Raw genomic sequence first — 573,015 nt, forward strand, 5'->3', positions numbered from 1 at the left:
AAAGGAACAGTGATATCACTCCACTTTTGAGGATCTGAGAATTTCCTTCTTGCAGCTCCACCTACAGAATAAAATACACACACCACAAACTGAACATCTTGTATGTCCAGACACACAGCACACTCATCCTTAAATTGAATCAATTGTAAGAATTGTAGAAATGCCTGCTTCACAGTGGTGAAGTAACTTTCAATTTGGAGATATAAATAGCAATGGAGTGGAAAATTCAGGAGCGAACAGAATATGGGAATTAACCAGAAGTATGCTTGACATATCTCTGACCAGTTAAACCATACCTTTCAACTGAGGAAATTAGGGTTAGGGTTATCCTACCATATCCAAAGCTCACAATGCATATTGGGCTTGGGAAAATGAGCGACAACATCCACTTTAGACTCAACAGGCTGAACTTGCCCATCACTGACACCATTTCACAGATACATTATCAAGTCTCGACCAAATTAAAATTTTTCCAAACATGCTGTTTTATGACCAAAGAATTGCCAACACTGACATCATGTTATGTCAAAACAGCACAAGAAGGAGCATCATATATCAGGTTAGTCCTCATTACATTAATCAATACGTTCAGCAACGGTAAAATGTAAAAAGCTAAGATTCAAAATTCTGACTTATTTCAACAGCCTCAACCTCCCCCTCAAGTGCGACCAACAGCGCTATCTGTAAAAATGAGCGAGTCTAAAGTTCAGCACTGGACAGCGGCGCATCATCAGGTAAATCAGCACTAGACAGCACTTTCTCCTTTATCAGTGAAGAATATGCGGGTGAAACAGTTAACACATCAGACTTCTGTCCAGCCATATCTATGGCGGTTTCCTAAAGTATGGCTTTATTTTTTTTTTCTGTCAAATGTAGCTATCACATACTCGAACCATACCATACCATATTAACAAGCAAAAGATGATATTATGAAGAATATGGGTAACCAAACAGCTGATGGTAAAAACAAACAAACAAACAAAAATACTATGGAAGTCAATGGCTATCATAAATTGTTTGATTACTAACATTCTTTAAAATGTCTTCTTTTGTGTTCAACAGAAAAAAGAAACTCATACAGGTTTGAAACAACCTGAGGGTGAGTAAATGACAAGTTTTTATTTTGGGGTGAACTGTCCCTTTAACCTTAAAGTAAAATAACGTATTGCTCAAATACAAATCCCACTCGCACTCATCCACAGCTGACTTAACAAAGCTGTCATCCTTCAGTCCTAACATGAAGCACCTTAGTTTCTGAGTGAAAAAAAATAAATCATAAAAAAATCATTATTTGTGGATAATTTCTGCAATATTCTGAAAAAAAGGTGTTACATATTAAAAAAATAAACAACTCTGAAACGCACAGCTTACAATACAGAGAGCTGAAGAGTATGAGAATGAGAGACACATGAAGGACCAATGAAGACTAGTGGTTACAAGACAAACCTATTAGTACTATATAGGACATCTAGTGGTGAACATATGGAACTACACGAGAGAAAAAATAAATCCCACTAAAAGAACCACATTTCACTTCTGACAGACAGATGTCCTTAAAAAACATTTTCCCTGGAGCATTGCTTATATTCAAGTTTATATTAATTAAAATCATAAAATGGTTAAAACGTAGTTGATTATTACAGCCACGGGTATGCATTTCTAATCAATAAAATACAAATGCCATGACATATTTTGAAAGGGTCATCGGATGCCCATTTTCCACAAGTTGATGGATCATGAATGATTTGCGTGAACATAGATGGATGCATGTACATCGGGAGGCACATTCCATTCACAAACAAACGTAATCCACTGCATCTTCAGCGGCTCAGATGTTGGGAGTAAATATGAGGTAAAGACGCTCATGTCAATCAACTATGGTGGGAGCGGCCTCTGTGGGTGTAACACCGACACAGAGAATCATCTGAGAATGGCTCAATTTGAAAAAGGGGATATTATTTTTACAGATTAATTAAAAACCACTGCATGGATTTTTAGCATTATAGCGTAGATTTGTACATACGCTGGCAACACACATTAATGTTCAAACAACATGTAAAAGTGAACTTAGCATCCGATGACCCCTTTAAGACACAAAGCATTCTTCACCATTTCCAATAGTATCATTTACCATAGTATCGTAATTGTTGTTTTAATGATATGTAAGCTGGCTTTATGATGTGTCAGCCACTTTGCAAAAAACAAACAAGAAAACACTCTGAGAGCCCATGCATTCACTGCTTAATATTCAAAGTTGGGCAAAATGAACCTGTTTTTGGCTTATATTTATATTATAGCTCAGTGCTTCTCAAACCTGTCCTGGAGTCACCACTACACATACTGGATAACCCCCACACCTGATTCAACTCATCAGCTCATTAGTAAAAACTGCTGGACTGGAGTTGGCTGTGACCAGTGAGATAGTAGAGCAGTGCTTCTCAACCCTGTTCCTGGACAAACACCTGCCCTGCGTCTCAATGGTCATACTATTCATCCTAAATAGTATGTGAGACTGGAATAAGTGTGTCCCAAAAAGACTGCTGAAAAGAGTATGCCAAAAGTCCCTGGATGGTCTACCATTTCAGGTCGATTTTTAAAGTGTGGATCTATGCACACACCAATGGCTGATATTGCCCACAATCCATCACGCTTTGGTGAAGGATTCAATCCAGAACTACAAAAATGAATAAAATGTGTTTTATTATTATTTTTTTTTATATATATAAAAAAAAACCACACTACAAACATGGCATATGTGCACTACCGGCATGTTAAAAAAGGGGGTTTGAGTGCTAATCGATGTGCTATTCTTTTCTCTCCAATGCGGTAGGAAGTTAAATTAAATGAAATGTGGACAAGATCACTGACTGGCCAGTTTACAGTGACAGGGTGTGTGTATCGATGCGACAGAGCGTCCATAAAAGACACAGTTGTGCCACGTGATAGTATGTCCCAAAGCTTGCCTAATCTTCTGCTACTGTCACGTTACAACAGGGATGAGACCAGAGGCAGAGGTAAGGGGCAAAACCAAACAAGAGCTTTGACAGGATTGTAAAATGAATTGCAAGAATGGATGAATTAATAATAATAATAATAATCTTATCTGACAGTCCTTGTATCAGTTGAGCTGTGGTAGTGAGTCCGTAAGAGGAAAGCCACGATGAGTCCAGGTTAGTCACAGGGGAGTCCAATGTCTCTTGGCAGTATGACCGGAGGTAACGCATAAGCTCTTGGATCTTCCTCTCAGTCTGGCCATTGTCTGTGGATGGTAACCAGAAGAGAGATTAACAGAGATACCCAGTAACTTGAAGAATGCTTTCCAGACATGGGAGATGAATTGAGGACCCCGGTCCGACACAATCTCTTCCGGGAGACCAAAATGACAGAATACTTGCTGGAACAGTTGTTTGGCAGTCTCCAGAGACTTACCAGTTTTCCTGCAGGTAACTGGCGAGGAGAGTTAGACATGGCACAGACTGAGCAGCTTTGTACGTACCTGGTTATATCACGGTGCATACTGGGCCACCAGTACCGAGTTTGAAGGAGCAAGAGGGTCCGTCTGCTGCCTAGATGTCCAGAGCACAGAGATTTGTGAGCTGTGCCCAGAAGGGTTTGACTTTGGGAGTGAGGGACGTAGATCTTCCCTTCTGGGTATTCCGGCAGAGCAGGCTCCTGGAGGGTGGTGTTACGGATGTTCTTGTCTATGTCCCAAATGATGGGACTAACGATCAAGTCAGGTGGTATGATGGGTTCTGGTTCTGTAGGTGAGTCGATGGAGAACTGGCGAGAGAGGGCATCAGCCTTCACATTCTTAGAACCAGGACGGTATGTGATCTTGAAGTTGAATCTGGTCAGAAATAGGGCCCATCAGGCCTGTCTGGGGTTCAAACGCTTGGCTTCTCACAGATATTGGAGATTTTTGTGATCCGTGATGATGGTGAACTGATGTGTTGCCCCCTCCAGCCAATGATGCCACTTCTCCAGGGCTAACTTGATGGCCAGTAGTTCACAATTTCCCACGTCGTAAGTCTGCTCCGCCGGAGACAGCTTCCAGGAAAAAAAGGCACAGGGATGGAGGAGAGGAGGCTCACTGACCGCTTGAGAGAGCACTGCTTCCACCACTGGAGTTGTAGCGTCGACTTCAACCGTAATTATATATTCGTAGTGCCCTGTTATGAATTAATAATAAGCTTATCTGCCAGTCCTTATATCAGTTGAGCTGTGCTAGTGAGTCCGTAAGCAGAAAGCCACAATGAGACCAGGTTAGTCACACGGGAGTCCAATGGAAGAAACACAGAGAGGTCCGGAGCTAGCATAAGGAATGTGAACGGTAGACCAGACAGTGATCGACTGGGAGTGAGTGTCCTTTATAGGGCGTGGATGATTGGATTCAGGTGTGGAGGATTAGAACTCCGGTGACTGAGAGTGGGTGGGTGGTGCTACTGGTGACGTGGCAGGTGGAGGTGGCTGTGGTGAATGCCTGACAACTACACACTCAAAAACGTGTATTTTTTCTTCACCAAAAAGGTAAATACTTTAAGGGTGTAGTATAAGTAGGCACACTGGGACGCAGCACAACACTATCGGTGTGTTCGACTTAACACAGCGCTGTGCAGCTCGATCAAATTCTGACTTGAAGCAGTGCATGCCAGTTAGAAATTTTGTCCGACTTGAGGCGGCGCCAATGCCTCGTGACTGTCACGTGTGGCATCAAAGTAACACAATAGCGATTCGAGAGCAGCGGCTGACTCAGCCGGCGCAGTTTCTTCAGAGCGGCTGCAGGAGCTCTGATGACCACATGGCTGTTTCACGATTGGCCAGATTCACCGCATGTCAACGATCTTGTGTGTTTTGGGTTTATTCTAACATCCTCAAGTCCGATAATGCTGACAAATCTGTGTTTTTAGAACAATAAAAGTGTTTTTACTGTAGTCGCAATGTTATATTGAGTCACATTTATTCATAAAACACTCATAAAAGCATATATAACCCCACTTTATTAGTATTTAAATAGTATATGTTTATGTTCATCATTATTCTTGTTCAGATGGCACTGCATTAAGCAGTATATGAAACATGTTTGTTGCTCATGAAAACGCTTTTGAAAAGTCTGTGTATTTGATAAATATTGCATTTAATTCACTTCATCTGTGATAGCGCATGCAAACACCGGCGAGAGCATCACTAACAGTAGCAGAAAGTGTCCGACTTGACAGTTCCGTTTTCAACTCCGCCCCCGACTGCTCTCGACTACTCTCATTGATCACTGTCTGTAGCCGTAGATGAAGTCGAACACACCTTATACGTTTCAAACTCTTCTTAATCAAATACACCTGATTCTCATGTTCCATGATCACATGCCTCTCATAACCCTAAACAAGCACTGCAGACACCAATATCTTAAAAATGATCTGTCAGGACCTTACTGGAAGAGAGCAGGAACAAGACATCCACACAGAGTAAACTTGAGCTGACATACTTATAAAGTATAACACATAACAACTAATGGTACCATAAACCCAGCAACCATAAACACAGTCTCATATAGCTGTCCTAAGAACAGGTCCAAGAACCAAACTGAAAACTGTCTTTCTAGCAAATGTAAGTCCTGATTAATTTTATATAATGATCAGATGAGTTTACTGCAAATCAAATAAATATTTTTCTCTGTTACTGCATTCAGACATGTCAGACCCTCAGTCTCCTCTCAGACATAAAATACAGCACACCTGCAACATTAAAACCAGAACACATGCAATGAATTGTAGAATATTGTAAATTTACCCCTTCAGAATATTTTGTGAAAGAACTTGTAATTAAATTACAAGCATGTCATTCTTTAACTGCTTTTTCTTTTGATTTTGGCTTGAAAATACACTCTGAAAAATGATGTGTTAAAAACAACACAACGTGTGTTGTTTCTTAACACACCTCCTTGTCTAGTTAAGGACAACAATTAAACTAATTTTCTACACACTAATATGTTATGGTTACACAATTTGTGTCAATTATGTACACAAAATGACACATGTTAAAGTAGTCAACACAAAAAAATGTGTTTAAAACCAACATCCTTTTTGAGAGTGTAGCAGTGTAAGTTCCTATACAGGTGGTGTAGTGAATATCATTGTGGGAAATGGTAAACAGGTATGAGAGTTAAATTAAAGTTACAATGCATTTATTGTGGCATGATTAAACACAAAATATCAATATGATTCATATTTCATGTGCTTTGCACACAAAGATACAACTCAATCTCAGAATGTGTTTTTCTCTTTATTTTGTCATGCTGTTGTCAGATGACTGTTACTAAGGAGTCACACCTGGCTCAGAATAAGCTCAACAAAAGAATTTAGTGCATCAAGAAATTAATAAAGCAATAATTAATTAATGCAAACAAATGAATGAAAGCATGTAGAGTGTTGTCAGGACAAATGTATGGATGCTAGAAAGAAGTAAAATCTTAAAACTGGAGCATGGATCTGGCAGGTTAGCAGTTTATCACGGACACAATAACTGGTCATAACATTTGGCTTAGCAAAGGCCAAAAAAAGGAATCAAATGTGGAGCGGTGCTCATTGCCAAGTGGAGCTCATATCAACATCAAAATGTGTTGCCCAAAAAAATAATTTCACCCACTGTTGGAGATTGAGTTCCTTGCTCTTTTTCTATAATCAGTGAATCAGTTGGTATATATATAAATTACAATAAGTCACACATTAAAATAATATGGAACATCATGTTTATATGTGCAGATTATTTATATATTTATTGTACAGGGTTTGATATGGGCTTTAGTAACCCAGCTTAGACTGAGAGAGAGGTTCAAAGGTGGCTGTTGTCATAGTTTTGCGACCTGTAAAAAAAATTCTGGCAGTGTCAGAAATTTTGAATGACCATCTCATTGTCATGATTCTGCTAAGGCGGGGAGTTCTGAAGAGCAGGATGGTTGACGACAGACCAAAGCGGAGCCGGAGGGATGAGGAAGACCCAGTGGAGCCAAATGACTGCCGGGCCATGGCGGAGAGGAGGGAGCTAGGAGCCATTTTTTACCACTAGTGCATGTTTATGATGTTTTATTCTTCTATACTACCTTACATCATAGTCTACAATAGGTGTCATCATCATATAGTCTACATACATGCTGTGAATTTATTAGATCCACATCACACAGTGTGGCTTGTCATGATCTTATAAGACTGCTGAAATTGCACAGTATGTGGAAGGCATTACAGACTTGCAGACACACCTGTTTTACAAACGTCACTCAAACACAGAACCAGGAAACAGGAATCACATGAGTTCAGGGAAAGACAGAGTGAAAGTGTGATTAAGTTGTGTGTTTTTGTCTCTGTATTCATGCAGTAAAATGGCAGAAGCCAGATTTTCTCAGGATGAGTTTATGTGTCCGGTGTGTCTGGATCTCCTGAAGGATCCAGTGACCATCCAGTGTGGACACAGTTACTGTAAGAGCTGTATTACAGGCTGCTGGGATCAGGAGGATCAGATGAGAGTCTACAGCTGCCCTCAGTACAGACAGACCTTCAGTCCAAGACCTGCTTTAGCTACAAACACCATGCTGGCTCAGCTGGTGGAGAAACTAAAGAAGAGGAAACGTCCTGCTGACTGTGACGCTGGAGCTGGAGATGTGCAGTGTGATGTCTGTACTGGAAGAAAATACAAAGCCGTCAAGTCTTGTCTGGTGTGTCTAGAGTCTTACTGTCAAACTCATTTTGCGAGGCATGAGGAGTTTCGCACAGGAAAACGACACAATGTGACTGATGCCACTGGACAACTGCAGGAGATGATCTGCCAGAAACATCAGAAGATCCTTGAGGTTTTCTGTTGCACTGACCAGAAATGTATATGTATGCTGTGCACGATTATTGAACATAAAAACCACTACATTGTAATAGCTGCAGAACAGAGGACAGAGAAACAGGTATAACTGTTTAAAACTAGTGATCAAGTTAATACTCAGTATAATGATCTAATAGTCAGATTGTTTTCTGCGGCATTAATGCTGCAGATTAATTACACAGAAACACTGTCAGTTTGAAGCTCTATGTCTCTATCTGTTTAACTTTTTTATGATTGCAGTATAAAACAAGCCTTAATCTTCATGTTAATTCATGTTAGATGATTTTAACTGATCATCACTTCTGGAGTTTGAACCTACAGCCATTAGTTATCAGCTCCGCTCTTACTGGATTCATCTGTTCACATGATGATTTAGTGGCAGTAGTTCCCTTACGAGGAACTCGAACTGCGTCCTCTAGAGGTTGCTATGGGGAAACGTCTCCTACATGACCCGTGTCTGAAGCCTATATACAAAAACTACACAGTACTGGCCAGTGACAGCCTATGACGTCACTGCTGGTGCGACCACATAGTACAAAAGGGCGCCAGTTGAACACATCTTCCTCTTCTTCGTCTTCAGTTCTGACCTTTTGTCTGTGAGCATTTCTCTCACCAGTACGGCTCATCTGTGATGATGTGTGGTAAAGAGCAAGCGCTTTCAGCTCTCGAGGGAGTTTATTGCACTCTTTGTTTGTCTCTTGCGAGAGGCAAGCACACTCTGATAACCGCAGCTTTCCTTACGGCTACACGAGCTGTGTATGTATGGTGAGGAGTAAGCGAATATCAGCTCTCCAGGGAGTTGAACGTGATCGTCGCATTCAATGCCTGTTTCTTGCGAGAGACAGGCATGCTCTCATACCCGCTTTCACGAACTTGTGGGCTCTGTGTGTGTGTGTGCTTAAGAGCAGCATGCCCTGCTCTCAAGGAACTGGATGTGCTCATCGCAATGCATTCGCAAAAAAACGGAGGTAAGTCTTCAACTGTTTACCTGAGTTGTAACATCCGAATTTGCATGAGTGCATTCGCCTGTCGCGGCATTAACAGCGCATTCACGGCAGCGGTGGCTCCATTCTCGCCTGATTCCTGGGGGAATCTAGCGCGTGGGTGGGGCGTGTTTAGCTCCTGCGGGAGCTGAATATATGCTGCGCGTTGCGGTGTTAATTATTTGCCAAAACTCTGGTGTATGGACAAAAAATAGAAAAAGGACACCTCCTTAACACAGCCATCTGGGGGTGGGTATAGTTCAGCCATGTTAATGGTGGGACAGACTTACTTAAGGGCAGCTATCTGAGGTTAGCTGTGTGTCAACTTGCCCCTTCCTGGAAGCATAGCTTTCTGAGGGTAGCTATGTGCTTACTAAGACCCTTCCTTGGTGTTCTCAATAGCATCTTCCTGGAGCCCTGCTGAGATGGTGTTGTCTTCCCTTTTCAGGTTTATATTTAAATGGAAATGGTCCTGGTGGTTACATGGTCCCCTTTCTTAAAACCAGCTATCTGAGGATAGCCATGTCCTAGCTCGGTTATCGCTCCCCTTCCTAGGGTTTTTAGTTTTTAGTTTTAGTTTTTAGTTTTTACTTTCTGTAGTCCGGGTGGTTTCATTCAGTTCTACCTGATAGCCCTTCCTACACACATCGGTATCTGAGGATATCTATATGCTAGCTCAATGACTGCTCTCCTTTCTAGGATCTTTTAAGTAGCGGTTTCCTTGAGCCCTAACCTAGATAGCGCCTTCTCCCCTGCTAGGGTTGTAAGTAGATGGCCCACTCTGGTGGTCTGGGTTTAGGAGGGTATATTGGGTTCTTCGAACTGGCTATGTGGGACTAGCTGCTGATAGCTCTGTGATTGCTCTCCTTTAAGGGTTTTTTAAGTAGTGGTCTCTTGGGCTTTTATCCAGACAGTGCTGTCTCCCCTGCTGGGGGTTGTAAGTAGATAGCACACTTTCTGTGTGTTTGTCTCAGCTGGTCCCCCTCTGGCACATTGACCTTGATGTGCAGGGTTATGTTCTATTATGTATAGAGCAGCCTAACTAATGGTCCGGACTCAGTCTTCAGACTAGCCCTTCTAGTATGTCTGTGGATGAATCATGCTGGGGATCCATGGTGGTGAGTGTGATCCTTTTCTTTTATCTCTCTAGAACTGGTATTTGTTATTAGCCACTTAGGCTTGTGTTGCAGTATGTTGCGGCTGGGTTCTGTGTTCATCTTATATTTCAGGGTAGGATGCCCCTGGACATCTCTGGCTGGATTCATCGCACTCTTCTCATGCCTCACCTTGAGGGGCTTCTTGTTGCTGAGCTATTCACCCAATCCTCATGCTTTAAGGCGTTTCTGTGGAAACCCTTTTTAGTGCTGGCTCTGAGGAGCAGCAGCCTGCCAGGCATGATTAGGCCCATTCTGTTTGTGCACACCTGAGGGTTGGCTAGAACAGGGCCCACGCTTTCTTTTGAGAAAGAAAACATGGACTACTTGGGTTGATAATAGCTATTGCCTCTCTGTGGCAGGGCATGGTGATGCCTCTTTCTAGCCATTGTTGGTTGCCCTGGTTAGGCTCCACGAAGGGCTAGCCTTGGTGCTCGCCTCAGCTACAGGCTGAAGGTACTAGAGCACTTTATCGCATATGAGTTGATTTCAACTCATTTCTCTAAGAACGATTCGACTCCCCCTCGATGCTGGATCTTGTTCTACACCTCCTTCTGGAATGCTCATCCCAGGATACAGTAGTGTAGAGTAGAGTGGGTAGTTCCTCCCCCTCTTGGGGTTAGGTACCTTCCCTATGGCTGCTGGCGCTCCACGACGACGGCGCTTGCGGCTTGCTGCCGCCCAATGTATTCCTCCTCTCATCACATTATGTGTGTATGGAAGATGCACTACCCTATTTGGGTACTTGAGGCCTTTGCCTCCTGGAGCTTCATAGAATCAGCAACCTAGGTCATTAGACCTCTTCTCTACCCTTGTGATGTCTCTCCTGACATGAGATGAGCAGGACTGTGCTCCCCTCGCCAATGCAGGGTCATTAAAGCAAGCCGTTTTTTGGGCAGAAGGGGTAGGTCCTCCTCTCTATATTAGGTTAGGTACCTACCCTACAGCTGCTGTGCATTCCATTGCTGTCACCTTGGATAAGTCGGCTGCTTACTGCCACCCAATGTGTCTCTGCTTCTGTCACAGTGTGTACAGAAGTTGTACTACCCCATTTGGGTATTAAAGGCCTCTGGCCTGCTGGAGCTTCATAGAATCAGCAGCCTAGGTCACTTGACCTCGTTTCTGCCCTTGTATCTCTCCTGTCAGGAGATGAGCGTGGCAGTGCTTCCCTCACTAAGTAGGGTAATTTAAGCACACCATTCTTGGGCAGAACGAACAGGTCCTCCCCACTGTTGGTGAGGTATCTACCCTGCGGCTGCTGAATGCTCACCTTGGTTATTAGGACTGAACTTTTGTTACGATCTCATCAGATAAATCGGCTGCTTGCTGTCGCCCGATGTGTTTTGCCTTTCGCCACTTTAAATGGGGTGGCTGCACTGACCTATTAGGGCCTTATAGGCCTTGGTCTCCTGGAAGCTCCATAGACAGCAGCTTAGGTCTTTAGGCCTCTCTCTCTGCCCCTGTGAAGTCTCTCCTGACATTGCATGAGCTTGGCAATGCTCCCCTCACTGAGGGTCTTTTGTGAGCGTGTCACTCCTAGTTGGAGCTCATAGGTACCTCTCTGTATCGAGAGAAGGGCCTTCGCTCCCCATGGCTCTGGTTATTCCAGATGGAAGCCCCTGGTGGGATGTTAAACCAGCCTTCTTTCGCTCCTCTCAAAGTATGAGGGTCTCCTATGAGCATGCTGTTCCCTGTTGAGCAACTAAGATTCTTCTTGTCCTAAGAGAGTTTACTTCCTCTGCTCCGGGGTATCCCATTCAGGCTGCTCAGTATTAAGCTTTGCAGTGCTCCCATCTTCGAGAAGGGTCATTTTGAGCATGATTCTGCTCCCTGAGAGCTTAGAACCTCCCTAATTTGGGATTTGTGTTCTCTGCTTCCCAGAGCCTCTTTTTGTGAATGGTATTTCAGTGTCCAGGCTAGCCGGGCACATTCTAAAATCCACATTGTGGTAAGAACACACACTAGCTTCTTGTGTTCTTTCTAAAATCCTGTATGGTGGGGATCACACGTTTAGCTTCGTACCCTTTCTTGAGATGTTCGGCCCCCGAACCTTGGGCCACACTCGTCTTATGTATCTTATCGATACCTCTGAACAGGGTGCCGATGACCTGCCCGACCAGCTCCTCGAGCGACGTCACACAGAGCAGTAGGTAAACCCCCTGTTGACAAGCTGAGGTCTAGGCTACTGTCCTAAACTATAGGCTATATCCCTTAACCCTCTGGGGTCTGAGGGTGTTTTGGGGCCCTGGAGAAGTTTTGACATGCCCTCACATTTGTGCTTTTTTCATTAAAAACATATTAATGGCAAAAGTCTGATTACATTGTAATCAGCACAAACTGGGCTACAATAATATGCAAGCAACATTAATGTACATGTTTGTGTTTTTGAGAAAACAACATTTATGCGTGATTAGTGAAAAACTAAAATCTTTAGGTCACTGAAATAAGACCATGAAACACATTCAGAACATTCGTGCACAAGACCTTTGAGAACTGGATGTGGTTGTCTAGAGTTTTTTATACAAAAAGATGTGAAAATCATCTTATTCACGTGTTTACAGAAAACAATATATTGATTTAAATTTTCTAAAACATGTTTTGTGACTGAAAGGGAATATGCGAGGGAGTGAAAACAACCATGAATATTTAGTGATTCACACCTGAGAGACAAAAGGCCCTCCTCTAATGGCCCATCAATGAAACTGTGACTGTCAGGTAGAAACAATGAGAGATTCAAAGAATGGAGTTTTAGACTATTTGTATTTTATTTACAACACAGTATTATCAAAACATACATAATGAAGGTCAAAAGCACATTACTGACTACACTGATCTAACCATAGAGACGTGAACAGACTTTGTGTCATTCCTGAAAACTGTTTTCTGGATTCTGTTTAACAAGTGAAACAAGTAAATTATACCTGATATTTAAGTGATTGCTGCTTCTTTTCATGGATTTAAGAAACAAAACTCATCATCAGTAGTCCAGGAAACTGTTTTACAGTAAAAAAAAAAATCAGTGTAGTTGAACATCTGATGTTGGTACAGTACTCTTCATGTGGCATTCATCTGTGGTGCAGGAATCAGATCACTAGAAAAAAAAAAAAAAAAAAAAAAAAAAAAACATTTGTAAGCATGTTAATATCAGGAGCATCTGTAATATATACATATAGTATGGTTTTGTAGTCATAGACTCACACATGCTTTATACTATCTTTAAAAAATGGCATTTTATATCTGAGAAACTAATTATTATTGTTTAGCACGTTAAATATCTATTCATTAACATAGTATTAATAATAAACTAATAGTATCCTATTGTTATACAATAAATAAATAAATATGATTTTATAGTCATAAACACAAACATGCTTTGTATGTCTTGTACAATACAAAGCCATTTTATGTCTGGGAAACTAATGTATTATTGTTAAGCACGTCATAAACATCTATTCGTGAACAGAGTATATGACAGTAGTTTTATCTAAACAACCTTAGACTCTATTATTCAGTTTTACAGTGTAAACACTATTATTTTTATATCGCGTCATTTTTATTTTATAGAACATTAAAAACATCCTGGCATCGTCAAACATTCCGATGCAATGAAATGAAACATACTTCATAACGTTTCACTTGATTGCACATGTAGTCAGGAATTATAGTTTGGAAAAAATCTAAATACTATAATGTCTACAAGTTTTATCACAGTAACAGAACAACTAACGTAAGTAGGCTAATAAAAGAAAGACTTACTCTTTCGGTGGATCTCGTCGAGCGTCGCACCGCGCTCTTCCTCTGAGGGAAATATAAATCTTTCTCCTCACAGCGCGTCTTCGTCCAGTAACAAGATGCAAGTAGTCGAGATGAACAGTGAAGTGAAGTCTCCCGCTTTGTTTACGTTGATGTGGGCGGTTCACCGCTTGCGCCTCCACGTGGCTGATTATAATAACAAACCGAAAGTAGCTTGTGGGCGTGATCAAATTAAAAATAATTAGGTCTAACGAGAAAGACTGGACATGGGGTTGGTTTCATACAGATTACTTTAACACATGATATTTGTTTTCGATAAGACTTACTCCATTTAAAAGTAGACATATCAGGCTTTCTATAGATATCTCTCTCATGTCACTGTGTGGAGTATTTGCTGAGTTTTAGTTCATTTTAGTGATGCATTTCTTAATGACGATCACACGCGGCAGACTGCATACCCTGTTTGTTTGCTTTATTTCACAAAACCACAGAGTGTTGTTGTTATTATGAGTGTACACAAATAAAAGTGAATTCCTTACAGATTCCATTGATATATTGCTCTTATCTGTACAATCAAAAATGACGGAGAAATTGAAGTTCTTTTTGGCGTTACCAGAAAAATGGCCACAAACCCCGCCGGCACGTTTTTCGACCCCAGAGGGTTAAAGGAATCTCTTTTCTGATTCCAAGTCTGAGCTCTGCCCTACGGTCAGGCATCTTTAGCCCGGTCCTTACAGGTATGTTCTTGGGTATGCAGCTCAGGCCTTTGGCCAAAGGGATTAAATCACTGACAGCTGCCTGGACGTCTTTTGGGGCAGCTCCCTCTACTTGGGTGGAGCTGGTACTTAGTGCTCGCCTTTTGTGTCTGGCTTGCAATCCCCTCAGCATGGCAGCGTGGGTTCCCCATAACCTCTAAAGGTTCACCCCCAGGTTAGCGTAACCCTGGTTCCCTGAGAAGGGAAGGACACGTCCTCTAGTCTCGTTCAGCTTCAGACAAAAACAGAATCTCAGGTTACGTATGTAACCCTGGTTCCCTGTAGTGTTTGTATATAGGCTTCAGACACGGGTCACATAGGAGAGACACTCTAGAGGACGCAATGTCTTGTTCCCTTTTCCTAACCTGAGAGTTTTCTGACATTCACTATCATGCATTTGTCCTGCAGAACATGAGCTTCAGACAGAGAAAGCAGAAGAGAAAGATCTTCGCAGCTGAGAGAGGCTGTGGAGACTCATAAGGTGAGTCTGGAGAAGAAGAGAAGTTTGTCTCAGTCTCAGTTCACACTCTCTTGTCTCTGCCAGTACTGAAGCCTGAATCAGTGTTTGTATATAGGCTGCACAGACAGCGGTGGAGGACAGTGAGAGGGACAGTGACAGTTAGAATACAACTACAGTACCTATAAGTACTTTTGTGTGTATATATATATATATATATATATATATATATATATAGTTTTATTTTATTTTGTATTTATTTATTTATTTTATTTTATTTTTTGCATATCAAGTAAAGTAATTTACTTATTTATATCCAGTCTAGAGATATCAGGTGTTTGTCACACCTTATGGACTTTTACTTTGTATTCCCACGTGTTCCCTGACCTAGTTTCTGTCTCCTTTTGATTGTGTCAGTATGTTCAGGTTTGTCTTGTCAATTGTCTTCATTTGCCAGTGTATTTAATCTGTAATCTGATCACTGTGTCTTTGTCCGGTATTATTTTGTCTATGTACTACGTGTGTCCCCTATCTGCCTCGGATTTACCTGGATGAGGACTATTAAAGACTATTTGCCTTCATTCATCTTCTTTGTGCTCCTATTATACACTGCAGTGAGACAGAATACCGGACCTGCAAAGAGTAAAGCTGCGTTTAGCCGCTTGTTTTATCATGCAGGCTTAAACTCCGAGAGCAGAGTGCAGTTGTCTGGAAATGGTCCTCGAGAGGATTTTGCCGTCTTTGTGGAGTGGGTGCTGGTGTGCTATGGATTGCTGCTCACAGTGGACGTTGTGGACAAAGACACCAGCCCCACTCTGGACCCAGAGACCAACCCACCATCACCCCGCTGCACAGACAGCCTCCACAGCCTGAGCCCACCGCAGACCAATAAGCCATCGCCAGGGAAAGCGACAGAGCTGAGGATCGCCCCAAAGCCAGAGCCTCAATCGATATCTGACCAGGTGAAAGAGCTGGCAACACTGCACACGAAGGTGGATGAAGCAGGGGAGCGTGAGGATGCAGAGGAAAGCCCCACCCACTGCACCACTGCTGAGGGTGAGCTCCTGATGGTGGGAGTTTCTATTTGTTTTTTTTTTGTTTTGGGCAGTTGGTTTTTTATGTTTGGCTATTCTGTGTGGGCAACACACACTGTCCCAAAACCTTTGGACTGTTCTGAACTCCTACCCACCTTCCCTCTTCTGCATCCTCATATCATCACTGCTGCTTCAGCCTTCAACTCTTCTGCCCCTTTGCCGCTGCTTCCTGGCAGCCCCTCTGCTCACCCACCATCTGTGCGGTGGGATCATATGTCTCCTCCAACGTGTACTGACTTGGATCCAGTTACCCCAAATCTCCTGCTCATGGGGCAGCCAGACAGCTCTCTACCTCAAGTGACATACCCTGCTAATGAGCTCATAGGACGATGCAGATGGAGACAGAGCCAAGTCCTCACTGATGATTTCTGGTCAAGCTTCACGAGACACTACTTACCTAACCTCCAGTTACAACACAAATGGCATGCAGAGACCAAAAACCTTGCTGTTGGATCTGTTGTAAAGTTGTTTGACCCCCAGCTACCATAGGCCCTCTGGTTAATCTGGAAAGAGGTCAGGACATTCCCTGGAGCAGACAGACATGTACGGTCTGTAGAGGTCAACGTTAAGGGTTGACTATATACATTGCCTTTTACTTGTCTTATTAACCTCCTAGAGGCTGCTGATAAGGACAACACAAACATCAAATCAGCAGGCTCTTGGATTCAGTAACAAATATGCAGAGCATAGGGGGCGGCTATGTTAAGGAGACAACTTTATTGGTAACGTTGAGAAAGGATGATAGGTGGCAAGATAGAAACTTCCAAACCACTCCTGTCAGCATGTGGATTAAGAGAATGAACATGTGTTTCTGAGATCCTGATTGTAATCTTTGAAGTTTAACTAATTGTGGGCGTTCGTGTGAAGATGTGATGTGAAGTCTACATACTTCCTTGTAATAATAAGAAATATATATGCCCTGCCGTGTTTCAGCTTTATTTGATGGAATTTACCGAGTTGTTTGTCAGTTTCAGTGTAGTTAGCAACTTTTTCATACTAACTTGTAGTGTAGCTAGCTACTTTTTAGAAGGGTAGCTCAATGTAGCCAATAACTGATTTCATTTACGATTAGTTTGCTTAGCTGATCAATACACAATATCTGGGATAAGAAAATGTGTGTGAAGTGTGAAGGGACTTTGAAATGGTTAAAAAATGTATCCAAAAAAAGTAAAATGCAAGTTGTGCTAACAAGTCATGTCCTACCACTCAACAACAACAAACATAGCCTAACATTCAAAACAGGCACATTTCTTACCAATAAGATTCTGGGCAAACATAAGATTGTCCACTCTTTTATTTATATAATTGGCTCTATTCATTTACGAATAGCACACAGCGTTAGGACTTTTAAGATAATTTCCTCTCTCTAGATCCACCTGCAGTATCAGACTGATGACGATAGTTCATCTAGTAATACTGGAGCAGCATCAAGACTAACTGTAACCTTCTACTAACTGTAACCCAAGACTAAGACTAACCTTCACTACGGAGAAGGTTTTAAAGAATTAATCCGCACCCTTGAGCCAGGATACACCGTTCTCAGAAGAGAAGTTATGTATGCGGTGGATGCAAAATACACGTCCATATGCACAGAGGTTTGCAGGTTAATAAACTATTGCGAACTGGAAAATTTTTTAGAAAAACACATTTTACAAACACTGAAAGAGATCATTTCTGATTGGGACATACCAGGTACTAAGATAGTTTCTGTTGTCCATGACAATGCAACAGATATGGTTGCATGCACCAATCAACTGGCCCAGGACCCATCATGGGGAACTGTAAAGGGAGTCTGTTGTGTGGGGCATCACAACAATTGTGCATAAACAGTGCATTAAAGAAAGATTCCATGTGTCGCACTGTTGCTGTTGTAAGGCGCCTTGTTTTACACTTCAAAAAAAGTGCAAAGGCCACCACAGCACTTGCAGGAAAAAACGTCTCAGGTTACGTATGTAACCCTGGTTCCCCAAAGGGAACGAGACGCTGCGTCGAAACGCTTTGGGAACACCTTCAGCGTGACCGCGCTCTGAAACACGTGTGCAATCAGACCAATAGAAGAACGAGACGTCATAGGCGGGTGACGTCACTGACCAGGAAGCATAAAAGCACGTGCGCCAGAACGAGCGTCAGCTTCCAGGAGAGAAGCAGCGCTCGCAGGGATGCAGGAGGATGGCTACGAGACACGGCGTCTCGTTCCCTTCGGGGAACCAGGGTTACATATGTAACCTGAGACGTTCCCCTTCAGGAACTCGAGCCGCGTCAAAACGCTTTGGGAACGAGATGCCCACGCCGCCAGACCCCAGTCCCTGCCTAGGATGTGCTAGGACAAAGGACAGAGGAACCATGCGAGACCCTCAGGTCAAGGTCATAAAACCGCACAAAGGTCAAAGGTGTGGACCATCCCGCAGCGTTACAAATATCTTGCATGGGAACCCCAGCAAGAAAAGCTTTGGAGGCAGCCATGCTCCAGGTAGAGTGAGCTCTGACCCCTAGAGGAGGAGGAAGGTCAGAGGCCTCATAAGCAGAACAAATAGGGTCCACTATCCAGCGACTTAGCGTTTGCTTGGAAGCAGGGAGAACGGGGCTACACGAAGGAGGGACACCCCGTCCCGGCGCACTCTCTCTAGAACTCCCGGGAGCAAAGCGATCGGGGGAAAAGCGTACAGACGTAGCCTCGGCCACGTCTGCACCATGGCATCCAGCCCCAGGGGAGCTGGATGAACTAGAGAGCACCAGAGGGGACATTGCGTGTTCTCCATCGTGGCAAAAAGGTCCATCTGGGCTGGACCAAACACTCTCCAGATCTGCTTCACCACCTCGGGGTGAAGCATCCATTCCCCGGGCCTCGGCCCCTGTCTCGACAGGATGTCTGCTCCCATGTTGAGATGCCCAGGAACATAAACTGCTCTCAGCGAGAGGAGTTTGTCCTGGGACCACACAAGGATCTGGTGCGCCAGCTTGTACAAGGGGCGCGAACGCAGACCTCCCTGGTGGTAGATGTACGAGACCACCGAGGTGTTGTCGGTGCGGACCAACACATGGCGGTCTCTTAGGTCCGGGAGAAAGTGTTTCAGAGCTCGAAACACAGCCAGCATCTCCAGGCAATTTATGTACCACGTGAGTTGGCGACCGCTCCACAGACCGCGGGCAGGGTGGCCACTCATGACCGCTCCCCAACCGGTGAGGGATGCGTCCGTCGCTAGCGTTACGCGGCGACAAGGAGCTCCCAGCACCGGGCCCTGAGACAAGAACCAAGGCTTCCTCCACATGTCCAAGGCACGTAGGCAACGCCGCGTGACCTTGATCATGTGACGTGGGTTTCCCCTCGGGGAGAACCCCTTGGTCTTGAGCCACCACTGTAGGGGTCTCATGTACAGCAGGTCAAAAGGTATCACATTGGACGCTGCTGCCATCAGACCCAGCAGTTGCTGGAACTGCTTTACAGTGAGTGACCGGCCTAGCTTCACTCTCTTAACTGCAGTGAGGATCGACTCGATCCGAGCAGGAGACAAACGTGCCTGCATCGTGGTCGAATCCCACACCACGCCCAGATAAGTGGTCCTCTGTAGTGGAGAAAGCACACTTTTCTTGGCGTTCAGTCTCAACCCCAGTGCCTTCATGTGAGCGAGGACGACATCTCGATGCCGAACTGCCACCATCTCCGACTGGGCTAGGATCAGCCAGTCGTCGATGTAGTTGAGTATGCGGATGCCCTGGAGTCGCAGAGGAGCCAGAGCTGCATCCACACACTTCGTAAAAGTGCGGGGGGAGAGTGCTAGGCCGAACGGAAGAACCCGATATTGGTAAGCTTCGCCCCTGAAAGCAAACCTCAGGAACTTCCTGTGTTGAGGAAGGATGGAGACGTGAAAATATCCATCTTTTAGATCTATCGTGACAAACCAGTCCTCGGACCTGATCTGAGACACGACTTGCTTGAACTTCAGTCGCTTGACTGAGCAGTTCAGAAGACGCAGATCTAAAATGGGCCGCAAGCCCCCATCCTTCTTTGGAACAATGAAGTACCGGATGTAGAACCCGGACTCTCTTACGTGAGGAGGGACCACCTCGATGGCCTCCTTCCTCAGGAGAGTAGCTACTTCCTGTTCCATTACCAGACCCTGCTCGGGGTCCACCAGCGTGGGAGAGACCCCGTTGAACGGCGGAGGTGGTGCGCCGAACTGAATGCGATAACCTCGCTCTACAGTATGCAGGACCCAAGCAGACACATTGGGCAGTAGTTTCCACGCTGCCAAATGATCTACTAAGGGAACCAGCCTCTCGAGGCTGGCCTCTGGTGTTATGTGGGCCGCTGGAACGGTGTCCTGAAACGGTTGCCCGGCAGGAAGCACCTGAACCAGCGGTCCCAGAGACCCCCGCGGGGGTGGCGAGCTTCCCAGCCCCGCTACGTTGCCGGGCGGGAAAAACTGGGGTGAATGCTCGCTGGAGACCGCTGCGCCCTGAAACACCGGCAGGGTTGGCAGAACGATCTCCCGGGCCTCCTGGTCTCTGTCGACGACGGCATTGACGGCGTCGCCGAACAGACCAGCAGGCGAAAGCGGGGCGTCCAGGAGGAAGACCCTGTCCTTCTCTTTCATGTCGGACAGGGTCAACCAGAGATGTCTCTCTGCGGCCACCAGGGCTGCCATAGACCGCCCAATGGCACGGGCGGTCTCCTTGGTAGCACGGAGAGACAAATCAGCGGTCCTCCTGAGCTCGGAGATATCGCTGTCTTTTATCTCCTCGCCTTCATCCAGCTCTTTAAGCAGGTCAGCCTGGTACGCCTGTAACACCGACATGGTGTGCAGACACGCACCAGCCTGACCCGCAGCCATGTACCCCTTGCCCACCAGCGCTGAGGTGACACGCAGCGGCTTGGAGGGCAAGACCGGAGCCTTCAGAGACGATGCAGACTCGGGGGACAGATAGCTCGCGAGCGTCTGTTCCACCCGAGGCATCGCTCTATACCCTCGCTCATCCAACCCCGCCACATACCCGTAGTTATACGAGGCAGGGATGAACAAGCGGGACGAGAAGAGTGAATTCCATGATCTCGACACCTCAGTGTGGAGATCAGGAAAGAATGGAAGGCTCGGGTGTGCTGGAGGTGGTCGAGACCGCAGAAACCTCTCGTCCAATTTACTCTTCTGCGGCTCGACTAATGGCTCGGCGGGCCAATCAATGTTTAGCTTGGCCACCGCCCGAGTCACCACCTCCAACAGCTCCTCGTACTGGGGAAACTGTGGTGCTGCAGCCTCATCAACACTCACCACATCAACCTCCTCAGAGGAAGATATGGGGAGCGTGGAGGCCGACCCCCGGGGGGAAGAAACCGCAGCGCGGGCTTCCGATCCCGAGGGCCGTGCAGCGGATCTGGTGGGTGAGGCAGGAGATAGGGGGTCACCCGTCTCCATACCCTCCACCAGATCCAGTTGCGAACCCCACGACTGCAGCCGCCGCTCCGCCTCGGCGGAAGCGGGACCAGACCTGTGGGGAACGCTGGTGAAGGCTCCCTCCACAGAGAAGAGAGCCTTCTGGGAGCGGAGCAGACGCATGGAAAGCACGTCACAATGCGGGCAATCGCCCCCCTCGAGGGCAGATGCCGCATGCTCCGCTCCCAAGCAAGCCACGCATAGAGCGTGTGTATCCCCGCTCGAGATGTAACGAGAGCAGGGAGGAACACACGCTCTAAAACCTGGCTTGCTAACGTTCTTTGTCTTTTCGGTCTTTTTTGACATCTGTTCCAAAAGAAAAGTGGCGCAAACTAGCAACCAAAACGGGAACAGCACAGACAAAACAGAGCGCTGCTGAAAGACAGAAGCTGATGCTCGTTCTGGCGCACGTGCTTTTATGCTTCCTGGTCAGTGACGTCACCCGCCTATGACGTTCTTCTATTGTCACCCGTCACCCGCCTATCTCGTTCTTCTATTGGTCTGATTGCACACGTGTTTCAGAGCGCTCGAGTTCCTGAAGGGGAACTAAATGTAGTGGAGCATAAACTTGAGCAAGATGCTGCCACTCAGTGGAATTCTGTCTTTCTGACGCTCAATCACCTGTTAGAGCAAAGAGGGCCAGTTTCAGCTGTGCTGACGGATTCAAGTGTCAGCAAATGATCCGACCGTGATCTAGAGCTCACAGCGGAGAACAGCAGTGGATGTCGTCAATGTTTTCAAGCTCACAAGATATGAACGCATGTCTGTCTCCCGCTGTTGAAATGCTTATTAAACTTTATGAATCAACGCTGCTACTAAAACCCAAAAGTCTGAAAGATGATGGGAGCTTAAGGAGCAGTATTTAAATTAAGGCTGTTGTTCTCGACCCATGTTTCAATAAGCTTTCATTTTTCACTGATGAACAAAGGAATGAGGCGTATACTGCGGTGGAAAAATCTGGCTGTCAGGCCTGTACAGGAGGTAGGTGAGGGCAGTGATTTGGTGAAGGAGCGTGTCCCTGCAGGCCCTTCAAAACAAAAAGAGAAGGACCGAATGGTGTCGATGATGTTGTGCAGTGATGAAGAGGAGCAACCATCAGAGGACAGTAAGATGAGGCTTATTTAAAGGACACCACAAAAAGCAATACAGGACCGCTGGAATGGTGGCAATGAGGAAAGAATGAGGAGAGATACCCAAAGCTGTCTAGAGCCACAAAGAGGATCCACTGCATCCCATCTACCTCCACACCATCAGAAAGGATATTCTCCAAGGCTCAACAAGTTGGTTTTTCTTGCACACAAGTTGAAAAGACTCAAACGGACACAGGCAGAGTGAAAGGCTGGATTTTTTTTGTAGGATAGTTAATTCAAAACATTTTAGCTGGTTCAAATTTTATTTTTTTGGTTCTGTGAGCATGTTAGGCTGATACAGGGATAGGCAACCTCAGTTCTGGAGTGCCGATATCCTGCCGAGTTTAGCTCCAGCCCTGAAAAAAACCCTCACCTGCCTGTAGCCCTAGTATTCCTGAATAACTTGATTAGCTTGTTCAGATGTGTTTAAATAGAGCTGGAACTAAACTCTGCAGGTCATTGGCACGCCAAGGATTTATTGTTGGCTTTGCAGTTAAAAAGACAAAGTTGACAATTCTGACTATACTTTCGATTTTTTAATCATGTCTTCATTTTAATTTTATTTATCGATCACTCAGTTTTATCTAATTTAACCAACTGTGGCTTATGTTATGAATATATGTTCCCCTGCACTTTAGGCAATTTGCACACATTTTTTCTGCTCCTTGTGCCTTCATTCTGACATATTTAGCGTTGTATTTTTTTATTTTGATTTATTAGAAAGTTTTAATCTGTCTTATACCCACTTGTTGACTTGCCGTCTTTAATGTGCTCTGTCGCTTCTGTACAGTAAGTTACATGACTGCCCCCTACTGATCATGTCTTTTCTTTGTTAGTGCATCCCCTGTGGTTATGCGTGCCACAGTGTGGTCACACGTGATCCTTTCCCTCTGAAAGTTCATTTTCAATGGCCACATCTGTAGTCATACTGTCAAATGCCAATACTGCAGTTACTTCAGGCAATTTCTACCATATAAAGCTCTATAAAATGTAGGGGGCCACTTGACATGACCCTGAAATCACTGCCACAGCGCTCTCGGAGCACCCTGACAAAACTTCTATTTTTTGCAAGAGCAGTGATTTCTATTTACTATTAATTTACAACAATTAATCTGTTTCACTATAAATACTACCATAGCATTCAGCTACCATAACTTAGATCTTTGGGGAAAACAGTTATGCATCTGAAATGGATGCAGTCCATTTACACAGTAGTCAAAAGGATTTCAAATCAATGGATTTATTAAATACAAAATAGAAAACATTAAATTCAGGCTAATACTGCTAATCTAACACTCTGAAGGGACTAGAAATTATGTGTACAAATAGAAAAATGATACAAATTAACGTAAAGATAAAAAATACCAAATTATTACTTTGACTTTTGCTGAAAATATGTTTTGGTGTATTCAAGTATTCACTGGCAAAGCTCACTCTTCCCCGAGGTCTCTTAACTAGTCAGCAAACGGTGGTGGTGCTCCTTCCATCCAACCGCTCTGTTTCTTGAATTCAGCAACCACACCTTCATCTCACTATCACCTTCAGAATCAGAAGGACTTTGCTGAAAGTAGCATTTTCAATCAGCCTCTGAAAAGCAAAAGCGCCTATACCAGGGATCCTCAAATCTGGCTCATGAGATCCACTTTCCTGCAGAGTTTAGCTCCAACTTTTATCTGATTATAATGATCCTGAAGACTTTGATTAGCATGCTCAGGTGTGTTTGATTAGGGTAAAGCCGGGCTCACACTACAGGATTTTCCCCTCCTGAGAATCGGAGCAAAAATCTTGTGGGGCACCTCGTCCGGTCCCGATGTTCGGCACGGATTATCTGGTAATGTGAGACATTCACAGATAGAATCTTGCAGCTCCCGATCTGCTCTCACACAAATTGGGGCCGCCCCGATCATATCAAACATGTTTGATATTCAGGATTTTAAATCGAGATGATCACAGCTATAATTACCTCAGCACTTTTACAACAGCCAATGCGCGACTGCAAAACAGCTGCTGTACGGTCCACTGGATAGTGGAGATGGAGGAAACTCTTTCTTATGTTTTTGTAGTAACACTGTCTGTACAATATGTGACCCTGGACCACAAAACCAGTCTTAAGTTGCTGGGGTTTATTTGTAGCAACTGCCAAAAATACATTGTATGGGTCATAATTATTGATTTTTCTTTTATGGCAAAAATCATTAGGAAATTAAATAAAGATCATGTTTGATGAAGATATTTTGTGAAATTCCTACTGTAAATATATGAAAACTTAATTTTTGATTAGTCATATACATTGTTAAGAACATTATTCGGACAACTTTAAAGGCAATTTTCTCAATATTTAGATTTTTTTGCACCCTCAGATTCCTGATTTTTAAATAGTTGTATCTCGACCAAATATTGTTCTATCCTAACAAACTATATATCAATGAAAACTTTATTTATCCAGCTTTCATGTGGTGTATAAATCTCAATTTTGAAAAAATGACCCTTATGATTGGTTTTGTGATCCTGGGTCACATATGTTAAAAACATACCACAACCACATGGAGCAAGGGAAGCTCTGGAGTGAAATCGTCTCAGTTTTCCACATAGTGAGTGCATAAAGCTGCTAGCCCACTAATTAACATTTGTAAACATTAGTCCCTGAAATGACAATGTGTTGCGTAAGATCACGTGAGGCGCTCCCTCTGTCATGATAATCTTAATAATATCCTGTAGTGTGTGATGCACTACAGTTTTCAAATCTTGTAGTGTGTGCATGTTTAAGATTTCAGGGAAGATCATCTGCGAAGATTCTCCTTATGTGTGCACTGCAGCCACATTTCATAATCGGTTAGGATTTTAAAAATCCTGTAGTGTGTGAGCCCGGCTTAACTGATTATGAAAGCTGGTTGCAGCGCACACATAAGGAGAATCTTTGCAGATTATCTTCCCTCAAATCTTAAACACGCACACACTACAAGATTTGAAAGTCATGGCGCATCACACACTACAAGATATTATTAAGATTATCATGACGGAGGGAGCGCCTCATGTGATTTTATGCAACAGATCATTATTTTAGCAACTAATGTTTACGTTTGTTAGCTAGTGTGCTAGCAGCTTTGGGCACTCACCCGGTATGTTCAAAACTGAGACAATTTTACCCCAGAGCTTCTCTTACTCCATGCGGTTGTGGTACGTGTTCGACATATTATACAGACAGTGTTACTACAAAAACATAAGAAGCAGTTTCCTCCATCTCCACTATCCATCGGACCATACAGCAGCTGTTTTGCAGTTGCGCATTGGCTGTTGTGAAAATACTGACATAATCATCTAGCCATCTTCATCCCGATTTACAATCCTAAATATCAAACATGTTTGATATTAATCAGGCCCCGATTTGTGTGAGAGCAGATCGGGAGGTGAAAAATTTGATCTGTGAATGCCTCACATTACCAGATAATCTGAGCCGAACATCGGGACCGAACAAGGTGCTCAACAAGATTTTTGCTCTGATTCTCGGGAGAATCAGGCTAAAAATCCAGTAGTGTGAGCCAGGCTTTAGAGCTAAACTCTGCAAGAAAGAGGCAGATGAGCCAGATTTGAGGATCCCTTGCACAGTCTGTAGAAGGCATATAACCACGTTTACATCATTCAGATTAAAATCATTCAGATTGAAAGATTCGGTGCATTGTTTATCTTATCCGATATGGTGTTTATATGAGAAACTGCTTTAAAGGTGCTATATAAAAATAAAGTTATTATTATTATTATTATTATTATTGTATGTGCTGGCACCTTTTTTGGTGCCAAGTTTGGGACACGCTAATAGTGTACAAGTCACCAGAAGAAAATACACCAGTATTTACGTTAATATTTTGAATAGCTGCTTGCACTTACTTAAAATAAACAATCTAATATTTGAATCCCTTGTGTTCATTTGAGTGCTCGGTCATGTTGACCAGAACACGAAACTCACAGAAATGATACGGCTGTCTTCTATCGTACCACACACAAAACCAAATAAATTTCTTGTTTGCAGTTTATAATAACTAAGTTGCACAGATATATCTACCAGATAAAATAATAAACACAGTATAGCTTGATCTCAGCCAGGTGATCAACACATATCATCATAACACCCTAATTTCTTAATGTTAAAGCATTAAGCGATAAAATTAGAGTGTGACCCTCTGTAAGGCAGCTCTGAAATGAATTTAAGTTTTATGGTACTTAAATGGAATGAATACACAATTTCTTACCAAGAGTTGTGATCGCGTAGAATTGCTGATGATCAAAAAACTTTGGTCGCTTTCTTATGCGTGCTGTTTTACCAGTTTCACTTTCGCTTTCAAAATCACGTTTAGCAAGGAGGAAAAAGGATGGACAGGGGGGTACGGCCCACGAATGCCCCAGAGTCTGTTGCTATATTAATGTTCTAAGAACATCATTTAAAACATTATTAGAACGTTTCATTCCCCATTATTTTAATGTTCTAAAAACGTTCCCCTAACGTTTTTAAAGTTTTTGGTTCCCTTTGTTTTTGTTTAGAAGAATGTTTTTTTTAGGTTATATTTATTTCATAACCATAAAATAATGTTCCCAGAATGTATAAATAACCTAAAAATAACTTGCAGAGAACATTTTCTAATGGTTATTTTTAGGTTATTTTTTATAACCATAAAATAACATTTCCAGAACATTGCAGGGTGGTTGTTTTTAAAATAACCTAAAAATAACAAACAGAGAATGTTCCCTAATGGTTATTCTGCTGGAACACTGCTGGCAACGTGACAGACACGAGACGAGAACAGGAACATGCAACATTTGACAACAAGCTGGCCCAGGACTGCAAATACAAGGACAATAAATAGGGAGCAAATGAGGTAGGTAATGAGGGAAGTGGGGCAAATGAACCAATAATCAGGTAACAAGATGGGCAGGGTAAAGACAATAGACATGAGAGCACATGGCACATGGAAACAAGAAAAAAAGTCATGTGCTCACACAAAAACACAAGCACATGTCCAGCAAAACAAATCACCGACCATATGTAAAACAAGACAAGAACACACAGCTAATGAGAAAACTCATAACATGAAAGCACACACCCAGTGAAAAACAAGCTGTTTGCTACACAGCACAAGACAAAACATAAAATAGCATGAAAACACTCAGCTGAAAACACCAGCTGCATGCAACAACGACACAAGACATCAAAAAAGCTACACAAAACACAGCACATGTGGACAAAAGAGTGTGCGACAAGAGCGAACTCGAAACTGCACGCTCTAAACATTTACTCATATCTGTGAATAAATATCATATTTTATAAACCTTACATTGTGTTAAAGTCATTTTTTATTTGGTGCTGAAGAAATGTAAATTCTGGGTACCCCGTAATGGACAGATTTAATCGTATTTGATCTTACGTGTGGTTGATGTGCTCAGATTATTTTTATTAATTAAACAACAGATAAAAACAAGATATGTGTTTTATAATACTGACTAGGCGTCTTTTAATATACTGGGTCGTGATTGTGCTGGATAATTACTGACATACAGCTGTCACGAATCTGGTCGGTGTCCCGTTGTCCACTCACCACCAGATGTCACTCTCGCTTCACCTACACACTCTGACTGTTACTTTGCATCTCGGACTGCATCTCCCATCCTCCACCGCTCTGATTGCGTCAGCCCCCGTGACCAATCAGGCGTTCTATAAAAACCCCGGTCCTCCCCAGTTGCACTTCATGGATTGTTGAATTGTTGTGTCGTTGTATTGTTATTGTATTCCTAGTTTCTGGTTTTTGATCTCCCGCCTGGTTTTCTCGTCTACGTCTGTCTAGCCGCCTGCCTTGTGGATTATCGCCCTTGTTTGTCGGATCATTCTCTTCGTCTGCCGGTTACACACCTGTCTGCTCCTGTATCGACCCTGCCTGTACGACCATGTCTTTGTCTCGTCCCAATAAAAGCTCGCATATGGATCCGCTCGCCTCTCGTCTTGTTCATCTCGTAACAACAGCAGAGTGATCATGTTGGAGTAAAGATGTTAGGGGAACATTATAATTATATTCTAACGTTAGGGGGATGATATAATAACGTTCTAAAAACCAAAAACGAACATTCTAGAAGCATTTGAAGAATGTTATAATAATGTTCTACAAACCAAAAACTAGCATTCCGGGAATGTTGGGAACGTCCTGGCAAAAATAAATAAATAAATAAATAAATAAATAAAATCTGGGAATGTTCTGTTAACCAAAGACTATTAGCTGGGATACTGGGATACACTTTGCATTCTAGTGTATTTTCTCATTCACTGTTATTGCAAATGTCAGAAAAACAACTTGAGAATAAATAAAGTGTCTTCTGACTTTTAAACACATTGTAAGATTTTAATTTTAATCAGATAGTTTTTTGCTCTCTCTCATGCCAGGGGGAAAAAGGCCACTGGAATGTGTCTTTGTGTCATCCGATACACAAATTATGTTGCTATACAAATTGTCTCATTTTGTCAAGACGTATTTTTAATGACGTTCCACTAACAATGCAAAAAAACGTTTTTATGCTAACATGTTTAGAACGTTTATCAATGGCATTTAACCTTGAGAAAACCTTCTACTAATGTTACTGCAAGAACGTTTTTCGATAACTTTGAGAGAACCTTTAGAGAACGTTTTCTCTTAGCTGGGACAATGCTCCATGTAAACGCACTCACAGACACATCTGTTTTACAAACGTCACTCAAACAAAGAACCAGGAAACAGGGGTGAGTTCACATGAGTTCCTGGGAAAGTGAAAGTGTGTTTGAGCTGTCGTGTGTTGGTGTCTCTGTATTCAGGCAGTAAAATGGCAGAAGCCAGATTTTCTCAGGATGAGTTCATGTGTTCAGTGTGTCTGGGTCTCCTGAAGGATCCAGTGACCATCCAGTGTGGACACAGTTACTGTAAGAGCTGTATTACAGGCTGCTGGGATCAGGAGGATCAGATGAGAGTCTACAGCTGCCCTCAGTGCAGACAGACCTTCAGACCAAGACCTGCTTTAGCTACAAACACCATGCTGACTAAACTGGTGGAGAAACTGAAGAAGACCAAACTTCCTGCTGACTGTTACGCTGGAGCTGGAGATGTGCAGTGTGACGTCTGTACTGGAAGAAAATACAAAGCCGTCAAGTCCTGTCTGATGTGTCTGAACTCTTATTGTCAGAATCACCTTGAACAACATGAGATTTTCTTTAAAGGAAAGAGACACAATTTGACTGAAGCCACTGGACGACTGCAGGAGATGATCTGCCAGAAACATCAGAAGATCCTTGGGGTTTTCTGTCGCACTGACCAGAAATGTATATGTACGCAGTGTGCGATGGAGGAACATAAAAACCACAACACCGTATCAGCTGCAAAACAGAGAACAGAGAAACAGGTATTTAGAACTAGTAATCAAGTTAATACTGAGCGTCGTGATCTAATAGTCTGTTTATATTTTATGTAGAGCTGCAGCGTAATCGGCCCTTGTCTGACAGCTGGTCAGAATTCTCAGCCGTGTCCGACCCGAGCCCGTCTATATATATATACACTGTGTGCAGAATTATTAGGCATGTTGATATTCTGGTCATATTTTTTTTCCAAACACATTTTACCAATTCCAAACCACATCAGTCTTAGTAACTACTGTTAATTTTGTATTTAATCATTTATATGTGATGTATAATTGTCCGTGAAGGCTGGAAGTGAAAAACTCCTTATATTCAGGTGTGCAGGATTATTAGGCATGTTTTCTTTTACAGATAAAATGAGCCAAAAAAGATATTTAACCCAGACTGAAAAGTCCAAATTATTAAATGCCCATGAGAAGAATGCAATACTAATGTATTACAAGAATTTGCAAAGTTAAGGCTTGACCATTGGACAGAGAAATGCTTGTTGAGTCTGCATGGTCAGAAAAAACAGGTGGAGAAGAAAAGATGCATGTTAACTGCAAAAGAATTAGGAATTAAGGTGAAGAATTAGGTGTGACACCATCAGGAACCGTTTAGTCTCCAGCGCCACCATTTTCCAGAACTGCAACCGACCTGGAGTCTTCAGAAGTACAATGTGTCAGGTTCTCAGAGACTTTGCTTGGTAAAAAATCCTAAAAAATGCCCCTGACTTAATAAGAATAACAAGCTGACGTGTTGTGAAATACATGAAGACAGTTTTTTTATATGCTTTAGAGACAGATAAGTTGAGAGTGACTCTTGAAGGACAAGCATCACATCCTCTTGTACCTCTGATTCAAGAATTTATCTTCTAAAATCTGGCAGTAAGTAAGTTCATGTTTAGTCTCTTATCCTGAAAAGTCTGACTTGCAGAGATGGACTAAAATGAACTCCCAAAACTTACTGCCAGATTTTAGAAGATAAATTCTATGTGAAAATGTATTTCACAAGACGTCAGCTTGTTATTCTTATTAAGTCAGGGGCATTTTTTCGGATTTTTTACCAAGCAAAGTCTCTGAGAACCTGACACATTGTACTTCTGAAGACTCCAGGTAGGTTGCAGTTCTGGAAAATGGTGGCGCTGGAGAACTGGAAACGGTTCCTGATGGTGTCACACCTAATTCTTCACCTTAATTCCTAATTCTTTTGCAGTTAACATGCATCTTTTCTTCTCCACCTGTTTTTTCTGACCATGCAGACTCAACAAGCATTTCACTGTCCAATGGTCAAGCCTTAACTTTGCAAATTCTTGTAATGCATTAGTATTGCATTCTTCTCATGGGCATTTAATAATTTGGACTTTTCAGTCTGGGTTAAATCTCTTTTTTGGCTCATTTTAGCTGTAAACGAAAACATGCCTAATAATTCTGCACACCTGAATATAAGGAGTTTTTCACTTCCAGCCTTCACGGACAATTATATATCACATATAAATGATTAAACACAAAATTAACAGTAGTTATTAAGACTGATGTGGTTTGGAATTGGTAAAATGTGTTTGGAAAAAAAATATGACCAGAATATCAACATGCCTAATAATTCTGCACACAGTGTATATATATATATATATATTTTTTTTTTCCCCTCTCCCAAAAACTCCCACTGTATCAGCTATTAAAATAGTTCAGTCTTGTGTGTAATGGTAAAGTGATTATATTTTGTTTCATTTTTTTATGAAGTTAATTTAGAAAAATGTTTGAAGCATTTTTGCTATAGTTAAATATAGGTTTTGTTTTTTTTAAGTAACGACCAAGCGGCCAGTGGAAGACTGATCATATCTGTTTGATCAATTTTGCCTTCTTAAATCATCACGACTTGCCTAGATAAATGTGTTCTATCGGTCGCATACTTGGTCGTTTGTGCGGAGAGTGGAAGCTGAAGCGCGCTTTGCAGGACATGGAGGCGCCAGCGCGATTACTTGCATTTTTTTAGTGGAAACAATTTAAAATATTTCTTCATTTTTGCTCATAAAGGTAAGAGTAATACATAATCTTGGAACTGTAAAGGGTCTACTTTTATTTGTGTGCACTCACAATATTAAAAAAAAAAAACGTTGCAAACGGTCCTTTTAATAAAATAAAGAAAACAAACATGATGCGCTTTCTGTCGCTTCAACAGGAGCGCTTCACAAAAATGAACCGAAACTCAGCGACTACAACCTTACAGACATGATATTATATATCTACAGAAAGCTTCAAATTATCACTTAACGAAATAAAACAAAACGAAAACGAAAACAAAAACTTTCATCCAAGGAGGAGATGGCGAGTCAGCGTCGGTAACTTCATCCTTGCAAGTTGCGACACTGACTCCGAAAACACTGGTTTATTACTAAATAATTAAAAAATCTCCTTACTATTTCCCCATGACACATTCACAGTAATTACTTTTGCTGGTGCTTTGCGGCAAGCTTTAGCCTATTGCATGCACTTGAAATGCAGGGCTCTATGCAGTCTGAAACACTCCTTAATCTTCATGTTAATTAATTTTTGATGATTTTAACCAATCATCACTTCTGGAGTTTGAACCTACAGCTATTAGTTATCAGCTCCACTCTTACTGGATTCATCTGTTCACATGATGAGTTAGTGACTGTAGTTTTATGTGAGACTGTCTATCATCTGTTCGTCCTGCAGAAGCAGCTGAAGAAGACGCAGAAGACGTTCCAGCAGAGAATCCAGCAGAGAGAGAAAGATCTTCAGCAGCTGAGAGAGGCTGTGGAGTCTCATAAGGTGAGTCTGGAGAAGAAGAGAAGTTTGTCTCAGTCTCAGTTCAGACTCTCTTGTCTCTTTCAGTCCCACTGAAGCCTGAATCACTGTGTGTCCTAACAGCGCTCTGCACAGACAGCAGTGGAGGACAGTGAGAGGATCTTTACTGAGCTCATCCGCTCCATTGAGAGAAGCCGCTCTGAGCTGATACGGCTGATCAGAGATCAGGAAAAGCGAGCGGTGAGTGGAGCTGAAGGACGACTGGAGCGACTGGAGCAGGAGATCAATGATCTGAGGAGGAGAGACGCTGAGCTGGAGCAGCTTTCACACACACAGGATCACATCCAGTTCCTGCAGGTAACACAGATCTAGAAGAACACCATCATAGTGGACTTGAGACACATCCTGCTGTGACACGAGACTTATATGAGAAACATGTCTTATTGTATAATCATCAGTAAGGCTCTCATCTGATCATCTGATCAGAGTATACTGAGAAAGAACATCACCCATATTATTTTATATACTTTGTTTTTTAACTGTGAAACAGAATGTGCTTCAATTGTTCTCCATTTGTTTCTCTTCTCTAGTCACGTTTGATCTCACAAGTCTCTGTAATATCACACATCACTGTGAAGTCGTTCCTACAGTCAACAAGTGTTTGGTCTGGTACCTAAAAATCAGTTGAAACTGTCTTCATGTCTGTGGTCTCCCCTTCTTTTAAAATCAGTCAAGATTTGAAAATCGTCTAAGCAATCAGTCTCATCAGGATTTTGCAGGACTTTTTTTTTATTTTTGCTGCCTAAAATGTGCTTTTATCAAAAATTGGGGTGATATTTGCAACATGTTTTTCTTGTTGGTGCTTTACAGTGAAAAGCCACTAATTATAATGATGGATTCATATAACTAGTGTCAGTGACAATAAGAGTACAAATGCTTTTGTGAGTCATTACTGAAATTGTGTTTCAGTCATTGGTCACACAGTAATACTACCATAGTATTATATAGTATAATACTATTGAAAATATGTAATAATATAGTACAATATAATAATAATAATAATAATAATATAGAAATATTATAATTCTGCTTAGCTGAAAATACAGAATTGAGTCTGACAGTAGTTTGCCCATAGTCACTCAATCAGTCACATTATTTATTTATTTATTTATACAATGTAACAATCAAATTGTCTATTGTGTAATATTGTTTATATATATATATATATATATATATATATATGTGTGTGTGTGTGTGTGTGTGTGTGTGTGTGGATTATTACTAATTACATTCACTAGAAATATTTGTAAAAGAAAAAAAAAAAGCATTTCCAGTAAAATAATGTACTTACTGTAATCTAATCTAATCTAATCTAGGCTGCTAGATTTATTATGGAGACTAGTAAATACTCACCCCGACCGATATGTATTATATTGACTCTTCTATATAGTAGTTTAATAGTAGCCTTCATTAAATCTGATCTTAAAGCAACAGGACAAAAACATAGTTGATAAAAATAGTCATTTTATGACTCTAGACATAACTTTGTGAAGACAGTGGCATAATACATAATACGTTTTTTAGCCTTGATGCTTTATTCCATCTTGAATACTGTGATGCTTGCGTAATGCATTTGTATCCAGTATGGTTGTTCCCATGGTAGTGATTTAAAGTGTTGTTTCTCTGGCATTTTCAAAGGCACAAAAATATAATACTGTGGCTTGGCTTACTACACATTCTAATGAAATCTAATTTTAAACATCTTTTACTGTACCAATTTTTTTTTTTTTTTTTTTTTTTTATGGCCCTTATATTTCCTATTTAAACCAATGCGGATTAATTAAGTCATTTTAGGACAAGACCGCCCTGATTGTAAAGCGGAACATGATTGGTTTTAGCGAGAGCGTGCTATGATTGGCCAGCGAAGGGAGACTGTTATCTGATTGGCTTGAGTGGATAGTGGGCGGAGTCCACGCATTTGTGGATCTTCAGCGTCTTGACGCTAGAAATGTTTGAAAATTCACAAATGCACTATGCACAGCAACCACGGCAGGCCAGCGATTTCATCCTATTGAGCCGACTGCCTGAGGTCAGCTTAATGACGCTCAGGAGTCAGGACAGTTGACGAGCCACTGATCATTTGCACGTGTTTCTAAGCCTTGCCCATTTAAACATTAAAAAGAGTTTAAAGCATTCAAACAAGAAGTGGAGGAGAGCCGCATCAAACAGCGCTCAAACACAGAACCAAGCTCTCCTTCGCGTGCTCCTGCAGCTGAATGAACATACACCTCACCAGATCAAACATACAAACACAAAAAGATGCAAAAAGCTTCCAGCACCCGCGTGCTGCATACTGTTCGCGGAGAGCCGCGTCCCACAGCCCTTGAACACCGAAATTAAGTTTTGCCTCTTCTTGCCTTCGAACCGACAAATATGTACAAATACTATGTCGAAATACCTGTCTTGGCAAGTATCCTCGTGAAAAAAAACTGCCCGTTATTTCCTAAGTGAACGTAAACAGTTCAAAAAGAAATCGGATGTGTATCATTGTATTGGATGCATTGGATGTCTCTTAAAGTGGCCTTGCCTAATTTACTAGCTTGCTGTCGGTGTCCTTAATGTTAATCCAAGAAATTAAATGAGAGAAAATCACTCACTGCTTTTTACTGAGTTGCTGTGTAATTTTAACAAGAATTAATCTATATTTAATTTATACAGTGAAGACTATGCAATGCTATCTTACATTTGACTATTCTGTTTCTGTACTTGGACACTTACAAACTTGAAATAACTTAAACATTGTTTAATTTGCATCTTTGTTCTATTTATTTATTAGTGCTATTTACACAATGGGCAACGGGGCCCCGCAAACCCCAGCTACAGCGCTGTTTGTGGATCATAATCTGTTTATTTGGAATTGTGCTACGATTCTACCCCCATACCATTAGCACACTTCAAGTTTACTTGGAATGCCATTGCAATGTGTTTTAAAGTCACTAAAACAGAGGTCTCCTGGAGGGCTGCAGCTCTGCAGAGTTTAGCCCCAACCAGCTCCAACTCACACCTGCTTGGAAGTTTCTAGTAATCCTGAAGACCTTGATTAGCAGGATCAGGTGTGTTTGATTAGGGTTGGAGGTAAACTGTGTAGAGCTGTGGCCCTTCAGGAATAGAGTTTGAGACCAGGGCCATGTTAACCATTGGGCTAAGTGGGGCTGAAGCCCCGGAGCCCGAGCAAGGAGGGGGCCCGTGATTGGATGTGGAGTAGATTGACAGGCCATGGGTAGCGCCGATCGCCAAAGCCTCACCACGCCTCCCACATATTAGCACTATTAGGAGCTTTTCCATACATTTTATATTACCACTACAGATTAAAACATGACGTTTGAATTTGGTTCACCAATCAAATGCATTTATTCTATATTTTACTTTTGAAGGACCATGCACAAATTTATCAGGTGATTGCTGCAAATAATTTTAGCATTTACCTTTCTTCACTTCATTCTGGCATAATCTGAAAATAGCCTACGCAATAGAACAATCTTTGAGAAGTAAAAATGTAAACTTCTGGGAAAAAACAAACAAACAAACAAACAAAACAAAAAAAACACCATTGTAAAGGGGGCTGAGTTAGTTAGTCAAATCCCCAGGTAGGTAATTTTTTAGTAGAGCTGATGATGGAGTGGAAGTTGTGGAAAAGCAGTGGACAAGCACTGTGGCATTTAAGCATTGTGGTTTAAAAACAAATGTAACTGTTCAGGGACAGCAAGGCAAAGTTCATTTTAGCACATTTGCGCGTTAAGACAGTTTCAGCGTGATACACGCAGCGCGCACCTGCTTGTACAGCGCCTGACTAAACTTGAGTTCTTTTTCGCACCTTGCGATTAAATGTTCAGATACACATGGTTTCCTAGTCAACACAATCATTGGTGTCTTAAATGAACATAATTAAAGTAGAGCCTAAAATATAGGCCCTACCCTGGCCCGAGTTCGACCCAAGCCTTAAGGCCCAGTGAGGTCTTAATGCAGCCCTGTTTGACACCAGTGCACTAAAAGTAAAGGATAGTATGACTAAAGTTTGTTATTAGTATAACATTAATGTGTGTTCAACACTCTTACAGTATAACTGAATTGTAATTGTAATGTCACCAAAATACATTTGAATTCTGCATTTGCAAAACTTAAAAACAATAGTGGACTTAAGTACTTAAGTGTAGTTAAGTATACTTGAAATAGTTCCACTTTAGCACAAACAAGTATATTTATTACAACCTTATAGTTAAACTTCAGCACTGCTTTTGCACAACTAAAATGCATTTAGTACAAAATTAGTTGTTCCAGATTAACAGACTTCAAGTGTACCAGTTTATAATGTGCCACAAATACATTTAATTATACTAAAGTACACACATGAATAAGTTGTGTTTAAGTATACTATTTTTTCACTAGGGCACTTCTTTGTGCTTTCCTTCTTTTTTATGTGTTAGCTATAAAATATAATAAAATAATATTTTCACCAACTAGATATAAAAAAAGAACAAAACTTTTAATTATATGTGATAGATAGATAGATAGATGCTTTACAATATATTTTATTGAAATAAGAGAAATAAATATGTTATTCTGAGTTTATACAGAATGCAGTTTCATGTTTTTCATCTGCAGAACAAAAAGATTTTAAACATTGTAACTTGTAAATATATGAAGTAAAAGAATGAATGAAGAATGAATGTTTGACAGTAAGACTCACAGCACAGCCAATGAACACAATACACAACACATTGCAATCAGTTTGGTGTGGTGTGGTTTTTAAACTTTTAGACTGAAAAATTCATAAAGATTACATGAGTGAAGAGGGAAGATTTCATGAACATTTATTTAAACAAAAAACTGTTTAGGTTTTCTACTACTGCAAAATTCCCTGACCAGATAGAAAAGAAGAATGATGGCTGATTTCAGCATTTGATGAACAAACAGAGACTTAATCTTGCACTTGAAGTGCATTTTTAGAAAGCATAAAAAAAAAAAACTTTTTATTTCTGTTTTCTATAGAGTTTCCAATCTCTCTCAGCACCTCCTCGAGCTACCGATGTAAAAGACGATTCCCTCACTTCTCTCACCTCTTTTGATGGTCTGAGAGAATCTGTCCATCAGCTGAGAGACAAACTGGAGGATTTCTGCAAAGAGGAGCTCAAGAAGATCTCAGACAGAGGTAAAGTCCTGGAGATTGATCTGCTCTCAGAAACGAGTCCATCATCATCTCATATCATGGAGAACATCATATTAGAAATGTGTTAGGAATGGATGCAGGATCATGAGAATCACACTGTTCATGTCTGTTGATTTCCACAGTCACATCCACCAACACTGATCCCAGGACCAGAAACCAGGACTTCCTACAATGTAAGTCAGCAAGAAAACAAGCAGAAAAACTCTCTGAGTGTGTTCATGTTCTTCCTGTAGAAGGTGAAAGAAAACATGATAGAAGAGGCACATCCACCAACACTGTTCCCAGGACCAGGAACGACTTCCTACAATGTAAGTCAGTAAGAAAACAAGCAGAAAAACTCACTGAGTGTGTTCATGTTCTTCCTGTAGAAGGTGAAAGAAGAGTTTTATAATTGATGATGTAAATGATGATTTGCACAGGATATCTGCTCATCTGTACTGAGACACTGATGATACACTGAACATGAAGAGTTCAGCTACATGAAACATCAAACAGATTCATAATTCCTGATTCTGATGTGTTTTATCTCCATCAGATTTCCATCAGCCCACTCTGGATCTGAACACAGTGAATAAACACCTCCGTCTGTCTGAGAACAACAGAGTGATTACTGACACTGGCACAGTCCAGCCGTATCTTGATCATCCAGACAGATTTGATGGGTGTCAGCAGGTGTTGTGTAGAGAGAGTGTGTGTGGACGCTGTTACTGGGAGATTGAGTGGAGTGGAGATGATGGTGTGGACATATCAGTGTCATATAAGAGCATCAGCAGGAAGGGACAGGGTGATAAGTGTGCGTTTGGATTCAATGATCAGTCCTGGAGTTTGATCTGCCGTCCGTTCAGTTACTCCTTCCTACACAATACAATATGGACTTTTCTCCCTGTGTTTCCCATCATCAGTAGAATAGGAGTGTATGTGGATGAGAGTGCAGGAACTCTGTCCTTCTACAGCGTCTCTGACACAATGAACCTCATCCACACAGTCCAGACCACATTCACTCAGCCGCTCTATCCTGGGTTTTATGTTTATTACAAATCATCAGTGACACTGTGTTGATGAATCAGAATAGACTGATGAGAGATTCTACCCATAATGCTTTGAGCTGCATGATAAATCACTAGCAGTGACATGTCAGAATAACAGTGAGAGTCTCTTCTTTTCTTTGTCTTTTTTATTGTTTGCACACTAAAAGTTGTATAGTTGAGGCACATGCAGTGAAACAGTATCTTCAGATCAAGTATGGAAAACTGTAAGCACGTTATCTGCTTTACACTAAGCTTGAAATTGAAAAACAAACTTGTTGCAAAATGCTAAATACAGTTCTCTACATAAAATAATTCAAAATTTAAATGCCACACTTGTTCACTGATTACCTACATGCAATCATGTGTGAAGGCATTTATATATAAATTGTACCCCCTTGCATTACTTTTTATAGTGAAAATATACCTAAGTTGGTCACTTAGAAATCAAAACTCAGTGTTTTAAGACACGTTTTTTGCCATTTCAAGGCACTGCATTCCAAAATACCACACCTATGAACCAGTTGATCAAACGACTCCTTAAGTGCAGAATGGGGTCCTCCATGCCAACTAGGGTCCTTACAACACACCTCACGTACTCATATTTTTAGACCGACTATACAACATCGCTCTGGTTTCACGAGCATTCATCTGACTGATGCAGGGTCTATGCAAGAATGGACTGGCTATTTTATTGTATTAATTATGCATATAAATATGTCCTAAATTTTTTGTTCAAAATGCAGACTTTGGAAATGCATGGATATTGACAGATTTTGTAATGTGGAGATAAATAAATGTTTTCATCAGTGTGCAGTACTGGCCTTGTGTGATGTGTTTGATCAATATATTCATGTACATGAACATGTACACCAACAATATCATAGCCAGACATCATGTATGTGCCATGTGATGTCTAAATTATTATTTTATTAATTTATTTTTTATTACTGTAAAGTTTTGAATGAAGTGTTTCCTTTGGATAAAGATCTGAAGTGCTATTAGTGTGTGTGGATGTGTGAATTGCAGTGTTTTGACAAAATGAGCCTTGTTTTTAAAATTGTGCTTAAGCAGTCATAAAAAACGTCTCAGGTTACGTATGTAACCCAGGTTCCCAGAGGGAACGAGACGCCACGTCGAAACGCTATGGGAACGCCTTCAGTGTGACCGTGCTCTGAATCACATGTGTAATCAGTCCTATGGAAGAGCGAGACGTCACCGGCGGGTGACGTCACTGACCAGGAAGCTTAAAAGCATGTGCGCCGGAACCGGCATTAGCTTCAAGAGAAGCAGCGCTTGCAGGGATGCAGGAGAATGGCCCCGAGATGTGGCGTCTCGTTCCCTCGGGAACCTGGGTTACATACGTAACCTGAGACGTTCCCCTTCAGGAACTCGAGCCGCGTCGAAACGCTATGGGAACAAGATGCCCACGCCGCCAGAATCTAAGTCCCTGCCTAGAAAGAGCTAGGGCAAAGGACAGAAGAGCCAGGAGAGACTCGCAGGTTTAGGTCATAGAACCTGACGAAGGTAAAGGGTGTAGACCATCCCGCAGCATTGCAGATATCCTGCATAGGGACGCCTGCAAGGAAGGCCTTGGAGGCAGCCACACTCCAGGTCGAGTGAGCCTTGACCCCCACAGGAGGAGGGAGGCCAGAGGACTCATATGCAGAAAAAAACAGCATCCACAATCCAGCGACTTAGGGTCTGTTTGGTAGCAGGGAGACCCTTTTTAGCTGGACCATAGCATACAAAGAGCTGGTCCGATTTTCTCCACATTGCAGGTCTGTGGATGTATGTGTCCAATGCTTGTACTGGACACATACAATTAAGCTTCTGCTGGTCAGGTTCCCGAAAAGGAGGAGGAAAAAAGGCCTGGAGTATGACAGGCCGTGGTGTTGAGGAGAGGACTTTAGGGACATACCCCGAACGAGGGTACAGAAAGGCTTTAGAAAGGCCTGGCGCAAAGTCCAGAAAAGAAGGGGCCACAGAAAGGGCCTGAAGGTCCCCAAATCTCTTTAGGGAGGAAAATGCAAGAAGAAGAACTGTTTTAATAGTAAGATGACGGTCAGAAATATCCTCAATACACTCGAATGGGGGCCTACAGAGAGCCTCTAACACCACAGACAGATCCCATGAGGGGACACGAGGTTGTACAGGAGACCTCAGCCTCAGTGCACCGTGGAGGAAACGTGTAACAAGGGGGTTCTTACCCACGGAAAGACCACCAAGAGGGGCGTGGTAGGCCACAATGGCCGCCACGTAAACCTTCAAGGAGAAGTGGGTTAACCCTGCAGATAACCGATCCTGCAGGAACTCCAGCACTGTACCAACTGGGCAGTTAACTGGATCCTGAAGTGAAGAGTCTCCACTTCAAGGTGTACAGTTTTCCTTGTGGAGGGAGCTCTAGATTGGAGGATGGTCTCAACAACCTCGGTTGAGAGACCGGAAGCTAAGAGGTGCGCCCCCTCAGAGGCCACACCCAAAGCTTCCACAGCTCCGACCGGGGGTGAAGAATGGAACCCCGTGCCTGTGAAAGGAGATCTCTCCTGACGGGAATCTCCCAGGGAGAGCCGGCGAGGAGAGAAATCAGGTCCGAAAACTATACTTGGCCCGGCCAGAATGGGGCTACTAGAAGAAGGGACACCCCGTCCCGGCGCACTCTCTCTAGAACTCCCAGGAGCAGAGCGATCGGGTGAAAGGCGTACAGACGAAGCCTTGGCCACATCTGTACCATGGCATCCAGCCCCAGGGGAGCTGGATGAGTCAGAGAGAACCAGCGGGGACATTGCACATTCTCCTGAGTCGCGAAGAGGTCCACCTGAGCTTGGCCAAACACTCTCCAAATCTGCTTCACCACCTCGGGGTGAAGCATCCATTCCCCGGGCCTCGGCCCCTGCCTCAACAGGGTGTCTGCTCCCAAGTTGAGATGCCCAGGAACGTGAACTGCTCTTAGCGAGAGGAGTTTGTCCAGGGACCACACAAGGATCTGGTGCGCCAGCAGACCTCCCTGGTGGTTGATGTAGTAGACCACTGGTGTGTTGTCAGTGCGGACCAACACATGGCGGTTTCTCAGGTCTGGGAGAAAGTGCTTCAAAGCATGAAACACGGCCAGCATCTCCAGGCAATTTATGTGCCACGTGAGATGGTGACCACTCCACAGACTGCGGGCAGGGTGGCCGTCCATGACCGCTCCCCAACCGGTGAGGGACGCATCCGTCGCTAGCATTACATGGCGACAAGCACCGGGCCCTGAGCCAAGAACCAAGGTTTCCTCCACATGTTCAAGGCACGTAGGCATCGCCGCGTGACCTTGATCATGCAAAGCGGGTTTCCCCTCAGGGAGAACCCCTTGGTCTTGAGCCACCACTATAGGGGTCTCATGTACAGCAGGCCAAAAGGTATCACGTTGGACGCAGCTGCCATGAGACCCAGCAGTTGCTGGAACTGCTTGACAGTGAGTGATTGGCCTTCCTTCACTCTCGCGATTGCAGTGCGGATAGACTCGATCCGTGCAGGAGACAAACATGCCTGCATCGTGGTCGAATCCCACACCACGCCTAGATAAGTGGTCCTCTGAGATGGAGATGTATTACACTGAGATGTATTACACCGGGGATACACCCCTACTCTTTACAAGAAGTGCCATGGGATTTTTAATGACCAAAAAGGCTTTCTTCAACACATGCTTCACTATTTTGACGGTCTACCTTCACTATTTTGGCCATATCATTCGACTGCGGATACCCAGGACTGGGATTTGTGAGAGTGATTCCCCACTCTACTGCAAACATTCTCATCTCCTGACTGGCAAATGCCACATGATCGCTCACAATCTCATTTGGGATCCCATTCCTTGCAAATCCACTTTTCATTTTCCAAATCACTGTTTGTGCAGTCTTATCTGGCAAATGTAGCACTTCAGGAAACTTTGACATGTAGTACACTAATACCAGGTATGAATGACCCTCAAGCTCACAGATGTCAGCACCTATCTTGATCCACGGCAGCTCCGGGATATCATGTGACATTAATGGCTCTTTTTGATTCTTAGACTGGAATCTTTGACACGCTTCACATGTTCCGACCATCTGCTCCAGGTCCTGTATCATCCCTGGCCGATACATGAGCTTTCTTGCTTGTGCCTTGGATCGCTGTATGCCTTGTGCAACCTCTCTATCATCAGAGGCTTGCGACTCAGAGGGATGATAGTTTTATAATTTGTCATTAAAATACCCTCTTTAATGCTGATCATGTTTCTTAGTGGCCAGTACCGATGAAGGTTACTGTCAAGGTGGCGCTTTCTTGCTGGCCATCCCTGGTTGTGCACTCTGATCACAGCTTGCAGCATGTTGTCTTGCTGAGTAGCAACTTTCAAGCACTGCAACATGTCTGCACTCAGCGTGTCCATGGCTTGAATGTCATATATCACTTCACTGTACAGGTCTTCCATGTCCATGTGTACCTGACCTATTGCCACTGCGTGGGAAAGGCTGTCTGCAATCAGCACATCCTTACCAGGTGTATATTTGACGTGCAGATCATAGCGCTGTAATTGCAGCAACATCCTTTGCAGTCTTGCCGGTGCTTTGCATAGAGGCTTGGTGAATATGGCCTCCAGCGGCTTAAGGTCAGACTGGACTATTATAGTCTTTCCATAAATATACTTACTGAATTTTGACGTTGCAAATACCACTGCCAGCAGCTCTTTCTCAAGCTGAGCATAGTTAGGCTCAGAAACAGACAGTGCTCTAGATGCATAAAACAATGGAGCTCCTTCCTGCATCAGTCAGGCACCTAGACCATCTCTCGATGCATCAGCCTGTATTGTAAGAGGCCTAGTGTGATCATAGAATTTGAGGACTGGTGCTTGTGTGATGACTTCTTTTAGCCTCTGGAACGCTGTGTCTTGTTCATGGTGCCACTGCCACATCATAGCCTTTCTGAAAAGTGTACGTAGAGGTGCTGTCAATGCCACCTCATCAGGTATGTATTGTGCGAGGTACCTTGTCATCCCCAGCAACCTTTGAAGTCCATTCTTATTTTCAGGAGCAGCCATTTCTACAATGGCACGGACCTTATCTTGATCTGGCTTCACACCCTCACAAGTAATTACATGTCCCATGTACTTCACAGTATCAATTTTCTACTGTATTTTGCTTTTGTTGAATTTTACTCGGTCGCCCTCTCCATTACCTTCTGTAGGGTGGATGCATGTTCCTCATCAGTTGATGCTGCAATGATCATGCCATCCGCTATGACACCACTCCTTAAATGTCTCCAAAGATTTCACAGTTTTTTGGTTGGAACACTTCAGTCACTGACTTTATTCCAAATGGAATAGCTTTACTTGCCAATAGCCATCTTTTTCATCTTGTATAGTGTGCTATAGCGTTGTCTGTGGATAGCTTTGTTGAGATCACGAGGCTCCCTCCAAGCACACCCTCAGTGGGCATTCTGTGGACTCTCTTACAGGTGCTATTACCTGTTTCTCTGTGAGCTGTTGAAGTGTGCTCTGCAATTTCTCCATTACTGCCAGTGTTATTTTTCTACAGCCGTGCACCACAGGTGTTACTGTGGGGTCTATGTAGATATGGTGTTCTCCAATGAAACTCACCCAAACCTCAGAATAATGAAGAATACATTTCAACAAGTTCTCCTTTGGATGTACAAATTGAACCGCTGTTCCTACCTGTGCCAGCTCTCACTCATATTGCCCGTTAGCAAAAGGTTTGAACTGCTCCATTTTATCTCTCCTGTGCTTCAACACACGCGTTATACGTCCATTTTTGATTTCCGATTTATTTTGTTTACTTATTGAGCACAGTGCTGCAATCGCATGTTTGTAGTCTATTACTCACTGTGCCACAGAGTCAGTCTGCTTCAACTGCCGATCTCTCGCTCTGGCAGCAGACAGACATCTTCCTCTATTTCTTCACAAAACGAAGAAAATCGCACCAAAAAAAATCGACACCATATTATGTCGGGGTTCATGAAGTGAGTTTCAAGAACACACTGCTTCAGACATCAGTTATGCGTTTACTTCTTGATCGAGCCACGCACATCAAGAACACACCTTCAAAACTTTGAACACGCCCTCTTAAACACACATACCATTAACTGGTATACTACAATTAAGTTAACATTTTACATTTTAAACAGAATATTGTCATGTTTGTAATATTTTGCAATGAAATAATAGTTCCAACAAAATGTTTCTGTGTTTCGTTAGTGGAGCGGCTTTGAATGATTCGGAAGGTCAGTGATTATTATTAATAACCCATTCATAACTACAGAATTTGATTCGCTACTGAATGAATGAATGAATGAATGAATGAATGAATGAATGACGCATTGCCTGGCTCATTAAGACAGTGACTTACCGCCACCTATTGGCGGTTTATTTTTAATTCTACAAGTATCTCTTTGATTTGCCTGCATTTATTGCTTTATTTATTACTTTAAAAATACACAGTGGAATGTTAAAAATATGACATAAAACATGACATACAATAAATAAGGATAGAAAATCTTTGCCACTATAAAGGTAAAAAAAATGCACCTGTAAATAAATTAAAGGGGGCAAATATTGTCGTTTAATAGAAAAGGTGTGACTGCGGTCTAAGTAGAAGAGAAGGGGTAGGCAGAAGAATGTTAAATACCTCAGAGGGTACGCAGCTGTAAAAAGTTTGAGAACCACTGCTCTAAGTAATGATGATGAGCTTTTCTCTGATGACCAACTCTTTGTTGAGGAACACATCCACCTCTTTGGCGGGGTCTATGTCAACCTCTTTGATGCAGGTTTCATTTTTCTACAAGTCTGTCCCGCTCCATGTTTACACAATGCAAATTCAAAACAATTCTGCTTGTATCTAATTGTGATCATCAGGCAAAGTAATAATTGTGAATAATTATAATAGTTATAATAATTTTCTTGATGTTTTTCTTAACACCAGTTTGTACCATTTGTTATACATGTACAAATGATCAGACAACAATCAGACCAGTAGAAAATCTATAGACAAAATAAAGGAATAACTGATTAAACATTAAGATGAGTTTAATTAAATGATGGACAAATGTATTAAGCTTAATGATAAGAGGTGCAAATCAAAAGTTTGATACTGATAACGTTAATAAAGAAATAGCTCTTCAGGTTCAAGATGTCAATGCCAAAGAGGCTGTAAACAAATGAATCAGATGAGATGGGAGACAAACGGATGGTAGCTACTTGTCATATCAAACACAGCTACCGTACATTAAAGTACGTAATGTGATATTGTTAACAGTGGCCTTACCATGGTAGAGGCTGCCAAATGTACTGTAAATGACTGTACAGTATAGTTTATATACAATTTTATCATTACATCTTACAATAATTTTGATGTGATAGTTTGGATTTTTCAAAACATTCTCACTCCCAACTCACCACATATTGATGCTTGGTCAGAACCCCTTGGTGTCACTTTTTAACGCTCAAGGTACCCCTTCACTTTCATTTTTTGACGCACAGGGTGGTGTCACTTTTTGACATGCAGGGTCCTCCATTGTCTTTAGTTATTTGCCTTAATTTAATGGTTTAAATTTGTAAAAATAGACAAAATAACTGTATATAAATATATACTTCCATTGGAGCACCTACCACCACACATACCTACCCACTTATGAACAATATAAAACACATTACAGGCAAATAAAGTACAGTCACAGGAATTTTTTGCAAAAACAGACCATAAAAACAGTATAAAAGCATTACAAACAAGTCGTGTTGCATTCCAACTCTTCTGAAGCCATTCAATATCTTTATGCGAAGAAGAGAGTAAACCACAAGGTTTTGCCTCAGAGGACTTGGATTATTACTATTATTATTATTATTATTATTGTTAATATTATTGTTATTTAATAAATTATGATTGTAGTTGTATCTGCCTGTTGTCCTGTGTTTTATTCATAAATGATAGGTTTAGGGGCAGGGGTTGGGTTACACGCTAATAAATGTGTAATGAAAACTGTTGTGACTGTTTACATTGATCTATCACATCCCAACAAATATGCAATAATGGCAATATTATCACTATCATTATTAATCATTTTCAACATCTGCATACTGACGCCAAAGGTTTCTTAATTAATGCACATCAATAAAGGGTCCTGACCAAGCATCAGTATGTGATGAGTTGGGAGTGAGAATGTGTTGGATTTTGTACTAAGAGTTTTTCACATTAACAATAGTGAAAAAAATAAGTAACAATAAGTATAGCCTCTTATGTTTTTGTTTTTTATAATTTGCCCTTAAAAATAGAAAAGAAACATGCAGTATGAAATATAAATCATTTCGTAAAAAAAAAAAAAAAAAAAAAAAAAAAGATAACTAAGAATAATATTTAAACATACACAAATGCAAATTATCATTGCCAACATTTCTTTATCTAAGACTTTTTTTAAAGTCCCAATTAAAGAAAATTTTAAGAAGTAAATTGAAGGGAACGTGCAGCACTGTGAACTTTGAAAATACAACTTCTAACATATCTCCAATACTTTGATTCATTTTATCAAAAAAAAAAACATGATTGAAATGGACTTTACATTTACTGTACCTGATCAAATATATGTTTTACTGTATTCTGATCACATTGCACAAAAGTGTTGTTCTTCCTCAGTATTTGTGTCTTGTTTATCAGTGCAAATTTCTCAAAAATTAAATTCATGATTTTAAAAAAGGGACATTCATCTGCTAGTGGCCTCAGAAAAAGAAACTTAATTCAAAGGAAAAAACAAGTTGAATCCTCAATCAAGACTTTGTATCTTCATTTTGCATCTGCAAATTTAAGGGTGTTTAGATATTTGTTTTGGAAAACAACATGAAAACATTAACCTAGATGTTTGATTATAAAACATATCCAATTATATTTTTCTATTAATTTAAATTATTCAGATATTTTTATTATACATTTTGCAGTACAGGAAACATTTAATGCCCTGCCTTTATGAATGTGAGAGTTTCTGCACTGATTTAAGGCTTTCATTTGTGAAAGGTCAAATTAAGATGTGTTAAGACCTACAGAAACCCTGAATATATGGGCACATATTAAATGTAACTTGAACTGCATATATAAGTAGGATGCTTTCTTTTCAGTTTGAACATCCAATCAATAAGATGAACAAATAATTCATCACATTCATCGCATCACGTAATTTCAACAAGACAGAAAAGAAACTCAATCATCAGAAAGTGCAGGAGTTCATCAGATCTGCTAGAGGCGCTTCTCTAGATTACATCTGCTGCGTTTTCTTAGACAGCGCTTCTGCCTCCTGTGAAGAAAAACACAGAAACCCATCGAATCAGTTCCAGTCAACAGTGAGAGCCTAGTTCAGAAAGACTAGAGCGTCTGTGTGTCCATCAGACGGACATTAGCACTACATTCCTGGAGCGGACACATACGGGACATGCGCGCTGGGAAATAAAGGAGTCTTTATGTCCGTCAGACACCTACCTTTGAGCCTGGAGGCGCCGTCAAGCCCAGGAACGCGTACACAGCGTTGTCCTCGCGGGCAAAGAAGAACGCCTCGTAGTTCTGGAACACAGAACGGATTATTTAGGGAGAGAAGATGCTCTGTAAGACTCTGCTCTAGTCTTACAGTCTGTTTTTGACTCGGTTTGAACCAGGCACCAGTTAAAAGTACAGTGGTCAAATTATTTGTGCACAAATGTGCCCAACTCAAAGAAAACAGACTGAAATTTATTTTATTTTGATTGCTTTTAAAGTATTAGTGTTAGCTGTGGACTTCATGATCTATGTTGTGTAGACTACATAAATTTTGCTTTTAAATTTGAATATAATATAAAGGATGTATTTTGGGTTAAATCATTTATTCAGCCTCTAAACTGTCTTTCTAAACCTTTCTATTTACTGGGAGATACAACAGAAGATATTATGAAGATTATAGTCAGTGGAACCTAAAACTTTCATGCTCCAAATGATGATCAACATTTTTTTTCACTATCTGATTTTATTTTATGGTATAGTATAATATGGTGTATGCACATATAGTTATTATAAAATGTCATTATTTTGTTTTATTTTTGTAACTGAAAACAAGAAAAAAGCAACAAATTACAAACAACTGGCTAAACACCAAGGTAGGTCTATCTAGTATTCAGTTACAAAATACTACAGAAACTGAATTATCTATTGTAAAAATAAAACTGCATAGTCTAAACTGTATGAATCAAATATACATTTATCCTTATAAAAGCTACTAATGTTATTCAGTCAAGATCAGGGTGTAATTTCCTTTTTCGGAGTCTTTTAGGCAGAGATTAGAAAGAGTTGCTCCAGAAATGTATGAGAAAAGTATATGAAAAATATGGTGTTTTTTTGAACTTATGTCAATGTATTGTGACCATGATGAATTTGTAAATGAGCATAAAACGGGCACTTTAATAAAGAGCATATACTGCAGTAGGTACATATTAAGCTTGAAGCCACTGTAGGACTTAACGCACAGATCCAATTCGCTTGGTAAATTGTGACGCATTCAATGTTTCCAGCTACAAGCTTCTACTCTGATTCGAGTGTGCCTTCATAAATATGACACAGCCACAGCACACCTTCAAATTAAGCTAAACTGTTTACACTACAGTCTCTGTGCTCATGTACCAGACACCAATATTTTAACGACTGAGAAAAGCTGAATCACTGCATGACCAACTGGGATGTTTGGAAAGATGGCGTGCGAGAACCAGTAAGGTTTGACACGACTTAACTTTTGAGGATTGTGTTGATGAATTAGTTTGATTTGACAGTGAATAAACGCTAAAGTATCAATCTAAGCTGTGGTTCTCAACAGCATCGTAAGTAAAGATGATCGTAGAGACCGCTGGGGGCAACGGTTTTACCACCTTCTTAGGCTTAAGATGCTTTTGAGAAACGAGAGATACTACCCAGCACATAATATGTGTCACGAGTACACACCCCACAGTATCTGTCCTCGTTGAAGATCTGAGGGGGTAGAGGGTTCCCTGTGGTGGGCCGGAAATCCTCGGGAACGTGTTCTCGCATCCACTTCCTGTTGTCTTCATCAGCTGCGATGTCACATTCCTCAAACTCGATCTTATTGGCTGCCAAGAAGCCCATGACATCCTGCTGCTGCTTCTTGATCTGAGGGAAACAGAAGATCAAATCGCACATTAAAATCTAATTCTGATGCCCTCAAACAGCGTTTCATGTCAGTGGACTTCACATGTGTCATGTTTTGTGAGTATGCAGTCTTTTTGGAAAATTAGGATATGAGCAGAACTGCTGTTTTGGGGAAGGCTTCAAGTAAAGTGTTACCATCATTTTTTTTATTATTAATCTCAAATACAGACACTGCTGGAGAGGGTTTGGATGTGCAGAAGATGTTGGAAAAGTGACGAACACTGGAGAACCGAGGACTAAAAAGGTACTTGTGAACAACTTACACAGACACAAATGTTGTGAAACATCTAGGTAACAGCACACAGTAATAACAATCAAGTCTATGTAAACCTGAACTGAGTCTCTATTTTAAAATTCTGAAATTGTTTTGTCTTGTAAACGGCATGTAAACATCTTTTTTGTGAATTAGCTTAATCAGGACAGTACTACACAAAAAACTATGCACTCTTGTTTTTTTTTTTTGTTTTTTTTGGTAAAATTAACATTTTGCAGATTCAGTAAGGCGTGTGTATGTGTGTGTGTGTGTGTGTGTGTGTGTACAGAGAGAGATAAAGAATTGTTCAAGTTGTTTGAACTTTAACCGTATATGTTAAAGTGTTCCCTTGATAGTGCCACTTTACTTTCTTTTTCTCCATGAATGTCTTTCTGCCTTGTTGCCTTGTTGCGTGGGAAATAAAGTTATATGTTTCGTATTAATCATCACATGATTCATTCAGCTGAAGCATCTGTGTACTGAGACATTTCTGGATCTGTCAGCCATTCAGTTTGTAGTGGAGCAGGTGTAACTTGCCAAACCGTGTTACTAGATCTTCTCTGTTTGGCCCTATTCCAAGTGAAAAATATCAAATAGTATGACGCCAAACAGTGCATAAATCATTCATGTCTCTAAAGAAACACTTTCTGACAGCAAACACCTATGGAGATTCAGGAGGAGGCATTCTCATCATCGAGTTCTTATAGAGCCTCTATGGCAGGATCTCAAGATGCACTGTCCTGCAGAGTTCAGCTTCGACTCTGATCAAACTCACCTGCCCGTGACTGTCTAGAGATCCTGAACACCTTGATCAGCTCGTTCAGGTGAGTTTGAGCAGGGCAGGAGCTGAACTCTGAACCACGAGTTGTCCACAGAGACTTTGATTAGTGGTAATTGTGAAAACTATGTGAAAGGAGGCAGTGTCTCCATTACAATATGATTCGCTTATTACACTTTTTATGCTCCACAAATCAGCCTGAATGGGTCAATTCGGTGGAAAAATTCAAGCAGCGTTTCCCAAACCTGCTCTGGGAAACACACCAACACATGGTATTTGATGTCATATTATACATGTCTCCATTATCAGACCCATCCATTCTGGTTCTCTACTCTTAGACATTAGTCAGGGTAGCACCATATTTCATTTTAAACAGGAATAAAAATGAGGCTGTGAGGGACTGAAGTTCAGTGCATTCGATAGATTGTACTGTTGCTTGTTCAGCTGATTAAACATTTCGGAAACATTGGTTGCTTGTTCATCATGTAACACAAACTGTGAATAAACAGAAACTGAAAAAAAAAAAACCGTAAGGACTTTGCCTTCTCATTTCAGAAGAAAACAACTCGCAGTCACTGTTGTCTCAAGTATGAACTAGTCAGGACCATGAGATGTGTCGTTCCAGTGTTACATAACTTACAGTATCTGGAGCACGATAGCATTCTCTAACTCACCAAATTAGGAAGAGTTTGAGCCAAATGAGCTGCTGGAGGAAGAGCTCCCTCTACAGCGGCCATCGAACACACTGCACAAACTGCTGTTTAACTTCTCAACAGTTAGTATGCAAAAATAAAACAAACTCAACTAAACTGGCATGGCCATTCTGAGTCCGTTCTCATGTAGTTCCTAGTCCAGTTCAATGCACCTACTGTTTTTTTTTTTTTTTTTTTGGAGAAGTCTTGAGCAGAAGTGGTTATTTCTAGCACAGGGATGTCAGAGGAAGTGGTAACATTAACTTGTCAACTTTAACACCATATTTAGAGTTTGTAGTGACTAGGTTTTTCTGTGTTAAATTTGCATGAGAACAAAAGACTACTGTAGTCTCTAGCAGGATATTTATACATGTTTTCAAACCACCTGCAATTAGAATAATAGTATTAAAACCAAACATTTCCTTGATTACCAAAATATCACAGCAGTTAGTGTCAGAGTTGTTACTACACTAAAACTGTGGTATTTTGATATGCGTCAGCAATGACATCATAAAAATAATAATTAAAAAATGACAACAATTGTGTGCTCTTCTTGCACTGTTGGATTCCATATTCAGGTATACTGACTGTGTAGCAATAATTGTTGTTTTGTCGTAACCGTGGTAAATTTTCGTAAGGAATGTCTGGTCAACAGTCTCATGTTGGTAATCTGACGGCGCGTACATCTGAAGTTCTTACCGATGTTGATCCGGAGGATGATGCGATGTAAACTTTAATCACCATAATGACAGATTCCTCAGATCCTCAGAGGAGCGGGGCGGGAGGCGTTACTGCTCAAAAACAGCGATGATCAAACTCCGCATTCACTCGTTCAGTCTCGATGAGAATCTGAACATTCCAGTAAGAGTCTGTGCACGTTATCGCCCCGTCTCTCTGTCCGTCAGCCCTCCTCATTCCCCGCCTCTGCTGCAAAACCCTTCCTGCTTTATCAGAAATAGACGATCTAAGACTGAAAAGACGTGTTTTCATAGAGCACTGGTGAAACAGGGCTGCTCTAAAACGTTCAGCTTTCTCAAAACAACTTCTAGCAATAAGTTACAGCAGTTGTGACTTTGTTCGCTCTAAAAATGAAGTTTAATTCATCGGCATGTGCTCTTATCTCAGTATAAGATCGTCCACTCTGTACTTTGTGCACTCTGCGCGTTTTATGAGAGTACGGGTGATGAACACTTTTCGTTGGTTTCATGTACGCATCGCGTGTGTGTCTCAGCCTGTGAATTGTTTCCCGCGAATAATGTTGCACTTTTCACCTTCATGTTAATTTGTTGCACAGAGCGACGCAACAATGTCACATTCCCGTTACTGAACAACCGGGACGCTGCTCTTTTTTTCTTCTTCTTTTTGGCTTAACAGTCTGACATCTGCAGGCTTGCGAAACAAACCCTAAAACCAGACTCGATTCCAGGGCGCCATCTTGAGTACAGAACTTGCAGAAATAAATCACCCCGTATCTAAACGGCACTGAAATGGTTTAAAAAAACCTCAAAGGGTCGCCGTTTTTTCTCGTTAAAAGTAATCAAACAAAGAGGCACACACGGGTTTTAAAAGAATGAATACTCTCAGTCAACATTTCTTGTGGTATTGGTCGACATTTATCAGAAATACCGGCTCTTCATGTTCGGCTCTAGGTTCTTAGCGCTGATTGGTCAAACTGGGCGTCAGTCAGGCCTAAGCCACTCCCCTTATCCCATTCAGTCCCTTGCTGTAATGTTCCTCCGTGTTTACTACTGTATTTAGTGTAGTGAGCCGAGCACGTATATGCCGAGTTCTCTTCTAAAGCAGCTGTTTTTTCGTGAGTGTTTCGCAGAATCTCTTTAGGAATCCAACATGCCTAAAAGAAAGGTACGCGTGCTCGCACACACACACACACACACTCACACTCTCCTGCAACAGGGAGGCGTTGTTCGCAACTGATCGTCATAATGCTGTGGTTTATTTATTCACTGCATTGCAAAATATAGATCTGCATGTGTTTGAAATATTTGACTCAGAAATCCGCGCCGCGTATTTCTCATATGCTCGTATTTCGCACATATTTCGCACATATTTCGCTCAGTGTGTGCGCGATTGCGCGCTCAAGTTTGTTTTTCTGGTTTCCATTGCTGGAGGAGTCAGCCATGCTGCGCGTGAAGAAACTCTAACAAAATCATTCACGAAGCACCCACTCATACGAAATATGACCTGCACAATATTAAAGACCTAACTGACTGAGAACGCACTCGTATAGACAATAACACAGTGTTATTATTTTATAGTCTTTGTTCTGGTGAGCAGATGGCTGTAATGGCGCTAATGTATCGACAGATGGCGCTGTCAACTCCTTCTCCCACAGCTCACATATAGGGGTTGGTTGTGCTATTAATAAGGGATGGTTGAGCTGAACTGAACTCAGCTGAGCTAACCTATACAGGCCACTGGGTTCCTTTATTGGTTTTATATGTGAAAGGTGAATTAATGTAATTATATAATATATGTTTTTTATTTACAGAAAGCAGATGGGGATGCAAAGGATGAGGTAAAATATTTTCGTATTTAAACTTAAAATGTCACTTGGTAACTTTTTAGGATATTTTTTTATTGGAATATTTCCCCTTTATTTATAGTTGTGCATATTTGTACTTATGTGTTGTCTTTTCAGCCTCAGAGGAGATCTGCGCGGTTATCGGCGGTACGTATGTTGCCGTTTTCAGATTGTTTGTGTGTGTTTGAAAAAAGTTTGCTGAACTGGTTACAGAAATTCTGTATATCTAAAATTCCCCACCAAATCAAATATAAATGTATAAATCATTAATCAAAAAATGAATCTTAATTTTAAAAAGAAATCTTACTGTGGAAAATACAATAACCACTGGAAATGTAGTTAATACATTCAATACTGGAATTTTGTATTTTAGTGCACTTTTAACAAATGAAACATAACTTTTTTTTTTTCTCATCTGTGTTTTTTTATTTTTAGAGACCGGCTCCTGCGAAGGCTGAACCCAAACCAAAAAAGACAGCTAAGGTATAGATATCTAGACAGATATCTAACAAAACTTTAACATTAGAACAATGTTAGTTAATTTATCCCCGCAGAGAAAGTCAGTTTGCAGCATGTTCACGAGCAAAATCACAATAGGCGTTTATAAGCACACACAATATACAATAAACGCATTGTTTGTGTGCTACAGCATTCAAAGTAGTGTTATTGTGAGTTTACACATGTGTAAAGATCCTGTCTAACACAATGCTGCCAATTGACTTCGTCTGTAGAAAGACAAAGCAGCCAATGTCAAAAAGACCAAGGTGAAGGCCAAGGAGAGCTCTGAGTCTGCAGCCAACGAGGAGAACCACTCCGAAAACGGAGAGGCCAAGACCAATGCGGTGTGTTACCATCTCACTGCACATTAAACTTCCCATAGAAAGTTTGTTTGTTTGTTTTTGTGCTGACAGCGTGGAATAAAATTCTTCATATTCTTTTCAAATGTGCAGTTCATTGTTCTTGATGATGTCTTTCTCTCAACCCATGCTCAGGTCTCAAAGACTCAAAAAGAATGAAGGAAGCAAAGTCCGAGTAGCACCATAGCTCCCATCAGCACTGTCGCCGCAGCTCCTCATCAGTCCTAGCGTTGTGTCGTTGTCAACCTCCAAGGCATATTGTTAACAGAGAAATATTTTTATCAATGGTTTTATAAGTATCAGCACAGATTTTTAGCACAAACTGAAGCTGAATGCTGAGCACCTTGTAGATCTGCAGCGATTGTTTCTGCGAGAACGCCACACTAAAGGTATTTTTAAAAGCCATTTATTGTTACTGATAACTTATTGGGTCTAGAAAAATCATACCTGCCTCTAGAGTTTGGAGTGTTTTCTTTCCACGTACCCCTTCACTGTCCTTCTTCACACTTGTTTTTAAGGTTTTAAAAAGTGGTTATACATGGCTGGGGGAATCGACTTTTTTAACCTTGTATATTTTTCCTTGCTGTTTAGTCATTTGTCCTAGATTTTGGTGTTATTCATAACAGGAGGAAAAGATCACAGCCTTCAAGCACAGATTCGAGAGAGCTGATATATTTCACTGTATCTTGAAAAAAAAATTTAAAAATTAAAAAATGGCAGCTTTTAAAATATGTTTTCATGCAAATTGTAATTTTTTTACCATGTGATTCTGACGTGTTGAAGTCTGCAGGTTGTTATGTACACTCTCTGATGTTGCAGTGTCTGCTAATAAAGAAAAAGGTGGAATTTTCCTCACTATTGCCTCCCCCTTTTTGTTCAAACATTATAAACTTAATAAACAGTGAGTTTGGATAATTGAAGGTTCATTGATCGCTTCTCACACTGACATTCTAGTGTCACAAACCTTTACACAGAACTCTGTCATTGAAAGAGACAGACTTTGACGCTTGCGTGTTTTGCGGTCTCTTAAAAAAAGTCAAGAGAATCGTTAACTCAAACTATGACCACTGGAGGGAAACGTAATCAGTAACAGGAAACGTTCATTATTTTTAACCATGTCAAAGGATTATTTCAGTGCCCTTTTCCCTTACCTTCCTTTTGTTGGAGAAATGATCCAACTGAATGGCCAAAGGAAAATACCCTGACTATTTCAAATCAGCAGGCAACAGCATCATTTAATCTACCTAACAAAGATCAAAACACAGCTTAGACAGCTGCAACCCTGAACTTAAGTAATAATAAAAACACCAAATAGCCTCAGCTTTATGAAAGTTAGAGGGAAGCAGGGGTGCAGTTGATTACTAAAATGATGGGACAAGTTAGCTATTAGAAAGCTTGTATTGGCTATGTGTGTTGGCAAGCTGTAGCTTGGGCCAGTTGGTATTCGTCCACTTTAAAAGGTGGGTCTCAGAGTAATATGACATGTTACGCTCTACTTCTGTTCTTAAACACTTATTTTTTATTTTATTTATTTATTTATTATTTATATTTATTTTTTTGGATGACAGTGTAAGGTCCACGCAATTGGCCCAAGGAAGGTACCCAATGGTGGCAGAAGGTTTTGTGTGTGTTCAGTCTTATTAAGTTATTTAATTTTGGTTAAATTCAAATCGGACTCCATTTTATCTCAACCTCAAATAAAGGTTAGAATGACAATCATTATAGATCATTCATAGGATAAGTTGTCTAGACATCTAATGATTCTGTTTACCCTTTAATATTATTGTACTCGTTCATCCGGGTGCTCGTGTCGCTCAAAGATATCACTTCGGCCACTCATATTGCTTGCTCATTCTAAAAGTACTTTAATTTTTTATTCCCCCTTAGATCTGTATACACAAAAAAGCAGCATTTTCTCTAGACAGAGGTCACAACCACTACTACACATGTAAGCCGAAGAATATAATACTTCCCTATAGTAGCTTTGGTCATGCCGTGGTTTCCCCATGTACACGTAACATTACAATAAACAGAGGTCATGGCTCACCCTATTTAGGTCGGTCGAACAACATCCAGTTGACCTAAACGAATCGATCCTTGCGGGACACCACGCATCAGCAGAGCGGAGCTTGAGGAGCATTCTCCAAACTTTACAGAGAAGCTTCTGTCTTTAAAATTTAAACCAGTTTAGGGCATTTCCTCTCATACCAACACACTTCTGAAAACAGATGATCTAAAAAAGATCTGTCAGTAATCAGGAACACATCATTTAAGACTTTTATCAACTATATATAATGCATTACTTCTAGAGTGATATTTCTTTCCAAAAAGTTGACAAAGGCCTAAAATGTGATGCAAAATGTGTGGTTCTAGATATTGCCTTTAAAGTTTTGATAAGAGGTCTTTAGAAGTGGAAAATGTTGTGGCTTGCTCCGTTTTTACCCCCTCAGAAGGTACAACTTCTTGTGAGAATGAGACCATTGTACCAGAAACACAGTGACAGTTCGAATGATACCAAACATGACTATGAATATCACTTTTATTCATGTAGAACATTATATTATGTTATTCACCATTCTGAGTGAGCTGAGAGGAGATGGGTGAGGGGAAGTGCATGGAAGGAATAGGTGAAAAGGGACTTTCTCACATCTTTTCTCAGAGAGATGTGGAAACAGATGTCTGTATGTTAATACACTGTGTGTGTACTGTCCGTCTCAGAAGATCAAAGTGTCTGAGGTTCCGTAAACCTTACAACAGCTTCTAAAACATAGTTTTGGGTTTTTTAGTTTGTTTACTGTACACCTTGTCACGTAGCAGCTTTTAGACATTGTTGTGTTTTTTTTATTAAATGTCAGAAATGACAAGGTGGCAGCTTCCTGCATTACAAAGTCAATGCAGAGTGTTGGATTGCTTGGTTTGTTTGGGAAATGCCCACTAGGGGGAGTTGTATCATGTGGGGGTATAGACATACTTGACGGTTGTGGCTAGAAGGGAATGTCTACAGTTTTTTTTTACTTGTTCAAATAGTACAGCCCATGTATCTGCACTTACAGCTCTGAAAGACACACATTGTCCCAAAAGTCAATGAAACTGCAAAGCAGCGTAAAACGAAGAGAGCAAAGACATGATGAAAATGACAGAACAGAATCGGGGCAAGAATCAATCCTTGCGGGACACCACGCATCAGCAGAACTGAGCTTGAGGAGCATTCTCCAAACGTTACAGAGAAGCTTCTGTCTTTAAAATTTAAACCAATTTAGGGGAACTTATGTCAACACACTTCTCTAATTATGATATACGATATGAATGTTTTGTTTCACTGTGCTGAAAACAGAAGATCTAAAAAAGATCTGTCAGTAATCAGGAACACATAATTTAAGACTTTTATCTACTCTAAAAAAAATAATGCATTACTTCTAGAGTGATATTTCTTTCCAAAAAAGTTGACAAAGGCCTAAAATGAGATGCAACAGTTGGTTCTAGATATTGCCTTTGAAGTTTTAATAAGAGGTCGCTTTAGACAGAGGGATACAAGTTGCAAACCAAGTGGAAAATGCTGTGGCTTGGACCTTCCCCAAGTCCGTTTGTACCCCCTCAGAAGAAAAGGTAAGTATGGTGATTTCACCCATCCAAGCACAGCCAATGCTGCAGCACGGTTTGGGGTTCAGTGCCTTGCTCAAGGGTCGCACCTCAGTTGTGGTACTGAGGGTGGACCTGAGACTCGAACCCACAACCTTTGGGTTACAGCTGCCCCTTGTATAACCCAGCATAACTGTTGTTATATCCGAAAATTATTTGCTGTATGTAAGGAAACAGACAGCCCTCACACAGCTTTTCCAGCACCGTGCCTTGTTCCAGGAGTAGATTAGGATGTTTTTAATGTAAATGATGACAAGGTTCTTGCTGAACAACTTGTTCATGAATCCCTGAATTACAGAGGAAGTGTTGGCCAGTCCGTATAACCTGATCCTATATTCAGAATGGCCAGTGTGGGTCACAAGAGTCACCTTCCACTCATTTCCCTTCTGTATATCCTGTTTTGACCTGCTTTGAAAACACTGTCACTTCACAAAGTAGCTGCCAGAGGAAGAGGCTAGCAGTACCTGGTTACCTTGTTAAAAGCTCAATAGTCAGTGCAGGGCCTCAAAGAAATTTGGGCAAAGTGGCAAGGGACATGAATGTATGTGTCCCCTTCTTATCATCGCAGGCGAAGAGATGCAGCCAAAGACATGGTTCCAACCCCTGGCGGTAGGTCAGGAGGAAGGCCGACTCGTTCCATAAGTTCAGTTCTTGACTGAAGGTGAACGAGGAACAGACAGGCAGGATCAATAGTCTGAGAGGAACCGTGGTTCTGGCTAATGGTTATGGGAACAAACCTCAGAATGAGGAAGTGAGATAAACTGATCACAGTTAGTTTATTAGTGTTAATAAACTACATCTCATGGTTTCAGATCACCTGAGCACAATTAAATTCAGGCCAAAAATGAAGTAGAGCTGTTGGAAAAATTCAAAATGGTAAAACTGACCCTGAGTTCCTATAGAGCACTTAAAGTAGCAGCAGTTTCCAGAAAAGAACGTACTTAAACCCAACCCTTCAAAATGAATATTATCTTAACTAATGTCCAAGGTCCACTGTGATAAGAACGCCTCACCTGACGTAACAAAAAAAGACTTATATTACCGTTAAGAAGGCATCTATTACTGTTGATGGCCACAGAGTAATGCCAAAACACAGGCGTGTTTACCTGATGCAATGAAGGCGAACCTGAAGCTTACAGCGATACATGGACACGGACGTTCGTGTATCTGGCTGTCGGTGTTAGTTTTCCAGTACTGCTTCCAACTAAGCGCTTCCTTAGTTTTCTGGACTGCCTATGTGGATGTCGAATACTTTGACAGAGTATCTAATGAAACGGTGAACAGCAAATGTGAGTGTGGCATATTTGGAGTGGACTCACCCTTGCAGCTTGTTTCCGGCCAAGTAGTGCTTCCAAACCGGGATCCTCTGGCGTGCTCGACGGACACTACTTTCACCGCCGAAGACCAGCCATGGATCGCCCTGATCAAAAAAGGAAACTGCAGCTATTCACAGAAGATACAAGCTGCCCAACGAGAAGGAGCCTCGGCTGTGGTCATTTACAACATAGATGGGACAGGCAATGAAACTCTCCTGATGCCCCATCCAGGTATGAGAGTAAACATTTCGTAATTTTCCTTAAGAGAAATAAAATATAATGAATTAGACACATACAAATTAAACGTCTCTGTTTCCATACAGGGAGGTAGGGAAGTTTGTTTACTTTATTTTTGTTCGAGGTAAGCTAGCTGTTAAAAGAAGTTTGTTTTGCTTATTGTTTTAGCCTTGTCTGCCACTGAAGATATTCCCGTTTCAACAAAACCAAATTTTGGCATCTCTCGAGACTCTGTTCTCTCTTTCTGTTACGGCTAACCCCTCGAGTCCATATTGAAATCTCAAACTTCTTTTGACAGTCAGGATGTTGAAAAACAACATACAAAGTAAGAAAGAAGTTATAAACTGGCCATAATGCTACTGATCTAAGAAAAAAAATTGGTTAATGTCAATGCCGCTATTAGCCTGCTTTATTAATAAAATTAAAAAATGTACAGTAATGAAGAAATGTCACTCCCAAGGCATCAAAGACTGGCTTGCGTGTGAGTATTAAGCTTGTAAAGATGAATCGAAAATGTATTGTTAGACGCCATATTTAATGTGCTGTATAAAGGTCATAGTTCATGTCATTTTCACAACAACTTTCCAAACTCTTTAATGAAATTTATGGTAACACTTTACAATAGGTGTGCACAAATATGCATTAATTCATGCTTAACTAATGCAGAGATAATCATGAGTTAATATATCACTCATGAAGAACTAAACCATTTATTAATAATTACTACATCAGCAACAAATGAACATTCTATATGATTCATAGATGAAGTAATCAATAAATTGTTATTTAAATGCGTCATAATGTATTAATTCCCTAATAACTTATTTTCTGAACTAATAGTGTAAATTCATATGTTAATTACCACAGTGGTCAAAGCTATGTGCTTCAACTTCCAGTTGTCTGCTTTAATTAACCATTAGCTAATGATTTGCAAAGATGTTGTGACTTTGTTTGTTGAGGCACAGAACTATTAACTAATTGCTAAGAAATATGTGGTTATGCATTTAGAATTAGTTAGTTAGTCATAGTTAGTTAGACTTGAGTATCTAATATCATTGTGCTATCAGTATTTAAAGTAAATGAAGAACAGCAATGCTAATGCTAGCTGAAGAACTACTGAACGCACCATTAATAATCACAAGCAAAATATTCACCATGCTACGGTTTTTGAGGCCTTGTGATTGAGAACGAGGTTATGAAGAGCTTTGTTTTTACATGATTGCATGAGTATCACCTGTTTATATTCGATCATGAGAACCCCAGTGAAGCATGTGATTTCGGTAATAGCCCCAAACCTAAATCTGCTTTCGGCTTTTTTATTTTTTTTTTATTTTAGTGGCATCATATCACATCAAATAACAGCAGATTAGCTAAAACGTAGCTTAAAAACAATAATTAACTGAAATACAGTCGGCATACAGTCAGATATCTGTAAGTTTTAGACTAAATCAAACAGCATTCAGACCTCAGTAATTATGATATGCTGTTCCCTGGTGAAAAAAAACAGCATATGCTGGTAGCTATGTTTTGATGCTGGGATGCTGGTTAGGTATGTTTTGATGCAAAGGACCAGCACAGACCAGCAAAGGACCATCTTAAACCAGCATCAAAACATAGCTACCAGCATATGCTGTTGTTTTTTTCACCAGGGTTATATGATCTGAATCTTGTCATTTCAGCTTGCTGAATATAAATGACCTGAAGGAGTGCATGTAGATATATTTCCAAACACTGTTACAGCTGTTGTTCAGGTTGTAGGTTATCTGTATTAAGTGCTGGAATGTTCCCATGACTGATGTTGAATGTTTGTTTGTTCAGTACAGATATGGCATTGTAAACTTTTATGTGAGTTGAATTTTACCCGAGACTAGAAGAATGGACTTTTATGACTCACTCACATGTCATTTTCACAAGGAGTTCATGTGTTCCACTTGATTCCCTGAACTGTAAAATGCCATTATTCTATAATGTGTTTTACCAAACCTGATTCTCCAGACTACGTTTGGCTTAATATCTGACAGCAAGATAATTGGATAATTAGTGGTTTTGTAACAAGCTGACGTATCTGAATGGCCTCACTTCAACGTGCGATTAGGATGTGTCACTGACACAGTGGAGCCTACTTGCCGTCACTTTATCAGTACAGGGAATTTGTCAAAATCCCAGAGATTGAAGTAAAACAACAACAACATATTCTATATGACATATTAAGTCATATTCCTTTAACTAACAGTTTTTTAAGACTAGTACTGTTTAAGTGTTTTAGAACAGATTTTCCATTGCCAGCTTGCCACATTTTAATTTATTTAATGTAATTTAATTTAATTTGACAAATAATCAGCATGGCCTCTGTAATCCAACTGACAGGAATTTGTCATAGTGAAGGAGAACGATAGGTAAAACTTTATTTTACATTGTCGTTGTTACATGTACTTACTATAATGCCTAACCAAACCCTAACTCTACAGGAATTACGTTGTTAATATTTCTCACTACTTCAACGTATAACTACACTGTACTTTATGTACACTATATATAACCGAACTGTAATTCCTGTAATCTAGTGAGATTTTTGTTTGTTATGTGCAGAGAATCCAACAACATGCGTGAACCTGATATTAAAATTTTCGACATGTGCTGTTAATGTTAAAAACCGCTAACCGCTCACGGTTAATACTGCAGTGTTTTTTTTTCTACAGAGGCTGATGACATAGTTGCCCTCATGGTTGGCAATATTTTAGGCACAGAAATGGCTAACCGGATTAAGAATGGGTCAGATGTGTCCATGATGATCGTGGTGGCCAATGCTCACGTCCTGTGGTACAGCACTACATGGGCGTTCGCGCTGTCCTTCACCTTCATTGGCATAACGGCCATCACAATGCTCTACTTAGCTTTCCTGTTCATCAGACGAATACACAGAATCCGACAACTCCGTGCACTAGAGGTACAGTGTTCAGCCACTCGAGTTCAGAGTCAAATATACTCCAGAACTCTCTCTAATGCTCACTGTGTCATGTCATTTATGTGCAGATGGAGATAAAGAGAGAGAATGAAAAGGCAATAGCAAAGTTAGCAGTGCGGACTCTGCGGACGGGCGACCCGGTACGGTGCCTGATTGCTAAATCGAGACAGAAATTAATGTTTTTAGTTCCTGTGTAATTGAGACCATGTCTGTGTGTTTGTAGGAGGTTGAATCGGAGGACGTGAGCTGTGCCGTGTGCACCGACTCATTCAAAGCCAATGAACAGGTCACCGTTTTGCCCTGCAGGTGCAGTATGACCACTCATGACTTTACTCCAACATCACAAACATTTCATAACGTCATTGTCAGTGTAGTGTTTAAACTTCCATGCATTTTGTTGAAGTGCATTCTGTTTTCCAGACATTTGTATCATAAGAAGTGCATCGAGCCGTGGCTCCTGGAGCACCCCACCTGCCCCATGTGTAAATTTCACATCATCAAATACAAGGTGAGTTTGCCAAAACCAGCAGAGCCGTCTGCATGTAGACACAGATGCTGCAGGATTTACAGTTTGTTGCTGTATGTGTTTAGATTGATGAGGAGAGCGATGAGCCACCTTCATCATCATCATCATCATCATCATCACCACCATCAGGTGAGACGTTCTGTCTAGCTGTGATCAGGACAGAGCAGCTCAACACATCTAACAGTCAAAGCACAGACAGTAAGTCGACAGCTGCTCTCTTCTCTTTTATAATGTGTTCTTCTGTGATGTTCAGCTCATTATGAACAGCAAAACATGGAAATAAGCTCACATTGCAGCTCTATGCTTACAGACATACCGACCACATTTTTACAATTATATACACATTCACTACACCATTTTTTCTAACCAAAATATATAACCCCCTATATATATAGAGAAAGAGAGAAAGAGAGAGAGAGAGAGAGAGGGATCCATTGACTGTATTTTGTATGTCATTGTGATTGACATCACAGCTAGTTAAAAAGAAAACAAAGAGTTTATGTATAATAATTCATAATTCATGTAACATTATATATCTATAGACCAGGGCATTTGGGACTGAGTGTAAGTTCATGACAAATTTTCACATCTGTCCTGTTTAACTCCTGGAGGACGAGCTCCTTAAATGCCCTGGTCTTTAATGGATAGTTTTGCTCAGCTCGTCTCTACAGAATCCCCCACAGCTGCTCGAGAGTGTTAAGACTGAGCGAAAAACATGTCCACTGAAGGATTTTCACCTTGGGAGAATGAATATCTTCATTGTCATACTGTAAAAAAAATCACCAGTAATGCAGGGAATGAGAGTGGAGAGTGCAGTGCATCTGCAGTTTCAGTTTTTTGTTTTACATCACACAGTAGTGTGTGAATTCATGACAGCATTGATAAAACACAACTCCCTCACACCTTCAGCACTCATCCATCCCTACAGAAGAGCTTTACTACCACTGAACATCACTGTGGGAACCAGACACTTCTCACCGTACTCCTCCTCTAGCAGCACCACAACATTTTGGATGCTTTTGGATCCGAAATGATTGACTTATGGATTATGGAGTATGGATTCCCAAAAGTCTACATTTTGTAAATATGGGCCTCGAGGTTAAATGAGTTTATTGTGCTTTGGCTACAATTTATCATTCTGTGAGATAAAGTGTCACTCTTTTCATAGCTTTTGCTGGCTCTGAGACACTTGCATGGTGTTTCTCTGGCACTTTTTCTAGCAAAAATTCACCCATCACTAAATAAAAACTTAAATTGAAGACCTGATTATTTCCGGAACTTTGTCACAAGTCCATTGTTTTTGAATGTCAGTGTTACTTCTGCTATATTTTCACACTTAAGACAATAATTTGGTATTCCTTTTGTCCTCTTTTTTGTAAAAAAAAAAATATGTCACCTGACAGTTCTCTTTCAGGTGGTTTCATTGTTGCCATCATTAAGTCTGAGTATGATTCAGTGGGCTATATAACACTTTTAATTTTCAGGAAGTTACTTTAAAAGTTTTGATTCAGTATACTTACCTATTGATCAAAAATGGTCTTAAACCTACACTAAAATTTTCTTTTTTAGTTTTATTTAGTAACTTTCAGGAGGGTGTACTCATTTTTGCAACACAACATTTTGTCACTTTGATAAAAAAATTCTTATTTGGTACATTATATATATATATACAGATCCATTAGTTTAGTCATTATCAGTGGTGTGCTGGACTGATGTGTATCTGCTGTTCACTGATGGTTAATGATTTGTGTTTATGACAGCAGCCCTTGGACATCAATCAGACTGTTATTACAGTGGGTCGGAGATCCAGACAGCACACATTTATGAGAACCTTGCGTTTGAAGAACCAGAGAAGATGGAGCATCACAACATCAGCAGCCGAGATTAACACTGCTGCAATACTCAATACTGTAATATATTATCTACTAGACAAACATGTGTGCAATGTGTCAAAAGAATATATATATATATATATATATATATAAAGTGATAAAATAATAAGAAACCTAAACTGGGATGTTCAAAGTGTGACAGACTATTTATTAATAATTGTTTAATTAATGAAGATTTCACAGCTTTCTCTTTTTTTTTTTTTTTTAGAAAAATGTTTAACATGATTTACTAATGTGACAGCTTGCTAACCTGTCATGAACTCAGTAAAATTTGTACTGCAAGCTAAACAAGGATTTGAATCTCTTTTAATGCCATAACAAGAGCTGTCAGGTTGTACACTAATATAGGTTAAATTACCTGATGTTCATCAACTAGTTACTGCAAGGCTTAAAGGACTGCATTACACTTTCACAGTACTTCATATTACTTATCTGAGACATCTGCAGCCTTCCATGAAAATAAAAAAAAAGAAGCTGGGGTACAGCACCTTCCACACTTACCTTTTAATATAGAACTTGTTACTGATTACTTGTGATCTATTTAGCAGACAGCTCAGAATCCAAAGAACAAAGAACTGTTGAATACTTAAATCGCTCAATTTATCAAAACGTATAGTTGTATAGAAATTAGGTGCCTGAGTACCAATCGTTCAGCAGTTTTCCACTGGCCTGTATTCGTCTAAGCAGCTAACTTCCTCCTTTTTTGGCACTGGAATATTATCAGATGCTTTGTAACACGCTGGAACTCTGCATACCTTTAACAGCCAGCAGACAATATCAATATCATTGGTACAATAGTGTAAATTTCTCACTGGCAGCTGATTTGAAGTCTGGGTCTCCTTTTTTCTGCTGTTCTGTGTATGCAGTGGATTTCTAACTTGATATTCTTCATTCACAAAGAGGTGAGTCATGGGACTAGCAGTGCTAACAGACCTGCCTGTCTCTCAGTTGAATTGTTAAATTGCAGTGTTGGGTGCAATGTAATAGGTTACAGATTACATGTCACCCTATTTAAAATCTAATTAGTAGTGTAACTATTTTTTCAACTAATTATTGATTACTTTTTGATAACTTCTTGCTTTACTGATCACTTTTTGATTACTTTTTCGATTTCTTCTATTTTTTTCAAAACTATTACTTATTTTGAAACATTTAAAGTACGCAGGATAAACCTACAGTAGTCCTCAACACTGATTACTGTCAGACTTCCAAAATCCTTCATCACTTGAATTAAAATTATAATAATTAAATTTTCAACCAGAGCCATCATAATATCAGACTTTAGCACCTCTTCTGAGATTGCTCTGAGTTTACATACTGATTTAAAATCATAGCGAGATATAGTTTAATAGCTATGATACTGTTTTTGAAATCAAATCTTTGCATAGCTATGACAGGAAATGCATAAAATAAAGCATACTCTGTACACAAACCCAAATAGGAAATAAAACAGTTATGGAATAAATATGTCCTAAACTCCTGAAACATTTGGTTTCTCATATTTTAGAGCAGTCAATGCAATTTGGGAAAGAAATCTATTAAACCTGTATGTGTGAAAATATTCAGATGTAACCCCCCTTCGTAATCATTAACATTTTTATAAGTAACTGTAATTTAATTACACATTTCTTCTCGGTAACTATAACAGATTACAGTTGCATGTATTTGGTTTGGTTACATGTAACTAGTTACTCCCTCAACATCATTAAACTGACTATCATCAGACAGTAAGATGTCATCAGACATGACAGAAATCATCGTTGTCATGACACATGCTGATCGTCCTGAGTCTCGACACATCACGTCTGATTGTCCTGAGTCACGCCACGTCCCGTCTGACCTCCACGTCACCAACCCTCCTGTCCCAGAAGTAATCTTGAAGGCCGTCAGTGAACTCTCAGCCCGTCCTGTCACTGCTATGGAGGCCGTCATAGAACTCTCTGTCCCATCTGTCTCAGCCAAGGATGTCAACTATGAACTATCTGGCTGTTCAGTCCCCACAGAGATTGCTAACAAACCCACTGCGTTCCCTGCCTCTGTCCTTGTTGCTCTGTCTGTCTCTTCTGTCTCTGTTTTCCCCAGGCCCCAGTCTCTGCTCCATCTACTTTGTCCTGGCGGCTATCTGCTCCGCCATGGTGGTCTGCTCAAGCCTGGAGGGCTCCTGCTCTGCCCTGGAGGGCTCCTGGTCTGTCTGTCCTGTTCTGGTGGCCCTCAGCTTCGTCTGTGGTGGGGGGGGGCTCGTTATATCGTCTTGTCTGCCCTTGCTGCTGATCGACCCTCGCCTGCCTTACGGATTTCTCTTGTGTCTTGCCCGAATATACTTGTTTGCCAGTGTTCGACCCTGCCTATGTTTGACCATGTCTTTGTTTGTCAATAAAGCTTGGCGTATGGATCTCCCTCGCTCTGCAACAGTTGTCTTATATTCTGTGGTCTTCTGTGGGCATTTTTAAACACCATAAGCCATACGTGTTTTTGCCCCTTAATTTATTTTCTAGCCACACTTATAATCAGCTTTGCCTCTTTTGACAGATTCTACAAAATCATAACTGTCTTGTGCTTCTCTAAGTGAACTTTTTATCTCCTTGTTAAAGCATGTCTTCTTGTTGTTGTTGTATATGATAACAGTCTTGGATGAAATACATAATATCTCAGAGAAATTTATATAGAGGTGATCACATCCAAATCATGACATTACTCCTCAAAAACAAAACGATCAGTGTTCTAAAAGCAGTCTATTCACCAATTTCCTTTGAAAAAAATGTTATCTTAAAAAAAAAAATTAAAACTATGACAATTCTTTTAGGCTACGATATTGTTTAAAAGCTTGGTATCTGATGTGCCGTGAGAATGGACCATTCTAGTAACAAAACGATTCAAACAGGAAGTTGAGCTGTTTTATGGGAATTCTAAAGGAAGTGGGAATGAGTGATTTGTTAGAAGACCACACAAAATGTAATGTCCTGATATCAAAAGATGAACCTTCAGTACCAGTTTGAGTAGAGTGAGGATTCATTTGTGGGAAGAAAAAAGATGGCTCTACCCAAAATAGCACTGTTGGACAAGGTGTCATTTATTTACAGCACTGACAATATACTTACAGATCCATGAGTGAAGATGTAAAATTATATACAATTTAAGAATAAAACAAATGTCAATGTGACAAAGAAACAACAAACTAGAAATAAATATGGAAAACATATATACACATAAACACAAAGGCTATCCTCAATCAACACACTCTGGAAGGGTTCGCTCATGGCACCGAGTTGCAAGTTTGCATCGACTTGGTAAACAAGCACAGAATGTGCGTCGGACCTCCCTCCTTATAGGCCAGACTCCGCCTCTTCTGAAGATGTATCATTTACAGGTAAGTACAACAATTAATCACTTTTACACTCTTTAAACATATACACAAATACTCACCACAATACAAAATACAAACATTGCACTTACGATAAAATATATAACTGAACACAAATGACTGACTCTATGCATTTTGTCTTTGTCAATCTAGTCACTTAACCAAGTAGTTTGTCTAACTTAATAACGGTGACATTATATTTAGTCACTCAATTAATCAGTTTCTCAGATGGCACCAGGGAGTCCCATTCTGCTATAATAGTCTGACTTCATTATTTTTTTCCTGTAAAGGTTCTTACTGAGAATTTAAAGATGTTTAGCTCTAGTCAATGTTGATGTTTTATTGAAAATGAAAGTTAGAAAATGTAGAGTTCCCATTATAGTGGTTATTGTTTTCTTTGGTTGAGCACTTTACCGTTTACTTTTATCAAAACAATTGCCGCCATACATGCTGGGAGCCATGCATGAGCTATAATGGGGGTTTCTGGCATGAATAAGAACCCATTTAACAGCGGAGACATCCACCAATCTAGTGGACTGGTCAAGCAGGAGGCTGTTATTTAAAAATGTAGTTCACCTCACTGTCGTGGATGCACAGTTTCATGTAACTGCATGTGAGAAGCATTTAAAGTTACTTTTTCCATCGCCAGCTTTCACCTGCTGCACACTTTCAGTAACCACACTATCTGCATTTTCTGTATTGCAGTTTTGCACTGGCAGCCAGAACTCCAAAACCCAAACACTGTCCTCTTCTGTTCTCATAAGTTGTGATTGTAAGATGCCAAAAGTGATAGGGAAGATATTTGAGATTTACACTTAAGATTCTGTATATATTATAGCTGCTAGTATTCATCATTGAGCTCGGGAATTCTTAAGCTGCTGATGGTGTGGTCAGAAGTAAAGCAGTCACTGCCCACCAAACATGTCACTGATCACATTCCACCTTGTCTTGCAGGACTCTATCAAGTGATGTGATGGAAGTTTCATCTGGGGTTTCAGCTTCCAGGAATTGTGTACAGATCGTTGCGACATGGGGCCGTGCATTATCATGCTGCAACATGTGGTGATGGTTGTGGATGAATGGCACAACAATGGGCCTCAGGATCTCATCATGGTATCTCTGTGCATTTGAAATGCCATCAATAAAATGCACCTGTGTTCGTTGTCCATAACATACGCCTGCCCATACCATAACCCCACCGCCACCATGGGCCATTCGATCCACAACGTTGACATCAGCAAACCGCTCACCCACACGACGGCTTACACGCTGTCTGCCTTCTGCCCTGTACAGTGAAAACTCGGGATTCATCAGTGAAGAGAACACCTCTCCAAAGTTACAACGATGAACTGCAGTCAGGTCGAGACCCGATGAGGACGACGAGCATGCAGATGAGCTTCCCTGAGATGGCTTCTGACAGTTTGTGCAGAAATTCTTTGGTTATGCAAACTGATTGTTGCAGCAGCTGTCCGGGTGGCTGGTCTCAGACGATCTTGGAGGTGAAGATGCTGGATGTGGAGGTCCTGGGCTGGTGTGGTTACACGTGGTCTGCGGTTGTGAGGCTGGTTGGATGTACTGCCAAATTCTCTGAAACGCCTTTGGAGATGGCTTATGGTAGAGAAATTAACATTTAATTCATGGGCTCTGGTGAACATTCCTGTAGTCAGCATACCAACTGCACGCTCCCTCAAAACTTGCGACATCTGTGGCATTGTGCTGTGTGATAAAACTGCACATTTTAGAGTGGCCTTTCATTGTGGGCAGCCTAAGACACACCTGTGCAATAATCATGCTGTCTAATCAGCATCTTGATATGCCACACCTGTGAGGTGGATGGATTATCTCGGCAAAGGAGAAGTGCTCACTAACTCAGATTTAGACAGATTTGTGAACAATATTTGAAAGAAATAGGCCTTTTGTGTACATAGTAAAAGTCCTAGATCTTTGAGTTCAGCTCATGAAAAATGGGGGCAAAAACAAAAGTGTTGCGTTTATCATTTTGGTCAGTGTAGATATATGTTGGAGCATTATTCATGGTGAGCTGTAATGTGTGGGAAAAGCAAGGCACAGAATACCAGCTGACAAGAGTTTGATCACACACTATATTTTTGGTGATGTCGTGAACACAGGCTGTGATGTCCCATGACGCTATGGCTTCGTTTAGCTTTTTGCAAGTTGTGTTTATCAGACAAGTTCCCTGCAGGCAGGAGCTTTCCCTTGTTACTGGCGTCCAGCAGTCCTGTGAGTTAAAGCAGGTTTGGAGATGAAATCTGAACAGAGGTAGCTCTCAAAGAGAGGGTTGCAGACCCCTGCCCAAGATCAGTGCTTCTCAAACCATCCTGGAAGCGCAGCACGGCACATCTGGTGTGTCTCCCTTATTGCTCACACCCATTTCAGGTCTCGCAGTCTCTACTAATAAGCTGATGATCTGAATCAGGTGTGTTAGATGAGGGAGGCTTCAGGGCAGGTTTGCGTTGACGTTCAAAGCATTGACTTCCAACATCAATGCTTTTGGATCTGATCTCAATGGTAGTCTTAAACAAAACAAACAAATGAATCCTGCTGTTAGTTCTAGCTCTTATCACCTTTGTCGATTAGTCAAAGTTAAAATGCTTATTAAACAGGGAAAATTTTGAGATTGTTATTCATGCTTTTATTTCAGCACAGCTTGACTATTGCAATTCTTTGTTTGCTGGGTTGCCTTACTTTTCTCCAACCATCAAATGCTCCAAAATGCGGCTGCTCTTTTACTCACCGGTAGCTGCAAACAAGATCATATCATACCTGTTCTGTGCTCTCTGCACTGGCTACCTCTCTGATATCATATCATTAGAAGATATTACTATTTCTATTAACTGTCATTACCTGTTAGAATGGCTCCTATGTCATCTGAGTTCACATACATGTTAAAAACTTATCCTTTCTCTTGTACTTTTAATCTTATTTTAGTTTTTAAAGTTTTTAAAATGTGCTTTATATATAAATCAAACTCATATCTCAAATCTCAATTTCAATATTTATTTATTTATTTTTGGTAATTTCAGCTTTTTAGTTGACTTTCTGTTAAGGAGCTACTCTATACTTACACATTTAGAATCAGGTCTCCTCTGTTGGAGTAGGACTGGCTAGGTGGTGCACTCACAAAGAAGAAAAAAAACTAAATAGTATGTACTATTGTACTATCTAGTACTGTGGTACTAAAAATACATCCATTGATATATTGGGATTATGAAATATTATAATATTAAGCTTTCTGAGGCAAGAAGACTCTCAAATCATGTTTAGATTAAATTTAACTTCATTGTCATTGCGCCATTGTCTTTATTGTCAAGTACAGAGCCAATGGAATGCAATTAGCATCTAACCAGAAGTGCAAATAGCAATATGTATATAAATATAAATATGTACAGTCATGTGAAAAAGTTAGGACACCCTACTGAATTCCATGGTTTTCCGTATCAGGACATCATTAAAAAAATGGTCCTTGGCTGGTTTTAAAATTTTGAAAATAAAACCTCGGATGAACAAAACTCATGACAAAATGAACCGTGTCATTATTTACAGAACAAAAATAAAGGCAAAATGGAAAAGCCATGTGTGCCTAAGTTAGGACACCCTTATTCTTAACATTGGAATTAAGACGGTAAATAACAGTCAAGCACTGCTAATCAAATACCTTTGATTAACTGATCATCAGCAAGTCTGAGCGCCTCTATAAAAGCTGGTCTGGAGCCTTCAGGTGTGTGTTAACACAATGCTAAGGAGGTAAGACATCAGCAATCATCTTAGAGAAGCAATTGTTGCTGCCATCAATCTGTGAAGAGTAATACGGCCATTTCCAAACAATCTGAAGTTTATTCACAAGTGGAAGACATTTAAAACAGACACCTCTCCATCCAAGAGTGGACGTCCCAGAAAATTCAGACCGGTAAAGCTCAGTGAAATGGCAGACAACCCAAGAACTACACCTCAGACTCTACAGGCCTCAGTTAACATGTTAAATGATAAAGTTCATGACAATACCATTAGAAAAATATGGGACAAAAATGGCATGTTTGGAAGGTTTGGCAGAAGAAAGCCTCTTCTATCTAAAAAAAAAAAAACATTGCTGCACAGTTTAGGTCTGCAAAGTTGCATCTGAACAAAACACAAGTCTTCTAGAATAATGTCCTTTGAACAGACGAGACTGAAGTGGAGATGTTTGGCCATAATGCACTGCGCCAAGTTTGGTGAAAACCTAAAGAGCATATCAGCACAAACACCTCATACCAAAAGACAAGCATGCTGGAGGAGGGCTGATCATTTTGGGCTTGTTTTGTAGCCACAGGACCTGAACACCTCACAGTCATTGAGTTGGCCATGAACTCCTCTGTATATCAAAGTATTCTAGAGTCAAATGCGAGGGCATCTGTCTGACATCTAAAGGCGGGCCAAAATTGGGTCATGCAACAGGACAATGATCCCAAGCACACCATCAAATCTACAACAGAATGGCTGAAAAGAAAAGAATCAAGGTGTTGCAGTATAGCCCAGTCCAAGCCCAGAGCTCATCCTGACTCAAATGCTGTGGTGAGAGCTGTGCATGAGCAAATGCCCACAAACCTCAATAAACTGCAGCAACGTTGAAAAGAAGAGTGGTCCAAATTCCTCCAGAATGATGTGAGAGACCGATAAAGTCCCACAGAAAATGAATGCTTCAAGTTATTGCTGCTAAAAGTGGATCTACAGGCAATTGACTCATAAGGTATCCTAACTTTGTCACACATGGCCTTTCCCTCTTGGCTGTATTGTTGTTAAATAAATAATGACACAGTGTGATATCTCATGTGATGATGTTTATCTGAGGATTTATTTTCCAAATTTTAAGACCAGATCATTTTTTATTATGTCCTGATACAGAAAACCATGAAATTCAATAGGGTATCCTAACTTTGTATGTGACTGTATATACAATTAGATTTTTTTGATGGAGTGCAAGGTTTGTGGTATGGAAGCAGCTTGTTGCAAGTGGTTGCAAGTACAAGGTAACTTACAAATAACACAATAGATGCATTAAGTGCAAATAACAGTAGATGTATTATACAGAATAAGTACAGAAGTACTGAATGTACATATATATATATATATATATATATATATATATATGCACACACACATGTATGACATACAATGCAAATGCCATTATGAGGTAAAAATGCAAAGTAATGTGCAAAACAGGATACATAAAAATAACTATTTTAAATGTGTAATAAGACAGGTTATTGTGCAGTTGTTGTTATTTATTTATTTAACATATACACACATTAGTATACATGGTCAGAGTGGGATATAGTGTTTAAAATGTAGAGATCAGTAGGCTGACAACTGAGGGAAAGAAAGTGTTTGTGAGTCTGCTGGTGTAATAGAAGACTCCTATAACGTCTCCCAGATGGGAGCGGAGTAAACAGTCTGTGGCTGGGGTGAGATGAGTCTTTGATAGCGTTTGAGGTAAGTGTCTTTGAGGAAGAGTAGCTGAACATCAGCCATGTGTTGGGCCATTTTCACCACCTGTTGGAGGGCTTTGTGATCTGAGACAGTGCAGTTGCTGTACCACACTGTAATGCAGTGTCACAACCCAGCCAACATTTGTACATGGGGCCCATATGGGTATGAACTGGGCTTAAAAATGGGCCCCATATAGGATTGTCCACGGGTTTCATAATAGCCTCACATCAATTGCCCACATGAATCTCACATAGGATTGCTCTTGCCATTAGGTGGGACCCAATTGGGCAACACACACAAGACCCATCTTGGTCCCAGCTTTAACCCAGCTGACATTTGTATGTGGGACCCATGTGGGTTTGAAATAGGCTGAAATATGGGCTTTATATGGTATTGTCCACGGGTTCCATAATGGCCACATGTCAATTGCCCACATGGATGTTATGTAGGATTGCTCTTGCCATTAGGTGGGACCCAATTGGGCAACACGCACAAGACCCATCTCGGCCCCAGCTTTAATGTGAAAGAATAATAAACATGTATGGAGGTTACTGCCATGTGCTGGTCAACAAGATAACACGCACTTACTGAGCAATTGAAGAGAAAGAGGAATGAAGGAAGCAATTACAGCGTTTAATAAATGTATAAAATGATAAGAACAAAAAAAAACAACCACAAAACTACTCTTAAATGCAGAATTCAGGGTGTAGGTGTGTTCCAGGGTAGGTTTTGTGACAGTAAACAGATCATCTCCACTGATGGTTCCAGAAAGTGAGGCATGAAGGTGCACAGGATTTGACCACTGGATCTACAGAAATCATTGCACTTCTGGGTTTGTGATAACCTTTGAGACTTTGATTTACAGTATGTGACACTGAGATATAACCCGTTTTATCACATAGATGGTATTTGTAATGCTGAAATGTTCTGTTCCTAATTACAGAATGATCGCAAAATGTAAAGTCTGTGACGGATGCCAAGATTTTTATCCGTATCACTGTGACCAGTGTTGAGCATGTTACTTTAAAAAAAAGCAATTAGTAATAGTTACTAGTTACTTCTTACAAATAGTAACTGAGTTAGTAACCGAATTACATCATTATAAAAGTAATGAATTACCAGGGAAAGTAATTATTGTGTTATTTTGTGTTAGTAAAAACAACTGATAAAATATGTGATATAACATGGATGCCCCCATTATTAAATATGGGAAATAAATAAAACATTGTTCACTAATCTACACTATTTTAATGTCGCTGTGGAACAATGTGAGAGACACCTTCCAGGGGCTGAATATCACTGTCACGCTCAGACTAAGCACACAAACAACGACGTAAATAAACGAGAGGTATTTAATAAATCCACGGGGAACACAGGAGACACAGGAACACAGGGTAGTAACATCAACGTCCAACAAAGCAAGAGGGGAAACACACGCTCTATATACACACAGACTGATTACAGACACAGGTGTTGACAATGAGGGAGAAACCAAAATACACAGAACTGCAGGGGAGATGATGGGAGAAACCAACTAGAAAGTCCAGGGGTGTGACAATCACGTTATATCGTTTGAAACGGCAAAGGGTCTACTTTTATTTGTGTATAGTCATAATAACAACAAAACAACGTGCTTTTGTAAAGAAATTAAACAGGGTGCGCTCTCTGCCGACTCTATCTCTGTCACCTCTCTTCACAGATAAACATGTAATAAACAACCTGAATCTCAGCAAATACCTGTCTCACAGACATGAGAAATATATGTATAGAAAGTTTAAACGTTTGAAAAACGTCTACTTTTAAATAAAGTCACGTTGAAAACAAATATTCTCTGATGAAGTCATCCATGTGATACCAACGCGAGCTCAGTTTTTCCTAAACTCATTATCTCTAACGTAATCATACTAACAAGTGGCTTCACTTTTCAAATTTTAAACATCCACATGAGACATGCAGACATGTAGATAAACATCCACATCACCTCGGTAAACAAACGTGAACATTCATCAAGTTCATCTCGGCTACTTTTCATTTCTGGAAGAATACGCGCTGAGAGGAATACCTCAGAATAAGAAAGCAGCGCGATGCGATTCGCAGGTTTCAGGCTAAGAGAGAGCCTACTAAGAAGAAAACCGCTTCAGTGAGCTCAATTATAGTAACGCCACATTTTATTGTCAGTATCAGTAACGGCGTTGAAACAGGAGAAACAGTAATCCGTTTAAATACTCGTTACTGAAAAAAGTAATACTGTTAGTAATGTTGTTTATTTATAAAGCCATTATTCCAATCACTTTTATTTACTCATTATTTATTGTGGATGTCTGGGTAAAAATATTTCAAATCTAAAAACTTAACACTAAACACTAGCTGTTTAATGTTCTTCCTTTTTGATGTTTATGAATGTTTGTTCAGATTTCATTTTTCCACATTGTGACATGCAGTTTTAAAATTCAAGAATAACCTACAAATACTTGATTTTTTTGAATAAAATACTTTTTATCTTCATCGCTCAAAATTTGAAGGAATATTAGCTGTAGGTATACCACTTTTATACTAACATGTTTGACAAAATATCCTAGGCATTTCAACAACAACAACAAAAAAATTGTGGAAAACTCAGTGGTCACAATTAGAGAACAATAACCACTGTAGCACAAAAGATGATTACAACTAAAATTTTGGGTTTAGTTACAGCTGTCAGACATTAGTAGGAAGTGCAGAGGCTCTTGCTTTGATTGACTTCAGCACACCTGAAGCCGCAGAACATCACTATTTCTCACACTGCGCTGGTGGGATCTTGGTCCATAGTTCGGTATCTGTAGTGGGTTTCTTAGCCATAGCTTTGTTGTCAAAGATTTTCCAGATATTCTCTTTCGAGCTTAAATCAGGACTCTGGGACGACTGTTTCATGTTTTCAATGTTCTTAGGTTCAAGGAACTGCTTTACCTGTTTTACCTGTTTTGCAGTGTGAAGAGGGCATTGCATTAAATTGCAGGCTGATTGGGAGATGCTTGCAGGAAAAAAACTGCATGTTGTTGAAGGAGGTTCTGATAAACATAAAAAATTTTCCATTCACCCTGACATATAGCTGTACTATAGTCTACTGCAGAAACCACGACACTTCCTCCTCCACCTTTCACTGGCCTCTTTACGCACTTGTGGTTCAGTATTTTTCCTGTTTGACACCAGACATAATGTGTCCCATCTGACCCAAATAAATTAAACATGATCTAATCACTAAAGTGTTCTGATTCTTCCTGTTGATGAGAGGCTTTCAGTCTGTCATAAACATTATCCTGTCTTCTCATGCATTTGTCTTACATGGACGACCAGCCTTTTAAAGGAAAAGGAAAGGAAAAGCCATATTGCTATTGCTGCGGTGCCCGGGGAGCAGTTGGGGGTTCGGTGCCTTGCTCAAGGGACTCACCTCAGTCGTGGTATTGATGGTGGAGAGAGTGCTGGTTATTCATTCCCCCCACCTTCAATCCCTGCCAGACCTGGCAGTCGAACCCGCAACCTTTCGGTTACAAGCCCGACTCCCTAACCATTAGGCCATGGCTGCCCCTTTTAGGAGGACTTGAATGAATTAGTGTCATTTTAAAGTTGCAATATTCGAGAAATCACTGATTTGGAATGACCAAATTCCCTTGCAGTAGCTCAAAGGGTCGTCACTTTGGCCTTCATCTGGACAACCTGCCATTGCAGGCATTCAGTAACCAGGTGCCAGATTAACACTAATAACTTGGAAGTATCCGTAAGATTGATTAAAGGTTCGGTTCCGGTAGTAACGTTCTCGGGGACGGTAGGCTCAGCAGGTATGCAGTGGTTGGGACAGTGGGTCCCCCATTGTTGAATTTCACCCCTACTCCAGGAAATGTGTGGGTCATGCTTTCTTAACCAGGGCAGTCCTAGGATGAGCTGGTGGTTGGGTGAGTGAATGATGTAGAATCTGAGAGTTTCTGAATGTTGGGTGCCAACTTGCATGATCATATCCTCTGTGAGAGCGGTGACCCTTCCCTCTCCCAGGGGTCGACCATCTAGTGCTTCAACTGCCAAATGAGAAGTATTAGGTGTTAGTGGAAGGTAATTCCTCAGGGCGAAATCATAGGACATGAAATTGCCAGCTGCCCCAGAGTCTATCAAAGCCTCGACTTCTATGGTTTTTGGATCGTTATTGACGATCAATTTTACTGGAATGACGACGCAAGAGGCAGAGTGGAGGTAAGAGAAATCCGAACTCACTGCTTGGTTTCCTGGAGAACCAGGTCTGGTTGGACAGGTGGCTCTTAGGTGACCAGGCTTCCCGCAGTACAGGCAAAGACGGAGTCGCATGCAGCGCTCACGCTCCTCGGGAGACAAACGAGTAAATCCGATTTGCATGGGCTCGGAGTGGAGAGCGGGGAGCGAGACCGCCGGGGCGCTGGGGTTATTGTAGCGGATCGGACGTCGTGAACGGATCAAATTGTCGATGCGGAGGAACGAAGGAAATTCGGCTAGCATCAATGGGATATAGCGCGGGTTGTTGGTTAACAAAAATGGAGCATTGGAGCAGGAATCCTTTACATTTAGTCGGGTTTCCATCAAACTTATCAGGGAAAGCTAGACGAGGGCTCACAGTTGCGGATTGACTGGAAGGTGGGCTTACTGGCGTGGTGCTGGCCGCTGCAGCGGGCGGTGGAAGTGTTAGGTTTTGCAGCGTCTTCACTAGTTCCTTGGTTAGCGTGGTTAGCCGGGCTAGCTGATGCTGGTGTAGCGCTAGCTGGTTTGCTTGAGCCGTTAGCTCGGTGGAGAGCTGCATGATGGCCGCTGGATCCTGTGCTGGCGAAGTCTTCTGTAACGATGACTCAGAGGCGTGAGGATCCATTTGCAGGCAGTTTATTGACAAGACGTACAAACAAACAATAAGCAGCAGTAATCGTAATCCGGGGACAGGCGGGCAGATCGGGGCAGGCGGCTGGAAACAGAGTCTGTAAAACAGGCGAAAGGGTCAGGGCAGGTGGCTAGAATCAGAGTCCGTAAATCAGGCGAAAGGGTCAGGGCAGGTGGCTGGAATCAAACACGAGGAGACAGTCCAAACGATAACTAAAGTCAACAAGGGAAAAACGCTCAGAATTGATCACCGTGGCAAATCAAGACTTCGCGAGTGACAACAGGAGGGACGCCATTTTATAGGAAGGGAAAGCGGGGCAAAGGTGAAGGGTCAAACCCAGGTATGGGGCACATGGGAATTGGAGTCCGAATCAATGGTTAATATTAAGGTGAAGGCTCCCTCCGGTGGTGTGGGAGAGATGCTGTGGGAGGCTCGCTTGTAACAAACTTAGTGTTGGTTTGTTGGTAGTTTTCATTACTCGAAAACACTGAGGCAAACTGTTGTGTGTTTATTGTTGTGTGACTTTTTTTATTTTAGGAAGTGATTTTCTTTAGTTTTCCTGCTGGAATTCAGCTGTACAAACTGAGGTAAGTGTCAACTCTCACTCTTGCCTTTTTTTTTTTTTAAGAGTTCCACTATGTTAGGCCATGTTTTGGAGAATGTGTGTCCAGTCAAAAAAATGTAAAAATATATTTGACATAGTTATAAAAGTTCTGTTTTATACCCACAGCCCATTTGGGTGAGCAGAGAAAAATACAAACATATAATGCGGTTTCGTATTTATAAGTGCAGTCTTAAATGAGTTAAATAACATCTTATTTGTTTCTTATTTGCATTAGTTAAGGTGCTATTTTGACATAAGCTTGAACATGATAGGTTGTTCATTGTATCTATATTTCTTACGACGCGATGAAGTTTTCATGTTCTGTATATTATGAAACAAAATACGATATAAAAGTAATATGAGTGTGCACTGTAACATGATGAATGCTACGAGTCTAAGAATGTCTAGATCATGTTTATTATTCATACTCTGTTCCCAAATAGAGTTTTATAAGGTACTCAATGATAATTTGTTTCTCAGATATAAAATGTCCTTTTTACATAGTATCTGTGACTACAAGATCATTATATGCAGGTTCTTCTGATATTAACATGCTCGGAGATGTTTTTTGTTTTTTAGTGATCTGATACCTGCACCACAGATGTATCTTGCTGATTTTTACTGCTGATTTTACTTTTCTTCTGAGAGCGCTGTACCAACGTCAGATGTTATTCTTCACTGATTTTCTATGGTAAAATAAGCTCTGTGACTATGTTTTTTTTTTGTTTGTTTTTTTTTTTTTTTTTTAATCTTGAATCCATGTAAAGCAGCCCCCCCGGACAGCCTTTTGTCTCTCAGGTGTGAATCACTAAATATTCATGGGCCATTATCCCTCCCTCGCATACGGCTTTCTATCATAAAACATGTCTCAGAAAATTTACATCAATATATTGTTTTCAGTGAAAGGGTAAGTTGATCATTTTCACATCATTTTGAAGTAAATATTCTAGCCTACAAGAGTGATTACTCAAAAGCCTTGTTCAGGACTATTCAGTATGAGGCACTCGAGACATCAGATTGTCACGAGTGTCTCGTATTGCTGCGGTAGCATCCTCTACCCCAGATATGGCTATGACAAGACTGGTATTTTACCACCTCCTATACAGCTTGATAACAGATTTGAAGCACTAATGAATGTGGGTGAAGAATCCCCAAATGTGATTGAACATGGATCGTATAAGCCAGCAGCTAACATCGCTACAAACAGGCGCTCAAGGTTGAACAGACAGCGGCATTCAGCTCAGAGCGCAGCCGAGCCCAGGACTCTGATAGTGGGTGACTCCATTATCAGAAATATCAGTAGCAGTACTACAACTACATGCTGCTTTCCTCAAGAAACCATTTCTGATGTGAACAGGGAACTTCGGAACATCCTAATGAAGCACAAGACTGCAAATCGAATCATCATCCATGTAGGGAAGAATGATATTCAGAAGAGCAGTCAGAACTCCTAAACAAGGACTTCAGTGAACTCATCGAAACACTTTGAAGACTTGAAGTTCAGCCATTCATCAGTGGACCACTCCCAGCAAGGGGAACTAACATGTTTTCACGGTTGCTCGGGCTGAATACATGGCTACAAAGAACCTGCAGTCTAAAAGGAGTCAACATCATTGACAACTTCAGTCTTTTCTGGGGCCATAGACAACTATTTAAACTGGATGGCCTCCACCCAAACAAACTTGGTGCAAGAGTGCTAAAGGACAACATCGATTTTACACTCCGTCATCCTTCAGTAGTGTGTGCCAGTCCACCCAACATGAATGGCACTCACACACCTGGACAATGAGTGACCACAGGACTTCAAATCAGCTTCAGAGTCATCATGTGGTCGACACATCCCACAAGGACACTGACAACGCCACACAGCCACAACAAGCACTGCTCATGGACACCATCCCAGCTGAGCCCTGCCCACAGAGCTCATCACAGACAGACTGTGAAGTACTACAACAGCTCCAAGACTCAGCGCCGAAGGATGACTTTCTGGTAAACAGCCAGGGAAGCCAGGACAACATATTTCAGCCACCGGAAATACCAGAGCCACAGCCCTGCTCACCAGACACCATATCCCTCTCTCCAGCATCTCCACTTCTAAGCTTCTCACAGAAAATGGAGGAACTGGTATATGCTGGAACCAGACTCTCCCACTCTTTTGCTGCAAGCCCCCAGATATCAACTTAAAAACGGCGGGCACCACAACCACCAAAGCCTGTGGGCCCAGCTCGCCCTCCTCCTCCTTCAAGAGCTCTCCGGCCGCTGCCACAACGCCAGGGCCCAAACCCTCCTCCATCTGCTGTATGTGAACCAAAAACAACTGATAACAACTCTCAGTGATATGTGTCGGGTTCCCGCTACGATTGCAGCAACACTCAGGAATGTTTACATAACAAGCGGGAACCCAGTGTGCCTGTAGCTTTCTCTATCTCTGTTTTATCACGTGATAGAAAGTCTAAGGCCTTCTCAAGCCGTACAGCTGACCCATCTAATCTGCGGCCTATAAGGTATCAAACTAAGACTGCTCTAGAGACAAAAAGTAATGGCATCAAGTTAGCATTTTTAAACATTCGCTCACTAAAAATAAATCATTTCTGATCAATGACTTAATAACCACATACAACCTGGATTTTATGTTTCTAATTGAAACATGGCTTGAAGACAGCTGCAGTGCAACAGTCCTCAATGAAAAAGCCCCTCCTAACTTTACTTTCATGAGTGTCTGCAGAGCTGTTAGGAGAGGTGGAGGTGTAGCTGCTCTATTTAAAGATGTCTATCAATGTAAGCAAGTGTTATTTGGTCAGTATTTGTCTTTTGAATATCTAGGGATGGTGCTGAAAGGTGCTCCACGAATTCTATTTATCATTACTTACAGGCCTCCAAAATACTCTCCAGCCTTTGTTGAAGAGTTCACAGAACTGTTATCAATGATTTCCTCAGAGTTTGACTGTTTTGCTATTGCAGGGGACTTTAATTTTCACATAGAAAATGCAGAAATCAAAACTACAAAAGAAATTATAACCGTTTTAAACACTTTTGACCTGATTCAGCATGTGCATGGACCCACACACAATCGTGGACACACTCTAGATTTACTCATCAGTAAGGGTCTAAACATTTCATCCATTGTCATTAAGGACGTAGCACTATCACTTCTGTATTTTCTTTGATATACTGATCTCTGCTACCACTGAATCTAGATCCGTCTCTGTCAGAAAGAGATTATTAATGAAAACACTAGTGTGCTGTTTATGAAGGCTATATCTTCAATGCCAAGCATTTCTGCAGACTCTGTTGATCTTCTCCTGGAGTCCTTTAACTCAAAAGTTAAGAATGTCATTGATGACATTGCACCAGTGAAAGTCAGTAAGACGACTGGCAGACAAAAATCATGTTGGAGAAAATCAACAGCAGTACAGAGTATGAAAAGACAATGCAGAAAAGCTGAGCGGATGTGGCGGAAGACGAAACTTGAAATTCACTATAGCATCTATAAAGACAGCCTTCATGCTTTCAATGTGGAACTAGCCACAGCAAGACAGAAGTTCTTCTCAAACCTTATAAACAGTAACCTAAACAACACTTGCACTCTTTTTGCTACTGTTGAGAGACTAACAAAGCCCCCAAGTCAGATTCCCAGTGAAATGCTCTCTGACAGCAAATGCAATGACTTTGCCTCCTTCTTTTCAGAGAAGATCATTAATATCAGAAAGGTGATTAGCACATCCTCAAGTTATGCAGAGGTTAGACAGATACGACCACAATTTCAAAAAGAAGTCACTTTGTCTGTTTTTGAAGCAATTGATAGCAAAACTTTGGAAGAAATAGTACAGCACCTTAAATCCTCAACCTGCAACCTTGACACACTTCCCACATCTTTTTTCAAAAGTGTGTTTAACTGTTTAGAAGCAGATCTCTTAGAAGTGGTGAACACCTCACTTCTTTCTGGGACTTTTCCAAACTCCCTGAAAACTGCAGTTGTTAAGCCCCTTCTGAAAAAGAGCAATCTTGATAACACCATATTGAGCAACTATAGACCAATATCTAATCTTCCTTTTATAGGCAAGATTATTGAAAAGGTAGTTTTCAATCAGTTGAACAACTACTTAAACTCAAATGGATACCTGGACAATTTTCAATCTGGTTTCCGACCGCATCACAGCACAGAGACGGCGCTCGTTAAGATAATAAATGATATTCGCCTAAATTCTGATTCTTGCAAAATATCAGTGCTGGTACTACTAGATCTTAGTGCTGCATTTGACACTGTCGATCATAACATTCTTCTAGAGAGACTGGAAAACTGGGTCGGGCTTTCTGGGATGGCTCTCAGTTGGTTCAGGTCATACTTAGAAGGGAGAGGTTATTATGTGAGTATAGGAGAGCATAAGTCTAAGTGGACGTCCATGACATGCGGAGTCCCTCAAGGCTCAATTCTTGCGCCGCTCTTGTTTAGCCTGTATATGCTCCCACTAAGTCAAATAATGAGAAAGAACCAAATTGCCTATCACAGCTATGCTGATGATACCCAGATTTACCTAGCCTTATCGCCAAATGACTACAGCCCCATTGATTCCCTCTGCCAATGCATTGATGAAATTAACAGTTGGATGTGCCAGAACTTCCTTCAGTTAAACAAGGAGAAAACTGAAGTCATTGCATTCGGAAGCAAAGAGGAAGTTCTTAAGGTGAATGCATACCTTGACTCTAGGGGTCAAACAACTAAAAACCAAGTCAGGAATCTTGGTGTGATTCTGGAGTCAGACCTTAGTTTCAGTAGTCATGTCAAAGCAGTAACTAAATCAGCATACTATCATCTCAAAAACATTGCAAGAATTAGATGTTTTGTTTCCAGTCAAGACTTGGAGAAACTTGTTCATGCCTTTATCACAAGCAGGGTGGATTATTGTAATGGTCTCCTCACTGGCCTTCCCAAGAAAACCATTAGACAGCTGCAGCTCGTCCAGAACGCTGCTGCCAGGATTCTGACTAGAACCAGAAAATCTGAGCATATCACACCAGTCCTCAGGTCCCTACACTGGCTTCCAGTTATATTTAGAATTGATTTTAAAGTACTTTTACTCATTTATAAATCACTCAATGGCCTAGGACCTAAATACATTGCAGATATTCTCACTGAATATAAACCTAACAGACCACTCAGATCATTAGGATCAAGTCAGTTAGAAATACCAAGGGTTCACACAAAACAAGGGGAATCCGCTTTTAGCTATTATGCTGCCCGCAGTTGGAACCAGCTTCCAGAAGAGATCAAATGTGCTAAAACATTAGCTACATTTAAATCTAGACTCAAAACTCATCTGTTTAGCTGTGCATTTACTGAATGAGCACTGTGCTTTGTCCGAACTGATTGCATTATGTATAATCATTTTCTGTTTTTAACTGTCTTAAATTTATTTTAAATAAATTTTTAAATCATTTTTAAATCATTATATCAATCAGTTTTTACATTTTACATTTTTTGGTTTATTGTTGTGATCATTGTTTTTATGATTGTTCTACTTCCTTTTTTGTGATTATTGTTTTTATTATTGTTTTTATAATTATTCTACTTCCTTTTATGTAAAGCACTTTGAATTATCTCTGTGTATGAAATGTGCTATATAAATAAACTTGCCTTGGCTTTATGGCCTTATTTCAGCTACATTTATTTTCCCAAAACCTACTAACCACGCATAATTTTTTTTTCTAAAAAATGCAAACATGTACATCTTGCTCACATATTATTGTAGCACCGTTTGTGCTGAATACAAAAAAATTATATGTTGGCCCGTAGTATAAGTAGCTGAAATAAGCACAAATGTCAGGGCATGTCAAAACATCTAAAGGGCCCCAAACTCACCTCAGACCAAAGAGGGTTACAGTCACTGTGAATCCAGTGTTATCTGCTGAACAATACCCTTCGCCTCACATTAATGACCTTTTTGCAGGACTGACTGGAGGGCAGAAATTCAGTAAAATCGTAAAAGTAAATCTCAACCAAGCATATCTGCAAATGCATGTTGAGGAACAGTCCAGAGAACTTCTCACCATCAACACACATAAGGGCCTATTTCAGTATAAGCGTTTACCCTTCGGCTCCATCCCTGTTTCAGCGATCGATGGACCAGACTCTAGCGGGTCTTCCGGGAGTAGTGTGTTATTTAGATGACATTCTTGTGACCGGCACTGACAACGAATCACACTTGCAGAACTTGGACGCTACCCTCAAAAGACTGAAAGTGTACGGATTAAGAGTGTGGAGGGACTAATGTGAATTTTTCCAGTCTGCAGTCGAGTACCTGGGCCATGTCATTGATGCCTCTGGTCTGTACACGTCCCCATCCAAGGTTAAAGACCCCAATTTATATCGCATGAGATGGCCACATTTCTACTAGCAAATGGGGTGCAACATATCAAGTCATCACCCTACCATCCTGCAACAAACGGGCTAGCAGAAAGGTTCGTCTAGACCATGAAAACATGCTTTGAAAGCTTTGATTGGACAAGGCACATTTCATCAACGTCTTCATAACTTCTTGCTGTGCTATTGTAATACTCCGCATGCAACTACCAAAGTGTCACCAGCTTATCTGTTGTTTAATCAAGAGCTCAAGTTTCAAGCTACTTAAACCAGCAACACTCAAAGAAACTGTTCTACAACAACAAAAGAATCTGGTACTGCGACGGAAACTGCGAGCCAAAGACAGAACTTTCTCGACAGGCTCATCAGTGCTGACCCGCAACTATGGCAGAGGTCCGAAATGGGTTCCAGCTACTGTGGAGACCCAGACGGGTCCCATGTCCTACAAGGTTAAAACTGCTGGAAACCTTCTATGGAGGAGACATACTGACCAGCTGCTGAGTGGAGCCAGTACATTCACTGACCTTCCTGAAGGTACAGATGTCGCTGATCAAGAAGGTGTCAACTCACCAGCTTCTGTGACCATCACCAACGAGTCTACAAAGAACCCAAATTCCCCATCTCCTAAGGAACTGTCATCACCTGTTGTTTCGACAGAAAATGGGAACCTAGGAGGCCGCCGATATCCAGTAAGGGAGCAACGTCCACCTCAGCGTTTCTTGGATTATACTTAGTTAGAGGCTACCCTTATTGCTTCGGGGCAAAATAATTCCCTAAGAGTAAACTAGGGTTTGAGGTAGTCCACCCTCCCTCTCAGGAAATTTAGTTGTGTTCATTTACCTAAGACATTTAACAAGAAGACTGAATGTTCTGAAAAAAAATCTGTTCACAGAATGTTAAAGTGAACTGAATTCATACCTTCATTTTGCAGGTGCTAGTAAATTGCTAATTTGTGTTAACCTTATAAATAAGAGGGGAGGAAATGTATATTTTGTAGCATTGCTTTATTTCACTACAGCTCCCAAAATACACTGTAATGTTGTTTCCGGAAGTGTTACAGTTAGAGACAACTATATATGAAAACTGAGTAAAGAGGCTGTTCCATTAAAACTCACTGTGTGTGTCATCGTATCCTTTATACAGCGTTCATTCTTCCGAAAGATATAATATGAGTGTGTCAAAATTCTATGAATTAAAGGTTCCTAAGTGTTAAGGCTAGGTCTCAGCTCCTAAATTATTTAAGAGAGCTGGAGAGGTCTCTCAACCTAGTTAGGAATAACAAGATGGCAGAAAAGAGGAGGAGACACACACTTTCCAATGAACATATGATGTATTGGTGTTATATGATGATATGGAATTGATAAAACGATACAAACTTGATCATAAAGTAATTTTTTTGTAACTGACCAAGTAAGAAACTTAACTTCTACCACTCTACAAATCAGTGCTCTAATGGCGGAAATAAAAGTAGTAAGTATGTTTTTTCACTGGAAAACCGGAAAAAATGCAGCAATGCACTGGTGATGACACAGTAAGCAGAGTTTTAAATATTGTGACACTAACCCCACCAAACACAACAGTTGCTAAATGTGATGTGTGGAGGGTTTAATGACCTCACATTTCACTTAAACCATCAAAATGTGAAAAAAAAAAAAAAAAAAAAAAAAAAAAAACACTGATCAGTGTTGCTAACTGCTTTCAATTGAAAGTAGCTAAAACAGTAGCTAAATGCAGCTGGTGAGGATGAGGTCATAATGGCGAGTTCACTGATCTATATAAACATAAATATATCAGTGGGAGAGTGTTGTAATCTAAAGAAGGTTTGTCCAAGAAATTGATTTTGTTGCTAAGCTTTTGAATCACTTTTTGAAGTCACTAAACACTTATCACGAATTGGCAACATTGACCGTCAAGCCATGCTGCAAATACAAAACACTTTTATGAGGATTGTAGGCATTCTTGGAGTGATTGGAGCTGTTGATGGAACTCATGAACACATCATTGCAAGAAAAGGATTTCAAAGCATCAATAAAAATTTGTGATCATTTTCCACAATGCAAAGCATTTAAAAACACATTGGAATATTAAATAGTGTCTTAATTAAATTATTTTATATTATTGTAGTTACACCAAATGATTGGTGTTGTGCTGCTGTGATGAGCAGGTTCATTATTGCCCATGGACTATTCTGTGTGTTTTGTTTTGATTCCCACGTGTCCCATGTGCTCACCTTGTCCTAGTTTTCCCCTCCAGTGTTTCCATGCCCTTATTTGGTCCTTCCTGTTTCCAGTTCCCATTATATTCAGATTTCAGGTGTCCCTAGTTTATTCCTTGGTTAATTAAGCCCTGTGTTTTTCAGTGTCTAGTGTCTGGTGTCTAATTGTCACAGACTCACACACATACACAATGCAGGATGAGACGAGAGATGATTAACAGTTCAATCCAGTCGTTTATTAAAACGATCACAGAATAACACAATGGTATGAAAAGCATAAGCCTTAACTGTCGTGTGTGAGTCAGATCAGAGTCCTTTCGAGCGCCACGCCACAGCGAAGGGTAAGCACATGAGCACATGAGCACATGAGCACATGAGCACATGAGCACATGTAGCAAACACAGGATCCAGGAGAGAACACACAGCATGTGAACGGTAGACCAGACAAAGTGTGTGTGTATGCAAGGTCCTTAAGTAGGGCGTGGCTCAACGAGGTGCAGGTGAAGACAATCAGTACTCGGGTGATGATGAACGTGTGGGTGGTGCTTGAGGAGGTGTGTCAGATGGAGGTGGCTGTGGTGAATGCCTGACACTAATGTCATTCTGGTGAATAAGTGCTGTGTTCCATTATTCCATGTGAAGCCGCTGGTTTCACATCTGGTTCTATAAATGATTCTTTGTTTTATTTTATTGTATATAAGTAATGATCATAGTCAAAGTCATTCATTTGTGTCAGTGTACTAGCACTAAGTAAAAATAAATAAAAATAATAAAAGTAAAATAAATTAGTCCTAGACTGTTACTTCATGGGCAAAGCTCATTTTGAACTCAATATATATATATATATATATGTAATGCCACGCCAGCAGAGGGAGCCATCTCCCGAGTACTGACTGCACGCTCCCTCTGCTGCTTCTACTGTCACTTCCTGTTTGGCAGTATTTAAGGACTCACCATGTGCTCACTCACTGCGAAGTATTGCCAGTTTACCTGCCTTACCGAGCGTTTTCTGATTATCCTGTTTTGCTTACACGTGTATGATTCTGCCTTGTTTTCTGACTGCCGTCTTCTTGGATTTCCCCTATTGGATTGTTTGCCTGTGTGGACTGCTATTACGGTTTGACTATTCTGCCTGGTTTATCACTACGTTTACGGATTACCCCTGGACTGTTGTAAGATTGGACTGCTTTCTGGTTATCGACCCACTGCCTGGCTACACGTGTATGTTTTCTGTTGTTTGCAATAAACTTCCGCAAATGGATTCTAACGCCACCTCAGCGTCATCGTTACAGAATACTTCGCCTACCCTGAATCCAGCGGAGGTCTCCAACTTGCAAGCAGCATTCGCTTACCAGAGCGAGTTGTTAAAGAGTTATCAGGAGCAACTCGCTAAGCTACAGTCCGTCAACGAACACCTGACGCACTACGTACGATCTCTGCCTCCTCCCATGCCTTCAACGGTAAGCTTCGCTCTTCCTAACAAGTTTGACGGTACGGCTGAGCAATGCAAAGGTTTTGTTCGTCAAGTGAAGCTGTATTTCGAATATCAACAAGACCGTTTTGAATCTGAGGAGAAGAGATGTGCGTTCTTGATGACTCTGCTCACAGGGAGAGCTTTGGACTGGGCTTCAGCTGTATGGGATGCCGACTCTCAACTCAAGAAATCTGTCGAGTATTTCCTGCTACAGATTCAAGAAGTGTTCGAATATCCCGCAGGGGGCAGGGATATTTCGACACAACTCATTCATGCTAAACAGGGTAACCGTACAGCAGCGGAGTATGCAATTGAGTTTCGTACTCTGGCGGCTCAGAGTGGATGGAATGATGTTTCTCTCAAAGCTATCTTCTACAACAGCTTGCATATCGACCTGCAAACCGAGCTGGCCTGCCGACGAGAGAATTCATCATTTTCCGAACTCATCAACCTCACTATCAAGATCGACAATCTCATGAGGCAGTCACCCAAGCAACGCTCAAGCAAAAGCAACCGGTATATGTCATCAACCTGTGATCATGCAACGGAACAACCACCGTCCGAACCCATGCAACTCAACGCTTCACGGTTATCTGAGGATGAACGGATTAGATGTCGTCTAAACCACCTGTGCTTTTTACTGCGGTGGACCAGGCCACCGTAGTAGTGGATGTTCCCTCAAGTCCAAGAATTCATCAGGGGTAAATATCAAAGATCTCACGTCATTACAATATAAATCTCTGACATTGCCGGTTACCATAAGAACTGATACTCTCAATCTTGATCTTACAGCGATGATTGACTCTGGGGCTGCACTGAATCTCATCAACAAGAACATCGTCCAGAAATATAATATCCCGACTCAACCATGCATACCACCCATCCAGATTAAAGCCATCAACGACACCCTCATCGACCACGGCATCCACCATCAAACCAGAACCATAACACTACAGATTGGATTACTGCATCATGAGGATATCACTTTGTATGTGGTCGATTCACCTAAGTACGAGGTCATCCTCGGGTTCCCCTGGCTCTCCATCCATGATCCTGATATCTCCTGGTTCCAGGGGAGCTAACTCACTGGTCACAATTCTGCATGGAAAACTGTCTTCTCGCTCAACCTCAACCATGTCTCACCACAAGCGTCGAGAGCCCTGATACCCAGGTAAAAATCACTATTCCCGATCACTACCAGGATTTATCTGAGGTCTTCAGCAAATCAAAAGCCACGCAGTTACCTCCACACCGTCTCTGGGACTGTGCAATCGATCTACTGCCCAACGCCATGCCACCTAAAAGTAAAGTTTATCCGCTGTCTCGGATGGAGGATCAAGCTATGGAGGACTACATTGAGGAGGCACTTGAATCAGGATTCATCCGGGTATCTACATCCCCTGCTGCAGTGGGGTTCTTCTTCGTGAGCAAGAAGGATGGTGGGTTGAGACCATGCATTGATTATCGTGGACTTAACAATGTTACAGTAAAGTTCCGGTACCCTCTGCCTCTAGTTCCCCCGGCTCTAGAACAACTACGGGAAGCCACCATTTACTCGAAACTTGATTTACGAAGTGCCTACAACCTCATCAGGATCAAGGAGGGGGACGAATGGAAGACTGCATTCCTCACCACTAGGGGGCACTACGAATACCAGGTAATGCCGTACGGGTTAGCCAACGCCCCAGCTGTCTTCCAGTCCTTCATAAACGAGATACTTAAAGACTTTATGAACAAATTTGTAATTGCCTACATTGACGACATCCTCATCTTTTCCAAGTCAGAAGCAGAACACATCTCCCACGTACGTGCTGTACTATCTCGCCTTCTGGAACATCAACTATATGTCAAAGCGGAAAAGTGTGAGTTTCATGTCCACCAAACATCCTTCCTTGGATATCAAGTCAGTCACCAGGGGGTCAAAATGGATCCGAGTAAAATCCAGGCAGTCACGGAATGGTCTCAACCATCGACCGTCAAGGAGTTACAAAGATTCCTGGGCTTTGCCAACTTCTATCGCCGATTCATCCGTAATTATAGTACCATTGCTGCTCCTCTAACTTCTCTGCTCAAGAACAAACCCAAGAAACTCAGTTGGACCGAAGGCGCAGAACGTGCATTCGCTACCCTCAAGGCAAGCTTCACTACCGCCCCCATCTTGAAACATCCAGACCCGGAGCTGCCATTCGTCGTGGAGGTGGATGCATCGGACTGCGGTATCGGAGCCGTTCTGTCTCAACGTCACGGTCAGCCAGGCAAACTTCATCCCTGCGCCTTCTATTCCAGAAAACTCACCAGTGCAGAACGAAATTATGACGTGGGTAACAAGGAACTTTTATCCATGAAAGCAGCCATTGAGGAGTGGCGGCATTGGCTTGAGGGCGCCAAACACCCATTTCAAGTTATCACGGACCACAAGAATCTCGAGTACATCAAGGGTGCTAAGAGGCTGAATCCACGCCAGGCACGTTGGGCCCTTTTCTTCACTCGTTTCAACTTTACAGTCACTTATCGACCAGGAAGTAAAAATAGCAAGGCGGACGCTCTCTCCCGGCAACATGATCCACACATGGATCTCCTTCCACCAGAACCCATCCTTCCACCCACCGTCATACTAGCGCCCATCTCATGGGACATTATGGAAGAAATTCAGCGAAGGCACGAGCAGGACCCTCCACCACCACAATGTCCACCCAATAAGCTCTATGTACCACAAGACATGCGTCAACAAGTTCTGCAATGGGTCCATACCTCGCTTAGTGCAGGACACCCAGGTATATCTCGAACTTTACATCTGGTGAAGAACTCGTTCTGGTGGCCCTCAATGACTGCTGACACCTCTACCTTCGTCAAGTCTTGTCAAATCTGTGCACAGTCTAAGACCCCCAAAGAACTGCCTTCAGGATTGCTGCAACCATTACCCATTCCACAACGACCCTGGTCCCATCTGTCCATAGATTTTGTCACAGATCTGCCATCCTCCCAAGAATTCACAACCATACTGGTAATCATCGACCGCTTCTCCAAATCCTGCCGTCTCATCCCTCTAAAAGCCTTACCCACAGCCATGGAAACAGCCCTAGCTCTCTTCAACCATGTCTTCCGAGTGTATGGCCTACCTGAGGATATCGTCAGTGACAGAGGTGCTCAGTTCACTTCACAAGTCTGGAAAGCCTTCTGTAAGCAACTTGACATCAATGTCAGCCTCACCTCAGGATACCATCCGCAAAGTAATGGACAGGTGGAGAGACTAAATCAAGAGATCGGTCGATATCTCCGTTCATACTGCAGCAGAGAGCAGCACAGATGGTCAGAGTTCCTTCCTTGGGCCGAATATGCCCAAAACTCACTCACCCATTCCTCTACAGGCCTCACCCCCTTTCAGTGTGTCCTGGGGTTTCAGCCCCCCATGTTCCCGTGGTCAGGTGAACCCTCTTTGGTACCGGCTGTCGATGACTGGATTAAGCGTAGTGAGAGGGTGTGGGATAGTGCTCATGTGCGCCTCCAGCGGGCCGTAAGGAATCAGGAGATTCAGGCCAACAGGCGCCGCCTTCCGCACCCTCCCTACCAACCTGGACAGCGGGTCTGGCTCTCAACACGGGACATCAAGCTGCGGCTGCCCAGCAGGAAGCTCAGCCCAAGGTATGTTGGACCATTTAAAATACTTAAACGTATAAATGAAGTTACATACCAGCTTGAGCTTCCTCCTAACTATCGCATCTCTCCCTCCTTCCATGTGTCGCTCCTAAAACCGGTCCACCCGGAGGCTGACCCCGGCCAGATGGCCCCAGAACCGCCGCCACCCTTGGATGTGGACGGCTCACCTGCTTACAAGGTGAAGGAGTTGCTGGACTCTCGGCGCAGAGGGGGTCAGCTCCAATATTTGGTGGACTGGGAGGGCTATGGACCTGAGGAGAGGTCATGGGTAGCCGCCAACGACATACTGGATCCGTCCCTCACGGAGGAGTTTCATCGAGCCAGACCCGACCGTCCAGCACCACGACCACAGGGACGACCTCGCCGAGCTCCAGGAGTCGCTCCTAGAGGGAGGGGTACTGTAATGCCACGCCAGCAGAGGGAGCCATCTCCCGAGTACTGACTGCACGCTCCCTCTGCTGCTTCTACTGTCACTTCCTGTTTGGCAGTATTTAAGGACTCACCATGTGCTCACTCACTGCGAAGTATTGCCAGTTTACCTGCCTTACCGAGCGTTTTCTGATTATCCTGTTTTGCTTACACGTGTATGATTCTGCCTTGTTTTCTGACTGCCGTCTTCTTGGATTTCCCCTATTGGATTGTTTGCCTGTGTGGACTGCTATTACGGTTTGACTATTCTGCCTGGTTTATCACTACGTTTACGGATTACCCCTGGACTGTTGTAAGATTGGACTGCTTTCTGGTTATCGACCCACTGCCTGGCTACACGTGTATGTTTTCTGTTGTTTGCAATAAACTTCCGCAAATGGATTCTAATGCCACCTCAGCGTCATCGTTACAATATATATATATATAAATGCTAACACATTAAAATGTAATATAATGTAAAAGAAACAGAACTGAGGTACCAGATACTGAAGCAATCACATGGTTTTCAGGTGGATGAAGCTTCGGATGTCATAAATCGCATGCTTTTCTCAAAACGAATCAAGCTCCGATACAGGGCTGCAATGTGAAATATGTCGTTTTTTGATACAAGCTTCAGAGCTTCCATGGTGAACGTAACATCACTATCAGTTTGTTCATCAAAGTCTGTTTATTTTGAGTTATTTTGCCTCTTCTCATTCCACACCTTATCAGAATTGTGACAGAACACTGGACCAAAAAAGATGGCAGTGGCTGAGGACAGGCTGTGGTGTTCACGGCAAGGTGGTTGGAGGCTAGATCGATATGTGGAGGAATTCCTCGAGCTTGCCAACCAGCTGTGCTGGCACGACGCCACTCTTGGTGTGTGTTTCCAGCTGGGGCTTGACGACGAGACTATCCGCTGCAATCATGTGTGATTTTTTTTTTTTTTTTTTTTTTTCCGTGATCGAGTGGATTAATCTCGTCCTATATTGAAACGGTTCAGATTGTGAAGCAGAAGAAATAAAGGAAAATTTTAAGTCTCCCCCTCTGGAACATGCCGTGTCTCTCCAGCTGACCCCAAGTCAGGAACCAGCACATACCAAAGGTACCGACCACCTGCCCAACCCCAGGTATCCCCTCGTCCTCCGAAGCTCCTCCCTCGTCCTCAGCCCAGGATCGTCAGCTGCTTCAAAGCCAAGGGCCGAGGGTCGAGGCCAAGGCTACAGAGGCCATTCCGTAACTGGCCCCTAAGCTCCCTGCTCCACCATGGCTCCCTGTACTGCCTGTTCCACAATGGCTCCCGTGCCCCCTTTTTCGCCATGGCCCCCTGAACTCCCTGTTCCACCATGGCTCCCCGGTCTGCCAGCTCTGCTATGACTCCCCGTGCTCCCTGCTGCACCATGGCTCCCTGGACTCTATGCTCCGGCATGGCTCCCCATGCTCCCTGCTCCACCATGGCTCCCTGGACTGCCTGCTAGTCCATGGCTCCCCTGTGCTCCCTGCTCTGCCACTGCTCTCCGAGCTGCCTGCTCCGCCATGGTGCCCGGATCTCGTTCATGTCCTTCTGTCTTCAGTCGTAAAGAAATTATGGTTTTTGAGGAAAACATTTCAGGATTTTTCTTCATATAACGGACTTTAATTGTGCCCCTGATTTTGAACTTCCAAAATGTAGTTTAAATGCAGCTTCAAAAGGCTCTAAATGATCCCAGCCGAGGAAGAAGGGTTTTATCTAGCTAAACGTCTTTTTTTCTGAATGAAAATTTGTATAGTTTTTAAGCACAAAAGCTCGTGTAGCACAGGTTCTGGGATGCGCGTTCATGTACTATTGAATCATGTCGAAAGGTCATGCGGAATGTAGGCAGAACTACAGACCCAGTGTTTACAAAGTGAATGCACAAAAACTAAGAAAGTGCAAGTAAGTCAAACGCTGTTTACAAACAAAAAGGTACAATGATGTCAGACGATTCTGAAGTTGTAGGAGAAAATAAGATGGAGTTTTTCGCCATACTCTACCTTTTTGAGCTGGAGTACACAGACGACGAACTTAGACGTGATTCGTAGTAGTGATGGGAAGTTCGGATCATTTTACCGACTCGGACCTTTGAGTCTCGTTCAGCAAAATGAGCAAATCTTTTTTCGAGTCATTTTGTTCATTTTAGCAAAATATAATTAAAATGTTATGTGTTACTTCCCTAACACATCTACTGCTTACACAAATGTTGATCACACTACAAACAAGACTATAAAACTATAATGCTATAAGAAACAGAAAAGATTAATTCATTGTTTACCTGGGTTTTTAGTCTATGATTAGCTCACCTCGCCTCTTATCTGACAACTTCTGTGTGTGTGTGTGTGTGTGTGTATATATATATATATATATATTAATTGATTTATTTGTTTATGTTTTGAAACAACATTACATAGGTGCAGTTCCACACATTACAGATGGCAAACCATGCAGGACAATGACGGAAAGCTCATTCATTGTTAGAACCTGTTAACACTGCTGTTCCACCCTGTTATGTTCCTTTCCGCCCTGTTAGGCAAGTAATTTTAAAACAGGGGTGCCCAAACTTGGTCCTGGAGGATCGATGTCCTGCAGAATTGAGCTCCAACTTGCCTCAACTCACCTGCCTGAAAGTTTCTAGTATGCCTAGTGAGAGCTTGATTAGCTAGTTTGGGTGTGTCCAATTGTGGTTAAGTTAAACTCTGCAGGACACCGGCCCTCCAGGACCGAGTTTGGGCCCCCCCCTGTTTTAAATAATAATTTGACAGCAATTTTAAATATTTGGCATACTTTTGTCTTATTTTGTGAGGTGAGGAGCATTAACAGTGCATATATGTTTTTGACCATGCCATTTTTTTGTATTAGTTACTGTGAGATTGTAATAATCCTGACCTCCTGTGCCCTTCTCATACTAACCTGAAAAGTAGACATGACATAAGTCTAGCCTAGAGAATCATAAGACATGATGTACTGGTGTGTTTCCTGAAGGGAGTGATGTGGATCTTTCACTTCCCTATTTTACCATATAAATATTAGTGTCTTTTCTTTAATAAAGTGCCTTTGAGTGAATTACACCTTTTCTGTGTGTGGTCATTTCAATGGTCCAGGATCCTGACTCTGTGCTCCATCGCTCAACTAAAATCGAATCTCGGCAGTTAATCAAGTTAGATGTTAAATTCTAACAGTTACCATCCTGTTGGGTACAAAAAGTAACCCCAATTCCCGTTCCCAATAATCAAGACATATTTTATTCATCAGTATAATAGTTTTATTATTGTTTCAAGAGTAAAAAAAAATACTTATATGGCATAAGAGACATATACCATCCAAGAAATGGGACATATTGGTTTGGCCAATATGTATTCCTAATAGCTAAATGTCACTATTTTGGTAGAATGCAAAAAAACATTTTCCCCCAACAATGATGAAGCCAAAATGTTACTGGATATCAAGATTGACCCAGAAGTGAAGGAGCTGCTCAGCAGAGAGCATTTCTAGTGTCATCTTCCTTTAAATATGTATCGGACTGCATCATGAGTCCAGCTGCTGCTGCTGCTGCTGTTTTTTAACACTCAGTGTTCTGCTGAAAGCATCATAAGCTCTTCTCCTGGTCGTCAGAAGCTCTGGTGAGTACCTGAGAACGCAATACCTGATTATTGCTGTTTTTGTTGTTGTTGTTGTTGTTTTCGAAAGAAAACTGTTTTACAGCATGTGGTCTCTGACTTATCTCAGTTTTAAAGGTTATTATAGGTCTGGGAAATGTAGGAAATGTAGCTTAATAATAAAGACAGTTCACGCCACAATAATCGGTAAAAGTCATCATGAGACAAATCAGTAACTTCCCGCAGATTTTATTACAGTGTTTAACCAGCGCGTACGAGCCGTTCACTCACTCATTTACCTGAACCCGTTAATAAGAGCGGAACGCAACGAAACTTTAACTTGGCACAAGTCTATAAACACAGAGAGGGAAACGCGCATGTACGCGGGAACTATTAATAACAATGATCACACAGAACAGCTGTGATAATATGGTTGTGATGCGGTAAATATCCAGTCGTTGAGTTGCACTGAATAGAGCAGCCCGTTGGTTTTAATTTCAAAATAAATATAGTGTCGCCATTTCTTAAAAATCAGAGTAGGTGACTACATCACAGGAGAGCTCCTCATCTGCGCACCACAGAAAACATCGACAGCTCAAGGTGAGACTGGAAAATCACGTTCAGCATTGCTCTGAGCAGCAGGACCGAGTGCACTGACAATATTCTCTGTTTGTGCGGTTTATTTGTCTCTTTTAATTGTATATCTACTATAAGATAAGTATGTGCAATTGAATAGATAGTTTTATAATAAATTCCATGAAAAGATATCTGCATGTTTTGGCTGCACGGTAGTAGTTCAAACTCTGACATCTGTACCTGACACAGGTTCATTCAGTAGTTGAGCATAAAGGAGGTTTACATGTCTATACAGTGCCTCTGCTTTATGTTTCAAAGCATTTTTGAATCTAAAAATCTATAGGGATATTATTGTTGTTGCATACGTAAGTGTATTTAGCCATCACTAGCTGACTATTTTTATATATGTTGGGAAATGATTCCTGTAGGCAGGATGTGTGCATATTGTGTTTATTATTTTGTGTATGACCCATGTGAAAACACTGAATGCACTGCGTCTGGACGATGAGTTCGGAGCACAGACGAACCAAAACACACTGATGATGATGGTGGGTCGTGTTTCAATGGTCTGAGGATGAGAATGGTTCCTGCAGCGTCATCAGTGTGTGTTTTCTCGTAGAGGTCATAAGAATGCTGAGTCACTCTGCAGAGGATCTCGCTCACGCTAACAGCTTTCCCCTGTAGTCAGTACGAGAGACGCACTGTAACATGATCCGATGTCATAACTAATTCAGCAGTTTCAATATAAAGACCTTGAAGAGCTGGCTCCTGGAAAACAAATGGCAAACCACCAAAAGTCATCACTGACTAACGCTAATATGTAAGATCCTACAGTCATGTTCACTACAGGAACATCAAACAGAAATGTGACATAAGAGATCACATGTCAACAGACTGAATCTGGACAAATTAAGCAGCTTATGAACAATGCACTTAATGTTGGGTTCTAGTCCACGTAATGCATTCATGACTTGGATTCCCCAATGCTGGATCATATAAAGTGACGGGCAGATAAACGCATCACACAGAAACTGCAGTAGCAGTAAAATGTCTGTTCCAATATCAGTCATCTGCCTCACTCAAACTGCTGTTTTGGTGAATGGAACTGTGACTGCTGGAGATTGAATTAGCTTTCCATCAGCAGTAAAGTGCTTCTACAACAGTATCATTCATTTGCACAGATCCTTCTGATTTACATTCACACATTTATCTGTACCAAGCCTCAGCTTTCTTATACATTTCAGACAGGTCAATATATTGGAATAGTTTCTTTACATCTTTGCCGAGAACTTGAGCAGCTCTTTTGAGTCAGATCTGAGTCACTTACCTTCAGCTAATTCATTGAAGGCATTAAGACTATTTTTACAATAATACGCACTGTAAAACGCACTATGCGAATAAAATCAGCATTCTCACTTATTCATTTTTATAAGTTGTCGTTAATGGCGGTTGTTGTTGAATGATGTGAAGTGCTGTGCGGTGTGTGTGTTGGTCAGAGGGTGTGGGTCGAGATCCTCTCAACACTCGTCTGCATGGCAAGATAACGGCACGCGTTCACAGGAAATATACCCCGATGGAGCTCAGGGACTGATTATCTATATGAGCCAAGAGAGTCCGATGGCGTGACAAAGACAAGCGTCTCAGCGCTGGAGAGAAAGCAGCTTTAAGTCGTGTGTTCGTTACCTGCTGTATAAACGTAACTTGCATCCTTTCGCTCTGTTTGCAGCGGACGTCCGTGTGAAGAAGACGGGGGTGATGACAGACCAAGAGACGCCCGTTGTGGGCGATCCCCCTCCGGCATACACCATCTTCCTGCTGGTGTTTCTGTTCTTCATCACGGGCCTTCTGGGTTTTCTGATCTGTCACTTACTGAAGAAGAAGGGCTACCGCTGCCAACTGGAGGAGGATGAAGAAAACTGTGAAGACAAACTGGGGGCAGAGCAAGATGGCAAGTCATGTCAACCTTTGTTTTATTAAAAAAAAAAAAAAAAAAAAAGACAGATACAACGAGGCTTACAATAAAGTCTACGTTCACACGTGTAGTCAGCAGGTCACATTTGTGAGGAATATTTCAACACTTTCATATTATGAGAGAGAGATTGAAGAAAACACAATTAGGTTTTCTTGCCTTTTAATACTCTGCATCTGTATCCCATGAAGGATGTGTTCAGATTCCTTGGCACAATACCAAGAAATCCCTCAGAATCATGTTTTTTTGTTTTGTTTGTATAATCCAGAGACAGGATCCCAAAATAAGCACAATTTTTCCATTGACCTTTGAGTTTTTTCCCAGCATACTGCCGAGCAGACGTTTATGGTATATTACAATAATGCTTAGACTCACTTAACAATTTAAAGCCTCGGAGTGCAAAGAAAAGAAAGACTCTCTCAAGTACTGTTACACAGTTTTTCATTACTATCATTAAAATATTGTCTAAAATGAGAAAACTCTTTTTCCTCAGATGACTCCGAAGACAGTCAAGACACAGTGGAACAAATCCTGAAATGCATCATTGAGAATGAAGGTGGAGATGGTTCTCTCTTCTTTTCTGCAGAATTCACTATTGCATTGGTTGTGGTTCTAAATGTTCTTCACCATTGTTTTGCTGTTTTTGTGTTATAGCCAATACGGAGGCTTTCAAACAGATGCTGGTTGGCCAAAATGTTTGTGAACATCACGATCCACGGTATAATCATTACTTTTGTGGCTCTTTAAATGTGTATTTTGCTCCATAGTCTGATCAGTGGAGAAACACAATGTTTTGTTAGAATTGTTTTAAAAGGTTTTGTCAGTTTTGCATGTTTGATGTAACAGAGATTACTTTCAGTCTTCCGTTTTGTTTCAGTTGTATTACAGTTGGATGTAAAGTCTAAAGACATGCTTTTATGCAGTACTTAGTTCAGCATTGGTCCTGATGTAGGCCAAGCAAAGGCACGTAAATGTGTGAAGTTCTTCTCCCTCTGAATGAATGGAGGTGTAAGAGAGGAACATATGCTGAAGTTATTTCTCTAATGCTGTTCTTCTCAGCAGGTTGCATCACAAAGATAGCGTGGGTGGTCTTCCGCTTCACCATCACACGGTTCATCTGGGAGGGGAGATCAGCTCGTGTGTTCACTGTGCGCAGGGTCACGTGTTAAAAACGCGCCGCAGGAGCCGCGTGTCTCGAGTCAGAGCCCGACCGGGAGAGCAGACCGTGTTTTCTGTGGGCAGGTCAGATTCAGCAGCACTACCAGTCGCACTCATTCTTCATTACTGTCCTGCACTCAAAACATGAAACTGTCACGTATATAGAGGCGTTAATCAAATACGACAGACAGAATCCAAATACAGTCTTTAACAACAATTGTACTACAAATAGTAAAGGTATTCCTTTGTGTTTCTGAAAAGTTTTGCATTCAGATGACAGTGCTGTCAAAACGATCACCGTTCATATGCATCTCTGTAAACGTCTAAAAGCACTGTATTATTCATGCCAGGCCAGTAGTTGGCGACATCACTTGGCCTGCACACATGTAAATCTGAATGAATATATTTAGACAAGAAAATAAATGTCATAACCCAATTTTGTAAATAAATTAGTAGGTGAACATGATTTATATTAGTCTGGAAACTAATTTCAAGCATTTAAGCACTATCCTTCAGGTCAAAAGCATTTAGGATAATGAGTAATGTAAATTAGTAATGTAAGTGTGTCCAGACTTTTGACTGTGTGTGACCGTTTAGACCGGTAAGCATTGCAGAATATTACAGTCATGGCCAAAAATATTGGCACCCTAGCAATTCTGTCAGATAATGAAACCCTTCCTTTAGAAAAGTGTTGCAGTTGCAAATGTTTTGACACTCACATGTTTACTTTTTTGTTTGCACTTCAACAACACAAAACAACAGAGAAGAAAAGTCAAACTTGATACAATTTCACACAGAAAGAAATAATTGCTTTTCAAGCATGTGATGCTCCTGTAATTTGCATTTAGACACATCTGTGGCAAGTAACAGGTGCGGGCAATATAGTAATCACACTTGCAACCAGTTAAAATGGAGAAAACTTGACTCAACCTTTGTGTTGTGTGTCACACTGAGCATGGAGAAAAGAAAGACGTGTAAAGAGTTGCACAATCTCAAGGCTACAAGTCCATCTCCAGAGATCTTAATGTTCATGTGTCCACTGTGCACAATATCATCAAGAGGTTTACAGCCCATGGTACGGTTGCTAACCTCCCTGGACATGGATGGAAGAGCAAAATTAATGAAAAATTACAACGAAGGATCGTTTGAATGGTGGATAAAGAAGCCTGATTAACTTTAAAAAAAAAATTCAAGCTGATCTGCAGACACAGGGTACAACAGTGTCAGCTCACACTATCCGTCACCATCTGAATGAAAAGGGGCGCTATGGTAGGAGACCCAGGAGGATGAAAAAGTCATCAAGGCACAAAGGCATAAAAAAGCAAGACTGGAGAGAACGTACTGTGGACAGATGAGACAAAAGTAGAGCTTTTTGGTAAAGGACATCATGGCAGAAAAGAAGTCAAACATGGTGGAGGTTCAAAGATGTTTTGGGGTTGTTTTGCTGCTTCTGGCACTGGATGCCTTGACTGTGTGAACGGTATCATGAAATCTGATGATTAACAAAGGATTTTGGGGCGCAACGTAGTGGCCAGTGTCAGAAAGCTGCGTCTCCACCAGAGGTCATGGGTCTTCCAGCAGGACAATGACCCGAAACACACTTCAAAAAGCACTGAGAAATGGTTACAAATAAAGCACTGGAGAGTTCTGAAAAGATCTGAATCCTATAGAACACCTTCCATCTCAAAACAGCAGTTGAATGACCTGGAGCAGTTTGCAAAAGAAGAGTGGTCCAAAATTCCAGTAGAGAGGTGTAATGAAACTCACGATTGATTTCAGTTATTTTTCTCAAAGGGGGTGCTACCAAATATTAACTTGGTGCCAATAATTGTGTCCAGTGCATTTTCTGGGTTCTGTGTGAAATTGATTTTACTTTTCTTCTGGTTTTTTTTTTTTGTGTTGTTCAATTGCAAACAAACAAAAAGAAATAATAATAATAATAAAATAAACATGTGAGTACCAAAACATTTGCAACTGCAACAATTTTCTGAGAGAAGGGTTGCATTTTCTGACAGAATTGCAAGGGTGCCATATTTTTTGGCCATGACTGGATGGAAGACAATAATATTAATATACTAGAATTAAGATGTGCATTATGTGTGTAAAGATTTAAGGAATATAGCCGAGCTAAATACCATCTTTATACCTGCCTAAATTGACAGATTTCGTGTCACCCACATGGAGAAGAGGAACAGCCTGCAGGGTTCGATGAATCTTCCTGCGGCAAAGCCAGGAAACACGTCGAACGACACAACGCTCTCAGACGGCAGGACGGGCCACAAAGACACTTCTAGAAAACCTCAGGACGAATACAACATCCGCAACATGTTCAGAGACGCCGGAGCAGCGAACGGCAAAGTCCCGAACCTCGGTAAACGCAAGAAAAGCGTGACGCTGCTGGGCTTCTATAAGACCGGAAATCCTACGGAGACTAAAGCGGGACAGGAGGTGTTTGCGGAGGACAAGGAGGAGTCGAGCACCGCCGATCAGTTATCTGAGTGCTGGAGCTCCGGCGCGCCGTCTCCGACCGGTCCCACCCAAACCGCTCTAGACGAAAACTCAAATAAAGCCTCCGGGAGTCAGTTACAGGAGAGCAGCCTGGAGAACCAGAGAACTGATGAAGACACTTTCAATGAGACATTACAGGACAAAATGAATGCAAACACTTCAGGGATTGTTGGCGATGCTTCTAATATCGGCTCTAGGTTTTCTGTGGTACGGACCGTGGAGGAGACCATCAACACGCCTGCAGCTGACACCGACAACAGAGATGAGATGACAACACACGATGATGCTAAGACTGGACTTGTTAGCCAGGAGAGTACAGACAATCAACCCACAAACATAACATCAGAAGATGTTCAAACCAGTGTTTATTGATAACCAGACTGAAATGCAAAACTTATAATGCTTTGACCAGGAACACACTTGTGAATTAATTGCGTATTAAATCAATATCTGATGGGCCTAATTGAAAAGCAATATATATATTGAAGTACACCAATAATTTGGTGGTTTTCTGTTCACATCTTTACAAAGCAGCTTCATATTTCAGTAACACAGCTGAGTACAGTAAGTACAGTGAGTACAGCGGCTCCCTCCACAGGTCGAACCGGCTGATGTCATCTCTGTGTAAACAGGGTCAGACTGAACTGTGAGATTGTGGCTGTTGAAAGAACAGAGATAAGGGTAAGAATGGTGTATTTACATTATCCTTGAAAAAAACACAATAAAAGCAGGACATCTCAGGCTGCTAAAGCACAGAGTCCACTGACCACAGCACACCTTAAAGCAGCCTTAAAGGATCCTAGTGTGCTGGAAGTGTATGTAGAGTCCAATAAAGTCATGATCCTGATTTGTGAAGCTTGTGCACTATAACATATATATATATATATATATATATATATTTTATTTTTTTTTTTTATTTCAAAGCTGTGAATAAACAAAAAGTACATTTTACAAGAACATAATATTTCAGCCTTGGTCATGTTTTATTTTCAGCAATTATTTGTTAAATTAATTAGGCATTTCTGAGTGAAAACTGTTTCAAATGTCGGTAAGATGGTAATTCCTCAATCTAGAAAGGTGATCACCGGCGCAGTTGTTGTGTTTAACGTCTCCTGTTTGATTGTCATTCTGCCTTCTTTATACTAGTTAATCTCCTGGGCATTTCCTGCAGACTAGGTTAAGGAAAGTGAAATAAAATGGACTAAAATAAACTTATTGAAGGTCTAATATACATCAAATCATCATAACACAGAGCAGTTAAAATGTGTCTTCTGTGCCAGTGTTATATATGATGGTGTTGGATTGTTGTTTCTTGATGACAGTCACTCCTTGATCTCCACATGACTCAGTCTTGATGGATCTCCAGACATTTCTGTGGATCGTTGGCCATCAGGCCAAGAGTTTCCAGCCTCCCATGATGCTTCTCCACTGTCCCTTCGTGGAAATACTGTATTGATTCTAGGGAATTAGTTCACTACAGACCGATTCCAAATCTACGTTTTCTATCAAAATACTGGAAAAAGGTGCTATTTTCACAACTATGTTCTTTCTTGGAAAAAATGCTACTTGTGAGGAATTCCAGCCAGGGTTCAGACCATTTCATTCATGGACGTATTTCTCTGTTAGTGTTACTGGACCTTAGTGCTGCCTTTGATTCCCTTGGACGGGAAAATGTGTAATGTTCATCAGTCCACAAACCTGATTCATGCTGATGTCATCAGTAATCATAAATCACACTGTGCTTGTTCATTTGAGAACTGGTGCCTGGCTGAATCTGAATATATGGCTGAAAATAAATAAATAAATATATATATATATATATATATATATATATATATACCTGAATCTGATTCAAACCCATGTAAAATTTTAAAGATAATTGACCTCTTTTAAAAACTAATTTATTAATCAAATTTCCTTTTTCAAACATAATTTTTTTCTTAAAGCTGACCTAAAATAAAACCAGTCAAATTAAGTTTCATTGTCGAACTTTCGAATTTTCGAAAAATTAACTAAACATATATATATATATATATATATATATATATATATATATATATATATATGTATGTATGATAAGCTAAACCAGTTAGATAATATCACATTAAAATACCAGTTTATAATTTAGAGATTTACTTAACTTCAGTTTTCCTTACGGTGGGGTAAGTAAAAGTGTTGGCTCAACTTACCCCACAGCATTTGACTGCATTTTGCCCCATAGCTGGCATTTTGGGGGAAAAAATCTTACCAATTCAGGCTAAAATTTAGCTAAACGATTTGCATGCTTTTAAACGTTGCTAAATCATCTATATGCATCATAAATATTTTTAGACCTGGATAAATTTGCTTTGATGTAATGGCTTTTACATCTATTATGCTAAAATTTTACTATGACAAGCCAAAAACTGTTTTTAAAGTAAATGGGTGCCTTCCACTCCTCCAGTGTGCAGGGGCAGATCTAGAAAATAATTTTTAGGGTGGCAAAGGGGTGGCATGGGGTCTATGAGGGGTGGCAACACCAAAGCAAGCCCCCATGCATAGTTTTTGGGGATTTATAGTCTGACATACACAGTTGTGTTCACAAATATTGCATTACCATTAAGTAATCATCTATACTGTTTAAAATGAAAAAATAAATAACATTTCAATGTCCATCATGACACCAAGTCAATAAACAATATATATATATATATATATATATATATATATATAAAAAAAAAAAACTTCAACAGGTTATACTGTAAACGTTTCAGAGCTTATATCACTAAAGAAGACATGCAATTCTATTAAATTACTACTTAGATGGTATAAATCATATTCTAGTGCAAGTTTAAGATGTTAATGTCGATGATTTAATGTTAATTTCCTAACATTAGAAAGAAATATGATAATATCAAAGCACTGAAACTGGATCAGTTTTGGAAACAGTGTCTGATTTTTTGTTATTAACAGAGGAGTGAATGTCTGTAATCATAACACACCATCAGTGTTGGGAAGGTTACTTTGGAAATGTAATAGGTTACAGATTACAAGTTACTCTATTTAAAATGTAATAAGTAGTGTAACTTTTCAGTTACTTTATTAATGTAACATTACTTTTGATTACTTTTTGATTACTTTTCTAAATTTCTAATATTTTCAACTGTTAATCATTTGTGACCCTGGACCACAAAACCAGTCTTAAGTCGCTGGGGTATATTTGTAGCAATAGCCAAAAATACATTTATTGGGTCAAAATTATTGATTTTTCTTTTATGCCAAAAATCATTAGGAAATTAAGTAAAGATCATTAAGATATTTTGTAAAATTTTTGTAAAATACAAATTTTTGAGTAGTAATATTCGTTTTTAAGAACTATAATGGAATTTCCAAAAATCAATGGAAAGCTTATTTATTCAGCTTTCAGATGATGCATAAATCTCAGTTTTGGAAAATTGACCCTTATGACTGGTTTTGTGGTCCAGGGTCACATTTTACAACCAGGCAGAGTTAACCTTACAGTAGCACTCAACACTGATTACTGTCAGACTTTATCACTTTAATCTTATAATTAAGATTATAATAAGTAAGGGATAATACACATCTTTATTTTGCAATAACAACTGGAAACACTGACATCTAACAATGGCTTGGAAAAAAACAAATAATCCTAAAAAATAAAATATATGCATAAACTCAAATAGGATATAAATCAGTTGAGAATAAGCATTTATTCTGTGTCCTAAACTCCTGAAACATTGGTGTCTCATTTTAGAGCAGTCAATGCAATTTTGGAAAGAAGTCAATGAAATCTGTATGTGGGTGTGTGTGAAAAAAAAAAAAAGTAACCCCCTTTGAAATCATTAACATTTTCAAATGTAACTGTAATTTAATTACTAATTTTTTCTCAGTAACTGTAACTAATTGCAGTTACATTTATTTTGTAATTAAATTACGTCATTCCGTTACATGTAACTAGTTACTCCCCAACACTGCACACTATCAACCATAAAATCTAGCAACACCCCAGCAACTGCATAGCGAGAGACCAGCAACCACCCAGAATGTCCTAGCAACCAACTAGCAACACTTTAGCAAACAGCTAGAACATGTAACTGACCAAACTATTTATGTTTTTAAACAAGACTTTAAGACAAGCCTCTGACAAGGCTGAAAATGAGCACATGAAACACTGCTTATGTTTATATTGTATTCTGTGATCATTCTGGGGTGGCACAGCTTTTTCTCAGGGTGGCAGATCCCGGTAGATCCGCCCCTGCCAGTGTGCCTCTCCTTTTCACAGTCTGGCAGGAAATTATGTGTGATTCCAAAATACGTGGTCACATGACAGTAAAAGTGTACAGCTGCCAAGATAGGAGGGGTGGGTCAATTTACCCCACTCTCCCCTACCTCTAATAAGGTTAGAAAATGTTGCGCATATAAAGGTCAGATGCAGCTGGAAATCCATTTATGGGGCAAAAAAAAAAAAAGCTCTAAATTTTCAGTTTGTTTAAACTAAGCCCCACACCGAAATCTTAAGGAGTCAGCTGTCCACCTCATACTTGTGTGGCGTCACTCCACTTCAGTAACGCAGCAGCCTGGGAAGGAGGGACCCGTTTTTTTCTGCTGTCCCGAGACTGGTGGCGCTGCGGGTCTGAAGCTGGACATGTCTGTTTCAGGACAGCAGGCTCAGGCCGGAAGTTGGGACAGAGACCCGCTCTGAGTCCGACAGTGCGAGACTGTTTATTGTGGTTGTGCACATGCGATTTCATGCAAATATCACGCGATATGAGATGCAGGTACTGGTGGCGTTGTCATGTACGTTTTGAGTTTCTGTTAAATTAAGCGTGTAAATCACATTGTTTACACGCTGGACGCTTTGCGGTTGTTATATAATATATGTCAAATCTTGTAGTTTGGCTTTCGTTGTGGTTACACCGGCTGGGTTTATTAAACTGACACCGTATTTTCACATTGCGCGTTCGGAAAGAAAGCTTAAATTCTTCTGCAGTCCGTTAAAACTGTAATGTAATTTCCCCTGTACTTCCCTGTGTGGTCATTATACTGTGCGCTGTGGGGAATGATACAGTCTGACCGCGACACGCCCGGAGAAGAAGCGCTCGAGCGTTTATCAGCGGGTTTCTCCTGGTTCCGCCGAAGGACGCCGTTTGCTTTATAAGTAATAATTCGGTGACGTGACCGAACACTTCAGGAAGCGATTTATTAATACGCGTTGCATCCATAAGATTAGGCACGTTGTGGCACGACTTGTGCGTTTGCTCCAGCACATTCGATCGGCAATGGCGTCGACACACGGCTGGCTTAGATAGGTAGGCTACACAATGGCTTTTATGTTAAACCGTCTCGAGACATGATGATATAAACATAACATTCTGTTTTCTCGACGTAGCGTCAATGCAGCGTCCGAAAATTCCCAGTCTGACTTACTGTAAGGAGTTAAAACATGGATGTGGACATTGACATGAACGGCGGGGAATCACTGTGCTCAACATGCGGGTCATCCTGACAACACTGTAGACAAAGGTAAGTGTGAATATTGATTATTATTGTAATTACATCAAGTCCCGGTATAAACAAGAGCACAGCACTTTATTATGACGCGGCTTATACAGTATACTTCGTGTTTGTGTATCGCTTTTGGTGTTGTATTAGTAATGTAGCGAATTAAGAACGTTACAGTTTTTCCAAACGTTAGTAAAGGAGAAGTTCACTTCCAGAACAACAATGTACAAATAATTTACTCACCCCCTTGTCATCCAAGATGTTCATGTCCTTCTGTCTTCAGTCGTGAAGAAATTATGGTTTTTGAGGGAAACATTTCAGCATTTTTCTTCATATAATGGACTTCAATGGTGCCCCGATTTTGAACTTCCAAAATGTAGTTTAAATGCGGCTTCAAAGGCTCTAAACGATCCCAGTCGAGGAAGAAGGGTCTCATCTAGCGAAACGATCGTCATTTTTTAAGAAAAATAAACGTGTATACTTTTTAAGCACAAAAGCTTGTGTAGCACAGGCTACGATTCGTTCATTTTGAGTGATTCGGGGAGTGATTCGTTCAGTCGCGCATGCGCAACATCCTATTAGGTTCTTTACTGGAATTAGTTCACCTGTTTCGAGTCTTCGGGTTTTACGAGTCGTTCGTTCATCTTATGGGCCGTCACGTGATGCTGATTTTGCTAAAATGAGTGAAATGACTTGAAAAAAGATTTGCTCATTTTGCTGAACGAGACTCAAAGGTCCAACTCGCTAAAATGATCCGAACTTCCCATCACTACTACAAATCACGTCTTTGAATCACCACAAGTTCATCGTCTGTGTACTCCAGCTCAAAAAGGTAGAGTATGTTGAAAAACTCCATCTTATTTTCTCCTACAACTTCAGAATCGTCCGACATCGTTGTACCTTTTTGTTTATAAACAGCGTTTGACTTACTTGCACTTTCTTAGTCTTTGCGCGTTCGCTTTGTAAACACTGGGTCTGTGGGTCTGTGTCAAGCTTACAATTTTTATTTTCCGAAATAAATGACCGATCGTGTTAGATAAGACCCTTCTTCCTCGGCTGGGATCGTTTAGAGCCTTTGAAGCTGCAATCTTTTTTTTTTTTATTATGTTTATAGGCACATTAAACATCTGTGTTGTGTTATGGATTGTATAACTTTTCTTCCGAAAGTATTTCACGAAAATCTCGCTAAGTTTTATATTACTGTCGCCTGCTATTTATTTATGTATTTTGGTGGTGTTATAATAGTTTGTGTTCAAAACATGGCGATACAGTGGTATTTATTCTATGAATTGAAAGGGTTTATATACAGTACTTGTCATAATGAGTACATGCCCTCTAAATAAATTGAAAATATTTCGATTTTATTTCTTAATGATTATTAATACAGTTTATGAATGAAGGATTTTGACCCTGAAAAAAAGTACATAGTCATTGTGATGTTGAAAAATGTCTATCAATGCGAGGAATGAAAAGCATCTTCTGTTTCAAGCTTTTGTATTACATCACACAGTGATCTGTGAATTAACGTGACAGCACTGATGAAACGACGCCTTCGGCGCTCGAACATCCCTATAGAAGAGCTTTAGTACCGCTGAACTTCACTGCGGGAACCAGACACTTCTCGTTGTACTCTAGCAGCACCATAGCGTGTCAGATGCATATAGATACAAAATGACTGATTAATCTCATGAGACCAGAGTCTGGATTCCCAGAAGTCTATATGTTGCAATTATAAGCCTTGAAGAGGTTCAAAATGACTTCAAAGGGCTTTAGCTAAAGCAGGTGGTTTTGTGGTGGTTAAACGACCGTTCATATCGCTTCTGCAGGCTGCATCTTGCTCTGAGATAAACAGACACTCTTTTCATAGCTCCTGTCGGCTCTGAGACCTTGCTTGGTATTTCTCCTGCTCTTTTTTTTTTTTTTTTTTTCTTTTTTTTTTTTCCTAGCAAAAACTCAATCATCACTAAATTGAAGCCCTGATGATTTCAGGGGCATTGTCACAAGTCCATTGTTTTTGAATTTCTGTTACTTTTCACATTTAAACCAATGATGTGGTTCCTCTGGTACCATCGTCCTCTTTTGTGCCGAGAAATGCTCTTGCCTAGTGCTTCCACTGTTGTCAAGTCTGAGAATGATTCGGTGGGCTATATAACTCCTTTTAATTGTCAAGAAATCACTATTACACCATAATATGTCTTTGGATTAAAGAGGGGTTGCTGAATTTGTTAGCAGGATTTGCAAACAGGATTGAGAATGCACTTGTACGTTGCCGTGGTGGTTTCAGTACTGCATTGTGTGCTGTTTTGATTCATCAGTCGTCTTGATTTTCCGCTTCGAAGGTGTCGTCGATCGCACGCGGAAGCGCGCGCCTCTCGTTTCAGGCAGCAGAAGTGAAGGCAGCATCCGGTGGTCGGCGACCATGGGGAGAACCATCAGACAGTGGCACTGTCAACCCAGGTAAACGACAGAAACCGTAATACTTTAAAGATGAAGAATTCACCTGAGAATGTCATGTCACTGACCCTTTTCACTTCAGCAGAAGGCTGCTTATTCCCCTTCTGAGCTTGCTGTTGATTTTGCTGGTTCTTCTTTTGAAACTGCCCATCTTCCGCAAGGACCCCAAGCCTGTGGAGGTGCCGGTGGACCCCATCTACCGACAGGTGCGTCTGTTTCACATCATTTTTTACATCACATTCAGGAAGTATCTGTATCATTTCTGTGGTCAACTCAAATTAAATGAGCTTCTATTGTCTTCTGTGCTGTCAAATCACAAATATAAGTGACGTGGATGGAATTTGTGGTGGGAAATTGAGACACTAGTTGCTGGTGCATAAAAGCAGAATGCTATGGTTGCAAATTCTGTGGTTACCAATATAGTTCAGCGGAACTGCTGACTGTGGTTCTAGGAAACACAGATCTGCTTCGTCTGTACTCATCACAACCCTAAAGTGATACAGACAACGAGCTCTGGCCTAAAACTGTTCACTTTCACTTGACTGTTGGAGTGCACATAGCTGCTCCGAATTTTGATTGTGCCTAGTTTAATTATTAATTGATACGATATGAGTCATATTTTATAGTTTCTATGACTTTATTTTACAGTGTGTAAACAACACGGCAGGTAACAGCATCACATTGAGTGAAGTTCACGTCACATAATGAAATTTACCAAGCCGCTTTTTCCCTTTGACTTCTTGTATTGTTTTTGTTAAGCGTTGATCGTGTTGAAGTTCAGCCAAGTGTAAGCTAACAGCATCGTGGGATTCTTGAGTTCTCACAGTGTGTGGGTTGTGAACAGTGCTGACTTTGAAGTTAGAAGTGCACAGTACTGTATGGAAAATTATTGAAATTACCCTAGTAAAAAAGTAGTAGATTTAAAATGCATGGATGAGGATCGTATGATCTTTCAATAATATCGGTCTTTAAATGCTAAATATTTGAAGTGTACACAAAGTAAACTTGCAATAGTTCCACTTTAGCACTATCGAATGTACTCAAGTCTATCTTTAGGTGAACTTTAGCACTACTTCCACACAATTAAAGTGCATGAAGCACAAAATTAGTTGTACCAATTGAGCAGACTTTAAGTATACCAGTTTAGTATAACAAAAGTACAATTGCGGGGTATTTTTATTACATCATAAAATGTAAATGTATTTGTAGTATAGTTGGCATGAAATAAATGTATTTTAAATTCATTTTAGTATATTTATTTTTCACTAGGGAAGACAGCAAAGAAAACCATTTGTTTCCCAAATAGGGATGGCTCGATACCATAATTCTGGCTTCGGTGCGATACCACAATGTGATACCTCGGTATGGATACTAAATCGATACCATAGGTGACAAATAACCAGCCTTAAAAGATAAGTGAATCGAAAACTATTTAGTAAGTAATGTTAACGTACTACACATGTATTAATCATTTATCATTTATAACTAATTATTGACCTAGATTAATAAGTGCTAGGTCAGCTTACCTAATACATTTTAACAAAGGTTGCTTTACTGTAAAGTGTTATTCTAACTAGCGTTGTCACGGTAGCAAAATTTTGACTTCGATTCGATGCGATACCTGACTAAAATATCACAATACTACTACCAGAGATGGCAAAAGTACACACATCATTCACTCAAGCAGAAGTGCAGATGCTCACGTTTAAAAATACTCTGGTAAAAGCAGAAGTACTGACTACACTTTTTTTTTTTTTTTTTTTTTTACTCAAGTTACAGTAAAGAAGTATGAGCTCTGACATGTACCCATTACTACTGCCTGTTTTAGTGTGACGCTGATAACTGGACCTCGCGTCATATTGACACATTAATACAAATAAATTCTATTTAGAATTTTGTTAGCTAATGAATGTATCAAAGCTGAACAACCACACTGTAGAACAGAGGCTGGTGAAATCTCACACTCATCCAGACCATCACATACACCCACAACAACTTCTGAAACCACCTATTTTTTGTATGGCCATCACATTTTAAAAAAGGTTTAAAACCTAATAATTAAACAAAATAATTAAAGGTTCTCTCTTGAACTGCACTTTCATTTTCCATAACATCTCTCTGCATCTCACTTTGCGTGTGTTTGCTCACTAATTTTCTTGTACCTGTCCCTTTTCCCATCAGTCATCTACTGTTATGAACAGAACTGTCTCCACCTTGTTGCAAAACAACCACCTCATTGTATTCTGTTTGCAATAACAACTTTATTTTAGTTCAGTTTAAGGTATCACATGATGACCAGGTGTTGTTTTATTGTGCAACCAGAGATTTAACAGATTTAGTAAAACTATATTTTCTAAATTGCCTAAATGTCAAAAATAGTACAATAATACTTACATTATGACAGTATCTTCACATAAAAAATATTATTCTGAACATGTTATTGCTTTATCATGAGTCCTATTTTTCTCTTATTAAAATTAATCATGTTTTTTGGCGGATTGATTACAATCTGTTTTAATTCACAACCATAGTTTTACTACAAATTTCATGGTCAGACTGTGGTTAGTGTAGCAAAACCATGGTTAATTTGAGATTTCCATGGTTTAACAATAGTAACCATGATTTTTGGTTTTAATTTTCGTAAGGGTTGTGTTATCTGCTCTAGCTCCCTGTAAATGTATTGTGAAATGATCTCTATAACATTTGTTTTCTAAATTATTACTGTAACTTTACAGTAAATAATAATGATGTCCTTTTACATACAGTTTTTTGAATAATTGTAATTTAGTTTAGTTTAGTTTACAGTATCATTAATCCTCTGGCTGCTAGTGCTAAGAGATGCTAGCACTTAACTAAACAAAGACAAACTACAGTAGCCTATTTACAGATGAAACTGACCTGCACTTAAATCCTGGTCAATAGTTTTGCCTCTCTGATCCATTTCGTTCTGGAGTCTCTCGAATTAATTACTCTGATAGAAACCGTCGGCCGGAGACGCAGAGCGTGTACGAGCCGAATCGCGTTGCCGGTACAGACGAACCGATTCATGATTTAGAGATTGGTTATGGAATGGTGATCCACAAAATGCTGGTTAAAACTAAAGTAACGAGACTGGTTTGAAAATGTAAGAAGTAAAAAGTAGAGATATGTGTGTAAAAATGTAAGGAGTAAAAGTAAAAAGTAGTCCAAAAAATAAATAGTGAAGTAAAGTACTGATACCAGAAAAATCTACTTAAGTACAGTAACAAAGTATTTGTACTCAGTTACTTCTCATCTACTGCTACTGAACCGATACTACGAAAAAAAAACATAGAACAACAGGAAAAGTGATTGAATAATAGATGATCCAAATGGAGATCACAGTTATTTTATCTGTTAAAACAAAGCATGTCATCCCCTCTTAAAAAAAAAAAAAAAATATATCACGTGGCAGTGCCGCTACACAGGATTATGGTGAACAACTACTGATCCTACAGGTGTGTGGAGATCTGTGCTATATTGGTAAGTTCGCTTAAAAGATAAAGCCAAATCTTACTTCATGATTTAGTACATTTATTTCACAACAACAATTTATATTTATTTATTTATTTATTTAGTTTATCTTTGTTATTAATAAAAAAAACCTAGATGCAAATAACTAAGGGACAACTACAATAAAACAAAGACACACATGAAATAAAGAGGGCCCTGTGAAATCTGTTTTAGTTTTCCTAAATTCCATTTTACTTTTTTCCAGACTCTATTTTAATGGTTACATTAAAAAAAAAAAAAAATATCAAAAAGCATGTCTAATGAATTGAAATCATAAAACTTGTGGAATTTAACAGGAATTTATTAAAAGTATATATATAAAAATATAATAAAAAAAAAAAAAAAAAAAATAAAAAAAAATATATATATATATATATATATATATATAATATAAAATATAACACTAATGACAGATAGGTATTTAATTAGAAATTCTGTCCCTTTAAGACGGAAGGCATGCATGTAATACTGACACATTCAGGTTTTACCCACCTGTTTACGTTCACTTAAGCCATGACTTGCATCATTTATGTGAGATACTCATATTTGGACTACTGTGTGTGCATCTGAGCACTGAGAACTGAAGAAGTGGAGCCTGCGCGAGAGAGAGCGCTTCTGCTGTTTGTCTGTCAGCGTGATTCCCCCTGTCCCGCCTTCACTGACTTTAAGTTAATCGACAACGAATTGTGACCAGGGAAAACGGGACATCTGATGATTCTATCCCTAACCTTTCAGGTGCTGAGGCCATTGTTTCAGATCGCAAGTTTGCATTTTGGTCTTTCCATTACAGCTGTCATGCTGAGACTAGACATGCAAACACGCCTTATCCAACTGGGCCAGGATACAGCCTCAGGATGAGTTTTCAATGTCCGGTAGTCCTGTCTGGTCTTGTTAACAAAGAGGCGGCCTAAGTTTCATCATACTTTTTATCATCAGTTATTAGTTTTAGCTCGTCAACGTCTCGTCTTCGTCTCAGAATATAAGGCTCAAAGTAATGTACAATAATGCTGTATGGCTGAATACTTCATGGGTGAGGAGTAATAATGTCTTATAATAAATGATTTAATCAGTAAATTTATAGCAGAGCAAACATTATACTAGTCGTCACAGCAACGTCTTTTAGTTTCACACTTTTTGAAAATACCGGGTCGAATTGTGTTGGGCTGGAGATAAGAAACCGAGCGTTGCGTCGCTGACACTATGGGTAACTGTAAACAAATACGTGATAAAATGAAGTGGACAAAAGACCAAGTTCATACTCGTGCAGTCTGGAACTTCATTACAAATAAAGTTCATCCGCTCTTTCCTAATGTTGGGATCAGAAGGAAGGAAATGCAAAGACTGTGATGGTGCATTTCAACGGTCATCATCATAAATCCTTGAAATTTTTTCAGATTTTGTTTTAAACAAGGTAGCGCTAATCTGAGGGTGTTTCTGATGTCGCGTCAATGGGAGGGACGGTAAATTTGACATTGTTCTCTCTTTTGACCGCCGTTATCAGTCTCTCTCAGTTTTTTTTTCCTTTGATTGAAAGTCGTGAAAAAACCATCGTGCAGTTTTTCTTTTGTTATTTGAGCAATTGGGAATGCAAAAAATATATTTGTGGTACTCTCCCATTCACTGCTCTCGGATTTTACCCGACTATGACGACAAGTACTACGAGAAACCCGGAAATGAGAGAGAGGTCCATTGGCACTGCAGAGCATCTTGTTGTATTCGGAGCAATCTTTATCATTTAGTTTCTGCATAGACCTGCGCTTTCACCTCTCTGGTAAACACTGCACGTGCACTGATGGACGGGGCTAAACAGACAGTGAGCAGAACAAGCTGTGGTTTTGGTAGACTGCCTTCAATATAAGCTATTTTTAGGCTAAGGACAAAGTTTTGAGTTCTGAAACTTACAGAATGTTTTTATAGTGCAGTGACCTCTTATGTCGAAAGATCAAGACGATTTTGGGTTCTCAGTTCATTACCCCCTTTAATAGGGTTATTCCGTGTTGCTTAGGTTTCTGTAGAAAGACAAACTCATGTAGTGATAATAGCCAAAATATTAAATGTCACAGAGTTATTTTTATTGAGTAATGCCAAATTAGAGGGGTGTAAAATGGCTTGAGAAAGATGGCAGATTTGTTGTCCATCTTTGTTTCAGTATGCCAACAATACAGTTCAAAAATAGCAAAAAGCTTTTCTTTTTTTGCCTCAAATTTGCATGCTTGTAACTCCAGCAATATTAAATTAAAGATATGTTAATTTTAGATTCTGGCTCTTCACAACATTTTTCTTTTGGTATCTTCATTTTAAAGGCCCTCAATGATTCAGTCCTGGAGGAACGGAGATCTTAAAGTCCACTTCCAGAACAAAGATTCACATATAATGTACCCACCCCCTTGTCATCCAAGATGTTTGTGTCTTTCTTTCTTCAGTCGTAAAGAAACTATGTTTTTTGAGGAAAAGATTTCAGCATTTTTCTCCATATAATGGACTGATATGGTGCCCCGAGTTTGAACTTCCAAAATACAGTTTAAATGCAGCTTCAAACGATCACAAATGCGGTTGTAAACGATCCCAGCTGAGGAAGAAGGGTCTTATTTAGCGAAACCATCGGTCGTTTTCATAAAAAAAAAAATACGATTTATATACTTTTTAATGGCAAACGCTCGTCTTGTCTTGCTGTCCCTGAACTTTGAAGTTGAGGGAGAAAATACAATTGGAGTTGTTCGACATACCCTAACTGTCTTGAGTCAGAATACCCCGAGTTCAGGGAGAGAAAAACAAGACGAGCGTTTGAGATTAAAAAGTATTTATTTTATTTTTTTTATTTTAAATGAAAATAGCCGATTGTTTCACTAGATAAGACTCTTCTTCCTCGGCTGGGATCGTTTACAACCGCATTTGTGATCGTTTGAAGCCGCATTTAAACTGTATTTTGGAAGTTCAAACTCGGGGCACCATATCAGTCCATTATATGGAGAAAAATGCAGAAATGTTTCCCTCAAAAAACATAATTTCTTTAGGACTGAAGAAAGAAAGACACGAACATCTTGGATGACAAGGGGGTGAGTACATTATCTGTAAATTGTTGTTCTGGAAGTGGACTTCTCCTTTAATGCGGCTCCATGAGTAAATTGGTAAATTGTTCACATTTTCAGTGGTCAGAAAGCAATTGTTTGGGAATGCTGATACTTTTTTTTTCTCTTAAAGAGGAACATCTGAAGAACAAATGTTATAACTAGAAAACTAAAAAGCAAAGTTTGTGAGTCTAAAATGGCTATTTCGTACTCGCACCAAACAAAAGATATTAATAACCGTGTTGCAGGTAATCAAATGTTGTTGCAAGAAACCCTAATACTTGTTCAAATCTATTTGGATTCATTGGTTTAAAAAGTTAATAAATTAACCCTCACTCTAGGCAAACTTGAGCCCTATTTGGACGCTAATTGTTTCTCATGTGGACATGGCACCTCAGTGATGAAACTCATGCATTTGGATAGTGATTTATTCACGGTGGAGGTGTTTTGTGGGAATGCGTGCACTGCTCACACGGCCGGTTGCACAATGTCTGCTGAGAATAAAGTGGCACGTGCTTGGAATAATGAGAGAATAATGACAATAAATTCATATTTAAAGTAATAATGTGATCCTATGTATGATTTGATTATTTAAATCTCTTGTTTAAAAATAGAAAGAAAGACACAATTTATAGATGAAATAATGTCTTTTAAAAATGGGGAATTTAGCAGACATATGTTAATGCAGCCTTTTATTTACATGAGGTGAGTATGAAGCTGCTTGATTTATATTTTTAATGTAACAGTACATAATAGGCTACATATTTTAATGGTATTGCACACCTGTTGCTGCCAGAATAACAGCCCATTTTAAGTGTAATGTGCTTTATTTCTCTTTCTCCATTTTGTTCTTAGCATCTTCCAGTCGCAATTCAATTGTTCTTGGAAATACTTTCCAACATAGCCGTAAACAATGCATCTTTAAAATGTGTGCAAATTACAACAAAGCTCAACACTTATACAGCGTTCTGCAGTGGACAGAGAGGATTCAAGCGGTGAATTTTGAATCAGTTTCTTCTTGTAATCTTAAAGATGTGGATTGAATAGGGTTTTAGTTGTTGTAGATCTTAAGATCTTCTGGTAATTGTGAGGACTTCATCCTGACCGGTGATGTTCCTTGTTTTCATCGCCTGCGTTCCACTTCACGCTTTTATGACTTTGTCTTGTTGAATCAAGGGTTTAGGGTCTGTGCATGTAAACTTCCTCGTCCATCTGGTAAAGTGTGGTGCACTTTAAAATGAGGAAGTGTTACGGTTCATTTGTGTCAGTGTGAACATCCTGATGCTCAGCCGTTGGTTTCAGCGCCTCAACCTTTTTTGTTTAAAAACAGAAAACTGACAAACAGCTGAAAGTCTCTTATATGTTCTACCAGTCCTACCAGTTCACTCTCCGGACTAATTTTCTATATATATGTATATATGTATATGTGTATGTATGTGTATGTATGTGTGTATATATGTGTGTGTGTGTGTGTGTGTGTGTGTATGTATATGTATGTATGTATGTATGTATATATGTGGATATATATAAGGTTTTGTAAACCCTTTTGAATTTTCTACATTTTGGCATAAATATAACACAAAACATCATCAGATTTCCTGAAAGTTGACAAAGAGAACCCAATCAAGCACATGAGACCAAAATATACCTTGTCATTTATTTACGTGGAAACATGATCCAGTGTTAAATATTTGCGAGTTGCAAAAGTATGTAAATTTTTGCTTTCAGTATCTGTTGTGACCCCTTTTTGGAGCAATAACTGCAGGTAACATATTTTGTAACCACTGATCAGTCCTGCACAATGACTTGTAGGAATTTTAGCCCTTTCTTCAGTACAGAAACACTTGAACCCTGTGAAGTTGGGGGCTTCTTCCTATGAACTGCTGTTTCAGGTCCTTCAGCAACACTTCAGTCGGATTAAGGTCTGGACTTTGACTCAGGCATTCAAAATCATTTACCTTGTTCTTTTTTAACCATTTTTTTTGTTGTTGGTATAATGACTTGTGTGCTTGTCTTGCTGCATGACCCACTTTCTTCTAAGATTCAGTTCTCAGACAGATGTCCTGACATTTTCCTTTAGAATTTGCTGGTATAATTCAGAATTCATTGTTCCATCAATAATGGCAAGCCATTCTGGCCCAGATGCAGCAAAGCAGGCCCAAACCATGATACTACCACCACCATGTTTCACAGATGGAATAAGGTTCTTTTGCTGGAATGAAGTGTTTTTCTTTTCCCAAACATAATACTTCTCATCTAAACCCGAAAGAAGTTTTATTTTGGTCTCATCCGTCCACAAAACATTTCTCCAATAGCCCTCTGACTCGTACACATGATCTTTAGCGAAAACAGCAGACAGACAGCAGTGTTTTTTTTTTTTTTTGTTTTGGAGAGTTGTGGCTTTCTCCTTGCAACTCTGCCATTCATACCATGGTTGTTCAGCGTTCTCTTGATGAGGGACTCATGAACATTAATATTAACCAATGTGAGAAAGGCCTTTATGTGCTTAAAAGTTACCCTGAGGTCCTTTCCAACCTTTCGGGCCATATCAAGTCTTGCTTTGGAGTGATCTTTGTTGGTCGACCGCTTCTGGGGAGGGTCATAGTGGTCTTGAATTTCCACCATTTGTAAACAGTCTGTCTGACTGTGGATTTGTGGAGTCCAAACTCTTTAGAGATGGTTTTGTAACCTTTTCTAGCCGGATGACCAACAACAACTCTTTTTCTGAGGTTCTCAGAGATCTCCTTTGTTTATGCCATGATTCACTTCCACAAACATGATTAGACTTTGATAGATTCCTGTTCTTGAATTAAAACAGGGCATACACTTGCGATAATAGGTGAGTGCCAGCCAATGAGATTGCTGTTTTTCACATTAGTTCCACCCACTACCGAAGAAACTGGCAGTATCTTATGGTTGTTCTTATGGAGCTCCATTATTTTGACAGGAAAATGCAACAAAGAATATCTTTTCATGTAGTACGTAAAATCTGCATGGCGTGTAACTCTCACTTTCTGTGCGTGTGTGAGAAAGAGTTGTCAGCAAAGCGACATACAGTCGCACACCTTCGCACTAGAGCAGTGATTCTTAAACTTGTTATACCAAGTACCAGAGTACCAAATATTTGGCTCTCCAAGTACCATCATAATGACCAGCATTAAAATACAGTAGTTTAGTAGGCCTAACCATTCAGCTACAGCTCTGCACAGTTCAAAAGCGAGGCAGTTTTATTCCTAATAAGAATATTTATTGTTGTCAGCCTCTTTAACATTGTAAATACACAGTTTGATCATTAACACTGCACAGTGCTTACAAACAGGTAAATAAAAAAACTTAAATAATAATTACATTAAAATGTGTTGTTAAATCCTAAAAGTTAAATAAAAACTGAAAAGAAAAAGGAAAATAAAATAAAACTTGACTCAAAAAAAATATGAAATTAAATTGTATTGTATTTTAACATTAATTTATATTTATTCTAGTGATTCCTCTGCATACCACTAGAGGTACCACTCGTACCACACTTTAAGAACCACTGCACTAGAGTCTACTGTACATCAAATACATGTATGATTTATTAATAATGTTGTTTGGAGTTTGGTCATTTAAAAACACTGTTTTAATGCAGTATTCCACATTAAGTAACCACGATGCATTTTTATTTTGGACTCATCTGCTTGCCTGTACATGTATATATTTTTTGATTATGTGTTTACTGAATTTGGAGCTTAAAAACCCAGTTTTAATGCATGAAGTGTTTTAGAATGTCCTTCTCAGAGCGTATATCCTGTGCAGTGAAGCCTGCCGCGATTAGCTCTAGAGTACACAAGTGCCATATGCAGGGAAAAAGCCAAACTCAGAATAGATTCTGAGCATGTTTTTTTGCTGCACTAATGTTGTTGTTTTTTGTTTGTTTGTTTGTTTGTTTGTTTGTTTGTTTGTTTGTTTTTTTTAACATGTGCTCAGATTTTAAAATAGTGGGTGCATTTTTAAAGGAGTGGTTGATTGTGATTTTCAATTTTTTTTTTAACTTCAGTTAGTGTGTAATGTTGCTGTTTGAGCATAAACAATATCTGTGAAATTACATCGCTGAAAGTTCAATGCAAACTGAGATCTTGTCTTATTAAACTGCCATCATTTTAAGCTCACAAATGCAGCTGGTAGGGACTACAACAAGCTACTTCCTGGATTGGTGACAATGAGGCGGGAAGAGGAAAAGTTGTTGACATGCCGTCAGAACTAGGGCTGCGATTTTGTACATGTACGCAGTAGCCATGCTAGCAAGCAATACTTGTTGTAAATACTACTTATTGTTACAAAAATGCTACAACGCAATCATGTATTCTGTTGTATTACGGCTTTAGTCAGGATTAATACGGTATATTAAAAGATAACACAAGCAGCAGCATTTACAAGTCACAGCATATCCAAAAGTATGAGACAACAAACAAACAAACACATACCATTCTGAAATGGTGATGGTCGTGGATGAATGGCACAACAATGGGTCTCAGGATCTCGTCATGGTATCTCTGTGCATTCAAAATGCCATCAATAAAATACACCTGGGTTCGTTGTCCATAACATACGCCTGCCTAAGGCACACCTGTGCAATAATCATGCTGTGTAATCAGCATCTTGATATGCCACACCTGTGAGGTGGATGGATTATCTCGGCAAAGGAGAAGTGCTCACTAACACAGATTTAGACAGATTTGTGAACAATATTTGAGAGAAATAGGCCTTTTGTGTACATAGAAAAAGTCTTAGATCTTTGAGTTCAGCTCATGAGAAATGGGGGTAAAAACAAAAGTGTTGCGTTTATAATTTTGGTCAGTGTATTTTAATAGCATAAAGCATGCTGATGTGAAAGTGCTAAAAGCAAAAACCAGTTGTGCCTATATTCTTATGAGTTTAAATGTCAGCCAGAAAGTGGTGAAATGGTTTTTCCATCTGATACTTTGGTGCTGGGGACCCATAGCACCGCACATTTTGCAGTCTGATTCAGCCTCAAGAGCTCATCAGATTAGAGAGATGCAAATATGCAGAGCCCTGGAGGAAGTACAGACGAGTCAGTATTAATCGTGTAGCACTTTTACAATACACAGCTTTACAGAAGCTCACACTGTTAATGTTTACAAAAATGTCTTATTTACACCAAGATGAATGTTTGAGTTTCTGCATGCGACTGGTTAGAATGAAAATGTTTTCCTCATTTGCAGCTCACTTTGGATAAAGCTGTCCGCTGGATGAACACATGTAAATGTAAAATGTAAATTCACTCTCTGACAGTTGCTGCTGCTTATTAAAAAGCAGAAGTGCCCTGTTGCTCGCTGTCAAGCGAAGCAATGAAGAAAAGGTTAAAACCTTTCTATGTGAAAAAGGAAGGAAGGAAGGAATGATAAGAGCTGTGTCTGCATAGCCGTGCTTCCTCGTGTCAGTTCTTCTCAGCTCTTAAGCGTATCACTGCATTCTACAGGTGCATCTCAATAAATTAGAATGTCATGGAAAAGTTCATTTATATCAGTAATTCAACTCAAATTGTGAAACTAGTGTATTAAATAAATCCAGTGCACACAAACTGAAGTAGTTTAAGTCTTTGGTTCTTTTAATGATTTTGGCTCACATTTAACAAAAACCCACCAATTCACTATCTCAACAAATTATAATATTTCAAAAGACCAATAAACAAACATTTTTAGTGAATTGTTGGTGTCCTGTAAAGTATGTTAATTTACTGTATATGTACTCAATACTTGGTAGGGGCTCCTTTTGCTTTAATTACTGCCTCAATTTGGCGTGGCATGGAGGTGATCAGTCTGTGGCACTGCTGAGGTGATATGGAAGCCCAGGTTTCTTTGACAGTGGCCTTCAGCTCATCTGCACTTTTTGGTCTCGTTTCTCATTTTCCTCTTGATAATACCCCATAGATTCTCAGCGGGGTTCAGGTCTGGTAAGTTTGCTGGCCAGTCAAGCACACCAACACCATGGTCATTTAACCAACTTTTGGCGCTTTTGGCAGTGTGGGCAGATGCCAAATCCTGCTGGAAAATGAAATCAGCATCTTTAAAAAACTGGTCAGCAGAAGGAAGCATAAAGTGCTCTAAAATGTCTTGGTAAACGGGTGCAGTGACTTTGGTTTTCAAAAAACACAGTGGACCAACACCAGCAGATGACACTGCACCCCAAATCATCACAGACTGTGGAAACTTAACACTGGACTTGAAGCTCAACTTGGGCTATGAGGTTCTCCACCCTTCCTCCAGACTCTAGGACCTTGATTTCCAAATAAAATACAAAACTTGCTCTCATCTGAAAAGAGGACTTTGGAGTACTGGGCAGCAGTCCATTTCTTCTTCTCCTTAGCCCAGATAAGACGCCTCTGACGTCATCTATGGTTCAGGAGTGGCGATACCACAACTGTAGCCAAATTCCTTGATGCGTCTGTGTGTGGTGGCTCTTAAAGCCTTGACCCCAGCCACAGTCCATTTCTTGTGAAGTTCACCCAAATTCTTGAATCGATTTAGCTCGACAAGCCTCTGAAGGCTGCGGTTCTCTCGGTTGGTTGTGCATCTTTTTCTTCCACACTTTTTCCTTCCACTTAACTTTCTGTTAACATGCTTGGATACAGCACTCTTACCCTTTGTCTTACCCTCCTTGTGAAGGGTGTGAATGATTGTCTTCTGGACAACTGTCAGATCAGCAGTCTTCCCCATGATTGTGTAGCCTAGTGAACCAAACTGAGAGACCATTTTGAAGGCTCAGGAAACCTTTGCAGGTGTTTTGAGTTGATTGGCTGATTGGCATGTCACCATATTCTGATTTGTTGAGATAGTGAATTGGTGGGTTTTTGTTAAATGTGAGCCAAAATCATCACAATTAAAAGAACCAAAGACTTAAATTACTTCAGTCTGTGTACATTAAATTTATATAATACACAAGCTTCACAATTTGAGTTGAATTACTGAAATAAATTAACTTTCCCACGACATTCGAATTTGAGATGCACCTGTATATCTTCCTTATTTATCTTCCATGCCTATGCTGTAGATCCCTAGAACAGCAACAGTCAATGACCTTCTTATGGCCACTGACGCTGGCTCTGTTAGCATTTTGATTCTTTTAGATCTTTCCTCTGCATTTGACACTATCTCTCACAGTATTCTCATTTCACAGCTTTCTGCTCTTGGTATTTCTGGAACTGCTTTAGCTTGGTTCACTTCTTATCTGTCTGACCGTCAGCATTACATTACTATCCGCCAGGCTAAATCCTCTACTGCTCCTGTCTCTCATGGTGTTCCTCAGGGTTCTGTTCTTGGGCCTCTACTCTTCATCATCTACATGTTTCCTCTAGGTAAAATCATCCGCCGTCACAGTTTCAACTTCCACTGCTATGCAGATGACACTCAACTCTATATCAGCTTTCGACACTACCATCCCTTTCCCACTAACTCCATTTCAGCTTGTATCGACGACATAAATGCTTGGATGACCAGTAACCTTCTCAAACTCAATACTGATAAAACAGATGTTCTACTTGTTGGTTCACCAAAAAACATTGCTTCTTTCTGTACTGACACTGTTAACTTTTCTGGGATCTTGGTTAGACCTTCCACCACCGTTTAAAATCTGGGTATAAATTTTGACTCCTATCTCTCTTTCCTACCTCACATTTCTTCGCTTACTAAATCTGCCTTTTATCACCTCCGCAATATAGCTCGTTTACGTCCCTTCTTAAACATCAAGGATGCTGAGAGACTGGTTCACGCTTTCATTACTTCTCGACTTGACTACTGTAATTCTCTTTTTTTTTTTTTTTAATGGTCTACCAAACACAACATTAAATAAACTCCAAAACATCCAGAACTCTGCTGCTAGGGTCCTCACTTATTCAAAGAAATCCTCGCACATCACTCCCATCCTACACAGACTTCATTGGCTACCCGTTCGCTTCCGCATTCAATGCAAGATTCTCCTCATCACCTTCAAAACACTACATGGTCTGGCCCCCCCCCCCATATATTTCTGCTCTCATTCATACTTACTCCACAGTTCGCACACTCCGTTCTGCAGACAATGGTCTGTTAATTCCTCGCTATAGATTAGCATCGTTCGGAGGACGAGCATTTAGTATCTCTGCCCCTACACTCTGGAATTCTATTCCCAAACACATCCGTGATCTTTCTTCATTACAGGATTTCAAAACCCACCTTAAAACATATCTTTTCTCGTCTTGTTTTCCAGATCTTTGAATATATGATTGGAATTTTGCTATAGATTTGAAGTTTATCTGTATTCTGTTTTTTTTTTTTTTTTTTTTTTTTTTTGTCTGTTATGTATAAATATTCTTGTTATTGTAAAGCGACCTTGAGCTTCTAGAAAGGCGCTATATAAAATAAACATTATTATTATTATTATTATTATTATTATTATTATTATTATTATTATTATTATTATTAGTTATGAACCACTGACCTAAAAGGAGCACGTTCAGGGAGAATATCAAAGGGCCTAGGACCGAGCCTTGTGGCACAACGTACTTTGCTTCTTTTGGGTTCAGCTATTTTAGCAAAGTCAGGTAGGATCTAAACCAGACTTGTGCCTGTCCACGATTGGCAAACATAAAATGATTACTATGTTTTCTGATCCTGTGTTATCCATGAGGTAAACTGCACCAAATAAATGTTTTCAGTTGGACTGATGTGAACGCATGCCTTAAGCAGTGAATTTTCACCTACAGCGTGTCCATTCCTATGTCCGAGAGGTACTGGCCCGAGAATGCAGACCTTCTTTTGCACGACAGAGAATGGAGGCTGAACATTCCAGCTCTACAGCAGTTCTAAAGCCTTTTTTGGACAAGAACACTCATTTGAATGAACAAATATTCCAATATCCACCACCGTTTGGTTTCCTGCACATGAAGAACAAGCTTCAGGAGATCATGGACCTCCTACCAGCCTCCTCTGAGGAGAGACATGGAGGGAAGGACTGTCGTCGATGTCTAGTGATTGGAAATGGAGGGATACTGAAAGGATTGGGGCTCGGTCCCCTTTTTAACCAGTTCGATACCATAATCAGGTGAGAGTCTGCTCCACCTAATCTGTCTGATTTTAGCTAAAGGATGTGTGTGAGCGTGTGTGTAAGACTCCTGTTTGTGTGCAGATTGAACAGCGGTCCCGTGCGAGGTTTCAGCGCAGACGTCGGGAGCCGCACCTCCATCAGGATGAGTTATCCTGAAGGCTCCCCGAAGGTCTGGGACGACACTGATTCGGATCTCAGATTTGTGGCTGTGATCTATAAGTCTATCGACTTCCACTGGCTTCGTGCGATGATTACCAAGATGTCCGTTGTGAGTGCTTGTTCACGCATTCGACCGATGACGGTCTCGATCAGTACGGTATGTGTGAACGTCACGTTTAACTGTCACCCTTCAGGCGCTGTGGGACCGGCTGTTTTTCTGGCAGAGCGTGTCGACAAGTGTCCCGCTCAAGGCCTCCCAGTTTCGTCTGCTGAATCCAGAGATTATTAGAGAGACGGCCTTCGATCTGCTTCACTATCCCAGTGTTAGAGAACGCATCTGGGGCTGGGACCAGGTGAGCTGCTTTTAATTGCTTTTTTGTATGGGTTGTTAATTTAACACATTCATTTGGTGCAATTATGTACAAAATACACTCTAAACCCGGTTAAGTTGAATTTACTTAAAAAACTTAAGGAAACTGGTTGCCCTAAAATATTTAAGTAACGTTTACTGGAAAACTTGAAGTAATCATTACTTAAATATAAGAGTCATTTTAACAACCATTTTAAGTTGAATTTACTTAATGCTTTTAATTTATGTAATTACTCCATTCCTCTAATAGGTACTCACTGACTCCCAGAGTGCATTGCGACATGAATAAATTATGCAATTGCTTTGCTTTACTGTTGTTGTTTGTATTTGCCAATTTCATTTGCTGTCTTGTGTCAGTAGTAGCACAACAAAAAACAAACAAACAAAAAGCTCATAAAATGGTTATTGATACAGTTAATAAAAATAAATAAAATTGAGTTGTTACCATTGTTGTGATTCACACGCTGAATGTTGAAGTCTGTGTGTGACTCACGCACTTTACCCCAAATATTAAAAGATTGTATCAACACAGATACAAGCTTCTTGTAGTGTTCATAAAAAATAGAAAAACAGTAAAATCGTAAAAGATCAGTAATCAACATGAAAAGTATGCAACCTAATGATTTAATTAGAATATAGGTCACCTTCTAAAAGCAACCTATTTATTACTTTTCTTTCTTTTTTTATTTATTTTTATTTTTTATTTAACCTTTATTTAACCAGAAAAAACTCTCTGAGATTAAAAATCTCTTTCACAGGAGTGTCCTGGCCAAAATGTGCAGCAGTACAATCAATTACATCACAAATAAACATCACACAAACAGACTAAAGACACCTAAAAACAATTGCATATTGTTAGATCAACTTCCATTTGCCGGATAACTGATTTAAAATGATCTAAAGTCAGCAGATTTTCGAATTTTAATTTAGATTGGAGGAAATTCCAATCAAACGGCGCTGCATACCTAAAAGACTTCTTACCTAGCTCAGTTCGAGTAAAAGGAACAGAAAGAGTATAACAATTTTGCGAACGAAGATAATATTTCTTGGTAATTTTCGGTTGCATAAAACAGCAGAGATAAGAAGGCAACAACCCCAAGAAGGCTTTATAAATAATTAAGTACCAATGCATTTTTCTTCTAGTAGACAGAGAAGGCCAACCTACTCTATGATACAAAGTGCAATGATGAGTTGAAGATTTACAATCTGATATGAACCTTAGAGCACCGTGATAAATGGCATCTAAGGAAGAAAGAAGATAAGAAGGTGCAAACTGATATACAACATCACCATAATCGAGAACGGAGAGAAAAGTAGCAGAGACTAATTTCTTTTTTACATTGAATGAGAAGCAAAACTTGTTCCTGAAATAAAACCCAAGCTTAATTTTCAATTTATTCTTCAGTTGAGTGATATGAGAACTAAAAGATAGGGCATCATCAACTATGATGCCAAGATATTTGTATTCTTTTACTAATTCAATTACTGTACCTTGCAGAGTCTGAAGAGGTACTAAATTATTTTCAGGGATTTTTTTTGAGTTAGAAAATAACATATACTTGGTTTTGTCAGTATTCAGAACAAGTTTTAAACTGTGAAGCCTTGACTGAATAATATTAAAAGCTGACTGAAGCTTAAACAAGGATTGCTGTCCAGAGGAAGCGCTACTATACATGACAGAATCATCTGCATAAAAATGAAAGTTGGCATCCTGAATATCATAATCGAGGCTATTTATATAAATGGTAAATAAAAGCGGCCCCAGCACCGATCCTTGGGGAACACCTTTTAAAATCTCTAATGAGTCAGATTTTTTACCTTCGGTTTGAACACACTGGGTTCTTCCACTCAGATAGTTTTTAAACCAAGAAATAACATGACTTGATAAACCAACAACCTTCAGTCTGTGCAGCAATATTCCATGATCCACTGTATCGAAAGCCTTTGATAAATCAATAAAAAGCGAAGCACAAAATTCACCATTGTCCATTGAACTTACAATGTCATTTAAGACTTTCAAAATTGCCGTTGTAGTACTGTGTTTTTTACGAAACCCAGATTGATTAATAGACAACACTTTGTTTGCATTCAAATAGCATGTCAACTGTTCACTAATAAGACTTTCTAATATCTTTGATAAAACGCAGAGCTTTGAGATTGGTCTGTAATTATTCATTATAGTGGGATCCCCCCCTTTTAGTAAAGGAACAACAAAAGCTGATTTCCAAATTTCTGGAATAACACCAGTATTTAAAGAGAGATTAAAAATGTAAGTTAAAGCGGATGTAATAAAATCAGCTGCCAGTTTCAGATACACAGGCTCCACACAATCAGGACCTGATGATTTGTTTATATCAAGCGAACGGAGTGCTTTATAAACATCAGTGCTTTTAATTTGTTTGAATCTAAGCTCTTGCTTTTCTAGATGATTTTCTGCATTAATAAAATCAGAATCGGAACATATAAAATTTTGTGATTCAAATAGAAACCCAGAAGCAACAAAATGCTTATTAAAGCAATTGAGCATATGTTCTTTATCTAATATGCTAGTGGAGTCCATTTTTATACTTGAAGGAAAGCTAGACTTGTTTTTACTACCTGATATCAATTTTATATTCTGCCAAAATTTCTTAGGATTATTTGAATTAATAGTAGTATTTTCAATAAAATAATCAGCCTTTGCTTTTCTAATAGCAACAGTGCATTTATTCGAAGCTGCCTAAAACGGATCCAATCAGAGTTAATGTCAGATTGTCTAGCTTTTGCCCAAGCAGCATCCCGCTCACGAATTAGAGCAGATAGGGCTTCAGAAAACCAAGGATTGTCCCTACCTTTAACACGGAATTTTTTAAAAGGTGCATGTCTGTTGACGATCGATAAAAAGCCATCATAAAAGTATTTCCAGGCAGACTCAACATCAGGAATAAGAAAGATCCTGTCCCAATCATAACGTGCTACATCAAAAAGAAAGGCTTGTTCATTAAAGTGTCGCATACATCGTCTAGTGATAATACGTGGTTTATACTTAGGCAATTTGGTATCTCTGACTATAGCAACGACGCAGTGATCACTAACATCATTGGCATATACAGAGGCCAAAGAGTACTTATGAGGCAAATTGCTAAAAATAAGATCAATTAAAGTGGACTTTTTGTAATCCTTCAAGTTAGGTCTAGTAGGTGTCTCAACTAGCTGAAAGAGATTTAGAGAGTCACAAATTGCTTTAAAACCATCAGATACTGACTTTAGCCAGTTCACATTAAAATCACCGAGAAGAACAAGCTCCTTATATTTCAAAGAAGTCACCGATTGCATCAGAGAGGAAATGGCATCAGAACTAGCTGAGTGTTCTTTGAAATCAAAGAACTTTGATTTCATGTTGCATTAGAACAACATGCAACATTTCTATCAACAATAGAAAGAGCACTATAGTAACATAAACAAAGTTCCAAGTGCCCAACCAAAAGTAACACTATTCACTATAATGGTGAGTATTAAAAAAAAAAAAAAAAATTGTGATGTTCTCTCTAATATTTCAGTTGTATTGAAAATTCAACATTCAAGATGACTTTGGGAAATGAGTGAATTCAAGTAGTGAAAGAAAGATGTGAGTGAAAAGTCTACTAAAAATTGCCCCATCTCAAAAACTTTTTCTTCTTCTTCTGTTGTTATGTTGCACATTAGCAACATATTAGTGCACTGCTGCCTCTCACTGGTTTATTAATGTCATTGGTTTCTTTGTGGATACTTGGATATTTTAAGTAAACATCACTCAAAGCAAGTAAGTAAATTGTTTTATTTGCCTTGAAAGTAGCTGTAACTTAATAAAACCTAGTAAGTATAGTAACTAAGTAAAGATAACTAATTGTAACTAAGTAAGGTAAACTATTGGGTTTTACAGTGTAACAGGTTAAAATGATAAACACATTTACGCAGTGCCCCATCCAAGTTTAAAGTGCCCTTATTATGGATTTTTGAAAATGACCTTTCATGCAGTGTGTAACGCAGCTCTAAGTGAATGAAAACATCCTGCAAAGTTTGAAATGAAGTTAGTATGAAGTTATTGTCCCTCAAAAGAAAGAGTCATTTCCGAGTCACGAAAACGAGTCATTTTAAAACAAATCTTAAGCTGTTTCAAGTTTGATGTCAACATGAAACGTTAGCACGTTCCCAGCCCACTTGTTGCGCTCACAGACCCGGGAAGACTTGAACCCGCCCTCCCTCAAATACTGGAGTAGATTGGAGAAGACGCTGTGCACTGCACTATGAGGGGAAATTCGTTAGGGTACAGTTAAGAGTATGTCGAAAAACTCCCGTCTCATTTTCTCCTCCAACTTCAAAATCATCCTACATCGCTGCAGAAGGACCGACCCAGTGTTTACAAAGTGAATGTACAAGGAGGGTAAAAACACCCTTTACAAAAAAAAAGGGCGAAAAAGAGTGATGTAGGATGATTTTAAAGCTGGAAGAGAAAATGAGATGGGAGTTTTCTGTCTTGGACCGGAATACACAGAGTACACATGCGCATCACAGAGCTAGACAAGACAAGCATTTGTGGTTAAAAAATGTATACATATTCATTTTTTTTTTTACGATCGCTTTGCTAGATAAGACCCTTATTCCTTGGCTGCGATTGTTTAGAGCCGTTTGAAGCTGCGTTGAAACTGCATTTTTAACCTTAAATCCATTGAGCACCACTGAAGTCCATTATATGGGGAAAAATCTGATTCCTATATGCGGTTCTTTTTTTTTTTTTTTTTTTTTTTTTTCTATCTGTGAGGACCCGACCTAGCGATCTGCCAGGACCTTGCTCGCTAATCTGTGCATAGCGCTCCAAAGTACGGCTGCACTTGCGATCAGAAGTCGAAAAAGCAAAGTAGCCTGTAATATTTGTGAAAAGCTAAACATGTTGCAATAGATGCGTCACCACCGATATGACAAAGGAGTTTAATTGAACAGATCATTAAAGATCACAAACACGATTCAAATACCAACGTGATTCTGTTCCAAAAGTACAGTGATTCATCTGTTTGACTTCTCAACCTTTCTTCCGTGCAGTGAACAATCAGACCAGTGTGATTTCAATATTCAAGTCTGCGTTCGTGCTGCCGCTGACCTAAAGAGAGACACTGTCATGTATGTGAATTAAACAGTTTCACAGTCTTTTCAACCACACACTTCATTATTTCTGTGTTAATCACAGAAGTACTGGGATAAAAGCTCATAGTCTGGATATAAACTCTGATATGTTCAGTAGAGACCAAAACAGAATAAATCATCCTTTTGAAAGAAGATTTATCGATTACGTTATTATGCCAGTAGATGGGGAAAGGGGGCTGTTAATAATGTATTTGTCTTTGATCATTCATTCAGAAAACACTGATTCATCCAGTAATGAACCAAGTAAATCTTGAGTGAATCTCTGAATTCTTCACCTATAAATTAGGCCACATGTGTTTTTTTTTGTTTTGTTTTTTTTTTTTTTTTCTCTTCTCTTCAGAATTGTAAGAGAATCACAACTTCCATTTAAAAAAAAAAAAAAAAAAAAAAAAAAAAACAACAGCCCAATTTATCCAGAATCACGCAGCTTTATTTTGCAGTCGGCTCTCAGGTGAATCTTGTTTTTATGTAGCCTGTTGATTTTTGTTGATGGTATTCAGCTGCAACTCAATGTTTAGCAAAAAAAAAAAAAAAAAAAACAACAAACAAAAAAAACCAGAATAAATATGCTTGATGTCTTCTTTTATTCACATTGGAATCTAAAAGAATCGGAATTAGGGATGTAATGATTACTGGTTGACGATAAATCATGATAAAATTTCCCACGGTTAGTATTACTGTTTTATATTTTAATTATCATTAAAACCGTATTCGATTACCACGATTTGAACAACTGATGATACAAAAATACTGTACAGCATAAAGCAGTTTTATATAACAGTCTCATTTGCGCACAGAGTAGTTTGGTTTTGTGTGAAAAGACGGCGGAAAAGCTGAAATGTTTTAAGAGTGCTAAGGGCGTAGGCGCCGATCCTCACGGAAATAATCGAGCACCCACGACTTTATTCTCGATTTCATAGTTCATTTGAAGCCATTTTTGGCGTTATTTTAATGGTAAATGTCAATGTGCATTACTGTATGAGAGGCTGCCAGCACGAATCTCTCGGCTTGCAGCAGACTTCCTCACCCATGTACACAGTGATCATGTCCCTCAGATATTACGTGTGGGCCCTCAAACGTTGTCCTGTGTGCGCGCGAGTAAGTGCTTATTCTAAACAGATATTTATTCATTTTACTTAGTGAAGCGCAACCCTCATGGAAAGACTGTGTGTATTATTTGGTAATGTATTACTTTCCGTGCACCCACCGGCAGAAACGTAAATCGGAAATTATAATGAATGTATGAATGAATTAATTACATGAATGTACCTCTGAAGTTTCGGACTGTCTTCAGAAAAGATTCGATGGCATTTTGTTTTCATCTTCACTCCATGTAATATCTAAAGTAGTGTTCTTAATCATAATGCTGCTTTATCCACGGAGTTCACGGGAAACAGCTGTAATTCAGCTTTTCCATAAGCGCCATCTAGTGTCGTACAGTGGATTTACAGACACTTACATTTACATTGTGTGCAGTTTCTGTTGCTGTTTTAGTGATTATGCAAACAAAATGTCATTTTATTTGTTGTTTGCTGATTTTAAATATAAAACTTGAAGTGATTTATGTGTCATTTCCAGTACATTTTAACAATACCGTGATAATACTGATAACCACCATAATTTCGGTCACTATAATCGTGATAGGAAATTTCCATACCGTTACATCCCTAATCGGAATCGATAAGCAGAATTGGAATCGGAATCAGAATTGATAATATTCTAGCGATACCCAACCCTAATAAATAGCGAATGTTTGTCATTATTACTTGGAGTTCTGATAGAAAATAGAGCAATACATTAGTGTACAAATTCAACACCACAGATTAGCTTCTATGGGTGCTCCGATTGATCAGCTGCCGATCATTATCGGCCAATAATCCCTTGGGGATGTTTGATCGGCGGTCTCTAAAAAGGCCGAGCTCATAAACCGATCTAAAGCCGACGACGCGCCTGCCGTGAGAGGTTTGGCATGACGAGCAGCGGCACCGTCTCAGTCTCTGTTCGGCGCAGGTAAAACAATTATAATGGTGAAGGCGAGGTACAATTCATACTACTTCATTAAATAACTTATAAAGTAATTTGAAAACCTTATGTGAGCCGTAATTTCACAAACAGCGCAAGTGAATGACAGCGCGCTCTCTCTCTTTCTCTCTCAAAAGTGTGCTGATGGCTTCCAATCACCACATTAGAGTTGGGGTACTCGGACTCGAGTCCGGTCTCGAGTACAGTTTTTAACAGACTCGGACTTGTCACGGACTCTGATGCATTTTTACTCGGACTTGACTTGGACTCGAGCCTTTCGGACAGTTGATGGAAATGTCACTGACTCAGCATGATCACAAAAGTGATATTCAGAATTTGTATGTGTTTTTAAGTCTTGTCCAGTAGGCTAGTTGAAAGCTGACGGGTTTATGCGCGCACACACTCGCAGCGCTCACAGAATGCGCTTCAGTCAGTGTGTGAATGCAGAGTTCTCTTTCGCTTCTAATAGGTTCTGTTACTGCCACACACATGCTCGTCTTAGAGACTATTCGTGTAAATGAAGTCGGTTTTGTCTTAAGTAAACCTGAACAGCTGGGAGAAATACTGATGTGCCAGAATATTTGATCTGTTCGCATAGGCGGAGTTTAGGGGGGCTGGGGGGGATAAATGTTAATCAAACAACAAAAGAAAAAGAGAAAATCACTCACTGTTCTTGACTGAATCACTTGTTAACTTTAATAAGAATCATATTTAATATACACAGTAAAGATTTTGCAGTGTTTTTATTTGTCTATTTCTGTAGTAGCCTTTAGATAGACCTGCCTACCTAAAAAAAAAAAAAAAAAATTCTATTTTTAAAAAGATTCTGTTTTTCTTTTTTTTCTTTTTTTGATTAATATATTTGTTTATCCTTTTGTTTGTAAGTAGGCCTACTTGGAGTGTATACTCGTCTTCAGTAAGCTTGAGAATGTCTTACTTACATTAGTTTAGTTTTTGCTGTATTAAAATTATTGTTTTTGCAGCAATAGTTTTAATGGGTCCAAAACCACCGTGGGTGTGCATGATTTTCTAATCATTAAATGGCCCATCATCAATTTTTCTTTATATAATGTAATTTATTGTAATTAATGCATTCAAAAATAAAACAGGTGTGAGTTTGCTGTGACTTATGGAAAGTATATGTAGGGCTTTATACATGTGTCATTGTAAATATTAGGTTTATCTTTCACAGTCTCATTTTCATCCAAGAAAAAAAAGTCATATAAAACCCAAAACACACACAGCCACAATCAGAAATAAAAGAGGTGCATTTTCTGCTCTTAAGGCCCCATTCACCAAGATACCTACTCCTTTACCCCCAACCTTGAATTTATACATTTACTATATCAGTGGATAAAGTCCCGCCCTATAACTTCTGTTACATGACTTTAGGTTTGTAAGGTTGCGGTCTGCAGTGCGTTCCAGGAGCGCTGGATCTGCAGCAGTGCAGAGATCATTTCCACACCGAGTCTGTGCTGCACGCCCAAAATTAAAGTGACAGCACATTGTTTCCGGTAAATTGAACAAGGATTGACACAAAAATGTCATAATTACACCATAAATGCATATCATTAAAGTCTACTGTGTTTCACAGTCAACACATATGGGTTTTTGGCTAGGTTTAAAGGAAAAGAGCACTTTTAGATAATCAAGGCAATAATCGATGGCACTCGTGGAGGTAGAAAAATAAAGTTCTTTCTTAACAACCGGATTGTCTGTAATAAAGATTTAAATGAAAAAGAAAAGGCAGTAGAACTGGCCCCAATCAGGCCCCGAATAAGTGTCTAAAAATCCTGATTGGAGTATCTCTATAAATAATTCTACATGATTAATAGAAGGTTTTTAAAAGATCAGTATCGGTGATCGGATCGGCAGATACAGCTTCCTGCGATCGGCCTCAAAAATCCTGATCGGAGCTTCACACAAAGGAGGGGTTTTTACAACTGATTTGTCGAGTGAATCGTTTGTGAGTCATTGAGCAAATAAGGTAAAAATAAATGCATATTATAAGTCAATGAAAGTGTTTTTGACCTTGTATGTATGTATGTATGTCCACCTGTTGTTGGGGACTCCCAAAACCAAAATATGAACCTTTCATAATCCAGAATAAAGGCACTTTTATAAACCGTTCTGTAGTGTTGTTACATTTTAGATGCAGTGTGGTATGTTTTTTGCTGAAAATAGTTCCAACCACAGCAGTACTGTTGAGCGTGATTGAACGAATCCAGTGATTCAGTGACTCATTCATAAAGACTTCCTTTCTAAATGAATCAGCTGTTTGAGCAATTGGTTGAATGAATGAATGAATGACTCACTCGCTCAAAAAAAAAAAAAAAAAAACTTCTGCCATCTGGTGGTTTTAGTTTCACATTTAGAGTATCATTTTCTTCTTTCTCTTTCTTTTTTTTTTTTAAATCATGTATGAGTGAATGAATAAATAAATGTCGTTTCCTCTCCAGAATGTCCCTACATTAGGAGTGTCTGCGCTCAATCTGGCAACATACCTGTGTGACGAGGTGAGTTTAGCAGGCTTCGGCTATAACCTCAGCCGGAAAGACGCTCCTCTCCACTACTACGGCAACAGCCTCATGACATCCATGCTAAAGGAAGCCATGCACAACGTGCGGACCGAGACGGTTTTCCTCAAGCGTCTGGTAGCGTCGGGCAGTATTACTGACCTCACGGGAGGAGTCCACTGCAACTTCTGCTGAACAAGACTGTGTTCTGATGAGGAACAGACTCTCAGAGGCACGTGTGAGGCAGAATTCACATAAGTGAAGGAATAACTTGAAAGCGGTCATTGACACACTGCTAATGAATTACTACTGAGTATTTTAGTCCGTTTAAAGCTGTGATCGTGATGCTCTGAATGTTCTGTTTTATATCAAATCAACTATTACACAAAAAATTAAGGTTTTAGATTAAACTTTTAATTTTCATTTTGGTGTCTTTTGTTTTAAAAAGATATTTTGTCAAAGTAAAATTTCATTGAAAGTAGTTTGGTGGATAATCAAAGGCTGTTTTTTGTTTATGTGAACGTTTATATTAATATGCAGTTAAAATTGAGCAGACTCTGGTTGTCTGAACATGCATAATATTATAATTCGTCATTTTCATTAGGCATACATATAATTTTTTTTTTTTTAATGTTAAATTTGTATTGTTTTGTTGTATCAGTGCAATAACTGTACTCCTCCCACAGGTGGAGCTGTTGTTGTAGAAAATACACTGAACAGCCTAGCAAACGGCTAGTAAGGAGAGACTACTTTCAGAATTGCTTTTATTCTTGACGAGAGGTTGCAAAATTGCAGTGATCTATTCCAAGCTATGAGAAATTAATGCATTTCCGTTTGCCTTTCTTGTCATGTGGACACACACACGTGTTTGTACACAGCATTCTAATGTTTCCTTTCTGGTTCCTGCCACTATTTTGAGGAGCTGTAATGAGCTGTAAGATCTCCAGCTAAAACTGCAGCCGTCATCTTTAGTCTTCCTGCAAGTGTGCATCTTTGAAATTGCTTGTTGTACTTCTGGGCTGACTAATATTAGCGGTCTTATTTCAAGACAACAGCATTCATGTCTCAAAAGAGCTCAGCAGAATGAGTTTCAGGAGAAATGTGTTTGGGTCACTTTCAGACTTTTATCTGCAAGTCATATATGATGAAGAAATACAACTCATCGATACAATTCCAAGACAGCATTGAGGTCGTCACACTTCAATAAGCAGGACAAACATTTCACACACGTGCGCATGTGTAGTTTGAAAGCAGTTTTCCAGAAAAACATGTGTTAGCATGTCTTTGATTTTTAAGACATAAAGTACTTTGTTCTTGCTTCATCAGTCTTTTTTATGCTGTATGCACTAATTAATAGAATAAAATTTTTAACAGTGATTTTGTGATGTGTTCGGTTTTATTGCAGGCTGTGTTGGAGGACAGAATCTGATGTGGCTCATCAAGCATTTTGATCTGATGTGAGAATACTTCCTCAACAGCCATTTATGAGCATTATGTATTTATAGCACACATTTAGGCTATTAAAAGCTTGCAGTGTTAAAAGTTGCAGTGCTAAGTGTTCACCAGTCTCAGGGTTCACAGCCTCCCGAACACCAGTAGTTTCAGTATTCAGAAAAGATTAATTACTGTCTGATATTTCAGTTAGGAGATAAAGGTTAGGATGGTGATTTTTTTTTTTTTTTTTTTTTTTTTTCTCCTCTCAGCAGCATTGCAACACGTTGTGAGTGTTCACTGGCATTGGCGTTTGGTGTTTGTTTTTGACATCTGATAGAGCGTTTGGACCCGAAACAGTGACGTGTGATGCCAGATCCAGCTGTTGCTGGAAGTCCAAATATTAAAGCATTGCAATTGTTTTTGAACGGCAAAAGAATTGTGTGGAGCATTCAAACAGGTGGATGTGATTTTCCTGATATTGTAGAGCATCACCTTTACTGAGCTCCACAGCATGTGAGTCATTCCACAAAACCGGTACGATTTGAGTCCCTCTGACCTTTCTAAGTGTATTTTATCTATTGGGTCACCAAAATCTATTTTTAAAAGCTTTTTGTATTAATTGAAATGTCTCCCTTAATAAGGGTTAAAAACATGACATACATTTGATCTTTATATTAGAAATTATCTTGTCTTTTTCCCGTTGACACCACCTATTTCGTCATGTCCCTCGTGGCCTTCTATGAAAGTGTACTTGGGATATGAATAATAAAATTAGAAAAAGGAACATACATTTTGCCATTCTCATAAATATCTATCTGTGCTTCTAGGCTGTTAATGTTTTTTTTTTCTAAATAAATTCATGATTATTCATTAAAATCATATTATTTAGTTCTGTACCTCAGTAACCCCTCAACCCTGTTACACAAATCATTCTCCCCCCATAAAAATAATGAACTGATCCTTATGTGACATCATTAACAGGAAGTGACATCATATAAGTCTTCTGAACAACATTGTGAGCAGGCACAGGCAAGTTTCCACCTTCTTTTATATCTGTAACTTATTAATATTGTGATTGTGAAGATTAAAGACTCAACCCTGTTACATCAAATAAAGACACAAAACTATTACTTGTGAAAATGATCTTTGATATTTTAACAATATATATGTTTTCTTAGTATCACGCATGTCATGTGCTCTCCTGTTATTCACTACATTTAGAGCAGTGGCCATTTAGAGCAAAAAATCACAACTTATTTGATCATAACGGGGTTGTGAGATGAAGTAATCCAGTAATTTAAATGAATTATTAGATTTGATCAAGATTCTTATACCACATGCACATGTTGAATGTAGTAATGTCCAAGGTAAAGCTGTAAAAACAACTATTTATATGTTAAGATGTATTTGTCTCTTCAACCCCGTTACCCTAGTCTCAACCCTGTCACACATTTTTATCTAGTTATTTTTTAAGTTTATGAAAAAGTAATTTAATGTTTGTTGAACTCAGTCTGAAACATTCAGAGCAATCATAAGATGACTGACTTTAGTTTAAATTCTGAAGTTAAGCCACCACTTTGATCAAAAATGATGAGGTTGCTGTCACAAAAAGTTCAATTTCAGGATTTAGGGTAGCAAAAGTGTGAGATTTTATGTAACTTCTATATTTTCAAATACTGAATTAGTGTGAGGGACATCTGATTAATAGGAAAATGTTGATTTCATTACAAAGACATTTTATAATCACATTCAGACAGCTCCCATAGTGTCCATAACGGGGCTGAAAACTAATAGTGCCCATGTCTTAGAATAATGACCAATAAATATTAGGGATTTGATGCCTGAGATGGGAAAATATGTGTTAAACTTGAACTTGACGTTAAATATGTCATTCATGTTGTGGGGTGTTCAGAAAAGTAATACATTTTGGTAAAAAATCTAAAAATGTGTCCAGAACGTACCGGTTTGGTGGAATGACTCGTGTTTGCCCATCAGATGGTTTCATGTATGTCTTAACAAAGCCCTGCGCTGGAACTGAGCCATGTCTTTGAATGGGTCACGTTTTTATGTTCCTGTGTTTAGACGCTTTTCTTTCCTTTAGCTAATGGGACAAGTTATTAAAACATGTCCTTTGGTTTATTTAATCTCTCTTCTGTTACTCCTTGCGTAGACAGCAACTTGGAAAACATCTTTTAGAGTAAGACTGATCCAGCAGTTTGTGAATGGGTGTGAGATCTTCCTGTTTAAATCATTATATATTTAACTGGTTTTGACAGCCCAATCAGCCCACAACCTGACCGACCCAGAGAAAAAATCCTAATGCTCCCTATAGCCAGTCTGTGCCTGTGAATGGACTCAGAAACGGTCCGTATGTAGAAAGAGAGCGGTCCCAGCGTCGACCCCTTGCGCTACCCCGCTGGTTAAATGATGAGAGTTAGACGTCTCTCCTTTCAGTGAAGCCGTCCTGCCCTTCAGTAAAGACTCGAGCCAAAGTTCAGCAGAATGAGGATGGACAGATCTCACCAAATGTGTTGGGAGACAGATATGAACATTTACCGCCTTTCAGGAAGTCTGTGGTAACAGTCAGTAAAACATGTGCGTGTGTAAAAGAGTTAGCCTTAATATGAAAGACACTTTATGGTGACATATCATGAAAATCTGACTTTTTCCATGTTCGTAATCAGGTCCCTGGTGCATCTACTAACCCAGACAACATGACAAAGACGAACCCAGTAAATTTTAGTTTCGGTAAGCCTTTCTCTTAAAGTATTTGAAAAAAGCCGCTCAGATTTCGCTGCCCCTGTGACAAGAAGATCTTATTATAATATTACCACCCCTTAATCTGCACGATTCCACCCACAGTACTGCCATTTAGTTTTTTATTTTATTTATTTTTTATTTAGTCATTTATTTCCTATATATTACGCTGCTGCCACACAGATCTAATATAAACATGCAGTTTCTTTCCCAGCTGTTTTTGTAACTCCTGTGTTTTTAACATAAACTTGTGTGTTTGACAATTTAAGCACAATAAGACATGAAAGAGTACTTCATTTAGTACTCGCATGCTGTGTGACAGCCGCTTTCTGTGTAAGTGCTTCAGATGTGTGCGCTCAGAAAACCCTGTATCAGAAGTTTAAACTGATATGGCTTTAAAACACATGATTTCTTTGCTATACATGATAATCAAGTTGGCAGAGCATCTGAGATATGAGCTGTAAAGCCACAGCACTATTCTGAAAAAGGGCAGCTCATTTGCATTTAAAGAGACATACAGGAAAACGGCGTGTTTCTGCTTCCACTCAAAATGATATAATAAATGATCTGTGGGCGATTTTGAGCTGAAACTTCATTCTGGGGACACCTGAGACTTATATTACATATTGTAAAAGGGAGCTCAATAGGTTTCCTTTAAACTTAAATGATCAGTTATTTTTAAACTCAAAAGGGATTGCAATGTAAATCACATAATAAAACCAAAACGGGTATTGTTGTGGTGTAATTGTACTTGGAGGTTTAGTGAGGCAAAGCATAGGACATGGACAAAGACATTGTCAAATTGTTCTGGAATCTTTGAAAATGTCTTTTTGGAAGCAAGCTGACTTGTTAGATGAACCAGACTATCAGGGGTGAGTTGAGTGAAGAAGACCAACACAACCGTCTCTGAACGCTGTCGTTTAAATGGAAGGAATGACGTAATCAAAGACTGCAATGTGAAATTTTGATGCGGTGGACAGACGGTCTGAGAAAGGAATGAAAGTATCCACGTATGTGAATTTTGAACAGCCATCTCTGACAAGGGAACGTGTGTTTACAGCACTGTCTGAAACTCTCTCTATCTGTCTGTCTCTCTTTTCCTGGCAGTTGACCATGATAAGACGGTACGATCACAGAAGATGACTTGTGAGACAAACAGCATTATGTGAGAATTCAGATCCAAACAGTTTGCGAGTAATGTTAAGTCTTACATAAAATGTTTAATATTAATAAAATACAAGAAATATTTAATGTGTACATTTCCCTGAAATATCTCAGTCGGTGGCTCTTCTTCACGTAAAATAAACTCATTATTTTTGCATCACCTCGTGAGACACCTTTAAATAGAAGAAGCTCTGCGCATTTAACCTCTGCCTGATTTCACGACTGATAATCTGACTGCACTTCCCTGTGCTATTTCAAATCATTTCAATGGACATTTTTGATATTTTCACTAAAAGGAGATTAATTTGTTACAGATTAACAACACCGAGTGTGTTATAACGAAAGTCGCCAGGCTGAAAAACAGACATGTATGTAGCAGATAATACTGACTGTGACATAATTATTGATTGATTTGTTTTGCTGGTGTGTTTTTGAGCTGCTGATAGGAATCCCACACGGCTCAGAACGTTCAGATCTGTTTCCTCCTGGAGTTTGATGTTTTTGGCAGGTCACCAACAACTGCCCATTAATGCCTCAGAAAAGCAGTTCTTCGGTAATGAAGATGGATTCTTGGACTACATTAAACTACAACACAGCATTTCAGAAGTAAATCCATTTATAAAACTGACACAGAGCATAGATTTCAGACTCCTGTTTGAAAACAAGAACAAAGCGAATGGAAGACAAGAGATGAGTGCTGAATTTATTATATGCATTTTCACTTATATCATGGTTTATAATGTATTTGATAAAATGTAGAATAACATAACGATTACAAAAAGAGAAGAAAACGTGCACTTTCTCGCACACGGCAGGACGTTTTTGACACGATGTGCGCACGAACTTGTAGCTGTGCGTGGTTTGTTCAACCGTAAAAGAGCACTGCAAAACAAACCAAAATAAATAACCCGTCTGTGATTGCTGAACTGATTTCACATCATCTGTGCTTGAAGAGTGTTTCCGCTGTGCAAAAGTTGTAGAATAGCATATTGCTTTTGTTTTGGACTCGGTTAGCTGTAGTGAAGTCAATAGTGCAAAGTCACTTTACACTTTCATTACGAGCCTTTTTTTTCCCCGCATGGGCGTCTTCATGTCGATGGATTGAGGTCCTTCTTTCTTCACATTCGCTTCCTTCATTTTATTCCTGTTGTGAAGAACAAACAAAACAAACAACAAAATCTGCATTAGCTGTCAAGAATACAAATTCTGAGCAGATTCAGCGGGCCCTTTTGTTTTGAAACGGACTTGTGGAGAAAGGTTCCCGCATTGCAACATTCATGCGCATTTTCATGTTCGCTCAGTGCTTTTCATGGCTCTGCTTTGCCAAAACATTTTTCCCCTCAGACTCACTGGCTCTACTTGACAAAGGGATTTCTTTCTTGGACGGCGCCCCTCCTCCTCCTCCTCCTCCAAACCCTCCTCCCGTTTCCCCTCGCCTCTGTAACAGCTGCTCCGTGGAGCCGTATCCTAAGAGAGTGATGAGCGCTGCGTTTTTATTTCAAAGTGTTTTTTTGGAACAGATGGCCAAGGGAGAACTGGGGAGCGGGCCAAGAGCGCGCTGGGGAATGTGCCAGTTCCTGCAGCGAGTGCGTTCTCTGGGCTCCGGCTCGCGTGCCTTCCCCCTGCCCTCTGCCCTGAGTGGCGCCAGCAGGACTTCCCAAGCAGCGCTGCGAACATCTGGTGTCTGGCTCTGACGGGGGACGGGGGGCGGAGGGGAGGGGAGGCGAGGGGGGAGCGCATGAGCTCACATGCGGCGCTGCCTCTGCCTTCACACACAGTCTGCAGACTGCTGGCCTCCTCCAGAGCCTTCGTGTGTCACAGCTGCTCAATTACCGCTCATAATCTCATTACGAACGTCCCGAACTCTCCTATCGCAGGAGAAAATACACACGTCGATATAGCATCGCGCTGCAGGAAATCACGGCTGCGCTGATGACTGTGTCGTAAAACTCCCCCAAAAACACATCAATCACTCCGTTTATTCGGCCGGGACGCAGCGGAGGAAAAAGCTGGCGGAACACCCAGTCCTGCTCTGACAAAAGCTGATGATAATTTCATTTAATGGGACGGTTATTAGGCAAGGGGGGTGGGGGCGGATTCCCTCTAATTAGTACATATACGCACATCATGTATGTTCTGTACAGAATGAACTGATGGTCCAGGTTACACAGTACTTTGCATCTCAACTAGCAGTCATTAGAGCGTTAGTAGACGTCTGACACTTTCATGGATGTAAATTCACACCTGGGTAGTAATCTGGATTACGTAATCAGATGCCAAAAGTTAAGTACTTGTAATCAGAGTACATCTTAAATGCTTGTAATCAGATTACAGTTACTTGTTATATGGTCCTCATAATGTATCGGTTCTTAAAATCTGGACAAAAACATTTCAAACCTGGAAGACTCTGGGTGTTTTCATGCAGGGATTATGCAAATATTTGTTGAAATATCGCTGAGCAATTGAATATTTCAATCATTTAACAACATGTTTGCATGTTTACAGTTCTCCGGTGTCATTTAATGGTTATAATGACATGCAGGTAAACAAATAAAATATTTATATTTTTAGTTTTCAAGTGTTTCAATTGCTTTTATTTTAGATTTTTTATGGTTGAATTATTAGGTTTTTATCAACTCACTATTTACTGTCTGTCAACTCACTAATACAGTGTTTGCAATGCAACGCATATATCGAGAGATGACAACCAGAAAGGCGTAAGTGACATTTCACCAACTTTACAGGAGGGCCAAAACAAACATTTACCATAGTTTGATCTGACTTTGTGTACTGATTTCAGTCATTTATAATAACAATTTGTACACTCATGGATGACAGTAAAAAAAAAGCTCATCAAGAGCATTCATCTGATAAATATATCTGCATTTCAGCCAAAATGTCACTTATGCCCTTCATGTTCTCACCCCTCGGTATTTTCTTTCTCTTTGCTTTTTTTATATCAATGTGGTTCACGCAAATCATCCGTGATCCAGCTTCACTTACAGCAGAAGTGAGTCTCTGTAATCACCTTTTCTAAAAATGTGCTAGTTAGCAAGTTTCGTGGCTAAATGTGGCTAAAGTAAACAATCTCTCAGAGCAGCTCGTCACTCCACAGAGAGAAGAGGGGGGGCGGGGCGAACAGAGCTCATTTGCATTTAAAGCAGCCTCGACCAGAATGTGATGATTTTTGCAGAGCTGATTTTGTCAAGGTAAAAAGGGTGTTGTTTTACAAAACCATTGAGAATTTTTAACCAAAGTATATTATAGACTTTTCATTAAGACCCTAAAGAATCATATCAACTTGTGGAAAATGGGCATCCGATGACCCTTTTAAAACAAGTTTGATTAAAAAAAAAAAAATCTAAAAAAGTAGTCAGATTACATTACCTAAAAAGAGTAATCTAGATAAGTTGCCATCATGTAATCTGTAATCAATAACAGACTACAATTTGTAAGTTAACTAGCTCTGACTTTATTTTGCAAGTAGTAATGTCATTTTATTCTACTAACCCGACCCTTAAACTAACCTAACAGTCTACTGAGTTAGCTGATACGTAGTTGTAAAGTTATAGTCAGTTGAATGTCTGTTGTGAAGCATCAAAATAAAGTGTTATCAGGTATTAAACTACTAATAGTCTAATAATGACTGCTAGACATGTACTTGCAAAGTTACTCACAGTAAACAGATGTCTAAAGTGGACTATCAAAATAAAGTGTAACTGAATGCAGTTGAGTCTTCAGCCTCTAGTCAGCGGTCTATAATTATTCACAGTTTGTGGGTCAGTGTCGTGGTTCGCATGAGAGCAACATGTATTTCTAGTGGCACGGGTCTGAAATGCACACATTGTTTTCTTTTCCACAACCATATAATAAAGTTAAAGAGTGAATCCAGAAGCAGCAGAGAAGCGTGTGGATGCAGACGCTGAAGACACGTTACCTTCCTCTTCTTGGAGCGTCCCTCGGCCTGCAGCGTCCTGGTGCACTGCTCCACACACTCCCTGAAGCTCAGCTTGCGCTGGTCTGGCGTGTAGTCCAGGTCTGCCAGCTGAGCGAGCGACAGTATGTAGTTGCAAGCGATTCTTAATATAGCCAGCTTGGACAGCTTCTGGCCGTACGAGTAGCAGGGCACCTGTGAAAGCAGACGAGGGTCGGCGTGAGAGGGAAATGCGGGCTGTTGATGTAAAAATGAAAACTCAATTAACCTGAACTGAACCTCACAGCTGAATCACATCTGGCACTGGTAATGAACTGAACTGAATCTTAAACTTAAACTGAATAATTACTGCCTTTGGTAGAACGTCACTGCACTCAAATTGATTAACCTCTTATTGATCTGAATTGGTGGGGCTATAAAATAAATAAATAAATAAATAAATAAAATAAAATGTTTACAAGAAGGGGTTGTCTTGTTTGAGTTGGTTCACTGTTTAAATTAGGATTTGTTATGAATTATGCTGCAATAATTCAACACGTTATTTGCTCTTGGTTATCTTCCAAAATATGAGTGTTCGTGTGTGGCCTGGATGTTATAATCAGCGACGATGTATATTAAAGGGTAGGTTTTTCATACACTGTAAGAATGTAATGACAACCAGAATTTTACTGTAAAAAATACGGTAGCAACATTTTAGGTTTTATAGTTTTAACTTAAATTTACATTTAAATACAGTAATTTCATTAACTCATATAATGTTAATATACCAACCTGAAATCTGTTTTGTATACCTTCAAAATACAGGTGGTGATGAGAAAGTCACATGATGAACCAAAGCCATATATACATAGAAGGTGCACAGTGTCATTCACACAGACACTAAACACCATCATGGTAACACACATCAAACTGAAACAATGCAATGCACATTAAAAACAAACATGAAATTCAAAAAATGCAACGCAGGGAATTCTGGGAATGTCAGTTTACAGTTATTTACTGTAAATGTTACCTTCTTTTTCACTTCCAAAAACTGTAGACTACCTTAAAATTACATGCAGTGTCCAACACCGTTTTGTTTTTCACCTTATATAGTAGGGGAACATACCGTTAACCATTTAACAAGTTTTTACTGTAGCATTTTTACTGTGTTGTACCGCTGAATTCACGGTCACTTTTAAAGTGTACTGCGTGAATTAGAATTCGTCATGTATTATATTTCGGGTATTTGCTGCAATAATTTAACACTTTAATGCTCAAACAGTTATTTGCTCTTGGCTTTCAAATGGATGTGTTATAATCAGCGATTATGTATATTAAAGGTTAGTTTTTTCATGCTTTAACTTAGTTTTGCGCAGATAGAATAAGTTACGATTATGTTACATCTCCATCAAAAGTGTCAAAATGAGACCTGGACAACATGTGTGGTTAGTTGAAAAATCTTCTTGTGAAATAAAGTTTCTTTACAGCTACAGAAAATAGCAGTCAATAGCAACGGTGCTTTGTTTTATTCCGACTTCGACTGCTATTTTCTCTACGCGTCTTGCTGAAAAGGAGTTTTCATGAGCGCGTAAGTGTTACTTTACCTGCTTTCGCAGCGCCTCGAAGGCTGCGCTGATGGTGTGCACGCGCGTCCTCTCGCGCGCGTTCGCCAGCAGTCTGCGCGTCTGCTGAATGGCTTTGATCTCCGTGACGACGCCAGACGGCTCTCCGGCGCGTTTCCTAGGTGATTCCGCGCACTCGCCAGGCGCCTGAGAGGCGGCGCGCTGAGACAACGCTCGCTCCAGAGGAAAAACCTGCGCTTGAGCGCTCCTGCCGCTGACAGTCTTCTCGGAGGCGCCAGGAGTCTCTCCAGCAATCACGGTGTTAATCCTCATGTCCACCGCGGTGTTTAACACACTGTCGTCCCTCGACGCGACGATTTCCGAGCCGCGCGTCTCTGTCGGACAGCCGTCAGTCTCTGCCGTGAGATGCGCGTCCTTGTACTGTAATTTAAAGTAAGGTAAATGATCGTCACTGACGCGCTTAATTGGCTCTCTGGATTTCCGTTTTACTCTCTTGTCTCCCGACACCGAGTGCAGGATCTTGCAGGGTCCGTTCAGATGTGGGTTCTTCATCTCGGATGTCCGCTCTCACTAAAAGTCCAGTAACAAGGTGAACTGCTGTGGAAAGCGTCAAAGCCGCGCTCGCTCGGCGCCAGTGAAGTCTTCTAGGAGGAACATGCCCGCTTCGCCCGTTTAAAGCAGCTCCATGTCAGTGCGTTTCTGAGGTGACGCGCTTCTCCTGCGGTTTCCGAGAGCCTTGTGAAGTCAGACAGACATTGCCAGGACATTTTTGTGAATGTGCTCGACAGTTCATCTGTGTTTATTTAGCCTCAGTTAACACAGAAGCCCCTGTTGGTGAGATAAGTCAGTGCCTCAGAGAGAGAGAGAGAGAGAGAGAGAGAGAGAGACCGCCCAAAATAAATCCTTCAGGAGGACCCGACACTTCTCCACTCAACGCTTCTACAAACGACAAATTATGACGCCCTTGTCGCGCTTCATATAATAAGCCTCTGTCAGAAAGTAGGTCTTACTCAGAGTGGGTCATACTTAGAGAAAACACGGTTGCAGTAATCTTTATAATAAACTGTCAATATTTCTATTTATTACAGAACATTATTACAATTCCAAAGCTGGATGTCAAAGTCTAAATATCAAGTTTTTACACCCGCTTTAATGAACACAGTTTGCTATATAAAATCTCTATTATATTGTTTACAATGTTAACACTGCAGCCTAAATGCAAACGACTGTCTCAAAATAAGCAAGTCTGATTATATTTATATTTTATTTTTATAGTATATATTAGGTAGGTTATCGTTCACTATGTTATTAAAGTTGTCATTAATAAAACAATCAAGTGGTCTTATTTAAGCATTACATGAAATGTCATGAAATCAAATACAGGTTTCAAAATCCATACATTCAAGACTGTAGGTTTACTTATTTTAGGTAAGTGGTTCCACACTGTAAAATCATCTTTATTTTGATATTTATTTTTAATTTAAGCTGCTATTTGTTTTTCTTGTATTACTTGAAAGTTATCCAAAGCGTGCTAGAATAATGTCTGGTGTACTTATATAAATTTAGTACACTCACAAAATCATCTGTTCAATAAACTGAAATTGGGGAGAGTCTAGTCTGTGATATTGGGATGACTGAATCAGTGACTCTGACATTAACACAGTTCAGTGTGTGAAGTAGAAAGTGATGCGTTATGTTACTTTTGCGTTAGTTCTTGTCACCTGGGCTGGACTTGCTTATTTGTTTTTTAATAAAATCTAAAAAGTTATATTTCTGCTAACTGTAAAGGCCCTTTTCACACCAAAAGTGACATTAATAAGCCTCAGGCTGACGGAAGTGCCTCTGCAATTACTCCCTATAGCTGGGTTTCCATCCAAACGTGAAGCGAATCTTTTTTCACAAAAAAAAAAAAAAAAAACACGTGTGAATGTACGTTTACATCAAGTTGTTCAAGTGGATGGCGGTGGTATAGATAAATTTGCGAATAAAGGGACTTTTTTTTAAATTTGCCGTTACAATCAATTATATTGTTTTTAATGTGTCGTTTCCATTTCTTGTTTCTGATGCAATACTTAAAAATGTGCATAAAAACAAGGCAATGGAAACATGTTAATACAGCTATTAAACAGCTAATTTCTCTTAACATGGGAACAGGAGTGAGCTCAGTAAATAAATGGGAAAACAACGTAACTTACGTTACTTATTTGAAAAAGTAACTCACATTTTTAATTGTAAATTTAAAAGTAATGTGTTACTTTACTAGTTAATTGAAAAAAGTAATCTGATTGCATAACTTGCATTACTTGTAATGCATTACCCCCAACACTGTCCCATTTACTCCCCTAATGCAATTTCATGTAAAACATGTTGGGAATTAGAAATCCATTGTTATGTAAATAATTTATAGTCCCAAAACAAAATGAAGTTACATTTGATTTTACTAAAGTACTTAAAGTCCCCCTGTATTCAAAAATTGTATCTCTTAAAACTCATCTTTGATCATCAAAATGACATATTTAAATGTTTTTTTCTTGTGAAAATTAATTTTCTTATGACTTAAAATAGCTTGAATGTCTCATTTACTATATGCGGATCTATGAATACACAAATTATCCGCCTCCTCTCATTCACACCAGCCAGTTGGCGCCTCTTGATCCACTTACTTAACTGTAGTAAACGCGATACAATAGCAAGTGGAAATATTGGTTCAATTAGCCATATATGTTTGAACCAGAAAGCTGGTATGCTCAACGTAAACAAGGAGACTGATGGTTAACTTTGTGAGGTAACATTATCTGTTTCTGCTGGTTAGTACACAGATATTGACTGATAAAACTATGTTTATACTAGTGGACAACTACAGAGGAAACCGCAACTTTTATTAAAGTTACTTACTTGATGATACTGTGTCCTCAAAAGGCCTTAAATACTCAAATGCAGCCAAATTTGTGATTCCATATGCGTGTAATATGCGTGTAAAGAGCGGGAGAGGTGGGTCTGACTCCGGGCTAAAGGAATAAGACATGCCCTTTCGAGGAACTCGAACTGTGTCCTCCAGGGGTCACTATGGAGAACAGTTATACCCACGCTGCCATGCTAAGGGGAGTGCATGCCATTATAGAGGCGAGCACTAAGTACCAATTCCCGTAAGCTTAAGCAAGTTACCCCTGAGACGTAGTGACGGCTGTCAGTGACATTATCCCCTTCGGCCAAAAGCCTGAGCTGCATACCCAAAGACTTACCTAAAAGGGGTCAGAAATGCTGGACCCGAGGTAGAACTCGAAGCTTGGAATCAGAAGATATTCCTTTAAGGGGATATGGCCAAGTGCCTAGGGTTTCGCCTAGGTTTGGCCTGTCACCCAGGGGGCTACCGCAGGCTCTGCATAGGTTCGCTCAGGAACCGTCCTACAGAACATAGGTAGCAACACCCTGCTCAAAGATGCGTAAGCAGAGTGGGACCTAAGGTGACCAACTCAAGAAGGGTATGGGCTGGAAGCATGTGAATCCCTACCATACAGGATTTTAGAATGGATGCAAAATCTAGGTGCATTCCATACCACAATGTTGATTTAAGAAAAGTGCCCAAGACTTCCCATAAACATAGATTTAAGAAATACTGCTTATTCAGAAGCGGTGTGCTAGTAGATAACCCTCTACATGAGGGGAGCACTGCTAGGCAAACAAGGCTTCAAGGGGTAGGCAGTAAGGGGACAACCTCAGTTGCCCAGTTGGGGCAATGCTCAGAGCCAACCCTCAAGGTGAGGGGAGCATTGCTACACCAAACAGACAATTAGCCGCAGCTAGCTGTCTGATAATACTGCCATGGAGCCGATACACTTGACCAACATGAGAGGTCAGTGCTTCAGGACAGGCTTCTAACTCCCGAGAGACAAGGAGGAACACCTGATCTGCCCAGGGGTGACAAGCTCTTAAGAGACCCTCCCACAGCCAAAGAGGCCAAAGAGGCCTTGGAAATGTGATTTGATGACAGGAGATCAGACATTTCAACAGAGACAAATCTGGTTCAACTCAGTATGGCTGCATAGAGAGCAGCAGTACCCCCAGCCCTCGGGCTGTGTTGTGAGTATTCTCTTGAGGCCATTACCAACACAAGCAGACCTGTGCTTACCATCTTGATAGAAACCAAGTGCCCCGTTCTAGCCAGGCCCACAAAATAGTGCTGTCAAGCCCACTCCATGGAGGGGCGACTCACTAGATCACCAAGACGGTATGAGGTTAGGTCTGTATGACGATTAGGTGGATACCCTGAAACAGGAAGCCCCTCAGGGCAGGACGCAGATAGAGTGTTTCAGTCAGGTGGCCTCTAAGGCATGCGTGTCCAGCCAGGGGTGTCCAGGAGCATCCTGCGAAGAGATGATTTCCGAAGAGCTTACCTGGTAAAAGGACTGTAGCCCTAGATGTAGTGCTATAGTGGGGACCTGAAGGCCAAGACTGGCCACGACGTCCAGGTAGATATGTCGAAGGCAGATCCAAATAGACAAGCAGACCACAACCATAGTCAAAGATCAGAGAGGGGGGGCTCGAAGAGGACCTACCTAACAGAAAGAAAAAATGCAACAGACAGGTCCCAGAAATACAGCAGAAGAGGCTAGACACATAATAACAGGGTCATACTCACCCATTGTGGTTCCTGTGCATGACCCAAGTTAGGCCAGGTAAACCTTCTTGTGAAGCTGCCCAGACCACCATAGTGGGCCATCTACTTACAACCCTAGCAGGGGAGATAGCACTGTCTAGGCATGGGGCACAGGGAGACCACTGCTTAAAAATCCTAAGAAGGAGAGCAATCACAGAGTTAGCCTCTTATCCTCAGGTAGTCAATGTTCCTATGAAGGCTACCAAAAGGGAACCAGCTGAAATTAACTTGACCACAAAGATTAGGCTGTCTGCTTATAACCCTAGCAGGGGAGACAGCGCTGTCAGGGTAAGAGCTCAAAGAGACCACTACTTAAAAACTATAGGAATGGGAGCAATCACTGAGCTATCAGCAGCTAGTCCTGCATAGCCAGTTCGAAAAACCCTGAGAAACCCTCCTAGAGGCAGCCCAGACCACCAGGGTGGGCCATCTACTTACAACCCTAGAAGGGGAGATAGCTCTATCTAGGCGAGGCTCAAGGAGACTGCTACTTAAAAGATCCTAGGAAGGGGAGCAGTCATTGAGCTAGCACATAGATATCCTCAGACAGCTGGCTCTAGGAAAGGGGACCATGCAACTGCTGAGACCACCAACAGTGGGCTGTTTAACTATAAACCCGATAAGGGAGGACAGCACCATCTCGACAGGCTCCAGGAAGCTGCTATTAAGAACACCACACAAGGGTCTTAGCTAGCACATATTGTGTTGTTAATGCTGCAAGAGGCGAACGCACTCATGCAAATCCGGGTATTACAACTCGGGTAAACAGTGAAGACTCACCTCTCTTCTTTGTGAATGCATCGTGAAGAGCACATCCAGTTCCCTCGAGAGCTAGACATGCTGCACTTCAACACACACACACACAGCCCGTGAACTTGTGAAAGCGGGTAAGAGAGTGTGCTTGTCTCTCGCAAGGAACAAGCAGTGAATATAATGAACGCAATAAACTCGCAATAAACTCCCTCGGGAGCAGAAAGTGCTTGCTCTTTAACACACATCGTCACACATTAGCCGTTCTTAAAACCTCTGGTGAGAGAACATGAAGAAGAGAATGTTGTGTTCTACCAGCGTCCTTTTATACTGTGGTCACACAAGTAGTGACGCACCGGCAGTGACGAGTCGCACAGGAAGTGACGTCATAGGCTGTCACCGGGCAACATTGTTGTCGTTTTTGTATGTCGGCTTCAGACAGGGGTCACGGAGATGGCGTTCCCCATAGCGACCCCTAGAGGATGCAGTTCGAGTTCCTCCAAAAGGAACTTGATTTTCACTACAGGGGGACTTTAGCAGAATTAAATTGAGTTGTTACAAAATGCTTCAGCATCAGTTTAGTTCATTTTAAATAAAGTCAGCATTAACCTTCCCTGTTATGACCTGGAACACAATAAAATGACTTTTCAGGTGAGAAAAATGTGATCTTGATTTTGTCTGTCTGTGAACTGTTCTTTAAAGGGGTCATCGGATGCCGGAAGTTGATATGATTTTTTAGAGTCTTAATAAAAAGTCTATAACATACTTTGGTTAAAATGTCTCAGTGGTAGTGTAAAACAACACCCTTTTTACCTTGTAAAAATCAGCTCTGTTCTGAACAAGCCGTTTTGTTGCATGGCTGTTTAAATGCTAATTAGCTCTGCTCACCCAGCCCCTCTCTTCTGTGGGATGACAAGCAGTTTTTTGTTTTTTTTTCAGATTTGCAAAGATTCATTAAAAAAAAAACAAAAAAAAAAAAAAAAACTTATATTTACTACTTCTGTAGGTGAAGCTGGTTCACGAATGATTTATTTGTTTTGTTTTATTTTTGAAATTTCTCTGAATAGTCATTTAATTGGCTATAATGCATTTGAAATACCTCAAAATTAACACTAACAGTAACACGCTATGCACGGCATTATATGGCTTACTTTGTTTTAATTTAATGTATTATTATTTTTTTAATTAAATTAATTAATTTATTTTCATTCATTAATGTCCTTTAGAAGCTACAAAGATATTAACACATTTCCTAGGAGACAAAATTATTTTCTGAGTCTGATTTCTCACAAGAACCATTTATATCTGAAATTGAAGGTATAATTTTATTAACTGAAATTACTGATTTCTGACTGAAGAATTTTGCATCACTGGTTCTTTTCTCCTGTTTACTTTAAAGCTGCTTTGAAGCAAACTTTAAGAATCAAGTGTATGTAAATTCTGTGGAGTATATGTAAACACCTTTGAAATAACTAAATAAAAAACAGTGTCAGTTTGCAGATTTATTGAGCTCACTTATGAACAATGTGTGTGTGTTTTAACTTCTGGATTCAACTTATGATTTTGTAATTACAATTCAGCAAAATCTGCAAAAAGTGCAGATTCATTCACACTCACAGCTAATCAGATTCTGTTGGCTGGGGTTTCAGAGAAAACCTGAATGTGCTGTCTTCACTGGTGTGTAAGGTGGTTTCAAACCACATCTGAGTCTGGCACTGGTCGTGTCACATGCTGTCCTACATAGATGCTTACATGTGGGTGTTTTTGAAGGCCTGTGACTATCTGTCAGCTCATCACCTCACCGGACGTCCCGTGGTTGAACAGACTGTATCAGTGAGCGTTTTATCACCCCTGCCAGAAGACAGCCTCTTGAGCACAGCTCAAGAGCTATCAGGCGCTCATTACCTCCTGCTGTGAGATCTTGGCATAATCGGTGTGGATCTCAGCTGCTCATGTTTGGCAGCTGCTGAGTCACACTGCAGTCACACATCCACCCGAATCATTTCCACATCATGCTGAGCATGGGCGTCGCTAAGCCATTTTTAGGGGGGCTAGCCCCCTAAACTGACTACTCAGCTCCCCTAAAATTTTGCGATTATCCCCATAAACTGTACACAAATTTCCTTTAAATTTCATATAAAAAATGCGGCAGATTTTGATCGGCTCATCCCAGTCTTTCAGCGCATTCTCTTCAATCTGCAGACCGCGGTGGCGCAGAGGGAAAAACAGAGGACAAGGTGTGTGTTTACTGATAGATTATTATAATATCCGCATCTGTGCAGTTTAAAAGCAGTTTACAAAATATCATGGCGGAGCAATCGGTTCCCCATCTACTGTAGCTGCGTTCACCCTTTGTCACACCACAGCTGTTTCCTCCCGCGAAAATGAAGCACATATAAATGCATACTTTATAAAGCCATTTTCATTTGAAAATTTAACTTTTAATATAATACATATTCAAGTCCATGTAGGTTTGCATACATACTTGAGAATCCTAGAACCGCCCCTGATGCAGAGGCTGCTCATCTCCCATTCCACCAGCAACCCTTCAGCTGTGCTGCTTAAACAGATGTAACCATAATTAGGTGCTAATCATAATTAACAGCACTCTTTGAGCAGTGCAAACAGTCCAAAAGCTGGACACTGAAACCTCGATTACTACAGTGTAGGTGACTTTGGCCAAACAAGAGATCAAGATGTGTGAGATATGAATATATTAAATGGCACTAGAGAAATCCTGCAAATGTATCCATTTGATGAGATGTTTGTTCAGATGAGAACAAAACTTGAACTGAATTAAGCATATAGTTTTCTGCTTTAATTAATTAATAATTAATTTAACAAAATTTGGTGTTTTTGGAAAATTTTGTTTTGAACTGAACTAAATCAACACAGAACTGTTGAACTGAATAATGACACTACCGCCTTTAGTAGAGCTGCTTATCACTTTATTAAACTTGTTTCATAATGGATGAAGTTTACACAGTTGCTTATCTGACTGGAGTTCTTTACAGCAGAACTAGGATTTGACGTTTGCATTATTAATTCTGTTGCTAGTCTGTTCATCACTGCAGCTGCTTCGAAACAATCTCTGTTGTATGACGCGCAATAAAAATAAAGATTAGAGAGTCTGAATCTGAACTGTGATCAGGGCCATTTCTAAACACAAGCAAACTTTAGTTCATTCTGCTGTCTGTTGATACACTAGTAGCATGCCTGGTTTTTCGTCAAATGGAGATACAGATGAGACAGATTAGTCCGGATACATTAGTCAAGTTGTCAGTTTATTTGTATAACACTTTTCACAATACACATTGATTCAAAGAAGCTTAACAGAATTCATGATGTTAGTGTTAAGCCTAATAGTCCGCCCTAAACCATTTAGAGCTGGATGACAGCTTAGTTTACATATGAGATGATTATAAACAATCAAACAGCTCAGATCTGCTGTAGTATGCATATATCAAGTTGGATATATTTAATACTAGTTGCGAGCTGGAGTTATTCACTAATTATGCAGTCAAAAGGAAATCTGTAAGGTTTGAAAAGCATGAAATCTGTAAGGTTTTGTTCAGTTTATAACAGTTTGGATGAGAAGTGCCAATCCCAATTACTGTTTGGTGGTGTGTGTCACTGCCATGGGTAAGTGATGTATCTAAACGACTGGCTTTAAGACTGTGTTTATATCATCTGCCTGTAAGCAGTTCAACTGAAGAGTTCACGGAAAGTCATGCCATCATGCACACAGTACATACTATATCATATCTCTGGTCCTCTAGCATGAAAATTAAAGCGACCGTGACATGAAATGAAAAACTCCATTTGCTGTTGGATAATGGAGAAATAGAGAGAAACCTGCATGCAGCAGTCCAAATATAATGCCAGTAACTGAGCTGACATATTACTACATAACTGTAAGATGAAGCTGTGGGAGTCTTTGAGGTCTATCCAGTGTTGAACAGTAAAAATAGTGGTAGAAAAGCAATGTCTCGTACTTTCCACAAGGTAATGCTTTCAAACTCATTAGGTGGTGCTTTTAACGTGTTCAGTGTCAAAAAGGATTTTCGTATCGAGGAAACTCACATTTTGTTGAAACGCTGTGGGATTGCCTCTGCATAATTACATCTAAAAGCACTCTGTATTCATCAAATAAGTGTTGTCTGTCAATGCCAGTGCCCAAACACAAGAATGGTGAGCAAAGACAAGGGCAGCAATCACCAGTTTAGATTGTGTGTTCCTTCCTGTCTACGCTATATTACAGGTGAGGATATACATGATCTTTATGTTACTTGCTTAGGAGCAGAGCGTGTGCGGTCAGCTCTCGAGGGGGCTGACTGTGCGCATTGTAAGCGACTGCATTGTGAACGACTGCCGAGCTATCCATACCCATGATCCTCGCGGCTCTGATCCCGCCTCTGCAAAGGCACATCTATGATTAAGATTGCGGGTGTCGCAGATGGATTTCCTTCTCTGAGGAGGTGGATGTAGTCAACGTTGCCACAGATGACCATGTTGAAAAAAACCCCAGCATATGCTGATTAGGTATGTTTTGAAGCATGGCTGCTGGTTTTAGCTGGTTTAAGCTTGTCATGCACTGGTCGTAAGCTGGTTTTCTTATCATCTGATCGTAATTGTATCTCTCTATTAGTAGTACTGGATTTTAGTGCTGCATTTGACATTATCGACCACAACATTCTTTTGAATAGATTAGGAAATTGTATTGGTATTAGAGGAAGTGCATTGGCATGGTGCAGATCCTACTTATCTGACCACCATCAATTCGTAGCAGTAAATGAAGAGGTATCATATCAATCACAAGTGCAGTATGGAGTACCTCAAGGCTCAGTACAAGGGCCGCTACTTTTCATGCTTTACATGTGTAACGTTCGGCCCTATTGGTCGAATTTACAATTGTTAAAATGGGGTCAGATTATACTGTGTGAGATAAAATAAGTGTTTTAAAAGATGAGACAACGACAAAAGTACAGTGAATAAATAAAGTGTATTTACATAAATGTACAGGGAACTTAAAACAACACAATAAAACTAGAATAACTTAGGCTGTTAAAAGCGTGGAGTCCATTTGCACCATACCCTAAAACAGTCCATAAGAAATCCAGAGCGTTGAAAGTTCCAATATAAAAGTGTCCACCGGTGTATATACAGTCCAACAAGTGATAGTCCAAGACAAAGGTGATGCTGGAATGGAAAATCCTTAAAACTCCTCAATCCAGCGTACAGGGTTTGGTCAATGACCCTGATTGTTTGCCATGCTGCCTCCTTTATAGGGTTCAGTTCCTGTTTCCTGTCATGTGATAAGTCACATGACAGGCAGACAGAGACTGTCTTAAAGACATACACACAATAAAATGTTTAAGAGGAATAAAATCGCTAAGACAACGTGAAAACCAATTAAAACTCAAACGTACATAAAATCATTACAATATATTGAGCAGGTTAAAACATGTGTCCTGTGTGACAGTGTCACACATGTTACCCTGGTGTTAGCTTTCACTGTTATGCTAATGATACTCAGGTCTATATTTCTTTGCAACCCAGCGAAATAAGTATCAATTTAAAAACTGAAATGCATAGTCGAAAACTGGATGACTAGTACATTCTTGCTGCTAAATTCTGAAAAAACAGAGGTGTTGGACCAAAAACCTCAGTGCATAAAAACCTAAAACACTGTCTAACACTTCATGGTTGTTCTGTCAGTTCTTCGTAATCAGTTAGGAACCTAGGTGTGCTATTTGATAGCAGTGTTTCCTTCGAAAGCCACATTTCTAGCATTTGTAAAACCACATTTTTCCATTTTAAAAAAATTATCTAAATTACGACCTATGCTCTCAATGTCAAATGCAGAAACGTTAATTCATGCGATTATGACCTCAAGATTAGATTATTGTAATGCTTTATTAGGTGGTTGTTCAGCACACTTAATAAACAAACTCCAGCTGGTCCAAAATGCAGCAGCTAGAGTTCTTACTAGAACCAGAAAGTATGACCATATTAGCCCGGTTCTGTCTACACTGCACTGGCTCCCTATTAAACATTGTATAGATCTTAAAATCTTGCTAATTACTTATAAAGCCCTGAATGGTTTAGCACCTCAATATGTGAGTGAGCTCTTACCGTATTATAGTCCCTCACGTCCGCTACGTTCTCAAAACTCTGGTAATTTGATAATACCTAGAATATCAAAATCAACCGCGGGCGGCAGATCATTTTCTTATCTAGCGCCCAAACTCTGGAACAATCTACCCTACAATGTTCGGGACGCAGACACACTCTGTCAGTTTAAATCTAGATTAAAGACCCATCTCTTTAACCTCTCTTACACATAACACACTTCTATTATTCAAATCTGTTAAAGGATTGTTAGGCTCCATCAATTAGGTCAACCGGAACCGGGAACACTTCCCATAACACCCGATGTACTCATTGCATCGTAAGATTAGATGGTCACTGCAGTCACCCGGTTCCCTGGAATAAACTGCTGGTTCGTCTGGCCAGAGGAGAACTGGCCCTGCCAGTTTTTTCTTTTCAATTTCTGTCACCTTTGGAGTTTTGGTTCCTTGCCGCTGTCGCCTCTGGCTTGCTTAGTTGGGGACACTTAATTTCCAGCGATATCATCGAATTGCACAGTATTGCATTTGTATTTAAACTGAACTGAGCTGGATGATGACGACATCTCTGAATTCAATGATGAACTGCCTTTAACTGAAAATCTAGTGTTTACCATTGTTCTTTTGAATTATTGGCACACTATTTTCCTGTTTCATACTATAAAGCTGCTTTGACATAATCTGTATTGTTAAAAGCGTTATGTAAATAAAGGTAACTTGACTTGACTCATGTGCTGGTCCTAAACTGATTCTGAGCAGGAGCTAGTTGCTTAGGACTAGCACATGACCAGACACCTCTGTCCCCTGTTTCCTGTCCCCGGATACAGCAGCATTCTTCAAGGCCCTGACGTTACCCACCAAGCCGTGGGCTTCGGCTTTAGTGGGTCAAACTGGGGCATGTCTGCATACTATGGCATTTTTGCAGGCATACCAGGCTGATCTGCTGTGAGATCTTAATAAGAGTGAGGGGGTAGACCTAGACACATTTCAAGAGCTCACAGGATTTGTCTCTCTAAGCCACCAGGAAGACAGCCAGAGCCATCTACCATTCTATGGCAGCCCTGGTGGCTACAGAGATGCTGGGTGGAAGTAGCCCCAGCTGTCATCTTGTTCCTCACACAGCCCCATACAGAAATAGAGTGTTGCATCCCGAGCCCCCAGGAGAAAGATTGGGGATTGGGGCAACATTTGCAGCAGAAGTCTTTTAAAGAGAAAGCAGACCTTCATGCTTTCGAAGAATTCTGTCTTCATTCCAGAATTAATTCTCTCTTTGGCAAAGAAGTCCTGATACTAAGGGCAGACCCCTCTGGGGAGGAATGGTACACACTTCATCATACGGTGCCTGTTTCTTCTCAGTGCTCTTAGGTGGCCATTCTGTCAACCCCGCTACCTCTGGTGCTTCGGGGAATATCAGTCTCTAGTGAGTTCCGTTTTCGGTGTCTGTCTGGAAATGCTGTGGCACTGGGAGGCTCATACCCTCCAAGGAGGTTATTAGGGTTCAGTTGTTCCCTGCGGTCATCCACTTCAGGGCACAAATTGACTACTCAAAGTACACCAGAAGCCAGCCTCTCGAGGCTGGTTACCTTAGTAAATCATTTGGCAGTGTGGAAACTTCTGTCAAAAATGTCTCAGTGGGTCCTTCAAACTGTAGAGACAGAATCCTGTTTGGTTCTCGCCCGCCTTGATTCAAGAGGGTTACTCCGACACTGGCCTGCTCTACATGAGACCTTTGCAGTGGTGGTTCAGGACCAAGGAGTTTTCACCAAGGAGCAACACATTTTGCTTGATCAAGGTCAAGCACAAATGTCTTCGTGCCTTAGTCATGTGGAAAAAACCTTGGTTCTTGTCCCAGGGTCCCATTTTGGGAGCTCCTTGTCATCGCGTAATGCTCATGACAGATGCATTTCTCACAGGCTTGCCGGTGATCATGAATGGTCACTCAGCTCAGAATCTGTGGGGAGACCATCACTTCTCATGACAAATAAATTGTCTGGAGATGTTGGCAATGTTTCAAGCAATGAAACACTTCCTCCCAGACCTGAGTGGCCATCATGAGCTTGTTCGCACAGACAACACATTGGCAGTCTGTTTACCTCTTGGTGAGGAAATCAACAGCTGGACCCAGTTAACTGCCCTGTTGTTTCAGTGCTGGAGTGATTCTCCACAGGATTATCTCCGTCCACTTTAAAGGTGTACATGGCAGCCATTGCAACTTACCACGCACCTGTGGGTGGTCAGTTGTTGGGAAGAAACCCATTGGTTTCTCGTTTCCTCCATGCTACCTTGAGGCTGAGGCCTGAAAGCTGCACTAGGCTCTGTTGAGCCCACTGGGGTAGTCTCAGAGAGGTTCTTAACACTGAAGACAGTTTTTCTGCTGGCAACATCATCTTCGATTTTCGTGTTGCTATGTTGTGCCAAGAATTTGCACCTGGTATGGTAAAAGCTTTTACGCACCTGAGGCCGGGTTAGGTTCCGAAGGTGCCCACTTACATGCCACGGCCCATAGTGCTGCCGGCCTTCTGTCTTTCTCTGTTCAGGACTCCAGACCAGGAGAGGCTTCATTTGGTGTGTCCAGTGAGAGTGATGGATGCCTATGTCTACAGAGCTTAGGCCTATGTCCAGAAAGAAGGGCCTGTAAGAAAGGGCTTTCGGCAGCCAAGCAGACGTTGAGCAGGTGGATAGTTGAGGCTCTGACTTTCCTCTCACCTTCCTTGACCTTTGAGGGACAAAGCTCACTTAAACAAGAGTATGGCAAGTTCTAAAACTATTTCTCTCAGGGGTTTCCCTGCAAGAATTGGTGATGTGGCGGCTGGTCCTCTCCGCTCACATTCGATAGGTTCTACAATTTAGGTTCTACTCCAGTCTCTGAAGTGCTACTGTCTAAGTTGTGCTCACCATTATTTTCTTATTATTTGAGTGTCCTTGATAGAGAATGTCTTAGGTTACGACTGTAACCGTGGTTCCCTGAGAGGAAATAAGACTCTGTGTCAGAAAACCAGTCTACTGCATGGAAATGTGAGCTAATGTAAGCAAACACGTTATTTAGCTTAAGGGGAGACGCCACCGGCACAAACACTGCTTTTCATGCATCGGTCAGTTTTGAGATTATGGGGTATTTTGTTTATCATGAAGTTTTGAAAACATCCATTAAATGCATTTAAGTGTGTATTTTTTTTTTTTTTTCAAATGAGATATCGCCTCCTTTCCTATATATAAGCAAACTTTGCCATTCTATAATCAATGAACTGGAGAAGTTTGTTGAATTTCTTTAACCTTGTTCACCTGGGGTGGCTTACTTTAAAATATGTAATTTAATGTTATTATTATGTTATTTAATAATAATAATAGTCAGAAACACACACACACACACACACACGTTTAACCATGGCTGGTCTGGTGTGTGTGTGTGTGTGTGTGTGTTTCCCCCCCAAACATAGGGGCGCCCGTCTGTTCCCGGGCAGAGTGCCAGTCATCCAGCGACCTGCTGCTGTTGCTCTGATATGACATTCCTCTGGCTCTGCCTGTGCCCTGCCTGACGCCAGCGCTCCACACGAACCCACAGTAAACACTCACAGCTGCTGTCAGCGCTGAGATCAGCCATTGTCTTCTCACACACTTAACATCACTCAAAACATCACAGACCTTTAACACTTAAAAACGTTTTGTAGATTTTCACGCTTGTGCTGCTGAGATGAAGTCAAAGAAGCGAATCATAAATGCATTTAGAGATCATTTATATAAATGTATTTATACATAGGATTTACAGCTCATGAACACATTTTACGGTAGATTGTAACAACACTCTTTGTACATGACATTAATTTGCATAATTTAGGCATAAGTTGTACAATTTAAAACAACTTCAATTTCTTACGTTATAGACACTGAAGTTCTACAGCACTCCCTGTTCTTCCCTATATATGTAAATGAAAATACTTGCTGTTATTCTAGTAAACTATTATTTCCTACATAGTTTGTGTTTAGTTTTCAGCTGTTTTTTTTAGGCTAAACTCTTACGGAGTTCTCGCAAGCGCCACACAGCACTATAATGACATCTAGTGGCGGAGATGAATACTGCGATCTTCTCCTATCATATATGACCTGTAATGATGAAGAAATTGTTAGTTCAGTTATCAGAGCCTGATAAATTATCAGTACTAGTTATTATATCAGAATTAAACATAGCCTTGCTTTTTTTGGGCTGTTAACTTTTTTTTTTTTTTTTTTTTTTTTTTTTTTTTTTTTTTACAAACGTTGTTAAAAGTAGTCAATTTACTGCATCCTAAAACAAAATTATTTTGTTTGGCAAATGTGCACTTTTGTGTGACAAATAAAAAAAGGATATAAACAACATTAATTAAATAGCAAAACAAAACAACAAACAAATCAACAAAAAACGTCATGTGTTCTTTTCTTCCGGGGATGAGATTCAGATCGATGATCAAACCATAGATGGTGTCGATGACTTCTGTCAGCATCTCTAAAGCTTGCATTTCATTTTACATTTCATTCAGTAATGTCAAGTAGTTTTGATTTATGCGCTGTTTAATGTTTGGTGATTGTGTTATTTTACAGATGTGCTGGGGCTAAAATTCCAGCTCATGTGGCCCAAGAGTTAGTTACTATGTGAATCTTTGCTGGGGTTCAGCCCTTAAACATTACAGTTTTTCTCAGTCGCTTTGGTGCATTGCTCAGATCAGAAATGAAATTCTCAAAACTATTTCTTCAACCTCCACATCGTCTAGTCACTTGTGCACATCATAATAGCAGTTTCTCATTCTTTTGAACAAGTTGCGATTGTTTTGGTACATTCATGCAATTGATTATGTACATTTGTCTGCGTTTTTCTACATTACCAGTTGCTAATGTCATGTTGCTCAAAATGTATTATATAGTTCTCTGTGCAATAGTCTTACCCCTCAAAACATCTAGTCATTAGTTCATCATACAAGTCATTACATGCAAAATGGCTGATCTAGTTGTCATACACTGTCAAGTATATTTTCTACACAGTTTCTATTAGTCTTTTTGTAAATTTGCCATGCACTGTGCAGGTGAATCTTGACTTTCACTAATAAAGAGAATGTAGATCAACCCATGACAAACCAGTTCTCTGAAATTCCTCATACAGTGCTGCATGCAAAAGCAAAGTTCTGCCTAAGGGGTGATTCCTGTGTTTGCCTTTCTAATTGTGTATTTTTGTTTTGTGCCCATCCCAGATAGCACACATATATCTGTTAAAGATCACCTGATCTGAAAAGCATCTGCAGTGTACAAACATCTGATTTACATACATTTTACAGTTTTTCTCAGTCGCTTTTGTGCATTTCTCAAATCTGAAATGAAATTCTCAAAACTCCTTTTTCAACCTACACATCGTCTAGTCACTTGTGCACATCATAATAGCAGTTTCTCATTTTTTTGAACAAGTCGCGATTGCTTTGGTACATTCATGCAATTGATTATGTGCATTTGTCTGCGTTTTCCTACATTATCAGTTGCTAGTGTCATGTTACTCAAAATGTATTATACAAATCTCTGTGCAATAGTCTTACCCCTCAAAACATCTAGTCATTAGTTCATTGTATAAGTCATTAAATGCAAAATGGTTGATCTAGTTGTCATAAACTGTCAAGTATATTTTCTACACATTCCTGTTAGTCTATTTGTAAATTTGCCACGCATCTTGACTTTCACTAATAAGGGAATGTAGATTAACCAATAACAAACCAGTTCTCTGAAATTCCTCATACAGTGCTGCATGCAAAAGCAAAGTTCTGCCTAAGGTTTGATTCCTGTGTTTGTCTTTCTAATTTTGTATTTTCGCTTTCGTGCATCTGCTATGTACAAACATCTGACAGACATCTGTAAGATGTCAGTTTTACATACACTCTAAATCAAAAACATCTTACAGTAAAGACATCTAATAAAAGTCTATTTGACACCTAGTAGGAAACGTGCAGGTGTAATGTGTTTTTTTTTTTTTTTTTTTTTTTTTTTTTTGTCCTATCCAGTCAATCAATACCTCACATACAGTAATGTGTACATTTGTACTTTTAAAATGGATATATGGTATACATAAGAATTGCAGCCTTCTGCATTTCAATACAGTAACTGGCATGCAAACTATTGCCATAGTTTACATCAGGTAATGCTAATAGAGTACAGTGTTTGATTGACAACATGACTAAACATTTTGACTATCTTGTTTGTAAACAAAGACAAAGATTTTTCATTCTGATGGCACTGATATGTTCATTGACATAAATACTTACTTTTGATAGATGTACTAAAGATTTTGAGTAAGTTACAGGCTTTTGCAGGCAATCCATTGTGTTGTGCTGTTTGTATGAATTGTTTTGAGAAATGCACATATTTCTTTGCAAATGTTAAGGATGATTTGAGAAATGCACCGAAGTGACTGAGAAAAACTGTAAATAATAAACATCTTACAGTAAAGACATCTAATAAATGTCTATCTGACACCTGATAGGAAATGTCCTAGAAGTACTGCAGATAAGCGAACACTAAAAAATACATCTTGCAGATGTAAATGCAGACGTCGAATAGTATATCTCAGTGATATATGTGTGCTATCAGAGATACATCACAACTGTAATGTGTGTGTGTTTTTTGTTTGTTTTTTTGTCAGACCACTAGTGAAAGTGTAACTGTGAATCCTATCCAGTCTATTTCAATCAATATCTCACACACAGTAATGTGTAAATTTGTACTTTCGAAAATATATCGCATACACAAGAAATGCAGCCTTCTGCATTTCAATACAGTTATTAACTAACTACAAACTATTGCCATAGTTCATCCTGATGGCACTGATATGTTCATTGACATAAATACTTACTTTTGATAGATGAACTAAAGATTTTGAGTAAGTTACAGGCTTTTGCAGGCAATCCATTGTGTTGTGCTGTTTGTACAAATTGTTTTGAGAAATGCACATACTTTTTTGCAAATATTAAGGATGATTTGAGAAATGCACCAAAGCGACTGAGAAAAACGGTAATACATTAATTAAGAAATAAAGTAAGAAAGAAACAAATAATAATAGATATGATTGAATATAACAGAATTAATATTGCATTTTTGTCACACATGAATGCTGCTACAAAAGGCAGAATTCACCAAAAAAAAAAAAAAGAAAAAAAGTAGTATCTAAAAAAAGTATCTAATAAATATTTGGGTGAACTGTCTCTTTAAAAGGGTCAAGTAGATTACGTTTGTTTGTGGGGAATGCGCCTCCCGATCTACATATATTCGTCTGTGTTCATGCGAATCATTCATGATCCAGCTTCACTTACAGCAGAAGTGAGTATAAGGGTTTTTTTTAATGAATATTTGCGATCGCCTTTCCTAATAATGTGCTAGTTAGCAAGTTTAGCGGCTAAACGCGGCTAAAGTAAACAGGCTCGTCACTCCACAGAGAGAAGAGAGGGGCGGGACGAGCAGAGCTCATTTGCATTTAAAGCAGCCTCGACCAGAATGAGATGTTTTTTGCTGATTTTGACAAGGTTAAAAGGGTGTTGTGTTACACAACCGTTGAGAATTTTTAACCAAAGTATATTATAGACTTTTCATTAAGACCCTAAAGAATCATATCAACTTGTGGAAAATGGGCATCCGATGACTCCTTTAACAACATTTGTGAATGTAATTCCTAATTTATGCAAGACACTGATGTTTGTCTGTTTTATCAAGCTCTTATTGAATTAGTTTGAAAATTGACTTTTGATTAATTTTTAAATGAATCAGAACTAAATATATTTAAGGAGAAGAAAATGTTGTCCTTTCATGGCAAGTTCTTTTTATTAAGAAATAATAACAGCTCATTTTGCTTCACCTAACGTTTCTTCCACTGCCTTCGAATGTTTTTTTCTTTCTTTTCTTTTTCCTCATCTTTCTATTGTGTCAGTACTTTTTATATTTGTATTCTTTTTTCCTTTGAATAGGGCAAACTTATGTTTGTCATCTGTTTTTGTGTTTGTCATTTATTGTTTTTTTTTCATGAACAATGATGTCTGAGATGTATTACACACAAAACACTTTATTTTAAAGTGTACTTACTATTATACTAACAATAAATTATTTATAATTACTTGCAAGTAACCCTAAGTCAAACGCTAATCCTAACCCCATGTAGTTAATGGATGTACAATTGCACTGTAACAAGGACACCTGCAAATAAAGTGTAACTTTTCTTATGGCCTCAAAATAAGAATGTTACTATGTACCCAGCAATTGAAATATATTTTATATTGGTGTTTATTTAAAAAATAGATATGGCTCATGAGAACATATTTGACAAACACAGCATGTCATGGCTCCTGATAAATCACATTACACACAGACTCACATCTGAATTCACAACTAAACATGTGATGAATCTATGTGATACACACAAATAAACGGTTAAAAAAACACAAGCTAATATGTCTACCAACACCTACCGGTGTTAAACGGGTGCTGGACTGATACTATCACTAGTTTTAACAAACCAGTCCAGGGCCGCTGGTCAGGACGTATATGTCGGGTGTTGAAGACTCTGAGTGTCAGTGAGGGCTGCTGAGAGTCTCAGCGTGTGCGATTCAGGATTCAGTCCCGCTCGATGACGACTGCTGCTCCGCAGTGCTGACGCCAGTCCGTGTGCTGAGGACGTCCAGGGCCGTATGCGTGGTCTGGGGATCGGCACTGGGATGGGACGGGGGCAGGAGGCTTCTCAAGCCTGCGAAGAGCTGGTTGACCAAGGCCTCCATGGATCGGGTGTGTTCGGCGAGCACTCGGGCGATCAGACGCTCCTCTCGCACGTGACTCTGCTCCAGCTGACGCTCCAGCCACGCGTTCTGCGACTGCTGCAGCCTTTCCAGAAAGCCCTGATACTGACTGTGCAACGCAGCGCAACACGGCCTTCTGCGCTTCAACACGCCTGACAAAACAACAGAACGACTGCTATGAGCCACACGCTATCTGGACACTTCATGTGAACAGACAGGTGCACATTGTCGATATCGTTTTATTATTTAAAAAATAAAAATGCTGAAAATGTGCTCATGCTCAGGTCATCCAACATGTAGAGAAGTTTGTTTCTTCAGGGGAACAGATTTGGAGAAATTTCACCAATGGATCCTCTGCAGTGAATGGGTGCCGTCAGAATGAGAGTCCAAACAGCTGATAAAAACATCACAATAATCCACAAGACACCGCTCCAGTCCATCAGTTCACATCTTGAGAAGACAAAAGCTGAAACAAAACCAGCATTAAGACGTTTTTAACTCAAATACGAGTCCATAGTGTATAATAAGGCTTCCTCTGGTGAAAAAGTGGTCTGGTCTGAATCAGGAGAGAAATCTGCACAGATCAAGCACCGTTTACGAGCCAAAACAGCTCTAAACAAATATGTGGCGGAGAGATGGACTTCTTCCACTGGAGGAAGTGTCATTATGGATTCTTACTGATGGATTTGTTTCAGCTTTTGTCTTCTCAAGATGTGAACTGACGGACTGGAGTGGTGTGGATTACTTGTGGATTATTGTGATGTTTTTATCAGACTCTCATTCTGACGGCACCCATTCGCCGCAGAGGATCCATTGCTGACACGGTGATGGAATGACACATTTCTGCACATCTGGTGAAGAAACAAACTCCTCCTGATCTTGATCTTGGACGGCCTGAGGGTGAGGTCATTTCCAGCTGTTGTTCATGTTTAGGGGTAAGACCTGGAGCAGTGCTGTGCTGGGTGGATGTGCTGCTGTGGGTGGAGATGAAGGGTTGGGTGGGTGTGGAGCTCTCCGTGGACGTCGTGGAGCTCTCGTGTGACGCTTGTGTGAGGATCAGGGGCTCATTCTCCGTTTTCACTGACTGGATTTCCTGAATTCCACCTTCCACATCATCCACTCCATTATCTTTAACAGACAAACACATCAGAAGGTTAGAAATACACTGTACGGCTACTTTAAGTGCATTGTGTTTTTTTTTTTTTTTTTTTTTTTTGAGATCAAATGATTTTAACTGGTCTTGTGTGCTATATGAATCAAATCTTCTTTTGCCTATATTAAAAGAATGCTGGCCAGCCAGATTCTGTTATAATAAAAACTTTCTAAGAAAAAAATAAATCTATAAAATAAATAAATAATATTACAATTCAACTGTTTTTAGTACATCTACTAAGTTACATGCACTAAAGGTGCGCCACTCACCAGCATCATCATCTTCCGCATCTTCCGCATCTTCAGCATCCTCGAAGGTGAAGCACTTGCTGTCGGACAGAGGCGATCCGTCTTTGAGATCGATGTCAGCTCCGCTTTGGTTTGTCATGACAACCAGAGGTCTGTGTCCAAAGATTTCCTCCATCGTGTCAAAGTGTTTAAATGCCGCATTAGAGCTGCCGTTGTTCTGTTTCTTGGCCTTATAATAAATGGACTTGAGCGTCTTCCAGCGGTGTTTGACCTGATCACATGAACGCGCAAAGCCTGCCTCCTTGTGTCTGGCGCACACCTTCCTGAAGATCAGGCTGTTGCGGTGCTTCCGGCCGTCTCTGTAGCGATCGATGTTCATCTCCTTTAAAGTTTGCAGAAGGAAATCTGTCTCCTCCTCGCTCCAGAAATGTGTGCTTCTTCGACTGCTTGACATCTCCGCCTGGATCTCACACAAGCCACGAGCACTTTGATACAAGTGAATATTCCGTTATAAATCATAAGGTGTTCAGAATAAGGCGTTGGGATGAGACAAAATCCAGACTAACGCCGTTTGTTCGATTCGGATTTTAGTAATGGAAGGAACGGAAAACTGGCAGCGCGTTTAGGAACACAGCCAATCACAAAACTGCGTCCCGCCCCCAGGCTGCCGAGCGCCGCGCTCTAATTGGTCGTGCGCTGTGGGGTCGCAGCCTCATGGGTTGGGGCGGCTGTCAGTCAATGTCCGGCCCACCCCTCTCACGGCAATCGGATTATAGCGCTCACATGACGCATGTGTAATCCAGACAAAAACATGAGAAATATCACCCAGTACAGTGAGGGGGTAATGCTCATAACTCTTATGCATAATAACAATTAATAAAAGCGAATGCACGGCTAAATTACTTTTGGCTTTTATCAGTATTACTTACTTTTTTGTCCATTCATTTAGATATAAGTATGAACCATTGTTTAGTACAAGGGATATCAGTTATTCTTCTGACCCATATACTTCTCACCCAGAGTTTATTTTCTGATTTATTATATGATAAACTCGGGCTGACCTCGTTTCTCAGTGAACACTTTATTACGCTTTAATCATTATATTTCTCTTTTTGTGTACTTACAAATAAATATTGGGATATATCCTATTATCTTTATTTTATATCCCCGTCCAGTGACCTCCCGCAGTATATATATATGTATATATATATATATATATATATATATATATATATATATATATATATATATATAAATATATATAAATTAAATGCTTAACAAACACATTTAGATATGAATCAAGACATCAGAGACATGACAACATAAGACCAGAAAAAACAGGGGTTATACAACTTACATTAAGGCACAACACAAGCAAAGGAACAAACAATTAAAAGGAGAGAGACGGCGAAGATATTATTTTCAGTTAGCTTGAACTTTTCAGAAAACATAATTGTACGTTGTTATCAGTGCATTAAGAGAATCAATGAAAAGAAGAAATTCAGCCATTAAGCTTCAAAAAAAAAAAAAAAAAAAAAGTCCTGCAGTCCAGTGGCAGGTGTGTGATGGTGATCATCAGCGCGTCGTCGCTGTGCTTTTATTTTGAAAGCGTCGCTGCCACGTCCACTGCTGTCATTTAACAGCGCCAAACATCGCGTTTGCTGTACCGGACCGTTGTGTAGCCACTCGCGAACACGGTTTCATTGTTTATAAACGTGTGTTCGACAGGAATGATGAAGTAACACTCGAGCGAATCTGTCGTGTGTGTTGTAGATGAAGTTGTGTCCCGCTTCACGCGCGTGTTGATGTAAACATGGATCGGCCGGACGCCACGTTCACGCTGGCGTATATGGTGTTCGCGCTGTGTTTTGTTTTCACGCCGAACGAGTTCCGAACGGCCGGTTTCACGGTGCAGCACCTGTTCTCGGAGTGGCTGGGCAGCGAAGACATCAGCTTCATCCAGCACCACATCCGGAGGAGCACACTCACCCTGCTGCTGCACTGCTGCCTGCCGCTCGGTACCACACACACACACACAGACAGACAGACAGACAGACAGACAGACAGACAGACAGACACGGACAGACACACACACACACACACACACACACAGACAGACAGACACACACACACACAGAGTGTCGGACAACACGTGACCTGTGCAGGGGTCTAGCAGAACTTGAAGTACACGCAACAGCTGCTGTGTTTACACACTAAAGTTCCCCAGACAGACAAACCCGACTGTAGTGCGCTATATTGTTGTCACGTGACCGCATCACGTGCAAATCGGTCAACCGTAGATGATTCTCTATACTTACTGTACACAGTGTAGCACACCCGACATTACGTCTTTAGTACGCACGATTAAGGTTGACTCGCTGCAGTATGCAAACCTCAGCTGTCTGTCATTTGTGACACTGGTTCACAAAACCAGTCAAAAGGGTCAATTTTTTGACAGTGAGATTTATACAAGCTGAATAAATAAGATTTCCATTGATGTGTGATTTGTTAGGATAGAACGATATTTAAAAAAAAAAAAAAAATCTGGAATCTAAGGGTGCAAAAAAAAAAAAAAAAAATCGAAATATTGAGAAAATCGCCTTTAAAGTTGTCAAACTAAAGTTCTTAGTAATGCCATGTACTAATCAAATTAAGTTTTGATACACAGTACTGTGCAAAAGTTTTAGGCCACTAGTATTTTCACCAGCTAAAAAATGGTTTAAAGTTATTTCTGTCTTTTGCTGTAGTTTGTCAGTAGGAAACATCAGTTTACATTTCCAAACATTCTGTTTGCCATTAATTGTAATAATCCAGTGAGATTTTTGTTTGCACAAGGAGTCTGACAACAGCCAGTGCTCCACACTGATCTGATCTCACCATCATCCAGTCTGTCTCTGGAATGACATGAAGAAACAAAAACTGAGACAGACTAAATCAAAGCTACAAAGCGATCTGAAAAACTCTGCACGAGTGCACATAGGGCAAAAGCTGCTTTAAAAGCAAAGGATGGTCACATCTAATGCTGATTTATTTTAGTTAATAGAAGTTCATTGATAAAGAAAATCTATTTATGACATTGTTTTTGACAGCATCCTCATGTTATGTGCCTAACTGCCTAAAAATGTTAACAGTACTGTAGCTTTGTAGGTGGAGGTCTCTTAAAGCATCTTGGAGAAGTTGCCACAGTTCTTCTGGATTTAGTCTGTCTCCGTTTTTGCTGTTTCTTAAGACAGACTGAAGATTGAATGATGGAGAGATCAGATCTATGTTTGCACAAGGAGTCTGACAACAGCCTGTGCTCCACACAAAAATCTCACTGGATTATTATAATTAATGGCAAAATGAATGTTTGGAAATGTAATCTGATATTTCCTACTGACAAACTACAGCAACAGACCGACTTTAACTGACTTTAAACCATTTTCAGCTGATGAAAATACTAGTGGCCTGAGACTTTTGCACAGTACTGTATTTACGGTAGGCAGTTTACAAAATATCTTAATGGAACATGGTCTTTACTTAATCTCTAATGATTTTTGGCATAAAAGAAAAATCAATCATTTTGCCCCATACAGTGTATTGTTGGCTATTGCTACAGATATACCCGTGATACTTACGACTGGTTTTGTGACCCAGGGTCATATTTATTATCTGTAGATGCCATACTGTTATAAATAATAACATGATTTTAAGCTGCGTTGTTTTGCACAATTATTGTGCTAGAAATATTGCCAAGTAAGTCAAATATATTCTCTGAACACATGAATCTTTAACTTCTAATCATGCTGTTCATTTTGCTCCTGCATTCATTGAGGTCAACTCTGTTTGAACTACTGATTACAGTTGATTTGTTTTATCAGTTTATCCTATCTACTAGTTGCAAAGTTTAATCATTAAACACTATGTTGATGTGACAAAGAAATATGTTTCCTTGGTGCTGAATTTGTCAACTTTATGACAAACTGTCACTACACATTCTGATTAACTGCTATTTAATCATTAATTTGCTTCTTAATACTCTGCCGTTTGCACAGTGGTTATTTCAAAAGAAGAAGAAATAAGTCTAAAAATGTTGTTATTATTATTATTGTTAGGGGTTCAAGCGTGTATCACTGAAACCCTGTTGTAATTGTTAGAACGATCACGGATCAGTGATCTCCACATAAAACTGATCATGCAGACCACACCGTAAGTCATAGAGACTTGAAACTCGGAGGGATGGTAGTACTCGCACCGTCCAAAACGTGACCGAGGCTCACCCCAATCGGCCTGACGGGGCGCTACAGCGATCGAAAGTACGGAATCGCTCATAACTCCTAAAGTGTCAGTCACAGGCTCAAGTGTCTGATGTTGTTGGAATCCGTGGCTCACACCGGACAAAAAACACTCCTTAGATTCGTTCGTGAGCCTGGTGAAATTTTCGGGTATTTTTGCAAAAGTTTGCGAACTAGGATTAGATTTTTTCATCAGAACCAAACCAGTGCAGAAAGATTTTCTGGAGAGTGATTATCAATATTATCAAAAAAGTTGAACTTTCAACTCACCGTGGCGGAGGAACGCCAAAAAGGCAGGGACACTATTAGTAAAATGAGATATCTTCGCTAAAAACAGCTGTGCACGGTCTTGGTCCAAAGTGCCAAAAGTGTCTATGGGGACATCTGCATATCTTAAAAAAAAACATTGGCTGATAAAGTTTGAGCACCTATTAGCCCCAAAGGTCTGAGAAATTTGAAAGAAATCGACCACTGGGGGGCGGTATCACATTTTTTGAGGGCGTAAACAATTGTACATTGCAAAGTTTTCTGCACACACATGCAATATTCGTATTGTTCAACAGACCTCCTCGTTCTTTGCCTCTAGAACCACTGCTGTCAATCAAACAAAAGATGTGAAAAACCTACTTTTGCAAACTGGTCCTAGGTTTTTCTCTCCGTCTGGGAAAAACTCTAGGTCAATAATTATCAAAAACATGTTGAAATTTACCCTTTGGGAAGTAATAATGGGGTCCTTTAGAGAAGGGGTCTGTCCAAATGCACCCTAAGTCAGGGGTGCCCAACCCTGTTCCTGGAGATCGACCTTCCTGCAGAGTTTAGTTCCAACCCTGATCAAACACACCTGTCTGTAATGATCAAGGGCTCCTTCAGATCCTAATTAGCTGGTTCAGGTGTGTTTGATCAGAGTTGGAGCTGAACTCTGCAGGAAGGTCGATCTCCAGGACCAGGGCTGAGCACCCCTGCCCTAAAGCCTAAATGAAACAGCTGGTGCTATAACAGTCATAGATGTTATAAAAACATCATATTTCTATGGTGAATCACCTGAATTTGACAAAAAAATGCCTCCTATTGATTTGGGGTGTTTACGGGCTTGCTAAATAGGATACGATGTCTTTTCCCTTGAACCCCTGTAATCACTGCTTGCAGCTATATTTAATATCATCATTATTACTATTGAATTAATACATTACATATATTTTTTGCATATATTTGTAATGTGATCATGTGTTTCCCTCACATGAACGCACAGTCTTTCTCCGTGCAGCGTTCACTGTGTGATGCACATGTGTTTATCTGTGTTTCAGGATACTACATAGGAATGTGTTTCGCTGCTCCAGAGCAGAATCTGATGTACGTTCATCAGGCGAGTCAGGGGTGGCAGATGTACTTCGGCTTTTCTCTGGCCGTCCAGCTGGTGAGTTGTGCGCTGGCGTTCTACTGGTCCAGACGCGGCTGGGCGAATCACCCCATCTGTAGGGCTCTCGGCGCGCACGCGTTACCGCAGTCCAGCTGGAGAGCCGTGGCCTCCTCCATCAACACAGAGTTTCGGCGCATCGATAAATTTGCTTCGGGCTGTCCGAGCGCGAGAGTGATCGTCACCGACACCTGGGTGATGAAGGTCAGCACGTACTCGCTGCACGTGGCCCTGCACCAGGACTGTCATCTGACCGTCACGGACTCCAGACAGCACAGCCTGTCGCCCGAGCTCAACGCGCCGGTGCAGATCCTCACCATCACCGTAGCCAGCATCAACCCCAGAGTCCAGCCCTTCGACATCAGGTGCGGTCACACGCTGGAGTTGTGCGCGCCTCCTGTCGTGACCTTCGTGACTAACCGGTGTTGCTGTGCTTCTCTCGCAGGCTGAAATCCACCGAGTACGTGGAGCTGCAGGAGAAACTGCACGCGCCCATCAGGAACGCCGCCAATGTGGTCATCCATCTGACGATGAGCGAGCTCTTCCTGGAGACCTTCAAGACGTACGTGAGGATGAATGCGGTTTACAAGTGTCCGAGTGGACAGGTGAGCGCTGAAACCGTCGTGAAACACTTCAGAAAAGAACATTAGGTTTATAAAAGGAACATTTTATGAACCACGCACAGCATTTGAAATAGCTTGAGCGTGTTGATGTTGAACTGAATCGTAACGTGTTTAACGCTGTCGTGTTTGCTGTTTGCCGTCAGGAGCTGGAGCCGTGTATCGGCTGTATGCAGGCCAGCGCCAGCGTGAAGCTGCTGCGTCTGTGTCAGGCCGACGGTGAGGGTGAATGTCAGCAGTGCTACTGCCGGCCCATGTGGTGTCTCACCTGTATGGGTAAATGGTTTGCCAGTCGACAGGACCAGCAGCAGCCGGAGACGTGGCTGAGCAGCAGGGTCCCGTGTCCCACCTGCAGGGCCAAGTTCTGCATTTTAGATGTTTGCTCCGTTGAATGAGGAGATCAGTCTGAAGCTGGTGTTTCTCAGCACGTCTGTGTGCTTTCAAAACCTCTGTGCCTCTCAAACTACAAACATGACAGAAAATGAAGCCCATCGAGATCTTGTACAGGACATATTTCACCCCAAACTGAGCGGAAACAAATTATATTTTGCTTAAGCTTATGAAACTACTGTATCACATTTGATTTGAATTACTGAAGCTCTGAATGATCAAAATTTGCTGTTTCACTCAATCTACTCCATGCCTTCTGTCTCTGATTGATAGTTTTGAGTTTTTAATTAAGTCAAAGCTCATTTAGTCTGATTGCGCAATCGTCCACCTTCAGCTGGTACTTCACGTGTCTTTTTGCTGTCAAGTCTTGACTGATTTTTATCAAGTAAACGTCTGAATGACTGTAGTCACGTTTCCAGATGAACACTTACTGAACTGAAGCAGCTCGGCTTTACTTGATTCTCCATGAATCATTTTGTAGGAAAATCAGTAAGTCTCAAATCTGATCATCAGGATCTTTTAAGGAATGTTTGTTTCCAGAAGCTTTACTTTCACTGTTCCTCAGTGGACGAATGATCTTCCCAAGCCTCCAAAACATCGCGCATCTTTTGAGGAACGTTTATTTGTTCATCTCTCAATCAGCATTGAATTGCATTGCATATTACTGGAGATCTGATATTTAGATCATTTTATGTCAGTATTCTGCTATACTGTTATAAAGATCCCACTGATTTACATTACAAACATCAGAATTTCGTTATATAAATATCAGCATCTGCACCAAATTGCATATTTTTGCTCCGTTTCAGTCTCTGAATAAAATTGAGCTGTTTTTTTTTCAAAAACCCAATGGAGCAAATAGGATATTCAACAAAAACACATTATGCAAACTTTTCTTTGTTTATCTTTTTCTAGGGATGTGAAAATTCAATAAACTGTTCCATAAAAAAAGTTTATTTGTTTATTTTACAGTGTTTCTTTTGGGGGGTTGTCATGACAATAATGTGGCAATGCACAAAAGAAACAGCAGACAGTAACCATTGACAAAAAAAAAAAAAACACTATGGAAGTTAGTGAGGACCAGAAATTGTGTGATAAACATTTAGGATGGTTTCTGTGTAACGTTTTATAAACGAGGCCCCAAATGTTTGAATTTTTCCAAACCTGCATGAGTTTCTCATGAAAAATGTTAATCTTACGATCTTGTCTCAAATCTGCATAGGTATGATTCATAGAATGAACGAAAGAACAGAAAACACACCTGCACCTCTCGTTCAGATGTGAAATCTATGCAAATGATCCTGAAACTGAATGGTTTCAGCTCTCTGCCTTTTAAATGACTCCTAATTAATGTCATTAACATATAAAAGATCATCAGTCATCATCCAAATCCTTTAATTAAGAACAGCTTACACTTCCAAAAACCTGCAGTACTCTAACAAGAAAAAGTGTGTGTACGTCTGCTTAGACCCTGACGTGATGCTAAGCACTTTTCCACATCAAAGGCAGTTTTTACAAATATGAGTGTTGGTGTGGATTTAAGCGCACACACACACACACTCTTAGATCAATTCTGTGTGTATGCACACTTTATAAATGAGGCCCTTGGTCTGATTGAGCCCAAAAAATTGTAAAGGGGAGGTCTACCAATAGCTCCATCAGCTCTGGAAACCATAGCTAGTTGGGCCATTCGGTTGCTACCAGCAGCTCTTCCCTGATTTTCTGTAGTACCTGGGGTAGCAGCTTTAATTCTAGGAAACTTATGCTATACATTTTCTGCGCATCTGTCCAGATGCCAGTAGCCGGTCTGGCATTGCATAGGGCACCCCACCATTGTTCTTACTTGCCCCATCATTATTCCCTGGCCAGACATTCTGTCGGTGAACCAAGGTTTCGGTGCGTCTCTGCGGCTGCAGGTTACGTTGACGTGCAGCTTGCCAATCCACCATGCCTGGCGTGGAACACGAGCTTTTAACCAGAACTGAAGAGAGCGCATGTGCAGCAGCCCCAAATGGCATATTGTTGACACGGCTGCCATAAACCCCAGTGTCTTTTGGAAACACCTTCCCAGTTTGAACACAGTGAGAGTACTGATTATGGCACGAGAGCCTTGCCGAGAGAGGCGGGCTCGCACTGACAGTGAATCCATCTCAGTTCCTAATAATGAAATGGTCTGACTGGGTTTCTGCACAATGACAGCCATAGGGACTGCAAATGGTGAAGAAGCTTCGATTTGTGACTGCTTAGCACATCCTCAGAATGGGATAGAATTAACCAGTCATCTAGGTAGTTCAGGATTACACATTCCACTCGATTTCAGAGGGGACAGTGCAGCATCCATGCATTTTGTGAATGTGCATGTTGCCAATGACAGGCCGAAGGGCAGAACCATGAACTGAAGGCCATGCCTTCAAAGGTGAATCTCAGAAAGCATCTGTAATAAGGGGCTTTCTGAATGTTAAAGTAGGCATCTCTCAGGTCAGGTGGCATGGGCCCGGGCCAAATGGGGGTTGCTCCATGACCACGTGATCTCCTCGTGAACCTCAGGAAAGAATGGCGGCAGGTTTCCGGGGGCTGCACATGAGCTCTGAACTTTACTGAATAAATGCACAGTAGATTTGTTGTATTGAGCTGAACACTGTATATGAGTTTACAAACAATGCATATGATAGAGTTTAAATAGAATGACTGAGGTTTGAGGATTTAAGGGATCTTTTATTTCTGCAAATGGTATACAGCATGATGGTTTGTATGGACGTTTCGCACTAACGTAGCACAGATGAACAAAGACATACAGAGCGGTCTATTCTTAAAGCATTTATTTGGCTCAATTCCTTCATGTGACACAACATATACTGTATATGCAATATGCTGTTACAATCCAAACCCAATAGAGGTTTTGACAAACAGAATTATTGAGTATAGGTGCTTCCTATAATGCTTGATAATTAACTGTCTATAAAAAACAGTATTTAGGAATATATACAGTACAGGAAATATACAGTCAAATGATTACAAAGAAAAAAGCTGTGAATTAAATTAAAATGTTCTGTTGTTAATGTACAGTATTGACTTTTTTAAAGTTTGAACCAAAACGAAAGTACAGAAACCAACGATGTCGAGACATTTTAATGTCAAAACCCAATTAAGAGTTTTACATTCATCACGTCTTGCACGTAAGCCGGACGGCATTCAGAGCACATTAAGGCACGGCTGAGAATACACTCGAACACGACCTGCTGGAGCAAAAGAAAACTAAACTTTTTATGGGAGTGTGACTGAACTGAACACCGTCTGCTCATCCGTGACTGAACTGATGAAGCTACAGAGCTGATCTGAGCATCAGATTCCCAGTGGTTTCCTAACAGAGCAAAGAATTACATAAAACTACTGCACCACTACAGAATAGAGTTGAATGACAGCTGTCTACTGATCCTGATGTGTGTGCAGCTTTTCTAAACGCTCGTCTTCTCCACATACTGAGATGCTCTGCTCGATTACAGTATGAAATCAGTGCGTTGTGATGGACGGTCTCTTGCTGCAAATGATCAGAAATGATCAGTTCTCTAGTGTAAAATCAACCTCTGGGTGGCATTTTAGTTTTATTGTTAAAGCGAAAACTATCACAGCAGTATTACGCAAGCTAGTCTGTATACAAGTGACGTAAAGTGCACATGGCCCAGAAGTATTTATCTGTACAAGCACTGGTGTTCTGAGTGCAGAAATCTGGTCCAAACATAACATTTCAACGGGGAGTTGCATTGTCAGTCCATCTGATCCCAAACTCCACACCTCTCACTTCTGCAACTCTGATTTCCTACATTTCAACTTTCTTTAACTCTTTCACATGATCATCTTCCACTTCCTGCGGCTTTTCTTTGCGTCATTCATTTTCCTCATTTTAAGTTGAGAACCAACAGAATCGCCTGCGTCACAATCACATCTCCACACGTTCACTCCTCCACAGCCACACTTAACCTGCTATGCTGCATCTTCCACACACAACCGAGCTTCACTGTATTACTGTATGTAATAAATGTTTCAGATCGGTCCTCTGACCCCGAACAAACAGTATGTGGCCAACAAAATCACACATTAAGCGACAGAAGTGCAATGAAGGTGCAGTTGGAAGTAAGCGTTGCACCGTCTCTGAATGGTTCACACATTTGCCAAAAAGCATCAGAGGGATGCATTTACTTCATCAGTTCATTGACTTTGTGAATGATGCATTTGTATTTATTAATCATGCTCAAACTTGAGCTTATACGTAGGACTCTGCTGCACTGTCAATGTACCTAAAGAAACGATAGTGAAGAATTTGATTATCCAGAACCAGCAGCAAAGAGTGGAAAACAAAACTAAACTAGAACAGACTCTATCCTCTGTGAAATGTGGTCAACAACTAATTGGGAAATGTTGGCCGCATGACTGCTTTCCTACAGGCAGCTGCCAAAGATCAGTCCTTTAGTCTGCATGCAAAACTCCTACAACCAAAAACTAAACAAACCTTTTATTTAGATCACATTTATCACGTCCAGGTTATGTTTGTGTTTTAGTACAGTGAGACCTATAAAAAACAAAAACAGTAAAGATACAACTTCCATCTGTTTTAATTAAACTCAGAAAGCGTGTAAAGCGAAAGCTGATCGTCCGCAGTTATCGGCTCCTTTCCGTCATCAGTAATCAGTCATTTCTATTCTGATTTATCGTCATATTTCACCCAAAGACGCTACAATGTTTGACAGTTACTCTACTAGCGGTTAGTATTGGGTTCACCGTGTACCAGCCATGGTTGTTATTATACAATAAAATAATCAGGTATTAGGGACAAAATATCAAGTATTTTTTGCAAGATTTGACATGGAAATAAAAGGATAAAATAAAAATGCAAAACAAGGCTTATGCTTTAAGCACAGATCAAGACAAATGCTGACACTGTCAGACACGACGCAACATATCAACTATTTTACATGTATTAAGTCATACATTTATATATCACTTCTATTAAAATGTTTACATGTGAATGCAGAAAATTGAAGGGAAAAAATGGACCATTTGAATCTTGTTGGCAGAGATGGTTGGTTATGCGATGTGGAGTCTGTACTCAGTCATTTCCCACCAGCAGCAGCAGCGGGTCTGTGAGACGGAGACCATCCATCACCAGCTGAAGAGAGAGTTCTGTCCTAACGTCATGAAGTAGATCTGACTGCATCCACCCGACTGCACCGAAGCAAAAAACACCTGCACACACACAGGCTTCATGTTTCATGCTTTTTAGTCACTCACACGCGTATGATGCCTATAGAAGTTCTTTGTTCTGTGAGACTCATCTGTAGAGATGTTCTGCATTTTTAAATGTGATATTACACAAGCATATAGAGATGTTTTCTTACTTTATCGTTTCTCTCACACAGGAACTTGAGTTTCTGAGCCTTTTTGTGCATGAAGACTCCCTCTAGACTGCCCGTCTTGGCGGATCTCAGTTCGATGGCTTTCTCTCCCCATCCCATCACTTGATTCGACTGAAGGTAAGCTGCAAATCAACAACAACATCTTATCAACCAGAGTCACGAATAAACATCTCCAGCTTATTCAGTTCAGTAAAGCCGAGATGATCTGGGACAAACAGGGTTTCCTATCATTGCTGTTCAACATCAGCAAATATGAAGAAGAACGAGTTGAGTTTTAACCCCACATCTACATTTCATCTGAACTATATGAGCTGTGATTAGAGCCAGGTCATGTAGGTTAACCCTTGAAAATCCTTTTCCAAAAACGACCTGCCTTTAAAAGATATTATCATAGCTGCATTAGTTTGTATTTGATTCAAAATTAGATCAGGTCAGTTTTTTTTTTTTTTTTTTTACACATTATTTGTGATTTATTTTTGCTGTTCATTTTTCAGACACAATCCAGGCAGTTATTTTATGTAGTCATGGCGCTGTTCTCTGTGCTCCAAGATTTTACCCTTGTATTCTTGACAGTTTTCCACACTGTGACCAGTAAAGTTCCTAAATTAAACTGCTTGTCAGCAGCAGATGTTGATGACCGGTTGTTCAGCACTGCTAATCTAGTCCAAATGGACTCGACCAACAACTTGCGTAACTCCAAGTCTAAATCTTCTACTTGTCAGTGTGGTTAAGTTCTGTCTTCCTTCCTTGTTACCTTTGATTGCCCAAATCATACATTCTTCTCTTACTACTGTATTATTCCTTCATCCCTTAAACTAGCAGCCGTAACTCCTACACTGAAGAAACCCGGTGTGGATCATAATAAGCCAGAAAACTTTTGACGTATTTCTAATTTACCTTTTTTTTTTCTAAATTGCTGGAAAAATTGCTGCTCAACAGGTACATGTCTAGTATTCTCTGGTAGTAGAGAATAACTTGTTTGAGCAATTTCACTCTGCCTACTGTCCATACCACAGTACAGAGACCGCACTTATTAAAGTCCAAATGATCTGTTAATGACTGTGGATTCTGTACTGATTCTTTTTGATCTAGGTGCACCTTTTGACAGCATTTCACACAGTATCTGGTTGGAGAGGTTGATTTCCATTGGAATTACTGGTACTACTCTAAATTGGCTTAGATCTTATTTTTCGGGTCGGACTCAGTTTGTTCAAACTAAAAGTTTCAAATCACAGATATCTCAGATTACTAGCGGTGTGCCTCAGGGCTCAGTTTTGGGCCCTCTTCTGTTTATTATTTATCTGTTGCCTTTAGGACAAATCTTCTCTAAATTTGGTATAAATTTTCATTTTTTACACCAGCTCTATATGTCTTCATAGCCTAAATTAATTAAACCATGGTTTACATGTAATCTCCTTAAGTTTAATGGTGAGAAGACTAAAATTGTATTAACAGGTACTAAATCAAAATGGCAAAATTTTTAAAGTTTTACATATAGTCAGTTCTCCTCCTTTGCGGTTTGGGAGTCTGGGTGTCATCCTTGACAGCACTTTATCTTTTGAGGCACGTGTAAATAATATTGCTCGGTCAACATCATTTGCGAAACATAAACGGTCTTCGATCACGTCTTTCTGCTAACAGTACTGCTGTCCTTGTGCACGCATTAGTTACATTTCACATCGACCACTGTAATTCTCTTCTCAGTGGTGTCTCACAGAAACTTCTTTACACACTTCAAACGGTCCAGAATTCAGAAGTTCGGATCATTAAACGTGCACCGTTGTTTGAGCATATTTCTCCAGTGTTGAGGCCACTGGCTCCATTGGCTTCCAGCCAAATATCAGATTCAATTTAAGACTTTACTTTTCATTTATAAGGTTCTTCATAATCTGGCACCTTCATATTTGCATGAACTTCTTTATGTGTACTCATCTACCTGATCTCTCACATCTTCTGCTTCTGTGACTTTAGTTGTACCATCTGTACGTTTGACTACCCTGGGACGTAGAGCTTTTGGTTTTACTGCTCAGAGTCTTTGGAATACTTTACCTCTTGACATACGTAATAGTTGTAGTCTTTCAATTTTCAAATCACATCTTAAAACTTTTTTTTTTTTTAGATTAGCTTATTCTGATTGATGTAGTTTTGTATATTATTGTGTATTGTTTCATTTAATTTATTGTTTATGCATTTGATTATTTGTAAGGTGTCCTTGAGTGCCTTGAAAGGCACCAATAAATAAAATGAATTGTTATTATTATTATTATTAATAATAAAAGTAATTAACACTATGTCCTTATTTGAACTGACAACTCCTTTTTCCTGTTCGAGTGTTGTGAGGTTATGGAGTTAGCTTTGATTCATTCAAATGCTGCTTTGCTGCCACTGAGCTAACTACGACCCTAATGGAAAACATCACCAGACCGATGAGCTCTTTCACAATATTCTTCTCTATACTCAGGTACAGAGTGCTGTCCAGAGAAACAGAGATTCGCCAGCGGAGGGCAACCAACGCTGAGAAACCAAATATTAAACTTATATTGTCTCATAAATGTAGCTAGATGTAAATATTATTTCTGCAGTGCATCATTCATGTGCTACAGTTCGGTCGTCATATGTCAGAAAGGATGAATTAGACACTTTACAGTTGGAAACAACTGACAGATGAAGTTGTGTTAAATCTCATAGGCTCATAACAGAGTTTCTCTTGCTTATTAGACTGAACACACAGATCTCAGAGAACTTCATGTCACATCTTCCAACAGAAGACTACAGCATTTCCAATATAAAAACATATATACAATGTCTCACACACCTGAATCCATCCAAGAGCGTGTTGGATAAATTATAATAAAAACTAAAAAAAAAAAAAAAAAAAAAAAAAAAAAAAACAGATCCTAATTTTTGCACATCCTGAAATACAGGATCTGATGAGGGAATAAAAATGCAGTGAATGTTCTCATGTGTTATTTAACTGAGAAAGAGAAATCACTGCATCTCACTGGATCGCCTTGCGTTTCATCACACATCACGGGCCATGAGGAAAGGCCTGCCCACATCAACGATATCAGCGTCATGTCTGTTCTTATGTTTTCAAAAGATAAATGCATGAGTGTAGCTCTGAAAACAATTCTGAACAATTTGTCCTAGTTGTGTGGATTTTGAAAACTTTAGCGTCTTTATCAGCCTCATCCAGAGCTGAAGAACGGCGGTGGCTTTGCTCCACACAGATCTGCTGCTGTGTAGGAAGTGAGATGACTCATCCAACCAAATGAGTTTTGCTTTTTCACGTTTAGAGTCTCACACACATCAGTCATTACAAGAACTTCCTAATGTGAGTGCAGCCTCAGAGGAGTAACACAACTCACAACCAAAACACAATCAGACACAGAATCAAACAATGAGAAAAACATCCAGACTGCATCCTCTGTGGATAATCACTCTATGTTTGTCTTGTGCATCATGTGTATCTCTGCTACAAGTGTGTGTGTGTGTGTGTGTGTTTGCGTTGGAGCTCACCCACAGAGGCAGGCATCTCCCCCCACTGCAGCACCGTCTCCTTGGTGATGCGGCCATAGGTGTCAATATAGACGCCCTCGTCCTCGTAACACAGCAACAGCTCCATCCCACTGCTGCTGGGGAGGATGATGATGGCATGCGGCCGAATCGCACCTTGGATCTGAAACACACAGGCATTCTGTTATAAAGTGATTAACAGTAACTGCCTTAATGAATGCAGATTAACGTCCAGTCAGTGTCAGCAAACACAATTCAGACGTCACTGTACTGTACTGCTTATGCCATGGAGTCGAGTACATTTACCAGACACAGCACGTAATGCAGCAGGTCAGCTGGTCATTACATGAAAGTGATATTTGTTAAAGCTGTGACAATATTATTGGAAAAAATGTATATATAAATGTTATTAATGTTACGTATAGTTGAGACATTTTACATTTACGCTGTATAATTAAGGCAGTTAAATTACGCTCTTTTTTTGTAAAGAAAGGAGCACATAAAATGATTGGGGAAGCAAAATTTGGAAATTGGAAGGACAAGCACTTGTCTGAAATGCATTATCATAAATAACATACAGCTCCATACATTAGTTTGTAATATCAAGCTAAATGGCACCCGTGATCAAACAATCTACTTATTTTTCTAATATACCAACTGACTGTTTATAAATTGCGCTCTTTTTAAGAAAACCATCTACAGGATTGACATGCAGATGAAACCTGTATCAGTTCACATCACAAGAAATTCTATATGAAGCCAAGTCAGAGTTTGTGTCTTACAAAAGGTGGTATGCATAAGTTTTGTTGGTAAAAAGAATATGAAGAAAATCAGGCACAAATCATTAATAAAGTCATTAATTATATTTATCCTTGAGGCTCACCGCATCATAACCTGGTCCTTGTTGAAATGACCTCAAGATTAGATTATTGTAATATTTTATTGGGTGGTTGTTCTGCTCGCTTAATAAACAAACTCCAGCTGGTCCAAAATGCAGCAGCTAGAGTTCTTACTAGAACCAGAAAGTATGATCATATTAGCCCGGTTCTGTCTACACTGCACTGGCTCCCTATTAAACATCGTATGGTTTTTAAAATCTTGCTAATTACTTATAAAGCCCTGAATGGTTTAGCTCCCCAGTACCTGAGTGAGCTCTTATCGCATTATAGTCCCTCACGTCCGCTGCGTTCTCAAAACTCTGGCAATTTGATAATACCTAGAATATCAAAATCAACCGCGGGCGGCAGATCATTTTCTTATTTAGCACCCAAACTCTGGAACAATCTACCCTACAATGTTCGGGACACAGACACACTCTGTCAGTTTAAATCTAGATTAAAGACCCATCTCTTTAACCTCTCTTACACATAACACACTTCTATTATTCAAATCTGTTAAAGGATTGTTAGGCTGCACTAATTAGGTCAACCGGAACCGGGAACACTTCCCATAACACCCAGTGTACTCATTACATCATGAGAAGGATAGCATCTACGCTAATATTAGTCTGTTTCGTTCTTATTCCGAGGTCACCGTAGCCACCCAGATCCAGTCCGTATCCAGTTCAGATGGTGGATCAGCACCTAGAGTCCACCTCTACAGCCCTGAATGTCAGCGGAGACCACATCAACTAGATGAGCCCCAGAGACATCTTTAGTGAAGACCTTGTCACCTAGATGGCCATCAGGACAAGACCACAGGAACCAGATGAGTCCTCCGCACAATCTGACTTTTCTGCAACATGGAACAAACTGCTGGTTCATCTGGCCAGAGGAGAACTGCCCCCCCGACTAAGCCTGGTTTCTCCCAAGGTTTTTTTTTCTTTCTCCATTTCTGTCACTGATGGAGTTTTGGTTCCTTGCCGCTGTGAAATTAAGTGTTTACTGTTGTCCTTTTGCATTATCAACACACTATTTTCCTGTTTAAAACTGTAAAGCAGCTTTGACATAATCTGTATTGTAAAAAGCACTATATATATATATCAAGGTGACTTGACTTGACCAGTCTAGTGATCACTGTATATCACAGTGATCCTCAGTGCTTCCGATGATGGCTGGCACCATCCTGTGGGTGCCATGCATACTTCTCTGTCTGGCATAGAGGTGGTGGAATCCAGTGCCTCAAGTCTGCTGGTCCTGGAGGTCCTTCCAGTGTACTCAGAGCTTGTGATGATGGCTGCCACTGTCCTGAGTGTGTGGGCTGCACACACTTCCCCTGCCTGACACCTTTGGCGACAGGCCCGCTACAACTTCCTTGAAGGCAGTGGTGTCTGCTCTTGAACTGTCTGTCTTGGCCAAGACGGCAGTGCCAGAGTCCACTCCAACCCTGGGCCCACTGAGCTTTCTACTCACTCCATCACAGCCACGGTCATCTTGTTAGGAGAGAGATCCATGAACTGAACTAACGTGCTGATGATCTCAATCAGGTGTGTTAAATAAGGGAGACATGCAAAATATGCAGAGCAGGGGGCCCCAGGACTTTTAGTTTGTACTTCTGTTTAGTTCCTCTTTGTCCTCTGTTGTCCTCCACGTTTGTCATATTTGTTCCAGCTGTATCCAGTTAGCCTTGTTATCCATGTGGAGGGCTAGGCAAGTTCAGTCCTAGAGCCACTGTCCTGCAGAGTTTAGCAATCCTGAAGACACTAATTAGTTCTTGTTCAGGTGTGTTTGATTAAGGTAGCCCTAGCCCTGCCCTCGTGTATATATAGCACTTGTAATTCCAAAGTTCCCTGTCATGGTTTTCATTCCTTATTACAAAATAAGGACATTACACCTACAGTTAGTGCTTTATCATGTATAAAACACTGTTCATTGATCATTTTTATTATTATTATTATTATTATTATTTTTTTTATGATCCATGCAATTTTTATGATTTTCCTCTGGCATTCTAAACAGAAGACAAATTCCAACTAGTGTCCACTTCTGGGTTGTGCTGTGTGTTTCTCTAGGGGGTGGCATATCTGGGGGTCACATACGTAGGGATTCAGACTATTTTTTGTTTTCCAACTGGGTGTTATTATACTTTTACAAAAGTGTCATTTTTAAACTGTTTTTAATTTCTACTTTAGAAATTTGTTCAATGCCTTTTTAATGTCAATCCTACTGTAGATTTGGCTTATTCCAGTACCTGTTCTTCTGGGAATTTAGTTTACGTCAGACTCAGTGGAGCCTTTGTGGAGAGATGACTTCATTGAATGTTTAAATTTTCTTATTTCTTCACAAATTTCAACAGAGGGACCACCATTTGGCATTTATATATATTTTATTCTATTTATTCTTTTCTGCTCCTCACCTATTTGTAAACATCCTTGCATATTTGATCAACGGTGGTACGGCTGGGATTATTACTCTTATCTATGCCTATATTTATCTGTCAACTCCCTAACGAGTTTCCTGACACACCTGATATGACGAATAGATATGATGATGTGCAAGTATGTTAAAGCCAAATGCTGACTGTGTGGACATGGCCAAGGCTAAGCCACAGAGGGGTTTCAGTGCAACGCCATGCAGAATCAAATAAGGAAGATGTACAAAACTGTGCAGAGCCATGGGTCCTCAGGACTGGAGTTATAAAACACAGTAGTTGGTGTTTGCCAGAGCATTGCTTCAGTGTTAAGAGAGGTTTTTGGTGCATTGTTGTGTGGTTGCTTACTGTCCGCCCCCAGGCGTCTATGATTTCTCCTCTGGTCTCTAGATAAGGTGAATCTATGTGATTTTTTTTCATCCACGTTATTAGCCAGGTGATGATCATAAGTCAGAACAACAGTCGCATGATTTGAGATATCACTGATGTCAAATGTAATAATTAGTGTTAGGGGTTTGTTCAAATCACTAAGAGTAACAGTACAACTGCGATACGTCATTATTTTAGTGTCAATAAAATGAAAGTAAAGTTCTTTTCACACACTACGACTAAACATATTTCAATAGCATCAAAAGTCACAACATGTGTGTCCTTTGACCAAACTTACATAAAACATTTTCTTAACCACTTTTTACACGCGTGTCTCCCAAGCTCACGGCGACAAAGCATCAGAATGGATAATCTGTCATTAACACAATCACACACCTCCCACTGTACTTGCCTGACTCAGAAATAAATTCACGCACACTGTGCTGCCGTCCCTCTGTAGAGCCACCACGATCCTGAGCATCAACACGGGCATCCAGAGCCGCAGAGCGATCTTTATCCTCTGCCGCGGGATTCTCATGAGCGCCAGCCGCGCAAACACGCCGCCACAGACAGGGAGCGTGTGTTTCCAAGTGGGAGAGGAAGATTTACACCACGCAAAGAGCTGCTCGAGCGCGGAAGGAGTTTGATAATGACTGTGTGCAAGTGAAAGCCAACAACTGCGTGAAAGATGGAAAAACACAATGTGTGTGTGTGTGTGTGTGTGAGAGAATGTGAAAAAGAGACAGAACGAATGAACGAGAGAATGGGAGGGAATGGATGAGTGGTATGGAAAGCTACATGATCCAGTGCCGCCCAGCCTCCAGTTCTGTATCACACTGCTAGTTCACTCTAAATTTATCTACTGCCTCTAATTAGAAAAAAAAAAAAGCTGTCAAATAACAGGTCATTTCAATGGGCTTATGCTCTGGGAACGTAGCGAAGGCTGCAGAGTTATTTTTGGACGCGAGATCAGTTCGGAGAAACTAGCACACGCGCAGATTGTGAGGGTGAACTAGTCCGTGAGTATGTGGGACGGCTCACTGGAGTGTGGGCCGGCGCTGAGGGGGCGGCAGAGCCGTGGGTGAACACCACACTCATCGCTCTTCCTCTCGGTGTAGGATGCGCTGCTGTGTGGGTGTGTGGGGACGTCAGCAACAAGGCAAATGCAGCTCTATATCATCACAACATTATCTTCTGCATGCTCTGCATATTTATACAAACCCTGAATTGTAGCATTTGGCAGAAAACAAACAAGTGTGTTTTTTTCTGGTCACTGTATTGTTAGATGCCTAAAGGGTGAATGTTTCACCTCACAATCAAAATCATTTTGACTCCTTGTGAAAAAAGGAAAGTTTTGTGTGTGACGGTTTTGTGATGATACCCTTTATTAGCCTAGTTTCGCCAACGTTTTTTTTTTTTTTGACTTGAACTGAATTTATCTGGACAATGACACTGTTATCTTCTGCTATATTGCTGAATTGATTTTTTTTTTTTCGTATGTGATGAATTTTGGAACATTAACACTGTTTTTGATCTAACTATCAATTGAAACAACTGCTTAAAATAACAACTGTTGCATTTAGTGTTTAGATGATGTTTCAGAGTAATGGGATCCACTGACACCAATTACCATTGAACATGGATCAACTGGATTACATCAGCACTGTTTCTATGGTCCCAAATACCAGTTTTCCAGACCATGTTTTCAGATCCGACATCATGTCTGCAGTAGAGTTGTCAAAAGGCACCGGGTTCGGTACTTTCGGTACTGAAATTTTAAAAACGCCCATTTCCCGCTCACATTTGAGCGCTGTTGAGCTGATTTTCCGTCTATATGCAGATGCACTAGGGATCCGCTGACAGACGCAGCTTTTAAACGCTCCCGTTGTGCTTATGTGTACCTAGAATGCTAACACGTCCCAAAAATGTCCCATGCAGAGAGTGAAAGCTAATGTGAATGTGCACACAGATGGATCAAACTTGCAACAGCAGAGAAATATTTACAATGCTTCAACTGTACCTCACTTATTAAACTTGCCTGAGTTTCAGGTTATATTGACATGAAATGTGCCAGGAATGTAAAGAATACTCACGTGACTGGGCAGGTAGAGATCGAAGGGCGTCCCTGAATCCACATCTATAGCATGAAACCCAAAGTGAGAACCGTAGATGACCTTTAACCTCTGTCCGTTCTCCACCGTCAGGTCGACTGAAAGCGGCTTCTGAGGCAGTGAGCTGAAAGACTGACACACAACAACTCAGTTAGTCTATATATTAGTAAACATGAAAGTTTTCTGTAACCCCATACATGTTCACACACACGTGTGCGTAGTACAGAGACGTGAGCTGTGTGTGATCAGAAAGTTTTGCAGATCAAGTCATTGTCTTCACTGCTATCGTTAATTAGGATTTGATGGATGAACCTGTGCCTTGATTGGACTTGTGTTATGCTAACCATGATCCAGTGTTTTGGACGTTGTCATCTTCGATTACAAGATATATTCACAGCTAATGTGAGAACAACAAACGGGACTGACATTGATTTATACTCTAGTGACTCCAATGCTGTGAACGAGACAGTTCAGGAGTCACATCGCTCATAAATACAGCTGTCAACCTCCAACACCGTGATGTGAGAACCAGTTCATTATCTGTACTATTAGGGGCAAGTTTCATTTATCTGTCAAGTACTTTAGTAAACAAAATATCATGCACATTGCCACTCACAACTGAGGAAGCCAGTTTCCGAAGAAATTTTGGAAAAAACAACATTTGTATTTTCATAAGAATATGCAGGACAATGTTATACGTCTAAACGGCAGAAGTGCATGTCAGAAGTAGAGTAAGTCTCTCAGGACCGCAGCGAAGTAGGACACGTACTCAAAAATGACCCATTTCCAAAAACACCCCACTTACATTACCTATCATTACACCACCCTATTTTTTCCAATGGAAGAATACAGAAATATGAACAGCAGGTAATTAGAAATATCACATTATAAAGTGTGGTAGTTGTGACCGTGACGGGCTCCTTAGCCACGGTCCAAAACAACTGTTATATTGTACAGTGAAACTTAGAAACCGCATCATTAGAGCAGTTATATTTCAATCCACTGGGCTCAATGGAAATATGTGACTCTACATCACTGCTAAACTGCAAAAACACACCTACACATACCTATACCTGTACACACTGCAGTCCAGCTGAAACAGTGTCCAGTGGCAGTAAAACACCAACAACTGTTGTTCTGTTTTACACTAATGACTGCAGCGGCAAATTATTGATTAATGAAGAGTTATTCTGGTGTGGTTTATCACACCACACTATGCTATGAGCTCAAAACACTTTTACTGTAGTGCATGATTTTTAAACTAACACATTTTGATGTTTACATCATCTGACCAACTCCACACATGTGGCACAGTAAACTTGCTCGGTAGCGCACCCGGTACAGCACCGCACTAGTGATGCGAAGCGCTCCGGTACGAGCCCCGAGGTTTTTGTGTTAAAAAATATGACTTGGTTTGTTTTTGGTAACCTATATGTGAGACTTACTCTGAAAGCCATAAACTTGTGATATGGTTTGGGAGCCCAGGCGTAGACCTCCACAGCGTTCCTCAAAGCGATGACCAGGAACTTGATTTTTTCATAGCGAACTGAAATCATCAGCATGATGTTAGTATGGAGTAAAAGATAATCAGAAACACTGACTTACGGCGATGACGCTGACGGAAGGCATTTATCAAACAGTTCTACCCTACATCATTTTCACTAGAGCAAAAGTGACCAGTTATGACACTGAAATCTGAATCTGCACTATTGCCATGTGTCATTTACCATGCTTGATTGCACTTGATAGATGTTTTTTTTTAATCCAGAGTTTCTGTCAGTTTTGCTGCTTACAGCTATAATATAATTATAATGCTTTCTCCTGTAGTTCGTTAGACTGAGTTCACTAGGTGTTTCCATGCAGTCCATTAAAATAAATGTCAGCCTTTATAATTATAATACTTAGTATGTTTTAATGGCCTACCTTGAATGTCTGTGCTAAAAGGAGTTTAGCCCTTGTTTACAGTAAAACTGCTTGAGATGCAGCACACTGATATTTGTTGGTAAAGTCCATTTAACATATGTGAAATGTTGTCTCGTTCAGAACTCACCTACTTTATAGCTCACACAACCCTCCAGTTCTCCCACTGACGTCCAGCCCTGTTTCTTCTCCACGTCTGGATCATTATGCAAGATCTTATTCCTCAACCAGGACAGGTAATACAGCCTCAGCTTGTTTTTTTTACCTTTCCACATAAAAGAATGAAAAGATGATAAACACACAGAAACAAACACATATACACACTAGGGATGTCACAATACTCAATATAATATCAAATATCCACGGTTCAATACGCGCTTGTGAATTGTGGTTTTTTGGTTTTGCATTTACATAATTTCCTTGTTTTATTTCTCTCAAAATTTGCTGTGTGTGTGCCCGTGATTTCACATGCTGAGATGAGGAGACGCCTCCCCGTTTATTTCTGAAAAAGCAACACACACAGAGCATCTTCCATTCTAATGAAATGCAATGATAAGCCTTTCTTAACCTGTTGTCCAACAAAAGAGCACATTATAACTTATTTTGACTTCACAGCATCAGTCGAGTGTTTGAAATAACTTCCTTTGATCTGATGTGGCTTCTTATCATAGAATGAGGCAGACAATATATTCTACACTGGCTTACAAATATATACTTAATTATTATGAAAATACCCGAGATGGCTCGACGAATACAGATAAACCATATATTACTGCAGACGAGTGTTTATTGTCCTTACATTCCATCATTCAAAACGTTTAACGTTATATCTTGTTTTTATTCAGTTACAGCAATAGCGATGCCTTTATCCATATTGGAGATTTCCTGGCTGGAACATTTTTGACGCATACGTGGATTTTCTGCATGAGGGCGCCAGTATTAATGAAACTCATCCTTTTTTTGCATAAAGATCGGAAAAATAATACCTCCCTCAAAAGAAATATTAAGCAGACATATAATAATCCACACTTTTTCTAGTGTACAGAGGTTTACAGGAGTATTTAGTTGTTAATTAGATGCAAAAAAAAAACACTGATGTGGCAAACTATCAGAACCAAACCGGACTGAAAACCGTGGTTAGAAACTGAGATACGTACTGAACCGTGGACTAACTGTATTGTTGCATCCCTAATACACACACCACCTTTATAAGTTTGCAATAATTAAAATTTTCGAATGGAAGAATAACACTGTTGCTTGTAAAGATGAAGTAACTAAATGCAGCTAATGAGAATATCGTATTTCTGTGAACTTGGTAAGCGATGACAATGATCCCGTTCATGGAATTATTATCAGTATGATTTACATGTTCAACTGGGTATAAGCCATTATAAGTGCGAGTAGGTTTTCATGACAGATCGTCTCTTCAGCAACACTATGAATTGAACAATATCGTTGCTTGTGCAAGACACTGAACAGTATCATGGATGAGTAAGTCGAGTGAGAACGTCTCGGTTACTTATGTAACCCTCATTCCCTGAAGGATGGAGCGGAGATGTTGTGTCGACACTGATATTGAGGTCTTACTTGGGAGCCCCAATTGCCTCCGAGTAGTGAAAAAAACAATTGTTCTGAGGAGCCGAGACCACTTCCTGTCTCTTCAGGGAACAAAGGTTAAATACGTAACCGAGACACTTCCTTTCAGTCAGTCACTTTTGATGTTACGTTGATATTGACATTATGGGGTCCCTATGGACACCGCCACAACCACTGAACTGTGTTATAAGGGTTGGCAATGTAGTCGGAAGCAGCCTCTCATGCCAAGTAAGAGCTGGCATCCCAAGTCGTAACCTACCCAGTGCCCCGTCATGTGCCCCGAATAGTCTTTTGTACCAAAACAGGACTGAAAAGACAGTACTCACAGCGTGCAGGGTCACAGCTGCTGTTCCTTTACCCAGTATTTGTTTACAACAAGAAGGAGTGCTTCAGCTCCAGCCGTGACCAGTTGTATTACACTGTGGAAGTGGTTATATGTCATATTTCGCATCCAGTCATGTCCGCACAGATTTCAAAGCATACTTATCCGTGGATGAACGCGGATTGCCAAGTTCGACACATGCGCAGTACAATTGTTTGGACTTCTGCGTCTCTGCTGGCTTTTTCTTGCGCATACACTGTTGTACACGCACTGTCCGCATGGTCTCAAAAAACTGCCTGTACACGATAGGGTGCACGGCCTCCACCAAGCCTGACAGCCGAGGGATGCTGGAGGATGCGCAGTCCAGGGTTTGTCAGTTGAGAAACACACCTGAAAAGATGAAATGGTGCTCATACCCCCTGTTAACGGGGAACGGTGCTGCAAGCGAGACACAGAGCTCAACCCTGAGACTGTAGAATCTCATAAAGGTCTTAGATGTCACCCAGCCTGCAGCTCTGTAGGTGTCAGCTAGAGAGACACTGTGCAACAATGCCCAACAATCTAAGTGGAGTGAGCCCTCACACCTAGGGGGCACGGCTCACCTTGTGCTTGGTATGCCCAGGTGAGGGCGTACACTAGCTAATGGGCCAATCTCTGTTTGGAGACAGCCTTTCCTTTCTGCTGCCTTCCAAAGCAGACAAACAGCTTTTCCTGGAAAGGAGTGGTGGGCACTTTGGGATGTATCCATGCCAGGGTCTCAGGATGATGTGAGAATTACCTGGCCCAAATTCAAGGTTTTTCACCAAATTTCACTGTCCGAAATGCCTGCGAAAATGCCTGCAGTTATAGCAAGGTCAGGAGTGCTGTTTTTAAAGACATGATCCTAAGCTTGACTGTTTCCAGTGACTCAAAGGGGGCTCTCTGCAGTCCAGAAAGGACCACAGAGAGATCCCAAGAGGGGACGAGGTGCAGTCTGGGAGGGTTTAACTCGCCTATTTGGAACCTGATAATTAGGTCATGCTTTACAATGGATCTGGATACGTGTGTCATATTGTGCCCTGCCCCGGAGAAAGAAGGACCTGGTCCGGGTGGGCCGGTAAGGTGCAACCAACAAGACCTGCTCTTCGTTCTCTCCGATCTTGCACACGGTCTGTGCAAGAAGGCTCGCTGGGGGAAATGCATACTCGTGTAGGCCCCAGAGCCAGCTTTGTGCCAGTGCGTCTGTCCCAAGGGTCCCACTGGTCAGGGAGTAAACAAGTGGGCAGTGGAAGGACTTGAGGTAAGCAAATCCAAACCAAATCAGCTGGACCATCCTGCCGGGAGCGCTAGCTGTTGTGAGAGCAGGACTTCTGCATGATTGAGCTACCCCAGAATGTCAATGGCATGCAGTGATTTGAGCCACGTCTGACTCCAGAGAAGGAGATGGCAGGCGTGTTGTGACATGCAGTGGGAGTACAGACCTCCGTGACGGTTGATGCACGCAACGGTCGCAGTTTTGTCTGTGTGGACCAGCACACACTTCCCCTGAAGTAGGACTGCCAGCAGCTTGAGGCAACTGATATGCCACTGCAGTCAAGGTCTTGTCCCAACCCTTGAGGTAAACTGAAGAAACAGTCTGTATGTCAAAACATGAAAGTACATGTCCTTCAGGTCAATCACTGCAAACCAATCCTGTGGCCAAACACGCGTGAGAATGTGCCTCTGCATTAGCATCTTGTACACAAGCTTGTGTAAGGTCTGATTCAATACAAAGATCCAAAAGAAGAGACTGAATTGGTGTATGGAGCAGTGTAGTCACTAACTCCTGGGAAAGTGCAGCTGCCTCCACCTCTGGGTTGCCTGTCTCAGAGCCGCTTATTGCCTCTGTGGCTTTAGTGGTGGCATAAGGGACGGGCTGCATCGCTTCCTGTGGGTGGCCCGAAGTTGCGGCCAATGTCATGCCAGAGCAGATGTAGAAACAGCAGGGGGACGAGCAGACTGGGGACCATCTGTTTTCAAAGAAGGCGAGCCATGATCGCAGCGTCGCCATTCATATGCTCTCATAGCAAGAGCATAAACCACCCAACAATGCCGTCTCAGCATGCTCACAGCCTAGACATGTAAGGCAATGAATGTGACCATCAGAAGCCAAAAAAAAAAAAAAAACGACCACACAGAAAGGAACAGACAGAAAAGCATCTTTGCTGAATGTGCTCTCAGATCCACCAAAAGCAAGAGAATTTTCACTTCTGCTCTTTCAGAGGTGATTAGAAGCATGACCACTTAAACATGGGCAACCAAAGTCTGACTGAATGGAAGCGCACCGCCCTCTTTTACACCCGTGCGTACGGTGGAGTGGCTGAGCATTCAAATTCCACTTGCCAATGTTCACTGGCCTGTTTTTTTACTACTCAGAGGTGATTGGGGCTCCTAAGCGAGACCCCTAACGTTGAATGTGACTGACTGAAAGGGAACACTTATTATGTACAATATCACATAATGTAATGTTGTGTGGTGAACACTTCCAGGACTCCTGCTGGATTTGTACCTTCTTGTTTTTGTTCATTCATTTGTTGGTATAAATATAAGAATACTCCATGTTGTAGTAAAGTGCAGTATGTAGAGTAAGTATTGTTAAAATATATATATATATAAATAAAGGTGACTATGTACCTGATATAGTGATGAGTACGTTGAGGCCCTCCAGTACGTCCATCTGCTGGAAGCGTCTGCGGCTGATGAGAGAGTAAACTTTGCCCTGACCACTGCGGTCCAGCAGCCACAGGCCGCTCTCTGTGCCCACCAGCAAATTCACGCCTAAACACACACACACACACAGCATGGTCATAGTGAGTAAAGCACAATTACATCAATTAAAAGAGCATTTTCAGTGCACTCACATGCTGCTTTAAACAAAAGAAAATCACACCGAAAAGAATCTCAGTTTTACAGTGGATTTATAGCCTCTTTATTAAGTAGATTTCATAATCTGGACGTGCTTATATAATTTCTTTTTTTTTATTGTTTTACGATTGAGTCCCTCGGCTGCCCGGAACTAAACATTTTTCTGATCGACTAGTAGTCGTATATTTTAAGTAGTCGTAATATTTTTATTAATAAACCAAATAAATCAAAATAATGAGCCTTTAATTGCCTACATAGTCTAATAAGTGCTCAAATGCACACATAAATCTTGCCACTGCGCTACTTCCTGTGGATTTTTTTTCTGCGACAAAGCTTCTTAACAGTTAGTGGACTGTTAGGGGGCAGCCCTATTAATATCAGTCTGCACTGCATTCCAGACGCTTCTGAGGTGTGATGATATGCGACTGTCTCTCACCCCACAGACTGGCACAGAGGATTTCAGCGTTGAACTTCTTTTTATATTTGCGTATCTCTGGGGCGTCACTCTGAGGACGGATGTTGGTAGGGTTGACGTTCACCACCGAGCCCTTCCTGTGCGGCTGTCTGACACACGGCTCACACCTGCCGTTCACTGACACACAGAAAGAGTGTTTGTACATGTGTCAGGTGCATGTAAGTCAATGACACACACATACACACACACACAGATTCTTGTATATGTGGTTTACAGCAACTCTCCATAGGCGTACTGGTTTTTCTACTGTGCAAACTGTATTTTCTATTACCTTAACCCAACCCAACCCTTCACCTAAACCTACCCCTCACAGGAAACTACTGGAAATTTTTGAATTTCAGAAAGCCTTTATTGGGACACAAGAAGTGTGTCCTCATAAACCATGTTTATGATGTAGTATCCATGTCATTATTCACATTTGTGTCCTCTTAAACGATATATACCACAGCACACACACAGTGTGTTCATATGTCAGGTGCTTGTCTGTCAGTGCTGTCAGATGTGTGCACTCACGCTGGCCGTATTCCTGCGGACTCTGAGGTGGAGAGATCTGCAGCAAACGAGGGTCAATGAAAGGTGAGAATGAGGAAGAGGAAGATGACGTGCTTTTTCCTGCCTGGTTATTAAAACATTTCTGTAAATGCACAATAACAACACAAACATCAGAGGGAGATCATTAATGGATGCAGCTCTAAGACATTGCAAGAACAGCTTAACTAGGTGAATGACTGATGAGAATATTTTTGCATCTATGTGCAAAAACAAAGAGCAAATACTTACATAATTATACAGTATTATACAGTATTTTGAAACGATAACTGTCTTAAAACAGTCTCACATCAGTGTAAATGTTATAAAAGACATAGGGCCAGATTTACTAACATCTTGTGCCAGCACAAACCCTCTTTTGCCATTAGAAACTACTGACAGTATTTATTAAAGGGGTCCTATTATGCTCTTTTAAAAGTCTTGTCTTGATTTTGTTTTGGGGGTGTACTAGAACATGCTTTTTTTAACATAATTTACATTATTACAATACATTTCTCCCAGCCTGGCACAAATGACTCGATTAGTTCCGGGTTTAATGAAGGCCCGCCGAAAAACGAAATGTGTTGTGATTGGCGAACAGCTTAGACGGTGTACGGCCACGTCCCTTGTCGAGGAAGCAAGTTCTGTGTACAACTGTTAGTGCAAACTAGATTAAAGTGATTCTTACATTTTAAATATGGATATTTTTCTTACAGAAAAGCATTGATTCACTGCAGGAGGCCTTTATTAACCCCCCCGGAGCCGTGTGTGGCACTTTTTATTATGGATGGATGCACTTTATTGGACTTGTTTTGGACTGATGAAGAGAAACACCCGTCTATGCCGTTCTAAAGCTTGGGAGTGCCAGGATAAATTTTAATATAACTCCGATTGCATTCGTCTGAAAGAAGGAAGTCATATACACATAGGATGCATGGAGGGTGAGTAAATAATACACTACACTAGTGTTGGGTCCTATCGTCAGCCTGTGAGATCGCCAATACATGATATCATCATGCTAATGTATTTAATTATTTACATACTTAGTTCTATTGCGAAAACCAGCTCCAGCATAAGGTTAAAAGCAGCCTAACATTATCAAAGAACATCGTCACTGATCAGCCTAGCCTTGTCTAGTGCAAGTTTATTTAAAAAAAACACTTTCTTTACAAGTGAAGCTAAATACACTGTATGATGAATAAATCACGTCAAAACACGTCTGCGGTGCGTTACTGCTATGAAGTGTTCACACTAGTCAATGCTTGTGTTTATAACCGTTGCGCTGTGGCTCGTTGAAGTGGTTCTCCGCGCTGCATCGCTAAAGTTAGGCTAATCCCCCACCTCGTCCCTACACCCCCCCAACCATTCAAATTTCTGTAGGTAGAATTGAATTGAATGATATTCTAGTGGACTGCGTTGTAACATCATTGTATGCAGAAAACAAACGTTGGAGTCCAAAGGAGCCTCGTTTTAGTTCTTGAAAAGAAATTTTTTAAAAACAAAAAATCTCCCTTTGGAGTGGACTTTACACACTGACTAAAGTTCAAAAAGTGAAAAAGCATAATAGCACCCCTTTAAAGATGCACAGTGAAAAATTAGCAATAGACCTGTTATTTGGACCTCACTGCATATGCATTTGTAGGAATGTCCCTTTCAGACACAACATTTATGAGAGGAGAGTATTTAAATCAATCACGGTTTGCTGTAGTCAGTTTACTGGTAGTTTTTTTGACATCTCTGCCACTATTTAACTCTCAAAGAGCTCTTGGTAGATTGTGTCGTCATTATGGAAATTATCTGCATCTGTGTTTTTTAATTGTTAATTGTCACTAGATCAGCTGAACTTTCCACTCCATTCGGTCATTTCCTTTCAGGTTTGGGCAGAGACTGGACATTGCTGTAGATCTAACTGTTTACCAAAAGTAGCTAACATAAGTACTGTACAGGAGTGTGTGTGTGTCCACGATTAGAAAGAAACCAAACGCAGTGATGTGTGTGCGGGAGACGAGGCCGTACGTCGAATGCGCTGTGCTGTGGGCTGAGCTGATGTGAGGGGCTCTTGTGCAGCAGGTCGGGCAGACGGCAGCTGTCGCTGGACTGGGATCCTGCAGGCCTCTGATGAACATTATGAGCTGCCTTTGCTGCACTCTGCTGGAGAAACACCAACATCTGAAATCACGCCTGAATAAGCCTCTGAAACACTGATCGACTGCATGACTGCCATAATTACAAATGAGTCTGCAGTGGTGAAAATGAGCCACATTTTGTCACAATCAGACAGTCTTAAACTGGCATAAAGACAGATAAATGCAGGACTATTGAAACTGATTACTGAGCACTGAGTTATTTCAGCCTGTTCTCTAAAACAACAGACTGAAGCAGACTTTACCTGCTGCTGTTTGACGCTGTGATGAGGCTGAAGAATGATTTCGTCAGACTGTGACCAGGATAACACCGGCCTTCCATTGCTCAGTGGAGACCTCGAAAAATGACAGTCAGATCAGTTTTAATGACGCCAAAGAAAACACGCGCTCCTTCACACCATGAACAAGGCGGCAAAGACAGACTACAACACCAGACTGACACAAGTCAGCATGAACTGCTGGGTTTGCCAACAATGTGCATGTGAAACAGCTCCAGCTTGACTTGATTTTCACATTTGTGTAATCCCAAACAGATTTCACTGCTATTACACAAATCAGCTTTGGATGAGAGAATAGAGAATCACACTATACATTTTCAACATACAGGCTTTACCCTTACAAAAAGAAGTGTTTATCCAGTTCCTTTCATGAAGTAAATGTATATATTGTAAGTATGCAGCAGTTATAGTGAGATCAGTGTGACAGTAGTTCACTTTCATGTGTACCATTTCAAAACATCTTGGAACTAACCTGGACCTCTTTTTAGTGTACTTTTAGTGTAACAGTAGTAGACTTTGACTATGTATCTAGTTTACATCTGATTGAGTGCATAAGTATGCTGTTTCCAGCCTACTCTTCAGTATATGAAAGACGCTTTGAATGTTCTTTATATACTCAATAGCTGTTATGCTGCCAGTGTCATTACAAACTTCATACTTACAGTTTACCATATGTATATTATTTTTGCACTTCAAGTTTACTATCATCTTTTTTTTTTTTAAGTACTTATTTGATTTGTACAGACCCATCCAGTCCTCGTCTGTTACAATATTTTCACAGCATTAAGAGGAAGACTGTCAATCTTATCAGCCAAAGGTTCATCAGTTCAGATCTACCCATAACACTTCTTACACAAACATGTACGTTTAAAGGTTCTCGAAACCCTGGACAACTTTTTCTGAGATTTTATCAGGGGTGTTTGTGCTGCACATCATTGATGACAATGTCAGCATCTGTTCATTTTAACTGTTTAAACTTTTTTTAACTGACACTGTGTTGATGTCACAGTACAGTACTATAGTAGTTCGATGACGTGTTGGTGTCTCATAATTATTCATGAGGCTGCGTGCTCTTATCCTATGAGAAGAGGCTTTGCCTAATCATTCAGGACAGTGTGTGTTGATTTGCTATGACAGACGCTTCAGACCGTCAGATTGCGTATATTAACTGAGAGAAACGTTCATGGATCAGAGGAGTTTGTTTTTGTTTGCTTTGTAAGAGTTCGGCACAGACGCGATTCATTCAAAGACACTCCTTGTCTCAAGCCATCAACAGGATTATAAACGCCGCAAAATAAGCCTTAAAAGTGAATAAAGGTGCAGCGATGCCGAGTGCAAATGGCTGTGCATTTATTTGTGTTGTTAACTCAATGGGAGCGAAATGAAACCGTCTGAAGCCGAAGTTGACTCTCTCCCCCCTCCGCTCCGCAGCGCACATCGCCCACTTTTACAGCATTTTTTAAATCTGTGCTGAAACAGGGGGGTTTCATGACCCTTTAATGCTGGAATACTACTTTAAAGAAGCCAGTATGTGTGAGGAAGGTATTTAATAGCCTACTCTATCAAAAGAGTAAACAACTTCAAGCCAAATATACTCAAAAAGTACAAATGTACTTTGCCTTCTGTATATTTGTCACTATAAGCCAAGTATAGTGGGGTATTTTCTATTCATTGAAACTGATAAGGACATAAAACCTAAGGCTCTCTTATTTTTAGTTCAAAAGATCTGAAGTTCATATCTGTCAAAATGATCACGATCATCAATCACGCAGCCCTATGTTGGGCACAGCTGTAATGTTCCCGTCAGGACACTAGAGACGGAGCTGAGGTCCCATCAGCCAAAGCTAACGTGGACTGACGTTGGTAATACACGTGCAGAACGACGGGACGTCAGCATGTGATGGCCACAGGCGCTGCGACGTGCTCACCGTCTTCATAAAGCGCCATGAGAAATCCAACCTGCTCAAAACCACTGACACAGGGTCCAGCCATATGTGTCCTTTCACATTCATTCACATCACAACAGCATTATTCTGCCATGAGAGCCTCACGACGAGATTCAGCCAACACAGAACAACACGACAGCATGTTCAAGTTTAGGTGATCTCTTTTAGACATCGTTATGACTGATAAACTCTGCATGAACAGTACTAAAAAGAACACAAAATCCACAACTCTGTCAAAAGCATCACAGTGAGATTACCTAGTCCTCTCATCATCTTCATCACTGGAGGAAGAATATTCTGCAAGCTTCATTAATGGGCTGAAGGGGGACTTCATTCCCAAACCCTTAAAGATGAAAACAGTTACGATTTTAAAGGTCAGCACTTGTCAGCATGTTGGTCATGTCTATTTTTATATTTGAAACTGAAAAACACTTTAAAGATCCACCGTGCAAGGTGAAATCAGCTGCTACATTTTTGATCCACACCTGATTCTGTGGTGACGTTTGTGCGTTTCTGTTCGGATGAGCTGGACTGTCCAGCATACAGTAACCTGCAAGGACAAGAGCGTCTACGTGACAGCGTACAAATAACTGAGCTCATTCTGACGGATCTCAGAGAGAAAATCAGACCTGACTGTGAGCTGCTGCTGGAGCTGAAGGACATCTTCACACCGCCGTCCAGAGGAGACGGACCATCGCCACTGAAGAACACATGAAGAACAGTCAAGAAATGAAACGGCTAGAGCTTCTCATCGTACGACAATGAGGGGCTTCAGACGAATAACTCAGAGCTCAACTAATGTGCATTCATATATGTAGTGAGGTTTTCAATTAACACAAGCACAGAATCAGCTCACCTGGATCCATACCCGTGGTGACTCTTGACATCTTTAAACTTTGACGTGGTTCGTTCTGGAATCTTGAGACACATGATTGCAAAATTGAGATTATCATTCATTCTTGTTACATATGTATGTATGTAAATGAGTACACCCCCTCTTAATAAATATAGAAGTATAAGTATGAGGATGTGTTTTCTTAATGAACAAATATAATTCATGGAAAGATGGCAAAATTGAAATGTATTAAACATATACTGAATAAAAACAAAAATATATATAAGCCAATATTTTTTGTAAGATATGTAAATTAACCAGTTTTGTTTAAATGAAGGATTGCAGAAATGAGAACACCCTAGATTTAATGCAGCAAATGTATAATATTCTAGTGCTTAGTATGTCCTCTAGAACTCTAAGTACACTGCTCTGACCCTTCTTAGCACTGAGTGTACAAGTACATGACAAATTTTCACATCTGTCCTGTTTAACTCCTGGAGGACGAGCTCCTTAAATGCGCTGGTCTTTAATGGATAGTTTTGCTCAGCTCGTCTCTACAGAATCCCCCACAGCTGCTCGAGAGTGTTAAGACTGAGCGAAAAACATGTCCACTGAAGGATTTTCACCTTGGGAGAATGAATATCTTCATTGTCATGTTGAAAAAATGCCCAATAATGCAGGGAATGAGGGTGGGTAGCATCTTCAGTTTCAGTTTTTTTGTATTACGTCACACAGTGGTGTGTGAATTCATGACAGCATTGATAAAACACAACTCCCTCACACCTTCAGCACTCATCCATCCCTACAGAAGAGCTTTACTACCACTGAACATCACTGTGGGAACCAGACACTTCTCACCGTACTCCTCCTCTAGCAACACCACAACATTTTGGATGCTTTTGGAGACCAAAGTATGGATTCCCAGAAGTCTATATTTTGTAAATATGGGCCTTGGAAGAGGTTAAATGAGTTTGTTGTGCTGCGGCTACAGCAGGTAATTCCAGTGGTGACAACAACCATCCATGTCACTTCTGCAGGCTGCGTCACATTCTGTGAGATAAAGTGTCACTCTTTTCATAGCTTTTGCCGGCTCTGAGACACTTGCATGGTGTATCTCTGCCGCTTTTTCTAGCAAAAATTCACTCATTACTAAAATCATCTTTAATTTTTTTTTTTAAAAGTGTTGGTTCAATATACTTAGCTGTTAATCAAAAATAGCCTTAAATCTACACTTTTTTGTTTGTTTGTTTGTTTTATTTAGTAACTTTCAGGAGGCTGTAGTCATTTTTGCAACACAACATTTTATCACTTTAAAAAGAAAATCTTATTTCCCTGAATAATTTTGACAATTTTCTTTGGGAATTGATCAAGCAGATTTGTTGAAACATTATATCTCCAAAGAACCCTAACATGTCATCTAAGTAAAGAGTAACCGCTGAATTTGTTATGTTTTAGAGGGGATGTACTCATTTATGCTGTGCACTGTGTGTATTTGCATTTGTTTAGAGTGACTAAAGCTGATTATTCTCCCACAGTTCTCTTCACTGAATGCCTCTGACCTGCATTCTGGGTTTCGGAGGCATTCTCACTTTTATTTTGTGCGCTAACCGTATATCTGCTGTGAAAGCATGTGTCACATTAAAGGAAGGAAGGAAGGCACCTCCCTCAGGGAGAGGAAGCTGTTTGACCGCAGTTTTAGCAGTTGCCACCTATACAAATGTTTCTGACGCAGCAAAACCTTCAGACATGATTTAGTTTTTCTCAGCTGTGGATTACTCTGATATGTTCCCTAAATACTGTGATAAATATGAACAAATACTACAATAATCAGTATCATATGATACAGTATTGTATAGAATGCAGGGCTGGTCTGATCGACTAGTAGTTGTTCATTTTAAGCATTATTTATTAACGCACGTTTATTAATAAACCATTTAAATCATAATAATGAGCCTTCAACTGCCTACACAGCACTCAAGCGCACACATAAAGCTCGTCACAGCACACACAGAAGTAATGATTATGAATGTGTTATGGAAAAACAGTAAGGAGGCTGCGTTAATGTTTTAATAATTTATTGATAAACTATTGCTTTCTTTGAATTGGTTCATTTTAAAGTAGATATTTCTCTCTTTATAGATATATTTTTTGTGACTGTAAGGTAAGTATACATGGAGTTTTGGTTCATTTTGACGACAAACATCATGTTTGCTTTCATTATTTTACAAATGCGCTATGTTTTGTTGTTATTCTTGAGTGCACTCAAATAAACGTAGAGTGTTTACAGGTTTGAACAATGTATTACTTTTATCTATAAGACCAAGAATTACGTATTTTAAGAGCTTCCACACTCCGCACACACACTTGAATAGCGCACATTTGTCTAGGTTAACACTGCTATGTAAAGTTGCTTACCTACTTACTTTCTTACATAAAGTATTTCAGAGATAAGGCATATTTGAGGTCGATGAAAGATAGGTGAGTGCTTGGATGTCCTGCCCGACGTACTATATTACCACACAGACGATCCGTTAACGATCTATCCGTCAGGGACTGCGTGACTTCACCACTTCCTGTGGATTTTTTTTTTTTATTTAGGCCTATTTTTTGTTTTTCTTTCTGCAACTAAGCGAATAATCAAATTTTGGTAATCAGATTCAATAATCAGATTCAGGTTCGTCGATTGTTAGGGAGCAGCTTTGAGTGTCTCCTCATTGGCTACGTTTACATGCACACTTTTTGGTTCAACTGGACTGAATTCATTCCAACTGATGAATCTGAACGTAGTGTTTACATGAACACTAAATAAAGTGATCAGGTTGATGTGCGTGTTTATGTCTTCAAATCTTCCACTGGAATCGTTTTTGTTTTTTTACATGCTCACCCTGCACTAGTGCTGTCACGATACCAACATTTTTTACTTCGATACGATACCTGACTAAAATATCATGATACTGCTACTGAACTGATACTATGACAAAAACATAGAACAACAGGAAAAGTAATTAAATAATAGATTATCCAAATGGAGATCATAGTTATTTTATCTGTTAAAACAAAGCATTTCATCCCTTCTTTAATATATATATATATAAAAATGTAAACAAAAATGAAATACATTTTATTATTTTTCTCAAATTAAGTTTTGTTTTTGTGAATCTCTGTTTTTCATTAATTTTCTGGATTCTATTTAAATCATTTCATTATATTTTAATAATCAAAAGCATGTCTAATGAATTTATAAAGGGTAATTAGATTTGATAAAGAATTCATGTATTATAGGCTATTTATTTATTTATTTTTTTAATTATTATTATTATTATTTTCAAAAATACTGTGCTGTTCTGATAATATTTTTTATTAGTAGTATTAGTACTATCATTACATATTTCTGACTGTCAGTTAAACCAAACTTTTATTTTGATGGGTTGCTGTGAAGACAAGGTTTCTGTTTCCATATGATTTGACGATAGTTTCCGCAAAAGAAACGGTAAAATGCTCCTGAAGTGACTCTCAGAGCAGTTCTAGAGATGATGTTCATGTGTTTATATATTGAGGCGGCAGAGGCTGAAAACACCGCAAGCGTCACGTGAGCTCTAGTATGTGTGTAGTAAACGAAACTGCACGTTTGCGCCATTCACTACCACAGAAACACACAGAACATGCGTGATTCATGCAGCTAAAGTATTTTGCAGCTTTTTTAAAAATGCATTTTTAAAAGTACCGATACTAGTAAAATGCAGAATCGTACCATTTTTAAAAGCAGAGTAAAGTGATACTTTTTTAGTACCGGTATATTGTGCAACACTACCCTGCACAAATATAGAGTTTCTCACTGTTTGCACATAACAACCACTTCAATTTCATTCCGATCGATTAAGGTGTTTACATGAAGTCTTTTCTTTAGTCCGATTGAGCCGTCAATCCAATTACAAATGGATTATTTGGTCATCATCGGGTTTTTGTGACTGTGAGAGCGGAGAAGCGGTGGAGGTGACGAACCTTCGGCGGCTGCTCATCAGAGCTGAAGAAGACTTCATCGAGTGTTGGAGAGAACAGAGTGGATGAGACGTCCGTCATGGAGCTGCTGTGATGAATCTCACGACTGGGACACACGTTCATGTTCTGAAATCAACACAAACCACACAGACGTTCACTCCACTAACTCAATTAAGTATGTCGGTTTCTTTCCACACAGCTGAAAAAGCACAGCCTCTTCTTCTTAGAACTAATTATAGTCATTCTACAGTACTTCTTGAGGGGAAAAAGCTATAGTACGCTGTCATAGACCATCAAGGCCTATTAGCGCATGAGATCAGAGAAAGCTGTGATGGAGGGAGAGCCGTGTCTGCTGTCGTACCGGCGGTTTGGCCGCTCTCTGGAGCGCTGGAGTACACGGACTGGAGTTGCTCCCTGATCCCAGACGAGACTGAACGTGAGGAATCCTCACCGCTATATTATTCAGATTCACTAGATGAGCGTCCAGCGATTCCAGTTTACCTGCCAGCTGAAGGACAGAGTCATCATCACAATCTAGAGCTGACTCCAGCATCACAATCAGAGCGCTTTGCGTTACATGCATCACGTGAACGGGCGTTGTGTCTTACCCCGTCGTGCCGCGCGTCTCGAGGACTCTTCTGCTGGAGCGCGGGGTCGTGCTGGAGAAACAGCAGCTGCGACTGATCTCTGGGAAGAGTTCGCTGGGCTCTCCGGCCCTGCTGGACATCAGCATGTCATTAGCACAAAACAACCCTGATCGGGACCAGATGCTCAGTACGTGATCAAATACTGAACTCAAATGTGTTACATGAGAAAACAGAGAGAGCCTGGGAAAACAGATTCACAGTTCAGTGCTCACTACACAAAATACTTTCTGCTATTAACCAACCTCTGAGAACCAACCGTGCTGAAAAACGTCAAATCTCACCTGGTGAGTGTATTACTACCCTTACGTCAGCCCAACATCTAAACATGACTCACAAAAACAGCAGATGATCTGTAGCTGACTGAAATCGCTGACAGCAGTTACAGAAGGTCTTTACCTGCTCGGCAAACAGACCGACAGCCGCTGATTCAGGATCAGTCCTGTGATGTTCACCGTCTTTGGGCTGAAATACAGAGACAAACAGCAGCTCACTTCACCAGCGACAAACACTTCCAACAGAGCTACTAAAAACAGTCAAGAAAAGAAGGTTGTGATCACGTTCAAAATGCTGAATTATCATATTTTCTGGAAAATAAGTCACACGTCAATATGAGCCGCACCTGGTCAAAACCGCATTGTTAAGAGAAACACTGTTCATTTGCTTTGGTGCATACGTCTCATTTCATCATGACATTCAGACATACAATAAAACATTTACTACATTTCAAACACTGTATTTTAGTTCCTCTCACTCCACAGAAACACTTTAATGTCAACTGTATACAGAACAAGAATGAAAAATGTAAGTGCAAAATAAACTAATTATAGTGGCAAACAACATTTATTACAAACAGCAAGTCTAAACGAATTTAAAGCGGACGTGAATTACCGGCGTGTGGGAGATGTGCTATAGCCTATAAATACACCTGACAGGCCTTTACCTTCCCTAACAAGCACACACAGCGTTCAGTCTGTCCCATAACAGTTCTACAGATCTCTAACCATCTTCTTAAAAAACACATCCCTATTTCTAGTACTTAAATAGCAGAACACATTCATCTTCGTCATAAATCATGATAAACTCATGGTGAGCTTATAACCTATGTCGGCTTACGCTGATTACTTTTTGCATCATAATTTATTGCATTTTTAAATTTGTTAAAATCGACCAATATCTACCGTCATTTACAGAATTCATTGATGATCTTTGGTGTTTTGACAAGGAGAAACTGATCTGATCTACAGCCTTGTTCTATTTTGCCACATCAGCAGATGCACATACAGGGATTAGAAGTGAATAAAAGAAAGAAATGTTTATCAAAAACAATAACTATAACAACAGAAATAAATAAAGACAGGAGTGAGGATTCAGGAAGAGAAAAGGAAGAGGATTAAAGGGCGTTTGATCTTCTTTGCACATTTGCAAATGATTTTGAAGTTGGAGGAGAAAATGAGATGGGAGTTTTTCAACATACACTAACTATATTGAACCAGATTACACAAGAGTTCACACAGAGCTAGACAAGACAAGCATTTGAGGTTAAAAAATATATAAATTGTCATTTTTTTTTCAATCGATTGTTTAGAGCCTTTGAAGCCGCATTTAAACTATATTTCAAACTCACAGGCACCATAGAAATCCATTATATGGAGAAAAATGCTGAAATGTTTTCCTCAAAAAACGGAATTTCTTTTCAACTGAAGACAGAAAGACATGAACATCTTGGATGACAAGGGGGTGAGTAAATCTGTACATTTTTGTTCTGGAAGTGAACTTCTCCTTTAAGTATTTTATAATATTCCACCAGAATAGCAATACTGTACAACAGATCATCTCAACTAAGCCTAGTTCACAGTGTTAGTAATGCTAGAACTGATATGTGTGTGTGTGTGTGTGTGTGTGTGTGTGTGCACTCATCTGGCCTTGACATCATTATATGTCACAACACATTTCAGATCATTAAAAAACATCACTTATATTCTAGAGTATGTGTTGTGTGATTCAGTCTAATTAGTAAATGTTACTTCACAAGGAGTGAGAACTGCTGTGAATATGAATGGACCTGACCTTGACTTTTGTACATGAATTACATATGCAAGAAACACAAAATAACAGTAACTACACACACACACACACACACACAAATGCAGTGAAGAACATACATAAGAAATGTACAAAAAATATGTGACTGTTCAGCAAAAAGTCCTAAATATTCATCCAAGGGCCAAATGAATTGCTAAACTCTAACCTGATTCTTTTGATTTCTTCTGCTTTTCTCAGTAACGTCAGTCTCTTCCTGCCATATCATCTCCTGGAGCTCCGGCCACTGGAGTCCGGTCTGGTGTAACAGCCGTTCCTGCTGCTTTACAAACACAAACACACACACACGACTGTGAGCTCTTCACCTGCACTACTATACACACACTGCACAACAACACTAAAACCATACACACCTACAAACCTAGAAAAACACAAAGAGTGAACAAAAGTATCCACTTCAGCTTCTTCTCATGTCTAGATTCCAGCTTTCATAACTAACTAAACTCATCCTGGTAACAGCACTACTCCCATCTATTCTGGACACTTGTTGGCTGGTTTTCCTTCAGTGCTTCAACAACTTATAAATGAAAATGATAGTTTTGTAAAGAGATTCATATGCTGGCACAGTTTTGATTCGTCATATCAAGCACAAGCTTTCAGACTCAAGTGTGTCCCAATGTTGGACCGCTAGTGGACACATTTAAAAGATTTACATACACGAATGAACGAGTAATTCACATTCTAGTAAAACATGCCATGACTAACCAAACACACACACACACACATCACTGTGACATGTCTGAAAAGCCCTGAAGATGCAAAGCAAACAAACACTAAACGCAATAAAGCCGCGAATCAGCGAAACGTCGGCTCTGAAATGTGCTCATGCGCTCAAAACTGAAGAAGGCTTGATTCGTACATCTTCGAGGCGGCGTCGCTCCTCCTGCTGCTGCTGGATTCTCTTGTTTCTGTCGGCGAGCAGCTGTTTCTTGTAGTTGTCCTGATTGTGTGTTTGCTGGGGCAGGTGTGTTTGTGTGTTCGTCTCCTGCTGCAGACGCAGGAACTCCCGTCTCAGCATAGACTCTCCAGGAAGATTGACTATAGAGCTGTGTGAGCACAAAACACACGAGTGAGCGACAGCCGCTGACACAGAGACGAGAGCGACCGTCTGCCATATGGAGACGCCGAACCCGCGCCACAGTCACTGACATCTGCTCATCACCGCACACACGAGAACGAGACAGTTCAAGCTTACGTAACAATGTGAGCTTCATTGTAATACACTGATTTATTTGGATCCACCTTTCAGTCACTGTGGCACAAACGCCATCGAGCTGCTGCTGATCAGCCCATTCTGACACAAACCTCTTCTAGTTTAAGCCTCGCTCTCGGTTCACTAACGCAACTCACCTCTCAGGTTTAATGTGAAATCCAAAGTGATTTACTTTCCTAATGCACTTTCCTCATCTTATTATCATCAGTCTAAAGAAAAACGTGACGTGCTGCCATCGGGCCGAACTGTTCTGAGCAAGCTCTTCCCGCTGCATTTCCACTTGAATGAGGAAATGTATTTGTTTGTTTTCCAGTACAGCTCAGGCTTAATCAGTGTCGCAGCTACATCAAGCGAATGCATTACAATTCAAAAATCTTAAGGTTTAGTTATTAGTCTAGAACTATTTCCTTTCTGTATGATGTGAAATTCCTCATTCACCTACGTTCTAATTTTGATTTCGTAAGAATGTAAAGAAAGAACTGGATCAGATCAGTAGTTCAGCAACTGACGGCGGAAAGAGTCTTTTTGTCCTTTTAATGTTTCAGCAAAGTGTGATGAGTTGCTCTGCCTCTGTAACAGGGTTTCTGCAGGATCTTTAGGCTCAAATTTAAGATTTTTATTTTTTTTTAACACCTGCACAAATAAAAATAATACCATGTGAGCAATGTCTACTCTGTAGTAACATATTAAACTGTAAAATGACTGTAAAAAAGTCAAAAGTATGAATTATTATATGACTTTAAACAATATCAATGAATTATTATATTAATTACGTTAAATTAGGGGTGTGCAATATTGACAAAAAAATTATATTTTGTGGGATTTTGAAATTTTAAATTTTCTAGTTTTTGATATTCTTTATATTCTGTGTGGTCAGTTCACAGCAGGCATAGAAATTAATATTTTCCAAAGTTTTTTTTTTTTTTTTTTACTTTTATAAAGCCATTTTTTCTAAAAGTGTGCGTCATATTTTGAGTCAAATTCTTACATCTGGACTGTTACCAAGCAAATGAAATCAGTATCAACAAAATTTATCCTTGCAATGCAGAGGAAACACAGAAGCTGCATCTTAGTGACATTTAGATTCACACACTGTTTAATGCAGCTCAGACGAACATGGGATGCTTTAACCTGCAGTTACAAAGGCATAAATAATATTTTGATATTTTAAACATAAAATGATAAAAACTGAAAAAAACTGAAAAAGATACTTTAAATGTGAAATTAAAACCGCCAGTAGGTGGCAGAAAGTCACTGTCAATAAGTGAGTCATTGCGATTGAACCGAATCATTCTGTCGCTCAGAGATGCAAAACGGTGCTGCTGCTGTGTTTGGAATGATTTTTGTTAGAGAAACAGAGCAAAAACAGGAAATATGATGTCTAAAACTCAAGTATTTTAATATTAACTTATTGTTTAAAATAAAATCAATATCACATTTGTAATCATGCTGACTTTTGGAGAAAAAAAAAATGGCACTCTTCATGTGTTACCGATTAACTATATGAAATTATATAAATATATACATTTTCTGCCCCATATCTTGAACTACGTGACCATTCTAAATGCATTTTTATAGGCAGAATTGTGCAGTGAAAGAACTCACTCTAAATGCACACGTGCACTAGTTTAACCTCACTTACTACACCTCATCAGTACTGTATGTGTGCATTCTGCAGGTGTGTCATTAAAACAATAATTATGATGTTGCTGCAAACAATATATATTGTACACCCCTATTTTACTGTTTAGATTTTTTATAATGCATTGTCGTCTTATTGATCCACCAGTTCACATTTAAAGCTCTGCGTGGGCCGATTTTCGCATTGGTCTGAACTGAAACGTTGACTGAAAATGCACATTCATTCTCTGCCAGCAGGTGGTGCTCACGTTTATTTAATGTAATCATAGCCTTTTGATGTTTAATCATCACATTAAGCCGTATCGCAATTCTGGTTATTCCGTCCACGAATTTAAGACCTCTTGAAATCATAATTAGGACTTTGTTGTACAATGTAAGACTTTTTATCACCTTAAATTTGATACAACTAAATTTAAGAGTTTTTAAGACAGTGATCGAACCCACTTCACTTTCAAACACTCATAACAATATGATTAGCACATACCTGGGTTCACCTTCATCTTCATTGATGGCATCTTCTTCATCTTCACTGCCGCTGTATTCATATTCCGTCCCCTCTGTTAACATCGATCACAGACAGAGTTTGAGCCAAACCAACACTACCATTTGAACAGTGGCTGTATTTTAGAGTAACATTAATGTTCATGTTCTCAAACGACATCAGTGAGCACAGAACATTTAGGAGTCGTCAGTATAAATCAGAGCGTCTCTTCATCACCTTTCTCTCGTCTCCTCTTCCTGGTTCTGTCCAGGTGATCTTTGAGCGTGATGCGCACCTGTCGCTCGTTGGGAAGGTCTTTAATGAAGGAGTGGCGCAGGAGCGTCTCTGTGGACGGCCGGTGCAGGTAGTTCTTCACCAGACATTTGTCCACAAACGTCTGAAACTTCTTAGACCTTGAGGAGCAACGGAACAGCAGACGGAGAACGTTTAAACGCTCATACAGACACGTTAGTTCGTTTAGCTAAAGATTTTCTGTTTTCTGTTTCTGAGTCGGAGACGAGTCACACGTGATCTGCATGTAAACTCTATGGATGTGTAATAAACGGCGGTCGTCTCACCATTTCTTGGACTTTAGTTTGGGAGGAGGGTTTCGTGGAATGAGGAACAGCGCTCTCATGGGATGCATATCACACAAGGCTGTGGAGAAAAGCAGGAATCATACAGAAATCACACCGGATCACATGTAACTTCAGTAGAGTTTTTCTGCGTATGTGAACTCACGTGGCGCTCCCTCTGCCATCTCTAACGCCGTGATTCCCAGAGACCACACGTCGCTCTGAAACACGCGGTAAAATCACGGTCACTGATAGGAACGTGTTCAAACACTCACGTGCACTAGTGCTACTCACCCTGTAGTCATACGTGGAGTCAGGGTTGTCGTCACACGCGATCACTTCCGGCGCCATCCAATACGGCGTCCCGATGAAGGTGTTTCTCCTGCCAATCGTCCGGTCTAACTGAGCACTGACGCCAAAATCCACTGGAAAAACACAGGAGTTAAAAACAGATCAGCGGTGGCTCCTGTCTGATGTATACTGCCGTATGATACGGGTACATCTTGTGTACATGCATACTGTTCTATGTAGTTTTGTGTAGTTTACATATTAAAACCAAACAAAAAAACTGAGAAATGACAAAAACAGAACAAAATTACTAAAACTTTATCATTTATATAGAAACAGAATTTAAAACAAAAATCTAATTCAAAATATATCAAAGATAAAATATCAATGATACTAAAATAACACTGCTATGCACACAATAAATATAATGTATCACGTGCTTAAAGTGTAAAGTAGTTCAAAACTCATTAATACAAAGTGGGTCCTTTTTTGTATAAGACATCAAAAGCTGGCTTACTGAAATGTGACAAGTACCACACTAAAATAAAATAAGAAGCAATTATAAAAAAGGAATCAAAACCAAAACCATTTCATGTTTTGAGTGTGACCTTGCATTGTTTGATTTAGCGATCACATCAGTGATTTTAGCATGATCACCTCTAGCATTTCTCATATGCTGCTAATGATCGAGTCTTACCCAGTTTGATCTCAGCGTTCTCTGTCAGCAGCACGTTTTGTCCTTTAATGTCTCGATGAATCACGTGATGAGAGTGAAGGTGTAACAGACCCTGAGAAAACAAACAGCAGCGAATCAGAGTTTACACACACAACACACGTTTGTTTTTGTGAATTGTGGGGACTTTCCATAGACTTCTATAGTTTTTATACCGACCAAACGATATTGTCTGTCCCCTCACCCAACACTAACCCTAAACCTAGCCCTCACAGAAAACATGTTTGCATCGTTACACTTTCAGATAAACATCATTTACTATTTTTAATCATTTTTTAACATTGTGGGGACCGCATGTTTGACTGTGAATACAGTCGTTTATTATCATTAGGGTCATAAAATTAGTGAAAGAACAAGCTTTCTACTTCTGTTAGACCAGATCAAATTCCAGTTTTCAGCATGGATCTGATGATATGCTGAAGAATGAAAAGGACGATGCACAAAAACACTTTATGGACAGAATGCATTTCATAACCCAAGCAACTCCTTTCATGAATGAAGTGCATGTCTCCTTCAATGATTTCTGTGGATGAAATGCATTTGGTGACACGCTGGGAGGTTTCATTGATCTTTGCTGTTTTCTGTTATCCACATAAACTTCAGCGTACTAAACCAAGTGCAGACTTCATCCAGTCATGAAATGCAACTGTCTTTTATCTCTCTGTGTACCACACACACACATTAGAACATAACTGCTTTTCATCATAAAACACAGCCTTTTGTGTCACGTAACTCGCTCTGACCGTGAAAACAGTCTGTTTACACTTAACGGTGTCAGTTAGGATGGATTTCAAAAGACTATAAATCAACAAAGGCCCGCAAAACAGTTTCAAATGTGTCTTACTGGAACAAACACATTGGAACAATGCGATCAAGCGATTTATTCCCTGAACACATGACTCGTTTCACACACGCCAGGTAACAGATTTACTGTAACTACACTGTGATGGCAGACGGGTCTGGCTCCTGTCGAGGTGTTTCTCCTCCTCTAAACGAGGTTTTTTTGGCTTGTTTTAGTATTGATCAGCTGTGATTACTCACTCTCAGCACCTCCCTGCAGATGTAAGCGATCCAGTCCTCCTTCAGGCAGTTCCCTTTGGTCTTCTTCAGCAGGTCTGTGACCGAGCCGGCGCCGCAGTACTCCATCACCAGCTGAAGAACAACACACACACACTTCACACCTCACGTCACACGCCTCAGACGTCTGATCGCTCACCCGCACTCTTATTTATCTCAGGATGGTCAGTCTTTAGACTGTGAAGATGCGAACTGCTGAGGGAGAGACTCAGGGCATTTTTATTTGTCAGAACTTACTGAGAGACTCTTTCAGCGCTAACACAGAGGAACTGAGAGAGAAACACAGACCAGTGACAGAACAACACCACACAGACTCGTGATGCGGCTTATAATGGCCAGTGTTGCTTTCATTGCTCATTTGTCTCTTTTATTCTCTTCTTCCACATGCTGTAAGCAGGAATAATGTATAATAACGTTCAGTCATCTCATGGACATGCACATCTGACAGTACAGCACTGACTTTGAGATGAAGATGTACTTTCTTTAAAAGCAGTAGCATCTGCTCAGATTATTTCTCTATTTAAATATTTCAACAGTGCGACTGAATTAAAACGTACTTTCTCTTAAAGGGGTGCTATTATGCTTTTTCACTTTTTGAACTTTAGTCAGTGTGTGGTGTGTATCTTTGGGCATCAAAATTTGTACAAAGTTACAAAGCTCCATTTTGTTTTAAAATAATCTCTTTTCAAGAACTACAACGAACGGCTCCTTTGGACTACAACGTTTGTTTTCTGGGTGCTTTGATGTCACAACACGGTCCACTAGAATATCATTAAATAAATCCCGCCTACGGAAATTTGGATGGTTGGGGGGTGTGTACAGATGAGGTGGGGATTAGCCGAACGTTAGCGATGCAGCACGGAGAGCCGCTTCAACGAGCCGCAGCACGGCGGGTATAAACACAAGCATTGACTAGCGTGACCACTTCAGAGCAGTTATTGTTACATTAGCTTCACTTATAACACAAGTGTTCTTTAAAATCCATAAACTTGCACTAGACAAGGCTAGGCTGATTGTGATGATGTTCTTTGATAATGTTAGGCTGCTTTTAGTCTTATGCTGGAGCTGGTTTTCATGGTAACATCATGTATTGGTGATGTGGCAGGCCGATGATAGGACCCAACACTACTGTAGCGTATTATTTACTCACCCTCCGCGTATCCTAGGAGTATATGACCTCCTTCTTTCAGACGAATGCAATCAGAGACTAATAAAGTCTAATAAAGTGCATCCATCCATAATAAAAAGTGCCTCACACGGCTCCAAGGGGTTAATAAAGGCCTCCTGTAGCAAATCGATGTGTTTTTGTAAGAAAAATATCCATATTTAAAACGTAAGAATCACTTTAATCTAGTTTGCACTAACTGCTTTGACAAGGGGCGTGTCAGTACTGAAACACCGTCTAAGCTGTTCGCCAATCGCAACACATTTTGTTTTTCAGAAGGCGGGCCTTCATTAAACCCAGAACTAATCGAGCCATTTGTGCCAGGCTGGGGAGAAAGGTATTGTAATAATGTAAATTATGTGAAAAATAATGCATTTTTCGATCCACCAAGCATGAGAGCATGTTCTAGTACACCCCCAAAACAAAATCAAGACTTTGTAAAAGAGCATAATAGGACTCCTTTAATAAAAATCACCATATTGTTATTCCAAAGTGTTGTACAACTGTAGATGCATGCTCCTCAATACCATGGTAAAAAAGCAACTAGAGTATATGGTTTTTACAAAACTACCGTGTATGTTAAGGTGCTGGTCAAGATCGGTTTAAACACTTTAAATATAAGTAATAAAACTGAAATGACAAAAATTACTGTAATAACATTCCATTATCTCTAAATGTAATATATTTAATACATTTACATGTTTAATATATAATAGAAATCGATACGTAAATCCGCGGTAAATGTGGGTGCTTTGTGGCACAATGTTTCAGCATCAGTGTCATTGATAACGTCAGCGCCGGTTCATCTGGTGTTAAACTCGTTTAAATCACAGAGGCATTTGGGTTTTGTAACAGAATTCTTGAACGTTTCTCATTGAATCTCACAGCGCTGTGGCCTGAAGTGACAGCTGACACTCAACACAATCTCCAACAAGACTGCAATAAGATCATTTATTGTTTAGTGTGGAAGAGAAGTCCAAACGAGACAGATCACCCCAAAAACACACATTCAGTGTCTGTATACCGGCACAATGACACTTGAGTAAATGAGGAAGGCCTGTGGTTGAGGTTTATTAGTGTTACTCACCCAGAGCTGGTCATCCTGACCCGCAGGACTTTTCTTAACAAAAGCTCCGTAATACGTGGCTATGTTCCTGTGATGGGAGTGAGTCTTCAACATGTTAATCTCCAGCTTGATTTCATCTTCTTCCTCCTGCACAAGACAAAACACACGCGTGAGTTTTCAGCATGAGACGAACAATAGCTATGTTTCCATCACCCTGCTTTTATGCGCATTCTGAAGTATCGGGTGGTGGAAACGCCACATTTTGAATAAAAATTGCACATATTTGTCTGCTCGCTCTGAGGCGCAAGTCATTTATTATATATGAAAATTACTATATTCAGTGGCTTCTCCTACTTTTCTTAGTAATATATAGCGTCAGTTTATCAGGAAGTGACAATTTTGTTCTCTTTGACATGTTGGATGGAAACTGTGCTTTTTCGCAAATGTTTTATGCGATATTACAATTTTTGCGCATAAGTTAAATTCGCAGCTTTGGATGGAAACCCGGCTACTGTCTGTTGAATCAGGAGAATACAGCACACGTCCTCAGTGAGTGAGAACATATGAACGCTTTATAACGGCTCATTCTGATCCCAAGAGACAGAGGACAGACAGGAGAGCTGCGTATGGAAGTGATGGTCAGGGAAAGGAAACGGCTCTGTTATCTCTCATGACAGATAAAACAGGACGGGAAGGAAACAGCATTTGTGTGATGGGAAGAGCAGAGCCTCTCGAAACGCTTCAGAACTCACTCAAACATAGGGTTGCACTGAAGTGATTATTATTCTACCGAAAACCAAAACAGAATAGAGTCAACTAATTAATCACATTTATTTAATGATCAACACTCAAATAAAAAAAGTTTATAATATTATAATTATATATACCGTCACGGTACGGGTTCGTTGCATGAGGCCTTACAATGAATACAGGCAATTCACTCTCAATCCAGAAGGGGGCGCCCGAAGTAAAGCAACTCTGTTTGATAACCGCCGGCAGAAGAACAGCGAATGTCAGGAGTTGCGCACTTGAAAACAAAAACCACTAGACAGTGATCATGTGCTGATTGTGAACACGTCTCTCACTGACAAAGGAGTTTAACGTTAATTTAAAGGTTTGTGCACTCAGCTGTCTGTGAAATGGAGCTTTGTGTTCGTGTATCCGACCTCTCTCATTCAGCACAAATCCAAATATTCCATAATATTTCCATATTTACGATGTATCCAAATGCTAAACTATTATTTATTATGTAAATTATAGACAGTGAGGCGGGCGCGCTGATGTTTGGTTCACTGTGTTTTATTTTGATAAAGCACCAACTGCGCTGTCAAGTTATCAATGCCGGAAGCCTGGAATATGTTTTGTGTTTGTGTGCGCCAACGCGATTACTTTAACTTTCCTCACACCAGCAAAATCAACTTAAAAAACAAATAGAATGTCACTTTCTGCCATTTGAGTTTCCTTTTCTGTCACAAAACTGAACTGAAACTCAGCAAATATAGGCTACGTTACGTGTCGCACTGTTTTTGCCCCTTGTCTAAGTTAACTAAATTAAATATATGTCAAGTATTTATTCCTTGTTATGTATGTTCTGCAGATTTTATAGCCTATATATGACATCATAATTTGATATAATATTTAGTATTTTTACATGTAGGTGGAAAAATTGTAATTTGTACTACTGTCTGTTTAAAAAAAAGCTACTAGCGCAGTAGATTTTTTTTCTGTTGTACCGAAATCGTATCGAACCGTGACCCTCGAACCGAGGTACGTACTGAACTGTGACATCAGTGCACGGTTACACCCCTAATATATATATATATATATATTAAAATGCTGCTCTCCAGAGTTATTTTTACTAGCTGACTAACACGTCTCATTCCTTAACTATTCTGAAAGTCAATCGATGTCTCGCACATCAAACCTTTGCTCTTTCAGTCTAAGATCAGCCGCTGTCTCACTGCCAAGTGTTTTTCAGTAAGGGCTGCATAATAACGGTTAAACTAATGAATGTGATTGTTTTGTTTGAAAATATAATTGTGACTATCAATCACAGTTGTTGTCATTAGAGAAACTGATCAGACTTATTGCACTTTCACACAATCCCAAATCAACATGACCTCATACACACATGCTTTATTTGACCTCATCTAGATTCCTGACTAATATATTCATCCTATAAAATGAACAAACTCTCTGCATTATAAGAAATAAAGAAAAATGAAGAACAATTATGAAGCTTCTCTCAAAAGCTATATCAGTGAAATTCCTAATACCAACTCATTCTGTTTAAACAACAACAACAAAAGGCTTCGTATTGTTGAGTTATTCCGGATAAGTAAGCGGTGTGGACGTGTTTCTCTGTCTGATGTGGAGATGGAGAAGATCGTACCTCAGTCACGTCCATGACCTTGATGGCCGCCAGCTGCCCTGTTTTCACATGTCGACCCTGTCAAACACAAGGACACACTGATGACTTTACTGTCTGAACTATCAGAATGAATCAGCACACACTGACAATCGCAGTGAATTTTAAAGTTGTTCAGTTCCAGAACAAAAATGTACAGATAATGTAGTCACTCCCTTGTCATCCAAGATGTTCATGTCTTTCTTTTCTATCTGGGATGACAATGGGGTGACTACATTATCTGTACATTTTTGTAAACTAATCCTTTAATGATGATATTAATACAGTTTATTAAAACATTATCTTTTAAGGAATATCAGACAATAAACCTTTTTTTATCCATGTTTTAATTTTAACAGTAAACCTCTGTCACGCAGCACAAAAGAACGAAGGAAATAGTTCAAATTTCATTTGACCGCATTTTAAAATATTAGTTTTATTATTATGCATTTGTTTGATTGACCAACATTTTTGATAATAAAACTGCAATAAATCATAAAACACAGAATAAAGAAAAAATAAAGCCAACAACACAGGATTTCTAAAAAATAAATCATTTCATAGGGCACTATTATTGTTAAAACTGGTATTGTTTAAATAAATAAATTCTATGAAAATGACACATGAGGCCAGAGAGGACCAGCATGCCTCAGTGCGCTGACATATGAGACATAACTTGTGTTTCATTAGTCATCCTCAAACACACACAGAGCTTTAAATATGACACACTTCCTGCACCGTGTTCAGCCTCCACATTCACACACACAGATTGTCACAGATTTAGTGTAGAGAAGATGCAAAAACCAAAGGCACTTTATTTAAATCCACCAGCACAGACAGAAGTACTACTACACTACTGTCAGACTAAGAGCTTCAACACCACACAAACACTAGGTTAAATCTGAGGGCTTCAATAGGGCTGTCACGATTCATCAATTCTATTCGATTTTAAAAAATTCGAGATTTCACTCTACCCACGTTCAACAACCAGAAAAATACCGGAAGTGGCCGAGGATCCATGAAACGCATTATTAGACTGTTTTCCAAGGCTGCATGATATATTAAACCCATTTAAAAATCATTAATTAAGCATACTTGTGAATTCACAAACACTACGATTCTGTCAAACAAATACATGTGATGCAGCTTTAATATGTGCTTTAATTATGTACATGCGTGTATGTGACGTACATGCGTCTCACAGCGGCTCCGCTCCATTCACAGTAAATGCTGCTGCACAAACTGTGACGGGCCTTTCACGCAGGCTGCGCTGGCCACCGGGTTCAACTCTTTTGAACTTTGAGCGTCAACAAACCATCCTGGTGCAGCGCAGGCCATTAAAATCAATGGGTTTCATAGCGCAGCTTTTTCCCCGTCCCGTGTGAAAGCTGCTTTATCATGCGTGGAGCGTCTCAAACTCCATCTATGCATGTTGTTGCAGAATGCATTAATATCGTTCTCAATATGCTAACTGTTCACCGTGATTTCCAACTAAAAGCTCAAACCCTCACTCTGAGTCCACATATTAATTAAACTACAGTGGCTATCCCTGCTGAAAAAACAGCATATGCTGGTTCGCTAGGTTTTGATGCTGGAACGCTGGTTTTAGCTGGTTTAAGCTGGTTCTGGACCGCATGACCAGCAAAGGATCAGCTATAACCAGCATCCCAGCATCAAAACCTACCAAACCAACATATGCTGTTTTTTTTGTTTTTGTTTTTTTTTTGTTTTGTTTTGTTTTTTGTTTTGTTTTGTTTTTTCCAACAGAAATAGCCAAATATTAAAGATTAAGTGGACATTTGAATTAAATGATGTTTGGTCAATATTAAACAAGCATTAGATCACACAGTAATGTGTAAAAACACTCATCAGGCCGTTGGCGCCCTCTGCAGGCCTTTGTTGTAATGCGTCATGTATGTTAGCTCTATTGTTTATAATACATAATGTATTTCAAAAGTTCTGTTCAATAAAACCACATGATTTCTTGCTTTCCATACTTTTTTTTAACTAATTATTATTGCCTCATTGATATTATATACGTATTTTAAGTCATTTTAAAGGCTGTTGTTCACTTGTCTATTTACATTATCTTTCACAAAAAAATAATTCTAATTATAGGGCCTTACGAAATCCATTTTATTTTCTTTTTTTTTTTTTTTTCATTTTATTGTTCTATACTCTGTTTTAATGGTTCAATTAAATGTTATTAATTAAAACGGCTGTCTAATTAATTGAGTTTTACGGTTTGGTTACTAAATTCTGTGTTTTTCATCACCTTTCTGGATTCCATTTTAAATTGTAATAATGAAAAGCATCTCCAAATATTTGATTTTATCACAAAACAAAATGTTCTTAAGTAAAATTGTTGAATTTTTTGTGGAAAATGAATCATTTAGATTAATCGATTAATCGATAAAGTAGTCGATAGATTTATCGATATAAAAATAGTTGTTAGTGGCAGCCCTAGGCTTAAATAAAACAACCAAACAAGAGGAACGAAACAGGCAGCACCTGAACTGAGCACTCAATCAGTTACAGACCATAGAAATAAAACAATCAAAGAACAGGAGAGCAGGACCAACTGAACCAGAAAACAGATCAGGACACCTGACGTCCACTGCTACACTGACAATACAGCTGGTGTTTTCACAAGATCCAACAATAATTCCTGATCACACAGCATGTGTTTGTGTTTCATCAGCAGTGCTCTGAGTCTCACATAGCACATGTGGAATACAGAAAGCGAGAGTTTTCTCTGCTGAAGCGCTCGTCTGTATATACACATGACGGTGTCACTCCGGCTGGTTCTTGAGTTTGCAGGAAGGAAAGAGAGGCAGTATTTCCTGCTAGAGGACAGATCACTCATCCATTCATTCTGCCTCATCCTCCCATAACATGAGGCCGCTGACGCCGCACTAACAGACGAATGAACCTTATTACAAAACCAGCGCTGAGACGGCTCAGGAAAGAAGGGGAAATAACACAAGAATTTAAAAATAAAGCATCTAATGATGTTGAAATCAGTACGAGAGCAGAGAGGAAGGTTGTTCCCAAGCCGTTCCAGAGCCACGGGTGCAGTACGTGCTTTATATGCGGACTAACAGAGGTGCCGTAACCAGACGTGACGCACACGACATCCACACAAATCATTCTTGTGTAACATAAGGGATTTCTCCGATAATATCATATCCTATTATCGATGCTTCTGTTTGATGAGACGTGAGTGTGTCACAGAAACACAAGCCAGGCGATGAACGCAGAGACGTAAGAGAAGGCCTGCGTCTCCATGTCAGCATGAGAGTTTGTCAGGATAACTGTATTCTCAGACCACACATCATCTCAACTCAATACACACGCAACTAGATTTATCTGAATAATCACACACAGACGTCTGCAACAATAACAGAGTGATTCGCTTTCAGTGAATCTGTATTGTATTAAAGTATTATAGAAAAGAACGTGGCTTGGCATTAAAACTGTAGAACACAAAACTCTTTTGTTGTTGTTGTTGAAATGCAGTCAGCACTACAGCGTGCGTAAATATTGATCAATGGAGTGCGATTATAGCGCTCTTCCCACCATACTGTAGAAAGGGTGTAAACGGTGTCACTTCCTGTGTCGCATGTGGTTACGCTTTTGCAATAGACTTTTGGCAAAATAATTTTGCTTAAGAAAGCAGTGTGGGAAGTGCCTGCTGACTGGAAGATGACGAGCAGTTTCTCCATTATTCTTCATGGTTTCAGCAAGAGTTCACACCCTGGGCTTTACTCAGAAACAGCAGCACAGCTGTGTCTCAATCAGTCACACACACACACACACACACACACACACACACAGGAGTGAACGTCAGCTGTGTCTTGAGGGAATACAGATGCAAAATATGGCGTCTGTGCATTAACCGTATAAATATAGCCCGACAGACATGCTGCTGTCTGTCACGACGATAATACTGATAATCAGCAGCAATATTAAACAACAGAGAGAATCATTCACTTCTTACTGCCGCCGTGGCAAACAGACTTTTAATGATTCTGCATCGCTCAAGTCACATTTATTTCTAAAGCACTTTATACAGCGGAGACTGTTTCAAAGCAGCTTCACAGAAATAAACAGGAAAATAAAAGATTCATTGATGCAAGCTTCATCAAATATGAAACAAATCCCAGTTCTGCTGTAAAGCAGCTCTAACAAAACAATAGTGTCATTATTCAGCGCAACTCGGTTAAGTTTTGTTCTCATTAAATAGAGTCAGTGATATCAAAAATGTTTTTTAAACCCCAACTAAACATGCCGAAGTGCAGAGAAACCCAAACTCAGATAGAACAGCAGGCTCAGTCGGGCACTCGTTCTCCTCTGACCAAATGAACAAACAGACTGATTTATGATTACAGATGGCAGATTTGTGGATTGATATTATTTTAAAGTTCTGCATCCATCTCCTTGAACAGGTTATGAGACATGTAGCTACTAGCTAAAGGTCATTAACTAGTGATCTGGCTGCTGTGCCTGCTACACCTGAACAATGCCAATAAGGTCATCATCATATGTTCAGATTTACATTTGCATGTGGATCAGATCAGATGCAAAAAATATGCTCTTGTGAACAGAAATAAAATGATTTTTCTGTGTGTTTTCCTGAGTGCACCATGTTCCAGACGCAAGTAACAAACTCTAACACACTACAGGATGGCTGATCTTTTATTATTATTATTATTATTTTCACAACAGAGCTCCATGCGGTGACACATATATAGACTATGAGCTAAAACAGTTGAGTTTTTCTATTTTCACCAATACACATCAAGTGCTTACAGCAGTGATCATGTATTGGCCACTGTTTCTCTCAGATGTAAACACACTGCAGTGGATGCACTGGATGTGTATCGAGTGCCCTGATGAAGATCTGCATGTGATGGTAATGCCATCGTCTCTGGATGAAGATAAGAGCGGCGGCTGTCGGCAGTGAATCGCGCTGACAGAGTTCATCTTTATCAACGCGTGTATGAATGTGTGCATCACTGCAGGAGCGACACACGTCACCCGTGTTCATCACAAGCACATGTGGTTCAAATCTGCATGTGTCATATATTTAAAGGTGCAATAGGTGATTGTCTTCAGAAACATTTTTTGTTATGCTGGTTGAAAGTCTCTTCACATCCCAATAGTTGTCTAAATGTATTTCTATATATTCTGTGGAAGGTGTAGGACCAAGAAATGTTCATCCAATCAAAATGCTCGGTCCAAACATTACAATTACGGCTGTCGTACCTGCCTGTCAAATATGTATTTGCATACCTCTGTGCATCCTGTTCACGCAGACAGCACACGTCATCAGCGCTGTGCAGACGGAGCGAGAATGGCAGACAAATATCAACAACCTGATCTTCTTTCCTGGTATTGTAATGCTTTTACTAACTGTACTATAAAGTGTTCTCACGGCTAATGACGTGATGTTGTAACGGCCACTAGAGCATTTACAGTAGTTTTGTGGCAGACTGACAACTGCACGTGTGCATTACATGTGTCTGTACGTTCTGGAAGGGTGAAGAGATACTCCTTCTTTATTCTGAACGCATACTTGTGTACATTTTTCCTGTAGTGAACAGCGGTCAAAATGGCAAAACCCCTTTCTGTACAACGTGTGGAAAGTCATATTTTGATGTCATCAGGCTCTGTGGACAACAATGGATGCCTTTTGCCTTAAGATAAGACCAACACCACCTCTGGTGGAGAAGGGGGGTTAATATTAACATTTAGTCACCCCCGCTCAGGAACTGCTTTGTTCTCCTTTACTCTTATCAAAGTGTGAATGATTGTAAAATCCCACTTTCAGTTTGCCATGTTGCCAAAGCCACAAAGAAAAAAGACATCTTCACATGCATTCACACGAAACGGACACAATATTGACTAAAACCTTCCTCATATCAGTCTACAGAACTGTACACTTAATGAGTGTATGTGATACAACAATGTATGCAGCATTACTGTATTTGCATAGGTCAATGCACTGCTTATTGCCAGTGTTTAGTTTCATGCTCAAATGCAATGCCTGATATTGACTGAATCTGAGATGGTCATATTTCTTTTAGATGTTTCTTTAAAAAAAAAAAAAAAAAGAAAAAAATCTTATGTTAAAATAATGCAGCAGTGCTTTTTTAGTCATATTTGTTCAGCAGTATGCATACTTAAATTTCAGTTGTTTTTGGACTTGGTATGGCTTTGAAAACGCGCAGACGCTTTCAGGAATCACTTGATAATGTAGATGAAAATATAGCAGAAGTCTGCCATAAATATAACATTACAATGAGAACTTTGAAAGCAAATTATTTGCTTCTGTTTCAGCGCACTATGAAAGCACATCACAGCGGGAGTTGGTCTCTCTCTCTCTCTCTAGTGCGTAACTTAAAGTTCACGGGCATTTGCATTCTTTTGTGCAGATACAAGTTGTAATGTTACCAAGTTCTCTGATTAATATCATAGGATGCGTCATGGAAGGGGCTTCAGTTTACTGGCATAACGTCACTCTTCACCTCAGGCAGCTATTCCTTTCACATGCTTCTTTATTAATAACATTGCTGCATTATAATTATAATCCAACAGTGTCCTAATCATGTGTTTCTGTTTTCATAGACAGGATTTCAATTCATATTTTTATTTTTAACATTCAACATTTTCAACAGTCTTCAAAGTTTTTTTCATTATATCCATTACGGCCATGCCCCGCCCCCGCATAAGCCCCACCCCCTATTACGCGATTAATCGTTTTTGAAACCTATCGATGATTGAAATGAGAAATTTCCCAAAATGCCCATCCCTACTTGCATTTATTAACCTTTTGCACTTTATCCATTCACTGTATCCATTTAGTAGTTGTTAGTTACTCTTGTCTATTCCTTTGTTAATAAAACCCCTTTTATTACACTTGTGTCTTCCTTGTGTTGATAATACAGTGGAAAGGCTCTACAAGTTAAAGATATCTCACAAATCCTACAACTTCCTAGAATTTAAATGTAATTCTTATTTATGCAACAATCTTCCATGATTGTTCTTTATTGCCAAGGCGGAACATCCTTGGCTGGTGACCTAAACTAAATATTAATATTAATATTTAAGCCCAAAAGCCATTACACTGGTGGTGCTACTTAAATCTAAACTCACAAGATTTAGTGGTGCCCCGTGTGAATCTAAAACCATTAAACATATATGATGCATTTGCTACATATGTGCTGCTGTCTAAATCTAAAACCATTACAGTGTTGTCACTTTTTCTTGAGCTTCATCAACACAGCAGCACAGTGTGTCATATATGCACACACAAAATCATGGACAATCCCCTGGAAATTCACCAGAGACTCTTGTTCCTTGGTTTACTGACGCTCATGTCGTTTCAAAACTGTGTGACCTTCTTTCTTCTGCAGAACACAAATGTTTTGGTGACCACTGACGTCTATTTTATGGACAAAAAATCCCCCAGAGATGGTTCTCGAAATTTCTTCTTTTATGTCAAGCAGAAGAAAGAAAGTCCTACAGGTTTAGCATTAATGACGTCTGAACACGGGTGAAGTATGACTTTAAGGCGCTGATGATCAGACTGCGCTCCTGCGCTGGGCGGCTCCCCTTTCTTCATGCTGTACTGCGGTTCACTGGGAATGGGCCGCTCAGCACAGGACAGCTGAAAGCCAACCATGATGCAACAGACTGGATGAGCGTGTGTTTGTAAATCAGCGCTGTGTCACGGCTCAGACGCACACTCCAGCAAACATCAGGAGAGGAAACGGCCTCTTTAACACGCGTTTACACAAGCGCGCGATGACATCATCCCAGCAAACGCCATGCTGTAGAGAGGAACTGCAAGAAAAGCATTCCGGAGCGTTCAGGTCAACGGCCTGTCTCCTCACTATTAGTGCTGTTTCCTGTGGACGAACGCATTTTGGTGAGCGCTCATGCACACTGGAAGAGCGAAATAAAGTGAATTCTGAGCCGCGTACGCGGGCAGGTTTCAGATGGTATTTCTGTCGGAGGGGATTTCCTCGTGCTCTCCAGGATGCCTGCGAAGCGCCACATTGTATTAAACAACTGGGACATAAACAGGAAGTGCTGTCTAAAAGGGTGACAACGGGACTATACTTCAGACAAAGCAGCTCTCTGATAAATCCTTTAAAACTTTGTTGAAATTGATCCACATTAGATCTCAAGAGCAAGTCCTGCTTTAAAACGGTTTCTTGGTTTTGACTGTGTTTTACCAATGTCTAACTGTGACTGAATAGACTGAAGGAAGAATAAAAACACTGAGCTGTTATCCTGAAACCAGATGTTTTTATTATTATTATTATTATTATTATTATTAATAGTTTTTAAATAGTGTAAAATTAATGTTTTTTTTTAATTAGTATTATTATTTATTTACTTATTTTTTACATTTTGTTTTACTGGACTAAACACTGCCTGAAGTGGATATAAATATTGAGGTGAATTTCAAAAGCAAATGGATGTTGCTGAAGCAGATCTCTAATAATGCTTGCATATCTTCTACTAGACTGACTGTAATCAGCAGCTGAAATGCTATTCTATGTTATAATAGAGCTGCATGTTGTTCAAATAGCAGCATTGTTCTGAAACCACACTATTGTCCACAGACCTGCAGAGCTGAGCTCCAAACAGATCTGAAGCTCAGGGCCGGTTGCACCAGCTAGACGTAAAAAAGCTGGGTGTAAGCCCTACGCTGGGCTTTGCAACGTCCAACTTTATGATAAATATTTACACCTGTTGCACCAGCTAAAACTACGACCTGGCGCAACTACGCCCGGCTTAGATGATGCGCATCCACGCAAACACATTCTCCCGCAGTGACAGCTGAGACGACACCCACGCTGCAGTGGCTACAACTACTAATATAAGACTGAATTGCTCAAGACATCAAGTGAAGCCACCGTGAAATAATTTCATTAACTAAATATTTCCTAACATGTCCGTGTTTCTGTATCTGAGGTCTCCCTGCACATTCCCATCACATATTTCTTCAGACTAACACTAAAAATAAAGACGACAGGTTAAGTAAAACAAAATGAATGTAATACAGTGCTTCTCTCTAGAGTTATATTTTTTTCTAGCTATCAAATTTATGTACAATGAATGTCTTTCCTGAGGTAAATGTGAATTTACGTGACACTTGTGCATTTTAGCATCTTGACAAACACATAAAAAAATTGCAGAGTTTGTGATAGAATTGAAAGAATCTAAAATTTGATACTTTATTTCTGATTAAAAAGTAAGCACAAAACTTAAACAAATAAAGTAAGCACAAAACCTTAACAATGGCAGCATCGTAGAAAAAAAAACTACAGTTCCTCAAAAACAGAACACTTTATATAGGTGGTGCCTATTGAAAATACAGCAGTTACGCCTCCCTGCACTGTGCTAACAAACACCACTTTTAGGCATAACGCAGGGGTAAGATGATAATGAAAAGCCATCCAAGACTTTTCTGAAGACAGTTTGTTCTTCTTCAGATTTGCACAAATCCCATGAAAGGGGTATTTCAATGTCTAAATGGTGAATTTCGTCAAACGGTGACAAGTTTGCACGTGTGATGTCACAACAGAGAAGAAAATTCGGCCGCAATATCCGCTTCATGTGGATTTGAAAGATGTAGTAATGGTGAAAGTGTGCTACGCTAGAGGTGCAGAAGTGATCGGATCTGTGTTGCCTCATATGTGAAAATACATGATGAAACGAGAGTGTGTAAGAAAGATCTGAATGTAGAACTAACTGTGCAATTCATACAAATAATCAGAATGGATATTTCACCACTTCATGACCATGACACACGATAAGTCATGATATACCGCATCATGCTGTTCCTGGATTTAGGATGCAATTTCCTTGATTGAAAACAAAGTAAAGAATTGCAAATGATTTAAGAAATATATATTTTAATGGGACAATTCACCCAAAAATTTAAAAACGGTCTCACTTTTTATTCACTTTCAGTTTGTTTTAAACCTGCATGAACTTCTTATATCTTTCATAAAAGAAGAAAAAGTATGCGTAACCAAAAAACTGCTGGTGTCCATTGACTTCCATAGTATGGGGGGAAAATACGATGGAAGTCAATGCGGACCAGCGTTCAAAATATCTTCTTTTGTGCTCAGCTGAAGAAATGAACTCGTAGAGGTCTGGAACAACGTGAGGGTGAGCAAATGATGACCGAACTTTCATTTTGGGCTGAACGATCCTGTTCAAGCATAAGCTTGATGTCATGCACCAGCATTTATCGAAACAGCCTGCATAAGACAACGTGTTGTACTAAAATTACGCTGCAGTATCACACGATTACAATATAAAAGCCTGAAATAGAAACGCTCAGGCCGTCCGAATCTGCGCGCGTCCCACCCTACGCTTTGTGCCGCTTTTACCGCGTGCTTTCTGAAGAATGCGAGAAAGAGCAGAAGAAACCGTTGCACAAGATGATCCGCAGCGGGACTGTTGCAGCGCTGAAGCGCAGCAGATCCACCCTGACCTGAATCAAACACATATGTGCGTGTCACACATCTCACAGGATGTTTGGGCTTACTACACACTTCTTTAAAGATCCGATATTTATGTGAAACACGCTCTGACCTTCGTGAGGAAGTGAGCTCCACCCAAAAACTGTGTCAGAGACCGAAACCACACTTGTAGGTTTCATTAGCAAAACTCCCACAAACTATTTACCGCAGCAGAGCTGCTGCTGGAGACAGAACTGGCGCATCTGAACAACGAAAGCCTCTTCCGGAGCAGAACCGCTGCGATTCTGCATCGCGGCCGTGTTTCACAGAATAACTTTAATACAGACCAATTCCAGGTTTGATTGATAAATGAACAAATAGGCAAGCAATGATGTAGGCAGCAGCACAAACCTTGTAAACTTGCCCATAGGTCCCATTGCCGACCACCTCGATGAGCTCGAATATCCCTGCAGGATCCTGAAAAGAAGAGTCACAGGGGTCAGATGAAGACACTCACCGGCCCCTCACCAGGACTGAAGATGCAGCGCACTAGAGTCTGATCGAGCTGTGATGAGCTCGCCGTGATTTGAGACACGCTCCATGTTTTCACTTCAACATCTGTGACAGTCACATTCCCAGATCACACACGACTGACAAGCGAAGAAAACTGAGGGAATTTATTCCTCGAGATGTAAACGACACCTCAGCCGAGTTTCACGACTGCCCTGAACTTTAAACGGCATTTACAGCAAAGTTTATTCAGTTAAATCCGCGTAAGCGCTGACTGAAACTTCGTGCCGAGCCTCGACCAATCGCTGCTGCTGAAAAGACGCAAAAGTGTTGAAAACAAAGAGTGAAGAGCTGAACTCACCCGTAAAGAGGCGAGGTCGATGTTACTCAGACTTGTTGTAGTGAAGTCTCTCGCCATTTTAATGAGCTCGTGTGCCAGTATCAGAGTTTGTTAACTGGTCATGGTTTGAGGAACAGTATGTCTGCCCATCTTCAGCTCCTCGACAGCAGATCTGACCGTACTATGGCGAAGGCTCGCCTTATGAATCTTAACGACATAACGGAACTCTCGCCCAGCGGTTGGAACTCGACTGAATGTCGGTGTGCGTGGGCGTGTCACAACCGGCGGAGCAGCCAATCCTGTCACAGCTGCTAAATATTAATGAGCTCGTGCTCCCAGATACTCCAGGAAAGTTACGCAGCGGCCTCGAGACTGAATTCATATTCATGAGAGTTTTCCTTCGCTTTAGTAGGATTTGGCATTTCTCAGGACAAACACAGGAAACCCGGAAAAAGAGTAAAAAGTGAAAAGCTCTTCCTCTGCTTACAACAAAACAAGGCTTCCCATCTCTGTATAGCACAGTTTTTCATTTGAGACACTCTCACACCTTCATCACAGCACAACATGAAATGAAAAGGCACCTCTCAGACTGAATGACTCATATATTTATTGATTTTGTTGGTCTGATAACAATTATTATTTTTGCAAGGTATATTACAAATAATTTATATGCTAAAACCAGAAACCTGTGAATCAGACAAGCTGCTTGGTTTGTGAGTATTTGTTAAATAACAGCTCGAAGATCCGTACTCTTCCACACCGGCTTGATCTGAAGAGTAAAAGGGCATACTAGTCGAGAGTATACAAAATCAAATCACTGATTTAGTGACCTTTCATTTCAGTAAACTAGTAAGAGGGAGCATTGCATACAAATTCAATAAAATGCTAATAAATATCAATACTGATCAAAAGTGTCCGATCATTACAGCACTGAAATGCTTCCTCTGTAGTACCAGATACACCATAGAAACAAGATGTATCTCTCCGTAATGTATGAAAAACGTCAGAATTCTGAGGAAGGAAACAGCCAAACGATCAGGAAATAAGGCAAATGATAAGCTGTATCAAATATGTCAATACCTCCTGGACTAGCTACAAACCATATTCGTGTGCTTATTAGATTTGAACAGTAATTATTTGCATAAATATAACATATTCTTTAAAGCTCGGAGCTGATGTGTCTTTACATTATTGTGCTGTATCAACCGAGGTCACGATGTCAAAGAAACCCTTTAATGCAGATGCAGTGTTGGATGGAATCGCTGTACATGGTGTAATTAGCTCAAAATTCAAGTAAGAAAACAATATCGGTAGCTCTTCGTCTGTCTGAACAAAGTATGAAAACACTAAAGGCCGGAAGAAAGCGAGATAAACGACAAGATGAACTCATGCAGATAAAAAGGAAGAAAGGATGAGCTCGGCAAAGCTGCGCTCTACCAGATATCGCTGGAGAGCTCTCGTCCGGACAGCGGCACGAACGGGCTGTTCAAGTGAACGTCTTTCTTGGGTTTGCCGACGTTGTTCTGCGTCAGTCGTCCGTTCAGCAGCGTCATGGGCAGATTGCAGTACACGTGCCGGCCGCTGAGCGTGGCGATGGCGGTGCTGGGCAGCTCGTACTCGTAGCTGCGGCAGAAATGGCGCATCTGCAGGTGGCCCGGCTCGTTGTAGTCCGGTATTTCGACGTGAGCCGGCGCCAGCGACGCCGAGGTGGCCGTCATGGCCACCGTCGACACGGCCTGCAGGTCGCCGAAGAGCCCTTGCTCGCCCGAGTCCAGGACTTGTCGGCGGGACACGCTCTCTCTTTTCTTGGCCGGCATCTCGTAGCGGACCCGCTTCCAGAACTTGGATTTGAGCTGGTTGCTTTTGGGGCCGTGCCACTTGATGAGCGACAGCACTCGGATGGTGTGCTTGAGGTCCTCCACCTCCTGGTAGTTGATGACGCTGCGCAGGTCCGAGCATTCGATCATGATCACCTTGATTTCGCCCGTCACCAGCATGCTGTGCAGCCGCGGCTCGAACTGGAAGATGCTCCAGCCGCGGCGGGCCACGAACTCGGGGGTCAAGACGATGATGAGACGCCTGCTCTGCTCCACGCTGCGCGCCAGATCCTCGATGTATGCTGGGGACACACAGAGAGAGAGAGAGACAAATGACTACGGATGTCAACACCAGCAAACACAGACTCTTCAGAAAGAGAGACACAAATGATCTGCTTTTAGAGCTGGCCTTTCTGACTTTAGTTCATTTTCAGCACATTCCTTTTTTTAATAAATTAGTAGTCAAAACTGTGTCAAGCCATGTTGAATACATTTCTGGTAAACGTCTCAGATTACGTATTCAACCTACAGAGAACTCCCCTATCCCTAGTCTGGGATAAGAATAGTTAAGCATGAGGGGCTGGGGTGGAGGAGGGATGCCGTAAAACTGTCGTGGGACAGGTGAGTTGGCTGTATATATCATACTAATTAAGTCGATTATCTAAATGAACTCAACCTGTGCTGATTACCTGAACGTGCTCCTCCTGAAACCGATAACTCCATGTTCCAACGCCTGAAGGAAGATGTTTCAGGCATTGTTTAGCAAGGGTACGCAGTGTGCTCGTCCAAATACCCACACATGCGGTCTTGGCCACACAACAGGAAGTAAATGTGCAAGACTGTCTAGGGCCCATATTCACAAAACATTTTATCTTACCACTAAGAATTCTCCTAAATAGCAGTAAAAGTTTTTAGCTAAGAGTTTGCTCCTAAAACCTATTCACAGCTGCTGAGCCAAACTTTTACTAAGGAATAGATAGGGGTCATCGGATGCAAAGTTCACTTTTTCATGCTGTTTGAACATTAATGTGTGTTGGCAGTGTATGTACAAATCTACCCTATAATGATAAAAATCCATGCAGTGGTTTTTAATTAATCTGTAAAAATAATATCCCCTTTTTCAAATCGAGTCGTTCTCAGATGCCTGTGGCGTCACACCCACAGAGGACACTCTCACGATAGTTGATTGACATGAGCTCTTACCTCAGACCCGCCCTAAATCAGCTGTTACAGTCCGACCTCCATTGTTTTGATGCCGGAGCAGGGATGTAAATATCTCTGATTGAGCGATTGAGGTGTTGTGTTGCTGGATGTAATAAACATAGTGGTCGTCATTTACTCCCGACATCTGAGCCGCTGAAGATGCAGTGGATTACGTTTGTTTGTGAAGGGAATGAACCTCCCGATCTACATATATCCGTCTATGTTCACGCAAATCATTCGTGATCCAGCTTCACTTACAGCAGAAGTGAGTATAAGGGTTTTTTTATGAATCTCTGCAATCACCTTTCCTAATAATGTGCTAGTTAGCAAGTTTCGCGGCTAAATGTGGCTAAAGTAAACAATCTCTCAGAGCAGCTCGTCATTCCACAGAGAGAAGAGAGGGGCGGGGCGAACAGAGCTCATTTGCATTTAAAGGAACAATCCATCAGAATGAGATGATTTTTGCAGAGCTGATTTTGACAAGGTTAAAAGGGTGTTGTTTTTTTACGCTACCATTATGAATTTTTAACCAAAGTATACTATAGACTTTTCATTAAGACCCTAAAGAATCATATCAACTTGGAAAATGGGCGTCCGATGACCCCTTTAAGCTAAGAGTAAGGGCGGGGTTGACCTCGTTGCTATGGATGATGTCAACATGCTTACTAACTATGCACACTGTGATTGGCTGATAGGGGAGGGGTCTCTGTCAGAGATTTATTCATAGAAATACTGTAGAGTGCAATTTAATGTTGCCACATTCAAATAAAGATTTTAAAATGCAGGCTAAGTGTCACTAATTAAATAAGTATATGTTCAGCTAATTGTCAGCCTCTTACATGTGTGCTTCTTCTAAACAGTCAGCAGATATACATATAAACAGCCTTTTAATTAACAGAGTAGAATAATCATGGCTAATAGTAATATATGCAAACAAAAAAGAAAACCAAACTGGACGCAAGAACCTTTCCAGTGTAAGTTAAATATGAATAATAATTTGATATTACAAATAATTTGGTAGTAAAACATGCAAAGATGAGTATTTGTATATTGTACAACATTTGCAACTGCATTTGTCCCATAATTAGAAGCACAGCAATTATTAAATCATATCATCTGTTCTAAAGACTACTGAACAGACATGTAGAAGTTTATTTTAAATGCAATGTATTGAAAATCAAAATAAAGCTTTGTAATAATTGCATTTTTTACAACACTATAAGTGTGCACCACCAAAAACTCATGCACTTGTGGTCTTCACACCCACTAGAAACACAGGAAGTAGACAAGTGGTCAAGTTCAAAGATCGCAAGTGTGTATTTGGCCAAGCCCAGGGTTTCGTTCCCTTCTCTGATGTAGACGCAATATGGGAGTGTAATACTCATGATCTAGTAACAAAAAAGTGTGAACAATGAGGTTGAAACACAGTCATCAAAGACCAAAATGGGGTAACACTTTAGAATACAGTTCTGTCATTAACAAATAACCACACAGGAACAAATGACTAATGCACTATTAACATTCTAGTAACTGCTATTAACTAACAAGAATCTCTGCTTAACTAATCAGTAAGTAATAGCACCCAGTTGAATGTGGTAGTTCACTATTAGCTAATCAGTAACTACTATATTTTTTCATATCTCCAGAGAACTACTAAGAACTACTATATACATGTTCATAATTAATGTAAATAATGCAAAATATATAATTAATTCTAAAGTGAAGATCATGGTAACCCACTAGTAATGACTAAAGTCATTAAAAACTATTGAGGTTTTTGTAAGGTTCTGGATAGTCATACTTCTGATGGCTTTGGTAACACTTGAGTCATTACTAGTGGGTTACCATGATCTTCACTTCAGAATTAATTATACACTCACATTTATTACAAACCTGTATATAGTTCTTAGTAGTTCTTTGGGAGATATGAAAAAATGTAGTTACTGATTAGCTAATAGTAAACTACTACTTTCAACTGAGCACTAGTACTTACTGATTTGTTAATCAGAGTTTCTTGTTAGTCAGGTGTAGTTACTAGAATGTTAATAGTGCATTAGTCATTTGTTCCTGTGTAGTTATTCACTAATGACAAAACTGTATTCTAAAGTGTTACCCAAAATGACCTATAGGTCAATCTGCAATTAAACTGTAGAAGGAACATTTTGCCATGACACAATAAAGGAACTTTATATTGAGATAGGTTCAGCCCAAAAAGTTTTGAGAGCCTGGGGTTGAATCCAAATCCAAACTACAGAATCTTACAAATGTATGCAGAGAGGATCAGCCTGCCACGTCACTAACGTCATGCAAAGATGCACTCTCAGCCAAAGCTTTTGAGAAGGCCACACTCCTTCACTCTGATACCAAGAGCCACATGACACATTGACCAAAGCTATAGCATCAACAATCCAAAGAGAGAGTCGGTGCTCGGAGACGGGGGAACCCCTTCCCCAACGTCCCGAACAGAATAATAGCTGATTGGCTTGCGCCATGACTCTATCCGATCAACATAAATCCTAAGAGGCCTAAGGCTTGAAGGATGTCCAGATGGACGAGGGTGGCATCTTAGGGACATAACCAGGCCTAGGGTGTAGAAACACTTTTACCAGTCCAGAGGGAAAATCCAAACTGGAGGGGGCAGATGATTAGGTCTGGAGATCTCAGCAGTCTTAAGTGATGTTAGAGCCAATAAAAGAACCATTTTAAGGGTCAGAAACCGTTCTGTGAATGACTCTAATGGCTCAAACAGAGCTCCGGATAATCCTTCAAGAGCTAAGGTAAGATCCCAGTTTGTCTGGTACCACAAAGGAAGTGTCCTCACAAGATACAAGGGGATTCAATCTGCCCACTGAGGCTCCACTGATGTGGTCATGGCAAGCTGAAATCAGGACCACAGACACTTTAATAGTAGCATGGGATAGATTCATGAAAGGCACCCTTTTGCAACCTCATTTACAACCTCAGTTGAGAATTTATGAGCTAGACCTCCTCAGGGGCCAGATCAACACCTTCCACATCTTAGGCTTGGGGTGAAATATGGTGTCCCAAGCCTGAGCGAGCGGGTCAGAGTGGCTTGGTGGAGTCCCCTCACTGACTCAGGTCTAACCCTCTCACTGGAGTCCAACTCTTCTAGCAGGTCGTCCTGATACACCTGCGAAATTGCCGTAGTACACTCTTAAAAATAAAGGTGCTTCACGATGCCATAGAAGAACCTTTTTTCTATAAATGGTTCCATAAGGAACCTTTAACAACCTTTGACATTCTGTTTCACAAAAGGTTCTTTGTGGCGAAAGAGGGTTCTTCAGATTATAAAAAAGGTAAGGAAGAGATGTTTCTTTAAAGAACCTTTGACTGAATGGTTCTTTGTGGAACCAAAAATGGTTTTTGTATGGCATCGCTGTGAAGAAACTTTTAAAGTACCTTTATTTTTAAGAGTGTATGCAGTGACACACTACCTGCAGTATGCAGAAACAAGAGGCAGGTGTATGTGGAGCTTCCTCAAAGTGAAGCACTCACAATGAGAACAATCGTCTCTAGGACGCTCTGCTCCTGAACACATCACACACAGATCGTGTTTGTCACCCCTTGTAAGAAAGCGAGGGCACGGTGGAACATGCTTTCCTTTACACAGAACACAAAACATAGACACAGAATAAGAGCTTTCTGAAGAAAAAGAGGCTGGTGGCATGTGTTTCTGACTCATATTTATAGTTTTGGTGATGCATTTACACTGCGTTACCTGATGATCTACATGACGATCTACGCCCATAGTTCCTACATGGCTTCAATACCTGTCTCAATTTGTATGTATGAAGAACTGACTTCATACATACACTAAATTCACCAAAACACCAGCTGACTCAAAGGCATTGAAGAAATGACCGAAATGAATTCTAAGAAAAGCTCTGGTAGCATATTATTTGTCACTCAGCTTGATATTTTAAAGGAACCGTATGTAAGAAATTTATTTCAGTTAATCATAAAATGGCCCTGACATGTCAGTAGACATTAAGAAATCATGCTCATTTCAAATACTTATATGACTGACAACAGTGGTCCGGCCAGGATATTGTCATTTAAAAGTGAAAGTTGCAGCCCTCAACTGATGTTGATGTTGTCATGTTGTGTTTTGGTCTGAGGCGCCACCCTCCAGCTATCTACCAATCACAAAGTCAGTAGAGTTTCGTCATCCGGGTTGCCAGCTCTGCTCTAGTTACAGCTGCAGCTACGAACGTGTCGGATAAAACATGTATAAAGTTACGAAACCTAAAAGACCTCGTTATGAATCCGAAGTACGTCGTGACAAAGTCCGAAATAAAACAAGGATTTGTATAGGAGATGCCTTTGACAGATGGAGACGGCTGAAAACGGAGAAGAATTTTAAGACAGATGCCAACGTTGCTAATTTTCTCCTTGACAGGTAAGATTCATCTATGTTTGGCTAACTTACTTGTACTTAATGTAAATAGACATTTCAAATATTCACGACAGTCGAACAAAGGTATATATGTTCGTGCAAAGTAACGTTATGTTAGCGCATATGGAGGAGGTGGGTCATCGAATTGAAAAGGTAAGGAATTGTTTGGGAAATAGAAACAGCGAGTCGTCATTGCTAACATTAGCAATGCATTATCTGAGCGCGTTTCTCTGTCATTATGCTGAAACGCCGAGAAAAACAACATTAGCACGTCAATTATGGAAAGAAGAAAAAAAAACGTATTGTGACTCGTCACTTGCCATTGGAAGCTCCTTGTAGCAGCCTACGTTCCTGCGGAATCCTGCAGCTTAGCTGGCAACCTCGAGTCAGGGGGGGAGGGGGAGGGAATACGCCCTTTTACAGTATTTTGAAAGTGCAGTACCAGCTTTGGCCACAATCCTACATACGGTTCCTTTAATATCCAATGCAGTGACCTTCAGATATTTGATCTGGATTTATCCAGTTGGGGCCACTAGAAGCGCAGAAAAGCATATTTTACTGCCTCTGTGTTCTGATACTGTAATATTTGGGGTTTTTGAGTTTTGCATTCATATGTTTTGCCTTTCATTTAAAGGTTTGAGGCCTTTGACTTGGTTGAAATGGCTCACAGAGTATGACTTCATGATGTTTGAAACAGTTTTTCAGGTTTAATATTCCCACACATGCTGAATGTATGAAAGCACTGCAGTGCTGCTCAGGGTTGGGGATGAAGGATCGTGGATGCTGCTAAATAATGCAGGAAGTATTCAGTGGTTTACACCAGCTGGTCAAATTAAGAAGCAACCATGAACAGAGCATGTGCTAATACTCATATACAATATTGCACAACTCTCTGGCATATTTGATTCTTATTAGTCACTTCATTCTGTGGTCAGTATTTCTGAACTGAGTCTTCATCTGCATAGCTGTGCTTTGTGATCTCCACAGGTGAGCTAATCCAAACATTTCAGCTGGACTCAGTATTTGATAGGTAGCTGTATAGTAACTGTGAAATAAAGAACATCAGGGTAATGCAACACTGCTCCACGTTACATTTGTTTTGTGATAATAACGGCACATTACGCTGCTCATTATGTCCTGCGGTGTGCATTCAGTCCCGAGGCCCGTGCTGTGAAACAGCCATTACCGCTTAGAAACATATGCTACAGAGTGAAAGGGAAATCCTAAATATAGAAGAGCGATTTAAATATTCAAAGCTTAATCACTGCACATTATAGCGTGTCACCCCTCCTCTCAGAATTACTCTTATATTCGTGTTGTAAACACAAATAAATTCACCTACACTGCCTATGTTTACACGTGCACCAGTAACGTGGTTATTTCCAAAAATTAGATTAATCTGTAAATTACAGTCAGATGTTTGCATGACACAATCTAACCTCTTGAGTGCCATTGTGGTTGTTTTTAACCACCATCACTCGCATGCCCCGTTTTCCTGTTTTCAATCATCAGTATATTGTATTATACTCATGTCGTGCAACAGTGTCAGCATGAACTCAATTTCTTTAGTACCCCAAAAATGTGATGCCTTCTTTAATGGCATGTTTACAAATCTGTGCATCACTGCAGGAGCGTCACACATCCTCCGTGTTCATCGCAAGCGCATGAGCACTTCAGTCAGAGAGGAGTAGATGCAAATAAAATGTTTACATGCCACATAATTATGGTTCCTATGATTAGGATTTTAATTGCATTGACGTATTGATTGGGGCGACTGTTCACATGAGGTAAAGTTTAATTGCAATATTGCCTGTGTCATTATAGTCACATTATGAGGGTGCATGTAAACATAGTCATTGATCTGCATGACTGTTATTTATTTTTCTATTCAGCTATTCTCTCTCTTCAGCAGTTGTGTTAAATGTGTCTCTACTCATCATACTGTTATTGCAATCCTTCATCCTCATCTGAGAAATGCATTGCTCACAGGAAGTGTATGGCACTGTCTTTCTTCCTGTTTCACATGACTCTCTGTTTGCTGTGAATGTCACACTTCTCCATGCATGTGATTGTGGACTAATCACAAGCTCAGGGTCTGTCATGATTTGACAAAAATGTATAATGTGGGTAGCGGTACCGATCAAGCCGGGTTGGATTTGTCCTGCAGTCCCGAGTTTGTTCTACTTGCTTTGTGGCACAGGTCACTGGTCAGTCTATCAGTGACTATATTGCGACACAATCCCTTACACATCTAGAATTCATTAGATGCCGAATGTAGAGCTGCAGTTACAAAGCAGAACACATCCCTAACACTTTGACTCCAGCAGCGTCGGACGTGTACCGATTAAACTCAAATTCACACTCATGAATTGACAAGGAGCTGGTTCTTTGATTCAGACTAGAAATACATTTACACATCATCAACACTGAGCACACTAAACATACAGTAAGTTGTTTTCTGCTGTTTGTTTCTCACAAATCCCGGTTGAAAAAAACAGCATATGCTGGTAGGTATGTTTTGATGCTGGTTGCCAGTCCTTAGCTGGTTGTGTTGCTGGTCAAGGACCAGCATAAACCAGCAAAAGAACAACTTAAACCAGCATCAAAACATACCTACCAGCATATGCTGTTTTTTTCAACAGGGATTTTATGTGATATTCCAATTTTACACATGAGTTTAATTCATAACTTTGGATGGAAACATGGCTAATGCGAGCATGTGAATGTCAGGTGTTGCTCTTACTGCTGCTGGGAATGAGGTCCCGGTGCGGGATGAAGAGTTTATATCCGTAGTGTTTCTCCAGAACGTCAGGTAGGATCTCCAGAGCGAACAGCTCCTCCTCGCTCATCTCGCGCTCCACGGACTCCAGGTCCACTTTGGTGTAGGAGAGGTAGCCGTCATATTCCTTGTTGTCTGTAAGGAACAGATACATTGTATTGCACAGGCTAATCCTTTCATCATATTATGCATTAAATTATTGTTGTTATAAAATGGTCAGTACAATAACAGAGTCTCATGACAATTTGTAACTATTGTATCTTTCGCTAATTGGCGGCAAAAGCATATCAATTTGTAAAGTCTCATGTATACAACCTACTCACGCTCCACTGAGGGTTTGGTTTAGGCGTGCAGCTTCATGCTTAATGAATCACAACATACAAATGTGTATGAAATTGAAAGATTGTGAATTGTTCCATTATGAATGCAAATCAATGCTGCGTCATGGCAGTGATGCTATGGGAACACTTTTGCGTGAGCCGGTGTCTGAAGCATGTGTGGAAACATAGCGATCTGGATTAGCTGGATGTCATCCTGGTGCCTGCGGTGTCAACTATCTGCTCCTGAAAAACAAAAGGCCAGTGTGGTTGTTTGCACCTTTTTGTGCAGTACCAGATCTGCAGGCCACGTGTCCCTTCTTGGGAGCTTTCTGTGGTCTTGGAAGGTTTATCAGAGGCTTCATTTGAGCCCTTAGAGAACCTAGAGAGAAGCTTCGGTCTGCTTTGGTGGTCACAACAAGATGCTGCGGTCTCCACACAGCACCTTTCACACTGGATAACCTCATGCTCAGCCACGTGTTTCAGACACCGGTCACGCAAAAGCATTAACGTCATGATGCGGCGCCTCATTCCCTTCTTAAGGAAGCAAACTACATATGTAACTTTCTTATGAAATCGGATTGGATTTTAAACATCTTGAATGTGTTTTGGTGAAATTTTGCACTACAATACATGGTTGTTGATTAAAAAATGACATTTAAAACGAAAACAGAGGAGTGTCATTTCAAGTGTTAACCTTGAATGTCTTTACTCTTGTGCATTTATAACATTTGGAGTAATGTAAATAAATTGATAAGGATAATGTAAAAAGAATATAAAAAAGACAGATGTAGAAGAGCAACTAAATAAAAGTAACAGAATAATGAGGGTAATGCGAAAGTAATGAAATATAAAATAATAAACTGTTAATCATTAACTGCCTTTGTTTTGGTATTTAAGTAGGGAACTGTTGATGTTACAATATATGTATTTTATCTATTTTTGTAGGGAGAAAAAAATGCATGATTATGCACTTCCGCTATTAAGAGTCATCAGTTCATGACCTCAGTCCATCAGTAGAGTAAGAAAATAAGGTTATTTTTACGTACCATCATCTGCCTCATCGCTGCCGAAGTGTCGTCGGTAGCACAGCATAATCTCCACATTATAGCACTTATAGATGGCTGTGAAGATCCCCAATATCAGCATGATGGCACCCAGACCACCAACCAGCTCCAACCTGTACATGTCTGCATGAGAACACAGAAACACAGTCTTCACACCGCCTACCGTCACAAACACGGAAAAGACGTGAAGATGAGCAAAAGATACGAAATTAATCTTCTCTATGACTACTGTAAATTCATTTAAAATCTTTCTCAAAGGTATGCATTATCTGATCAAAAACACAGTAAAAACTGTAATATTATAAACTGTTATTAACATTTTTAACTGTTTTCTCTTGTAATATATTTATTATATTAAACATTTTATATTTATGCAATTTTTTCCTGGGATGCAAACTTTTCAGCAGTGGAGCTGCTTCTTTTTTTTCTTTTTCTTTTCTTTTTTTGCTGCCTCATGTCAGTTGTTAGAACGTTTAGCTACTGTCGCTCTTGATTTAATGCATCCTTTCTGAATAAAAATATTCATTTAAAGGATTAGTTCACCCAAAAATAAAAATTCTGTCATTAATTACTCACCCTCATGTTGTTCCAAACCCCTAAGACCTTTGTTCATCTTCGAAACACAAATTAAGATATTTTTAATTAAATCCAAGAGCTTTCTGACCCTCCATAGACAGCAAGGGTCCTTGCACATTCAAGGCCCAGAACGGTACCGAGAACACTGACAAAATAGACCCAGGGATGGACTATTTTGTTGATGCCTTGGAGTTAGAGTTTTCATTTTTGGGTGAACTAACCCTTAAAGCTTGCTGACAACAAGGCTTAATGTTTTACGGTTTCCACAAAAATATTGTGCAGCACAGCTGTTTTCAACATTGGTAATAACGAGAAATGTTTGTTGAGCAGCAAATCAGCATATTAGAATGATTTCTGAAGGATCATGTGACACTGAAGACTGGAGTAATGATGCAATCAACAATCAATTACAGTTTCAAGCTGCTATTTGGAACTTTAATAATATTCAACATTTTTGTGTATGTTTGATCAAATAAATTCAGCCTTCATGAGCAGAAGAGACTTATTTCAAACCTTTGACTGGTAGTGTACATACATCACCATTTCCCCCCTTAAACTATCATGAACAAAATGCCACACCACATCTCACCACTAAATCACCAGTTGTCTGTCTAAAGGATGGGTTTTATATATGTGTCTGGGATGTGTTGAGTGACCGTCACTCACAGGGGAGCTTCATGAGCAGAAACATATCTGCAGTAATATGTGAAACAGACTGCAGAAAACAGAACGGGTGATAAGGCCTTTCTTTTTATTGCACAGTGCAAGTGAGTTCATGTCAGCGCCTGAAACACAACTTATAAAGTTACTCTCATTATGTTGTGAGGCAGTGCTAGTTCACTTTGACTCAATCACTGACCTTTCTTCTGCAGGATGGCGCTTCCGCTGCTACGGCCGATGTGGTTCTCTACGTTACAGGTGTAGTTTCCCAAGTCCGTCTCCTCCACAGCGTCAAAGATCAGCGACAGCTCCACCTCCTTCTCCCCCAGAAACTCCCGCAGCACCCTGAACACACACACACACACACACACATGTCATGCTCTTCATACGGTCTCTGCAGAATGACGCATATACAGTAATGCTCTTCATACTACGTCTGCCAGAATAAAACAGCAACAGCCTCTCACCATGCTCTTCTGTTCTCAGTGTGTCTAATGAACAGAACATCAGCAGCAGTTTGTAACGTCTCCTTCTCGACTCATTATTTGACAAACGGCCAAGGGTTGAGATATTTTTACTCGGTATTGGACTGAGAATGTAAAATAAATGGAACATTGATTTCAGTGCCAATTAATGTTCATCTAAAGGCTAAACATTCACAAGATCTGAATTGAACAAGCAGAAATAGCATGGCTTTAGTTAATATACCAAACAAACATGTTTCACATTTCAGTCTGAATATTTTCAGATTTTCACAGTGTTTTTAAGGTTCTTGAAGATGAACTGCTCTCTTTAGATCTTGTGCTCATATTTGGATACTCTTGAATTTTCTATTTAAAAAATAGAAATGAAAAGAGGTGAAGCATCTTTATGCTATTAGTCCTATTAAAACATTCCTAGCACACATACTGATATTTTATAATCAATCATTCCGTGCTCAAGCACTCATGTATGTAAAATGAATTAAGATCATGTTTTGAAATGTCACCCTCTCAAAACGTACTAAAGTCACAATAAACACTAGAAACAGTCTGATTATTCTCCAGTGCTCCTACTCAGTTGTGACATTAAACCAGTCAATTTTGTTAATACTTATAATATTATAAGAAATTATAAGAAAGCTCCACTATGAATAAAGATCCAGCATCTCTATCTGTAATTGACGAGCATTATCCACCTGAAATGAAGGAGTAATTCACAAAGATCAAACAGACATCATCAAAGGAAGATGAGCATGAATAACGCTGACAATGACTCAAACAGATGAAACGCCACAGAGGAATCGTGCTGCAGATCACTGAAACAACACTGCATATGATTACTGATCATCTCATCCCATGTTTGCTGGTTTTTCTTGATCATTCTGATGCTTCAGCTTCACAGTAAATCAGGGGGGAAAAAGACATTCTTTTAATGTTTCTGAAAGAAGTCTCTCTAAAGCTGCATTTATTTGTTTTAAAATTGAATTCCTACAGAAATTTTGTGAAATATTATGATAATTTACTCCATTACCATCCATTTACACCATTACTCCATTTATTCAGTATAATTTGAGAAGTATAAAGTTTTTTTGTTGTTATTTATTTATTTATTTTTAACAAATGAGCATTTCGTCAGATAAAATTCTTAGCAAATGGTTTTAGCTGTCACAGCATGTCACATGTATTTGTCGGCTACACACTGGAATGTATTTTCCAAGAACATCTTAGACTTGTACGCTGTTGTAGAGTAATAACTCAAGATGTGTCCACACGCATTCACACCTGTCGCACATGCACTGCCATACCAATCTACTGTGTGTGTGTGTGTGTGTAAATATAGCAAGAGTGAGAGCGAGAGAACATGAAGGTGATGCTGACTTTAACAACAATGTTTGAAGAATGTGGAGAATGTGCTGTCAGGCATGTTGGATGGCAGTGTGTGTGTGTGTGTGTGTTTGTTTGTGTGTGTTTGTGTGTTTCCATATTCAGCTGATGAGAACGTGAGCGTGAGTCAGGCTTGTTCTGCTGCTGGAGACATGTTTCCTGCTGAGTTTAATGGTGCGTCACACCAGGATTAGATGCAGAATTACTTCAGACCGTCTGTTTGTGTGGTTTTTAGAAGAAAACTCTATTAAGCTTATTCATAACTTCATTTGGAATGAGTGAACTGGAAGTAGTCCAAAGGCTTTTGTTTTTTGTCACATAACTATGGACAGCCCTGTTACTTTATCTACAGCATGATTTCCCAGCAGTGCAACTTTATTAGACAGAAAGCGAGTGCTTACTTTATAGACATCACTCGATAGAATATAAACTGTATGGATGAAGGTAATGGCCAATTACACCAACAGGGACTTTAATGACATTGCGATCCTTTGCAGCTCTAACAGCGTCCACTCTTCTGGAAGGCTTTCCACATGATTCTGGAGTGTTCTGTGTGAATTTTTGCCCATACAGTAGGTGAGGTCACACACTGATGTTGGACGAGAATGCTTGACTCTCAATCTGTGTTCCAGTTCATCCCAAAGGTGTTGGATGGGTTGAGGTCAGGGCTCTGTGCTTCTTCCACACCAAACTCATCCAAACATGTCTTTATGGACCGTGCTATGTGCACACAGTCATGCTGGGACAGAAAAAAGCCTTCCCCAAACTGATCGCACAAAGCTGGAAGCACAGCATCATCCAGAATGTCTTTGAAGCATTATGTTTTCCTTTCACTGGAAGTAAGGGGTCTATCACAACTCCTAAAAATAAAACACCATTTTCCTGCTACACCAAACTTTACGGTTGTCACAATACTGTCGGACAGGTAACGTTCTCCAAACTCAGAGTCACCCGTCGGACTGTGTGATTGGTTGCTTCGTAGAACAAGTTTCCTCTGCTCCAGAGTCCAGTATCTGCACGCTTTACTCCGCTCCATCCCACACTCAGCATCGTACTGGTGATGTGAGGCTTCACGCAGCTGCTCAGACATGAAAAAACATCTATGAAGCACCGCCACAGTTTCTGTGCTGATATTAATGTCAGTGTGAGTTTGGATCTCTTCAGCTCCTCAGCACTCAGTGAGCCGCTCTGTGACTTTACATGGTCTTCTGCTTCGAGCTGCTACTGTTCACTTAGAGTTGACAGTGGAATATCTAAATGAATTTTGACCAAATTGCCCATGATTCCCTGATATTTCCAGGTTTTCGCTGACTTTCAGAAACCATTAGTGTTAGGGTTCCTCAACCTTATACTTTTCTCCATGGGTCATTCTAAGGATTGATCACACTGGTTCTGAATTACACACAGCACCATCTAGAGGCTCACAACTGCCGCACACACATTCATCTCCACAGACCTCACCATCACCCCAATCAAACTCTACACTACACGCAAAGATATGGATATTGACCCTGCTCTGTGCTTCTGAACGCTGGCCTTCCTCCAAAACAGACAACGGGCGCTGAAGGTGAACAAACATTCATCTGACCTTCTGACCATCAACACGGACGCCCCGCAGGGCGGCATACGCTCTCCTGTCCACTAGTGGCCTTACAATCATAACATACTGTACGCAGGTGACCCTTACGAAAAAGAAGTTTATTGAAGTGTGCTATTAGTATACTTCTTTTAAACTAAAAATAGGAAAGTATACTTTCAGTTTACTTTTTAAGTACTTCTCAGAAATGTGCTTTATGTACCTATCAAAAATATACTTAAAATGACATTAAAATTAAGTATACTTGACTTATACTTAGAAAAAGTCTGAGGATATTTAAGCTATAATTGTGCTCTGAGAATCCATGTTTTCGTTGTTGTACGGTCAGGGGCGCTATTACACATCAACTGTACAGAATTTACAAACCACAGGCAAAGAAGAAACCGGAACAACAGATGCTTCCACGTGTAATTAACATAATCATCAGACATTAAAAAAACATCAAAACTGTGTAACATTGTGGAATAAAATGTGACCCATGAAGAGGTGATGATGACTGTCAAGTGTTGGTGTTGATCGACTCATCTACAATCTGATCATCACTCTGAATTCAGTTTAGTCTTTTTTTCAGCTTTTTGTTCAAAATGTTGTTTGTTTGTTTGTTTATGAAACTTACTCTCATTCAAGTGAAAAAAAAAGGAAGGCTACAGGTATTTCATTATTAAACTATCAGTATATCTATAAGTTCACTTTTAGTATAGTTGCAGTACAAACTGAAAACTTAAACGTAAACTAGTTGTGTACTCAAAGTTTACTACTGTCATACTTAAAGTATAGTTAACGTATACTTTTACATACTAGAAAGTGGGCCAATTCAGTCCCAAGGAGTATTGAAATAGTACACTTAAAAATATGCTACTAGTACACTGATAGTTATATACTTACCACTTTAAGTATACTTAAAAATATACTTCAAGTTTATTTTATTAAGTATACTTAAGTACATTTTACTTAATAAAATCAACTTGAAGTATACTTCTTTTTGGTAAGGGGACACCACAATTATCAGTTTCATATCCGAAAATAATCAATCACAGTATCGGCCTGAAACAGAAACACCTGCAGCAGTAATAATATGTACTCATCAAAAACAATTGATAGCTGTGGAGTTCAGACACTAAACACTGATCACTGATCACTGAAGTCTCTGGGCACAGATATTAGCAATACTACAATATGGCAGCGTGACTCAAACCTCCCTGTTAGAAAAGCAGAAAACGAGTAAATTCAGAGTCTGTCAGAAGTTTGTAGATGGTGGTGGAGTGGAGATCATCCATCAGTGTGTGTACGGCAGCTCTGACACCGTCAGAGAGCCTCATTGATCAGCAGAACAGTGATGTCTGAAGATCCCGCTCAGACGCCTACAAGAGACCAAAGCAGCTTCCTCCTGACATCTGTGAGCTCACTCAACAAGCGTCCTCCATCCCATCACAGGATGCTGGAGTGGGTCTCAGTGTCTCCAGTTAGAGCAGAGAAACTTGCTCAAACAATGAGACGCCTGTGTTTTTGTCTTACCATACTTAAATCGACATACACACACAACCTTAAGTCAGTGCCCTCGCATGTGTCCTTGTAATCACAGTTGTTTCAGTGTAAAGCGATCAAAATGGAGATTTTTTAAAAAACGATGGCGTGGCTTCCCAGTGACTAGCAGGTGACATGACTTTTATGTGGATGCCCAGTGTGCAAGAATGGTCATGTGACAGGCATTTTGGGTTGTGTAATGTGAACGGAGATCATTTCTGAAACACAGGCTGCGTCCAAAAGCCTAGTCAGCTGCATCGCTGCCTCATCAGCCAATGACTTCAAAGGCTGCAAAGGCGACTCCAGGAACAGTTTGGGACGGACTTCAGAGGCAGCGGAACGTGACGCCATTGCTAGGTCACCTAACGGTTAAGCTGTAGAGAAAAACGATCTTATACAGTTATGTATAAATGCTTTAATAATACATAAAGACCTCGATGTCATCAATCCACCGAAGGTCTGTGCGTCAGAGAAGACGGCTGAGAATGGCAGCTACTTTTTGCTTTAAAAAATAAAAGCACTGCTGCAAGTATTTTTGCAGAACAGGTCATTGTTTTATAATTATTGGTAGTATTTTGTAAATATTACACTTATTCACTACTCATTTGAACCCTTCTAACATTTTTATTCATGGTCAGTATCTCATCTATTATATAAAGTAACAAGTCTAATTTCACCAGAATATCTTTGTTTATATAGCCTATATGACGCACACGCACAGGATTGTGGGAAATCAAAGGCAGCGAAGGATACATCTATGCTGCCTTCAAAATTCGATCAGAAGAAGGAACCTCCGGAGACAGGAAGTGAAGCAGAGTTTGGATTCGGACGTGCCTTGATGCCTTCCTGCCTTGGACTGCTGCCTCCGAAGGCGGCATTTTAGAGCCTTTGGACGCAGCCACAGTGAACATGCCAGTGAAGAGACTGTTTTTATTTCAAAACACTATTTTTAAAAGAAAACACATTAGTGTAAACAGGGCCTTAAAGTGATATTAAACGTATATGTTAATATTAAATATATTATATATAATACATGACAGTATTATTTTATTTAAATACTACTGTTAGTCCTACTTAAAGCACTTGAATAAATTAAACAAATGGTGCTTTAAGTTAGAGTTAGTTGGTTAATTTGTATCTTCATTCTGATATATTTATTTGTGCTACTGCTTGTAATTTTTTTTTATTTTTTTTTTTTATCTTTATGTAGCGATATAATATTAAATGACAAGGTTACATGGGTCAAATCAATGAGAAAAAAACAAAAAACAAAAACAAAAACAAAACTGTTAGGAGCTGTACGTTGTTGTGTAGTGGTTTTGTTAGTGTGTTTGTATATTTTCATTTTCATTTTAATTGTGTTGAAGCTTCAGTAATTTTGGGGTGTGTTTTTGTCATTTCAGTAGTTTTTATGTATAGCGTTTTAATTATTATTATTTTATTCAAGTTTTAGTTTTAGTTATTTTCATACATCAAGTTAAACTAAATGAAAATGAGAACTGTTGCTTTGGAAAGTAGCTGAATTAAGTTTACATTCGTATCTATTTTATATTAGTTAGCATTTATTTAGTTTTACTTTAGTTAACTCTGGTTATACTGAATTGTATTATGTTTGATAAAAGTTCAGACTATTTTAATTGTTCAATTAATACAACAATTTTTAAATATAAGTGAAGTATATTAAAAACTATTTAGACCATTTAGTCTCAAATAAATAAATAAACAAACAATATATACAGTCCATAGTCTGTCCTCACTATGTGTTAAGTATCTGCTGTGCTGCAGTTTACTGTTCACTGCATACTGAGACTGTGTAGTGTTTTGTATTGCACACAGTAATGTACAGCGCACATCTGAACTCATCTGATGTCTCATATATGTTGTCCTTATAAATCTGTCCATCAGTCCAGTGTGCGTACATGACAGAAGATGAGAGCACACGTTTCGTCCACTAGAGGTCTCTGTGCGTTCAGTGATCGTCATGCGTGTCCTCGCGCCGCTGCTCCTGCAGGCTGTTAGTGTGTGTTATATAATCACGGTCTGTTCTTCAGTTTCGGCATGTTCATCTGATCATACAGCAGTTTAGTGTTCTTAATTCTAGTAATAACAGTACCTGACTTCACTCTCTCGTATGTGTCCCTCCAGCTCCTCCACGAACTTATCTCCCTTCATCCAGTAGATGATGGGCCTGGAATCACCGCTGTAGCCGAAGAAAGCCCTGCAGTCGAGGACCAGACGCATGCCTGTCAAACACAACCACAAACCACTTCAGTCAGCATTACGCAAAACAAAACCGATCAAAATAATGTTGCGTTTCTTCACTCATACACGTGAGCAGATACCATGACCTGATACGCTAAAGCCTTCTGCAGAACAGACAGACGAACACTTTAAAGTGTGTTTCAGGGGAAGATATCAGAGAGAAACGCAGCAAACACATAAAAACGCTCCTCTGTCAGGACTAATGCACTGCTGCGCTCAAATCAGGCCAAGACTTTCCTTTAAAAGCAGTCAGAGGTCAAAGAAAGAAGCTCTCTCTCATATTCTGACCCGCAGAGAACAGAACGCCCCTGTCATCCTCACGCACCGGCACTACAGCATCAAAAATACATGTGAAAACTACTGCTTTATAGTTATTTATATTAGTGTTGTTTCTATATTCATTAATTAATCAATCATGTGCATACAGTGAGTTCTGCATTCATCATCATGGCAGTCAACTAATTATTATGTAGAGAATTACATCATGTTTTTTTGTGTGTTTTTTTTTTTGGCCCTTGTTGACCATTTATAATGAATGTACAGTATTTAAACCAGTAGTAAACCAGTAGTCAATGGTTATCATAAGTAAACAGTTCTCACTTTAGATTTGGCCACACAAATTAGTACATTCATTCATTAATTAGTGTTTCTAAAATGCACATTAAAATCAATGTATTAATTGAGTTTTTTTTTGTTTGTTTTTTTTACTAATAATGTATAACTTTTTAATATTTTTAAAACGATATTGTATCGGTTACCATTTCAATATAGTGAGGGGGAAAGTATACAAATATCTGAGCTAATTAAACAGCAATAATTTGTAAATTACATTCACAATGAATGAAGAATGCATTATTTGTAAAGCTTTTATAATACATTGCCAAAAATGTTTTCAAAATCAAAATAAAGTTCTTGTTAATATCATCTTTGTAGCCTTTTTATGTAGCTTTTGATACGGTTTTTAAAGATATAAGCTATTTATTCAATTTGTAATAATAATCATCATCATAATAATAATACTAATAGTAATGTTCTATTTATGTAGCAAACCCAAGGACACTTTACATAATATTTACATAATGAATGTTTTAATTTCAATGTCAAATGGTGCAATCTTTATGTAAGAATCATTGCCTTTACAAGTCCTAATCATTATTCTCAGACGCCTGCAGATCAATGAGCTGTTTCCCACAGGAAGACGCGTGGTGCTGTTTGATTTCCACTGACCTCCTCTTTAAACAGCTCCAGTTTGGGCGCACAGATAGTGAACGCACACACACACACACACACACACACACACACACACTGTCCTGCCAGCAAACACACTCACATTAGGGTCTCTGGAGAACGAGCTATCGCCTGCATGAAATGCTGCTGCTTTAGCGTTATCTCTAAACGAAGCGATGTGGACACACAAACGAGTGTTTAATGCTCTGAATCGGTTCGTGGGATCAACAGTGTGAACATTTTAATTGATCGAATGGAGAACGTTTGTTTCCATGCTGCAGCGGTGATTGGGTAAACTCACTGCCATTACCTGCTGAATAACACCGCTTTATTTACTGCACTGATCCACTGTTCTCATATATGCTGATTATATGCAAATAATGTGTAAAAACCCTTCAGGGCTTTCAGCAGCATTAGCGGCACAGCAGTGAAGAGCTTCCTCTGCCTGCAATTACAGCTTTTAAGAGAGAGAAAACGGCAGGAGATGCAAATGAGCGAGGCTGTGGCCGGCCGTGACGTTTAGTGCCGAATACTTCATCCTGTTAACTTCAGGAATCAGATCCACAGCCTAGACTGAGCAACACCCAATTCAGCGCTGCAGAAACCACAGACGATTTCTCATAAAACACACAAGCGATCAGAACAACTCTGCATTTAATCTAAACAAGCTACATGTTACATATGTTCACATTCATTTTAGTCTAAATAGACTGTGACAGTCATGATTGTCATCTAATGGTCGGAATGATGAAAATGCTGTTTTAGTTCATTGGACCGAAGTGAAAGCTTCAACCAAAAAGAAAAACTAAACAAAGAACAGCTGAAAATCGATACAGTGGCGATTTCTGAGCATGTGTCTATAACTTTATTCAACCTGCATGATTTTAGAATGAAACAGAGCTCTGTCTTAAATCAGCAGCAGTATTTTAGTCACAGACGAATCAAACTTCGTATGAAACGGAGATGCTCCGAGCCAAACCGACTGGCAGCCAAAAATGCTGATATATTTTATGTTAATTTTTAATATTTGTGCTAGAGTCAGAAAGTCTCCACATCTACACAGATCGTGATGCTGTCAGATAAACTGATCTACTGAAAACAGAGAGACAAAAGTAATAACAACACATGTTTTGCTGTTTGATTTGTACTGATGAACATGTCTGACTAGTCAAATTCTTATACGCTAATGTCTGTTGTGTTAAGACTTAAATGTTACAAAAATTGTTATTAAAAATTAAAAATGTTATTGGTTTGAAAATGCTTTTCTCTAAGTCTCATATATCACTTATTTTGTCTTCATTTGTAACATCACAGGCCTGTAGTGCACGAGAAAAACAGCATAAACCAAAATGTAAGCAAGCAAATATCAAAGTGTCTTACTTTATAAAGAAGCTGCTGTTACAGGTATTTTGTTTATCAGATGTCACACTACCTCCTACATCTCTCTTTTTAATACGTATGTTTGACAGTTCAGGGCAATACCATGAGTTTGAAGCAAGTGTATCTGTTTGACATGATTAGTGTCTGGCACATGGGAGGAGTGTTTCACAAACTAGCTTGAAACATTCATTATTTGCACTGAATTGATTTAGGGATTTGTCCTTTAAAGGATAGTTCACCCAAAAATAAAAAAATGTGCTCACCTTCAGGTCATCAAAGATGACGATGAGTTTGTTTCTTCATCAGATTTGTATAAATGTGTCATTCCATCACTGTCTCACCAGTGGATCCTCTGCAGTGAGATGTTCCTCCTTCTTGAAATGTGAACTGATGGACTGGAGTGGTGTGGATTACTTGTGGATTATTGTGATGTTTTTATCAGCTGTTTGGACTCTCATTCTGACGGCACCCATTCACTGCAGAGGGTCCACTGGTGAGACGCTGATGTAATGACACATTTCTACATTTACACTGAACTACTTTAACCCTGTGTTCATGCTGGCATGAATGATATTTCAAATCATATCTAGGAGAGACTATATGTAGAGAGCAGAGCAGTATAGACACAACCCAAACAACCTACAGTAGCAACAAAACACACATGCACACACAAAACACAGCCTCTGAACACTTTAGCAATGCCCTGACAGCACCAGAAACACTCTAATATTGTGCTGTCAAGCACTTACATTATCCATTGGAAAGCTAACAATTGAGTTCTTTTTGTCATTTCGTTTGGTGCAGAAATTGCACAATTCACCTTCAAACTATCAGAAGTTGTGAGCGTGTAGTCTGGTTTAGGGAGTCAGTCAGTCCACCTGCGCGATGAGCACAGGTGATGTTGAGCTCTGGACGGCTGCTGTCACGCAGGGCCGACCCGTGACCCCGGAGGTGAGCATCACTGTCACACCGGTGGATCTGAGCAGGTGGCAGAGCGTGAGAGAGAGAGACAGAGTGCCACTGACGTCAGCAGAAGAGAACTACTTCTCAAAGAACAGGCCCGGGCGAACGGCTGGCTTTCAGTGGATAAAGTGGACATGTAATGAGTTTTACTTTGCACTTTTCTTTTTCTTCTGATTTTGTGCGAAATGTCTTGACACTAAGCGCATGGTCTAAAGCGCACGGTGCAGGTGCACTTAGGGAATGTCCACAAAATCCACTTTTGCTATTTTGAGGACGGGAAAAATGGTCTAAAAAGGTTGTCCCTATTCTCTTAATGAGTCATGGGTGTGTTTTGGGCGTAATGTGCATTAAACCAATCAGAGTCTCATCTCCCATTCCCTTTAAGAGCCAGTTGCGCTCACGCCATGGCGGATTCGCTATTTACACGGCAGAATTTGCTAGAACAAAGACTGAAAGCTTCTCCAGAGAACAGGGCCGGTGCAAATGGGGGGCATTCACGGGCCGAGCCCCCTCAAATGAGTTACTGTGCATCCCCTTTCCATCCTCTCCCCTCCTTGCTGAACGTGATCATTTCTGAAAGCGAAAGTGAAACCAAAAAAACAGCTCGCACAAGAAAGCGATTGACTGTCCATTATGACATGTAGCCATATTTATAATTATGTACACAATAATAATCTATTGCATTGTAATCCTTTCATTTTTAATATTCTGCATGCTTGTGTGCTGATGCGCATCCCTGTGTGTGTATGTGCAATGTGCACCTGCCTATAGGCGCGTATTGTTATCGTGCTGTTTAAATAGTAACAACAAATAAAAAAATACACATATTGCGACATTGACTTTAGACCAGGTTTCATTTGGTCAATGGCGCAGTCTATTTCAGTTGCCTCAAAATAGCAACGCGCCAACAATGCGCCTGAACACACCTCGTTTTAAGACCAGCACGCCCATAGGCTCACAAATGGGCGCAAATGGATTTGCTATTTAAACAACGTGGAGCAGGACGTGAAAACGATAACCGCGTCGGGCCGAAACTAGCAATAAACGCTTGTGTCGCACCTGGCTCCGCATTGTGCCAGCTGCGTGATAGGGCCCAGTGAGTCCAAATTGGCAGAATGATTCGTTACTCTGTGGTAAAACTGAGTGCATTGTGTTTTGTGCTCATTTGGTCAAATGCAGTCATGAATCCAGGTCTTTCTTTCCCTAAACTCATGTCATCTCCTGTGCTCTGGCTCCTTGAAGCAGATCTTGGCTTACTTCTCTAAATGTCACTAGGACAGAATATGTAAAGATAATTTCATTGTGTAACAGACACTTCTTACTGATGCTTTAATTGCAGCGCCAGCAAATGGACTTCTCGTGGAGCGCCTGTGCATCTCTAGTGCTAAAAGGAGTCATCTGGCATACAGTTCATTTATTGAGAGATAGTTGACATTTCAAGGGCTCAGAGTCCATTTCCTGTGCTGTCAGCGCACGGACTAATGCGTTATAATTTAGCGGGAGCCGACAGATTAAATATGAGAAATCTCCAGCTATTTTGCTCCTGACAACAGCCCGAGGTTGGACGAGGAGCATTACAAATGCATCCAGACAGGAGTAAATACTCTGAAAAGAAAGAGGGGGAGTTGGACGGGAACAGAGAAATGTGTGTTATATATGCACTGGACTGATTGTGTCAGAAGAGTGCATTAACAGTCCAAACGCCGCAGAGTTGAAATCAAAGGTGAGCGTTTGCATTTTATTGTGCTTTCATTACCGTCATCACAGTTCAGATCCCAGATTTCACTCATTTCCTTTGCTTTATCTACGTCTGCTCCAGCCGACACCACTCTGCTTCTGTCTCAACCAACCATTTTATTAAGGTTCTTTAGTGAAATCCCATTAGAAAAGCAAACCCAAATTTCGATTCAATTCTCAAATGACGTGATGCTGTAATATCAGCGCATGAGTCCATAGGGTCCACCCTCCTGCAGACGTCTGTATTGATCCTGAACTCCTCACTTCAGGTGTGTTTGACTGGATCTGGAGCTCAGATCTGCTGCCAATGGGTGTCCCATCTGTCATTTAAAGTTGCAAAAGTGTCCTTCTGCTCTGGTGAGGACGTCACATTACTCACAGCTCATTCAGGCACTGGTAATGAAACTCATGCATGCTGCCTCACATTCGGGCCAGAATGTGATGCTGCTGTCTACTGTTTGGAATAGACTGTGCAGTGCAGTGAACTTACAGCACCAGATTTATTCAATAGGGCAAATAAGCCATTAGTAATTTTTTTTTTTTTTTTTTTTTTTTTACTGCCAAAAGAGGAGTTGTGTTGGCACAAGCTGAGAGTAAATCTGGCCCATAATAGGTAAAAAAGGCAAACATCTGTCACATAAAAATGTTGTGCTTCACTGTGATTAGTAGCTTGTTACTGATGTAAATGAGTTTAAGCAGATCTGTTCATTAAACATGTACTGAAACTCACTCAAGAAGTGTTTATCAGATGAATGCAAATGTAAAGCTGCCAATATTTTCTTCCCTTCAACACTGCTTGTTTTGCTGCTTCTGTTTGCCCTGCAGAAATCTCACAGGAAAATGGAAAATATTCCTTGTTCGTGCAATCATTAAAATTAATAAAATGCATATTACAGCACCAGAGACCATTTCCACTTGCACAATAATTACATTCCCACATTTGCTGCGTCCTCTCCTAATTGTCCATTTGCTAAGCATTGCTAAACATGTAGGGCAAATGAAGCTGCAGCAACAGCTGGATATTGCAGAGAGCATATTTACATGCTGCTGATGCACGTTTGCTTATAAGACAATTGTAGCATTTTCACACACATATGCTGTACTTTTGTCAAAAAGTCTTCTTCATTTTTTAATGTTCTAATACACTAAAAAAAATTGATATGATACAGACGCTTTCATTCCTCCGTCACCATATCCTGCTAGAATCAGAGGTGGAACGTTGGTTTTATTTAAATAAGGCCGCCATCTGTTTCAATTCAGGCTTAAATGCGTATATCTGCATATACACTAGTATAAATATGAGGTCAAAGCTGTCAGAGATGGTCTAAATGCTACAGATTGTCTCGGTTACATATGTAACACTCATTCCCCAAAGGAAAGAATGGAGACATTACATTGACACTGACGCTAGGGGTGATGGAATGTAACGAAGTAATAATACTTTGTTACAGTGCTTAAGTATTTTTTGGGAGTATCTGTACTTTACTTGAGTTTTTATATTTCAGCCTGTCTTCACTTTTGCTTCACTACATTTCCTAATTAAAATGTATACTTTTACTCCGATATATTTCCCCCGAAGCATATTCGTTACTTACTACAAAATCGTCAGAAGTCAGAAGAACACGGACTGCAGGAAAGCAGGTTTGATGAATCAGTGGTCTGGCGCTTGCAAGTTAGACTCCTAAAAATACCTTTGCTCGCGCACGACCGCGGATGATTCGTTTTCCACTCAAATCGAGTCTGGGGTGTGCGATATACAGTATGTCTTCTGCCATAATATGGTAAGTGTTGTAGTAATGTTGTGCGATCTCACAGATGTTGGTGACATCTATCACCAAATCACACACAGAGTGCATGCACGTTCATTTATTAGTCTATTAAAACTCAAAATTTCAGGCATTCTAAATTGTAGACGGCAAAAATGCTTCTGTATGCTTTTTATATTTATATAATTTAATGTAGTTAACTTAATCTATATCATGCAAAGAGTACCGTTTTTCTGCAGATATCAGCATGATAACACATATAATAATCATTTTATACAAGTTCAGTAAAGCAATAAGTGACTTACATTTTAGACTATTACATGTTTTTCTCAATTTTGCCAACGAAAATTGTTCCAAACAAAGATCACAGCACTGTTTTGCATCTCTGAGCAATGGACTGTGTTTACTTATTGAATGAATAAGCTTTTTGAACAAATCGGTTGATAAAAATGATTCAGTGATTCACTCATTAACACAGTCAGATGCTTTGTTCTTGAATAAATCAGCCGTTTGAATGAATCGGCTGAATCTCAGTGACTCACTCCTTAGCTGCCACCTTTTCATTTTACATTTCGATTACTTTTTCATGCATTCATTTATATTTGCTTCTTTTCCATTTTGCATTTACTTGTACTTTTACTTTCAATAATTAAGTACGTTTAAGATACAAGACAAGGCCAATGACAATCGGTGAGTGGAATTTGCATGCAAAGCCACTCCCTGTACATACAGGTATATAAATAATTTATGCTGAGGAGCCGAGAAGCATCCTGGCGTTCAGCACAGTTCAAGGTTGTGGCATGAGGGACATAATGTTGACTGTTCCCTCATTCTGGGAACGAGATACATAACCGAGATGTTCCCTATCAGTCAGTCACATGATGTTAGGGGTCCCTATGGAAAGCACCACAACCCGTTTGAAGGTGCAGGTACAGGCAAGCGTGACAGAGCAGATCTTAATCCCTAACCTATAAGCCAGATAAAATGAGCCTTCCTAGGGAAGCAGAGGCACATTGACTAAATGTGAAGAGTGTTGCATTGTCTTGTCAAAGCAAAATATAACAGGAGTGACATTTAGTGAGTTGTCTAGGGGAGACACAGTAATAAATTGATTATAATAAGGGACCAGAATAAGATATCCGAGATACCATAAGTACTAAGTCCAGTAATAGGGGTGACTTGATGGTATAACCCCAAATACCAGACACAGCTACGAGACTTCCTAACCAAGTCTGAGGCTGCAGATCACTGGAGGAAAGCCAGGGTTCACCAACAGGGAACTTACTGGAGAAACAAGTGCACGTATCCTCACCAGAGGAATGGTGCCGCAAGCAAGACACTGAACCAGAACTTCCACAAATTACTGGACTGTACCCAGCAAATGGGAGCAAACTGGCTCCACTCGAAGATTATAGCATTTTGCGTCTCAGGCTCCGGATGCATTCCACTTAAACACGCAAAGCACGGACGGGACACAGCAGTGCAAGGGCTGGGTCTGCCTCCTCCGAGGGCAGCACTTGCAAGTTCACCACCTGGTCCCGAAAGGGAGTAGTGGGATCCCTGGGCACATAAGTGGGCCTTACCTTGAAGCTCAAGGTAACATGAGAATCAGCCAGACCTTTCTCCATTCTCCAGGAAGGGTAAGCTACCCTTGATGGTTGATGTAAGCTACAGTCGCAGTGTTGTCCGTATGGACAAGCACATGCTTGTCTTGCAGCAGCTGACGAAACTGGTGAAAAGCAAGCAGCACTGGACACAACTCGAGGCAACTGATATGCCACTGCAGTCTGTGTGCCCATTGCATACAATGCCCCAGCCCATTCTGGAGGCATCTGTTGTGACAATAAGATCACCTAAGGGCTGAAAAGGCAGCAACAAACCAGGGTTTTGGCTGTACAGCCAGTGCTGAAGCCGTCTCATATGTAACAGCCCCAGTGGCATCACTGTAGCTGCAGCTGCCATATGCCACTGGAGTTTAGTTCAGCACTGACGGCACACACTCATTCGTGAGATGCGCTGCCATAATGACCAGATCCAGCTCCATACCGAGAAAAGAGATACTCTGCTCAGGGGAGAGTTTTCTTTTTTCCCAGTTGACCCGAAGCCCCAGATAGCTGAGGTGCTGTAGCGTTAGATCCCTGTTCTTGCACAACAGATCTCGCGAGCGAACTAATATAAGCCAGTCGTTGAGATAGTTGAGGATCCAGATACCCTTTGGAATCTGGACAGGAAACCCTCTGCAAGTTTTACATGAAAAAAAAAATGCGGGGAGACAGGGACAGCCCGAAGAAGAGGCAAACCGTAGAAATGGTCTGTGTCGTGGCAGAATGGAGACATGTATGCGTTCTTCAGGTCAATAGCTGCAAACCAATCCTGGTGTCGAACGCATGAAGGAATGTGTTTCTGTGTCAGCATCTTGAACGGAAGCCTGTGGAGGGAGCGATTCGAGACTTACAGATCCAGAATAGGCTGTAACCCACCGCTCATCTTGGGTATGATAAAATAGATACTGTAAAATCCTGAATTCATCTCGGCCGAAGGGACAGGCTCTATTGCATCCTTCGCCAAGAGGACCGCAATCTCTGCACGCAGGACAGTGGCATCCTTTTCCGGAAGAGATGTAAAGAAGATTCCCCTGAACCTGGGAGGACGCCTGGCAAACTGAATCGCATAGCTGAGTTGGAGCATTCAGATGCACAGACCCAGAGATAAAGGTAATTGTTCTTTTATTGATAATGTGGGTACCACTGTGGGTAGGTCACTGGCACCCTGGGGTGGGGGCGCAGATGTTGGTGGTCCCAAAAAAGCATCCCTTTCATATTGCTTCCATATCTGGGTTGCCTGTATCAGGGACCCTTTACGGTCTTCCAGTAAGACTTAATGGCGCCCTGAGAAGTGGGCTACACCCCCTTCCTGTTAAGGAGTTTCCTCCTTGGATTCTGGACGGGGCGGAGCAGGTGTTGAAGCCGCAGAGGAGTGCCTTCGGCAGCTTGGTGACCGGAGTGTCCTGCCGGGGCAAGATTCCGGACTGCCGAGAACTGCTGGGTAAAGTCCCTGACAGTGTCACCAAAGAGAGACGGGGAGACGGGGGCATTGAGAAAGCTAACTTTGTTGGCATCGCGCATCTCAGCCAGGTTCAGTCGGAGTTGGTGCTCCTGGACTACCATGGTAGGCATCACCTGCCTGAGGGACCGCACCATGACCTTTGTTGCCCCTAGGGCAAAGTCAGACACCGTGCACAGTTCCTGGCTCAACCCCAGGTCAGAACTACCCTCAAACTACCCTTGGCCTGATGTACCTGCTGAATGGCCATGGAATACAGGCGGAGGCGGCCTGGCCCTTAGCGCTGTAAGCCTTGGCTTACAGGCTTTGGATAGGAGGCATGGACGATTCCTCTAGGTGGCAGCATTTGGCGGGCACAAGTGCACCGCAACCGCACACTCCACCAGGGGAATGTCAACGTACCCCCTGGCTGCCCCATAATCAAGGGGTAGTGAGGAGTGAACAACTCAAATGTAACTGGGCGGTATACAAGGCCTTCCAGGTTTTAGTGAGCTCCTCATGAACCTCTGGGAAGAAAGGCACTGGGGTGGAGGGTGGCTGAGAGTCATATCCAGAACCCAGATACCAACTGTCCAGCTTCAAGCACTCAGGAGATGGAAGCGAGTTCAACTTTGTAGTGGACAGCACATTCCAGGACCCAGTTTATGGTGGGGCTCCTCTCTGACCACAGTAGTGGACAAAGGTTTGCTACATTTTAATTGGATCTTGGTGGACTAACGTAAGTAAACTGTCCAATGCCATCAAATAAAGATCCCAGGACAACAGCCAGACACTTCTTAGAGGGCAAGAAAAAGAGCATTGGTACAAAGCCCGGGAAGGCCAGGACTTCCTATTGGTCAAAACGCAGTTTCTGCCCTTCACCACAATTGAGACTGATTCCTAAGGTTTTGACTTGTGACCGCAAAAAAACATTCCTTAGGACCTCCAGACACAACAGCAGTAGGTGAAACAAAGAGGTTCTGGTTATTCTGGTTGTGGTTTGGAAAATGAGAAATGCACCAGTGAAATTTTAGAGACACTTTTATGAATTTGTATTTGAACTATGCCAATAAATTCAACAGGAGGAAACAAGGGTGGGCCGCCGCCACACGTTCCCCACTCTGATGGATCCAGCCAATCACAACATGGAAGTGGAGAAGTGCCAAATTGCAATCTCCTCCTCATCGGAAGGAGATGAAGGTAGCCGTCCAAAAGACACTCTTTGTTCTGAGTCTCAGGCACGTCCACAGATACACTAACAGATACACAAGTTCTGAGTCTCCCATCCAGAGAGACAGTAACAGATCAACTTGCTCTGAGCCTGTCAAGGAAAGGACTGTATCAGATCACCAAGGTTCTGAGTCTTTCTCTTGTAATGCTCAGAGGTGATTAGGGCTTCCAAGTGAGACCCTCAATGTCAGTGACGACGTGACTGACTGATAGGAAACCCTCATGTTGATTTCATGGACTTGTTCAGTCAAGGACACAAGCATGTTAGAAACATAGCATTTTTTATTATTTATTAAGTTCATCACACATGACTGTAGCAAAACACTGTAATAAAAGAAAAGGACATCTGTTTCTGTCTGTGTGTTTGATGTGGATGTGTGTCTGTATTGTATGAGGGACTCACCGAGTTGGACATCTATGACACTGGCCTGTCTCTCTGACGGGAACAGGACTTTTGGTGGTCTGCTTGTAAGAAGTGCTGCAAAACAATAAACACACTTTAACAAGAGGGTGCTAAAAAAAAGCATTTATCCCAATGTTTCAAAACTGCTTCATCTTTGCTATCTAGTCATTTAAAAGACATTTATACATTTGACAGATGCTTTTCTTCAAAGCAATTTATGACCACATAAATGATCTTCGGGCTGGGTAATTCATTAGGGCAGGGTAGTCATTTTTGTTTATCAGTTTCACCTTAACTGTCTCTACATTAACATGAACCTCTCAACATATTTCAGTGCAAACTCCCGTGAAAAGAGGATAAACTGCAGCACATGGTTGTAGTGTGACATAATGCAGCTAACGCAGGGACTAAATAGGGTCCATACTGTGCATTTAAAGTCACCATGAAACCTAAGTAGTGCTATACGAACATCTGAGTGTAATGATTGTTGAAAAACAAACAAAGGTATGGCAGGACTTGGTTTTGTGTTGTTTTTGATTAAATGTTAAGATGTGGGCATGGCTCTCAGCCGTGTATGCAGATGAGTGTGAGGTTGCAGGGGTGGAGCTTAATAAATGACTGGAGAAGGTTTGCATGTGTCACAGAGAGAAGCCTGATGTTTTACCGGAAGATCAAGTTATGACATTTACATTAATACCAGTTATTCACATTAATATTTATAACATGCATTTAGTATATTTTAATGTCACCACCTCCTGATAAACCTGAATCACTGAGTGTGTCCTCTGAGCAAATTATCAGGACAAACATGCTCAGTTTTTTTTTTTCCTCCATCACCTCACAAGGAGTATATATATTCACTGTATAAATGCTTATCATTGTGATATCGTCTTGTCCCTATCTGTACTGTGCAGGAGCACTGCTGAAAGAGTGAGGGCTGAAGTGAGAGCCTCATCCATCTTGTGGGGCAGCTGCCGCTTTAGCATGCAAATCAAGCCATCATTCACGTCAACAGAAGAACACCCTCTGAATCCACAGGTCCTCATCAGCCCACGTGTAAACCCCTCGGCATCAGCTCAAACACACTCTCCGGTGACAAACCCATGAGCAGATAACTGTCAATAACACTGATGAACACACAGATGTATTTATGGATGTATTTATGTATTTATGAGAACACTTATGATCAGAAGCAGGCTTTCTCCTCTCTCTGCATTTGTACAGTGTCTCTGGAGCAAAGCAATTGCTTACAACCACAGCACTATTTCTTTTGCTGACTCTGATTTTTTCATGGGCAGAATTACTTTCTAACAGCTCCATTTATTAACAAATAAACAGTGTTGGGAAAATTAAGTCCTCTTGATGTTGAAATTACATTGTTGGAGGCTCTGCTCGGTAAAAGAAATCTTTAGCCCAAATCTATGCAGCAAACTGTCATTAGCCTCTGGCAGCTTACGTTGACTTTTCTCCTGTTCTAACTATAGATACAAACTAGCCGAACTGAATGCCTTGGAATGCCTATGATATAAAGCACCTAACCTGCTATGTGAACGGGACCTCAGGGGTGACACGAGATCCCGACTGACGGTGCAGCAGAGTTGAATCTCTTTAGACAGCTCTATGAGTTAAGCTAATTCATTTGGACACTATGAGGCATACAGTACTGAAGTACACAGAATTACAGCCAGAATCACTGGCGCATCCTGTCAGAGGCGCAGCACAGCGCGGCTTATCCGCATCCGTTTGATGGGACTGTTCCTCCCATTGCTCTCCCTGTGCTGTACTTCAGCACCTCCTGTCACTCCTGCTGCATCTGTGTGTCTGTGCACAAGAAACCACTGACAGAAGCTGATTACATCACAGAATAAAATACACTGTGTCCAAAATCTAGATCCACTGTCAATTTTACCTGGTCTATTACAAACCCCTACTACTTAGATATTGTGTAAAAAATTTAAATATATATATATATAATTTTATTTATTTATTTATTTTTTACTTTTTCTGTTTCAAGGTAAGAAAAGATATGAAAAAGATAAAACGTAAAAAAAAAAAGCAAGGGTCACATTGAACTTGTTTGGATTACACAAAAAATAAATTATGAAGCGTATTTATAAAGACAGCAAAAACAGGCAGATTTTGCAGCAACAGCACTCCTTACTCTCATGCAAAACAGATTATATATTAATATTCAAATATTCTATTTTCAGAAAAATCTGTGTATCATACGTCCATTCGTTTTTTCCTTTAATATCCTTTTTTGTTTTTTCGTTTTTTTGTTTTTTTTTCCCCAGTAAAACGAAAAACAAGAATTAAGCTTGATTTTTCATTTTTCGTTCAGGAGTGGAAAAATGAATAAACAGCTTAAATATTCGATTTCGGCACATGGGCAAAATGAAACACCCCTTTCTACTTATTGGTCAGCCAAAGATCAAACCGTGCTGTCAGTTCTTAGTAGTTTCCGTAGTTTCGCGCAGAATAATAGTCCTCCGCTCCTGCAGTTAAACGAATAATTAACGGGTTTATTGTAACTACATTTAATTTTTTTTCTCATCAAACAACCACACTAACGAATAGCTTGACACAACCCGTACCGGGGCAGAGCCTAGACAGAGCCTTCTGTGTGCTATTCTCAAAGTGCCAGGGGGTGCACAAAATAATTTGCTATAGCCTACCGTATTTTCTAGACTTTTTTTTTTATCATGAAACATGCTGTGATTTATTCCAAAGTAATTTATATAATGCATTTAACGTCAAACAATCTTAATGTAGACTGTTAAAAGTAGAAGCATCAGTTGTATTATGGTTCATGTTTGTGTCATACGCCAGAAAGATGTTCAAGGAGACGAAAGCATCACATTCTGTTGTTTTCTATATTTTTCAAAGGGATGAATTTTGCACTCATTTTGAATTTATGCAAATAAAAAGATATTTTTTTTCCATTTCAAATGATGTCCTGCTCTTATCTGTATGACTGTAAATGACAGAATATTAAGTTGGTTCTGCTGCTGAGGAAAGAAATTCAAGTGATGGCGATGGTGCCTCGCGCGCTTACACAATCAGTGCACTGTTTATTATCAAAGTAAAACACTGTCAACCAAACATATTAAAGGCTTTATTATTAAGCTTAATTAAATGTGTCTGTTGTACAATAGCCTATAGGCTAAAGGTATCATCACTTGTACAGCTGTTGACTGTTATTTTACTTGCATATTATTGGGACCCGACTGAAGAAGCCTTCTTTACAAAAATATTTTAGGAGGTAAATCGCAAACAGACTATAGAAACTTTGGACTGAATGAGAGAAGCAAGTCTAGTATATGTTAAAATATGGCTTATTTCTCTCAAATATTGTTCACAAATCTGTCTAAATCTGTGTTAGTGAGCACTTCTCCTTTGCCGAGATAATTCATCCACCTCACAGGTGTGGCATATCAAGATGCTGATTAGACAGCATGATTATTGCACAGGTGTGTCTTAGGCTGGCCACAATAAAAGGCCACTCTAAAATGTGCAGTTTTATCACACAGCACAACGCCACAGATGTCGCAAGTTTTGAGGGAGCATGCAATTGGCATGCTGACTGCAGGAATGTCTGGACAAGGCGTTTCAGAGAATTTGGACAACCGCACCCTCACAACTGCAGACCACACGTAACCACACCAGCCCAGGGCCTCCACATCCAGCATCTTCACCTCCAAGATCGTCTGAGACCAGCCACCCAGACAGCTGCTGCAACAATCAGTTTGCATAACCAAAGAATTTCTGCACAAACTGTCAGAAACCGTCTCAGGGAAGCTCATCTGCATGCTCGTCATCCTCATCGGGTCTCGACCTGACTGCAGTTTGTCGTCGTAACCAAATTGAGTGGGCAAATGCTCACATCTGATAGCGTCTGGCACTTTGGAGAGGTGTTCTCTTCATGGATAAATCCCGGTTTTCACTGTACAGGGCAGATGGCAGACAGCGTGTATGGCGTCGTGTGGGTGAGCGGTTTGCTGATGTCAACGTTGTGGATCGAGTGGCCCATGGTGGCGGTGGGGTTATGGCATGGGCAGGCGTATGTTATGGACAACGAACACAGGTGCATTTTATTGATGGCATTTTGAATGCACAGAGATACCGTGACGAGATCCTGAGACCCATTGTTGTGCCATTCATCCACAACCATCACCTCATGCTGCAGCATGATAATGCACGGCCCCATGTTGCAAGGATCTGTACACAATTCCTGGAAGCTGAAAACATCCCAGTTCTTGCACGGCCAGCATACTCACTGGACATGTCACCCATTGAGCATGTTTGGGATGCTCTGGATCGGCGTATACGACAGCGTGTTCCAGTTCCTGCCAATATCCAGCAACTTCGCACAGCCATTGAAGAGGAGTGGACCAACATTCCACAGGCCACAATCAACAACCTGATCAACTCTATGAGAAGGAGATGTGTTGCACTGTGTGAGGCAAATGGTGGTGACACACCTGTGCAATAATCATGCTGTGTAATCAGCATCTTGATATGCCACACCTGTGAGGTGGATGGATTATCACGGCAAAGGAGAAGTGCTCACTAACACAGATTTAGACAGATTTGTGAACAATATTTGAGAGAAATAGGCCTTTTGTGTACATAGAAAAAGTCTTAGATCTTTGAGTTCAGCTCATGAAAAATTGTTGCATTTATAATTTTGGTCAGTGTATGTTCAAATAAATGTTGTTTATAATTGCACTAATTTTAAATAGGCTAGCATTTTTTTATTTTTTTATTTTACATGGCTACTTAAATTTTTTTATTCTTGGATGTTTTATGAATACCATTCATTTAACCATTTGGGTTACCCTTTATTTTGATAGTCCACTTTAGGCATTCTACTAACTAGAAGTAACTTTGCAACTACATGTCAACTAATTCTCATTAATTTGCATTAGGGTTAGTGGAATAAGTTGACATATACTTGTTAGTTTAGAAGAGTGTTAGAAGATATCAAGCAAACAGTCTACTAATACTCTAATGACTAGTTGACATGCAATTACAAAGTTACTTACTCTTAGTAGAAACTTGTCTACAGAAGTCTAAATAAAGACTATCTAAATGACGATTTGTCATGAAATAAATGTTAATGTTTATGTGTACAATGACAGTGTGGAGAGAACAGGCAGGGAAACTGAAACATCAATTATTTGACAAATAATTATAGTTATGACTGCTGTGTATTTACACTTCACTACTGGTCTGCACTTGACAGGGTGCGTTTATCTGCTTAGAGTTTATTTAACCCAGTGCAACTTATTAGAACTGTATGAACTATTGGTTAGGCCTACTCACCTTGTTATTATCTGATTTATTTATTGGAAATAACTAAATAAATAAATAAATACATAACTAACTAACTAAATAAGTAAATAAATGTCCTGCTTGCACTTTTAATGGCAGAGAATCATGACTTTCACTTTTTTTTTTTTTAATGTGCCATCAAACCCTGCCAACTAATGCAAGGCATAAGTAAATTTATGTCTACATAGAAGATAGCCCTGTCTAGGCTCTGCCCCAATACGGGTTGTGTCAAGCCGTAGTTTGTGTTGTGTGGTTGTTTGATGAGAAAAAGTTTAAATGTAGTTTCAATAAACATGTTAATTATCTGTTCAACTGCAGCAGCGGAGGACTATTATTCTGCGCAGAACTGCAGAAGAACTGATGCCATGGTTTGCTTTGCTGCTTATGTAAGTTAAATGCTAAAGTCTGTTTCGTTCATTTAGTTTTGTTTGTTCGTAGTTTGTGTTGCACTAAATTTGCATTTTATAATATGCATTTCCACTTAATGCATATGTTTCTTTCAGTGTGCACTTCAATTATGTGCAAACTGGATCTTGTTTCACTTTGTTTAAATACTTCAGTACTAAACAAAGAGTCAGAATAAAGCTGAATTCCACTTTAAGCAAAGCAAACCCAGTATCATGAGGTGCCAGTGTTTGCTTTAATAACATGCTGACATTTTATGCTATTTAACTATAGGAAAATGTTCATCAGTCGTCCTCAGGCAGAGCTTAAAGAGAGTTTAAATATCTGTGAGTATTCGCCTGCAGTTTGAAAAAGGGGGAAAAAAACCTTCTCTCCACAGAGAATTGCTCAAACACTCAGAGTATCAGGCAGCTGATAGCAATTAAGATTCATACACAAGTCTTCTGCAGGACTAACTATTGATCTGTGCCTCAGGCCTTGCAGAAAGCGCATGGAGGATCTTGAAACGTTGCTCGTTCTGGCCGTCGTGTCACAGACTCCAGACTCGCAGTAGTGACAGTGGATCCGTGTCTCTCTTTCTCAAGCGAGCACCAGCTGTCCTCAGGGTCCAGATCCGTCATGACACCTGACCCTGCGCATCTGGACCCATCACTTCCCCTCCGCACAGTGAGGACGTCGTGTCCCTTCATTCACATTCACACTTTCATCACTTCTCCTTCAATATAACTCTTCCACTCAGCCTAACTTCCATTTCCACGCTTCCCATGACATAGACACGGTGTAGGCTAATGTGTCATGTCAATTGTCATGGAAACTCTCCAGGACTGAGATGAACTGATTTATATTACAGTACAAACACACAGCTTTTTAAACTCATAAATCCAACATTAAAACAACTGGTAATAATAACAGACATTATGCAATGAAAAATGTGGGCATGATCCATTAAACACTTTATGCATAATTGAGTTATTTACATGGATTTCAGTATAATGAAATGAGGCCAATCAAGAGTCGCTGCACTGTGCTAATCCTGTTAGTCTGGTGTGGAGCTAGTAAGGCTGACATGAAAACAAACTTCAGTTCAGTGTCACGTCCTTCTGCTGCCATATGAACACACATCTGAAGTAAACATCCACAGCTTCTCAAACGAGGCTGAATTTCCCTGTTGTGTTTTCGTTCTCCACTGTGCCTCAGGGTGAGCGTTTCGCACACAAGCTCCGCACCCTTTTACTGCCCTTCACGGGCTCTCACCCACTCTCTGTTCAATCCTTCTGAAGGTAATATGGTAACATTTGAGTCATTACTGGGTTACCGTGATCTTCACTCTAGAATACTGCTCCAGATGAATAGTAAATCCTTCAGAAGAATGTAGTAACACTGGATACATTACTAGTGGCCATACCATCCTACTTGCAATAGTTATTAATAAGATCCTAATCCTGTAAAAGAATCTTCTTACCACCCATAATAGTTTGAGATATTCAAAAGTAAAGTGAGGTAGAATACACACTTTACATGTGTCCATATATTTCTGGTACATTAAATAAATAAATCACCCCATTGTCACGTATCGTGTGAGGAAGGGGCGAATGAAGACGAAGGTCAAAGATAAAGTCTTTATTATCCTCCACAGCTAATTCCAAAACAGTTAAATCCACAGCAGGAGGGTAGAGACACGCATACACTGACGAGACCGGACGCCAAACACTGAACCGAATGCAACCTATAAAGACAGGTGATTACGAGGAACATAATTAAGGCATAGGTTAACTAATGATGATTAAACGAGGACAGGAAACAGGAACAACCAAATATGGGCAAAAGAGGGAGAAACCAACTCAAACAGTTCAAAGGGGTGTGACATCACTCCCCCCTCCCGGAAGGCTCGACTTTGCGCCATAGAAAGAAAACAAAAGAAGGGATGGACACAGGAAGTCTGTACTGGTGGAGGCTTCGGTGGAGGACAGATACCTGGGAGGAGGACGAGTGACAGAGTCCAGGGCGGTGATGACGGAGGGAGGAACCATGGAGGAGACAGAAGGGTCCAGGGCGGATCCAATGGAGGGAGGAGCCATGGTGGAGGAAGGGCTGACAACTCCAGGGGGCCGACCAATGGTGGCGGAGCAGGTGGAGGTGGAGCCCGAGGCATAGACGGAGAGCCAATGATCCTGGGCGACACCGAGGATCCGATGGGCCAAGGCGGAACCCAAGGCTCTGGCGACCGAGGCGGAGGCGGAGATCCGCAGCGGAGCAGGAGCGACAGAGAGCTGAGGTGGAGCTGGAGGGAGGGAGGAGCCCAACGGAGCCAGTGGGACGGAGTGACGAGGCGCAGCCGGAGGAGTGGAGTCCTGAGGCGATGGCAGGACGACGACCGATCAAGGCGGAGCCGGAGGGACGAGGGAGTCCGGTGGAGCTAGTGGGTCGACGGGCGACGTTGGAGACGAGGAAGCTGAGAGTCGGTGTGGAGCCGCTGGGCCGAGGCGGAGTCCAGGACTCAAAGGCTGGAGGCGGAGACAAGGGATTCTCCAGCCATGATGCCGATGGAGAATGGCAGACCCGCGGCGAGTCCACCGCACAGATGGTGGGCTGAGGGTGAGCAGCGGGGCTGTCAGGAGACAGTGGTGGTGGAACTGAGGCAACCGGAACGATAGGAGGAGATAACAGAGGGAGGGTGGGTGGGAAATCCAGGCAGGCAGGTAGTTCAGGGCAGGCAGGAAGTTCCACATATATATCCTCAGAGAAATCAATCAAATGTTGTTCCATATTTAAATGTCCCAGATCCAGACATTGCTCACCCTCAGCGGCGGTGCAGTGGGTGGTGCTGTCCTCAACACCCTCACGCCCCACTGGAACATCCACCGTCGTGGCCATTGTGGCCGACGGTCTTGACTCGGGAACGGCTGGTGGGCTGGTTCTGGATTGGGGCCGGACACTCTCCAGACACCAAAGGATCCCTTCCCTCCGGCTCAGTCCTGTGGTGTCTGGGAGGTCCACAGGGCAGTTGTAATTGGCCCCAATCCAGAACAGAGAGTTGATGGTGGCGTCATCCAGCACTGACATCATTCTGCAGAACTCCCAGGCATACTCCACGAATGGGAGATCTCTGTACGCTAGGGCTGGGCGGCTACTTCCATTTTTATTTTCTAAGGGTCCGGTCTTCTGTCACGTATCATGTGAGAGAGGGGTGAATGAGGACGAAGGTCAAGAATAAAGTCTTTATTATATTCCACACGTAATTCCAAAACAGGTAAATCCACAGCAGGAGGGTAGATACACGCATACATTGACGAGACCAGACGACAAACACTGAACTGAATGCAACTTATAAAGACGTGATTACGAGGAACATAATTAAGGCACAGGTGATACAAGGTTAACTAATGGTGACAGGAAACAGGAACAACCAAATACGGGTACATGAGGGAAAAACCAATTCAAACAGTCCAAAGGGGTGTGACACCCATAGTTTACTGTTTTTGGCATTTAAGGTATGGCTGATGACTGGAAAGTATTCAAGTATCTTCAAGACTCTCTAGTCATTCAATGACTGTAAAGTGTGGACTGATGCTACCTTCTCTTCAAGTAGCAATGATAATATAAACAAGAAACACAAATAGTTTAGAGAAATGTAGGGAAACTGGACACGTGAACTGCATTTAAAAAGACATTTGTTTAAAATGACCCACAGATAGTTAACCTATGTATTGTATTGATCAAATATGGGCCTATTATTATTAACAACTTCTGCTATTATCGCTAGACTGCATAAACAATCTTGTGGCTTGTGGCTACGGGTTGCAACACCTTTTGCATTTCCTTTAGTTTCTCAGAGACTGTTTGTGTTAGCCACATTTGTCAGCTCCTCACCCACACTACTGCAACAGGGGACAGTTGCAACAATTATTAAAACGTAATTAAATCATTGTTAAATATCATTATGCAAATTATTTTGTTTGTGCACAGACAGGGTCCTCAATAAGGTAAATTGGCTGTATAAAACCAAAGAATAGTACATGGAAAACACATTCTCAAGTAACATGTACAATTTTAACTTATTCACTTAAAAAAGGAGAGATACCTAACTATTGAAAGGAGTTCATTATTAATCCATAAAATTACAATTATGTCATGTTACGGCGAGCTTTTAAATCAATGTTGTGGTAAGGGACAGCATGTTGGGAGAGTTGTATCCTTACACTGACAGACGTGATCAAACTTGGTATATTAGCTTGATGCAATATTATTGACACACGCTAGCTATGCCTATTAGAAGCTCAGAAAACACTGATTAAAATGGTATGTTTTTACAATGCGTCACAAAAACAACTTAGACACTATGACCCAAAAATCTGACCTTTAACCCTTTAACTGTCACTTTAAGTTTACTTCACCATATTACAAATAAATCCTAATCTAATCATGACAAACTACACATCATTGGAAAGGTCTAAGACTCCTAAATAGATATTTTACCATATTTTTGTGTTAGAAATAGATTAATATATGTCAATATACACTACCGTTCAAAAGTTTGGGGTCAGTAAGACTTGTAATAGTCTTTAAAGAAGTCTCTTATGCTAATCAAGGCTGCATTTATTTGATTAAAAATACAGAAAAAAAAAAAAAGTAATATTGCAAAATGTTTTTACAATATAAAATATTTTTTTTTTTATTTTAACATACTTTAAAATAGAATGTATTCCTGTGATGAAAAGCTGAATTTTTATCAGCTGTTACTCCAGTCTTAAGTGTCACATGATCCTTCAGAAATCATTCTAATATGTGGATTTATTATTAGAATGATCAATGTTGGATAATATCAACAGTTGTGCTGCCAAATATTTTTTGGAACCTGTGATTTTTTTTTTTTTCAGGATTCTTTCATGAATAACAAGTTTAAAAAGTGCAGTGTTTATTCAAAATATAAATATTTTATAACAATGTAAATTATTTATTATTAACTTTTAATAAACTTTCAATTATTAACTTAATACATCCTTGGTGAATAAAAGTATTAATTTCTTTAAAAAAAGAAACAATAATAATGTACTGACCCCAAACTTTTGAACGGTAGTGTATGTCAAGATTGCAACTTAAAAAATCTACATCATAACATGAGTTCTGACCTTTTATACTTTTTTTTTTTTTTTTTTTTTTTTTTTTTTTTTAACCATGAAAATGATTTCTTGTAGAAGGAATGGTCACATGTGGCTGACTTCTTCCGGGAAGGATGTGGGGCCAATAAAGCATGTGTAGTATGAATATTATCACTGTAGCTTATTCATGCTTGATTCCTGCTTGCTCTACATATCTGGCTCAAGTAAATTTTTCATCTCAGTTTTTAGTATTCACTAACTAGCAGAAGACACTTACCAGTTTTAAATTCCAGTTGCACAGATGGGGAACATTGTAACACTGTGTTACGATCTATGTTATTAAATGACGTTAGCCATGTAATTTACACCATTTACTTTTATGAGTTTGAATAAGACACCACAAGGAACAGGTGAATAAAGAATGACAATCAATATTTAATGTTCAGAAATTATTATTTCAATAAATGTAAAGCATTTTGGCTAGTTTATGTGTCTCGTGTTCTATGAGAAGTGTGTTTGGAGGGAGGGGAGTGTTTTTCTGAATGTCTGGATGTGTTTCTTCATTTACACACATTGTTCTGAACTATACCTTAAAAAATAATAAAATAAATAAATAAGTAAATAAATAAATAAATAAATATTTGAAAAAGTTAATAATTGTATTTTTTTTATTATATTTAAAATTATTATATAATAATCTAATTAAATTATTTTTTCATTAGATTAGATAACATTTTAAACTGTCATATAATCTCATGATATTTTTCATAAGGGATAACCTGAGACATTTTAATGGCATTTCATGTTTCATGTTATGATGTAGATTTTTTAAGTTGCACTCTTGACATATATTAATCTATTACTTTTCCTACATAATTTCTAACACAAAAATATGGTAAAATATCTATTTAAGAGTCTAGTTAAAGGTCAGCTGAGAGTGAACTCCCATATTTAACTAGGTGCTAATATTCACCAATTCATTGAGTTTGTTGTCAGTTAATGGTAGTTTCTGGGATGTTAATATTGCTTTACTCTTTTGTTTTCTGTATAGTTGTTCATTAATGATGATAACAGTATGCTAAAGTGTTGCCCTCAAGACTAGATCAATGAGTCTTTAACAAACGCCTCTGTTGAAGACGTGAAAATATCATTAAGTGTTGTAGTTCTCATGTATTTATTTATCCAACAAGCTAATGTGATGATATTAAGTCACACTGTCACACAGCCTCTGTTAACAAGTGGTGTATAATTCACAGGTTGATGTGAGATTCTTTTCTAACAAGAAAAGGAAGTGTCATGAATCAGGCCTCTGTGGCTCCCTCCGATGGCCACCGGAGGGCACCCTCTCCTGAATACTAACCTATTCGGACTCCCTGTACCTGGACCTGGTCACCTGCTCAGGTGCCGCCTATTAGCCAGTCTTTATAAACCGCTTCCGGACTCTCACTCTCCATGAAGTCTTGTGTGCTGCTGCTACAATTCTGAGCGTTATTCTTGTGTTTGGATTATCTGTGTTTGACCTGGACTGTTTATTATCTCTGATTCCCTGCCACATGCCTTTTGGATTTATCACTCTGTTCTCTGGACTATTGTTACTCTGCCTGCCGCCTGCCCTGACTTCTGCTCGCCCACGGATTACTCTTTTGGATTGTCTCTGTTGTTCCTAACACTCTTTCTGACCCCCGCCTGTCTGACTTTGAGTTTGGTTTTAATAAAAGCTGCAAATGGATCCGCTTGCCTCCAGCCCCCCGCCACTTCAAGCCAATCCACCACCAGCCCTCGTCTGGCATTTCCGGAAAAGTTTGACGACTCGCCAGAGAAATGTAAAGGCTTTCTTATGCAATGCTCTCTGTTTGTTAGCCAACAACCTCTGCTGTATCCCACTGATGATTTCTTTTCTTTCCTCGCATTTCTTTTGTCTGCTCACTGCTGACGGGGCAAGCTTTGGACTGGGCCACTGCTGTCTGGGAGGGGAAACAGATGTCTTTCCCGTCTTTTGCCGGCTTCCTAAAGCACTTTCGGGAAGTGTTTGAACACGCTTACGGAAGGGAGGCGGGTGAACAACTTCTCGCACTGCGACAGGGACGCAGGACGGTCGCTGATTATGCGCTCACGTTTCGCACACTCGCAGACTGGCTGGAAGGATGAGTCCCTCAAGCTGCTATACCGCAAACGGCTCACCACGGAACTACAGTCCAAAATGCCGCGATGAAGACAAAACCCTCGATGAGTTCATTGATCTCTCCATCCGCATAGATAATCTGGTTCACTCTTGATGACCTCCATGACAATCTCCCATGCCTAGCCAATCAGCCACTGCAGTTCCCGACTCAGAGCCCATGCAAATTGGATTCACTCATCTCACGGCTGAGGAGAGAGAGAGAAGGATCTGACAACATCTGTGTTTGTACTGCAGACAATCCGGCCATCTAAGGGTTTCCTGTCCCACTCGACCATCAACCTGAAAGACCTCTGCGGTGAGTTCTAATCCTACCCTTTTCACCACTCTTGATATCCCCGTTACACTATTATTTAATGGACTCTACGTTCAAGTTCGCTGATTCTCATAACATTCCTCTCATTGCATGCGGATCTCGGGTGGGAGTGGCAGCCCTAGATGGACACCCGTTGGGAGAAGGCCACATCAAATTCACCACTGATGATCTAGTCCTCAGGACTGGAGCCTTCCACACAGAAACTATTTGTCTCTTCGCCATCGACTCACCTCGAAACCCCATAATTCTGGGTCTGCCCTGGCTAGAGAAACACAATCCCTGAATTTCCTGGACTTCGAGACAAATCCTACAATGGTCTGATTATTGTCATCAGGAATGTTTACTCTCCAGCATGGCCAAGATCGCTTCCCGACCTGACAAGTTAACAGATACTGTATCCATTCCTGGTTTACCCCTAGAGTATCTCGACTTGGCTGAGGCCTTCAGTAAGACCAAAGCTTCTAAACTTCCTCCTCACTGCGCCAATGATTGCGCCATTGACCTCCTTCCAGGCTAGGTTCCAACCAAGGGAAGGATCTTTCCTCTGTCATAGCCTGAGTCCGAAGACATGAAGGCTTACATTAAGGAGGAACTGGCCAAGGGCTTTATCAGACCTTCCACTTCTCCAGCATCAGCCGGTTTCTTCTTTGTGAAAAAGAAGGACGGTGGACTTCGACCTTGCATTGACTACTGCGGTCTCAATGAGATAACCGTCAAGTTCCATTATCCCTTACCACTGGTCCCGGCAGCCCTGGAACAGCTTTGCTCCGCCCGATTCTTCACCAAGCTTGACCTTCGTAATGCCTACAGTCTGATCCGTATCTGGGAGGGGGATGAATGGAAAACCGCCTTCTCCACCACGACTGGACACTATGAATACTCCATTATGCCCTTCGGATTGGTCAATAGTCCTTGCGTGTTTCAGACTTTCGTCAATGACATATTCCGAGACATACTCAACCAATGGGTTATCATCTACATCGACGATATTCTAATTTTCTCTGACACCAGGGACCTGCACGTGCAGCATGTAAGGGCGGTTCTTCAGAGACTCATAGATAACCAGTTAAACATCAAATTTGAGAAGTGTGAGTTCCACCAAACAGTCACCTCCTTCCTGGGTTACATCATCAGTGCTGAGGGGGTCGCCATGGATGAGAGGAAGGTTAACGCAGTACTAAGATGGCCACAACCCACCACGGTTAAGGAACTTCAACGTTTTCTGGGCAATGGGTCTGGCTTTCTTCGAGGGACCTTCGTCTCAGGCGGCCTTGCAGGAAGCTCAGTCCCAGGTTCGTGGGAGAAGAAACCGAAACAAACCGAAACAGATGCTTCCATGTGTAATCTAACACAATCATCAGACATGAAACAGCATCAAAACTGTGTAATGTTATGGAATAAAATGTGACCCATGAAGAGGTAATAATGACTGTCAAGCTTTGAGCATCTACGTTTTGATCATCACTCTGAATCCAATTCACAGTCTTTTTTCAGCTTTTTGTTCAAAATGTTGTTTATTTCTTTGTGTTTTATTTATGAAGACAAAAAAAGGTTCTTCTATGGCATCATGAAGCACCTTTATTTTTAAAAGTGTGGTGTGGATCATCCTGCATCACTGCAGAAGTACCGACCCAGTCTTTGCAAAGTGAACATGCAAAGAAGATCAAACACCCTTAACAAAAAAGGTAAAACAGCGATATAGGACGATTTTGAAGTTGAGGGAGAAAATACGGTCACAGTTTTTCGACATACCCTAACTGTCATGAGCCAGAATACATAGAGTTCAGGGAGAGTAAGACAAGACAAGCATTTGACATTAAAAAGTATATAAATTGTATTATTTTTATGAAAATAACCGATCGTTTCGCTAGATAAGACCCTTCTTTCTCGACTGGCGTCATTTACAACCGCATTTGGGATCATTTGAAGCCACATTTAGGCCCAATCCCAATTCTGTTTTCTACCCCTCTGCCTACCCCTCACCCCTTCCCCTTGCCCCTTGAAACAAAGTGGGAAGGGGAAGGGTTAAAAATGTTCCCCTAAGAAATGGGATACCACTACTACACTGTCATACGTCATCATACGTTGATACAGTGACAATTTCGTGTTTTCTCCAACATTACACAACTAATTAAACTCGATCTGTACATTCTTAACTTTAATGCAGAATTTAGATATTAGCCGTCGATCACTCCCTGTCACTGACACTGCGCTCCGCTGAAACTCGGAACCGGACGTTTTTTTTCTCTCTCTCAACCAACCTCTTTTTCCGGATTTGTAAACTACATTGGAATTTGGGGGTGTGTGATACGACGATTTTTGATTGTGGACAAATAAAATGTCTCCACAATCTGCTTTTGAAGAAATATACTATATTTCGTGCTACAGCGAATTTCCACTGGGGACACACTTTTCAAAATCCCCCCACTTTCAAATTGTTTTGTTAAATTAATGTCTTGTATTGTAGAATGTACGCTCAGCACCGCCGAGAGTTTAGTGCCATCGTTAAAACGAAACCGAAAGTAAAACGCGCATTCAAAAGCCATTTTAATACCCCGCGTTTAGAGAGCGACTCCCCAATGTGCGCAAATTAGGCTACATAACATATCTGGGCTGTAGGCTATAGGTTGTGTAGTTGTATTTAATACAACCTTAATATTCATTTGGTGCTCCTAAATTTTTTTTGGTGCTCCTAACTTTTTGAAGTTGGGAGCACCTGTGCTACCAAGTAAAAAAGTTAATTTTGAGCCCTGTAGATAAAATATATTTTCTAATATCGTGCAATCAGTGCTATCCGCTAGCAAACTTTAGCGATTTTTTTTGCAAACGTTTCTTTACCGAACATCACCGTAAACACAAACACAAGATTAAAGGTAATATACATATAATGAAAAATTGTCATAAAAGTCCTTATTAATGGCAAAAATGACTTACATTTATGGGTCTGCTTGCTCGAGTGAGCAGCCATGTTGGAAATTTCTCTTAGCCCTTCGTTTGAAGTGAGGTCCCGAAAAATCTTCGTTTGGAGGGCTATCCAGCCCTTCCCCTTCCCCCTACCCCTCCAACCAAAAGAGAATTGAGACACCCCTACCCCTACACTTGAATGCGCTAAACGGAGGGGTAGGGGAAAGTGTAGGGGTAAAGGGTAGAATTGGGATTGGGCCTTAAACTGCGTTTTGGAAGTTCAAAAATCGGGACACCATATCAGTCCATTATGTGGAGAAAAATGCTGAAATGTTTTCCTCAAAAAACATAATTTCTTTACGACTGAAGAAAGAAAGACATGAACATCTTGAATGACAAGGGGGTGGGTACATTATATGTGAATCTTTGTTTTGGAAGTGGACTTCTCCTTTAAGAGATGTAAATAAGACAAACTGGTGAAGAGCTGATCCCAGAGGAACTTCAGCACCGTACCCACAGGGTAGTTAACCAGGTCCAGCCATTAAGTGAAAATACTCCATTTTAGGGAGCATAATTTTTTTTGTGGAGCGAGCTCTGGAGTAACGTATGGTCTCAACAACCTCAGCTGAGAGACCGAAGTGGGGCCATCTCAGAGACCAAACACATAGTTTCTGCAATTCAGGATGGGGGTAAATGATTGAGCCCCTGTCTGAGATAGAAGGTCCCTCCTGTCTGGAATCTCCCACTGAGAGTCATTGAGATGGGACACTAGAAAGTACTGTCTCCTGAAGCACCAGAGGTCACAGGGTCCATAGAATGGTCCCCCGAAGGCACTGAGGAGAAGTGGGCACCGTATGTTAATGTGTAAACCATTTCATCCTCAGATCCATCTACCCCTTATCAGGTTTCGGCTGAGAGCAAGCGTCTGCTCCGCCTTACACCGTGTCTACACCGGACACGAGCGGCACAACAAAATACAAGTCAAGTCAAGTCGAGCTTTATTGTCATTCCGCTACATGTGTGGACATACAGTGGAATGAAATGTCGTGTCTTACAGGACCACAGTGCTACGTAAATAAACATAAATATGAAGATAAATACACTAGACGTAGAAACAATTTTTTTAAACCTATACTTGTAACTATACATATACTATAAATAATTGACTATACATACACATAACGTAAGACAGACTATACAAGTAGTTTACATAATAACTGTGCATGATAATGTGCAGTAAAGGTTAAGAAGCAAATAGTGCAAAATGATTTGTGGTGCGTTGACAAGTAAACATTTGTTAAGTCTTTATTATGTCCTTGTAACATGTTAATAAGTGTTAATAAGAAAGTGTCTGGTGCATATAGAGATGAAAGAATGCACTACTACAGGTGGTTTGTCCAGCCCACTCACCTGTGTGTAGCACACTCAGAATTGCAAAAATTGTGTTTTGAGTTTTTCAACAGTTTACATTGTGGATAAGGATTTCAGAGGGGGGTGAGGTGGTTGGAATTGAGGGCTCTCACAGCCTGGGGGAAAAAGCTGTTGAGCAGTCTTGCAGAGCGGGCTCTGATGCTCCTGTAGCATCTTCCTGATGGCAGGAGCTGGAAGAGATGATGGGAGGGGTGGGTGGAGTCCTTCACGATACTGGTGGCTTTACCTGAGCATCGTGCAAGAAAAATGTCCAGAAGGGAGGGGAGAGGGGCACCGATGATCTTTGCAGCTGTGTTCACTGTCCGTTGTAGGGTCTTGCAGTCAGCAGCACTGCAGTTCCTGTACCAGACAGTGATGCAGCTGGTCAGCACACTCTCAATGGTTCCCCTGTAGAATGTGGTGAGGATGGGTGGAGGGAGACTTGCCCTTTTCAGCCGGCGGAGAAAGTGTAGGCGCTGTTGTGCCTTCTTGGAGAGTGACATGGTGCTGGTGGTCCAGGTGAGATCCTCCGTGATGTGCACCCCCAGGAATTTAGTGCTGCTGACTCTCTCCACAGCTGAGCTGTCGATGGTCAGTGGGGGGTGGTCAGCAGAGTTCCTCCTGAAGTCCATCACAACCTCCTTTGTCTTACTCACATTGAGGGACAGGTTGTTTGCACCACACCATTCAACCAGTTGTGCCACTTCCTCTCTGTAGGGTGTTTCATCATTGTTGCTGATGAGACCTACCACAGTCGTGTCATCAGCAAACTTGATGATGTGGTTGGAGCTGAACTTGGCAGTGCAGTCGTGGGTCAGCAGCGTGAAGAGCAGCGGGCTGAGCACACAGCCCTGTGGGGCACCTGTGCTCACTGCGGTGGTGCTCGAGGTGTTGTGGCCGACACGGACTGACTGAGGTCTTCCAGTTAAGAAGTCCAGGATCCAATTACAGAGGGAGGTGTTAAGGCCCAGAAGGTTTAGTTTGTTGATCAGCTGTTGTGGGATTATTGTATTGAATGCTGAGCTGAAGTCAATTAACAGCATTCTAACATAAGAGTCTTTGTTTTCTAAGTGAGTAAGAGCCAGGTGGAGGGTGGAGGAAATGGCATTGTCCGTGGAGCGGTTTGGACGGTATGCAAACTGGAGCGGATTGAGTGTGTTGGGGAGGCTGGTTTTGATATTGCGCATAACTAACCTCTCAGAGCACTTCATCATGATTGGAGTCAGTGCTATGGGTCGGTAGTCATTCAGACAAGACACAGGGGACTTCTTTGGAACTGGAATTATGGAGGTGGATTTGAGACATGTGGGGACGACTGCCTGGCTCAGCGAGGTGTTGAAGATATCTGTTAGGACATCCGTCAGCTGTGCAGCACAGTCTCTCAGTACACGGCCAGGTATGTTGTCAGGACCCGCAGCCTTGCGTGGGTTAATCCTGGATAGAGTCTTCCTTACATCAGCTGGAGACAGACAGAGTGCCTGGTTGTTGGGAGGTGTGGGTAGTTTTTGTGCAGGTGTGTCATTCTGCATTTCAAACCGTGCATAGAACTTGTTGAGTGTGCCTGGGAGGGTTGTGTCATCATCACAGGCCTGTGGCAGGGGCTTGTAATCAGTGATGGTCTGAATGGCTTGCCACAGGCTCCGTGTGTCTTTGCTGTCAGTAAAGTGATTATTTATTTTTTGTGCATAGAAGCGTTTTGCTTGCTTGATGCCATGGGACAGATTGGCTCTTGCTGTTTTTAAGGCTGCTTTGTCTCCTGATCTGAAAGCATCATCTCTGGTCTTTAGCAGCCCACGAACCTCTGCTGTCATCCACGGCTTCTGGTTTGCACGTGTGGTGATGGTCTTGGTGACTGTCACATCATCAATGCACTTTTTGATGTAAGCAGTCACAGTTTCAGTGTAGTCGTGCAGGTCTGTGTGGTTGTTGTAGGTGGCCGCCTCTCTGAACATGTTCCAGTCTGTGCACTGAAAGCAGTCCTGTAGTGTTGAGGTGGCATCATCTGGCCATACTGTGATCTGTTTTTGAACCGGTTTGGTAAGTTTGAGAAGTGGTCTGTATGGTGGGATTAGCATAACAGAGATGTGGTCTGAGTATCCGAGGTGGGGGCGGGGTTCAGCTTTGTATGCGTTTTTTTCTGTTGTGTAAACCAAGTCCAGAGTGTTGTTTCCCCTTGTTGCAAAGTTTACATGTTGGTAGAACTTTGGCAAAACTGACTTTAAGTTTGCGTGATTAAAGTCACCGGCAATGATGAAAAAGCCGTCTGGGTTATTTGTTTGTTGTTTGCTGATGGCGCTGTACAGCTCGCAAAGCGCGTCCTTAGCGTTTGCACACGGCGTAGTAAACCGCGACAATCACAATGGCCGTGAACTCCCGCGGCAGATAGAACGGCCGACACTTCACAAACAAAAACTCCACCAGCGATGAACAGTGTTTTGTCACTACAGCAGCATTGTTACACCATTCCTTGTTGATATAAACACACAGTCCTCCCCCGCGAGTCTTACCAGACAGTGCTGTATCTCTGTCCGCTCGGTAGCAGGTTAGCCCGTGCATCTGAATGGCGGAGTCAGGAATGTTGTCGTTTAGCCATGTTTCAGTGAAAACAAACACACAACAATCCCTTGCCTCATGCAGCGTAAAGCGACTGAGTTGAAATGAGTCCAGTTTATTTTCCAGTGAGCGAATATTAGAGAGCATGAGTGTTGGAAGAGCTGGTCTGGTGGGGTTAGCCCTTAGCCTAGCTCGTATGCCTCCGCGCTTACCTTGCTTCTGTCCCCTCTCAGGTACAGCAGTAAGCAAAGGTTTAGCAGTAAGCAAAGGCCTTGGAGCTTCTCAGTTGTCACTGGTGCGAGTTGGTGGTTGTGTGTATTGCCGATTTCCAAAAGGCTTTGGCAATCGTAAATGTATTTTGGAGTGATTTCCTTATAAATTAGCAGTAAACTGACACAATTCTGAGATGAACAGACGACATTAAAAGACATAAAAGCACAGTTTTTCGGACCCGGAGTAGCCGCTGCGTCTGACCGCGCCGCCATCTTGGGAACTTTTTTTCAATAGAACCCATTATAATCATTGATGCTGTCTACACTGGATGTTGCGTGGCGTGGCGCGACACGACACGACAAATCCCCGACAGTAAACTGCTACAGCATTCTATTTATGACGTGCTCACACACAGTTCAAATGATTTGCAATTGTTGCTTTGCCGTGTCCAGTGTGGACAGACTTTGCCTGCGCGTCCATTGTAGACATGGTGTTAGGCATTGTCCTATATTCTTTCAACCCCACTGCGTTAGAATTATTTGTGACTTAGTGGCTGATGACAGGGGATGAAAACAGTTTCCTCCATGAATGTGACCAGGATCTGGCAGGCTCAGATGTGGAGGTTGTACTTTAGTAGGCAAGGAGCATACATCATGCTTGATTTTTGGACAAACATTTGCTGTTTGGTCACCACTTTGTTTGTTTGTATGCTGGGACAGGGACAAACAACTCTTTCACACAGAAGGCTTGCTGAAGACAGAGCATTTGACAATGTTTGGTCCGGGTGCTATTTATAGAACTTCCTGGTTATGAAGTCATATGTTAAAAGATGACATCCCGCCATGCTATTGGACGGGTTTCACACATGCTTTTTACGCAGAAGTGCTCCCATAGTGTCACTATATCTGATGAAGGGGAACTTCTTGATATGTCTTTCTTTCCTTCTTATTCATTTATTTTGTTTACATTATGCATATAGACAAAAACACTGATGAACACCTTGTATTTATGCACACAATATTCTGTTTTGAAGACGAGAGCATTTTTTTTTTTTTTAGACTTTTCACAGATTTAGAGGACATCATCATACCACTCTTGAATATCATTCAAAGATTCTTCCTCAGAAATGTCAAACTTGTCAAAATAATACTAAAATTTCTCAGTGGGGTCAAAGGTAGGCGAATGACATTTCGCTTTACTGTACATCTGTGCTGTCACTTTTAAAATCCACTCAAGAAAAGTGAGGTTTAATGACATGGCTGTGTAGTCTCCATTTAGGAAAACATTATAAGCAGACTAAACTGAAGCTCCTACGCAAAGCCCTACACTGAGTTGTGCTGCGGCAACTGAAAATAGCCCATGAAAAGCTGCTTATGCAATTGTAGATGTGTGGGGCCCTCGAGAGCATCTCCCCACCGCTTCCAAATCCAGCCCAGCCACATGAACTATGGGTGCTTACTGGAGCATGTGTGGGAAGAACAAATCGCAGAATATACTGCAATAAGACAGGAAACGCTTGTGGGATCTGGGAGCCAATCATGAATCAAAATAAGATGAAAGTACAAAAAAGTACAAAAGAACTGCTTAAACATGTGAACCGCCTGAAGGAATCATTCCAGCCTCCAGTAGAAAAGGGAAAGACAGCGTTAAATACGCCTGGCACAAGCCGGTCCTGTGAGAAGTCATCATAAATAAAGGCCAATGAACTCACCCAATGAACTTAGAATGTGACAGCGTTTATTAGCATCACCCACACGCGTGTCCAAAGGGTGCAGCACATCTGACCTACAGTAAGACAATCAGCACATTCACTTCACACTCCTTCACCTGCTGGGGAATGAGACGCCATGCATCTTCAAGTCTTTGCTTTGACCTTTTTGGATACAATTACATTTCATTCTTGTTATATGTTTCTTTTAAAAACATTTAATGACATACACATATATATATATATATATATATATATATTATTATTATTATTATTATTATTATTATTATGGCCAAAATATAATTTAAATATATGCTAAATATATGTTGTAAACACTGAAGTTCAATGAAATATATTTTCGAAGTTCAACCTTCATATACTAAAATGCATTTCAGGTGGAGGAAAATACATGTCCTTACAGTATCCTACATTTAGGCTAGATGTGGATGGAATAGCCTATTAGAGATCAAAATGAGATTTATAAATATTTAAAGGTGAAACATTTTTTTTCTGTATTTAAGTGCTATAATTGGGTCCCCAGTGCCCAGTAACTTTGTTTTGGTAAGTCTTTTTCTGCAAGCATGTGCAGTGTTTCAGACCCCCAGTGCTGTCATTATTATTACCGCCCCTTTCTGCACCTTTCCAAGCGACAACGGTGTCCAGTTCTAACGCCATGGTAAAAGTTGGAGCAAAGCATGTTAACTGTTGAGCACAGAACACTATTTACAGAGGCCCAGTCTCAGAGGAGACAAGAGAGCAGTGGATTTATTGTATTATTTACTGTATATTACGCTGCTGCCACACAAATCCAATATAAACATGCGGTTTCTTTCCCAGATGTTTACCTTCACAGACATAACTGACTGTTTTTGTAACTCCTGTGTTTTTAATATTAACTTCTGTGCACGTGCTTTTAGATGTGCGCATTCAGAAAACTGATATGGCTTTAAAACACATGATTTCAGCACGATAGACATGACAATCAAAACCAAACTATCTGAGGTACAAACTGTAAAGGCACAGCACTATTTTGGAAAAGGGGACGGGGAGCAGCAGCTCATTTGCATTTAAAGAGACATGCACAAAAAGAGCGTGTTTCTGCTTCCGCTTCTGCTGGAATTTAGCGAGTTTGAAGTAAAAGTATTTGATGGACGTATACTATGTGTCAGGAGCATTCGCTCACTATCATTATCTAATTTTTGACCCGGATGGCTTTTAGCTGGTTTTGCATCTGAACTCTTCATATATATATTTAGCAATGTATGTTTTAAAATATATGTACAAATACACTTATATTGATATTTATGTATGTACATTTATTGCAACATTTAATCTCAGTGTTGTTGCATTGGGTTTGTGTCTTTCTAGAGCGACTGCATCCCGTCTTCTGCCGAGTGTTTCAGACTCACTGACTAAACTGTCACGAAAGTTTGATGTGGAGTTTCTGTAAAGAGTCTGAAAGCATAAGGTTATTTCATCACGCTCATTCTCTCGAGGGCACGGCAGTATTTCTATGATGATGGAAGGTCAGAGGACACGCCATTTGAAATTATGCTTTACAAAACAGAATACATTCAGCAATAAAAGCTTGGGGCAGAAATTGCAAAAAATACACGATTCAAAGCTCTTTTTCTGAGCTGAAGTTTGCGTTTGCTAAAGCAATAAGCCACGGCACAACGCTGAGAGTGTAAAACCCTCTTGACCGTGGTAAAATCACTGTAATTCTTGGTCATACACAATGGAAGCAACAAAAATGTTCAATAAATAACTGGAAGGTTATGATTAGTAATAACCTGAATAATAATTCTTTGCAATCTGTACAGGAAACGTCTCATTAAAAAGTGATTCTCAGCATAAACTGATTGTATTAACAACCTCATTGGCCAGATAAAATGATGTGACTAGCAGTCCAAACACACGGAAAAACTCTGAAATAAAAGCTATTGTCAGCAGTAAACAGAGTGCAAAGATCTCACTACATTTGCATTTGATTATACACAGGTTAGGAGCTGAAGAACGGTGATGTTTTTGTTGTGAAATATGACCACACAATATCATACTGTAAATATATAAATAATGCACTCAATTAAAAGATATCTTCTTCAATCACTAAATCTCAATATAATAAGCAGTTGGCCCAGCAGAGTCTTCAGTGCTGTTTTGATGAGTGTGGACTGTGGCACATGCACTCACAATAAACTGCTTTTCTTTCTTTCTGCCTGCCAATTTATTTCTCCCTGAGCCAGCAAATGCATGTGATGCCTCGCCAGCGCGCGCTTCCCGGCATCATTAACACGCGTCTGCACGCCACGCTTATTCTTATTCCATTACCTTTTTAAGCGAAAAATACAAGTTCCCACACTCACGTCAACAAACATCGGGGATATTTTTGGACACACTAAATGACTTTGGGGAAGTTTCCACCAGAAACTTGCAGCACAGTGTTTCATGGAATATGAAATATTCACTGGTTTCAGCAGTACGCTGATTGAGCAGTTTTACACACACACACACACACACACACGTCTACTTATGACCCACAGCCCCAGGTGAAAAAAAGTGCACTAAAATACACTTTATTTCAGTATGCTTAGTACACTTCCATAATGTCCTCAAAGTTCTCTATTCTTGTGCACTAATGTTGCACTTAATATACTAAAAAAATAATCTTTAGTACTTCTTAAGATAATCTTAAGAACATCCAAGTGTCTTCAAATGTGCTATTTTGGGACACGATGAAAGTGAACTGAAATGTGCTTTTAACATCATTTCTCTCTAAAAAAAGTAGTAAAATTGAAACCATCTTTCATACACTTTTAAATATACTCTTAAATCATAGAAAACACACTGATTAATTATTTAAAATATACAAATAATATATAATGGATATATACAAAATGCATTTATAATGTATTGCCCCTATGTTTTTTATAGATTAAATAACTCATTTCAAATGTTTTGTATTTATGTTAACATTCCCTTTATATTATATACTGCACTTAACTTACACTGTTATTGAGTCATTAGTAGCACCTTTTCCCACATTAAAAACAAAGCACTTCAAGCACTTTATGCTGAAAGTATACTTACTAAATTGCTAAATTGTGAATTTTGGTGCACATCTAAAAACATTCTACAATTATTATGTAGTCACTTCATGAAGCTGCTGTTTTCCATCAATAATAAATGAACTACTTGAATGTTAGAAATAATTCATTTGATTAAAATTATTGTAAACGTAATTCATGTAAATGTAAACACCTGTAGATTGAAAGGATAATTACCCTATTACAACATAGATACGACAATACAGCACAGGTATGATATGTAATGTGCAAACAAACAAAACTGTTTCTCTTTCATTAAAAACACTTGCTTGTTTTTTTTTTTTTTGTGACATACAACAAAATCCCTTCACACACCACACAAGTCCTACACAGACCTTAAATAATAGATTTCTACTGTGTTTTTCACAAAATATCCAAACTCAGTGATGGTATGTATAAAAATAGACTAAAACCTGATGTAAAGTGATCATAGCACACTTTTAAGCAATGCAGTTATAAAACACTTCTGGTACTTTATCTGGCTACACTTAAATCTGTTTAAGTGTTAGTGCTAATTAGCATATTTATATTAAGTGTATTTAAGTAGCACAGTTGGGAAAATGTACTTACAACTATTACATTAGACCTGCTAGTATATTTTAAATAAAATCAATTTAATTTAAAGTTAGGGTAAATACTTAAAAGTGTACTAACATTGAACTAATTTTTAAACCACACTTTTTAAAAATATACTGATAAAAGTCCTCTGTATGTTTTCGCAGTAGTACACTTTATTTTAATGCACTAAAAAACAATTGAAATATCAGTGGTATTTAGTATACTTTTCTGATTTTACTAAAGTACTACAAATAGACTTTTAATTTATGTATTTATAGTGCATAAATTTTACAATTTTATTTAGCACAAAAAAAAAAAAAAATAAATTAAATTAAATTAATAAATGTACTACAAATGTACTTGCTGGTATTTATTTTTTTTTTTTTTTTTTTTAGTGTATTCAAGTACACTTTATTTTTATGTGGTCATCTGAATACAACACACAGCCAACATCTTTCATCCCCATTTATTTTATAAAAGTTTCCCTGCATGCAACTAACTAAATAAAAATATATAAATAAATATATTAATATATTTTAAAAAATGGCCCAAACATATACTTGCTAAACAATGATTTACGCAAATGTATTTTATACCGAAATGTTTTTGGCCATTAAAAAAAAAAAAATAAATAAAATAAAGTAAAATAAAATAAAATGCATTTTATTGCCCCTGAAATACAAACATATTTTGGTATGTGAAGGTTAAAACTAAATGTATATTATATTTCAACTGAGGTTCACTGTTTTTAAAAAAATATATTTAGCTTACACTTAATATATATATATATATATATATATATATATATTTTTTTTTTTTTCCTGTATGGATGAATAAAAAATATATATTTCTGATTGAAACAGATTCTCGCTTGCCCTCATCAGATTTGGAAATGATGCCACATATCAGGAAGACAGTAATGAAATGTAGCCGGAGTAATACTGAAGTTATTCTTTATATTTTGAGTTTATTGTCATGCTGTGACTGAAATCACAGCGCTCAAAGGATTCTTCAGTGAGGATGCAGCTCATGCACAGGATCCGTCAGCGTCAGGCCGTACAGTACATGACTTCACCCACAGAATCAGGTCAAAGAGGCTGAAGGAAGTGAGCTCTTCTAGCTGGATAAAACACTCCAGCACTTCACAGCAGCGAGAGCCCAGGAGAGCCGCAGAGATTTGGGACAAATTGGCGTAGAGCCGCGGCCCGTCAGTCAGACTGAAAGGACTGGCGCTCGCGAGCACTTCAAACTCCTCTGGGACAGCAGCACTTTAGCAAAGACAAGCCCAAAGAGCCTTCAAGACTGTGAAGTGAGCCACGGGTCCATTTGAACAGAGATGTAATCCAAACGAAAGGGAATCTCTTCAGCTGATACGCCACTTTCACGCTCGTGACAAACACCACTCATGCATCCAAATAAATATGAGTCAACTCTGAGTTTCCTTTGCGCATAAAATAGACCTAAACCCGGTTCATAAACCAGAGTTAAATGTATTATTAAATGTTAATGAATGAATGTGAAGAGACTGTGTGTGCAAACAGATGTGGCTTCAGGATACTGCAGAAATGCAAAAGAGACGCAAAATAATGAAAATATTCAGCTTGCAGACAAACTCCTCTCCTTACTCCTGAAGGGTTCATAATAGTACCACAGAAGTACATAGTACTGCCTTCATATGTGTTCACATTAATACTCCAAGATTTATACACTAATACGAACACTACAAAACAGCCAGAGGTGTCATTTTGCCCTAGTGATGAGCTCTTGTGCCCCTAAAAGTACATTTTTGTGCTTTTGTTTCACTGTAGTAATTTAGAAATGAGATGTTCCAAAGAAATTATTATTTTTGTTTTGATTTAAGAGTAAACCAACCAAATGGTTATTTAGTGGGTAATGTCTTTATGTTCATAGGTTTTTAAAACGAAGGTCCTGTGTGACGTATAAATATATATATATATATATATATATATACCTGTATGCTCCAACATTGTGTTATAGAGAACAATAAAGCTTTCAACAAAGCCATCACATCTCAGTGATGAGATAATTGATATACAAAACATAATTAATTTCAAATACATTTATTAAATACTAAGTATACTTCAAATCCATTAACATATTTACTGACATATCACTTACTCATATAAAATTATAATTAAACTTTATTTGGAGTGTTTTTTATTGCACAATGCACATTTCTTAATATTTAAGCCTAAAATGTGTTTTACTGTCACTGTTAATAAGGATTGTATGATCTCTGTATAATATCAGTCTATGCAAGATAAGTGTACCTGACGTATACTTGCATTAGTTGTTGTAACGCCATGCCAGCAGAGGGAGCCCTTGCCCATGTACATACTGTTACCGCTCCCTCTGCTGCTTCTTTGGTGACTTCCTGTTTGGCGGCCATTTAAGGCGGGCCATGCCAAAACGGACTTCGCTTAGTATTGTTTTGCCTGTGTGGACTTTACCAAGCGTTTTCCCTGTTTCATGCCTTGTTTTGTTATTTTTCCATTGTCTTGTTTCATTGTCATTGCCAAGTTCCATAACCTTGTTTCACAGTCTTGTTTCATTTGCTACTTTGGACTGCTCTCTGGTATTTTGACCTTTTTTCATGTTTTTTGGATTATGCTTTTGTCTTGCCCTGGATGTTACTGTTTGCTGGTGTCTGACCCTGCCTGTCTTGACCACGATCTGTACAATAAAGCTCGCACTTGGATCTATCCACGCTTTTGTTGAGTCCTGTTACAGAATACTTCACCACCCACAGATCCAGCAGCTTATGGAACACAGATCAACCATGGATCCAGCATCACGCCTCTTTCATCTTCACCAAGGTAAATGGCCTATTGAAGATTATGTCATGGACTTCTGTGCACTCTGTCACTTAGTAGGCTTTAATGATGTGGCACTAAAGGACATTTTTCATTTTGGCTTAAAACATGAAATTGCACATTTTTTTGCCACATCAGGCCCCTTGCTGGACGCTAGAACGTTATATTGACTTTGCTCTGCAGATGAGTGGCTCTGCATTTACTGTGGGGATCTCTGTTGAGGAACCCTGCCAACCTCCAGTATCTGCCACACCGAAGTGTTGCATGTCATGTCTGGAATGGTAAACATCGTGCCAGAGCCCTCTCACACCAAGCCAGCCAAGCCAAAGCCTGTTCATGTCATACCTACCCAACCAAAGCCTGCTCACGTCATGTCTGCCAAGCCAAGGCCTGCACTTGTCACGGCCACCCTTCCAGAGTCTGCACTCGTCACGGCCACCCTTCCAGAGTCTGCACTCGTCACGGCCACCCTTCCAGAGTCTGCACCTGTCATGGCCGCCCTCCCAGAGCCAGTTCACAAGATGGCCGCCCCATCTGAGTCCCCGGCCAAGATGGCCACCACACCTGAACCTCGCCGTGCCAAGATCATCCTACCAGAATCTCTTCCTTCATGTCTGCCATACCCAAAACAAGTCAAGTGATGGCTGATCCTCTGGTGTCAAGTCAAGTCAGAGCTGCACTTTTAGTGCCAAGTCAAGTTACAGCTGTTGTTTCTGAGTCAAGTCAAGCCACAGCTGATCTTCACGAGCCAAGTCAAGTCACATTTGTTCTTCACGAGTCAGGTCAAGTCACGGTAGATCTTCCTGAGTCGAGTCGAGTCAAGTCACGGCAGACCTCCCTGAGTTGAGTCAAGTCACAGCTGCGCTCCTAACAGAGCGTCTTCATGACATGGCTGCTATCATAGAGCCTCGCCGTCATGCCAGAGCCTCACCAGGTCTCGTCTGACCTTCCAAAGCCACGTCCCATCACAGCTGTTTAACTAGAGCCTCGTCACGTCTCAGCTGACCTCCCAGAGCCTCGTCATGTCTCAGCCGTCCTCCCAAAGCCTCGCCAGGTCTCATCTCATCTCCCAAACCACGCAGAGCCCACGTTCCCAAGCCACATGCCCACAGCCTCCACACCCTCAAGCTCGGCGGGCATCCCAGTATCTACTGTGCTGCCTGTAATGGCAGTCACCATTTTGAGAGTGTGGGCTACACAATGCACTCCAGAGGCCTCGTCTAACCACAAGTCTGTGCCAGAGGCCTCCCCTGTCCACGAATTTGCGCCAGTGCCTCCAGAGGTGTCAGTTTATGCTGTAGAACCTCCCAAGGAGGCAGCGTCCATTCATGAACTCACTGTCTCGTCTGTCCACGAGTCTATTCCAGAGATCTCGTCTGACTATGAGTCTGCACCAGTGCCCTCGGAGGTGGCAGCTTCGGCTACAGAACCTCCCAAGGGGGCGGCGTCCTCCTATGAACTCTCTGCCCGTCCTGTCACGGTCATGGAGGCCACCTCTGAACTGTCTCCCTGCCATGTCACGGCCCAGGAGGCCAATCATGAACTTTCTGCCTGCCATGTCACAGCCCAGGAGGCTAATCATGAACTCTTTACCTGTTCTGTCATGACCAAGAAAATTGTCCATGAACTCTCGACCTGTCCTGTTCTGGCCAAGAAGGCCGGTCCCATCGGCCCTACCTGTCCAGCCACGTTCAAAGGGGCTACCTCTGCTCGCTGTGGGGATTCCTGCTCTCCTCTGCTCTGCTGTGGTGGTCATCTGCTTCACTGTGGAGATCTTCGGACTCGTCTGTTCCATTGTGGGGATCTTTGCTCCTGTCTACTCTGCTGTGCTGGTTACCAGCTCCACCTGGGCTTCCCGCCTTGCCAGCTCAGCCATGGCTCCCTGCTCTGCCTGCCCCGCCATGGCTCTAGGCTCCTCAGAATCTAACATGGTGGACTTCTGCTCCAGGGTTCCACTGTCTGCCACTGTTCCACAGCCCAGGTCCTCCAGTGCTTCACTGTCTGTCACTGCTCCACGATCCAGGCCCACCTCCTCTACATGGACCTGGCCCTCCGTCCCACCCCCTGTTTTGCCTCTGTTCCCCCACCCTCCTGGACTGTTGTTGCTTGAGTGCCAGGAGTCGCTCCTAGAGGGGGAGACGCCACGCCAGCAGAGGGAGCCCTTGCCCATTTACTGACTGTTACCACTCCCTCTGCTTCTTCTTTGGTGACTTCCTGTTTGGCAGCCATTTAAGGCAGGCCATGCCAAACAGGACTTCGCGAAGTATTGTTTTGCCTGTGCGGACTCTACCAAGCGTTTTCCCTGTTTCATGCCTTGTTTTGTTATTTTTTTCCATTGTCTTGTTTCATTGTCATTGCCAAGTTCCATAGACTTGTTTCACAGTCTTGTTTCATTTGCTACTTTGGACTTCTCTCTGGTATTTTGACCTTTTCGCATGTTTTTTGGATTACGCTTTTGTCTTGCCCTGGATGTTACTGTTTGCTGGTGTCTGACCCTGCCTGTCTTGACCACGATCTGTACAATAAAGCTCGCACTTGGATCTATCCACGCTTTTGTCGAGTCCCGTTACAGTTGCACTTTAGCACAATCAAATATACTTTAGTATATTACATACTCTCATCGGCCTCATATTTCATCTTAAATATATTTCATTATATGTTATTATACAGTACCATTCAAAAGTTTGGGATCAGTACGTTTCTTTACTTTTCTTTTGATTTTCTTAGAGTGATTAGAATGATTTCTGAAGGAGCATGCAGACTGGAGTAATGACTAAAATTTCACAGTATTTACTGACCTAATCTGTTCGGCAACATGGATCATATTTTCTATTATGTTATATACATACAAACTGTATGTAAAATCTCAGAAAAAGGTACAAAAGCTGTCAAAAGCTCTTTAGGTACAAACGTTTATCTGTGTATCTTTTAAAAAGGTAACACACCAGAAACAGCTTCTGTATTTCTTTTTTTTTTTCTTCTTTTCTGAGTAATACCATGTTTTGAATACACATCTGAATGCTACAGCATACAGTGAGATTATAGACAGCTGTTGAACAGTTTGAGGAGGGAAAATTTTGATTTGTTTATGTCAAACTGAGGTCTTTAGGAGCTTAAGTGCTGATGCTGCGTCACGGGATCTGGATCAGCTTTCCAGTAAACCTCAAGATGTGCATGTGAGTGAGTTCAGGTGCGTCTTCAACACAGACTCTAAATACAGCATCACCGTATGCTGATTGAATTCACAGAAATGTTCACTATTAATCGGCCATATGATGTGTACTGTTAGAGTTAGCGCTCCTGTAGCTAAAGCTGTGTATGGACCAGATAAAAATGTCCCTCAACCAGTCATTTAACATGTCTTGTCTTAATTTGGCAATTTTCTCAAAGGCCTGGAACAGAGACAACTTCAAATCATATATTGAGAAAGACGTTATCCTAAATGGGATTTTAATATGGGAAGAAAATTAACTTGTAAATCTCTTTAAGACATTATTAAGCATTACATCTCGCAGCGTTAGCGAGTCCTCATGCAGATGGACTGGATTTGATATGCAGTGATAAGATGATCAGATGAACCCTTTACATTTCATTACGGGATCATCTGACCATGATCTTACCCTTAGAAAATGATTCCAGACACACACCGACCAGCTCAGGATACAGAAACGTCAGCCTGATCTCACTGGAAACCCGTGACCACGCATACGTCTGTGTCAGAGTCCTGCTGGATATTATCTCACATTCCACATGAAGTGTCCACGTATGACCATTTTCTGTCCGCTTCTGTTCTGTTCAACCAACGAGACTGTTTTATGCAGTGATGATCTGTTTCACCGAACCCGTCGAAGAGACGGCATCACTCAGAGTGCACTGAATTAGGCATTAATGTTGAAAGCTTCAAAACTAATCAAATTTGATTAAGTTATGATTTGACAGTTACAGCCTTCTTTCACTCATTGAAATCATAATGAATTGCTTCTTCAGGATAACCAAATTGGGTTATAAAAAAAAAAAAAAAAAAAAAAAAAATCTCAGTTTCACAGAGAAATGACATGCAGAAATAACCAAAAAGGGAAGCACTGCTCAGAAAGCAGCTTTAAACACTTTACTCACAGTTTTATAACACTACAGAACTGACAGAAATCTGTCTTATACCAGTGTGACTGATGAACAAGAGTGGGACTAGATCACATACAGGAACTGTCTCTTTCAGTTCCCGTTCTCTGTCCTCTGACACATCAAAAAGATCAAGCTGAAAAATTCGAAATGGTAAAATGGTGAAACGATTAAAGCTCTGTGAAGTCTGACGTTGTGTACGGAGCAGACGTTGCTGAAAGCATTCAGTGTCCAACAGCAAACACCTGATTTTCCCAAAGGCTCGAAAGAGGACCGTAATGACGCCCGTTTTCCATCAGAGGTGTGCAATTACAGCTCCATTAGCACTACCTGTTGTGTCGAAGGTCATTGAAAGGCATGTCATTTTAGATTACAGCCAATGCAGTTTGACTGCTGAGCCAATCATTCAGCAGAAAACAGCAAACCGCTTCTTTCCAGAGAAGGTCAAAACTAAATCAGACTGGGGCAAAGGTGGAGACATTTTCCTAGACCTGTAAGCATTTGACTTTACAAGTTGAGAGAGGTACAGATGCTTATGAATCCTTACTGAATCAATAAAGACGGAATGCATGAAATTTATTGGTTGCTTTTATCGCATTTATGGTCAGTGAGGTTCATGACGTTCATTTGCGTTCATTAAACACAGCTGGCTCATTTACTTAATTTAAAATGAAATAATTTCATTCTGTTCTGAGTGACTTCTGGTACAAACTAATTTCAAATGATTACATAATCGTAAACAAGACTACACCTAAAAACCTTAAAAAGCATGTCATTTCTGTCCTTGTTTTAACCATGATTTGCAGTGTTGGGCAGTAGCGTCGCTACAAGCAGTGACGCTACTAGCTTAACTACATTTCTCAGTAGCGTGGTGGTAGCGTCGCTGTTTTCTGAATCAAATAGCTTTTCAGTAGCTAAGCTCTTATTTTGATCAAGTAGCGCGGTAGCGTCAACAAAAGCTAAAAGCTATATATTTTTCTATACTTTAAGCTCAAATCGGAAATATAACCGCTACGGATCACTGATCCTGGGTCAGTAAGCGACGTCACCGCCACTAAACCTCGTGACGCCATTGGCTCATTAAACTGTCAGTCAAACCGTATTAATCCTCCCGCCTCTCTCGTGAATGAAGTGCGGCGCGCAGTTTGAAGCATCTCAGCGTGTTTGCAGACTTGAGGTAAATAAAGAAGTGTTGATTGAAAAAGTACATGTTTTCTGTATTTATAATACAGCACTGTATTTATAAAGGCTAATGTTTTTTTACATTCGAGGAGATGAGAAAAGTGTGTCTTAGTCTAGCATTTGTTGTCGAGACAACCAGATTGCTTATGTGAAGCACTGCATCTTTATATTTTAGCTAAATGTCAGAAAAAAACTGAGCGCCCACGTAGGAACAGAAAACTGTATAATCTGCAATGCAAACGCGTGAATGCAATGCACGTACTGCCTCTACTGTAGCGGTATTGAGAAAAAAACTTTCTTTGAAGCAGGCTAGTGCTCTGGGAAGATCTCAAACTCACAAGAACGAGATGGGGAGTGGGTGGGTGTGGGTTGTCAAATTCATGGCGAAAGGCAAAATGTTTCGGTTCGTTCTTAGCAAAAAACAAACAAACAAACAAACAAACAAACAAACAAACAAAAACGATCAGGTTCCATAGCGAAATAAGAATTAAACAGTGTTCTAGTCTAAACGAATTATAATAATCTTTGCTAATATTCTTGACACTTCAAACTGCTTTGGATTTTGCAGTATCGAATTATGCCTTTACTATGACCAAAATGCCGGAATATGCTATTCAGCTGTTTGATCGCGCACTATCACTGCAGCCTGTTCATCTGAAAAATAAAACACAGTCACCCAAAAGTTACACTAGTCAATTTAAATAGTGTGTGTTACGTGCAGTTCAGCGTGAACACCGGTCCCGTGACACATTTTTGCTCATCATGATATTTTCCGTCGACGTGCATGAAGTACAAAGTTTACCCGATGCATAATATTTTCGCTTCAAATACATTGCAGATATGGAAACATTTGTATTTGTGGCGAGAGAGGTAGTCTGCATAAGCCCAACTTTACTTTCAGTTTCGCTTTAAATTTGTTTTGGATTGTTTAGGCAAATTTATTTATTTATTTATTTATTTATTTATTTATTTATTTATTTATTTATTTATTTTTTCATCCTCGTTCGGTTCTGAATACGGTTAAAGTTAAAGGATTTGTTGTGGAGTGAGGGAAATAATGTCGGAACATTATAACATTACGCTGTAGGCCTGTTCATTTCAGAATATAATAAAATGTGATTTATAGGCCTAGCCGCCGTGACCTGTCGGGTTTAATTTTTCCTCTCAAAGACGTACAATTTATGTTAGCATGTTTTTTACAAAAAACTTTGGCAAACGAAAATAGCCGCTTGATTCAGTTAAATATTCTTACTGTCAGTAAAAATATAAAATAAATTAACAATAGAATTTAGCTTTGCTTCCCAGATAGTAACAGGGTCTGGGCCAAATCTGGCTTACATTTGCCACTTGTTTTTTATTCACAGTCTTGTATTCATGAAATCAATTACTATCTTTAAAAATGGCAGTAAATTAAAGTGCTGTTTTTGTGTGGTCTGTCATATTTCATTATATACAGCAAAACTACAGCACTTCCATTAGGCTATTTTTTTACGAAGCTGTCAACACTGTAAACTCTGATGGCATGCAATCAGTTGACAAACACCCATTCATATATAGACTATGTTATTCAATTATATGTATAAATTATTTTATTTAAAAAATTCGTGTTTTATTCATTCAACATTCTGAAACAGGTGCCATTGTTTAAAAAAAAAAATGTTTTTCAAGAAAGAATTCAACCCCCCCTAACCCCCCAAAATATGAGATAAACCCAGCCCTGTACATTATACTGATTTTTGTTGCCAAATTGGTTTGGAAGAGTGGTTGAATAAACAATTAAACTGGACTTTTATGCCTGTATGACTGACAATTTAATTGATCACTGAGAGAGCATTGACTTGATGTTGGTTCAATAGAAAAATGAAAATGTAAAAAATAGCTTAGATGTAGTAAACTACTTTTGCCATGTTGCTGTATCTATTCCGAGTCCATACTGCCTATTCCACTGTTTAAAATGGCTGAATGAAAGAGATATGAATTAACAGTAACACGCTGACAGTGCGACGATTGAATACTCATATTTTGGCATTAGACTACATACAGTGAAATGATGACAGAATAGTGACTAACATATTTAATACAGACAAATAAAGGTTCATTATGATCTTATTCATCAGATCTCACAGACTGCAGCGTCGCGATTAGGCCACTATAGAGCACTGACACCCTGTGGTGAACAATCACGTATGATTACCAGCCACCGCTTTCTCTGTTTATGTTGGATTAAAACTTCACGTTCCGTTTAGTTTGGAAAATTCTGTACTCAGTGATCATCAGAATATGTCTTCTCCTGTCTCTGAAAATTTGCGACTTTGAAATCTCATTTTATTAGGCATTTAAGTCAACTAGATGATTACAGCGCATTGAAAACGTACATAACCGGAAATAACTGAGCCGTACGATTTCAAAACGGAAGTGCGTCACGAGGCTCAGTGCAAGTAGTCCATTGTATATTGTAACTAAAATGATTGACATCTGTTTGATTTTATATGTTGTTGAAAATGGTTATGTCTAGGTTTAAAGAGAGAGAGAGAGAGAAGATGTAAATGATTTGTAAATGATTTGATTTGAAATTATTTGTAAATGTGTAATTATACTTAGGTTAAGGTTAAAATGAGCTTTTTTGTGCCTGTAAATGTTACAGATTAATGTATGCGTATATATGTTTGCATCTAACATAGAATGAGCCACAGAAGGCTGTGCGTTACAATGATTTTACCATGCCAAACAGGTTGTTATTGAAGCCTAACCTTGAGCTGCAATGATAATGCTAAATGCTAAAATGTTTTTAAGACAGTCACAGGCCCTAATGAATCAACATAAAATCATGTAAAATGAAAAATGAAAACAGACTCAGTAAATCTGACTGAATCCAGACCAGTGTGAGAGTTTACGGAGTCACTTTGGGATTTGGCTTCCACTGCCTGTAGATTAATTATACCCCCCTCCTCATGTAAATTAGATGTCATGACAATGAAGTTTGCAATAATTCTCAATGGCACGCTCCCCATATAATTTATGGCCGTTATTAAAAACGAACGCTCAGTGTCGTTACCCAGAAATCACTTCATTTTCTGCGTAGATTTGCAGGGTTAAAGAACGGTAGATGTAGACAAACTCAGTGACTGAACTGTCATCAGCAAGGTTACATTAGTGATCAGCAATGAATTTGGTGGAAGATGACGAACGGTTCCGGATAAATCAAAGCGTCAAAGCGTTTGAAAGTTTCCGTTCTCTTTGTGCTAGATTATCATTAGTGGCGGCGGCGACGGGGAACTGTAGGTGAAGCAGACAAAGAGAGCATCAATCAGCTGTTGTTTTCTCTGTGGGTGTCCGGCTGTGTGCTGATGGCAGCGGACGCTGATGGATAGTGTTACCTCGTCGCCTACAGAGGGGGTTTATCCTCATTACATTAGCTGCTTTACTCGGGCGCATCTTGTTAAAACGCTATTCACTCAACGACTGCAACAAATGAGTGTAGAAGGGGCTGAGGGAGAGCGTTTAGCGGCAGGATTGGCCTGCAGATGCTTCGCCGCTTCACATACACGCGCGCGTGAAGCGGATCCGGAGCGCGGTCTGATCCGCTGAAGGTCAGACCGCAGCGAATGAGTGATGAATGAATGCGCAGAGACTCCTGCATCCTCAGGAACTTTTTATCAGAAAATTAAAAGTGAAATTATTTAAGATTACTTCCTAATTTCTGTCTGTCACTAAGTGAAAAATGAGACGGCAGGGCAGCCATTAGAGCGCCGTTATCGGCACACTGCAGTTCATAGAGAGGGAAATGACTCTAATTACTGACTGCATCTATATATTAGCATGCCTTCATATGTGTTATATATGTGTGCATATATACAGCTTTGGATATGTTCTTAAATTCCAACACAGGCACGCCTCAGGTGCTGATTAGGTGATCACCTCAACTGGACCTTATCTAATGAGGAAAAGTAAAAAAAAAAAAAAAACACTTGCAATAGGACCAGCTGGATGGCAAAAACAGGACTAGTAATACCTCAAAAGTAACTGGAGTCAAATAATAACTACTGATCATGCCAAAAGAGCTAAAATGAAAAAAAGAAGGGTTCAGTTCTGGCTTTACTGGCTCACACAGTGAGCGCCAGGTTGCTTCCATCCTTAAAATTTCAAAGACAGCTGTTCATAAGAACAAGGTCAAGCTGCAGACACTGGGGACAACAAAGCTACAGATCGACAGAGGATGAAAACAACTCTCCACTGACCAGGATCAACCCAAGGTTACTCAACAACTGTAGCGTGACATCAAGTGACCTGCAAAAAGAAAACCAAATGGCTGGGCTGAAGTGCATGGGGAGGACGAAATGGGCTTCTAGGAACAGGGCAAAGCTAGAACAAAAGCCCTTCATCAGTGAGAAGAGCCAGGCTGAGGTTTGCAAAACATCATCAGGATTGGACCACGGAGGTCATCTTCTCTGGTAAGTCCAATTTTCAGCTTTGCCCAACACCTGGTTAGACGGAGAACTGGAGACGCCTACACCGTGAAGTTGGTGGAGGATCTGTGATGATTTTATACAGCCATAGTCAAAAATATCGGCACCCTTGCAATTCTGTCAGAAAATGCAACCCTTCTCTCAGAAAATTATTGCAGTTGCAAATGTTTTGGTACTCACATGTTTGTTTATTTATTTATTTATTTGTTTGCATTGGAACAACACAAAAAACTGAAAAGAAAAATCCAATCATATACAATTCCATACAGAACCCAAAAAATGCACTGGACACAATTATTGGCACCCTTAACTTAATATTTGGTAGCACCCCCTTTGGAAAAATAACTGAAATCAATCGTGAGTTTCATTACACCTCTCTACTGAAATTTTGGACCACTCTTCTTTTGCAAACTGCTCCAGGTCATTCAACTGCTGTTTTGAGATGGAAGGTGTTCTATAGGATTCAGATCTTTTCAGAACTCACCAGTGCTTTATTTGTAACCATTTCCGAGTGCTTTTTGAAGTGTGTTTCGGGTCATTGTCCTGCTGGAAGACACATGACCTCTGGTGGAGACGCAGCTTTCTGACACTGGCCACTACGTTGCGCCCCAAAATCCTTTGTTAATCATCAGATTTCATGATACCGTTCACACAGTCAAGGCATCCAGTGCCAGAAGCAGCAAAACAACCCCAAAACATCTTTGACTCTCCACCATGTTTGACTGTAGAGACTGTGTTCTTTTCTTTGAAGGCCTCATTTCTTTTTCTGTAAACAGTGCCATGATGTCCTTTACCAAAAAGCTCTACTTTTGTCTCATCTGTCCACAGTACATTCTCCCACAATGTAAAACTCAATAGTTTACCTTACTTAGATATAATTAGCTATCTTTACTTAGTTACTATACTTACTAGGTTTTATTAAGTTACAGCTACTTTCAAGGCAAATACAACAATTTACTTACTGCTTTGAGTGATGTTTACTTAAAATATTCAAGTATCCACAAAGAAACCAATGGCATTAATAAACCAGTGAGAGGCAGCAGTGCACTAATATGTTGCTAATGTGCAACATAACAACAGAAGAAGAAGAAAAGAAAGTTTTTGAGATGGGGCAATTTTTAATAGACTTTTCACTCACATCTTTCTTTCACTACTTGCGTTCACTCATTTCCCAAAGTCATCCTGAATCTTGAATTTTCAATACAACTGAAATATAATTTAGAGAACATCATATAGCTGACCTCATAAATGAATGTTGATTTTCCTAAAAGGGCTTTTTTTTTTTTTTTTTTTTTTAAATACTCACCATTATAGTGAATAGTGTTACTTTTGGTTGGGCACTTGGAACTTTGTATTACTATAGTTTTCTTTCTATTGATGCAATAATGCAACATGAAATTGGAGTTATTTGGAGTAATAACTAGGTTGCTTTTAGAAGGTGACCTATATTCTAACTAAATCATTAGGTTGTGTATTTTTCATGTTGATTAATGACTTTTTACAATTTCACTGTTTTTTTTTTTTATGAACACCTTAAGAAGTTTTTAACTGGGTTGATACAGTCTTTTAATATTTGGGGTTATGTGAATGAGTCACACACAGACTTCAACATTCAGCATGTGAATCACAGCAGTGGTAACAACTCAATTTTATTTAACTGTATCAATAACCATTTTATGAGCTTTTTTTTGTTTGCTTTTTGTTGTGCTACTACTGACACAAGACAGCAAATGAAATTGGCAAATACAAAAAACAACAGTAAAGCAAAGCAACTGCATAATTTATTCATGTCGCAATGCACTCTGGGAGTAGCTATACTAAGTCAAGAGTAAACCTAAAGTAAAGAATCAAGTACCCCCAAAAGTTCTTTGTTAGTTATTACAACTCCTTTGTAAGTAAACTATACTAAGTAAGCCAACTAACTAAGTAAAGTCAACTAATTACATTTTACAGTGCAAAAGGATTGTGCTTTTGTCACATAAGTTTTGGCAAACTCCAGTCTTGCTTTTTCATGCCTTTGTGCCTTGATGACTTTTTCATCCTCCTGGGTCTCCTACCATAGCGCCCCTTTTCATTCAGATGGTGACGGATAGTGTGAGCTGACACTGTTGTACCCTGTGTCTGCAGATCAGCTTGAATTTGTTTGGAAGTTAATCTGGGCTTCTTTATCCACCATTCAAACAATCCTTCGTTGTAATTTTTCATTAATTTTGCTCTTCCATCCATGTCCAGGGAGGTTAGCAACCGTACCATGGGCTGTAAACCTCTTGATGATATTGTGCACAGTGGACACATGAACATTAAGATCTCTGGAGATGGACTTGTAGCCTTGAGATTGTGCAACTCTTTACACGTCTTTCTTTTCTCCATGCTCAGTGTGACACACAACACAAAGGTTGAGTCAAGTTTTCTCCATTTTAACTGGTTGCAAGTGTGATTACTATATTGCCCGCACCTGTTACTTGCCACAGATGTGTCTAAATGCAAATTACAGGAGAATCACGTGCTTGAAAAACAATTATTTTTTACAATTTTGACAAGGTGCCAATAATTTTGTCCAGTCCATTTTTTAGTTCTGTGTGAAATTTTATCAAGTTTGACTTTTCTTCTCTGTTTTTTTTTTTTTTTTTTTTTTTTTTTTTTTTGTGTTGTTGCAGTGCAAACAAAAACAATAAGCACGTGAATACCAAAATATTTGCAACTGGAACAATTTTTTGAGAGAAGTCTTGCATTTTCTGACAGAATTGCAAGGGTGCTGATATTTTTGGCCATGACTGTATTAGATAACGGTGTTATAAATAAACAACCTTACTAACAGCATTACTTTTTTCATTAATGAGTAATCAAACAAATTACTGTTTCCCCCTCACAACGCTGCTACTGTTACTGACAATAAAATGCATGTTACTATAATTGAGCACACTGAAGCAGTTTTCATCTCTCAGCCATAGGACCTGCAAAGCTGTGCATCACATCACATTGCATTCTTCTTCTGAGGTAAATTCTGGCATATTCCTCTCAGCGCGTATTCTTCCACAAACAAAAAGTAGCTCAGGTTAACTTGATGAATGTTCACGTTTTTTATGGAGGTGATGTGGATGTCCGCGCATCTCACCTGGATGTTTAAAATTGGAAAAGCAAAGCCAATCGAGAGTGTGATTACATTAGAAATAATGAGTTTAGATGGGAAAAACCGGAGCTCGCGCTGATATCATACGGATGACTTCATCAGAGAACGTGACTCACTTCATTTAAAAGTAGACGTTTTTCAAACTTTCTATACATACATTTCTCATGTTTATGAGACAGGTATTCGCTGAGATTCATGTTTTATTTATGTGTCTGTGAAGAGAGGTGACAGAGACAGAGACGGCAGAGAGCGCACCCTGTTTATTTTCTTTACGAAAGCACATCGTTTTGTTGTTATTATGACTATACACAAATAACAGTAGACTTTGCCGTTTCAAACGATATAACGTGATATTCAGCCCCTGGAAGGTGTCTCTCACATTGTTCCACAGCGACATTAAAATAGTGTAGATTAGTGAACAATGTTTTATTCATTTAACATATTGGGGCATCCAAGTTATTTCACGTATTTGAACTTTTTTTTTTTTTAAATAACAATAGTTACTTTCCCTGGTAATTACTTTTATAATGGTGTAAATCAGTTACTAATTTGTGAGAAGTAACTAGTAACTATAACTAATTACCTCTTTAAAGTAACATGCTCAACACTGATATTAAGTGACAGCAACATAATATACAGTACCTACACTACTGTCTGTGCTGATAGTTTGACCTAAACAATGAAATAAAAGCAAAAAATCACTCTATGCTCTGGACTGAATAACATCTATAGCTATTATATGAAGACATTTCTTACTTGAATTCTGCTTTTGAATGCTCTGGCGTGAAGATAAACATGGCGGATTGTGTGCGGCTCACTCAGAGCGGGGTCTCGGCTAATATGGCAACGTCCGTCAACAGTTGTGGGTGGGGCTTGTAAAGTGTGTCATCACCTTTTATAGATTCTGTGATTGGCTTGTTCTGAGACATTGCTTATGATTTATGGGGATTAAAAATAAGGAGTGGGTGGATTTTTATCATTATTGTGTACACACACACTGCCAACACACATGTACAACATGTAAAAGTAAATTTTGCATAATAGGTGCCCTTTAAAAAATAAGAACGATTGATTGGAATTTTTTTCAACTTGTTTCAAAGGATTACAAATTTCATATAAAAGACTTTCAATTTGTATATAATATTAAATTAATATAAATGCAAATTAAATGTAATCATTTAAACATTACTTTCACAAAATGTTTGGGTTGATAAGAGTTTGTAATGTTTGATCAGAAATACAGTACAGACTGTAATTTTGTATAATACAACTCAAAATAGCTGTTTTTAAAGTGAATATATTGTAAAATGTAATTTATTCCTGTGATAAAAAGCTGAATTTTCAGCATCAATACTCCAGTCTTTTCCCCTTAGGATTCTTTCAAGAATTAAAAGTTCAAAAAAATAATACAATTATTTGAAAACCTTGTGTAACATTATAGCTATCATTACTGTAACTTTTGATCAGTTAAATTCATCCATGCTGATTAAAAGCGTTAATTTCTTTAAAAATAAATACATAAATGTGACCCAAAACATTTGAAGGTAGTAATTATAATTTTGTCTATAGAGGGACAAAAAAAGTTTTCTGAACATGTGGTTCAGAAGAAAATAGTGAAGAATGGTCCTCACTGTCAAGACACTTCACAAAAACTAGTTCTCAGGTTTGCCATTTATTCTTCTCCTGCTTGAACAGTGAAGATGTTTTCTGCTGTCAGGTTACTGTAGGCCGTCTGTCGTTCACTCGAGAAGCTCAGCCCTGAAGTCGAGTGGCTCAGCCCTGAGGAACCTGACTGTCTTCAGCTGGATGAGTTAGTTCACACGCCACTGCCGTTCGGCTCGGAGCTACAGGCAGCTTGTGAAGAACTGGAACTCTGTTTGCTAAAATCTGAGGTTCTCAGTCTGTGTCTCTCTATGTTCTGGAAGGTGAAACTGTCTCACTGGGTCTCTCTCCTCAACTTTCTTTCGATGCCTGAATCATGACACTGCATTGAATCGCAATGCATCAAACTATAGGTGCATCCCAATTCGTGTACTTATGCACTGTTCTATGCCGTTTTGTAATATAAATAGTGTGACTGGTGTGTTCACACTGGAAATTACAAAAAGAAAAAACACCCGAATGATGCACTTAAATAAATTAAATAATGATGTGTGGGTTGTTGGACACTTCATGCAGCTTTAGTTACAAATAAGAGCAGGAGCTATCAGATTCCTGTTATGAATGATAAAATATCCTTGTATAATTCATACAGTTGAGTACATAGTGCATAAGTACATAGTGTAGAAGTGCATAGTGCATCATTTGGGATGCAGTTTATGATATGCAGTGCATCGTGCAGTTGCTAGAGCCACTTTTAGAGCAACTGAGGCTTCAAAAATGTATGAAATGACAAACAACAAGGGCACTTCATGATGAACAGGTCGACAACATCAGTAACTAAATACACACTAAAGACTGAAACGAAGACATAGGAACAAAAACACAACTAAACAAGACATAATGCTGACAGCATGACCGCTGGTCTCAAAAAAATCTTTCACATGCATTTATAGGGAAGGACAGGCTTAAAGACACAGTGGACTTGATTCTCTTTAAAACCACTAATGACAAAAAAAAAAAAAAAAAAAACTTTACTTTTTTAAATAATTTTGTTTCTGTAATTTGAAAAAGCAAATTCTGAACAAAAAATAAATAAATTAATTAATTAAATAAATAAATAAAATAGACATGTAGCTAGTGCCTTTTACCCTGTGTGTGAGGAAAAAGGCCCACACTGCCACTTCATGCAATCATATGATTTTAAAACAAAACTAACCACTTTTACAAAAGCTGTTGCTCCGTCAATGCTCAGTAAAATATACATGTATATTTCTGCAGTCACACACTATAGGAAGCGTTTAAAGCACATTTGTCTTAAGGTGTGCCTTTAGTCTTGCTGTACTCGACTTCATGGCTGAACTGCATGAAATGTGCCAGAATTTATCACAGCTGAACACACACACATACTTTCTGCTTTAGAAACAATTTTCCATTTTATGGATTTGTTCAATGCTTTTTCCAACTTGTTTGCTGTTTGAGAAAAATTAGTTTTGTTTTTTTTTTTACCTTTTTGAATTAAACTGCAACTTTCTGTCTTCTACGGAGCACAAACACTGATATTCTGAAGAACTTTAGTATCCAGTTTTAGTGACCATTGACCTCCAGTGTACCGACAAAATCACTGAGACATTTGTTCAGATATTTAGTGAGATTTTCAGAACTTTATTCATTTAAATTTGCTCGTATGACCACATTCACCATCAAATCTTTTTTTAGCGGAGCGGAAGGGAAGTTCTCCAGAGCTCAAAAATCCATTAAAACACTTTAATAGAGGTCACTTAACTGTACATACAGATAATTACATCCCTCCACACAATATGCAAAGGTTATAAAAGCCATTGCACTTTAATGGACAAAATTTTAATTTTTTAACAGCTATTTGTCAAACTATGGTACAATTACCTGGAGATCAGAGAACAGTGACAAACTACAGAGCAGAATCCAGCTCAGTAATAACACTGACTTTACTTTAAACCAAATATTAACTTATGAATTCACAAGCTGTTGAGGGAATCTGATGAATGTGTCACAGCGATAGTGTCGTATCACAGCGGATCGAAATAAAGCAGAAATACCTGAACTGATGAAGAGTTACTCCTGGCAATAGTGTAGTTTTATTGTGAAACCTCGCTTATCACTTATTATACCGAATTATTACTTTTCACTGTCAATCCATGTCAATTTGGACCATGACATGTTGACAATGTACTGTTAAATGAATAGAATAGAATAGAATAGAATATGGTCAGAAGTTGCAGCTCCGATGATCACTCTTCATTTTTCTGATCGGTCGGCTGATTTTAATGCGTCGGTCACAGATTTACAGCACACAGCTTTATTAGATGTTCAGGTGCTTTTGATAAGGGAGGTTGAGAGTCAGAAACTAAAACACACTTTTCCAGCTGGCACACACTTCACAACAAGTCAAAAACACAATGGAGTCTGGACAGATCAACGCCTCCAAAGAAATGAACCGTGAGCGAAAGTCAAAACTCTCTGCCAGTGAAAACTCAGTTAGTGCACTTCATAGGAGCCAGTTGAGACGCATCCAAAACTCATTTATTTGTGCCTTTGCGCTCACTTTCCACCTTTCACATCAGCGATGACGTGAACTGCACTATCATAAAGCAATAAGCCGCTCCAGGTCGTGCCTTATTCTGATTTGACCACTATTATAGGAAGTTTTTCTGGCACAATAAGAAGCTGGCATGCGGTCAGATTTTAGAGCTGGAACTATCCACTTCAAAAACTCTTTTTGGCAGTTCCAGAGAATCTCCATCTGTTTCTCATCTCACTCAGTCACATTACAATCAGCCAAATACTCACATTCTGCTTTGTGCTATTTACTCTAATTGGGACTATATGCATCATTTTTGTGAGAAAGAAATCAATCTGAGACATTTTTGATGATCAGGGATGTCTTGTGTTTGTACAAATAGTGTAAAAAGCCCATAACACAACATGATACGATGAAAAATATGATTGTAACGACATGATTGCAACACTTATTTCAAAATGAAATGTCCAGTAAGTGGTGCTAAAACCAAGTTCAATACATGACCGTATTATATAACCTTGTTATGATGTATATATTGTGGCGGTTCAGAATTCAAATGTCTAAAAAAATAATATGGACACTCCACCAAACCTACCTGATAGTGTTAATGAATGCAAAAGTGATTCAAAAAATGCATTTGCTGATGTAAGTGTGCTACTTCCTTATACGTGGGTTTGAGCTGTTTTAGTTTCACAGGACTCGTACCGGAGCTCTGTGTCACGCTGTAGAAAACCCCAACACATTCTCACTCCCAACTCGTCACATATTGACGCTTGGTCAGGACCTTTTGGCGTCACTTCTCGACGTTTAGGGTACCCCTTTAGCGTCTTTTTAACGTGCAGGCTCCTCCAGTGCTTTAAATAAAAAAACCCTTGGCATCAATGTGCTGATGCGAATTTAACGCCATGATTAAATTATATATTTGTAATAATATTGCTATTATTGCATATATATCTTCAATGCAAATAGTCACAGCAGTTTATTTACATTACACTATTTAGACATTTAAGCTAACCCCTGCCCCTAAACCTAAGCATCTGTCGACAAAACACAAGATATAGCAGGCAGATACAACTATATTCATCATTTATTCAAAAAGTATTAATATTACAAGTGTTCAGAGGCAAAATGATTGATTTGTGAGAAGAATAGACGTGATCGCCGTCTCCGTCTGCCGTCCCGTGTGCTGCTGCAGTCTGTCTGTGTGCCAATTCAAAAAATGCTGCCAGACTTTCCACAGCCTTGTTGTAGAATGCTATTGGCTCTTGTGTGTCTCACGACCGATTGCGTCACGCTAATTTTCGAGAGTGCCTTTTTAAATGAGATGTGAGCGAGTTAACGGAGCGGGATCATTTCAGCGATTAAAACCTAAAAAAAAAAAAAAAGAGCGTATGGCTTCAGCAGACTTGGAATGCAATAGGACTTGTTTTATACTGCTTGTTTATGGTCAGTTTTTGCAATAAATACCCGTGACTGTACTGCAAGTATTTCTATGTTTTACAAATGCATGCAAACCATTAAATTAAGACAAACAACTGAAAACAATGGATGACCCTGTGCGACGAAAAATGACACAAAAGGGGTAAGTGACGCTAAAGGGCTCCTGACCAAGCGTCAATATTGAACGAGTTGGGAGTGAGAATGTGTTGCAAACCCACACATGAAGCTGTATATGTGATGCTAACATTCAAAAGTATAAGTTTTTTTCCAGAATCTTAAAATTGTTTTGAAGTCACAACATTGTGCAACGAATTGAGTGAAAATTACATTTTCTTAATTGAAACACTGTTATGTAAATCATACTTTGTAAGAAAAGGAATAAAAGTTGTCAGACTTTTTTTTTTTTTTTTTTTTTTTTTTTTTAGTTTTCACAATGATGATCATGGTGTTGTTTTAAAAACACCACTTTGCACTTTGCAACAATTTTTTTAAAAGTTTGTTCTTTCAGGCCCTCAAAATGCATAAAAAGCTTTCAGTTTTTAGTTGAAAACAGGAACCCTCTGAGACTAGATGTGGCACCAGGTAAATATTTATCCACTTACAAATGAACAGATACAATAAAATGAGTAAATTATGATTACTATAAGGAGCCAAAATACTATGTGGAAACACATTGTTTTGTGATTGTGTGTGTTCTTGCTAGTGGGGAACTGACTGCACTGCTGGAAGTGTGTGTCTCCATCTGGATCAGAGTGTGTGTGTGTGTGTGTGCTAATGAGAGTCATGAGCTGAGATGTTAATCAGAACTTCACAAAGCCGTTATTTGCACACACAGTTGTTCCCTAGAGACGGTCTAATTAAGTCTGCAGTAGCATCACATTAGACACAACACACGCCGTCAATGAAAGAGAATCACAGCTTCACAATTCCCTCTATTCCCTGAACACTCAAGAGCTCATCTGTGATTGAATCTGACAGTAAAATAACTGCAGAATGTGGCCAGGTCATGCCTCAGCCCAAAATCAAAAAGAAATCGAACAAAAACAGGAAATTATATATATTTTTGAATGATTAAAACACTGTTAAAAATGGTATTCTTCAACGATGACCTTAAGGAGCTGTTTCTACTGATGTCTGGTTTTGTTGGTGTAGGCTAAGTGTTTAACTGAGCGATGCAAATAATATTTCTGACTCGAATAAGGTCATTCATTTGAGTCATTACCACATACGGCACATGACATAATACAAATCATGTGCTAGCACTTTATATGAAGCAGTTTATTAGATTGGAATGCAGCTATAAAAGTGCCTTAAACATCATAGAAATACATCAGAATGCTTTCACTTTTTTTAAATAATGTCTGGCTCTGATGTATTTACACTTCGAGGAAGTCAATCACCTCTGCGTATGCTTTCTGTTCCATTTATTACACGACGAATTAAAATAGAGAAACTATTAGCTTTTCTAATAAAGTGTGTCTGAATAATCCCACGCTTCATTACTCTCCTCGTCACTTCACATTCCTCCGTCTACCGCCAACCCAGTCGAGGAGCAATTTTCAAGACAATGGCCTTGTTGAGAATGTGATGGATGTCGGCAAAAATTAATTATCCAGCTCATTACTGAGTGAGAATAAATCTTTGGCTTTTATCTGGAGACCATCAGAGCTGATAAAGGAGCCACAGCGGGCCGCCGCACGATCCCCGTTTCATCAGGAAATCTGTCAGCTCACGGACTCGCGGAGAGTCTGTCAGCCGCTCGCCGGAGCCGCGCTCCTCCGACGACGCACTACATACAGCATACACGTGCTGTGACGGGTCTCCTGCGGCAGGGACACTTATGATTCCTTCTCATTCTGCGAAGAGTTTAACTGCACACATCCTGTAGAGTCGAGTCGGGCACATCAGTACTGATTTTGTCCATTCTCAGAAGGTACTTACTTGGTATTGATTCCTCCAGAAAGTATTTCCTCCAAAAGCTTTCTGCATCACGTTTAAATGTTTCCAGTACTTCTGTTGAATGTTTATCTGACCCGTGTCACACACACTCACACTTAGGCATAATTGTTCAATCTTACATTGTTATTTCTGTAAAAACAGAATTATGAATTATTTTTTTATTTAATAAATACTTTTCTGCTAATATTTACCTTTGTAATAATTGTGATGTGGATGTGATTTGTCTTTGAGTATAATGGTCCTTAAAAGAACATCATTCTGAAAAAATCATATACTCACTTAAGTAATAATCAGTATTGGAATCATTACTGTTAAACATTAGTACAAAAAATGATCTGCATCACATCCGTTTAATAAATGATTCCTGCCAAAGAAAGAGTCGATTCAAAATTCATATATGTGCTAAAAGTTTATTTTGTCAACTTTTAAAACAGACCGTCATTTAGATGACATTAAAGCTACACTCTAAAATAAGGAAACACTTTACAAGGATCAATTCTAACTATGAACTATTAGTATTACTACTAGTACTACTATTAGTGGCTTATTAGCAAGCATATTTCTAGCATATTGGCTGTTTATTAGTACTTATAAAACACATTCTGCATGACCATATTGTACATCCCTAATCCTACCCAATACCTCAACTACCTTACTAACTTAAGCAGTAATTTGGAGTTTATTGAGGCAAAAGTCATAGTTAATGTTAATGTTAATGTTAATAGTGAGAACTGGGCTTAAAATAAAGCGTGGCCAAAACAAACAAACAAAACAAAAAAACAAACAAACAAACAAAAAAACTAACATACAACAAACAGGATATGTCATGTAAATACAGTATTATACAGTGATTTGATGATGATTTATTGATGAAATCAACATTCCCAGAATTCCCAGCTCACATTCCATGGTATTACTTTTACAACTGTGTTTCTTAATTGTTTTTGTTATCAGTTATATACATTATACAGTTACAAAAAACAGTACACAGAATCTCTTGATTTACAATCTACATCTAGACAGATGTACTGTTACTTCCACTACAGTCAAAAGTCTACAGTACTGGGTGTTATATTAGACAGCTACTTGTCTTGTCTTTTGAAAATCATATGTCTCATGTTACAAAAACAGCATTCTTCCATCTTAGAAACATTGCCAAGCTACGAAACATGTGACCTGTTTCTGATGCAGAAAAGCTAGTTCATGCATTCATGACCTCTAGACTGGACTATTGTAATGCACTACTAGGTGGTTGTCCTGCATCTTCAATAAACAAGCTACAGATAGTCCAAAATGCAGCTGCTAGAGTCCTTACCAGGTCAAGAAAATATGATCATATTACCCCAATTTTAAAGTCTCTGCACTGGCTGCCTATTAGGTTCCGCATCAGCTACAAAATAGCACTTCTTACCTATAAGGCACTTAACGGTTTAGCTCCTGCGTACCTAACTAGTCTTCTACCACGCTACAATCCATCACGCTCCCTAAGGTCACAAAACTCTGGACTGTTGGTAGTTCCTAGGAGAGCAAAGTCCACTAAAGGAGGTAGAGCTTTTTCACATTTGGCTCCCAAACTCTGGAACAGCCTTCCTGATAACGTTCGGGGTTCAGACACACTCTCTCTGTTTAAATCTAGATTAAAGACACATCTTTTTAGCCAAGCATTCAAATAATGCATCTCATAAACTTTTCCTGCAGTTATATCTGATCAAATGTTCATTTTAATCTTTTAGCTCTGGTTGAACAAATCTTTCTTTGCTTGCTTTAAACAGCAGCTACGCTAATTATGTTCCTATTTGTTCTCTGTTTCTGTCATGGGATTGACATCCCGTGGTAACTAGGAATTCACAAGCTCCAGTCTGGATCCAGAACACTTAAGAAGAGATGATGCCAACCCCACAGAGGACTTCAGATGATGCCAACCCTGAAACAACATACAGCACTACCGAACTCTGCTACTAATTGATAGTGTTCTTTGTCTGTTTGATTACGTCATTAATTGATCTTTACCACACATCTCTGTCATATGTACATCAACTTGACATAGTCACCACTAGTAAGCTACTACTAAATATATTGTAGAAACTTTAATTTGTGAAACAAATACAAATAAATTTGAATTGAATTGAATATACATTGTTAAATGAAAATTTATTGCATTATTTTGCATTATTTTAGTGTTGGAGTCTTTCTTTTTTTGTATGACACTGTTCACCCTCTTTATATATATATATATATATAAGTATTTCAGCTTGTGGAGAAGCTATACGTATGTATATATGTATAAGCTATGTATAAGCTATACGAAGCTATATGTATGTGATGATATTTGATTCATCGTGGTTATTACATTAATTCAGTAGAAAAAGTTTAAAAACATTTTTTTTTTTTTTTTTACTTCAGTTTCCATTTATGTACATGTGAAAACACTTTAGGGCAGTGGTGCCCAAACTCAGTCCTGGAGGCCCGGTGTCCTGCAGAGTTTAGCTCCAACACCTGAACCAGCTAATCAAGCTCTTACTAGGCATGCTAAAAACTTCCAGACGCAAGTTGGAGCTAAACTCTGCAGGACAGCGGCCCTCCAGGACCCAGCTTGGACAGCCCTGCTTTTGGGGTATGCATATGATCTTATCCACTAGAGGAAAAAATCTACTGATGTTTAATGCTTTATAAACCATGGAAAACCATCATTTATTGGTCAGAACTCACCTAACCACACATTAAACGTGCGCTTCATTCGTCTGTGTTTATTTATTGATCACACATTGGCTGGTTTAGTGGTTATTCATAAATCAGAAGTAAATCATTCTGACAGAGCTGAGCATTAGCGAATGAGCCGCAGCTCTAATGTGTATTGACTGTCTGACTGTTAGCACACTCCACCAGAGATCAACACACACTCGCGCTCAAATACCGTCAGCTGTGTGTGGAAACATTTACTGAACAAATAACACTGACCCATACAGCACAACATCTGCTGAGATGAACTAACACAGTCAAACACACAGCCGTTAACACTAATCTCACACACACACACACACACACACACACTGCAGATGAACAGATCTGTAATCTTTAAGCTCAGGACTGTGCAGACAGAGTTAAGTTCATGCATGTGTACTTTTATTTTGTGATATTTTCTTATCTGTTACATTAAATTAAGGCTAGCATCTTCCCCCATCACCAACTACTATTATTTTTATGGCTCTGATTTGTGATGCTTTAACTGTAATCCAGTTCTTGCATACTAAACAGGATAGACTGTAACAGGATTGGGATGTTCTGCTTTGAAACAAATAAATAAATCAGTTACTTCTGCTTTGTTTCTCCATGAAGACAGAGGGAAAGGTCATAGGAGGAATGAGGTGAAACGACTCAAACATCCACATGAACAGATCAAACTCCACCCACACCAGTTACTGAAGGACATCTTTTACAACTAGAAAAGTAACGCCACCTCATAGAGTAAAACTCAATGTCAAACTGAAAAATTAATCAGTCTTTCTTTCTTTCTTTCTTTCTTTCTTTCTTTCTTTCTTTTTCTTTCTTTCTTTCCCAGTAGGAAAGATATTAAATAAAGTCTTTCAGGAATAAATTCACAGCCTTTCCTGCAGTCGGCTGAAAGTGAATAAAGAATCACTGTGGTTTCCCGAACACATTAGCAGTCTTCACTGGTCAGTCAAAAAGAAGAGCCAGTGTTCATACTTTAAAGAAATCAACCTACAAGTTTACCTACAGCTGTCTCTGCACATTGAGCACAGTGTTTAGGAGACTGCGCGCGTCTCTGGTCTGCGGTGGAGATGCTGTCGCTCATGACTGTTGCTCTATTTAAGGATCTGCTCAGCTGTTGCTCTAGTGAAGCTAGGGATGAAACAGCATGAGAACAGCACTATTTCACGCTCGTCCTCTCACCGCAGGCTGTGTCTCAGTATATCTCACCCCAATCCATGTTTTATCATGATAATCCAGCTCATCTGCTGGAGCTGCGGGCTGGTGTTCATCTACATGTCAGTCTCGGAGATCTCACAGTGAATGTGCTCACACTCCAAACCTCACAACAGCTTCTCTGTTCACCATGATGCTTCATCAAGCTTCTGATCATCAAACTACAATATCAAAGTCCTATAATGATTTTTTGTCTGCTGCTGTCATTGAAATACCCAGCGCAGTGCTACATTTAAATTATCCACATTATATCTGAATTAAAGTCAGAACATTTTAAAAGTAGGTTTAATTTTTTATTATCAAAAGATGAATTTAGTATATAAATATGTGACCCTGGACCACAAAACCAGTCATAAGGGTATTTTTTATTTATTTAATCTAAATTATTAAGAAAATCACGTTTAAAGTTGTCCAAATGAAGTTCTTAGCAATGCATATTACTAATCAAAAATTAAGTCTTGATATATTTACACTAAGAAATTTACAAAATATCTTCATGGAACATGAACTTTACTTAATATCCTAATGATTTTTGGCATTAAAGAAAAAAAAAAAAAAAAAAAAAAAAAAAATTTTGACCCATAGAGTGTATTAAAATATAAACAATGAAAATATAAACAATAATAAAAATGACTAAATAGCGTAAAAGTCTTATTTCATGTTAACTATTGTATTAACTAATGTTAGCAAATGAAACTTTACCATACATCGCTACAGTTTAATGAATGGAGTGATCTTGATAAATTCTCTTAAAACCAGCTATTTACTTTATTAGCCAACTTTACTTAACTTTTTACTTGATGATGATGATTTTTAGAGTTTGAGAGCTGATCTGCTGTACATGTAAAGATCCTCCTTTCACAGAATCCCCCTCTTGTAAAAACCTGGCAAGGTTTCAGTGCAAATCTGCTGGGTTAACTGAATTACGTTGTTATTTCCAGATTTATTTTGGGGTTTTAGAGGCCCTTCAGCGTCTGAGAGAGACAAATCATCTGCCTTCGGCACTTGGGCAAAACAATAAAGGTGCGTGACAATCTCTGCCCACACGTGATGCTGATGAGGATGAGGATGAGGATGATGCGTGCGGGGGATCAGAACGATCAGCGAGATGAATGTGTGTGTCGCGCTGCTGTCGTGCCCTGTAAGATGACAAGCGGGAACGAGAGGCTCTCGTAGCGGCCCATCACTCATCTATGATGAAAGCTCGTTAGCAGACAAGCTCCCGTCTCAGCTCCCATTATCATGTGACACGGAAAGAGTCCTGACCGTTTACATCCCGACTAAGGCAGCACTGTGAACGGATCTTGGTGGATTTACATAAACCAACAGTTCGCAGACACTCTTATTTCTCTTTTACAAACTTTCTCCTTCTGTTTGACTGGGGAAAAGTTGCACAATAACATTTTAAAATTATTGCCCTATAGTCACATCCAGTAGGATTATGTAGTATATTCTGGGAAACCATGTATACCGTACAAGTGAACTGTTCTCAGATCAGCACTTGAGAACTTCCAGTTTAGTGGTTTGTGAAAAATCGAACATCTGCTTCACGTATCTGTGCTATAATCAATCATAAATGCATCATAAACTCACTGTTAGATGGTAATTGCACAGTGAAATGTTGAAGGCCCTGGCGCTGGGTTACATGCACGTACAGTATGCTCATTTTCATAGAGTTTTCACGGTCATGCGCAATGGTTATACCGTACGATCAAGAACCAATTAGGGCGGCACATGTAAGTGTTGTTGTTTCTAACAAAACAATGCACCCAATTCATGTATAGTAATAAGAGAGCGCGTGATTGCGTCGAGTGTTGCGTAGCCTTAGGGAACGTTAGAAAGACATGGCGAGGTCACATCATCCAGACGCAAGTCGTGAAAGCAGATTTTCTTATGCTGTGTGCTGTGTAAAACTCTGCAGTCTGTTGTTTGCTCTACAGAGCTGGATTTATCCTGGATATGTGCACAGAAGAGGCTGAAGGGCTGGAGGCTTGAACAAGAGCTCGCTTTCAAACAAACCCACTCCTGCGGTACGGGCTCCAGGCACGAGGCTGACAGTGAAAACAATTCCTGGCAACCCTTCAGAACCTGCTGACCACAGTCATCTACTGCTACTGATCTGTGTTTAGACATTCATATGAAACACAGAGCAGTGGTAGATCATTTGAAGTCACATTACAGACAAAACTAGTATTTTAATGTCACTTCTAATAATCACATTAACACTCAGTATCCAGGGAAATCAAATCAGCGACTATGATTTTGCCAAAAATGTGCACCCTTTGACTGAACAAAATGCGAAGTGACTACAGCAACTACAGCAGCACATCTCAGCTCTGACCCTCGAGATCCGCTGTCCTGCAGACTTCAGCTCCAGCCCTAGTCAAACACACCTGAACCAGCTGATCAAGGTGTTCAGGATCACTAGAGAGCTACAGACAGGTGAGTTTGATCAGGGTTGGAGCTGAAATCTCTGAAGAAACGTGGATCTTGAGGGCCAGAGCTGAGAAACCACGAACTACAGTTTATTTGGCAACATACAGTTTGAATTTAAAAACACACATCTGAATAAGGTGTGGAAAATGAATTAAAATAAATGCATACATAGTATGAGCTCGGTATCGTTTTGCAGCTTTGTTTTTCCAGGGAATCTTTGTTTTGAGCAGGGAATCTGTTTGCTGTCAGCACCACATGATAAATCGAGTGTAGATGCCACCATTGATTATAACAGGTTCAGTTTGTTTTCGATGCGCTGGACTCACAGTGTTAGATCTGAACGAGTCTGAACACGTACCTGTGACTTTGAGCTCTGTGGTCCGTCTCACAACTCTGCTGCCATATTTGAGTTCACAAGTGTAATTTCCTCCATCATCTTCCTGCACCTCTGGGATCCAGAGACTGGTGGTGTTGATGATGATGGAGCTCCTCCACTCTTTCCTCTGACACTCCTGTGGAAACACAAGTCTCTTCACATATCTGTGGAGCTCTTCGTCCATCTGCCCCTCACACACCTTCAAACCCATTGTCTTAAAGCTGACTGAGATTTTTTTTTAAGAAAAAACAAGTTTGTTGGTCCAGGAACAACCTACCAAAATCAGATGTTTAAGGCAGCATCCAAACCTGCAGAGTTCTGCTCAAAACCTAATTAAACACACCAGAACCAGTCTCTAATTGGGATTGGAGCTCAAGACTGAGTTTGGGCAACCCTGGACTAGAAACGTCCAGGAAGGTGTGTTGGATCTGGTTGGAGCTAAACTGGACTGGACCCTGCTGCTTCAAGGTTTGGAGCTTCAACAGCAATGTTATCATCCTTCCCATTTCCCAATTTCAGGGAATGGTTAGGTTTGGTTTAAGACTAGGAGTTAAGACTAAAACCAAAAGACCAATCATGTCACCTCATGCTGTGCCACATATAACTCTGTACCTTGTACCAGGTCATGATAGGCTGCTTGTAGGGTGCGAGATAGTCGTCGATGTCAGGGCAGCTGATCATTTTGCTCTTGGTGATCTCGGCGTTCTCCAGGTAGCGTATTCGACTGCTGAAGCAGAGTCCCTCCTCACTCTCCTCCACCGTCAGCGACATGGACACCTTCATACAGTACGTGGAGTTTCTGTCAAGACAGACCATTAGACAGGTCAAGACACAAAGAATCTTCTGACCTATATGACATTATTGTGCTATGAAACACCGTTCTAATTTCAGAGCTCAGAATTCCTCCTCACTGAGCTTTTGTTAAAAATGAAGCCACCAGAACGACATGTTTCCTGCCTCCTCCACATTCTCCACTTTTGCATTAACACATCAGCGCCTGCTGTACCTCTTGACTCGCGTGAGGAGGTGAGAAGGACAGAGATGCAGTGACATTAGCCAATCGTGACAGTGACCATTTACTGTAAATTGCCAGTAACGAGGGTGGAAAATAGCCACGTTTTGCAAATTCATGACACATTTTTGAGAAAGACGACAACAACAAAAACTCACTAGCTGAAAGAACATTTTAAAATATAAAAAAGAAGCCATTTAATATTTACTTAAAAACTCCTGGATTTACTTAAAAACTTTGGATTATTTAGAATTTCGTCTAAATTTTCCACATATTTTCCACCATCAACACTGCCCCTGAGACACAGCGTGACGTCACCAAGCGAAGAAAGTAGAAAATGAGTCGTTTTGCCAGACTTGTTTTTAATGCAAATGCTCGCTGAGCTATTTAGCACATTTTGGTAGAGCATCTCTTTGAAGATGTTTCTCTTTCTTATTTTTATGTACGAGGGAGGAGAGTATAATTTAGGCTCTATTACAGTATCTGTAACCACTTACAGGATTTTCTTCGCTATACTGAAAAATAACTGGTCTCCATGGGATCCTGTACATTTGCTGAAATTCTCTGAGACATGAATGTGAACATGAAATAAACCTGGATTTTCCCTGTTCATTTAGCTCTGATTCTAGAAATCTCTCTTTTTTGTTTGAATCTGCCTGCTGCATTGATTTTCTTTTATTCAGAAGCACAAGGCTTGGCCACAGTGGTAAAACAGAGCAATTACTGGTACATTCGATATAAACAGTTTAATAATTATTAACATCCCCACCGCTCCATCCTCGTCTTTCTCTTTTATCCCACAACGACACCCGGATGGATTAATTGAGAGTTGTGTTGTGCGATTCTGTTATGAAAGAATCTGATAACCCGTACCGTAATGTTCAAAGGGAATCAATTAATGATGAAAATACAGTGGATCTGAAAAATGAGAATACATCTGCATACAAATAGAGAGGGCTTTTCTGAGAACGCTGTGCTGAGATGAAACACACACAGGAAATGTCTCATTAAACATGTATGTATGCTTATCATTCAAACATGTAAAACCAGCTTCTCTAGACCACAGCTTTTCCACAGGAAATCCCTCGATCAGCCATCATGAGTGAGGCCTGTGTCTCACATTTAATTATCTCTGTAACGTGAATAAAAAAAAAAATCACTCTGAAACAATCCAGAAATCAATACAAATTGAATTATTTCTGGGCCAGTGCATAAGTCAGTGCCGGTGTAGATGTTACTGCTATTACTAGTATTAGTGAAATACACGTGTGCTGACTGATCGATAAAGTTGAGTGATTGCATCTTGTGTGACGTGGATCAATGCCGTTATTTGAGGCCTGAGGCTGTGGAGAGGCCGGGCGACGCGTCTCCTCCCGTCTCAGATGACATTGAGAGTGGACGACGGACCCTCAAACCTGCCGACCTACAGCTGAATGCACCGGCCTAAAACGATTCGTTAGCGCTCGCGGGGAGAGATTTGAGCCGTTATCAGAGCCTGAAGAGAGGAAAAGACACTTCCTGTGTACGGCTAACACGATCCAGCAGCGATTGAAGAAGTGCCATCTGCCCTCCCTTCAGCTGCTAATTAGGACATTAGGCTAGTGTTTGAGCACTAATGAGGCTTCACTCGTCCAGTTGTGCTGAAGTGTGTGAAAGCTGCCACTCTGCATATCCTTCTGAAGAATCACTAATACTACAAACCAAAGACTGAAGCTGATCAGACACAATTTGCAACATTTTTGGTTTGGTCTGTGTTCGTAAAAAAGACAACAAATTAAGAAATATGTGTTTAAAATTCTTTGTCTTTCCAGGCAAATCTACCTTTGTGCACGTACAGATTAAAGCTAGTCGGGCTCTATGTGTGTCTGCACCTACTGATTGTGTTTATTAGCACTGATTGCATTATTGTGCTCGGTGGTGTTCATTAACTGCTGCGGCGTAATGGCTTAAACTGTATTGAATGGGAGCGTATTGATTGTTGACTGAGAAAGGCAGCCCGCTGTTCCGGCTGTTGTGTTCCTCTGCGTTACGCCTGTGTTACTGCTGCACTCACAGCGTCAATGAGAGCAGCAAAACAGATGGACAAGCTGCTACATGTCAGTCTGGGGCAAATTCGTTTTAATATTGACTGTGTGTCTTCATTTTCACACTAATGGAAAATTGGGCCATCTAAACAGACCATGGCTGCTCACCTACACTTGTTTCTGTAATTACCAAAAGCTACACTCTTAGAAAAAGTTTCCAGCTAGAATCAGAAAGGCCTCTACAGGCCGACGTCGTAGATCAGAGGTGTCCAGTGCTGCTCCTGGAGGGCCGACGTCCTGAAGAGTTCAGATCCAACACACCTGTCTGGACGCCAGTGATCCTGCAGACCTCGATCAGCTGCTTCAGCTGTGTTCATTAGGATTGGAGCTGAACTCGGCAGGACAGCGTGCAGGAGCAGGATTGGACAGCCTGTCAGAAAATAACCTTTAAAATCTCCATTAATAACTCCTGATTCTCTAGTTCTTTATAGAACATATCCCTGTTGAAAAATCCAGCATATGCTGGTTAGGTATGTTTTGAAGCCTGGCTGCTGGTTTGATCTGGTCCTTAGCTAGTCATGTGCTGGGCCGAGGCTGGTCCTAAGCAACTAGATCCTAGGGATCTCCAAACCTATAAGTTTTGGTCCTGACCTCAAGAATCCCATACAGACAACACTGACGGACCTATATTTCTGACACAGCACACAGTGTTTTTATGTCATCCACATTACGGGTGATTGAATGAATTCAGTCTTGGGGATCTCAGTCCCTGACCTGAGTATGATCTCTTACACACACAAGCCTGTCAACAGATACTCGGATGTACATCACAAACTTGCACATGGGCTCACATCTGCGTCAGAGTGGAACTCAGACAAATGAAGTACTCTAGAGTTACAAGGTTGTAAGAATGAATCTCTTTCGAATTCTTATCATTTTTTAAATAAATATAATTCTAAATGTAAAGGCATGTCAACATCTCTAAAGCCTAAAAAAGTCACACGAATTGTGGGGAAGTTCAGAAATGTGATTAATACATGTGAGTGACCTTAGCAAACTGTGCTGTATAATACGTGCACACATATATTTGTCTTTAGGGACTGCCTGTCATTTTGAGGGATGATTCAAGACCTGCTCCATAATAATTAATTTGTTGTCTTTTATTTTTTTTTTTAGATTTTAAGTTACATTTTAAGTAGGGCTTTTCGCATACAAAAAAGTTTGAGTTTGCCTAAATATATAGTGCTTTATACAATATAGTTTGTGTCAAAGCAGCTTTACAGTGTTTAACAGGAAATAGGCAACGTCGGTTCTGGAGTGCCAATGTCCTGCAAAGCTCCAACCCTGAAAAAAAACCTCACCTGCCTGTAGCCCTAGTAATTCTGAAGACCTTGATTAGCTTCTTCAGGTGTGTTTGATTAGAGTTGGAACTAAACTCTGCAGGACATCGGCACTCCAGGACTGACGTTGCCTATCCCTGCCATATCTGGAAAAACCACAGACTTGACAACCCTGCATCCAGCACAAGCTGCAGGATTTGACTGATCAAGGGTGAAGAGTAAGGAGAGATGACTGACAAAACCATGCTGGAGGATTTGCTGCTCAACAGATCCTGAGCTCATTGACAAATATCTGATCTTGTAAGATGTGCTTCTTTACATAGAGTGCACGTCATCACCAAATCGACAGTGAAAGTCAACAATGAGCGCTCATTCAAAAGCAATTTCAGTAAGCCTACCCCACATATTGATAGCACAAAAATGATATACAATATTACAGTGTTTACGGGAGTGTGCACGAGTGGACACAGAAATCACAGGAGCGAGCAGTAATGGTCAAAAATTAGACAGGAGTGGGATTAAGAAAACAGTCCCATGCAAGGCTTTAGTTCCAAGCAAAGGGCTTTAGTTTTATTATTATTATTATTTATTTCTTTATTTTTGCAATGGGTTTACATTGTAGTCCAACTCTCATCCAAATGGGGGTGGTGCATCAAAAAAAAAATCAGCTGTTTGTCACCAGGGATTTTCCTGGCCGGTGCTTCATGATCATTGAGGGGGAGATATCATGAAGTCAAGATTCTCCTGACATCTTTCCTGTATGAATAGATTGTCTCTGATACACTGCTGCTTCATTTCACTTCAGTTCATATACCGCCTGGTGAGTTGCCATTGCCATTGACTTGCTGCCAGACACTCATCCTCCCATAAGCTGCATCTACCAAGGCTAGCTATAGTATGTGGAAGAGGTTTTACAACAGGGGTTTATTCAATTAACAACTTCGCCTGCAGTGGCTGGGTTTTTTTTTTTTTTTGCAGAGAAGAAAGACTTTGACTTTAGAGGTCAAAGAAGCTCATTCAGATGTGCCAGGGGTCGTTTTCGTAACAAGCTCTGGTCACTATGATTGCTTTATCGTGCCATTTGGCCTTGGCCACTGCCCCTTCCTGAAAAATCTAAATCCCACTCCAAATCCCTCATTGTGGAGTTTGGCACTTCTGGTTCTGGAGGTGGGGCAGATTTGGATCACTGCTGTCCTGCTAAATTTAATTTCTGTGCTTCTCTTTTTAGGAAACTGAGCCAATTTAAATAGAAATACAATGTGGAGAACTGCATGCTGTTGGCCATTAAAATATCATTCAAAAAATGGACACACTAGTTTGAGAGATCTCTGTTTGTCAATCACAGAAACCTTGAAAACACCCAGGGGGGGCAAAACAACTCAACTCAAAACAAGCCTGGCTGGCCTTATTCTGCCACCTATTGCCCAGGGTCTAAAAATGTGAGAACTTACGCCTTATGCAAAGTTCACACCCGGGACCAAATAAGGGAGACACTACATGCTGTCCTAGCATCTTCTCTGGTAATCACTGTAGTCTCTTCAGACCTACTGGATGCAATCCAACAAGCACAGATAGAGGCACCTCCGTCAACAGAGTGACATGAGGGGATGATTGCGAACAAATCATATCCTTCACAGCTGACGTCACCATAGATTTGCATAGAACTACTGTCTGCTGGTCTTCTCCATTCTCCGCCCATTCCTCACACCACTGCCCATATTTTGGTGTTGACTTCTCACCTTCACAAAGGAATACCACCATTTTGCTGAATTGTCGCTTCTCCAAAGCTCAAGGACTCATTCCTTTTCGCAAATAACCTTTGTATTTGAAGAATACAGAGGCCCTTTTCCACAATGAGTTCTGGTTTAATGATCCTCCAGAAGTTATTGTCTCTGACCGTGGCTGCAAGTTTATCTTTGAAATGCTTATCTGTGAAAGGCTTCCCATCAATGTCAGCCTTGCTTCTGGGTGCCACCCTCAAGCCAATCGACAAGTGGTGCTGCTGAACCAAGAAAAAGGCAGTCACAGTTGGGTGCCACTGTAAATTTGATATTAGGTTGGTTTTTTTTTTCTCTTTCATTGAAACCAGGAGCATTTGGACTGGACTGTATGCATGTATGTGTATGTATGAAGTGCTCCAGGACAAATATTACCGCCCAGTGTAACAAGAAGAATAGAAGAACAGGTTAATATTCAGGGCCAGATTTACTAACAGCTTGCGCCAGTGCAAACTTATGTTTGCTGTTAAAACGATTGCTGTCAGAATTTACTACAGATATGCAGTGATAAATTAGCAATGAACAGATCTGATCTTATTGCACATGCATTTGCAGGAGTTTTCAATTCCAATATTTAAGGGAGGAAAGTATTAAAAAAGAAACACAAAGCATGATTTACTAAGGTCTGTGGTAGTCAGTTTACTGGTATTTGCAGCAGTATTTAAGAAAAAACAAAACAAAACACAACAACACATTTTTTGACCATTCGCGACTTTCCACTCCAATCTGCACTTTTTTTTTTAGAAATTTTGTGGGACATGGACGCTTGATGTGTTGAACTGCTGGTAAGGGAAGGTTTCAGAGAACAATAACCTCAGATATCTTCCAGTCGCTGTAGAGAGATCACAGATTTATAGAGAGCTGACAGCACACAGTTAATTGTAGTTTTTAAGAGGGGCTGAGATGAAAACGAAGGAATATCAAGCTTCTCTAAATAGATTCTAGCAATGCATATAGTTCAGGTCATCATCATTTGACTTGCCAAATTCATTCATACATGATTTTCAATTTTACATTTCGTGGCTCATCAAAGAGAGCTCATCAGGTGTTGAATGATTCCTAGCTACGAGTAATTTCATGAAAATTTAGTTCCTCTCATATAACAATACAGTTTCAATTGTATAAAATGAGTTTAGAAACACCACATTACCTGCTTCCTGCAGTATAGAGACATTTGAACATATCAATGTTAACCCCATTTATGGAGACTGTAAAACAGGTACAGCAGACAAACAATAACATGAGGATTTTAAACGTGGCTAAATGTATGCAAGGTTGAAGTTTAATGGTAGTAGAACAGCAAGGCATGAGATGAAGAATCATAGCACGTGACATTTCATGTCAACTACCCATAAACCTTTGGAAAAGAGATGTAGGTTTCTATGATCATGTACTCTATTAATGGGCATTAACACCAATCTGTCATTCTGTCAATCTATCATTGCATCTGAGGGTCTAAGAATATACAAGAGTTCACTGGCTTAATTAACTAATCACTTCATTAAACTACTTTAATAAATGTGTCACTTTTAGCTATGCGAGTCATTTTCATCCATTGTCCCTGTAGGCAAATTAACAAGAGATATCAGGGCTAAAAGTACCGTGTGCATCATTTAAGTGAAGAGATGAGAGAGTGACATTTGTGCCACTCTTACCCTTCTCATCTTAAATAGCTCAATTACGCTGGTCGATCACTTCCTTTCCGTACGTAAGAACATTAAAGTCAATTCTGATCAATATGGCTGTCAGTGTCGCCCATTCGACATATCCAGGGGTAAAGCTCATGTTTCTTTTGACGTCGTGTCATGGAGATTTAAATGTCAGCGATGTGCCTTGATTGTAGCCACTGCGTGACTGATGAACATAACGGCATAATTTGAACACAAGTGCCACCAGCTGCATTGACTAACCAACTCATTTCTTCTTATTCACAATCAGAGATTTAATACAACATTCCTACCCCTTTTTTTTTTATCCTGATTTCTTCTTTCTTCTCCATTTTAATTCTTGCTTACCTATTCATTGTTACCTATAACAAAGTGCCATTAATTGCCTTTATCCTAACCTCTACTACTGCGAGCCCTTCTACAGGTAACTACACTGACCAAAATTATAAATGCAACACTTTTGTTTTTGCCCCCATTTTTCATTTTTCAAAGATCTAAGACTTTTTCTATGTACACACAAGGCCTATTTCTCTCAAATATTGTTCACACATCTGTCTAAATCTTTGTTAAGCCGGCCTCACACTACAGGATTTTTAAAATCCTAACTGATTACGAAATCTGGTTGCAGCGCACACATAAGGAGAATCTTCGCAGATTATCTTCCTTGAAATCTTAAACATGCACACACTACAAGATTTGAAAACTGTGGCGCATCACACACTACAAGATATTATTAAGATTATCATGACGGAGGGAGCGCCTCATGTGATCTTACACAACAGATCGTTATTTCAGCAACTAATGTTTACAAATGTTAGTTTGCGTGCTACCAGCTTTATGCACTCACTATGTTGAAAACTGAGATGATTTCACTCCAGAGCTTTCCTTGCTTCATGCTTCATGCATATAATATGTTTTCAACATATTATACAGACAGTGTTACTTCAAAAACATAAGAAGCAGTTTCCAAGATCTCCACTATCCATTGGACCGTACAGCAGCTGCTCTGCGGTCATGCATTGGCTGTTGTGAAAGTGCTGGGGTAATTAAATTATTTTTAATAATTTTTAATTTAAAATCCTGAATATCAAACATGTTTTGATAAAGATTTACAAACAAGATTTGATCTGTGAACGTCTCACATTACCAGATAATCCGTGCCGAACGTCGGGACCGATCGAGGTGCTCCACAAGATTTTTGCTCCGATTCTTGGGAGGGAAAAATCAGGGCAAAATCAGGCTAAAAATCCTGTAGCGTGAGCCCGGCTTAAATCTGTGTTAGTGAGCACTTCTCCTTTGCCGTGATAATCCATCCACCTCACAGGTGTGACATATCAAGATGCTGATTAGACAGCATGATTATTGCACAGGTGTGTCTTAGGCTGGACACAATAAAATGTGCAGCATCTTGATATGCCACACCTGTGAGGTGGATGGATTATCTCGGCAAAGGAGAAGTGCTCACTAACACAGATTTAGACAGATTTGTGAACAATATTTAAGAGAAATAGGCCTTTTGTGTACATAGAAAAAGTCTTAGATCTTTGAGTTCAGCTCATGAAAAATGGGGGTAAAAACAAAAGTGTTTTGGTCAGTGTAGATAAATCATTATACAAAGCCAAATATATTACTATATCCACTATTACTTGATGAACTACAAATCATTTTAGAATCAATTTAATTTTTTTTTACCAATGGTTCTCAAATTGTTTATAATTATTACTTTATAAATGCATAGAAAACTCTCATGAAAAAGCAGAAGATGAATAGCACTCACAAACTCTTTAATGAATCCACAAGGAAATACATCAACAAACTCAGAAACTAAAACACTTCCACACATACATTGATGAGAACTGCCCGAACCAAAGGCACAAACTCAAGCTATAAGTAGTGTGAGACACCAGGACAAACCAAATGATGAACACCTGATCAGAATCAGCCGAACAGTGTGTAATCATGAAAACAGAACAAAGGGAAACCAAACCAACTGTCAAACTGCAGAAACCAATGACTAAAACAGAACAAGAAAACAGAATTAAACAGATCCCAAAACATGAGTACAACAAACTCTAAATATGACTAAGCAAGTGACAATTTTTGCATACAGCTTTAATATGTAGAACACACAGGGATTTAATGAGTCGCTTTTTTCCCTTCACATACAGAGCACCAACATATCCAGTCCTCTGTCCAAGTGACGTCATCAGCGGACTGATATAGCCTCACTCCAGCTTCAGACCCTCAGGTGGATTAGGCCACCCGTCATGGAGTTATGTCACCAAACAGGACGAGAAAGGCCTATGATCTACTGTAAATGTACTGTAGGGAGGCCAGGAACCACAGAAGAGCAAGAATACACCATCTGTACCTATTAGCTTTAAGCAGGGCCATTTTAAGCAGGCCCCATTTCTGAGCAGTCGGGGTGCCCAACCCTGTTCCTGGCGAAATCACCTAATTAAGGTCACCTGTCTGTAATTATCAAGTGCGGCTTGAGATCCTAATTAGCTGGTTCAGGTGTGTTTGGTCAGGGTTGGCGCTGAACTCTGCAGGAAAGTCGATCTCCAGGACCAGGGCTGAGCACCCCTGGTATATACAGTATTATCTTATAATTCTGTGAATGAAAAATGCTGTTTCTGAGAACATTTTAACAAATGTTCCTTATGCTAATATGTAGCTGTTTCACAGTGAATTATTTCTAAAATGCAGTATCATGATGTTAGCGTGGGCGTTGAGGTGTTCATTGTCGCTCCCTCCAGCTGGTGGCGCCCTAACCAACTGCCTGGTTCACACACAGTACGCTTAGAAACAACCCTGCCCTTAGGATCGTCTCTATGCAAGTGTACTTGATCACATTTGTATTCTGAAGAAAATCACAATGTCACCTAGAGGCTAAGAGAAAGAAAGAAAATGGAAATAAAGGATGGTCCATTCAATACGTCCTGCCCTGACTTCATATTTCAATTGTAAATGCTTCTGAGCGCAACACTGCTCTCATCAAGTATATGACATTCATTTCATTTCATTTCAGCTCCTTTGTCCTCCAGTTTCATCCGTTTATCCTAAGAGGCCTTGTTAACACACAAAGAAGGGATTCAAGGAAAGGACTTTAAAAAACTTGAGGAGCACTGAATACAGAACAAGGCTGGCAATCAGGCCTGGCTGAGTTTAACCAGCTGTCTCTAATTATCCTCTTAATTGGCTTGATTTAATTAGACCGAATTGCTTATTCAAACACTGCCACTATGTACTACAGCCAGAGTATGTACTGTGTTTGATGAAGAACTGTTTAAGATGCATTTTGCTGAATCAATCACAAGCGGTCAAGCGAAGACGTCACTGTTCACACACGCTATGTAAACACGGCTCCTGATTCCAGCTGTGGCACCTTTCTTTGAGGGACGGACGATTCTGTCGCCACACATCAGTTGATCAGCAGGAAGGTGAAAGGCTGAGGTGCCCCAATATGATGAATAAAGTACAACGTGATAATACATCACATTAGCCTAAACGGTAATATTGTTGAAGATGTTGATCTTATTGCTAGAACAATCGTTTTGTACACTGTAACGGATTATAATGATTAAAACGGGTACAGTTTTTAAACAGTTACATTTTTAAACTAAAATCAATATTTCATACTACAGCTTTGCGTCTAACAAGCTAATAAAAAAACCTCATTGTGAAGCGTAATAATTAACCCTTTAATAATACACTTTTCATTATAACTAAGGGTTTCATGTAAAGGGTTTCATGCATGTGGGCCCATGTATTGTTTTACTCTGTTTCATTAGTACAGCTGCTTCATTCATATTCATTCATCCTGGCCCACTGCTTTTGGCAAATATATAGCAGGAAGGCAGGCATGTGCCAGTTGGTATTTGAAAGCCAGATTCATTATGCAAATGAAAAGATTTTAGAAGATTACCTGAAACAACATGTAGTTTAAAATATTTTTCAGCTTGTCAGTCAATGTCAATTTTGCAAATGAGGCAGTAACCATAAAACTGGAAAATACATTCCATATCACAGTGAAACCATTGTCTGCCGTGATGCATAAATGTGTCTTAACACCTGGGAATTTGTGCTGTCATAATGACAAAGTAGCAATTTTCAAACATGTAAACAAATAAAATTCACAAATGTGTTACTTTATCAGTCTTTTAGAAAGAATATACATATAAAAAGTGTTACCTTAAAGTGTTAAAATGTATTAGCTTATGTAAAAATGAACATTAAATGAGATTGATAAATTAAAAACTACTATTAACTAACAAACTCTGATTAATGAATTAGTAAATAACAACATTTATTTGAATACAGTAGTTCACTGTTGGCTAATTAAACAAGTTTTTGTTTTGTTTTGTTTGTTTGTTGTTTGTTTTCATAGCTCTCACAGATCTAGAAACTAGTGTGTCATTCCATGTCAAATCAACTAAATTTCAAAAACTTCCCCGGCTCAATTTTTTTTTTTTTTTTTTTTTCTTCTTCTTTTCTTAAGAAAATTTTCATTTTCTGATGAAAGCCAAAATATTAAATGTCATGGATGAATATTTACTGAGTAATTCACTGTTTGGGAGGCCAAAATGGCAATTTTCTCCTGAAATGGGGGTAAGGGGGTAAAAATGACTTCAGAAAGATGGCAACATCATTATCTTATTTTTACAGAAAGACTGGTGGTTCTATTAGTAAAGTAGTATTAGTCTGTTGACTTTAGCAATCCTTGTTGCATTATGTGCCAGTGGTGACCATTTTAAAAAAGGGGAAACAGCACTTTTCAAGGTTTTCTTCTTTTCTTTTAAAGAGGAATGTCTGAAGAACAAATAATGTGGAAATTAGAGATGTATCCCGTTTCTTTCTGGCAAGAAAACTGCATTGAACATACCAGTCTGAGTGCTATAAATATTCTTTTTCCAAAGTTTGCGTGCCTATAACTCAAGAAGTATTAAATGTATCGCAATACGATTTTTAGACTGTAGTTCTCCATAAACTTCATTTCCAAGGCCCTACATCATTCAGTCCCAGAGATATGGAGATCTCAATGAGGCTCCATGTCCAGATTGTTGGATATTACCCATTTCCAGTGGTCAAAAACCAAATGTCGGTCACTTTGTATACATGCTTATTTTATTTAAAGAACAATCTCTGCAGAAGAAATTATGTTGCAGTTAGAATGGTATCTTGTTTCCCTCTATCAAAACAATTGCATAGAACATACCTGTTTGAGTCTCACAAGTATTCTTTTTTTTGTGTGCCTTTAACTCAGGAAGTATTAAAGTTCTTAATGTAATTTTAGATTCTGGTTCCTAAGAAACTTTTCTTTGGAATCTTCATTTTTAACACCCTGTATGATTTAATCCCAGAGATATTGAGATCTCAGTGCAGCTCCAAATTTAGTATCCTACCCATTTTCAATGGTCAAAAACCAAATGTTGTTTTGTGTTTATCTAGTCTTTACTGTTTACAATGCAAATATGAATATAATAACAGTAAACCAGGGATTAGGATTGTACAGTGTGACACCTAGGGTTACCTAGGGTTTAGAATTACCCAGTGTTAATTATTTCAAGTGTGAGAGATGTTAAATGTTTGAGGTACTGTTGGTGTTTCTGCCAAATGTTCCCTTTGGCACTTGATACTTCTTGATTTATGACTATGCTTCGTATTTTATAACAACAAAAAAAAGTGAGGCAAGTCTTGGTTTACTGATGTGAATGCAATGTGTGGCAAAAGCAGCCACTCTTCCCTATGAGGTGTGGAATTTGTTTTAAACATGTTACAATACAAAATCCCTTCTTCCAAATATACCTGAAACTGATTCAATTATACAGTCTTATGAATAGACTATAGAAAGCAAGGTAATGTGCCTCTAACTGAGCATTTCAGTGCAGTTTTAGCACTAAAGACAGGTATGTTCTATGCAATAGTTTTGATAGAGGGAAACAAGATACAATTCTAATTTCAACATAATTTCTTCTTCAGACATTGTTCTTTAAATAAAATAAGCGTCGGCTGCATACAAAGTGACCAACATTTGGTTTTCGACCACTGAAAATGAGTAACATTCAACAATCATGGACATGGAGCCTCACTGAGATCCTCATATCTCTGGGACTGAATGATGTAGGGCCTTGAAAATGAAGATTCTAAAAGAAAAGTTTATTAACTAATAGAATCTAAAATCATTTCGCGATATCTTTCTTACTTCTTGTGTTATAGGCTCCCAAACCTTGGAAAAAGAACATTTATGGCACTCTATGTTCAATGCAGTTGTCTCCCGTTTCAAGATTATTTGTTCTTCAGACATTCCTCTTTCAAGGAATGTCTGAAGTCTCATATTTTTGCAAACTGACCCACAATTGGTTTTTGACCACTGAAAATGTGTACATTTTAATGATTTACTCCTGGAGCCATATTGAAATTCCAATATCTCTGGAACCGAATCTCATGGGCCGTTAAAAATGAAGATGCCAAAAAGAAAGTTTGGTGAGACCCAATATCTAAAAGAGCATTAAGATATCTTTAATACTTCTTGAGTTACAGGCATGCATACTTTGGAGAAAAACTTGCTGTTTCCCCATTTTTTTAATGGTCACCATTAGCACACAATGCAACAAAGACTGATAATGTCAACAGATTTTAATCTCTGTGTAAAAATAACATAATGATGCTGCCATCTTTCTGAAATCATTTTTACCCTCCTGTAACTTGACACTGAATCTAAGGTGCCATTTTGACCACCCTCTACAAAATAGTGGATTACTCTGTAAATATTCATCCATGACATCTAATACTATGGCTTTCATCACTATAGCAAAATCAAAAATTTAAGCCAGGGACCTTTGGTTGAGTTGACGCGGAAACAGCCTATTGAGTGTTATTAATGACCAATCAATCAATGTTTCTTGTTATTTAAGAGTTGTTTTTAAAATGTTTATATGGTGATACTCATTTGTTCCTGTGTTGGGACAGTAGCCTAAAGTGTTACCAAATGCTGTGAAAAATTGTTGATTGTTAGTTTGTGTGTACCTAATGCATGAACTAATTTTAAATAATTTAACACTGTTGTCTCTCAGGAAGAGCTGGGTGTGTTTCAGCAAGTGCAACTGTGTTCTGAAATAATTTTTACCCAGTGATGTCTTTGATAACGTCCAGATGCTGTATGTTAGATAATAGCAGCTCACGTTTAGTTGTGTGGGTCTAAGACTGAGACTGTGTGGTTTGTCACTGTGTGTTTTATTCACTGCCAGACTTGTTTGCAGGGCCCGAAATAGCAACACCGAATTAACCATCCTGCAGCAATTGGACCTCGGAGGAAATAGATCCTGTGCTTTCAGTCACAGCTGCCTCTGTTCAGATGTTTTACACCAATTGCCCTTCAGCCGCAACGTGAGACCGAAATCTTTTCTGAGCCGTGGGTTTCCTCAAGGTCTTCCTTCTGCTTTGCTTTTGCAAAAGCGTAGGTACTCGGGTGTGAATTAGAGCTGTTTTATATTCCTGTGTCTCCAGCTTCTCATTTCAAGTACTGTCTTCAAAAATGGAGAGGTTTTAGGAGTTAGGAATGACAGGCTGTCTACTGTTTTTGAAAGAAGTATGCAGTGTAAAGTGCACATCATGCATATATTCCTATCGTTTTTCTGATTAGACTGAAGTCAGCAACAACAAATCTACAAGCTCGTTAGCAGAGATCATGAAGCAGAGGATTACTGTCCATCAGTGAATCTGCAAGTGTTATTAACATGACTAAAAACACTACATCACTTCTGCCCTCATTCACAGTCTGAGCGGAGGCTAGTTGCGGAAAGGCAGAGCTCATCTGCAGATTTTGTGAAGTCAGAGTTGACAGATTTCACAAGAAACCACGCAGAGTAGGATGGGCCCAGACCATGAATCCACCCTGTCGGAGGAGACTAAACATCTTTGATATTTTGATCAGATTTCATCTGTCATGCATCTAACAGCAGTTATAACTAATAGCAAAAGTACAAGCAATGTTTCTATCCAAAATCCTAAATCCAAATGAGGAATTCAACAAGTGATTCAATTTAAGGACGCAATAACACGAGAAGCACGTCGTCTAGAATAGCACAGACTAGAACAGGGAGGAATTCAGCACAGAAGAACAGTAGCTTGAGAGCAGCGACCGGCGCTACTTTAATAATAGTGCAGTGACACCGTCAGCAGTGTGTTTGTTTAGCGTATGAACTCTGTCCGTCAGTTCTTTCAATGAATTCATCAGACACTAAGCAAAATGATTTGAGACTGAACTATTTATCCTCTCACTGAAGCACTGACAGTAAAAAACAGTAAAACAGGTTTTCCACGATAACAGTACCAGGATATTGCACGGCAGAGAACAGAACGAGCACAGGATGAAGTGCAGTATTTACCCACAATCCACTGAAAACAACCTTGGAATATACCGTACGCTGCTGTTTACGAGCAGTGAAGACCATCTTTCAGAATGTGCAGCTTGAGAGCAGCTCTGTACTGCAGGCAAAGACATTACAACACCTGACTACTCTTCACAATGTTCACTTGTCTTCTTTAAATTGTGTGTAGCTTGTAGAGCTTCTTTTAGTAGTTTCTCCAACACTGATGGCCTGTTATTCTCTAAAGCCAGTAACGAAGTCGGCGGGTGTGCGACGCCTAGTGTTTTCAGATCGGTTTAGGTATCAAAAGCGGTTTCGTTTATTCCAGCCTGAAGAAAGTGTTGTTATGAGCAAGCAGAGAGCAGACAAACTTAATGGTATTAGTAAACCCTACAAACGATTTTGCGTCCGTCAGATCTATGATCGGACCAGCATGACATCAGCTCCCTAATTAACAAATAATTGAAAAGTATGGGAAAACCTTGTATAAACAAATCACGCATAAATTAAAAACAGATGCAAAGCCTCAGTTTAAATGGCATAATCATCTGAAACTTGAGTCAGACTAAACCCCAGAGCTAGAATCAAATTGAAACCAAATTGTATTAACTTCAGAAGCACAAGAAGAAGTCATCAGAGGAGTTTCACCCACGACACGACTGCATTCAGCGCTGCTTCTGACGTTCCTGAGCGCAGCTGTGAGGAAATGCTCATGACAGCGGTTTATTCAGTGACGTCGGTCTGAAGAAACTCAAGATTATGCCGTTTATGCTGTCAAACAACGGTGTCACTCTCACCATACAGTCAAAACAGTTTAAGCTACTGAATATGGACACAACTGCCTGAGTAAACGCATGATTGAACATGATTCTCTTTGACAGCTGAAAAATAATAAAACTGCACTATTCAACACATTGAGCTCTTCTCTAGTCAGCTACCCTGCTAAAGCCAGTACAAATTGCTTTTTTCTTCTTCAACAGGCCCAGGACGATGTAACAGGACTGAACCTGGTGGACTCATTTGACTCCTGCCAGCAGCGGTGTGTGTGTATACTGTAGGGCCCTATGATTTCTGCGATGCGGAATCCAGTCATAAAAACAGAACTTACAGTTTAACACAGAATGTCATGGAATTTATCAGAGTTTGGACTAATTCATCAAAAGTAGGTCATTACACTTAAATCAAACGGTGATATGGACTGATATCTGTAGAGAAATGTAGAGAAAAAACCCATGACGTGCCTGCATATTCTTGACACACACGCCTGTAATTCTGATGACGTCAATGTATTTGTGAACAGTTTTGCAAACTTGTCTCTGAATTTAGTGAAATTTGAACAAAAAATCAATGCATGGAATGAGTTGTAGGCCATAGGTCAAAAGTCATTTTCTGCTTAATTTTTGGACTTCTACAAGACTATTAATAGTTGAGGCTGTGGCCTAGTTTACACAAAAGTCTGTATCTCTGTAACAATGTAAAATAAATCATCCAACACACCTTATCTCCATAGTAAATTGACAGTGCACTGTCTCTGGTGCTCACTGTGTCAATCCCAGTAAAAGAGAAAACTAAATGTATTCCATGACTTACAGGCATCTGAATATTTACATATTAATTGCCCATTTTTTTAATTAAAGGTATGTCATAATAAAAACTATGAATTTAAATTTGAAAAATCCAATAAATTATTTGCTTAATTTGCCTACAGGTTGTAATGTCTGAAATGTACATCTACTGAGTGAATGTTCTCCACGCATATTAAACGTTCACCAAGTACTTTCACTCCAAATGTACTAAATGCAATAAATGCGCTAAAGAAGTGCCAGTACTTACAATAAAACCTATACATAGTAGCCAGAAAGAATTGCTCATTTTAAAGAAAGATGTCAGACGTCAGATGCAGATATATATATGTACACATTAGGGTCATCAGATGCAAAGCTCACTTCTACATGTTGTTTGAACATAAATGTGTGTTGGCAGTGTGTGTACACAACCACCCTATTGTGATAAAAATCCACCCAGTGGTATTTTTAAATCTTTATAAGTAATATCCCCTTTTTCAAATCAGGCCATTCTCAGCTTCTTGTCGGTGTGACGTCACACAGACTGATTGACCGTCTTAACTTAGACCCGCCCTGAATAAGCGGAGTGAGCGGAGAACAGACTCCGGTGCAGGGGAAGACAAGAATGTCTCCGACTGAGTGATTGAGGTGTCCTGTTGTTGGATGTAATAATGATCATAAAAGTAATCATTTTCTCCCAACATCTGAGCCGCTGAAGACGCAGAGGATTAACACTGTTTTTGTTTTTGAAGGGAATGTGCTGATCCCAGATCTACATAAATGCGTCTATGTTTGCACGAATCATTCGTGATGCAGCTGAAGTGAGTATAAGGGTTTTTTATGCATGTTTGCAAATCGCACTCCTAATAATGTGCTAGTTAGCAAGTTTTGTGGCTTAACGTGGCCAAATGTGGCTAAAGTAAACATTGTGGCTCATCACCCCACAGTGGAGAGGGGCAGGGTGAGCAGAGCTCATTGGCATTTAAAGGAATATGCAACGAAACAGCTCGCTCTGAGCAAGCCTGGTTTTGACAAGGTAAAAAGGGGGTTTTTACACTACTACTGAGAAAGTAATACCAAAGTATATTATAGACCCTAACAAATCATATCAACTTGTGGAAAGTGGGCATCTGATGACCCCCTTAACACTAGTAGCCCATCTTACCCCAAGGGTCTAATTTTATCTTTTCACTTCAAAATAAAAACAATATCCTAAAATTTAAAAACATTCACATTGATCCACAAATCCCTCATTAATAAACAGATACAAAAAACTTTGATAATGAGCAAAATACAACATCATAGATCACTATTTTCCAGAGACAAGCAATTTACCTCTAAGCTGTTTCGACTGACTGAATCTCACAGATGTGGATATTCAGATGACATGTTGCGTGTGTGGCTTATTTTACCCTAATAAGTAAACAAGGTAACTGTGGGTCGCATCAGCTATGATCCAGTGCAGTGTTAGATTGCAGATATCTTTGGGCTGTTTTTCAGTGCACACTTGATTTGAGTCGGTATTGCTAATGACCCACCTGAGCACGCAAGTGTAAAATCCATTGTCCTCCATCTCTGCCGAGCGGAACCAAATGGAGTCTCCCTCCTTACTCAGTCGGTGACCCGAGAAGATGATTGGCTCCTCGGAGTCGCCCTTGTTCCTGTACCAGATGAGCCGCAGCTTGGCGTTCTGGGCCACGCTGTAGTTGGTGCGTATGTAGCTGTAGAAGAGAGCGCATTTCACCCTCAGCGGCTCTCCGGCCAACACGCGGTACGTCTTCAGGTCCACCGACCAGTCTATACAGCCGTCCACTGCGGAGAGAGAAAAATCATCCATTATTATCACTGTAAGTCTGTAAGTCCAGTTCAGTAAAACTCTGAAACGCATGCATAATGATAACAATGAATCTGAAATTCATCTGAAAAAAGACAGCAAGCCCCAGGATCTCCAACAAAGTTCCCTCCTTGACTTTGGTGTACTGAGATATTCTCATCCAGCAGGCTGAAATCATACATCTGCTTATTCAGACATGTACTAGCACACGTCTTCATGACATCAAGTGTCATATTCATGTATCATTCAATCAAGTTATGTGCCAGACTTCATAATTATGATTGGGGGTTGGTTGGAATCACTATTATATGATATAAAAAAGGGTAAAATGATCTGTAGCTACATGCTTTAACAACGTCTGAAACATAAGCGCCTGCACGGCCATCTGCAAAGAGCAACAAAGCCATTTCCCTCTCACATGACACTCGCCGCAAGCTCACTGCGCTCCAATATTTCACGTTGATAGAAAGATGAAACTCATCAAAGTCACGGCCACCTATCAGCACGAAACGCTGTAATTTATGAGCAATTACAGAGGTGTTTGTGCGCGGACACTGACTCATCACTGCGGCCGCCTCCCATCACATAAATATCTTTCACATTCAAAAGCTGCCAGCGCCGATTTATGTCAAGCGCTGTCACAATCACACATTTACGGCATAGATTTTTGTTATATACGCTCGGCCTGATGAATTCTGTGGCGCTGCGCTGGAAGCTGCGTGCGGGAGAGATGGAGGGAGAGAGCGATATCACACATGGCTGGACAGGACGAGAAGGTTGATTCTAAAGGGCTCGAATCGCACACGCGCTCATATGCAGGAGTGCAGTGGATTAGTTTGCTCTGCTGCCTTCGTGCGACGCGTCTGAAGCAGAAACAGTGCGGAGCTCACAGGTTACATGTTACGTAAGCAGGCAGCCATATGTCGCCCCGAGTCATTTCGCATATAACGCGCTTGTCTGGAATGATTAATTTATCGGTTATTGAGTGCAGCGTAATGGTGTAATTGGACAGGATACGCCTTGCTTGTCATGCTAATTCGTGTTACACTACAAAGCGCATCACGGTAAGCGCCTGAGCGAGGCTTTGTACCGAATCCTAAACGCTTGCATATGGATGAGGCCGAGGATCGTGGAAAAACAGGCCCGGTCAGAAAAGAGCAGACATTATGCGTGCACAGCAAGAGGGCATCAGTGAACTTTTCAACAAAACACTAACTCGAGATCAAGATATTACTCACGGCATCACAGACACCTCAGATGGGTCGCGAAAGGCCACGTCACATGATAAGAAATCCAAACTAGACGCTAGCATTTACAGCGAGCGTCCCTAACGTTTAATGTTATGCCTCGAGACATTTTTGCATGAAAAATCAACTGCATGAAGATTTTTTTGTGCATGTGGATAACAGCATTTTACGTTCCTTTTTCAGTTTTTTTTTTATTCACTGCTTTTCTCTGAAATGGCACTGTGATTTTGGGCTCCTAATGTGAAATCCATTGCGAGGCCCAGCGTCTGCTGCAGTAATAATTGGCTGACCTGCTTACAGCGCGGTGCCTCGCTCTATTATGAAGCAGTACAGCAATTCCAGCTATGAAAGCTGAAGGGGTACAAAAAGTCAATATCAGAACAGCAGCCCACCAAACGCTTTGTGCTGATATGCAATTTCATTGCTGACTTACGTCTGATAGCTTGTTTATAATTCTCCTAAAGTGTGAATGAATAGCTTGTAGTGGACATGTATCTTCAGACAGGAGTAAATGGAGGCCGGCCGGACGAGGACGCCCGGGGAGAAACGGTCTCCTGAAACGAGTCTCGCTCCGCCGTCTTATCAAAGACTAATCAATATGGAAATGCAGCGAGGGTTACGGCCCATACCGCGTGAACGCACCTGTATGCGGGGTGCGAGCGCTGGCCGTTTGATGTGCACGGACTGCAGCGCAGCTGCTTTGACTCACCGCAGGCCGCTTCATTTGAACCCTGTCATTGCCATAAAGAGCAGACAGGACTGTCAGTAGCTGCCTCACCATCTACTGTCAGTGTAGTCAGCTACCTTCTCCGGTGGCATTCTAACTGAAATGGAGCCTAATTTTAATGAACACATAGTACAGGGGTGCTTTTCATGAAGATTATTTTCCTCATATGATTTGGTATTGCATGAAATATATTTGTCTGTCTAAATGTAAATAGTAACAGTTCATTAGTTCATAATCGTATTGTTATTCAGAGTGTTTGGCTGGCCCAGCATCAGAGCATCAGAGAGGATCGTTTAACATTTTAAGTGATCTCCTCTATCCATTCACTACTGTATGTTCATTCTTGTTCCACTGCTGTTTGCTTTCCAGCAGCGCTTGATGTGAGAGAGTCTTGACTACTTCAGCATATTAATCCACTTAAGCTACATTGTAACCTTCAATAAGCTTCAGAGATGAATATTATGCATAATGAATGTTTTTACAGAATGGTTTTTGGTCCTCCAAAGCCAAATGTACTGTGAAAAGCCTTGCTGCTAAAGAGGATGAAGACTCAATATGTGTTGTGTCAGCTTGCAAAGAAAAGAACCATTTTGAGCAGTGAAGAGGATTTTTAACTCTATAGGCAAGAGAAACATGTCAAAGACTACTATACCTGGGCTGCGTTTCCCGATAATGTTGTCTGTTAGCGCTCTACGAAGACTCTAAAGGTATGCCTTAACAACAGGTGTAGCTTTTCTAGTTGTGTTCCCTGAACTATACCCTAGGAGGTTGCTTAAGATGTACCTTCTTATGTGCGACTTTAGCAGGTGCTGTCCGTGGCGGTGGTGCTGAATTGGTTGATATCGATGGCTCAAGAATCAATTATTCATTCTGTGCACGGGCTGCTTCACTGCGTTATGTGAGAAAGCTGTGTTCTTTATAAAGGAAGTGTTGACTTTAAAAAAAAGACACAGGACACGTGTGGAAATTTTACTATCGCTTTTTTTCACGTCAGTGAATAAAAAAACCAAGAAAGAAAAATAGCACCTCACTGTGGTCAACACATAAAGTACAAGGGAAAAAAATATCCTACATGAGACACTGCTTAATAATATAACAGCTTTTACCATAAGAAAAACAAAACATACATAAGTTCAACAGAAGAGCATTCTGGTACGAGTGCTTACAGCAAGAAGCACTTTAGTTGAAAGCGCAAACTAAATCCAACCCTAGATCTTTTATATAATTTCAAAATGAGTGCGGAAACCCGAATCCTCATGCGCAAATGTTTTGTGCGTAACTGGCAGTATGCCTTTGAAAGGGTCATTTATTTTATCAAATATATTCTCCACAGTGTCTTCATTTAGGCCTACTCCACAACCAGTCTTACCACATCACATTATTGGAGTAAACCTCTATTTTCTGTTATTGGATGAGCCACTCAATAAAATTACAACATGCAAAACATATAATCAACAGCTACTATGGCAGAGGAAAAAAGTGAGAAAGAGGAAAGCCGCCAGCAGTTGAATTTCAGGGCTGAGGGCGTAGATCTGCCGAGTCTTAACAAAATCAGACCATTAAGGTCTAAAACCTAGTGAATTTGGCAATTTTTTTTTTATTTTTTTTTAATTGCAGCTTCTGACATGGTAGCCAGGAGACTAAAGTTGGCTTTGATTTAGCACAACCACTGACCAAACTCCCCACCACAATCATTCCTGTTAAATCTTAAGCCTTTACTGTTTACTGGTTTGTCAGCTGATGTACCTTTGGATAATGTAATAAAGAAGCTAACAACCATCAGTTTACTGTCAATTTTACTCTATGCATGCAACCACTTACATTAGCCTACCTGAATATAGGGTGTATCACAACTTCAGAATCATATACGTATGATCTGAGATGTAAATAATTGTAAACTGTCAGCAGTGATGGTGGTACAGCGAAAGCATGACTTACAGAAGACAAAAACAACTAAGAACGTTTCAGGAAACGCGTATTAACAATAAGGTACAGCTTAAGGTGTGACTTAAGAAAGATGTAGCGTTAAGAAGGTTTAGGGAAACACATCCCTGATTATTACCCTGAGCTTGTAGCTTTTTACTGGAAAATAACACTCAGTAGTGTTGTAACTTTGAGGCAGTTGCCACACTGGTTCAGAGCTCTGAAGATGGATCTCAATTAACAAAGCAAGCTGAATCGTGGCCTAATGGTTAGAGAATTGGAGTTCAAATCTTAGGTCTGGCAGGAATTTGTTGTTGGTGGGGGAAGTGAATAATCAGTGCTCTCCTCCACCTTCAATATCATAACTGAGGTGAGACCCTTGAGCAAGCCACCGAACCCTCAACTGCGTCTTCGCAATATGGTTGCCCACTGCGCCAGGTGTGTGTTCACTACTGTGTGTGTGTGAACTTGAATGAGTTAAATGCAGAGCACACATTCTGAGTATATGACACCACACTTGGCCACACATCACTTCTTGTTTTCACTCATCTGTGTTTGTCTCCTGTGTGTTGGGTTTCTTTTAGAAACATCCAATAAGAACAGCTGTGAGTGCGTTTGGACCTGAGGCCTCTACACTTCTCAAAGATGTAGACATGTATGTGTTTGACATACTCTCTTTGAACAATACGGGACGTGTTGAGAGAAAGCACACCAAAACAAGGCCTCCGTAGCCTTTCATTTGCTTCTTTTCCTGCTCACTCAAAAGCCACGTAACACAGGTTTGTTCATTCGGTAGTATCACTCATCACACTTCATGAAATAAGAAGGGATTGCTTTAATGAAATCCATAAACGCAGAAGATGTGTTACTGAAACCCATCTCAATACCAGGTGGAAATGGCCTGACTGATGTCCACATGAAAATATTTTCCCTCAACCAAAAGAACACTGACTGTAAACCACATTCAAACCTGATATAAATCCGCTGATACACATCTGTGATCACACAATCTGTGTCGACAGCTTTCGCTGTCTTCCACTGTAAGGTCATTCCTCGTCATCTCTACAGTAAAATGACTTGTAATGCAGGTTTTTACATACTTTTCTGTTAAGAGCAGGAACATGTTTTACACTGTGAAAGCATCAAATATTTAAATAGCTGGTCATCTCTGCTTCCTTGCAACATTTTTAAGTTGTGCCGCTCTACAGAGTTTGTCTTCAGCTTGTTCACTGGTGGTTTGAAGCCTCTATTCTCTGTAGAACAGTATTTACGGTGAAAACTGCTGAATTGAGCTGGAAGTGTTTCTCTTTGGGTTTGTACATCCATCATTACCGCAACAGTGAGGAGAAAAAATAACTTCTACAGAAAGGAGATGGCTAAGTACAGAATGTAGCCTTCATTCCTTGAGCAGCGCCGAGACGCTGTGTGAGAAGCTGATGATATGGGGCACATCCCTGTGTGACGACTACCTGAACGCCATTCGGAACCACGCCGGTTCATTGGCTGAAGCTTGACAATGACCAGAGCTGATCTCATTCACACAGAACAGAGGATAAGGGGATAAAAGAGAGAAAAGAGGATACTTACCCTGCAAACGGAGTCTAAACCAGGCTTGAACCCAAACCCCAGCACCTGGTTAAACAGCATTACCATGCTCTCTGTGGAAGGGTTTTACCACAACACATTCCTGAGTTGCAAATAGCAAATTACATTATGAGTCTCTGTGAACAGCATATTTTTAAAAGGTGAGCACTTGCTTGGTCAGTTTTTGTAAAGCAAACATTGCATGGTTAACTACTTACCTTACTATCTTACCTGACACATTTAACCTCAGATCGTGCCGCTGTGTTCTGCTGGAATAATCCACTAGATTCACGCTTTATCAAAAGTCAATCCCATGTTCTTTCATTTTGATATTGGTATGCGGCATTCGATCTCTGAGCAGCTACATATCAAACCTTTATGTCTCTAATGTGTACTCTGTGGTTACGGCCCTTGACCACTGTCCCGCTGCCTTTGGTTTTATCGTGTTTAATGGGAGCTGATCGTGATCTTCTCTTAAGCGTGCGCTTAATTGGTGTCATTGCTTGAGGCGCCGCTTCAGAGCAGACCAAAGCCTCATTTTAGAGCTATTTTTACATGATTCATTTTGTAATAGGTGTTAACCACCGCAGGTGCTGCTATCGCACGGTCAAATGCACTCACACGGGCACAGGTGTTCGACTGGCCACTGCAGTTAAAATGCAAAGAGTTCAGTAAAAATGTAATGGATTTGTAGATAGATGAGATTTAATATGGATGATACCTGGAGATGTAGTCCAGTTTTAATTCAGCAGAACTCATTAATGCTGAATTGATCGTCAGGGTGCATTTCAGTCAGAACACACTAATTAATCCTGCCAATACTTACATAAATTTCATTCTAAATATGTTATACACATATTGTACTGCATATTCATAAAGGTAACTTAAAGACCATCTGGTCCTCCATAATATGCAGTGCCCATGTTGTTTCCAGATATGAATCTTTCATTGAAACCATATGCCGATATCTGAAATAACAAATGAATTTTTGCTTTTATAATTATTTTCACTTATATTCTGTTACAGTGTCATGATTCGACTGCTGAAACGATCGGTCAAATCAGTATTCACAACCGTGACGTGATCCAACACTTATGATTGAATGAATAAATAATGCATCAAGCAGTAAAATCATGCTTACATAAGCATGCATGCAATCTCATTACAGCGAGATTTCAAGATGGATGAATAATCTACAGTAACGACAGAGCGGGTCTGGAATACTCCTGATCACCAAAGTGGAGGTCATCTCCATGTAATAAGAGCAGGAAAGAATATGTCAGATTCATTTATTAAAATCTGTTGTATAAATATTAGACGTTGATGGTCATCGTTTGTTTCAGGCTCCATCGGTCTGCCTGTGTTTGATCCCGTCAGTAATGGGCTCGTCTCACTCATCAAGATGTGTGGAAATAAGTATGAATACAAGTGATAGTGATGTTGATCGATCTTCAAATTAAACACAGATGCCAAATATTTTAGCCACTAATTTTACCTATTTAATAGCTGCAAAAGTGTTTTGCAAATACAAGTATGCAAAAAAACAAAACAAAACAAAAAAAACCCTTGTCATCCAAGATGTTCATGTCTTTCTTTCTTCAGTCCCAGAGAAATTATATTTTTAGAAGAAAACATTTCAGCATTTTCCTCCATATAATGGACTGATATGGTGCCCCGAGTTTTAACTTCCAAAATACAGTTTAAATGCGGCTTCAAACGATCACAAATGCGGTTGTAAAATATTTCAGCTGAGGAAGAAGGGTCTTATCTAGCAAAACCATCGGTTATTTTCATTAAAAATACAATTTAAATAGTTTTTAATGTCAAACGCTCGTCTTGTCTTTCTCTCCCTGAACTCTGTGTATTCTGACTCAAGACAGTTAGTGTATGTCGAAAAACTCTGATCGTATTTTCTCCCTCAACTTCAAAAATAATTTCATATCATCCCACATCGCTGCGGAAGTACCGACCCAGTGTTTGCAAAGTGAACATGCAAAGAAGATCAAACACCCTTAACAAAAAAGGTAAAACAGCAATATTATTATCCAGCTCTAATCTGCTAAATGCAACTATAAGGCTCGAAGATATTAATATATTATATGACAGACCTTAATACTATTGAAATGAAACTTCTGGTTTCTCAAGGTTTAACATTCAACTCGAAAGCAAAGCCAAGACATCAAATTAAGAAATGAGCTTCGGGCTCATTTTTTTGGGGGCTCATTTTTTTTGGTGAGCACTGTTTGCCTATGCAAAACTTGCCCACTCCATGTCACGCTTATTGGTGCAAGTCTTAAACTCTGAAACCCACAGCAGAGAGGAGGTGAAGCTCCTCATAAAGGACAGTAGAGGGACTGAACAGCATGAGCCACTATAACTCAGAGAGAGAGAGATGCGTCTCTGGGAAATATAGAGAGAGAAGAGGACAAATCAAATGCAGCAGCAGTTAAAATGAAAAAGAGCATATGAGGTGGACAAAGAGGAAGACATGACAAACGTCTCTGTGCCACAGCACAAACACACAGGCCAATAAAACACATACAGACAGCTGACTGACCAAAACATGAGACGCAGGTTTTCTTTCTAAATGTCAGGTTTGTAGAAAATAATTGAATTCGGTAATGAGCTGAGTTTCCTTGACTGTAAATGTAAACGTCCATCCTCTCATCTTGGCGCACTACTGTAAGTGTGTTGCTCTGTGTCGACAAACACTCGTCCGCTCTTGAGTGTTAAGTGATGAATTAGACGAGCTTGTCCTTTTGAATGTGTGATGGCAGAGGGCCAGGCCGCGCTGCATTCATTTGCTGATCATTAAAGCGGTGAAGTGGCTGTATTGGACAATGACAGGCTGAGACATGCGAGCACAGGTGAAGGTGAGCGCAGAGAGAGAGAGAGAGAGAGAGAGAGAGAGAGTGAGTACGCTGTGCTTAATGAACTCGCTCACAGCTCATTGTCACGTCGACGCTGCTTCCTGGTCACTGTGTCTTCCTTCTATGAATCAGTGTGACATTTGCCTCTGACAGCCAATCACACCACAGGAAACGCACTGAAGCGCTGAAATATTACACATATAGAACCCCAGCGAGAAAGATCTGTCCCGCGCAGAAACAACTGTGTGCTGTGTGACATTTAGCATATGAATATTCAAACACTCTTGTGATGAGTAAAGCTGTGTTGCTTCATTTTTAATATGAAAGCAAATGCAATTAAACTGAGTAAGTTCACTGAGTATGCTGAAAGATGTTAAAAAGAGGAGAAACACGTTTGTAATTATTTCAGAGATTGCAGTCCCTTGCAAATGCAGTTTACTGATTGATGTGTACATTTTCATGTGATGCCTGTATTTTGCGCAGCAGTCATTTCCACTCTAATCCGTTAGTGTTGGTATTTGTAGTAACTTGGTATTTGTTCGTCTTCTCCAGCACGGCTCTAAGCAGCGTCTGCTCGCCAATGAGTGTAAACAAGTGCTGAGCCTCATGTCCTAATGTGCTTTTATATTTACATAATATGACAGATATTACTCGCTATCAAAAGTGGTATTGCCATATATTTTTGTTACCTATAAGGCAATATATAATTATATATATTTATATATATTATATATAATATAATATAATATAATATAATATAATATAATATAATTATATATAATATATAATTATGACACATATACTATACATACACATATATACTATAGATACACAAACGTGAACATATTTTTAACATATGTACTTATTTTACTGTGTATTATATACACTGACCAAAATTCTAAACACAACACTTTTGTTTTTGCCCCCTTTTTTCATTAGCTGAACTTCCATGTGCACAAAAGGCCGGTTTCTCTCAAATATTGTTCACAAGTCTGTCTAAATCTGTGTTAGTGAGCACTTCTCCTTTGCCGAAATAATCCATCCACCTCACAGGTGTGGCATATCAAGATGATGATTAGACAGCATGATTATTGCACAGGTGTGTCTTAGGCTGGACACAATAAAAGGCAGACGAGCATGCAGATGAGCTTCCCTGAGATGGTTTCTGACATTTTGTGCAGAAATTCTTTGGTTATGCAAACCGATTGTTGCAGCAGCTGTCCGGGTGGCTGGTCCCAGACGATCTCGGAGGTGAAGATGCTGGATGTGGAGGTCCTGGGCTGGTGTGGTTACACGTGGTCTGCGGTTGTGAGGCCGGTTGGATGTACTGCCAAATTCTCTGAAACGCCTTTGGAGACGGCTTATGGTAGAGAAATGAACATTCAGTTCTCGGGCAACAGCTCTGGTGGACATTCCTGCAGTCAGCATACCAACTGCACGCTCCCTCAAAACTTGCGACATCTGTGGCATTGTGCCGTGTGATAAAACTGCACATTTTAGTGTGGCCTTTTATTGTGGCCAGCCTAAGGCACACCTGTGCAATAATCATGCTGTCTAATCAGCATCTTGATATGTCACACCTGTGAGGTGGATGGATTATCTCAGCAAAGGAGAAGTGCTCACTAACACAGATTTGTGAAGAATATTTGAGAGAAATAGGCCTTTTGTGTACACAGAAAAAGTCTTAGATCTTTGAGTTCAGCTCATGAAGAATGGGGGCAAAAACAAAAGTGTTGCATTTATAATATTGGTCAGTGTATTATTAATCCTTTATATCCAAAATTATATACAAAAATGGGGAAGTGTTTCCATAACATCAGCATACAAAAAGACAAATGTATAAACATTGTAAACAGTGATTTTATTATGACAGTGGTTCCACAGGTGTGTACCAAATATGTTTCATATAATGTTTGCTTTCCTTCAATATGTACATAAGAAATAAACACACACGTGAGTATGGGTTGTCTATCTTAAAATGATTTGTAAATATGCAAGGACAAAATAAACCCATACATTAAAAACAGTATATAGAGGATTTTAGTTATTGCCCCATGTGCCCCATGTGCTTCCAACATAGTTTTAACATATGGAAAATATGGAAATATGCATTCTTTACAAAGTTTTATACATGCAAAATCTACAGTAATATATGCTGTATAGACATGGTGTCATGAAGGTTTACGGAAAACTCAAACATCATCAACATGGATTTGATGTGGATCTTTGTGTCAGTCACATGTATATTTCTGTATGTTACATATGTATACAAAGACATATTCTAAGTGCATAAATGTGACCCTGGACCACAAAACCAGTCATAAGGGTACATTTTTGGAAACTGAGATTTATACATCATCTGAAATCTGAATAAATAAATTTTGCATTGATGTATAGTTTGATAGGACAGAACAATATTTGAAAATCTGGAATCTGAGGGTGCAAAAAATATAAATATTGAGAAAATCGCCTTTAAAGTTGTCCAAATGAAGTTCCTAGCAAAGCATATTACTAATCAAAAAGTAATTTTTGATATATTTATGGTAGGAAATTTACAAAATATCTTCATGGAACATGATCTTTACTTAAAATCCTAATGATTTGGCATTAAAGTAAAATCGATCATTTTGACCCATGCAATGTATTGTTGGCTATTGCTACAAATATACCCCAGCTACTTAAGGCTGGATTTGTGGTCCAGAGTCACAAATAATGACATACATGACAAAGAGATGATCTGTGAGTCATTGAGAGTGTGGTCAGGCTCTGAAATGAAAGTGAAATGTCCGTGGAGCTGTGTTTCAGTGACTGGCGTGTGATGTGTTTTTGCAGCGACCTTAGCTTTGGGTTTTTTTAAGCTGTTTTTAAGGTGACCTGATCAGGCTTTGGTCCTCCTGGACCGTGTTGGTTATGGACTTTGAGGTTTTTGCCATGTTGGCTGTACCTGTAATGCTGGTCAAAGAGTTCACAACAGAAAACTGACTGAGCAAACTATTTCTAAAAGAACATACAGTACAGTTGAAAGACTTATTTCTTTTCTGTTTGCAGTACTGTCCTATATGGATTTCTGAACAGCATGCTTGATCTCCGCCGTAATCACTGTAGAAATCACTGTAATCATAGAAACTGCTCAAACAATTCAAAGAACTGTTAAAGAAAACAGTAGTTATAGATAACAAAAACAACATCATACAGTAAATACCCTTCATCAGTTTTTATATATTTGTTTTTTTTGTTCGCGTGTGTGTGCGTGTGCTTTAGACTCGCTTCAAAAATGTTGTAGTATGAAACAATTAGTCATGCCGTTCATCTATTTTAAATGCTTTTGACATGACGTAAATAAATAAAGACTTGAAAGACAGAAGTGTATTAATATCTGTCTGGTCATGGTGTGATTTCACTGCATCTTTGTCAAAGCCAACGGCCCCAGAGTTTATGACGGATGCTCCGTAATCTGCCGTGACAGCCTGAAAATACCTCATAAAAATCTACTTGTGCAATAACAACACATTTTTGTACACTGGCTAATCTCCGTATGTGACATAACTGTACTGATAACATCCACAATATAGACATATTTACTTTGACCCACACCTAAACCTAAGCTCTTCTCTGTGCTGATATATAAGCATAATAGGCAGATATGTGTACAGTGACAATGATGTTAGTTATTTTTAGTATTGTAGTATTTTTAAGCTCTCAACCCCAATCCATTTCTTGACGTCACCTAAACACAAAACAGGCACATGCAGAGTCACAATCATTTAGATAAAAATAGATCAAATGACTTCTGTGCTGCATTTCCAGTGCTTTCCAGTGAAGGATGATGTTATTCTGTGTGAGTCACAGATGAACTGATCTGATCCTCACACATGGAGCTCGTGCTCTATAGGACGGAGCGCCACACGAAGGGTCAAAACCAAAGTCGACCCCTTCGGAAAGTGCCCTGCCACAAGACGGTTACACGCGGCGGTCGGAGTTCAAGCAAGTCATTTTACTGTTCACAGTCATGTGACCCTGTATGTCGAGTCCTTGTGATTCAAGCTGTTGTGCTATGTTAGGCCCAGCAAAGAAACCACTGAATAAGACGTTTCTGTCCTAAGAACAGCTAATGTGGCGGATGATGCGGGGCTGTGTTGTCATGGTAACATGATAACCTCCAGAGTGAGCAGGGCACATAGAGATGCTGGAATCACCCCACGACACTTCACATTACAGACATTCACCTCACATTCACGAGTTCACCTGCCCATCCAGTCCTGATAGTAAACGGTAAACAAACTTAGAGGCTCGAACCCAAGGCTGGGCTTGAGCTCTGATCTCAAACCCCTACTGCGAATAACAGAAAAAGAGGAGGAGATGGGGAGGTGGAGGGATGCTGGAAGAATTGACGCTGGGATGGTGCAATGACTGCTGCTTTTTTAGGCTTGTAATGAAGATTGAAAGACCTAAATAATTAGGCTCCTCCCGAACTTACATTTGGACCTTCATTTCTGAAGACTTCACATATGATCAGTGTGTCTAAGAAATAAATAATGATGACTAAGTGATGGCACTCAACATGATGTACGACAATGTCAACATAATGTACATCTAAAAACTTTGGATGTGGTTCTTGTTTCTGTTTTCTTAGCATTCTAGCCATGTTAATCCAGGAGCGTGTCCAGCTCGTCCGTCCGTGTAGAGTTGCTGGCAGTGAGCGTGTGTGAGTCTGAACCCTGGTTTGGCAGGAAGTGAGAGTCGAGTCACCTTGATTCCTGCTGCTTTACGGACTCAATCCTGCATCTGACCCCGTCACTAAAACCTGCCAGCAGCGCTCAAACACGCCGGACTCGTGAAGGACACACGCACCTCATCCGTCTGCGGCGCGTGTTAGAAAACAACATACGTGCATTCGTAATCACCAGATCGTTTTCCTCATATATTGCCTTTGGTAATGGGCTGTGCTGTGATCGTCTCTCGTGTCTCAGGGTGAGCGTGTGCCGGTTTTATATTCATATGCAGCGGTAAGCAGGAGCATCGGCTTTGGCTCCTGTTAGCTGGATTATGTGGACATTTGTGGCACCAGCCTTCAACATGCTCATTAGTTCGGTGTTTCTCTGGAGACAGGTGATTTTCTTCGAGCCGGATCCAGCACCTGTGCCAGACACCCTTTCACACGCACCCAGACCTCACAATTCAAGGACAATTTAACATTGCGCTGCCAGCTCAGCCAGCACTGCCTCCAACACATCCGCCGCAAAACTTCATGATGACGTTAGCCGTGTCAAACACCAGTCAATAGTTTCCAAACGCCTCTGAAAGTGAATCAGCCGGCTGATTCCGGAATGTGAGTTAGTTTAGCAGTTCACTGTCGGAGGATGACGTGAATAGCAGCGCTAAAGCACACGTGCGAGGAGTGAGCAGTGTGACGTGATGTGATGTCAGTGTGTGATCTGTTGTGTCTGATCATCGCAAGACTACAGTCACACTGGACTGAGTATGGGGGGGGGACCTATAATAGACAAGACAAAAACACAAATATATGCATTAAAGCAGGAGATCCTGGAGATCTACCTTGCTGCGGAGTTCAAACACACCTGTCTGTAATTATCAAGTGCTCCTTCAGATCCTAATTAATTGGTTCAGGTGTGTTTGATCAGAGTTGGAGCTGGACTCTGGAGGAAGGTCGATCTCCAGGAACAGGGTTGGGCACCCCTGCATTAAATGATGTCTTTGAATCTACTCTGTTTGCTCACAACACAGCAAACCATGAAACTTTAAAGTCTGGATTCTCTGTACTGAGTCAAATACTAATTTGCCCTCTCATTAAAATCTCATTAAACTGTACGTAGGGCAATACAATACTTTTATGCATTTTTTTCACACTCTCACTCACCTCAAATAAAACTATTCACTGTAGCATGACTATAGTGCAGCTCTTGCTCTCCAAACACACTCCTGTGACCTCATTACATGAATTGAGATTCATTTTGTTCATGTAATCAGGTAAACACATTAAACTGATTCTAAACCAACAGACAGCTTCACCTGTGTTCTTTTGTCTTATTTTATAGATATATTCTAGATCTCTTCATATAAATTTAAACATAACCACTTCTTAAGGGAGTACAGAAATTATTTTATCTCCAAACACTCAACAAGCAATGAGCTTTTAATGTTGCTAATGTAAAACATTTGTTGTAAGTGTTGAATCTGTAACATATTTCACAATTACAGTGACTTACGAGTCCAGAATAAAGGCCTGAATGTGGGTCTGTTCTTTACAAAAAGCAATCAAATGGATTCTGAAGAGCTGCACACCAACAAAACTGATGACTTTTATAAATGCATTTTATGCTCATTTTTTGAGCCACTGCATATTGAAAAAAAAAAAGATTTTGTGTCCCATGAAAAAAAAAAAAAAAAGACATATGTCATGGTTAAACAATTAGAGAAATGTTTTTCATTTGAAGGTTTTAAAAGCATATCACTGTGTAAGCTTTTGAAACGTAAATGCCTCTTTTAACGTAAATGACATACGATCGGTCCGTCAGTACCTTTCCCAACAATGAAAGAGCATTTGAGAAACTTGTTTCATTACTTCTGAAATCCCACTTGATGCTGCTAGCGGTGCGGAAATCACTCACTCTCATTAACCAACGTTTTAACAAAATTAGATTTTTTTGAACCTTCAATTATTCACATGCGATTTGAGGTCAAGCTGTCAGTCTGCTTAATTCATTTTTACACTTTAAAATGATTCCAGAATGATTAAACTTCCCATTAATTGATTTCATAGCATTTTTTTTAAGTGGGGTGCACGGTGACTAATCACGGACTGAAAGCGTACCGATGTCACAGGAAATTGAGATGTAGCTCAGGCTCTCTGGAGACTCAGAGACAGCATATGGAGAAATACAAAGACAAAGCGTAGAGTCAGGACAGAAAGACAGACCGGCGGCTAGCAGATGACCACCAACCCCAACGCAAGAGTAGAGCAAGGACACCGAGAAACACAGGAGAAGCTCTGAGAGGAAACAGATGGAGCGTTTCCACCTCCTCGTAAGCAGCACACGTCCAGCTCATCCTTCACCCCGGCACCTACAGCGCCTGACACCTCCTGCGGCGCCGGGCCGGGCCTCCTCCACTCCACAACACCCTGACAGCTCTGACACGAGCAGGGCTGAATTAACGGCGTCCCGCTCGCATTATATGCACCTGTGACTGCAGAGAATTGCTGTCTGCGCTTGGCAGTTCTGTCCCTCGCTGGCCTGATATGAATGACACTCATTATGGTGAGAAGGACTTTACAGCATGTGGTGCAGCACTGTAAGTAAAGCCTCGGCACACACACACACACACACACACACACACACACACACACACTGGAGCGCGCCTCCATCCAGCCTCATCCAGCTCCTGCTAAACACAGCCTGTCTTGACACTTACAGTAATTAAATCATTTAAAAGAAACATTCCTTTAAACCAAAACAACAACAAATATGACCATTCTGGGTAGATCTGGTGTGAAGAATGTAGAGAATACAAGTGCTTAAAGGGGTCATCGGATGCTAAGTTCACTTTTTCATGTTGTTTGAACATTAATGTGTGTTGTCAATGTATGTACAAATCTACCCTATAATGATAAAAATCCATGCAGTAGTTTTTAATTAATCTGTAAAAATAATATTCCCTTTTTCAAATCGAGCCGTTCTCAGATGTCTGTCGTTGTGGCGTCACATGACAGAGGACACTCCCACCATAGTTGATTGACATGAGCGTTTTACTCAGATCAGCTGTCAGAGTCCGTCCTCTTTGTTTTGATGCCGGAGCAGGGATGTAAGTTAGACAAGAACATCTCCGATTGAGGTGTTGTGTTGCTGGATGTAATAATGAACTTAGTGGTTGTCATTTACTCCCGACATCTGAGCCGCTGAAGATGCAGTGGATTATGTTTGTTTGTGAAGGGAATGCGCCTCCCGATCTACATATATCCGTCTATGTTCACACAAATCATTCGTGATCCAGCTTCACTTACAGCAGAAGTGAGTATAAGGCTTTTTTTATGAATCTTTGCAATCGCCTTTCCTAATAATGTGCTAGTTAGCAAGTTTAGCGGCTAAACGCGGCTAAAGTAAACAGGCTCGTCACTCCACAGAAAGAAGAGAGGGGCGGGGTGAGCAGAGCTCATTTGCATTTAAAGCAGCCTCGACCAGAATGAGATGATTTTTGCAGAGCTGATTTTGACAAGGTAAAAAGGGTGTTGTGTTACACAACTATTGAGAATTTTTAACTAAAGTATATTATAGACTTTTCATTAAGACCCTAAAGAATCATAGCAACTTGTGGAAAATGGGCATCCGATGACCTCTTTAAGTCACAAACAATCTCATTGAAATGCAAAACTGGATTTTATTTCCAGCAAGTTGTGGTTTTTAATTTAACAGTTAACTGACAGTGCTCTTCTAGAATAACTGGGTATTCAGTGTTAGTCAGTGGGTGACTGAGTGTTTGAAGTGGCTAATATCCACAGATTTGTTCTTGTGCACCAGCAGCTCGTTTAACATGATGTTACTCTCTTCTATTTTCTAGATCAGCCACTGAACACATGCAGTCTTCACAAAAATCATTACATGACAGATGGTGAAATGTATTCCCTTTAAGGCAAACTCTTATGTGAGACTCAAATGGCCATGCTGACTAACTGATATTGTTGAAAAGTGGCATAGATAATAAATAATACAGCGAAACCCAAGTGTGAGTCGTGACTTGCGTTCCTGTCACTTCCTGTCTCTGCTTCACAGTTGCATCATCACAAAGACAAAAACATAACATGATAAAGAACAAGTATTATCATCAGGTGCAATCATTCATATCTAGGGCATATTTAAAAAAACAAATCCAATTTGTAGAACTTTTTTTTGCATGTTTTTTGTGCATGTATATGGACTGTTTTGTCATTTATAAATAGATAATAAATAATAGATAATATAAATAGATAATAATAAATATTATAAATAGTTAGCAAAAGAGCATAAAGCACTTGTTTTATACAAATTGTCTAAGATGTTGAATTTGTGAGTCAGATTTGAAAGGCAGTATAAGTATATCGCTGCACTGCACAGAGCTCATACCTCATGTGAATCAGACGGATCAATTGTCTTACAGGTGCACCACTTCTGTGCACGATAGCTGTGCTTTTAAAGCAGTGTGATGACATTGTTCCGAACAGAGCCGTGTTAAAACTACTGGCTTTAAACGCACTGGACTTTTTATGCAAATGTGAAAATCAAACATCTTTTTCAGGCCTTTAATGTTATTTAGTGTGTGGATATAGCATTATTTGCTTTGGATAAGCCTTTGCTTATGTCCACCATGACATGATCCTCCTTTATAATTCAAACTTCCATTTGTAAACATTACCCTAGTGAAAAATAAATGTACTAAAATAAATTTAAAATACATTTATTTCATACTAAGTATTCTACAAATACTTAGTACTTAAAAATGCCCTGCAATTGTAAGTTGGCATATTTAAAGTTTGCCAAATTGGAGCAACTCATTTTGTACTCAGCGGACTTTAATTGTGTGGAAGTAGTGCTGAAGTCCAACTTAAGATATACTGAAGTATATTTGATTGTGCTAAAGTGGAACTACTGCAAGTTTACTTTAGGTAGACTTTAAATATTTTGCATTTAAAGAACGATATTATTTAAAGATCATACAATCCTCATCAATAGTGACATTAAAACACATTTTGGGCTTAATATTAAGAAATGTGCATTGTGTACAAGTAGTACTCCAAATAAAGTTGCATTACAATTGTTATATCTCAAGCGAAATGTCAGTAAATATGTTAATAGACTTGAACTATGCTTAGTATAAAATAATGCATTGTAAGTGTATTACCTTTTTACTAGGGTAGTTAGCTACATTAGTTAAACTAACCACCTTTATATGGAATTTATTAATCTTCAAATCAGCATTTACTAATACAATCACGAGTTGTATCTTGTAGCTTTTTCCACCTGCAGCTCTTCCTTGCTGCTCTTCACAAAAACTGCTGTGGATCAGTGCGGGACTGTGACGACATTACCAACGTGTTCAGACACACATTAGGATCGGATGTACAAAGACAGAAAATCCCTCTTATATAAATATCTCTTGCCTGTTTTCTTGGTTTGCATGTGTGCAGCAATATCCAGTCTATCTGACAAAAGTAAAAACTCTAAATTAGTCTGTGACAGTGTAATCAGATAAAGCCGGCTGCTTTGATCAGCGTAAAACACTGACTCCCCATAACAACACTTCAAGCAAATGCCTCACTTGGAGATCATTTAGTTATAAAACAAAAACAGCCACAAAAACACCCAAAACTTTAGACAGCCGCTCTTTGTATTGAAGGCTGCTTGAATACATTGTAGAAGTCTGCTTTATGTGGACTACGGTTCAGTACAGGTGTGAACTCAATCCAGTCTAACTGCAGCTGATTGATTTCTCACAGCTGCTCGTCTTAGAAACTGCCTTTATTAAGCAGACTGCAAGCCTTTGCTTCTCTAGCATTGATCTGTGTGTGTGTGTGTGTTAGGCTTTAACTGTAGTAAAATCAGAATCGTGAAAGTGAAAGTGGAACTTGTGTCTTCTCCTCCAGAGTCGTTTTCTATAGAGCTTCAAATCATGAATTCCAGAGGAGGCTGGTGTGGGAGCTGTGGTTAGATAATAGAGACTATAGAGAAAGATCTGCACATGGATCAGCAATGGTATTATGCAAAAACAAAACAAAACAAAAAAAACTCTATTGCACATATGTAACTTGAATTGCTGTTTCATAATGCACTGTAACCGTCTACTGTGAGAGAACAGCTGATTTAGATGACAGATGAGGTAACCCTGTTTTATGGTATGACGTTTGATAACAGTAAGTTATCATTTAATGCCAAAAGCAACCCACCTTTTTTTGTAAATGACTGAATGCTCCATTCCACCATCCTCTCTACTGTCGTTTAGTGATTTCTGCATTCACTAGAACAGTTAACAGTTTACTTCTGGTCACCGTTGCTGTTCCATCAGCAGCTGCTCTTTAAGGCTGGAACACACCAGGCTCGCTAGTATTTTGGGTGTTTTCCACATGTTAGCTCTCTTTGGAATCACACTGGTGGCGGTTTAACTGATGAACAATATTTTCATAACACGAAGTGAGTTATCAACGTTTTGTATATGTGCGTATATCCGGACGCAGTCAATACAAGTCAACAACACCACTGGCTTTCGTCGCCGTTAGTTCTTTGAAGTCGGCTAGATGCGTCCCAGCCTTAATGTCCATTTCTAAAGGAGGAAGCTCTAAGCCATTTCCCCAATGGACAGCTGGCAATTTGTTGTGAGTATTCTTTAGTAATGTATTAAGATTAGTTTAAACAACGGCACACGCTGAGCGATTCCCTTCTCTGTCTTGCGGACACACTACGGTCTCTGACGGGTCACGTGCGCTCCAGTAACTCCACTCACACTCTACTCGCTCCTAACAGTCGCTGCTCATTTGTGTAAAATTGAACGTTTCTCAACTCTGTCATGTCGCTGGACACGTCGACATCCTGTCAACAACAGTCAGTGTCGCTCAGATTGCCAGAAGTCATCGGGTCTCTATTGAAATGCATGGGATCTTGTTGCTTTGTTGCTCCATGTCATTGGCACTGTGTACTGGGCCAAAAAAGATACTAGCCTAACTAACAAAAATGAATACAAGTTATTTACAATTCAATACAAAGGGAATGTATGTGAATGCGGTCATGTATTGAAGTGAAATCTATATCAGAGACACAGGATTTGCTCAAATGCTCTCTTTAGTATGGATTTCTCTCTCTTGAGCGAGTGCAGCAGATTCGGTGTGGCAGCACTGCACCAAACTCCACGCCGCTCTGATGGAAGCGCCACATAAGGATTGCCAAGGTGCTCGCACGGCCCTGAGGGGCCAAAGCACAACAACAACATCAGTCTTGAGTGACACCGTGTCTCAGAGAGACGGCCTCACAGAAGAGCCGGAAACAGCCCTGAGAGTCTGGGAATAAGAGCCGGCGCAGGGCTCTGTCCGTCTGCACGGCATCTCGATGCACGCGGTCTCGACGGACGCGTACAGGAAAACAAACAAGAACTCATTTAACGCTTCGCTAACCTCTCCTAGTGACACGAGCAATCGTGCACTTTTTCTGTGTAACCGTTCACTTATGTCGAATCAATCACGTCATTGTTATATATTTCTTAACTGGTGATTTAGTTCATCTTCAGTTGCAGCCGCATAATGTTTAATAAGCATTTTCTAACGCAGTCAATTACAGTATAAGCTTAGAAAGCTGAAAAGAGCAAAGAGAGCTGGTCAAAATCACTTATTCAGGTACTTAAGTGTCTCTCAATGAAAAAAAAAAAGTATGACAGTAATATAAACACAAGTTCCTTGACATTGACTACTCAATGTCAACTGTTCATGTTTAACAGCTGAAAAATAGTAAATATTCCTTAAAACAACATCAACACAGTTTTAATTAGTGTGTGCAGTCTGAAGCTATTGGCAAATCTGTCACAGTTTACACATAGTTTACACGTTTTAAAGAAATCAGTAACAGATTTATATAGTACTATACAGTTTTTCTCTAAATCGTTTTGATGTTTTGCATTGAAGATAAGGACATTATCTGGCCTCCCAGCTGATTCACATAAGTTGTAGGTGTTTGTCATTTTCTACATCCATTTGAGATCAAATATCTGAATTTCAGTGAATTATGAGTCAATTCTGTGTAAAAATAGGTGTTTAATTTTCACAATCTACTCGACTGTTTCTTCAAATAAGGCCAGGAGATGTTCTCTGGCTATGGCCACAGAAGCCTGCGCAGGTCCAGTAACAAGCATGAGAAGCTTCACACGGATCGGTCACTCTCGAGTCGACGCGCGGATCAGACGCAGGCCTGGCGTCGGCGCTCCGCACATCATCCCGGACGCAGGTAAGTGCCCTCAGCCTGGCCAACAGGAAACGGATAAATGTGTGTACAAACCCTCAGCCAATATCCCAGCAGGCTCTGGAAGCAGAGTGAGTCGCTTCATTTACCACATTCTTCCTTCAGCTTTGAGAAACAGCCTCATGCTGGGAAACACACGTCTCTCCTGTGCCTGTTAACACAGCTGAGCTTCCAGTGGAATACAAGCATATAAATTGGTTTGCTGTGACTTTGAAACAACACTGTAAAAATGGTTTTGTATTATTTTATGTCAACATCCCTGTTTCCATCCATTTATGCCAAAGGTCCCTTATTTTGTTTCGCAGGTCTCCTACAACAGATCTAAATGCATGTAAGGTCAAAAAACACTTTCATTTTCTCATAGTATAATCATCCCATTTCTCAACAAGTCTGAAATTATTCTATTGAAGTTTCAGGCTCTCTAAACCCCTGTCCTTCTGGGTGCCTACGCCGCTCCGATTGGTCAGCTGGCGCAGTCTGTTGTGATTGGTCTACCGCTTACAGCACAGGACAGAAACTAAACGGCCATCACCACATCTGCATATCACCTGCAGAGGCTCCTTCGATCCTCAGCGATTGTAAACACCATACTGGCAGGAATAATGGTTTGATTTTACCATATCAATTGAGTTCGAGTCTGATGACGAAGCGTTGGAGGAACTAGCAGATCAATCTGAACCTCCACTGCCTGGATGTTTCTCAGTGATAAGTTTATACTTAGTATTTTGAGATGTTATAGTTGTATAACTCCTCTACATCAGTATTAACAAATGTATGTCCATCAACAAACCCAAGTATACTTTTCTAATTTATTGAAGTGCACATGTGGGAACTGTATTGATAACGGTACATACTGTTCGGCACTAAAGTGAATGACTGATATATACTGAATAGCTTGCTCCATCCTTTATCATAACTGTGGAATAGCAGAGCTAATCAGTAAGACAGTTCTAGCGTGAGTTAACTAACCCGCACAGGAATGTCTATAATATAAAACACAAAACTACATATTTTGAGAAAAATTATTCATACTTCCAGGTTGTGCTTCAGAGTAGAAAGTTGGTCAAAATAAAGCAGGAACTGTCTCATTTTTAATAAATATAAAGTTCTGTCACGAATCTCTGCAGGCCGACAGGTTCTAACTCAGTCTGATATGATCACATCATTTTTCACATGATGCAGCCGACTGCTTTCCTTTCACATCAGCGCTCAGTGAGCTGCTGCTCAACATTCAAATACTCAGCCAGCGTTTGCTGTAGCAGCTGCAGCACTTCAGAAACCCTCCACCTTCCCCAGCTCCACCTGTATAGATCTGCTGCGGCGTAATAGGTAGGATTGTGGGTACACATTTTAGTTGTCTCCATTATCTGACCCATCCATTTCAGGGCAGCATCTGAAATCACATACTTCCAGACCAAAAAAACAACAAAAACAAAAACAAAACAAAAAAGTATGTCTGAAAAAAAAAAAAAGACCCCAGAATGACCTTCTGCACTGTAAACCCTAATGCTGTCTTTACTTATACAATCAAGTAACGTTGACTAAACATTACTTAAAATTTTGCATTTTGGACCTATTACTTAAAAATATGAGTTCATTTAACTTATTTACTATCAAAATGCATAAACTTGAGATTTCAAGTGTTGTGAGCTCAAAATCATGATTAATCATTTGAAAAAAAAAAATCATTTTAAAAAGTCATCTTGAATGTTGAATTTTCAATACAACTGAAATATTTGAGAGAACATCACATAAGCTGACTTCATAAATTAATGTTGATTTTCCTGAAAAGTGTTTTTTTTTTTTTTTTTTTTTAAATACTCACCATTATAGTGAATAGTGTTACTTTTGGTTGGGCACTTGGAACTTTATTTATATTACTATAGTTTTCTTTCTGTTGTTGCAACAATGCAGCATGAGATCAGAGTTCTTTGATTTCAAAGAAAGAAAAGTAATAAATAGATTGCTTTTAGAAGGTGATCTATATTCTAATTAAATCATTGGGTTTTTTAGGTAATTAAATCATGAGTGTTTTTCATGCTGATTAATGATTTTACAATTTTTCTGATTTTCTTTTTTTTATAAACACTATAAAAAGCTTTTAACTGCGTTTATATAATTTTTTAATATTTGGGGTAATGTGTGTGAGTCACACACAGACTTCAACATTCAGCATGTGAATCACAACAATGGTAACAACTCAATTTTATTTATTTTTATTAACTATCAATAACCATTTTATGAGCTTTTTTTGTTTGTTTTTTGTTGTGCTACTACTGACATGACTTGCAGTCAAATATAAGAACATTGTTTAACAGTTTTAAGTTACATTTTCATGTTGAGTTAACTTAAATATATAAGTACACTTAAAAAAAATGAATACCAAGTGAACACAATCGTTTAAGTACATTAAATAAGTGCTAAGTTTGTTGAACTGAATGATTTAAGTACAGTCTACAAAACCGCCAAGTTAAATAAACTTAAATATGCAAGTTTTGGAAGATTCCATTACTCAATTAAATTGAGGCAACGAGTTTACTCAATCAATTTAGTCCAATTAACTTATTAGGGTTTTCAGTGTGGCAAGGTTCTGATGTGTGCATATGATGGACACCTCACTGTCCCATGAGACCACGGGAGAGGTTGTTTGAATGACGGCGAGGCGACACGACTGATGCTGGTACGTCACATGATAATGACAACATGACGAATGCAGTACATCCAGATTACACACGATCATACTATAGAACAGTGGTGGCATTTAACATTCTTCTGAGTACTGCAGTCACACATTTTACATTAAGGGATATTTAACCCCCTTAAACCCTTATTTAATTTTTTTAGGCTTATTAATTATATGTCATCTTTTATGTCACATGCGTAACATTCTATTAAGTGTGCTATTAATATGCTAAAGAAAGCAATAAATGATGGAAAAATTAAATGATACTTGTAGGTTTAAACTAAAATCGCCAGTAGGTGGCGGCAAGTCACTGTCTTAATGAGCGAGACGTCGCGTCTTTCATTCATTCACGCAATAAGGAAGCGGCTGTAGTTATGAATGGGTTATTTGTTGGAACTATTGTTTTGTTGTAAAATATAACAAAAAATATTGACAAAATTGTATTTAAAATGTAGGCTACATTTAAAATGGAAAAAGTTCACTTAATATCACATTTTTGTTGAAATGTTATATAAAATCAACATTTGCAATTGTTTGGATATTCAGAGAAAATTGCTGGTATTTTAAACATGAAAAACAATAACTTGCACAGGGCATGTTTCTGAATTAAAGAGTTTCTTAAATCGAACTCAGTTTTTTTTTTTTTTTTTTTTCTTGTCTGTGTCAATATTTGTTCTTCATGCTATTAAGTGCTACAAATCTACCTTAAAGATACAATAAACAGCAGCGTGATTTGCTAAAGCAGCATACTTCGTGGGCGTCCTATCATACACACTGCTGGTGTGGACGCAGTCAGTTTTGACGCAAACGATGAGCTAATTTGATGTCATTTGACAGCTGACGACAATGTTATCTTGTTTTATACTAAAAGCGGTAGTTTGCTTGTCAGAAATACATGCTCTGGTTTAATATTGCTTTAAACTGGGGTAGAATTAAATGAATGGCAAAGCTCAGCATTTTGTTTGTGTACCCCCTCCGTCACCGCGCGTACCCCACTTTGAGAACCACTGCTATAGAACATAGTTCCCTTTATAGGTAATTATTAGCTTTTGATAACACAGTTCCTCTAAATACATACATTCCAGGCAGAATTATGATAGGAAATCAGCATGCAATATATCTGGTTGCCATGACAACTGCTGCACATCAGAAATGTCAGTGTGGATATTTGAGTTTACACACATTCACTTTTACTTATTTATCTAAACTATTGTACTGTTACCTGGCCTACATTATTAAGCAAGCCCAAGGATCGACTGCATCTAATGAATAACGTGTCTATTAGTTATTCAAATCTGTCATTCGCTTGCCGAAGAAGGTGTTCATTTCGGACACAGCCCTAGAGCTGCAGAGACGGAGGCAGGAAATTCAAAAACCCGGCTAAGTGAGAAAAAGTGTTAACATACAAACGAGTATAAGCTGTTGTGTAAAACCCATGAAGCAGTACAAACACTGCTCTGTGTTGTTTACCGCTGTTGTCAGTGGCCTTTCAATCCCGGTTGCTCATTGTAAACAGCGGTGGGGCGATAGAGCGGCCCGGCCGGGTAACCCGCGTGACTCAGCGGCCTCGGGGAGCTCCGATGATTCGATCATCCCGTTCCACCAACACGGCAGCATGATGGAGAGATGTCGGCCCAGGTCTCAGCTGCATTAGATTTCATTTAACACCTGTTCACGGTCCGCCGTGGACGGCCTGAGCGCGCGACTGTCGCTCTGAACCGCCTCTGAAACCACCACTGATCTCAACACATCATGTCACTGACACGCAGACGAAAAAACAGCTCCTGACGACAGCATGCCCTAGTGAATATAAATATACTTAAAATATATTTATTTAATTAAAAGTATAGTAAAAATAGATGTCTATACTAACTGAAAATACACTCTAAATGTGGTTATTTCATGCTTTCCTGAAGAACAAACCTAGTGCACTAATTTGTAAAATAGTAGACTTTTTTCAAATGCGATTGGTGAAGCATGAATCTTTAAAAAAGTACACAGGCTAGGTTCTTAATTCTATCTACAAAATGTTTAAAACTTATTTATTCATTTATGGTGTTGTCTGAGCACAAAAAATACTTTAAATATTATTAACACACACCCATGTATATTAACTTGACGAAACCTTTGAAATAGGATGCCCACTTCATAACCCCAATGACTCTGTGCTCACTCAGCCCAACAACTAGTCACGGTAAGGGATGAATGAGGCAGCTCATCTTATGATCCTGTAGATGTATGAAGGCCACATTACCGTATGTCTGTGGTGATTTGTACTGTTGTCATTTATGCCTAACATTAGGCACAAAAGACAATATCACATTCTGTATATTAATATTTGTTCCTTCACCCCTTAAAAGTGTATTAATAAGTATTGTAATAATGTGATTTTAACACAGGCCTAAATATAGACTACAGTATGTTCAGTGAAGGGGGCTTGATGAATCAGTCTCTCCTCACCTTACTTTCACAGGCTCTGAAACTGAATTCACCAACAATCAGTTTTGCTGTACTTTTGCTAAATAGAAGTACCGACACAGTGTTTACAAAGTGAACATGCAAAGAAGATCAAACGCTCTTTACAAAAAATGGTAAAACAGCGCTATAGGACGATTTTGACATTGAAGAGGAAAAACGAGACGGGAGTTTTTCAACATACCCTAACTGTATTGACCCGGATTACACATGTGCATCGCAGAGATGAGACAACACAAGCATTTGAGGTTAAAAAGTATATAAATTGTCAATTTGTTTTGAAAATAACAAAATGATGGTTTCGCTAGATAAGACCCTTCTTCCTCGTCTGGGATCGTTTACAACCACATTTAGTGATCATTTGAAGCCGCATTTAAACTGACCTTTAGAAGTTCAAAATCAGCGCACCATATCAGTCCATTATATGGAGAAAAATGCTGTAATCTTTTCCTCAAAAAACATAATTTCCTCATGACTGAAGAAAGAAAGACATGAACATCTTGGGTGACAAGGGGGTGAGTATATTATCTGTAAATTTTTGTTCTGGAAGAGGACTTCACATTTAATGTCCTGAACAGAAAACGCATTGTGCATTTTGAAATGTGTCTCTTTCCCAGATTTAAAATGTATTTATTTTATATTAAGTGTACTTCAAGTTTATTAACATATTTACTGGTATCATGAGATACTGATATCTATATTTACTCGCTCAAGACTTACTGATATAAAAATTGTAATTAAACTTTATTTGGAGTACATGTCATAATATTAAGCCTAAAACGAGTTTTAATGTCACTATGGATGAGGACTGTATGATCTTTAAATAATATTGGTCTTTAAATGCAAAATATTTAAAGTGTACCTGAAGTATTCTTGCAATTAATTCTACTTTAGCTCAATCAAATATACTTAATTATATCTTTAGTTGGACTTCAGCACTACTTCCACACAGTTAAAATGCATTACGCACAAAATTTAGCAGACTTTAAATATACCAGTTTGGTATACGATAGCAGGGTATTTTTATTAAGTACACAATATTTAAATGTATTTGTAGTATTCTTAGCATGAAATAAATGTGTTTTAGTATATTTATTTTTACTAGGGTTTAGTATACAGCTCGGGAGATGACGCAAACATATTGTTTAGTTCTAAAACAGACAGTTTAACTGATTCAAACTTACCAGCTCTAGCACTGTTTTTGCTCCTGAAGCCTAAATCTAATAAAATATCTTTGTCTCATCAAGCGCTGTCTTTGGGTAAGGGCTTGTTCACTGGTGCATGGCCCATTTTGGTTAAATAAAGCAAGCAGTAAGGTGCGTTTGTTTGCATTTTATTTTCTGATTTCAGTGATCTCTTTACCATTCACCCCAGCTTCACTGTTTGTCTTCAGTAGGTGGGTTGACTTCTAATGGGCAGACAGACAAACAGCAGAAAGGCTGGTGAAGCTCAGAAAGCCCTTTGGAAAAAGTTACCTGCGGCTCTAGGACACAATTCATTTTCAGTGAGCGCACACAAGCTCTGTCTCAGGCTGTGCTCCTGTGTATTATAATTGTATATTGTATTGTGGAAATACATTGTGGCCTGGTTGTGGAGCCTCTGAGCGGTCCAGTACTCTAAAGTACTATCCAGTCATGTACTACAACACGTGTACGAATCACTGTTTGCGTCGTCCACTAATTTCTGTTCCATGAACGGTTTAGTTCAATAATAGTGTATTTACATTTTGCTGAAGTGCCATTAAATACCATCGTAGTGGACCTCAAAGCTGCTTTTGAACCCAGTGATGTGGTAAAGTTTTACTTCAGCAGGACTGGGTTTCTGTGGACAAGACAAACACATGCCATTTGCTTTCAAATAAGACACAACCACATTTTGGGACGAATGAGGGGTCAACATTTCCACACAGTGAGCCCCAATCACAAAAACGGCTTTGTTCACCCTCATTCTAAGTGTGGATGTTTGTAATTCTTTACCTAAATCCTTTACCTTAACTTACAGCCACAAGGAAAAGACTTCACATGCAAGTTCAGCATTTCAGAATCATTTCTGGACTCCATGTGCTCAGCACAATTTCTAGGTTAACCTGGAAATAGTGTTGGAAAGTGAATAATGGATAGGAATGACCGTAAAGACACACTTCTAATACTGAACTTTAAGCCACTCAAGTTCGTTTCACACCAGACCGGGCCGTGCCGTGGCCACCTTTCACAACGACTGCCAATCACGTTGTTGGATCGGAAAGGTGCTGAAGTGCTATCCTCTTCTTGAGAGGAAGGGATAAAAGTCCCCTCAAGCAGACATCTTGTGCTGACAGAAAAGAGAGAGTTCTGAAGACAAGGATTCATGGAGCTCTTTTTCAGAAACAGTGCAATGACAACACAGCCATCCTCAACGCAAAGCTTCCCTTCAAGGCTCCTCTATATGCATGCTCCAGAATGGTACATACTTTGTATTGTTAGTACTTCTTGTGGTATTGCTTCCTCAAGATGGATCACTTGTTGTGTTTCTCATTTAAAAGTCACTTTGGATTAAAGCACCTGCTAAATGAATCTATGCAAGTGACCCCTCAGACTGTCTGATGTAACTCCACTGCTTTATCGGAACAGTACAGAGCAGGATAATCTGGGCCTTTTTAAGACTTCTGGGCTTCCCTTACAACAAAGAAGTTTATTCAAGTGTGCTATTAGTATACTTCTTTTAAACTAAACATAGGAAAGTGTACTTTCAGTCTACGTTTTATATATTTCTCAGAAATGTACGTAAAATGACATTTAAGTACACTTGACTTATATTTCGAAAAAGTCTAAATATATTTAAGCAATATTGTTCTCTGAGAATCCATGTTTTCATTGTTATACTGTAGGGGGCGCCATTTCACATCTACTGTACAGAATTTCCAAAACACAAGCGAAGAAGAGACTGAACCAACAGATGCTTCCACATGTAATCGAACACGATCATCAGTCATAAAACAGCATCAAAATTATAACGTTATGGAATAAAATGTGACCCATGAAGAGGTAATGATGACTGTCAAGGTTTGGGGTGTTGATCGATCTACGTTTTGATCATCACTCTGAATACAATTCTTTGTTCAGCCTTTTGTTCAAAATGTTGTTTATTTCTTTATTTTTTATTACTATTTATGAAACTTATCCACATTCAAGCGTTTATAGTAGTGAAGCTAGAATAAAATGTTTTTGTTAACAAGCGGATACCCTGTTCCTTTTTTTTTGATGTTTTGTATGTTCAGGTGTTCATATAACAAAACATATTCAAATTAATAATAGGGACATAGTAGTATACTTAAAGTATGATTTAAAGTTCACTTAAAAAAAAAACAAACAAACAAACAAACAAAAAAACAAAAAAAACGTGCAGTATAAAGCTACTAAACTAGTAGTTCACTGAGACTATACTTCAAAGTGTACTAAAAAATGCTACAAGTATTTAATTAGTAAACTATCAGTATATCTATAAGTTCACTTTTAGTATAGTTGCAGTACAAACTAAAACAGAGTACTCAAAGTTTACTACAGTCATACCTAAAGTGTACTTAAATGTATACTTTTATATACTAGAAAGTGGGACAATTTAGTCCCAAGGAGTACTGAAATAGTACATTTACATGTATACTACTAGTACACTGATATTTGTATACTCACTGCATAAAGTATACTTAATCATATACTTGAACTTTACTTAAGTATACACTTCTATTCGGTAAGGGTTTGCTTATAGTATGGTTTCTTTCAAACTGAGTGTAACATCTTTTGTGTAGAAACCACACAGTTTGGCTTTTTCAGTTCGCTGAGTACATGAGTATGTCATCAACAATTAAATCACCAATTGTCACCTGCATTAGTCAATGAGAGCAGAATGCAGCAGACTAATCATTTTATCTTGATTATCTTGTTTTATAATCATTGAAAGCCAAAATTGCAATGGACAGTACAACTGGATTAACTGCACATCTGGATGTTCACGACACTCAGTTGGATTTACTGTAGAATCAAGCCCACTTTGGGGCTCCAACCAAACATCTTCTGCAGAAGGATCTTCAACCTGTACAGCAGGTAATAGTTTCTCTGTGGACACGAGAGAAGGAAGGACAACCAGGCCACCTGGTAAGGTTAGTGTACTGGCTCTAACAACAGGCTTGGTGAACCATAAAGTGATTCATCCTTTGTCCATGCCATTGGCAGCTGATGAAGAAGGTACAGTTTGTGCACGGTGTCTTTTCCAGCTAGCCACGCCACAGTCGGCGTCTCAAGCCTCTGCATCCGCAGGAGGGCCTCTCTCCTGTCATCCTGCATTTCCTCACCCAGGGCAGCGTCGAACTCAGCATGACCCGGCTTACTACATATGCTTATTACGTTCGTGCAACCACACTCTGGTAGAGTTAGGTACTGTGACCAGCTATACTCTTACGCTCTCCACAGCAGGTTGTCTTATGTCAGCCTTCACATGCACAAGTGTTCCTCGAAACATTTCTCAGTAATTGTACTGACTTGACCTCGTGTGCCAAGTAAATGAGGAACTCCACCCATCTTTAAATCAACTACAGAACACGACATGCTTGAGCAGAGTCTGTGTTGCTTGAGCCAGTAGTGGCTCAGGGTGACGGAGGGTGCACATGAGCCCCAGAGGATGATCATCCGCTCTTACTGTCTGTTTGGGTTTTCTCACACGCCTCAGCTATGTGAAGTACGCAGGCTGGCCATCATCAGTAAACCTGGGCGGTGTTTTAGATTAACTATGAGACCAGGTTCATAAACAGGTTTCCTGTGGCTTTCCACCTTTAAAACTGAAGTGCAACAGGGCTCTTTGCAGGCATCACCCAACTGAATAAAACTCCACAGAACTCTACTACATTTTTATGCACGTCATACGATTTTGTACTACTCAAATTCTTATTAATTAATATGAAGTTCTGTTTTCTCATGAAATGACAATTATTGGCAATTGTAATCAACAAGAAAGGAACAACTGACTAAAACTGAATACCGAAAAAAACAATGCGCACCCTTGTATAATGCACACAATCCAACACAAATGTTTCTACTGTGTACCTTCAGTAGAAGTGCTGTGCAAACGTCTGATAAGGTTAGACTTTAACTGCAAATGAATCGGATGCTTGGAGGGCAGTTCTGTCTGAGACACACTTGAATCATAGAGAAGATTTGAAAACGGGGGCGCAAACACTGCGATGGCTGTCATGTAGCTGGAGGAGTGTCTCAAAGCTACAACAGATGTCTTGAGTTGAACTGCACATGAGAAGAATCTCAGCAAACAAGCCTTAATGATTCTCTTCCACACTCTCCAAAGCATCTGTGAGGCAAGATCCTCTGACACAGAGAAACACCTGAACATATTTTCAAGATAACAAGCTGACCTTACAGCAGAATGAGGTCAATGCATATCAAAGTACATGAGTGATGATCTGAAATGGTGGGAAAGTGTGTTGTATTGCACTGTGTATTTTTAGAAAGGGTTTTCAGTTATGAACTCTTTGACTTCTGTAATCTGACAGTCAGCGGCTGAAAAAAGAAGAAGAAGAAAACATTCAGGCATAATTAAATAATGTGTAGTGTGAATTAAACATCTGTAATGTGTTAGTAGATATAATTGTCCTTTGTTCAAAGCATGGAGATCACTGCTAAGTTTTCTTTGGATCAGAGTGAGATGTCAAGGTCTATATTTTTGCCCCTAGATAATTACCCATCATGCATGAGAGCCTGTACTACGCTTTGGGAAATGCATATGTGTGACCCAAAAACAGATTCGCCCTAAAAGCGACAAAATAAATACAAACACTCTCAGAACATAAGAGCTCTTTGTATATTTTGCCATATTCCTGGATTTTTGTGATAACTGTTATTGAGTTATAGAGAAACTGACATAAATTCAGATGCTGAATGACAAAACAAGTCTCTCCAGTGACAATGGACAAAATGTGTGTTTGCCTAAACTTCACTTCACCTTATGCATTATGTCCGTTCCAAAACCCTTAAAATACGTTCTACAATTTCTGTACAGTGGGTACAACATTTTGCATGTTTTGAAGATTAATAATCTGCCATTCAGCCTGTGTGAATCATGCAGAACCAACGAGTGTTTGTGTGCAGGTGGTTAAGCGAATCCCTCTAAAATTGCACAAAATATGAATCTGTAAACACGTGCGACTGAAGAGTTTTAGCATTTAATGAGATAATGATATTTATCCATTTCAGTCTTAGCCTAGGGAATCTGTATTGCATGTGTAAAGTGTTAAGGACTGCAGAGAACGGCTTTGATTCACCAAAAGATCTTCCAAATGCAAAGATAAGGTGAAGTTTAGTCTTGCAGTGCCCACTGCTGATGGTCTAAATTCATTTGCTACAGAATATGTGAAATGCTGAATGGATGCATTACTTCTACTCTTCTTAATACGCTGTAATAACAGCCAAAAAGCCATTAATAATGTATGTTCTCGCTTCAGTTTATAATGCAAAAATATATATTTCAGAAAAATGAAAATGTTTTTTTTTTTTTATTTTTTTTTTTATGAGAAACCTATTTAATTGATCAATGCTGTCTCAGTAAAGAAGAAGTCAAATACTAATAAATGAAATTACAAAAAAGTGGTCATGTGACCCATAGGGGTCCATTTTGTTTCCACTTTCAGGACATGTGCGCATGTCACTATATTTTCTCCAATGAATGGTGCATTTTTCTTCAAAATTGATCCATATAATTGCAGACAGAACTCTGAGTCACCTTCGCTGGTTAGTAAAGAAGTATTTTCAAAAACTTTACAAAATATATCATCAAATATATCATAGGAAATGACAAAAAACTGCATGTTGCCTCAAGGCAACATTGTACCGTAATGGAATCACGAATGGCCATACCAGGCTTACAGGATAGAATGCATGTATATGATATTTGTAAAGATAAAAGTTAGAATTATCTAAGTATTTTTGCACTTTTGCATGATATTGTATATATCTGCACATATTCTGGAAGTGCTTCATCAGTTTTCACAAGCAGTGAGGAGTCATTAGTGAGGAAGGAGATTTTACATGCATGTGCTTGTGTGTGCATGTGCGTGCTCGTAAGTGCATATTAGCATAAGGTTATGATCTGTTGTAACTTTTTACTTTGAAACAACACTAATTATAATGTTTTGGTATGATGACAGATATGATAGTTTGGTTATACTTGTGTTCCACGATGGTACAGTACTGCCTGAAAGTAACATGTGGGTATGAAATCTTACTTTTTGTTAAACATGAGATGTGCAATACATCAAAAATGCGATAAATCTGTTTGTTTAAATGTTTGATTAAAGAAATTGATGTTTTAAATAAATGTATTTATTTTTTCTGCATGAAATATCAAATGTTTCATTTTGTCCATTGTGGTACAATGTTGCCTTGAGGCAACAAACTTTTAAAAATTAAATAAATTTAAAAATATATAAAAATCTTTATTGAAATTGTTATAGTGTACCATCTTAAGCAGGAAAAACATCACACAATTTTTTTTCCCTCATTGATATCATATACCATAGAGGGATATATTATATTATATTACATTATATTATATTAATATTATGAAAAACATAACTTTAATAAATAAAATGAATTTTCAATAAATGAAATCTATTTAATAAGTGAAAATGCCGGGCAATCACTGCTATTCGAGTTCAGTTGGAGTTTTGCTGGGTTCATTATAAAAAATGTATATTAGATCAGAGTTCTACGCGGTCCCATGCATACTTTAAAATGACAGCACTCACTTAGTGTCACAGTCTGCTCCAGGAGAGACACTAGAGTTGAGAAAAGGATCTCATTTCAGGCAGTCTGATATATTAAATAAAGGAAAGAGGGAATCTAATGAGATGAGAATGAGGAGAGAACAACAGGTGCTGAACACAAACTACTACAGCTTCACAAAGTGCATGTAGAGACAACAGCTGACCAGTGAAGACTGCAGCATGGCCAAAGAAATACACTGAACAAAGCACAGACTAGACTAATCAATGACCATGGAAACTGACAAGGACTGGAAATGAACACAGGAAACACCATCAAAATAGCAGTCCTCGGAAACAATGATGTTATAACGGTAAAAAATGTTTGTATGGTCTTATATTTGTATGGTTCTTACAAACAATCTGCCTCATCCCACTGATAAGGCGCGATCACATTTACTGTTCCTTGACTGAATGTTCCCCGTGTGGATTTTGTATCCGGTTCAAGAGTGGTTCACTCTGGTGTGTGAATATGCAGCACATCTGTCTGAGCTGAAACATAACAGTAACGCAAAACTAAAGATTGGCAATGGATGAGGAGAATTGTATAGACATTGAAACATACAACAACACATCATCAGCATTAAAAAAGTAAACATTAAGTATTGAGTAGAAATATTAATTATTTACAAAAACACTAAATCATATAAACATGTTTGTTTAGATGCTTTATTTTTTTTCCTGATTAATGTTTTTAGAACCCTAAACCATGAACCTAATCACTTCTCAACAATATAAACAATGTAAATGTACAGTGACGATAATGTAGGTACAATATAGCACAAAAAAATGATTCCAAAAATGTGTAGTCCATATGATGATTTACATTCAAATGCTCTCTGGTGGAATACAGTTTAATATAGTTTTGTGTGAGGTTCAGAGTACAATCAAATTATTATTATTTACTGAAAATTGACTCATATTCATGAAGTCGCTCATATTCAATTCAAACACATACATCAGTCGATACGGCATGTTGCGATTCATTATAAGACACATAAGACTCAATAAGCATTTGACACCAGTGATGTAAAACTGCTTGTAACCCTTCTTTAGGTGTCAACAAGTGCAGGACTATAGTGAGGATGAAGAGCATTCTTACATTCACATGTTCCTCGCAGTATGGCCTCTGTTCTGGATTACAGCATACAAGTGAAACTGATTTATGCTGATTTGATGCTGCTTTTGATTCTGACATGATGCCTTACCTCATTTTTCAAACCATTTTTTTAAATGATGACTCTGAGTTCACAAGCAGCCCTTTATGTCAGTTTTGCACGTGCTTCTCCGCAAATGTAAATGTATGTTGCAGGACTGCGGTGGAGATGCGTTTGATGTTTGAAGTGTGAAGTTTTCAAGCTGACGAATCACTTTTCTTCAGACCACACTCCCTCCTGCCCGTCTGACCAGCCCGGCATTAATGTCGGTCGGCTCATGCCAAATTTATGTGTGCGAGGAAAGCCCAGATAATACCCAGAGAGCCCATCTCAAAGACTGACTCAGCAGTGAGGTGACCTTCTGTCCTCCTGTGAGACGGGCCACAGAAATCTCCATCGGAACGACGCCTTTCGCTACGGCACGCGGTTTATGTAGCGCTCAGGCTTTATCCTCAAACATGCTGAATAAATAAACTGTTATGCTATTAAGCCTAGAGTTTATGAGTAAACCTGGCTTTAATTCAAATGCAGTATTATACGCCCTGCTAAATATCTATGGGTAAAAAGAGTGGATTAGACAGAAATGAAAAACAAAAGAAAACTTTAGTATGATAAAATATAGATTCTGTGGAACATGTTTACTCAAGTACTGAATGTACTGACGGGTCTTCAGTTCTTTAGTGACGCTCAAGTGTACTCCACTATCACAGCAGCAACACGACCGGTTACATACAGAATCATATCCGACATAGAATGATTACAAATGACTCGTGGCATTTTGGTCTGAAAAAATCAGAAATGACCAGCAAACAAATGCTTGAATTTACAATTATTTTCTATAATGTGTAAATCCAATCCAAAAGTATGCTTTTCACTTTTGGATTTGGCATTGATGTACCAAACTATCATTTTGGGTTGGGATATATAACAGTGGTCGGAGAGAGAAAAGGGGACTGGGTTCAGCTGAGGATTCAGGTCAGACTCAGACCTCATTATTAAAGCTCATTATATGTCATAAGTATCACTCTATTGTCAGCTCCAGTGCTCTAACATCACAAATTCCTGCCGAAATCAGCTTGTGTCTCGTGTCGATTGATCTGAAGCTGACCCTGTGACCCGCCCAACCTTTGCTGGAACATATGGACACTCACGCACACATGACGATGTGCAAAAACATGTCTTCAAACCTGTTGGACTTAAATTGAGTAATATCTTCTACCAACAATCGTACTCCTCACCGGGGCATCACCACACATGCTGGACGCCATCTGAGCCAAACAAATTTATCTTAGTCTCATCAGACCATAGGACATGATTCCAGTAATTCATGCTCTTGGTCAGGTTGTCTTCAGCAAACTGTTTGCGGGTTTTCTTATAAGCCAGCTTCAGAAGAGGCTTCCTTCTTGGATGACGCCGGTGCAAACTGACTTGTTGCAGTGTGCAGCGTATGGTCTGAGCACTGACAAGCAGACCTTCTACTTCTGCAACCTCTAAAGTAACGCTGACAGCACTCATGCATCTGATTTTCTCAGAACGAGCACTCGACTTCATTGATCGACCCTTGCGATGCCTATTCCGAATGAAACCCATCGTGTAAATCCTCTGTATGACCCTGGCCACAGTACTGTAACTCAGTTTCAGGTTGTTACTGAACCTCTTATAGCCTAGGCCATCTTTGTGGAGAGCAACAACTCTAATTCTCAAATCTTCAGCGAGTTCTTTGCCATGAGGTGCCTTGTTGAACATCCAGTGGTCAGTATGAGAGAACTGTACTCAAAGCACCACATTTTAACTGCTCTCATACAAGATACACAACTTTGTATGGTCCTGTCAAGCAGACAAAAACATGAACATGATGAATAGGACATGTGGCTTTGCATGGTTAAATGACAGTGCTGTTATCACTTAGGGTGTACTCACTTTTGTTGGCAGCTGTTTTGACAATAATGGCTGTATGTTGAGTTATTTTTAGGGGACAGTAAATAGAAGAAATTGGTAGAAATGCAGTTGTAAAACCTGCATTCTGATTTTAACATCAATTGTAACGTATACTATTGACCCAAAAGGCCTAATAAATGTTCTGTTCCTAACTTCATGTTACCTTAAAATGCATGTATGCGTTTATTCTGGTATTCAAATCAATTACTCGGGTGATGCTTTCATTTCTATTCATTACCCATTAATTATGCAGTTAAATGTTAATATTTATATGTGGTGTGCAAGTAGCCAAGCTGTCATTCAGCGGATGCTTTTATTTGTTTTTGCACTGCATGTGATTATATCTATCAGAAGGACAGTGCTGATGGAGGTTAGACTGTTAGTTGAAGGCAAGGGCACAATGACAGCAGCTCACAGCCCGTGTCCCTCACAGTCACGAACACTGTCTGTCTGTTTGTCTGCACACAGCGGCTGTACATTCACAGCAGCAAACAACATTCCCTTATTCCATCCACAATAGACTACTTAAGTTAAAATGTACACTGATTTCTCTTTGATGCTAAGTTCACTTCAAAGCCAGTTTGCGTTTGGCTGATAATAGCATGACCGAGAGGCATCTGCACTGTCCATCTGTGAGACAGAATCCAGCGGCTCTGTGGAAAAACACGACTTCTCACCTCTAGACCGAGAACTGAAGCTTTGACCTTTTATACTGTACCTCCAACAAACCTCTGTGTGAACGTACAACAGATAAAACTATTCTTGACTCCACCCCATATATAGGTTAGGAGGATACCAGATACCATTTGACGTGTGATTTTGTACTCACATTTATATTCTATATCTGTTTGTGTGTGAGAGCAAATCATGCAACACTATTTTTAATTACCTTCCAGGGATTAAAAAAGCTATAAAGCAAAAGTAAACTATATCATTTTCCTGAAAAATAATCTTTTACACTAACAAACCCTGACATTGCTATCCTGCTACTTAATTAACCAAACAGATATGATTTGAAAAGCTGCATTTCTTCAAGGACTTACGGGGTTCGAGGTCTGTTCAAGTCCCTAAAAGTGAGCAACAGCAATAGAGACAGTAGAGTTTCTGTACATCCTACTGCTTTCAAATGACAAATGCTTCATATGATAAATAATTAGTGAAGAAAACACATCCACAACCTCTGAACAAATGATCATGTGAGAAAAACTGTCTAGTCCTTCCCATAAAGACTTCTGTTGGATACTACCATTCATATGTAAATGAAAACACATCAGGCACTGTCTGTATATAAGGAAACAATGCTAATGTCAGCGGTGTGGTTTTGTTAAGCCTGAGTTTGATACTCTTGGCTCTAGAAATCATGCAAAAGTAGGCAGTAATTCGTCTTTGTTCTGCTCCATTTAATCACTGATTGAAGAGAATAATTCTAAGTCAATTATTTTGACACGCCGCATGCCAGCTAAATACAAAAAGAGAGGGAAAGATAATAACCAATCTAAGACTGGTCTAGTGATGTAGATAGACTTATTTAAATCTGAAATAAAATCTGAAAAAGCTACCTTTTCACACAGCATCTAAAGAAAGAGTGTAAAGAACAAAGCCAGACGTCAATCCTAATGAGGCTCATACCTTTGAACACAATCCCTGCTGTTTAGTGCCAGGAATGTTCTCACATCTCCATTATAATGACACATCACTGTTTATTGCACTGGAAGAGCCGTACAGTACGTATCGGCATAGGGGGGTTATTTGTGGCTTTTGTTTGTATTTCACTGCGATTTTCCACGGTGTTTTCAGCTGTGCGATGATCCAATCGCAGGTGCATTTCAACAGATACTGAATCTGACATATATATAGACATACCAGAGCAGACAGGATGATAGTCCTAGCACAGAGTGACAGGAAGTTGCCTGCTCATGTGGTTCACACAGATCTGCACATGCATCTATTACACAGAATGGATAATATTATATGATTAATAGGAGTTGTTTGTAACACATCAGTACATACCAACACACTTCTGACAGCATGTTTCAGACTCGTGGATTCAGAACGTTACCTAAGTTACTTTAGAAGTAGTTTGAGAAGTGAATAATGCATAGGTAAAACCTTAAAGATGCTTTCCTAACAGTAGTCCTCAGACTATGAATATAACTTCCATTTCTGGGTGGTTCATACTGCAGCTATACCTCTGAGCCGATCACATTGATGGATCGGAAAGGTGGCAAATTGCAATTCCCATCTTGTCAGGAAAACATAAAAGTTCCACCAGTGAGAAGACATCAGATCCTACCAAGTTCTGTGTGGAGACACTAACAGACACAACCAGTGACAAGCTTCAGCTTTCACTTCAAGGTTCCTCCATCTGTGTGTTCCTGATTGTTAAGGACCTTTTATTGCACCACCAGTCGGCCTGACTTACAAAGTATCTTTATCTGCGATTTCCACACTACGAAGACGTCACTGGTGCCCAAGAACGACGTATTTTCTACACCTTCTACATGAAATCAGGCTCCTTTCTCTCACAACGCCATCATCGGGGAAATAATATCTTGACCATGCCAATTTAATTCCATGGTCTCTGGAAACTCTTCATATTGTCAGTAATTAGCTTTTTATTTGCAACACACTCCAAATACAATCAACATCAAACAACAATATCCCTCTCACAACAACAGAATCAATGCCATAGGTGTAAAATGACAACTGTGATATCACAAAAATTTATTTAACAGAACTATACATGGTTATAAAAGATCTTTGTGCACGGGCACTCCGTAATAACGGTACCCTATACCTTTGGCCAGATGGTAACAATTCACATTCACCATAAAGAGAATGTGACGATACACTCTGAAGAATTGCATGGCTTTTCCTCACAGATCTTGAACTGTTTCTGAGAGAGGTCATCTGACACGCTCACACACACAAAACTCACTTGTGTGAAGATCACTCTATATATAATCATTTCAGTGAGTCTATGTAAGGTGTAATTGAGAAAGAAAAGGGCAGCATTCATAATCTAATTATCTGTCATCTCACCAGCTCACACTAATGTCATCATGTTCATCTGACACTATGGAGGAGGCCAGCGTTGACCCAGAAATATCACCAATCACTAGGAATTGCTTCAGTTAAATAAATTATGTTTACTTTGACACTGGAATGACACAAAAAAATCCACAAAAAAAGTGTTTTTTGAGGTAAGCCAAAAGATTTCAGCTTGACTGCAACAAGCGTTCAAAGCATAATAAAACAAACATGGGTCATTATCATGTTTCAAAAAGAACAGTCCGATTTTGGCCACATTTCAGCTTCAGTGGCCAAATAAATTAATTATAATAATAATTTATTTTAAAGATGTGCATGTACCATATACTAGGTAATGCTTTAGATTACAACCCGCAAAGAACTACGTAAGTAAACTGAATTTACGGTGTATGTTTCTGCAATTATAGTGTACCTATAAAGAACGTACATGTCGGTATACGGGAACAATATGTTATATTTGGGTAATAAGGGGATAACAAACCAGATATTCAACCTGCAAAGAACTACATAAGTAAACTGAAGTTGCGGTGAATGTTTCGTATTTATATTGTACCTACGTGTAAGTATAAGGGAACAATAGGTTACGTTTGGGTAATAACGGGGTAACGTTAGCAAACAAATATACAAATAATTTATAATGGAATTACTTAAAAACTTAACAGGTACCTGTTCTATTAAATCGTAAGTTTGGTGTATCTATACGTAAGCTTTTTAAAATTACTGGGAAATTATACTCTTGTTCCATGTAGTTACAGGGTAATTGTGCCTCTGCGGGCTGTAAATTAAAGTGGCGATTGTTCCCCTCTTGTTCAACGAAGTTACAGGGTTCAATACATAAACACACAATCTGAAAATATTTCTAAGAATATTTTTTTATGGTCGCTAATCCCACTTCTACCTCTAAACCTAACGTTAACTATGACTGAACAGTAATAAAAATATAAAAAACAGGAAAGTGCAATCACAATCATTTATTTATTGCAAAAATGTCAACAGCCATACAAGAAAGTAATCCAAATAACGATGCGTTTGCAGCCGCAGTCCTCTCTGTAGGTTTGAGGTGCAGTAGATGAGAGCAGAATTTAAACTGTTAATCGCTGAAAATATTATCCAGATTATTGTCTTGATCCACTCCTCGAAGGCGCCCGCGCGTCATTCCAACACATCTCACCAGAAACACGGCATGTCGTAATCTGTGACGAATGCAGGCGAGAGCCAATGAAAGTCCGATTTTCCTGTCGCAAAATGCACTTCAGCACGGGTTTATGGCTGTTGCTGCTGGACTCGCTGCTGGAGATGGAGATGAAGATCGCCGGACAAAGCCTTGAATTTGGTTCTGGTCCTCGCAAATCGTATGGATTCTGAAGATCTGGGTTACAGCACACAAATAAAATGGTTTAATTTGTAATTATGATGCGTGTTCGGTGTATTTTATGGTTCTATTGTTAGTCACAGCATGTTAGAGAAAACGCCTTTGTGTTCCACCACGGCAAACGAAGTTAATATTACATGAATGATTAAACGATTGCAGAAATATTATTGATTTTAAGGGTTTAACGTGTAGTCATGATAACATTATGTAGACCTATTCTTGGAAACGAGCTGGCAACAGAAACCACACAGAACAGAATGAAATGTTATAATTTCGTATTAAGTAAACGTTAAATGTTTAGATGATGTAAATATGTCAGTATTGTACATTTAGTGTCTGTAAAAATGTAAATAAATGTACATTTTGTAGAAACACATTTTACGTCGCGTTGTTATATGTAATTGAACCCTGTAACTTCATTGAACAAGAGGGGAACAATCGCCACTTTAATTTACAGCCCGCAGAGGCACAATTACCCTGTAACTACATGGAACACGAGTATAATTTCCCAGTAATTTTAAAAAGCTTACGTATAGATACACCAAACGTACGATTTAATAGAACAGGTACCTGTTAAGTTTTTTAAATTAATCCATTATAAATTATTCGTGTATCTGTTTGCTACCCCCTTATTACCCAAACGTAACCTATTGTTCCCTTATACTTACACGTAGGTACAATATAAATACGAAACATTCACCGTAACTTTAGTTTACTTACGCAGTTCTGTGCAGGTTGTATATCTGGTTGTTACTCTGTATTACCAAAACGTGACATATTGTTCCCTTATACCCACATGTACCTTCTTTATAGGTACACTATAATTACAGAAACACACACCGTAAATTCAGTTTACTTACGTAGTTCTTTGCGGGTTGTAATCTAAAGCGTTACCAAATATTACTACATCAAGCAACATGTTAATGTCAAGATCTGTTGGAATCAGCTGTGTGTGTATCTTGTGTTATTCACTGTTATTGAGAAGTCTGAGAGAACATCAGCTTGATGTCTTGTGGATTTAAGGTTGTTTTTCTCATAGTTGTTAGAGGTTAATTTCAGGTTTCCAATTTCATAAACATAAAAGAACATCTCGGGTTACATTTTTAACCCAATTCTCTGTGAAGGGAACAAGACGCTGAGTCATGCCATTGCTGTTATGGGAATGCTTTTGCATGACCACGGTCTGAAGCACAAGTGAAAACACACCAATCTTACAGACTGACGGGAGCTCAAATGACCTAGCGTGGCACGCCAGCAAGACCATAAATGGGCATCTACGTCACGGACACCCCAGGTTTTAATTGTCTAATGAAGACTCTACAAGTATGCCTAAAATGTGGCAACGTGCTGCAATGCCTCATTCTTGTCTCATGGAACCAGGTTATCTAAGATCCTGGGGTTGAATCTATGTAGGTGTTCTGTAAAATTTTGTAAACGTGCAGAGAGTAGCAGTCTACTGCAGAACAAACATCTTATAAAGGTGCACTCTTAGATGCCTTGGAAGATTCTACACTCTAAATGGAGGAGGCCCTGACACCTAGAGATGAAGTCATTCCATATGCCTTATAGGCCAGAGCAAGGGCTCACTGCAGCACCTTTGCTGTGACCACTGAAGCAGACCAATAGTTGTGTGGATTAATGCCACTGGCTGGTAGATCCTTAGAGCCCAGCCTGGACATAATAGGTGAAGCCTCTCTTGCTCTGGTGATTCATGTAGCAGAGAGAAGGCTTGACGTACAATGAGCTGGCCGGTCACAGAAGGCACCTTCATAATGTGATCCAGTCTAGTGTGCAGAATAACTTTGACCAGCTCAAGGCCAGAAACCAAGCAGGAGGAGGCTAGTGCCCTGCTGAGAGATGCTCCGGGCAGTGGACTAAGTTTAAGTGATGATGTTCTCACCATGACATAAAGGGCTGACACTTTTGGGCATACAACTTCTCAACTTCTCTGGAACTCAGAACTGTTAACGACAACCTCGGTCATAATCCATGACCTGGTACTCCTCAGGCGCCAGACCCAAAGTTCCCAGATCTTCAGCTGGGAGTGACCAAGCCTCGCCTTGAGACAGAAGGTCTTTCAGGACGGAAATCTTGAGGGAGCACCGTCTAGGAGAGAAACTAGATTTGAAAACCAGACTCAGGGTGGCCTGGCTTAGCGTCAGCCACATCTGTACCACGTCATCCAGCCCCAGCGGCGCAAACCAGCAGGGACAGTGGGTCGACTCCTCGCAGATGAAGTCCACCTCCCTCAGTCATACCTCTGCCACATGGATTCACCAGGGATTCCTCAAAACACTGTAGGTGGCAGAGTGTACAGAACAAGGTCCTAAAGATACCCCAAACAGAAGAACCAGATGATGGTGCACTTCACCCCGAAAGCGAACCTAAGAGACGCTTGAGCAACGTCACTGAACAGAAACAGGGCAGAATCCCGCCAGATACTTCTGCTTCCCAAAACACAGAGCGTGGCCTTTAGTGCATCATAGAAGAGTTATCACCCATTTTTTTATTTTGTGGTGGAACACACTTTCCCCCCAAAGAGGCCTCCCCTCAGGCCAATGAATGCTGTAGCATCAGGGCTTTAGATATGACAGGTGAAATTGCTCTGTTTGGTGCCCTTAAACAGCTTACTGGAAGGAACGGTCCAAACTTTGCAACCAGGGGAAAATGCTGTAACTTTAGAGTGCCGATACACCCTGATAAGGGAGAACGGACGCCACACTCTGGCAGCAGTGCTGAATTGAGACTGGGTGGAAATTCCACTACAGGCTTTTGCTTCCCAAAACACAAACATAGCGGGAACATCGAGGAAGAATGAGCACACCATGTTGCCTTGGCAAACACAGGACCTGAGCCATAAAGTTGAGGACTTTGTGTGCTTGCTCCTAAACAAATAACAGAGTTTAAAGTGAGATAAAGTGGGGACATGTTGTCACACATCTCCTATATTTAGAATCTGACATGGTTTGTAACTCTTTTTCCAAGCACACATACTGAATTCACACACACTCAGCAGAAGCTAGGAATTCTGTGACATAGGTGCCTTGTTATGGTCTTTGCTGGTGCACCAACGCTACGCCAACTGACCTCACGTCAGCCAATGTGAACGGTGTGTTTGCACACATGCTTCAGACGCAGGTCACACAGAAGCGTTCCCATAGCCTCAACACCACAACACAACGTCGAAGTTCCATTTCGAAGAGGAAATAGGCTTAGCTGGATCTAATTGTATCTACTGTACTTTGTGATTTATGTAAGAAAAAGTATTAAAGCAAGCAAGATTTCTGCACTGTAAACACAATCCTTTGGAGGACTGTAACTGTGGTGCCAAGCTTTATGAACTTAAAAGAAATTTCATTACATCTATAATGAACTTTGGTAATGTAATAATTGCTTTTCTGAAAATGATGGAATTTCCCAATTTTAAGACTACAGTTTTCATCCTCAAGTGTGTATTTGTATATTATTGTGGGGTCATGTTCTTTAATGAGGTCTTTAAATGAATGAATGAATAAATAACAGGTAAAATCTGGGTCATGACTCCCAAATGAGTCTGACAATATCACAAAGCAAATAACAAAGCGAAGGTCATGTTTCAACTGTGTATTAATTCACTTGATCGAACTGCAACTACTGTTAAGCTCGATGTAAATGCCACTCAATACATAACTGCAGCGCATGCTCATAATAAAGCTATTGTGAGTTGGAGGCCAATACAATTATTCTTATAGTCACCGTTTTCTGTGTGAATGGGCCTTTGTGCGGGACGGTTGGTATCGGAGAAACGAAAGAGAGCTGTGACACTGACGCAGACAGAGCCCTTTCTGTTTAACCTCTTTAACAAATGAATGACTGAGAGAGAGAGAGAGAGAGAGAGAGAGAGAGAGAAAGTTGTGCGTGTGTCTATCAGAGAACTCCAATCACACAGCAAGCACTTCCAAAATCTGGTGATACTCTGACCTGGATCTGGACAGATGGGAAATTCATTCCCTGCCACCTAATTAATCATCTCCCAGATTGGTTATTGATTTCTCCTATTCAGTGTGATTTATCTGACCCGTCGATTTAGCCAGAGATAGGACGCTGGCACAGATACAGTTAAGGCACCTGTAAAAGGCTGTGTGTGTGTAATCATGGGAAAGGCTGTGCTGATGTTTGAGATAAAGATGTAGATTGCTGGCTCAGAGGATGCTGTTAGAGATGGCCACGGGCCAGCGACTGAAGCTTTGCAGGAGTTAGACATGCTCTACAACACATATGACCTTCAGGAATGCACTTAACCTGAACTCTCTCCAAGGAGCCTGTCTCTGCAGTGGCCTCTTAATTCAAGATATAGATGAAAATTAACACAAAATTATTCATTTTATTCATCTTAATCTTTTATTTTAAATGCATCGTTTATTGCATTTAGAGCAACGCTAGGACTCCCACAATAACAACTGTCAGACCGCTGTATGCACAACCAATAACAATTAGCCACATTTTAATGTTTTAAACCTCCATTTAAACCCATTTTAACTACAAACACACATTTTGCAGTCACGCATTCTGATATTGAAGAGATGTATTCTCATGACAATCGAAATGCTCTCATGAAAACACAAAAAATATTTATTGGATTGTGTCCTTTCAGCTGCATTACAGGAAAATATGAGGCCTGCATTTGCTTAACCACATTTCATATTGTAACTTTTTAAACAGATTTCCTAAGTACAGACATAAAGCTATGTTCCAAAAAAAAAAAAAAAGGAGGCCAAGCAATTGCTTTATGTAAGGACAGACCCATTTTTTTCCATTGTCTCCATATGCAAATCCCACACACTTTCAGAAGCTGACGCCTGAAGAATCGGAACGCCAGCTTTGATGTGATGCATCATACTAAAAGATCAGATTCATCTTCACAGAGGGGGACAAACTTGAGTGATTAAGACCTTTAAGGAACAGTTCACCCAAAGCTGAACAGTCTCTCGTGGTTTCCATCGCTCATGTCTATAACTTCTGCACAGACACACAAACAGGGGCTGGAGAACCCCTAGGGGTTCATGAGGGAACTGCAGGGCGTTCACGAGTCGAGGAAAATACTAAAAATGTACTATTAAGAATAAATATTTAGGGCTGTACAATTCAAATAGTTTTAGGGTTCCTCTTTGGTTCATTACTGTTCATCTTCATGACAGTAGTGAACAACAGATCAGTGGACTTGATCTATCTATAATTAATCTATAAATAGTTAGTACAGTAACTTAACGCACATGATTTAACGGGGTACATCATAACTTACCCAGCGAAATAATGCCAGCCGTTATTCTTGACATTCTGCTATTAATGCCATATATGCCGATAAATACATACAGAATACATAAACAGATATATTTCGTATTTGATCAGTCGTCTGTGTTGATTCCCACATATTGCTTGTTCTGTACGGAACTGTTAATAAACTATAAAAGTCAGAGATGGCAAAAGTACACACATCATTCACTCAAGTAGAAGTGCAGATACTCACGTTTAAAAATACTCTGGTAAAAGTAGAAGTACTGACTACACTTTTTTACTTACGTTAAAGTAAAGAAGTATGGACTTTGACATGTACCCATTACTACTGCCTGTTTTAGTGACGCACTGGTAACTGGACCTTGCGTCATATTGACACATTAATACAAAATAACTTCTATTTAGAATTTTGTTAGCTAATGAATGTATCAAGGCTGAACAACCACACTGTAGAACAGGGCAGGACTGGGACAAAAGTTCAGGCTGGTGAAATCTCACGCTCATCCAGACCATCACATACACCCACAACAACTTCTGAAACCACGGACATCCCTATTTTTTGTATAAATGTAATTAAGGGTTCTTTCTTGAACTGCACCTTCACTTCAGTTTTCCTTTTCAGTCTCTTCATTTTTCATAATATCTCTTTGCATCTGACTTTGTTTGTTAACTTTTTCTCTAATTTTCTTTTCCCATCAGTCATCTACTGTTATGAACAGAACTGTCTCCACCTTGTTGCAAAACAACCACCTCATTGTATTCTGTTTGCAATAACAACTTTATTTTAGTTCAGTTTAAAGTAACACATTATGACCATGTGTTATTATTTTATCTTAAAATGACTTAAATACTACAGATTTAACAAAACTATTGTCAAAATGTCAAAATTACTACAATAATAATTACATCATGACAATTGTTACAGAAAAATCTTTTTTTACTTTACTTTATTACAGTAAAAGTAGACTTTTTTGGCGGATTGTTTTAATTTACAACCATAGTTGTAATAGTTACTGCAAATTTCATGGTTAGACTATGGTTATGTGGCAAAACCATGGTTCATTTGTGGTTACCATGGTTCAACTATAGTAAACACTGATTTTGGTTTTAATTTTCGTAAGGGTTGCGTTGTTATCTGCCTTAGCTCCCTCTAAACGTCATTATAAAACGATGTTTTATCACATTTGTTTGCTAAATTACTACTGTAACTTTAAGACAGATAATAATGATGTCCTTCAGCATACATTATTTTGAGTGATGATAGTAATTAAGTTTAGTTTAGATTACAGTATTATTAATCCTCTGGCTGCTACTGCTAGGAGTTGCTAATGCTAATAAGCAAAGACAAAACTGCACTAGCCTACTGACACATGAAACTGACCTGCACTTGAAGTCCTGAACAGGGCAATACTTTGCCTCTCTGATTCTTCCGGGCGCTTGATTACTCGGATAGAAACCTTTTGGCGGGGACGCGGGGACGCGTTTTCAGTACAGACTAACAGATTCATGATTTGTAATGGAATGGTGATCCACAAAATGAACATTAAAGCTAAAGTAACGAGCCTGGTTTGAAAATGTAAGAAGTTGAAAGTACAGATATTTGTGTAAAAATGTAGGGAGTGAAAGTAAAAAGTAGTCCGAAAAATAAATAGTGATTTTCAGTACTGATACCAGAAAAATCTACTTAAGTAAAGTATCGAAGTATTTGTACTTCTTTACTTCCCACCTCTGATAAAAGTACTTAGCAGACATTATATCCTAAAATTCACTAGCTGTTCATTTTCAGTCTTGACATCAGCAGCAATCATGATGTCAAGCTGGATTTCTTGCCTAGAGACTGGAATGATGCACACATGCGAAATAGACTTGCATGGACTATCACAGAGACTCAGAGCGCTCCAAACATCCTGTCAACCACCCTGGACACCCTAGCAACCATCTCCCAACACCTTAGCAACAGCCCACAGCACCCACAGCTGCAGATGAGAATCTTTTCATCATTACACATGGAGCTTTATCAGAACAATCAGATTACTTACAAGGTGCTTTTGTTTCCATGAACAAGTTTAGTATATATTTCAGGCACCGCTCACAAAAATAATCCAGAAACTTATTTACGGTTTGTCCTGTTGGATATGTAGCGCATCTTGTTTTCTCCTCTCAATAACTGTCCTGCCAATGCGAGACTATATTTAGCGAGGACAACCTACATCTTGGATTTGATCCTGTTATTCATTTGAAAGCGATGTTATGAAACAAAGGATGTGAAACATGCCAGTACTGCGGCTGCAGGGATCCATGCAGAAAAGAGCACATTTGTCCAAAGAGAAGGCAGATTTTAAAGCGACACACTCTGATGTTTCTAGTCCTGACTCACCGCTGTAGTACCGCAGAGGAAATCACACTAACGAGCAACACTTTCCTGTACATCCACCCACCACACACATGTATCGCCGCCGACTCGCCAGCCATGTGGAGTGATATTCCACAACGGCTTTCGCACTCAGCACACATCAGATGATAGGCTGCTAAACCGCCTTCATCTAGTTACCGACTAACATGAAGAATAACCGCGTTCGGATCCCAGTGCGTCAGCGTGTCAGTCGGCAGGACGACGGCCGAAGATGACATGCATCTAAGAGAAATCTAGAATGCTGACAGGTCAAAACAATCTCTGACATCCGTCTCATAAAGTGATCTGAACGACAGTGACGTTGAGCGCTGGTGTCGATCTGAAATTTCACTTCGGATGTGACCCGTCCGTCCATCCGTTTTCCAAAGCGCTTGTCCTGCAGTATGTCAGCTCACGGGATGCTGATGGGACCCAACTGTGTCATATTTTGGGTGTGAATACTTTCTCTTATCCCACTTCAAAATGCACTTTCACCTCTAAAGAGAACATTCTGTCATTCACTCACGCTTCCAGCCGTGTATGACTTTCTTTCTTCTATGAAACATAAAAGGAGATGCTCTGAGAAATGTCTCAGTGTAGAACGGAAGTCAAGGGGCTCCAGAATTCTAGGGAACCCAGTTTTCATCGAAATATCTCCATTTATGTTCAACAGAAGGCATAGACTCACACAGGTTTGGAATGAAGTGGATGCGGGTGAATCAGGGTTGAGGAGCCCAGGGGGATTATTAGAATTATCAGAAAGTCCACTTCTAGAACAATAATTACGGATAATGTGGTCCCCCCCTTGTCATCCAAGATGTTCGTGTCTTTCTTTCTTCAGTCGCAAAGAAATTGTGTTTTTTGAGGAAAACATTTCAGGATTTTTCTCCATATAATGGACTGATATGGTGGCCCGAGTTTGAACTTCCAAAATACAGTTTAAATGCGGCTTCAAACGTTGTAAACGATCCCAGCCGAGGAAGAAGGGTCTTATCTAGTGAAACGATCGGTTATTTTAATAACAATAATACAAATTTATATATTTTTTAATGTCAAATGCTCATCTTGTCTTTCTCTGTCTGAACTGTTTTGTTCTGGTTCATGTCAGTTAGTGAATGTGGAAAAACTCCCATCTCATGTTCTCCCTCAACATCAAAATCGCCCTCTATCACTGTTTTACCCTTTTTGTTAAGGGTGTTTGATCTTCTTTGCGTGTTCACTTTGTAAACACTGTGTCTGTGCTTCTGCAGTGATGTAGGATGATTTTGAAATGATTTTTGAAGTTGAGGGAGAAAATACGACATACCCTAACTGTCTTGAGTCAGAATACACAGAGTTCAGGGAGAGTAAGACAAGACGAGCGTTTGACATTGACATTAAAAAAGTATTTAAATTGTATTTTTTTAATGAAAATAACCGATCGTTTTGCTAGATAAGACCCTTCTTTCTCGGCTGGGATCGTTTACAACCGCATTTGTGATCATTTGAAACTGCATTTAAACTGTATTTTGGAAGTTCAAACTCGTGAGCACCATATCAGTCCATTATATGGAGAAAAATGGAGAAAGACATGAACATCTTGGATGACAAGAGGGTGAGTACATTATCTGTAAATTGTTGTTCTGGAAGTGAACTTCTCCTTTAAGTACAAATATGTTAATAAAATAGCAATATTGTGTTTATTTTTTATAATTATAATTAATAACAATATTAATCATCATCACCATTATTATTATTATTATTATTACTGGCTAAAAACAACAGTGTGAATGTAATGTGGACTAAGACATTAACACAACAACAACAACAAAAAAAGCCTCTTAAAAAAAACTCTTATAAAAAAGCAGCCAGTTATTTCCTTTGGCATTAGAGTGTGTCTCTGTTTGTCAGCAATATGAGCCATTGTCTTATTAAATGACAAGTTTGTCATATCACAGCACAAATCACAAATGCAGCATATAAGAAAATAATCACATTATTTGTTTTTGACCAAAGTCCCTGTCACAGGATGAACGAGACGAGAGGCGAGCGGATCCATATGCAAGCTTTTTATTGGGCGAGACAAAGACATGGTCGTACAGGCAAGGTCGAGACGGGAGCAAACAGGAATAACACAGGCAGTAGGAAAGAATAGTCCAGGAAACGAGAGCGATAATCCACAAGGCAGGCGGCTAGACAGACGTAAACGATAACGCAGGCGAGAAGTCAAAAACCACGGGAACTAGGAACTTGGAAACAGGAAAACGCTAGCAAACAACAATACAACAATCCGTGGTTAGCACGGCGAAATACAGGGGCTTTTATAGCGCCGCTGATTGGTCGTGGGTCAAGTGTAATGGCTGATGGGAAATGTAGTCCGGGGTGTGGTGCAACAGTCTGTGTGTGAAAGGGCGAGAGTGACATCTGGTGGTGAGCGGACAGCGGGACACCGACCAGATTCGTGACATAGCCCCCCAAGGAGCGGCTTCCAGACGCTCCAACAGAGTAACAGTCCAGGGGAGCGGTGGGGCGGGAGTGAGACAGGGCGCGGGCTGGAGGACCAGGTCCCTGCGGAGGACCCGGTGATTGAGGCAGAACCGACAGAGCAGGTACCCTCCAGGGAGGGGCTGGAGGCGGAGCAGGAAGCGCAGGAGCCCTCCAGGGCGGAGCAGGAGGCGCAGGAGCCCTCCAGGGCGGAGCCGGAGGCAGAGCAGGAGGCGCGGGAGCCCTCCAGGGCGGAGCCGGAGGCAGAGCAGGAGGCAGAGCAGGGGGTGCAGGAGCCCTCCAGGGCGGAGCCGGAGGCGCAGGAGCCCTCCAGGGCGGAGCCGGAGGGGGAGAGCAGGAGGCGCAGGAGCCCTCCAGGGCGGAACCGGAGGCGGGACAGGCGACGCCCGAGCCCTCCGAGGCGGAACAGGAGGCGGGGCGATCCTCCAGGGCGGAACAGGAGGCAGAGCAGCCCTCCGGGCGGAACAGGAGGCGAAGCCGCCCTCCGGGCGGAACAGGAGGCGAAGCCGCCCTCCGGCGGAACAGGAGGCGGAGCGGCCCTCCGGGGCGGAACAGGAGGCGGAGCGGCCCTCCGGGGCGGAACAGGAGGCGGAGCGGCCCTCCGGGCGGAACAGGAGGCGCAGCGGCCCTCCCGGGCGGAACAGGACCCCCCTTTACGATCTGGGACCTGGGGAAAGCAGAGACAGAGGAGACAAACAGAGAAGGGAGAGAAGCAGAGAGCTTGTAGGGGGACGCCACCTCCAAGGGAGGATCCACAGCCATGGCTGACACCTCTGGAGGTATTGGCGCAGCTTCTCCGACCAAGTGGCACTCTGGAACAGGCTTGTGACCAGGCGAAAACTCTGGGGCTGGCTTGTGACTAGGCGGGAGCTCTGGAGCAGGCTTGTGACCAGACGGGAGCTCTGGAACAGGCTTGTGACCAGGCGGCACTCTGGAGCTGGCTTGTGACCCAGCGGGAGCTCTGGAGCAGGCTTGTGACCGGACGGGAGCTCTGGAGCAGGCTTGTGACCGGACGGGAGCTCTGGAACAGGCTTGTGACCGGACGGGAGCTCTGGAACAGGCTTGTGACCGGACGGGAGCTCTGGAACAGGCTTGTGACCGGACGGGAGCTCTGGAACAGGCTTGTGACCAGACGGGAGCTGGGGCGGAGCAGGAAACCGCGTTATGGCCTGGGACCTGGAAACAGCAGAGACAGAGGAGGTAGAGAGAATATGGGGAGAGGCAGAGAGTCTGTAGGGGGACGCCGCCTCCACGGGAGGATCCACAGCCGAAGCTGACACCTCAGGAGGCATTGGCGCGGCCTCTCCAACTGGCGGGGGCTCTGGAGTAGGCTTGTGCTTGGACAGGAGTTCTGGAGCAGGCTTGGGAGCAGACGTGACCCCAGAAGCACAATGTGCAGCCCACACACACCAGATGGCAATAGCCATTAAGGGTAGAGCAGCAGCGGGAGGTTGTGGTGGGTCCAGGGCGCTGGCTATCCCGATAGGCTGTGGTCTTGGGATGTCAGACGAGATGTGACTTGACTTGGGGTCTGGTGTGACTTGACTTGGGGACTGGGCATGACCTGACTCTGGGCCGTCAGACGGGTCATGGTAAGGCTCTGGGTGGCCAGACGAGACGTGGCTTGAGTCTGGGCCGTCAGGCGGGGCGTGGCTTGACTCTGGGCCGTCAGGCGGGGCGTGGCTTGACTCTGGAACAGCCGCCTTGACATTGCTCGACTTGGAAGCTTGACTGGACTTGGAAGCTTGACTGGACTTGGAAGCTTGACTGGACTTGGAAGCTTGACTGGACGCTGAAGCTTGACTGGACGCTGAAGCTTGACTGGAGACGGAAGCTGCATTATGACAGGACCTGACAACTAGGCTTGACTCACGAGGATCTGCAGAGGCCTGGCTTGCTTCAGGAATAACAGCTGTAACGTGACTTGGCTCAGGGACGACAGCTGTGACGTGACTTAACTCATGAGGAACAGCTGTGACTTGGCTTGACTCGTGGAGAACAAGAGCTTTGGTTTGACTTGACTCTGTTGTTTGACCGGACTTGGAAGCTTGACTTGACCCTGGGGTAGCAGCCGCGACGTGAAGGAGCGCCATTTTAGCTGCCCGTACAGCCATCAGGGGTGAATCCAGCACATGTGCCATCATGATAGGCCGCGATCTTGGGATGTCAGGCGGGACGTGACTTGACTCAGGAACCACGGCTGTGACTTTGCTTGACTCGGGAACCGCTTCAGGAAGGCCGGCCCTGATGGGTGCAGACTCAGGAGCAGAAAACACAACGTGAACAGGCTGTGGCTTGACTGAGATGGCCTGAGCAGGCTGTGGCTTGGCTGACATGGCGTTAGCTGGCACTGGCTTGGCAGCCATCTTGTGCAGTGGCTCTGGCGTGGCAGCCATCTTGTGCAGTAGCTCTGGCGTGGCAGCCATCTTGTGCAGTGGCTCTGATGTGGCAGCCATCTTGTGCAGTGGCTCTGACGTGGCAGCCATCTTGTGCTGTGGCTCTGGCGTGGCGGCCATCTTGTGCAGTGGCTCTGGCGTGGCGGCCATCTTGACAGTGCTTGGCTCGGGAATGATGGCTGTAACTTGACTTGACACAGGAACCACAGTAGTAGCTTGACTTGACATAACAACTTGACTTGACTCGGGGAAAACAGCTGCAGCTTGACTTAACTTGGAGACTTGACTTGACTCAGGAAACACAGCTGCAACTTGACTCGACTTGGAAACTTGACTTGACTCGGGAAACACAGCTGCAACTTGACTTGACTCAGGAAAGGCAGCTGTGAAATGACGGAGCTCCGTTATCGCCGCCATCTGGTGAGCGCGCACTGGCGCCGCCGCCATCTTGCGAACGGGCACGCAGTCGCCGCCATTTTGCGCACGGGCTCCGTTGTCGCCGCCAGGGTATGAACGCGCTCCGGCGCGGCCGCCATCTTGTGAACGGGCGCCGGCGCTGGCGCGATATCGCGTTGCTTCTCCGCAACATCCACAGTAAGTGAAGAACCGCTAATATGTAGTGCAATGTTTAGATATTGGCTTATAGTCCAATGGGGCTGATGTGTTGGCATTAAGGAGACGAACGGTTCAGAGAGCCCTCCACGGAAAAAGATCATTAAACACAGATCACTCATAGAAGTCTGGTGTGTTAATGTATGAAAGTCCATAACGTACTCCTCAACCGATCGCTCACCTTGCTTGAGGAGCATGATCTGTATCGCAGGGTCCTGAGCTGCTGGATCCTTGTTGACGGATTGTTCTGTCACAGGATGAACGAGACGAGAGGCGAGCGGATCCATATGCAAGCTTTTTATTGGGCGAGACAAAGACATGGTCGTACAGGCAAGGTCGAGACGGGAGCAAACAGGAATAACACAGGCAGTAGGAAAGAATAGTCCAGGAAACGAGAGCGATAATCCACAAGGCAGGCGGCTAGACAGACGTAAACGATAACGCAGGCGAGAAGTCAAAAACCACGGGAACTAGGAACTTGGAAACAGGAAAACGCTAGCAAACAACAATACAACAATCCGTGGTTAGCACGGCGAAATACAGGGGCTTTTATAGCGCCGCTGATTGGTCGTGGGTCAAGTGTAATGGCTGATGGGAAATGTAGTCCGGGGTGTGGTGCAACAGTCTGTGTGTGAAAGGGCGAGAGTGACATCTGGTGGTGAGCGGACAGCGGGACACCGACCAGATTCGTGACAGTCCCATACTGTTAATACATACATTCATAAACCACTTACTAAAAAGACTTGTTATATTGCTCTTGTTTATGTCAAAGGGGTTCGGCTGATTGCACAGTTCGGTTGAGGACCCCGGAGCTGCAGGCCTCATGAATCCGTCCCAGCTTTCAGCCATTAGCAGCGGCTCTGGCAATATTCCATGAAAATAAAACAATTCATTTAAAAGCAAATAAAAGTATTCCATTTCAAAGTACACAGAGGCTTATGCCAAGTTTGCTGCTTTCTGTGACACCAAGCCACGGACGCCCACTGAACGACCTCCAGCAAACCTCTGCTGAAAACTGTCGAGAGAAACGCTGGGTTAAAAGCCTCAGACTTCAACTTTTGTGGGATTTATTCATCATGTAAAGCATGTGTTAGAGCTACAGGAACGTTCGGAGGAACAAACGCCTCCGAGCAGTAAAGAAGAAATACAACATGAAAACCTTGCTTTATTACAAACACAAACTGGAAAAGCAGCTTTCACATGATGACCACATCCATTACCTTCAGCCTCTTTAATATTGCGACTTTAATATTAAGATGTAACAGGCAGTGCTATATTATGAATATCGTTCCTGCCAAAGGCATTATTAAGCAGAAATGCAGCACAGTGACTATATTCACAGTATAGCACAGTCCTAAGCGCTTTCTTACTATGATAGCAGTATATTTTCATTAAAATAATTGTATGAAGTATATTCATTAAAATCCCTTCTTCCTCTAGAAGACACCATCTTTGAACGTTGCTATGAACATAAATATCTCACATACAGTACATGAACCGCTGTTTGACATCATGACTGTTACTGTTACTGTTTTAGAGTGGCTGGAAAACATTCAGGAGCACAACCATTGTTTTATGATACAATATAAAACCACAAACTTGTGAATGAGCATAATATGGGCACTTCAAACATCACGTGGGCTTATGTGTTCTGTGCATGCAGCGATTCCCTGGATTGTGTGATTGTGAGTTCAAATGGTCTGTGATATTTACAAACAGATCTCTGTCAGCCGTCTGCAGCCGGTGGCGACGGTGGCCGGTCAGCTACGATGATGCGAGGAGCGCTAACCTTGGCTCGGTTGGCGGGCGAGGGAAGTGCAGGCTCAGCACACCGCTGACAGCCATCAATTGAGGAGGAGCTGATGGGAAGCGATAGGCTGGGCAAATGGAGTCTGAGCTGCAGAGACATCTCTGACACAAATTTTCTGCGTCAGGCCCCCTGCGCCATCAGCTGAGCGCAGTCAGCTCAGGCAAGACACGGGGCAAATCAGAGGAGAGCCAGATACATGTCTCTCCGTCTCTTCCTCTAGGTGCGGCGTGCAAGAAGAAAATATCAGGGTCAGTCACACCAAAACACTACATTACGAATAGTTTTACACTGTGCATTATTTGCATGACTGTTAAGGACATTTTGTATTTGTATTTTTCTTTTTTTTTCAGTGGTGATTATTATTAGAATCTCATTGCCCTACTTGCTGTATAAAACAACTGTAAACGCACTTGCAGTAATGAGAATGCTACAAATGAAAATAATGTGACAATGCAAAATTTTAAAAGAGAAAAAATGCTAAATGAGCTTCATTTATTTTTTCTTTTAATTTTGTCTGTGACAGATTATGAGAAACAGTCGTTGCACCTGTTTCAAATGCAGGAACAGAAATCAAAACTTTAGTTGAATAACTTGTGAACATTCTCAAAGCGTATTATTTTCAAGTTATTTTAAAGGGGTCATATGATGTGATTTCATGTTTTTCTTTGTCTTTGGAGTGTTACAAGCTCTTTGTGCAAATATAAGATCTGTAAAGTTGCAAAGATTAAAGTTTCAAACCCAAACAGTTAAAAGTTAAGAGTCAGCCACGCCTTCCTAAAATGGCTCACTCAAACACGTCCCCACATGTCTATGTCACAGTGTGGGAAGATTTGCATAATACCGCCCAAATGTATACGCAAACAATGAAGGCGTAACTTTTATTATTGCTGTAGAATAAAAAAAAATTGTTGCAGCCACCATGTTGTGGAGATGATTTGTGTTTTATTGCAAAAGCGAAAGTACTTTGTTTAGCCTTCCAAATGAGGACACAACTAGAAATCAGTGGTTAAGTTATATTTATAACACTGTTCCAGAACAGATATTCGAGTGTGTGCAGCACATTTTACGGAGGACTGTTTCCTGAACCTGGGAGAGTAGCCTACAATGCCATCTGTACACAAAGGGTTAAGGCTATAAAGGGGCAATACCAACTTTGCAAGGACAACCTGGGCTTCTGACTCACAGCCTGTAAGTACATTTTCATATTTAAAAAATTTGCTACTGGCTATTCAAACGCGAGTATAAGCAGTGTAGAGTAGTGCTTGTTTGTCATTTTACGTTCACAAATGGTGTTATGTTTACGCAGCGTGACACAACGCGACGCATAAAAAGACAGTATTAATCATTATAATCAGCAATTATGTCCTCACTGGAAGCGACACAGGCCTAGTTTAAAATGGGTTTCAAAATCGATGTGTTTCAGAAAGGTGGGGCAGAGAGGAGCAACAATAATGTTGTTATGAATCCTGTCTGTCTGCCCGCCACCAGAGGTCGCCTGTGCATCCCACTAACAGTTCACATCACACAGACTGTTGCACTACACCCCGGACTACGTTTCCCATCACCCATCGCGCTGATTGTGCTAACACCCGTACCCAATCAGGCACGCTATATAAGCCTCGGACTTCCCTCTGTATCTCACAGAGTATTGTGGTGTATTGCATTGTTGTTTCGCATTGAGTTCCCTAGTTCCCGAGTTCCCTGGCCTTCTGAGTTTAGCTTTCTAGCCTGGTCATCTCGTTTCGTCTGTCTCGCCGCCTGCCTTGTGAACCTCTCGCTCGTTTCACGGAATACCCCTTTGCCTCTCCCCCTGGATTACGTTTGCCGTTCATCGACCCTCGCCTGCTTCACGGACTACTCTCACGTCTAGCCTACAATATACCTGTTTGCTACTGTCCGACCCTGCCTATGTTTATGACCATGTCTACGTCTCAGTCTTGTTACAATATAAGCTTGCATTTGGATCCGCTCGCTTCACGTCCCACTCTCCAAGTTACAAATGTACAGTATGTGGAAAATAATGTGTTTTTTTACCTTAAACTACGTAAACACATTCCATTATACCAAATACACAAAATAATGTTCTTTTTAGCAACATCCTATGACCCCTTTAAGTATTAATCCAAGAAAGTTAAATATATGGTGGAAAAAAGTGAACCAGAAGTGATTTCTGAGATGTATGTTATGGCATATGTGCACTGTGCTGTCCCCCCCCCAATAAGTCTTCACTTCAAGCACTTCATTGTTGTCATCTTTTGCACCTTGAATATAAGCCCATTATGTCTCACATTTCTGTTTACACTTTCATTTAGATGTTGATGTTAGATATGTTAGATGGATGTTAGATATGAACAGTGAGTTTGGATAGACAAAACCTTGCGAATGTCACTGGTTACATAATCCATAATACATGAACAGTCCTGAAGATGACACATCTAAAGTGAAACTGACAAACTTCCTTCCCCTTAATGCCATCTGTCTGTGTCAGAGCCACAGCCTAATTTAGTTTTGGCCTATGGACAAGCAAGAACTGAGGGATCATATTTTGTGACAAGCCATTAAAACATGTATTGAAAATAATCATTTTAAAAAAGCCATAAAACAAGCTTAAATTTCCCAGGCAAACAGAACTTCTTACGAATTTCAGGGTAGAACGACCGAGTCGGCAGTGCATCTTTGACCTTTCACGACGTCCAGACCTTCGGTTTTACAGGAAGACCTCCGAAATGAGCTCGATCATCCCGATGGGGCCTCTTTGAACAGAATGAGGGTATTAAACCCCAGCGGTCTGTTCTGAGAAGCCACTGTTGTGCAGATAACTTGGAGAAGCCCTCTCACGCTGGTGTGCTGCGATGACTCACCGGTATTTGTGGTGCGTTTTGATAGGCTAAAACTGTTTGCCCCCACAGCATAGTGACTGATGGAGTTTTCAAGCGTAGGTGACAACAGATTCAGATGTCAATAAATCCTGCCTTGAGGGGGGTCTTGTCTTGTGTTCAGGCATTTCAAAGGCGAATCTCTCCAGATAGACTGACTACACAGGCTCTGTCAATCCCTCCCATTCTTTTCATGGCCTGCCAAGCACAGAGCCTTCATCCACTCAATGGATTAGCCTCTCTCATCCTCACGCTCGGCCCATATGGCATGAAATGTGGAAAATGAGTGCTGACAGACTCAAAATGCTTGTCAATTAAGGTGGTCAAAATGGAGATGTTTGTTTGTTCATCAGGAGCACAGTAATATATCTAGAATATTAGGCACTGGACTTACTGCAGCATAGTCTTAAAGGAATAACACGCCTCTACATGCAAAATGAGCACCAATGATTTTCAATCCTTTTCCCACAAATTACGATTACAGAGGGCATATTCTCAGTTAATTTATTTTTGCACGGTCCCTCACATAATACAGTGTTAGGAGCTCAAAACACTTTTAACAAAGTGCATGATTCGTAAATGAATGCAGTTTGATGTTTGCATACATAACCAGCTTCATACACGTGTCTTTTCTGGTGCGGCAAACTAGCGCACCCGGTACAGCACTGCACTAGTGATGTGAGGTCATGATAAAAGTGCTGAAAGGCTTTTAAAACTATACTTTTTTTGCCACGTGGGGTGATATATTATTACTTTCAGCAACATTTCATTTTTCATTTCCAAACTGCTGTGATGCATACAACAACCAATGTAATAAAACGTCGTCAGATCCGCTTTCCTCTGTTTCAGTTAAAACGGAACATTTCGCAGAACTGTCGCCACAGGCACAATGTGGTCAAACACAGATTTAAAGAAGGTTGTTAAAATGACATTTATTTGAATTCTGTCTGTATGTGCGTATATATGCCTCACAAATAGATTTTGCAATAGCCTTAACCATGCAGTGCTGTTCTAGAATTTGACCAAAGCAAGATATCTTTTGGAACAGCCTCTGCATTGTGAGCGTGTGTGCCCAATGCATTAAAGCACTGTCTAAGTAGCACCTTGGAACTCATGTTAAGGAACAAGGCAGCATTACATTACATTGGCAGGCAAATCACAACAGATGCGACTGTGGGTGTCATCCCAGGTTCAGCATTTTTTTGCAACAACGTTTTAGAGATTTAGTCTATCTAGTCAATAACTGATAGATAAGAATATTATTGCGCAGCTTAGGTTGACACGGACACCGTCGAAAGAGCAAGAGCAGTGCATCTCGTCATGTGGAATCTGCATGAGCGGATGAGTCATGCGTGATGGAGCCTCAGATTAGTCTCCAAACTCCTGCTCCCTGCAGAGGTCTATCACATTGGACGCATGGGGGGCAAAGGAACCATTGTCCACGTCGTCCGTTCTCCTGAAGCCATGATGTGAAGTGTGACAGAGAGAGAGCGACAGCATCAGGGTGATATGGGGATGGGAAGTGGGAAGACAGGGAGAGAGCCAAAGGCAGACATGAGAATGCCTCCTCTGCACCCAATTAAAGGCAAACGACACTGTGGTCTGCCAACCTGCATAAGCGTCCCTGAGCGATATCTCACTCGACCGGCCCGCAGCTCTGATAAAATCACTCTGATGAGCCTCGTTCTGCACTAAATCATATGTAACTCTCATTTCAAATCATGTTGGCTGTATGGAGTTTACGTGTGCTTACAGGACCGTTGAAACTGGGCAAATGTTCACAACTCACACAAAGAAACAAGCTGGGCCTTCAAGATGTAGTCTTCTAATGTCAGTGAAACCCTGCTGCCTCCAAATAATCATCCCACTAGAGACGCACTTGACACAGTGAGTCACCAGATCCTAAACCGGGCACGAGGGCACCTCAGGGTGCAGTGCCGGTCCCTTTCTCTTCTCAATACGCACGACAGGGATGTGCCCAAAGCTAAATACCTCATTCATGCAGGCAAGGATAATGACTTCAAAAGTAATCGTTAGATGCAGTCACTGTTCTTTCCGGATAACAGGTGAAAGCACAATATTTAAGATAAACAGCTTAAATTACATGGCATTAGTGTGTGTAAAGTGAATGAAAATTCATGGCAACCAGATACGTACACACTGATGTCTTATAAGGCCTATGTCTTAGCCCTGCTCCTGGGGACCCGCCGTCCTGAAAAGTTTATTTCCGACCCATTTCAACACACCTGCCCGTGATGTTTCAAGCAATCTTAAAGAGCCTGATGATCTAGTGGAGGTGAACTCTGCAGAACAGCGGGTCTCCAGGAGCAGGGCTGAAGGACGACCTCACACACAGCTGGACTACAGGACTGTGTCAATGATCGACCACCAAATGAGTTCAGCGCATGTATTGAACGAACAATGAAATCATTAAGAAGGGAATGGAGTTGTGTATGGGATTTGGCTGATATTTCTAAAAGTGGTGGGGACAAAATCATGATTTGGCAAAAGGTGGTGGGAACATGTCCGACTTGCCCCGCAAGTTCTCTTCTAAAGAACATAGCTATTTTATTTAACATTTACTAACGCAGAATGACAATAAAATGGGCTTTTCATATATTTCAGACGAACACCAAGTTTAAGCTCCACCCACATCTGGTTTTATTCAAATGAAGATACAGATTCAAACCAAATGTGTGCCTTTTCAACAGATACAGACATGGAAATTGGCTTCACTGAACACCCGTTATATACAACCACTCACTAGGGCCCACGACCGCTGCATTAGTCCTACACAGACAATACTGTACATTCATCTGATCCACACACTGTGTGCTAGCATGTCCCTCACATATGCATTAACTGCACTCCGAAAGCCTGAATGAAGGAGCACCACCTTCAGCTCAAACTCACTTCTCACACATCAGTCGACCGCATCACGTTACAGCTGAGCTCAATAACACTAACCCAGCCTGATCAACCAGGAACCTATAGGGGTACGGTTTGGTGACCATCTAAAACAAAATTTCTAAAACGGTCTGAAAATGCTGCACAGCTCCTGTCATCTCAAGACTGGACTACTGTAATGGGTCTTCAGCTCAATATTCTTCTACAGATCTGTGTTCCCTCTTGAACTCAACAGTGGATTCCACCACCAACAGTCACCTGCCGACAAAGCAAGGATTTTCTTTGGTGTGTGTGGTGATTTTTAGATTTCTCATCTGACAATAAAACAAGAGCAAATAAGATGTGAGTTTTAGATCACATGTCTGGTGTCTGAGACTTTGGTGATGCAAATGCTTTGAAAATATTTGAACATGAGCTTGACAATCACTCTAAATTAAACATTCACAGTTCATGACCCCTTTGAACTACATGCACAATCCATGATTACAGAGTTGTTTATATATAAAATAAAGCCGGGTTTGTAAATCCCTTTGTTTGCCGCATGGTTTGTTTGTTTATTTGTTGGTTGACTGATTGATTGATGTGAATGGACCATCATCTGTAATTTGTTTTGCCTTTTCTCATTGTGGTTGATGTGAAAAAACCTTTATATTATTAACTTTTGTTTACATTCTCATTTTTGCCATTTTTTTCCATGGACAAAACCAGATCAGTTAAGCTCTCAGCAAGACGGGGTTCTGAAAACCAAACTAGGTTAATAAAGCCACTTCCACACGGCTCTGGCTTAAAGCCCTGACTGCAAACCGCCATCCCTGGAGTGAAGTGAAGATCTTGAAATTCTAATCTAATGCCTTTTCCTTGCTGTTTCTTTTAATTACAGTGCAAATGCTGACATAATGTCAGGTTCCTCTGCTTAACAGAGAAATTGTGATTACGACAGACAGCACTCATTCACTGTAACCTGGGCAGCGGGACTGATTTACTCGTTTCATCTTTGTAGTCAAATGCAACCCCTTTGATGTTTTGATTAAATGCTTATGTAAGGAGTAGGCGATTATATTGTTGGAGATTAAACACATTTGTTCATTTAATTGACGGCAGCTACAAAGGCATTGGTCACAGTCTTGTATTATAATGATCAATTATATGAAGTGCTCTGATGGCAGATTGAATGCCTGTACTCACCAAAGCACACCATCGGCCGCGCAAACACACACCATTATACTGTCCTGCGTAAGGATAAATGGTTATAGAAAGCCTACACACCCTGAATAAAAATCAGCAGTTTCTGCAGGATTTTCTTAGCATCTTCTTGGCTGTATCTTATTGCTGAAGCCCACAAAGAGCTTATAGAGGATGTGGGGAATCTCATTATGGAGAGTTACCAGTCAGGAGGAAGGAACAAATGTCTTTCCAAAATGTTAGATGGGCCATGGGATTCTACGAAGGCCATCGTCAGCAAATGAAGACAATAGGGTACAACTATGACATTCTGAAGAACAGGGTGTCTGTCAAAAACTGATGTAAAAACATATCAGGGAGGCTGCCAAGAGACTTACACTAACATTAGAGGAGCCGCACAAATGTCTGACAATGTCTGGTCATTTGCTGCATGTGACCATAATATGCTGTGTTCCTTGTTCGTCTGGGCTGTGGGGAGGCCGGCCAGACGGAAGCCATTACTCACACACACACGCACACACACACACACACACCACACAAAGGCAAAATGTTTTATGGTCTGATAAAACCAAATTGAACTTTTAGGCCATCATTTCAAATGGTAGGTTTGGCACAAAAAGAAGACTGCTCATCACCCACACAACACCATCCAGCATGAATCATGGTGGCGAAGCATCATGCAATAGGACTGCTTTCCTCCTGGGACTGGAGCAGTACGCAAGATTGAAGGAATCACAGATAGTGCCGAATACAAGACACAAAATCTTTCAACACTTTATGTTAAAACCCCACTTCAGACATTCAAATAACTCTAAGTAACTTTGCAACTACATGTCAACTAACAGTATTAGTCAACTAACTCATTAGCGTATTAGTCAACTATCTGCTTAATATCTGCACTTTTCATAGTTCCCAACAAACATTCTACTGACTAACTTTGCAAGTAACAATGTCAACTTAACATTTGTTAACACTAACCCTAACCTGTCTACTAATATTCTCATGATGTTTTGATTATTACTTGAACTTTGTTACATTAATATTTTGTTAAAGGTGGAAAAATATCTGACTTGATTTTACTTGGATTAATTTTTTACATCTTAAAACACTGCAGTTTAAGTTGTTGTTTTTTTTTTGTTTTTTTTTTTTTTACATTTTCAAATTGCTAATGAAAATACAACAACGAAATTAGCAACAATTCACAGTACACGTGTGTTAACGACTTCTTCAAAAGCTAACTGAAGTCAAGTGTTTCAGTTAAAAAGATGAGATTGGAGTGTGGATTGCATAGGTGTCTTGTCCTTTAAATGAGGTCACTAAAAGCCTGGCTGCTTACAAATCTGTTCTTCTCAAGACAGATTGGAAAGTGTGAACAATGCATTGACGTCAACCCTTTTCAGAGGGCCTTTAAAGACGTAAAAAGATAATGTGTACAAATCTAGAAAAGGCTACAAAATGTTTATCAATCCACAGTATAGAAATCCAGGACTGTTGCTACTGTAGGAGTGTGCATCCTACAAACATCACTCTGAGAGAACAATGGGCAGTACAATATGTGGGCAACAGCAAAACACCTCCAGAAAACTCTAAAATCTCTTAAAACCTTTGTTCACCTGTCCACTATCAGAAAAAAATGTTGAACAAAAAAGCGGTGCTCAGAAGAAGGAAAACCTGTAAGAAGAAGAAGAAGGAGAAGAAAGGGTTTCACAGGGGTTTCCATCCCATCGTATACTTCAGTTTCAGAGCTTCTCCTTGAGCCATCCCAGCTCTTCATCATGGCCACTTCATCTCCCACAGACCCCAAGCCTACGTACGCACCTGCCACGAACCAGAGGAGCCAGAGGTCTTGTCCATCCCAGAGCCAGCACCCGCTGCCCAGTCTGTTTCGGGGGCAACGCTCATTCGCCTGTCCATACTGGAGCCAGCGTTCATTGACCTGTCTGTCCTGCAATTAAGCCACTCCTCCAAGACAGATCCTTCCACTTGACCCGTTCGTCAGGACGGACTCAATTGTTCCATCCAGCTCTGTGGACTCTCTGGTTCCTTAGCCCTTCTTCCTCCACTGGTTCCTTCCAGCACACATCACCTCTTGGTTCTGTCCAGGTCTCTGGCCCTTCTTCCTCTGCTGGTTCCGCTCTTGTGCTTTGACTGACTGGATATTGTCCGGGTCTCTAGCCATTCCTTCTCCACTGTCTTTGCCAGGGTCTTTGTCAGCTCCCTGACTCCTCATGCTCCTGCTCACTGGCTCATCCTAGTCCTGCAGGCTTCCCTGGCGTGACCACATTCTCTTGGCCTGCCACATACATGTAATCTGCTAAAATGTGGTGTAAGCGTAGGACTTCCAACCCTCCAGCTCCATCTTGTCCCTCCAGTCCCTTGTCTCTGCCTTGGCCCTATTATCCCTCACCTCCACCGGGGCTCTACTGTGCTCCTCCAATCCTCAGGCCTCAGCATGGTCTGTTGATCCCCTGGCTCTGCACTGGGCTTCCATACGTTTGACTCTGCCAGAGCTCTCTGTCCCTTTGGCTCGAACTTTGTCCTCCGCCCCACCAGGCCATTGCCATGGTCCTCTAATTCTTCGGTTCCACATCGGTCCTCCAAACCTGCCGCATTGATTCAAGTTGCTTAGGTTTGTATGATTAAATTTAGGCATGGACATTTGAAATAGTGCCAACAAATAATTACAACTGGGCCAATATGTGTATCAGTTTCTTGAGTCAATGCTCATCCAGCAGGAAGAAGGACAATAGTTTTTTTCCCACCTGTTTTTCATTCTGATTTGTTAAGATATTTAAATCATGGAGAGCAGCACCAGAGCAAGATGGCTGCAACACTGTTCTTCTCTGTAGATTTGGTATTTTGTGTGGGCAGTGCTAGATTTGCAACACACAAATATCGCTCTGAATTGTGGCTAACCTGATCTGACCACGTAATCTCTTCCCACATCACAACTGAGTCATTATTGTGCTTTTGGCAAACTCCCAGACATGCTTTCATATGGTTCTTTTTGTATAATGGCATCTTTTGTGTCACTCTCGCCTTCAAGTCAGTATCACACAGCATTCTTAATATAGCTGACCAGCGTAGCATTACTCTGGTATATGCATTTGTTTCACTTAAAGGGTCATGAAACACTACTACATTTTCCGAAATGCTGTTTGAGTTTTACGCAGAGGACAATGTTAGCGTCCGTTTTCATTTTTTTCTGGAGGGACTATTTTTGTCTTCTGGGATTAAAATCCATATTGCATCACAGTATATGTAACATATATTGTGATGACATATCTGCTATTACAAATGCAACAGTGTTTTTATATATATATAACAATACATAATATATTTGTACATTTTGAATTGCTGTGTGCATTTGTGGGAACCTTTGATGCTTTTACATAAACAAGAGCAAAATAAAACAGTCTGAATCTGAAGCCACAGAAGTATTGTCTGTTTCATCTCTTCTTCTCCACTCCCCAGTACATTAAGGCCACAACATTTTTAGCATTTTTTAAAATTGTGGTGACAATTAAACAGCACTGACAAAAGGGGGGGTGCGGGAGGGGTGGGTGTGTGTAATGTCTCGTTTTAAAGAAGCAAGCAATAAAGTTCCTTTTCACAGGGGTCCTTCCTATTCACAACCTGCATAATATTATAGGGTTATCCTGAAAATGGAAAAGTCAAAAGATATTTTAATAATTCACCGGCAGAAACCAATCATAAGTCAACATTGCTTTTCAGTTGCTGCTTCACAGGGATTTATTTCAGAAATCTGTTTGCATATGGACGACACCTACATGATGACTTCAAGATTCACTATTAAAGTAGTAATGGATTAATTCATTTATTATTTAATTACAGTACAGTGTTTCCTCATTTTGGACAAAATATGAGACACTACAGATGGAGCCACTAATTACGCAATTCACACCCATGAGAAGGTGCCACCTGAAAACTGAACAGATGGAAAATATCTCTGCAAATTTTACAGTCTTCTCAGATTGTTGTTCATGAACAAACATGTTGCTTTACATCATTTTTTATAAAGCCGTTAATAGACACATGCAGATGAAGTCTCTGTGGACACGCTCAGGTCAGTCTATTCAAGAAGCGAAGGTGAAACAGAGGAGAGTTCTGCTTCCAAGCGAGATCAGGAACCAATGGACAGAATGTACATTTAGCTTAAAGGAGAAGTCCACTTCCAGAACAACAATTTACAGATAATGTACTCACCCCTTTGTCATCCAAGATGTTCATGTCTTTCTTTCTTCGGTCATAAAGAAATTATGTTTTTTGAGGAAAACATTTCAGATTTTTTCTCCATATAATGGACTTCAATAGTGCCCACAAGTTTGAACTTCCAAAATGCAGTTTAAATGTGGCTTCAAATGGCTCTAAACGATCCCAGCCGAGGAAGAAACGAAACTGGCAATTTATATACTTTTTAATCTGAAATGCTCGTCTTGTCTCGTCTCTGCGATGCGCATGCGTAGTCTGTGTAATCCGGGTCAATACAGTTAAGGTAGGTTGAAAAACTTGTTTTTTTGGAAAGGGTGTTTGACGTTCTTTGCTTGTTCACTTTGTAAACACTGGATCGGTACTTCTGCAGCGATGTAGGATGATTTTTAAGTTGGGAAAGAAAATGAGATGGGAGTTTTTTCGACTTACCCTAACTGTACTGACCGTACTGACCCAGAAAAAAGTTCATGCAGACCTAGACAAGACGAGTGTTTGAGCTTAAAAAGTATATAAATCTTCAATTTGTTTAAAAAAATGACAGATCGTTTTGCCAGATAAGACCCTTCTTCCTTGGTTGGGATTGTTTAGAGCTCTTTGAAGCTGCATTTAAACTACATTTTGGACGTTCAAACGTGGGGGCACCATTGAAGTCCATTATATGGAGAACATTCCTGAATTCAAGAAACATGATTTCTTATTGACTGAAGAAAGAAAGACACAAATATCTTGGATGGCAAGGGGGTCATTTTTTGTTCTGGAATTGATCTTCTCTTTTAGAGAAAATTAAATGTATTTGAGTATTTACAAGAAAAGTAAGAGTACACAGCAAGTAAACATCACGTCATATTGGTGTAACAAGCACCTAGCAAGCACACATGTATGATGACTAACACAGATCACAGTCTGAGAAGCAGCTGGTAAACTACTTATCATTATTATTTGCCACCCTCTCTTAAGGTGCTCTGTCTCCTTTAAGACTTGTCAGTAAACGCTGAAGCCACTGCAGTGTCTCTTTACTGCTGGACGGCTTTGGAACTGAAAAGGTAAAGCAGTATGTGTTGTTGTGGAGGCGGTACGATGCAAATGTCTACCAAAGTGCGACATTACAATGTTGAGGAAGTATAAACACGAGTGGTTTTGGCAGCTTGGCTTCAACGAATGCCATTTAAAAAGACTTTTTGAGCTCTTAAAAATGACTTTTTTTAAGACCTGACTCTACAGATACTGGGTGCTACTGTTATGCTACTGTTTTTTGAATATTTCTTAAGAATAATATCATAACCTGCCTGTTTCTTTCTGAATACTGTCTGTTCAAGTGCCTGCGATGTGAAGTATTGGATTGAGGGACTGGACCCGGCACTGACTCTATCGAGTTGCCTTCACGACTCCAGCATTTCACAGCGTCGTGAACCGACTGCATTCATTGTCACAACATATAGCAAATTGTCTAAACTGAATCGTACTGTACATTCAGACACTCAGTTTTGAACATGAAAAGCCGGCCACGGTTCAGTCCTTGGTGAGCTCATGGCTGGTTATGGACAAATCTTAGACGTACATCTTTCAGTTCAGTCAAGCAGTTACGCACTTAACAAATGTTGGAATTTGTCATGTTTTATGGCCTGAACTGCCTCCCTAGTTGAGACTGGTTTCTGTCACAGTTTTTCTTTCTCCATGATCTACCATCTTATGGAGGTTTTTTTTTCTTTTTTCACTCCTTGCCACAGTTGCCTCTGGCTCATTCACTGAGGCTTAAAGTTTTGATAAAACCGCTCTGCTCAATAGGGGCTTTATAGATTACTTTATGGAGACATCGTATACTGTAGAGATACTACACTATGACTTTGTAACAATAAAATTCCTGCAAAAGCTGCTTTGAAATAATGTGTACAGTGAAAAGCGATATTTAAATAAATGTGACTTGACTGCTATAAATAGAACCTCTAAAGCGTGTCATTTTGAAGTGTGTGTGTTTGGGAGACAGAGAGAAAGGTTGAGGGTTCAACATAATGAAGTAATTGGGCACGCCGTTTCAACACGAATTCACGGCGTCTGCTCTGTTGTTATCGTACGGCCCCGCGATGACATTTTAAACTCTTTCCAAGACATACAGAATAATGCCATCATGGCTTTTATGAGGTTGGATGTGTCACATTGTCTTAGCAAAGCTGTCGTAGTAAACCAACTTTAATTCTAGTAAATCTGTGATTCAGCTCCGTGAGGCCCGAGGCCAGGGAAATCAGCTGCTTTTTAATATTTAAAATCACTTTTCGGTCCTGTGACATTAAGTTCAGTCTGCATGAATATTTCATAAATCTTTAGTTCAGCATAATTTCATGAAAGCTGCTAGTGTGGTGCATTTTTAAACATAACCCAGGTCTTGAAAAAACTTGAAATAATGGCTTTTAAAACTAGCGAAGACGGCAAGGAAAACAATAGGGCAAATTCAAAACGTACACGTGAAGATTTCTCGTTTAATCTTCTGTTATGAATTAATGAGCAAGTCTATAAAAACGTTCTAAATAGATTTCATGTGTTATCAGGGTAATTAAGGTGAGCTTACAAAATTGATTCATATTCAGAGCTGTAATTTTCAACAAAGAAAAAGAGGTCAGGCAACTGTGGTGGCAGATTTCACTTGTACTGCAGGACCTTCCATTTACTATGTATATAATGTTCAGATATATATTCAGTTTGAGGTTAACCTGACCAAATAAAATGACATGTGGTTGCTCATACAAGGGCGAGTCAAAATGGAGAGACTGTAACAATGTAACCGCTCAACAAAGTTCAGCAGTAGACGCTTGAATAAAACAGTGGTCACGACTGATGCCAGTGCACGAGTTTACTGTACAGAGACGCTCTTTCCACAAACAAGGGCAACTAAAGCACAAACAATTCACAGCATTTATGTTTAATGAGAAATGTAAATGTCAAATGATAACTGTGGGGACTAACTGTACATTTTTTTTAAGCGGTTTATCGGGAAACCATAACTGTACTGAAAAATGACTGCACGCTTCAGACTGTCTGTCAACCAGTCAGATTCAGCAGTCATGTGGTGTAAGCAGGAAATATTATTATTATTATTATTCATTAACAGAAAATGATTCACATACAATATACATTAAATATGACAATACAAGTCTCTAATATGGCACTGAAAAACAGAACGACAAAACTAATGATCAAGATTTGTGATTTGTTTGCTTTCGATTAATAATTATGTAATTCATTCGAATCAATCACATATTGAAAATGACTTTTGCTGTTGATGTTACTGTGGTTCCAAGCAAGCACTAGATTGGAGCGTTTGCATATGCTACTGAGGACACAAATGCATATGTATATGCTACTGATCACAAAATCTATTTAATCTAACCCTGATTTTTTCCCCATCCATTTCAATTACAGTTTTAACTCAGATCATTTTACTGACTTATCATACAAATATCATACGAACAGCACTACTGAAACATGTATTGCTGTCCTTGAGCTAATGTCTCTTCCCTTCAATATCTATCATCATTCACTCATCATTCAGTGTCTTTCATTAAAAACTCAAGATAAACCACATCCTTTTGCAATATGACCTAAAGAACAAATTACAATTTACATGAAAACCTGCACATCAGTGAATGGAAATCAGTGGCAGATCTCACCTCGTATACAAAGCAGGTATGACCTCCAAGAAGTCTCATGTCTGCTGTTATGAGCTCTATCACTGCAGGATTTGCTGCTTTTATTAAAAATAAATTCTCAGAAAACAACTATTAGAATCTTAGTATTGTTTTTCAACTAAACTGATCTTGAATATTTTTATATGATTTTATGTCATTTTCCTATGTAATTTTACTGTGTATATATATATTAGGGGTATAACGGTTCACAGATGTCACGGTTTAGTGCGTTCGAGGGTCACGGTTCGATACAATTTCGGTACAACAGAAAAAAAAAAAATCTACTGCGCTAGATTTCTTTTCATTTATTTTTAACAGACAGTAGTACAAATTACAATTTTTTTCCACCTACTAAATATTATATCAAATTATAATGTCATATATAGGCTATAAAATTTGCAGAACATACATAAAAAGGAATAAATACTTGACATATATTTAATTTAGTTAGGGGGGAAAACATGATTTTCGCGGCCGCGTTTACTGTGTCACCGTAGGAACACGTTAGCATTTGGATACATCGTCAATATGAAAATATTATGAAATATTTGTATTTGTGCCAAATGAGAGAGGTCAGATACAAGAACACAAAGCTCCATTTCGCAGACAGTTGAGTGCACAAACCTTTAAAGTAACATTATTCTCCTTTATCAGTGAGAGACGTGTTCACAATCAGCACATGATCACTGTCTAGTGGCCTTTGTTTTCAAGTGCGCAACTCCTGACATTCGCTGTTGTGAATTGCCTGTATTCATTGTAAGGCCTCATGCACCGAACCGAGATGCCCGTACCGTGACGGTTCGGTACAAATACATGTATCGTTACACCCCAAATACATATATATATATATATATATATATATTTTTTTTTTTTTTGGCAATGTATATAGATACAGGTACCAATGAAACAATTAATAGAAAAAAACAAACAAACAAACAAACAAACAAACAAAAAAAAAACAATGGCCCTGAGTGTGAATAGTGCAACGCCAGAGAGAAGATAAATGATTCAGCTGAAATGTTATAATAAGTCATATTAATCAAACGCAGCCCACTGCTGCCATTACATAAATTATTGTACAGACTAACTTGCACAATATGTGAATGAGTGAGCTTTTGTTGCCACGCAGATCATTTATTTTTACAGCATAAATTTGTAACTGACCAACAGTAATTCAAAGATGCAACAGCACATTCATTAGATGACAGATATAAAAGAACTGTGTCATATGATAAATTAAAATAATATATCATAGCGCACTAATAAGAAAACACCAGTACATGAACATGCTGTACTGGTCCAGTGCAATGTCCAGAGCCCCTGACGGAGTTATTTATTTATTTAAAGATTTACACTTATTCTACTTCACAAATAAAATACATTTTATGACGTTTTATGACTACTCAGTTCTCTCCCACAGAACATGTTGTGGTATGTAAATGTGCGCTATAGACCAGCTCCACTTTCTTCCACAGCACTTCTCCATCATCTGACACACCTGATTCCTGTCATGCGATCTAAAATAATGCACTGATGAGTTCAGTGAGGTGTGTTAGACGATTGTAGATTACAGATTTAACCTTTGTGCGCTGTTGCTTTTCTCACATTAATGGCACATTTTAAAACAATGTGTCAAGACTTTTAACTTTAAAAACAAACTTCACTTTATCTCGCTCTTGAGCAAAATTAGGACAGTCTGCAAAAATACAAATTGCAAAAGAAACCCATTTGACTTTGCAGTGACACAAGGCTGTTTTCGAACATTTAGCAGATCTGTGAAATCCAGTGGTGTGAGAGTGGAAGATGGACTCAGCAGACCATATGACTGCTGTCTGCCTCTCGTGAGCTCAGCTTTAACATCTCTGTACATTTACACGCTGAAAGCTGGTTTTGAATGGCTGTCACATTAAATCAGTTTTCTAGTCTGGCCCTGCAGTTCAGGCATTGACTTTGACTAACCTGTGTTAATTGCCTCATGTTGCTCTGAATACTCACATAAGAAGGTGCTAATTGTCAGATCTCTTTTAAAGCTCTTTCATACCGTTAACAGCCAATCAACCTAATGTGACTGGCTTCGGCTGATGCAACCTCAAAGTTGTTTTTATTTATTTATTACTTTTTTGTCCTTTTCTTTTTCAAAGAGCGATTCTATCTTGAATGCATGAGAGCATGTATTTCCGCTTCAAAGGAGTCGTGAGTTCAGCACCGCTGCATCGACTCATCGCACGTAACACGCTGCTGGACTTGCAGTAATGCGACGCATCTGATGCTAACGGAAAGTGTGAAACTTCGCCTGCAGGGGAAACATCAAAGATCAGAGCTGCTGTTGCTATTTAGGGGTCATGAGTTGCACATTAGTGAAAATTATATCACACATTATTTCCAATACTAAAGGCAAAGTGATAAATTTAGCGTTTTTTAAGCCATTGACTTCTTCTGTCATTAAAATATGCCTTTAGATTATCCATATTACTGATGAGAGGGAACGCCCACCAACTGAGTTCCAGCCAATCACTGTGCAGCCTGATCATCTGATGGACAACAGAAAACTCAAAGCATTATAACAGTCACCAGCCAGTTATAGGACTGTGAAAGGTTAGGTGTTGTTCTCTTCCTCACCACGGGGGGCACTAGAGTGCAATATTTGCTCTATAAATTACGTCAGGGTATAGAAGAAGAGAAAACCAATGGCTGGAACATGGCCTTGACAATGTGGTCGAACTTGGTTTATTGGGAAGCTTGTGTTTTATGCTCAGCTGAAAGAAAGTAAGGCTGGCTTTTATATGAAATGTATCTTTAACAATGTATTGCATTTGAAGTGTTTTGTGAACATTTGGTATGGTTTGTTTCCATCTGACTTTTGTAGAGAGACTTTGTAGCCATGGGTCAAACTTCTGAGTCCTTGTTGAGAAACTTATGTTTTGTGCTCAACTGAAAGTAAGTTTATGTTTGGTATGCAATATATGTTTAACTTACTGGAAGTGATATTTGAATATTGAATATGATTTTGTTTCTTTTTGTAGAAGGACTTTTTAGTATCTGGGGGAATCTGGTGCCTTTTTTTGTAAGTTTGTAATTCCCTTTTGTCCGCAAAGATCTACACCTTGCCTTTTATCCGTCATTCTTGGAAAGGTCTTCCAGTTTGCTGGGAACTTTGATATTGAGCATACGGTTTAAGATGGACAATTAGGTTGGACTAGGTGACACGTGGACGGGACACCAGATAAGCCTTTAGTCACTTTCTCACGCCTCATTCCTCATCAATGGACAATTTGCTTTGGAGTCTAACTTTGTTTTTTGTGTGTGTTTGTTGTGATTTACTGTAAGTATTCCCAAAAAAAGTTGCTATGATTCAAGATGTGTGATTAAGATTTTTTTCTACTAAATATAAAATATCTGTTTTGCATTCAATAAGTGACTCTGATTTCTGTCTTGTTAAATTAACTATTTTATTGCAATCGGTTACCTTTTTTATAAGTGTGTAGTGTTTTTTTCAGTTTGGTTAAACTGGAGACTGTTATAGCATTTCTGCACAAAAGTTCCTGCACCTCAGTGTGTGGACGCCTAAATATGACCTTTACAGCTTTATATATATTTAATCCTTATATTATTAAATTAGGGGTTTGAGCACGTAGGTGGCGCTACAGTGATCGAAAACACAAAAATACCCATAACTCCTAGACCGTTTGTCGTAGACTCAAAAAAAAATCCTTGGGCCAAGCCGAAGAAAAGTTGAATCTGATTCACTCTACGAGGGTCGGTTTTTCTGCCATTTTACAGTAAATTCAAAACCTACTTTTGCGAACTAGTCCTATGTTTTTCACCCGATCGGAACCAAACCAGTGGAGAAATGTCCCCTGGACAGTGAATATCAATAATTATCAAAAAAAGTTGAACTTTCGACTCAAGGTCACAAAGGGCCACCAAAACTTCGTAAGGTGAGGGGCCATTTTTACTAAAATGGCTATAACTCATGAACGGAATGAGATCTCTTCACCAAACTCGGTACACATGTGTAATAGCCAAATCTTTGGTCAAATAAAAAAAAAAAACAAAAAAAAAAACACGCTATTAGACAGAAAAAACATAAAAACAGCTATAACTATGCAATCGTTGGTCCAATCGATCTGAAAACTGGTATGCAGTGTCTTTGTCCAATGTGCCATAAGGGTCTATGAGGACACTGGCGTATCTCTTTTTTGAGCACCTATTAGACAAGGTTAACGGAGGCCGATCAGAACGAAACTCGGTGGGAATATTCAACTCGTGGTCCTAAAAGTCTGTAAGAATTTTGAAAGAAATTGGCCACTAGTTGGCGCTAATGAGATTTTTTTGCCTCTGTAATCACGTGGTGTTTCACACATCCACACAATATGCATATCATCTGATAGATCTCCTCATGATGAACAACTTTGCCTCAAGAACCATTGCTGTCAGTCAAATCGTTCATTAAATATTCACAAATATGTTAAAAACCTACTTTTGCGAGTTAGTCCTAGATTTTTCACTCAATCTTGATCAAACCACTGCAGTAATATTCTCTGGACTCCCTAGATCAATAATTATCAAAAAAATGTTGAATTTTGTCCTTTGGGTAGCTATAACGGGGGCATTTAGAAAAGAGGTGTGGCCACATATACCCAAAAGCCTATCAAACCTAAACAAAAACTCAAAATGTTATGAAAATTGGTGAAAACATATGCCAGATGACTCTTAACAAGCATGCAAAGTTTCATGGAGATCGGACCATAGGTGGCGCTATAATAGTTAAAAAGGCTTCAAAAACACAAGATTTCTATGGTAAATGGCCTCAAACTGTTAAAAAATGCTCATCTATTCACACGAACACTAGATCTTCATACCATATGATAGATCCCCTCATTCTGAACAACTTTGCATAGCACCTTAAAGGCCTTATTTGCTCGAACCCCGGTAATTGCTGCTTACAGCTATATTTATTATTATATTATTACTAAACACAATCCTTATATATGATCATTTATCATACAGGTTTACAAGTAGCACGTTCTGATCTGGCTGTACATTTACAGCATTCTGTAAATAGGTTGTAGTGCTAGCTATATGAATTTTTTATATATATTTACATTACCTTACATTTTTACATTTTTTATTACATTAACCTCTTGCTCTAATTTTGCATTAGATACTTGAGAGAGGAAAAAAAAAGATTTATAGTCTTTATGTATTAACATGTTAAATCTAAAGGATTTATACTTTCACTAATTTGGTTCGCTGCTCCACACACATTCTTGTGTTTACAATCTGTCTTACTAGTTACTAAACTGATGCAGACTGAGGCTACATCTACATTAATCCGGATACGTTGGCAAGTGGTGTTATCGTTTTAAAATGCTCCAAGTCCACACTAGCGTTTTCCAAAATCTTCTCATCCACACTGAAACGCTGGAAAATGTTAAATTCGCATTACTGCACATGCATAAGACCTCTAAAAAGCTCACTGCGATGATACAGACAGAACACTACTTCTGCCAGGATCATTTTTATTTAAGAAAATATCTCTTTACTGACACATTCATGTCGCACCCGCTCAGCATTACATGTAGAGCGTACTGCGTTTTCAAGTTTATCCACTTTGGAAAGCACTTTAAACTTTATTAGAATGACTACAAACTAGTCATGAACTAGAGAAAAAACTAACCTAAAATAAAAATGTAAAAAGTTATTTAAAAAAACCTAATTAATCACACTTTTTTTTTCTGAAATGAATCACAGTTAATCCCACCTAAGATTAACATTTTTAATGATACTTTTATATTGCAATAATTTCATATTCAATCTTCAAATTAACGCAGGAAAAACATAATGGAAGTATATCTTTGATATTTGTTTAATGACATCTTTTTTTATGACTGAAGGCAAGTATCACTGATACCAACTGATGTCTCTGATTTTTTTCCACTGACTATAACCAATCAACATTACAGTATAATTGAGAGCTATCAATTTTAACATTGATTAGACTTTAAAAAATAACTTCTAATTTAAGTGAACTTGAAACAATCTTCACACAAACCCGTCATAATAACTGTCACCTGTGACCTTCAGACAGAAAATATAGCCTCATTTATTAAAGTTATCAAACACTAAAATGTAAATTAAATAAAAGCTAAAGCTTAAAACTACAGAAGTTATTGATTTTCCTCTTTTTTTTAATTTAGTTCTTTGATTAACAGACATCACAGCAGCTGGTCATTAGAATATTTTGTCTGCTGTTTCTTTAAAAGCTGCTGCTGCTGAACGTGAAACGAATCTGACACTGCTTCAAATGTGACTCATAAATAATAAATACTCACACGCACACTTTTAAAGCAGCTTTAGTCGCCTTTTTTGTAAATTCATGACTTAACTGATGACATACTCGTAGTTTTATTTGGGATTGAATATAATACAGTGCTTTAATATAGCCAAAAACAGCGCGCGTTGGCATATTTGCGTGTGCACTCGAAGAGCACGCGGTACGAGCGCAGTATAACGGCTGACAGAACAGGAAGATTCATTTTTACTGACATATGACCAGACAACATCTCAACTGGCTGCAGTTCACTGATGCTCTACTGAAGCTCCCATCGTCACCGGTACCTTTTCTGCGCTCGTTTGACTCGCGCCTGGTGCCGAGGTGACGCTGGATTCGGAAAAGTCTCCCGTTTTATGTGCTCCTTATTACGTCCTGCGTTTGAATAACTCTCAGAGCAGACTGCTGGGTTAGGTTTAGGGTTAGTAGAATAAGTTGACATATACTTGCAAAGTTTAGAAAAGAGTTAGAAGATATTAAGCAGGCAGTCTACTAATACTCTAATGACCAGTTGACATGTAGTTACAAAGTTACTTACTTTTAGTAGAATGTCTAAGGTGGACTATCAAAATAAAGTGTTACCATACACACACACACATACATTGCAAAAAATCTGAACACATTTATTTGTTAACAATTTAGGATTTCGAGGTTTGTATATAAGTCTATGTTTTCAGGTGGATGCATATTTAGGTGGGGCACTGCTCCAACTGCCCCTACAGACAACACATGGCTGTCTGTGAAGTTAAACATCAGAAGTTATAGTTAATGTCTTGAAGGTTGCCCAACAGAACAAAATTCTATAACTGAGCCGACTCTGAGAGTTCCTCTGAATCCCTTCACCTCCCCAGCACCACCTGTCCAGATCGGCTGCGGACCGTATTGTTTGTGCAGCGTGTCTGTGTCCTTGCTCTGCAGCAGCATTAATAACACCAGCAGCAGCAGCAGTGTGCACAGCTGATCTAGTCTGACAGAGCAAATACATTCACATTGTCATACTGAACTCTGAGCCTGCAATCATAAATCATAAACATCCAAACCACAGCAACATATATGACATTTTTGCTTCTAATATATGTTTTGTTGGGAGATCTTCTTGCTGTTTGCAGGCTTTGGTGCAGCATGACAGATCTGCTCTAATGTGGTTATCATCAGTGACTGTGGGGTTTCTCAAACCTACAGACTCATCAGAGCACTGATGTAAAATAACTTCTCTGTGACATGCAATATTGTTTTAATCACAAATGGCAGTAGAGAGGCCAAAGCACCATTATGCAGCTTGTGTAATTAATGCATTGATTCGTAGTATTACATTCTATTTACCTAAATAGAAACTAACGACCACCATAATTACCAGAGAATACAGTGAATCTTCAAAGCCCTCATGTAATCAAAAACATAGCCGGTGCATTAATCTATTACATCTAATACCAAAAATCCATGATTACTTCAGTGATAACTTTTTTTTTTTTTTTTACACCAGTACTGTAAGAGCAATACAGGTAATGCACGCCGTTCCATCAGTACTCTTCTACATCACATCATCACTCGTGCTTTCCCCTGGAATCATCACAAGCGTTCCACAGCCAACTTGACGTAGCGTGGGCGAGCGAGGCGTGAAAAAAAGAGGGGAGGTGTGACCTTAATAGTGTCTCCCTTTGACACGCACACACGTACACACTCACCCTTACCTGTGATTCCTCTGCCCCGTTTGCTATACCGCATTGATACGCCAGAGTATGTCTGACCTCAGAACAGCTGCAACTCTCCCTCCTGTGCTGCTGCATGGCTCTCACTCACTTATGAGTTCAGACACTGACATGAACAACGAGATGGGGAAGCTCCTTTCAAATGGGCTCGTGGGGATCGCAGACTTGAGTCAAACTGCCTCAGTGTTGTTTCTGCTCTGTAAAAGGCATTGTTTGATCCATCAGAGCTGATTTACCACAGCCGTGTGGTGGGTGGGCATGACGGCGTATTTGGAGGAGAATCTGCTCAAAAAGTTCTTTCTGGAAGCCATCTGTGATGCCTTTAGGAAATGATTCTTTAGAAAGCACTTGTGTCCAGACACATTTTCATTATCTAATGGAAAACAATTCTAAAGCTTTTAGGATTTTCAGGATTATAGATCTGTTCCAAAATCTAGATCCTGCTCATCAACTCAGGTTTTTAAAGAATCATAGGCAGGGGTGCCACAAGGGGGGAGAGGTTAGGACGATTCCAAGGGCCCGAAGATGGAGGGGGGCTCCCCGAGGGGGTGAATGCGGTTTCTAACCGGGGGAACGTGGAACACGATTTCTAGTCATGCACATTTCATAATATTAAGCCAAAAATATGCTTTAATGTCACTACTGATGAAGACTGTATGATCTTTGAATTATATCAGTCTTTAAATGCAAGATATTTAAAGTGTTCCTGAAGTATACTTGCAATAGCTCCACTTAAGCACAATCGAAAAAGTGTAATCATATTTTTAGTTGGACTTCAGCACTGCTTCTGCACAATCAAAGTCCATTAGGCACAAAATTAGTTGTTCCAATTTAGCAGGCTTTAAGTATACCAGTTTAGTGTACTAACAGTACAGTTGCAGGGTATTTTTTATTTAGTACATAAATGTGCAAATGTATTTGTAGTATACTTAGCATAAAATGAATAATTTTAAATACATTTAGTGTTTTCATTTTTCACTAGGCTAGCACAACATTTAGTCACTGAAGCAGCTAAATTACCTCATGGAGGGGGTGATATTACAGTATTACGAAGTATAAAACATGAAGCCTGTTGGATTCATACTTTGAGTAAATTATCGCCTAATGATCTAAACGAAGCGTTTGATATTCGTTTTCTTCATGAACGATTCTGCATTCGAATTTTGATCTTTCACTCAAATATTTTGGATTGTTGATTCGTTTAGGTATTTGATGTTTTCACTTTTATTCTAGTTATGTGATTTGTTGCCCTTGTGTTGAAGGTTTTGTGTGTTTATCATGTGATGTAGTTGTAAGTGGTTTTTAAGAGCACATCAGTATGTATGGTTACACTTTATTTTGATAGTCCACTTTAGACATTCTACTATCTGTAAGTAACTTTGCAACTACATGTCTACTAACTCTCAGATCAGACTGTTAGGTTAGATTTTGGGTTGTTAGAATAGATTGACATTTACTTGCAAAGTTTAGAAGAGTGTTAGAAGATATTAAGCAGACAGTCTACTAATACTCTAATGACTAGTTGACATGCAGTTACAAAGTTACTTACTGTTAGTAGAATGTCTAGAGTGCACTATCAAAATAAAGTGTTACCGTATGGGTTTATTGTCTGATGACGAGCCATGCGGCTCGAAACATCACCTGTGGTGAGAACATGTAATAAAACATTTTTGCACTTTTGGAGCTGTGGCGTGCCAGCTTCTCCCTCTTTTGCATGAACTGAGGACTCTCATCGAGGTTTTTTGTTGCCTGTCAAATATGTGCTGCTTTTTTTTTTCATCTTCATCTTTTCATCATGTGAATTTACAGGTTAGAGTTCACAAGAGGCCCTAAACATGAAACTAAGGGGACCACGTGACAGGAAACAACCAGTGATGAGAGAGAACCAGTGAACCAACAAACCAATGAAAACACGAAACAAGGAACCATATGACACGATGGCATGACGGGAATAAGAATCACATGACTAACAACACTTTAAAATAAAAGGCATGACATAAACATGAACCAAAGCCCAAAACAGACATGACACATTACACCCTGATGTACATCACAATATGCAGCTACAGACAGGCCCTAACAGCACGCTCATAGAAAATAAAAACAACCCTAGGTATTTTTTTAATACAGCGGCCAGACTGACAAAGAACAATGCATCTGGAAGCAGACGCTTCCTCACCGCCACAGTAATGACTCGTCCCGTGGGACTAATATCGCAGTGAGAGTGTGCTCTACGCGTGTGCTCTCTGGCAACCTGATTAATATGTGCAATTGATCGATGTGACAAACACATCCATGAAGAAAAGATTTAATCATGCTGACTTTTCAGGAGCCTAATCAGGGGTTGAAGAGTCTGAAACCTGATGGGAGGTGACGTGCTGTCCACTTAAAAGATTACTTCACACGATAACAGTGCATATTAAAGATGACTTAGATTCAATAAGAGATCATTTCCATTTATGTTTATGAACTACCATCTATAATGGCCTGAGAGAAAAAGCAACAGCACTGTGAAACCATACTTCACTAAATGACTGCTGAATATTAAAACAATAAGCGCCCATAAAATCAACATTTTATACTTAGGGAAGATGTATTTTGCGCTCAGTCGTGTGGGGTGATCTATCTCAAGAGCTATTCCTCTCACACAGCACTTTTTAAGCAGAAAAAAAAGTACAGGTACTGTTCTTAGTATTAATCTGGTTTGTTTTGTTGTTGTTTAAATAAATGATACTCTGAGATTTTGACTATGTTCACAGCTTATGATTATTTAAGACAATAAGCAGTAGTAGTTGTAATGAATTTGGGGATTTTGTACTATATGGTTAAATGTCCAGAGGTCCTCGATGAGGGTGAAACACTCATGTCCATGTCCAGCCATTACCTTGATGTGGAGGAGAATGCTCGAGTGCTTCAGGGGGAGCTTGTGCCGTTTCTTGCAATTCACAGGATTCCGTTTATTAAACAAACAGCGAAAACAGTAAGAAGAGAGTGACTAAAGAAAGCTTCTAATTAGAGCACACTGGTTTCATTAGAATCAAAGCTATTCACAAAAATGTCACCACCTCCTACACCTACAGGTCATTTTTGCTGAAACTACACAACCATGGTCCACGTCATAATGGATGGATGGGTACTGCTGCAGTCACAGTCAGTAGGCTTGCACCTCAAGGCGTGGGGCCAAAATCAAGCTTTTACTGCACTTTCACTGTTGGGCCAGTACCCTGAAGCACTACCATTAACCAGACCTTAACACACCTCTGTGGAATGTCTCAGTCATGCATGTAGCCTGAGTAAGGAAGCAGACGTTGTGTCAGTATTTGATTCTATGGGGACATTTCAGGTGTGATGACTGACTGAACCCTGTAAAGAATTAGGGGATCTGAGGTCATCCTGCTGATGCACTGACGGCCTGTCATATGACTCTTACAGTGTGCACTTGTTTAAAACATCCCACCATGGCCCTGTCCCACAACACCACAGACCCCCATCAGCACAGGTGTAAAAATCCTCGCCTTTAAATTTGCACATAGCGATATACAGTAGCAGACAAAGTAAGAGTAGTATGGTGGTATGCTATTCTAACTGAATTTGCTTTCTTAGACTATAATCCTCCCGTGCTGTTGGACGCAAAGGGTCTTCAGTTTCATCCCAGAATACACCAGCAAGCTTGAGATCATTCAGAACCTGATGTTCAGCGTCAGATGTTGTGCGGTCGGCCACCTCGGAAATGTGATGTCGTTGCATTCATAGAATATGCCCGGTTAGCCTGGTTCGTCATTGTGTAATTGCAATTTAAAGGCTGTTTTAATCGGAATGCGTTTATTCTCCAGAAACTGTTCGCCAGAAATGTTTACCGTTCATGTTTTGCATGCATAGATTGTGGTCTAAACAACAATGGAGGAGTACAGGCATAACAGATTGAAGCTGATGACCGGATATGCTGGAGATGACGAAACACAGCCAGAGCTTTCCCGATCCGGCACTGGATATCAGTCTCAACCATGGGCGGATTGGTCATTGGGTGATTCTGACAAATGCCAGAGGGGCCGGACCATTTTCTTAAATGTGGGCTGGTCATCTGGAGCACCGTGAATTTTCCTGCTGGGCCGCTGTACAATGTGGGCTGGAGCATTGCTTAAATATATATATAGAAAAGAATGAGTTATAGTAAATGTATGTAGCCTACATTCATCCATCGGCCCAGACGAATGGCCCCTGTGGCCCACTTGATTTAAACATTCTAATTTAGCACGCTTCAGCTCTGTGCAGCAGCTCAAATGCGCTCGTCAATGTCAGAAAATTTGAAATAGCCAATCAAAGTGTAGAAGCCTGGATTTACCTTTCACAGAGCTGAGCTGTGTGCCACTTGAATGCAAGCTGAGGCAATGTAAGCAGCTAAACATGACTAGACAATTCATTGCTAACTGTTTACAATATAAAACAAATGTTAAACGACATACGTACATTTTCAGAGATGCAAACTTCTACTGGCCTTTTCGAATTTCTTAATGACATTATTCATCACAAGGTAAAAGTGAATGTTTGTAAATCTCCAGGCTTTCTTTTGTAATTTCATGTGTCTTCAGAAAATGTAAAAGAAAAAAAAAAAAAAAAACATATAAGCCTAAAATATCATTCTCAAACTTACTCCAGAACATTGTAAATCTGAAGACTTTCACTTATTTTAATATTAGGCTATAATAAAAATATAATTTGTTATTTTACATTTCGGTTATTTTATATACAAACTGGCAGTCAAATGTTTGAAGTAATTAAGACTTTTTTTTTTTTGAAAGAAGGCTGAATTTATATGACCATAAATACAGTACAAATGATATGAAATATTATACTTTAAAATAGTGGTTTTCTGTTAAAGCTATTTTAAAATGTAAAATATTTCTGTAATTAAAGCTGTATTTTCAGCATTATTACTGTTACGAACTGCTCCAAGACTTAACTGCATTAAGACTTAACGGGACAAACCAGAGGCGTGATCCAAAATACAGGCAAGAGGTCAAAACACAGGCAGGCAATCCAAAAACAAATCGACCAGACAGGAAATTCAGGCAAAGGGTAAATCTAAGAAACAGGCAAGAGATCAAGACAACCTTGAGGGAAAATGCTCAGAAATGCAGTGTAACAACTAACAAGACTTCACAAAGAATGATAGACTAAACCAGGCTTATATAGGGTGAGCAGACAGAGTAAATGAGCGACAGGTGGAGACAATGAGTGTTGATGAGTCCATGCAAAGGATTATGGGAAGTGGAGTCCGGGGTAAATGATAAGAGTCTGGAAGGGAGTGCCCTCTAGTGAAGCTCACGGGCACTCCAGTTAGAGATTGTGACAGAGCCCCCCACCAAACAGAATAGATTAAAGCTCAGGAGGGAGGTGGAGCAGAGGCAGAACAGGGAGAGGGATGGAGGGCCAGGTCTATGTGGAGGTGGAGGTGGAGGTGGAGGACCTGGGGACCGAGGCAGGCCCGGCAAAGCAGGGAACCAGGGTGGATCAGACGGAACAGGAGCCCACCAGGATGGAGTGGACGGAGCAGGAACTCTCCAGGGTGGAGCAGATGACACAGGAGTCCTCCAGGGTGGGGCAAACGGAGCAAAAGCCCACCAAGGCAGAGCAGACGGAGCAGGAGCCCTCCAGGGTGAAGCAGACAGAGCAGGAACTCTCCAGGGTGGAGCAGACGAAGCAGAAGCCCAGAGAGAATGTACATGGAGTTTAGCAGCGGCCTCCATAACCATGACAGGACAGACAGGGAGTTCAGGGGCGGCCTCCACGGCCAGTTTGGGACAAGACGCGAGTTCGTCAGTGGGTGCCACTACTGTGACCAGAGCAGCAGTGTAAGATGTCACTTCAGTAACATCTGGAAAGGGCACCGCTGCCTCTGGAGGTTCTGCAGCCTCAGCCACCACCTCAGGCAATCCTTCCGTGAACGCTGTTGGCTCTGCAAATTTGGGATAGTGTACGCAGCCCAAACGCACCAAATAGCGATCCCCATTGTGGGAGGCACTGCAGATAGGGGAAACGGTTCAAATACTGGAGGGTGAAAGTGAGTAGCTTTGGGGATACCAGCTGTGCGAGAAGACACCAGTGATACATTTCACACACTAAATATCAGACTGGGAAACTGACAGACTGACTTTAGAGTTCTGGGTGCAGCAAATGGGATGTGACTTGACTCTAGATGATCAGCGGTGATATTACGAGGCTCTGGACGTGCAACTGAAATGCGGCGAGACTCTGGACGATCAGCTGTGACGTGACGAGACTCTGGATGAACAGCTGTGATGTGATGTACCTCTGGAAGATCAGACGTGAAGTAACGTGCCTCTGGAAGATCAGCTGTGATGTGACTTGCCTCAGGAAGATCAACTATAACTTGACTGGACTGGGCGGCCATGACAGGACTAGACACGGGGTTGGCAACCATTTTGTAAAGACTCTCTTGACCAGCAGCCATTACATGAACAGGCTCTGGTGTGGTGCCATATTCATTCTCAGTGACATCCACAGTGTATGCAGAGCTGCTCAAAATTAGTGCATAGTCCATAAAGTCCTTTAAGCTACAACTGAAGTCCTTTAGGTGCAACTTCTCCAAAAGGTGCATGATAGTATAACTCACAGAACTGCTGTATATAGTCCTCAATCGATAAATCCCTCTGACGTAGACACAATAATTGATTAACCGGATCCATTGTGAACTGGATGCCACTCAGCTGCTGGATCTGTAAGTGGTGAAGTCTTCTGTTACGAACTGCTCCAAGACTTAACAAGTTGGAGATCCAAATGCAGTTTTATTGGGACAAACCAGAGATGCAATCCAAAATACAGGCAAGAGGTCAAAATACAGGCAGGCAATCCAAAAACAATCGACAAGGCAGGGAATTCAGGCAAAGGGTAAATCTAAGAAACAGGCAAGAGATCAAGACAACCAAGAGACATTAATTCAGGGAAAATGCTCAGAAATGCAGTCTAACAACTAACAAGACTTCACAAAGAATGATAGACTAAACCAGGCTTATATAGGGTGAGCAGACAGAGTAAATGAGCGACAGGTGGAGACAATGAGTGTTGATGAGTCCATGCAAAGGATTATGGGAAGTGGAGTCCAGGGTAAATGATAAGAGTCTGGAATGGAGTGCCCTCTAGTGAAGCTCACGGGCACTCCAGTTAGAGATTGTGACAATTACTTCAGTCTTCAGTGTCTTGTGGCTCTTCAGAAATCATTCAAATATGCTGTTTTGCTGCTTAATTATTCATACATCAGTTATTATTTCGGATCAATTATTACTAATGGTTATTATTATCAATACTCAAAACTGTTTTTTATTTAATGTTTTATATTTTTATCATAATACAAATAGGAAATTATTTACTATTTGTCATATACACCAGGAGAGACAGATTCTAAAGAAGTCGGTCAGTCATTCAGTTTCGGTAGCATTTTTTTTTCTGCATTGTGTTTTTTATTGTATTTTTATGTTAGTAAGTGGTATTAAAATTTGCTCTGTACATAATGAGCTGGTGGGTTTATGGTGTGGTGTGTTGTGGACCGGGAGTGGTGGGCCACTCTGTGCCAGAAAGTCCAGGGCCATTTTTTAGCCCCAGTCCACCGCTGGTCTCAACACAACCATTGTGCCAAACAATGCTCCCCAAGTAATTCTGAATTTAAAGACCCCATGAAGTCAAATTTGAAGTTTAGTGGCTGTTAGTATGAGTATGTTAGCCTTGAGCTATATGTGTATATGTATATGCTACTGTGCTCCTAAACAATGAAACAAACAAAACAAATTGGTGAGTGCAGAAGACACCATGCACAAACTTTAATTACAAACTTTCCAAACTATACATCACCATTACTAAAAATTATCATCATTTTGCTATGAAAAAATGAGAGCTTTACATTTGTAGTCAACTGATATGGGCTCTTTAATGGCGAATGCCGACATCGTAGTGAGCCGGGGTTGGGGGGGGGTGATGGGGGGTGATGATTTGTGCCAGGTTCCGAAACAAATGCCAGGTGTGAAAACCCTAAAAGGCATTTTGGGATGAAAAAAATACTGTCTGTGTCAAAATGACCAGTACACAACATGAGGGTTACACATCATACCAAGTTCAGTGATGCCAAATAGCATTGGGTCTCATTCTAAACAAATACTTCTGTGCACAGTTTGTATACATGTAGAAATTAGAAGCAAATTAGTCTAATTATTAGATTCAGGAATTCAGTTATACAATGACTAAAATTATGATGATGCTCTGAATAGTTTTTCTTCTTTCTTTGAATTTCTCAGTCAGTTGTCGGAGCTGAAGGGAGATCATTCGTATCTGGGAACACTGTCTTCCTCTTCATGTGCACACAGAAAGTAGCTTCACAACCTTTACGCCACATCTTCCTGGTGACGTCCGCCTCCGGGCAGGTCAGCGCTGATAGAAAGTGCTGGAGATTTACATTGCGATTTTTGCTATACGGCCTGCATGAATCTCTAAGACGGGGGAAAACATGTTTAGAGGCCCAGGAAAGCAGTGCTTCATCATTTTAATTGCACATCTCTAACCGGTTTCCTTCTGCTGGTGCAATGAGACTCTGGAGGAAGGTTGATAAATGTAGGACCCCGGCAGCTGTTACTAGACGTATTTCTCTTTTAAATAATTATTATATAGAATGATATGGAGAAGAGAGTGATTTAAGGAGGTTTGTTAAATACTGTGCCAGTTCTGCTGTACATTATTGAAAAACGCCTTATAAAGGATGTTAAGCTCACACTCAAGGCCAATTTGTTTGTGTTTCTCCAGCCAATGGCAGGTCTATTTCACACCTACTTAGAAGCAATTAACAACAGCTACAGGCAAAATATGAAGCAGAATGTGACCTCCAAATGTTTGTGTTGGGTGGAAATAGCTTGCGGCCTGTTACCGGGGCTTGTAACTCTTTTTTTTTTTATTATTATTATTATTTTTTTTTTACTTGTTTAGTTTGTTTATTTATTTATTTTACATTTATTTTAGTTTTTTTTTTTTTTTATGTAAAGGCAAGGACACAAACTAGACTCTTCTGTAGGTGTCTAGTAATTGCCCTGTAAAGTGGACTTCACAGCATATTCTGACATCTATACTGTAAGTGAGATCCAGTCCAGACCCTGTGCAGTTTGAGGAACACTACAAAGGCCACAGGTTAGATGGACACATGGCCACATCACTTCACAGGAAGTGGAGAAGGGCTTTTACTCAGCAGTCGATGCGCATCACTAAACGAAATGGGATTGAGGCACTACCAATCTCATCAGCATCAATGATAGTTTCTAAGCAGAAAGCTTTCAGATAACACACCGGTTATAATATGGAAATCTGAGTTGAATTCAAATCAATATTTGATGTTCATGGAGATCATTTATTTGGTGAGTAGTTATGAAGTAAGCAGGATAACGTTATATCATCTCTTACTAGCATATCTGCATGGGCGTCAGAAGCAGAATAAATGTGGGTGGGTCCTCCCCCCCCCAAAAATGAACGTGACAACATGACAAAAGACGGCCGTCTAGACACATTTCCAGTGGCGTAATTCCAGTCCGCCTATTGCCGAAATTGTTTTTCTGCCTTTCCACATCTCATTTTACATCGGAAAGGCATTTGTTTTCAATAAAAACAAAAATGAAGGAAATAATCGAAAACTTTGAATAAAGTATCGAGTAGGGTTCGGTGCTGCTGAGCAGCAGATACACTCAGATGCTTTGTTCACTTTGCTGTGTTTCGGCAGTGCAACAGGCGCGAATAACTACTGCAACACAAAATGGAGTTTAATTAACATGCAGTGGTGTAGTACAGGGTATACCCAAGTATACTGCGTATACCCACTTCTTTATCAGTCGGCTTTGCGTAGCCTATACCCACTTCTAAATCCCCTCTGATGCACATCACACAGTAGTATCCTGTATTAGCCAAAATCATGACAGTCTACCAGTAGCTAATCAAATCGCATGTGAATAAATGCAAATATTCCCTAAACACACCCAGTAAAGACAATGACGATGCAGGACCGCTTCCTTTGAAATACGTTTGATGACTGCGCCTGATGCGCCCGCGCCCGCTCCGTCCGCTCCTCCACCCCAGATGCTGCCTGTTCATGCGCGTGAACCTAGAGATTAATCTATTAGCGCATTCGTCATGTGGAATGGATTCGACTGGTGGCGCGCTAAAACGTGTGCAGACGAATTAGAGACGATAAAAGTGGGTGGTTCCTGCCCCACCCACATTCAATGGTTCCGACGCCCATGCATATCTGTATTGTTTCAGCTGCTGCTGATTAGGTGCTGCTTATCTCTGCTGAAGCTTTCAGTTTATTACAAGTGAGCTACTAAAACATTTCACTCATACTCAAAACTCAGATCCATATTTTGTGTCCAATTCTTTACTTCTGTGGCATGTAGCTGGTCATAAGTGGGATAATGCACACCCTATTTTTAGGCTAACAAGCGGCTGGCTGTACATTCCCCCTTACAGCACTACAGAGGAGGTCAAACATCTCAAACGCTTCGACAGCACTGGCATTATAAACAGCACTAATGAGCAGATGAGGAGGCAACACCGGTGCCGTGAAGCAACAGAAATTACATGCGTTTCAAACCTCGGCGCTGCTAAAAATGGTCACTCTTTCACTGTAGTAACAGTAACTGTCATTACACAAATTAACTACAGTTTCATATGAAATCCAAAGGGAGAATCTACAGCTTGATCATTTTTGTCGAATAGCTGTCGAGTGTGTCTTTGACAGGATTTGTCGTAAACTAAATGCCACTGGCTATTTTTAAAAACAGCAGAAGCTCTTCAATACGCCCTGACCTGGCTACATGTTTCAGAAATACATTAACACATTGAGGAAAACTGCACTCATGAAACGATTTCACAGCTACTTTTAGCTGGACAAACAAGACGTGATTCATCGTGCAATATTAACGTATTAATAAATAAAGACAAAAATGAACACAAGCATCAGAAACATGTAATGCAGTTAAGTATCTACCAATCTCCCAAAATGAAATGTAGAAAGAAAATGAAATACCAAACCACTGTTTTACAGTTAAGGTCACTTTAGTCTATTATTATTATTGTTTTATTTATTTATTTATTTTTGTCCTAAAAGAAGAAGTCCACTTCCAGAACAACGATTTACAGATTCTTGTCATCCAAGATGTTCATGTCTTTCTTTCTTCAGTTGTAAAGAAATTACAAATTTTTTGAGGAAAACATTTCAGCATTTTTCTCCATATAATGGACTGATATGGTGCCCCGATTTTGAACTTCCAAAATACAGTTTAAATGCGGCTTCAAACGATCACAAATGCGGTTGTAAACGATCCCAGCCGAGGAAGAAGGGTCTTATCTAGTGAAACGGTTGGTTATTTTCATAAAAATAATACAATTTAAATACTTTTTAATGTCAAACGCTCATCTTGCTCTGCCTAAAATCTGTGTATTCTGACTCAAGGCAGTTAGGGTATGTGGAAAAACTCCCATCTCATGTTCTCCCTCAACTTCAAAATCGTCCTATATCACTGTTTTACCTTTTTTGTTAAGGGTGTTTGATCTTCTTTGCATGTTCACTTTGTAAACACTGTGTCGGTGTTTCTGCAGCGATGTAGGATGATTTTGAAATGATTTTTGAAGTTGAGGGAGAAAATACGATTGGAGTTTTTCGACATACCCGAACTGTCTTGAGTCAGAATACACAGAGTTCAGGGAGAGAAAGACAAGACGAGCGTTTGACATTAAAAACTATTTAAACTGTATTTTTTTTTAATGAAAATAACGTTTACAACCGCATTTGTGATCGTTTGAAGCTGCATTTAAACTGCATTACAAGTTCAAAATCGGGGAACCATATCAGTCCATTATATGGAGAAAAATGCTGAAATGTCTTCCTCAAAAAACTTCATTTCTATACAACTGAAGAAAGAAAGACATGAACATCTTGGATGACAAGGGGGTGACTACATTATCTGTGAATTGTTGTTCTAAAAGTGAACTTCTCCTTTAAAATGAATCAATGATAAAAGTGTCTGGGCAACCTAGAAATACGGTTGACTCAAAACCTAATTATTAGATGTAAATAAGTTAGGTTTAAATTTTCAGGCCAATATAACAAAAACTAAAGCTAAAAATAAATAACGGTGCAGCAAGTTTTTTTTTTTTTTTTTTTTTTTTTTTTCTAATTAGAGCCTTTTCCAAAAACAGTAACTTGAAGCTTCAAAGTTCACCTTGGTGACAGAATGATCTTTTACAAGTAACCATGCTTTAAAAAATGGGTTAAAGAAAGAAAGAAAAAGAAAAAAAAAAAAAAAAAAAAAAAAAACATAAAACAATTTCAGAATGTTAAAAGTTTGAATTGAATTTTGAATGTTTAAATGTCATCAAACTGTGCACACAACTCTAGCATTATTATAATTATTTAGAAAAACAAAACTTTTTACAGCCTTCAAAACAGTTTAAAAACAAAATCTGGAAACTATATTGATTAGCAGTCATTCACAGAGCAATCAGCCTCCAACAGCCGACCTTTGTCTCCTTTCATAAACATGCTACATTGATTCATTCCTCCATACATACACAAATCTATCACTGATGGCCAGTCAGTGTGTGTCTCAAGATGTCACAAATACGACAGCACCGTTTGGATATTATGAGTAAAATTAGCGTTGTTTTGAAAAGTAAATGTTGGAGGCGGGCTCATTTGTTGTTGAGGGTCTAATGTATATGATGGTATACAGTTTGTGCAATCTCAGCACAATAAACGGTGCTGAGATTGCACAATTTTGTGAAGAACAATGATGGAGGGTAGACTGTTCAGAAGAATTCTGACAAACATATGGATGATATATCAATACCCTAGTGAAAAATAAATAAACTGTATTTAAAATACATTTATTTTAGGATAAGTCAACTACAAATGCATTTACAAAATAAAAATACCCTGCAACTGTACTTTTAGTTTACTAAACTTGTAAGTCTGCTAAATTGGAACAACTAATTTTGTGCTTTAATTGTGTGGAAGTAAAGTTTAATTGCAATTTTTATATCAGTAAGTCTTGAGTATATGTAAGTAAATATGTTAATAGACTTGAACTATACTTAGTATAAAATAAATGCATTTTACATCTGTTACATTTAATATTACATTTAGTATTTAATATATTTAACCATTTTGAGGATAAAAGTGGATGTCGTTAAATGGACACTTGACTTTAACTGTTTATCCAAGTGTGATGGATTTGATTTATAGAGTTGTGATTGCTGATTTCTGATGAAGATATGGTGTTGTTGTGATTCTGCATGTTTACATATGCTATTATTATTGATATTATTACTGTTGCTGAAGCATTTCTGTCATAGGACAAAGACCAGATACTGACACTAAAACCATAGACCTTTCACAAATGTATAATTTGTCAGTTGATTATATAGTCCATGTAAACAAAGGTAAACTGGTTTATTGTATATGTGTATTTCTTCCGGGGCACCTTGCACCTGTGCACATACATATAGACATATAGACCCGTAATACACATGCACACAATGTCACTGTTTTCACAAATTCACGTTTTTGTAGTTTACACAGGGATGATGAGGGTGTAGACTTAGTGTTCAATCCTGGATGAGCCTCAAAGACACTTACACTATCTACTTCATCACTGACATTATATTTGGACCGTATAGCCCGCTCCCCTGTTGTTTACGGGTCACACACAACAGCGGGCTGGAGGTTGCACTTTATGTTACGCTACATGTACTTGCATTGTGCTTAGCTAAGAGAGTACTATCAATAAATATAATATTAAATATAATAAATCTATTAAGGTAGCTACACGTGTTAAGGTTAGGTTTAGGGGCAGGTTCAGGGTTAGTACCTAGTTATTAGCCAGTAATTGTAATCACTATAATACAGTATGTGGAACAGGAGGATAAAATAAAGTTTCATTTCTATAGTGCTAGACCTTGACTTGAAGGGTCAATTCCATTTACCCTCTTGCCAAGAGTGACCTTGATTTTGTGCAAAATTCATTTCATCTAAAGAACAAACTCAGGGTTTTAAGATGCCCCACTCGCTCAGCAATCAGCCGAGAACGTTATACCTGCCGATTTTAAACAGTGTCATGACAATGGCATTCATTATGAGCAGATGTTTTCTCATTGTGGAGCTGTGCTGAGCGTCCTGAGCATTGAGAAGCACTTAGAGAGTGTCTCTTAGTAAAGTCATGACCACAGCTCCAGTTTAATAAAAGCTTTTATGCCCTTCACAAACAGGCACACATCACAGATTCACTTTCACACTTTCAGCTCTCCGGGGGTTTGGAGAGAGTAAACAGTCAAAGCATGCTTAGTGAAGTGCTTTTCTGCTCTATTGGAAAAAAACAAAAACTGTCTGACAAGTACCTGAATTTAAACATCTGACACAGAGCAGATAAATTATGTCCACCTCAATAATCTGAATACATCAGTATATTACAGTCTCAGACCAACACTGAAGATGCTCATGTATCAACATGTTCCAGCTCTGATCCTATAATATAATTTTGGCACAAACACTGATGATAAAGCACAACATCTCGCACGTCCTGATTTTGTTACAGTTAGATGTGTTCCTGGGTCAACATATTTTGTTGACCCTGGAACAACATTTTAATCCAAAAATTTAATCTTGACCACATCCCTACACCTAAACCTAACCTTTCCCATGAGTAATCCCTAAAATCAGAGGAAATGATAGAAGAATGATTGTAAGCCTAAACGTCACAAAAACTATAAACTGTTTTTTCAAATCTGATTGGTTAATTACAATGTTGTTCCAGGGTCAATAAAGATGTTGATCCAGAAACATGTCGTCCTTGGTAAAATCAGGCTCTGCACAACATCTCAGTACAGTGCTTCCATTTAATGCTTTAACACAAGTAACACAAGCAAACTTGTTTAGCAGCTCACCTGGTACAGCATCGCTTATGTCTGAGTCATTTTATGAGCCTTAAAAGACACGGTCGCTTAAAAAAAAGTGTTTTTATTCATACACCAATATGTTTGCTGCAACTTAAAAATAATCAAACTCAAAATAGCATTAAATTTTAAGCACCACTCACTGGACTTTCTGAACTGCTGTGATATGTGCATTAATGTAAAAAATGTCACATTTAACTATTTTAGAGGAAACTAAACATGTTAATTAATGCCAGTCAATAGACATTTTACCTTTAACTGCTGTGAAACACTACAGTGAAGATCAGGAATTTACAGCATGCTATTTCAACAACTTAATGTAAGATGAATTAACTTAATATTTCATGTCTGCTGGGTCAACTTGTATCAACAAACCATTTTTTACAGGGTAAATGAAGTTATAAATATAACTTAAGTAAAGAAGTTAGATATCTATTTAGTTCTACATTCTCATTACAGACAATTCAATTTTCAAACTTAAGCATTCGCTCCTCACCTTCTCTCTCCGTTTCTATCTCTCTGGCATCAGCAGTCAATCCAACGCTGACTGTTGACTGGTTTTGTCGTTGGAGAGCTTTTAATGAAAGGTGTCGATGCTCCAAAACACTGCGTGCGACTGAGACTTCAGAAAGCCCCACGATGTCATTCAGTCATTCAGTAAATGCAATCTGCATTGGCAGGCAACTGTGTGTTTACCCACGGTGACCAATTAGTATTTGTAGCTGAGATGCAGAAGAGGAAAGCAGACAATTGGGAGCTAAACATGTAAAGTTATGTTTGCCTTTTGATTGTTATAGAGCAGTGATTCTCATCCGGTGAGTCACAGAAGTTCAGGACGGAAAAATAAACATTAAGCAGCCAACAAACACTGCTATGACTGGCTAACATCTTTACACATGAGATACGCATTGGATGTCAGACTTGAAATGAACTAATCGTGAAAAGTGTTGATTATAGCATTATATTTTGGCCTACGCTCATTGCGTAAAAGGTTACGGCGTTAAGCCGATCGCAGTCAAGTCTGCTGAGCGCACGAATGCAATGACAACTGTCAATGTTCAACTAAATAAACTTAACTAACTACCGGATGAATGCGTGTATCCACCAGCTGCAGCAGTAGAATGTCTCATGCTGTGCTATCACGTGATAAACAGCACAAGTCACTTGATCCATCCAAATACAGGACGGATTTCTGTGTTAAAGACTTTGATATGGTTCTGTCCTGCACCATCCTTAAATTTACATTTTCTCAAATTAAATTACTTCAATAACACATTTTTTTTTTCTTTGTTGACATATTTCCTATTGAAACGGCATACTTATTTATATTTTTAAATATCCACTGGCCTCATAGCCAGCTGTATGCTACTAGCAGTCTAGCTTAAGATTTGGGTTTGGCCCTTCTGTGTTTCAGCCGTTCATCTCAGTTCCTAATCAGTGGTTATTAGCAGCAGAGGGCAGTCTGTTTAGCAGGCCTGTGTGTGTGTGTGATGCACTAACAGTAGTTCTGTGAGTAAGGACAGCCGCAGCTGCCGTGCTCAGGTACATTAAAATGTAATTAAAGAAGCTTCATTAGAGGCATGTCTTAGGAGAAGCACACGCTCCCTCACGAGTCACGTGCACACGTGCTCCGCGGGCCTCCACATCCACACAAGCAGACACTTCATGAGAGGCTTTCAGAGGCATTCAACTCTAATTAAATGATAGCTGTAATCCTTTTAGGTACTAAATGAAAGCAGAGCATGCTAGCATTTCATGCACATCTGTATATTTCAGCGGAGTGGAAACATGCAGCAGCAGCTCTGCGGTGAACTGCGTTCGGCTTTTTTGTCAGGAGTCTGTGCTATTTTTGTCTCATTTTGTGTCACCATGACCGAGCCCACTGGCGAGCTTAAAGATTTCCACAGAAAGAGTTTGGTTCCCATCATTCACAAACTTCTGCACTGCATTGTTAAATATTGCGACTGATTTAATTACACTTTTGGCAACCAATAAGACTAAAGCACTCTAAGCTCCATGTGCCACATTTTACCATATCGTGATGTTCACTAAAAGTCAGTGTCAAATATCCGAACAAGCCACTGGATTTGGTCTGGGCCTTTGACTGACTACTACTCACTGATGTAATTAACATGACAGTCAGGGCTGTTTCTGACCATTTTGCTGAACAACCTAAATGCTCAAAACTTATATTTTCATATTAGGCTTAAGCACTGAATTTTTTTCACACTGGCCATCAGAGTTGAAACATTCAGCACATCTGACATCTTTTAAACAATGAAAGTTTTGGCGTTCAGATTTCGGCCTGCTGTATTCAAATCTAAACACAACAGCTGTTGGTTTGTTTCCAGTTTAGAGATTTTTGGGTAATAATTTATCTTTCTCAACCACTTACTTCCCAATAATAAGACTCATTATTATAACAATAATAAGACTCATTCATGTCAGTCATTATTTTACTTTATTTTATTTAATCCAGAAAATGCTGAAAAACTAAACAAAACAATTTAATACATTCTAATGTTTGTATTATTATTATTAGTATTAGTATTAGTAGTAGTAGTAGTAGTAATATTTAGTATATCTTGTTTCTAAATATTAAGGGGGGAAAAATCACTGTGGATCAGTAACTGAGCACATATATTACAAAAAAAAAAAATAATAATAATAATAAGAAGAAGAATTCTATATATATATATATATATATATATATATATATTCTCAGGACTATGGTCCTGTTTTGTCTTGTGTAGACACAATTTCATTTCCTGTCTTGCCTTATTTGGTCACGTTCCTATCCTTGTTTAGTTTAATTGAATATCCCATGCACCTGTGTTTACCTGATTAGCCTGTGTATTTAGTTCCTATCTGTTCATTTGTGTTTTGTCGGGTCTACTTGTTGTTATGTGTGTCACATCAAGCCTTTTCTGTGGATTATCCCTTGAGTTCCTTCATTAAAAGACTATTGACATTTATTCTTGCTCCAGCGTGTTTCTGTTGACAGCGTATCCTGACAGAAGACCCGATCCACAACAGTTACCCCTGTGTCTACCCTTCGTTTTTATTTCTCGTTTTCTCACAGTGTTTTTGTTTCCATCATTTCATGGACCTTATCACCCGTCCCGAATTCCTCCTCCCCCTGCTGGAGCAGGGGGATCAATCTCTCGAGGACCACACCAGACTGTTCCTGGCTTTAGCTAATCACACCAGCTACCCAGACAACACGCCTTAACACAGCCTCCAGAGCGCCTTCGCTGGAGGATGGTCCTGGGGAGAGTTTCGCCACCTTTGTGGAGTGGGTACTAGCGAGAAATGGATCTCCTTTCACGATTGGACCCATTGGAGGATGATCTCGCCAGTCCCACTTTGGACCCAGCGCCCAGCCCACCATCTCCCTGCTGTACGGAGCGCATGCCTGAGCTCACCGCTGACGGAGAGCCAGAGCCCACCATGACTGATGAGCCATCGCCGCATGGAGCGACAGAGCCACAGATCGCCACGGAGCCGGAGCTGCTCATGACATTTGTAAGCCAGCAACACGTCCGTTGTGGCCAACAACGAGAAGGCCGTGGCCAGTGATATCACGGAGGGGAGCTCCGCCCACTGTCTCCTCCTCCAGCCTCAGAGTGAGGACTCCGCCTCGGCCCGACAGTTCACTGGCTCCACCGGGCTCCCTCGTCCCTCCGGCTCCGCCTTGGGCTGTCGTCGCCGTCCATCCTGCGCCTTGGGACTCCACTTCTCCGGCTTTGCCTCTTCCCTCTGGCTCCGTTAGACTCCTCCATCCCTCTGACTCCATCTTGGTCCTCTGTCACTCTGGCTCCACTATGGCCTCCCAGATCCACGTCTCCGTATCAGTCACTGGAGCCATTTGTTCCATCTTGGCCCTCCGGATCTTCCTCGTCACCCTAGCTCATCGGCTCTCTGTCTCTGCCTCGGGTTCCCTCGTCACCTTCTCCGCCACCATCGGTCAGACCCCTGGAGTCGTCAGCCCTTCTTCCCCCATGGCTCCTCCCTCCATTGGCTCCTTCGTGGGTCGTCATCATGGCTGTGGCCTGGCCCACCTGGTTCCTCCTGCTCCAAGTCCCTCCTGTCTCCGTCTGGTCCATCCTGGTCTCTCCTGTCATCTGTGTTTTGTCAGGTCTACTTGTTGTTATGTGTGTCACATCAAGCCTTTTCTGTGGATTTTTCCTTGTGTTCCTTCATTGAAAGACTACTGACGTTTATTCATGCTCCAGCTTGTTTCTGCTGACAGTGTATCATCTCTCTCTCTCTCTATATATATATATGTATATATATATATATGAATGAAGAGTTCAGATGCAAAAGCCTCTAAATCTACCTGACATATTTCTTTAAAATGAGCATTTCTTTCTGGCTGCTTTGTATAGGTATATTCTATTTCTACTGTGTGAGAGATTTGAGGTGTTAAAAGAATGACATAAAACAGAAATAAGTTTAAGGACGGTGTATTTACAAATCCTAGTGTGTTGAAATGTCCCAATGTGAGTCCACCAGTGTATATACAATCTGAGATGAGTGATAGTCTAATTTTCTGTAAGTGAATCTGGAAAGGTAAGTCCTCAAAAAGAAAACTCCACAATCCAGGTGTGTATTGTAGCTGTTAGTGACTGACGCTTTGTTTGGCATGCTGCTGTCTTCATATAGTTCCTGCTTCTTGTCACAGGCCAACCATGCATTTCTTAAAGACATGCACACTAAAATATTAAGAGGAATAAAATGGACGTCAAAAAACATGTAAACCGATTAAAACTCTATTATACATAAAATCATTGCAATAAATAGAGCAGTAAAACATGTCTCTTGTGTGACAGTGTCACAAAATAATGACAAAGATTTTTATCTTCACCCACTTTGGCCTAATGTCTGCCATCCTTTTTTTATTTTATATTATATTATCTTGAAAGGTTTTTTGTTTGTTTGTTTGTTTGTTTGTTTTTACAATAGGGAAATTAGTAGTAAATAGTAAAGCCAATATGACAAAGAATCATGATAAAATCATGAATCATGATATTCCTGAACAAAAAAAAATTCTGATACGATATTTTTGCCATATCACCCACCCCTAACTTGTGCTACAACTGTTTGGCCTGTGCTACAAAACTTTCACCCCTGTAGCACCAGTGCTATGTGCAAAAAAAAAAAAGTCAGCGTACAACCCTGCTCATTGCCTTTTTGTTACATAAATTTGAATTTGGCAGGTTTTGCCATATGATTATCTGAACAAAAAAGTTGTATTGACATCCCCAATACAAGTTTAAATTTCTATTATATATTATTTATATTAAATTTATAATATATATATATATATATATATATATATATATATATATATATGTATGAGATTATGAGGCTGAGATTATTTCTGTCCTTTAGATTTCCAAGTTTTGGTCTTGGCGATCATCACTTGTGTTATTTTGCCAACACCATCATTGATTAAAAAAGGCTATATTATTTCAAAATACACCAAATATTTCTGAGCATGGTCTTTCTGATAACATATGCAATATTATTATGTTAACATGCTGACAGTGTGCTGGGGTCACTTCAGGAAATGCTCCTGACCACACCAAACTTAAAAAAAAAAAAAAAAGTGCTGTGACATTTAATAAATCTTGGTAGCATCATTACTGAAGGAGTGATGTCATAAAAGCCTGTTTCAGCGAGGGAGAAGAGGGATTTAATGCCAACTTTGAGGTAGAAAATCAACATATAACTTCTGGCTTCAAATGTGATTTGCAATCAGGTTAATTGGCATCATCTCAATCCGCAGATTCTTTTGAGGTAGTTTAATTTATAACATTTACTTAAAATATTAATCTAAATATTGAAATATTATGGTTTATGCTGTTAAACTGTTCATATGTAAATTATTTACGGTTTAGATGCCGTCATCACATAAGTGCTGTCCTTTTCAGTGTGTGATGTGTGATTTATTTCAAATTCAAAATCTAAATAAAGGCATGACTCTTCCACTGAAGTAACTGTGCTAGACGATCCAAATGTACCGTATCTTGCCGATTAAGTCATGATTATGTTGCTCTTAACATCATCATTTGGTTCATGCGTTGTTTAATGAATCAGAGCAGACTGGGTCCATTTTGTGAACGTAACTGTACTCATGCTGCTCAGTCAAACAAATAAGACACATAAGAGGTGTGATTTCAGGCATAGCGAGGAACAGATGAGCGTGAGCGAGCTCTCTGGGTGTCTGCTCTCACATTAGCTCCAATTATACCCAAAGGTAATTATCCATAACATCTGTATTTCAAAACGAGCATTTAATCTTCTCTGGCTGTTAATGACGTCCACTGTGGCTGAGGTTTGGCAGGAGTCCATCTTCACACACCAGTCCTGCTCATTACACACTACACGCCGAACACACACCGCAAACCGGCAGCGGCCACACTGACGCAGAAACTCACCTTCTGCATTATTTTGCATTGTTGATCTTCCTCGTGCTGCATATAATCCAGACACACTGTCGGAGTATTTTACAGTTTCTTTCTTTCTTTGTTCTTGCAATTTTGTTGTCATATATTTAGTAATTGTGTGTTTTTGTCATTTTTATTATTTTTTGTTGATTTCCACATAGAAAAATTTCAGTCCAACATTTTTTACCAATGTCTGAAATCTTGTTTAAAGTAAAGCACTTACTGTATAAAGGAAGCCTATGAGACAAGGCAATAATCATTAAAAGACAACAAGTTAGCAGTATTAACATGAGACTAGTGTAATAGAATTGCTTTATCATACAGCATAAACTGTACACACTAGAACATCTAACCGGAGAATCATCTTCCCAAATGCTGATGTTATTGCATTCAAAAAAATATTCCAAAAAAAGTCCAAAAGATTGTGTCTCATTAACAGATGCTGTCAGTAGACTTGGCTTACGGCACCTTCAATGTACATTAATGCTTAATATGTCCTATATTTATTGATTCTTCAGGGGTCGTTCACACAGAACGCACTTTTCCATGCCACCGTACTACTTTTCCATTGTTTTTCTAGATGTCCAGCATCTTTTGCAGCGTCTCGCACACAAAACTCCATCCGAACATAGAGCAACGCGTGTCTCGAGGCTTTGTGTTTTTCCTCATCCCTCTGCCCGTGTCTCATTTTCTTAAAGCATTGTGTGTGAACGGCCTCTTACGGTGTTGTTAGAAGGTAAAAGAAACTGGGCTATACTTAGCAAAACTAAATCTCTGGGCAGACCTGACCTCGTCTCTCAGCGGACGTGAAAGACGGCGGTCTCAGTCGAGTGGGATTCGGGACGAGCGCCTCCTCCTCCATTAACGGTCTGGCAAACGCCGTCCGCGCTACCTGAAGGATTCATTAGCAATTATGCATGTGCTATTGAACGTCTCCGGCTGCCTCTCTCGAGGCGAGATGAACACTGCTGCGTTTGGCACACCGCGCTCTCCAAATAATAGCCGATTCTTCAGTTCTGCCCTAGTTTCCCATCTCTTTTTGTTCAGAAACGCTATGCTCTCTCAACCTCCCTCCATCCCCACCCGCCATGAGCCATGCTGGCTTCAAGCGCCGGTACTCTCGCAAAAATCATATTACTACTATTTATTAAGGCAGCCAGAATATTGCTATGGGGATTCAGGAGTCAGGAGGAGGAGAAAAAGGAAAGAAGCGAGTCTCTATGCGCGGCCTCTCGAAGAGAGCGTCTTCTGGCATGTTAGGTTCAGTGCCAGAGAAGGAGCTCTTTGTCTGGCCTATCATCGCTCTCGCCTCCGCCCGCGCTCTTAAAACAGCACTACAAAACAGGAGAGGGAAGAAAACAAAACCTGAATTATCTTGCAGCTTGTTCAGCTGGAAGACAAATTATTTCCTCTTGGTTAAACACTTTCTAAGGAATAAGACAGCAGCGCAGCAATGCCGGGCTAAATGCGGAGCGCTATCTAAGGCGACCTTTCGACTCGGCCAAATGAGAGCAGATGAATATTAACTCGCCAAACCTTTCACATGCTCTCAGCTGACGAGTGTTCCTTAAACATTTCTGCCGCTTACTTTTAGCAGACGATTCACCGTAATGGCTTCCTTCAGACGGCGTTTCTATGGGAACTATGAAGGATCGTCAGATCACATAAATATTATCTCCGATTGAAACCCACGGCGCCCTCTGGCACTCCGGCGTCTCCAAACGCGGAGAGGAGCGCGTGGAAAAACCCCGATCAAAGGGAGCGTGACGATTCCTTGAAGACGTTTGGCCGGAGCGGAGAGGAAGAGCAGAGGTCGATCGGCTGGATATTAGTGCTCATTGGCAGAAGGGAAGGAGGTACAGATGTTCACGCAGCAGACCGTGCTGAACGACGACTCGAGCATGAAAGCCGAAACCATCTAATCGTTTCCCACCAGCATCAATGCTGAGAAAATGCACAAGATGTTGTTCAATATAAAAACAATGCATATTTTGGGGAGCGAGCACAAGCGGAGCCTGAGGGACGCCTGCGGGATCTCGTCTGACGCACACAAACCTGAGCCGGCGAAGCGCTGCGCTCTTATTAGGGTCCAGCGTCCTGATGACAAACACACATACACCCAAACACTCAGTCTACCTCTGCTGAAAACATTTTAACATGTAGTATTTGTAGCATTCATGTTAGTCTGTCTGTCTATCTATCTATCTATCTGGTAGCAAATACAACTTTAAAAAAAGGCTTTTATTTTTATTTATTTATATTTTTTCAACAAATGGACACCGAAAGGAGCTGCTTAACCTTCCGGAAATGTTGATCCTCAACCTCAGTAGTGCCGGTGAATATTGTATGAGCTTATTCATTTTATATGAAGTTTGCACTTTTTGCAGTCCTGCTCCCAAAATGTCTAAGTGTAGTTTAAAATCCTGATTTGTGCATTTTTGTTATTTCCTAGCTAGAAATAAAATCATATAAATCATTAATAAAATTTCTAAAAGACAACATTTTAAAAAAGGCAGCAGCTATTTGCACTAAGTATAAAATAGCGATAGATGCTGTTTATACTATATTAGTGCAAATTATTATAAGTGCAAATAGCAATGGATTCTATGTACACAAAGTAAAAATAATAGTATTTTTTTTAGTGATAAATGCAAATTATTTACACTATTTACACTCCTTTCCTTTCCCTTTCCTTAGCAGGATTTTCTGCCATTTATACTACTTATGCAAACAGTGGCAATTATCTGCACCTCAGTACCGTAGTACATTATAAAACAGTATGCAAAATAATGTATTTAGTGTAAATGATCATTTTAATTCAAATGGATGCCACCTTATTGGCACGATATAAGCCCTACCTACGCCGACCCTAACCCTACCCGGCAGCTTTATTTTCAACTTTTTGATTAGTTTAACAACTCGGACTATTTGCACTTACAGTAAATACACACTGTTTAAACAAACAAACAAACAAAAGTATACATTTTCATATATATATAGGTTGTGGTGCAGGTGTAAAGTCCCAGAAAAAAAAAAAAAAAAACTCTCCAATCCCTCATTATTCAGCATTTAATTTTTTAAATTTGAATGTGTTTATAAAACATACCCAATGTGAGCATGCTCACAGCACCTGTACTTTTACTGGAGTGATGAAATAAACACATTCATATTCAACATTCTCGTCAATAAAGAACACGAGTGACATCAAGGCACTGTTCAGAAATCGAAACATTATTTGACTTTAAGGTGTAAATAAACACAAGTAATGGATGTGCTGCTCCATCGTAATGTTGTGATGACTGTGAGGATCGTTTGGATTTCCGCCGGATTGACGATCAGAGATTCTGACACTCGTCACGCGGTCGCAGCGTCTGCTGGTCTGATGATCTCCTAATATTAGTGCAGATGAACATTATGTCTGTATATGTGAGTGTCGGCACAGCCTCTACAGGGAATCAGTGGACAGTTACAGTATCTGGTTACCATGACAACATCGCATGCTTACTGTTGCTCTGTTGTCATGAGAGTACTTCAGTATTATATACGGGGTTAAAATCACCACAGGCTTCATCGAGAATATTTGAAGCGGATTAATATCTGCTTTATATCTCCTATATTTTAGGAGAAAATGTTTTTTGTTGATTAAAAGTCGGCACGCGACGGAAGTTGTGAGTGATTTACTAGAGAAAAGGAAGGAGGCTGAGATTTGACTTCATCTCTCAGCTGTTGATTAGATTGTAAAATCCACTGCATACAAACAGAGGCAGGAGTGAATGTGTTCTTCCCATCTTTGAGAACTCGCCAGGACTGAGGTTTCTGGACTGAAGGATGCTGATGCAGGAACGTGTGCTAACTGAGTATATCAAAGCACGTTCTTCACTGCGTTTACCACTATAACACAGTATGTGGTAGAGTATTCACAGCTGCTGTCATACGACAAGAGATGCCTCAGCAGATCACCTGTCTTTTTTCTGGCCACTCAGGACAGAGAGTTACACAAGGACAATAATAAACACGATTCCTCTCTCAGTCCTCGCTCGTTTTGTTTATGTACTTTTGAGAGCTATGGGACATTCACATTAACATTTTTAAAAGGTAAAATGCTTTAAATTTTTAATTTTTGCTGTAATAAACTGAAATAACAAACAGACAAACACTGTGACCTGTAATAACATTGTTAAATAAATAAATAAAACTATATTTGGTAACACTTTATTTTGATAGTCCACTCTAGACATAGAGTAAGTAACTTTGTAACTGCATGTCAACTAGTCATTAGAGTATTAGTAGACTGTCTGCTTAATATCTTCTAACACTCTTCTAAACTTTGCAGGTATATGTCAACTTATTCTACTAACCCTAAACCTAACCCAACAGTCTGCTCTGAGAGTTAGTGGACATGTAGTTGCAAATTAATGAGAATTATTTGACATGTAGTTGCAAAGCTACTTATAGTTAGTAGAATGAAAGTGGACTATCAAAATAAAGTGTAACCCTATATTTAGTCAGACACACTGTAGTTCTTATGACACAGCAGTAATTACTATTTCTTTACTATTAAGTGATTAATCATTATTGCTTGGTTCATGATAGAAATGAGGTATCTTATATCAGGAATTAAATCACGCTGTTATTATAGTCTATTATAAAAACCACACTCTGCAGACCAAAACTCACTGTAACAGAGAGAGTTCACCTATAAATTACACATTATTTCCACACCCTCATGTCCTGAAACCATATGAAGATCTGTTAAAATGGCTAATTCCAGCCTTAAACGGCAAATAACAAGAAACAACATGATTTACTCGTGCTGTTATTGTGCTTTGTGATAACTGCATTTTTCCCCCTTGCAGAAGTTGCGATGGGCTGGATATTCAGCCCTGTATTTCTGCAGCCTGTCTACTCGTAATTGTGGGGTTGTGTGATCAAGGCATCTCTCGCTGCTGACCTGTATTCAGATTTCTGAAGGAAATATACAGTGTGATTCATAGGTTAATATAAATTTGCCGCACAACTGCCTCCAAATTAGTCCTTAAAAAAAACTCTTCTCCATCTTTGAGCGTGACCCTAAAGCCAAACACTTGAATTATATAATATACAGCTTTATGGATTCAGCTCTGGCAAAATTACAGAGCAGAGGACTCAGCGAGATCAGTGAGCAGCTTAATTACAAACTAGCAGACAGTTCAGCGCTGTCGTCTTCAGTCTCGTGTCCCGTGTGCTTAATCCGAGATACACGGCAAGAAAAAAAAAGACGTCAAATGAGGGTAAACACAAACCCTGTACCCAACCAACTGTATATCGCATCTACTCAACATTTGCCACATGGAAAAAAAATGCCAGCACAAAGCCTTCTATAACAAAATCTATCTATCTATATATATACATATATATATATAAAAAAAAAAAAACACTTAAAATGTGCTGTCTACAAATACCAGTTTCATCAACCAGCGCCTGATATGAACCACAATGCCACATATGAAGCACAACATATAAAGAGGTAAAACAGCATACTGTTAAATACGTAAAGTGGTCTATAATTAGTCGGTCTAATCTAGATTTAATGTCAAACTTGTTGCAGATGTTACAGGGATTATGTCGATTCTCACAGATTTGATGTGACACTCCTGCAGTTTGAGCAAATATCAGGTCTCATTCAGTAATCAGGCATTCACAGAAACTGTTGTGTGAACATTTTCACAAACAAACCCAAAAAACACTAAACTGATGGAAAATGTAGGAACCAGTAAATCCACATGGACACAAAACACACATACTGTGGGTGCCTTGTAAACATTTATCTTATATGACAGCGCATCTTTAGAGAGCGTCATATGTTTGGGTGACGAGCCACTGTAAAGAAAATACTGAGCGGACTGTGTTTTATGGTAATGACCAACCTCTGGGCATGCGGACGCTCATTTAGAATACTTGAAATTCATTAACATTAGAATGAGGTTAAGAACAAATTCATGTGTCGTACAAAACCACTAATCCACGCATTTATTTGGGAATGAGACCTGTTGTTTTTCTTCTGGAGTGAAAAATGATATATATTCTCATCTTCCTTATAGCCTAGAATAAGCTAGTCATTTAGTTAATCATTTAATCTGAATCCATTGTTTACTGCAATTACGTCATCCATTTAATTAAAAGTATTACCTTATTACTTTGACTGGGATTCTGTTATTTCTCCGTTACTGCTCAAATAAATAGTCAGAATGAGCCCTAACTCTATATTAGTAAGAAGAAGAAGAAGAAAGAAAGAACTATGTTTCTTTTGATTTCAGATTCATCAGATCTCTTCATGAATGATGTGCTATAACAATTAAGTATTTAGAATTATTTGCCTTATTAACGCCCAGTACATGGTAAACTGATATTTACTTTTGTTCCTGATGAACACGTTTTGCTGACACGTTTTACAACAGAGGCCTGTTGCGAGCGGATGCTGTAGTTCATCAGATCATGTTCAGAAGACTTGCTGCATCACAGGAAGATCACAGTTTGAACCCCATTCTCACTTCTTTAAAAGCGGATTATTAGTGGAACATGAACACACAGTCACGTGTGACATACTATCAGATCAGATTGCTATTCTTTGTATTTGTATTTATTTATTTTGCGAGCTTGTTAAAGCGTGGCTGTGATCAGGTTATTCATTAGCAGAGTTCAGCCGCAGGTTCACATTCAGACCACACGCACACGATTGCACTTCATAATTAATCACCGTTTGAAAAGCTCCTTCTGCTGTTCCACACAATAATAAAAAGCAATCTTATCGCATTGTGCTCCACTTTTCAGACACTGGGTTGAAATGCCAGCGAGAGAGACGGGAATGAGTTAATGGATCGCTTTGATGTCTCGGAGACTGACTTATGATTGATTCTAGATGCTGTTGCCATGGGATTTGCGTTCACACTAAAAAAAGCCCTTTCCTTTATTATTGCTATTATTTTAATCAAAATCAAAACACCTCGTCTTCCTGACAATATTGTTGAAAGTCAACATCCAATAACCTTTAATATGGATGAGCTGAAGATAAACAATATCTTCAGGAAAAGTCATAAGATGAACTGAATATTTTTTTAACATTTAATAGCAGTGCATATTTATAGCAGTTTGTCAAACAAAAATCGATATTGCGGTGTATATGCTGTAGTACGATTTCAGTTTAAACAGCCACAATCATTGTCTTTATTGTGAGCGTGTTAAAGAGCAAAGCCAAGCGTCCATATGTGACGAGCCGGGAGCGACAACGTGTTGGATGGACTCGTACTATTACAAAAACTGAAAGGATTCACTGAAACAAACTGCATTAAGAGCTGGGGACTGTAAACGTTTGAACTTTTTGTTAAATATTCCCAAAACAAATCATATCTCATGTTTAACCACGACAGACAAACTCAAGTCGACAGGAAATCTCAGAGTTGTGTTTAAAATGATGCGCAGCCAGGTGCATTTACATTGTGACTGTACCTCAGACACAATCAGCTCTATCTCTGTCTGTAAAGGAGTGAACCTAATGGCCCATACAATTAGATTTTCTGTGGGATTATTCACAGATATTCAGTGGGAGCACATAACATTACTGCATGTATTGCTTGTAGCCCATTTAACAATACGGTTGATCACTCCGGGTCGAGGTTCTTTAGGTCAAGGGTATCCACACTCGGTCCTGAAGGGCCACGGTCCTTCAGAGTTCAGTGCCAACTTGTCTCAACACACCTGCCTGGAAGTTTCTAGCATGCCTAGTAAAAGCTTAATGATCTGGTTCAGGTTTGTCTAACTGGGGTTGGAGCTGAACTCTTTAGGACACCGGCCCCCCAGGAGCAGGATTGGACACCATGCTTCAGGCTAACATGCCAACATCGGTGCTGAAGATCTTCGCTACAGTGCACTAAACTATTCGCTTTGTTTATGTTAAGGAAAATGGATGCAGGGAATTGCTCCCGTTCAGACAGAAGAGCATGTGCGGTGGTGACACTGGATTGCAGCTGATGTTCCAAGTTATTCTAATCGCGTTCCACACGACCGACAGACTCCGAACAGCATCAACGGGAGCATGAGGTCTTTCGATCTGTTGAAGTTTTGGTTCAGCATCTCCACCAAGCCATCTACCTGCGGATGGAAACTGCTGTGCGTAGCTGTTCTGCACACAGTAGCAGTTCTGAACTCTTTCCAGAGAAACTCTTCACTCTGATTCTCTGGACTGAGTGGTAGAAGACATAAAGAGACAACCTCAAGCTGAGTCTCCAGTCTGTCCAGAGTGACATTAACAGATTCAATGACGAATGAAGTCTCAAGCCTGTGAAGGAACAGAAGATAACAGATCGCACGCTTTGAGTTTCAGCTTGTGAGGCAGCAAGAGGTACGACCACGTTCTGAGTCTCCGGCCTGTGAGGAAAGAGACATTAACAGACTACGTTTAGTCTTCGCCCAGCGAGACAACAGCAGATGCTGCACATCCTGAGTCTGCATCCCAGAGAGACAAAAGCAGATTGAGTTCTGAGTCTCTGGCCCAGACAGTCTCCGTTTCAGACTGTTAAGGACCTTCTGAACCTTCGTCTGTGAGTTCCAGATTTCTTAGGAGCCTCTTGGAGCTCCACAAGATCAGCATCCCACAGCACTTCACTGCCACATGTCACTTATCCCAAACTCCTTCCAGAGACAGATGAGTTGGAGAGTACAGATGAGATGAGAGCCACCCCAAGTGATTGTGTAATACATCATGGTCTCCTCTTTGAGAGAAGCTGGGCAGAGTTCAGCCCAACATAAGCTACATTCACAATGGGCTTTAGTTCAGCACAATAGTGGTCAAACCGTCAGAGACAGCAGCTAGAACTACGATATCAGAATATTGATCCTGGCGTCAGGACCCAGTAACATTACCAGAATTAGTCCCAGAACCCCTTTTGCTCATATTTATCAAAGGGTGCCAATATCTGTGGACAATATTGGATGTAAATAAGAGAAGCTTCTAAAATGAGCTCAGAAGGATAAAGAAATTGTTTGAACACCTTTAGAATACAGATGTATAGATACCACATGTCTCTGTTAGATGTAGCTGGAATGGGGTCAAAGTTAAAATAGGTTCAGTTTTGGCTATTGTGTTTCTCATTGATGAGAGTTGACGAGTCATTGTAGCTCGATGCTTCACATTGTAATGGAGCCTACAAATGCACCGCAAACACTGACATTACAGACTCACACGTTACATTAGTGTTAGCTGTTCAGATCGAAGTTAATTTACATTTACTGTACTGTACACATAATCTGTTTATCCCTTTTATTCAGGTCTTTACTCTTGTCAAATTACTCTCTCTAAGCATAAGCAGCTCAGATGCATTTTCCCAATCTCAGGACACTTGAGGGACACTTTGTTTGGCTCATTAATAATTAAATTACAATACATATATTACACTCCCAAGGCCCTCATAAGGTGTAGATAGAAGAAAATTAATTTTCTGATGGGTGACTTCAGGCAAAACACTGAGAAGCTTATTTTCCAGCTTTTAAGACATGTTGTTTCTCCTAGGGAAAATTGTGCTTTTACTCACTGTCAAGGGCAGTTTGGCTGATTAAAGTGATATTAAAGCTTTTAAAGGTTACATTTACACTGCAGATGCATGGTGGGCCTTGAACAGAAGACTCTACACCGTTAAACACCATATGGAATACTTGTTTATGATTGGTCAAGTGCACATGCTCTTGCATAAAGACTGTGTGACTTGTATTCACTATTGACCGCGGCAACATGCATTTAATACGTCACAAATGAGAATACTGTAGCTCATCTTGCAATTTCCAGTGGTGGAAATGACCTTCAGTAATCATTTTATGGTCATCACAAATATTTTGATAGATGCTTAAAAAAAACAAAAAAAAAAAAAACACAAAGGTAAGAGAAATGTACTAGATGAGAAAGAATAAAAAAAAAATAGGAAGATAGGATACTACTTAACTAAATATATTATGCAACAGTTTCACAGAGGATAATTACATTACAGTTGTAATTGTTGCAGTGTTCACCTTGTTGCTAGGCCGATTGTCTCATACATTAAAATCAGGGCCGGACTGGGAACAATTTCAGAACAGGAGTCTCATACACATCTTTCCATCCGTCCAGTCAGGAAAGAGGTGAGAGCTGTCCAGTGGCCGACCCATCGAATAAGGCCAATCCCAGAGAATAATAGCCATAATAACTGGCTTTTATTAAAGATCTTTCTCTCTAATATCCAGATGTGTTGGCGCCTACACTGCACTGCTGTCATCATGACCACTCTGTGGATAAAAGAGCATCGCTCGATTGATGAACATCTACTGAGCAAAGCTAAAGATAATTAAATAATATTTAATTACTTAGATAACTACTGTGAAAATTAAATATTCATTTATTTATTTAGAGCTAACATCGATCAGGAGATGGAACCCAGTTCTTCACAGAGGGCTTTTGTTCTGGATACATCAGTCTACTGGCGCTGGAGAGAAGACAAATGGGTAACGCTTTAGATTACAACCCGCAAAGAACTACGTAAGTAAACTGAAATTACGGTGTATGTTTCTGTAATTATAGTGTACCTATAAAGAACGTACATGTAGGTATAAGGGAACAATATGTCACGTTTTGGTAATAGAGAGTAACAACCAGATATTCAACCTGCAAAGAACTGCGTAAGTAAACTAAGGTTACGGTGAATGTTTCGTATTTATATTGTACCTACGTGTAAGTATAAGGGAACAATAGGTTACGTTTGGGTAATAACGGGGGTAACGTTAGCAAACAAATATACAAATAATTTATAATGGAATAATTTAAAAAACTTAACAGGTACCTGTTCTATTAAATCGTACGTTTGGTGTATCTATACGTAAGCTTTTTAAAATTACTGGGAAATTATACTCTTGTTCCATGTAGTTACAGGGTAATTGTGCCTCTGCGGGCTGTAAATTAAAGTGGCGATTGTTCCCCTCTTGTTCAATGAAGTTACAGGGTTCAATTACATATAACAACGCGACGTAAAATGTGTTTCTACAAAATGTACATTTATTTACATTTTTACAGACACTAAATGTACAATACTGACATATTTACATCATCTAAACATTTAACGTTTACTTAATACGAAATTATAACATTTCATTCTGTTCTGTGTGGTTTCTGTTGCCAGCTCGTTTCCAAGAATAGGTCTACATAATGTTATCATGACTACACGTTAAACCCTTAAAATCAATAATATTTCTGCAATCGTTTAATCATTCATGTAATATTAACTTCGTTTGCCGTGGTGGAACACAAAGGCGTTTTCTCTAACATGCTGTGACTAACAATAGAACCATAAAATACACCGAACACGCATCATAATTACAAATTAAACCATTTTATTTGTGTGCTGTAACCCAGATCTTCAGAATCCATACGATTTGCGAGGACCAGAACCAAATTCAAGGCTTTGTCCGGCGATCTTCATCTCCATCTCCAGCAGCGAGTCCAGCAGCAACAGCCGTAAACCCGTGCTGAAGTGCATTTTGCGACAGGAAAATCGGACTTTCATTGGCTCTCGCCTGCATTCGTCACAGATTACGACATGCCGTGTTTCTGGTGAGATGTGTTGGAATGACGCGCGGGCGCCTTCGAGGAGTGGATCAAGACAATAGTCTGGATAATATTTTCAGCGATTAACAATTTAAATTCTGCTCTCATCTACTGCACCTCAAACCTACAGAGAGGACTGCGGCTGCAAACGCATCGTTATTTGGATTACTTTCTTGTATGGCTGTTGACATTTTTGCAATAAATAAATGATTGTGATTGCACTTTCCTGTTTTTTATATTTTTATTACTGTTCAGTCATAGTTAACGTTAGGTTTAGAGGTAGAAGTGGGATTAGCGACCATAAAAAAATATTCTTAGAAATATTTTCAGATTGTGTGTTTATGTATTGAACCCTGTAACTTCGTTGAACAAGAGGGGAACAATCGCCACTTTAATTTACAGCCCGCAGAGGCACAATTACCCTGTAACTACATGGAACAAGAGTATAATTTCCCAGTAATTTTAAAAAGCTTACGTATAGATACACCAAACTTACGATTTAATAGAACAGGTACCTGTTAAGTTTTTAAGTAATTCCATTATAAATTATTTGTATATTTGTTTGCTAACGTTACTCCGTTATTACCCAAACGTAACCTATTGTTCCCTTATACTTACACGTAGGTACAATATAAATACGAAACATTCACCGTAACTTTAGTTTACTTGCGCAGTTCTTTGCAGGTTGAATATCTGGTTGTTACTCTCTATTACCAAAACGTAACATAGCCTATTGTTCTCTTATACCTACACATACCTACTAATAGGTACACTATAATCACAGAAACGTACACCGTAAATTCAGTATACTTATGTAGTTCTTTGCAGGTTGAATATCTGGTTTGTTATCCCCTTATTACCCAAATATAACATATTGTTCCCGTATACCGACATGTACGTTCTTTATAGGTACACTGTAATTACAGAAACATACACCGTAAATTCAGTTTACTTACGTAGTTCTTTGCGGGTTGTAATCTAAAGCGTTACCGACAAATGATAGTGCTGAAAGTTCAGACTATAGCAGACGCCTGATCTACTATCACTTTAATGTTAAATGTATAATGTATTTAATCATTTATATTTAGTATATGTAGAAGACAAGACTGCAAATTCTAAACTAAGTGTTAAAATGGACTTAAAATAGACTGCAACACACAGCATTTGTATGTTCAAAATGTGCACATTTTCTCATATCTACATATCACCTATACACATGAATGACTAAAACGTGTCCATGAAAAAGAAAATGCCTTTCTCAAACTAGTTTAAAACACAAATGCAAATGTTCTAGGCTGACAGTTGCACCGCATGACATTTTACAATCTGAACTTTGCCCTAGCTGACATAAAAAAGGTCAAATTATGAACAAGGTTTAAAAGAGACTTTCTGTACAGACCTTGGCACAGTCACAAATGTCTCTGTTATGATATAATGTCCTGATATATGATATGAACTCACAACTTATTAACTCGTAAGAACGTCATATTGTGTCGTGGCCACGAGATTATTTTGTCGGGGCAACGACATCCTATGTTGACATATATATGTTGAAATGATTTGCATCTGTGTTCTTTCATTTGTTCATTGTCAGTAGATCAGCCGCACTTTACACTCCCACCGGCGCTTTTATGGATTATAGCGCTCTCATGCTAGCTTACCCTGTTTAGTCAATCTGACCCTTTGTTTGTTGTGGATCCTAAGATGTAATGTGTGAGATTTTGCAAGAACCTCTTTGAGAGCAACTGATTTCCACCAAAGCTATCAGTGAACAGAGAAATATTGGCGTCTGACATAACCCCCTTCGATCGGACAGATTCCCTAAAATCAATATTAAATTATTGTGTGTTTCAATCAAAAATGACAAAGCTGAAAGAAGCTTTGATTAAACCTTATCTGTGACTAGAAAGACAGGAGAAAAGGTTAAAATGAAAACTCTCCAAGCACCAGATAACAGAAGAATTAAACTGATGTGAGAGTTGCAAATTCAAGACATACATACCGTCTACAAAGGAAATGTATGCAGCTACTTGTATCTTCAGAAAGACATTAGCAGAATTTCATGTGGCGATGCATTTGGTTTGTGGATTATTCCTTCCATTAAACTACCAAAACATACATATCTTAAAGGGGTCATCGGATGCCCATTTTCCACAAGTTGATATGATTCTTTAGGGTCTTAATAAAAAGTCTATAACATACTTTGGTTACAAATTCTCAATGGTAGTGTAAAACAACACCCTTTTTACCTTGTCAAAATCCCTCCTGTTCTGATGGATTGTTCCTTTAAATGCAAATGAGCTCTGTTCGCCCCGCCCCTCTCTTCTCTCTGTGGAATGACGAGCTGCTCTGAGAGATTGTTTACTTTAGCCACATTTAGCCGCAAAACTTGCTAACTAGCACATTATTAGGAAAGGTGATTGCAGAGATTCATAAAAAAAACCTTATACTCACGTCTGCTGTAAGTGAAGCTGGATCACGAATGATTCGCGTGAACATAGACGGATATATGTAGATCGGGAGGTGCATTCCCTTCACAAACAAACGTAATCCACTGCATCTTCAGCGGCTCAGATGTCGGGAGTAAATGACGACCACTATGTTTTATTACATCCAGCAACACAACACCTCAATCGCTCAATCAGAGATATTTACATCCCTGCTCCGGCATCAAAACAATGGAGGTCGGACTGTAACAGCTGATTTAGGGCGGGTCTGAGGTAAGAGCTCATGTCAATCAACTATCGTGGGAGTGTCCTCTGTGGGTGTGACGCCACAGGCATCTGAGAACGGCTCGATTTGAAAAAGGGGATATTATTTTTACAGATTAAATAAAAACCACTGCATGGATTTTTTTCATTATAGGGTAGATTTGTACATACACTGCCAACACACATTAATGTTCAAACAGCATGAAAAAGTGAACTTTGCATCCGATGACCCCTTTAATGTTTTGTTACAGGTAATGTTTGCTGCAATTATATAAAAAGATATTTTATCAATAAAAGTCAAAAAGAAATAAAAAGGGGGGACTCACAATCTAACCCTATTCAGATAAAACTTATTCAATCGCTCACAAGTGATTTACATTTTCTTTTTAAAGCATTCATTAGATTTGCTTTGGAAATTGCAATTCATGATTGTATAATACTATACCACACAATCATAGTTTCATCCCGGTGCTATTACGCAAAGTTTCAAACCAGATATTCGTCCTTTATCCTAAAACATACAATCTGTTGATGCTGGTATCGTGCTATTACAATCAAGCACTACTACTTAACGCTTAACACAGCATCACACACACACACACACACACACTGCTATAAACTGGTGTCTCACATGTTAATCATGCATATTAAAGCGCAGGAAACATTTCTGCTTATTTGGTGGCACAGTAAACCGTACATGCCAAACTCTGAGATCTGTGGCTGGGTGAGAAACTGACAGTCGAGATTGCCTCTGTGTTTTTACCGCCCACATAAATGCCCGTTTGGTGCTGATAACATAATTGCTGAACGCACACGGCACCCACACACAAACACACACACAATGCAGCAGGAGAAAAACAGTTATGTGATCGTGTGGAGAGCCCGGATTCTTTGCTGAAAAAACACAACGGTTCACAGAGAAATTTCATCAAAAAACCACTCCATTACTTTTCGGTAAACAGTTCAAATAGAATCCAAGTGTCTTTTTTTCACCAGTGATGAAAACTCTGCATTTACTCCACGTTCCCACCATTCCACGAGTCTGAACCCAACCGCAGGAGAGGCTCGACCTCCAAAAAATACAACACTGGCAGCTTACATCAGACTCTCCAGCGCATGCTCCTGGTCTGAAACAACACTGTAAGTGCATTAAAATAACGGTCATACCTGAGTTCCTCTTGGAGATGTATTTGAGATTGATGGAGGCCGCTGAATTGATGAGGAGAACCATAAATCCAGCGAGCTTCATTTTCCAGTCGTGTGCAACTACAAGAAACCAGAAAACAGAAGAATGAGGCCTGACTCCCTTTTTTAACTTTAACATATCCAGCTTGTTCAGTGTGAAACAAAAAATAAATAAATACAGCAAGAAAGGAAGATAAAGGAAAAAAGAGAAAAAAAAAAAAAACTCTCCAGTACAACAAGTGAACAAAACTTCTTCAGAAGTTAATTCTGAAGCATTTTGGACTGCCAGATGTCTTCAGTTCAAAGTGTTTGAAATGTTGAAGAACTCGATCTCTTCTGAATATTTAAGAAAGAGCAGACTTTGTTTCTACAGTATGTTTATGTTGTGTCTGTCGGTGTGTCATCATTGCAACATGGGTGACTGGAAAAATGCGTCTCTGCCTGTATTTTTGTAAACTCCAGAAACGCACCTGTCAGGACTGGATGTGATGTCACTGGCAATCAGCTGCTCGCTGGCTTTTCACCTGTTTGTCTCACTATTACCCGTATCCGTGCTCGCGCTGCTTTGTTTTTGTGCGCTCACCTTCTGCTGTCGCCGGTCGATCGCTCTAGTAATTGCTGTTTATTTGTGATGATCTCATGCTGGTTTTCTGCCCAGATCAGTGCAGGGTTCCAGTATTCAGATCTGAACTTGTGCTTCTCTCTGACTATCAGCTGTGCTCACCCTTCTGATTATGTTGCCCTGTTGGACTGATTACCGGTCATGAACTCTGTCTGTCCCTGACTTTGCTCTCATCTCATCCTCTGCTACTTTAGATATGTTGGACTGATTTCCTGGTTCTCGACCCCTGCCTGCCTGACCTCCCGTCTGTCCTTTCTGCCGAGCCCATTCTACATTTGAGCTTGACTTTCAGTATAGTGTTTCGTGTTCTGCACCTCTCTGCGTTTACAGATTCTAGCACATACTTACTGTGTACAGTACAGTACACTTTACTGCAGCTTACAGCTGAAATGAACACGACAGTGGTAGTAAAACACCAACAACTTTTACACACACAAACACAAGCATCCTTATGCTTTATGCGTTATGCTTAAGTTTCCTTATGCTTGAGAATGTCAAAAAAGTAACTGGATAATGATTTTGAAATTTCCCATTAAAAATAAAATGTTAAATGGACAATGCACATTCCTGCGCAGTCTACACTTTATCCTATTGAAACTTGATACCATTTACAGATTACTCTATTCCACTTGATGATAATTTGCCATATAATATGAATGTGTAAATCTTAGAAAATTCTTGGTGTAAATATCAAACTCCAGAACCTAAACTGCTTAATTTGAAGAGTGAATCAGCTCTACTGTACAGTTTAATCTGCATCAGCATAACAAACCTTTACCAAGCAGTGTGATCAGTTTGTCTCATTGTCTTGTACTGCTTTATAAATGCCTGTACTGCAAAAAATCATGTGGATAAATAGGTTTATAGTGCATTTCTTAAAACACTGTCTGTACAGTGTGAGCAATGCACAAAAAGTCACTCTCGCCAGAGACACACCAGCTTTAACAAACCTTAAAGAGCTTGCAGTCTATTGTTCTTAGACCATAATGAGAATGAACATAAACAAAATATTTTTTTTTTGTATTTTTGCCTTGCTTGCTAGCTCACCAGTACCACTGACTCACACATTATTTAACTGTGAAAAGCAGAAATCGTGATGGTGTTAATGTACGACTGATTGTTCAGCACTAATTCACTTGTTCATTGTGATTGCTCAGATTATTTATGTATGCGCGTGTGTGTGTGTGTATGTATGTATGTTCAAGTTATGTTTTGAAATGTGGCCAATATCAGATTCAAGTATGAACTGATCACAGTCCTGAACTGATCTCTATGCACCAAAGAATAATAACGAAGATGCCACACAGCTCACTGTCCTCTGAGAGCCAATGAAGATGTGTTGCAGAAGCTGACGAATTCATGGGCAGATAATCAGGTGGACAAAGATACTGAGGAGGAATCAGCATTTGAATATCTACAAAATGTTCCCTCAAGTTTTGCTTGTGTTGAAGCTGTTTACCAGTGACCAATAGCTACCAGAATGCAACATTTTAGGAGTGACATAGATGTAAAAGTCACATATATATTCCAATAAGTTCAATACTTAGCAGAAAAGAAGCAAAACACTACCAAAGAAACAAAAACAAAGCAGAAAAGGAAATGCCAGCATGGTTCTGAAGCAAAAGAGTGATTGCAGAATGCTTTTAGAACGAACTCATCTCTCTGTGTGCTATAGGGGCTCGATCAGCCCGTGAGGGTGAAAGACAGTGACTCACATCATGAAGCCTGTGCATCTCCCTGGTTATGAGCTCAAAACAGATTTATCTGTTTTATCAGCTCTGTATGTGTGCCTTTTCTGACATAGTAAACTTGCTCGGCAGCGCACCCGGTGTAGCACCGCAATAGTGATATGAAGGGCTGGAGTACGAGATGTGTTATACACTGCGAACTGATCTTACGTGAAAGCACAATGTGCGTGTGCTGCTTCTGCACCGCATACATACAGCAGATCGAGGGCGGTTTCTTCATGAGAGCGATAGGGCGATTAATTGTCAAACAAACAGACTGTGTATGTGCGCTTTTGTTGGCTTTTTGCACAAGTGCATTTCAGTATGGTCGCATGTCTGGCAAGAGTTTTATAATGGACACTCTATGAAGAAGCGTGTTTTTACAGTAGTTTGCAGTGGTCAATGGTGTTTATCGTGAACATCGTATAGATTTTAAAATCTTGCTAATTACTTATAAAGCCCTGAATGGTTTAGCTCCCCAGTACCTGAGCGAGCTCTTATCGCATTATAGTCCCTCACGTCCGCTGCGTTCTCAAAACTCTGGCAATTTGATAATACCGAGAATATCAAAATCAACCGCGGGCGGCAGATCTTTTTCTTATTTAGCGCCCAAACTCTGGAACAATCTACCCTACAATGTTCGGGACGCAGACACACTCTGTCAGTTTAAATCTAGATTAAAGACCCATCTCTTTAACCTGGCTTACATATAACACACTTCTATTATTCAAATCCGTTAAAGGATTGTTAGGCTGCACTAATTAGGTCAACCGGAACCGGGAACACTTCCCATAACACCCGATGTACTCAGTGCATCGTCAGAAGAATGGCATCTACGCTAATATTAGTCTGTTTCTCTCTTATTCCGAGGTCACATTAACCACCAGATCCAGTCCGTATCCAGATCAGATGGTCACTGCAGTCCCCCGGATCCAGTCCGAACCCAGCCCAGACGGTGGATCAGCACCTAGAGACGACCTCTACAGCCCTGAATGTCAGCGGAGTCCACATCAACTAGATGAGCCCCAGAGACGGATCCACATTAAAGACCACATCACCTAGACGGCTGTCGGCACAAGACCACGGGAACTTTGGCCGGAGGAGAACTGGCCCCCCGACTGAGCCTGGTTTCTCCCAAGGTTTTTTTTCTCCATTTGTCACCGATGGAGTTTTGGTTCCTTGCCGCTGTCGCCTCTGGCTTGCTTAGTTGGGGACACTTTCTCTTAACACAATATTGCATTTTATTTTATTGTTTTTGATTAACTACCTTTACCTATAATGTGAGTGTTTAATGTTGCCTTTGGCATTGTTGATGTACTGTTTCCTATTTAATACTGTACAGCCGCCTTGTCACAATTCTGTATTGTTAAAGGCGGTATATAAATAAAGGTGACTTGACTTGACTTGACTTTATGTAGACACTCAAACACAGACACGAACACTCACTCTGACAGAGAAACTGTTCACTGATCATGTTGAGCTGATCACCACATTCGACAAATTCAGAATGTTATAGTCAATTTATGTTTTGCTCTGATTAATAATTCTGAATGGATCTGTCTATATACAGCCAGGTTAAGGCAACTGGTATAGTGGTCTGTTGGCATCTCCGTGTGGTCCTGTTTGGTATTGCAGCTTAACTCTGCATCTGCAATCTTGAACTTGGTAAAACAATTATCTTTATTTAAATGTTTCAAGTCCAGGATAAATCATAACGGGACATATGCTAAAACTGTTGGATGTGGTGCCCTACCTAGAACATTTTCCGCCAGCCACCACTGCATAATATTGATTTTTTGTTATTTGTTTGTTTATTTAACAGGGACAATAGCTTCAGCTTTGTAGAGAAAACTGTGAGTTCTGACTGCAACTTTAAATCAACATGAATGGTTGATATGTACCACATATGTACTGCAAATGGCTCATGTGTGAAATGGGTGTTACAGAAGAGATGGATGTTGATGTTACATGACTGACCGTGAGAATCACAGCAGAGGGTTTATGGGGTCCACAGAAACTACATCCACTGGGTAGGGCCAGCCTCACTGCTATAAAGGTATGGAGCACACAAAGCTGAAGAACATTGATCTAGTGACATTTATGCACCAATTACATGGTGTTCTGTGGCCATTTTATGATTCTACAAAGGATTCTACAAAGCCTTGGTCAAATGTCTTTGGCGGCTGTTGCTTTTGTTATGATTTGGTCGTATAGCGAACGTCAATGCATGTTTTTCTTTATCAGTTAGCTTTTACATGATTTCATGTATTCAATTAATGGAATATTGTCATCAAAAACATCTCTAGCGTCAAACTCATTTTACATCATTCAAACACACGATTACCCAGTAGCCAAGACGTTTATGACAGACCATATCCTATACTGAACATTTTGTTGACGTGCTCCTGAAGAACAAACCCTCTAAATCGACTCTTCCAGATGTGTGTGATATCATGGAAAGATAAAAAGGCTTTATAACGCTTAAAAAGCAACCACACACTTACATTTAGGCAACACACAAAAAAGACCAAGGGGACCAGAGTTTCCCTGTGTTAGAAAACGTCGGCCCCCTGCTTGATGTAAAAGCTTTAAACTCAGAAGAACTTGCATATAAAGAACAGCTGAAGCAAACTCCTGAAAGCGCACTGCACAGAGACGTTTTTATGTAAAAAGCTACAAGAAGCTATATGTATGTGCGCGAGTCAAGCCGCACGTCTGTTTATGGGTGCGTTGTTACCAGCCGAGAGCCCATTAAGCACTCTTTTAGGGGATCCACTGAAAAATTCAAAGACTTTTTCTCAAAGCTTTCCCAGGAAAGAACACATCGACAACAAGCGAGGCCACAGCTCTTCACCAACAACCTCTCTGCATCAAACTTGCTGCCAGGAGCTGAGCTTGCAGGCGGTCTGATTTAGCCTTCTACACTTTTCTACAGTATCTTTGCAGGAGCGTTTTCAAACACCCCATCCCCTGATGCTGCTAAACATCCACGCAGCTCTCCACCGGGTTATCGCTGCAGGATTTCCTCCCGACGGGCCGCCACACACACAGCTATTCTCAAATAAATCAGGCACAGGTCTGAGACGCTCACGGTGTTCACTGATACGGGCCGCCATCTGCTCGGGCAGCATTAACTCTGGAGGAATTACCGCCGATAGTATTCCCCGGTGAGCGCAGCTGAAAGTGAATTCTGTATTGAGGTGTAACACGCAGGACTGACTCCATCTGACGCGGGCTGAGGCCAGAGCAGGGCCTCATGGGAACTCTTTTGTGTTCACTTCTACACCAGGATATTCAGCTAACCTGATCGATGCAGCCTCGCTCATCAGTCTTCTACAGCTCACAGGAGGAACGCTGATGAGGCTGCATTGGCTTTTTTTTCCCCCCTTCACATTATTTAATACTGTTCAGCTGTAAACATGAACTTAATTTTTACATTTTTGGAACAAAATGTGAGCGTAATTTGCAAAACTCGCTGCCACAATGCTATTGTGTTGCTAGGCAGTTGCTATGGTGTTCACTAGATGGTGATTGGGTGGTTTGGCTGTCAATCATTCACCATGAAGAGAAGTTTGATATCTTTGATGAAGTAAAAAGTAACAGCATCTCTCTCCTCAACAAGTCGTTTGATTTGAGGTAGTATTCACGACAAAAAATGTGTCAGTACCAACACACTAAGATACAAAACATATAAATTTGAGATTTTGTTAAAACGGTTTTGATCATTGATTAAACGAACAAAGATTTGTTTATTTATTGAAAAATCGTAGAAAATGACCTTTAATGTGAGATACCCGCATTTTGATCACTATTTTTAATCATGTAACGTTTCACTGGTGAGGCACTGTTGTTAATTGAGTAGCGTGGTATATCACAGAACCAAATGACTCACATTTCTATGGTCTCAGTGGAGAGTCAATTATGTTGTAGACCCACGTTCTGAAAAGATAGAGAATCTCACTAAATGGATTAAGATACATTATTGGTGGTAATTAATTATTAGTGTATTTTTCTTGGTTTACAAGAAGGATCCATCCAAATAATCCAATTAATGGCTAAATAATCATTCACCACCTAAAGATGTGGCAAAGCTGCTGATGATGAAAGTTTAACTGTGTCAATATTAGTGTCCAATCAAATTTATTCCTAAAAAAAGTAGTAGTGTCAATCATTATTTATCAAAAAAACTGATTTTGTAACACATGAGGGTGAGTAAATGAAAAAGTGCTTTATCTGTATCTGTCCATCTAGACATGTATCTAAATACTAAATCCACAATAACACAATATAATAACTAATCCAGGAGTGCCCACACTCGGTCCTGGAGGGCCGGTGTCCTCCAGAGTTTAGCTCCAACCTCAGATGGACACGCCTGAACCAGTTAACCAAGCTCTTACTAGGCATGCTAGAAACTTCCAGACAGGTGTGTTGAGGCAAGTTGGAGCTAAACTCTGCAGGACGCCGGTCCTCCAGGACTGAGTTATTTACCAAAATGCAGCTTTGTAATACAGAGAATTATTCTTTGAACTTCAAGTCATTAAAACAGACATGTTTGTCTAATAATATAATTCAGGCATAGTGGTTCAAATAGGCTTCTCATATTGTTTGTTTGTATTTTTTTTTTTTTTTTTTTGTTTTTTTTTTTACTACACTTAGTGATCATTAAGAATTGTCCATGGAAAACCGTTGTACACAAAAAGGGTATACTGCATTATATCTATGTGTTTAGAAGCATTCTTTGATAATCAGAGTCTATTTTCTGTAAACATTCAAAAAACATTTCCTAAGCATACATTGAGTAAATCATATTTTCTAAATATAAAGTCCAAAAAAAAACAAAAAAAACATGAAGTCTAAAATTAATGTGTAACACTTTTTTTTAGCATTACAGTTTTTGTTATTCAGGGTTCTCTGATGAATAGAAAGTAGAAAGGTTTTGTGTGTGTGTGTGTGTAATTTGGATGTAAAAGTCAGATTTAATTTATTTAAAGCATCCTTGGTAAGTAAAAAAAGGCTGACCTTAAATGATCTAATGGTATATTTTATACCATAGATGCTGAAACGTACAGTATGGACACACTGTATTTACAGCATTTAAAATGTAAACATTATTATGGATTTATATTGTGTTTGTACAGGCACAATAACTGCCAATGACACCAGAAATCTCACACTTTAAATTTATAAATGGTTGTGCTGTTTTACATTAAAAATAAGGTATATATACTCACTAATTACTCACACCTGAAAATGCTTGCAACAAACAAGCAAACGCTTCATTCATGTGAAACACCCAAAATAAGTAAATTATCCCATTTCAACAAATCACAGAAAAAATAATAAAAAAAAAACACTATAATAAGGAGCAACCAAAAACACTAATTATCTAAATCCTAAAAACACCAATATCATAACAATAAATAAACTCTGGCACAATGGTCAAATGTGTAGGTAAATATTTATTCCACTAGCAAGCAAACAAAATCTTACATAAGTATTATTTACAAACAGTATAATTTTTTAAATACATACATACATACATGAAAATGACTACATTGGGCCCCTCTGGTGAGCCCTTAACGAATTAAGAATAATATAAAAAATATTAAGGAAAGTAATAGGTAACAAAAAAATCTTTCACTTGTGACCTGCCTTTGTTGGAGCAAGAGATAAAAGAGGAGTGAATTTATTGCAACGGATATATGTACCATGGTAATTTACTCGGCTAACTTGCTCCACAGCAGGTTTTATTCTGGGTAAGAGATCACAAACCAAAACAGACCAATCAACTGTGAGCAAAGAGATATATGTGACACAGTTAATTCACTCCCCCTGTATCTCTTGTTCAAAATTAAAGCCATTCACAATCTAGCATGAACTGCAATATATTTAAAGTCTTTGTAAAAGAGGCCAATGGTGCATAGCTATGTGCCAAGATCTTCAGACTAGACTAGACACAAGACACAGGATCCTGACCCTGTGCTTCAAATAAAACACCCACAACACTGTGGGATGCAATATATTACTCCTATTTTCAAAATATAGCATTTGGGCTTCTAAAGGTTTATTTGCTTGTTTGTTTTGCCGGGCAAATTTGACAGCACTGTCACTTTACACCCTAGGCCACAGGGCTCCTGAACTAACACTGGAATCAAAATTCATTGGAACTAAATATATTTAAAGAGAAGAAAGTCCTTCATTCATAAGATCCAAACTTTAAAGCTCTTTTGTTAATTATCCTTTGTTGTTGCCATAATGAAAAGTAACAATAGTTCTTCATAAAATCCTTACTTTAACAGTAGCATTAGTGAGATGTAATACTAATGTTAGCATAAGTGTAAAAAACAATATCCTAAACACAAGTGGACACTATTATACCAGAATTTTTAAAAGTTACTTCATAATAGTATTAATTAGAATAAATACACTGAAAACAAACCTAGAGGTATTTAGTATTGCATGGAATGACGGTATTCCTAACTACAGAGAGGCCTTAAAAATGGATAGATTTGTTTACTTTTCTACTCTTTTAGAAGAAAACAAACACCACTTTATTTGATATAGTGGTTAAATTAACAACAAATTTAACATTAACAGGTTCATACATTTCCCAACAGTACAACAGTAATGACTTTAAGATTGATTTTACTAACAAGATTGATACTATCAGAGAGAAAACTGTAACCATGCAACCATCTGCTACAGTATCGCATCACACTGTAGATCCTTAGAGGAATAATTCCATTCATTCTCTGCTACAGGAGAAGAAGAACTCTCTAAAATTGCTAAATCATGCAAACCAACAGCATCTATGTTAGACCCTGTATGCTATGTATCTTATTAAAAGTGTTTTGAGAATGTGTTATGTTGGCATGCTTCAAATCATACTTATCTGACTGTTCGGTATGGAGTCCCGCAAGGCTCAGTACTTAGGACAAATGCATTCCACCCTTGGGAGATGTCATTAAGAAACATGGAGTTGTTTGTCACTGTTACACTGATGATACTCAGCCCTATATTTCTTAGAAGCCCAACAAAACATACCAATTTAAAAGGTAGCGGAATACTCCTTAACTCTTGTTGGATATTCTGTCATATCACATCTGTGTCGCCAGTCAAGAACCTAGGTGTGCTATTTGATAGCAGTCTGTCATTTAAAAGCAGCATTTCCAGCATTTGTAAAACCATGTTTTTCCATTCTAAAAAGATTTTTCAGTCTCCAGTGCAGTAACAGTAACTTCTGCATGCATGGCCTCAAGGCTAGATTACTGTAATGCTTTACTGGATGGTTGCCCTGTAGGTTTATTACACAAACTCCAGCTGCTCTAAAACACAGCAACTAGAGTTTTCACTAGAACCAAGAAGTATGACCATATCGGCCTGGTTCTGGATCTTACTGTTTACATATAAATCTCTGAAGTTTAGCTCCTCAGTAATTGAGCAAGCTCTTATCGCATTATAGGTCTTCACGTCCACTGCGATCTCAAAATGATGACCAGTTGATAATAAACAGGATATCAAAACTGACTGTGGGCAGTTTTTTTTTTTAAACCTAATTCTGGAACAGTCTACTTACAATAGCACTGTTTAGGAAGCAGACACACTCTGTCAGTTTAAAGACCCATGTTTCATCATAAGAGAAATGGCAAAAAATTGCATTAGTCTGTCTTTCTCAGCCTTATCCCAAGGTTACTGTGGTCAGCCGGATGGTGGACCAGATGGTGGACCTGCACTCAGGAATGACCACAACACAGCCCTTGAATATCAGTGAAGGCCATGACAATTAGACATGCCATCAGTACAGATCCTCAGCAAAGACCTCGGAAACTGCACAAACCCTGAGGACAGTTCCTCAGCGAAGACCTTGGCGTCTAGACAAGCCCTCGGCACGGTTTCCTACGGCCAGCAATGAAAGCGTAGTGCCAGGACCAGCTGGGACCAAAATGCAGTTTTACCACGAAGGACATTCAGTGTACTTAAGGCCACTGATAAGCCAGTCGTCTACTACCTGCTGGACACACTACAACATATACAACTTATATTACAACTTATGCATACTGTTTCCTGTTTATCAATGTGAAGCTGCTTTGACAATCAGTATTTTATAAAGCGCTATGGAAATCAATGTGACTAGACTTGCTTTTGCATGCCTTTCCTGTGCCAGAGAATCCAAAAATACAACATTCTACAGGCAAGAATGATCAATCAATTTATCTGTTACCAAAATTCCGTAAAACAAAGATGGAAACGTTCCAGCATGTACTAGGCTTTTCACCGTGACGACATTAGCAACTGAAAGCAACCCACACACTCATACTTACAAGAAAACCAACACATACTATTACAAATGTCAATCACTTGAGTAGTAGCCAGGAATGATTATATGGCAACTATTGTAATTATCTCAGCCATGTCTTTGAAGCCGTCAAGTGATAAACACATATGACCCTAATTACTGCTGAATTTGGGTGCTGATTTAACATATTGCTGATTACAGGTCTGATTCACAGAAAGAAGTTAAGAAATTACTTAAAGGCATCTTAAGAAGTCCTCAAATATTTTCTTAAGAATGTCTTTTTTTCCTGCTTTGATGTTGTCTACCTGTTTGGTGGTTCTTACCAAAGACACTGATCAGCTGATCAACTCAAACACATCAAAGGCTGTCTTCTAATGTTGTGTTGTAATGATTTATATTTTAAATGACCCATTAAATTAAACATATTACCTTTTAGGATTAAAGACAAGCTGATGGTTGTCCTATAGTAAGAAATTCTGCATGATGATGTTGTTGTTGTTGTTTTTTGTTCGTTTGTTTTGTTTTTTAATTATTCTTAGATTTTGTATTTAGATCAGTCATTCAATAAAAGAAAAGAAGGATGTTTTTTGGAATATATTCTTAAAGGGGTCATTAGATGCCCATTTTCCACAAGTTGATATGATTCTTTAGGGTCTTAATGAAAAGTCTATAATATACTTTGGTTAAAAATTCTCAATAGTTGTGTAAAACAACACGCTTTTTACCTTGTCAAAATCAGCTCTGCAAAAATCATCCCATTCTGGTCTAGGCTGCTTTAAATGCAAATGAGCTCTGCTCACCCCGCCCCTCTCTTCTTTCTGTGAAGTGACGAGCCTGTTTACTTTAGCCGCATTTAGCCGCTAAACTTGCTAACTAGCACATTATTAGGCAAGGCGATCGTAAAGATTCATAAAAAGCCCCTTATACTCACTTCTGCTGTAAGTGAAGCTGGATCACAAATGATTTGCGCGAACATAGACGCATTTATGTAGATCGGGAGGCGCATTCCCTTCACAAACAAACGTAATCCACTGCATCTTCAGCGGCTCAGATGTCGGGACACAACACCTCAATCGCTCAATTCTTGTCTAACTTACATCCCTGCTCTGGCATCAAAACATGGAGGTTGGACTGTTACAACTGATCTGAGGTAAGAGCTCATGTCAATCAACTAATGTGGGAGTGTCCTCTGTGGGTGTGACACCACAATGACAGGCATCTGAGAATGGCTCGATTTGAAAAAGGGAATATTATTTTTACAGATTAATTAAAAACCACTGCATGGATTTTTTATTGTTTTATCATTATAGGGTAGGTTTGTACATACAATGCCAACACACATTAATGTTCAGTGTAGTCGGTGGGGCTGTAGTCATTTTTACAAGACAAGATTTGGTATAATTCACTTCTCTGCTGAAGATTAGAGACCTAAATTATTAGACCTAATTGTGTGACACCTAGTATTTTCATAGTCTGCTTAGGTTTTAAAAAATCTGGTACAGTGTAATCTATTATTTGCTGGGCTCTGAGGGTGTTTTGGGGCCCTGGAGAAGTTTTGACATGCCCTGACATTTTGTGCTGTTTTTCAGGATCTTAAAAACATATTAATGGCTCAATTGCACTGATTACACTGTATTCAGCACAAACTGGGCTGCAATAATATGTGAGCAGCATGAATGTACAAGTTTGTGTTTTTGAGAAAACAACTTTTATGTGTGGTTAGTGAAAAACAAAAATTTTTACTTTTGAGAACTGGGTGTGGCAGATTAGAGTTTCCCCTCAGTCAGTCATGTTCGACGTTACGTCGACTGACATCATGGGGTCCCCGCTTGGGGGCCCAATCACCTCTGAGATTAAGAAAAAAGCCCAATGAACACTGGCTAGTGGAATTTGCATGCCAAGCCACTCCACTGTACATATGGGTATATAAGATGGCGGTGTGCATCCACTCATTCATTTTCCGATTTTTGCTTCGGAGCCAGTCGCTTTGTGAGCTGCTACTATGAAGAAGAAAGAAGATACCTTTCGTCACTGAGGGAGTTTCTCAGCTGTGAGGGAAACCCCTTCTTGCATTCAGCAGAGAGATCGCCCTGCTGAGCACAGATAAGTGCTGCGGTTCTTCCCTGGGCAATCCAGCCTAAAAGAGCAAATTCCTACAGCATACACGGTTGTTGACAGCATCTTTCAAGATGTCTTTCTGACTGTCAGCTTCTGGGTGTGGTAGACTCCTTACCTCTCATTACGGACATGATTGCTGTCTTACATGTCTGGGCTATTAGTGCGTTGAGACGGCATTTGTGGATGGTTCATGCCCGGTAATAGAGTGCATGCCTGTTGTTACGCTTCGGTCGCGGCTCTAATTCATTCTGAGGCTGCCCTTGCGTTTTAACCAGTTCAGTCTCGCGGGTCGCATGCCCCCAGCACTGCATTCGGTTAAAGGCACGGGAGACTCGAAGATTACAGTCAGGAATGTTTTGTCAGGCCAGCCCCCACGGAAATCTGACTCCTCTCAACGTAACACCATTAAACTTTTAAATGTTGACACTTTTCCTTCCTCACTATCTTCCACGCGGCAGGGGGTGCATTGACGTTCCGAGGTGGAGCCACCTGTGGAGCCGTCCGTGCCTTGCATCCAAAGTCTGTAAACTTTTGTCAGCACTGCTGCTTAGGCTTACAACGCTGTGGGCCAGGCCACCTGCACGTCATGGCCATCCTGCAAGCTTAAAGAAGCTCTAGGCCAAAACATTAAAAGTCGCATGAGGGTAGTTCTGATTGGGGTTGATACAGGAACTTGTGTACTCTATAAGTGAATGAAGTCACGGCGCAATCCCCCAGTCAGGTGATGTCCATCTTCATGGTCCAGGAGCGCTATCTCTGGCTGAACCTGTTTGAGACGTGTGACGCCAACAAAGTTTTTCGACGCCCCCGTCTAACAGGCTGCAGACAGAGGCAATTTTACTCTTCCCGCCCCTGAAAGATCCTGGGTAATAACCCCTCTGCTGGGGCGGTGAGCTGACTGCAGGCAGGGGGCGCAGTCTATCTCTTGGGGCCCTTGAGTCTTCTCGAAAGACCGCGGGCGTCACTGAGATGGGCTACCAGGAGATTCAGGATCTGAGGGCCAAAGGCTTTTCTTTCGCTGCCGCCACTGTCTTCCGGGTCAGCAGTACCCACCCTTTCAATAAAAGAGCAATTTTCTTAAGAACAATTTCCTTTATCTCTGGGTATTTGCTGGGCTCTGAGTGTAAGTGACGCATTGGTTCCTCATGCCCAGGCGCAGCACATGGTCTCGGCGTTTAAACTTGGGTGGCAGCACGCGCTGCTTTCTCACACTCCAGCAACTTCACTACGTGATCCTGGGATCTGCAGCTTATCTCTTCTTCGGGACGCTATGCTTCCCGGGTTGAGCCATCTCCTTAACTGCTCCACCGTTAATTCCGCTCTGTTAATTCGGCTTGTATGGTGAATGTGGGCGTGGTTTATGCTTCCAGCCTGTCTTGCTGGCTTCCAGACTATCTTACTCGGCCATGCGATTCAGCTCGCCAGGTGCTCAGAGCCCTCCTTCCGGCCAAGTTGATTTCAGGGCTTACTGTCCCAGGATCATCATACCCAGGAACACCGGTGGGTCCAGCCAGCCCCAGGACTGGTTTGCAGCTATTGGCCTGAAGTGTGCGTACTTTCGTGTCTCGATTTTTTTGTCTCAATGGCCTTTGTAGGCCGTAATAGTTTAGATCAATCAGGCTTGAGCCCCCTCTACGAGGTAGGTTTACATGCTGAAGAGGGGTTTATTTGTTGAAATGGTGTTGCTCTATGACGACTCTCAGAGATGCATGGTCGGTTGTGCTGCTTTCCCTACATATGGTGTACACCGCTACCATCGTGGCTCACCATGAAGCAGTGGATGATTCATCCCTGGGGAAGCATTACCCGATCATCAGGTTCTGCGGGGAGATTGATTCCTCCCAGGACACACCTCATCACCTCATGGATCTCTCTATGCTCCTCTTGGGTCTTCAGAGAGATTCCTTCGAGCCGCTTGATTCAGTTGAGCTAAAATGAGTTGCTTAAGACTTTGCTCCTTATCGTGCTCACCTCTATCAAGAGGGTGAGGGACCTGCACGCATTCTCAATCAACAAATTGTGCCTTGAGTTTAGTCCGGCTGATTCTCACATGACCTTGAGACCCCGGCCCGGTTATGTGCCCAAGGTTCCCACCACTCCTTTCCGAGATCAGGTGGTGAACCTGCAAGCGTTGCCACTGGAGGAGGCAGACTTGGCCCCAGCGTTGCTGTGTCCCGTTCGTACCTTGTGCATTTACGTGGAACACATCCAGTACTTTAGATGCTTCGAGCAGCTCTTTGTCTGCTTTGGAGGTCAGCAGAAGGGGAATGCTTTCTCCAAACACAGGTTGGCCCATTGGGTGGTAGATGCCATCACCTTGGCGTACCAGTGTCAAATTCGAACTAGGCAGAGTAGTTTGCTACTGTGCTTGCAGGGGGCCTCCTTCTCCCCCTCCAGCTGTGGCATCATGTCTCCGTATTTTTCCATGGTTCATTCCCACCGTGTTCCCCTTCTGTGTAAAAAAAAAAAAAAAAAAAAGGAAAAAAAAAAGAAAACTTTCCACGTGACTCAACATCCTGTCATGTGCTCCGCCCCCCAACGGTTGCTTCAGAAACCTGGGTCCCTTATTTGGCTCTCAGGGCGTTGGGAAGGTTATGTATTAAGTCTCATTTGTTCTGACATGCTTGCCTATCAGCATTTGTTTCTCAGTTACGTAACACAGTTCAGGCTGTGGAATTTTCCAGAGAGACCCCATGACGTCAATCGAAGTAACGTTGAACGTGTCTGACTGAGGGGGGACGTCTCGGTTACTCTTGTAACCCTCAATCCCTGAAGGAGGGAACGGAGACGTTATGTCCCTCATGCCACAATCTTGAACTGTGCTGAATGCTGGGTTGCGTCTCAGCTCCTCGGCACAAAGCCTGAATGAGTGGATGCACACCGCCATCTTATATACCTGTATGTACGGGGGAGTGGCTTGGAATGCAAATTCCACTCGCCAGTGTTCATTGGCCTTTTCTTCTTAAGCTCAGATGTGATTGGGCCCCCAAGTGGGACTCCATTACATCAGTCGACGTAATGTCTCCATTACCTCCTTCGGGGAACAAGGGTTATGAGAGTAACCAAGACGTTTTTGCTACAAAAAGTTGTGAAAATCCTCCTGTTCACTCATTAACAGAAAACAATTTATTGATTTAACTTTTGTAAGACATGTTTTGTGTTAGAAAGGCCATATGAGAGGGAGTGAAAATGGCCATGAATAGTTAGTGATTCACACCTGAGAGACAATGACCATAATGAGCCATAGGGTGACCACCTGTCCTGCTTTGCGTCGTACCGCACAGCATTTTGACCTCTTGTCCCGCACGTCACATATTGAGAATATGTCCCGCATTTTCGTTATTCTGTTGGTTTTTAATTGTCATATTAAGAAAACGTGCATGTGTTCGTTTGCCTTTTTAAGAAAACTTTTTGTTTATTCTTTTTGTGGCATAGTTTCCGTGCAAAGGATTTAAGGACCTCATTAAGTTATCTAGCACAACCAACGGAAATGGTCGAGCGCCCACGGAAAAACATGATATTCTCCATTCATTTTACCTATTTAAAAAAATCGCTGCAGCTTTCAGATGTAACTTTCTTCTCATTTTAATAGTTTGTTTGGGGTGGTTTCTATGACGTTATTTTAATGACAAATGTCTAGAGCGCATTGTTGAAATGCAGGGACGCATCAAAATCTCTGCTCTCACAGGTGGATTCTCTTCACTCTCACACAAAATGGATGCACTTTCTCTCGTTTGCATGTGTGCACTCAAAAACATACATCAGCCCATATGCCAATGGATGTAAATCAGTATTTACATAGCATAACAGTAGTAAAGGTATCTGTCTCACACGTGTCACGCATTGTCCCGTGAAATCACATCTGTATCCTGCAACAGATCTATTGCCAGGTGGTCACCCTAATGAGCCATCAGTGTGACTGTGAGGCAGGTAAGAAAGAATGTGAGGAGAATAAAATAATGGGGGTTTTGATTATTTGTATTTTATTTACAACATTATATTGTTTGCAATATACACAGTGATGGACAAAGACACATTACTGAGCACACTGATCTAAACACCGAGACTTGAACAGTAACACATCTTTGTGCCATTGCTAAAATAAGATTCTGTTCAACTAGTAAACCATACCTGACATTTCCAATGTTCGCTGCTTCTTTCTATTAATTAAAAAAAAAAAAAAAAAGCAGCCACATTATAAGTAGCCATTGAGCTTATTTTACTATATTACCATACCAATAGAGCTGGGCGATAAATCGATTTTATCGATTAACTCGAATGTGTAGTTTATGTTGACTTGTTTGAATGAAAATCAGTTTTCTCTTTAACATCCACCGACGCTCCTCTCTGGGCTTCCGTAGTTTCAAATGGACTCAGCCCTCCCCCCCCATGCGTTTGAACATGAACACAGTAAAGAGAGATGACTGAAGATGGTGGCGAATGATTTGCAGATCTAGAGCACCACTGACAAGCATCTAATCTTGAAAAATGTGTGGTCAGTACTGCCCGCTGTAGTATACACACATCATTTGCGATCACAAATTGCAAAAGTTAAAGTAAAAAAGCAATCGCGCATTCAAAAGCATTTTCAATGCCCCGCATATTAATAGCGTCTGCCTGATTCCCGCAATTTATATATAGTGTAATTACCCAACGATATAACTGCAGGAGAAAGCAACGAATTTTTGTGATAAGATCTGGCAATTTTTTTAGACCATATCGCCCAGTCTTACATACCAACAAATAAATAAATAAAATAATTTTGTAGTCATAAACACAAGCATGATTGTATATGTATTATACAATACAAAAATATTTTATATCTGAGAAGCGAAATAATTTTTAAGCATGTTATAAACATCTACATATTGTGAGTATTTCACAGTAAACATTTGTCTAAACATTCTCAGACTCATTAAGATTCATAGTGTTACAGTGTAAACACTCAAATTACTTTTATATTTCATGATTTTATATTTTATAGAACATTTAACAGCTGGCGACGTGAGGCATTTAGATGCAATGAAATGAATGAAAATACACTGACCAAAATGATAAACGCAACACTATTGTTTTTGTCCCCATTTTTCATGAGCTGAACTCAAAGATATAAGACTTTTTCTATGTACACAAAAGGCCTATTTCTCTCAAATATTGTTCACAAATCTGTGTTTGGGAGCACTTCTCCTTTGCCGAGATAATCCATCCACCTCACAGGTGTGGCATATCAAGATGCTGATTAGACAGCATGATTATTGCACAGGTGTGCCTTAGGCTGGCCATGGATCGAGTGGCCCATGGCAGCGGAGGGGTTATGGTATGGGCAAGCGTATGTTATGGACAACGAACACAGGTGCATTTCATTGATGGCATTTTGAATGCACAGAGATACCGTGACGAGATCCTGAGGTCCATTGTTGTGCCATTCATCCACGACCATCACCTCATGCTGCAGCATGATAATGCACGGCCCCATGTTGCAAGGATCTGTACACAATTCCTGGAAGCTGAAAACATCCCAGTTCTTGCACGGCCAGCATACTCACTGGACATGTCACCCATTGAGCATGTTTGGGATGCTCTGGATCGGCGTATACGACAGCGTGTTCCAGTTCCTGCCAATATCCAGCAACTTCGCACAGCCATTGAAGAGGAGTGGACCAACATTCCACAGGCCACAATCAACAACCTGATCAACTCTATGAGAAGGAGATGTGTTGCACTGCGTGAGGCAAATGGTGGTCACACCAGATACTGACTGGTTTTCAGACCCCCCCAATACACTAAAACTACACATTTTAGAGTGGCCTTTTATTGTGTCCAGCCTAAGGCACACCTGTGCAATAATCATGCTGTGTAATCAGCATCTTGATATGCCACACCTGTGAGGTGGATGGATTATCTCGGCAAAGGAGAAGTGCTCACTAACACAGATTTAGACAGATTTGTGAACAATATTTGAGAGAAATAGGCCTTTTGTGTACATAGAAAAAATCTTAGATCTTTGAGTTCAGCTCATGAAAAATGGGGGCAAAAACAAAAGTGTTGCGTTTATCATTTTGGTCAGTGTACATTTAGTCAGGAATTATAGTTTGAAAAAAGTTTAACTAGTAAAATGTGTACAAGTTATGTTACAATAACAAAAAAGTAATAAAAAAAATGACTTACTCATCAGAACTGTCATACCAACAGCTGAGGTGCTCGTGGGCATGATCACATTACAGATAATGGGCTCAGAAGGGAAAGACTGGATTTCGCATCGGTTTCATACAGATTATGTTGTTAGAAAATATTTGTTTCGCTTCCTGGAGGCCCCTCAACACTGCACATTTTGCACCTCTCTTTTGTTTGACACACCCATTTCAGGTCTTGGAGTCTCTAATGAGGTGACAATCTGAATCAGGTGTTTTTTATTAAGGAGACATTGGAAAACATGCAGTGTTGAGGGGCCTCCATGAACATGGTCGAGAACCACTGCTCTAGGTATATCTCTCATGTTTGTGCGTCAAGTTTGAGTTTTGGTTCAATTTTGTGACACGTTTCAGAAAGACAGAGGCGGAAGAATGAGCACCCTATTTGTTTTCTTTATTTCACAAAAGCACAACGTTTTGTTGTTACTATGAGTGTATACAAAAAAGTAGACCCTTTACAGATTCAATACAGATTATCTGTACAGTCAAAAATGACAAAGTAATTTAAGTTCCCCAGAAGTTTGTCGACCCCAGAAGGGTAAAGCCCGAATCTAAAAATCTAGCTGACCTCGGTAAATGAGCAGTTGCCTATCCTACTCAAAACAAAAGCTTTTTTAATAAGCTTGTCATATGAATGTTATAAAACAACAGTGTTGATTAATATACTGATATTTACTGCTATATTACATGCTGTAAATGTAACTGTATTCTGTGCTCCAGCCTGGAATCCTAAATCACACACCATTTATTTATTTGGTCAGAGAAGAACTGGCGTCCAACCATCTGTTTTCCTTCATTTTTGTCACCTGATAGAGATTGGGTTCCTTTCACTGTTGCCTCTGGTTTGATTAGTTAGGGATCTAAGAGACAATTAGTATTCAGAAAATTGATTTTACTGAGACTACTGGATGACAACAAAAACATCAAATGAACAGTTGTTTCATAACTGATGAACATTATCACATCGGTCCTGTTACTGAACTGAACTGAATCAGCACTGAGCTGAACTGAGCTGAATAAGGACACTATTGTTTTCTGTGGAGCTGCTTTATCACTGCAACTGAAGCTGTTTCATAATTGAATTTTCAATCATTTGTAAGTTAATTTCCTGTTTATTAATGTGAAGCTGGTTTAAAACAATTTGTATGGTACAAAGTGTTCTACATGTGACATTACTTGACATTTGTGTCATTTTGTCAGCCTAGAACAGAAATCACCATAATGTTACAAATATTTTTCAAATGTGACCCAAGTCATATAAACATACATAATCAGCGTATATAATCAAGTCCTTTATTTGTATAGTGCTTAATCCCATACAGATTGAGTCACAGCAACTTTACAGTTTTAAACAGGAAAATGCGGAAAAAAAATGATTCTGCTGTAAAGCAGCTCTGAAAAGAGGACAATAGTAAGCAGTCAATTGTTCAGTTAAAGTCAGTTCATCATGAATTCAGTGACATCATCATCCAGCTCAGTTCTCTTCCATCAGTGCCTGTGCAATCAAGTCAACAAAACTGCCAATAATTTAATGTCCCCATCTACGCAAGCCAAAGGTGACAGTGGCAAGGCACCCAAACTCCATCGGTGAGAGAATGGAGACTACATAGTGCCCTCGTCTCACTGGTCCTAATGAACACTCAGCCTGTATTTTGTTGAGCTGTTTTCAGGCAGTACGCTGCAGTGAGATTTCTCAGCTCAGGTGACAGAAGTTCACTGGAGAAGCATGCTGGCACTATTAAGCCAGCTCTAATCACATCACAGGAGGCGAGCTGGCCGGAGTCGACTGGCCTCTCAGTGTAACCGCACCAAGATGCTCTGCTTTTGTGTTTGTAAGAACAAACCAGCAGCGGTACTCTACACCGCATCCAAGTCTCAAACATCACATTACAGCCACCAAACACAAAGCAACATAACAACTGTGTCGTTTATATAAATGTGATACAAATATTGTGGCAAAGGTGATGCCACTAGCATCTACAAGAACATACTGTGTACTCCTCAAGAAGCTGTCAGTGAGAATTACAGCATACAAAATACCAAAGTCGTACCTTTTTTTTGTTTGTTTGTTTGTTTGTTTTTTAATATATATATATATATATATATATATATCTTTGCGTGGCTATTTGCTAATATTAATATTATTTGCTAATATTACAAATCCATCCTTGTTCTATGCTATACAGTTACAGCATATACACTGACTGTTCACAAACCTGCCTCAGGCCTCTAATAGTTCTGTATGAATTTAAGTAAAAAACACTTGTTGGAAAGGATAGTAAAGGGACAGTAGCCAACAAGTGTCCCTATTTAAAAAGCAGTTTGACTAATTATTATTATTAGTTGTTGTTGTTATGTTGTTATCAAAAATAAGTGCGGCCATAAGTAAGTGTTGTTGTGTATGTACACATCAGTTTAATGAATCAGGTTAACAGTAATATCCAGCTCCAGCTGCTTTTCCCCACTGTAACAATCAGCATAATCAGTGGAAACCCGACTCATCGTTGGACCATGCGGGACACGAGTATCACTAATCAAACCTCACACCTCACCAGAAAATTCAACTTTGATCACAGCAATCAGTTACATCTTAGCAGATATTCACATAGAAAACAGCTGTTTGAAATTGCAATATTTCACAATATTACTATTTTCCTGTATGTTTGATCACTTAAAGGAGAAGTCCACTTCCAGAACAACAATTTACAAATAATTTACTCACCCCCTTATCATCCACGATGTTCATGTCTTTCTTTCTTCAGTCGTAAAGAAATTATGTTTTTTGAAGAAAACATTTCAGCATTTTTTCTCCATATAATGCACCATATCAGTCCATTATATGGAGAAAAATGCTGAAATGTTTTCCTTCAAAAACAGTAAAAAAAAAAACTTACCAACCCAAAACGTTTGAATGCACTTCATTTGTACTAGTTGCTCTTGTCAAACTCTGTTTATTATTTTGCCTTCCCTGTGTTGATAATTCAGTAAGAGTCATATGTAATCTCACTAGTCTTTCAGACTGGTCAACTGACAAACCACAAATCCTCTTGAACTGTTCTTGTACTGTTTGGGTGAATTTATTAGCTGGTGCACTGAGGTAGAAGGAGGCTGTGACCATCTCACACTCTACTCACCATAACATTGTGTTTTGTGTGAAGGCCACTACAGCTTCCAGTTCTTTAGGGATAAAGGGAGTCTGCATGAACTTCTTCGTACGGGTTCACAGATGGATCTTAGATAAGGTGATGCAACTCTGGTGTACACAAAACTAAGTTACAATTTCCATGAATATACTGAAATATTGTGAACAATTTTTGTGGCCTCATATATATGATTATCAAACTTTGAACCCAACTTTATTTCACCCTGCCTAACTTTCAAGGTACTAAATCTCAAACCATCCAGGTGTTTTAATTTACCAAAGGCTTCTCTAATAGGGAATCCTCGGAAGCACTAATTCTACCTCGCGACAGAAGCTAATGAGCTGTAAGGTGTGTAAAATGATTCACAGCTAACATTGCTGCTGAAATCTGTCTGCTCAAGAAGACCACAGTGATTTCTCTGTTACAGCGTCTGTTCAGCCAAGAGCAAATGAGAGATGAAATGACTGTATGTGGAAACGTGAACCCACTGCACATTCACATGGGACACACAAACGCTTTTGGCCATTTTCATATTTCTGTTTGGTTGTTGTTTAGGGGGAGGTGAGAACTGTGTGTAGGACCGTAAGACGCCTGTGATTTGCAGTGTCCGTCTGACAACTTGTTTAATCCTGCCAAGTGACCTGCTTCACTCAAAGAAACGAACAGTTCCCGCATTTATCACTGACTCACCCTCATGTCACTTATTCTTCTGTAGAACACTGAAAGATCACTTCATGAATATCCGGTTTGATAAAGTCAATACAATGTAAGTAAGTAACGACTGAGACAGTCTGTCGGTTGCCTGTGTGTTTTGTGTGTCTGCCTGATGATTTTGTACTCCAGTTGAATTTGGTGACAAACAAGCCCATATGTACAGTAATTGTGACCGCAGGCATTACTGTCCTGTGCATCATCTAGGGTTTCATACTCCACTCCAACAGGTGGCAGAAATGCTTGTTTTGTTTTGTTTTGTTTTGTTTTTTTCATCAGAATAAGGTGACGGCACAAAGAAGAGCAAATGGGGGGCGGTGCAAAATTTTACTGTGTGGTGTCCTTTTTATTATTTCTATTGTATGAGGTCTGCATGGATTCACAGCCCTAATGTTCACTGATTCACTTTTGAAATGAAATCAGTTTGCATTTTATATGAATTGTGCATGTCAAAACAGTGCTGTACTGCCGCTGCCTGTTATTCAACTGCATCTTTGCAACAATTTATGTATTTAACTAAATTATTTCATTGTATCTGCACTGTTCAGACTGAAAATTGTGAGAATTACTGTATAAAAAATATAAAAAACAATAGAACAATTATGAAAAAAAAGAATACTGGAGTAAGAGTAACGATAAAATCATTTTCAGATTTTCTACTTCAAACTTTTGTGTTTAATTCAGTGTGCTACAGTGCACAGCATAAATGAGTTCACCCCCTCTAAACCTTAACAAATTCAACAATTACTCTTTACTTAGAAGACATGTTAGGGCCCTCTGGATATATAAAGCCTGCTTGGTCAATTACCAAGCACGAATGTCAAATTTAAATTTAGGAAAACAAGATTTTATTATCAAAGTGATAAAATGTTGTGTTGCAAAAATGAGTACACCCCCCTGAAAGTTACTAAATAAAACAAAACAAAGTAAAAAATTGTAGCTTTAAGGCTATTTCTGATCAACAGGTAAGTATATTAAACCAAAACTTTTAAAGACAAGTAATTTCCTGACAATTAAAAGTGTTATATAGCCCACTGAATCATACTCAGACTTAATGCTGGCAACAATGGAACCACTTGGGAGAAAACTGCCAGGTGACTTATTTCTTAGCATAAAAGAGGACAATGTTACAAGATGAATACCAAATTATTGCTTTAAGTGTTAAAATATAGTAAAAATAACACAAAATTTCACACAAAAACAATGGACTTCTGACAAGGCTCCTTAAATAATCAGGCCTTTGAGTGTCTCAGAGCTGGCAAAAACTATAAAAAGAGTGACTGTTTAACTCACAGAATAATATACAGCCTGCAGAAGTGACATGGATGGTTGTTGTCACCACTGGAATTACCTGCTGTAGCCGCAGCACAACAAACTCATTTAACCTCTTCCAGGGCCCATATTTACAAAATATAGACTTTTGGGAATCCATACTCCATAATCCATAAGTCAATCATTTCGGATCCAAAAGCATCCAAAATGTTGTGGTGCTGCTAGAGGAGGAGTACGGTGAGAAGTGTCTGGTTCCCACAGTGATGTTCAGTGGTAGTAAAGCTCTTCTGTAGGGATGGATGAGTGCTGAAGGTGTGAGGGAGTTGTGTTTTATCAATGCTGTCATGAATTCACACACCACTGTGTGACGTAATACAAAAAAACTGAAACTGAAGATGCTACCCACCCTCATTCCCTGCATTATTGGGCATTTTTTCAACATGACAATGAAGATATTCATTCTCCCAAGGTGAAAATCCTTCAGTGGACATGTTTTTCGCTCAGTCTTAACACTCTCGAGCAGCTGTGGGGGATTCTGTAGAGACGAGCTGAGCAAAACTATCCATTAAAGACCAGCGCATTTAAGGAGCTCGTCCTCCAGGAGTTAAACAGGACAGATGTGAAAATTTGTCATGAACTTACACTCAGTACCAAGAAGGGTCAAAGCAGTACACTAAAAGTTCTGGAGGACATACTAAGCACTAGAATATTATACATTTGCTGCATTAAATCTAGGGTGTTCTCATTTCTGCAATCCTTCATTTAAACAAAACTGGTTAATTGACATTTTACAAAAAAATATTGGCTTATATATATTTTTGTTTTTATTCAGTATATGTTTAATACATTTACATTTTGCCATCTTTCCATGAATTATATTAGTGATCATTAAGAAAATACATCTTTTATATTCATTCAGAGGGGGTGTACTCATTTATGCTGTATACAGTACTTGCCATTCCTTTGTAATTGTTTGTGAAATTTACTTTTACAGTTTCCAAGTGAAAATTGTTTTTACACCAATGTTTCAGTGCAGTGCTACTCTGAAGTTAAATACAAGTTATACAAACAATAAAGAGTGCTGGTAGTTATGCATTTACAATGGAGGTCTATAGAGAAAATAATATAATTGACTATCCCATATGGAGCTACAAAAGCATGTGTCTCATGAATACATCATGTTTATCTATAATACATACGCACATATGGATCAGGGTGGGGTATTCTCTCCAAAGAGGCAAGTGAAGCATCTTCCTCAAAATTCATCTTTCCTCTCCTTGTCTTGTTCTCTATGAGCGCCTACTGACGGGGGAACAGCGAAATACAGCCGTAAAGTCACGTGAGAGAAGAAAGTGCCAGCTTCAGACTGTGATTGTGTGACCAGTTGATAAACGTGTGAATGCAGTAATGCACGTCTCTCATGTTCAGTTATTTGAGCTGAATCTGTCAGTGATGCTGAAAGCAAACAATGCAGTTACAGGATGCAAAGTGACACGATCAACTAATAAACAATCACTCATTAAGAAAAAAAACTCCACTTACCACAGAAGGAGACACATTTTAATAACTTATTGCTTTATAGTGTCACGTCTGATTAGGACACAGTGTAATGGTCCAAAAAGAAGGTGAATGATAACAATAATAGTGAAATAACAGTTAACAGTCACAAAAGTAAAAAAAAAAAGAAAAAAAAAAACCTTTTTGTTTACTGTTTTAAGTTATTAACTTTTAAAAAATATTTAAGTCTTTATTTATATTGTTCTTTGATGTTTTTATTTGATTAAGTTTAGTATACTCTTTTAGTATAAACATAAAAATATATAGTAGGCTACTATTATTTATAGTTAGAGTAGCCCAAGGATGTGCATTCCTCATTTTCAAGAATATTTTGTATTTATTCAACAGCATGACTTTATTTGTGACACTTTGCTGTGTCGTCTGACCTTCTTTATCTGTTCACATCGTCTCAGATTCATAAAAGAGACTTCCTCTCAATATTTATACGCCTTTCGCTGGCTTCTTCTAACACTGCATAGGCCATTTAAATGCTAAGTAGCCTTGTCTCTTTCAGTCTATTTGATTATGGCCATGCACTGCTCGGATGAGCATCCATCAAGACTGGATTTGCACTTGTGAAATTTAATTATAAATGTCCGCTCGCAAAATTCTTTCAAATAAATCTATTCAACTTCGGGTTACAGCTATTATGTTCAGCGGAGTGTGGGGCTTGTACAGAAAGAGCATGTGGAAATACGCCAGCTCTCGGTGATTTATCTTTACACAAATGACTCTTTCTGCAATCCACAATGAGCTCTACGCCTCTAGTATAAGTCTCCTAGCTAAAACGTGTCTTCTTAGGGACGACTCCATTTGAAATTGCATGTCGGGGAACACGTGCGAATTGTCACCAGTTTACGCAACAATAAAATTCAGCTTGCGGATACTCATTTCCACTCGCTATTTCGTCCTGGCTGCGAGCTACAAAGAGCTCCATTGAAGACAGGAGATTAGAATTTTTTCCATGGCAAACATGAGTGCACTTTTTCCCTCTAAGAGGCCAAAGGAGTTGACGGTGATAAATGGTAGTGGCAGAGGCACGGCAGCACCCACGTGGGGATTGGCACCGTCATCTGTTTTCATTTAGCCAGAGTTTCATGGCACTGTTGCATGCAGGGCGCGTGAAGATGCTCTCCTGCAAATGCAGAGGCGTCGTTTCTCTTGTGCTTTCGCCGGTCTCGGGCTTTATGCGGTCAGGAACGCTGGATTCACCTTCATACGTTCACTCTTTGGCAACGTACCAACGAAACTCAAAGTGCTTCTACAAAGCCTTTTTTTCTGTAGAGGACTAATTCACCTGAAAACTGGCATTTCGTCATCCCTTACAAATCCACGTGTCAGTCCGACCCCTCATGCTATCTTCTTCGTGTGGGGAACAGACCGAAATGCAAGTTTTGTTTTGTAATAAAAAAAGGGAAAGACTACAGAATTTTGGGGTAAACTGTACTGTGCTGTATGGTCCATTAAAACCATGGTTGAATGCATTAACTTTGACAATATTTATGGAGACAGTACAGCAACTATTTTAACAGTACTGCATACGTATATGTGTGTGTATCTATCTATCTATCGAAAGAGAGAGAGGGAGAGAAATTACACTGTCTATAGGCTACAGTAGCTCTTCAGTAATCCATCAAGCATTTGCAGCCGGAATAATCAAGCACTGCTACTGTACATCAGAGAACAATCCATTAGTCCTGTTCTCACTTCAGTATTCAGCGGCACGTACGATATTCAGTCGGCGTTAATTAAAACACAAAATTATGCAGTGAAATAAACTCGCTGATGGAGTCGCTTTTCTGTGTTACACATCAAGCTTAGAGCCAAAGTGGTTTGTAGAGGTGGTCCAAACTCCAACAACTCTGCTGGATTTAAGTTCATCAACTTTAGAGGAACATAGAAATAGATCTAGTACTGCATCAAATGGTCAATCCACCAGAGAGATGCTTTCAAAGTGCGTACGAGTCAGGCATAAAATATCGAAATCCAGAGCCACTATTCTAAACAACTAATGCAAACTAAAGGGTCAAGTAAGATGCAGTGTGTGTGTGTGTGTGTGTGTGTGTGTGTGTGTGTGCCAGGGAAATACCCTACACAATATTCAAAAAGGCTCACACGTTTTACATAAACCCAACATTTATAAGCTATTATTGACTAAACTTCATGTCAACATTAAAGTCTCCTACAAAGATTTGAAAATCTTTCCAGATCTTCATCTATAAAGCTTCATCCATTATCCACAGATGTCCTCCTAAAAGATATCAGCCACAGAGAAGCTAAACGTGGGTAAAAAGCTACATGAATATATACAAAAGAAAGAAAGAAATGAACAAAATTCACTTCTGTACTGCAAAAGAACACTTGTTGCCATTGAATATCACCAATTATTTGGCACTGATGCAGTCCATGCATCTCTGATCTCATAATATATGATGTGATCTTCTTCAACTTATAAAAGCATATAAAACCATCCAAGTTATATTTACCCTTATATAATTTGCCATAGTATCCAGGATGATACTATAAGATAAATGCAGGCCTATTGTTCCTTCAATAAGTAGATTTTTTATGTTAATGCAAGTTTTATTTGTTTATTTACCTACCCACCTACCACTGAGACGGCTAAAACCAAGCCACCACCGGTTTACTGTACAACTAAGGAATACATACGGCAACATATTGGCTAAAATATATATATGTTTTTTTTTTTTGTTTTTTGTTTTTTACTGTCACCGAGTCAATCTGACTGCTCTGGGTTAAAGCTAGGTGAGATCAAGCAGTAATGACAGAAGCTGCACATTTACACTTTTTACAGTGCAACAACAAATCCATACAAGTACCATCTTTCGGTGGTTACCATGGTAACTTTTATAAATCAGTCATCAGTCAACCCGTCCCTTAGCGGTTTTTATCAAGTATTCCTTACTGTAAATCTTCAGACAATCATGAATAGCTACGCATTTAAAGAACAGTCCGCTATCAGTGCGGGTAAAGTTGTGCTAACTCGGGAGGAAAAAATAATCATGACGTATAATGAAGCACACGAGAGACACAATATAGTCAATCCGTTATTTCACAGTCAACTTACCGGATGGAGCTGGAGCGCCGGCACGTCAGATGAACGGATGATCTTTGCGATGTATTTCCACAAGTTTAAATCAGACGTACTTCATGAAGATGTGGTTTAACGTGAGCAGAACCGCAGAGGAACTGAAGCCAGATGAACTGAGATGAACAATAAATATCGAGGCAGTGTCAGTCAGTGTAACGATGCAGTTTGTCAGAAGTCGCCAAAGTTATTTCTGCTGATCGTCATATATCATCTGCTCGAGCTGTTAGTTTGGACGTCCATAGAGAACTTCCATCCTATCAGCTCTTTTACCCGCACCTGCAGGAGAACTGCTCCGCTCTGCTGCGTTACCTCTGTAAAGTGAATTCAGTCCGCTGAAGCGCCTCACGCGTAATTCAGGAAGCAGCTGATAGATGCAGAGTTCAGTCTGATCACACATGCAGTTACAGAGCTTTGTTCAGATCGGTACACTACCATATTACTCCTAATAGGAATGCAGTATACAGTAATGGTGTTCGATTCGCAAACGAATCCTCTTTTGAACCGTTTTCTCAGTGATTTGGTCGAACCGACTCGCAGCATTCGCGAATGACTCGACAGCGAGGGCGGCGAGTAACGCTGTGTAAGACGCTGGATTCTGAAAGACAGTAACGTAATCGAAAACAAAGTGATAAACAGCTCTGCTTAATTAAAACTGGTACTACAATACGATACGATCAATTACTTCTGGCAACTCTTCGTCAGACGATTCGGTGTACCGGTTCATTTATTCAGACCGTCCGAACGAACCGATTCGTTCAAACGTATCGGAGCTCTCAATGCTCGTGATCGCGTGTGTTCTGCTGCGGACTGGAGCTGTTCTTCAGCACTGAGCCACTCAGTCCGTTTACTCGAAAACTCCTGTTTTACGCTGAATTAGTTTGACACACACAACAATTATTATATATTTTTTTCTTATATCTGTTCTGAACACGCATGATAAAATGTTGCATCTTATGTCTGTAGAATCAGTGACACAGAGTTGCAGCACTTTATGACAACATGCGTGTCACTGTTGGCGCCTCCCTGTGGTGATGTGAATAAAATGTTGGTATGTTAGGATCAGTCATTAAACGTAAACAACACTAATATAGATATCTAACAGGCTACCATAGGAAGCGTAATAAAATCTGGAGGTAAACGAATCAGGAAACAAACAACAACAGAAGCATATCTATTAAATTACTCATTTATTTCATAATTATAATAATTTCATCTATACCAACACTGCATAATTCAGTATTGCTTGGACATTACATGTTTTGGGTTGGTGCGTTCCTGTTCTTGTACAATAGTACAATGTAGTACAATAAGACATTAACTAAATTTGATAAATAAAAATTAATTAATCAATTAATTAATTAATTAATTAATTAAAATATTCAATATTCATACATGTACACATGTGCTCTAAAGGTTTATGGCAAGGTTTTAAATGTAAGATTTGGTTGTTCAGTCTATGTATAATCCTTTTCCATTTTTAGCTGTCTTAAATTTTATTTTAAATCAATTTTTAAATCATTTTAAAAGTTTTATTTTATTTTTATTTATTTATTTTTTTGTTTGTTTTATTGCTGTGATTATTGTTTTTATGATTATTTAACTGCCTCTTTGTGAATTATTGTTTTTATTATTGTTTTTATGATTATTCTACTTCCTTTTATGTAAAGCACTTTGAATTTTGTATGAAATGTGCTATATAAATAGCCTTGCCTTGCCTTGTCTATGTGTGGGTGTGCATTAGTATTCACTACACAATATCACCACAAGGATAGTGATACCAGTAAGTTTCTGTACCAGTAAATATTTAAAAAAAAAAAAAAGAAAAAAAAAGACATTTTGGCATGAGGGGTAGGGTTTGGGTAAGGGGATAGAAAATACAGTTTGCACAGTATAAAAACCATTAGACCTATGGAATGAATCCATAAAACATGAAAACCAGTCTGTGTGTGTGTGTGTGTGTGTGTGTGTATTTCAAGTGTGGAGCTGTCACTCTTTAGCCAATTAGTTTGAGCTTAAGCAATGAAAAAATAGGCCTGTTTCTGAGTAGGAGTGAAACAAATGCAGTCAACATGGACAGTTCTCAACTCTTGTGGGGGATCAGAACCTATGAGATCAAAGGCGGATATACAAGACACACACATTTTTATACAAACTTATCTCAACATAATCTCATCTTAATGTAACCTCAGATCTCCAAGGTGAGGGAACTGAGACACGTGTCAGCAGCTGAAACTATGGGAAACACCTTTCTCCGTTAACTCTGGAATAATGTTCAAGCATGCAAAACAGAGGCGGGCCTGCTCCCTACAGAGATGGTGAGCAACACTGCCTCAAAATCTCTCGTCTAAATGGAGTGAATGCTCACTAAAACGCAATGAACGCAATGTCTCTATTCTCTCATCTTGAGAAACCAATGTCACATTTAGTATCCAGAGATATTTAGTTACCAGAGAAGTTCACTTTTGTTTCTGGTTGACTTCGACATTGCGTCCACGGCTGACACTATGGGGAACGTACAGTCCTGCCATCATACTGCAAAGGGGTCGCTTAGCATAAGCGTAGAAAATGACCCAACATTAGAGCTTTGAAAAAAAACACATTGAAAGTGATAGCAGCATCACTGGTTCTTAATAGAGAAGTAAAACAAAGCACACCTTTTTGAGGTGCAAGTCAAAGGAAAAAAAAACAAAACTCTTTAGCATGATTTATCATAGCCAACTTTGCAGCCAAATAGTAGCCTTTGTCTAGGTATTAATTCTTACAAAATGGAAAATACCATAAATAGAAATGATAATTGTGGCCGTGGACAACAAAACCAGTCATAAGGGTCAATTTTTCAAAATTGAGCTTTCCATTGATGTATTGTTTGTAAGGATATGACAATATTTGGCCGAGATACAACTATTTGAATATATGGAATCTAAGGGTGCAAAAAAATATAAATACTGAGAAAATCACCTTTAAAGTTGTCCAAATGAAGTTCTTAATAATGCATATTACTAATCAGAACATGATCTTTAATTCATTTCCCAATGATTTTTGGCATAAAAGAAAAATCTATAATTTTGACCCATATGGCTATTATATACCCCAGCGACTTAAGACTGGTTTTGTGGTCCAGGGTCACAATTATGCATAAGTGAAAACAATGACATCCGGGTCACCATTCAGTAATTAACTATATAACAGTTAAAAACTCTTTGTGGCTGTCACACCCCTGTGGACTGTTTTGTTGGTTTTGCCCTCTTGTGTACTTATTTGGTCTTTCCTGTTCCGTTGCTTGTTAAGTCGTCATTGGTTTATCACTCCCACCTGTCTTTGTCTAATTAGCTGTCTTATACAAGTTTGATTCAGTTCCTTGTTTCTTGTCCGTTCTTAATGTTAGTTTACGTCGTGTTGGCATGTGTTTTTCCATGCTGTTCCAGTTTGTTCCTGTTTCCGTTTTGGATTATTTTATTAGAGCATGTTTTCATTATTTCCTCGTTCCTGCAACTCCTTCCCACACACGACCCTGACAGAAGAACGGACCACAAACAATATGAATGCTGAGGAAGCTCTGTGGGGTTTGCGGCAAGGCGGTCGGAAGTTGGAACGGTATGTGGAGGACTTCCTCGAGCTAGCTAACCAGCTGAGCTGGCACAACGCGGCTTTAGGTACGTGTTTTCAGCTGAGGCTGGACGATGAGACTATCTGTTGCGATCTTCCCGTATGTGAGTATCCCCTGATCGAACTGATTAATCCTTTATTTGAATGGTTCTAACTTCAAAGTCAAAGAGGATTACATGTCTCGTCGTCCGGCCCCCTCTGGAACATGCCACGTTGTGTCGGCTCACACCACGCCGGGAACCCCCACATACCGCACCAACTACCGGAGCAACAACACCAAGCTACCCTTATGAACTGTGTGCTCCGTTTGTTCTTGTTCCCATTTTGGATTATTCTATTAAAGCACGTTTTCATTATTTCCTCGTTCCTGCGACTCCTTCCCACACACGACCCTGACAGAGGCAGGAGGAGCAAACGATAGACACGGTGGGTATGGCATCAGCCCTAAGAGAGGCTTTTATTTAATAGAAATAAAACATAACATGTCTAAAACATAGTGTGACACTATCACACAGGACATGTTTTAATCCACTCAGAATGTATTATTATGGTTTTATATATATTTGAGTTTTGTGGATTTGCATGACATCTTGGCCTGTTTATTCCTCTTATCTGTTTCAAATGTGTGTATGTGTATAAATGAGTCTGGGTCAACAGGAAATAAAGCAGCATATGACAGCTGACCAGCCGATTGAGAATGAAAATCAGGTTGATGACAGTATTTGAAGCCAATTCAAAGTTGACTTAACGATGGAATTTGGTTTCACAACCTAAAAATAACAAATATAAATGTCAGCTGGCGTCAGTATTGGACATCAAATTAACATTGACAATAGATGTTGATTTTACATTGAATTTTGGTCATGCAATGTCACAACCGAAATTTAACCAAATGTCAGCGTCTTATGATGTTGTGTGCCTGCTGGGATCCTGGACTGTGGCGTTTATTCTGACTCACCTTCCAGATACAAGCACTTGGACTATCACATGGGTTGTACAGGTGCATCTCAATAAATTAGAATGTCGTGGAAAGGTTAATTTATTTCAGTAATCGGTAGGGCTGTGACGGTCGCAATGACAGCCATAAGCACTGTTATTCAACGAAATTGACGTTAGATAGTGGGATAGTCTTGCAGACCCGAAACAGGGATGACGTTTTTTATGTTTTAGTTCAAGTGGCAGTCTATGGAGCCATGGAATAAAAGAATAAAAAAGGTAAATTTGATTTTATATTTCAAAATTCTGACTTTATTTTCGCAATTCCGGCATTATATCCCACAACTCTAGAGGAAAAACAACTCGTCATTCTCTCTTTTCCCCGGCTCAGAATTTATATCCCACACTACTGCTTTTTCCCCGCAGAATTAACAAACTCACTAGTTTTGTTAATTCGAGTTATAAAGTCTGAATTAGGAGATATAAACTTGCATTTGTGAGAAACAAAAATCAGAATTGTGAGATTTAAAAAAAATGTTAATAGTAATAGGTTTAAATAATATTTCATGCTTTAACTGTAGGGCTAATACAGTACATCCCCTATAAACAGCATATGTGAATATTATGTAGACCTATTGTTTAAATCAAATTAATGCTTTAAACGATTTGAATTTTTTTAGTTTTGAAGTAGTATAGTAATAATTTAAATTTTAAATTTCTAGGGAGGGGAGGGGAGGGGAGGGGAGGGTGGGTGGGTGGGAAATTCAGGCAGGTAGACAGTTCAAGGCAGACAGATTGTTCAGGGCAGGCAGGAAGTTCCATTTCTATATCCTCAGAGAAATCAATCAAATCTTGTTCCAAATGGTATTCAGGGCAGGCAGGTAGTTCCATTTCTATATCCTCTGAGAAATTAATCAAATCTACTTCCATATTTAATTGTCCCAGATCCAGGCATTGCTCACCCTCAGCAGCGGTGCTGTCCTCAGCACCCTCACGCCCATCTGGAACATCCACTGTCGCGAGCTTCATGGCCGGCTCTCGCACCTGGTCGGACTCGATAAGCTCAGGCTCCGTAGCGATCTCTTGAGAGAAAGTGCTTTTAGCGTTGCTGATTGAAGTGGCTTGAATAGGGAGCCTGTCAGGGCTTTCAAAACTAAAGCCAGGTCCTAGGTGGGGACTTTAGATGGGTGCGTTGGGTTAAATCTCCCCATGCCATGTAGAAATTTAATCACTGATTCATTCTTACTATCTGTGCAATAATCATTATGAAGACCAATATGGCCACATATTCTATCACATGTATATGTGGCCATATTGGTCTTCATAATGATTACTTTGAGCGTAGGTGTATGGCTTCCATCTAAAAAAAGACAATACTTGAGCAAGCTCTTACCGCATTATAATCTTTCCCATCAGCCATTTGATAATACCTAGAATATCAAACATTTTTCAGGAGGCAGACACACTCTGTCAGTTTAAATATATATATAAATATAATGTGTGACGAGCATCCCGAGGAGTCATCAGCGCCGCCCTGGAAACGGACGAGGAACACCTGCACGCCCTCGTCACAAGCTGATCGCCCCCAGCTGAACCTCATCAGACAGTGGCTAAATAAGCCGTGTGAGCTCTGCCAAAGGGTGAGAACCTTCTCCATGAGACAGAGCAATAACGCCATTTCTCATTGACCCCTCAGACAGCAGCTGGTGACCGATCAGCCTCACAGAAGCCACACATGGACCCACTGCAGCACGAGGAAGAGAGCACGCCATTCACCGGAGCACCCACCTTGAATTCTTTCACTTGTGCACATTGTAAATAAATCCACCCTCCGGGGTCTTTATTTTGAGCCATCCTTGTCGTGTGATTCTTCACCCCGTGACAGTAGATTGAAGATCAATCTCTTTAACCTGTCATACACATAGCACACTATCAATTCAAATCCATTAAAGGATTGTTAGGCTGCATAAATTAAGTAAACCGGAACTGGGAACACTTCCAATACCATGATGTACTTGTTACATTGTTAGTGGAATGGCATATACACTAATATTAGTCTGTCAGATTCATTGATATCCCCAGGCTAGCCATCCAGATCCGGTCTGTGTCTAGGCCAGACGGTGGATCAGCACCTAGTGACAACTAGATGAGCTGTAGAAGACTTCATTGTCACAACAGCCATCGGAACAGATCCTCATCAAAGACCACAAGAACCATATAGGCTCTCTGCACAGCCCAATGTGGCCAGTCTAAACTCCCTCCATATGCTGGAATGATGTACCTGATCTTCAAGCAGAAGGAAATCAATGAAATATCCAGACCAAAATCAGTCTGCAACTCTTATGATGCAGCCTAGAATTTATCCATACCATGACACCATGACCCAAGGTTTTTTCTCCATTTCTGTCACTGAATGAGTTTGTGTTCCCTGCCACTGGCGCCTTTTGGCTTACTTAGTTGGGAACACTTATTTTTTTGGCAATATTATTGACTTGACTTCATGGATGCAATTGGAAGAGAACTCAACTGAGCTAGATGATGGCATCACTGTTTTCTCCAAAGCTTATTTAAACTCATTCCATAATTGATGGACTTTACACAGTTATTAAACTGAACAATCATCAGTGAACTGTTTTCAACTAAATAATGACTGTTTACTATTGTCTCCCCTATTTTTTCTTTTTATTAAGAGCAGCTTTACAGCAGAATTTAATTCTGTTTGCATCACTGAACAACTTTTTTTTCACTGTGCATGTGATTTGAAACAATCTGTATTGTATAAAGCTCTATATAAATAAAGCTGACATAACTTGACTCATGGTTGATGGTCGGGGACATGGACAGTTGATGCTAGTTGGCCCACCGCAGAGGACAGTGAATTAAAATGTTCTGGAAAGTGATTTTGTGTCTCTCTGTGATGGTACCACAAGGTGTGAGGGTAAGGGAGGCACAAGTGACACTTCACAGGCTTTTGGAGGGTATTTACACTTGTTAGTGTGAGTGAATATAGAAGGAGCCTGTTGCTCTACATGCATGCATCAAGGTCCTGAACTTGATGGGAGCTGTAACAATTAGCCAATGCAGAAAGATAAACAGAGAATCATTGGACTTATTGAACATCAGTCGTGCTGCTCCATTCTGAATCATTTGTTTGATTCCACATGATTGAAATTTGGTAACAATGTATTCCATTTGAGACATTCTACTAACAATAAAAAACTTTGCAACTATATGTCAACTAACACTCATAAGAGCGAGGTTGCAAAATTCTGTTCCCAGAGAGCCACAGCACTACAGATTTTCTTTACAAACCTGCTCTAACACACATACCATGTAGTTCTCAAATAACTGAGGAGTTGCTGCCTATAGTGTCTGATGCAAGCTGTTGTGAGAATCGAGGACTTCGACTACTTTGTCTATGGGAGGAAGGCTTTGTGTCAACTCAAACTCTGCGCCGTGGCACAGTTCCTGGATGGGCTGATATAGGAGCTCAAGGGTGAGGTGCTCACCCGTGATCTTCCATCGCTCGGGCCAACTTGTTGAGCTTGCTATTCACCTGGAGAGTAGAGTGGATTTGTGTTGTCATGCTCTAGAGAATAACACTTGGTTGTGGAGGGGACTTCACCGGCATGTTTTCTTCATTTAATGTTTGCCCAGAACAAGAGCCCATGCAGATAGGTAGAATTTATCTCACCACAGCAGAGCATCAATGTAGTATCATTGAGAGACTACGCCTCATACGAAAGGAAAAGAGAAGTACTAAAGGCACAGGCTGTAACATGATACTGCGATGGCCCCAGTCATTTGGCAGTAGTTAGGAGAATCCTGGTGAGCGCCACACCTCTGTTGCAATTCCCCAAGGCCTGTAATCTCCCTCCTGTCTCACTGTGGCATGCCAATGTCACTCACTCTTTCTTGGTCCTCATTGATTCTGGCACAGAGGGAAATTTCATTGATGACTGACTTCTGATTGGGGAGCTCACATTCCTTAAACTTTCTGATTTTCCCAGAGCATACATTCTGAATGGTTGAGGATTTCAGTTACACTTCTGGCGATCACCAGAAAGAACTGTATTTTTTTTCTTTGTTTTTCAGCTGGTCAGCTGCAAGTAGAAGATCTCTCCAGACATCGACCCATCATTTTCATCTGTCGAAGTTCAAGGATGTACCATGGAGAAGACCTAGTAAATGAGACTCCATAGGTTTTCAGGGGGCTAAGGAATTTAGTGAAATGGGATAAACACTCTGCTGAAAAATCCAGCATTGCTGGTCACCAGCATACGGTATGTTTTGCATGCTGGGACTAGCTTGGGATGCTGATGTGCTGGTGGACCAGCATTTGTTGTCTTTTGGGTTCTGGTATGATCCCAGCAAGACCACAACAAAACTTGTGTATGTGTTACATATCCTGTTTCTTTTGAAATCACTGGTTACATGTTTACACAGTAAAATCCCCAGTGTTCAACAAATACTGCTTTTTACATGGGCTTGATCTATAGAAAGTAAAAGTAACGCTGAAGCAGTGTTATGTTTAGTGAAATAAAGTAGATTCACTCTACAAGTGATGACTTAGTATTACTGACGGCGCCTACGATTAACAAGCAGAATCACTGAGAATAAGAGGACAGAAAAAAGTAAAGAGGTGAGCAGAAACACATGATTAAATCAATATCTCACCAGAGGTTTTACTAGTTCACCACTGACATTAATTAATAATGTAGTCATAACTAAAGCAATTAAAATTTCCAGTTCTACCTTTAGCAGAGGGAGAAAAAGAAATTACAAAGTTATCATATAATTCAATAAATCATGTTTTAACCTTATATTGTTTTTCAGTTGCATCATTAATGTGTTAAATAGAGAAATATGCAAGCAAAAACTATGTTTGTCCCCTATTTGCATACAGACAACTGGCCTACTGACACTCAACCCTGCAAGACCATGCTGGTGAACCTGCCTCACCAGCTCCATTTTGTATGAGAACAGCGTGGATATGCTGGTCCACCAGCCCAGACCAGCACTATACCAGCATAAACTAGCACTATATCAGGACTATACCGGCATAAACTAGCCTGGACCAGCACTAACTAGCATCTTGGACCAATTTGGAGTCCATGCTGGTTTATGCTGGATTTTTCAGCAGGGCAAGCATTATAATGATCCACTAGATTAGCAGTACAAATTAAAGGGGAACAGAATAAAGAGAGGTTCTAATTAATCTGTTAAGATCATCTGGGTTAATGTTTTTTAATATTACAAAATGATATGGCATGCTACAAATTAAAATTTGAAATTAGCAACATAACATCAAAAAAGACCATTTTGTGATCAGAAATGGGGAGCTCTGTGAAATTAAAATGGCAAGGTGTCACTCCTGAGCAACAAACTAGGTCTAAAACATGGCCTTTATTGTGGGTTGGGAAATTAATGTACTGAATGAGTCCAAAACTATCTAGATCAGAACTAAAATCTTTAGTAAAATTACCAGTGCGTTTATCACAATGGATAGTATAATCACCCATTAAAATAAAATTGGGACACATTGTACATAAGTCTGATAAAATAGCAGTGAGTTCACTATTAAACTGCAGAGGACCTGGAGGACGACAAATAGATACAATGAGAGTGAGAGTACTAGCTTTTAGTTGAATAGTCAGGATTTCAAACGAGGACGGCTCTGTGACTTCGAGTTTGAGAGGCAGGAAGGAGCCATGGAATGGAATTGAAGCCAGTGAAGTTCCACTGTCAAGTAAGACAGCTGTGGAATGGCTGTTGCGACGGTAGCAAGAAAGATAATCCAGGGAAGTATCTTGACCATCCACATTATGTAGTCACGGTAGTGCAGCAGGGTCACCAAAAGCTCAGATAGCATAGCAGGTGAAAAACCAGCAGCGTTCACAGTTGAAGTGGATGCTATCTGCAGCAGGTAAGCTAAGAGTATTGCCAAACACAGCAGTACACGACACAGTGGCAACGGCAAAGATACGGCAAACACGTAAAAATGAACTTAACGTGTGGTTGAACAATAATTTAAACAACAAATCAAATCAAAAGTGCAGTGAGCAGCAGCAGCCAGACGTACCAATGTTCACAGCTCACTCATGTTTTTGGTCATATAATGTATGTAGCGTCTGGACCAATCAGACATACATTAATTGTTACATTTAACAAATAGTCTTTAAACACAACAGGCCAGCTACATGCTGGAGCTCTGGAGACAAACCCCCCCAAAGCAACTAACACCCCAAAAGGGCTCAGTTGCCAGGACAACGATCTGATACCACAGGTTTTATTGCTTCAAGGAATGCACATCTGCCCATGCTACATTTGCCATAGGAAAGACACAGTGCCTATAGAGATAGACTCCTTCCTATTCATTCACAGACAAACCTTTCTTTGACCTTCCTATCACACATAGCCCAGGTTATTGTGTACAGTATTACTGCAATGTATTTTAATTTTGTCTGTTGTATTTGTATTTGTCTTTCTACTGTTTTATGCATGTATTATGATAGATGACTAGTAGTATAACCCACCTATGTCATGCTTGGACTCTTTGAGTTCGTATTTTAATGATCTAAAAGATGGTGTAAATTAGATGTTGATACCTTTGCAACATGTTAGTGTTTTAAGAAACCTTAGTAGTTTTTGCATCAACACCCAATCGAATTACATATGCAAATTACCATGCTCACAGACAAAGAGTCGTAAACTTTCTCTCCAAAGGTGAAAGTTACCATTGGTTCATGGACCTCCTGGAGGCACAGCCTCCAGAGAGTTTAAAGGCATCGACCCCTCTCTCTTCTCTCTCTCTTCACTTTCTCACTCGTCTGCAACATCTTCCGATTGCTGCCCGTGTGGAGGAACCCACGGGGAGCCTGAGCCGGCACAGGGCGTGCCCGGCGGGCCCGACAGGCCCAACATACAGAGCTGTGGCTCTCGACCACAAAGAGCCAGACAGTTCCACTCAACTCTGGAATTCATCTTCATGACTCGCCTCAGTCAGTCAGTGGTTCTTGGAGAACCTAAGAAGATGAGCTAGAACTCTTCAGGACTTCCCTAAGCACGCGCCAGGCCTTGCGGCCTTGTCTTTCCATTCCTCAAAGATCACAGGACTTCAGCTGGGTCCCTCTCAGCTCTTGGTTCTTCTTCACTTTTCACATGGGAAGAAACTCCCAGTCACCAACGAGTCAGGACATCTTTGGAATTCATCACTCTTCAGACCCGGAAGAATGTGATTGCAATTCCAAAACCACCACTGCTTCAAACCACCAAGACTTTCAGAGACTGCATTTGGACACTTGTTCGACGACCAAGGCAATGCAAGTATCGTACACTTAACTAAACATACAGAGGTTTAGTATAAGCTGTAGACAGCACTGATGGTTTCACAGCAGGTGGTTAACTGACTCTTTTCATAGCTTCATTTCCTTGTCTCTCTCTCTAACTGCTTCTCACTGACCATTCCCCCATGTATGAGTGATTTCATGTTTGTTTGTTTAGATTAGTTATGTGTTAGTCCTTCGTTAATAAACTATTGTGCACAAATTACATGAGTTTTGATTCTGATTCTGCCTTGCAAATTAATGTCCCTTTACGATTCCGATTCGAGCTACATGCTCTAATGCAATGGTACTTTAAGAAAGTTATTTTCTGTGGCCAAGAAAATATCATTTCTTAGAGTTGATATAAAGATTATACTGAATGTTCGCTGAGCGAACAGATTAGTTGATGGAAAATTGATTCTGCTACAGTTACTACTGGCAGCTGATATAAGTAATTGTAATTAATCATAATTAATTGTAATTATTTATATACATTTCCCTTTGAGCTAAAAATTTGCTACATGTAAATAAAATACACTGCAGTATGTAATACTGACAGCTAGTAAGGTTAAGGACACACAAGAGCGCAGCTGACGATGGAAGGCAACAAGCTTTACACTGCAAGTTTGTGTTGATTTATCCACATTTTAATAAGCCTCTGCTCACAGAGCTTTTCAGTGAATGCCTAGGCTTTTTAGGTCAGGTAGAATCTGCAGTTCTTTCGCTGCCTTCAATGGATTCAATACGCTGTGTTTTCCACCAGCTGTCAACCCAGGGTGTCAAAAAACTACTGGTTAAACTGGCAGTGGGTGAAGTCACACGAAACAAAAAACAACAGACATTCATTTTCAATGTAGTGTTGTTTTTCTGAGAAACCCCCCCCCCGAATCAATTTCAGATACTAATTCCAGATATATGTTCATGTTTACTATTTCCTGCATAATTTCTTACGTTAAGAAATATATTTTGTGTTGGATCAGAACTGTGTCGTTAAGTGCGCAGCTGACACACCCACCTGAACGATTTCAAAACATTGCTTATCCTGCTCGAAAAGACGATAAACACTGCAGATAAAATTTTAGGTAAAAATTAATTTGCATACACATATCATAAAAACTAGTCCTGTGTGACTGATACGCTTAAAATCGGGTGATTTTGGGTCAGCGAGTTAGCTGTGAGTCAATGGTGCTCTCTGCCGGTAGGGAATAGTAAGACGGCGGATCGAACACTTCCGGTGGCTTCACTGCCTGACGGCAGTTTAGAACGCAATGAGCGATCCAGTCATTATATATAGATCAGTGGGTAAAACCGTAGGGAGGCATTTTCCTTCACTCTACCCTATGTGAACTTAACCTAACCCCATAACCCCAAAACAACAATTACATACAGCACTTTAAATGATAAAATTGTTTAATGATAGTTCATTTTGTTAGTGGATATAATGTTTGATTTTGTATACATTTTGTATTGTTCAGTTGTGCATGTAATCATCACATGACACTGACAAAATTAAACTAATATGTGACAAACAGATTTGCTAATGCCAATAATCCATGTCTGTTAAATGCTGGTGTTTGGAGACCTACTGTGAGCTTACAAGTCTGAAAACACTTTATGATTTATTGGTACTTTTTAAAGGGGTCCTATTATGCTCTTTTACAAAGTCTTGATTTTGTTTTGGTGGTGTACTAAAACATGCTTTCATGCTTGGTGGTTTAAAAAAAAACATTTGCATTATTACAATACATTCTCCTAGCCTGGCACAAATGGCTCGATTAGTTCCGGGTTTAATGAAGTACTGCCGCGCCCCTTACCAAAGAAGCAAGTTCTGTGTACAACTGTTAGCGCAAGCTAGATTAAAGTGATTCTGTCACGTTCGGTGTACGGAAAAATGGTCCGGGTCCAAAATGCAGGAAAGGAAATATTTTAATGAAACTAAACACAAATGAACATAAACCAAAAGGCCAACACGGCACAACACGACTGGAAACAAGGATCAAAACCAAACCGAACCGAAACACACACGAAGACAATAGACAATGCAGACCTGAACAGGAGTGAGAAGTGAGAGTTCTTATACAATAGTCCAGAGTGTGAACAGCTGTGAGTGTAATCAGTGCAGTGATAAATTTTAATATAACTCCGATTGCATTCGTCTGAAAGAAGGAAGTCATATACACCTAGGATGCATGGAGGATGAGTAAATAATACACTACAGTAATGTTGGGTCCTATCGTCAGCCTGTGAGATTGCCAATACATGATATTATCGTGCTAGTTTATTATTATTTTTTTTTGCATATTTAGTTTAATTGCCCGAAAACCAGTTCCAGCATAAGGTTAAAAGCAGCCTAATGTTTTTAATATGACTTAATTAATTTGTATTTAACATGACAACAATTAAATGAGAACTTTGTAAGTTACTAATTATAATGCTTACATTTCCATAGTTCTTCAAAAAGCAGCTACAGAAAACGACCAAAGAGCATCGTCACTGTTTAGCCTGGTCTAGTGCAAGTTTATGCGTTAAATATCTCCCTTTGGAGTGGACTTTAGAGATGTGTAACTTTGTAGATCTTTTTTATGCCCAAACATACACACCACACACTGACTAAAGTTCAAAAAGTGAAAAAGCATAATAGCACCCCTTTAACTTTTCTACCAGTACAAATGACCACATCTGGATTCTGGATCTTTTTCTCTTTTACATCCAAAGCACTCTTTGGCATGAAGTCATTGATAACAAGGCACTGTGTGTTTCTCTCTCTCTGTCTCTATAAATTTACGCCAGATTTTGCATTCTTAATTTTGGATTTTACGTTACGTGTTGGGCTATTCGTAAATGCATTATTGCCTTACTAAAAGTGCATGTGAACCTAAATCTAGTGTAATCAGCCTGACATGGGTTACACAGGCATTAAAATAAATCATGATAATTCAATATACAGATAGGCAGCAGTCCAGCAGCACAAAAACAACTTACTGGTCCACATATTTTAAATTCATCCTTCTTCCACATATGCTATTAAGAACATGAATCTGAATTAAAGAATTTATTAAAGTACTAAAATGTGCAATTTGATATGTGTCTGTCAAAGAGACTGTCAAAGGCGAATGTGTATTGGACTACTGAAGTATCCAATACAAAGTACACCTGCGCAGACAAATACAGTAGTTAGTATAATCGTTCTTTGTAAACATCGATTATTCATCTTGTTATTTCTGCAAACAGTAGCATATTGCAAGCAACAAAAAGCCAGCTCTTTACTGAAACCTTTGCAGAAAGGAAGAACCTTGTTTATTATGTGGCTCCCCTTAGTGGGCTAAATTGATAGTACAGTCTTTACTGTATCTGCCTTTTATTCCTTCCTGGGGATTGAAACTTGGGCCCTTTCTGATCAGCAGCACAATTGGCTGTTGTTCAGAAGTAGCCTAGCTTGAAATTATCTGCAGTGTTTACAGTGTGTTACAGGGTTTTACTTATGCATTATTGAATGACAACTGAATGACAACACTACAAAGTCACCTTTATTTCTATAGCACTTTATACATTACAGATTGTGTCAAAGCAGCCGCACAAAAATAAACAGGAAATAGCAGAAACAACTTTGGAAACTCAGCTATGGAGACAAACAGTGTTGATGTTGACATTGATGCTTTGATGAAACAGCTCTACAGAGGACAATAGTGCCTTCATCAAGTCTAGTCAAATCACTTTTATTTATATAGCGCTTTTAACAACAGATTGTGACGAAGCGGCTGTAAGGTATTTAACATGAAAATAGTGCATCAATAATGCAAAAGGGCAACAGTAAACACTCAATTTTAAGTTAAACGCAGTTCATCATTTCTCTGTCTTCTTGCTCTCTCTGGTTTCACAGAAATGCAACTGATACCATTTTGCATCTCACTCATCAAGGGTGTTGCAAATGAAATCAGAGGATTTGACTATAAATAGCATTGTAATATTTGTTAAAAGTCTTCGTCTTGTTGCCAAGATGATTGTTTTGTCCACTGTAACGTATTATATGAATAGGTATGGTTGTAAAAGAGTTTAAACTCAAATCAATTTTTCGTTGCCATCATTTATTTGGTGAAACATCATGTAATAAATGGTTTGACTGTACATTACCCCTATAAAATAAATGTCTTGTGTGAACTTGTTTGTTCATCTTGGCTGAAAATCACTTGTTAGGAACTGTTTTTCGTTACAGAAGCTTGGAGATTTGAGCAAATAAAATCAATGATTTCATTTCTAATTATTTCCTTATGTGGCAAGCAGCCATCTAATAAGAGGGACAACCCAAACCAGTTGGATGGATGCCTTGTTTGGCCATCAGGGAGTGATGTTGTTTTTCTCTTGGGACACCAAGTGAGTCAGGACTGTCGTCATATGTTAGACATTTGAGGACATAAAGGGACTGACAACTGAAACTGCAGAACCCAATCTAGATTAAAACAGCACAGAAATAAAGAGGAACTGGACACAACAAAACGTTGAGCTTGTAAAGACAGGATGCTGAAGAAGAGCATCATTTGTCAATGAGGCAAAATTTGTCTTATGGTACTATTTTAAAATTATATAAGACAATTGTATTAATTTGATGTAAACTGATTTACTAACCTTAGAACATTTTAAAGTTAAATTCAACCATCTGATGCTGACTATTCAACATTAAGAACCTTTTCAATATTGCATGCACTAGACAGATGTTTTGACCACGATATTGCTAAAGTTCATTTAAAAATTAGAGTTTTGAATGGCAGGGAAATGACACATTTTTAATAAAAATATACACAAACAAAGGCTCATTAGTAGAAACTGCACAACATGAATTAAGTGTGTCTGATAAGGGAGACATACAAAATGTGCAGGGCAGGGGTGCTTCCAGGACCAGTTTGAAAACCACTGGTCTACATGAGTACACCCTAGATTTAATTCAGCAAATGCATAATATTCTAGTGCTTAGTATGTCCTCTAGAAATTTAAGTACACTGATCTGACCCTTCTTAGCACTGAGTGTACAAGTACATGACAAATTTTCACATCTGTCCTGTTTAACTCCTGGAGGACGAGCTCCTTAAATGCGCTGGTCTTTAATGGATAGTTTTGCTCAGCTCGTCTCTACAGAATCCCCCACAGCTGCTCGAGAGTGTTAAGACTGAGCGAAAAACATGTCCACTGAAGGATTTTCACCTTGGGAGAATGAATATCTTCATTGTCATGTTGAAAAAATGCCCAATAATGCAGGGAATGAGGGTGGGTAGCATCTTCAGTTTCAGTTTTTTTGTATTACGTCACACAGTGGTGTGTGAATTCATGACAGCATTGATAAAACACAACTCCCTCACACCTTCAGCACTCATCCATCCCTACAGAAGAGCTTTACTACCACTGAACATCACTGTGGGAACCAGACACTTCTCACCGTACTCCTCCTCTAGCAGCACCACAACATTTTGGATGCTTTTGGAGACCAAAGTATGGATTCCCAGAAGTCTATATTTTGTAAATATGGGCCTTGGAAGAGGTTAAATGAGTTTGTTGTGCTGCGGCTACAGCAGGTAATTCCAGTGGTGACAACAACCATCCATGTCACTTCTGCAGGCTGTATATTATTCTGTGAGTTAAACTCTTTTATGATTTTTGCCAGCTCTGAGACACTGATTATTTCAGGAACTTTGTCACAAGTCCATTGTTTTTGAATATTGGTGGTACTTCTGCTATATTTTCACACTTAAAACAATAATTTGGTATTTCTCTTGAACCATTGTCCCCTTTTATGCTAAGAAATAAGTCACCTGGCAGTTTTCTCCCAAGTGGTTCCATTGTTGCCAGCATTAAGTCTGAGTATGATTCAGTGGGCTATATAACACTTTTAATTGTCAGGAAATTACTTGTCTTTAAATGTTTTGGTTCAATATACTTACCTGTTGATCAAAAATTGCCTTAAACCTACACTAGATTTTTATTATTATTTAGTAACTTTCAGGAGGGTGTACTCATCACAACATTTTATCACTTTAAAAAGAAAATCTTATTTCCCTGAATAATTTTGACATTCTTTAGTCATTGATCAAGCAGATTTGTTGAAACGTTATATCTCCAAAGAACCCTAACATGTCATCTAAGTAAAGAGTAACTGCTGAATTCTGAATTTGTTACTCATTTATGCTGTGCACTGTATGTATATATATATATATATATATATACAGAACTGTAAGAAGGTCAAACACGATGAAAGCAATCAGCAAATAAACCAAAAATAAACAATGCCTCATTTGTTTGTTTCCATAATTATAAAATTAAAGCAGCACTAAATAAATAAATAAATAAATAACATATAACAAAAAAATGGCATATTTCATTATTGTGCCAAGAGTTTTTATTTATAGTTAAATTAATTTTTAGCCAATTGTACATATCATACCAGAAAGGGGATATGTACTGTATAAACAATAAATTGTCTATTTATGAATTTTAAAATACATAATTATGACGATCTATATTAAATCTATGCCTGAGACGCTCGGCAGCTCAGGATACACAGTAGTCAGCATTTGAAGTGGATCAAAAAAGTTCATTAAAGTTGTCCTAAGACAAGAACAGGTATTGTTTTGGTTTTAGGACAACTTTGATGAAAGGTTTTGATCCACTTCAAATGTTGACTATTGTACACAGTGAGCATATCACTGAAAATCCAAAAGTTGGATTTTCTTGTAAATGTATCATTTGCCAGTAAATTGTGTAGAATTTCACTTAAAATACATCAACTTATCAAAATCACTCATTGTTACTGATGGTAATGAGGAACATTATTCATGAGACATTGAATTTTTGACCAGTACAATAATAGACTTTGGAAAACATTTAAGAACTTTGTCAGTTTGTTTATAATCACAACGAAAGTTATATAAAAATGATCAGAGCTTTATAAAAATAAATATATGTGTCAACATAGCCGTTAGCAAATAACGGCAGAAGCAGGAGGAAAAAGCAAAACAAAACAAAACAAAAAAATGAGTTAAAGATCATAATATATAAATATGAAAATAACAGTGATCTCTACAGAAATCTACAGTGATCTTTTGATAGAAACATTTGCAATATCAATCTCATCAGCAGACTCTTGATTTAATTGAAATTTAAAAACTTTGAATATAAAAAAAAGTAATTTAAATAGCAAATATATATAAAAATATATTCAAATTTATCAAAGATTATATTGAAAAATGAATCTCATCCTCCCATTATAATCAAAGCTATCCATATTGAACAGTAAACCTCTTATTTACACTGTGTCTATGTTAAATAGAATGGGAGGTTTTAGTTTGATCGTTCATCATTACTTGTTTGTAGTGTATTGAGTGTTACAGCATCTACATTGTAGTCAATATCTAGTGAATCCAAAACGATTCCAAACTGCTCATTTTCTGCACTCAGTTTCATGGTCCATTATAAAACAAGACACATGAGAGTGTGATGCTGTGTGTCTCTGTGTGTTCAGTCTGTGTTGATTGTGTGACTGTGACGTCTCTGTAGCGGCTCCTTATTCACCATCAGCTGATCCTGAGGAAAGACAAGGCAATTGATTTATAAAGTACAAATAAAAACAACAACTGAATATGAAGGAGGTTTTATGCATGTTTATGACACACGTCATTAAGTGTCATTTGCTCAGTTACGTCATTTTTAATGTAAAGATGACATTGTTTGAGATGCCTTTGTTATGACAACTTGACATAAACCAATACATCATAACCTGTCAGTGTCTTTGTCACGGCAACTTGACACTACCAAGACAACATACCCTGTCATAAATTTGTCATAAACATGACATAGCAGATTTATTATCAAACCTAATAAACTACTTAGCTTTATGGGTTAACATTACATTAAACTGTCATGTGGTCATAGGACCATTATAATTGTGTCATTAATATTTTTCTGACCACTTCTTTTTCAGTTGTACAAATTGAATTTATCATTAAAATGTCATTAAGTGCTAATACTCTGTCAAATAATTTTATAACAGTGTCATTAATATTTTTCTTGACCTCAACTACAGTGGTACAAGTTGAATTTGTCATTAAAATGTCGTTAAGTGTTAATACTCTGTCAAATTATTTTATAACAGCATTATGAATATTTTTCATTTCATAATGTGTGTGTTGTTGTTTTTTTTTGCTTTGTTTTTTTAGTTTCCTCCAACAGAAGGTCAGATAATAGACCATTTCAAATGTTGTAAAAAAAAGATTAACTGGTGTTAGAGAAATAAATTAAATCATCTAATAGAAATAATAATAATAACAATAATAATAAATAAACAAATAAAATTGTATTTTTTGCATTTGGAGAGTGATTCACCCAAAAATTAAAATGTAAACAGTACAATGGTGGGTTAAGTCATGCAGAGTTTGGTCCACATCACTGCAAAAACAGTTAAGTACAGCAACATTTATATTTTCTTGACATGCTTTTTTACATCATGGAAAAGTCTACCCAAGACACCACCATAATAGTGCAAAAAAATCAACATTTTGAAAAAAAAAAATCACCTTTAAATTTGTCCAAATGAAGTTCTCAGCAATGCATATCACTAATCAAAAATATTTTTTGGATATATTAACGGTAGGAAATTTCCTAAATATTTGTATGGAACATGACCTTTACTTAATATCCTAATGAACTTTGGCATAAAAGAAAAATCAATAATTTTGACCCATACAATGTATTGTTGGCTATTGTTAAAAATATACCCGTGCTACTTAAGACTTGTTTTGTGCTCCAGGATCACATATTTCCAACATATATAGCTGTCATATAGTACAAAATTGTCTTGGTAGTGTCAAGTTGCCGTGACAAAGACACTGACAGGTTGTGATGTATTGATTTATGTCAAGTTGTCATAACAAAAGCATCTCAAACAGTGTGATCTTTTGAATTTAAAATGACATAACTGAGCGAATGACACTTAATGACATCTCATAAACATGCATAAAACCTCCTTCATGTTCATGACATGTTTCATGTCATGATTACGAAGGTGTTATGTCAGTCTTACGCACACCCCTTCAAGTAAAGTGTTACCGAAGTTTGCAATACAATCTTATTCAGGGTGACCAGGTCAGGTTTTATTGAGTTTTATTTTACAGTTTGGGAGAAAATGAAAAACAAATTGTTACATTATTAGAAACCTCCCCAAACAGAACTTTTTCTCAGCTAAAGGTTTCAGACAATATACTTCATTATTTTCTAATGTTTACAGATAAAAAAAAACAAAGTGAATGCTTTAACTGTAAAGTGGTCATGTAGATAAAAGGCCCTATAAATGACCTTTGTGACCTAAGCTGTCATAGCGTGTTGGTTGCTTTTCTCAAAACAAGGAGAGAGCACATTCCAGTAAAAGGACATGTAATTATATTCTATATAATATTAATTAACAGCTTACTAAACCACTTGAAAGATATATATTGAAGCGGAAGTGGATTCCAGAATCCACTCCTTTAGAATCAATAATCACAACAGAAATATAACAAATACAAACCAAAACGAAGGGGGAAAAATAAAATAAAATGAAAAAAAAAATTGCTTTAAAAAAAAGTTTGCTATTGCAAAACAGTTATCTACATTACACACATCATTCAAAACTAACAGTTCATTTGTTTAATTGGGAAACATTGCCATTTAAATGCCACACTCATTTACTGATGACCTACACAAAGTGATCATGTGTGAAAACAGTTTTACACCATTTGTTCACTTTAAAATCAAAACTCAGTGTTTGGAGTAAGAAATTATTTTTACATTTTCGCCATTGCGACCTTCATAAAATGTATATTTGCTTTTTCTTGAATAATTATTAAAGTTTTTAATCAAGTTTTTACAGTTTTTTTTTCAACTGCTTACACACAAGATCTTGCCACGCATTTTCTGAAACCTGACACTCAAACACCAGAACCACACACCAAATCTGCAAAACCATACACTAATTGTTGTTTAATGTACAAAATTGTTAATAATCTTCCAGCTTCACCCTTGAAATAATTTGTTTTCTCCTGTACTGAACATATACAGCATACTAGAGCCTCATCAAGAGGTATATTTTAGAGTTACTGATTTTGGTCACTTAGCTTTTTCTGTAAGAGCTGTTTTATTGTACTTGGATAATTTGTTTTGATTTGCTTCCTGCCCAGGGACAGCAGATGAAATTTATTTATGTAGCTAACTCTGGGGCAGTTTTTTTACTGTCTACTGTCCCTGTCAAATAATGAATCAAAATTTTACAACTTTTACAACACTTTTTGCAAAACACAACACACTGCAGGGGTTACGCGCAAGGGAGCCCTCACCCACTGACTGACTGTTGTTGCTCCCTCTGCTGCTTCATTGGTAACTTCCTGTTTGGTGGACATAAAAGGAGGCCATTTGCAACCTGACTTCGCGAAGTATTGTTTTGCTCATGCAGACTCTACCAAGCGTTTTTCCCTGTTTCCTTTGCCCTGTTTTTGTCTATTCACGGTTTTGTTTCATGATCATAGTTTTGTCTTTGTTTTTGCCACAGTTTTGCCATAGTTCTGTCTGGTTTCATTTCCTTGTTTATTTGTTACTTTTCGGACTGCTCTCTCTGGTTTTGGACTCTGCCTGTATATTGGATTTACACTCTTGCCTTGCCCTGGATATTACTGTTTGTTTGGTTATCGACCCTGCCTGTCTTGACTATGATCTGTTAATAAAAGCTCGCAATTGGATCTTACACGCTTCTCACGAGTCCTCATTACAGCAACAAACTTTCGTATTCTGTTAACCAGTTCTTGTTTCTTCCGGTTCACGCGTTTTTCATATGCCTTGTTAAATATGAAGCTGTTTTACTCAAGACGCCTTCAAAATAGACACTAAAGATAATCATAACCAATGTCCATCACATATGTGGATTGATATATAAAAGTTTTTTATTTTTATACTTTTCACTAACATTTATATATAAAGGTTGAATAAAACGTCAACAATATAAACAGCTAGCTAATTTAACTGATTACCTTAAAAGTTTATTGATATCGCCATTATTTAATACTGCTATTAAGTGGAAGCGATGAGACCTGTTTTCCAGGTTTGGCCAGGTGATGTTCGACATATACCCAATTCTCTATGTAACGCACAAAAATCTAACAGGAAGTATCTTGATTTCTTTTTTCAAACACAACCAATCAAAATGCCACAGTAATTCATCAGTACCTCACACTAAATCCTCACTTGGGCAAACGCTCATTGCTTTACTTAACACCAACCAATCATGGCTTTAGAATAGGCCTTGGAATAATCACCTTTTTCAAAATTATGTTGGATTTCTGTCCAACTACACATGGTTAATATACACTACCAGTCAAAAGCTTTTGAACAGTAAGATTAAAAAAAAAAAAAAAAATAAATAAAAAATAAATAAATAAATAAATAAAAAACTATATATATATATATATAATTTGAACTGTTTTTGCTGTACTTTGGATCAAATAAATGCAGGCTTGGTGAGCAAAAAAAAACAAAAAAACAACAAAAACCTTACTGTTCAGAAACTTTTGACTGGTGGTGTATTTCTTTTCTTTCGTACTGTAAAATCCTGTATTCACAACCACAAATGCTTACAGTAAAAAAAAAATTCTTGTTTACTGTAAATTTTTTAACATCTCTCTGCCAATTACTTTTAATCTTATACAGAACTGCACAAACCGTAAAAGAAAACTCAATAAAACCTGATAAAGACAGAGTCACCCTGAATAAGATTTTATTGCAAACTTCATTTCACCTATGAAGGAACTTTAATAATGCCTGTAGAAAAAGCAGGAAATGTAATGTGTTACAATGCATAAAAGGGTCATTATTTATAATAAATTAAAATAAACCAAGTTCATGGAATAGCCAAAGAATAGAGAATGCTGAAGATGTTGTTGGAGGCTCTTTTCTTATTAAAGCAAAAATAAAACAAATAGATAAAATGGAATCAGAATAGAGAGTGCTAGATAAAAACTCCACCGTAAAATATATTTGATTGTAATATAACTATGTCTTTTATATTGTGCAATATTAATATTTTTGTAATAGTTTTTTTTTTTTTTTTTTTTTTTTTTTTGTCTTGTTTTTGGGCATATTTCAATAGTAACCACCGAAATAGACATCTTTGTGAGCTTTTTGGCCACTCCAGGTATCTGTACCGTAATTCCGCTAACAGATGTGCAGTAAAATTCAGGTGGCGGCTGGCTTGACCGCGTGTTCGCAGATGCGACTCACTTGACCGTGGGGACCAATACATATTCCAGCAAACCGATGCATCTAAACCAACATATACTTGAACAAACCAGTTATACTAATCAATACGTAGTTGAGGAAACCGATGTATCTAAACCAATATATATACAAGCCAATATATTCTTGAAGAAACCAATATATACAGACCAATATATATTTGGGGAAACCATTGCATATTTGAGGAGCCCAATGTTTACTTGAACAAACCAACATATACAGGAGCAAACCCATGTGCATGTGATCAGACTGATGTATCTAAACTAATTTATGTCTGATTATACAAATGTATTATAAACAAATGCGTTTGTCATTAAACCATTCATTCAACCAGTGAACCAATCCATATTCACACAATACACATGTATTATTTCCTGAACGGCTTGCCGTAAGATAGTAAACATTGTGTAACAATTTTAGTTATTTATCTTTTAAGCTGAGTAACTGAAATCAGCAGTATCTACAGTAATGTGTATTGGTTGGTTTGGTCTGAGTTAGCCATTTATTCACTGGATATTGTTTTTTTTTTTTTTCCTTTTTTTTCCCTATCTGGCGGAGGTTTACTGAACTCAGGCTATAGACCTATTATATGTTCGTAAACATTAGGGATGTGCGCGCATCATTGTTGCAGAAAACCTGGGAGAGATAGCCTTTACGGCTAGAGAATTACACAGATATGGTACAAAATAGTTCGATTTAATATATATATATATATATATATGTATGTCATTTTCAAAATGTTCTCTGCATATTACAAGAGCTTGTCACCCAGCGATAAGCTCTGTTATTCATCGAAACTGATGTTAGATAGTGGGTTAGTCTTACAGGTCTGAAACAAAGATGACGTTTTCTGTGGTAAAAAAAAAGTCTGGTGGCAGAAAATGACGGTTTTCTGTAACCAGTATGTGCGCGCATCTGCAAGTGACCTAACTGTGACATCGACTCCATATTGGTCTATAGCCAAATAACCTGTTACTGTAATCTGTTAACAAAGCACATTATAAAGTCTTTTTAGGCAAGTACCAGATAATGAGTGTCATGTTATTAAATGTTTTTAATACGACGGAAACTGTGTCTAACGCAGTGGTTCTCAATCCTGGTCCTGGGGCCCCTGCTCTGCACATTTTGCATGTCTCCCTTATTTAACACACCTGATTGAGATCATCAGCTCATTAGGCGAGAGATCCATGAACTGAACTAATGAGTCCCTGCAGAGTTTAGCTCCAACCCTGAAAAAACAAAACAAAACAAAAAAACATCCTGTATCCTGAAGACCCTGATTAGTTTGATCAGGAGTGTTTGATTAGGGTTGGTGCTAGGGTTGGCGAGGGGAAGGCTAGCTGGCTGGCCGGCAACACAGCTGGGCAGGACAAGACAGGGCAGGATACAAACAATGATGAACTGGAGCAGGACTGCAAACACACAGAGAATAGATAGGGAGCAAACGAGGCAGGGAAGGAGGGAAACACAAGTGGGGCAAATGAACCAATTATTAGGAAACAAGATGGGTGGGATCAAGACAATAGACATGAGAGCACATGGCACAAGAAACCAAACAAGACAAGAGCCATGAGGCAGAACACACACAGACATTTGCAACAAGGTTAAGCTCCAGGGAGCAGACCTTCACTTCAAGGTACTTTTGCTTGTGTGTTTCAAGCTAAGGACCTTCAGCACCTACTCCAGGGCCACATCTGTGTGTTGCAGATCTTAGGACCCTTTGGTACTAACCCTGCTCCTTCACCCGCTGTACGGCCACCAGCGCAACCAGTGGAAGTCGTCGCCGCCACCACCGGACTGATCGCTCAACCGCAGAGAACATAAATATCACTTCCAAACCTCTTCCAGACCTTGGCATTGTTATTATCAGTATTTTATTTATTTTTTTATTTGCATTAGGTATTAAATAGCTGACTGCAGTTGATACATTTTACACATATTTGTTTGATGCATAATAAGGTTCTTCACCTTATTTGTTTCAGAGTAGCAAGTTTATCTTTCAAGATAACGTACAGTAGCTCTGACATAGCAACACCCAACATAATCACTTGCATTTTATGCACTTTATTTCTTTTTCATTCACGGTATTCATTTAGTAGTTGTTGATTACTCATGTCTCTCTTTTGTGCACAGCTTAGGTGATCTCAGCCAAAAAGTCTTTTTAAAAGAGAGAGAGAGAGAGAAAAAAAAACAAACAAACAAAAAATCTATAAACTTTCATCAAAGACAATTTGTTTATTTACAGGGAGCTGTACTAATAAACTGTGCACAAAAAAACAAACAAAAGATCTACAGTTGAGGTGAGTTGAAATGCTCACTGAATAAGTGTATAAATAAATGTTTATAAAACATGCACAATTACTCAGGTGAATGTTTTAAGATTACACTTACTGTACTTATCAAAACAAAGGATTAGCTTTACATAAGCTACCAAAAGAAACTAAAAATAATTATAAATTTAAGAGCAAAAATGATTTAATGTCAAGGCAGTATATAATTGATTGACACAAAAGCAGTTTGATGTTCAATATATTTCACATCTCCATCGATCACATCGTACTTTGATTTTATTCTGTTAAAATTAAAAATGTTCAGACATTTCAGCAAAGCAGTTAAAGTCATATTAGCTTCACCTTATACATTTACATTTATGTCTGACTCAAAATATCTATGTAGTTGTTTTACAAATGGTGTAACAAATAAAAACATGTTATTTAGACACGCTGCAACTAAAAATGAAAATCATTGTTCAAATTGCACATCTGCAATAAAACAAAGCTCACATTTATAAAGAAAGCTTAAATAACATGTATGCAAGGTTAAAAAAAAAAAAAAAAGCAAACAAATTCTGATCTAAACAAAAGATGTTAGACAAGTGAACGTGTGCAATTTTTACACTAAAACGCACTCCCCTCGCACAGATTATATGAATATAATCACAATAAAAGTTGTGAAATATTACTCTCTCCAATTTGGCCAGGAGAGCACATGTAATATTTTCTGTAAAGTTAGGTGAGTGAACATGTTTAAAGGTATTGTGTACTATTAGACTTTCATATGAAATTTCAATGTCAAAAAGTTCCAAAACATAATGTAATGAGATTTCAAATGAATGTAAAGTAGCGATACAACGGAGGCGATGACTTCAGCTGTCAGTGTTCCCTCTATGCCTGAGTTCAACATGTATGTACTACAACAAACAATGATTACACAATCATTTATGTACATATTATGAACAAAAGATCAGTGAAGATGTCAGTGTTCAGCTTCTTTGTCCTTTCAATGCTTTTTAATAACGCAGAACTGAACTGCATCGTCACAGAAAGTCTGTCTTCTGGGTAAGGGCAGAATGTATTTCATTTTCATTGATGCTCTTTATATTTATCAGACTCTAAAGATTCACATTCAAGCCTATGACAAAACATTTCCAAAAAAAAAAGCAAAAAATTCTCAATCGTTTATGTGCCGTCGACTAAATTAAGACCATTGACAATTTTGCTACAGATGAGAAATAATTACTCGAATGCGACGTCTGGTCTCTTTCTACAGTATCGTTAGTAGAGCACGTTTTAAACTTGGTATCATATGCGATTAGGGTTATGTACGTAATCACTTCATTTGATTTCTCCTAATAAAGAGTGTTTAATAACACATTCATTTTTTGCTGATGTACTAAGAATTGTCAAACGTCACTGGCACGGGGACTGACCACGAACATTTTGTTCCCCGTATGTATGAATGATGTACAAACAGCCTTTCTGTGAGGCTGCCGACCGTCTTCCTACAGCCCGCTCCGCGTGTAGGCGCTCGCATTCATGCTGTCGCATCAGACTCAACCGATTAGTGTTTTTCATCTTTGATGAGGTGTACGTTAATTTACAGATATTTTAATACTTTGCTCATGGGATTACTGTAACGTGACAGGGGTCACCGCTGACTATCATTTCAAGTCCACTACTCTGAGATTCCACAAGCCAGTGATACAAGCACATCTGCTGTATCTGACAACGATAAAGGGCGGCTGGAGATGTGTGGATCAGTTAGCGTAACTGCGGAGAGACTTTGTTAGCATTTCAACTAACGATCCGGTTGGTGAGCGACGTCTAGAACAGACCGATTAATGGCTTAGAAGGAACACTGAATAATTCACTCTCGTCACATCAACACGTCGACGTCGTCACAGTGGTCCTCCTCCTCCGTGACTTTGAGCGACAGCACCTCCTCGTTCAGGAACAGGCCGCTCAACCTCTCCTTCCGGGCCTGTCTCTGCTCCTTCAGCTGACGCTTACGTAAAGCCTTCTGCTGCATCTTCCTCTGCTTGGAGCGTTTCTGCAAAACATCATACTTCCATCAGTCCATCTTAAATTATTATTCATCTTAAAAATCATTTCTCAACCTTCTCAAGATGTCGCCCATTCACCTGCATCAGACGGACCGAGAGAACAGACTCGAGCCGTTTCAGCGCGAGTCTAAACAAGTGTTCACAAGCAGACCTCTCTATACCATATACCTCTATACCATAACTCTGGCCTCGGTATGATATCACAATGTAATACCTCGGTATCAACGCTAAATCGATACCATAGGTGACAAATAACCAGCCTTAAAAAGTGAACTGAAAACTATTTTACATAAAAACACATTCATAATCTTAATACTATTTGTATCAAACTGTAACAAAAAAAAAAAAACCTACAGGCAAGTGTTGATTTATTGTAGTGTTATAATAACAGTCAAAGTAATATTCACCATCACGTTATTATTTCTCTCTCAGATTGTTTTCAGATTTCAGACACGGACAGCCAAAGAAAAAGCTTTAAATACGCGCACATTGAATACGTGTTCTGTTGTCACATTTACCGGTTGTGCAACAATTTGGGAAGCACTGCCACCTACAGGTGCACTTCACAACAGCAGCCTATGATTTGAGCAAAATTATGAAATCATACCATTTGAAATATAATAAAAACCGGTATTTTTCCAGTACCGGTATACCACGCATCCCTACTGGTTAATCATAGTGACAATGAATGAAAAACTCACTAGTTGTGTAGAGTCCATTAATGCATTTACTATGGTTTACAAACTATGAATTAACTTGTTTGCACCAGGGTTATCTGCAGGATTTTTAAGCTCAACTTTTAAGATTTTTTAAGATCTGCACAAATAATATGAATACCATATGAGTGGGGTAGAGCAATGTCTATGGCAACATTAAACTGTAAAACGACACTAAAAAGCACAATTCACAGTTCAGAGACAAAAAAAAAAAAAAAAATTATCAAAAAACGTTTGATAAAATTATAAAATTCACATTTCAGCCTTTAAACCATTTTTAAGAAAATGGATGAGTCAATATATCATGATATTGATTTAAAAAATGATCATCAATTATTATATTATTAAATAACATATAAACAGTGTTGGGGGGGAAACACATTACGTTAAGTAACGTGAGTTACGTAATCACATTACTTTTTTCAAGTAACTAGTAAAGTAACATTACTTTTTAATTTACAAGAAAACATCTGAGTTACTTTTTCAAAAAAGTAACACCAGTTACTTTGTTTTCCCATTTATTGACCGACTAGTCTCCTGTCCCCATGTAGAGAGAAATCGGAAGTACAGAGGCGTCGTGTGCGCTGTGTAAACATGATGTTACTGTAGTTCTAAACTAAAACTGAACATGCATTAATTCATCTCACTCAGAAAAGAAAAAAAAAACAGATTCAGTACTCATCAAAATGAATAAAAACTCAGAATATGATGCAAACATGCAACAATATGTTAAATAACACAGATTCCCTTGTGTATTTAATGCCATTGTAACTCAGAACGCAAATGTAACTCAGCAGTAACATAACGCATTACTTTCCATATAAAGTAACTAAGTAACACAATTAGTTACTTTTTTAGGGAGTATGGCAATTTCAGATAATTGTCTTAATTGTTTAGATATCTATAATGCATTATCTTGTTGTCAATCCACCAGTTCACATTTACAAATCTGTGTGTTTGCTGCGTAACAAACATGGCTTGATTTTTACATTAGTCCTGAGAAACAGCGGACGGGCTTAGTGAAAATGCAAATTCATTTTCTGCCAGCTGGTGGCGTTATTTTATAAAAAGACCTCTTGAAATCGTAATTAAGATGGTCTTGTACCATTTACAACTTTTTATGGCCTTACATTTGATCAATTTGTTTTAAGTAGCGCTGGGCAACGATTAACCACGATTAATCGCATCCAAAAGTCTTTGTATACATAATGTATGTTTGCGTACTGTGTATATTTATTATGTATGTATAAATACACACATATGCATGTATATATTTAAGAAAAATATGTTATGTTTATATATTAAATATATTTATATATAATCTAAGTCATATGAATATAAATGTATACATTTAAATACATATAAATATTTTCAAAATATATACTGTATGTATGTGTATTCAACATATACATAATAAATATACACGGTACACACATGTATACAAAAACTTATTTCGGATGCGTTTAATCACGATTAATTGTGATTAATCGTTTCGCAGCACTAGTTTTAAGACTTAAAGACTGAGATTGAGAGTACTTTATTAGTGCATTTGTCTTGATGTCTCGCAGAAGCGCTAGAGTACCTTGGAGTCTCGTATCCTCTCGGCGGCGGTGGCCAGGTTCCCGTCGCTGTGTGCGCGGCTGATGCTGGTGGAGGAATTGGAGCCGGTGGAGGCGCTGCTGCTGCTGGCGCTGCTCACCATGCTGGCGTTACTGCTGCTGTGAGCGCTCACGCCGCTGGTGCTGCCGCTGCTCGCCATGCTCCTCTTCCAGCCGTCCCGCGTCACGCCGCCACGCTGCCGCGGACTGTGCTCGCGGATGTAGCTCCTCACCTAAAGGAACAACGGGAATATGGAGTTTGACCACGGCTCAAAGTAACCTGAGACCATCTGGTCTCATGGATCTAATCTGGCTGTAGGAGATCATCACTACACGACTTTTGGCGAGTCGACACTAGTCAGCAGATTCTGGACAGTCTGAGTTGACAGATTTCAAAGAAAATGGCATGATGGGCACAGACACTGATTCCACATGTTTGATATGTTGTTTCTTCATGAGTTTGTGGGTCGTTTAGAGTACGATGCCCAGTTTTTCTCTGTAAACTACTTACAAAGTATCACATCTAGACTTTAAGAGTTGTGCAGCGTATCGCAAACAGACTGCCGACAACACTGTGGACGGACGAGTGCTGTTTGTTCGCAGGAGGCGGTGAGTGCCCTTAACAAGGTGACTTATTCAGAAAGGTGTGTGATTTGTGAGTGCAATTCATTACCTGTTTGAGCTTCTCATCGGTGAGGCAGTTTAGCTCAATGATGAACTCGCTGTCTGTCGGCAGAATCTGTGCGCTCGGGTCGATTATTTTTATGATGTCAAGCTGCTCCCGAAGCCCCATCTCTGTGCTCACTTTTCGACTCAAGTATTCAATATATTCCACCTGAAAAACAAAAATCAACAAAGTGGCCTTAAACTTCAGTTCAAAGAAACAGAATAACAGAATAAGAAAACGCGGCGAGACTGATGAATTATGTCTAATGACACGTTTTTCATGACACATTTCAGTATCACCATAGTTAAAGTTTCATTGCATAAACTGCCACGAGTGAAAAGGACAGACGTCCAGACCTGTTCGTCGTTAGTCATGGCGCTCCAGGGCAGCTCGTCCAGATTTCGGTGGGGTTTGTTTTTTCTTTTGGACACGAGGCAGGGTGAGCTGGGCACGCTGGGAATGATGTCCGACAGCACGTCGCTGCCACTGGCTATATCGCTGCCGGGCAACTACAATCACACAGAGCTTTGTTCAGCAAACGCAGCGATCCGCAGCTGGTGTCAGAAGATACGGCCATATTTATCAAAAAGACGACTCACCTGCCACTCAAACTCACTGTCTGACCAGTCCCAGTAAGTGCTGATGGAGGAGGACACGTCACTGCACACGCTGCCCTCAGGGAAGAGGTCGAAGGAGGTGAGCTCCTGATCGTCCAGGAGGGAGTAGCAGTCATCCTGATCGCCCACAGACACGGAGGAGAAGAGCTCCTCGCTGCACTCCGAACTGGCCACGCTGGTGCCGCACGACGTCAGGTTCCACCTGCAAACAGGACAGCACCGCTGACTCAGTGACGTCCATGACATTCACCTCACCGCATGCATCCTTTATGTGCTTTACAGCAGTCGCATTCAGTGCGGATCGTTTTTAAGGCTTGAAGGTGGTCACTATATAAACGAGCTCAAACATTTCTCATTTTGTGCTTTTTGATTTGTTGCACAGCCTTTCTGCTGCTCTCCACCTGTTCACTTGCAGGCATGACAAGTCTATATGTGACCCTGGATCACAAAACCAGTCATAAGGGTCAGTTTTTCAAAATTGAGATTCATACATCATTTGAAAGCTGAATAAATAAGCTGTCCATTGATTTGTTATGATAGGACAATATTTGGCAGAGATACAACTATTTGAAAACCTGGAATCTGAGGGTGCAAACAAATCAAAATATTGAGAAAATCACCTTTGAAGTTGTTCAAATGAAGTTCTTAATGTATGTTACTAATCAAAAGTTAGGTTTTCATATATTTACAGTAAGAATTTTACAAAATATCTTAATGGAACATGATCTTTACTTAATATCCTAATGATTTTTGCCAAAAAAGAAAAATCAATCATTTTGGCTATTGCTACAAATATACCCCAGCGACTTAAGACTGGTTTTTTGGTCCAGGGTCACATATGCAATACAGAAATACTCACAAAAAAAAAAAATGTGTTTGTTCAGAAAACATGTCTCAAACTAATCTGTAAAAAGTACCTGACAGGGCAAGAGATGTTAAAGTTCACAAGGGTTTTTTTTTGTCAGGTTTCTGGCAACTTGGCTTGTGCAATTTTCTTCCAGCGGATCAATCTGTGACTTTTTAGTATATTTTAGACGTGTTGGTTCATACAAATGCATTTTTCAAAAGTGTAACGTGACCTGAGGTTTGCTGTGAACAGCACACAGGTGTGTAATATCAGTTTAACGGCCGGTCACCTCTCTAAAGATTTGCTACAATTTGCGGTGTCTGTGAACTAACTCAGCCGATTATGCAGCTCCATTAGTTAAGACCATTAGGAGCAATGCCAGGATTTTCAGGCCATGTAACAGCAATGGCTGAACAAAGACAAATCTCCTCATACTGGAGAGTTCAATAATAACGTTATCGTTTCGCTAGATAAGACCCTTCTTCCTCAGCTGGGATCGTTTACAATCGCATTTGTGATCGTTTGAAGCCGCATTTAAACTGTATTTTGGAAGTTAAAACTCGGGGCACCACATCAGTCCATTATATGGAGAAAAATGGAGAAATGTCTTCCTCAAAAAACATAATTTCTTTACGACTGAAGAAAGAAAGACATGAACATCTTGGATGACAAGGGGGTGACTACATTATCTGTACAGTCTTGTTCTGGAAGTGGACTCCTCTAATCTTGCTTCAGTTCTTTTTCGTGTATTGTAATGTGTGCAAAGGATTGTGGATGATCAGTGGATGCCAAGGCTGCACTTGATGCTGGATGAAGGGTGCAAAACGAGCAGCCTTCAGATTGACAAACACCCCATACAATTTTAAAGCCTTCCTAATCACACACTCAACAGTTCATTAATACAGACTTTAAAACCAGAAATGGACTGGTCAGATACAGGAGACAGATCTAAAGTGTGTAGTGTGGGTGTGTCTCCAGGAACAGGGTTGGGAAACACCGATCTTCCCCTTTACTGCTGCAATTCAATACAACACATCCTCGACTAACCAGCAGTCACTGACCTGCTGCTGTGAAAGCGGTGTAACGGGTCTGTTCGGTGACACGATGACAACTGACACCCGAAGTCGCTGACGTCCAGCGTAGCATCTTCACTGTAGTTTCCTCTCTGTGACAGCAGTGGAAACGGCTCTTCTGGAGCGAGGAACTTCTCATAGACGTCCTCAGACATCTGAAAGCTACATCACAACACATATCGCATCAGAACGACCACCTGACAACAGATAAACATCGCATCGCTGAGAAGCCTTTCATCTGTCTGTTACTGAACTGTCAAATGCATACAAACCTGTTTTTGGACACATTTATTTAACTGCGGTACAAAGGTGTTGTTACGGCACATGTAATCTGAGCACTAGGTATCTAAAGTGGTTCGTAAATGGAGTTTCATTCTCTCCAATCCTGAAATCAACCTGTAATTTTGAAAAACGCAAGCATTAGATCAGATTTTTGACTTAGGATATTTGACCGCTAAATTAAGATTAGACGAAGGTTGGACGATAAAGACCGCTGACCGATCAGTCTGTGCTTTCCTAGTAGGAATTCCATTTTAAACAGGATGTCTACGTGTCAACAGAGGAAAACTCAAGACACAAAGACACAAATCAACCACGTGCAATGAGGCAGAGGTGTCAAACTGCAGAGTTTAGATTTCAACCCTAATTAAACACACTTGATCCAGGTAATCACATCCTTCAGGCTAAATTTAGGACTCCTACAAGATTATTTCACAATGCAATTTAGCACTAAAACTAGCTCCTAAATCTGTGGAACGTTAGGAGTAGTGAAGAGGACTCCTAATTCACTAAGACCAAATCACAAACTAGGCGTATCCTCTCCACTGAAGAAAACAATAGAAACTACAAATACCATTACAAATCATCAACTTTTAACCATTAAAATCATTTAAAAATGGTTTGCTGTAGTGTGTTTTAGAACAAGCTCCATTAGCATTAAGTGTTTTTAACAAACTGCCAATAGAAGACGACCAGTTACCATGAGAGACCAACAGGCACCATTACAGGTACCATTAAAACCAGTAAAAATCATTACAAATTCTGTAATGTTTTATCTATTTTTTTGCCAGCCGGGCTAAAATGGCTGTTGCCAGCATTTTAACCTAAAGATAACCTGTAGGAAAAATACACACCCACACATCATAAGAAAGCAGAGTAATGTAAGTTGTTTTCATTAAGAAGCTGGACAAGAAGTAACAGGGGTGTACTCCAGAAAGCACGGTTAACTAACCCATCTGCTAAACCCTGAACTCTAGGTTGATTAACCCAAACTTTTACTCTATGTTTTGCTGGTTCCAAAAACGCGTCCCAGAGTAAGTTCATTCAACACGGAGCATGTTCCTGATTAACACGCAAGACATTCTCAACAGAGAAGATAAGATAAAGTGTGCCGTACTGCTTCTTTCTTCTTCTGTTCAAAAGGTCATTTGCATACTTGGTGCACATCACCACCTAATTGGTGGTTGCACAATCTTTTTTTCATTTTTTTTCGTTTAATCTGTAATCCTTGAGAATAAGAATTATATTGTTTGTTTCATGCTAATTAAAAGTTATATTAGATATGTATTTTTATGTATATAAAAATACATTATAGAAAATGCAGATCTATGATGTGAGATGACAAATAACATAATATAATAATAATAAAATAAATATTATCGTGATAATGTTTTATAATTTATATATATATATATATATATATATATATATAACTATTATATATATATACCAATAAAATAAACAGAATAACCATATTAGAACAATATATTACCTTATATTTTACCTTTATTAGTGCATATGCATATACATATTATATATATATATATATATATATATATAACGTTATTGTAATAATATATAATCTGTCATGCCCACTGGAGTCATGCACACATGCGCTGATAGCTCTAAAGCAAGCTAACCCTGAAATATAACCTACTCTGGAGCAGGTTTTCTTCAGAGAACAAGTTGCTTTGGCTACTTACATACCCTTAAAGTTACCTCCGTTTTTGGAACCGAAAGTTGAGGTTATCCGCTTACTTACCCTTAAACATACCCGGGTACGTCACATAACCTGCTTTCTGGAACACCCCCCTGATGTCGCTGCGCCCATTTTGGTTTTCGTTATGTTTGCTTGTCTTACTCTCAGCCATGATTATTCTACTCTGTTAATTAAAAGGCTGTTTATATGTATATCTGCTGACTGTTTAGAAGAAGCACACATGTAAGAGGCTGACAATTAGCTGAACATATACTTATTTAATTAGTGACACTTAGCCTGCATTTTAAAATCTTTATTTGAATGTGGCAACATTAAATTGCACTCTACAGTATTTCTATGAATAAATCTCTGACAGAGACCCCTCCCCTATCAGCCAATCACAGTGTGCATAGTTAGTAAGCATGTTGACATCATCCATAGCAACGAGGTCAACCCCGCCCTTACTCTTACTCTTAGCGCAAGACGTCTTTCTATTCCTTAGTAAAAGTTGTCTCAGCAGCTGTGAAAAGGTTTTAGGAGCAAACTCTTAGCTAAAAACTTTTACTGCTATTTAGGAGAACTCTTAGTGGTAAGATAAAATGTTTTGTGAATACAGGCCCTGCTTTCTAAGACAGGGGTGGGGAACGTTGATCCTGGGGGGCCGGTGTCCCTGCAGAGTTTAGCTCCAACCCTGAAAATAAAAACACCAACCTGTATCCTGAAGACCTTGATTAGCTTGATCAGGTGTGTTTTATTAGTGTTGGAGCTAAAGTCTGCAGGTACACCAGCCCTCGAGGATGAGGTGAGACCTAACAAGACCAGACCCAAACACTCCAGCGTGGACCAGGGGTCACCAAACACGGTCCTGGAGGGCAAGTGTCCAGCAGAGTTTAGCTCCATCTTGCCTCAACACACCTGCCATGTTTTCTAGCATGCCTGGTTAAAGCTTGATTAGCTGATTCAGGTGTGTTTAATGGGGTTTGGGGCAAAACTCAGCTGGACACGGGCCCTCCGGGACCCAGTTTGGAGCCCCCTGGCATGGACGTTACAAATCTCTAAAAATAAAAGTTCAACTAAATGTGATTCAAGCCCTATGATTTCTGTGATGCTTAAAATGTGGACAAAATTACTGAATACAATTAAGAGCTGTTGAATCAATGCCAATGCAAAAAAAGTCTTTCAGCTTTCAACTTTTTAATAACTGGAAAACTAAAAACGTGTCCCACTGGGCCGCTATGTGCTAGAACAGCTTCCAGCTCAATGACTTGTGTTCTTCAGATGTTGTAGGATATTTTCGGGCTACTTGTCATTCATTTGATGGCACTGTCCTGTCGCCTAGCCATAAATCACTCTATGACATATTTCACATCCAGGGAATGAACAAACACACACAATACACCAGTGAATGACTGACTAAACAGTTCAAATAATAGTTTTGATTGAGAGATTATTTGTATTGATTTTTCCATGGTACACTGTGTATCATCTGAGCTGATAATTAAACACATCTAAATGTCTAAATATTTAGGAGAGCCTTTAATACAACTATAATACCTCAAATAGCATGACCCTTTATCATTACATCAACGTTTTTATTTTATTTTATTTTTTTAATGGTGTGGATGCTGTGTCCTAAATTTACAGCTGCAGTCCACATTCATGTAAACTAAAGGGAGGCAGCAAACACACGCAGGACAGCAGGGTTTGCGTCTGGGAACGACAGGCAGGACAATAAAGTGACTGACAAGCAGTCCAATGATGATTAGTGTCATTGATAAATATCAACAATACAGTCAAAGATAACAAGCCACTGAGCTGGAATGAGCTTATTCTATTCTGTTTTAAACAGCAGCTCACACACACACACACACACACACACACACACACACACACACGTCTGTTCAGCCATCCTTGTAGGGACTCTCCATAGGCATAATAGTTTTTATACTGTACAAACCATATTTGCTATCGCCCTACACCAACCCTACACCTAAACCTACCCGTCACAGAAAAAACATTCTGCATTTTTACTTCCTCAAAAACTCATCCTGTATGATTTACAAGCTTTTGTACCCATGGGGACCTCAATTTAGTGACAGGAGTCCCCATGAGTCTGTGTGTATTCAGGTCTGAGTCCCCACCAGGATATATAAACCAAAGCACACATACACACACAAACAAACAATCAAACATGTATATATGTATGTGTATATGTACACATATGTGTATACTAGGGATGCGACGATATCCTCACAAAATATTTTGCAGCGTTTATATTAGAACTGCATGATTAATCCTTAAAATAAAAAGATGAAATGAAAAAGATTTAGCTGTGTCTATTAGGACTGTTTCACATGGCGAGTGTCAGTGGAGCGTGAGAAGCAGGTTCTGTCGCTGCCCGTGTTAACGAATCAGAGGGTTGGGGTAAATGTGTACGCAAAAGAGCAACACAAACAGTCTTTTCAACCACATTATAATTATTATTTCTGTGTTACAGACATTTATATAACAGAAGTACTGGGATAACAGTTCATGTTTGGGTATAAACACTTACTGTCTACAGTAGCGATCAAAACGAAAGTATCTTAACACTTGTATGTATAGTAACACTGATCCTCTTCCGCCAGCAGGTGGCGACAACTGCCCGTTTAAAACAGTACGTCATTGAATCATTCATTCAGGAGATTTCAAAAGTCTTAATGTAGTGAGACACTGACTCCTTCACTGAATGTTTTGTTTGTTTAAATGAATATACGTTTTTAAAAGACTTAAGCAATGAACAGTTTGTCAGAACCACTGGTAAATTAAGTTATTTAGTTTAGTTTTCTAATCTTTTGTCTCCAGAATCTGAGAGAATCATGTCCTCCAATTTATTAAAAACAACTGATATTCTCAATGTATCCAGAATCGCGAAGCTCTTGTATAAATGTTGTTTTTTACTGCATATAATTCATTAAAATGGAAGTTTAATTTCATAAGTTCAAAATGCACCTACATTTTTTTTTTGCATTTTGTCTTTTTCAGTTGAATAAAGGACTATTTTCCCTATATATTTCATCTTTGAGGAATTCTTAAGAAAAGTTTAAAAATGTCGTCTCGTTCTCGTGGGATAAGTGTCTCGTCACACCCCAGTGTATACATATATTTATTCTACATAATAATAACACTAATAATAATAATATTAGTGATCATAGAGGGCATCTGTGATGATGTCGTGTCTGTGGACTGCATGTAAACAGACTCGGAGCTCCAGCAGGCCAAAACTGCGACTGAGCGACACAGCAGCTCTAATCATCTGTCGGGCCCAAACCCAATCACTGTATTCTCTGTTGAAGAATCGATCATGCGTGTCGTTAATTCGGTCGGAATGTAACGAGTATCAACATTCCTTTTGTTAATGCGTTTTTTCAGTAACTCGGGTATCGTAATAGCAGCGATTAGCCTCCAACCTCCGTACACTCATGACCGACACCATTTCACACGCTAGCCTGCCTGATCACCGCTCTCCGAACGCTCTACATCTTTAGGAAGGACCACGTTAGTCTCTGTATTTCACACATACCTGTTGTACGATCTGTTTAGGAGTTTATTGTGACCAGCGTAAACATCAGCTCTCAATCCCCTTCCGCTGTTGACGTCACACGCGCATGACGCCACGGCTGCCCAACTGACGGTTTCACACTTCTTCTGTGGTTTTGTGGCGCGTCGCCTCGAGCGCGCACGTTTGTTTACCGTCGGTTTATTTCCTTTTCTGCAGTTTCCTTAAAAAAATAATACATGTAAACATACACGTACGGCAAGTAATATCTGCTTTCCTTTTATTTTAATAAATGTTTACATGATAAACACTACAAAATTACATGTAGTATGTGCACGCGCAGGTCCATGTGCTAACCGTTCATTTAACTGAAACAGATAGGATTCTGATTAATCATGCACTAAAAAAAATAATACTATAAATGATTAAGTTCCTCCGAATCAGTGTAAGTTACTATCACTCAAACAGCGCTATAAAGCTGTTAGCCAGAGCACTGCTTATGCTAGTAGAGTGTTTGTTTATGTTTCCAACAACAGTTGAAACTCTAACGTCAAGTGTTTGCAGAACAAAGAAGAGTTTACAGCCCGTGCTCTTCAGTGACAAACCCTGCAAAACTTCAGCATCACCGAAACCGCTGCAAATCGCAGCATAACCGCACAATAACATTCACATACATCAGCCGTGAGACGGAGTCAGTCAGTCACACAGCAGGAGGCGCTAAGAAGAAGAAGAAGAAGAATTGAGAAAGCAGGATTCTTAAGCAAGAATTACAAGCAGTAGGGAGCCAGGAATTCACTCAGTGACGGTCCAAATTCGTGAAAACAAATAAATGTAGTCATGAGATGTATTGAGAATAGCGGGTTATATAAGAGGATGTAGGAGTATTTAGCTCATTGTATTCACACTCCATCACAGCAGGTGGCGGTGTGCGCCTTTAGCTGGTTCGCAGCCCGTCATAAAATCAAAAGAAGAAGAGGAAGAAGAAGAAGGATTGTTGCCGGATGATGGTCATATGATGATGATGATGATGATGATGATGTCTGGTGCTCAGGTGAAGATGACTGACTCTGTGAGTTTGTTTGGAGGAAGAGTTCCTGCTGAAGTGGAGCAGCTGTCGAAACATCTGAAGAATCTGGACAGAGACACATTCACACACATGCTGAGCGGTGAGCGATAAATAAATGATCACAGATTCATGATCACTAATCAAACATCTTCACCACACACACACACACACACGTCTGGTTTATTATCTTTGTGGGGACTCTCCATAGGTGCAATGGTTTTTATACTGTCCACACTGTATTTTCTATCCCCTTACCCTAACCCTACCCCTAAACCTAACCCTTACAGAAAACTTTCTGCATTTTTACTTTCTCAAAAAATCTCATTCTGTATGATTTATAAGCTTTCGTACCCATGGGGACCTCAAGCCGGTCCCCACAATGTCAAAAATTTCAGGTTTTACTATCCTTGTGGGGACATTTGGTCCCCACAATGTAGCAAAAACAAGTACACACACACACACACACACTCACACACTCGCTGAGTTTCTGTCAGCTCATGTAAACACCGCGAATCACAGGCTTGTCAGTCCCACACCAATAATTTACTTTAGAAGTACCTGTAGAAAAAATATAAAATATGGGGTCTTGACAGCAATATCATTTTGATAAATTCTATGAAATATTGCGGAATATAAGATCAGACTGATATATGTTGTTTTCGTAATATCTACAAAAAATAGATGTTTAAGATGTGTTTTTTTTTTTTTCATTACTAATTACATAGTTTGCTTATTATTATTATTATTATTATTGTTATTATTATTATTGAAACCATGGTAATGCAGCATAGTTTTGCCAGAAGGAAAATGTGCTTTTCACTGCTCCCATAATCGGTGATTGCAGACAAAAATATATGATGTATTGATCACCGGTGGAGCAATTTTGCATGTTGTGGGAATTAAATGATAAAAGTCTTTGTTGTAAGTGTATGAGGTGGCGAGCAGTGTTGGGGAAAGTTACTTTTAAAAGTAATGCATTACAATTTTGTGTTACTCCCAGAAAAAAGTAACTACGTTACTTAGTTACTTTTTATGGAAAGTAATGTGTTACGTTACTTTTGCGTTACTTTTAAAATCTGGGCAGGGTTTGCTTCTTTGTTTTTAATATAAAACAATTCTAATGTAAAAGCCCTTTTACACCAAAAGTGAAATGAATTCACCTCAGGCTGAAAGAAAAGTACACACATATATATATATATATATATATATACACACACACACACACAGTACTGTGCAAAAGTTTTAGGCCACTAGTATTTTCACCAGCTAAAAAATGGTTTAAAGTTATTTCTGTCTTTTGCTGTAGTTTGTCAGTAGGAAACATCAGTTTACATTTCCAAACATTCTGTTTGCCATTAATTGTAATAATCCAGTGAGATTTTTGTTTTCACAAGGAGTCTGACAACAGCCAGTGCTCCACACTGATCTGATCTCACCATCATTCAGTCTGTCTCTGGAATGACATGAAGAAACAGAAAAACTGAGACAGACTAAATCCAGAGCAACTGTGGCAATGTCTCCAAGATGCTTCAGGAGACCTACCTGCAAAGCGACCTGAAAAAATTTGCGCAAGTGCACACAGGACAAAAGCTGCTGTAAACGCAAAGAAGGATCGCACCAAATGTTGATTTCATTTAGTTAATAGAAGGTAATTGATAAAGAAAATCTATTTATGACAGCATCCTCATTTTACAGCATTTTTACACAAGTGCCTAAAACCTTTAACAGTGGTTCAGGTAGGTTTCTTGAAGCATCCTTGAGACTTTGTCACAGTTCTTCTGAATTGAGTCTGTCTGACTTTGTTCTGTTTCTTCATGTCATTCCAGACAGACTGAATGATCAGATCTCTGTGTGGAGCACTGGCTGTTGTCAGACTCCTTGTGCAAACAAAAATCTCACTGGATTATTACAATTAATGGCAAACAGAATGTTTGGAAATGTAAACTGATGTTTCCTACTGACAAACTACAGCAAAAGATAGAAATAACTTTAAACCATTTTCTTAGCTGGTGAAAATACTAGTGGCCTAAAACTTTTGCACAGTACTGTATTTTTATTTTTATTTTTTTACCTTTTTCATGCTTTTTTACAGACAGGACAGTAGAAATTGACAGGAATGTATGGGGTGGAGAGTTGGGAACGAGATTGGCAAAGGACCATGAGTTGGGACTCGAACTTGAGTCGCCAGATGTGCAGTTGCACTATATGTCAGTGCGCTAACCGCTAGGCTATCAGCACTGACAGAAAAGTACATTTATGCAGGAGATCACTCTTCAGCTAAAAAAAAAAAAAAATGAAGCACAAATGTTAGTTTATCTAAAGTAAATGTTTCATATTAGTATGGTTGAATTGCATCATCGAAGGTCAGCAGCAAAAGACACTGGTTAATAAAATGGGATTAAATACATAAAGGATATTTGTTTTATTTAATATACTTAATTATTGCAGGTTTGCGTCATATTCTGAGTTTGCATTTCACTGTTTTTATTCATTTTGAGGAATACTCAATCTGTTTTTTGTGAGTGAGATGAATTAATGCATGTTCACATCATGTTTACTCACAATTTCCTCACAGGAGACTTGTCAGTCAGTAAATGGGGAAAAAAGTAATATTACCTAACTCATGTTACTTGTAGTGTGTTACCCCCAACACTGGGGGCGAGCAGGTTTTACACTCTGCGTTGTTACAAATCACTTAAACAGGGCTTGTACTTTTACTTCCGTTTATTTTGATAAAGAATTTCTTGTTTAATGAAAATACTTTGGTTAATGTTCATTTTCATGAAAAAAGAGTTTTCTCATAGCTTCATAAAATTACAGTTGAACCACTGATGTCACATGGACTATTTTAACAACGTCCTCACTACATTTCTGTGCCTTGAGGGTCAGAGAGCATTGGGATTTCATCAGAAATATTTGAACTTGTGTTCCAAAGATGAACAAAGGTTATATGGGTTTGGAACATCATGAGGGTGAGTAATTAACGACAGAATTTTCATTTGTGGGTGAACTAACCCTTTATTTCAATAACTGCACTTGCAGTATATCACTAATATTTATTATAATTTTTCTCTGTCCTGTTTTTTTTTTCCCTCATATTTTTACTCCCATTTTAAGTCCCTAACCCTATCAAAACATTGATGTGGGATCCAGCGGGGCCGTCCAGCCCTGACTGCTAAAATTCCTCTCTGCTCTATATTTGTCTCCACTTTACTCCGGTTTATTTCTAATCTGTCGCAGCTGTGGCGAAGGCCGTCGACGGTCAGGACTGCTGTGAGTCGCTGAGAGTGATTTCAGAGAGCGGTTTGATCTCAGAAGAAAGCTTTAACCATGCGATGGCTGGACTGTACGCTCTTCTCAAAGAAGCTCTGTGTTTGCCGTCTCTAAGACAAGAGGTTAGCTTATATCATTCTCACATCAGACCACTGACTCCGTGTGTGTTCTGTCTTTGCCTTTTCTGTGTTGAACTACTTGAACGTTCGTCTTCATTGACTCTCATCTGATGGTTGAGAGGAAAATCAAATCAAATGCACCTTTTACACCTTGGGCCCTGTCAGACCCTACATGTCACCTGAACATTATTTCTTTATTACTAACTTCTGTAGAGCATGCACACTCATCACCGATGCAAATCTCAGATGCGTACAAGACTGTTGAATAAATGCATCAGTGCATTTCAAGAATCCCTTCTCTGACTGGAATCCAATCCGTGCTTTGCCGCTTCAGTTCAGCTAAATCTGAATTGTAGTAAGGCTTCACCACACAATAAATTATTGCCCCTGGTGGGCCTTTTGCTTTTGTGATCAGGCTTTCAAAATGTATATAAAAATTTAGATTTATGCATTGGTTATTGGCTTAGTGTACTAACATTTAAAAGCTGTTAAAAACAGTCATTTAATACTTCTCTTGTGATAACCGTCACGCCATGTGTGAAGCCAAATGCATTTCCTCAAAATGAATCTGAATTCTCTTTGTTTCAGGTTTTTAATGAGGATCTCAGAGCACTTCGGTAGGGGGTGTCTTATAAACTAAAATTATAATTATTTTTCTGAAAGAGTAATCATTTTAAAATTAATAGTCACTTTTTTTCATATTGATGCAGATTTTTGTTCATAGTGATTTGTGTGCAGCTGTATTAATGGATGCTGTTTATTACCAGGGTTTCTGAAGAATTCATTGCAGACGTGTCCAGCGTTGTGTTTGGAAACAGGTATGATTTGAGCACACACATCTGCGTCTCATCTCTCACAATGACTGTATTATCCTCTATATCAGCTCTGTCATTTCTGAATGCTCTTCCAGGCAAAGCTCCATGAATGTTGGTGACACACATCGAGGGCCGACTCTGGCAAAGATCGAGGAGTTTAAGTGGAGAGTTGATGTTGCCATTTCAACAAGGTACACTAGTAATAATCATTTTATGTAGACATATGCAGAACTTGGATGTCGCCAAATGAAGATCTTCAGTCTACAATAAACATACATAGACGTTTAATGTAAGGAGTAGGTTGTTGTGCACGGATACTCTTCTCTAATCGATTTGTTTTATACATACAGTAGAGGCGCACGGTTCGGTTTGCATCACAGTTTTAGAGTTACCGTTTCGGTACGGTCTTATACAGTAAATAAATGATCAAAATCTTAAAACAAATGGGAAAGCCAATGTCAAATGCCGCTGCATCTGAATGGATGCTCGCTCTCTAGCAGCTTAATTGGGTTCACACAATCATACTTGTTTGGTAACATACAAAAATGGTGAGAAACTATTTAGAGTAGGGGCTGACCGATTATCGGCACCATTATGAAGCATTTTTATGATTATCAGTATTTTTATGATTATTCGGTCATTTTCCAAACCGATTCTCAGATAAAAACGCACTATTTGGCTCTGATGCAGCCTGTCGGAACTCACCGCTCTGTGGCCGAGAGCAGTCTCCGCCCACAAATCTGATTCGTTGGGAGCCTCGAGTCCGACCAATCAATGTGGAAGGCTGAAGACACCGAGGGGGGGACACTAGCACTTTTGGTGCGCACCCAGGTTCGACAGATCATTGACGTCAGAGTTTGGTTCGTTTGGATGATGAGAACGCTGTCTTCCGCCCTCGGGTGTGCACTCGCGAACCGTACCCGAGTCCGTTAGAAAAGGGTGGTCTGGGGTTCGGTTCACGTGAACTCCGGCTACTGATGTGAACGCAATCGTTCCAAATCGCGGAAGTGAACCGCTATCGATAACGAATTATTTGATAGAAATGTGTGTTTGTGTGCGTTTCGCTTTCCTGACGAGTTTCTGTTCGCCTTCAGCGTTCTTTAGAGCATTTGCAGCACATTCGTAAGACAAGTGTCGTTATGTACTGAAGCTTTGTAAACAAAACGGTTCAAAAACTTAAAGTCCAGAGAGCAATGTTATGCATTTTGCCGCCTTCTCCTGCGCCACCGTTACTAAGCGACAGGGTGAACAGCTGCTGGATTGATGACGCAAACGAACCGCGGTTCAGACCCAAATAAAATAATATGAACCTGGAGCTGTTTCATTCATCACGCATCAGTTGTTTGTTAAAGTTAAGGCAGCAGTGGACGTTGCTGAAGTTGCAATAAATCACAATCCGCTGATGATACACTGAAGTTGCAAAACCCCTTAATATCATCTACGATTTACACGAGACTCGCAGAATCCAGTCATTAACAGAATTTACTGTGTAACGCGGAATGTCGCCGAATTTGTCAAAGTTTGGATGAGTTGATCAAAAGTGGGTCAGTACACTTGACTAGTATCTGTAAATATTAAGTTGCAAAAATACTATGTAAATGTCTGGTTCTCGAATCTGATTGGCTAATTAGAGTGTGATGTTAAAGTCCAACAGAACTTCAACAGCCGTTTCACCGTTTGTAATTGTATCACTCCGCTTGCGATATCCACTATAATTTTACAAATGTTTTACAAATACTACTGTTTTTGTGTCACGGAATGTAGTGTTAAGAGGTTTTCAGGCGTTGAAAGTTCAAATATGCAGTTTGTTCATAAAGATAGCATCTATAAGTTTGCTTCTACGTTTTCGGACACGTGAGCTCCAGGGTGTCAGCGACCGTCCTGCGCTTATGAAGACGCAGAGAGAAGCCTCAGCTGGGCCGGATCTTCTGGAATGTACCGCTGGCTCTAATGTCTCTATAGTGGTTAAACATTTTTTAGTTTTATTAATCTGTTATTTGTTCCAGAGAAGATCTCATGTAACATAAGTAAATGCAATACTGTATATCAGAACGCCTTTACCAGGGTTGCCGCGGGTCCTTAAAAAGTCTTAAAAAGTCTTAAATTTAGTTTATCAAATTTAAGGTCATAAAAAGTCTTAAATTGTGCAAGAAAGTCTTAATTATGATTAAGAGGTCTTAAATTTTAGGCACGGGAAGACCAGAATTGCCATACAGTTTAGTGTCATGATTAAACTTCAAAAGGCTGTGATTTCGTTACATAAACATGCAAGTACTGCTCACTGCAGAGCCGAATGGCCTCCAGCTCCCCCTCTCTGGAGGTCCAGCTCCACCTCTGTGTGAACTAATGGGTGGAGTTAGGGTTAGGACAGGGTAAGGGGTAGGGTTAGGGTGTGGTTAGGTGTCTATCTCCACCCATTACCTCCAGCGAGGGGGAGCTGGAGCTCCAGCTCCTCCCATCTGGCTCTGCAGCGAGCACCCTCTCTAAACATGAGCGCTGCGCGTTCAATGTCCGGTGCTGCTTTGTGTACTGCGGTTACCGGGGAAACACATGTCTGCAGTTCCGAATGCGCCATCTGCTGGCAGAGATTGCATGTGCTTTTTCAATATGCCTGTTGTTTTGAGTAGAGTATTCTTACAATACAGGAGGATGTAGTTTCAGGACCGCATTTCACCCTGTAATTTTTTTTTTAAAATTATTTATTTATTTATTTTATTTTATTTATTTGTCGTATGTATGCATTAACAGCTCATACTATTTATAGCAGTTGCTATTCAATATCTGTATATTATTTTTAAGAAAATACTAAATGCAGTTGTTTAATTATATACACTTAATTATTGTCCTAACCAGCTCCTAATCCTAAACTTACCCCTGGGTAACCCTCTTGAAATATTTAGTCTAATTTATTTCAGTATATTCTAGATTTCTGTTCATTAGCTGCTGCGCTTCATGTCTGACGTGTGACCCACTTAACAAAGTGAAGTAAACGGTAAAACAATTGCCATACAAATTAGTGTGTTTATTAGTATTTCAATAAATTTAAAATAATTTGAATACAAATACTAATTTACAACATCCAGCAGCACAATGAACTGTTTTTTACAGTTAAATGGGCTAAATGGAGATTTCTGACACCCCTTTGAACACTCAAGTTTATGTGAGCTTTTACATTAAAAATAAGATGGCAAGATAAAAAAAATTAGTAGTTTCAATGGATCTAGTCTTTGCGTCTGTTTGATATTTCTTTGTTGGAATATAATTGCTAGATGGCACTGTCCCAAAAAATAGGGTCCTATAAATGTGGTCCTAGAACTGCAGGAACATAGTATTGAGGTTGTTTTTGTTCAGACCAAAGCGAAAAGCGACCCACGTTTTTACCCTGTAAACATGCAGAGCTGTAAATGTGAACTGGTGGATCATTAAGAAGATAATTCATCATAAAAATCTAAACACAGACATGTATTTGTATGTTTTTTTTTTAATTAATATAATCATTTATTAATGATAATTGTTTCAATTAATATAAGTAAAGTTTTGACTCTTCTTAAAAATTGATACTTTAAAGAAATGTGAAATGTATCACTTTATACAACTTTTTGTTTTTGTGAAAAATCTGAACTGTAAATCAGTTTTCACAGTAGTTTAGTCATTTTACAGTTTAATATTTAACCATAGACATTGCCTTACCCTGCTCATATGGTATTAATTTTATTTGTGCAGGTCTTAAAAAAGGTCTTAAAAAGTCTTAAATTTGAGCTTAAAAATCCTGCAGCAACCCTGTTTACTTTTGAATTGCCTAGCCGCTGTGATGGTGATTTTAGTTACATTATTCAGCTTCTATGAGTGAGTCAGCAGAAAAGAAGGGACTTTTATACTTAAGGTTTTAAGCGGAAGTTATTTTTAGCTTCAACAACAGCTTGACGCAGCGAACCCTTTACAGACGAAACAATATTAAGGTTACCACAATCATAACGCTTTCCTCGTGAATATGAATAATGACTGCTCTATCAGATCCAGGTACGTTAATCACACTCGCTCAGTCCATCTCTCTCTCTCTCATAATACTCATACATGATACAGTGAGGTTTTAATGCAGTAGTACAATGAGCTTTCAGTGAAGCAACTCAACATTCCTTCGTTACTAGTTCTAAAGTGACGTTTTGTAATTAGTAACGGAGGCTTGAGCTCAACTGTTCAACGTTGATTTGAATCTGTGGCAGAAGGAAGTAGTTCTGCACAAAAGAGGGCTTTTAAAGACACTTAGTTATTTTGTTTATTTACACACCGCCGAACTGTTGTATAAATGCAATATCACACGAGTATGGCTGTATATCGGCACGCTGTGATTACCTACCGTACAGTGCGTGTGCCTATGGCCAAATCACAGCTGTGCCGATATACAGCCGTATCTCAAGTCTACTCGTGTGATATTGCTCTCGTGAATCCTGCATGTTCTGTCGCGGCTCGCTCACGTCAAAAACGATACGCTACCACTGATCTATAATAGAGAACTGGATAGCTCATGACGTCATAGAAGTGAAGCCACTGCGCCGCCATATTGCTGTTCCCTAGTATTCGCAAACATTCTATTGAATGAATGGGAAATAATACGACTTTAATGAGAAAACATCACCTAACAAGTCAGCGTTTTCATATCTGACGTCTCACTGTACATTCTCACAGCGCAAACGTCCTAAGCATGTAAACGGTTATTGTTTAATGTCGGGAATTCCCTCTGCTTATTAAAAATATACATTACAGTAGCGAACATCATGAACATGATAAACATCGGACGTTCACCATGTTTACAAATGACAAAATGCTCATTCTGAAAACTGAAAAAATTTGTGCTGTTTTGTTATAGTATTTTTATTCGTAACGTTACAGGCTAAATGCATGTTTCAACAATGATTTCGTTAACAACATTCTGAAGCAGGTAATGATTTAAACGTTTAATTCAGCCTACATAACATTCGTGTTGAGATAAATGTTAATAATAAACGTTAATAATGCAAAAATGTTAAATATAACATTTTAAAATGATTTAAATAACTAAAAAGATAAAATGAAAATTAAACTTTAAAAATGAAACTAAAACTGTCAGCAGATGGCGTTAAGTCACTGATTTTATCACTGAATCATTTTTTCAGGAATGAAGCGACTCTCTTCAGGAATGGGTAATGGAATCAATGACTCAGATTCGTTTAAAAACGCCCGTTCATTCATAAACGGAACAGCTGTGTTCGAATAGAGATGCAGCTTAGTAGTGACTTAATTTGTTTCAGACTATTTTCGTTGACGAAATTGAGCAAAATCAGGTAGTGTTATATTCAGATAAATGTAATTTAAGGCACTTAATATAATAGAATTTGCGCGATCTTTAAGAGTTTTAAATAGATGTTGCTCACTTAGGGACATTAAAATATGCACATCATAACTTGGAGGAATAACGCTGACTAATTTCATTTGGTACGGATTTAAAGACATCAAGCTTTATTTCCAAGATTTGAATTTCAATACAGCATAGAGCAATACAACAGGCTAGTATTGTATTTTTTATTATATGTTCGAATCAATTTTAGATACTAATTCCAGATATATGTTCATGTTTACTATTTCCTGCGTAATTCCTTATGTTAAGAAATATATTTTGTGTTAAGATCAGAACTGTGTCGGCAAATGCGCAGCTGACACACCCACCTGAACGATTTCAAAACATCGCTTATCCTGCTCGAAAAGACGATAAATACTGTAGATAAGATTTTAAGTAAAAATTAATTTACATACACATATCATAAAAACGAGTCCTGTGTGACTGATACGCTTAAAATCGGGTGATTTCAGGTCAGTGGTTTAGCTGTGCGTCAATGGCACTCTCTGTCGGTAGGGAATAGTAAGATGGCGGATCGAACACTTCCGGTGGCTTCACTGCCTCATGGCAGTTTAGAACGCAATGAGCGATCCAGTCATTATATATAGATCAGTGTACGCTACGCTCTTTACCGTTTACACCACTAGAAATACTATTTAGCGTGAGGTAATGTCAACAGCCCCTGCCGACAAACCGGCCTGTTTGCACTTTGTGTAAAAAGACACTCCGTTAATCAAGAGGCACCAAACCACAGAGAATGGCCTTAGACTCCAGTCATTTTATTTTCTGGGGAAGAACCCACCCACATTAATTTTGCTTTCGACGTCCATGCTCCAACACGTTACCTATGCCAAAGCATGTGCTGGTTTTAACCGTGTGTGAGAACTTTTTTATTCAGTTAACTCTTTTGATAAGATTTTTAACAGTTACAGTAATCCAAATAAGTTTTTAGCAAAAATAAATAGTAAAAACCTGATATAATTTAGCCGTACATTTTTCACGCCATGAAAACTGCCACAGAAGCTGGCTTGGTGTCAAACACAGACGAACGAAAAACTCCCGCCGCTTCCCTCTCATCCACCGTCCAGAAATGAGCAGCTGTGAGCGCTAAAGCCGCCTAATTCTCACTCTTCTTACAAGACGTCTGAAGACTTTCAGGCTGTGTTTCCTGACAGCTGCCAGATTTGCATGCGGTGAACACAAGTTTATGAATATATACTTTTGTACTGGCTGCTTATTTTAGGAAACTGACTTTGTCTAACGCTTCAAAGCAAAGATTATGTCATGTTATTTGATGAAGGCCTAAATCCCTATTTGCAGGCAGCTATTTTAACGATGTCTGCAGCGCATGGCGCAGGTGCACTAGAGCGTGTTCGAATCCACTTCTGCTAGTTTAACAACAAAAAAAAACGGTCGCGTAGTTCCGTAAGGGTTGTCCCTGTTCTCTTCGTGAATCACGGGTGTGTTTTGAGTGTAACGTGCAATAAACCGATCAGCGTCGCATCTCCAGTTCCCTTTAAATACCGGTTGCGCTTTCATCATTATTTGTATTTGATTAGTTGGGCAGCGCTTGTGTCTGTTAGTGTGTGTTTAATGTGAGGAGAAGCACATGAGCATTATATGATTCATCATAATTTATGTTTTTTTTGTTTTTTTTTTTTAGCTCGCTGTCTCGAGCTTTGCAGCCCTCCATTCTCATGCAGATAAAACTGTCTGATGGCCATTTGCATCAATTTGAGGTAATCTTTCTTATTGTTTCATAGTATGTAGTCGTCACTAAAATGTGTAGTAGACATTTAACTCTGTTAATTTACCTGATATTTACAAATGTATCAAAAACAGGAGCCTACAAAATCAGCAGTGGAGTTAATTAATTAAAAACAGCTGCTCATACTATATCCCACACTTGCTTTGCAGAAAAAATTAGTTGCCCAAAACACACAGTGTGTCTTTATTCTCATTCTTGTCCAGGTGGTATTTTCATCCATTAAACACAGGTCTGAGATCTCCAAAACTAGTTCATCTGACTTGTGTCTTCGAGTGTATTCGATTGCTTTGAAAACACCCCATCATATTCCTGATAATCTCCCTAATTCACATCTGATTCTTATCAATTCCTAGTCTAGATTCCAGTAAGATTAAAAATAAATAAATAAAAATCCAATAAAAATAGTAATATTTAAATAACATGAGCAAAAAGCAGCAGCCTACAGAACGCTTAGGGATACAAGCGGAGCTTTTGCCTATGCTTTAAACCAAAACTACCGCAGCAAAAACAAGTAGACTATACATTTTAAACATTAAATTGTTAAAGACAAGTAAACAGTCAGTAATAACACAGGAACAAACAAATCTGTTTGCGATTGCATAAATAAATACAACTGAACAAATTTCAGGTGCAGAAATTGAAATCAAAAGTTCAAAACTTCTATAGTTTTCTTTTCATTAATAAAATATAGATTAATCCTGGTTAAAGTTGGATATTCAGTCAAACTCAGTGAATGATCTTTGTTTTTTGTTTAACATTAATGGCAGGCATAACTTTATTTTGTCTGCTGTGTGTTTAAGACCGAACGCACACGGATCTAAAAATACTGTTAAGGCCTTTCACACCGAGCGTGAACCGAGCGATCGCCTTCTGCTAACTCACGTCTGCACGCTAGGTGGCGTCGGCCAACAGTGCATTTTTCTCTGGATTTAACATCGTCCGCTGCTCAATATACAGCATTAACAGCATTTCATTAAAGTTTGGTTCTATGCCGGAAACAAAAAAACTATCTATAATGCCTTCAAGAAAACATCTGAAAATATAAACAGAAGTGCAGTCAGCATCACGCCATCACTTGCTTAAAACCCACTTTAAACCATCATCAAGTGCTTGTAATCACTTCTGATTGAGATCTGTAGTTGATTTTGATTCTATAATAGGCGCTCGCTGTATGTTTAATGAAGCCACACTGCTCATTGTCATAAACATCCTTTATTGTTATAAAAATACCGTGAGCTACATTCACAACACATACAGAAAATATATCATATATGTAATATAACAATCACGTCTTCATATTTCATGTAGAACAGTAGGAAAATGTTTCACTCAATTTTTTTTTTGAGATCTACAGAGAGAACGCGCTCTGACTCGTAAAACACCCGCGCACGTGGAGGAAAACAGACTGTGCTCCCCTCCAGATCACAATTCAGTGGAGAATTAATAGAAATTCTATTAAAAACATGAGAATAACCATCTGTTCTGCGATACAATGACAACAGGAACACATCCTGGTCTTTCTCAGAATACTCTTCTTCTGTGTTTGTTTACACTTTTTTTTGTTTTTTTTGTTTTTGTTTTTGTTTTTGTTTTGTTTTTTGCTATTGTGGTGCGCGAATGTCCATAGGATCCTGTTGTTTTCTTCCAGCGTGTGATCGCGTCCGATATTCGTTTCGCTTCTCTGTACTCAGTGTGGAAAGGCCTTTACACTGCATTTTCTTTCAAAGCGTTTTACGTTTTAGACAAAAACGTGGCTGTGTTTAAGATGATATGGCCTACTGGCAATTTTTGTGCATATTGGTTGGTAAATGTGAAACCGAAATCAGTTTCGGGCCAGAACAACGGTTCTAGAATGACGCAGGCCGAGAACCCGCCGCGGGACCGCCGTTCCCTGTGCTCACGCTTTAGATGTGTGCTGCACGCGAACAGTGTGCAAGTTCTTTCCCTTTCCTGCGCTTGAATTGTTTAAAATCACATTAAAATGCAAACACAGGAATCGATAAACTACGGAGCCCCTTAAGGGACATGGTGGTGAAAAAAAAATCAGAGTGAGTGAAAAAAAAAAATTCAGGGTGGGAGGAAAAATATTTTTCCGATTTTTATTTTTATTTATTTATTTTTTTTTTTGCGTTCCCTCGAGAAACTTTGCGCTCCCTCGCAAAACTTTTGCGTTCTCATGTAAAGATTTTTGCGTTCTCTCGCAAAACCGGTTGAGTTCGGATAAACACTTCCTGTTTACTCAGCTCAGTATGTTCACAACGGAGCGGTTCATAAGAGTTTTATACTGAACTTGAACTCAAGTGGCCTATTATAGAAATACAGTCATTTAATTGCTTATAGTTTAAGGCACGATTTTGGAACATTCTAAAACGCTTAATGTGGATTAATGTACTAAAACAGTGACAGCGGAGGCCCAATTCGGTATTAATTAATGCTATTCATAGTAATAAAAATTTTAGCATTACTCTCAATAAAGCAGTCATAAATGCAACTTGCTAATGTCTTTTCTCCCCACAGAAAACCTTTAGGATACAGAAAACGCTTAAGGGAAGCTAATGGACGAATTAAAACGGTGTTTGTAGTTACAGTGGTTTAAGTATAGTTACCGTGGTTAATTTGTTTGCTCCTTGTTTAAAAATAAATAAATAAATACGTTTTTGAAAGGAAAAATAAAACAAATAATTCACGTAGCCTATTAGTCCCATTTTATTCAGAAATAATACTACCAGCAGGCCTACAGCGTGTTGTAATACCAACATTATAAACACACATAGCCCAGCACTCCACAGCAAATCCTTTACATTTAACCGTATTCAGAACAGACCAAAAACCAAAAAACTATAACTTATTCATTTTTAATGAATAAATATAATATAATGCAGTATGTAATAATAGGTATAAGATTATTTAGCTATAAATAAACCAAAAGAAATAATTTAAAGCGAAACTGAAAGTATGGGCTCACGTATCGCTCTCCTTCAGCACAAATCCAAATGTTTCCATATTCGCAATGTATTTGCAGCTAAACCATTAAATTAACCGGGCTTTGTACGAGTCCGTGATTAAAAACCCATTCATAACTACAACCATTTGCTTAGTTATTGAATGAATGAATGAATGACGCCACATCTGCTCATTAAGACAGTGACACGCCGCCACCTACTGGCGATTTAGTTTGAATCTACAAGTATCTCTTCGTTTTTCCATTATTTATTGCTTTATTTATTATATTAATATACTTAATGAAATGTTAAGAATATGATATGCGTGGTATACAGTTGATAAAGCTAGAAAAACTTCTAACCTCTCTAAAGGTAAAAAAAAATGCACATGTAAATCAATTTAGGAGGGCAAATATTGTAACGGAAAAGGTGACTGCAGTGGGGTACTCAGACGAATGTTAAATGCTGTAGGGGTACGCCACTGTAGAACGTTTGAGAACCACTGGCTTAATGGATTACTTCATTAATTGCCTGTTTTTAATAAAATACAAAATGTTGGCTTTTTATATCACTGTCTTCTTATATTAAGCCAAGCTAAGCGCGGTTTTCTATGAGCTTATATTCATATAATATATTTTTAATAATTCCATATTTGGTCTTTTTTTTTTAATCAACGTCTTCATAAAGCCGCGTTTTCTTTATGGGAGGAAAAGGCTTAACATGCAATTTAGAGCTTTCTCTTCATATTCGGGGCTTACCTGCTTTCCTACATTTACAATTTATTAACAAACTGTATACCGAATTTGGCCTTTTATACTCTATTAGCCCGTTAAGTTTCCTTTCTATGGGGGATACGCTTAATGTGCGATTTAGAGGGTTACGTTTATATACTGAGCTATTCTGGTATATAAGGTGTGCACTGAATTTGGTCCTACAGTGTTTTACATTTTAGAATGTCCCAAAATCGTGCCTTGATGTATTTATATAATAGCCTACTTGAGTCCAAGTTCAAAATCAAACTCTATGAATCGCTCAATTGCGAACGTGCAAGCTAGGAACCACTACAAGCTGTAAAGTTAACAGGAAGTGTTTGTCCGAACGCAAATGGTTTTGCGAGAGAACGCAAAAGTTTTGCGAGGGAACGCAAAAAAATCTGAAAAATATTTTCCCTCCCACCCTGAATTTTTTTTCCACTCACTCTGATTTTTCTCACCACCATGTCCCTTAAGGGGCTCCGTAATAAACAGAATCAAAATGCACGTGTCTTATCAAAAACCCAGTTTTGGAACCGGTTCTCGATACCCAACCCTAGTGAGAATTTTTATTTCTTCTCTTTTCTAGGTTCCAGTTGTCAAGTTCCAGGAACTTCGTTACAATGTTTCTCTAATTTTAAAGGAAATGAATGATGTAGAGAAGAGGAGTATACTCAAAATACAAGACTGATGGATCATATTTGCAAGACAAGATATCAGATTTTATTTGATGTACGCTTTTCTAATATGTGGTAAATTGTATTAATTGTACTGAATGAATTTTTATTAACCGTTTGTTTCAAGTGTTCTTTTGTACTTGGTCAGCCCAGCTTAATTTTGCAAAACTGTGTCTTGTTTGTCAGCACATTTTGTTCTACATTTTGTAAAAATAAATATGACTGTCGTCTTATGGTTTCTCAAGTTTTGCATCTGTTAAATGTGTGTACAGTTGGTACATATGCATGAACGGTTAAACCTTGCAGTCATGATATAATTTAGAGCTGCACTTTAGCTTTGTGGTAAATGTCAGTTTCACATAATTGCTCATCGTGTTTTCATGTCACGTCTGTAAAGTGAGATATAGCTGCGGCTGTTACATCGTGTGCAGGGCAGAAGGAAGCGTGTTAGTTCTGACAGCTTCTAGTCGTAGCTATTGAGCGGCAGTAGTAACACAAAGAACCATTTGAAAAGGAAACCGTATAACGAATCTCCATGTTAAAACAAAGAGGCTTGTTCAAAGAAGAGCTAACAAGTGAAAAGGGAAAGTGACCGTGTTGTGATGCAATTCCTGTTTAACTCCTGATGACAGCTCTGAGACGTCAACCAGTAAAACATATAGCAGTGGAAAAACGGTTTAATTTTTTGTAACATTCTTTTAGAACAATTGTATTCAATGAATGCTAACTGATAATCCTTAAACTGTCTCCTTTTATTAGTTTCTTAACAACAGAACACTTTATTGCATTAAATGTATCAAAAGTAATAGTGAAGACTTTGCTACAAACACACCCAAAACATAAAGCAAATATTTTTTTAAGCTTTGTTCATCAGAGTCCCAGAAAAATGTGTCACAGCTTCCACCACAGACTGTAAAAACATTCAATAAAATAAAGTAAAATAAATAGGATGGATGACACATCTCCATTCCTTCTATTATAGAAAAGTGAAGCCAAAACACTTCAGCATGGCCGCTGTCATCTTGCAACAATAACCCGAGTCTGTACGGTGGTGATCGTGAGGTGAATTTATTTTACTTTTTTTTTTTGTGTGTAATTTTTTTTTTTTTTTGGCTCGCATACCATTGGTTTACATGGAGGGGAGGGGTTCTGAGCTATACTGCAGTCAGCCACCAGATGGCGATCAAAATGTTTTGGCTTCACTTTTTAGATCGTGTGCAGCACACTTGGTTTTCACAAAAAAATTAGGAAGCACAGCTGTGGTAATCAGTAATATTTCTTGAGCAATGAGCAGCAAATCAGCATATTAGAATGATTTCTGAAGGGCCATGTGACAGTGAAGAAATGTTGCTGAAAATTCAGCTTTGATCACAGCAATTGATTTCATCTTAATATATATATTCAAGTAGAAATATAATAAGATTTCCCAGTATTTCTGTTTTGGGGTTAAATAAATGCCCCTTTGTCCAAGGGCAGAAGAGTTTATCGGTTGTGCACACAGAAAGCTAAAGACAAAGCCCCTGCGTCGTCTCTGTCTGCAATTCGTCTGTCTGGTTTCGACCACAGGCCGTGGTATTTGTAGATAAAGAAATTCTGTGCTGCAACTGCAAACTTTCTTGAAATTCTGGCCTGGACAGACGCCGCTTGAACTCGTCAGTAGTGAAGTAGTACATGACTGGGTCCAGACAGCAGTTCAGACTGGCTAGACACAAGGTGATGGGGTGAGCGTGGAGCACGGCGTTCTTGAAAGTGGAACTAACGTTGCAGTTTGATTTGGCCAAGAAGTCTAAAGGGAAAGTGACGTGATAGGGCACGAAACAAACCAGGAACACGCCGGCGCAAGTCAGCACCATCTTGAGGGCCTTGTGCTTTTCCCCGGTGTCCTGCAGCACGCAGGTCTTCTGACGCAGACTCGCCGCCGTCAGCCACGAGCAGGTGACCACTATAACTAGCGGCAGAAGAAAGCCCGTGAGCTCCGCGAACGTCACCAGGGACACTCCTAGCGCTCTGCTGAGTTGCATCATGGGCAACTCGGCGAAGCACAACTCCTTTGTTTCGGGGTGGGGTTTTCGTAGAAGAGGGAACGGAAGGCATCCCAGACACACGACGAACCACCCGACTAAACACAAGCCGCGCTCCTGACGTCTTTTCGCGCTCCCGCAGCGCAGCGGCTGGATGATGAGTTGACAGCGTCTCACGCTGATGCAAGCCAGGAAGTAGATGCTGGCGTACATATTGACGTATTTCAAATAAAAACAGAGCATGCAGGCGGCGTTACCGAAAGGCCACGAGTTGTTCAAATAGTAGTAGATGCGCAGAGGTAGTGATAGCACCTGCAGCAGATCGGCGATGGCCAGGTTGATCATGAATATTACAGCCTTCTTCGTCTCCTTTATGTAGGCGTAAAAAACCCAGAGCGCTAGGACATTACCAATCAGTCCGGGAACAAGAATCACAGTGTAGAAGACGGCATAGATCTGATGCTGATAGTTCTGTATCGGCGTCCCTTGGGGCTCAGTAGTGTTATTGCAAGACATGTGACTGGCGTTCATCTTCCTCTCATTTACCTCGAAGGCGAGACTCCTCCCGCTAACTCGACCGGGGTTCAGCTTGGCATAGCACCGTAGTTTTGGGATGGCACACGCTGTAAGACGCCTCTCAGCATTCAGGAAACACAAAAATAGCTCCTCAAAATCGGGTTATTTAAAAGATCCTGGAGAAACTCCAAGAAATTGTCTTCTGACATTGTTGCTTCCGCATGCGACGCACACACGGGAGTTGCAGTTTCGGTGTTTCCGGCTCTGAAAGACAGCAGAGATGCGCTGGTCAGACACAATCAAGCATTCTTACATACTAACAGAACAAGAAAAATGTGGGATGAAGTTAGTCTCAGTGAGGCTCGTTAGTCTCTGCACAGTTATCCGTAAACTTGACTGACGTCGCAAATGTATCGTACCGCACTCAAGCGAATGTCCTAAATCTGCAAAATTCTGCAAAGAGAGTTGTACAGATGTTTGTGAATTTAAATGTTTTCTTTTGTATGAGTGCATCATCATTTGTGGATCAGGTCACATGCATGTATTCATCAATGTCTTTTCTGAGACTTTCCAAACCTAGCTACGAATGAATAAGCCCCAGTGCTATGAATATGAATTCATCAATGTCAAGTCAAGTCTCCATTATTTGTATAGCGCTTGTTACAATGCAAATTGTGTCTGAGGCTGCGTTTACACTGCAAGTCTTAATCCACAGATCTGATCTTTTCACAATATCCCTTTTTACATTCACTTTAGACACGCCTCGTATCCGATGTCCGTGTTTACACTAATCTCCCGCATAAAATCTTTCCGCTGGCTTTCACGACCAGGAGCGCAACGACTGACCCTCGAATTCTGGATGGACTTTTGCTTATTCATATTTTCCAAAGTCAGCAAAAGTATACCCGACAGCAAATAATTAAACAAAGAAAGGGAAAGGGGCTTTTTAATGCTGCCATCACAAGGACGGCGTTAATGCTTTCTACATCGGTTTCTCCAGCGCGACTGGCTGCACGAGCTTTGATGACGGTTCACCATTTGCCAGACTCGCTCACTGTATTTCATCCCGTGCTTTTAATAGGGTTACAAGCTGTTTTCATGTTATGTCAATGCTATAGCGTACTGTGTCCTGTTTATCCAAATTGTCTCCCCTCCTTGCTGAACGCGTTCGAAAGTGAAAGTAAAATTGGAAATAATAGCGCGCATACAATAGCCAGGCAGGAGTGGTGAAACCAAGTCGACTCCTTTGACGAGAAGGAAACGGTACAACATTTTTTTGCATAAACAAGACTAGCTTTCTATGCGAGTGCTTTTCGCTTACTTCTGCTGAGGCGTGTCTCGCAAACGCAGCCTATAGTGTGAAATTATGACGTTCAACGCAATCCATCGTGGAACAATGAGGTAACTGACACGGAGAATCAGATATGTGTGTTTAGACGTAGGTCGGATGTCCAGATATCAGATATGTATCTGATTTAAAACCACATTTGGAAACGGCTCAGATCGGATGCAAAAAAAAAAAAAAAAGGCTCTCGTGCGGATTTTTGTGTTTACACGTGTGCATCATATTCCGATCTGTGTCAGATGTGGGCAAAAAATCTAATTTTTTTTTTTCTGCCAGTGTAAACACAGCCAAAGTAGCTTTACAGTATTAAACAGGGAAATAGTGTGTCTAAATAATGTGCCATTCTCCTCTCCCCTGACAAAATCAGCAGTTTAAATCTAGGCTGCAGCAGAGTCAGATTGTGCAGAGGACTCATCCGGTTCCTGTGGTCTCGTGCCGATGGCCGTCTAATGTGTGTATATCTACTTATCAATTTGAAAAATGTACAGGTGTACATTGCTATACTTAACTACTTGTGTCTGCAAATGTCAGAATTAAATTATTGTGAAGCATTTTGTACAAGCAGAGGCTTATTTGTGAATAAAAATGATCTGTTTTTATATAAGGTATCATGATTTGTGCATGCGCTAAGATGTGCATTTATGCTCCAGTGATGCGCCTGCTCCTATTTCTGTTTTGGGACTGAGGCTGATGATACACGGGCAACTTATTGAGCAATGTTGCCGTCAATGGGCAACCAGGTGAAAGGGGCAACACAGGGCCCATGGCTGATCTAAAGTATCCAGATAGAAATTTGTAACCCATTCTCAATGGGAAAGTGCCCAAGCAGCACTGCTCAAAAGAGTTTGTTTGTTTTCATTTTGGTGTAATTTTCAAATTAGAGATATGCATTTTCAAAACTCTTAGTGCAGAAATCCAAACTGATCACACTAGTAATGCTAATCAATCTTTTAAAACCTGACCCCATGCTTTCATTGCAGTTAAGTATATTTTCATACCACATAATCGTTGTGTAGGCCAGGGGTCCTGGAACGCGTTTGTATGTGTGGGGCAGAACTATCAAAATAGGGGTAAAACCCCTATGTTTTGGTGATTTCAAATATAAACACTGGCTACCAGAAATCACTTACCCTACCTTTAAAAGTGAAGTGAAGTGAAGTCAAAGTGATGTGATGTGTAGGCAAGTATGGTGTAGTATGGTCCGATTTTCTAACCATTAGGCCTCGACTGCCCATAGGCCCGTGAAAAACACAACAAAAGATGTGATGAAGTATGACATGTTATAAGGTCTCACTCCATCAGATGCGTCTCTGAACTGTTTAGTCTATCTTGTTCTCTTTCTTGCGCTGTGTTCAAAAAGAAACAAAACTATAGAAACAAATTTACCAAATGATTATGCATAGCTGATCAATAATATATCACCAGAAATATCAGGAGTGAAAATTCAGCACCGTATTCTTGAAGTCAGAAGATCAGTAAAGGACTTTAAACCAACTAAATATCAACAAAAATGTTGATTAATACTTTAAAAGTGATGACAATGATGATTATAATTAACAAAGAAACAAAAGCTAAAAGGGGTATTCAGTAAAATATTAGCTATAGTTCATTAAAGGAGAAGTCCACTTCCAGAACAACAATTTGCATATATTGTGGCTTCAAATGATCCCAAATGTGGTTGTAAACGATCCCAGCTGAGGAAGAAGGATCTTATCTAGTGAAACGATCAGTTATTTTTTTTGAAAAATAAAAATTTGTTTACTTTTTAAACACAAAAGCTGGTGTAGCACAGGCTCTGGGTTGCGCATCCATGATGCTACGAATTAGTGATGGGTCGTTGAACAATTCTTTCATTTTGAACGAATCTTTAATGTGACTCTGGAAGAACGAGTCGTCTCGGGGAGTGATTCGTTCAGTCGCGCATGCGCAACATCCTATTGGGTTCTGTACTGGAATTAGTTCACCTGTTTCGAGTCTTCGGGTTTTTTGACTCGATCCCGAAAACTTGTCACCATAAGAGGTGAGGTGAGTGAATCATAGACTAAAGACACAGGTAAACAATGAATGAATCTTTTCTGTTTCTTATAGCATTACAGTTTTGTCTTGTTTGTAGTGTGATCGACGTTTGTGTAAGCAGTAGATGTGTTAGGGAAGTAGCACATAACATTTTTACAAAATTATGTTTTGCTAAAATGAACGAAATGACTCAAAAAGATTTGTTCGTTTTGCTGAACGAGACTCAAAGGTCGTAATATTTGGTAATATTTCCAACAAATGCAGAAGATGAAGTGGGCTGAGAAGCTCCAAAGAATCTGCCAACTAGCACAATTGAAAACAACGCAACCTGTGTTGTTTCTTAAGACCTCCGTGTCTAGTTAAGGACAACACATTTTGTGTTATTCCTGCTCATTTTTGACACGCTGATGTGTTATTATAGTTATACAATTTGTGTCAATTATGTACACAAAATGACAAAACCTGTTCAAACACGTCCTTTCTGAGAGTGTAATTTAATTTAGCTTTTGGACAGGAGAACCGTCAGCCTGCTCCTGCCTCCATCCCTATTTCCTACCACTTGAACCCTCTTCCTTCTTCGTTAGGGCAGTTTGATAAAACTTTTGTTAATGAATGCTAACCGATAATAAGATGTACCGTTCCATCAGCCAGACTCCTGGACTGCTGCCGATTCACTGTCCGGAGAAGCTGATGCTTGTTGCCGAAAGTCAGAGCCAGTCTGCAAAAACTGCGTAGTATATGATGGCAGCAGATTCAGATTTTTTAGTTACAGACTCTGACTGCACCCGTTCGGAGGATTTCAAACATGTTTGATATTTTGATCTGGATTTAGAACACGTTGCTTTTATTTCTCACGAGTCTCCTAGCAACAAGGCGCAGTGACTTTGCTGTGATCAGAGTGACTCTGAAGTCTGCTAGTGTGCGATCCTCACTCGTTTAGTGTATGTTGGCCAGTTTTTCCTCTGTGTTGGTAAGGGTATGATGCCTAGCGTTTTAAAATATGTTGGCATCTTAAACGTTGTGTAGTGTATTCCTGCCTTTACATGTTACATGTGCAAACTTGAATACACCAGTGATATATATAAGAAAACATTTGAGTTCACCAACATGTCGCTGCACATTCATTTAAATTCATTTAAATTTCACAGACATGAGATAAAAGGAGTCTGCCTGTGAACAGATATGTTTGCAACATTTGTCCAGTTCGCGGATAAGATGCTCGCGTCTATTCATAATTGTAGTATCAGGAACTTTCTGAACGCAGAATTTGCATTTCTGACCGGATTATTGACAATGTGGTGTTTGTGTGTGTTTGGAGAGTAATGAGGAGCGAGCGTAGTTTTGCATATTGTTTTTCATATTTGTCCTCACCTCTCACACACTGGCTGTGACCCGTTCCCCCCCTTACAGCAGCTCCGTGTGCAGCTGCGTCACGATGCTGGTTTGTGGGCCACGTTCAGTACGATGAACATGCAACCCTTTTTTCCTTTGTGATTTCGGATACTGTGTGTCACTTTGTGGGTGTTGTGTACGATTCACGGTGAGACCATGTCATTTTTCTCTGTATGGGACTTTCCATATTCGTACGTGCACGCTCTATCATTCCACTCGACTGCATTTATTATTGGTTATTGATGTTACCTTTTCAGACTGTGTAAGTTGTAATCCTACAAACACACGTAACCAAATTATTCTGATCTATGCAATCTAGATACAACATTACAATTAAGTTAATCAGTAAAATAATAATAATAATAATAATGGTAAAAGGTTATATATAATATGAAAGGTATATCTAGAACTGCTGATTAGTACGACATGTATGATGAATATGCTTAAACATCCAAATATTGTCACCCGTTTGGCTAAATCAACTGAATCATTTGATTCAAATGAATCTTTCATTATTAGACACATTAACATGTGTGATCAGGGCTGTCTTTAGATTCACCTTTTTGAAATATGTATTGTCTCTCAAAAATGTTTTGTTCACATTCACAGAATCTGAATGAGTGAGTCTGTGTTACCTGAAGAGTATAAGTGTCACCAAAAAGAATCTTTCTGTCAGATGGCAAAACAAAGAGGAACATGTAGAGTTTAGCCTTATTGAGTTGTGAAAGCTTGTAAAAATGACGCCCCTGCATCTGTCAACACATCACACTCATAAACCGCTCTGCTCAGAAGAAAATGTAAGCATTATTTTAGTTACGGTTGAGGTTTAGGAATAGGTCAGTCTCCGCTAACAAGCTTTAATAGGTGATAATAATGGTCTGACCTGCGGCCAATCAAAAGAGTATAAAAAGAGTAGTCTACCTTGTAAACGAAGTAGTCGACTGTCCTCTCTGACAGGAACACACATCAACCTATCAACATGTGCTCTCAAGCCAAAGCAGATAAGGTTTCATCAGATAAACTCCCTGTTTCTGACCATCGACATCACTCCTCCCTCTCGCTTTGGGACCTTTGAAATAGTTCCGATTTATTTCTATTTTCTTAATGTATTTTTTAAAATTATTCTTCCTTTTGTATCAGGCGTTGTACTTTCTGTTTCTGTAAGCTCACACTGACTCATTTATTATGCGTGTAGTTTCCTGTGGGGGAGTGAACAGCTTTCTGCTGCTTTTTTAAATTCCTACTTCTGCTATTTGTCTCTCAGTGTTGCCTGATCTGTGCTTGTGACAAGGGAAAAAAAAAGCCCTCCTGAGAGATGTTGTGCTTGCGTAGGTGTTGTACTTACGTTTAATCTTTTAATACAGTGCACTTACTGTGTACATGCATATTTTTACATTGTACGTTCATGTAAAAACATCTGTAATTGCTTTCTGTAGTTACATTGACCCTGTTTCAGTGACCCTTGAACATCCATGGTTAATTACTTCAGTTTATATCGATTGGCTGAAAACAGAGCCAGTACATTGTAACATTAAACAGTGTTTTTATTAGGATATCTTTCTTTTCAGCCTGATTTCTGTTTCATTCTCAGCACATGATTGTTCAGGGATTGCTAACGAGATTTTCGTGTGAATGTCTTATTAGTATTCACTGACAAAAAAAAAAAAAAAAAAAAAACCCTTCTGTCACAGATGATGAAACTTTCATAACATCCTGTCTGCGAACTCTCATCACATATTCTGCAAACGTTTATTTTTGACGTCATTCAGTCTTGTCATATACTGTCAGAATTTCAACTCATTAATGCCATGTAACAGATTACTCCCAAATAAGTGGACAATAGATTTATGAGTAAATAGCTGACCTTTCAACTTTGTTAAACTCTCCTCAGCTGCTTTCTGATATTGCTCAGGTCATGTGGAGCTTAAATGCTTCACGTAGGTTTGCAAATCAAACTTATGTCTTAACAAAAGAGAGACTACGAGTATTCTTTCACAAACAATCTTTTGGTCATGTCTTTATGCCCTTTTTGAGCACACATGTGTAAGATTCATAACAGCGTTTGGTATCGTGGTCAATTTTTTTGAAGTAGATTGTAATGAAGTCATTACTGATGTACATGGATTGATGTTTCCTGAGCGAACAAAGGTTGTGTGAGCGTTTTCATTTTAGTGCAAATCAACATATCTATAATAGTTAAGATATTTTAGACATAAATTATAAAGCCACATTTTGAGTTGTTCATCTTACTTTCATTTTTACCAAAGTTCTTCCACACCAGAGCTGAAAGGTCACACGTTTTCCACACCGGCTCTGAGAAAGGCAGTGGTAATTGACGATATAGTAAGCGTTAACCATTCCAGTGCACTCTTGAGTTAAATAATATAAATATGGTATAAAATAAAATGTCAACATTCACTTATTCTCCGTCTTAACTGTAACTGCTGTGTCCTAAAGGCCCACTTTGACATCAGGTTCCCATTACCTGTAATTTTCAAGTAACCCCGAATACCTTGATTAGCTGCTTCAGGTGTACTGGAGCTGAAATCTTCAGGACAGTAGCTCTCGGGGCTGGAGACCCCTGCTCTATGGTGACTCAAATTAGTGAGCTTTAATAGGGGCTGCTTTGGTGGAGCAGCAGTTTTTCTTTGTTCCTCTTCTTGCTGCTTTCAGTGGTGTGACTGTGTCCACATTTAATTTAGATTGTTTGATTACATCAGTGTATGGAATGAATCATGTCATGTTATTTTCTTTTTGCAATGCAATTCACGATATTGTCGATTCATGTTAATACATTCATGATAATGTATCTGTGTATGTATGTATTTATTTTTTTTATTTATTCTTATGCTTTTAAGTTTAGAAAACAGTCTAATGCGTGGAAGTGAAATATGTACTGGCACTTTTGGAATTTTTTTTTTTTGTTTTTTTAACAGCCTTCGAATGGATGTTTTTTCAAAGTGTTTTAATTGACTCTCCATTGTGGTGTTCCCCAAAATGATAAACTGTTTGATCTTGGTCCAATGTCCAATACCGTTGTCACACCCCTGTGGACTGTTTATGTTGGTTTCTCCCTCTTCTGCCCATATTTGGTTGTTCCTGTGTCCTGTCCTCGTTTAATCATCATTAGTTAACTTTGTATCACCTGTGTCTTAATTTAGTTCATCGTTATCACCTGTCTATATAAGTTGCATTCAGTTCTGTGTTTGTCGTCCGGTCTCGTCAACATTGATGTGAGTGTGTGTACCCTCCTGCTGTGGATTTACCTGTTGCCTGTGGATTATAATAAAGACTTTATCTTGGACCTTCGTCTTCGTTCGCCCCCTCCTTACACGTTACGTGACAACCATACACCACCCCAGAGCAGCATTATTAATGTGCTCTTCAGGGTGCTGTTGGTCGACCAAAACAAGTAGCCCAAATTTTTCTGCACCTTCCTCACCTACTATATGGACTTGGCAGCTCCTTCTGCAGTGACGAGTCAGCTGAATCACTGCCCAAGAGCTGAGGCATCGTCTTCAAGAGCGGCACACAGAACAGACTGTTGATCCAGCCCTTACCCATGCTGTGAACTCCGCTAATCATTCAGAGCTCTCAGTGGTCATCAAGGTGCTCAAATTTCCCAGAAACATCAATTGACCCACAGTTAAGCACTCTCTCAGCAGCCTGTGGGAAAACAGTTATAGCCACAAGAAGTTAGAAGGTAGGTAAAGCCATTCCTTTAAGCAAAAACAAACATATTGAAAGAAATAATAATAATGTTGTTGTTGCTTTTAATATGAGGAAAATTGTGTAGGTTTGTACAAAGCTGGCCTCATATGAGGTCCTTGGAGTGATTGGCATCATCTCACAACTTCATAAGGGGTTTGATCCAAACTAGAGCTTCCAAAATCTCTAAGACATCCAAAGGTAGAAACAGACAAGCAAATAAAGAATAACAGCTGCTCCTGACTTTTCAAACAAAGAAATAGCCATGTGTGTTTGATCAGATATAACTGGAGTATGAGGTTATAAGATGAATTATGTGAACGCTTGGCTAAAGAGATGTGCCTTTAATCTAGATTTACCCAGAGAGAGTGTGTCCCAACAGTATCATGAGAACTATTCCAGAGTTCAGGGGCCAAATGCAAACACGCTCTACCTCCTTTAGTGGACTTGGACCGCTGGTCAAGTCAAGTCACCTTTATTAATATAGCGCTTTTAACGATACAGAATTGTGACAAAGCGGCTGTACAGTATTAAATAGTGCATCAATAATGCAAAAGGGCAACAGTAAACACTCAATTTTCAGGTAAAGACGGTTCATCAGTGGATTCAGTGATGTCATTATCTAGCTCACTGGTACTAGTTTTGGGACCTTAAGAAGTGTGAAGGACTGTACCATAATAAAACTGGGTTAACTACACAGGAGGTTAGCCATTTAGGCCATTTAGGGCCTTCTAAATGGCAAAGTATTGCTATTTAAATTTAGCGTTAAACATAACCTAAATTAACAGGTGTAGAGAAAATAGAATTGGAGTTATATGATCATGTTTTCTTGATCTAGTAAGAAGTCTAGCAGCTGCATTTTGGCCTAACTGTAACTTGTTCCTTGAGGATGCAGGACAACCACCTAGCAGTCCAACATTTCATCATTCCAAGAGTCAGTTACCTGTTCTGCCAGCATCTCCATTATTTGCTATGATTACCAATCGTCTGTACCCTTTTGTCACACGTCGCTTCTATTTGGTTCCATTTTTGTTTGGTTTTCTCTCTGTTCCCATATGTCTGCCTAAGTTCCCTTATTAGTTTCCACGGTTTTTGATTAATTAGTTCCCACACCTGTGCTGTTTCTCCCTGATTACGTTCCCCATGATGTGCCCTCACTTTCCCTCAGCTCAGTGTCTGGTATTGTATGTATCTATCTATCTTTCTATCTTTCTTTCTATCTTTCTTTCTTTCTTTCTTTGTTGGTGTTTTCTCCTTGTGGATTTATTAAAAAGACTTCTTGGGCTCTACTCTGTCAGCATGCACTTTATATTACAGCAGCACATAGCAGAATATCAGACCGAAACTGTCTGTCTGTGCCTTTGACCACTTGCTCACCAGGGAATGGTCCTCGGGAAGGACGACACGGGCCCCAGTCCGGCCCCAGTCCAGACCCAGAGCTCAGACAGCCACCTCCCACACCTTGCACAGAGATGTGAGCCCACTGTGGACATGGAGCCTGAGGCTGCCACTATGTCAGCGTCAGAGCCCACAACATTAGCCCATCATCGCCCCAGAGGCCGAGCTCAGTGGAGAGTCTGACCAGGCACGTGAGCCGGTAACATCGCCCGTCCCCAAAGGAGTCCTAGTGGAGTATACGGGCATGAAATGGAACCCTACCAACACTCCCACCCCTAAGGGTGAGCTGCAGCTGGCCTCTGAAATATTTGATGTTTTAGAAGAGAGTAAGTGTCTCTATTTCCCCCAGCCCTGAATCAGCTGCATTTCCTGAATCTCCTGTGTCTCCACTGGTTCCACCCAACTTCTGTTCTCCTTTGTTCCCTCCTAGCCTCCCTCTCGCACCTCCTCTTCTTAAACTAGCCAGTTCCTCAGCCCTGCCTCTGCTAGTTCCTGTCAGTCCTTCAGCTCACCCTCAGTTAGCACCATCCGGGTGCTCTGATTTACCTTGGGCCTTCTAGTCCCCAGCTGTGCCTTGGCATGGATCCCTTATCTCCACTTCCAGACACTAAGCCCCAGACTCCACCTTGGTCCTCCAACCCATCGGCTCGGCCTTTGCGCCATGTGCCCTTGTCTCCACCGTGGCCCGTCATCCCACTGGCTCCAGTAGGCTCCCTCATGCTTAAAGCTCTGCCTTGGTCGCATCGCCCTGGTTCTGACTCGGGATTCCTGTCTGCCAGTTACACCTCTGCCCTCCATCATTTCAGCTCCACCGCGGTCTTCTGGGTCCTCGCCTCTGCTTTGGTCCTATGATCTGTTAGCTCCAGCAAGAAATGTAAAATTTAATTAAAAAAAAAAAAAAAAACAATTAAGCAAGGTTTAATCACAAGCCAGATTCGCCTCTTTGAGAGAGCTATGAGTGTTAGTTCTAAAATACAGAGTATTTATACAATACGGTCACACACACACACACACACACACATATATACATATATATATATATATATATATATATATATATATAATTTTTTTTTTTTTTTAATTTATCATTAAACAAAGACTTTTATAGAGGTCATTTCAGGTGTTTCTTGAGGATAGTTAATAAACTAGTTTAGGTCCACTATTTGTAAAAATGATCATTTTCCACCCTCAGTTTCACTTTGTGTGGAAAAATAGAGAGGTGTTTAAAGGGCGTTTCCTCTTGTAGAAAAGGAAGTAAACACCAACTGCTGTGACTGGCTGACTTAATCACACTGTATCCACAGCCTTCTTTACAGCATATTGTGCTTTGATAGTCGAGATGGCAAGCGATTTCTTAGAGACGTAGAGGTTTGAACGCAAGGCAGAAGAAATTTAAAGTGGTCATCGAATGCAAAGCGTCTTACCTCAGACCTGCCGTAAATCAGCTGTAACTGTCCAACCTCCATTGTCTCGATTAGAGATCGACCGATATATCGATTTATCAATATTTTCCCCAAAATTTAAGCGTTTTACCATAATCATTTATCGGTTTTGTAATATCGGATTCACAGATAAACTTGTGGGTGTTTTGAGAATTGCGTGCATGCAGCACGCCTGAGGGCAGACCAGACAATAAGGGCGTGCATAGCCTGCTTTCTTGCTTTGCTGCAGTTAGTAAACTTTATTTAATATAACACCCATTAATGCTCATATTAAATATGATGCATAAAAGCCTGACATGTAGCTAGTTTATGCAGCTTGGCTCTAAGAAATAGAGACAAACTTAGTCATGTAAAATAGATTGTCAAGTCCTGTCCCAATAAATGGAACTTTGCATGAATTAAATAATACAGCCATGAATGAGCGCATGTTGAAAAATAAAAGCACTGAATTTAACTCTCTCTCTGTTGTCTATGCACGTCATTCGTCTCGTTTAGTTGCTTTCATTTTGCCGTTCGCTCACTGGTTCATGCTCTGATGGCCACCGCATGTAACTTTTAACAAGATTCACTTCTTTAAAACACCCTCAATTATAATAACATTTACTATACAACCATTATTTCTCTAATACACTTCTAAATATATACAACTCTGTGGAAATTGTTTATTCTTTGCCAGCGATCACAGTTTGAGTATACTTTTATGTAAATGCATAGATCAACCGCGCTGTCAGCAGACATTTCAGAATAGAACGACGAAAACAATATTAGTAATTCTGATATAGCATACCACCTGAGAAATACAATAAAATACTATATGTTTTGTTTGTTATATTCCAGTATTCCAGAGAATATTATTCAGTGAATTAACATCATCCAGTGAATTCTTCACTCTTTAGCCTACTAAACAGCTTATAAACTGTAGTTTAAAACTAAGTTGATATGACTCCTGTTCTTTATTTATTTTCTCCATTTGAAAACATTCTACATTTATTTTGCTCATTAGTGTTGCAGCTGATGCGTTTTATAAATAAAATGTTTTTATTGTTGTAATATGAAGATTAAATTTAACATGAAAGACTGCTAATTTTCAACACTTTTTAAGATGACTGAAAGGAGGAAAAACCAAAGTGAAGTATGGATGTACTTCACTCAGTCACTGATTTACTTTATAACAGTAAATAAATATCAGTTCTGCATATCGGTTATTGGGCACATAATTATGCAAATAATCGGTATCGGTATCGTTAATAAAAAATCTATATCGGTCGATCACTAGTCTCGATGCTGGAGCAGGAATGGAAGTTAGACAAGAATATCTCTGATTGAGGGAAAACGACTTAGGAAGTGCTCGTAATGCCATATAACAGGCATTGTTCAGATAAGTACAAGCATAGAAAGGGAAGAATAGGAAAAAAATAAAACAAAGATGTTTTTTTTTTTTTTTTTCTTTTAGTCAAATAGTATCAAAAGAGATGAGTTTTTAGCAGTCGCTTGAAAGTTGTTGGGGAGTCGGCATTCCGGATAGCGGTGGGAAGATCATTCCACCAGCCAGGAATGTTGAAAGAGACCCAGCAAACATTTGGACATTTAAGGACCGTTGAAAAGACGTCCCTCCAACACGTCCCATCATGGTTGAAAAATAGTTCCAAAATGAAAGTTGAACCGACGTCTTTGACGTTATCTGGACGTGAATTGCACGTCTTTTCTGTGCGTCCCTGGACGTCTAAATGTGTCATCTTCTGTATGTCTATACTATGTGTTCATTTAATTTAATGTGTTAATATAATTTTAGTATATAAGCCTGCATATAAAATAGTCACACACCCATTCTGTAACATCATGAAAAGGCAATCAGTTATGTCTTGAGGTTTACACAACTTAACTTACAAGTTCTAAAAAGGTGCAGTCAGATCGTTTTAACCACATGCACATTACAAACAATAACATATTGTTTGTGGACTTCATCAAAAATTAGATTGTCCTAATTTAATACAACATATTTTGTGCATATTACTTTTTTTATTTTTTTTAAATGTCTTCCATTTGTTAAACAGCTACTATTCAAACAAGAAAATAGAAATAGTATAATGTAGTTAATTCTGAGTATGTAGCAATTTTCTCAAAGCTTTACATTAATGTTAAGTAGCCATTATTCAAACAAGAACATAACCAAAGTAAAGGATAAAAGTGAACACATATGTTTATTTATAATATTTTATTTATTTATTTTTATTCCAAAATGTTTAGTATCACAACCACCTGCTCTTCCAGAAGCATTATTATTGTGGGAGTACTCAATTTTTTGAACTGAAACAGTTTTGCTGTACTTTTAAACAGCTATAAATCAAACAAGTACAAAACAAAAATACTGGATTAATGTAAGCATACATGTAAATGTCTCTCAAAACAGCTTATTACTTATATCCACCACCCCCAGCTCTTCCTGGAGCGTGTTTCAGGTGTTCCGCCATTGCTGCATCAATTTCTGCGTCTGTAGCAGTTGGACTCCACGGGAAGAGAGTATGAATATTTAAAATAAAGAAATAAAATGGCAAAATTTGAATTAAATGACATGCACTTATTTTGAAAATGCCTTTATGGTTATACAACTACATTTAAAATATAATGAAACAAGACTTAGTAACAAGTAAACAATAAGTATTAGATGTTATTTTAGTCTAGAATAATCTTATGTCAATAAAAGATTTTCTGCATTAGATGTGTGCTAGAGTACGTAAAAAACAGCATTAGTCCACTGCCTCTTCAATATCTCTATGGTGCTCTTGAAATAATGTAGATGTGTAACTGTGTGAACGTGAACAGGACATTTCTAATAAAGACAGGTGGTCTTTTAAATAAACAATAGACAAGAAACATTTTTTTTTTTTTTTTTTTTTTTTTTTAATGTCATAAGGCCAAAATTACCTTGAATTACAAAGGTGTAGCTTTGAATGGCTTCTTTTCAAGTTGGCCACCACCCCTCATATTGGATTTGGCCATTAAGGCATTTGACATGACATGACATTTGACATTTCACTTCAGAAACATTTTAACATACGGTCAGTATTACAAATTAACAGTAGTGTGCATCATGGCAATGTTAAAATACTCTCACAACCACTCATCTATCATGTAACAAGTACTCTGAACTATGTCCTTTTCCATATCCAGAAATTTTGTGACAAGTAATGACTGTCATTCATTGCTTACACTGCCATTATACGGTGATGTCTTCTTGTCTTCTTAAAACTTCAACATAAAAACAGGCATGTTTATAAGGAGATATAATAGTGTGTGACAATAAATCCTGAATTGAAGTCAAATCAAAGGCTGAGTTTATTGGTGTGGCAATCATATACATTCTTCCTCAAATATTATGCAGCAATACACACAAACTATGCAAGGTAAATACATACCCGTTCATGATTTTGTTAACGCAGTCCCTGACAGTTGCTGAACCTAAAAGTGACAGCACAATCAAAATAATGTGATACGATATTTTAAAAAGTACACAGTTCTGTGTGTGTGTGTGCGCACCTGTATGCATGTATATACACAAATATAATACACCTATGCTTTGTTAAATTTGGAACTTACACAGATCCACTTCTTTTTATCATCTCTGATGTATTCTTCAAAGGATTTTGGGTCACTCTCCGAATCCAGTCTTTTAAAGGATGATGTAGACTTGCCAGGGTCCAGAATGGCAGTTCATCTCTCAAACAGTATGGAAAAGACATTCCTTTGGAATCCTGAAAAAAAAAAAAAAAAAAAAAAAAAAAAAAAAGGACAGGAATATATATATATATATATATATATATATATATATAACTCCAACAGTGAGCGCGACACTTGCTGTCACATTTTGTGTTTATGCAGGGCATTAGGCTTGACTGAACCTATTTCTCAGTCTTCATTGCCTGCTGATTTCCGGTGAAAATAAGGTTGCAAAAACTGAAGAGCAAGACTGAATTGACAGAGAGCAAAAATTAAGCATTTTGCGTTAGTTAAGGCAGGTCTCGTAGTCAAGCTCTGCTGTTAGCTGATTGGAAAATTTCAAACCCGGCCCCCATCAGCTGATCAGACACCCAAGCTCTCTATTGGCAAATCACAAACAGAGCACCCTATTTAAACACTGCTTTCATCTGCTTGCTTTGCTGCTTTCTCTGTATGCTGCTTACAACCCACCCCCCTTCCCCATCTCCTCCTGTTTCTTGTGTCTAACTTAAAACAGTGTCATTCTGTTGTCATTGTTGCATGCTCTGTTCCGGGGTTTGTGCTACTCTACTATTCTTAAAATAGGAGGGTTGCCCCTGAAATGGTGACAGGGAAGGAGCAGCCTTCCCTGTCTTGGCTTTCATGGAGCTCATGGAAAGGACAGGGAGCTTGGAACAAAGCCATACCGCCAAATGTAACTTTAGTATTATGCAAATAAAAAGTTGACTAAAGTTTGTCTATGGTTTTTCTTTTGACTTAAGAGTTCCTGACTGAAACACTATTATTGCCATATTGCCATTCAATTCTTAGTTAACAACAACTATTGAACCTCTAACAAAGGATGACTTTGCTTTACTGTTTTTTTGTTTTACTTTATGGCCAGTGTTTTAAACACATCACATATCCACATCACATTCCTTACTTGCAGTTGGCATAGGGTAAGCGCTCCATGAGGGTCTGGTGCCACCTATTTCAAAATGCAAGAAAGTGTCAAATGTACATGGTATCAAAAATTAGTAAACAATGTTTTACTTCCTAAGTTTATCTGAAATATTAATTGGAGTAAAGTTTGGGTATTACCTAACAAATATCTAATTACAAATAAACGAAATTTCATTTAAGATACTGCACAAATTTTACCCTGATAAGCATTTGTAAACAGATTTATTGAAGATATAGATGTAAATTGTTCATTATGTTCTTATGTTCATGATACCCAGAAATGGTACCTCATATTTTATGGCACTGTCAATATACAAAGAGGTTACGGTGGGAGGTTTCTGGATTTATAAATGACAAAGTGGTGTGCACCTTTCTTTTACTATACGAACATGTAATATGTGGCTCTTTGAACATTAAGAAGTTGAAAAATAAGCCTTACATTATCAATCTCTTGATTATACGTTTCATATTAATTGTTGCAAAATTCAGCAATCAGAAAACTTTTTTTTGTTCTGTGGTACTTAAGGAATTAGATGTTTATATAAGCACCATAAAAGAGGTTACAAACAAACAAAAAAAAAGCTATAAAACGATGTATTTATTCGGTACTTTTAAGTTATTGTGAATTAGGAAGTCCTTTCATTTCATTGTGTTATTTTATACATATATATTTTGTGTATAACACACACTTTAGTTATGTATTTGTTGTTCAAGCATTAATTTAAAAAACTTTTAGCATACTAGCTAATTTTAGCCAAACTCAGACTATTTTTCAGTTGACAATGTGCGCATTATTTCTTTCTTGTTCCTTCGTGTCAAATGAGTATAACTCGACCACATTAATAAAATACTACAAAATGTACTTACCCACCAGTAGATTTTTAATAATTTGTAAAGCTTTGCAACACAATGATGCGCTCTCCTTGTGGTTATGGAAAGATAAAAACGTGTTAAGGCTTTCTCGCGAGATAATGTATTGTATTGCATCCGAAAAAAAAGAAGAAAAAAAAAAATGCATACAAACATTTTGGACATTTTTGTCATGAATCTGGTCGGTGAACTTCGGTCCGCTCACCACCAGATGTCGCTCTCGCCCTGTCACTTCACACAGACTGTTGCATTGCACCCCGGACTACTACTCTCATCTCCCATCGCGCTGATTGCGCCAACACCTGTGGCCAATCAGGTGCGTTATATAAGCCCCAGACTTTCCCCCTGTTACTCACGGAGTGTTATGGTTTATTGTTGAGTTCCCTAGTTCCTGAGTTCCCTGTGTTTAGCTTTCTCGCCTGGCCATTTCATCTCGTCTGTCTCACCGCCTGCCTTCTGGACTTCTCACTCGTGTTACGGATTATCCCCTCGCCTTGATAGATTATCCCTGAGCCAAGCAAAGCTATAGCTGTGTTTCCCGAGTCAAGTCAAGTTGCAGCTGTGTTTCCTGAGTCAAGCCAAGTTACAGCTGTTGTTCCCAAGTCCAGTCAAGCTTCCAAGTCAAGTCAAGCTACAGCTGCTGTTCCAGAGTCAAGTCAAGATACGGCTGTATCTCCTGAGTCAAGTAAAGTCACAGCTGCCACTCCAGAGTCAAGCAAAATTACAGCTGTCGTTCCTGTGTCAAGTCAAGTTACAGCTGTGTTTCCTGTGTCAAATAAAGTCAGAGCTGCTCTTCCTAAGTCACGTCAAGTTACAGCTGTTGTTCTTGTGTCAAGTCAAGTCACGGCTGTACCTCCTGAGTCAAGCAAAGTCAAAGCTGCCGTTCCTGATTCAAGCAACGTCAAAGCTACTGTTCCTGAGCCAAATACAGTCAAAACTGTGGTGTCAAGCAAAGTCAGAACGGATTTTCCTGAGCCAAGTCAGGCCACAGCTGGTGTTAGTGAACCAAGTCTGAGTATATGGGCTGCACACTACGCTCCAGAGGTCTCGGCGGTTCACAAGTCTGCCCCAGAGGCCTCATCTGTTCACAAGTCTGCTCCTGAGGTCCCGTCTGATCTCAAGTCTGCTCCAGAGGTCTTGTCTGTCCACAAATCTGCTTCAGAGGTCTCTTCTGTTCACAAGTCTGCTCCAGAGGTCTCGTCTGATCACAAGTCTGCTCCAGAGGTCTTGTCCGACCACGAGTCAGCTCCAGAGGCCTCGTCCGACCATGAGTCAGCTCCAGAGGCCTCTCCTGTCGGAGAGTCTGCGCCAATGCCTCCAGAGGTGTCAGCACTCGCTGAAGAACCTCCCAAGGAGGCGCCGTTCATCCATGAACTCACTGCCACATCGGTCCACGAGTCTGCTCTAGAAATCTTGTCTGACAATGAGTCTGTGCCAATGCCCCCGAAGGTGGCGGCTCTGGCTGCAGAACCTCCTAAGGGGGCGGCCTCCGGTTATGAACTCTCACCCTGTCCTGTCCCAGCCAAGCTTGGACTCTCTGCTTCCCCTGTCACGGCCATGAGGGGCACCTATGAACTCTCTCCTAACCCTAAGGGGGGGGATGGGGGGGCTATGTCATGAATCTAGTCGGTGACTTTCGGTCCGCTCACCACCAGATGTCGCTCTCGCCCTGTCATATCACACAGACTGTTGCATTGCACCCTTGGACTACTACTCTCATCTCCCATCGCGCTGATTGCGCCAACAACTGTGGCCAATCAGGCGCTCTATATAAGCCCCGGACTTTCCCCCTGTTACTCACGGAGTGTTATGGTTTATTGTATGGTCATTTCGTGTTTCGTTCCCTAGTTCCCGAGTTCCCTAGTTCCCTAGTTCCTGTGCTCCCTGTGTTTAGCTTTCTCGTCTGGCCAATTCGTCTCGTCTGTCTTGCCGCCTGCCTTCTGGACTTCTCGCTCGTGTTATGGATTATCCCCTCGTCCCCCCCCATCGGATTACGTTCGTTAATCATCGACCCACGCCTGCCTCTCGGACTTTTCTTGTGTCTCGCTTCATATATACCTGTTTGCTGTTGTCTACTCTGCCTGTTCGACCATGACTTTGTCTCACCTATTGAATAAAAGCTTGCATGTGGATCCTCTCGTGTCACTCCCCACGTTACAATTTTAGTGTGCAAGGACCGTAAGGCTTAACCTTCCCCTGTCATGCGGACTTGGGGCAAAAATGCCACTGCACAAAAATAAATAAATAAAATAAAATAAAATAAAATAAAATAAATAAAAATGTAAAAATCTATTACGTCCATTGATAAAGTGAAAATGAATTAAAAGCATTGATTGCAGCATCAAATTAAGATCTGCTCATGGTACATCTTATTTCGTTTTATGTGTTTTCACAGCATTGCGCATTACATGAAATCATTCCTTCATCATAAACAACAAAGTGAAGATGTACATACAATGTAACGCCGGTTTCACACTGCACGCGTAAGCAGGGCGTAAGCAGCGCATATTTTTTCGGCACCCATGTTAACGAATGAGAGCATTCACACCGCCCGCAGTGGCGGCGCGGCAGCGCGTAGCAGGAGCAGAGCAGAAGTGTCAGTGCAGCGATTGTTTCGGCCCAGAGTCTATTTTTGCTGCGCCGCTTACGCTCGCTTTCAGTGGCAATGTATTGATTATGGCCAAAATACACAGGAAAAAGTAGCAGTTTTACCCCAAAAAGTACATTGATGATATCTACCGTGTTGTAAACACAGTATTACGTAATTAACAAGATAAAATTATTTTTTTCCTGAACTTCCAAAACAAGTTTAATTAATTTATACTGTTTTTTTTTTTTTTTCTGACGTTACTGATTAATTGTAATTATTATATTAGCCTATATATATAGCCTATATTTATTATTACAAGTATTGTTGCCAAAAGAACAGATGTCATGCATGTGTCACAGGCGGGTAGTTTTCAGAGTGCAGCTGCCAAGAAGACCATCATGGACGACACTCGTCTCATCGTAGTTGATAACATATATAGCGTGATTGCCTTTCTTCTGTCAACTCTCACTACATGCAAAACAAAGTCAACAAAAACACAGATGAAACCTAAGTTTAAAAAAAAATAATTTAGTAATAAAATAAGCTTCTTGACCTCAATTACATGAAAATAAAGCAATGCCAACTACCCATTATAGCGAAGTCTGTACAAAATACGCGGTTCAGGTGCAAAATGGCTGCGGGCTGTTTCTGCTCTGCTTACGTGCTGCTTACACGTGCAGTGTGAAACCGGCGTAAGACATTCATTTCGCAGTGTGGACAGCTGCAGTGATTATAACTATAGTTTGGTTTGAGAGTGCTTAAACTCGCTATAGATCTGTAAGTTATTTGCCCACTTTCTGTATATAATTTATTCACTGTATGACAAACTGTATGTATACATACAGGTGCATCTCAAAAAATTTGAATATCGTGAAAAAGTTCTGAAAACTGAAACTTTAATATATTCTAGATTTATTACATGTAAAGTAAAACATTTCCAAAGTTTTTTTTGTTTTAATTTTGATGATTAGAGCTTACAGTCGAAAGTCGAAAATCCAGTATCTCAAAATATTAGAATATTTACATTTGAGTTTCATTAAATGTCGATCCCTACAGTATAAATTCCATGTATTTCTCATTCTTTGAAACTACACTAATGGGGAAGACTGCTAACTTGGCAATGGTCCAGAAGACAATCATTGACACCCTCCACAATGCGGGTAAGTCACAGAAGGTCATTACTAAAAGGGGTGGCTGTTTACAGAGTGCTGTATCAAAGCATATTAAATGCAAAGTTGACTGGAAGGAAGAACTTGGGTAGGAAAAGGTGCACAAGCAACAGGGATGACCGCAAGATTGGGAAAACTGTCAAGTAAAGCCGATTCAAACACTTGGGAGAGATTCACAAGGCGCAAAATGAAGCCGGAGTTAGGGCATCAAGAGTCACCACACTTCACCTGACGTCTTCAGGAAAAGGGCTACCAAGCCACTTCTGAAACAGAAACAATGTCAGAAACATCTTACCTGGTCTAAGGAGAAAAAGAACTAGACTGTTGCTCAGTGGTCCAAAGTCCTCTTTTTAGATAAAAGTAAATTTTGCATTTCATGTTGAAATCATGGTCCCAGATTCTGGAGGAAGACTGGAGAGGCACAGAATCCAAGATGCTTGAAGTCCAGTGTGAAGTTTTTTTGAAGTCAGTGATGATTTGGGGTGCCGTGACGTCTGCTGGTGTTGGTCTACTGTGTTTTATCAAGTCCAAAGTCAATGTAGCCGTCTACCGGGAGATTTTGGAGCACTATATGCTTCCATCTGGTGACAAGCTTTATGGAGATGCTGATTTCCTTTTCCAGCAGGACTTTAGCACCTGCCCACAGTGCAAAAACCACTTCCAAGTGGTTTGCTGAGCATGATATTACTGTGCTTTATTGGCCAGCCAACATGCCTGACCTGAACCCCACTGAGAATCTATGGGATATTTTCAAGAGAAAGATGAGAAACAGTCGATCCAACAATATACAGATGATCTGAAGGTTCAGTAGTGCCTCGGCAGTGCCACAGACTGATCACTTCCATGCCACACCTCACTGATTTGTGCTAGGAGCAAGTATTTTGCTGTAATGTGTGCGGCCGACCAAGTATTGAGTGCATAAATGAACATACTTTAATGAACTTGAACTTTTCTGTTTTGCAGATATGTTTTTTGATTGATCTAATGAAATATTCTAATATTTCGAGATACTGGATATTTGACTTTCATGAGCTGTAAGCTCTAATCATCAAAATTAAAACCAAAAAACTTTAGAAATATTTTACTTTACATGTAATGAATCTAGAGTTTTCTGAGCTTTGTATTCTCACCTGGTTATCTCGTTTAGTCTGTTTCCCTCCCTGCCCTGTGGATCTGTCGCATGTGTATCGGATTACCCTTTTTTACCCGTTTTAAAGAAGATACTTCAGTTTTTATTTATCAAAATAATGCAATATAAACCGATTGAATTGTGTTGCATAGTAGTCAAATTGGCCCTGTACACTGCTAACCCCTTACCCAACCCTTATACCTACCCATACCACCAAACCTGAGCCTAACCTTACCCGTATCACACCTCAATAACAGCAGAAGTGTTGTGCATTATCAAAAGCTTTTAATCATTGTATAACATCTGCTAAAATCATTTGCAAATTTTGAAGATGTGCATGATCATATGAATTAGAAGTTTAATGACATTTGTAAGCATTTTAATTTACAGAAAATGTTAATTGTTAGGTCATGTTTAATACATTTATTAGTAAATATTAACAAACACATTATTTCACATTTTTATATATATATATATATATATATATATATATATATACCTGCAATGCGATTCACCCCATTACGATGCAGTGCGATTTGATTTCGATTCAATTCAACATAAATGAGTACACCCCCTCTGAATAAATATAAAATATGTATTTTATTAATGATCACTAATATAATTCATGGAAAGATGGCAAAATTGAACTGTATTAAACATATACTTAATGAAAACAACAAAATATATGCCAATATTGTCTTTAAGATAAGTAAATTAGCCAATTTTGTTTAAAATTGATTGGTTGAAGGATTGCAGAAATGAGTACACCCTAGATTTAATTCAGCAAATGTATAATATGCTTAGTATGTCCTCTAGAACTTTCAGTACACTGCTCTGACCCTTCTTAGCACTGAGTGTACATGTTAAAATATAATCACATATCTAGACATATGAGACAATGCACTTGTTAATGTTAACTAATGAACTTATTAAACATTACTAAATTATTAACAGATCATTATTTAATGTAAGTTAAAATGCTTACAAATGCCATAAAACTTTTTAAATCTGGGGAGTTTTGCTCAGCTCGTCTCTACAGAATCCCCCACAGCTGCTCAAGAGTGTTAAGACTGAGTGAAAAACATGTCCACTGAAGGATTTTCACCTTGGGAGAATGAATATCTTCATTGTCATACTGTAAAAAAATTGCCAATAATGCAGGGAATGAGAGTGGGTAGCATCTTCAGTTTCCGTTTTTTTTTTTTTTTTTTTTGTATTAAATCACACAGTGGTGTGTGAATTCATGACAGCATTGATAAAACACAACTCCCTCACACCTTCAGCACTCATCCATCCCTACAGAAGAGCTTTACTATCACTGAACATCACTGTGAGAACCAGACACTTCTCACCGTACTCCTCCTCTAGCAACACCACAACATTTTGGATCTGAAATAATTGACTTGTGTATGAGTATAGATTCCCAGAAGTCTATATTTTGTAAATATGGGCCTTGGAAGAGGTTAAATGAGTTAGTTGTGTTTTGGCTACAGTAGGTAATTCTAGTGGTGAAAACAACCATGCATGTCACTTCTGCAGGCTGCGTCGTACGCTCTGAGATAAAGTGTCACTCTTTTCATAGCTTTTGTTGACTCTGCATAGACACTTGCATTGTATTACTTCTGCTCTTTTTCTAGCAAAAATGGAAAAAAAAAAAAAAAAAAAGTGAAGGTCTGATTATTTCAGGAGCCTTGTCCATTTTTGTTTAATGTTTGTGGTACTTCTGCTATATTTTCACACTTAAAACAATAATTTGGTATTCTTCTTGTGCCATTGTCCTCTTTTATGCTAAGAAATAAGTCACCTGGCAGTTTTCTCCTAAGTTTTTTCATTGTTGACAGCATTAAGTCTGAGTATGATTCAGTGGGCTATATAACACTTTTAATTGTCAGGAATTTTTTCTTTGAATGTTTTGGTTCAATATACTTACCTGTTGAAGAACCCTAACATGTCATCTGAGTAAAGAGTAATTGCTGAATTTGTTGAGTTTTAGAGAGGGTGTACTCATTTATGCTGTGCACTGTATATATGATGAGAGGAAAAAATCAGTGCTTTCTCTCGCAGTTATATCGCTGGGTAATTATACTGTATGTAAATTGCAGGCATCAGGGAGCTGATATTAATCTTAAAATCGCTTTTGAATGCACGCTCACTTTTTGCTTTCACTTTCGAGATGCGCAATCACACCAACTATGTTTATATGGAGCATAAGTACTTACCACACGATGTTTGATGTTTGTCAGTGTTTGATGTTTGTCAGTGGTGCAAATCATTTGCCATCATCCTATCAGTGTTCTCTCCTTACACTGTTTATGCAGATCCGGCTCCAGAATCAAATCACTGAGGGTGCTTCCTAAATTAGTGAGGGTGCTCTAACCTTAAAGCAGAAGTCCACTTCCAGAACAATTCACAGATAATGTACTGACCCCCTTGTCATCCAAGACATTCATGTCTTTCTTTCTTCAGTCATAAAGAAATCATGTATTTTGAGGAAAACATTTCAGCATTTTTCTCCATATAATGGACTGATATGGTGCCCGGAGTTTGAACTTCCAAAATGTAGTTTAAATGCGGCTTCAAACGATCACAAATGTGGTTGTAAACGATCCCAGCCGAGGAAGAAGGGTCTTATCTAGCGAAACCATCGGTTATTTTCATTAACAAATACAATTTAAATACTTTTTAATCTCAAATGCTCATCTCGTCTTGCTCTTCCTGAGCTCTGTGTATTCTGACTCAAGACAGGGTATGTCGAAAAACTCTGATCGTATTTTCTCCCTCAACTTCAAAATCGTCCTATATCGCTGTTTTCCCTTTTTTTTGTTAAGGGTGTTTGATCATCTTTGCATGTTCACTTTGCAAAGACTGGGACGGTACTTCTGCAGTGATGTAGGATGATTTTGAAATGTTTTTTGAAGTTGAGGAATATTCCTTACTGTTAGGATTCTTGAGTCTCCAGATATCTGTCAGCCCATAGTCAGACTTGTCAGACTTGAATTTGGTCCATTTATATTTACAAATGTAATACTGTCTTTTCCTATAGTTCCATTGGTAATAATATAATGACCTTCAGTGTCTGTTAATGGTGACTTAAGAGAAAATGGAGTGTTGCGTCTATTTAAGATAGATACTCCTCTGTTTTTGGAGGAAAAAGTAGAATGAAAAGTCAGGCCAAACCATTAAGCTGCTAGTTTCAAAGATTCTGCCTCTGTTAAATGGGTTTTTATGTAAGAAACAAATGTCTGTATTTAAAGTATGCAGATGTTCTTTTTGCTGGAGAACTGATTCATCTTATATTCCATGAAATTATTCAGATGGGTAGAGCCATATAGCTGATGTAAAGGGGTAGTAAAACAGAAAACATAGCTCCGTAGGACATAATGATCAGGGAAACAAAAATGAGAAAGCTGAATACACAAAAAGAGACAACTGAATACAATGACATTTTGAAAATATGAATAATTAGTGGAGTATTAGACAGGTCAAAAAGTGTTCACCGGACAAATAGGGCTGGGGAGGGAGGAGATACACTTTAAGGGGTCAATAGAGTTTCACACAAAGGCATTTTTACTCTAGAATATGAGATTATCTCCTGTACTCCTTGATTGAATATCCAAAATTGTTTCCTTCATTTGAATGTTTTCTTTTTTCATTATTTCAATTTGTGAGGAGAGTGACTGCACCGAGGTCTGAAGTTCTTTATTGTCTCTACGGAGATCATCAGTTTGTTGATATGCAAAGCTATAACACAGTTCTTTAATGTCCTCGTGAATTATTCCAAGTATTTTGTTTATTGTTAATTAAACCTAGTACACTGACCTTTATTTCAGTAGTGAGCAGATCATCTGTGTCAGTGGATGAGTCTGTTTTTTTCTTTTGGCTGGCTTCAAAAGGTGCTGAAAGCTGCTTCTATCTCTTGATAGAAATAGTTGTAGATGAACTCCTCGACAAATATTAACGGTTATATAGACAAGATACGGTCTAAAATACTGTCCTTTTGTGTCGTATGTACTGTGTAACAGTATGCACAGTATGTATGTTGAATTAGGCAGTGTAACTTTTACTGGCCACTAGGGGTGTAACAGTACACGTATTCGTACCAAACATTTTTGGTACGGGTCTCTCGGTTCAGTACGCATGTGTACCGAACAATGACAGCATTTTTTTATTTTTTTTTTTCTTCAGGAAATTCAAACAATAAATGGCGTTTTGACAGTCTTTTTATGTGGCATGACGGATTGCTGTATAAACGCCTCGGAGGGCTGCTTCTGGGACGGTTCACAAATGGGCTTGTATAAATACAAGCATTGTCTAAAGCGGATGCGATCAGCTCCGGTGGCCGCGTCAGAACCGTAACGCGCCACAGACGTGCAGTGTAAATGGGAGCCGTTTAAATGGCAGGGCGGAGCGCAAGTGAACGCAATCATTCCTTCCTCTGTACTACTAGTTTTAACGTGAATAAACATGAATCAACAGCTCATGCCTCAATCAGTGTTTTAACCACGGAAAGACATCAACAAAACAGCATGGAAATAAAACGTCACGTAGCGTTTCATTTACCTCAGGCAAGTCATCAGTTCACAGCTCGTTAGTTCATTAGAGAAATGAAGCATTTCGCAACATATTACACTAAATATTCATTATTTTGTACATATTGTACTTAACCTGTTAGTCTTAATTATTTGATGTATGTTTAAATTCATCTGTTTTGAAACATGTTATGACAGCCACTCTGTAATTGAATACATTTTAAAACGGACAAATGCCAAAACGGACGTGGGGGTGGGTTAGTGACTGTTATGAAAAACTCTCACCGTGCGCAGTGTCGCTCCATCTCTCTGGATATTTATACCAGCTTTGAAGCACAACTTATCCATCTTGACTGGAACGGTCCTATTTGCCTAGGGCTGATCTACCGTCCTCCACATTCAGTTAAGGACTTTCTTCAGCAATTCACAGACTTCATTGGTAACATCGTCACCATCGCTTTTTATTGATGGGCGATTTTAACATTCATGTTTGCTGTCAGTCAAACCCTCTTTCAAGGGAATCTCTTAATATAATTGATGTTTTTAACCTGACACAGTGGGTTAAAGGTCCCACTCATATTCACGGTCATACTCTGGACCTTATCCTCTCCTATGGAGTTGATATTACTGATGTTACTGTTTCTGATTATATGCTCTCTGATCATAAGCCTATTTTATTCTCCATGTGTCTTCCTAGTCTTTCTCATGTTTCCACTAAAGTGACATCTGTGCCTCGGGTTTATTCGCCTCAGTTTAGTGTCAATTTTAGTCAGTGTTTCATAAAGTCCTGTTCTCATTTACTTTTGGACTCTCCGTTATCGGACTTGGATGCGGACGAACATCTCAGTCTGTTAAACAGTGCTTGGCTTGATGTAATTAATGAAACTGCCCCTTTGAATCCCTTCAAGCACAAACCTAAATCTGAATTGTGGCATACTGCTGAGACTCGGCCACTTGCCAAACATGTAGAAAGGCTAAGCGAAAGTGGAAAAAGGACAATTTACACATTTCATTACAGCAGTTCAAAAACAGTTTATTGGCTTATCAGAGAGCCGCCAAATCGGCTAAGGCGACCTATTTTTCCAATTTTATTTTGCACAATCAGTCTAGATCTAAGGTCTTGTTTTCTGTTATCAATTCTGGTGTTAACCCCCCAGTAAATACTGTGTCAGTTGCCTCTGTCACTCTTTGTGAAAGCTTCTTGAGGTTTTTTAAGGACAAAGTAAGTAAACCAGGACTGGTATCTTATAATTCCTCTACCGAGCTGCCTGTTCCCCCTGCCGTTGTCTGCGTCTTGGAATGTTTTTGAACCAGTTTCTCTTCAGTCACTCAAAGACACTATTGCTAAATTGAAACCATCCTCTTCTTCATAATATATCATTCATCCTAGATTTTTAAAACAAATTGTTGATTCGGTTGGACCGGGCCTAGTCCCAGCCAACATGTATATGTGGGCCCCACATGGTTTCTGCTGGGTCTACATGGGTACCAAGTGGGCATGGTCCCAAAATAGGCATCTTATCTGGGGCCCACTTGGGTCAGC

General features: G+C 39.8%; 14 protein-coding genes and 1 long non-coding RNA gene across 29 annotated transcripts; 8 read left to right on the top strand and 7 right to left on the bottom strand.

The window, feature by feature from the left end:
- Window positions 1–29,404: 29,404 nt before the first annotated feature.
- Window positions 29,405–39,846, top strand: LOC127176407 (tripartite motif-containing protein 16). Of its 2 annotated transcripts, none has more exons than XM_051128072.1 (6): window positions 29,405–30,025; window positions 32,717–32,812; window positions 32,912–33,145; window positions 37,838–37,997; window positions 38,138–38,323; window positions 38,551–39,846. In XM_051128072.1, the coding sequence occupies exons 1-6, from the start codon at window positions 29,453–29,455 to the stop codon at window positions 39,072–39,074; spliced, it is 1,773 nt and encodes a 590-aa protein (XP_050984029.1). In that variant the 5' UTR covers window positions 29,405–29,452; the 3' UTR covers window positions 39,075–39,846. The 2 variants fall into 2 exon arrangements, with proteins under 2 accessions (XP_050984029.1, XP_050984030.1); XM_051128073.1 differs by having other exon boundaries at window positions 38,138–38,188.
- Window positions 39,847–46,079: 6,233 nt separating this feature from the next.
- On the bottom strand, window positions 46,080–52,869 carry sh3bgrl (SH3 domain binding glutamate-rich protein like). Its single transcript, XM_051128098.1, has 4 exons — window positions 52,661–52,869; window positions 50,014–50,199; window positions 48,532–48,612; window positions 46,080–48,349 (listed from the first exon to the last, which is right to left on the bottom strand). Exons 1-4 carry the CDS (start codon window positions 52,703–52,705, stop codon window positions 48,311–48,313), a joined length of 351 nt encoding a protein of 116 aa, XP_050984055.1. The 5' UTR covers window positions 52,706–52,869; the 3' UTR covers window positions 46,080–48,310.
- A 774-nt stretch (window positions 52,870–53,643) lies between these two features.
- Window positions 53,644–56,215, top strand: hmgn6 (high mobility group nucleosome binding domain 6). Its single transcript, XM_051128101.1, has 6 exons — window positions 53,644–53,824; window positions 54,471–54,497; window positions 54,621–54,650; window positions 54,939–54,986; window positions 55,235–55,345; window positions 55,496–56,215. Exons 1-6 carry the CDS (start codon window positions 53,810–53,812, stop codon window positions 55,517–55,519), a joined length of 255 nt encoding a protein of 84 aa, XP_050984058.1. The 5' UTR covers window positions 53,644–53,809; the 3' UTR covers window positions 55,520–56,215.
- Window positions 56,216–60,048: 3,833 nt separating this feature from the next.
- Window positions 60,049–66,903, top strand: LOC127176414 (RING finger protein 148). 2 transcript variants are annotated; one of them, XM_051128084.1, is made up of 7 exons: window positions 60,049–60,546; window positions 63,252–63,499; window positions 63,586–63,657; window positions 63,741–63,823; window positions 63,938–64,025; window positions 64,109–64,241; window positions 65,804–66,903. In XM_051128084.1, exons 1-7 carry the CDS (start codon window positions 60,114–60,116, stop codon window positions 65,929–65,931), a joined length of 1,185 nt encoding a protein of 394 aa, XP_050984041.1. In that variant the 5' UTR covers window positions 60,049–60,113; the 3' UTR covers window positions 65,932–66,903. The 2 variants fall into 2 exon arrangements, with proteins under 2 accessions (XP_050984041.1, XP_050984042.1); XM_051128085.1 differs by having other exon boundaries at window positions 65,807–66,903.
- A 30,790-nt stretch (window positions 66,904–97,693) lies between these two features.
- On the top strand, window positions 97,694–105,154 carry rell2 (RELT like 2). Of its 4 annotated transcripts, none has more exons than XM_051128079.1 (6): window positions 97,694–98,005; window positions 100,284–100,505; window positions 101,020–101,082; window positions 101,181–101,244; window positions 101,586–101,768; window positions 103,847–105,154. In XM_051128079.1, the coding sequence occupies exons 2-6, from the start codon at window positions 100,313–100,315 to the stop codon at window positions 104,562–104,564; spliced, it is 1,221 nt and encodes a 406-aa protein (XP_050984036.1). In that variant the 5' UTR covers window positions 97,694–98,005; window positions 100,284–100,312; the 3' UTR covers window positions 104,565–105,154. The 4 variants fall into 4 exon arrangements, with proteins under 4 accessions (XP_050984036.1, XP_050984037.1, XP_050984035.1 ...); XM_051128080.1 differs by lacking the exon at window positions 97,694–98,005 and adding an exon at window positions 98,290–98,581; XM_051128078.1 differs by lacking the exon at window positions 97,694–98,005 and having other exon boundaries at window positions 100,166–100,505.
- A 3,547-nt stretch (window positions 105,155–108,701) lies between these two features.
- st3gal5 (ST3 beta-galactoside alpha-2,3-sialyltransferase 5) lies at window positions 108,702–140,368 on the top strand. Of its 3 annotated transcripts, none has more exons than XM_051128091.1 (8): window positions 108,702–109,501; window positions 109,582–109,715; window positions 112,034–112,151; window positions 112,234–112,354; window positions 127,488–127,825; window positions 127,910–128,096; window positions 128,182–128,340; window positions 137,999–140,368. In XM_051128091.1, the coding sequence occupies exons 3-8, from the start codon at window positions 112,114–112,116 to the stop codon at window positions 138,248–138,250; spliced, it is 1,095 nt and encodes a 364-aa protein (XP_050984048.1). In that variant the 5' UTR covers window positions 108,702–109,501; window positions 109,582–109,715; window positions 112,034–112,113; the 3' UTR covers window positions 138,251–140,368. The 3 variants fall into 3 exon arrangements, with proteins under 3 accessions (XP_050984048.1, XP_050984046.1, XP_050984047.1); XM_051128089.1 differs by having other exon boundaries at window positions 108,703–109,501; window positions 112,231–112,354; XM_051128090.1 differs by having other exon boundaries at window positions 108,703–108,970; window positions 112,231–112,354.
- A 3,731-nt stretch (window positions 140,369–144,099) lies between these two features.
- On the bottom strand, window positions 144,100–149,784 carry atoh8 (atonal bHLH transcription factor 8). 2 transcript variants are annotated; one of them, XM_051128093.1, is made up of 3 exons: window positions 148,931–149,779; window positions 147,348–147,539; window positions 144,100–144,554 (listed from the first exon to the last, which is right to left on the bottom strand). In XM_051128093.1, the coding sequence occupies exons 1-3, from the start codon at window positions 149,459–149,461 to the stop codon at window positions 144,549–144,551; spliced, it is 729 nt and encodes a 242-aa protein (XP_050984050.1). In that variant the 5' UTR covers window positions 149,462–149,779; the 3' UTR covers window positions 144,100–144,548. The 2 variants fall into 2 exon arrangements, with proteins under 2 accessions (XP_050984050.1, XP_050984051.1); XM_051128094.1 differs by lacking the exon at window positions 144,100–144,554 and adding an exon at window positions 144,577–145,100 and having other exon boundaries at window positions 148,931–149,784.
- An 18,674-nt stretch (window positions 149,785–168,458) lies between these two features.
- Window positions 168,459–171,295, bottom strand: LOC127176447 (uncharacterized). Its single transcript, XM_051128132.1, has 3 exons — window positions 170,656–171,295; window positions 170,176–170,361; window positions 168,459–169,385 (listed from the first exon to the last, which is right to left on the bottom strand). Exons 1-3 carry the CDS (start codon window positions 171,086–171,088, stop codon window positions 169,048–169,050), a joined length of 957 nt encoding a protein of 318 aa, XP_050984089.1. The 5' UTR covers window positions 171,089–171,295; the 3' UTR covers window positions 168,459–169,047.
- Window positions 171,296–172,199: 904 nt separating this feature from the next.
- On the top strand, window positions 172,200–178,292 carry tmem129 (transmembrane protein 129, E3 ubiquitin protein ligase). The gene is made up of 4 exons (XM_051128131.1): window positions 172,200–172,652; window positions 176,213–176,687; window positions 176,768–176,927; window positions 177,089–178,292. Exons 1-4 carry the CDS (start codon window positions 172,448–172,450, stop codon window positions 177,335–177,337), a joined length of 1,089 nt encoding a protein of 362 aa, XP_050984088.1. The 5' UTR covers window positions 172,200–172,447; the 3' UTR covers window positions 177,338–178,292.
- Window positions 178,293–180,026: 1,734 nt separating this feature from the next.
- si:zfos-2326c3.2 (misshapen-like kinase 1) lies at window positions 180,027–233,924 on the bottom strand. 4 transcript variants are annotated; one of them, XM_051128127.1, is made up of 32 exons: window positions 233,726–233,924; window positions 233,266–233,331; window positions 222,353–222,409; window positions 219,982–220,107; window positions 217,694–217,804; window positions 216,617–216,707; window positions 215,926–216,056; window positions 215,798–215,852; window positions 215,635–215,713; window positions 215,294–215,469; window positions 215,060–215,132; window positions 212,581–212,767; window positions 211,870–211,980; window positions 210,018–210,083; window positions 209,583–209,693; window positions 209,336–209,482; window positions 208,978–209,100; window positions 204,997–205,058; window positions 204,770–204,840; window positions 204,626–204,690; window positions 204,398–204,483; window positions 202,162–202,252; window positions 201,789–201,923; window positions 199,758–199,878; window positions 199,206–199,361; window positions 198,539–198,682; window positions 194,099–194,233; window positions 193,494–193,594; window positions 192,031–192,180; window positions 186,263–186,422; window positions 182,726–182,865; window positions 180,027–182,573 (listed from the first exon to the last, which is right to left on the bottom strand). In XM_051128127.1, the coding sequence occupies exons 1-32, from the start codon at window positions 233,780–233,782 to the stop codon at window positions 182,490–182,492; spliced, it is 3,468 nt and encodes a 1,155-aa protein (XP_050984084.1). In that variant the 5' UTR covers window positions 233,783–233,924; the 3' UTR covers window positions 180,027–182,489. The 4 variants fall into 4 exon arrangements, with proteins under 4 accessions (XP_050984084.1, XP_050984081.1, XP_050984083.1 ...); XM_051128124.1 differs by having other exon boundaries at window positions 209,583–209,690; window positions 211,870–211,983; XM_051128126.1 differs by having other exon boundaries at window positions 201,789–201,920; window positions 211,870–211,983.
- A 173-nt stretch (window positions 233,925–234,097) lies between these two features.
- On the bottom strand, window positions 234,098–486,774 carry il1rapl2 (interleukin 1 receptor accessory protein-like 2). Of its 3 annotated transcripts, XM_051128129.1 has the most exons (12): window positions 486,669–486,774; window positions 486,336–486,472; window positions 457,593–457,691; window positions 340,665–340,938; window positions 321,981–322,167; window positions 321,351–321,504; window positions 265,537–265,611; window positions 253,640–253,769; window positions 246,740–246,885; window positions 245,287–245,427; window positions 243,885–244,055; window positions 234,098–235,823 (listed from the first exon to the last, which is right to left on the bottom strand). In XM_051128129.1, the coding sequence occupies exons 3-12, from the start codon at window positions 457,672–457,674 to the stop codon at window positions 235,138–235,140; spliced, it is 2,046 nt and encodes a 681-aa protein (XP_050984086.1). In that variant the 5' UTR covers window positions 457,675–457,691; window positions 486,336–486,472; window positions 486,669–486,774; the 3' UTR covers window positions 234,098–235,137. The 3 variants fall into 3 exon arrangements, with proteins under 3 accessions (XP_050984086.1, XP_050984085.1, XP_050984087.1); XM_051128128.1 differs by having other exon boundaries at window positions 486,336–486,774; XM_051128130.1 differs by lacking the exon at window positions 265,537–265,611 and having other exon boundaries at window positions 486,336–486,774.
- On the top strand, window positions 415,315–415,950 carry LOC127176448 (uncharacterized). The gene is made up of 3 exons (XR_007829102.1): window positions 415,315–415,389; window positions 415,490–415,560; window positions 415,647–415,950. It is a non-coding gene; the product is annotated as an uncharacterized LOC127176448 (long non-coding RNA).
- Window positions 486,775–512,976: 26,202 nt separating the features above from the next.
- fam199x (family with sequence similarity 199, X-linked) lies at window positions 512,977–526,060 on the bottom strand. The gene is made up of 7 exons (XM_051127065.1): window positions 525,927–526,060; window positions 520,375–520,548; window positions 518,449–518,668; window positions 518,206–518,358; window positions 517,856–518,017; window positions 517,167–517,415; window positions 512,977–514,855 (listed from the first exon to the last, which is right to left on the bottom strand). The coding sequence occupies exons 2-7, from the start codon at window positions 520,539–520,541 to the stop codon at window positions 514,682–514,684; spliced, it is 1,125 nt and encodes a 374-aa protein (XP_050983022.1). The 5' UTR covers window positions 520,542–520,548; window positions 525,927–526,060; the 3' UTR covers window positions 512,977–514,681.
- A 456-nt stretch (window positions 526,061–526,516) lies between these two features.
- On the top strand, window positions 526,517–542,932 carry commd5 (COMM domain containing 5). The gene is made up of 7 exons (XM_051127068.1): window positions 526,517–527,068; window positions 530,209–530,363; window positions 530,949–530,977; window positions 531,128–531,178; window positions 531,271–531,366; window positions 538,213–538,288; window positions 542,601–542,932. The coding sequence occupies exons 1-7, from the start codon at window positions 526,915–526,917 to the stop codon at window positions 542,700–542,702; spliced, it is 663 nt and encodes a 220-aa protein (XP_050983025.1). The 5' UTR covers window positions 526,517–526,914; the 3' UTR covers window positions 542,703–542,932.
- Window positions 542,933–543,755: 823 nt separating this feature from the next.
- Window positions 543,756–551,209, bottom strand: gpr174 (G protein-coupled receptor 174). Of its 2 annotated transcripts, XM_051127067.1 has the most exons (3): window positions 550,900–551,209; window positions 547,706–547,797; window positions 543,756–545,489 (listed from the first exon to the last, which is right to left on the bottom strand). In XM_051127067.1, exon 3 carries the CDS (start codon window positions 545,238–545,240, stop codon window positions 544,194–544,196), a length of 1,047 nt encoding a protein of 348 aa, XP_050983024.1. In that variant the 5' UTR covers window positions 545,241–545,489; window positions 547,706–547,797; window positions 550,900–551,209; the 3' UTR covers window positions 543,756–544,193. The 2 variants fall into 2 exon arrangements, with proteins under 2 accessions (XP_050983024.1, XP_050983023.1); XM_051127066.1 differs by lacking the exon at window positions 547,706–547,797 and having other exon boundaries at window positions 550,900–551,208.
- Between the last annotated feature and the right edge of the window lie 21,806 nt (window positions 551,210–573,015).

Source organism: Labeo rohita, chromosome 14, assembly GCF_022985175.1.
Source record: "Labeo rohita strain BAU-BD-2019 chromosome 14, IGBB_LRoh.1.0, whole genome shotgun sequence".
Taxonomy (NCBI): domain Eukaryota; kingdom Metazoa; phylum Chordata; class Actinopteri; order Cypriniformes; family Cyprinidae; genus Labeo; species Labeo rohita.

Coding starts and splice junctions, on each gene's coding strand:
- LOC127176407 (XM_051128072.1), top strand. CDS start 29,453: ATGGCAGAAGCCAGATTTTCTCAGGATGAGTTCATGTGTTCAGTGTGT. Junction 33,146..37,837: donor ATCACATCCAGTTCCTGCAG/GTAACACAGATC, acceptor TGTTTTCTATAG/AGTTTCCAATCTCTCTCAGC. Junction 38,324..38,550: donor CAGGAACGACTTCCTACAAT/GTAAGTCAGTAA, acceptor TATCTCCATCAG/ATTTCCATCAGCCCACTCTG.
- sh3bgrl (XM_051128098.1), bottom strand. CDS start 52,705: ATGGTGATTAAAGTTTACATCGCATCATCCTCCGGATCAACATCG. Junction 50,200..52,660: donor CATCCTCCGGATCAACATCG/GTAAGAACTTCA, acceptor TGTTTCCCTCAG/ATCAAGAAGCAGCAGCAGGA. Junction 48,350..48,531: donor CGGCGCCTCCAGGCTCAAAG/GTAGGTGTCTGA, acceptor TTTTCTTCACAG/GAGGCAGAAGCGCTGTCTAA.
- hmgn6 (XM_051128101.1), top strand. Junction 54,651..54,938: donor GATCTGCGCGGTTATCGGCG/GTACGTATGTTG, acceptor TTTTATTTTTAG/AGACCGGCTCCTGCGAAGGC. Junction 55,346..55,495: donor GAGAGGCCAAGACCAATGCG/GTGTGTTACCAT, acceptor ACCCATGCTCAG/GTCTCAAAGACTCAAAAAGA.
- LOC127176414 (XM_051128084.1), top strand. CDS start 60,114: ATGAAGGCGAACCTGAAGCTTACAGCGATACATGGACACGGACGTTCG. Junction 60,547..63,251: donor TCTCCTGATGCCCCATCCAG/GTATGAGAGTAA, acceptor TTTTTTCTACAG/AGGCTGATGACATAGTTGCC. Junction 63,500..63,585: donor GACAACTCCGTGCACTAGAG/GTACAGTGTTCA, acceptor ATTTATGTGCAG/ATGGAGATAAAGAGAGAGAA.
- rell2 (XM_051128079.1), top strand. CDS start 100,313: ATGACAGACCAAGAGACGCCCGTTGTGGGCGATCCCCCTCCGGCATAC. Junction 100,506..101,019: donor ACTGGGGGCAGAGCAAGATG/GCAAGTCATGTC, acceptor CTTTTTCCTCAG/ATGACTCCGAAGACAGTCAA. Junction 101,083..101,180: donor ATGCATCATTGAGAATGAAG/GTGGAGATGGTT, acceptor TTTGTGTTATAG/CCAATACGGAGGCTTTCAAA.
- st3gal5 (XM_051128089.1), top strand. CDS start 112,114: ATGGGGAGAACCATCAGACAGTGGCACTGTCAACCCAG. Junction 112,355..127,487: donor TGGACCCCATCTACCGACAG/GTGCGTCTGTTT, acceptor TTTCACCTACAG/CGTGTCCATTCCTATGTCCG. Junction 128,097..128,181: donor TGATTACCAAGATGTCCGTT/GTGAGTGCTTGT, acceptor GTCACCCTTCAG/GCGCTGTGGGACCGGCTGTT.
- atoh8 (XM_051128094.1), bottom strand. CDS start 149,461: ATGAAGAACCCACATCTGAACGGACCCTGCAAGATCCTGCACTCGGTG. Junction 147,540..148,930: donor TCGAGGCGCTGCGAAAGCAG/GTAAAGTAACAC, acceptor CTGCTTTCACAG/GTGCCCTGCTACTCGTACGG. Junction 145,101..147,347: donor GACGCTCCAAGAAGAGGAAG/GTAACGTGTCTT, acceptor GTCCCCCGTCAG/AGCCAGACACCAGATGTTCG.
- LOC127176447 (XM_051128132.1), bottom strand. CDS start 171,088: ATGTCAAGCAGTCGAAGAAGCACACATTTCTGGAGCGAGGAGGAGACA. Junction 170,362..170,655: donor TGCGGAAGATGATGATGCTG/GTGAGTGGCGCA, acceptor TGTCTGTTAAAG/ATAATGGAGTGGATGATGTG. Junction 169,386..170,175: donor CCAGCACAGCACTGCTCCAG/GTCTTACCCCTA, acceptor TTGTTTTGTCAG/GCGTGTTGAAGCGCAGAAGG.
- tmem129 (XM_051128131.1), top strand. CDS start 172,448: ATGGATCGGCCGGACGCCACGTTCACGCTGGCGTATATGGTGTTCGCG. Junction 172,653..176,212: donor GCACTGCTGCCTGCCGCTCG/GTACCACACACA, acceptor TCTGTGTTTCAG/GATACTACATAGGAATGTGT. Junction 176,688..176,767: donor GTCCAGCCCTTCGACATCAG/GTGCGGTCACAC, acceptor CTTCTCTCGCAG/GCTGAAATCCACCGAGTACG.
- si:zfos-2326c3.2 (XM_051128123.1), bottom strand. CDS start 233,782: ATGGCGAGAGACTTCACTACAACAAGTCTGAGTAACATCGACCTCGCC. Junction 217,805..219,981: donor GTCAGGATGACCAGCTCTGG/GTGAGTAACACT, acceptor GTTGTTCTTCAG/CTGGTGATGGAGTACTGCGG. Junction 182,866..186,262: donor GGAGATGCCTGCCTCTGTGG/GTGAGCTCCAAC, acceptor GTTGATTTGCAG/CTTACCTTCAGTCGAATCAA.
- il1rapl2 (XM_051128129.1), bottom strand. CDS start 457,674: ATGAAGCTCGCTGGATTTATGGTTCTCCTCATCAATTCAGCGGCCTCC. Junction 253,770..265,536: donor TGTCATAGATGTCCAACTCG/GTGAGTCCCTCA, acceptor TGTGTTTGACAG/GCATGCGTCTGGTCCTCGAC. Junction 235,824..243,884: donor GGACCTCATTCCCAGCAGCA/GTAAGAGCAACA, acceptor GTGTGTCCCCAG/CATACATCGAGGATCTGGCG.
- fam199x (XM_051127065.1), bottom strand. CDS start 520,541: ATGTCTGAGGACGTCTATGAGAAGTTCCTCGCTCCAGAAGAGCCGTTT. Junction 518,669..520,374: donor CACCGCTTTCACAGCAGCAG/GTCAGTGACTGC, acceptor TCCTGTTTGCAG/GTGGAACCTGACGTCGTGCG. Junction 518,018..518,205: donor CCATGACTAACGACGAACAG/GTCTGGACGTCT, acceptor TTTGTTTTTCAG/GTGGAATATATTGAATACTT.
- commd5 (XM_051127068.1), top strand. CDS start 526,915: ATGATGATGATGATGATGATGATGATGTCTGGTGCTCAGGTGAAGATG. Junction 530,978..531,127: donor GAGGATCTCAGAGCACTTCG/GTAGGGGGTGTC, acceptor GTTTATTACCAG/GGTTTCTGAAGAATTCATTG. Junction 538,289..542,600: donor GCCATTTGCATCAATTTGAG/GTAATCTTTCTT, acceptor TCTCTTTTCTAG/GTTCCAGTTGTCAAGTTCCA.
- gpr174 (XM_051127067.1), bottom strand. CDS start 545,240: ATGAACGCCAGTCACATGTCTTGCAATAACACTACTGAGCCCCAAGGG.